Genomic DNA, 446844 nt, shown 5'->3' on the forward strand with positions numbered 1-446844 from the left:
AGAGATTATCTCACAAGTTCAGAAAACTGAGAAAATTCAGTGACTTTTATCTTATCCCAACTCAGAAATCAGGTAGCATTTTTGCTTGGCCTGTGAATAATTCTAGCACTTATTTAATCTTGTTTTATAGTATCATTAGCAATAAACATTAATATTCTCTATAATATATAAATATGTTCATGTTAATACTGAGGGTTAGTGATTTGGTCAACATGAGTTTTTTCTCCACCGATGGAGACTGTGCTTTTTCTCTACCTTTAAGAAAGGATCTTCATGAGTCACTGTGGCCAAAAATTTCATCATTACTATATGGCTAACCAGGTAGTAAGTCTCTCTGAGCTTAGTTGGTCTAGTCTCTAGAAGTCAAATTATTGCTGAGCCTGTGCTTAAGAGCTTTCCAGCTTGGCAGGATTGCTTTCAAGCCAGCAAGTGCCCTGATGGATTCCTTATTATGGTTTGTGGTGTTCTGGATGGTTTCATACAATCGTGTTGGAGGACCAGAGTCCTTTTGTAAACTCTTACCATCCCTTGAGAATGAATTGTCTATTAGAAATTGGTCATTGAAACTGATCAGGCTGCTTTGAAGAGACCTCATTTGGTGTGATGCCTAAAGGACCTGAATTCATAAATTAGGTTTTCTTTTTTAACTCTTTCTTTTAGAAGCAGAGCTGTAAGAACAGCTTTCAAGTGTTTTGGGTTCAAGACCTACTCAGGTAAATTCATAGAATTAAAATTTAGACCGAGAAGGGAACTTAGCAATCACCTGGCCCAAATTTCTCATTTAACTGATGAGGAAACTGAGCCCAAATGAATAAGACATTTACTTAAAATCCCAGATATTAAAGAACAACAATAATAATAATAGTTAGCTATATATAAAAGAGGGTATCCAGGTGGCTCAATGAAGAGAATGCTGAGTCCGAGTTCAAATACAGCTTCAGACCCTTACCAGTTAGGCGGCCTTGGGAAATCACTTCATTCTGTTTGCCTCAGTTTCCTCATCTGTAAACGAGCTGAAGAAGGAAATGGAAAACTACTACAATATCTCTTCCAAGAAAACCCCAAGTGGGATCACAAAAAGATTCACACAACTGAAAAACAACTGAACGACAATGGTAGTTGATGCTCATATGACATTTTATGGTTTACAAAATGTCTTACAGATATCTTTTCATCATCTATAAAGTAAGTGTTACAGATATCATTAACCTCATCTTATGTTTTGGGAAACTGAAGTTTAGGGAGATTGGAACTGCCGCTTTTGCCATAAGTAATATGCTGGGTTTCAAGTCACAGTGACACTGGGTCACAGTGTCATCATAAATTAAGAGCTGACTTGCCTTGAGCTTGCACAGGTGGCATGTGAAAGAAGTAGGGCTTGAACTGGGTTCTTTGACTCCAAATCCAGACTGTCTATGCTAGTCAACTGAGGTCTTGCTGTAGATGGTGTTTATGTGTATCATGATTGTGTACAACTCGGGTGTATGCAGGTATGTGTTCTGTTTTTTATCTGATCTGACTGTGACAGAAAAGGCATCATTATTATTCTCATTAATGATAATATCTCGCTATTCCAGTTGAAGGCTTCAAAGGTACTTTCCTCACAACACCCCTGTGAAGTAGATAGTATAAATATCTGAAGCTCCATCTTAAAAGAAATTGAATGCAGGTTTAGAATGTAAATTCCTTGAGGTAAGAGACTGTTTTTGTTATTGTCTCTATGTCTCCAGAATCCAGTACAGTAGCTTGCATTTAGTACACATTAACAAATGTTTGTTGAACCTAACTGAATGGTATTCTACATTGTATTTTACTTATTTATGTACACGCCATTGTCACTCATCCAGTAGTTTGGAAAATAGAGAACAAGGACTGCCATTCTTTTATTTTTTTCCCTAATGTCTAGTGCAAGTGTTTTGCATTACAGATGCAAAATAAACAGATATGAAATTTGAATTTAAATTTGGTATGACTTGCATATGGTCATATATGCAAGTTTTAAGTACTTATAGAGCTGTTCAAAATAGGAATTGATTGCTTTGGCTGAGGATAATAAGTTTCCCATCATTGGAGGTATTCAAGTAAAAGATGAATCACTATTTGTTGAGGGTGACAGACAAAATTCAGGTTGGACTAGTATCTGTTTGAAGATAAAATTCATTTTGGACTAGTAGACCAGCTTTAAAATTCTCTAATTTCTGTATTGACTTATCAAAGTGAAAAAATGGATTTTGCTTGATTAGAGACAGACAAGAAAATTCAATTCTATTAAATGTTACTGTGAACTAGATAGTATACTTCCTCTAGAGATAAAAGTTAATACAACACAGCCCCATAGGAATATGTTACAACTCATGAACCAAACTCCAGGACCTGTGAATAGAGTTCATGTCACGAAATCACATTAGCTGGGACCACTTTGTGATTCCCTGTGGGTTTAAAACAAGAGGGAAGCTCTTATGATGTTATATATTCCTTCTCTTCAAACTGGGCACAGTAGCCTTCTCTCTTCCTGGAGATCCTTTATATCTTTGTCTTGCTGGGAGGTTTATTCCCTAACTTCTCCATAATCTAACCCAGAGATGCTAATTTTTTCTACCAATTCAATTCTATTTACCAGATGCTATTGTAGGTCAAATTCAGCATTGAAGATCTAAAGACTGAAAAATTATATTCGAGTTTAAATCTAGTGAAGAATAAGATGTATTTACACATCTTAACTGTGATAACTGTGATACAAGATTGAAGGTGTGACTAAGATAAAGAAGACAAAGTACTCAAGGAAAAACTTAAGGAATTATTTCTTGAGTCTAGCCTAAGTTGATCCAAGTGTGGATGAGATAATCATAGTTTTATAATTGAAAAAGCCCTAAAGATCATCTAGACCTTCCCATTTTATAAATGAAGACATTAAAATCTAAGGTCACACAGATTGTAAGTTAAATGGACAGGATTTGAATTGAGGTCCATCCACTAACTTCAAATCTTACTTTCAGAAGGGGCAGCTGCTAGATTTCTTGATGCAAATTCCTAGTTTTGGAGAGAAGCTCTGGCTCAGAGGATATTCTCCTTCAAGCCAGTTTGGAAAGTATGAATGCAAGTATATGTCCTGACTTTGTTAGGACAAGGGATTGTATGTGTGTCTGTGCTGTGTTGTGTTTGTGTATGAATCTCAAGTCCTCAGTGATGAGAATGACAATGTCTCTCATCCCATAAAATAGTAGGCTCAGGGTTGTTGCTGACCATTGATGCCATCTCATTTGGCCTTAAATTTCCTTTACTTCACCCGTCTTTGTACTTTTCTCTATAGTTCTGACTAAAGAGAAATCACATAAAGTGGGCAGTAGTACTTGGGGCTTTACTTAGACTTGTTCTGAAATGCCCTGTCATGAGTTGTCATATGCATCAATGAGGGAAGTTATTATTCAGTATTTAATACTATTTCTGCCCCCACAAGGCTCAAGTGGTAAGAGTTTTCCCCTCTATAGGCCATAGTTTTCCCATGTGGAGATTGGACTCAATCACCAAGGCTGCTCCCAATTCTAAAATCCTTTTTCAAATTCTAAGGAACAACTAAGTGGCAAAACTATAAAGTATCAAGCTAGAGTCAGAAAGATTCATTTCATGAGTTCAAATCTGGCCTCAGACACCTCCAAGTTGTGTGACCCTGGGCAAGTTACTTAACCCTATTTGCCTCAGTTTTCTCAATAGTAAAATGAACTAGAGAAGAAAATGGCAAACCATTCCAGTAGCATTGTAAGAAAACCACAAATGGTGTCGTGAAGAGTTGAAGACAATTCCTTTATCAGAGAATAAATAGAAAAATCTATAAGAGCATTGTTGATGATTCTATCTAAAGTTCCTTTCAACTCCAAATTCTGCACTTCTGCTAGTTGCTTTTTACTATTTTTACAACACAGAATGTACTTTGCTACTACAGTTTGTGAAGGCAAGAATTCAATCCAGTTCAATTAATACAAGCAGTTATTAAGCACTGGGAACTGTGATGGATTCTGAAAATACAAATGTAATCAATGAGACAATGAATCTTATACTTCACAAGGGTAATGCATTATGTACACAAATAGAAACATACAAAGTGTGGCTTAAGAAGCAGAGAGATTAGAGTGGCAATGGGAGATCAGAGAAAATCAGCAAAGTATGTAGAGAATTATTTTATGTTTATATAAATATATTCAATGTATATATTTTATATCTATATGTATGTGCCCAATGGTAGCCATCTCCAGAACAAGGAAGTTTAACAAGAAAAAAAGGGAAAAAAATATAATCTCTATAAAATAAAAATGTAAGCTCTTAGAGAGTTTTATTTTTAGCTTTGTTTCTCTATTTCACAGATGAAGAAACTGAGGCTCAATCAATAAATTTCAGTTGCTCCCTGTACTTCTGAGATATATATATATATATATTCTTTTATTTGATGTTTTTTTAAAAGCTCTTCCCAAGCTGGCTCCTCCTTCCCTTTCCAGTTATTTACACATTATTCTTGGTCCAGCTATATTGGCTGGCTTGCTTTTTCTCAAAAATGATACTCCATTTCCCATCTCCATGCCTCTGCAATGGCTATGCTTGGAATGTCTTCCTTTCATTCTTCTATTTTCTGGAATCTGGTTTTCTTTAACACTCAGTGCAAGCACCACATGCTTCAAGAGATCCTTTCCTAGTGTCCTTAAGCTATTAGTACCTTCCCTTCCAAAATTATCTTGTTTTATTTGTATGTGTTTTGCATGTGTAGGATTACATTTTATAGCGATTATAAGCAAGGTATAGATAAACAGAAAATAGTTTCAAGAGATAGAGAGTACTAATAATTGAGGGAAGTATATGTGGGAGAAGGTGGTGGTAGAAAGGCCTTTTGTAGGAAATGGCCCCAATTGTTTGAAGAAAGATAGAAAATCCTCCAAATGCTGATGAACTTATCACCCTTATAGAACAGTGAGGGGTATCCAAGCACACATACGCTGAGCATCCTTTCCCACCTTCCCATTTTTGTTCATACTGTTCCCTGAGTTTTGAAAGCCCTCCCTTAGCTTCTTCCATGTGCCCATCTTCAAACCCCTGTTCAAAAGTAGCTTCCTTGAAGCAGCTAGATGATGCAGTGAATAGAGCAGTGCTCTTTCCACTGCACTGGTCTTAGGGTCAAGAGAACCTCAGTTCAAATTCAGCCTCAGGCACCTAATACTTCTAAGTTGTATGAGTAGAAGTCACTCAACCCCAATTGCCTCACATATAAAAAAGTTTTATTTTTTTTTAAAGTAGCTTCCTCTAGGAATAATAAATGACCATTCCTTCCTTGGACCACAAAGGTCATTTACTCTTTTCTCAACTTATATTTATTCAATTCAGAATCCTAGCTTAAAGATAGGGACTAGATTTGTAATTTGGTTGCTTTAGGAAACTCCCCTTTGTTTGCTGCATGCTACAACTTTTAGTTTCAGAATTTCCTAGAACCCTAGAACCTTCCTAGGTTCAGTAATTTGCTAGTGTAAAACTCAAGTATTGCTAGCTAGAAGGCCAGCTTTCTACCCTAAGCTAATGCACCTGTCTTCCTTTTTTTAAAAATTAAATTGTGAGTTCTGTGAGAACAGGAACTTCCCTCCCTCTCAGAGCTAAGCTCAGTCAGTATCAGGAAGAAAGCAGGGGTTCAAGAAACATTCCAAAAATATTTATTTTGGAGTCAGAGGTGACCTTCTAGCCATTATGAATAGAAGAACAATAGTACCTTATCTTTTTGCTCTGGGAAGAGGCATTCAAAAAAATCCAACTCTGAAAATCCTTGGTGGCAGGGACTAGATCATCTTTCTATTCCCAAACTCTGTGCAGAGAGCCCTGAGCATGAAAAGCTATGATCAGGTAAGGCAGACTCATGCTGCACATATGATTGATGGCAGATCACTAGCCTCAGCTCTATGCAGCCAGGGACCATTTTCTTTGTTAAGCTTCCCTTACTCCAACACTCAGAATGCAATTAAGTATTTGCTTAATGGAATCAAATACTTCATGGTTTCATAGAATGCTGAATGTCAGAATAGGAAGGAACTAGAATCCAGGTCATATATGGACTAATTAAGTGCATTTTTTAATTCACTAAATTATTTTAATTCTCTAAATTTAGTGCTATTTTCATTATAATTTAATTCATAAATTATTCATATTAAATCCAGTAGAAATGTACAGTTCCCATTTTAGAAAATGGAGTCAAAGTGAAAATGGGTTGCCTCAGGTGATTGATAGATAATTCCCCCAACTTGGAGATGTCGCAGAGGCAAAAGCAGAAGGGACTACCTGTCAGATATATTGGAAAGGGAATTCCTCTTATGACCCCACTGGTTGGCTCTAAGGTCCCTTCACCTTTGAAGGCTCTGTGGGGATTCCACAAGCACGCATTTTCTGTCTTTTACAATGCACTTAACAAAAAGTACTTTGTTGTCAATACTTTCTCTGATGCTTTATCCTAGCACAGAGAAGGCCCTGTTCTTAAAGGCTAAACCAGTGGAGGACAAGGTCAAAGCAAATACTCCCAAGTTGAGAAAGCCTTTAAGTGTAAGCCTGGCAAAACATTAGGGGAAAGTTGGTCACCTTAGAGATGGATTTCTTTGACCACAGAAACTCATAAAATTGAGGTTGCACGAAGGGAAAGCCCACACGTATGAATTTTTTGGAGTTTTGAAGAAAGGCTTATTTCATTTTTTTCAATTATATACTTCTTAAGAACAAGGACTTTCTTCTTTATCCCTCACAACTCTTAAGTACAAGGGCTGGCTCAGGTGCTGAAGAATTGTTTGTTCAGCAAATGAATGGATGACTGTGGCAGGGAAATGTCAGTGCTATTGAGATTCCATATCAAAGAAGGCTGTTGAGTTCCTTGGAGACGGATTATGTGCATTCATTAACCTACCCCCATCAAATATTGCAGCATGATGGAAAGAGTCCTAGCTAGAGTAACTAGATCTGAGAGTTTTTTGTTTTGTTTTGTTTTAAGGTGCTTATTAAATGCACCCAGGATATAAATACAAAGTAGACAGTCCCTGCCCTCAAAGAGCTTACATTCGAATAGGGGAGGACTGCACATTAAAGGATGGGGAGAGGGGATGGCACACATCATGAAGAAGGCTAGAAAGTGCCTTACTACGCCTGTGACCAGAAGGTTTAAACAAAGAGGACAAGTAAAAAATTCACCCTCAGATTAGTCCCAGAGTCCCAGAGGTCACAGGGATGGGAGTCTAAGAATCAAGAGAGTTAGTGTTTATTCTTAGTTGTGTCACTAACTGCCTGCTTTGACTTAAGCAAGTTGTTTTCCCTGAAAATGGGGGGGGGGGGGGGAGGAAGAGGAAGGGAGGGGCAGAGATAGATGTTCTCTAAAGTCCCACCTAATTCTTAATATTAGTTCAGAATTTTATAACTTTTATATAAGCTAAATATAGAAATATAGCACAAATAATTTCATAATTCTATATGTAAATAGATTTTTATAATTAAAATGCCTCTTTCAGCTATGATATCCTTGATTCTAAAGTTCTTTTTGGTTAATTATGTGGTTCAGAGCTGGCTTTCTGGCTGTGTCCCAATAAAGATAAGTACATGGAGGGAGTATTGTCCAGTTATTCATTTTAATTACAGAAAGTTAGACTCACTGGGGGAGGAGAGGGGCACAAGAAATGGAGGGAAGGGGAGAAAGGGAGTAGAAAGGAAGTAAGTAAGAAAAGAATATTCTGAAGGCTGGCCCCAAGGAGATTTTACAAAAGCCAAACTCTAAATGCCTTGCCAACAAAAAAGGAAATAGTAGGCTGCAGATGTGTTATATTTGAGAAAATGTACATCAATCTCCTTCTAAACATAACAGCTCTCTCAAGGATAGGATCTGCATATCAGCTTCCTCTGGAATTGAGGATGTTAGATTGCTATTACCTTAAGGCATGTAGATCTCTAGTATCTTAAGATCCTAAATTGTGGATATCCTTTTTTTTTTTTTTTTTTTTTTTTTTGGCTGAGTTTGATATGGTTTATTATTCTTATTTTTGCCCATTCAGTAGCTCTTAGCAGCTAAAAATAGAAGAGCTCATTATCTTTCTACATCCACACATTAGATCCCTAGAACCGAGGGCTATGCAAACCTCCTGCCTATCTTAATAGCAAGCTGCTCTGAACATATCTCAGGCATCCAATCATCCTATTTAACTTCAATGTTTGCTCTCCAGAATTAAAGGGGAGAGGAAAAGAGGAGGGATGGGAAATGACAAGATAGAAGCAGTTTTACACACTATGTGCATTTTAATGAATTCTAGTTAAAGTTTTTAAAAGGGGAAGGGGAATCTTAAAAATCATTTTGGCCAATTCTTCCCTTTTTTTTGAATGAAGAGGCTTAAGACCCAGAAAAGTCATGTGGGGTAGGTAATAAACATCATGTGATGTTCTTTTCCTACACTGTGAAGCTTCTCCAGACTTGTTAGACCTAGAAGAATATTAGAGATCATTTAATTCATTTTAAAGAAAGAAAAGGAAAGTGGGATTTAGAGAAGGAAAGTAATTTGTCCAAGGTCACACAGCTATTATCCTAAAGTTCAGCTTTGATCAAATTTAGACTTAAGAAAAAAATTCCTATTAATTTGTTATCCAGAGTGGAATGGGAGCCTCAGGAGGTAGTGGTTTCCCCCAGAGGTCTTAAAGCAAAGACTAGATGGCCACTTGTCAGATTGTTATAAAAAGGATCCTTTTTTTTTTTTTTTCTCCCCCAAGTATATATTTGAGCAGGTTACTTTCAACTCTAAAACTCTGTGATTCTACGAATCAAATTCAAGAGGAACACGAATTAGGAAACCATTACTTTCAGGAAATAGCCCCCTAATAATAAATTTGGGTCTTTGTCTTTTTTTTTTAATCAAAGAATCTAATAGCTAGAAAGAACCTCAGAAAACATCTAATTCAATCTTTCCCTGAAAAAGGGAAATAGTTTCAATGATGAGGTACTTAAATGAAGGAATGAATGATGGATAAATGAAAGAATGAAGGAATGAATACTACTTATCACAGAGATAGTCCCGCTGTCTCCACATCTAATGTTCCTAATGTAATGTCAACCAACAATCACATGGAAAATGTCCCCAAAAAATGACAAAGCATTTCCTATTGAATGGTACAGGCTTCCCCAGAGATAGTAATAGGCCAAGGAAAAACTTTGCAGGCAAATCTCCCACAATCATGGGATGCCACAAAACCCAAACAGGTACAAGAGAAAAGAAAGTTAATGCCTGCAGCACAAGTTCCAATTATAGGCATTTCCTATCAGTAATGGTGTCACTGCCCCCTGGGCAGACACTGCTCTGGTAAAGACAAATGGGGTTTTCTTCTTGATGAATGTTATCTTTTGACCCAGAACCAGGGATTCAATTATTCAATACAACAAACATTGATTACATGCCTACTATGTGCCTTGTGCTGCATGTTTAAGGAAAAGAGGTTAAAGGAGATGTACACAACTAAGTCTGATATAAGCTGTGATAGTACAAAGCAAAGAACTATACAAAGCACTTTAAGAAAATGTGAGGAAAGCAGGGTTGTCTGGGGTGGGATCAGGAAAGTGTTGGTTCTTGAAAGTCCTTTGAAGAAAGAGAAAAGATTTCATCAGACAAAAATTGAATTCAAGTTAACAAACATGTATTAAGCACCTCTTACATTCTAGTTTCAGTACTACAGGCTAGAGATACAAAAACAAAGATATACTCAGGTACTTAAACACAAAAAAACCCCACAAAATAATATAGAAAGGAAGCACTAGGGCAGGGGAAATAAAAAGGGAACATTAACAATTGGAAAGAAAAAGGAAAGATCTTCAATAGAAGTAGTTGGGGAGCAATTAGAATAGTTTGCCTGGAATGTGTCATATATAATGATGAGGAGAAAATGTGAACTAAATCTGGAAAGATAGACTGGAGCTTGACTGAAAAGGGCTTTAAATGCCAAACAGATAAATCTATATTTTTATCTTAGAGGCAACAAGAAGCCTCTGATGTTTCATGAAAGAAGAATGGCATGGTCAGTCCATAGGAATGTCAGTTTGGTAACTATGGGGAGTATGAATTAGAAAGGGGGGAGACTGGAGGCAGAAAGATCATTTAGAAGTACCAAATTAAGAGAAGAAAGACTTTCAATTGCCTTATCATATCCTTACTATATAAAAAAAAATTTTTCTTGACAGATTTTTTCCCCCTAAATCCCTGAGTACATTTATATGTGTTGCTAACTTATGTTTTTATTTTTATCACTAGTACAATAGAAAGAAGCTTGAATTTGAAGTTAAATGACCTGGAATTAAATCCTAACTCTACCACTTGCCACTCAAATGACTTTGGACAAGTCACCTAACCTGGGCCTTCAATTCACTCTATATAAAATGAGATTAGATAACTTATAAGGTTCCTTCTAGTTCTAAATTCTATCGTCCTGTATTTGAGAGACAGTATGGATAGTATAGGTTAGAGGGAGAGGAGCAGAGAAAAGGAGAGAAGAGAAGAGGTAGGGTAAATGGCAAGAATTATTAGATTAGGTATTAGAAAACCCAGGTTCAAATATTGATTTTACTACATGTGATCATGGGCAAATTACTGAAAATCATAAAAGTTCAAAGCTGGGAGACACTTCAAAAGACACCGAGATGCAATCTTGTCTGAATCATAAACCCCCTCAACAACATCTCCAACAATTAGTTATCAAGAATCTTCTTAAAGACTTCCAGTTAGAGAGAATGCAATACTTCCTGATGTCGTCTGCTCCACTTATTGCATGTGTTCAAACCTTAGTTTCCTTATCTAAAAAAAAATAAGGAAAATGACCCTTCCTTTTTAGCCTCTTAGGACTGATGAATAGCCAAATAAGATACTGGATATGAAAGTACTTAGTGATGTAAAGAGTGATATAAAAAGAATTTATTCAAATTGAGATCTTTTGATGATTGCTCTAAACACATATAGTTGTGACTGAAATCAGCTCAGTGGGCAAGTAATGTCCCCCAAGTTTAGAGAGGCCAATCTTTTCATTAAAAAAAAAAAAAGTCAATTTCCTTTTTTTTCTTTAATATTAACTTTGAGGGTGTGGAGTTTTTAAATTATTTTTAATATCTTTTGTTTTGCACCACTTTTATTTTTAAATATATCCCTCTACCTACTCCCCTAACTTAGTGGTCATTCCATGTAACAAACTAAAATTAATTCAGTAAAATCAGTCAATCAATACACCAACCATTTCTGACATCATATGTGATATGCCCCCAATCAATCAATAAATAAGCCTCGAGCTAGGTGCTAGAGGCACAAAAATAATGAAATAATCACTACTCCCAAGGAGCTTACATCCAAATGGTTAGTTATTATGCATGGTCCCCCAACTTAACAAAGAAAAGAAGGAGGTACATTTTCTTGACTCTTCTCTGAAGGCAGATCTCAACCAGCTCATATTATAAAAAATATAAGACCCAGAGATGTTTAATGATTTGTAAATAATAATTAAAGAATAATAATTTAAGCTTACAAAATAATAAATAGCACAGTCAGGACTAGGTAAGAGGTCCACTAAATCTCACATCCAGGACTCTTTCCATAATACCACTTTAACTGGAGGCTTTTCCTTTCCTGCATCATTATTTGCTGACTAAAATACTCATAAAATAATAATAGTCCTAACTTCCATTTCCATCATTCATAGAAGACTTTATGTACAACAACCTCATCAGACAGATAGTATAATTATAAAGATCTCCATTTTACAAATTAAGAAATTAAGGTCCAGAATGTACTCTGTGACATTCTATATCATGTCTTTTTTTTTTTTTTTTTTTGGTTGAGGCAATTGAGGTTAAGTGACTTGCCCAAGGTAACTCAGCTAGGAAGTGTTAAGTGTCTGAGGCCAGATTTGAACTCAGGTTCTCCTGACTTCAGGACTGGTGTTCTATCCACTGTGCCACCTAACAGCCCCCTATCATGCCATTCTTAATTGTTCTCCCCCCACAAAATAAAACACAACACCTCTCATTTTCCCACCTGTACAACTTGTTTCCCTTTACCAGAAAAGCCCTCTTTTTCTTTAATTGATCCTATTTGTGTACTTCTCACAAGAACAAAAAATCCTTAAGAACAAGAAGGATGCCATATTTCCCTTTTTCTTCCCTCAGCACCAAGGACAGGGCCCTGCATATCAGATGTTAAAAACAGATGGTAGTTAAATTGAACTCAAATAACCTGTCCAGTGGAACAACTGAAATTCAGCCCATATCTTCTAACTCCAACAAATACTTACTCATTAATTATTCAAAAAGAGGGGCAGCTAGGTGGCGCAGTGGATAGAGTACCAGCCTTGAATTCAGGAGGACCGGAGTTCAAATCTGCTCAGACACTTAACACTTTCGAGCTGTGTGACCTTGGGCAAGTCACTTAACCCCAGCCTCAGGGGGGGAAAAAAATTTATTCAAAAAGAAAAAAACAAAAACCTAATACTGTAACATTCCCATGAGACTACCATAGCGCTCCACAGTCCCCAGAAGCTTGACCAGTTTAAAAAAAAAAAAATATCACACACACACAAAGATATCACTTTACTGCCAGACTTTAATCTTCCCATTCCAGTCACATGTTGCGAGAACAGAGGAAAGAACTGGGTGAAATGTAGCACCAACACATGGATGACTATGTGCAGAAATAGAACAAATGATCTTTGAGTTATAGTAATTGTAGAAAAAGACATTGCCGTCAGCACTGCCAGTCACTAAAACTGCCCCATCTGGAGAACACTCACAGGTCACAGCATAGCCTTCTACCTGCATTGTTGGGAAAGAAAGAATAATGTGAGCTGATAAGGAATATAATGAAATTTAGGGTGAAAAGCAGCATGGTCCAGTTCAAAATACATTGGATTTATAATGCTAATAACAACTAACATTTACATAAGGCTTTGAGGTTTATCCTTGACAACAACTCAACAACTTTTTTTGGAAGTTAAGTGTTAATATTATCCCTGTTTTACAAATGAGGCAAAGGAAGCTAAGTGGCTCAAGGTTAAACTGCTAGTAAGCATCTTGGGCCAATGCTCTATCCACTGTGGCAGAAGACCCAAATTCAATTCAAACTGTCAGTAGTCAGATATGACTCTCCTTCTCTGTGTGATGTGAGATGAGTTACAATTTCTCTGAGCCTCAGTTTTCTCATTGGTAAAATGAATATTGACCTGTAATTTACAAAATGGTTGTTGTAATGACAGTGCTTTGTGAACTTAAAGCTCCGCAGATCATGAATTAGTAGTAGTGATAGTAATACCAGACAGGAAATAGCCACCTTTCTCACTAATGTCATTAAAAAAAATTATTACTGATGCTTTTTGTCATTTTTTATATTTTCCAATGTATTCACCTTTTTGAATTCTCTCTCATAAGATGATCAATATACATTTACAGCAACATCATTAATACACTAAGTGCAAACCCCATTCAACATCTAAAAGTTCCTTTGTAACTTTATTCAGCCAAATGTCTGAGATATGAATCATACATTTGCCAATGGTTGAGCTGTTCCCTTAAGAACCAGGCTGCTTACCATCCCATTTATAATATTATTCCATGAGAAAAACTGCCTCCATAACACAGTGTTTATTTGAGATATGACTGACAGGTAGGCACCATGTCATAGTGGAGAGAATAACAAATTTTAAGTCAGATGACTTGGATTTAAGTTCTGGTTCTAACAGTTATTATCTTCTATGACAAAAACCCCCATAAAAACTTTGTTTCCCAATCTGTAAAATAGTGATATTATTAACATCATTAAGAAGATGGGCCCTTAGAAATTATGTAAATCTGATTATGACCTTCATTGCATTATGATCCATAAAAAATGTGTTTACTATTTCTGCCTTTTTACATTTACTTGCAGTATTTCTAAACTTTAGTACATGATCAATTTTTATAAAAGTTCCATGTGGTGAGGAATGTGTATATTACTTAGCAGTCCCATTTAGAAGATGCTATAAGTCTTTTTGCTCTAGTTTCATGTGCAACCTGTTCAATTCTATATTTTTCCCTTTGTTTGTCTTTAAGCTTAGATTAGCCTAAAATTTAGAGAGGAACATTAAAATCTTCTGACACTATTATTTTGAAGTTTTAATTTCCTTGTAATTCAGTATTACCTTAATCAGTCTATAGATTTTATGTCCTTCCAAATTATCAAAGGGTTATTTCATAGACCTAGAAAAAAAATTATCTGAAAATTGAATCTTAAGAGAAATAATCAAAAATGAAAAAATAATAGAAAAAAGTAGGAAAGAAAGGGACCTAGCAGCCTCATATCTCAAATTGTTAATTAGCTAAACTATATGATATTGGTTTTAAAAAATGCAAAAGTTGATCAGTGGAACAAACTAGGGACTGAAGTCCCAGAAGCAATTGAACATCCTGGCATAATGTTCAATAATAAAAGCAAGTATACCAATTTCTGTGTTAAAGATACACTATTCAATAAAAGCTATTGGGAAAACTGCAAATCAGAAATTAGGTTTATACCAAAATATCATACTATATACATTAATGATATAAAATAGATTATAGTATTATACAAGATTATAATATTTAAAAATTAGAAGAGAAGGAAATACCTATTCACAGATATAGAAAGGAAATAGTTTTTGACAACCGAGATGAAATAGATCATAAAAGATAAAATGGATAATTTTGACTTGTAAAACTGAAGTTTTTCCACAAAGCCATTGTAGATTTAATTAGAAGTGAAATAGTTTAAAAAAAAATTTCTGCAGCAAATTTCTCTGAAAAAAGTCTAATATCTTAATATACATACATATAATATGAATATGGAATTGATGAAATGCAAAAGAAAAAGAGTAATCTATCTTCCAATAGGTAAATGCTACAATATATGAATGCACAAAAAAAGAAAGACCATCAAAAGTCATATGAAAAAATGTTTCAAAGAAATGCTAAATAAAATTACTCATAAGATTCATCCTCATCTGTATTCTGATGGAAGTGGAAATCTTCAACATAAAGAAGATCCAACTCACTTCCAGTTGATCAATGATGGACAGAGGTAGATACACCCAGAGAAGAAACACTGGGAGGGGAATGTAAATTGTTAGCACTAATATCTGTCTGCCCAGGTTGCATGTACCTTCGATTCTAATGTTTATTGTGCCAAGAAAATGATATTCACACACATGTATTGTACTTAGACTATATTGTAACACATGTAAAATGTATGGTATTGCCTGTCATCGGGGGGAGGGAATAGAGGGAGGGGGGGTAATTTGGAAAAATGAATGCAAGGGATAATATTATAAAATATATATATATATATAATAAAAAAAAAAAAAGAATGAAAAAAAAAAAAAAAAAGATGACAAAAAAGGGGAAATGACAGTCATTGGAGGAATCATGGGATGACAGGAATATTTAGAGGAGTTAACCCATAAATGTTATCTCCTCTTTTATGACCTATACTTTAAGAGATCATTGTGGTATATAGTGTAAGATTTTCAATGTTCTTCAGATAAAGTTATTCTGAAAAGTAATTTGGAATTATATCAAAAAAGTAATTAATTCTTTGCCTCAATGATACCATTAATAAGCATATTTTAAGATTAATATGGTATTTAATACAGGTTCATAAAGTACTTTATAATATAGCACCTTTTGTCTTCTTACAAGAACTCTGTGAGGTGGTTACTATTATTATACCCATTTTATTGATAAAGAAACTGAGGCTGACAGAGATTAACTGATTTGCCCTGGCATTACATCAGTAGTGCTTGAGGTAAGGTTGAAATTCAGATCTTCCTGATTTCAAGCTTCTCATCCACTAAATCACCAAAGAAAAAAGAAAAAGCAATCACATGAACAAAAATATTTATAGGGTGCCCAATTAAGAAATAACTGGATAAATTACAGTTTCTGAATATAATAGAATATCATAAAGCCAAGAGAAATGACAAAGGGGGCAAAGTGAGAAATCAGGAAGATTTTTATGAGAACTGAGAAAATGATGTGAACAGAACCAAGAGGCCAATTTATGTAATGATAACAACATTATAATGATTTAAGAATGTGGATCAATATATGACCCATCAAGATTGCAAAAACCTTATTTAACCATGTTTCCTACTTTAAGGCAGAGATAGCAAGGCCTATAGGTGCTAAGTGAATCATGTACTCTCAGATACAACCAATGAATGAATTTGTTTTGCTTGACTATACTATACAAATTATTGCAAAGGAAGCTTTTTATTTTTGGCAAGGGAAAGCGAGACCAGAAAAAAAAAAAAGAAAGAAAGAAAGGAAGGAAGGAAGGAAGGAAGAAAGAAAGAGTATCAAAGAAACATTTAGAACACATACAGAGGAGAGCAGGATGACATTCAAAGAAGGCACAGAAAACAAAGCAATGTTGTCACTATTTTGTTAAATCTGACATCTACTTTAAAAGAACTATACGTAACAGAAAATCAGTTTTCCACAATTCTCTTTTTGTTCTTTGTATTGAAAATGTTCATGTTTACTGATTTTAGTCAATTTTATAATTTCTTTTAAAAAGTTTAAAAAAAGAAAACCCATAATTAATATAAGACATCATAATTACAATGAATTATGTAACTTAAATCATTTGGGAAAGTGATTCTGATGGTTCATTAAGGAGAATATGGGGAGAAATTAATAAATACCTTATGTCCTTCATAACGTTTCTTTTTATTAATCCGGTATGGCCTCAGTGATGAAAACAATGCCATATAGTTTCCATTTGTCTGAGCCACAAAAGCAGATTCTCTTGGATGTAAAGTGAGGCTAGGACAGGTAAATCGCTCCTAAAAAATGAATAGGGAATAGGAACAGAGAAATGTGTTTTACCTTGTTTGCAGATCACACAATTCAGTAACACTCATGTATTTCCTATGACTCATGTTTTTGCAACACTTTGAGCTCCCCAAACTCAAGGACTAGGTGCCTTTTTATCTGTTTCCCATAATACTAAACACAAGAGTTGACAAATGGCAAATGTTTAACAAATATCTCCTTAAGTAATCCAATCCCAAGAGCACTGACCTTGGAGTTCAACTCTGCTGAGCCTCTTACTAGCTAACTAGTACTGCCATATAACCTCAATCCAAACCTCAGTTAGAGGATAATACTTGCCCCGCCACTCTCAGGTGAGAATCACTCTGTAAATTATATGTATTATCATTATAATTCATGAACAAAGCATTTCACAGTTTACATGGCTCACCCACCATCTCATTTGATAAGCTATCAAGCAATGAGTTCGGGGCAATAAACACTCCCATCTCAAAGATGAAGAAAGAGGTTCAATGTGGGAAAGGACATACAGTCTTTTATGAGTCTATTGCTCCTTTTCCACTACATGCTATCTTTTGGCCACTTCAGTGGGATCATCATGGGGATGTCGTAGAAAAGAATCACACTTCAGACTGCAGTTCAGCTAGATGACGTCTGAGATATCTTCTGGCTATAAAATTCTATGTGACCCAGTCTATCAGTCAGTAAGTAGCAAAACAAAGACTTGGACCTAAATCTCCTGATTCCAAGACCAGTCCTCTGAGTGAAATGATTACTTTGCTCTTGTATTAATAACTAGTTATTAAATCAGGACCAAATCCCCTTTTCTACTGCCTCATCCAGAAATCAACTAGTGTGGAAAATCTTTCTCAAAGACTTACTCAGAGTAAAGATCTAATCAAAGAGAGTAAAAGAAATTCTCCATTTGAGTTAATGGGTGGATTCCTGCTCATTGTGTTTACTCTAACAAGTATGGGGAAATGTGGAGTCTCCCTTTTGTTTGATAGGTGATATGAAAATTGATAAGTCTTTTTGACCAAGACTTGAGTGATCCAAATTACATACTCCAAGATCCTCATAGGAATAAAACCCACCTTTCATTATAATATTCATTTTCTCATTAACTGTTAATCAATCAGAGTTGATTGCTGCTCTCAGGAATATCTTCCAAGGGCATATAACCTGTGAGCCCATCACCATGAGGGATGTTTGGCATCTGAGAGTGTCACTGACTTCTTTTAATAATAATATGCTAACCTTATTAATAAAGTAAGATACCTAGAAACTATATCTCTTGAATTTTTAAAATGTATTTCTAGCATCCTATACTGGTAAAGGGCTGCTTTAGCCCTACACAGTTGAGAAACTTAAAAAGTTTGAAGACAATGTGATTTCCTTGTCCATCAAGCCTCTCTGGCTTTTTAAGTACTTGAAGAAATAGAAGAGACAAATTTCTTTCTGGCAATTCTAGATGAGAAGAAACAGCATTTTACAATGAACTAAGAATCAAGAGGCATATACTGTGTCTTGTCCCTGTACTAAAATTCATGATATGATTTTGGGTCTATCTGTATACTTCTGTAATGAAGTTTATTTCTTAAGTAAAATGAGGACCATATATTAAATTGACTGATATTCTTTCTAGATCTGAAATTTTATTTTCTATAATCCCTTCTGTATTCATATCGGGAATTTACTTAATATCTTCTGCCACTCATTATGTATCTGATATTTGAACTTTCTGGATTATAACAAATAATTATTTTTTTAAAAAGATGACAACATACTCAGCAAAACTAATCAGTACACACACACACACACACACACACACACACACACACACCCTCACTGATACTTTCTCTATCTTTTCTTTCCCCATCTATCTATGTAGGGGGAAGTGTCTTCTCATATCATTTCTTCAGGGCTAAGTTTGTTGTTGTAATTTGCAACATTTATTTGCTGTTATTTTGTGACTGCATTTGAAAGGTAAGAGTTCTGGGCTAGACCATCTCTCAGATTTCTGCCCACTCTAAACCCCAAAATCCTAGCTCTGCTATGATTCTGCTTCCTTCCTGCTCTGACATTATATGACTTTGTTAGTCAAAGTAGATAGCAATCAGCAGCATACAATTTCCCAAATGTCCATGCTATTGGTAGAATATTTCAGAAACTAGGCTGAATGATACTGCCATTTATAGTCATTAGACCATTGAAAACTTTTTTAAACAACCACCTTTTCCATTGTATGTCATTTCTCTGACACAAATAGAATATCCCAAAGTCCTTTATACACATAAAAGTTTCATATTTCACTAGGAATTTCACTGGGAATAAGTTAAAACTATAGCCATGAATTAACAGACCACCAGTTGCAAAAGTTGCTCCTAAGATCAGAATTTTGGAACAGGACATGACATTAGAAATCACTGAGACTATTCCCTTCATCTCAAAGATGAAAAAATTGAGATTTAGATAGGAAAAATGATTTGCCAAAGACTACACAAACACAAACAGTAAGTATCCGAGGCAGGATTCAAAGCTAGGTCTTCCTAATTTCAGCACTCCTATCCACTTTGCCACTGCTTTGTCTGCTCTGACACCATGCCACCTACTCTGACCCCATCCCATCCACTCTGCCACTGCCCTATCCACTTTGCCACACTGCATTATCCATTCTGCCACACCACCCTATCTACTCTATCACTATCCTATCTAATCTGGCACCATCCCTTCCACTTTGCCACTGTCCAATTAACTCTGCTATACTACCCTATTCAGTCTGCCATAGACCTGATTTAAGAAAATCTTATTTAAAAGTATTTCTTTATCATAGAAAGACTTACATGAACTGGTATGAAATAAGCAGAGCCTATAAAATAATACACAATGACTACAACATAAATATAAACTTACATAAAATAACAGAAGATAAATGTTGCAAATTACAAAAATCAAACTTGGCTCTGAAGAAATTATATGAGAACACACTTCCCCCTGCATAGTTAGATGAGAAAAGGAAAGAAAGGAAGGAAAGGAAAAGGAAGAGGGAAAGCTGACATACATGAGTGGGAAACATTACATAGAAGATCAGTGGGTTTTTTTATGTACTGATCAGTTTTGCTGAATTTCTTATCCTCTTTTTACAAAATAATTATTTGTTATACATTTTTAAAAAAAACTATGTGTTACAAGTTCTTTAGGAGAGGAAGGCATAACATGTTAAAACAAAATAGATTAATACAAGTCTATCTTTTTTCAGAAAGGCATTTTACTTGAGCTGTTCCTTACACCCCAAAATAGCTCCATTTTTACCTTTTGATATCCTCCCTATTCTTCAAAGTCCAACTCAAAATCCATCTTTTTCAGTGCTTTCTACTCCTAGCTCTAAGTAAGCTCTCTTTCAACAGATCTCACATATTTTGTTACTCTTTTTATCACATCCAATTATCATAATCTAATTTTCATTATACTTATCTCATTTCCCCAACTGGCTTGAGAGCTCCTTGAGCAAAGGAACAAATGTTATTTATCCTAAAATCACAGCCCAGTACTGATACAGGGCATCAAATAAAATAGGAGTTTAATAAACATTTATTTTATGTCTAAATTCATAGGTATCAAGTTAATTGAAAAGCTCATTCTCATTCTTAGTCTGCATCCACTCAACAAATATTGTAATAGCCTTTACAATGTGCAGTGTACTATATTCAGTGCAGAGAAGGCAAAGATAAAGGGGTACCCTATCTCGAAGCCTAGTAGCAGGATATGATACACACACAAATAACAATGACACATAATAAATGCACATAAAGTAATGCTGAATGAGACATGAGAAAAAAAGTCTATTACCAAATGGGAGATTTAGAGCTTCAGGGGACTGAAAAGAACTCCACAGACAAAAAGGAATTAAAAGATGAAAAGTGTTAAGAAACCACATAAAATAACATGTAGTCAGGAGAGTCATGGTCATATTTGGGAGAATCAAAAGTCTTCAAACTGAAAAATGCCCACTTGACTTACATGAAAGATCTGATTAGAGACCCTGGCAGCACTGTGGAGGTCCCAAGCAATGATGGTGCGGTCAGCAGAATCGCGACTTACAGAGTCTGTGCTGCTCAGGAACTCTTTTCCATTATGAAGAAAGAGAATATCTAAAGTTTGTTGGATTGAAGCTTTGTAGAGTTTGATGACCTGTCAAACACAAATACAAGTTACATTCAGGTTTCCAGAGAGAGAGGAGGGTACTAAAAAGAAATTTCACTAAGGTAGGTAGTTTCACTCTTCATCCTCCACCTCTTGCCAAAATGTCAGTCTTCCTTCCAAAATACCTCTTGTACCAGTCCCACTGCCACCATTCTGGCTCAGAGCCTCATCACTTCTTATTTGAGTTATGCCAATTATATGTTAACAGGTGATTACTTCCATTCCATAATCTTCTAATCCTTCCTTCTTATTCATACAACTTAATCTCTACTTTATCCATTTAAAGTGATCAATTTCCACCCTTCATAAAATATTTATGTGATTTTTATACTTTTATTCAGAAAATTTTACTTATTTGGAAATTGTACCTCTATGTGTTCATGCATGGTACATGTTATGTTGAATGAAATAACCTATAAAATACCTTTCCAACATTAGGATTTTTATGAAATATTGCCTATGGTAAGCAGAATTGACTTCCTTATTAGCTGGATGATAAAAAATTGCCATTCATTATTTTTAAAAATTTCAATAATTTTTGAAAATCTCTTCCAATGCTGATGTATACTTCTCTGATAGGTCCTCTTCTTTATTCTGACACTACAACTATTCCAGCTCAAGAACTTTCACAAAACTACTACACTATTGAGTAGTCTGTTGATTGGTCTACCAACCTCAAATCTTTTCCCCACATAGTCTATCTTCCACTTAGCTATCCACATGATCTTCCTAAATGAAAAACAAACAAACAAACAAACAAACAAAAACAAAAAAACCAGGTCATCCCCCCATATGTATTATATAATAAACTCCAGTGTCTCCCTATTTTCTTCTTAATCAAATATGAAATCCTCTCTTTGGGTTTTAAAAATCTCTTCATAACCTGGGCTCTCCCTATCTTTCCTGTCTTAAACTTTATTTCTTTCCTTATAAAATGTGATACAGTGGCATTGATCTCCTTTCTGTTCTTCAAAAGCACTGAAACAACACTTTATTTCCCAATTCTGCATATTTTTCACTGGCTATCTCCCATGTCTGGAATTCTTTCCCTCTTTATCTTCAACTTCTGGATTCCCTGGTGGCTTCCTTGAAGTATCAGTTAAAGTTTGACTTGAAGTTTTTTCAAGTCCTCCTTAACTTTAGTGCTTTCCTTCTAAGATTATCTCCAATTTATCCTATATGTATTTCATTTATATATTGTTGTTTTGCATGTTTTCTCTCCCATTAGATTGTGATCTCCTTGGAGACTGCTTTTGTCTGTTTGCTATCTCAGTATATTACTTAACACACACTAATCACATCATAAATGTTTATGAACCTATTGACATTCTGTCATTCAATAAATGTCCTTTTTCCATACATAAAAAAAATTACAGCCATTCATTTTTGTGGTAGTAAAAAACTAAAAACAAATAAATATTCATCAAATGAAAATAGCTAAGTAAGCTATAGTACATAAGGTATCTGTAAGAAATAATAAATAAGAAGAATGCATACATGGGAAGGCTCAGATAAATTAATGCAAAATACAATGATGAAAACCAGGAAAATATTGTTAGACTTGGATGATGTTTAGGTTAGCTTTATAAAACTGTTGTTACTTTCTTGTTTTTATTCTTTGTTATAAGGAATGACCTTCCCGGAAGGGCAGGAGGATGGAACAATAACATGCTAGGAAATGTAGGTATTATTAAAAACAAAAGATATTCTTAAAACATTGTTAAAAGAAATGATCCTTTAGTAAATTAAGGATATTTGGTATACTGCCTTCAGAGAGCATAGATTTCTATAAAAGAATGAGTACCACTTTAAAATTTAATAGTAATAAAAGCAAGTAACAAAAAAACAATTTTTGTTTCATGTTTCTATTCTATGAAATTGATATATGACAAATCTCACTAAGCATCAATGGGCTACAGAACTAACTGCAGCAAGGTTTATAATGCAGAGCATTTATTTGGCATTTTTTTCTCCTCACAAGATAAAATCCCAGGCAGAGCTCTCTTTACACAATTCCATGACTCTTCCCATTTACTAATTTAATTTGACTGTTAGCAAACATCCTGACAGGAAGGGCACTGGTACTATTCTATTAATGAGGTGCTGATAGCAAACTTCTCAGGGGGATGGAACCAGAAGAACCAAATTAAGTGCACCATGGGAATAATAATGTTCTTTAGAGGTAGAATCATTTAGCTGGAGTTTACCATTCTTGTATCATTTTATGGAAATCAATAATATGAAGATCATAACAATAGTTTATTATTCAGCTATTGCTACTAAAAACATGAGGGTTTTTTTTTGTCCACTGACTAAGAAGAGAAGATACTGCTTTGGGATTTTTAATTTTTTAGACTCCTTTTAGCAATTTGATGAAGTTTGTGTTCTTCTTAGAATAACATTTTTAAATCTATAAAACAAAATATACAAGATGCAAAGGAAACTAATGAAATGCCACACTCATTTTTTTTCTCCATTAAGATCCCCTACACCAGAGAACTGGATCATATTAATCTTGACCTTCTCATTATAAATGAAACCAAAAAACCAAAGGAAGTTGCAACAAAATGGAAGAATGGTTCACAGGTTCTCCTTAGAAGGCACAAAGGAGAATGCAAAATAGGTTTTATCATGTGTTCAAAGGCATTTCATAGGATATTGATCACTTCAGATTATTATGTTTATGATATTCATTTTCAGAAAGACCACTATGAAGATAGTTGAATATTATACATCAACTCTGAGTACAAAGGATAAAAAGTAGAGACATTCTATGAAGAACTGGATAAGATTGTAGAAATTAAGTTATAAGATACTGTAATTATTGGCTATTTGTATGAGAGCAACTGAGTTCTGAGATTCAGCAGAGCTAAAGTTAATCAATCAGCCACACTATGTTTAGAACAAGTATGGTTCCTCTCCTAGGAGAGGAGGGGCACAGGCTATTTAAGGAGGGGTGACCTGGACCATATTGGAAAAATAGACAGTTAAAACTTCTATGCTGATTGGGATTGGGATTGAGATTGGGGAGAGGAATAATGAGAGAAATTGAAGGAGAAGGAGGATAAAAGGAAAAGAGAAAGGAAAGAAAGAGGAAGGGAAGGGAAAGGAAGAGAGAAGGGGAAGGAGAAGAAAAAAGGAAAGGGAAAAGGGAAAATTGGAAGAGAAAATGGGAAAGGAAAAGGGGAAGGGGAAGGGAATTATACTCAGAGAAATTCTAAAATACATAGAAGAGATAGCTTGTGAGAACCAGAATAATCATTCATTAAGATTAGGTCACAGCAAGGCTGAATGATCTAACAAATAGAGAATTAGAAAAGTCTTAGAGGCAGCTGGATGGCTAAGTGGATAGAGTACAGGGCCTGGCATCAAGAAGACCTGTATTCAAATCTGGCCTCAGACATCTACTTGTTTTGTGACTCTGAGTGAGTCATTTAGCCTCTGTTTGCCTTAATCTACCAGAGAAGGAAATGACAACCAACACCTGTATTTTTGCCAAGAAATTCCATTTACAGTATGGTCCATAGGGTCATCAAGAACCACACACCATTCAATAACAACACAATTAGAATCTTGTCATACCTCTATTTGAATCCTTCCTCTGACACTGTTTAAAAAAAAAAAAAAAAAAAAAAAAAAAAAAAAAAAAAAAAAAACAGGTGGAGGCCAAAAATACATTAATTTTTACAATTATTTGAGAGTCACTATGGTATAGTAGATAGGAGCTTGGCTCAATGCCAGGAAAACCCAGGTTTAATTCTTATTTCTGAACAAGTCAATCTCAGTTCTTTCAAAGTAACTTTAGAGTAAGCACCAATCTGCATTGGTAGAACTTTTCTCCCTGGAAGTTTATTATATCATTAAAATCTCAAAAGAACAACAAAAAAAGTGAACTTCATTTTCTTTTTGACATAGTAACTAATCTAATAAATTAGGAAAATGCCATAGATACTACATACTTAGGTTTTAGGAAAGAATTTGACAGTGTCTCAAGAGAACACTCTATGAACCATAAAAATTAATGGAGATATACTAGCTAGTGATTAGTATAGTTAAATGGATTCAAAACTGAAAGACTAGGCCCAAAGAATGACCATTAATGGGTTGATGACAATTTGAAAGGGGGAATCCTTCTGTAGGGCCCACAGATCTATCCTAGGCCTTGTTTTGTTTTTCTGTTTTTTGTTTTTGTTTTTTTTTTTTTAATATAGATGGCATGCTTTTGAAATTTATATGTGACACAAAAACTGGGAGAGGCATCTTACAGGCTGGATAATGAGAAGCAAAAGCCTGAACAGAACATTAGGTTTGGAGTCAAGAAGACCAGGGCTTGAATGCAGCTTCACTTACTAAATATAGGATAGGGACACTTTTGTTGCAAGGATTAAATGAAATAGTATGTGCAATGCACTTCGTAGACTTTAAAATACTACTTGTGTAAGCTACTGTTATTTTTATGATGATTGTCAGGATCCAAAAGGATCTCATCAGACCAGAACAAACCATTAAATCAAATGAGATGAGATTCAATAGGGTTAAGTTCTATATAGACATGGATTTATAAAATCAAGTTCACAATTACAAGATGAGGAAGACAAGGCTAGATAACTTTACATGAAAAGATTTGAAGGTTTTAGTGGAGTGCAGGTTCTATATAAGTCATCAGACTGACCTGGCAGCCAAAGAAGCCTTAATGATGGCTGGACCACACTAAGAAACAGAATGAGGGATAACTCTGACCTGGTCACACCACCTTTGAGGCACTGTAGTCAATTCTAGGTGTCACATTTTGGAAAAGACATAGACTAGTTGAACATCTTGAGGAAGGGCACCAGAATAATAAGACTGGAGATCATATCACACAGACATAAAGTGAAGGAACTCGAAGGAACTCAATTGTAGAAGAAAAGATATAAGGCTACATAAGAGCAGAAAATGAATGAAAGAGAGATTTAGGTTCAATATAAAGAAAGAATTCCGGGCAATTAGAGTTGTTCAAAAGTAAAATTGGTTACCTCACTTCAGTACTTAGAGCCAATTATCATATGACTGATATGATATGATATGATCATTTGTCAAGGATACTGTAGAAAGGACTCTTAGTCAGGTTAGGATTTGATGTGAAGACTTCCAAAGACTCTTTCAACTCTGAAATTTAGTGATCCTGAATAAATAAAGAACCTCTCCCTCAGTTCCAGGTATAGGTTCACATTCAGATAAAAGACACTGACATCATGAGACTGCCACATTCATTGAGAAGTTATTATTGTTTAACAAGATTCCTCATGATCATAGCTAAAAGGTCATCTAATTAAAGTCCCTTATCTTACACATGAGGAAAGTTAGTCCTAGAGAAAAGAAAAGAAATCATATGCCAAAGACACATGGATTTGGGTCTTAAAATCAGGCATTCTGTCTCCAAACCCACTGCTTTATTGGCTCTGCAATGTTACTGGGAGACAAAGCAAATGATGTCACTGTTGAAATTTCCCCATTAATTTGTAGATTAAAATACCAACTTCTCAGCTTGACATTTGAGGCTATCATCTTTCATCAACAACAATTCTGGGGAAAGCAGGAAAGATCTTAGGGTGCTTGGGCCTTTCCTGATCCCTCCCACTAGTTGTTAGTACCAGATTTACTTTTTAAATATTTTGTATTTTCTTATCTGTGTACATAAATTTCCCCAATTAGAATGCAAGTCCTTTGAAAGAGACCAATTTTTGTTTGTTTCCACACTGTGTAGGATAATATCTAATGCTTAGTAAGTGTTAATAATAAATGCTTATTGAATTAAATTTCTGGTCTCATTTCATACGATACCCCTTCACAAATTCCATGACAGAACATGTTCTCAAAGTGCTTAGTGGTTGCTCCTTCATTCACATACAACTGTCCAGCTAAGCTGGAATGGTCTTCCTACACATTTTGCTACTGAAATCTTTTTTTTCCTTCTCTTCAAGGGTCAACATAGATACTGTATCTTCCATGAAACCTTTCTGGTTCTTCTTCACTATTCCTCCCTCTCTGACTTGTGACCATTTTATGATTTTCCATCTTGTATTGTTTTTACATATAGACTAAATAGACTAAACCCTCAAGGACAAAAATCATGTTACATTCATTTTTGTATTATCACTGCTGAACACAGGAGCACATCAAACAAGCACAATAAATGTTTGCTGAACAAATGGATAAAAGTCAGGGTTGTGAGCAGCAGAGACATGTCCTACAGCAAGTGGTCAGGTCAAGTTTCAAAATCAACCAATAAATCATGATATGTTTAGGATCCACTGCCACAGTAAATTTGCTAAAGTAATAATATGCATAGAATCATAGGACTTCAAAGTTTGAAGAATTACTAGATATCATCTCATTCAACCATCTCAACTTAAAACACAGCACACCGAGTCCAAGAGATGTTAAAAGTGACTTGTTCAAAAAAAAAAAAAAAAAGAGAGACTTGTTCAAGATCACACAATAAGTAGTTGAGTCTGGGTTCAATCAAACATGATTATTCTGAACCTAAAGACATTCCCTGTCCTTTATAGAATACTATCTGCCAATACTACTAATAATATTTTACAGAATAGTTCAATATTATTCATAATAATAAATTAATCTACAGCTCAAATAACATATTAATTATTTATTTTCAAGTTAGGTCTTCCTATTTCACTCAGATTGGAATTGCAGTGGCCTCTCACAGTTCCAATCCCAGGAATGATCAGTATAAAAACTTTAACTTGCTGGTTTTTTGGGGGGAGGGGGGGTTTCTACCTTGGGCTTTACCTCTCCTTAGGCAGTGGTGACTTTCCCTTGGAAAGATGGGGAGGGGGAATGTGCAGGCACATGATTGAGTTTAACCCTTCTGCAGTTCAGAACTTTAGGGGTGCTCTTTTCCCTTTCCCATCACTTCCCTGAAGCAGGAATTACATGCTTATATTGCATTGTACTTTGTCTTTCTAAGTATTTTACAACCATTTCATACTAAGGAGTACAAGTGTTATCATCTCCAACTTAAAAATGCTATGACTTGCTCAAGGTCACATAGCTAGATGATAAGCAGAACCAAAAGGTAAAGCCAGGATTTCTATCTACAAATCCAGCATCCTTTTCTCTACACAACATTTTTGGCTGAATAGCCACTTCAAAAAGCTGTCTCCTGGGAAAGCTGAAGCAGGCAAGGCTGAGCCTGTGGCTGGAGGAAATGTTACCATGGCTGCATAAGTGAAAATAATTGAAGCACCTCATCAGTATACTTGGTGCTGGTTGGTGCTGGTAGTTTCTATAGAAACTAGAGGAGAATGATACCTCTGAAAGCAGTGCATAACTCCACTGGTCTACACTGCCTTTGTTCACATTCACGCATCAACATACAAGAATGAATATATCAAATTCTTTGTACAGTCATAGGTATAGAAGCTCATAAAGCAAATGTTCTCCACATGTTTCCAAGGAAACAGAGACCCAGTGTTTCCCGCCCTCTCAAAATTCATTTGCATTTACAATTCGCTAATGAGGTGGAAAGAGAGAATGCTTTAGCAAGCACATGTAAGAGAATTCCTTTAGCCTTTATATTTAGTGATAACTGGTGGTTTGAATCCTCATCCAAAGGGATAACTATAAATTATCTCTACATCTTCATTAAAGGGCTGTTCTTCCAAGGGTTACCAAGTTGTGTATGCTTTAGAAAGAATTCCGCTGACTCTAAAATCTAATACTGGTGACAAATAATAATCAATATTAGCTCACCTTTATTTTGGGATTTAAGATTCACAGAAGCAGGTGATATATATATATATATATATATATATATATATATATATATATATGATTCTTATATTACAGATAAGTAAATGGGCAGTGATTGGCTAGCTCATTCCATAAGCACTCTTGCATTAAACCCAGAGTCCCCTCCCCTTCAAATGAACTCCTAAGAAATATGTTTCTGCTCTTTCTGATGGTTTCCATGGTAATAGGCCTTCCTAGAAATATGGAACTAAGCAAGTCCCTTTAAGACAAGAGAATTAAGGACACAGCTAGTGAGTGTAAGGACCAAGATTCAAACCCAGCTCTCCTAAAGCAAAGTTTAACACTCTTTATACTTCCCTCATCTGACAAATTACATGGTTCACTGAGTGCTTTGTCACAATGTAAAGACATCAATGACAGAAAAGCACACAATACTAAAATCAACATCTGAAAGCAGACAAAATGGTACAATAGAAAGAGTGATGAGTTGGGAATCAGAAGCTCTAAGTTCATAACTTCCATTTAACGATGGAAAGAAATTCAAGGTTCATCTAGTCCATCCTCAACTCAAATCATGACTTATATCTACAATAATTCTAGCAACTGGTAATCTGGTATTTGCCTAAAGATCTCCAGTGATGGAAGGATTTATTCTCATCAGAGAAGAGTCCATTCGACTTTTGGACAACTCTAATTGCTATCAAATTTTTATATGGAATCAAGAGCTGCCTTACAGTATCCTCCACCCAAACCCCCAAATCTGAATCCAAGAAGAACAAGCCTAGTCCCTCTCCAAGTTATAGTCGTTCTGATACTTAAGGATGGCATTTATTTCCTACTCATCTTTTCTTGTCCAGATGAAATATCCCTAATTTCTTCAATTATCTCTACAACACATTCCAGAAACATAAGTATCTGTTGCTAGGCTAGGCAATGGGGAGAAGTGCAAAGTCAGCTGAGATGTGGTCCATGGCCTGGTGGATCTTATGATAAAAATTTTATCTTGCATGCTTTTAAGTTCTGCTGATCCTAGTGATAATCCCCAGACAAGCTCTAGCTTGTCAATATCCCTTTTGATAGGGAGCACTCAGAAATTGACAGACTATAATGGGACAGATAATAAGTTCCTTCATTGATGGATGTTAACCCTAAGATGTTAGGGTTTGAGGAAGGATTGTTTGGGTTTTGGGGGTAGGTGGCTCTTGTTCTGTTACTAATTAGAAGCAGGACCTTGAGCAAATCACTTCCCATTTCAGATTCAGCTTTCTTATCGGTAAAATAAGATGAATTTCTAATATTTCTATAAGGCTTTAAGGTTTGCAAAGTACTTTATCCATATAATCTTGTTTGATTCTCACAGTTACTTGTGGAGTAGGTGCTATTATAATCCCCATTTAGATGGAGAAACTGAGGCTGAGAGATATTAAGTGACTTACTAAAGTCACAAGTTAATTTGTATCTAAGAGCATGATGTAAATTCAAGTCTTCTTGACAAGTCTGATATTCTACTTTAAGGGCAGCAGATGTCATTGTGGATAGACTTGGAGTCAGAAAGGCCTAAGTTTAAATGTAGCCTTAAGACACTTTATAGTTGTGTGAATCTTGACAGGTCACTTAACTATCATCGTCATCTTCTATAGAATGTAGGTAACAATAACAACACCCACTTCCCAGGGTGTTTGTGAGAATCCAATGAGATAATAATTTTAAAGGGCTTAGCATGGTGCTTGGTACATGGTAAGTGCTATATGTTAGTTATTATTATTTTTTATTTTAGATAGCATCTAAGATAGTGCCTAAATGAAGGAACTGAACTAAATGTTCTCTAAGGCCCTTTCTTCTTTAAACATCCTATGGTTCTAGGATTACATGGTCCTTTTTACCTTTGACATTTTGTGTTCTCAGTCTGATAGTCTGTGGTTTTTATCATTCTAAATTATATTCTAGTTCTTAATGCCATTATTCTAAAGGACTCACAGCCATATGAAGAGGAAGTAGCTGCTATCACTTGGAGGAATAAAATTGTAAATTCATACTTATCATTGCAAAACAGATTATCTCTTGAGTGGGTCAGAGAAAAAAGAAGTCAGTTGTAGTGATCATGATCCCTTACTAATGAAAGTTATGTGCTGATCTAATATTAATAAAAAGAGGTCTGCTATTTTTTTCCTTTCCTTTTCTTTTTTTTTTTTGCTGAGGCAATTGGGGTTACGCAGCTAGGAAATGTTAGGTGTCTGAGGCCAGATTTGAATTCAGGTCCTCCAGATTTCAGTACTGGTGCTCAATAGGATCTGTCTGCTATTTTTCTAGCATGCATATCTCATATTATCCAAACTGCTGATTACTACCTACTTTTAGTAATTACACAAATGCTACTGACATAAAGAATCTAGAAAGCACTACTCAAAGATTATTAATTCCTGGGCAAGAATTGAAGTCTTTGGGGGCACAGATGGTGTTTTATCACTGCTGCCAATAGAAGACAAAAGCTTCAGGAAACAAAAGAAGACATGGGAAGTAAATAAGTGGTTTAAAATATTATGTTTGAGAATGTAATTCGAATTTCTGGACTGTGGCTTAAAATATGGAATGATATTCTTGTCTGATGAGGTTCATTTAACAAGAGATTATAAAAGTATATTTGCCTGGAGTCCTGAAAATCTAATCAACTGGGTGTTAAAATAAAAAGAATGGAAGGAAAAGGAAATGACAAGAGAAAACTGCTGATTTGGGTGCCAGAATAAGCAGCTACAATGTAGGGAAAAGAATATCAAGTAGAGATATCTAGAAATTCATAAGAGATGAAAACTAAGAAAGGAGTCAGAAATAAATTCTGTGGTTTCAGATACCTACATATAAGTGTGTAAAATATGAATAACAAGCAAGGGGAATCAAGAGTTTCTCATGCAAGGAGAGAGATTTTACTTTGTGCATGTGCATATACATATTATATATATTTTTTATATAATGAGTATATATGTGTGTGTGTGTATATATATATATATATATATATATATATATATATATATATATATATATATATATATATACACACATATGATAATTTGTGGAATGGGACCCATAACTGGAGCATGAGAAGATCCAGGAAGAAGAATAGGAAAGCATGTTGAAAATAAAGGGAGAAATAGGAGAAATATTGTCATCGAAGGACACACCATATATCACAAGGACTGAAGTTAATGGGGATGATAGGATCAAGTGAGAATTTTTTAAGGATGGGAGAGGGGGTAGCACTGTTGTTGGCAGCAGAGAAGCCAATACATATGGAGAGACTAAAGATTAGTTTAAAAACGAAAAAGAGGACAAGGAACTTAAATGGTCTGAAGAATCCATAAAGAAATTTCCCGGGCAAGAAGAAAGGCAATATCTTCATATGAGATAGAGGAGGAGACAGTGGGAGACTATATCTGAATCATATGAAAGGAGGGGAAAAGGAGGAGCTCTTGGTGAATAGCTTCAATTTTTTGTGAATTAATTGCCATGGTTATTTTAGGGGCAAAGGGAAGAGGACACCATGAGAGACATGAGGAAGGATAAAAAGGTTTAGAAAAAATCTCTCTGCCACATGACTTAGTGAATTGATTAAAAAGATATAAAAGGATTGCTCTGATGCAGTAAGAGCTCAGTTAAGATTATGTAAAAGCTACAATTGTCTAACATGCACCCTATATTTGGGAAAAGCAAATTAAACCTATTCCAAAATGAAATGGATTGCCTTAAAATGCAATGGGATTTCCCTTGCCTGCTTGGAAGTCTTCAAGCAAAAAGCAGGATAATCATTCCTAGACAAGGGATGAAGGAGCTTCTTTTTAAATTTTTGCTGATAAATTTTGTTTGTATATCATCTTCATGTCTGAATATTCCCTATTCCCTTACTATGTGAGTCATCTCCTATGACAAAAAAAAATTTTTTAAAAGAATTTTTTAAAAATCCAATAAAACTAAACAACAAATCAACCAATGTAGGTGACATATACAGTATTCCACATCCCTAGTACTCCACTTCAATCAATCAATAAGCATTTATTAATCATATACTATATGTTAGGCATTATGGTATACACTTTTTTAAACAGGGGAGAGATGTGCATTTTCTCATGTTTGCTGCATGGTTGACTTTGGTCATTACAATTACACAAAATTTGTCTCCTTTTCAATCTATTTATATAGTTGTAACAATTGTTTATATTACTTCCTAGTTTCTGCTTAGTTTATTCTCTAACACATAAGTTCATGTAAGTCTTCCCACATTTCTCTGAATTTTTCATATTTATCATTTCTTATAATGAGGTAATATACCTTCATATTCATACATTATGATTTTTTTAGTTATTCCCCTATTAATGGTCTCTACTTTGTTTCCAGGTTTTTATCATATAAAAGGGATTCTTGCTTAGCAATGGGTTTGATCAGAAGGCTTTTGAAATCTTGTATGATTCTGAGATCCTGTGTATCTTCTTCCAAGTATGTAAAAGAATTAAAGAAAGCCAAAGGTGAGTCAACCCTATCTTAAGGTTCTTCATCATGCTCTAATGAAGAAGAAAGAGGAAAGTAAAAAGACAAAACACAAAGGGTATTAACTGAACAGGTGGGAGAACTTGGTTAAGGGTCATTAAAATGATTAAATGTACTTACAAGGACAGTTACTAAATGTCTTTCCTTAAGAGAGCTTTAAGAGTAGGATGGACTACCATCTGTCTAGGATGGTATGTAGGAGAGGCGTGGGCCAGGCTTAGATGAAGCAAACAGGAAAGTTCCCTGCAGATATACACACTGTCCCTTTAGTAGGTACTGATTGGCCTCAGCTCCATTCATTTTCACTGGACATCAATAGAAACAGCATCAAAATGAATTAACTCTTTAAATTCAAATCAAAACATCATAAAATCTCTGCAGGCTACTCAAATGTACGCTTGTGAGAACAAAACTGAAGAAAACTAACCAAAAGACTTATTTTTGAGAATGTGACAGTTGGAGGATAATTTTTAAAACTGTCTACAGAAGAAAATGCTCCTCTTCTTCACTAATAAAACCTAATCAACCATTTTAAAACAAGAGAGGATTCTAGTCATTCTGAAAAGAAATTTGAAACCATGCCGAAACTATGCACATCCTTTGATCCAACAATACTACCACTAAGCCTATATGCTAAAGACACCAAAGAAAAAAAGGAAAGGAACTATTTACAAAACTAAGGGAGTGCCCATCTATTGGGAAATGGTAAAGCAAATTATGGTATATTAGTATAATAGCATATTATTTCACCAAAAGAAATGATGAAAAGTATAATTTCATAAAAGCCTATAAAGAATGATATGAAATGGTGCAGACTGAAGGAAGCAGGACCTAGAGAATAATTCATACAATAACACTGTAAGAAAAAATAACTTGGAAAGATTTAAGAAATCTAATTAATTCGATGACCAACTACAATTCCAGAGGAGGGATGAAGAAGCATGCTATCTATCTTTGGAATTTGGAATCAGGAAGGAAGGAAGGAAGGAAGGAAGGAAGGAAGGAAGGAAGGAAGGAAGGAAGGAAGGAAGGAAGGAAGGAAGGAAGGAAGGAAGGAAGGAAGGAAGGAGAGAGAGAGGAGGGAAAGAGGGAGGAAGAAAGGAAGGAAGGAGGGAGAGAGGGAAAGTCATAAAAACATTTTTTTAATATACAAAATAAAACAAAAAGAAGGCTGAACAAAAGTCATCACAGATAAGCAGTATAAAATTAAATTTACATGCTGAATTTTTATATTCTGAAAAAGAAGAAGCAATCTGTACATAATAAAGATTCACAGTTTCACATATAATCCTTTTTTATGTTCTCCTATGTATATGAAAATGCTCATTTTAGTTGGCATTTGTGAAAAAAACACCTCAGAAGTATTTTTTAAAAGAACAAAAACAAGGAAAAATCAAACCAAAAGAAGTTTAATTCTAAACTTGAATTAACATACATCAGTCCCTGGATCAAAAGACCACAGGATCATAGATTTAGATCAATAAAGGACCTCATATGTTATCTAGATCAATTCCCTCATTTTACAGATGAAAGAAGTGAAGCTGGAAAAGGCTGTTACTTGCTACAGTCATAATTAGTAGTTATGGGATTTGAATTTAGGTCCAGTGACTCCAAGTTTATCACCCTTTAGTACACATTGCTTCCTAAGGGCTAAGCCTTATAGACAAATAAACCCCTTGATTTCTCATTGATGAAATATCAGCTCTGTCATAACTAGATAACCAAAGGAGCAGCCCTTCCCAACAGATCGATCTCAATCAACCAGAAGGGCTTACATCATTCACTCAGCTACATTCTCCTAACTTCTTCCTGAACTCCATTATAGTAAGTATTATGCTTGAAGCTCTCAGATATATGCTGAAGTTGATGGGGCAGAAATTCAGACAATAGCCATGAGATGCAGTCTCAGCTGTCTCAGGAAAGTCTCATTATCACAGACTCTCTTAATATTGTAAATAGACACTACAGCTTTTAGAGAGAAGGGAAATACAAGATAACCAGAGGCAAAGAAAATAACCACACGTTTGCCCTGTCCATCTTTTAAGAGTCAGCTTCTTGGGAAAGACACACAGGGACATATTCAGATCAAGGAATGTTCCTAGGAATCCTGACAATGTGGATGCATTGTTCCTAAGCAATAAAACTCACCTGCCTCCAAAATGCTCTCCTGACACCAAATTTATCACAAAGCTCCATCCAATCTATTACTACCAGATCTAAGGTCTGTTTTCTTCTTCATTAACTTCTTTGTCATGCTATCCTTGGTATACCCCCAAATGATAGAATCTTACCACAAGAGGTTCTATGTCCTTCAGATAATGCTAATCCAGCCAGATTCTTAGTTTCTTACTGCCCCTGGCCATGGTTCTGAAAGAAGGTGCCCAGGGCCAGATCCTTTTGAGAAATAAACTAGAACAATATTATCAGGAGTACAACTAAGATAATAAAGGCCCTTCAAAGGATTTCATACAAGAATTGACTAAAGTAACTAGAAACATTCAGTCTGGAGAAGAGAAGACTTAGGGGGATATATGGTGCTCTCTTCTAGATCCTGGCAGTTTTTATGTGGTAGAGAGATTTGATTTTTTTTCTGGTAGCTCCAGAGGGCAGAACTAGCATCAGTGGGTAGAAATTGCAGAGAAAAATATTTCAGTCTGATATATGAGAAAACAAAACTCTCTAGAACTGGAAGGGGCAGCCTCAGGAGATAGTGGGTTATCCATTAGTCAGTCAGTCAACAAGCATCCATTAGGTGTTTACTATATACCAGGTATTGTGCTAAGCACAGGGAATAACAAAAAAAGGTGAGGGAGGAGTGTGGGGAGGCACAAAAAATCTCATTCTAAAGCTCTGTAAGGGTAGGACTAAGGGTGTGTATCCTTAGAATTTGTTTAATCCCAAGTGTAGAGCTCTATCTACACTGTATGTTAATTTGCTAAATTCCCTTACCTGTCAGCTAGATCTCTCTACCTTTCCTTTCATTCAAGTAGTAATCAATAATTTAGCAAACATTTATTGACTATCTATTATGTTCAATGCACTATGCTGGGTTTTAGAGACACAATGATGATAAACAAATACAGTCCCATCCTACATGGCATGCATACAAATGAGAACCACGCAAATAGTAGATGATGAAACAGATAAACAATAAAAACAAATACTCTATGAGGATTTGAGGATGGAGTAATATCTATTTAATTTACTGGGCGAACAGGAGAGGGAAGGCAGGAGGAGCTAGACCTAGATGGAAAAGAAGGATTTGAGTATACTAAAGAAACATGGGGAGATGACATATATAAATGCCAGAGGTTAAGAAGACAGCAAGATAAGGTCAGAAAAAATTCCATGTTCAGTTTGCCTAGAACATAGGATTATTATTCACTATTACTGTTACATGGTGATTCTCTTCCACCTGACTGACTATTCATTCTCAGAAATCTTTGTAAGATCACCATAGTGTACCTGTCTAATAAAGTGTTCATCCTTCAAGGTGAGCCCTCTACTCTTCCTTCTTTTTATTTAGGGATCTCACTAGTTCCCAGGTATACAATTATTACGGACATCTGGGAAGTGAAGGGAATAAAGTTTTGAACTTGGAGTAAGAATGATTTGACCTGGAATACTTTCTCAGATATTGGAATACTGGGCAAGCCACATAACTAATCTCAGCCTTAGTTTTCTCATCTGTTAATTGTGGATAATAATAGCACCTATCTCACAGGGTTGTTCAAATGAGATAACATTTAAAGTTTTAGAACTATATAAATAAAAGCTATTAGTATTATCATCAATATTAATATCACCCATGCAAATGATTCCTAAATCCTTTTACTTGACTTTAATCTTTCTCCTGAACTGTGCCCAGATGTGAAGATGATATCCACCTGAATCCTCTTCCGCCAAAGTACAGCTCAGAACCACTTCCTACTGAGGCCCCTTCTGAGTCCATAGTTGATAGAGTTCTCTCCCTCCCAAAAGAATTTTGTATAACTTTTGAAGTAAAGTCTTTGTTCCTTTTTTGTCTTTTATTCATAATTGGCAGCTCAGTGTCTTGCAAATAGTAGAAGAACAATAAATACCTATTTATTTGAACTAAATTGAATAATATAACTTGTTTGAATGGTGAAATCCGACCTGCTCTCTAAGAAATTCTATTTTAGGTTGGAGGGTTAAGTGAAAGAAGGTGACAGAGGGAAATGTGAAAAGCATAGTTTGGGGCTAAACCTGATCAAACTTTTACTAAGGTTCAAAAAATGAAAAGGAAAGGGGGAAAAAAAAGTAAAATGACATAAAAGAGATAGAAGAGGAAAATCAAACACATATTGGGGCAACTATCTAGGATATCATTTACATAGCAACCAAGGCTGAAGCACACTCAGAAAAAGCAGGGAAATTTTATTATAGAATAATCCAAACAGATGTAATCATAAGAATGCAAGCTTCAAAAGGAAAATGATTGCTCAAGCCAAAAACACTTAGGATTCACATTTTGGAAACACAATCATAAAGAAAGTCTTTCTCCCCTCAAATATCTTCCTTCTCCAAACCACCTTTACAGAGATGTCAAAATAAATGCACAAGGTCACTTCTCTTCTCAAAAACCTTGAGTGGGTTTTTCTTGCCTTTCAAGATCAAATGCAAACTTTCTAGTCTGGCATTCAAAATTTTCCACAATCTGATACCAATTGACCTTTCCAGCCTTATTCTAAAATATGCCCTACTCACATTTTCTTTTAAAGTCAAAGGGAACAACTAATCTTCCCTGATATGTCTGCTCTCTCTTTTGCCTATTATACACATGCACACCAGCCAGTCTTCCCTACTTAGAATACACTCCTTCCACATCTCTGCTTGCTGAGATAGCTCTCTACTTTGAAGGCCTTGCGTCAATTGATACATCCTCCAATGAAGCCTTCCCTGATCCCTCTCCCAACTTCACTTTTTCCTCAAATTTTCTTAAAATACTTTTCTGATTCTCTTCTGTCCCCTCTTCATAATCTATGTTGTAGCATGCTTCATGTTGATGTTATATTCCATAAAAGACTGCATCCCCCAATGTCCAAAACAATGCCATGCACCCAGTAACTAGTGCTTAATAAATGTTTGTAGCATTCAAATGAGTTGGAACTCAGCAACACTAAGCACTTTCCATTTGTTTAAAAATTTCTATAATTTGCAAGTGCCACAGTGAATCAGAAACACAGCTTATGCCTTATTGCAGTGAATGGTTTCAGTACATCATGGATCTGTGCTTTCATTGGTGTGAAAACTCTCTTCACCAATGTAGATTACTTAAAAGATGGTCTTGAATTGAAGTTTTAATCTAAAATTTCATGATTCTGTGGCCAATCTGGTGGTGAGGACATCTAACTTGATTCAGCTAGTCTGAAAAATAATAATGATGATCATGATAACTAATGATAACTGTGCTATAAATGCTTTCCAAATAATATCTCAATTGATCCTCACAACAACCTGAGAGCAGTTGCTATTATTATCCCTATTTTACAGATGAGAAAACTTAGGCAAATAAATGTTAAGTGCTTGTCTAAAGTCATAGAACTAGAAAATGTTTGAGACTGAACTTAAGTTTTCTTGACTCCAAAGCTGGTGCTCTATCAACTGCCTCACTTGGCTAACCCTACCCAATAAACATATTGCTACAATATACAGCTTTTAATCAGGATCTCAGGCCTTGAAAAATAAAGGGCATACAGCATCACAGTTGGCCAAAAAAAATTTTTTTTCTTCCTTGTGAATATTAACTGATGTTTTGCTTTGGGGCATAACAAGGAAAATCCTATCTGTAATGAAGGTTTGACTTACCTAGTCTAAGATGAATTCATTTGATATATCCCTTTAACAAACATTTGGTTATTAACTATCTATTTGTAGAGAACTGGGCTAGACCTGAGGAAGATATAATGTAAATTCAACTCATTGAGTAAGGTAAAAGACATACATAAACACCATAAACCATACCAATATGTGTTAAGTAGGTAGCTAGGTGATGCAATAGATAGAGAACTAGTTTTGGAATCAGGAAAATTCATTTTCATGGGTTCAGCTCTGGCCCCAGACACTTCCTAGATGTGTGAACCTGAACAAGTCACTTAACCCTATTGACCTCAGCTTCCCATCTGTAAAATGAGCTGGAGAAGGAAATGACCAATCACTCCAGTATCTCTGCCAAATGAAATCACAAAGAGTTAGAAATCAGACACATCTGAAAGGACTTAATAAAAAAATAAGTACATTTTATTAAAACAAAGTATTATTATGTAAGGTCTAAGTATACCAGGCACTAAAAACAAAATGAGCAGGAAACCACAGAATAGACTTTGAACACTTTTCCATCCTTCAAGTAAGCTAACAGGTACTTGTAAGCAATTAAGATTTTTACCAGAGAGAAGCTACGATTAGAATGGAACAATTGTTGGATTTGGAATAAGAAGATCAGACCAAGTCTCATCTCTCATACCTACAAACTCTATAATTTTGGGCAAAGCTTTTTAACTCTGAACTTCAGCTATTTCCTTGGCTATTAAATCAGCTTAATAATTCCTACTCCACTACCTAATGAGGCTGTTGTAAAGTTCACCTAATATACATAAATTGCATCTAATTGTTTTTAATCTGACTTTTTATTTCATTAGTGTAAGGAATTCTCAGTAAGGAAACTCCTGCCAATGTAGATCAGCAACTGCTCTCCAATTTATAACCATAGAAAGTTGCTTTTTTTGAGTGCTGGGAAATTAAGTGACTGGTCAAGCTTATATAGTCAACATATGTCAGAGATTGGGCTTTTAACCCAAGAAATGCAAGTTCTCTATCTACTACAAAAGGAGTGCTTCTTCATAATACTCCATAAATATGAGTTATGATTGTTGTTGTTTTTATTGTTGTTACTGTTCTAATCCCTCTGCATGTAAGAAAATATAACTTAATAAATATGGAATCACAAGACCTTAAAATATGATATCAAGAAACCAAGAATTTAAGAATTAAAGATGTCACTGAAATCTTTCCAAGAAAGCTCTATAAACCAAGTATTAAGGATGAATGAGCTTTATAAAATCCATACCAGTGTGTGTGTCTAGAAAGTGAATTATGTCCATGTCAATTTTATTATAAAAATCCTATCATGCTTAGTAAAATACTATACTCAAAAAACCAATAGGAAGGCCTGGAAAGTGTGTAACAGGGTATGAAGCAGAAAATATAAGGAGAGGGAAAGGGAGACTGAGGAAGACAACAGTAAGCACATCAAAGGCAACCGTTAAGGATTCACCCTGACAAATATCACAGCTCACAGAGAATAAAAACAAATTGTGGTAGAAAGAAAAAAGAATATATGATTCAAGGATGTTCACTTGCTACCTTTGTTATCTTTCAATTCTCTTCCTCTTTCTGAGCTTCCATTCCTCATATTTATTTTTAAATAAAGCATTAGATTTTATTTTAGGGTGCCTTCCAACTTCAACACTGAGCTCCATAATTACTGTGATTCCTATTAAGTTTCTCAAGGGTCGGATTCCAATTTAGTTTTTCAGTGTTTCCTATAAATTCCTGTAGAGGCTCTTACATGTATCAAGTATTCAACCAATATTATATTGGACTCATTTTAGGCTTTATACCTAAAAACCAGAACTCTTTGGGGGAAAAAAATTATGGAAAATTGGAGAGGAAAATTACCATATAAATTATATTTTTTATAATTCTTTTAAATCAAATAAAAACAATTTATTACTTCTCAACATTAGTATTCTACTTGTTTTTTTTACTCTGTCATTTCCTTCCTAAGTTCAATCAGATTTTCCACAGCAAACATCAGGGAAAAAAACATGTTGCTTATGGTTTAATCACTGGCTAAAAAAACCCTGGTTTTATTTAGCACTTAGTAAGTGCCAGAAGTATGTGATACCATTCTGGGTCAAGAGTATTGTCAGGTTATTTTAATGTATCTGTACTATTATTTTAAGAGTAATTTATCATCATCTATGATGTAGGTGGGAAGAGGAAAAGAAGCTGCAACTAAATTCTAGCTATGTTACAGGGCACCTATGTAAGTACATGCCTTTATTAGCTTTTGGAAAGACTGGTCAACCTTATGTACAAGGCTTTTGAACAATGCTTTTGTTCTTTTTGTGTATAATTCCCAGTTAGTTTCCAGAATAGCTTTATCTATGCAGATGCACCAACAGTGCATCAATAGGCCTATTTTTCCACAACCTCTTGCCCATCTATTCTTTTTTTCTTTCTTTGTCATCTTTTTCAATGTGATGATTGTGAGGTAGAATCTTGTAACTCAACCTCCCTAATCAGCAATCATTAAGAGCATTTTTTTCATATGCTTATTGATAGCCAGGATTAAGAAACCCTTAGGAAATGCATGTTCATATTTTTATACCAGTTATCAATTGGGGAATGACTCTAAGTAAATTTGTAGTTCCTTAAATATCTCGGAAATAAGAACTTTATCAGAGAAAAGTGTTTCAAAGACTTTCCCCAGGCAATTATTTACCTTTTAGTCTTAGTTTTTATTGTATTGGTGCAAAAAAAAAATTATTATTGAAATTATCCATTTTATCTTCTATGATCCTTTCTATCCTTTCTTTGATCATCAATTTTCCTCCTATCTATAGATGTAACTTTTTTTCTATGCTTCTTTAATTTATTTATGATGTGACCTTTACTATCTAGATCATTTACCCATTTGAGTAGTTAATAAACAGTCTATGCCCTTTGACTTAGCTATATCAAAAAAGACCAAAGATATAGAAAAAGGTCCTGAATATGCAAAAATATTTATAGCAGGGTTTTTTGGTTGTTGTTGGCAAAAAAAAAAAAAGCCCTGAAAACTGAAGTAATACCCATCTATTAAGGAATAGCTAAATTAGTTGTAGTATATGAATGTGATAGAGTTACATTGTGGTAGGAGAAATAAGGAAATAAATGGTTTCAAAGAAACATGAATAATTAATATGAAATGAAACAGTAAAATATGCAGAATCAGAAGGAAAATTTATGCAACATAACTTTAATATTGTAAAAAAAAAAAACCATTTTAAATACATACACTAAAGAATAATATGAGCAAAACCCTAAGAATAACTTTGAAACAACTCTGAAAGCTATAAAACTTATTATCAATACAATGACCTTCCCATGATTCCAGAAAATCAAGAATGAAACATGTTGTGCATCTTTAGTGGTAACAGATTTAAAGTACAGAATGAGACATATATTTTTACATATAGCCAATCAAGGAATCTGTTTTGCCTAACTGAATGTTTGTTACAAAGAATTTGGTTTGTTTTTCTTCTTTTTATTTTCAATGGAGTTGAAGGTGAATGAGAGCAAACAGATTTCTGTTCATTTTTTTAAATTAAAAATAGAGAGAGTGCTACAGATGTGGAATGTTGTTTACACTTGCAGATGAGATCACTGTTTTGCTCAACTATTTTACTTTTTAAAAAAGACTTCTCAAGGGTAAAGATAAATGCTTCTACTCTAAAACAAAAATATATCCATAATATTTAAAAATATATGAGAGATATTCTATATAAACATTTACTGAATGGATGGATGCATGTGAATGAATGAATGAATATTAGGGTCAGTATTATTGCCTTTGGTTGACATATCATTCTGTACTTGACATGATATAATGTCACTGTTGTTTCTCTGCATATTTTATAAATCTTATGGGGCTTAGAGGAGGGAAGGACCTTAGATATGCAGAATACAAAAGCCAGAGGGACTACAAGGTCACTCATCCCTGAACTCAATTTAAGGATTTCCATAGATGAAGATGCCTACATCCTGAGGCAGTTCATTGATTAGCTCCCTGATTTGGGGGGAATTTTTTTCTTTTTACTAAGTTAACACTCTCATCTTGTAAAGGTGAAAACCAAGACCCAGAGCCCAAAGTAAGAGAGATATATAAAAGAGTTGTATTTTTAACCTAGACCCTCAGTCTCCAAATCTAGCATTTCTCTTACAATGTGAGCTGCTGGAGTCAGTGCCCCATTGTTATTTGCCTCACCAGCAGCAAGCACAGGACTGGCAAATAGGCAGCAGTCTAGGAGCACTTATCAATATGTTGACATAACTGGTAAGTGCTTATGGGACATGAGGAATGATATGGAGGGCAGAGGTTGGGATGGACACTCATTGTCATTGACACAAAAGTCTATCTGACAGAGATAACTCACAGGCCATATAGACTATGCCAGTATCCATCACAGGAACATCTGTTTCCAATCTAACACCCTTCTGAGTCGTCATCATTAGTGTCCGCCTTAGGACAGAGTCTGGTATTTTTAACAGACTGCTTAATCAGATGCTGAGTAATTTCTTACGTGTTTTATCTTCAAGGCTAAAAACAGTCTGAGCACCTTTAATTGATGAGGCTGTCAGGAAGGGATGGATGACAAGAAATCTCTCTTTTCACTAGCACTAACATGATGAGGCATTTCACACTTTTAAAACAGTTTCAAATAAACCATGAGGAATTCTGACTCCCTTTTTTTTTTTTTTTTTAACTTTTCTCTCTTATACTATTAATTTTCCTCACTCCCTAAATATAACCAGTTCCTAAATCTTCTTGTTCCTAGCTCTGTATCATCTCTTGTGCTCATCCCTATATCTCCATTTATTCTGCTATTACCCTAGTTAAAAGACTTTTATTGTCTCTCTCCTGGACCATGCATTAGCTCTGTAATAGGTCTACCTACCTTTACTCTCTCTCCACTCCAATCCATCCTTGATAAAGCTACCAAATCATCTTCCATTTAATGCACTGATTTAATGAACTGTATGTTATATTAACTCCTGTTTCTAAATGCTTTTAGGTTTACAAAGTGAATTCCTTGCAAAAACATCAGGAGGCAGGTAATTTGAGTGTCACTGTTCCCATTTTAGAGCTGAAAAAATTAAGGCTCAGAGAGACTATTTTTAATTACAAAAAAGTATTGTCATAGACATGCATTTATCTAAAGAATGCTTCACTAGAGTAGGCTATCGATTATAAATGTATGAAAAGGTTTTTCTTTCTCTCTGAAACTCTACTCAAAAATGTATATAGTTCCCCTTTGGCATCTAAAACCTTCCACAATATGGCTCAAACCTGCTATATTCTAGCTTTATTCCACTCTACATTCTAAGCAAAATGGACTACTTGTCCAATTTTTATCTGATTATGCCCCCTTTAATCTCAATACATCTCTCATGTCTAGAATTCATGAGTAATAGCTTGCACTAGAAACTGGAAACTGAGTGGATGCCCATCATTTGGGGAATGGCTGCATAAATTATGGCATATGAATATAATGGAATATTATTGTTCTATAAGAAATGATCAGCAGGATGATTTCAGAAAGGCCTAGAAAGACTTACATGATCTGATATTAAGTTCCCCTTAGATCAATAGCTGCTTGAAAAAAATAACTTATCTGGAATATTACTAATTTGGTAATGTGTTATGCTTGAAGATTAATTTAGATTACTAATCTAAACTCTGGTAGATTTGATTCTCCTTGCTCAGAGTTAATCACACCTCCTGACTGCTTTCTGAATTAAAGAGAAAATTCAGCTATCATCAATAGAATATGAATTCATAATAATTTTACTCTATTATTATTATAATAAACATTCTTAAAATCTGTATTTTCCTCATTCTTTTCTTCAGGAAGACAAAGGTGATAAAGGGGCACTGAGACGCTACAACCAAAAGCAAGTCTTTTTTTCCTCTAAGGAAATTAAATTTACAAAGAATTTTGCTCACAATAAATAACTCCCTGGGAATAGTGTAAGTACTACTCTCCCCATTTTATAGGATCAGAAATGGAATCTTCAGAGAAGAAAACTTATTTATCCAGGGTAGAATAACTAATAAGTATCAGAGACAGGAGTCAAAGCACTTTTCCTTCAAGAACTCCATAAGGCATAATTTAAATGTCATTGTCCTCATTTTAGAGTTAGAGAAACTGAGGTTCTGAAAGGCTATTTTCAACAAGGAAAAAATATTATCAGACATACATGTGTCTAAAGAATATTGCTCTAGAATTTACTATAAACATATGGAAAGGTCTACTCTCTCTCTAAAAGGAGGATAACTTCCAATTAACTGCATCTTTTTTTCCTTTGAAACCCAGTTTTATTTCAACACAACTGTGTTGTCTAATATCAATCAGTAGCTCAGATTTATGGGTGTGTCAATGATTGAAAAATAATTCATAGACTCATTAATTTTGTGGATCTTTCCAACAACTCTGGGATAAAAGTAATTTTAATGTTACCTCTATTTTGTAGCTCAGAATTGGGATCAGAACCCAAGGATCCTGATTCCTGAGTCTAGTGTACTTTGCACCAATTACACATATGTCAAACATTACCTATATTACACATGTCACTGATTATTAGTATTATCTCAGTCTTCTCATCTGTCAAATGGGATTATTATGAAATTCTTGTGAGGCTCTGATAATACTGTATATTAGTGGCTAGCACATAGTAGATGCTATATAAATGCTTATCTCCTTCCCTTACGTGGCTTATCCAGGGTCAATGAACTAGTAAGTATCTAAGGCAGGATTCAAACTGAAGTCCTTCTGGCTCCAAGCCACCTTAGCTGGCTAGTATATACTGAAGAGGAAAAAATAGTCTCAACCCAATTTATGTAAACATGTGATTTTAAAAACAATCCATTCGATTTAAGAATCATTTTTAGGGGCAGCTAGGTGGTGCAATGGATAGAGCACCAGCCCTGAAATCAGGAGGACCTGAGTTCAAATCTTATGTCAAACACTTAACACTTCTCAGCTATGTTACTCTGGGCAAGTCACTTAACTGCAACTGCTTCAGCAAAATAAATAAATAAAATAAAATAAATAAAAATAATTTTTGATACATCTATGAAGGCTCTTTTTGAAAAAGATGCAGGGATGAATAAGGCCAAGTCTGTGCCCACAAAGAATAACTACAAAATAAGGTAGAATATGGTAAGAACCAGGAGGGATGTTCAAACATAGGGGGGGAAAGGCAATGAGAGGGAGGCAAATGGCCGGAGATGAGGTACAAGCTCTGCCATTTTTTAATACTTGACTGTTCAAGGCAAGCACAGCTACTTCTCTGGGCTTTAGTTTTCTCATCTATAACTTGAGAGGCTTTAGCTCATTGATCTTAAAGGTCCCTCCCAGTTTTAAATCTACATTGTATAAATTTGACTTGGGTTGATATCCTGGCTCTTCCCATTCACTACAACTCAACAACACTTCTAAAATGAATTTATGTCAAAGGTCCTTCCCAGCTCTTTCCTTATGTAGTCTCCCTATGAAGAAAGAGCATTTCTGGCGGTAGCAATCTAAAAATGGAATATATGAACTTTCAAAACATGAAAAGAACATCTAAAAACATACTTCCTACTGATTAAAAACTAAGTGCTAATTATTCTACCTCAAGAGCTCTATATATAGCTGATGAGTTCCCAATTTATTCAAGTGACACAAGCAATATGTCCCCTAGAAAGGCTAAATAAGGAAGAAGTGGTTTACCTTGCAACTCCTTGTATCCCAAGCTTTAATGTCTGGACCGAATCCTCCACAAAGGAAAATATTAGGCTCATCTGGATTAAATTTCACAGTGCTGATTTTAAATTCATTTTTACAGCTAAACAACTGTATTCCTATGATAGAAAAAAAAAAGATGAAAATGGGTTAAAAACATTTAAACCAAAAAATAAATGTTCCCAGGAAGTCATATTGAATGAATGAAAATATGAAAACATGAATGACTGTGAAACACCACATCATGTTACTTGAATAAGTAATGCATTTCCTTTTCCAAGAGATATTAAAAACAGAGATCTGATTATGCTCATGAATACTAACAGAGTAAGGTTCAGATATAAAGCTGGGCAATGGACTAAATGACCTCAAATTTCTGAGGTTCTGTGATTCTATTGGTAAGATCATAGGAATAAAAGGAGCTGCCCTTTAGGAATTCTAGGTATGAGACAGAAAATATAAGAAGGAAATATCTATTGGTTCTTTGATAACCCCACATGTACTGATAAAATATGATTTCCCTTTATAGGAACTTAAGTATTTTCATTTATTAATTTGATAAACATTTCTTGAATTCATAAAATCAGTGATGGAAGGTCAGAACCAAAAAAGGATTCTGGGCCTGTGGTCATTTCAGGAATCCTTCTTGAATTTATCATCACAACATCAATCACTCCACAAACATTTCTCAAACACCAACTGATTATATTGCATTATTTATTAAGTGCCTACTTTGTGCCAGGCATTGTGCTATGAAACAAGGCAAAAAAAAAAAAAAAAGTCCTTACTCTCAGGGAGTGCACATTATAATGGAGAAGACAATAACATACCAATAATTACTTATATATATAAAATACATACAGAGGGAAGACATTAGCAATGGAAGGAATGAGAAAAGGCTGCTTATAAAAGCTGGGAATTGAGTTAAGTCTTGACAGAAGCCAGGAGGTTAGGAAGAACATTCCAGAAATAAAAAATATGAAAAATCAGTATCAGAAGATGAAATATTATAGGTAAGGAACATCAAAACAGCAGGGAGGAGTCACTAGATTATGGTGTAAGAAACTGGGACAGTAGAAAGAGAGCAGGTGGTAAAGAGCTTTAAACAGCAAATAAGGATCTTAAATCTCATGCTGGAGCTAAAAGGGAGTCTCAGGGAAATTTACTGAGGTAGGTAGGCATTAGGGGAAGAGGACATGGTCAGACCTTCTGACTTTCGACTTTGAAGACACTTTGGTAGTTGAATGGAAGATGGCCTCAGGCAGGGAGACTTGAGGCAAGGGTTTCAGACACTAGACTATATACTATAGTCTTGGTGTGAGGTGAAAAGAGCTTGCACCAGGATGACAGGTATGTCAATGAAGAAAAAGACATATATGAGTCATTGTGAAGGTAAAAATGATAAGACTTGATAACAGACTGGATATGTGGGGGAAATGCAAGTGAGGAATTAAGAATGAGAACAAAGTTTCATGCCTGGTGCCTAGAAAAATGATAGTACTCTCAAAATGGTAATACTCAATAATAAGAAAGTTTGGAAGAATAAAGAGCTTGGTGAAAAAAATAATGAGTTGTTTTATACATATTAGGTTGAGACATTATTATGCTGGTTCTAAAAAAGATATACAATTTTGCTAAGATGCATGGTTTTTGTCTATGTACAGCTCACAATCTAAAAGGAGATAGGGGTGGAATGAGGTAGTACAATAAATGTTATACAAAATAGAACCTATATAAAATAGTTATAAATAAAATACTATGTAATATCTGAGGGCAAAGGAGTCATCTCCTATTCTTTTGGGGGGAGTAATACTTAAGAAAGGCTTTAAGTCAGAAGGACATTTGAGCTGAGCTGATTCATTGATTAGAATTTCAATTAATACATGTGGATATAGTCATTTAACAATTAGATAGGCCCTACTTACGTACAAGGCCCTAAGTTCTGTATTGTGGTCCAAAGGCAAAAGTAGGCACAGTTCTTCTAGTTATAAAGTATACAATGTCTATGGGAGACAAGGTACATAGTACATGCATGCATAAGTTTTATACAAGGTAGAATGCGATAGGAAAAAAGGACAGTTCTAGACAAAGTATCTTTAGAAAATCTCAGACAAGAGAGATAACTCTCAGCTGGGAGGGTGTGGGGAATAATACTTCACCAAAAAAAAAGCAGTACTTAAGTTGGGCCTCAAAGGGAGAAAAGGATTTCTACAGTTGAAGAGGGAGTATTCCCAGGCAAAAATGATGACTCATATAAATGCATGGAAATGGTAGAAAGACAGGAGATGATTAGAGAATCATTAAGAGTCAAGTTTAGCTAGAGAATACAGTGCATAAAGAAGAGTTTTATTGACAAAACAGGTTGAAGCCAATCTGTGGAGGGCCTAAATTCCAGGACCAAGAGTTTATAGTTTATTTTATAAGCAAGAGAGAGTCACTGATGATTTTTGACCAGAGAAGTGACATAGTCAAAATTAGGCAGAAAGATTATTTTGGTAGCTGTCTGAAAGCATATTAGAGAAGAAAAGAAACCAGGAGAAGTGAGAATGGTTACTAAGGTTATAATGATGACAGGAAGTGAGGGTCTGAATTTGGGTGGTCACTTGTGAAAGCAAAGAAGATGTGAGATGTGAGAGATATTGTGATGCTAGACTCTATAAGATATAATTTGATTGGATATTAGGATAGAGAAAAAAATTAAAGTCAATACCAAAGCACTTGCAAGGGTAGGAAAGCTGCAGTCTCAAAAATGAGAACTATGATAGCAAAATGTTCTGAAAGAAAGATAATAATGAAAGCAACCAAAATAGCAACATATAACCAATTCATGTTTTAATAATGATTCTATAACTGAAAGCAGCTTATATAAAATACTTTACAATTTACAGGTTTTTATATGTTTTCTCATATATTCCTCATGATAGCTCTATGCAGTCAAGTTTGTTTTGTTGGGAGGAAGAAGGGAGAGGAGAGGGTCATTACTTGTGGTCTATCAATGTGGGCATCTCCTGGTGTGAAAAATCCTCCACAAACACAGATCAGCAATTTTTCTATAGCTTATGGTCTTAGAGAATTGCTTCACACACACACACACACACACACACACACACACATATATATATATATGTATATATATATATTCCTCCCCCCCCCCCCCAGGCTGGGGTTAAGTGACTTGCCCAGGATCACACACCCAGGAAGTGTTAAGTGTCTGAGACCAGATTTGAACTCAGGTCTTCCTGACTTCAGGGCTGGTATTCTATTCACTACACCACCTAGCTGCCCAGAATTGCTTGAGATATTAAAAAGGAAGATGCCTTCCACTTTGTGTATATTCATTGAATTTGATTAAAGTGCCTTCTTAAGTTGGGAAATATTTCCTAACTGGACTCTGCTTTAAATACTTCCAGATACTAGATAAATATCAGAGTTTTTCTCAGAGTTGCTTCTCTTTATATAATCTATATTCTAGTCAACCAAATCTATCTTGTGATAGAAGCTATAATTAATTCATAAAGTTGTACTTGAACTGAACCAAAAAAGTTACCATTCAAAAGAATTGTAAACGAACCCTAATTTGTGAACTTCCTAATTAATTGTTTTTCCTTGTTACCTATATCATGGATTCAGATATCAACTTTAATGTACATATATCATTTAATATAAAGGATAAATGAAGGGCATTATAGCTAAATTAAGTTTGGTTCCTTTAAGAAAGGGGTTAGCTAATAAATGGAAAAGCTTTTTAAAATAACCTCAAATGAAACTTTTTCTGATAGTTGAATTTTCTCTCCTTTTCCTGAAGCTTCATGCTAGAACCCACCTTCTCTTTCTCCTTTTATGCAGGCTAGTAGTTGGTGGCCACATACAGAAAAAGATGTGCCAAATTACTGAATTCTCCCATAGAGGGGGGAAAATATATGAAGTATCTCATCCTATATTCTTTCTGACAACATGGGCTCAAACAACCCAGTATCAATTAGCTTCCTGCTCTCTGAAAGCAGGAAATGGGTCATATTTCCAACTAGGTAAAGGATCTCCAGAAGGTTTTTTTTACTAAAAAAGTAATAACAATTTAGTCAGAAACATAAATTGGGGCGATAAAATCATGAAAACAGAATGCTAAAGAAAGAAGAGATCCATAGGATGTTAGAATTGAAAAGCTATAAAAATTGTGCTATGTGACCTATAAAATTGTGCTACATATATAGACATATATTCTTGAACTCATTAGTAGAGAGAAAAATTACCCACCAAAGAAAATTCAAGCCTCATATTCAAGGTCTTTTTTTCAAGATTTAACTCCAATCTCTTTATTCAATCTTATCTCCCTATTCCCCATCTTGTACTCTCAGGAATTCAAGCCAAATTGGAAAGTGTTTTGCCCCATGCACTCCCGACTTGGTACCTTTGGCCAGAGATTTCCTATTCCAGAAATTCTCCTAACTTCCTCACTCCCTTCCTATCTAGCACATAATATGGAAAGTTTTGTATAACTTCACATCTAAAATTGATATCATATTGCTAGCCATCTCAAGGAGGGGCAAGAGGAAGGAGAAAATTTGGAATTCAAATTTTAAAAAATTGAATGTAAAAAAATTTTTTAATGTAATTGGGAAATATTTAATGATATAAATAAAATTATATTTTCAAAAAAATAAGCATAGTTTCCAAAAATAAAGAAGTAAAAGAACAAAATCTAGCTTAAACATATTTTGTTGAAGCATTTTTAACAGCAATTCCAGCAAGTCTTGTTGCCTTTTGAGGATGGCTTAAGTCCCAAAAAATCTTTGGCAACATATTTTTTCCCAGCTCAAGAAAAAAAGTTATTGATATATTGATATAGAAGTTTTTTCTCTAAATGAGAGTTTTAAATTTCCCTGAAGGACATGGAAAAAAGAATAGGGGTTTGGGCGAAGTAAGTGAATCTCAAGAACTGACCTTGAAACAATCAAAAGTATTTGGGCAACAGGCAAAAGGAGAAGAAAAAATACAGCTAAGGTACAGCCAAGAGGAGAGAGATCGAGGAGTCCAACCACTGACCTACAGCTTTCTCACAGCAAGAAGACTCAGGCTAAAGCAACCAGTAGGAGCTACTTCTTCCATTACTGGGGGAATTTTCAAAGAAAGGTTTGCTTTTTCCCCACTTTCCCCCATTCAGTGTTTTATCTATTAATAGATACTGCTCACTTATTTAATCAACTGTTTTCCTGTAACCTGAATTTTGCTTAATCCATAAAGAGGCCAAGATTAGCTAGAGATAATCATAAATTTAAGTTGATACAGAAAGCCAAACCTTTGACTAAATGTTAAGAATCTTCTCAGTTGAGGTCTCTGAACATAGTAACTGCTTCTAATTTTTGGTTTGCCATCAATTTTGTAAGGCAATTTTGTTCAAGGGAAGGATAATATCACATAAGAACATTGGTGAACAAGGCTCACAAAGAGTTGAAAAGGAGACAATATCCAGTAGTACATGGATGTAGTTCCTGTGGCCCCTGCAGCCCCATGGTTACCTATGAGGAAAAAGGGAAAGGGAAAAGGAAATCAGGCATGCAGGTTATTCAATTACTTCAAAGGCCCAGAGCCACTTACATAGAGTCCTTAGGCAAAGAGCTGATTTGGCACCAACCAGCGATTGCCACAAACCAATGCTCCATTTTCCAGTAGGTTAATATGATTAGAAAATATTCTCTAAATTGATTTAAAAAAAAAAAAAAAAAAAAAGGAAAAGCAAGGAAAACCAAGAATCTCAATTTTAATTATGACCCAAGGCACCAAACAAAGAAGTAAAGATTAAAAACTGCACCACAGCAAGCAAATGGATGGGGATCAGTCACTTAATAATAAGCCATAATGGGGGCTGGACTGAACCAATTCAAACTGGCTCCTGAGGGTTCACAAAACTCTATAATCCATTGAAGGAAGGGAACATATGGAATGGAGAGGCCACTGTACTATCCCCCACATCCCTTCTGCTGCATATGCCTGGATGTTGCCAGCTGAAAGTTAGCCCCATGGAACCAGAGAAGCCCAGAAATATTATTAGGTAATTCTCTATCAGAACAAGAATCTTCTTTACATTTTCCCCAAGTAGTCATCCAGTCTTTCTTTGCCTGAAGAAGTTTAGTGAGGGGGAAAACTATTACCTTCAGAGACAACCTATCTCACTTTTAGATAATTCTAATTTTTAGGAAGGACCTTAAGGTAATTTTAATTTATAGAGTATTTATATAAATTTCTCGATAGTTTCCATCCCTTATTGTAGTCCTGCCTTTTGCAGCAGAGCAGAACAAGCCCAATTCCCTGTGCACAAAAAAACTACTGTGTCCCTCCCCATAATTTTCTCTCCCCATGCTAAATAGTTCCAATTTCATTAACTGACATATATATAAAGTTAAAAGGGATTATATATATGCATATATACATATATATCCCTTTTAACTAAAATTAACTAAAATGAGGCACCTAGCTCCAAATCACTATTGATCAGAGAAATGCAAATTAAGACAACTCTGAGATACCACTACACACCTCTCAGATTGACTTAAGATGACAGGAAAAAATAATGATGAATGTTGGAGGGAATTTGGGAAAACTGGGACGCTGATACATTGTTGGTGGAGTTGTGAAAGAATCCAACCATTCTGGAGAACAATTTGGAACTATGCTCAAAAAGTTATCAAACTGTGCATACCCTTTGACCCAGCAGTGTTACTACTGGGCTTATATGCCAAAGAGATCTTAAAGGAGGGAAAGGGACCTGAATGTGCAAAAATGTTTGTGGCAGCTCTTTTTTGTAGTGGCTAGAAACTGGAAACTGAGTAGATGCCCATCAATTGGAGAATGGCTAAATATCATGGAATTTCTGTAAGAAATGACCAACAGGGATTTCAGAGAGGCTTGAACTGATGCTAAGTGAAATGAGCAGGACCAGGAGATCATTATGTACAGCAACAAAAAGACTATACAATGATCAATTCTGATGGACGTGACTCTCTTCAACAATGAGATGAATCAAATCAATTCCAATTGTTCAGTGATGAAGAGAGCCATATATACCCAGAGAGAGGACTGTGGAAACTGAATGTGATTCACAACATAGTATTTCATTCTTCTTGCTGTTATTTGCTTGTATTTTATTCTGCTTCTTTTTTTTTTTAAACTGGTTTGATTTGGTTTTTCTTGTGTAGCACAATAATTGTATAAATACATATGCATATATTGGATTTAACATATATTGCTACCATGTTTAACATACATTGGACTACTTGCCATCTAGGAGAGAGCATGAGAGAAAGGAGAGAAAATTGAAACACAAGGTTTTGCAAGTGCTAATGTTAAAGAATTGTCCATGTAAATGTATTGAAAAATAAAAAGCTTTAATAAAAAAAAAACAAAATAATTACAGAAAGTATAAAATAAAATTTTTTTTAAATAAAATAAAATGAGGCACCTAGAACTATCTGCACACAAACTCCAGGTATAGTCTGACCCTTGCAAAATAGCTGAACCCTCACATCCCTCATTCTGGACAATATCCAATTAAAAGAAGACTGGCTTAGGAATGGAAGAATCTATAAAATTGAATTTGAATCTTGTTTCTTGCACTTGATACCTGTGTAATCTTAGGCAAATCACTTAACTTCACTGGGGTTCAATTTCCCCATTTGCAGAATAAGGAAGCTTTAAAAGTACAGAAGGCTAAGATGGTATCTGAACAAGCAAGTTTCAAAGACATTTTAGGAAGAATTCACATTCCAACAATGATAATGATATGTTTGGAAAAAGCATTTTGAATTTAATCTTTCCAAGGTTCTTTCTCACGTAATTGAAACGTGCTTAAGTCTATCAAATACTTTTTTGAAATTTTTATTCAACAATATTTTATTTTTCCAACTACATGTGAAGATAGCTGAAAGATTTTGCGTTCCAAATTTCTTTTTCTCTCTCCCTTCTCCACCTCCTTCTTCCCCAATCTGATATAGGTTACACATGTACAATCATTTTAAACATATTTCAAATGTTAGTCATGTTGTGAAAAAAAGGGAATAATCCCAAGAAAGAAAAAGTAAACTTTTTTTTTTTAAAGGTAAAGATAATATAGTTCTGGTTCTCCTGTTCCAAAATAATACTCCTGGGGAGAATTACAGTGGTTTGTTTTGCCTATACCTTTCTGTAAGGGAATATACCAGCCACTTGTCCCAGTATGTATGAGTCTGGAATATATCTGAGGAAAGCTCTAGCAATTTCTCAGGGAGGGACATACCCCAAGAAAACCTTGGGTGGTATTTTGAAGGCAGCATTTTCAGGCCTACTTTGCCTGGGAACTGGGAGGGCACCTATACACTGGTCCAATTGGCTATTTTACCCTGGCATTCAAAGAAGAAATTAAGACTGGTTTAGGAAAAGTAAGCCAATAAGAATACCTGATGAATTCAAAGTTAGAAATCAAGTGGCCTCTGGATTTGAATCATTCTTATTCTAGTGGGTCTTGTGTGAGATTTGTGCAGAGGTTAAGAGACTTATCTGAGGAAGGTAAGAACAGGAAGACATATAAAGAGAGAAGAAAAAAATATTAGAGAAATTTAAGGAATTAGAAAAGGATGTGAAAACCAAATTATGAATAAAATAAGGAATAAGGGAAAAGCTTGAACTATGTCCAAATAAGGTTTACCTTATGTTCACATCAAGGGAGAAATAATGATATATTGTGGAGATTCACATTCACATGGGAGGATAGCATACTCCTGATCACTCCTGTGATTTCTGGTACTCACCCTTGACCACCAATATTTTCCCTCCTCACTATCATTCTCAGCTCCAATCCTACCTTCTTCTTCAGGAGGCCTCTCCTGGTCTATCACCTTTTTATGGCTTCCCTTCTAAGATTTCTTTCCATTTACTCTGTATCTATCTTTTAAGAACCAGTTTTTATGTTTACTTCCCCCTTTAGAATATAATGGGAATATAGCTTTTAGAATATAAGTTACTTGAAGACCTTCCACTTTCCAGATGGAATACTGAATTCACCTCGGGTTTCAAACTCAAGCTCCATTGAAATAATTTACTTTCCCATTCTTCCTATTCAATATTTTGTCTTTTCTCTAAAAGCATTAATCTGCTCCTACTAATCTTGATATATCAGTAGGGAAATACAATTCAATAAAGTCCTACTTTCTGAGTTTGAGATAAATAGCACTTTGGAGACTACAGGGTTATTACTCCTCACTTCGCTTCATGGAGAAGAACACAAGAGGGAAAAACTACAAAAGAATCAGGGAAGAATGGGGAGACAGGCGTCTTATGGAAGTAGAAAGAAGCACACTCAGCCTTGAGTATGGAAAGGAAAATTAGAAAGCATAGGACCTAGGAAGAAATATAAACTATACAGGAAGGGCATTTGAGCAGAGATAAAAAAAAAAAAAAAAAAACCTTCCCTAAACCCCACCATCCCATTGAGCTATTGTCCTCTATCTCTCTTCTTAATGTCTTCCCTTTCCTATTACCTATTCATTCCTCAATGCCTTTAGAGTTGGCCTTCCAATCCTATTCTTCTACGAAGATATTTTTCTCAAAAGTTGCTAAGAATATTAACTGTGAAATCTATGGTCCTTTTCTCAGTCCTCATTCTTTATGGGGGGCAGCTAAGTGGCCCAGAAGACCTGTGTTCAAATCTAGTCTCAGATACTTTCTAGTTCTATGACCCTGGGCAAATCACTTAATCCCATTTGCCTCAATTTCCTCATCTATAAAATGAGCTGGAGAAGGAAATGGCAGACCACTGTAGTATCTTTGCTAAGAAAACCCCAAATTGGATCATGAAGAATCAGACATAATTGAAATGACTGAACAACAACAACATTATGACTGCAGCAGTCAGTTTTTCATACTACTAAAGGCTCACTTCCCTCATTCTGGATACTTGGTTAATCTCAGCTTTAAAACACTGTATTCTCTTGGTTCTCCTATCTACTTGATTATTCCTCAATCTCTTCTGCAGATTCTTCATCAAAATTCCATGGTCAGAGTGTCCTCCTAAAATGCAATCCTAAACCTTATCAACTTTTCTTTTTTTACCTTCCAGCTCAGAATATCTGATTCAATTATTATACAGATTATCCAAAAATCTGTATCTGGGATCTCAATCTTATTCCTAAACTCCAGCCCAATATGTCTACCTACATCCCCTAAGGGTACCTGAAATTCAACACATCCAAAACTTAAATAATCAACTTTCCTCCTAAATTTACCTCTCCTCAGACTCTGATTTCTATTAAGAATACAACCTTAATCCCCTTAATCATTCATATTCAAAACCTCTTAATCCTTCTATAATAACAGACTCAATTTAGCAAGGGCTTTAAAGACCATTTAAGCTCATGGTAGACCTGCCTGAGGATCTTTTCTACAACATTGCCAGCCATCCCTGTAGCCACCCAGAATCTGCTGGAAAATCTCCAGAAGAAGCACCCCTGCTCTCAGAGGCAGACCCCTCCACCTTTATACATAGCTGAAAACGTTAGAGAGCTTTTATTTAGACTGAATTGAAGTCGGCCTCTTTGCAGCTTCCATCTATATTATAGCTCCTGGATCTGCACTCTGGGGTTAATTCTCTTCTATTTTTCAGATACTTGAAGGTGGCTATTATGATTCACTCAGATCTGCTCTTTTCCAAGCTAAAAACCCTTAAGTCCTTCAAATGATTGTCTATGGCTTGATCTCAAAGCCTTTATACCATCCAGGTACACTTCCACACATACTCCAATTTATCAACACCTTCCTAAAATGTGGTCAAGATTTTCACTTTATATAAGCGGAACATTCCCAGATTTCTACATAGAATGATTTTTGTGATGTGAATTTGCCCATGGGAAAGGGAGAATACAGGGGCAGTAAGGAGGCACACAGATCATGAATACTTGGGGATCAGGAACAGAGAACCAAGAGGGAAAAGGAGCACGCTTGGGTATTGGGGACACATACATGAGAACTCAAGCGCTGGTGGACAGAAGATAGGAATAAGATTGAGATCACAGATACAGTGAGGAATTGGACATGTAGTCAAGTGGGTAGAATGGAACAAAGGTTTCAAGATCTCAAAACAATCCTCTATGAACCAGGGATAGTGGTGACAGGCTCTCTACTCATCCTTTTTCTGCTTTTGTTGTGCCACAATTCTCTTTTAATTTCCTGACTCATTTTCCCTAATTGTCCTATTCAGTTACTCTGCCTCAGGTTATAACCATTCCCTTTTAATGTTAGGATAAAGATCTTATATCTTAGACTTTAGGTTATAACCATTCTCTTTTAATGTTTGATGGGATAAAGGTCTTTATCCATTTTAGACATCATTAGCATATCAGGAGCCTCTTCTGTACCTCTCATTATGTTATCCTAGGTGCCTCTCCTCATTAGGTCATCCCCATCCAGGTACCTCCTCCATTATGTCATTGTTCTTATTACCCTATAAAAAAATCCTATATCCAATATTCAGGGCTGGATTCTTTGAGACAATAGTCTAGTTTAGCCCTGGGACCAACCATGGACCCATCTGGTCCCAGGAAATCTCTCCATTTAATAAATTCTGTATTAAATTCTCTCTAATCTCTGTCTTACTCAGTTTCTCCGGCATTACATTTTGGAGCTCACCCAGTGAGATGTTAGAAAATGAGCAGGATTAGAGATAAGAGATTTTCTGGCCTCTGCCTTGAGCCTCAGGGTGGCTGCAGATCTGAATTCTTGGCCTAGAGAGGCCGGGCCCCCCTGGATTTTTTTCCAGAGCCTCCGGGAAAGAGAACAGTTTCCAGCCACAACAGCCTGATGGTAGACACCCCCATTTTGGCCACAGGAGAGTAAATCTGTCTGGGCACCTTTTGGGCTACCATCTGGTTAAGTTAAGACCTGTTCTGTTCTGTCTGGATAAGGTCTGTTCTGTTCTATATGCTAGCATCTGGATTCCCAGAATTATGAAATGCTGACGGCATAAATTCTGGGAGTAGGGTCTTCTGGATTCAGGGGACCCTACCTGGATGTCTAAGACACATCTGTGTGCCAGTTGACACAATTCTGGGCATTCCAGAGTATAAATCTGGGTGTCTTTTTTTAAAGCACCATCTGGCTTTAAAAAAAAAAAGGCTCCATTTGGATTATGGGAAGGAACACTGGAGGCTGACAACTTCCCTCAGGGCTATTCTTTCTAGATAGCCCCTGGTCTGTGTTAAATATTGTGACTGCGCAGTCTATGTATTCTTTGTTCTGTGTGATTGTTTGTCCGTTTTATTAATTTAAGAGCTCTGCTAAGTTTAAGAACAATGATCAATGTTGCAACTGTACTTAATATAATTCTGAACTCCAACTGGAGAAAACATTTGATTAGGAATTTTAGGATGATTCTAAATTTGGGAAACAATTTTATTATTGCCTTTGCATGTCAGATTTGTTCTGAGTATTCTTTTGGGCAGTTTAAATTGTGGGAAATAATTTTACTGTTGCCTATGCTGGCTAGATTTAGTAAAAGATCTTAAAAGAACAATAGCCTGTTAAAGTGAAGTTCTGTTAACTTGCCTAAAAAGGGTAACATGCCTCTAATTAATAGGTAAAGTATGTAGCAAAAAGGATCTAACTTCTGAAGGCTCCAACTCTGGCCAAATTGGAGCTTAGAAGAAGTCCATTGGGAATAATGGCCACATGGTCAGAGGGAGAGAAAGAAAAACTATGCTGTTTCATTATTTGAAATATGATAGGAAAAGCAGTTTTATATTATTGGTAATTTAAAGTTGTATTTTGGTTCAGAGTTTGTTACCTGTATTATAACATTATAAGTTATGCTTTAAATACAGCTCTGCTGGACATGTGGGTTCTATGGAATCCTCGCCCCCTCCCCCACTGATTTCTGCTACTTTAAAGGTGGGGTGGGGTAGGGATCTTTTGTCTTCAAAGGTGAAGATTTAAACTTGCCTCCCCTCCCCCCATTGCTCTCTGCTACTTAAGGTATGAAGCATCTAGTTAAATTCTAGGCTGCAGTTAAATTCACCTTCCCTTCCCCTTGCCTCTTTGGAGGTGGAGTGGGGGGAAGGGCAGGCATGTGGAATCCTCCCCTCCCTCTAAACTGTTCCAGACTTTTTTTTTTTTTTTTTTTTTTTTTTTTTTTTTTTTTTTTGGCTAAAAGGAGCAAACTAATTCGTATAAATATAAGGTTATGGTAAATATCAGTTTAGGATTTATCTGAAACTTTGGTTAATGGGATTTGTTATTGGAGATAAAATTCCTTGGGTTTGTAGTTAATATGTCCCCCTGCATTTCCTCCTGTAACAGATTTCTGTAATCAGAGCAATGGTTAATAAGAAACTGCTTAATGCAATTCAATTATGTCATACCTTGCTATTTCCAATCTGGTTACATGTTATACCTGGCTATCTGTAATCATTATACCCTAAATACTCAAGCAAATAAGTATTTAGTCTGTTCATATATCAGTTACTAGATATTATGTCTGGATATTCAAGGGTTTTTTTTGGTTTGTTTTTTCAGGGTTTCTAACTAATGAGAGTCCACATCTTGTAGCAGTCCTTGTGGACTAGTCTTTCTATCTCTATCTCTATTTCTATTTCTATAGACTGTTCTAACTTTTCTTTGCTAAATTTATTTTTGTTTCTAGATTTAGTAAAATTACAGATATATTGACTTGCTTCTGAGACCTAGATCATTTTAGATTGTTAGCACACCACATTACACCCATCCCCCTCCCTGGACTGAGCATCTCCCGCCCATCTTCAGCAGGAAGTAGGTGTTGAGAAAACCATCGCCCCTGCTCCTAATGTAATTTGCACTTATATGAGGGAGTGAGAACGTGGCTAAATTGTTAAAAACTATTACTGTGTTTAAGACTAGGGATGGAAATTGTTAAACTTGTGTAACTATTGCTGTTATGTTTGAGGGATTTTTAATCTGTTATGTATATGTATAGGAATTTTGATTCACTCTTGGAATTTATATGTGGTATGATTATTTGATAATTCCTTTCCGTAAGAAAAAAAAGGGAGGAAGAAATAGGAAATTGGGGAAACTGGTGTATTTTCTTAGGCCCTTTTACCCCACTCCCTATTTTACTAGTTCAGATTTAATTGGAAGTCGTTTAAGCAGTCCTTTACTCCTTGCTTAAATTTACTGGACTGATTTGCTGGTTATGCTTTAACTTTGAAATCCCTTATTCTGTTGAAATTGGCCTGGCTGGGGACAGCTAGGTGGTGCAGTGGATAGAGCACCCGCCCTGAATTCAGGAGGACCGGAGTTCAAATCTGGACTCAGACACTTAACACTTTCTAGCTGTGTGACCCTGGGCAAGTCACTTAACCCCAGCCTCAGGGAGGAAAAAAAAAAGAAAAAGAAAAAAAAAATTGGCCTGGCAGACTTAGTTTTTTGGGATTATTTTTTAGAAACAACCAGAAATCGGACACCTGTCTGGGGACTGGCAGTCTCTCTGATCTGTTTCTTCACTCCTGTTACCCCAGGTCCTTAATTAGTATTTCAGCATACTTAAAAGGACCTTGCAGTTTGGTGTCAGGCCTATAAAATTTGGGGTTTGCCTGCCTTGGTCTAACTGCATACTCTGATCTGCAATTTGTTCCTGTCTGCAACCCTGTCCATTCCTCTGAGCAGAGACAGGTGGAGTACTCCAATCCTCACCCTTCTCCCCTGGAGTGGGTTGCCCCTCTGAATGGGCAGCACAACTGTGGTGAGCCCTACTGCTCTATAAGCAGAGATTGAGTTAAATGCACAAATTACCACAGAACTAACTCACAGTGAACTGTCCATATGCTCCCCAACTGCAGAGGACCTGACATGATTGCAATGAGGAGCTTTGTGTATTGCTGAGTTCTGGGGTATCAGGGAGAGACTTATCCTTGCCGTAAGTCCTTGCATTGTTCTAGCTTTATTTTGGTTTTCATTTGTTTTATTTACTTTACATAGGGTTGGTCAAAATTATGAGGCTAAGACCTTCTAGAGGAAGGTAATTCAATGATTTGAATAGTTAGAAGAGAGTGTGGAATGTTGTGCCACAGTTTCCCTTTTAATGTCCTGACTCAGTTTCCCTAATTGTCCCATTCAGTCACTCTGCCTCAGGTTATAACCATTCCCTTTTTATGTTAGGATAAAGGTCTTATATCTTAGACCTTAGGCTATACTTATTCCCTCTTAATGTTTAATGGGATAAAAGTCTTTATCCATTTTAGAAGCCATTAGAATATCAGGAGCTCTCCAGTACCTCCTTCCATTATGCCTGCCTCTATTATGTCATCTTCATCCTAGGTGTCTCCTCCCATTAGGTCATTACCATTCAGATACCTCCCCCTTTATATCATTGTTCTTGTTACCCTATAAAAGAATCTTGTTATTGGACATTCAGGGCTAGATTCTTTGAGAGGATAGTCTCATTCAGCCCTGGGACCAAACCATGGATCCATTGGTCCCAGTAAATCTCTCCTATTTAATAAATTCTGTATTGAATACTCTCTAATCTCTATCTTGCTCAGTTTCTCTGGCATCACACTTTCACTTGAGGGGTAGTTTTTTCTAAGATTTTTTTTTTTTTTTTTTTTTTTTTTTAGGGGAGGAGGAGTCTACAGAGTACCAAGCCATGGAGTAGCAGTGGGGACACAGAGAAAGAGGGCAGTACTACTGAGTAAAGTTTGGACAGATGATTTTTCGTTTTTGTTTTTTTTGGGGGGGAGGGAGTATGGAATGCAGATTTCTTTTAGAATGCTTCATATAATGTCAAGTTTGTATAATGCAAATTTACATAAAATGAAAACTGTCTCCACTTCAATTAACATAATTTTAAAATCACATTAGGTTTTGTTTGTTTGTTTGTTTTTGGTTTGATTTATTTTGCTCTCATCACCATCCAGAACTTACATTGTAATACCAGAGAAAATGAGGCAAGATAGAGATTAGAGAATTTTTAATATTTTATTAATTGGACTGGACAGGACTCTCATCTCAAAGTATCCAGTGACAAATGTGAGAATCCCAAGTCTTTTTATATCTTTTTCAAACAAAGAAAGTAAAGAGTGGGAAGTTTTTCAGAACCATTTGGTTCTGTCAGGATGAGGGGAGGCTATAAACTCTTACTAGAAGCCAGAGTCAGGATGTCTGAATAAACAGAAGTAAAGGTGTCAATGAGGTATCCGGGATAGTCTTTTGGAATATTTTAAACGGGGTAGTGCCATAAATTCTTGAGGGCAGAAGGAGTTAGGAGCCTGAGCTCCTCTTCATCTTGAGTCTCACATTGACAATTTATAACCTTAGAGCAAATAGTCTTAATGGACTAGAGTAGGGTTTTACAACTAAGGGGATTTAGGCAGAACAGTTTAGGAAACTGTTTCAGGGAACAATTCAGGGAAACTCAGGACAACAAGGGAAACTAGTGCAGGGTAACTGAGGTAGAACAGTTCAAGGAGACTAGCATAACAACAGTAGCATAGAACTTTAGAACTTGACTAAATCAAACCTCTTATTTTACAGATAAGGAAACCAAGGATCAGAGAAATTAATTGATTTGTTCAATCAAGATTTGTTGAAAATCTAGCAAGACTAGAATTTGAAGTCCAAATCACAATTTTTTTTCAACTATATCACATTGTATTAATATTATTGAAAAAGAAGCAATTATTCTTTGTCAATAATGTTACCAAATTATAGTACCATAAAAATAAATTGAATAATTATAACCTTAAATGTAAAAGTACTGAATTCTCCTATTTGAAAAAGCTATGGAATGTTCTTACATACACACACACAAATTCAAGAAACACATGCATTAAAAAAAAAATAAATAAACAGAACTAAAATTTATTTTATTTCAATTGATTTTAGAAAAATTCTAATTAGAAAACACTGAGATGAGAAACAATGGTACTATCACACACTGATAAAGGATCACTGATAATAAAAGAATAGAAATATCACAGTTTTAATTATATTGAGTTTATACTCTCTTAAAAGGTCTGGATAGTTTTCAAAAGAATTATCCAGACATACCTTTTCCATGTTGTATTCGTGAATTTGATTTTTAACTCTAATATTAGATTTAGATAACTTATCCATACATTAAATTTCATCTTAATATATTTAGACAAAAGATCTTTTTAGATGAGATCACATATTATTTATCTTTCCTAGTTTTGAGTCATCTAAAAATTTAATAAGCAAGTCATTTATTCCTTTATTTATACATTTACACAAGTCATCTATTCCTTTATTTATACATTTATTACTGTTAACAACTCTTTCTTGCAGGTTTTTGTGATTTGGTACTCCTTTCTGACTGAATGATCATTCTTTGTCTGGATCTTCCTTCATATCCCATCCATATTTGTGAGTGTTCACCTAGGTCCTCTTTATATTCTTTCTCTTTATGACCCCAACAACTTCCATGGGTTCAACTACTATTTCTATATACAACAATTCCTATATTTTATACACAATCCCACCTAATCTCTCTCAAGGTTTAGACTCACATCACAAAATGTCTATTACATGTTTCAAACTGAATGCCATTAGGTATTTTAAGTCACATAATCAGAACAGAACTCATTTTCTTCAAATGTCCCTCTTTTCTCATAAGGGAATTCTATCCTTATTCTTCCAAAATTACAACCCCAAAGACATCTTTAATTCCTCTTTCTCCTTCCACCTGCATATGACAAGGCCAATTACCATATTTTATCAATTCTACCTCCACAAAGTAGAATTCTCTTTAATCTCTCCCCTTCTTTCCACTTACAAGGCTACCTCTCTGATTTGTGCTCTGATTACCTCTCACTTAGATTACTGAAATAAGCTTCTCCTTGGTTTCCCTACCTCAAGTTGGTCATTCCATGCAGTTGCCAACACAATATTCCTAAAACATAAATCTGAATATTGCTCCTATGTTCAAGAAGCTTCAGTCAGTTGTTCCCTAATGTCTCTAGGATAAAACACAATTCTTCTGTTTGATTTTTATAACATTTCATGATCTAAATGCAGCCTACCTTTCTAGGCTGATTTCATACTGCCCTCACCTTTTTCCCGTGACATTCAATCAGTTGCCAAGTATTATCAATTCTACGATACATCTAACAACCATCTCCTTCTCTCCACTCAAATAGCCACAGTCTCATTCAGGCCCTCCTCACCTCTTATATGAATTACTGCAATAGCCTAAGTGGTTTTCCAAATTCTAGCCTCTCTCTGCTGTAATTCATATTCTACAGAGCTGCCAACTTGACATTTCTAAAACAGATCTGACTATATCATTCCTTTAAGAATCTCCAGTGTCTTCTCTTACCTATAAAATAAAGTACAAACTCCTCTGTTTGGCTTTGAAAATTCTGGGTCGAATGCACATTACTTTCTGTGTTCTACCCTCAAGGGTTGATTGCTATTCCCTGTACAAGACATTCTAACTTTAGTCTCCCTCCTTTGCAAAGGCTGTCCTCAGCCTGGGCATATGTCTTCTTTACTTTCTCTTTCTCCTACAATCTCTACCTTCCTTCAAAGCTAGGTGCAAGACTTTTGCTCATATGTTTATATATATATATATATATATATATATATATATATATATATATATATATATATTTTATACATACATATATACGTGTGTGTGCATAGATATGGAATCACTTCTGTCTTAGGAAGATTCTGAAAATCATCCAGTAGGATAAAATACCAGACACAAGTTCTTTCGCAAATAAAGCATTCCAACTCTACTGCAGAGAACACAACTCCACTGGACTAGCCACATTGTTTGAATACCATATGTATGCTTGCCAAAAAATTTATTTTATGGAGAACTCACACAGGGCGAGCACTCACAAAATGGTGAGGAAAAGCGATACAAGGATGCTCTCAAGGTATGTCTTAAGAACTTTAGAGATTAACTTTTAGAATCAATCGTATGACATGGAAGACACTGACACAGGACCACTCATTATCAGAGAAGGTGCTGTCCTCTATGAGCAAAACAGAATTGAATTGACCCAAAAGAAATGCAAGATGCACAAAAAATAGAGAAGCTACCCAAATGTTCATAGGGACTATTTGTATTTGACCTGGGGCAGAGCACTCCAAGCTCTTATTGGCCTGATCAGCCACAGGGGGATATATTGTAACTAGACTCTAATGTAGTGATGTGATTTTGGTCTTCTTCGAGAACAAAGGACAACAACTAACCAATGTAAATACAGATATATAGTTTCCCTCAATCATATACAAGCTTGTTGAAAACTTTCATTTTTGCCTTTGTATCTCAAGCTCCTAGAATGGTACCTGTCATGTGATCCCTTAGTCAATGCCCACTAAATGAATGAGCATAGATTAGAATGCATTTTTTTGAGTAAAATTTTATGGAAGAAGTAAAAATTGGGGTTGAGATGAAAAATGAATGGGATTCAGATTACTGTAGTGGAACAGAAAGATACCTTAGGAAGTAGCTTTAAAACTTTATAAGTATTAATTGTTTTGCTACCAACACAGACTATATAATAAAATTGTCTTGGTGAAATTTTTTTTTTTTTTTTTTTTTTTGGAGGCTGGGGTTACGTGACTTGCCCAGGGTCACACAGCTAGGAAGTGTTAAGTGTCTGAGACCAAATTTGAACTAGGGTCCTCCTGAATTCAGGGCTGGTGCTCTATCCCACTGTGCCACCTAGCTGCCCCTTTTGTGAATTCTTTTGTTCAAAATTGTCACCTGTCTTAGTTAGGCTACCCTTTAGATGACAGACACAATCTATAACCAGGCCTAAATCCAAAACGCCTTTTTAGTTTAGGTGGGCCCTGCCAATGCTTCAACCCTGCTGATGAGAACTCAAGTTATCATCATTTTTGAAGAGGCAATGTCAAATAATGCAAATAGAAGCATCACCATGGGCCAAGGCAGGGAGGAAATCACATAACCAATGATTCAGAGCTGAGTATATTCAAAGTCCAGAAAATGATCTAGATTTGCTGTAATTGAGGTCTGATATTACAGGCGCATGAAAAATAAAAATGAATTGGAAGACTGGATCATTAGGTATCACACTATCACTATCTTTTAAATAAGAAGATATTCCTACTAAGAAATTAGTGCTAGCATGACAGCTAAAATTTAAGTGGGACTAGAAGCCCACTACTCATTTAAAAAAAAAAAAAAGTCTTTTAAGTATCTACCCTGTACAATGCATGGGCAAGCATTGGAGATAATCCAAAATTACAGTTCACTTTACAAGTGCTATGGACAAAACTTGGATTTTTTGGAGACATTTCTTCTAAAACTGTTAGTTCCCCAAATATCAGCCCATCAGTCACTGTGATAAGCCAGGTCATTCTATTTGCTGACAGTCACCATCCCTTACAGTGTGGCTAGAGCTGGAATTCAGCAGAATAGCGTTAGAAGCAAAGGTCAGGATCACCTAAGGAAAATATGACAGTTTTCTCACAAGCCAGTACCGACAGGAATTATTGCTTTTGTATTAGATTAGTCTGGTGTCTGGAACTAGCATTTGAGAGAAAATAAGGATTATCTGCCCAGCAATTATTGATCATTAAAGCAAAAAAAGAGATTACATCAATCAACAATCATGGGCTAAATGCTTTCTACATTGTCACATATTATGCCAAGCACTGGGAAGACCAAAAAAGCAAAAAGCAATCCCTATCCTCAAAAGAGGACATTAATTAATATAAGAAATCAAATATAATCATATATTTATTATATATATTATATAATATATATATATATTTAAAAAAAAAAACAAAAAAAAAAAACAAGAATTAGCTCTGTAATATCCCCAGCAAGTGGTTTCCTAGCCTCCACATAACTATTAAGAGGCAGAGATATTGCATCTTAACCTAGTCTTCTGATCCCAAATCTAACCCCTATTCTGCAACACCATTCTGTCTCTAATATATAATTGCTACAAGAGCCACAAGAAGTCTTCCATACCCTTCCATACCTTGGTAAATGATTTCATAACAACTTATATTCGTATCACATTTTAAGTATAATTCTGGAAGAAAGGTAATACGAGGATCCATTTTATAGATGAGGGAACTGAGGCTAAAAAAAGCTTAGTAGTTTACCAAAAGTTACACAGCTAAGAAGTGCTGGAGCCTGGATTCCAGCCCAAGTCTCCTGATTCCATATCTAGCATTCATTCCACTATGCCATATGAGTTGTTGTGGACAAAAAAAATTCATGACCAGGTGGCAGCCATCTGGCAATAAGCATCTCTGCAATTTATTAGGCTAGTCCTCCAACTGGTCTATTAATGGGTCCATACTTAGCTAAAAGCAGGGCCTCTGAAAATATGTGTCCCATCACTAGTTCCATGCTTGAAGATTTTCCAGCTTGGCATGTTCTGCCAAGAATGTATGCTGTATAAACATAGAATCCAAGATGACCTTAATATCCAGAGGATGCATTGGAGAAGGACTCAGGGATAGAAAGTAGTGCGAATCACAGAACTTAGATTTATGAGATTCCTTAAATCAACCACACAATCAATAAGTATTTCATAAGGATTATCAAGTCAGTTCCCTCATTTTTCAGATTAGAAAACTGAGGCACAAAAAATTGGGGTGGTTTGCCTGTCTTGACACAAGCCAAATGCCTGATGATTTGCTGAAGCTTGTTTTTATTGCATTTTTCCCCTAAAGAAGTTCTTATATCTAGTAGCAAAGCTGAGATCCTAAATTTAAAACTGAACTCACCTTTCACCTTAAAACTTTTTCTCTTCCAAATCCCCCTATTTCAATTAGAGGTATCATTCAGATTCATAACCTCAACTTTATCCTCAACTCTTTTTTTTCTTTCACTCCATGGATCTAATCAAATGCCAAATGATGTCATTTCTATCTTTACAACAAAATCCCATCTCTCTACACACACTCTCTACACAACTATTGCCTTAATCCAGGTCCTTATTGCCTCTCACCAACATAAATGGCCTTCTAAAATAGACCTCCTAATTAATTAATCTCTTGACCTCAAGTTTCTGACAATTCTAATCCATTCTACACTTGTTGCCAAAGTAATTTTCCTTGAGTCCCAGACCTTACCATGTGATTATTCTTCCTCTTGACACTAAAAGAAAATATAAATTCTTCTGTTTAACTTTTAAAGCCCTTCCCAACTTGACCTCAGCTTACTTCTTCAGCCAGACTGGACTGTACTCTGCAATCTAGACAATTTTGCATTCACGCTATTCTTCATTAATAATTTTCCATCTCCAATTTCCATGCCTTTACACTGAGCATCTCCCATTCCTGGAATGAATCCTTCCTTAACCTCCACTTTAGAAACCCTCTCTTCCTTTAAGATGCCACTCAGATACCATCTTCTGCATGAAGCCTTTCCTGATCCTTCCAAAAGCTAGTGTGCCTTCCCTCCCATATTATTTTGTATGCAGATATATATACATACATATATATGTATGTATATATACACATATTTACATATGTATTAACTTTCTATTTATGCTGTAGATATTTTTATATGTATTGATTGTCTCCTTAATTGTAAAAATGAATTTCATTCTTTGTAATTGTATTCCCAGCTCCTAACATAGTATCTGGCACATCATAGATGCTTCACAAATACTTGCCAATTGACTATTTCTTAATTAAAACTCAGATTTTCTGACTCTAGGTCCAGTGATCTTTCCCTTCTACCATGCTGTAGTACCAATCAAATCCAGGTTACCTTCTCATGCTAAGAGACTCCCCTTCCTTTTGGTCCTAAGGGCCAATCTGATAACAATAGCTAAGTCAAGTGGAAAGTGATTGTTTCATCCTCTGTCCACAGACATTCAGGTTTTCCCTGTTGAAGAAGATTATTCATGACGCTCACATCCATCTAAAAATAAAGTCAGGGGGCATTTTGCCCTCTCTGGGCCACTTCTCTAACATTCTTCTTTCTGTAGACGGTAAAGAAGTCATCCATGACATCTTGCTCAAAAGAACAGTGAGCTATTACCACATACCCCATGTTGCTAAAGAACAGTATGAAAAGGAAGGGCCTGATTCATTACAAATATTTCCCAGGAGGACTCAGCAAGAGTCAGATACCACTTTAGAAACTTAGTCAATAGAACAAATTTTCCATTCCTCTCTTTCTTTTTCAAATGACTGGTAATTTGCTGAAGCTTATTTTTATTGGATTGTTTTGCTGTTTGTTTTTTGTTTTTGTTTTTGTTTTCAAAAAGTTCTTATCTTGATCCAGGAACTTAATAAAAATGTCAAGGATCTGCCAGGGATAAACTGTTTTCCCTAGTAGGGCAGCCATCATCACTAGAATAAGAAGTACTTCAGTACTTTAAATAGAATAATCTGCCCAGATCCAGCCACATCTAGAGTACTGTGTTCAGGGCTGGCTGGATGCCATGTTTTAAGAAAAGCATACATAGACAGGTTAGCCCTTATCCAGAAATGGACGACCAAGATAAAGAGAGAAAGGGGGGAAATATTTCCTCTGTGATGATAAAATAAAGGAACTTAGGAGGCTTAGTTTAGAAAAGATTTAAGATTTAATTTAGAAAAGATAACCATATTCAAATATTTGAAGAGTTTGATGGAAGGGGGATTAGATTTTCTGTTTAGCACCCAAGGGCAGACATAGGAACAAAGGACAAAACTGAAAATAAATAAATGCAAATTTGGGATTTATATAAAGAAAAAGTCTTGCCTCAGACACAGTATCGGCTGTGTCATCTGGACAAGTCACTTAACCTCTTGGTGTCCTAGGCAACTCTCTAAAATTGTAACTTGCAGGGAAGATTGTTAATCTCCATAGGTAAAGGAAATTCATTAATTGGTAATTCATTGTTCCAGTGAAATCAAAGGTCTAGCACCCATTCCTGTCCCTTCTCTAGATGAAATGGGCTTTTCCAAGAGATGGTGGAATCCTGCTTACTGGATGTCTTCAACCAGAAGCTGGATGACCATTTGTTGCAAGAAGAATCTTTGGTCTGGTTAGTTAAAGTAGGTAGGCCTTTTTTGAGGGAGGGAGGGAGGAAGGAAGGAAGGAAGGAGGAAAGGAGGGAAGGAGGAAGGGAGGGAGGGAGGGAGGGAGGGAGGGAGGAAGGGAGGGAGGGAGGGAGGGAGGGAGGGAGGGAGGATGGAAGGATCAGTTAAAGGTCAGTTAAGGCCCCAATTAAGGTAAGAAGTGTTGAACAAGCTTAGCACTTCCTGAACTAAATTAACTCATCGCTCAAATAAAGAAAAAGCATTTTATTATCTTTGTGCAAAGTACTGGTGATGCAAATAGAAAAGCAAGACAATCTTTGCTCTCAAGGAGTTCACATTCCAATAGAAAGAGGCAATATATATGAAAGATTTCAGCTACAAGTCAAATGAAAAGGTTTCATGGTTCTTAGAATACCATAGCAAAGTATATGGCAATATTTCTTCTTTAATGCTATTTCCACTGGTAAAACCATATGCATTTCTGATGTTGAGCCACTTGACAAGTCTCTAGTGTTAAGAACTTTCTTTTCCAAGCTTTCAGTACCTGTGGCTAAAGATGCAGGGGCTGCAGAGCCTGAAAAGACAGTTGCTAGGTTACATCTCCACAAGGGTTGATTCTCTAGATGATGATTTTGGGAGCTAAGCTGAAAGCAGCACCAGTGTTTTTGCAAAAGACAGCCATCTTGGGGTTCCTGGCCAGTAAGGGGAAATGGATACTGAGCATAAACATATGAATATGAGAATATATACATTCTCCCATTCATATTGTGGCTAGCACCTGTTTTGTTTTCTTTTGTGCTTATGTGTCCCACTTTTCTATGTAATTCTATTGGCCACTTCAAATAAAGTCAATATAACATCACCAATGAGATGAGAAGAATACATTGTACTTCATTATTTAGGAGACAACTTCATGCCAATGCCCTGTTTTGGGACCCAAAAGTCACTGAATAGTTAAAAAGAGGTTGACAGCGCAAAGATATACAACAATGACAGTGACATAGCTTCTAAAGACATGGACCTTTTTTTCTCCTTTTGGGAAGTCATCCCTTCAGCTGGGCAGGATGTATTGACTCCTGAAAAGCATCTTTCTTTAGAAGGATGATCTTTAATATCCACCAAATTGAAGGGACTCTAACTCCATGAGGGAGAATCTTTATCCATTTAGGTGGCCATAGAGTTGCGTCAAGGGAGGAAGGAGCCAATCAGGTCCTAATAACCTGTTATTCTTTTGGGAAAACTAATCCCTTAAGCAAGAGATGGAAAGAAGGAGAAAGCTTGAGGAGATCCATAAGAAAATGAAAATTGAAAGCACAGAGAATGAGCATTTTGTAGCAGAGAAATGTATGTAGCTCTTGTAAGTCTGATTATCTATATGGTTTATTTATGTATGTGTTGATGTTCTCCCCGGGTCATACATATAAATGAATATTGTATGAAATACTGGGTTGTACTATAAGATGCTTAGAAACTTAAGAATTAGATCCCCAATGATGGACAAATCAGCTACACCCAGAGAAGGAACACTGGGAAATGGGTGTACACTGTTTGCAATTTTGTTTTTTTTCCCACCTTGTGAATTCAATTCTTCCTGTGCAATAAGAAATTTGGTTCTGCACATATATATTGTACCTAGGATATACTATAACATATTTAACATGTATGGAAATGCCTGCAATCTAGGGGAGGGGGTGGAGGGAAGGAGGGGAAAAATCAGAACAGAAGTGAGTGAAAGGGATAATGTTGTAAAAAATTACCCATGCATATGTACTGTCAAGAAAAAAGTTATAATTATAAATTTTAAAAAATATTTTAAAAATTAATTAGATCCCAAGTCAGTGGGTTGGTTAGAGATAAATTTGTGTCACAAAGTCTTTAACAAGTACATATTGCCCTTGACAACCCACTCTGAGTTTTCCCTCATTCTCTTCAGAGAGAACCTCTGGAAAAAAAACAAGACCCTCGGCAAAAATCCCTTACCATTGTACAAGCACTTCACAATTTTGAAAGCACATTCAAATCAATTTTATATCCTCTGACACCTAGAATAGAACCTTTGACATGATAGGTGCTTAATGTTGTTTAAATGAAATGTTAAGGCAAGGAGGTAGAAGCAGTGCTCCAGGAAAAGTTTTGCAGTCCACTGAGCTTCTATGTCATGTTACTCTTTCCCTTCCATTTCCTTCTCTACACTACCAAACATCTGAAAGTTCTCTTCTTATCTTTACTCCCTCACCACTATTTCTTTAGTCCCTTGAGGTCTGGGAGTCCACTCTACTAAAACTGTTCTAAGCTAACAATGAATCTCCTCAGCACCCAAATCAAAGCCCCTTCCACTCTGTAGTAACCTTATTTAACCTGCATGTTATTTAATTTCTTTTAGAGGTCCCTGTTTTTTTTTTTTTTTTCCGCTGATGTTTTGAGGTGGGAATTTTCCAAGTTTTCATCTCAATTTTTCTTTATATATATTTTATTCATGGACACTTTCACTGATTCCCTTGACTTCAACTGTCAACTCTGCACAAATAACTTCCAAATCTGTATCTCTAATTCTGACCTCTTTCTTAAACTACAGATTTTTATCTCTAATTGACTTTAGAACACTTCCCCCCATATATCCTGTCAGCACTTCAAACTCAAAACACACAGAATTAAATTCATTTTTTATTCCTTTAATTTTATTTGTTCTTCCAGATTTGCTATTTCTGTCCATAGCACCATCATTCATCCTGACTGCCAAGTCAAAATCCCTTATCTATTCAGTTACCACTCCCTATGGGATCTATTGACATAGTATATTTCACCCATATTAGCAGAGGCCTTCATTACTACGTGCCTGGATCACTGCAACAACTATAAGGTACTAAAACTGAAACCAAAAACTAATTCAGCTATGATGCAATTCAGATATATATTAGATCAAATCTGATTCTATAATTCTCATAACTGCTTGTACCCTTTTAAAATGTACTGTATGGTGACATTAGAACATAAAATACAAAAAACTACAATTAAAATAAAAACTTAGGAAAATACACATACCTACTTATTCCAATGACAAGAGAAGGGAAGGAAACGAAAAGTAAATATCATGACATTCCTGCTATAGAATTCTCAACTTGTTCTGCTCCTTCCTGGCACTTAATTCTCCCTTGATAAGTAGTACAGAACCAACTATAATTAATGACTTTCCAAAGATGCTTTTACACTCTGCACATCATGGCTGGTCTCTTCATCTGCCACCTTCCACTAGACACTAGTTTTTTTTCTAGGAATCCTAAGTATCCTACTGTGAAAGTGCAAGCAATTAATTCCCTCCCATGATATTCCAAAATATGACAGCTGTGGAAGAATCTTTCCTATATGAACACCAATATCTGCATCTCTCTTCTCCATCCCAATTATATTTATCCTAATCCCTTAATAGTCAAATGTCTTCCTAGTTCCATTCTCTCCTCATTCTAAACCACACATAATAATATATACATAGGTATGTATACGTGAATATATATGTGTGTGCATGTTCGTGTGTGTGTGTGTGTGTATGCATGACATGTTTTGGTCCTCTTCAACACAAAAGCCTTCAGTACTTCACAAGGACCTAAAGAATAAAATTCCTACTCTTGATTCTGGTGTTTAAAGTCCTGCACAACCTAGTGTCAATACCTACCTTTCTATTCTTATTTCATACCACTTCCCTAATTTTGTCTGTTAATATCTTATGTAGCCTTTTCATCAGCTAAAAGATATTGTCCTATAGACTTCATATAAATACTCTGCTTTGCACCACTTGTTTGCATTTTGTTTTGCATTTTTCATATAATATTTTGTATCATAATTATCTTGTTATAATGGCATATAGAAATATAATCATCCTTTTAGAAATTCTACATGTATGTTTACATAAATATACTGACTGTTATTTTAAGTATATTATGCATATAGGTATGATCATATTATAATATCATCCCATTCTAAAAAGCTAAAACACTCTAACTCTAACAGGCCTGGGACTGTCTTATCTAAACTTTATACCATCCCTCAACTTTCTAAACTAGCACTATAAGCATAGTAATATACTCATTTTTTCATTCCTTATAAATATAAAATATGAAGAATGGACAAAGGAATATTTTTCAAATTCATTACACCAAGATATCCCCCCCCAAAAAAAGTATTCACTATGATCTAGTTGGATTTGTCCCAGAAATGCAAAGGTAATTCAATACTTGGGGGAAAATTAGGATAATTAGAGATAGAGATTGGATCTGAGATTTCACTGGTACAGGGAAATTCCAGGTGAGAAAACTTCCTCTACTAATGCAGATTAGCACCTTCTCAGCAATAATCTTAGAAAGCTGCCTAGATTACTATGAGAAAAAATAACTTGACCAGGGTTATACAACTAACATATAGTATAATGCATGCAAGATAGAATTCATAGAATGGTGCCTTCCTAACCTTAAGGCCAGCTCTCTATCCACTTACTCTATACTGCATTTCATTAATATAATCATAGTGAAAACAAAAACATCCAAAACCACAGTATCATATCAATAGATACAGAAAAGTTGTCTGGCAAATTAAAACATTTATTTATGGTGGGGAAAAAAAAAAACAAAACCCTGCAAAGTACAGGCATGGAAGTACCATTTTTAATGTAATACACACACACACACACACACACATACACAAACCAAAAACTAGCATTATTTTCAAAAAGAAAGCATTAGAAACTTCTCCAATAAATAGAAGAGAAAAGCAAAATCTTCCCCGTTCCTCATTGCTTTTGGCATTTATTGAAAAGACAGCAATGTGGGGCAACTAGGTGGCACAGTGGATAAAGCACCAGTCCCGAAGTCAGGAGGACCAGAGTTCAAATCTGACCTCAGAATACTTAACATTTCCTAACTGTGTGACCCTGAACAAGTCACTTAACCCCCATTGCCTCAAGAGAAAAAAAAAAAGATAGCAATGATAATAAGACAAAGATATAAAACAAAACTATTCTTATTTGCTGATGTGATGATTTATTTAGAAAATCTTTGGGGCAGCTAGATGGCACAGTGGATAGAGCACCAGCCTTGAATTCAGGAGGACCTGAGTTCAAATTTGACCTCAGACACTTAACACTTCCTAGCTGTGTGACCCTGGGCAAATAACTTAACCCCGGCCTCAGGGGAAAAAAAAAAATCTTTGTGTCCTGCTTTCTAGAGGCCCCCAAGTTGGGGGTAACAAAGTGTATCATGCTTTCTAGAGTCCCCGTGCTGGGGTGATTAAAATATACTGTCTTAGTAGAGAAGTGATAAGGCGGGAGTACAGAGGATGGTGGGAAAATGGAGTCCATTTATTTCAAGGACTTTCCCCTTTTTATATCCTCATACCTTTATATAACAAAAACATTGGGCATGCCAAGTATATACTGGGCACGTGGGACCACATAAACAACTTGCTATTGTATGTAGTTTGCCACCTGCTATAACTCTGCTTCAATCACAATACAGGTTGTCACCACCCCCTGATTTCTCAGGAAGGCTGAGAGCCCTTAGGGGAGATGGGGAGCTAAACAAGACATTGTCAGCAGGTTCCCTTTCGGCTGAAGGGTCTTATACCTTACGGAGAGTTCCCCTCCTGTCTGTGACTTTCTACAGAAAACCCCAGAGAGTCAACAAAGAAAATGTATTAATTAATAACTTCAATAAGATAAACAACCGCATATACTATAACAACATTTCAACACAGCAATAACAAAATGCAGGGAAAAAATAATAGAAAGGGAAGTCCCTCTGAAAATAACTACAAATCTCAGAATACCTGAGAGTTCATGTATAGAGAGAGACACTTAAAACTTACATAAATGCAATTAACAACACTTTCTAAAGAAATAAAGAATGACTAAAATAATTGCAAGGGTATATATTGTTCAAGACTGAACTGTAACAATACAGCATAAAGTGATACTAACAAAATTAGAGATTTATAATAATAAAATTTGCTTGGAGAAACAAAAAATGTAGAATATAATGGGAAAAAATGAATAAAAGCAATATAGCAAGGGAATTGAAGGGAACCCTAAATGAACGGCTGACTCCCCAGGTCCATGTGATAAGATTATGTGGTGGAGACTTTTGTTAGACTATAACAGCTCCAATAGAACTGGACAGGCAACCTCCAAAAGTCCATATCATTTAATCCGAATACATAAAGGAGGACACAGGAAAGCCACTAAATCAATCTCCCTTTCACTGCTGCTACATAAGAATGAAGAGGATTAATATTTTCAGACCTCAAATTATATCATAAAACAGCAATCATCAAAACAATTTTAATATTAGTTTTAAAAAATCAACAGATACATGATACATAAGAAAGAATTCAGTAATTTAGCGTTCAATAAATTTGAAAATAAATTATCTGGGGAAGAACTCCTTTTTTAAACAAGAACTACTGGGAAAACTGAAAAGTAGAAATTTTGGCAGAAATTAAGTCTGCAGCAACATCTTAACCATATATGCACTCAAAATGAAACACATCACCTGAATTTTTATGATCATACCATAAAAAAAATTAGAAGAACCAGGTCACATATCTATTATAGATATGGCTGATAAACAATTTTTTAAAAGAAAAGATGCAGATGCAAAGATAAGATAGATAATTTTCATTACATAACATTTAAATTTTTCACCAACAAACCAATACTACTAAGAAAAGAAAGGAAATAACACCTTTGTATCAAATATCTCTGATAAGGATCAGGCATACAAAAATATAAAGGCAATGAACACAAACATAAAATTAAGAGCCATTCTCCAACGGATAGTTAAAAGTTTTCAAAATCATTAATTATAAAAATTATTAGCAACTATGGAAAGTTTGGAATTTCTAATAACGAGAAAAATGCAAATAAATGCAACTCTGAGGTTGTTTCAATAAATACCTCACACCCAGTAAATTGTTAATGGTGACAAAAAACAGGAATGGTCAATGTTGAAAGGTTATAGAAAGAGAGGTGTTGTTAAAACTATAAATGGGTCCAATCATTATGGTAAGTAATATGGGACTATGTCAGAAAAATTTATCTAACTGTCTTTGTATCAAGTATCTAAGTATCAAAGTTTTATCTTTGAAGCAGAAATTCCACTATTAAGCATATAGCCTAAGGAGGTCAAAAGAAAAAAGGCCCCCTAAATGCCAAAATATTTATAGTAGCACTTTCTGTAGAGCAAAGAATTGGAAACAATTTAGATGCCTACTGAGAAAGAAATGGGTAAACAAATTGTATTGCATGAACATAATGGAATGTTATTATACCATAAGAAAGTATAAATATGAAGAATTCAGAAAAAACATAGAAAGACAACATAACACAAAATAAAGAAAATAGAATCCAGGAACATAATATATACAATACCTACAACAATGTGAACAGAAAGAACAATGTTAAAAGGCTACTGGAAAGTGTATAATTACAAAGACTAAAGTAGAGACAGAAAAATGTACTTTTTTTCACAGAGATATGGGACAAAGGGTATTCATTACTGCAATCAATTCCAGAATACTTCCAGATTTTATTGCTGTATTGATTGGTTTTGCTCAGCTACTTTTTTCCTCTTTTTAAAAAAATTAGTTTGATACAAGGATGACTCTCTAGATAAGGTACGAAGAAAAGATATATTAGTGAGTTAGTCAATTAACATTTATTAAATATCTACTATGTGCCTGGCACTATGCTAAGCACCAGTTACAAAGCAAAACAAAAGACAGACCTTACTCATAGAGCTCATGGAAAATGAGCTTTTTCCAGGAAAATATTATTTTATGGAAAATAAAAGTGATATAAAAACATGTTACTTAAAAAATTTAAAGAAGCACCAAACACACATAGAAAATAAATCATTAATTCTCACTTTTAAAATGGGAGAGCAGAAAGGGAAAGAATAAAGTAGATAAGATGAAGCAGGAAGAAGACATAGAAGAAAGAGAAAAGGAATATAAAAAGGGATTGAAGGAGGGAGAAAAGAAGAAAAAAAAAGAATGGAAAGAAGGGGGACTGAAAGAGTAGAAGAAAGGGAAAAAAACAAAAAGATAAGGGAAGGGGGTAAAAAGTAGAGACCCAAAGGAATAAAAAAGAGGAGAAGGTGGTAAAAAGGAGGAAGGAGAAAAAACAAAGATAAGGAAGAAGGGGGAAAAAAAGAAGGAGGAGAAGAGTTGATTTTCATTTACAATTTACAAAGATATTTCTGGCTTATATGAACTTGGTCACAAAAGTATTTTTATCTCCATATAGCAGCTAGATAAACTGAGGCTTGTAGAAGTGAAAATTAGTCATACAACTAGAATTTAAAGAAAACAAGTAGCCCAGGTTTACTGACTCTATATTTATTATACCAATACTTTCTTGCCAGGAACCTCCAACTGCAGCTATCAGATAAAGGTCTAACAAATGAACACTTCCAAATCATAGCAACATCAAATGCAAAATAATAGTGATATCCCATGGAAACACGATGGGACTTCTATCCCTTTGTTTAGCAATAAAATTGCTCCCTTGCCTTTGTAAGGGTAGGAGCAATTTAAAGCATATGTAAGGGGGAACCAATTAGAAATAGAGAATCTATATTTGGCAAGTTTAGCAAGCCAGTTAATCAAGAATGCAGAGAAGTTGACTCAGAAAACAAGAAACATTTAGAGGTCCTTGGGGCAGACCACTATTCCATTGAGATAGCCCTGGATGAAAGCACTGTTGATGCTGAATTGGGAAGATTACAGGCTGAGACAAGCACACTAAAAAGAATTAATCTGTGAGAGACTTTTATTTAAGTTCTGATTCATGGTAGCTCTCTAAGTCAAACAACCACTCAGTGCTATAAATTAAGCAGATAAAATATGGCTTTATAAGGTGAGCACAGCTTGTTTTAGACTCTTATATTGACATTTATAATGTACAGATTTTTAACAGTATTGATATTTAACTCCAGGATAAATGTCCTCACTTCCAAATCCCCACTAATGACAACAGATACTGCGTGGATAACCCCCTGGATACTGCTGGGATGCAAAATCCATTACATTAAATTGTTGGTGTGTTTCTGTTAGATTGTGGGGAGGGGAACAAACCTGATTGGGGGAAAGAAAGTAGAGAGAGGAAGAAGGGTTGTAAGGGAGAAAGCAGACACAAAAAGAAGATTGCAGAGTATAAACAAACTCTGGATCAAACCTCGGCAGAGGGAGGGAAAAAGACACTAAAGCTGATGAAATAGTTGCCTCCGGTACACGCCACTGCTCTGTAAGAGCTCATGTTTCTCTATCCCAGTGAAGTAAGTAATGTTATTCTCTACATATGACAGATGAGAAAGCTAAGACTCTGAGGCTGTGACATGCCTAAGGTCACAGAGCAAGTTAGGGGAAGATCTGGGCCTGTAATCTATGTCTTCTGACTCCATACTGCCTTACATGGGCTTCAGATGATCGGGTGAACCTATCTTCCCAGAAATCTTCATACTTGGTGGCATGGAGGCACCTAGAAGGAGGCTAAAAGATGCATGAAAGAGATGGCCTGAGTTCTTGTCCCTGATATTACCACTTGTCAAATATGTGACAAATATGTGAAGTTTCAATTTCTTTGTCTAGAAAAAGGGATCACAGCACTTGTTTGGTCTGCCTCACAGGGCTGTTGGTGAGGGAAAGCACTTTGTAAACTCTGTGATATGGGAATAGGGAATTCCTACAGGAATAGGAACTGTCGTTACAAACTGTTAAGGGAGCAGTTCCTACCATCTCCCTTTGTACTTGCATCTATCATTTCATAAACTTAAGTAAGCAAGAAAAGTGGGAGAAAGAGAGGAAATGTTCTCTTTCTCTTTGCCCCCTCTGGCTAACTTTGTTCTTCACTTCTTGGACAGGAAAGAGAAATGAGACAGGGAAGGCATGAAGGGGGTGCACTCCAACTCAGAGTAATTTGCCATCACAAAAAAAAAAAAGATAGTCTCAGTATCAGGCAAAGAAGACTCCTGTATGACTGCAAATGACTGCTTTTTACTTGTTTCCTGATTCAATCAATTCAATAAACCTTTATTAAGCACCTCCGGCACTGCTTGACATGGCCACATAAATGAAGATTAATAAAATGCCATCTCTACCCTCACTGAGCCAAGGGGGACAATTACCAGTCCCCTGGCCTGGGACACTCATTTCATAAGTGTGGCCTGAGGAGAGCAGAAGCTTGTCTGGCAGCCCCATCACCCTGTTCCTATTTCTTAAGCCTACAGATCATTAAAGCTTTTAACACATGAACTGCTTTTCAGATTTCTTAACCTATAACTTCTACAGCTAATTTTTTGGATCCAAGTGTAGGCTTCATTTGAGCTTTAAAGCATGCCTTAGGAAATAGAGTTTCTTTATTTATAAATAAAGACATTGGCTAAAGAATGGTGCAATTTTGAATTCTTTTATCTTCCAATCCTATAAACAGGTTGAACAATATGAGTAGGGCCCCTCAGAAATCATTATCATCATCATCATTATTATTAGCATCAAATCAGCATCATCATTGCTAGCATATATATAGCACATTAGAGTTTGAAAGATACTTTATAAATACTATCTCATTTAATCCTCACAATTATTTATATCTCCATTTTTCTGATGAATAAATTGAGGCAAACAGAGATTAAGTGACTTACTTACCCAATCACACAGAGAATAAGTTTCTGAGGCCAAATTTGAACTCAGGTTTTCCTGACTAGGTTCAGCAATCTATTCACTGAATCACTTAGCAGCCTACAGGCATTGGAATTGGGTAAACAAAGGAAAGCTTCAGATACTAAAATGACTCTGATCTTTTATTCTCTACAAAGATATAGAGCCAAACCATTCATGTCCTTAAGTTTGCCACCCAATATGCTGGGGGCCTGCCTCAATTTCCCAATTTCTTTTGAAATTAAGAGGATGCCAATAGTGCTCACAGTCTGTCCTTCCATTATCCCTCACTCTCACCCCATGATTGGCTCATTAAAAAAAAATAATAAATCATTGTCTTAAGGCATATACAGCATGATCATCAAATGATATGACAGTGAGCTAGAAGAACAACATACCAGATGGCAGGGTCAGGACCCAAAAGCATCTTGGTTTAATCTAACAAAATGAAATGCAAGAAGGATAAATGTCTTATACTTAAATCAGCTCCACAAGTACAGTGAAGAGACATGATTAGATAGCAATTTGTCTGGAAAAAATGTATACATAACATATATACATACATATGTATATATTTAGGTATTTTCAAGGATTGAGAATTCAAGATAAGTCAGCAGGATGATATGATAACTTTACTTTACTTCTCTCTCAATTTCTTGCTGCCTCAGCAATGGTACTATCTTGCATATGCTCTTAGATCCAGTCAAACTGGACTAATTGTCATATGTGGACTCCCTAACTAGAATGTAATCTCTATGAGGATAATATATCAATTGATAAGTATCTAATTAGCACCTTCTATATGCTAGAGTTGAGGATAAAAATATTAAGAATAAAATGGTCCCTTCTCAAAATGAGCCACAAGCTGATTTAATTATTTTTTCATTTACATATACAATGTATAGTACAGTTCCTGAAACATAATAGGTGCTCAAAAATTTTTTATTAAGTGACTACCTTGTTTTCATAGTTCTATAATTGTTCTTGGGGTTCCCTGAGTACTACAAGATAAAGCTGGACAGGGGGAGGTGTATATACATCAGGAGAGAAGAGTTTCAATATTAATTGGTTATTATTTATTACTCAATTATTAGTCATTAAAAGATTTTAAGTAGAACAGCAGATAGAATCAGATAGCAAAGATTACAGATTGGCAGAAGTATAAAAGGAGGAGATCAGAAGACTTATTAAGAAGGAATAGCCCACATTGATGCTGATACGGCCTTCTCCAAGGATGAAATAAGTAAAACAGAGGGAAAGATTAAGAGCATATAGAAAGATAGAATTGGAAAGATTTAAGAGGCAGCCTAAAGCAGTGGAAAGCGCAATGAATTTGGAGTCAGAGGCCTTAAAAATCCAACTCTGCATATTAGTACAACTTGAACTTCACTTTTCTCATCTATAAAAAGGAGGAAGGATTAAATGACCTTGGATATCCTTTTTGAGACTACATTTACAACACCATTAGTGTCTGGAGATGAAAAGTAAGGAAGTGGAAAGGGACAAAGATAGCCATTAACAGAAATAGGGAAGTCAGAAAGAAAAATAGAAAAGATAATTCCTCCTGATCAATTGGAATCAAAAACACTCAAAATTTTATAATTAATAGTTTGTGTAAGTTACACTCTAAAGTAAATCAATGCAACTTAAAGGAAAATGCATTGATTCAAGAGTTTAGATATCTGAGTTCAAGTACTTGGACAAGAAGGGAGTAAGTTCTGTGTAAAATCTTTTAAGATATATTTCAAATCTGACATCCTTTATGAAGGAAAAGCACTGGACTCAGAACAAAGTAAATATCTCAATTATACTATTTACTATCACAGCCCTCAGTTTCCTTTTCTATAAAATGAGGCAGCTAGAATGGATAACCTAAGGTTCCTTCCAGCTCTAATTCTATAATCCAGTTCTATGTTTCTTGTATTACTGATATGCTATAAGAATTCAATCCATTCGCCACCCTCTGTGAGCTATCCTTTCTTCCATTTCTTTTGGCTAGAATCCCAGTATTGCTAAATTGGGCAGCTCCCTTTTCAGCCAATGGCCTGAGGATTTGTCCAGACACAAATCCATCTCACCAGAATGCCTTTCAATTTGGGGCATTAAAACTCAACTCTTTCCTCATGGGCCAGAATTATTTTTTATTGCCTTTCAAAAATGTAAAGTTACAGAAATGCTAAACGGATTCTCCACAAATGATGCTGTAATAAAGTTAAATCCATTTTAGTACAAATGAAGTGTCAAAGGTTTATTAAAAATCCATCCCTTTATCAGGCCTTGTAGTAGCATAAAATGAAGAGGCTTGGCAGAAACTAAGCTTATAATATCTATCCTCTGGGTTGGATGGGAAGCCTGTCATGGGGCTGACTTTATGGCATTCTGAAACTAGAATGGCATTTATCTCAAAGAAAATGTTTTAAGTCAGAACACGGAGTGTATTATAGAGAGAATTACAATACAGAAAGCGTAGGTCATGCCCTCAGTTCTGGGGCAGTTCGAACTGGAATGAAATCCAAGAGGTTCATCACAACACACAAAACTATACCTGTTTCAACATCTGTCAAATAAAGCTGAGAATCAAAGCCACCACTGAGGATCTGTCTTCCACAAGAGGACCACTGCACAGCACGGACAGCACCACTGTGAGAGGAATAGGTGTTCAAACAGCGACCTGTTTCTACAGCATTCCATACCTTTAGGGCAAAAGACAGACAGGCAATTCTGAGTGACAAAATCTCATATTTCTTAATGTTTAGTCACTTTTTTCCACACAAAAATCTTGTGGGTCAGATGATGAAAATTTTAGTAGCTCTCTTTTATGGATGAAGAAATTAGAATCTAGAAAAAAATTTCTGTGAGGTCCCATGAATAAGAGGTGAGATTCAAATCCAGGTCACTCCTAATTCCCAGTACCTCATTTTTCCCACTGAGACAAGCTGACTCCCCTGAAACAAATTACCTTTCTTTTCACAGATTTCACAAAGCATGTTGCTTATACTTCTCTCTGCTACATGCTATAGTTAACGATGAATTATGGGTCATATTTTACTGCTAGGGGTCCAGTGATGGATCATAGATTCATAACTAGAGGGAACCTTCAGAGTCATCAGGTTCTGTCCTCTAATTGAGCCCCAGAGAGGCTGTGACCTTCCTAAGGACAAATAGTGAGAGAGACGAAATCTGAACCCATGCTGTGTGATTCCAAATATACCACAAAGGAGAAGGTCATTATCTTCTGATGCAACCCATTATACTTTTGACACTTTAGTTATTACAGCTTCTTTTCCCCAGGTGGCACGTTAGAATGTAGAATCTAAAATCAAAACCCGAGTTCAAATCTGTCATCAGACACTAACTGGGTGACTGTAGGAAAGTCATTTAACCTATTTCTGCCATGGTTTCCTCAACTGTAAAACAGGAATGATAATAACAACACTTTGATCTCAGAGCTTTTGTGAGAATCAAATAGATAATAAGTGTAAAGTGCTTAACATAATATCTGGTAGATAATATAAGTATTTTTAAAAAGCTTATTCTCTTTCCTTTCTTCCCTTTCCTTCACAAGTAAGACAAATCTACGTTTTTGAAACTTTTACCCCATTTGTCCTAGTTCTAGAAAGTAGAACAAGGCTAGTACCTCTTTCCAACGCCAAAACTTTAAATTAGGAAGACAGTATCATACTTTCTACCATTTCTTATCTCCCCTCCCCCCATTCCCTTCCTTGGGTTAAACATTGCCATTTCCTTCAGCTTATCCTTCACATGGTCTCCAGTCTCTTCATCAAACTGCATCCTTCTGAAAATGTGATTCCCATCAGCTATTTTAAGTTTTGTGTGACCAGATTTGAGGACATCAGGATTACTATCTTCTTCAATACACTAGGGAGGACACTAAAGCTTCTGGGCTGTTTTTATATGCACCATTTTCTAGCCACTCCCTCCCCTGCTCCCTTCTATCTGATAAGTGCTTGGCTGTTTTTTTTGTTTTGTTTTTTTTTCAAACCCAAGTGCAGGACATTTATGGTCAAGTTTCTTCTCATCAGATTCAATACAGTGTTCCAGACCAATAAGATCTTTTGGGATCTCATTTTGACTATTCTAGCTTAATATTATCCATAAATTTGATAACCATGCCATCTATAGCATCATTAAAGTCATTAATTGAAATGTTAGATGCTATTAAGTTAACAGTACTGAATACTATTTAAAGGAATTTATTAAGCACTAGAGCAGATGCTGCAGGAGACCAGGTTAACATATACATTTTTTCCCATCCAAGAATTTTAGCTGTACAATCTAAAAGAGAACAAATGTATAACAGACCTATATATAGCTAACAGTCAAAACATAGACACATTGGATACACAAATGCATGCATGTGCACACACACAGAGCACATACATTCTTTCTGAATAAGAAGTTGATTTCTAGTATCTCGCACTGCTGCACTCTGTGATGGAGAAAGGGAGCCTATTGTACACATCTTGGTTTAAAATGTGCTTTAAATCTACCATATTTAAAAAGTGTAAGATGAAGGCAATGATCTACATGTTTAGAGATTGGGCAAGAAGCAAAAATAAGAAAATGTGGCAAGTAGTGATTTGTGAATGAATTTTTATCAACTTAAAAAGAAAAATCACAGTCCCAATGATTGCCAAATCATTCAAAGATTTAGAGCTAAAATGAACCACAAAGTTCATCTAGACCAAATCCAACATTTTACAGATGAAGAAACTAAAGTATATGTAGATATGTGTGTAGATAGGTATATAGATAGATAGATACATAGATATATAGAGATTATATATAGTAGGTTTGTGGGTAGTATATATGTATGTGTATGTATGTATGCCATAAATAAAAATTCTAAGAGACAAAGTTTTCAGGTATTAATAATCAATTTTTTAACTAGCTAGCCAATAGTCAATAAATTGTTGGTCCTTGGTTTCTCTCAGTAACCAAAGATCCCAAAGGAGACTATGAAACAGCTTAAGTCAGGTATATTGCTTCTGACAGGGCACTCTCCTGAGAAGTGAAATGAAATCCTGATTTGGCAGACATTTAGTGAGAAGGCAGGCTAGAAATTACCAGGCCGTCCCAATTACCACATTGTAGGAACAGGGGACATCATCTGAGACTTGGCTTGGTCATGAGCTCCATCTATAATCTGGGCATCCCAACCATGTTCTCTTTATTTAGGTTTCTCCTTTATGAAGTAAGGTTGCCCTAAACTCTACTGAAGGAGATCAAGGACAGGAGTTCTTTGCCCCAGGAACAGAACTCAAAGCCAGAATGGATTTTTTTAATACTCTTAAAACAGAAATCAGATCTTCCAATTAGGTAGGGTTCTCTCTTCCTCCACTCCCTCGTCCCCTCATATGCTTTGAACAGAGCTGGAATGCTCCTGACCTTCTCTAGAAGGGGATAAGGAAATATTACAAATTATTCTTAATAATCAAATCAATAATTAATTTACACACACACACACACAAACACATACACACACAAAATTACTTGTCCAAGGTGACACAAACAATAAGTAGCAAAGGTAGGAATCAAACCTAAGTCTTCTGAATTCAAATCCAGAGCCCTTTCCATTGCACTATTGGATCCTGGAGGATGGAACTATAAAACAAGAGGAATTGGCTCCTTCCAATATCTACTAAATATAATAAATACCTCAAACTCTCCAAAAATGGAATGCCCTTCTTTGGTGGGTAGCAAACTTCCCATCACTGAAGGATAATTAAGAGTTATTTAATAATCATCTATTAGTGTTCCATTTAGAAGATAATGTTGATATGAGAGTAAAAAAAAAAAAAAAAAAAAAAAAAAAAAAAGCCTAGATTCAAATCCTAATTATATTATTAGTATTTGTAAGAACCAAGTTTTAATCAGAACTCTTTCAAATAGAATTTGTGACTTTTACTAAGTCACAATTTCTTTGTGCCGGAGTTTCCTCAGAGACAAAATAGATACCAAGGGCCCTTGTGCCTGGATGGATAGAATGGACCACTGCTGAAGCCAAGAAGATTTGGGGTCAAGTTTCACCTTGACCACTGCAATCCTGTACAAATGGCTTAGTCTCTCAGTGTACCAGGCATCTTCCTAAGACTATAAGTTGCAGAACTGCACTGGAAGAGGTAATTTTCTCGCTGAAGATTGCCTAGATCAATAAAGTCAAAGGTATGGCCTTTAAAAAAAAAAAAAAAGGTACCCAACAATTTAATTCAAGAAATATTATCAAGGATCTACCACGTGTAAGACATTGTGCTAAGCCCTGGGGGTACAAAGAGAACAAAGAACAAAGATGAAAAAGATTCTTCCTTCAAGAAACTTAAATACAAATGGGTGGATTCAAATGCACACATATAAGGTAGGTAGGAGGGAAACAAACATTTATTAAGTTGCCTACTACATGCCAGGTGTTTACTAAACACTTCATAAATATTAGCTCCAACAACCCTGGAAGGAAAAGGTTATTATTATCCCCATTTATATAGGAAACTAATAACAAAAGCAAAATTACTTGTCCAGTAAGTGTTTCAGGGTCAAATCTGAAGTCAGATTTTTCTGTTTCCAAGTCAAAAACTCTATCCACAATCACCTTGTTGTTTTATATTTAGCATTTATATAGACCTTTAAGGTTTACAAAGTACTTTACAAACATTAGCTCATTTTATCCTCACAAACATTCAGGGAAGTGATTATAAATTCAAAGTATATACAAAGCAATTCTAGGAATAAAGAGCTCTAATATATGAAGGGATCAGGAAAGAGATTAGAATATGAAAGTGGAGCTGAGTATTGAAGGAGGATGAGAAGCTAAACTTGGCTGTAACCATGGGGTCATGGTATAAAACAAATCTAGAAAACTGGGTGAATGATCAGAACCAAAGAAAAGACATTAAGACGTGTAAGGAACCACTTTGAAGGGAGGACTCCCTAGGGAGTTGGCTTTGACCTTGTATTATTTAATACTTTTATTTCTGATGTAAATAAAGGAATAGATTGCATCTTTATGCAGATGACACAAAGCTAAGGATAGTTAACACAATGGATAACAGGATTCAAAAAGAGTTTATCAAGATACAGTAGGTGAAATCAAGATGAAATTTAACAGGGATGCATGTTGTCTGTCTTACACTTGAATTCAAAAAATCAATTTCACAACTAAAAAATGGTGGAGACTGCAGTTTGCTGAAAGGAACTGGGGATTTTAAAGATATGAAAGTTTAATGTGTCAACAATTTAATATGGCAGCTAAGAAAGCCAATGCAATCTCATATTGAGGGAAGGAATAAGATAATCATTTCATTGTTCCCTTCTTTGCCAATAGTAAAAAATAGGAGCATTGTGTTCAGTTCTAGACACCACATTGTAAGCTATCAATAGACTCGACAGCATTCAGAGGAAGGTAAGCAGAAAGGTGAAGGATCATAGAAGGTAAGGATGAAGGAAATGGGGATTAGTTTAAAGGGAGAATTTAGGAACATGTAATAGTTATTGGCTGGCTCAAGGCAGAATGAAGAAAAATGGCGGAAAGAAATTGCACAGAAAGAAATTTAGACTTGCTATAAGATAAAAATAACAATTGGAGCAATAAGCATGTATAAAAAGTCTGCTGTCTGCTTAGGGATACTAAGAAAAAATATTTTTTGTTCTCAAGGAGCTTATGTTCTATTACAAGAGAAAACACACACATATATAAGCACAAATTGGATAAATATAAAATAAATATAAAGAAGTTTGAAAATAAAGTAAAGTGGATGAAAATTAGTAGTTACAGAAATCCAAAGAGGCAGTGGTGATTAAGCTGAGTCTCTAGATTAAAAGCTGGTGATTAAAAGGTGGCCATCAAGCTAAATCTAGAAAAAAAGAAATTTTTTCCCAGGCTTTTCTGGGGAAAGAGTAATTTCTAACCTGGGGACAAAGGCACAAAGATGGAAAGACTGCTATGTGAAAAGAAGAGAAAGAGCCCATTTGGTTGCACTACAAAGTGAAACACATACTTGGATTGGAAAGATAGATCTAGACCAAAACAAGTAAGTCATTTATATTTTATTCTGGAGATAAGAGGGTTTATTTACTCTTTTGATTCAATGAAAAAGACTCCCTTTCAGACATTTTTTCTGGCTGTCCCTATGCCAGAAAATCTCTCCCTTCCTTTGCTCTGACCACTGATCTCCATGGTTTCCTTTGGGTCTCAACTAAAATCCCACTTACCACAAGATTAGAAGGGAAGCAATAAACTGGGAAAACATTTTTACAGTTAAAGGTTCTGATAAAGGCCTCATTTCCAAAATATACAGAGAATTGACTATAATTTATAAGAAATCAAGCTATTCTCCAATTGATAAATGGTCAAAAGATATGAACAGACAATTCTCAGACAAAGAAATTGAAACTATTTCTAGCCATATGAAAAGATGCTCCAAGTCATTATAGATCAGAGAAATGCAAATTAAGACAACTCTGAGATATATCATTACACACCTCTCAGATTGGCTAAGATGACAGGAAAAGATAATGAAGACTGTTGGAGGAGATGTGGGAAAATTGGGACAGATGCATTGTTGGTGGAGTTGTGAACGGATCCAACCATTCTAGAGTGCAATTTGGAACTATGCTCAGTTATCAAACTGTGATTACCCTTTAATCCAGCAGTGCTACCACTAGGTTTATATCCCAAAGACATCTTAAAGAAGGGAAAGGGACCCACCTGTGCAAAATGTTAGTGGTAGCCCTTTTTATAGTGGCCAGAAACTGGAAATTGAATGGATGCCCATCAATTGGAGAATGGCTGAATAAATTGTAGTATATGTATGTTATGGAATATTATTGTTCTGTAAGAAATGACCAACAGGATGATTTCAGAGAGGCCTGGAGAGACTTACATGAACTGATGCTGAGTGAAATGAGCAGAACCAGGAGATCATTATACACTTCAACAATAATACTATATGAGGATCGATTCTGATCAAAGTAGCTATCTTCAACAATGAGAGGATCCAAATCAGTTCCAATTGATCAGTGATGAACAGAACCAGCTACACCCAGCAAAAGAACACTGGGAAATTAGTGTGGGTCACAACATAGCAATTACACTCTTTCTGTTATTGTTTGCTTGCATTTTTGTTTTTCTTCCCAGGTTATTTTTACCTTCTTTCTAAATTCAATTTTTCTTGTGCAAGAAGATAATTATATAAATATGTATACATATATTGTATTTAACATATACTTTAACATATTTAACATGTATGGGACTGCCTGCCATCTGGGGGGGGAGGGAAGAAAGGGAAAAGCTGGAACAGAAGTTTTTCCAAGGGTCAATGCTAAAAAATTACTCATGCATATGCTTTGTATATAGAAAGATATAATAATAATAAAAAAAAATCCCATCTACTATAGGAAGTCTTTTCTAATTCCTCTTTATTCTTTAAAAGTATTCCCTATTAATCCTGTATATAGTTTGTTTTCCATATTTGTTTGAGCATTGTCTTCCCCATTAGACTCAGAGCTCCTTGAGGTCAGAGACTATCTTTTTGATTCCCAGCACCTTCCCGTGGTGCTTGGCACAGAGATGCTTAATAAATGTTTATTGACTGACTAAACTCACACACAGCTAGGTGGCCCAGTGGGTAGAGTATCAGTCCTGAAGTCAGGAGGACCTGAATTCAACTCTAGTCTCAGACACTTAACACTTCCCAGCTGTGTGACCCTGGGGAAGTCACTTAACCCCAAAGGTCTCAGGGGGGGAAAAAAAAAAACAGCCTGATACACTGGAAGAATAACAACACCCTAGATTGGGTATCCATAGATACCCAACCCATGTCACAAGGTTACTATAAGGATTAAATGAGGTAGTGGATATATAGTGCTTTGTAAAGCAAAAAGGGTTATATAAATAAATGGCACTTTTAATAATGGTTGTTTATCAACTGTTTGGACATGTATACATATATTGTGTTTGATTTATACTTTAATATGTTTAGCACATATTAGTCATCTGCCAACTGGGGGGTAGGAGGGGAAGGAGAGGAAAGGAAGGAGGGGGTTTGGCAATTGTCAATGTTGTAAAATTACCCATGCATATATCTGGTAAATAAAAACTATTAATAAAAAAATGGTTGTTTATAATAATATTAATAAAAATAATTGTAAAGGAAATTCCTTTGTGGGATAAAGGATTCTAACAGACATCCTTTAAGGATCCTTCCAAACTGGCATTATATGGGTCTTCTTCATATATTATGACTTAAAATAATATGTTCAATGACAAGGACTTCCTGGCTTGACTTTCACTATACCAGTAAGTGTGAGGTTTTTTTTTTTTTTTGGGGGGGGGGGGGTTAATGAGTTCAGTAGTCTTCAAAAAGCAAAGGAAAAAAAAAAAAAAGTAAACAGTGACCACACCATGAACAGTGATCTGTGAATGAAATTCCTCATGTAGATGAAAAATCTCATTTTGGCAAAAATGGATGGAGCTCAAACTTCAGGGGATTCAGATGCTAAAAGAGGACTGTTCCCTTAGAAAAATGTAGTTTTTGTAATGTCAGGAGAAAAATATTTCAACAGTGGTTTTAAAAATTCAAATTTACTTGGGTAATATTAACAAAACATAAGGATATAAGTGTTCCCTTCCTTAAAGGTTTATGAACTGAAAGAGTGAAAGAATTATTGTCCTCATTTTATAGATGATAAACTTAAGGTTGAAAGATCACTTGGCTATATGAGACTCAAGTCATAAACCCTGGTTTTCTGATACCTATATCAGTTCTTTTATATTGCTATATGTAATTTAATTCAACAAACATTTATTAAGTACGTGCTATGTGAACATCTCTGTGCTGAATAATGGAGAGATACTTAAAAATAATTTCAGAAGCCTTCAAAAATCTTACATAGGTTGAGAAGATAGGGAAGTGCAGTAGACAAAATATACACATCTAAGTATAATACAAGATGATGTAAAGTATTAATAAGAGTGTGGGAAGATTCAGGGAAGCATTCCTGGATGAAGTGGGACTGGAGCTTGTAAGAAAGGTGAACCTAAGAAGGGAATAAATGGGGAGGAGCCCATTAAAGCAAAGACTTAATTCAGAAGATAAGGTAACAAGGTAAGGAAACAGCCACTAGTAAAGTATAGTGGGAACATAGAATTTATGAAATAAAACCTAGAAAAGACAGCTATAGTCAAATTATGAAAGAACTTAAGGTGAAGAATTTATATTTTATGCAAAATGAAACAATCCTGAGGTATTACCTCATTCTTCTCAGAATGACTACTATTACAGAAAAGGAAAATGATAAATGTAAGAGAGGGTGAAAAATTAGGACACTAATGCATTGTTGATGGAGTTGTGAACTAATTCAATCATTCAGAAGAGAGATTTGGAACTATGCCCAAAGGACAATCAAATTGTGCATACTCTTTACCTAACTATACCATTAGTATTTATCCCAAACAGATTAAAAAAAAAAAAAAAAAAAAAAAGGAAGGGCCCTACCTATACAAAAATATTTATAGTAGCTCTTTTGTATGGTAGGCAAAGAATTAGAAATTGAAGAAATGTCTATCAATTGAGATATGGATGAATAAGTTGTAGTATATGAACGTAATGGAATACTACTGTGTTATAAGAAATGATAAGCAGGCTGATTTTAGAAAAACGTAGAAAGATTTACATGAACTGATGTTGGGTGAAAACAGTATACATGATAACAGCAACATTGTGTGATTATGAACTATGATTGACTTAACTCTTCTCAATACAATGATCCAAGACAATTCCAAAAGACTCATGATAAAAAAATGCAGCCACATCTAGAGAAAGAACTAAGGAGTCTAAATGCAGCTTAAAGCATACTTCTCACTTTTTTTTGTTGTTTTGTTCTTTTTTGTGACTTTTCTCTTTTGTTCTCTTTATTCTTTCACAATATGATTAATGTGGAAATGTTTATATGGTTGCACATGTATGACGTATAGCAGACTGTTAGCTGTCTTGAAAAGGTAGGGATGAGAGTAGGGGAGAAAAAAATTGGAGCTTAAAATCTCATAAAAAAAAAAAGAAGTAAAAAACTACATGTAATTGGAAAAAATAAAATACTACTTTAACGAATTTATATTTTTATCCTAGAGCCCATTAAGAGCCACTGAAGGTTTTACATTTACAGGATAATTTATATACTTAATTTCATTTAATATACTGAGTAATATACTTTATTTCATTTGATATTGATAGCTACCTGGGGAAGAGATAAAGAGGAGAAAAAGGAGAGAAGATAGGGGAAGAAAAAGATAGAGGAAGGAGAAACAGAGAGAGACAACAAGAAAAGAGACAGGTAAAGAGAATTTTTAAAATTTTATTTATTATTCATTATTCATTTAATTAATTACTCATTAAAAATGAATTTTTAAAGCACTTGCTATGAGCCAGGCACTGTGCTAAGCACCAGGGATAAAACAGAAGCAAAAAAACTATCTTTGTTTTCAAGAAGCTTACATTCTACTGGGGGAAGATGATATAAGAAGTGGAGCTAGAAAGTGAGGTAGGATGAAGAGGGAATGACTTACATGGTATGGTTTAGGGAAAGAAGTGTATTAGAAGCCTGAACAATAGTGAGATAAAGTAAAACACCTAGAAGAGCTTATTTCACCTAGAAGAGCTAGTAATATTGGGATGAAGACCAAATTTTTTTTCTGGTGGGAAGAGGCAGAAAGTATGATCCAAGTGAAGAAGGCATGGTGTGAAAATGATTAGGGGCAGCTAGGTGATGCAGTGAACAGAGCTGGACCTAGAGTCAGGAAGGTCTGCTCAAATCCAGCCTCAGATATTTACTAATTATGTGGCCCAAGGCAAGTCATTTAAATTGTTTGCCTCAGTTTTTTCATCTGTAAAATGGGGGCAATAATAGCACCTATCTCTATAGGTTGTCTTGAGAATTCAATGAGAAAATAATTGTAACATAATTCCCAGCATATAGTAAGAATCATATAAATGCTAGCTATTATTATTGGCATAGTAAACCCTCTCTCTACAGAGGGACAATTGAGGTAAAAGCAGGGGTGCTCCTTTTGCCTTTAGGGCCCAGCAGAAACTGCTGAAGAAAGCAGGAGATGTACCACCCTTAAGCTTGAGGAGAGAGAAAATAAGTAACTCATCATAAGCCAGCTTGTAAGTTTCATGAAGAAGGGGTCCCCTTGTCCCCCTCTAATCACTCCTCCAGTTCTGAAGTGACATTTGAAGTCACCTAAAAAAGAAGGCATAAAGATAATAAAAAAGAGAACAAGGGGAGGTTGAGTTATTTTAAAAAACTCTCAGAGATTTGTCTCCATAAGGACTAGGTTAAACAGTTGGTCACCTGGGAAAGGATATTTAGTCCCAAGTGCTAGAGCAGTGCTAGAGCCAATTATGAAGAAGGAGAGCAGCAGCAGAGGTCACTCAGACCATTAGCTCCCTAAAGGGCAAGGCTGAGAGCAAAACCCAAGAAGGCAGACAACAACAAAGGCCACCTCCTGGGCAGCTGCAGAAGCTGTGAACGTAAAGCAGAGTTGGGAGAACAGGGGATGAGTGGCCAAAAAAAGCAGGAACTACAGAGGATGGCCTGGGCAGCAGGTTATCAGTACTTGTGGGAGCTCAGGAAAACTGCAACCACAGATCAGTGGAGGAAAAAATTGGGTAGCAACACCAGGAGAAAAGAACAACATGCAATGCCTGCTGGGAGCCAGTTCACAAGAGGCAAGGCAACCCACAGTGAGTCACAGGAAGACAGTTATGGACTGGAGCACCAAGACAGGGAATGCCACCCCCACCTCCCCATTATAACCTTATTCAGCCCCAAGCTATGAATTAACTACCAAAACAGTAGAGGGCTGAGGAGGGCTACTCACTAGGGGACAACATTGCTTCCCATGGACTCAAGCACAAAACCCAGGTCCATAACTTTATAAATACAATTTTGTATTTTAAAATTATATGTTTACATATTAGATTACAAACCACTCTAATATCTTTGTCAAGTTTTCTTTCTAGGGAAAGGGATAGAAGGAAGAGAGGTCAGAACACATGCTTTTGGAAGGGTGAATGTTAAAAATTGTCTATGCATATATTTTGAAAATAAAAAGCTTTAATAATGAAAAAAAAAAAAAAAGAAAAAACTAGTCTATATAATCTCTATGGTCCCTTCTAGGAACTAAAATTTTATATTACTTAAATCCAAATTTCCTTAAAATTTTGAAATTCCCAAGATTCTAAGAATTCTAATTGAATTCAATTCTAGATTTGAATATAGAAGATATTCAATAAAAGATAGATGTTCAATTTAAAAAAAAAAAGATTACATGTTTATAAGGAGAATTTATAAGTATATAAGAGTGTATGGTAAGTTCTCTTGGGAATGTTAGACAATGAAGTTACTAGATCACATGAATGGCAGCAATAAACCAGAGAAGGTAGGGGATCCCAAAGCATAGCTTTATGTAAAATGGGAGCCTTTGACTAAATGGATTACACAGTAAAGTACTATGTAAATGAGTTATTAGAGGCATCTAGTTAACACAATGGATAGAGTTCCAAGCCTGAAATGAAGAAGATTCATCTTCCTGAATTCAAATCTGACTTATGATAATTTCAAACTCTGTAATCCTGGGCAAGTTACTTAATACCATATGCCTCAGTTTCTTCATCTGTAAAATGAGCTAGAGAAGGAAATGGCAAACCACTCTAATATCTTTACCAAGAAAACCTCAAACGGAAACACAAAGAGTCAAACAGTATAGAAAAAGACTGAAGAACAAAAATGAGTTATTACAATAGTTATTGTTTATTGTTTCATTATTATGCTCCAGTTGTGGTAACTAAGTTATATTCATATCCTTCGGTGCCTGAGACTCTGTCCTGGCTCCCTGTTTTGATTTTATTTTTAAACAAGGCTGAGATGATATCCACATGTCTCCTTTCTGCAGTTTCTCCTTTCTGATTTTACTTCTAGTGTCAAAGTTTATCTTTCTGCCTCAGTATTAGTTTTTATTCCACTGAAGATAAAAACAGGCTCAGAATGCAATAGAGTTACATCTTCAGAGTCCAGGATAAAAATCTCATGAATCATCATAAGCCCAACTTGATCATATGATACACACATAAACAAGGCAAAACAGGTCCCTTCTTCATTTATCATCACTATCATCATCAATTACAATTCAGTTAGCCCCATAATAATCTTAAAAAACATATCACAAATTCTATTTGTCTTGTTTTAAAGATGAGAAAATTGAGATAATGAGAGGTTAAATGAGAGGATTCAAACTCGGGTTTTCTGACTCTAAATATAGTATATCTTCTTCCTGCAATATTATATCACTTTAAAAAGAAAGATGGGCTTCTACTTTTAGTGAACACTAAATGGCAGACAATACTGGTGCTGCAGGAGGAGCAAGAATCCAAGGTGACTTCCATGGTGGCTTCAGCAGTGGGAGCCCTGGTGACTATCCGGCAATGATCCAGGTCAGTGGTGGCTGTGCCCATGGAGGAAAGATTAAAGACAAGGAATGGATTCCTGTCCCTAAGCTGGGCTGGCTAATAAAGGACATAAAGATCAAGTTTTTGAAAAAGATAACTCTTTTCTTCATTTGGATCAAGCAGTCTGAGATCATAGACTTCTTCCTAGGATCTTTGTTGAAAAATGAAGTTTTGAAGATCTTACCTACATAGAAACAAACTCGAGCTAGACAATGAACCAGGTTCAAGGCTTTTTTTTTTCAAGGAAGCGGGCATGGCTATTCATGATGCTGTCATTCTGGCCAAATTGTCCATCATTCCTGTGAGATGTGCAAGCCCCACACAGTGCCGTGAAAGATCACTGGGCATTGTGGATCAGTTTTCATCCCTGCCCCTAAAAGTACTAGCATTGTCTCATCTCCTGTGCCTAAGAAACTCCTGATAATGGCTGGAATCGATGACTGCAACTCTTCTGCAAGAGGCTGTACTGTCGCTCTGGGATGGATGGATGGATGGATAGAAGGAAGGAAGGAAGGGAAGGAGGGAGGGAGGGAGGAAGAGAGGGAAGGAGGGAGGGAAGGAAATACTTGATGGGAAAGGATTTGAAAGCAGGTTCACCAAGTGCTTGGTCAGCTACTTCTGAGCTTGTTTCCCAAATCCTGCTTCCTAGTTTGAGCCCATCACCAGGGAGGGTAGAAAGTGGGAAGAGGGAGGAAACCTTGTCTTCTTCATAAAGCTTAAGCTGATGGTATTCTTTTTGTCATTGTGCTCAGAAGAAAAAAAGGCTGCCACCAGCAAACTCACTCCCCCTTAACTGCTGATCTTTTCACTGCCAAAGAAAACTTGGCTCCCAAAAGTTCCTGCTGCTACTTGCCTTATTTTATTTTAGAAGCATTTCCCCCTTCTGTTTGCCTGCTGTGCCCCCTGCTACTACTCTGGTTTTAAGGAAGCACTTCCCATCCTCCTCCTACTGCCTCTCTCAACCATCACTGATCCAGATGTAAACCATGAGAGTCCTCCTAACAGCAGCAGGGTTCATTCTTATGGCTAGTCAGCTGTTCAGGAGCCTGTCAGGAGGTATCTGAAGTATAATGGAAAGAGTGCTAGATTTAGAGCCAGGAGACACAAGCTCACATTCCAACTCTTTCAAAGACTCCCCATGTGACCCAAAACAATTCATTTCACCTCTCTCCATCTCATCTGTAACATGGGGATAATAGAAATGAATATTAATATAAAGCCAATTACATGCAAGCCAGGTTTTAGGAAATCTTATGTTAATGGAACTCTAGAAATAATTATGGACCCCTTGAGTTTCTTTCTTGTAAAATGAGCAATTGAGATTAGATGGTCTCTAAAGTCCCCTCATCACTCTGACAATCTATGATTCTAGGATTCTAAAATCGCTTTCAGTTCTGATATTCATTGGTGAGTGATTTCCTAAAAGAATATTGGATTCTTTCTCTTTACTTCATGACATTTGCTAGTTTTAGGCAAATTATTTAGCCTCCATTTTCTCATCTATAGCAGGAATTATGACTTGACTGCTAATCACTATTCACATGATTTTGAACAAATCACATAAACTTTGTGGAGTTCAACTTGCTCCTTTGTCCAATGAGGAATCTTTATTATAGTCCCTCAGGGTTCTTCCTAGATTCAAATAATGAAAGCAATTCGAGAAAGACCATTCAAAAGGCATCTGCCATTACCAAATGGGGGTAATTCCCAAATTTAAAAGATGACTGAGTGGACTGTAAGTGTTCAGCTCCCCATCTCTTGAAGTATTCAAGGCCACTTATTAGTATCACTATAGCAAGAATTCATGTATCAGACACACTCAAATTAGATTAAGTCTCAAGTTGTTTCTAATATAAAGAATCTACTGTTGTTGTTCAGTGATGTTTCAATGATGTCTGACTCTTTGCTATCCCATTTGGGATTTTCTTGGCAAAGATACTAGAGTATTGCCATTTCCTTCTCCTACTCATTTTATAGATAAGGAAACTGAGACAAACAGGGTTAAGTGAGTTGTTAAGTGAGGTCACACAACTAATTATCTGAGGACAAATTTGAACTCAGGTCTTTCTGACTTTAGGCCCAGTACTCTATCTACTGTACCATCTAGCTGCTTATCTACTACTTTTACCTAAAGGAAGCTGAATATAGGTGTGTCATAGCAACTTGATGTATTATTAGCAGTAATAATAATAAAACTATTGATCTGAGTTAAAGTTTTCTTTCGAGAATGAACTATAAGAGGATGAAAAACTATATACTGAAAAACTAGCCATACCTTTTGAATCCTAGATCTCACCTTATATATAAATATAGCTTATACATAAAGAGGTCAAAGACAGAAAAAAAAAAAAAAAGATGACAAATATACCAAAGTATTCAGAGTAGCTCTTTATTTGTGGTGAAATGAATTGTTTTGGATCACATGGGGAGTCTTTGAAAGAGTTGGAATGTGAGCTTGTGTCTCCTGGCTCTAAATCTAGCACTCTTTCCATTATACTTCAGATACCTCCTGACAGGCTCCTGAACAGCTGACTACACTTTTAAGGGCTTCCCTCAGGGTTCTACATAAAGCCTTTCCTGATTCCCAGAGGTTAGTATCTTCTGAAAAATTATCCTATTCCTATTTGGCATATACCTTGCAAATACTTATCTATGCACATGATGTCTTTCCTCACTAGACTATAGTTTCCATAAGGGCAGGGATTATTTCACTTTTGTCATATTCCCAGTGCCTGGCGTGCAATAAGCATTTAAATATTTGTTGACTGACTGGAACAAATTAGATACCCATAAACTAGAGAATGGAAATACAAATTATGGCACAAAAATATTTTCCCCATCTTTTCTTTTCCTTTTTAAAAAAACTTATTTGTTTAAAACTTAAATACAAAATAAAAAGAAAAATAAATTGTCATGTACCCAACAGAATATCAGAGAGGATTTGAAGTATGTAGCAATATATTTCCATTTCAAAAAAGCATATATAATAATAAAAAATAATAATAATAAATAAATAATAATAATAAAAAACATATTCATGACTGTCCATCTGATGTGAATAGGTTTTCAGAACTACCATCCTTCTTCACCCATCTAATGTCTGTCTTTATGACAGTTCTTCCTCATTCATATAATATAATTACTATTTTTACCTTTTCCTAGATAGTTTTGTTTTTTAGAGTTAGATCATACTCAGCTTTGCTTCCACCATTCTTTGGACTACCCAATTACTGATGTCAATCTTAAACATATGATTTACATTTCCACATATAAAACATAAACGGTTTAGTTTAGTTGAAATTAGTCTTTAATGTTAGCTCTTATATGTTAATTTTTCTATTGAGTTCAATGGTTGAGACAAAATCCTGAATATCTTTTTTTCATTCAATATTATACTTAATTTTGCTGGATATAATGTTTTCAGCCACAGCCATGGGCTTAATTCTTTTGATTATCAATATATAATATTCCAGGATCTGCAGTTTTTTATTGGAGCTCTTGACAAATTTTGTACAATTCTAATTGTAGCTCCAAAATATTTGAAATGGCTTTTCTAGTTGTTTCTTCTAAAATTTTCTCTTTGATATTAGGGTTTTGAAATTTAGTAAATGTTCCTATGTGTTTTTCTTGTAGGATTCCTTTGAGGTGGTGATCAATAGATTTTTTTCTATTTCTACTTTCCCCACATGTTCTATCACCTAACAATAATTTTCTTTGATTATTTCTTCTATTATTGTGCCAAGGTTCTTTTTCAGTCATATATTTCAGTTATTTTTGTTTTCTCTTATGTTCTCTAGATTTGCTGTTTTTCTTATATTTTATATTCTCTTCTATTTTTTCATTCTTAATATTTTGTTTTGTTATTTCTTGATCTCTTATAGCTTCACTGGCTTCCCTTGCCCAATTCTAGTTTTCAAAGAATTACTTTCTTCTTTTTTTTTTAATTTTTTAAATTAATTTTATAATTATAATATTTTTTGACAGTACATATGCATAGGTAATTTTTTACAACTTTATCCCTTGTACTCCCTTCTGTTCCAAATTTTTCCCCTCCTTCCCTCCATCCCCTCCCCTAGATGGCAGGCATTCCCATAATATGTTATAGTATATCCTAGGTACAATATATATGCGCAGAACTGAATTTTGTTGTTGTTGCAAAGGAAGAATTGGATTCGGAAGATAAAAATAACCTGGGGAGAAAAACAAAGAATGCTAACAGTTTACACTCATTTCCTAGTGTTCCTTCTCTGGGTGTAGCTGATTCTGTCCTGTAAAGTTCTTGAATTGTGAGGGTCTGGTCATCTGCTCAATTATAATCCTTCTCTGGGAGGAGATCTGTAAAATCTTTTCCTCTGTGCCCAGGTTTCTTGGGAGCTCTGAATCTCCTCCAGCTCTTGTCCTTCCTCAAATTAGACTGGTCTCCTTTCAGCCTGCCTGGCATCAAAACTCTATCCCAGAGTCGATTCTCTCAGGCCCAATGCTGCCCTTCTTTTATCCTCCCAGAGAATGGGCGTGTAAGAACTCAACAGGGCATGGGGAAATACTTCCACCAATGAACTTGCTCCTCTTAGAATTCCTAAGGTGTAAACTCCCTTTAAAGGCCTGAACCAAAGGTCTGAGCCAGAGAACTGTCAAGTCAACCTGAATTCTCACTTTGTCACTGTCCAGACAACCTGAGTTCTCACCTTGTCACTGTCCAGACAACCTGAGTTCTCACCTTGTAATCCTAACACTGTCCATCATCGATCAATTGGAATTGGATTAGCTCTTCTCTTTGTTGAAGATATCCACTTCAAACAAAATAAACTCTCATACAGTATTGTTGTTGAAGTGTATAATGATCTCCTAGTTCTGCTCATTTCACTCAGCATCAATTGATGTAAGTTTCTTCAAGCCCCTCTGTATTCATCCTGTTGGTCATTTCTTACAGAACAATACAATATTCCATAACATTCATATACCATAATTTACCCAACCATTCTCCAATTGATGGGCATCCATTCATTTTCCAGTTTCTAGCCACTACAAAAAGGACTGCCAAAATTACTTTCTTCTTTAAGACTCTGGATCTCCTTTTCTAGTTGACTGATTTTTTTTTTCATAATCTTGTTTTTCTTGGACAGTTCTTATTTATTTTAGTTTTTCTTCAATCCCTCTCATTTGACTTTTAAAGTCTTTTTTGAGTTTTCTATAAAGTCTTTCTAGACTTTAACATTAGCCATTTAACATTACTCTGGGTTTTTTTTTACTTCAGCGTACTCCTCTGAAGATGAACTCAGATCTTCCCTATTCCCATAGTAAGTTTCTATGGTTGAGTTCTTTCTTCCTTGCCTCCTCACTTTTTTTCTTTTAATGAGAACTTATTAATATAACTTCTCTAATCTTGGGATGAAAGGGATGGTGACTTTGGCTTCATTTCAGTTTTTCTCTCTGGCCTGGAACCCAAAACCAAGAACTCTACTTCCACTGCCCACAGCCAGCAACTTCCCTGCTCCCCTGCTTCTATACTTACCAGGTATGCTGGTTCCTTTTCCACTAGGCCTTATCTCAGCAACACATCTGAGCTTCCTATCAGCCAGGTTCCCTCAGTCTTCCCAGATTCAGACTGTATACTCTCCATGCTATCCAGGAGGTAAAAGTTCCTGTGATTTGGATTGAGACTACTTTTAAATCCACTAGTCCTAGAACTACCCCCTTGTTTCTGGGGAGCTAGCCTGGAGATGTTTACACTTCACACAGGTTAAAGCTCTGACCTTGGGTCTATCTTAGGTCTTCTCAGGTTGTGCTGGGAGGACCCCTGTTCTGCCTCTAGTCTTACTTATTTCTCACGTCAATTAATCCTGAGACACAATTTTGTCTGGAGAGCTTGAAATTTTTTGACCTACTCTGTCATCTTCCCAGAATCCTCTGGCAGAAGAATTTAATAGAATATTATTTTGATGTAAGAAATACATATGAGTAATTCAGTAAAGCATGGAAGGCCTTCTATGAGATGATGCAAAATGAAATAAGCAAAACCAGAAAAACAATATATACAATGACTACAAGTTCAGTTAAGAAATAACAACAATCTAAACAGTGGAATTATAATGACCAAGTTTGATCCCAGAGCAGAAATGAAAAAATACGCCTGCTTCTTTTCTTTGGAGAGATAGGGGAATAGAGGTCTGCAAGATTACACACCTGTATTATGTCAGACATGGGTGAAGTACTGATTATTGTTGTTGCTGAACTACTTTTTCCCCCATTGTTTTTTGTTTTTTTTTAATTTCTTGTTACAAAGAACGGTTAGTAGGAGGGGAAGAAATATAGGGAGAAATTAAATTAATTAAAAACTAAAGGTTCAAATATGTTTGAAGTCACTGTGTTACATCTCCCTATCCTATTCCCACCCCCAGCCTCAGATTCTTTGCCCCTCTTGTCTCTTGTTATTCCCTGGGAGGGATTCATCAGGCCACTAGGGATATGATGCTCCATATCTAGTCTTCCCACTTGTTCCTAGGGAACATGGTTATAGAATAGGTGCCCAAGGACAGAGAAATTGATAAGAACTATTTGTGGTGAGCATTCATTAACTACAATAGAACATTCCAAACAGGAATTAAAGAGGATGCAGAATAAGGGAATGTAACAAAGCTTGCGTCCAATGAGACCTGCCTGTTCATTCCTTGTGCACCGGCTAATATTGTATAGAGAGAGTTCAGGGCTGGGATCAAGGCATCAGGGTCTTACTTATGCCTCCTTCACTCTAAATCTAAATTACATTTAGATCCTTAAATCTAAGGATCCTTTTAAGTATCCTTAGCTACACAATAGAGACAGTAACACCGGGACTATCTCCATCCCAGAGTTGGTTGTTGGTTTCTGTACAGAACCTATGATTTCATCAGTATATCCAGCTGCCAGAGAAGGAATCATTCTACCAATCTAGCTCTGCATATTATAGTCTTAGAAAAGTCCTTGGGTCACTAAAAGGGACATGAACCCAAATATTATTGATAGGGCAGTTTGCACTGCTAGTACTTGAAATTCCAAGTCATCCATGTATCTTTCAAGCTGACTGGGAGCTCTAACTTGGGCCCTAGGCAAGAAAAACTCACAGATCCCTAATCCACCAACACACTACTTGGTATCCAACATGTTCTCATTCTGAAGCTGCTCTCCTCATTTCAAGCCCAACTCCTGGGGGAGGAAAATTTGCTGAGGTCTATTCTTAGGTTGCTTCCTTTAATGTGTTCTACCAAATCCCTACATCATTCCTACAGTCCTCCTCTAACTCTTAATAGCTCTGAACATCTTTCTTCCTTGAGTCTCAAGCTGCTAGTATGATCAGCTCTAATCCAACCATACAGATAGGCAAATTTTTACAGGCCTATTTCCAGTAGTCTCCTCTTATTCCCTTTATTCCCTTTACTCCCTTTACTCCCTTTAGTACAGCAACTGGAAAGACAAGTGTAGAGAAGTTTATCCATTAATCTTATTCCTTAGGTCTATTCCAATAGCCTCACCTTCAACTCATTTTCTAACTACCCTTCCCTCAAAATGACTATTCTCATCAGCTTCAAGCCAGCCCCTATAGGAGACAAATTTGTAAAGAACTGTTCTTCAGACCTACTCCACTCATCACCATCAACTTCCCCTAACTTGCAGCAATGAACTAATCTACTCCTCAAATGCATGCTTCTCATAAGACTTCATTTCTTGTAAGCTCTGACTCAGCACCTAGAAAAGCAAGTTTTCAGAGATTTTTCTGACATTTTCCCTCTCCAAATTCTAATTACTCCTTCCTCTTTGACAACCATCCCTCTCCCTTTAAATATGCTTTACCAGCCCTCCCCTTAATACACCCTCCCTTCCTTAGCTCTAGCCCAACATATTGAAAACTAAAGTTCCAGATACCGACTAAAGAACACATAAGAAATCTAATCCCTCTTCACATTCTTGAGTTCAGCTATGACATAGTACCCCTCTGTTTTTTTCTTCTCTAGACTAATCAATTTCTCAAGATGACACTTTTGCTTATGGCATGGTTTCCAATTACTACATAATTTTTTTCAGATCAGACTTATGATTTCATTGTTGTTGAGAACTGCCATGAAGGAAACTTTATCAAAGACTAGCACCTATTCTGCAAGAATTAGAGAATTACCTTGGACAATGAGACACTAAATGACAAAATCAGTGGAGATAAGCCTTGAATTTAGGCCTTCCCAATTCTAAGGTCATCTCTCTATTTACTATATCATAGATATCTCTTACAAAATATTGACATATTATTGAGGACATCTATTTCATGTGCCTTATACACCAACTAACGTATTTTTGTCTATATAATAAATTCTGCTACAATGTTTATTTTGAAATTGCTAATTTGTTCAAACTCTGATTAATATTTTAAAAAACAACTAGAGTATAATATAAATTTTGCTTTTTCTTACAAGCAATTTCATACATGAGAAACAGTAAGAAAATAGAAAAATGCACCATTTCACAATAACTTACAAGGCATAACTCTAATGACACTCATTTCACATATTAGAACATACTCTATATTTTCCATCACTATACAGATATGTTATTATATATATGTAACATATTAATTATATATGTGTATAGATATACAGCTATACAGCTTGGACAAACAGTAGGAAATGGACAATTTGGACCTCGAATTAAAGAGCAGAAAAAGAATTGGATGGATTGCTCTTTTTTTGTGACCTCAAACTTCTTCCACAAAACAAAGACCTACACTTTGTAATGACAATTTTTCGACAATGTTTTTTATAACTATAAGTCCTAAGAGTCCTAACCTTGGAAGAATTTTTTAAAAATATCAGTAAGGTGGCAATGAGAGGCACACAGTGAGTATGAATATACTCCAATACACAAAAAAATAAGTGCCACTAAGAAAAAAAATGGGACAAAATATGTCATCACACTAATCTGTGATCAAAAAAGGAAGTCATGTTATCTGATGATAAAAGCAATGGATAACTGATAGGCAACAATCAGGGAAAAGTGAGCAATTGGCTAGACCACATATGGTGAACTTATGGGATGGCATGACCAAGATTGGGAAGGCATGGATGAGCTGTTTTTGGAGGGAACATTCTAAATCAGAATTTTATACCTATATCAGAAATTTAGCATACCTAAAATGCAAAGGTCCTGATCTTAGGGCTTTTTTGAAATTTGTAAATGAAAAATATGATGCACGAAATCATAGACTCATGGAATATGCAACTTGGAATAAACCTAAAAAGCATAGACCAAAATATCATTACTGGGAGGAAATTTATAATTATGGAACCCTAAGGTGTCAGAAGGGACCCTAAAGTTTATCAAATCCCACCCCAGTAATTTTAGAGGGGAAATAACTTTCCTCAAAGGGAAGGTGACTTGCCCCAGGTGACACAGCAAAGCCATAAAAATCAAAAACTAAAACTTAATCCTCTTCCTAGTGCATCACAATTTATATATTTTTGAGTGAAACAAAATATATAGTACTATCCAACTGACACCTAAAAAAATTAACATTAGTCTTTCTTTTGCTACTGCTATCACCAACAAATCAAGATGTATTATTTAGTCTGTGACTGTTAAAATTCCCTGAATTGGCTTTATAGGTAGTTATTTCATAAATTTACCAATCTACAGAATTCCTGAATATTCTTTCTAGAATTAAAAGTGTCTACTCTGGTTGAATATGAATAACAGCCAAGTCAAAGTAAATATGAAGAAGTCTAAATTCTTTCAAAAATGAAACAAAAAAATTTTCTTCAAAAACAATATTTGCAGAATAACTATACAGATTACTTTCTACATTTTAAAATAATAATTATTATAAGATTATTTTCAATACACCAAAACAGCCTAAAGTTTGTCGCATTTAAAATTAATCAAACTTCTGCTCAAGACTCATTATTAGATTCAAACATTTAACAAATATTTGTTAAGCATCTACCGCATCCAAAAACTTTCTGCTAAGCTATGGAAGATAAAGATGCAAACAAGAGCCTGAATTCCCTTAGAACTTTTATTGTATTTTTATATTCATTTTGCACAATCAGGAAGATAAAGCAGTTAAGTTATGAGCACAAGAAGGCAACATAAATCTAATAGGCTATATAAGGTGAGGTCTCTTCTACTCTAAAGATGCTTTGAAAAAGCAAGAAGACAAAGAACTTCTGTGCTAGTGTTTCCTAAATTGGCCCTTATATTGTATCTTAAGATGATTGTCTTCATAAAAAGTAAAAGAAGAAAGCAAGATAAAACCTTGTAACAAGAGAGCAATAAGGTAGTAGGAGTACTTCATTACCTGAATAGCTTTCTCTATGGTTTCCTAAACCTGGGGAAATTTTGAGTGACAAGCTATAATGCAACTATTTGAGGCCTTGGGAACAGGAAATGCTGGAAATTATGAACCATGATGACTCTATGCCACAAGGTCAGTATTAATTACTGAAAATACCTTCTGAGCTCTACTTATTCTATAGGACATGCCTGTGTCAAAAGTCATAGGATTCTGACATGTTCCATTTTGTATTCATGTAATATCCCCCACAAGTAGAGTGTGATTTCAATGTCTTCTTTATACATGCCATAGCCTTGTCTAGTCTCTAAAAAGGGTCCTGTATATAGAAAAATGACCAATAAATATTTGTGGAACCAATGAGCAGTGAATTTACTGTCATTAAATTTCATTCTGTTGGTCTGGGTAAAAAGGTCCTAGAGTTAATGACTGTTTGGAATACTGAGTTTGCCTATCAAAATATTCCAAACTTTGTATTTTCTGTAAAAATGATCAGTCTTAATTTTATATCTTTGGCCATGCCAGTTTAAACATCCCTGATAACACATTAATTCACCTAAGCAACATTTCTGGGGACTGATGATTCAATAAACTTTAATATTATATACAAATTATGCCACAATTTCCCTATTTTTTCCACAAAGACATCGTGTGAGTTAGCTTGTTAAAATATCTTACTAAAATCAAGATACACTATGTCTATAGCATTCCCTTGATGTACCAATATTAAGTATCCCAAAATGAAATTATGTTCATAAAGAACGCATGCTAGTTTCTTGTGGATATTGGTTTCTTAAGTACTCATAAACTAACAGTTTTAGAATTCATGCTAGAATATTTCTTAATATTATGTCATTAACCCATCTATCACTTCAAAAATCTAACTTCTTTCCTGCCTCCCTCTATCCTTTCAATAATTGGAAAAACATTTGTCCATCTCCATAGTTTTCTCCCATTCTCAAGCCTTTCCCATTTTGCATAATTTCTTAAAAAGCCATCAACAGTGGTTTTTTAAAATCACATCTGCAAGTACAGCATGCAAGGATACAATTCCAATGAGCCTAAAAAATTAAATCTATTTAAAGAGGCAAGGTGCTCTCTTATTAACATTTTAGTCACTCAATAAATATTTATTAAGTCCTTATTCTGTATTAAGCACTGAGAATACAAAAATAATTTCTGTCCTCAAAGAGTTTATGTTCAACAGAGAAAAATAAGCAATTAATCATATAAATTCAAGATATAGGCAGGGTAAAGTGAAGAAATCCTCGGATAGAAGGTAATAGCAGGAACCAAAAAAGACTTCTTGCAGAAGATATTATTTTAGCTGAGAAGTCAAAGAAGCCAGGAGGAAGACACAAGGAAGATTAGTACTTTAGAAATGCAGGATAGTCTGTGAAAATGTATGGAATCTAGAGATGGATTGTCTTCTGGAAGAAACAGTAAGAAGAACATCCTCAAAAAATATAAAGAGTAAAGCATAAAACTGAAAAGATAGAAAAGGGCCAGGTTGTGAAGGATTTTAAAAGTCAAACAGTAAATGATGGTGATCTTGATAGGGAAGTTAGAAATCACAGAAAATTGGAAAACAGAATATGTTGAATTTAGGATGTTTATGGGACATATAGTTCAAGGTATCCAATAGGCAGTTGGAGATCTGATATCAGAGATCAGGAGAAAGGTCTGAGCTGAACAAATATAGGGGTGTGCTGGAGCCAACTTAAACTAACTTGTAAAAGCAAATTTTAAAATTTTCAGTGTGAGACTTGCACTTCATAAGTCAGCAAGTGCTACTAATCGGTGTTTAAGTTATTATTTTGTAGATTGTCAAGACTACTGTAAATCTAATCTTTATCAACCTACTTTGGGGTTTTCTCTAGCTCCTTTCACCAGCACATTAATAAGAGCAATGCCAGTGGATGATGGGAATAATCCAAGGTTGCTACTTGATTTGACAGGATAAGGAGGCAGGGGTTTGGAGACTAGGGGATAGTGTGGTATTGAATTGGTTCATCAAGGGGTCAAGATGGGGAAAGAGGGAGACTGTAGGTAGTGCAAGGGATGATGACCTGAGAAAGAACTAAATGATGGAAAAGCTGTAGGTCATAGTGAGGGAAAAAAAAAATAAAATGATAAATGATTATTGTCAGATAAAGGAATTTCATTCAGAGTTCATGAACATAGAAGTGGAAAATTTGTGGATGATAGGAAGATTACTCTATGCTTTCTAATCATTGTTTTTACTGAAGAAAATGAAACAAAATAAAAGTCCAAAAGCCCTATTTCCCATCTATAATTGCTTACCAGGCTATATGTCCTTTAAAGAAATGGGCCTACTTTTTACTATAAATACAATCTTGACTTTCTGCCCATTATTTCTCCACAGAATTAGTCTCTTCTTTGATAACATAGGTCAGGGGACTTCCGGCCAAAATGGCCGGAATCTCTGTCTTTGCTCTCAGAATTTATTTCATGACAAGGCCTCGGGAATTAGTGTTTGACTAGGAAAAAAAAAAACACATAAATAATTATCAACAAAAGACACCTTTAAAATTCCCCAGAAAAGATCTGGTTTTGCTCGGGGGCAGGGATGGCAAGATCAAGCGAAAGCTGAGGGCAGGCAGCTCACACTACACAGACCAGAAGGGGGGAGGGGTGTGATCTCTGCCCTTTCTGTAGAAAGAACTTTACCCAGTGTGGATATTTTGTCTTGGCAGCAAGCCAGAACTAGCAGAGAAGCTGTAAATACAGGAGGTAAAGACTATAATCCCAAAAAGCTAGGGTCTCTTGGGACCTGACCACCCCCACCCAGAGTGTCTCAGCAGGCTCTTAGAGCCTCAGAGTCTGCAGATGCAGCTGAGCCATTGCTATCCTGCTAGTGCCTCGCTGCTGTCCCCCCTAGTCTGCAGAGAAAGCCCAGTAACACCATCCAGCCCCTCCCCCCAAAAAGCAGACTACATTTGTTTTTTTGGTTATATTTCTTTAATTCTTCTCTGACAAAATGAGCAAAAAAAATTAAAAAGGACTCTAAACATTGATAGTTTCTATATGGATAGAGAAGAGACTTTAAATCCTAAGGAGACTAAAAAAATAGACTATCTCCAGATGAATCCCCAAAGGGAGATATGCTCTGCTCCTCAACATACAAAACTCTCTAGAAGAAATAAAAAAGGCTCTCACAAGAGAGCTAGAAGAAAAATGGGAAAAGGAAAGAGAAGCTTGGCAAGAGAGTCTGGACAAGTCATCCCATTCATTTAAAGATAAGAGTGGACAAAGAAATCAAATCCTTGAAAAGCAGAATTAGTGAGTTAGAAAAAGAAAATAGCTCTCTTAAAAATAAAATAGACAAAATGGAAAAAAATTCCATAGAACAAAAAAACTCACTTAAAAAATCAACTGGACAATTAGGAAAAGATATAAAAAAGTGAGTGAAGAAAATAACTCTCATTAAAGTCAGAAATGAATAAATGGAATTGAATGACTCAAGGAGACACCAAGAATCAGTCAAGCAAAACCAAAAAAAAAAAAAAAAAATGGAACAATGGGGGAAAATGTCAAATACCTTCTTTGGGAAAACAGCAGACCTGGAAATATAGATCTAGGAGAGACAATCTGAGAATTATTGGACTCCCTGAAAAATATGATGAAAAAAAGAGCCTGGACACTATATTCCAGGAAATTATCAATGAGAACTGCCCAGAAATTATAGAAACAGAGGGTAAAATAGACATTGAAAGAATTCATCAATCACCGACTGAAAGGGACCCTAAAATCAAAACTCCAAGAAATATAGTGGCCAAATTCCAGAACCATCAAATCAAAGAAAAAATATTACAAGCTGCTAGAAAAAAATCAATTCAAATATAGAAGAGCCATAATAAGGATTACCCAGGATCTAGCAATGTTCACATTAAAGGATTGAAGGGCCTGGAATCTGATATTCTGAAAAGCTAAAGAACTTGGTATGCAGCCAAAAATAACTTAGCCAGTCAAAATGAGCATTTTCTTCCAGAGAAGAAGATGGACATTCAATGAAATAAGTGAATTTCATCTATTTTTGATGAAAAAACTGGATATAAACAAAAAGTTTGATCTCCAAATATAGAACTCAAGAAATTCCTAAAAAGGTAAAAAGAAATTTTAGGAACTTTATTTCTGCTATAAAGATATATAAAGAACACATGTATAATTTGTTCTAGAAACTAGAGTTGGAAAGGAAATTGTACCAGAAAAAAGAGTAAGGTGGGGATACTACATCTCATGAAGAGGCAAAGGTAACCTATTATATGTGAGAGAAAGAATGGAGGGGGATGAACATAGTGTGTACCATATTCTCATTTGAACTGGCTTAAAGAGAAAAATATAGACATATTCAATTTATGGTGAAATTCCTTCTACTTCATTGAAAAGTGGGAGGGGAAAAGTGAAAAGAGAAGGAGTAAGCTAAGTGGAAGGGAATACAGAAATTGTAAGGAAAAGGGGTAAAATAGGAGGAGGAACTCTAAGGTGGGGCGAAAGATACTAAAAAGGGAGGGCTGTGAGAAACAAATGGTACTCACAAGTTTAATACTGGGGAGGGGGGTAAGGAGGAAAGAAAGGAGAAAAGCATAAGCAGGGGTTAACAAGATAGCAAGTAATATAGAATTAGTAATTTTAACCATAAATGTGAATGGGGTAAACTCCCCCATAAAGAAGGAGTTGGCAGAGTGGATTAAAAGCCAGAATCCTACAATATGTTTTTTACAGGAAACACAGCTGAAGCAGGATGGTACATACAGAATAAAGGTAAAAGGCTGGAACAGAATCTACTATGCTTCAGGTGAAGCCAAAAAAGCAGGGGTAGTCATCCTCATCTCAGATCAAGTAAAAGCAAAAACTGATCTAATTAAAAGAGATAAGGAAGGGCACTATATCTTGCTAAAGGGTAGCATAGATAATGAAGCAGTATCAATATTAAACATATATGCACCAAGTGGTGTAGCATCCAAATTCTTAAAAAAGAAATGAAGAGAGCTGCAAGAAGAAATAGACAGCAAAACTATAATAGTGGGAGATCTCAACCTTGCACTCTCAGAATTAGATAAATCAAGCCACAAAATAAATAAGAAAGAAGTCAAAGAGGTAAATAGAATACTTGAAAAGTTAGATATGATAGATCTTTGGAGAAAACTAAATGGAGATATAAAGGAGTACACTTTCTTCTCAGCACTTCATGGAACCTATACAAAAACTGACCATATATTAGGACATAAAAACCTCAAACTCAAATGCAGTAAGGCAAAAATAGTAAATGTATCCTTTTCAGATCACGATGCAATGAAAATTACATTCAATAAAAAGCCAGGGGAAAAAAGATCAAAAAATAATTAGAAACTAAATAATCCCATAATAAAGAATGATTGGGTGAAACAGCAAATCATAGACATAATTAATAACTTCACCCAAGAAAATAACAACAATGAGACATCATACCAAAATGTGTGGGATACAGCCAAAGCAGGGAAAGTTTCATATCTCTAGAGGCCTGCTTGCATAAAATAGAGAAAGAGAGGGTCAACGAATTGGGCTTACAACTAAAATTGCTAGAAAAGGAACAAATTAAAAACCCCAAGACAAACACGAAACTTGAAATTCTAAAAATAAAAGGAGAGATTAATAAAATTGAAAGTATTTTTTAAAAACTATTGAATTAATACAACTAAGAGTTGGTTCTATGAAAAAAACAACAAAATAGACAAACCCTTAGTAAATCTAATTAAAAAAAGAAAAATCAAATTGTTAGTCTTAAAAATGAAAAATGAGAACTTGCCACTAATGAAGAGGAAATTAGAGGAATAATTAGGAGTTACTTTGCCCAACTCCAACTTTATGCCAATAAATTCGATAACTTAAATGAAATGGAAGAATACCTTCAAAAATATAGCTTGCCCAGATTAACAGAGGAAGAAATAAATTGGTTAAACAGTTCCATCTTAGAAAAAAAAATAGAATAAGCTATTAACCAACTCCCTAAGAAAAAATCCCCAGGACCAGATAGATTTACATGTGAATTCTACCAAACATTTAAAGAACAATTAACTCCAATGTTATATAAACTATTTGAAAAAATAGGGATTGAAGAAGTCCAACAAATTCCTTTTATGACACAGACATGGTATTGATACCTAAACCAGGTAAGTTGAAAACTGAGAAAGAAAATTATAGACCAATCTCCCTAATGAATATTGATGCTAAAATCTTAAATAAAATATTAGCAAAAAGATTACAGAAAATCATCACCAGGATAATACACTATGACCAAGTAGAATTTATACCAGGAATGCAGGGCTGGTTCAATATTTAAAAAACTATCAGCATAACTGACTATATCAATAACCAAATTAACAAAAAACATATGATGATCTCAATAGATGCAGAAAAAGCATTTCACAAAATTCAACATCCATTCCTAATAAAAACACTTGAGAATATAGGAATAAATGGACTTTTCCTTAAAATACTCAGGAGCATATATTTAAAAGCATCAGTAAGCATCATATGTAATGGGATAAACTGGAACCTTTTCCAGTAAGACCAGGAGTGAAACAAGGTTGCCCACTATCACCATTACTATTCGATATTGTATTAGAAACGCTAGCCTCGGCAATAAGAGTGGAGAAATAGATTAAGGGAATTAGAGTAGGTAATGAGGAAACCAAATTATCACTCTTTGAAGATGATATGATGGTATACTTAGAGAACTCCAGAGATTCTACTAAAAAGCTATTAGAAATAATTCAGAACTTTAGCAAAGTTGCAGGATACAAAATAAATCCACATAAATTCTCAGCATTTTTATACATCACCAACAAAATCCAACAGCAAGAGATACAAAAAGAAATCCCATTCAAAATAACTGTCAATAGCATAAAATATTTGGGAATCTATCTACCAAAGGAAAGTCAGGAATTATATGAGCAAAATTACAAAACACTTTGCACACAAATAAAGTCAGATTTAAATAATTGGAAAAATATTAAATGCTCTTGGATAGGCTGCGTAAATATAATAAAGATGACAATACTACATAAACTAATCTATTTATTTAGTGCTACATCAATCAGACTCCCAAGAAACTATTTTAATGATCTAGAAAAAATAACAACAAAATTCATATGGAAGAACAAAAGGTCAAGAATTTCAAGGGAATTAATGAAAAAAAAAAAAAAAAATCAAATGAAGGTGGCCTAGCTGTACCTGATCTAAAACTATATTATAAGGCAACAGTCACCAAAACCATTTGACATTAGCTAAGAAATAGATTAGTTGATCAGTGGAATAGGTTAGGTTCAAAAGACAAAACAGTCAATAACTATAGCAATCTAGTGTTTGACACACCCAAAGATCCCAACTTTTGGGATAAGAATTCATTACTTGACAAAAACTGCTGGGAAAACTGGAAATTAGTATTGCAGAAATTAGGCATGGACCCACACTTAATACCATATACCAAAATAAGACCAAAGAACGAGATCATAAATAAAATAGAGGAACATAGGATAGTTTACCTCTCAGACTTACGGAGGAGGAAGGAATTTGTGACCAAAGAAGAACTAGAGATCATTATTGATCACAAAATGGAAATTTTTGATTACATCAAATTAAAAAGCCTTTGTACAAACAAGATTAGAAGGGAAGCAACAAACTGGGAAAACATTTTTACAGTTAAAGGTTCTGATAAAGGCGTCATTTCCAAAAATACATAGAGAATTGACTCGAATTTATAAGAAATCAAGCCATTCTCCAGTTGATAAATGGTCAAAGGATATGAACAGACAATTTTCAGATGATTAAATTGAAACTATTTCCACTCATATGAAAGTGTTCCAAATCACTATTGATCAGAGAAATGCAAATTAAGGCAACTCTGAGATATCATTACACACCTGTCAGACTGGCTAAGATGACAGGAACAAATAATGATGAATGTTGGAGGGGATGTGGGAAAACTGGGACACTGATGCATTGTTGGTGGAGTTGTGAAAGAATCCAACCATTCTGGAAAGCAATCTGGAATTATGCCCCAAAAGTTATCAAACTGTGCATACCCTTTGATCCTGCAGTGCTACTACTGGGCTTATATGCCAAAGAAATACTAAAGAAGAGAAAGGGATCTGTATGTGCCAAAATGTTTGTGGCAGCCCTATTTTGTAGTGGCTAGAAACTGGAAAATGAATGGATGCCCATCAATTGGAGAATGGTTGGATGAATTGTGGTATATGAATGTTATGGAATATTATTGTTCTGTAAGAAAGGACCAGCAAGATGAATACAGAGAGGCTTGGAGAGACTTGCATGAACTGATGCTGAGTGAAATGAGCAGAACCGGGAGATCATTATACACTTCAACAACAATACTGTATGAGGATATATTCTGATGGATATCTTCGACAAAGAGAAGATCTAATTCAGTTCCAATTGATCAATGATGGACAGAATCAGCTCCACCCAGAGAAGCAACACTGGGAGAATGAGTATAAACTTGTTGCATTTTTGTTTTTCTTCCCAGGTTATTTTTACCTTCTGAATTCAATTCTTCCGGTGCAATAAGAAATTCAGTTCTGCACACATATATTGTATCTAGGATATACTATAACATATTCAATATATATAAGACTGCCTGCCATCTAGGGGAAGGGGTGGAGGGAAGGAAGGGAAAAATCAGAACAGAAGTGAGTGCAAGGGATAATGTTGTAAAAAATTACCCATGCATATGTACTGTCAAAAAAAATTTATAATTATAAAATAAAAAAAAGAAAACATAGGTAAAGTTTTCTTTTTGCTGATTGTTTAAATGAATTACATAATATAAAGAGCACCAGTTCTGCTAACTACCTGTATAATCTTGGATAAATCACTTTATCTCTCTCAGATTCAGTCTCTACATTTTCAAATAATAATAGCTCTTTTTGTAGTGACAAAGAACTAGAAACCAAAAGAATGCTTATCATTTAGGAACTGGCTGACCAAATTATGCCATATCAATACTAAATGGCATACCAGTGTAATAGAATAGTATTTACTTTTCTTAAAAATTATGAAGATAATAATTTCATTGAAACCTGGGAAGCCTTGTATAAAATGATGCAAAACAAAGTAAGCAGAACTAAGAGAACAATTTATGTAAGGATAACAACATTGTAAGAACAAACACTCTTTAAAAACAGTGAAACTCTGATAGATAAAATGATTGTCAGTGATTTCAATGAACTCATTGTGAAGCATGTTACCAATCTCCTAAAGGACATGTGATAGCCTCAACCTTGGAGGCGACTACAATAGCAGTAACAACAGCTTTAGGAGCTCTCAATCCAGAAAAGGGAGCAAGCAATTGATCAGGAGATTACAGGGGCCTCTAAACAGACATTGGGCACAACACCAGCTACTGTTTGACAACTCTGTTGCCCATAGGAAGTTTTGGACTTCAATTCAAGAGCAGAAAAAAGTGTTTGTGGTCAGTCACAAAAAAAGCAAAGGCCCTCGTCACATTTCCAGGGCTTAGAGGAGCACCTTTTCTTAAAATTTTCAGCATTTTATTTTCCAAATACATGTAAAGATAGTTTTCAACATTCATTTTTGTGAGATTTATGTGTTCCAAATTTCTCTCCCTCCCTCTTTCCCTCCCTTACTTTCCTCCTCCCCAAGAAAGTAATATAATTAAGCTAAATATGTGCAACTCTTTGAAACATATTTTCATATTTGTCATGTTGAAAGCACCAGAGTTTTCAGCTGTAAAAGAACAGACTCTTCCTGAGAAAAGACTAGAACATAAATCAAGAGAACAGCAACCATATCTCTCCCTGCATTACAATATTTTGAAAGCACTGAAAACTTACAGACCACTAGAACTTGCTCAAAAAACTCCCAGGAATTCAGAGCTCCATGTTAAGGAGAAAATATTGCAAGCAACCAGAAAGAAATCACTAGCTCTTTCACACAAGATTTATTAGCTTCTCCAGTAGAATAGCAAAGAGCTTGGAATATCATAATCTGGAAGGCAAAGGAGCTAAGATTACAATAAAGAATCATTTATACTTCAGAAGAAAAAAAAAAATATATATATATATATATATATATATATTTAATAAAATAGAGGACTTCCAAACATTCCTAATGAAAAGATAAAAGCTTAATAGAAAAGTTGACATTCAATCACAAGTCTTAAGAGAAACATAAAAAGGTAAATATGAAGGAGAAATAATAAGGGACTTAAATAAGATTAAACTATTTCCATCCTTATATGGGAAGGTGATACATTAATTCCTAATTAATCAGGCAGTTAGAAAGAGCCTATATAAACAGAGGGCAGATGTGTAAATTGATTCTATTGATATGATCTCAAAAAAGAAGAAGAAGAAGGGCTATATGCTAGGATATACTAGGCTAAAGGGTAAGGGAAAGAAAAAAATGGGAAAAATTCACATAAAAGAAACACATAAGGAAGAGCTTTTATCATAGAGAAGAAGTTGGGAGCACCTTCAAGCATGAATGCTTGAATATCATTCTCATCAAACCTATTTCAATTGAGCATAGAAATCTATATTACCAACAAGTAAGTAGGAGATAAAGAGAATAAGAGAAAGGAGGGGATGGGTAATAAAAGGGAGAATGGGTTAAAGGAAGTGGTGATCATAAGCAAAACAGACTTCTGAGGAGGAAAAGGGTAAAGAAAGAAGGATAAATAGAAGAAAATAGAATAGAGAGAAATAAATACAGTTAGTAATTATAATCACGAATATGAATGGGATAAACTCATTTGTAAAATGGAGGCAGATAGCAGAATTCAATGTTTTGTTGTTGACAAGATACACTTGACATGGAAAGACAGAGTTAAATTAAGGAGCTGGAGCAGACTCTATTGTGTGTCAATTGAAGTAAAAAAGGCAGAAGTCATGATCATATTCTCAGACAAAAAAAAACAAAAGTACACTTAATTAAAAGAAATAATGATGGAAATAACATTTTACTAAAAGATACCATAAACAATGAAGATTTTAAACTTTTATAGCAAGTTCTGTGATAAAGGTTTTATTTTTCAAATATATAGGAAACTGAATCAAGTTTTTAAAAATAAGCCATTCTACAATTGATAAATGATCAAAGGACATGAACAACCAGTTTTCAGATGAAGAAATCAAAATTATCAATAGTCAAAATGTGAAAAAAAAATGCTCTAAGTAACTATTAATGAAAGAAATGCAAATTAAAACAACTGAGGTATCATCTCATAACTATCATGGTAGCTAATTTGACAGAAAAGGAAAATAACAAATGCTATAGGGTATATAAAAAAATTGGGACACTAATACACTGCTGGTGGAGTGTGAACTGGTCCAACCAACCATTTAGGAAAACAATTTGGAACTATGTATAAAGGACTATAAAACTCTGCATATCTTTTAATCCAGCAACATCACTAGTGCATCAATATTACAAAGAGATTACAAAAAAAAAAAAAGAAAAGAAAAGAAAAAAAGAAAAGGATTTATAAATACTAGATATTTAAAGCAGTTCTTTTTGTGATTGCAAAGAATTAGAAATTGAGGGGAAGTCCATCAACTGTATTATATGATTGTGATAGAATACTATTGTGCAAATGACAAGGAACGTGGTTTCAGAAAAACCTGAGAGGACTTATATGAATTGATATAAAATGAAGTGAGTATAGCAAAGAGATCATTGTATACTGTAACAGCAATATTATAACAATGATCAACTGTGAAAGACTTTGGTACTCTTATGTAGCTACACTGTACTGGGATAATTCTGAAGAATTCATGATGAAAAATACTATCTTCTTCCAAAGAGAGAATTGATGAATTCTGAGTGCAACTTTCTTTATTTTCACTTTCTTTATTTTGCTTTTTATTTTTTATAACATGGTTAATACAAAAATATGTTTTCAATGATTTCACAGGTATAATTTCAGGGAAGACTTTATGAAGTAGATGTAGCAGCTAAGTTGTGCTTTAAAGGAGGGGTAGAAACCTAATGTCTCAGGGCCTGTTCACACTGAGCAAAGGATAGTTCAGTTTGGCTAAAGAGTAAAGTATGTATAAAAGGAACAACATATGCTAAAGCTTGAAAGACAGGTTGGCAAGAGATTGTGAAGGATCTTGAGTGGTTTCTTGTATCTCAATTTGATTCAATGCTACAAGTTTAATTAATATATCAGGTCTTGTTAATACAAACACAAAAATGAAAATCTCTACCCTCTAAGAACTTACATTTTACTTTATAGCTTGTATGCAATAGTTTAAACCCTTTTGTACAATACCAAGATGTCAAAAACCATATAAGAACCTTAAAAACAAAAATAAGAAAGATTACTACATTATACCTAGAGAGACTGTTCATATCCCTACAAAATGACATTAACTCTGTTGTTAGCTCTCATGTCAAATTCATTAGAAAATACCTTTGGGATTTATTCATTATTAGTTTTGAAAAAAATAATTATAAATTTACATTTCCATATTCCATCTCTTAGAAATTGCTCCTGAATAGAATTTACTTCTAAAAATGACAATTAAAGCTCATTTAAAGTTTCTGAGCATAGAACATGATATTTAAGCCTGGTGTTTTGGGTTTGTTTTTGCTGTTGTTTTCACTAGAAGTACATTAATCTTTATAACTAACTCTGACTTTAAGGCCTTAAATGGTTTTATAAATGGAGCTGAAAGTGCTCAAAAGATATAGCATTAATCTGGATAATTATATTACTTCAATGAACATAAAGTAATTTTTACTTATAAAGATTTAACAAGCTATTTCAAGGGAAGCATTATGTTATAACAATAATAATGCTTTTGTCACACTTAAGTTGAAAATTCCTACATGTAATAAGTATATTTCTGATACATTTTGGATGTGAACATGAATATGGAACCCAATTTGAGAACTGCTGCTTTAATTTTTACCCACTCTCCTTTTACTCCTTGTGATCCTGGTGATGCAGAGTAACTTGGACTCACAGAAGATGAAAAGTATCATGTAATTTATTCCCACATTATGTACAAAAGGGCCAAAGAAGACAGTTCTAAAACAGAGCAAAAGGTAAGCCCAGCTTCCTCAAAAAGACAGTTCTTTTTAATCTCATTTAGCATTACCCTGAAATTTACCTACATCTAGAAATGTTCTTCCAGTGATCATGTGCTATGTAACACAACATAATATGGACACCCTTTGTCTTCTCCCCAACTCAAAACAGCAGAAAAACACAATAGTAGAATGCCCCCTGAATGTATGATTGGATAACTGCAGAAGTGGATTGACATTTCTAAAACTATAGGTCATGAACTTCCCCACTAGCATATATACCTTAACAGGTAGCCATGGGATGTAATTAATTCCAAGCATTTACTAAAATGGCAAATACATATTTTGCCTGGAAGAAGTCATAAGAAAGGCTTCTATTTTAAACCTGATTATAATCAATAAAATGAACTGATTACTTTAGTCCCATAGCATCCACAACCTACTAAACATTTAAATGAATACTCCACAGGCATCTCAAACGCCACATGTCCAAAACAGAACTCATTATTTTTACCACTACTCCCCAAACCTACCACTCTTTCAAATTTCCTATTACTGCCAAGGGCACCATCATAATCCCATTCACCCAGACTTACAACCTTAGAAAGTCATCCTTTGTTTCTGACTTTTACCTAACATACAGAATCAGTTACCGAGTTGTGTTTTCCATTTTTACATCTCTCATATAGATATTTGTTTCCAAGCTCATAGAGATATACTACCTTAATTGTCTTGACTATTGCAAGAACTTCCTACTTGATCCCCCTTCCTCAAGTCTCTCCCTATTCCAATTCATTCTCCACTTGCCTAATTGATTTTCATAAAGTATGATTAAGTTACTCTGCTACTCAATAAGCTCCAATGACTCCTTATTACATCCAGAATCAACTATATACTCCTACTGTCAAACTTTTCACAATCTGACCCCAACCTGCCATTTCAGGATTGTTAAACATTACTTCCCTAGTCAAAATGGCTTTCTTACTGTTGCCCAAACATAGGACTTAATTTCCTACCTCCAGGCTTTTGCATAGGCCTGGAATGTACTTCTTAGTCATCTACTTAGTATTCTGAAGGATTCAGTCTAAGCACTACCCTTTACATTAAGCTTTTTCTAATTATACCTGCCAGTGGCCAGAAAGTATTTCCAGTAGCCAGGACAGTGCCTGGTGTACAGCAGGCATTTAACAAATGTTTATTTCCTGATTAGTTCCATGAAGTAGCCTGCTGTAGTGAATAGTATCAGACTTCAAGTACAGAAAATCTGAATTCAAATTTCAGGTCTTTATCCATTGCATCAATCTGGGTCTCAGACTCCTCATCTGTAACAAGTTAATATTGATAAAATTTGCTTGCTAGGTTGTTGAGAAGCTTAAATAATAAGATAATAAATGTAAAAGACTTTAACAATGTAAACCAATGACTAACAATGACAATGCTTATCTAATGACTCTAAGAATCCACCTTATGTAAACACTTTGCAGATCCAGTCCTAGTCTCTCTCCTGAGCTCATCCCACATGAAAAACTCCTTTTTGGACATCTCAAACTGGATGTCCTAGACGCATCTCAAATTCAACATGCCCACAATTCTGTCTTTATCTTTCTTCATAAACTTTCCCTTCATTCTAGAGGACTCCAACTTCTTCCTAATCACCAGACTTGTAATCTCCAGACTTGACTCATCACTGTCACTTGCTTCATATAATCAATCTGTTGTCAAATCTTGTTCTTTTTACATTTACAATATCTTTTCCTTATATTTCTCTGACAGGTCCCCTTCTTTCCACTCACACAACTTCAGCCCTATTTCAAGATTTCATAGACTTTCCTCTGGACTTAGCTATGTCCTTCTAACCTGATTCCCTGCCTCAAGTCTCTCTCCACTCCATTTCATCCTCCACTCAGCTGATATGGTAAATTTTCTAAAGTGCATTTCTAACCATGTCACTGTCCTATTTAAAGAGCTGTAATAGCTCCTTATTACCTCTGGGATCAAATATAAACTCTTTTATTTAGCTTGAAGCTCTTCCAAAAGTGGCCCCTTCCTATCTTTCCAGTCTTCTTACACTTTACTTTTCAACATATATTCTGTATTTCTAGGAACACTGGCCTCTTGAAGCCCTTCAAAGATAACATTCTATTTCCTATGTTTTCCCTGTCCTTCATTTCTATAATGCTCTATACCCATCCTTCTGCCTCTTAATTTTCTATTCAAGACTCAGCTCAAACACTACATGCTCCAGAAAGCCTTCCTGGACCCATTCCTTCCACAACCCCATATCCCACTCCTCTCAATTGCTAATGTTTTCCATTTAACTCTGCTGATCCTTCTATCTATTCTGTATATATCTCAAATATCTAACCTAATAGAATGCATGTTGTCTCCCCAATTAGACTATAAGTTTCTTGAAGGCAGAGGTAGTTTACTTTTTAGTTGTTGTTGTTATACCCAGAGCTTAACACAGTGTGTGATATAGAATTAAGTCCTAGTTCACTTAATGTGGCTTAATGATGATGAGGAAAAGACAGGTAGACAGCTGTATGGAGCACTGGGCCTGGAGTCATTAGACTCATCTTTCTGAGTTTAAATGTGGTTCCAGACACTTACTAGCTGTTTGACTGCAGGCAAATGACTTAATCGCATTTACCTCAGTTTTCTCATCCGTAAAATGAACTGAAGAAGAAAATGACAAACCACTCAAGTATCTTTGCCAAGAAAACCCCAAATGAAGTCATAGAGAATCAGATATAACTGAAACAATTGAACAACAAGCAAAAACAAAAACAGATATTAAACTGTTACTTTATTTCTGGTTCTAAGATGATAATCACAGAAGCTGAAGGAACAGAATAAAAGAGGCTAAAAGGGAGCTGAAGCTCCAGAGACTAAGGAGGTATTGAAGTCACCAGGCTCGAGTAAACTACAACTCATGGTAATGAAAGAATTGGTAGATTATCCCCTATGATTGATGAGTTACTACTCACAATTTCTAAAAAATCACAGAGAAATAAAAAAGTGACAAAAAACTGGACGTGTACAAATATGGATTTAGTTGTCAAATAGGGAAGAAGTTCATGTTTTTTTTTTAAATATAGGTTAATTAAAGCTTGACTTCAATTCCTCATTAAGTTTATTGCATCTATGATCAAAGGGGCAGTTAATAAAAAATGTGGAAAAGGAGATGGAATTACCAGCATAGCTTCATCAAAAACAGTTTTATCAAAAAACAATTTTAATTCCAAATCTAGAACTCTTCCCATTATAAAAAGGAGCAGGGGAATGCTAGAAAAACTGCTGAAACAATGGATATAGTACTGGACTTGAAATCAAATAAAATGAGTTCAAATTCTGTTCTTGACACTCCATGTATCGTCATGTATAAATCCTTAATACCTTTAAACCTCAATTTCTTGACATGTAAAATGGAAACAATACTGATAGTTTTTATTTCACAGGCTTATTTTAAAGTTCAAATTAAATAATATATGTAAAGCATTTAAAAAATTTTAAATCTTTGTAAATGTCATTTATTACAATTTGGGGTGGAGGGAACACCTTTGAAAAGGAATTATAATTTGGTAAGGAAGTAAAGGGGAGTTAGGATAAGCAAATTTGATTATCATGGAAATTTTCTCTAAATTGGAAACACAGTCATGAGGAATTCACAACATGGTATGCCTCTAAAAATCTCTTTTTTTCCAGAGAAAAAGTCAAGTTTCAGGGAAGAGAGAAGTCATACAGGTAAAATTCTCTCCTAAGCAAACAGATATTGGGGTTATGATCAGTAGAACATACCAATGACATTCTGTGAGTACATTTTTTTCACATGTGAGGAAATAGCATAAGTGTCCACAAATGGCAAGCAGAACTAGGACATGAGCTGAGATCTCCTGATTTCTAGTGGTGTCTTCTTTCTACTCCACTATGATGTCGGTCTTATAGGGCCTAAAATGGAATAAATTCCTCTACAGGATAAATCCACAAACTCAAAAATAATCAAAAAATCATAACTGTTGGCAGATTTCATCATTTCATTAAGTATTTTTTAAAGTATATTACTTATCACGATATTTTTTAGTTTGCAATATGTTAGTCATGACATTCTTTGGATTGCAAAATATATTTATGTTAGCTGATAAAGCAAATTAACATATATAGATAAGCAATAAACCTAGTACAACCAAGCTATTTTGTATAAATAGACTTTTTTTCCTTAGAAACTTAGCAAAACAAACTGTTACAAGTTAGGTTCTTACTAAGTGCTAATGAGATAATGAGATGTTAGGTTCTTACTAAGTGCTAAATTGGTACTTAACAATTCTCTAGTTCACACCTTTTGGTTCCAGCTTTTAAGGGGAGTTTACCTCTTTGAACTTCTGAAGAGGAGTTTACATATGAAAAGGAATTTACACAACTTTAAAAGGAGCAAGTTCATTGGTTGAAGTATTTTTCCCACAAGCCCCTGAGTTATCCCACGCCCATTTTCTGAGAGGTTAAAAAAGACAACATTGAGCCTGGAGGGGAGTCTACTCTAGGTCAGAGTTGGGACGGCTCTCTACAGGAAGAAGAGTCTGGCCGGGAGATTGAGTTGAGACAGCAGATCTCCTAGAGAGCGATCGGCAGGTTCTGGAGACAGCAGAACATTAGTTACATATAATATTTTTTTCCACACATATTTGTTAATGGGTAGCATATTCAGGACAAGTGGGAAGTATCATTTAAGTGACCATATTATGTATAAACATTCATGGTTCAAGAATAGGAAATACAATAATGATGAGCAATAATGGAGCTTTCATTTAGAAGGTAGGACATGAGTTGGATCTTAAATGATAAGTAGAATTTGATTAAACATAATGAGAAAGAATTATATTCAACACACATTTGTTTAACTCCTGTGTGCTAAGAATTGAGGCTATACAAAGATGAAGAAAGCAACCAAATCTGCCAATAATAGGAGAAAACTAGTACAGGCACAGGTTTTAGAAGAAAGTTCTGTATAAACCCCCAACCAAAAATTAAACTTGAAATACAAAAATTGAAAGGAGAAATCAATAATATTGAAAGTAAAAAAACTATTGAATTAATAAATAAAACCCAGAGTTGGTTTTATGAAAAAGCCAATAAAATAGATAAACCTTTGGTAAATTTGATCAGAAAAAAGAAAGAGGAAAATCAAATTATTAGTCTTACAAATGAAAAGGGGGATCTTTCCACCAATGAAGAGGAAATTAGAGAAATAATAAGGAATTACTTTGCCCAACTTTATGCCAATAAATTTGATAACTTAAGTGAAATGGATGACTTCCTCCAAAAATATAGGCTCCCTAGATTAACAGAGGAGGAGATAAATTGCTTAAATAGTCCCATTTCAGAAAAAGAAATAGAACAAGCTATTAATCAACTCCCCAGGAAAAAATCCCCAGGACCAGATGGTTTCACATGTGAATTCTACCAAACATTTAAAGAACAATTAGCCCCAATGTTATATAAATTCTTTGAAAAAATAGGGGATGAAGGAATCCTACCAAACTCCTTTTATGACACAGACATGGTACTGATACCTAAACCAGGTAAGTTGAAAACTGAGAAAGAAAATTATAGACCAATCTCCCTAATGAATATTGATGCTAAAATCTTAAATAAGATATTAGCAAAAAGACTTCAGAAAATCATCTCCAGGATAATACACTATGATCAAGTAGGATTTATTCCAGGAATGCAGGGCTGATTTAATATTAGGAAAACTATTAATATAATTGACCATATTAATAATCAAATTAATAAGAACCATATGATCATCTCAATAGATGCAGAAAAAGCATTTGACAAAATCCAACATCCATTCCTACTAAAAACTCTTGAGAGTATAGGAATAAATGGACTATTCCTTAGAATAATCAGGAGCATATATTTAAAACTGTCAGTAAGCATAATATGCAATAGAAATAAACTGCAACCTTTCCCAGTAAGATCAGGAGTGAAACAAGGTTGCCCACTATCACCATTACGATTCAATATAGTACTAGAAACACTAGCCTCGGCAATAAGAGCCGAGAAAGAGATTCAAGGAATTAGAGTAGGAAATGAGGAAATCAAACTATCACTCTTTGCAGATGACATGATGGTATACTTAGAGAACCCCAAAGACTCTGCTAAAGAGCTATTAGAAATAATTCAAAATTTCAGCAAAGTGGCAGGATACAAAATAAATCCACATAAATCCTCAGCATTTTTATATATCACTAACAAAATGCAACAGCAAGAGATTCAAAGAGAAATTCCATTCCAAACAAATGTTGAGAGTATAAAGTATTTGGGAATCCATCTACCAAAGAAAAGTCAGGAATTATATGAGAAAAATTACAAAACACTTGCCACAAAAATAAAGTCAGATTTAAATAATTGGAAAGACATTCAGTGCTCTTGGATAGGCCAAGCGAATATAATAAAGATGACAATACTCCCCAAACTAATCTATTTATTTAGTGCTATACCAATCAGACTCCCAAGAAACTATTTCAATTACCTAGAAAAAACAACAACAAAATTCATATGGAAGAATAAAAGGTCGAGAATTGCAAGGGAACTAATGAAAAAAAACTCAGAGGAAGGTGGTCTAAGTGAACCTGATCTAAAGCTATATTATATAGCAGCAGTCACCAAAACCATTTGGTATTGGCTAAGAAATAGACCGGTAGATCAGTGGAACAGATTAGATACAAAGGACAAAAAAGGGTACATCTATAGCAATCTAATCTTTGACAAACCCAAAGATACCAACATTAGGGATAAAAATTCATTATTCGGAAGAAACTGTTGGGAAAACTGGAAATTAATATGGCAGAAATTAAATATGGATCCACACTTAACACCATATACCAAGATAAGATCAAAATGAGTCCATGATTTAGGCATAAAGAGTGAGATAATAAATAGATTAGAGGAACAGAGGACAGTCTACCTCTCAGACCTGTGGAGGAGGAAGGAATTTATGACCAGAGGAGAACTAGAGATCATTATTGATCACAAAATAGAAGATTTTGATTACATCAAACTAAAAAGTTTCTGTACAAACAATACTAATGCAAACAAGATTAGAAGGGAAGTAACAAATTGGGAAAATATTTTTAAAAGCAAAGGTTCTGACAAAGGTCTCATTTCCAAAATATATAGAGAACTGACCCTAATTTATAAGAAACTGAACCATTCTCCAATTGATAAATGGTCAAAGGATATGAACAGACAATTCTCAGATGAAGAAATTGAAACTATATCCACTCATATGAAAGAGTGTTCCAACTCACTACTGATCAGAGAAATGCAAATTAAGACAACTCTGAGATACCACTACACACCTGTCAGATTGGCTAAGATGACAGGAACAAATAATGATGAATGTTGGAGGGGATGTGAGAAAACTGGGACACTAATACATTGCTGGTGGAGTTGTGAAAGAATCCAGCCATTCTGGAGAGCAATTTGGAACTATGCCCCAAAAGTTATCAAACTGTGCATACCCTTTGACCCAGCAGTACTACTACTGGGCTTATATCCCAAAGAAATACTAAAGAGGGGAAAGGGACCTGTATGTGCCAAAATGTTTGTGGCAGCTCTTTTTGTTGTAGCTAGAAACTGGAAGATGAATGGATGTCCATCAATTGGAGAATGGTTGGGTAAATTATGGTATATGAAGGTTATGGACTATTATTGCTCTGTGGGAAATGACCAGCAGGAGGAATACAGAGAGGGTTGGAGAGACTTACATCAACTGATGCTGAGTGAAATGAGCAGAACCAGAAGATCACTGTACACTTCAACAACAACACTGTATGAGGATGTATTCTGATGGAAGTGGAAATCTTCAACATAAAGAAGAGCCAACTCACTTCCAGTTGATCAATGATGGACAGAGGTAGCTACACCCAGAGAAGAAACAATGGGAAGTGAATGTAAATTGTTAGCACTAATATCTGTCTGCCCAGGTTACATGTACCTTCGGAATCTAATGCTTATTGTGCAACAAGAAAATGGTATTTACACACATGTACTGTATCTAGGTTATATTGTAACACATGTAAAATGTATGGGATTACCTGTCATGGGGGGAGGGAGTAGAGGGAAGGGGGGATAATTTGGAAAAATGAATACAAGGGATAATATTATTAAAAAATATATAATAAATTTAAAAAAAAGTTCTGTATAGTTTTAGACAAACTGAGTTGGAAGTATCATGAGGAGGTAAACAAGCAAATAGAAATAGATGGTCAGAATCTCCGGACTAAAAGCATCATTTTGGAAATCAACTCTATAGAGATGTTAATTGAAGTCATGGAAGTGGATTAAGCTGTCAAAGGAGAGGAAGAAAAAAAGAAGATTACAGACAGATACTTCAAGGATGCTTAGGAAGAATAGTGTCATGGAAGCCATATGAAGGGGATAGGAGTAGGGGTTAAGAGCATCAAAGTAGAAAGGTTAATCAGAGGAATGACAGAGGATTTTTTTCATATGTATTTATATCATTTTTGTATTATAGTTTTATTTCTGGGGAACTTTCCATACTATATAAGACTGACCAGAGGCCATTCTATTCATTAAATTTAAAGTCACTGGTGAGAAAATATGGTACAGCCAGAAAAATTCCTGGATTTGAAGTTGGAGGGCATGATCTTGGGTTTGTAAAGTTGCCATCTCTCTCAATTTTAGTTTCCCTCATTTTAAAATGATGTATTTGGATTTGATGACCTTGAAAATATCTTCTAGCTCTCAATCTGTGATCCTATGGAATAAGAAGCCCTAGGTTCAAATCTCAAATAAATGCTATTTATTACACCTATGTGAGCTTTCAATAAGCCTCCATGTCCATAACTGGCAGAGTGTAGAGGTGGGGGTAGGGGTGAATGTCAAACTGGATTAGCTTTAGGCTTACTTTCAACTCTAAATCTCATGACCTTTAAAAGAATAAAGTAATAGGAAAAATTGCCAGATTGAATAAAGTGATATGAAATTGGAGGCAGTGAGCAGACAAAAGACAGAATGATGGCTTAAAGGGGAGCTGGGATCAAAGTAAAGGTTTTGTTGTTTTGTTTTAGGATTAGGAAAATGAGAAATAGTTGTGGGCACATCTATTTGATGTGTTAAGAGTTATGAACTAGGAGAGATAATTGATAAAACAAAGTCTCAGAGGAGATGGAATTACAGACATAAGTAAACAATGACTTACCCTAGAAAGAACAAGAATAACCTTTTTTTCCTTTAAGACAAGAGAGAAATAAGAGGGGGGGAAATAAGAGAATAAACAGGGAGGTTATTAAGCATAGAGGAGAGAAGGGAGAGAATTAACTTTTTTTTTTTTTTTTTTTTTTTGGTAACCTGATTTGATTTGATTTATTTATTTTTATTAAAGCTTTTTATTTTTCAAAACATATTCATGGACAATTCTTCAACATTAGCCCTTGCAAAACCCTGTGTTCCAATTTCCTCCTCCCATTCCCCCTGTTGTGCCAGAATTTCCTTTTATTGTCCTGCCTCAGTTTCCCTAATTGTCCTGCCTCAATCCCCTTAGTTGCAACCCCCCCCCCTTTTTGGTTCATTAAGACTGATATAACTCAGGGCTACTTACTCTAAGGTTATACATTGGCAATGTGTAAACTCAAGATATGGGGGAGTTCAGACTTCCTGGCCATCTAAGTAATCAAGAATTTATGGTCCTATTCCCTATCTTGTCATTGTTCTTTATCCCAACTTATCAGAATGTCCCAAGCCTCCCCCCACCCTGTCAGAACCGGATTGATAGTCCGTTCCTGCTCTCAGTGTTCTGATTCCACCCCTGCCTCAGTTTACCCCTGTTACTGAGCCATGTGTATATGTGTGTGTGTATATATATATGTCATTGAGAACTTATATTGGCTGCTGGATGCTTTGGACATCAGCCCTGGGGTAAAATATTAAAAACTCTTTAATCTCTATCCTGCCTCAGTTTCTCCAACATTACACCCCATACCCTCTCCTAGATGGCAAGTATTCCAATATATGTTAAACATGGTAGAAATATATGTTAAATCCAATATATGTATACATATTTATACAATTATCATGCTGCACAAGAAAAAAAGAGAAACAAAATAAAAATGCAAGCAAGCAGCAATAAAAATGCTATGAATGAAAATGCTATGTTGTGAACCACATTCAGAGAACTCACATCTAATGCAAAGTGATGAAAGTCTGCATGGGCTAGAATAAGAGTAGTGGGAATTGAGAATAGTACAGGAACAAAGATCTGGCTTGTCTGGCTTATTTCTAGTCACCTGGGCTTTATTTAATTCAACAGACATTTGAAGAAAATTTATTTCATGTTTGTTTTTCTATGATAGATTTCCTTTTCCCACAAGTAAAAAGAGAACTAAAATAATTCACAATATGAGCCTTTCAACAATGATAAAAGAATAAAAGTCTCAAGTTTTGAAGAGAGGACCCCGCTACTCTGAAGATCCTTGGAGAAAATCTTGAACCCTGCCTCAATAAGGGACACTGCTCCAAGTCTTTTTTCCTTTAAATGAATTTAAGTTTTAACTGCTTAAGGGGGGAATGAAGAGGAAACCCCAAAACTCTTAAAAGAGAAATCCTTCTTGGACTCTGCCTCAGGGAGGGGACTCCACCCTAAGCACAAAGTTTTCATCTTTGTCATCTGGCTCAGTCCAGAAACCCATTGAATTCAATTCAAATTCTAACCCTGGCTGAAACCCAGCCTGGAGCCAACCTGGAACTCCATTCACAAGCCCCTTCAGCTTGTAGCCAAAGCCCCCTATTATAAAAGAGCCAAGCTGGAGCCCTTTCTTTGCAGAGGTCCCAAACATGGCAGCCAAAGGATTTCTGCCCACTGGAACCACTCTGGTTCTGGTGCCATCCTCTCTTTACCTAACACCTTTTAACCTTACTTCCAAACCCCATAATAAAAGTCTTTTATCAATCTAGGTTTTTGGGTCTGTAAATTCCTTTACAGGGGACTCTTGCACCACTACCAAAATAAGATCAAAGAACGAGATCATAAATAAAATAGAGGAACATAGGATAGTTTACCTTTCAGACTTGTGGAGAAGGAAGGAATTTGTGACCAAAGGAGAACTAGAGATCATTAGATGTTAGGTTCTTACTAAGTGCTAAGTCAGTACTTAACAATTCTCTAGTTCTGGTCTTTACTAGGAGTTTAACCCCTTTGAACTCCTGGGGAGCTTGCATGCTTAGGAGGAGCAAGTTCATTGGTTGAAGTAATTTTCCCCAGAAGCCCTTGCATTATCCCATGCCCATTCTCAGGGAGGATAAAAGAGGGCAGCACTCGAGAGATAGAGAGTCTTGTCTGGACCAGACTTGAGGCGGCTCTCTGGAGGAAAGAAGAGTCTCTACACAAGGTCACAGTTGGCCAAGGCAACTGTCTGGAGACAAAGGCTCTCTACAGGAAGAAGAATCTGTCTAAGAGATTTAAGTTGACACAGCAGATCTCCTGCCAGAGAATGGGCGTGGGATAATGCAAGGGCTTCTGGGAAAAATTACTTCAACCAATGAACTTGCTCCTCCTAAGCATGCAAGCTCCTCCCCCGGAGTTCAAAGGGGTTAAACTCCTCGTAAAGACCAGAACTAGAGAATTGTTAAGTACCGACTTAACACTTAGCAAGAACCTAATATCTCATTATCTCATTAGCACTTAGTAAGAACCTAACATCTACTGATCACAAAATAGAAAAATTTGATTACACCAAATTAAAAAGTTTTTGTACAAACAAAACTAATGCAAAGGGAAGGGAAGTAACAGACTGGGAAAATATTTTTACAGTTAAAGGTTCTGATAAAGGCCTCATTTCCAAAATATATAGAGAACTGACTCTAATTTATAGAAATCAAGCCATCCTCCAAATGATAAATGATCAAAGGATATGAACAGACAATTTTCAGATAATGAAATTGAAACTATTTCCACTCATATGAAAGAGTGTTCCAAATCACTATTGATCAGAGAAATGCAAATTAAGACAATTCTGAAATACCACTACACACCTGTCAGGTTGGCTAAGATGACAGGAACAAATAATGATGAATGTTGGAGGGGCTGTGGGAAAACTGGGACACTGATGCATTGTTGATGGAGTTGTGAAAGAATCCAACCATTCTGGAGAACAATCTGGAATTATGCCCAAAAAAGTTATCAAACTGTGCACACCCTTTGATCCAGCAGTGCTACTACTGGGCTTATATCCCAAGGAAATACTAAAGAAGGGAAAGGGACCTGTATGTGCCAAAATGCTTGTGGCAGCCCTTTTTGTATTGGCTAGAAACTGAAAATGGATGTCCATCAATTGGAGAATGGTTGGGTAAATTGTGGTATATGAATGTTATGGAATATTATTGTTCTGTAAGAAATGACCAGCAAGATGAATACAGATAGGCTTGGAGAGACTTACATCAACTGATGCTGAGTGAAACGAGCAGAACTAGGAGATCATTATACACTTCAACAACAATACTATATGAGGATATATCCTGATGAAATGGATATCTTCGACAAAGAAAAGATCTAATTTAGTTCCAATTGATCAATGATGGACAGAATCAGCTACATCCAGAGAAGGAACACTGGGAAATGAATGTAAACTGTTTGCATTTTTGTTTTTCTTCCCAGGTTATTTTTACCTTCTGAATCCAATTCTTCCTGTGCAACAAGAAATTCATTTTTGCACACATATATTGTATCTAGGATATACTATAATATATTTAACATGTATAGGACTGCTTGCCATCTAGGGCAGGGGGTGGAGGGAAGGAGGGGAAAATTCAGAAGAGAAGTGAGTGCAAGGGATAATGTTGTAAAAAATTACCCATGCATATGTACTGTCAAAAAAAATTTATAATTATAAAATTAATTTTTAAAAAAAGAAAAGAAGAAGAAGAAGAAGAAAGAAGAAGAAAGAAGAAGAAAGAAGAAGAAGAAGAAGAAGAAGAAGAAGAAGAAGAAGAAGAAGAAGAAGAAGAAGAAGAAGAAGAAGAAGAAGAAGAAGAAGAAGAAGAAGAAGAAGAAGAAGAAGAAATAATTGCCCACAGGGGAAGAGGGAACAAAAGATCTACTCTCTCATTTAAAAAAAAAAAAAAAAAAGGTTGTCAAGGGCTCATTAAAAGAACCCATCCAGACTATGCTCAAAAAGTTTATCAAACTGTGCATACCCATTGATCCAGCAGTGTTACTAGTGTTACTACTGGGCTTATATCCCAAAAAGATATTAAAGAAGGGAAAGAGACCCACATGTGCAAAAATGTTTGTGGCAGCCCTTTTTGTAGTGGCTAGAAACTGGAAAATGAATGGATGCCCATTGATTAGAGAATGGCTGAATAAATTGTGGTATATGAATGTTATGGAATATTATTGTTCTCTAAGAAATGATCAGCAGGATAATGAACTGCTGCTGAGTGAAATGAGCAGGACCAGGAGATCATTATATACTTCAACAACAATACTATATGATGATCAATTCTAATGGATGTGGCCCTCTTCAACAATGAGATGAACCAAATCAGTTCCAATAGAGCAGTAATGGACTGAACCAGTTACACCCAGAGAAAGAACTCTGAGAGATGACTATGAACCACTACATAGAATTCCTAATAACCCTATTTTTGTCCACCTGCAATTTTTATTTCCTTCACAGGTTAATTGTACACAATTTCAAACTCCAATTAATTTTGTACAGCAAAATAACTGGACATGTATACATATATATATATTGCATTTAATTTATACTTTAACATATGTAACATGTATTGGTCAACCTGCCATCTGGGGGAGGGGGTGGAGGGAAGGAGGGGAAAAGTTGGAACAAAAGGCTTGGCAATTGTCAGTGCTATAAAATTACCCATGCATATACCTTGTAAATAAAAAGCTATAATTAAAAAACAAAACAAACAAACAAACAAACAAAAAAAAAACATCCATGGCCCTTGATAAATTTAAGGGTGGTACCAGACAAAGAAGAATTGTTTTTCTTGATACAGGGGCTTCTAGATCCTCTGTAACTCAATTGCCCTGAGGGTCCAGATTGTCCAAAGAAACTCTCTTAATTTCTGGTATAAAAGGAGAAAATGTTATTGTACCTCTAACTCAGATTTTGGAATTAGAATATATTGGGACGTTGACCTTGGGGAAATTCCTGCTAATTCCAGAGATGGAGTGTATATTTGTTAGGAAGAGATTTAATTAATAAATTGTCTATCCAATTGATACCACAGGGGACTCAGATTATACTAGTCAGAACAATGTTGTTATTGAGAAAAAAGGAAGAAAATAGAATTAATTCTGAGGCTTGGGCTCAACCTCCTTGTTGTGTCCTGCTTTCTAGAGCCCCCATGCCAGGTGATTAAAGTATACCTTCCTAGTGGAGAAGTGATGAGGTGGGACTCAGGAGGATGATGGAAAAATGGAGTTCCTTTATTTCAAGGGCTATCCCCTTTACATATTGTAACAAAATAATACTGTGCATGTAGGACCACATAAACAACTTGCTATTGTATGTATGCCCCTTGGTATCACTCTTCCACCTGATATCACTCTGCTTCAATCACAACACAGGTTGTCACCATCCCCTGACTTCTCAGGAAGGCCGAGAGCCCTTAGGGGAGATGGGGAGCTGGGGAGCTGAACCAGACAGGTTCCCTCTGGGCCAAAGAGTCTTATACCTTACCCAGAGTTTCCCCACTAACTATGACCCTGTACACCCCATAACAGAGGCCAAGTAAATATAAGCTCCAAAAAAATTAGATTGAAGGACCCAAATATGGTGGTTAGGGTCAGAAAATACCCCATTCTTTTGGAGGGAAAAAGAGAATTACAACCAGTAATCTGAGGATTAGTAAAAGATAGATTGCCAGAATCCTGTATTTCTCCCTTTAATATTCCAGTTAAAAAGGAAGAGAATCTTATAAGTTGGTGCAAGATTTGAGAGAAATTAATAAAATAGTCTTCCCTTCTCATCCAGTAGAACCATATCCATATACAATATTGGGGAAAAATTTTGAAACCAGTAAGTGGTTTAGTGTTATAGACTTTAAAAATGCCCTCTGGTTTTGTTTCTAGATCTTGAAAGCAGGGATATCTTTGCCTTTGAATGGGAAGGTTTTCCCATCAGAGAAAGTAGCAGTATAAATGGTACATTCTATCCCAGGGATATTGAATCCCCTAATCTGTATGGGCTAATACTAGAAATTTAGAAAATTTAGAGTTCCCTGTACCAGATCTTGCAATTTGTTGATGAAAAAAGAGGTCAGTGAGGTCTCCAATGAATTGCTTAACTACCTCAGGAGGAAGGGGTTCAGAATCTCAAAAGGAAAGTTACAAAAAAAGAGAAGTAAAATCTGTGGGACACCTATTTAATGAGTAAACTTTATGCGTTCAATCAAGCCCTGAAATTATTGGATAAGAAGGAAGGGAATATTTATACAGATTCTACGTATGCCTGTCCCCCTTCTCCCCCACAAAGGGCAGTGTGTGTATTTGGAAAAATTTGGGAATAAAGGAGTATAGTCAAAAACCTCTTACTGCTTGAGACCACTGTCATTGTACATGTGAATGAGTACAAACCTGGTCAGTTTTCTGAAGCTAGAGGAAGCTGAGCAAGAAGGGCAGGGAATGAGGAACCTGAATGGCAGACCCCTTGTTGGTCCTGATCCCTTCCTTTGCCCCAAGTTAGCTCCTTTGTCAGAAGAGTAAAAAGAGACAAGCTCAGAGTTGGGAGCCCAGGATGACTGTAATGGTAAATAGTACCTCCCTGATGATGGGGAAGTACTTTGAATAAGGCAAATATGAGGCCAACTTTGCTACAAGGCAGAGTCAGGGGACATCCAAAAACTGTATGATGCAGTCTTTACTGGTTCATATCTTCTGACCGATATACCTTTGCAGGCCACCTAGTGGATGGTTGCCTTATTTGTCAAAAGATAAATAAGTCTACCTGAGCCAGGCCCCAGCAGGAGGAAGGCCCCTGGGAATTGGACCTTTTCTGAGTGGATTTTACTGAGCTGCTTTTGGTAGGTCAACTCAGATATCTGCTTGTCATAAAAAACTATCTAATCTCATGGGCAGAGGTCAAACTACTGCTTGGGCTGTTAGATCTTATTGGAAGAAAAACATCCCTTGGATATGGGATGGTGGGATGGACACAGACCAAGGGACACATTTTACCTCTAAAGTTTTCCAGGCCCTGGAAAAGGCCTTAGTTAGTACCTGGGAGAGTCATGATCCTTGGCACCCTCCTTCCTTGGGTAAGGTGGAAAGAACAAATCAGGAGATCAAAAGGCAGCTCACTAAATTAGCCTCCCTCTGAACCTCCTCAGAATTAGGACCAAACCCAGGAGGGATACTGGATCAGTAAATGTTTGATCTGTATACCTATATAATACCCAGGTTCAAATAAAAATTTCTTGGGTGAAAAAGGGTCATGAGTGGGAAAAGTTTAAGAAGCCATAATCTAGACTAACAGTGTCAAACTTAGGAAACCAGAAAGTAACATTACCTACATTGTACTGTATTTTTATTTTATTAAAAAAAATTATCTTAATTACATATTATTGAGTTTTCTGAGACCTCATTGATGCACTGGCCCTTGTATTTGACACCTCTGATCTAGCCCATGTTTATTAAAAACCTCTAGTGATAGAGAATTCACTAGGGCTGGACAAATCAGATTATTTCAAGTTTTTCCTTACATTGAGCCATAAGAAGCTGAAGCATAATGACCTTTTCCTTCTCCCTATATTAAATGACTCAGATTTACCTGGTGGTTCCAAAAGGATCATTTTTTTTTTCTTTTTTCTTTTTTTTTTTTAATCTTACATTATTTATTTGAAAGTTTTCCCATTAACATTCAAAATATTTTTTTTTTTACATTTGTTTTAGGATTTTTGTATTCTAAGTTCTCTCCCTTATCCCACTCACAATTAAGAAATCACGTGAAATTCTGCAATACATTTCTATAAAAGTCAAGTTGTGAAAGAAAACAGATCTCTCACCCTAATGAAAATAAAGATCTTCAAGAAAAATTAGGTTAAAAAGAGAGAGAAATAAAGAATGTTTCAATCTGTATTTGACAAAGGGAGCCCCGAAATTCTTTCTCTTTCTTTCTCTCTGACTTTGGGAACAAGCCATGAGATAGAGCATTTGAGAAGCTCCTTCAAGGAGAAATTCTCCTTGAATCTTGCCTCAGTGAGACCCTTCCCAAGGAACAAAGATAAAGTAGTTAATCTTGGTGGGAAGAGTTGAAGTATTCAATCCCAAGATTTTCTACCCCTATTGTTGGCTCAAAACCACTCTCAGTAAATGGTCTCATCTAGGCCTGGGGGCAGTAACGGCACTGAGGGAATCTCATTCAATTGAAATTTCTGTCTCAGATATCCTTATAAAAACAGAGATTTTTAAACTCACTTCTTGCAGAGGACCTAACATGCCATGCCATGCCATGCCATGCCATGCTATGCTATGCCATGCTATGCCAAGAAAACCTCTGCCTGCTGAATAATATTCTCTTTTAGCATTACCCTCGTTTTATCCCCTTCATCTATTTCCCTAATAAGACTTTATATCTCTCTGTTGGGACATTACCACTAAGGAATTCAGCCTTTCTATCCATGCATAGCAAAGGCTGACTTCCCAATGCCTATAAGAAACCTCTTTTTATTAGTCTAGCTTTTCGGATTTGTAAATTTCTTTACGAAGGATCTCTGAACCACCAGAAGGGGATTTCCACAACTCCACCGATCCCAAAGGGGATTTAGGGGAGCCAAACCTCTTCATTTGGTTCCCTGAACCTTAAACCTGCCACTAACCTCATCATTGAACTTTCTGACTACCAGGAACCCTAATCTCATCATTTTGGTTCCCTGAATATAACCTCATCATATTCATATCAAATCAGTTCCTTCTCTGGATATGGATTGGATTTTTTCATCATACATCTTTCAGACTTTCCATCATAAGTCCTTGTAGATGCTTGTACTACTGAGAATAGCAAAATCATCTATAGCTGGTCATCCCAGAACACTGCGATTACTTTATTTTACTTTTGTTCATGGAGGACTTTTTAGGTTTTGTTTTTTTCTTTTTCCTGAAAGCATCCTGCTCATCATTTCCCAAAGAACAATAATATTCCATCACAAACACATATCACAGTTTATTGAATTTCTCAATTTAAGGGCATCTCCTCAATTAATAATTTTTTTGTACTGAGAAGAAAGCTGTATGAATTTTTTTTTTTGCACATGTAGATCATTTTTCTTATTTTTCCTTTTTTTTTTTCTCCCCAAATCTCTTTTGATATTCATGCCTAGTAGTGGTGCTGTTAGGTCAAAGGATATGCATGAATTTGCATCCCTTTAGGCAGATATATCTTTTGATCATTTACCAACTGGACCAAGAGTCTTTTATATATATATATATATATATATATATATATAGTTTCCTCTGTGTTTCAGAAATGAGGCCTTATCAGAGAAATCTGCTTTGAAAAATTTTTTTATAATTACTATTGCTAATTTTATTGCCCCCATTTATTCTATCCTTTCACCCTGTCCCTCCTCAAAAGTGTTTTGCTATTGAGCTCTCCCTCCCCCGATATGCCCTCTCTTTTATTACCTCCCCCCCAACCTTCTCATATCCCATTGCTCTCCTATTTTCCTGCAAGGTAAGATAGATTTCTATACTCCTATTGGGATATATGCTATTTCTTATTTGAGCCAATTCTGATAAGAGTAAAGTTCACTCATTCTCCCTTTCTTCCTCTTCTTCCTTTTCACTATAAAACGTTTTCTTGCTTCTTTTTTTATGGCATATAATTTGAGCCATTCCACTTCTCCTTTTTCCTTTTTCCCAGTACATTCCTCTCTTACCACTTAATTTCATCATTTAAAAAAAAAAATTATCCCTTCATATTCAACTCACAACCACGCCCTTTGTCTATATATACTCCTTCTAACTGTCATAATAATGAGAATATTCTAAGGAGTTACAAAAGTATCATCCTCCCATGTAGGAATATAAACAGATAAACCTTATGAATATAAATGTGATATCATTTTCCTAATTACCTCCTTAATGCTTCTCCAAAGTCCTGTATCTGGAAATCAAAATTTCCATTCAGTTCTGGTCTTTTCATCACAAATACTTAAAAATCCTCTGTTTCATTGAATGATCACTTTTTCCTCTAAAGGATTATACTCGTTTTGTTGGTAGGTGATTCAACTATCCTTGAGTTATACATGTTATATTGCCATAATCCTAGTGCCTAAGTATTGAGTAGCAAAGTAACAGAGATCGTTCTTCCACAGGATATCATTTCAAGTATATGGATTCTATAATAATAATGATTTTGAGTTACAAATGTTATATTAGAGATAAAAATTAACAATATTAGAGTTAAAGTCTTCATCTTACAAAGAAAAAACAGAAGAAGGAAAAGGACTTGTACAAAGTCACATAGCTAGTAAGCGGAAGAAGTAGATCAAATCCCAAATCCAGGATTCCTTCCTCCACTAAACCAAAATGACATAACAAGAGATGCCAGAAACTTTTATACAGGAAAAAAATAAAAATCTATCTAGTGTTCCAATAAAACATTTTGTTAGTCAATCAATAAACGTTTATTGAGCACTTGTGTACCAGACACTGTAGCTAAGAGATGGTGATAAAAAGAAAGGTAAAAAATAGTCCTTATACTTAAGAAGTTCAGAGTCTGGTTAGGAAGATAACTGTGTACAAACAATGACATAAAATAAATTGGAAAAAATAAGAGGAAGAATTAGGAATTGGAAACACGAGGAATGGCTTCTTGTAGAATTCTTTTGGGGATTTTATCTGGGACTAGAAAAAAGCAAGGGAAGCCAGAAGACAGAGGAGAAAGAGAATTCCGGGTATGAAGTTAGCTGATAAAAATGAATCTAGAGATGGGGTGTTTGGTTTGAATAATGACAAGGAGACTAATGACTATAACAATTTAGTATTTGGCAAACCCAAATATCCCAGCTTTTGGGATAAACATTCAGTATTTGACAAAAAACTGCTGGGAAATTGGAAACTAGTATGGCAGAAAGTAGGCATAGACCCACACTTAACACTGCATACCAAAATAAGGTCAAAATAGATTCATGATCTAGACATAAAGAATGATATTATAAACAAATTAGAAGAACATAGGATAATTTATCTCAGATTTGTGGAGGAGGAAGGAGTTTGTGATCAGAGAAGAATTAGAGATCATTACTGATCATAAAATAGATAATTCTGAATATATTAAGTTAAAAAGTTTTTGTACAAATAAAACTAATGCAGACAAGATTAGAAGGGAAGCAATAAACTGGGAAAACACTTTTACACCTAAAGAATCTAATATAGGCCTCATTTCTAAAATATATAGAGAATTGACTCAAATTTATAATAGTTCAAGCCATTTTCCAATTGATAAATGCCCAAAAGATATAAACAGACAATTTTCAGATGTAGAAATTGAAACTATTTGTAGTCACATGAAAAGATGCTCCAAATGGAAATTTTGATCAGAGAAATGCAAATTAAGACAACTCTGAGATACCACTACATACCGTCAGATTGGCTAAGATGAAAGGAAAAAATAATGACGAATGTTGGAGGGGATGCAGGAAAACTGGGTGGAGCTGTGAATCCAACTATGCTCAAAAAATTATCAAACTGTGCACACCCTTTGGTCCAGCAGTGTTTCTACTGGGCTTATATCCCAAAAAGATCTTAAAGGAGGGAGAGAAACCCATATGTGCAAAAATGTTTGTGGCAGCCCTTTTTGTAGTAGCCAGAAACTGGAAACTGAGTGGATACCCATCAATTAGAGAATGGCTGAATAAATTATGGTATATGAATGTTATGGAATATTATTGTTCTGTAAGAAACAATCAGCAGGATGATTTCAGAAAGGCTTGGAGAGACCTATGTGAACTAATGCTAAGTGAAATGAGTAGAATCAGGAGATCATTATACATGGCAAGAATAAGACTATACAAAGATCAATTCTGACGGACATGGCTCTCTTCAACAATGAGATGATTAAAACCAGTTCCACTTGTTCAGTGACAAAGAGAGCCATCTACACCCAGAGAGAGAACTGTGGTAACTGAGTGTGGAATACAACATAGCACTCTTACTCTTTCTGTTGTTTGCTTACATTTTGTTTTCTTTCTCAGTTTTTCTTTTTCTTCCTTCTTGGTCTGATTTTTCTTGTGCAACAAGATAACTATATAAATATGTATACATACATTGGATCTAACATGTATTTCAACATATTTAACATGTATTGGACTACCTGCCAGCTAGGGGAGTGGGTGAGGGAAAGAAGGGGAAAATTTGGATCAGAAGGTTTTGCAAGGGTCAATGTTGAAAATTTACCCATGCAATATGCTTTGTAAATAAAAAACTTTAATTTTAAAAAATTAAAAAGAAAAAAAGAAAAATGACAAAGAGGTCAATCACTGGATTGAAAAGTATAAATTGGAGAGAAATAGGCCATAAAGTATAAAAAGCCTGAAAAGACTATGGGAAACAGATGGTGAGGATATTTACCAAATAGGGGATTTTATATTTGATCCTGAAGAGATAGAGATCCACTAGAGTTTTGTTTTTTTTTTTTTTTGTTTTGTTTTGTTTTTTGAGGGAATTACGGAGTGGTTATAGGGTCAGAATGAACTTAAGGAAGATCACTTTGACAACTACATAGAGGATGAACTTGAGAGGGGAGAGATATGCAGGCTTGGGGCCCACAATGGTACCACAGCAACTGAGACAGGGGCATGTTTAACACAATAGTGCCATCAAAGGAAGTTGACCTGAGCAAACACCATGAGGGAGAAAAATCCTCATCTGCCAGTTCTACAGTATTTTTGGCCTGTTAACCTCTCTTTCCTGCCTTCTATACTACATTTTCTATTTCACCACTGCTATCTCTCCCCCTAGAATGGCTTACCACCAGAAACTCTCTTGCTTTCTCTGGAACAGCAATGTGATTATTTTGCATCATTGTGCAGACTGTGCTCCATCATTTATGATTTTTGTAGTAGTAGTAATAACAATAGCAATTCACATTTCTATAGCACTTTAAGGTTTATGAAAAAGCACTTTTCCTCACCATGATGTTAAAGGTCAGGTAATGCAACTGATGAATTATCATCCTCACTTTATAAATAAAGAAAGCTAAAAGAATACATTACAGAGAAAAGGGTTTAAAATTTGGAGTCAGAAGGCTTGACATTCAAAGTTCAGCTCTACAATTTACTATCTATGTGACCTATGATCCTGGTTAAGTTACCAAATATCCTGAGTCAGTTTCTCATCTATAACAGAGGTGTATTAAATATCTCTAAGTTTCCCTCCTATTTAATCCCAAACAAGTAATCTATAAAGCAATCAGTCAACAAGCATTTATTAAACATGTTAAACATAACATATTAAATGATGTGAGAAGAGACTAGAATTTACATGCCAATTAATTCCAAATCCTTTGTGATTTCTATTACATACTCTCTACTACCTTTCCTTTTACTCTTTTCTCTCTTCCTCCTTTCCTCTCTCCCCAACTCCCCATCAATTTTCTTTCTCTGGGCTTATTAATTATCCTAATCATTGGAACTATCAGTTCCTCTGGCTGAGACCCAAATGTCTGGGTACCTAACAGGAAATTCATCACTAGTTTTTCTAATCATTTTAGGACAAATTGAAAAAGTCATTTGCTTTTGCCATTAAAGATATCCCAGGAGCATAATCCCACTCTACATGCAATATCTGATCTACCATCTGATAGTCACACATTCTGCTGCCTTTCTGTTGGATTAATGTAGCTGGCAAGTTCCCAGAGCATCACTCATTCACAAATAATCAATTTTTAATAACTATCTCATGAATAATTGTAATCTAAGATACATGCCCAGATGCTATTTTGACCATACACCAAAATAAAAAACAAGAAACAGAACAATATTTTAAATCCACTAGGATGTAAAAAATGCTCATCAGCTCCTTCTGAAATGGTAATAGAAGAATCATAGCTAAAGGTTGTGCACATGGGGACCAATTACAACTAAATAATTTCTGGTCCCTTTTCTCCACAACACCATAGAATGGCTTTAGCCCTTCCTCTATTGGCTAGAGACTGCTGACCCACATCACATGCCAGAAAAACCTGGCAAGACCTTTAAAAGGTTTCAAAAGGCTGCCAAGGCACAGAACTCTGTGGTGTCTGGGGATTCAAGCAGCCTAACTGTGAGCTGGAAATGGGCCATCAGCAACAAGTTATATACAGTCTAGAAGGTTCTTGCAATGCCCTAGGGATGATTTCCTTGTGCCAAAGTTTGGGATTATTATAATAAGTGATCCCCTCCAAAATGAAAATGAGAACTATCAAAAAATAAAATTAATTTTAAGGAAGAAAATTTCAAGTGGCTTCATAAATCTAACTTTCTACCCACATGGATCCCAGGCACCAGAACTATGGTAGTATATTTGAGTCAATCAGAAGCTAGCTAATCCAAGTAAATCAGTTTTATAACCAGAAATCAGCCTCATAATAACTTCTTCTAAAACCCATGACTTCTTTACAGAGCACTGTGCCTTAAGGAACTTAATTGAGATTGATCTTCCAAACCCTCCATTCTTCAGCAGACTTCCTAAGAGGTGTGGTCCCCAAAACTTTCATCACCCATCAGCCAGCCTTTTCTTGATGGACCTATTTATATTTAGCAATACTGACTTTAAAATGACAGATGCCTAACCTAGAAGCTGGCTCAAAGCTTTCCATCTTAATGGGACTGTCAAGGAATTATATTCTATTGATGTAGCCATCAATTTTTTTTTTTTTTGAAGGATCCATGAACATCTTTTTACCATAAGAAGATATCAGAGAATAACCTGGGTGGAAATTAGATATCTAAAGAAAAAACAACCAAAAAAAAAAAAAAAAAAAAAAACACCCACTTCCAGGGAACATCTAAAAGAGAATAGAGCACCCAAAAGGTTGGGCATTCTTTGGGGAAACAATATTAAGACTCCAACATAGGACTCCATTCCTAAGCATGATGAATTTAGCAGACAATATAATTAGGTTTTTAAAAAATAAGACTACATAAAGGATTATTCTAAAAAAAAGAATTCAGAAGTACAAATTGTTAAAAAGCAATGAGACAGGGAGCAATTAAGTGGTGCAGTGGAAGAGCACTGCAATCAAGGGTTCCTGAATTCAAATGCAGCCTCAAATACAACATTCCTGGTCAAATCACTTAATCCTGACTGAGGAGAAAGAGGAAGAGGAGAAGGAGGAAAAAGAGCAGGAGGTAAAGAAATGTAATAGAAATGAAAGACTTTGTGACCTTGATAATTGTTCTCAATCTTAGCTTTCATATCTATAAAATGCTTATAAATCCTGATCTACTTCACAGGGATATTTTAAAGGAAAGTGGTAAAAATACAGGAAGCTGTATAAATGTAAGTTATTATTACTATCATAACTGAGTGGTTGAGTGGACTCCCATGAAGAATTTATAGGAAGACATACACAGGGGTGACACAGAGCATTGATTAGATGCAAGGTGCCTGACTGGAAGGAGTATCTATAGATATAGACAGATGGATTGAAGACTTGAAGTGGGGCTAGGAGATGTGTGATTGGGGGGAGGGGGGAAGAGGATATAAGTAAATGATATTTGCCTCTATTAGATCAAAACAAGAACTCTCCCAGAAAATAATCCTGGTAATTATAATAATTACCTCCTCTAGTTAATATGATAGAGCTGTGGAAAGACAAGCACTCTAGTTAAAGCAGAAATGTGAATTACTCAACCATTTTGGAAAGCGACTAGAAATAATGACAAATAAAGTTACTAAAATGTCTATATCTTTTTTGTTTTTTGGAGGCAATTGGGGTTAAGTGACTTGCCCAGGGCCACACAGCTATGAAGTGTAAAGTGTTTTAGATCATATTTGAACTCAGATTCTCCTGACTTCAGGGCTGGTGCTCTATCCAATGTTCCACCTAGTTGTCCCAATGTCTATATCTTTTGACCCAGAGACTGCATTACCAGGCATATACCCCAAGGAGGTATACTGCTAAGAAGAAAGTCCCATATACAAAATATTTATAACATCAACAATAACAATAGATAATATTCATATAATGCTTATCATGTGCCAGGCACTGTGATAAGCACCTTATAGTTATGATCTCATTTTATCCTCTCACCATCTCTGACAGACAAGTACTATTATTAACTCCATTTTATATATGAAGAAACTGAGAAAACAAAAGTTAAGTGAGTTGGCCAGAATCATACAGTTTGTAAATAGCTGAGGTTGGATTACTTCTTCCTATTGGGATTAAGTCTTCCTAATGGAATGCCTAGGGTTCTATTCACTGTGCCCACCAGCTGCTTCATCTATTTTGTTACTATAGAAAACATGTACTTTCAAATTCTCAAACATAAAGCATTCAAGAGGAAAATACTTTACTGATTTAACTATTATTTACTGGATTTATTAATATTTAAAATAAAGGAGTCATTTTGGAGTGGAAGAAATCATGTCTTTGAATTCTAGTAGTTAACAAATCATTAAAATAATTAATTAAAATTATAAAATTCTGCTAAATAAAACTTTATTCTTTATACAAAGATTCAGAGACCAGCTTAAAAAAAATACAAAACAATTTTCCCATATGGATTTTTTAAATAATGTATGCCTGATACAATTTAATCATTTATAATAGCAACACAATAAATCAAATTTATTTCATTTTCAGGGAAACAAAATCATATTATTGAGGATCTGTTTCTAGCTTCCAGGCTATATTGTAGCTCTACCAAAATTCAATTTGCCCAAAGACCACTTTCCAGTATTTTGGGTTGCTTTTTAAAAAAAGATCTTATGGTATTAACATCCTGAGCTATCAAACACCTAGAAATGGATGGAGCCTTAGATATCAACATACATTTATACAGCAGCTTAAAGTCTATAAAAGGATTCCTCACATTTGTTCAAGTAGAGAGTATATAACTCAACATTTTACAGATGACAAAACTGAGCCTCTGAGAGACAAACGGCTTGGCCAAAGTCAGGGTGAGAAATGAAATTACAACTCCTATACTTACATCACTCTGGGTCTCCCCGTTTGGCCAATCATAAGTTCTGGCCGCATTCACTCATTGTTTGGGTTCTGATGCTTCAGAGTAAGAATAAATAGCCATCATTTCTGTTTTGGCCAAACACTCTGAGAGTCTTCCTCTCCCAGACTGATGTTTTTGAATTTGGACCATCTTTTGCCTCAAATTTTACCTAGCTTTAAATCACTGAATGGCATCGCCTGACTAAGGTAAACTGAGACCCAGGAAAGACCTTAGCTTAAAAAAGGCCAAGGTTTTCCACTAGACCAAGGTCCCTAGCTAGTCCTCCCAAATATGTCTTGCCACTGGACTTCAATGACTGGAGGAGAAAATGAGGCTGAGACTTTGCACACCCCTGCCTCATTTAAATCCAATTCACTTATAAGTCAAAACATCACTCTCCTGAAGTCTTTAGTCCTCTTTGAGAAAGACAAACTACTACCACAGTAAAAACTTTTTCTTTAGTGTTTTCCTTTTGAGGAACTGATGCCCTTCTTCAGGGAAGATACCACATCAGCTACAGCACATCTTACTCTTCAGTGCAGGCTTTAGGATTTTCTCTGGCCATTCCTCATGGATAGTGTGCTCTCCTTCCTCAGTGGTCGAAACTACTGCCTTCCTGACTTCAATTAAATTCCCACCAAAATCCCACCTTCAACAGAAAGCATTCTCTAACACCTCTTAATTCCAGTGCTTTTGTTATCCTATCCAGTGTTTTTGTTATTTCCTATTTATCATTTATAAAACTGGTTTTGTATATATTTACTTGCACTTTGTTCCCATACATACACACTCATTAGATAGTGTGTTCCTTGAGGATTGGGACTGTCTCTTTCAGTTGCACTTAAATGTTTTTACTCAATTGAATTGAACTGAGTATCACAATTACCCCCTCCTCCTGCCTTCCCAGGGTTTAAATATATCAGCAGAGCATACAAAATATACAGGAAAAGGAAAACTGAGAATTTCCCACTTATCTGCTGTTATGTCCATTCCCTTGCAACAGGACTTATTTGGATTGGTTCATCTTTTCAGTGATAAACCAATTCTTCACAAAGGCCATTCGCATATTTCCTGCCAATACTAACCCAGTATTCTCCTTAAATAATTGTTATCGTTTGCATTGCTACTTGGGCACCTAAATACTTTGTTCCCATGGGAAAATAGCTGTTCCTCTTCCCTTCAGTAGTAAGAAAATATATTTACATTAGATTCTCAACACCTCACACCACTTACCATTTCAATGAGTTTTATTTTGAATTGAAAAAACTAGTTTGTGTAGATAACCAAATTATCTTTGGGACCTTCAAGTCACTAAACCTTAGTTTCCAAGATAACATTTAAGGTTTCTTGTACCTCTAAATCTTGTGATCTTAATTAACTTCACAAGATCATAATAATAATAATAATAACAGCGACATTTATATATGACTTTAAGGTTTGCAAAGCTTTCTTACATAAGATTTGATTCTTTTAACAACCCTGTGGATTTGAGTTTCATAAGTATCATTCATCAGGCTTTCCCAAATAATATTCTATAGCAAATAACTGAATGGAAGGTGCAAAGATTCCATTGTATTTATTGTTTGCTGATTATAATACATTTCTTCAGTAGGGAAAACTGACAGCTAACTAACTAGCTAACTAAAAGGTAATCCAACAAAACATGTCCTATGTAATATGCTAAAATGATATAAGATTGCTTCATGATGAAAACACAGAAATAACTTCAATGACCCTTTGATCTATAGCAAATGAGCCAAAAACAGGGAAATATAGGCTCATCACAAAAGATGTCCATAATATAATAGAAGATGTCCAGTACAGAGTACAATTCAAAGAGAGATTTCCCAAAGACAGCAAATCTTCTAGATGTCCCTGTGTACAGGTAACACTAACTCCATCAAATAACAGAATATTACAGAGATTCCTAAATAAAATCCAATTTTACTTTTAAAAGCTCATTTTGGGGCAGCTAGGTGATGCAGTGGATAGAGCACCAGCCCTGAAGTCAGGAAGACCCAGTTCCTAACTGTGTGACCCTGGGCAAGTAACAAGACCCCAAATGCCTCAGCAAAAAAAATTTTTTAAATAAAATAAAAGCTTATTTTAGGAACTACACAGACACAACTATATGAGGGAAGGATGTCTAGTGTTTATGTTGTGATATGCATTTGCTATGAACAATCCACAGAGCTGGTTCAATAGTACTTTATCACTGCAGATAAATAATGAACTATATCCACAACTGAAGAGGAGGAAAACACATTAGGATAAATTTGGAAATCTACATAGTACCATTTAAGACCACAAAGTTTCCCTTGAAAAAAAGGCCCATTTAAAAAAGAATACTATTCTTCCAACAGTCCCACATGGTTATGAAAAGAGAATATTATAGTCTTTGAAGAATCAAATTTTTGTTCAACCAAAGAACAAGGATGACACATGATGGGCAAATATAGCATAAAGCAGTGGTATTGAACTCAAATAGAAATGGGGTCATATATAAAGATTCCTTCATTCAGTTATGTCTGATCCTTGGTAATCTTATAGACCATAGCATGACAATACTATTTATGGGACTTTTTTGGCAACAGTACTGGACTGGTTTGCCATTTCCTTCTCCAGTGGATTAAGGAAACCCACAATTAACTAGGAGGAAGAACCCATTAACATGGCAAGTTCCAATGAATCCTAGACTTCATTAAGCAGGCTAACACTAAAAAAGTTTTAGGGAGTTAGTGAATTAATGAGGTACAAGTAGGTTCTTTTATAGGGGAAAAATAACCTTGAAGGTTGACATCATAACTTGGCTTTCTGTTTGGATATAGCAACTGTAGAATTATGAGGGTTTTGTCAATGCAAAGAATTCAAATAAAAATTCAACCAGAAGCTTCTTCCTAGGGTGGGGTTCTAATAAAGGTCCACTCAAAAGACAAAAGACTTGATTAAAATCAAAAGCTCAAGATAATTAGTGCTTCTTCCTAAAATTTAGGCTACTCATTGCTATCAGATATCAAATTTTTCTTTCCACCCTCATCAGTAAGATTTTTGTTTGTTTGTTTGCTGAGACAATTGGTGTTAAGTGACTTGCCCAGGGTCATACAGCTTGGAAGTGTTAAATGTCTGAGATCACATTTGAATTCAGGTCCTCCTGACTTCAGGGCTAGTGCTCTATCCACTGCACCACTGAGCTGCCCCTCAATCAGTGGGTATTTGAGACCAGATTTGAACTGAGGTCTTCCTGACTCCAAACTCAGACTTCTATTCATTGAGCCAACTATCTGTGTTACATATTGATATAATGACTTAGAAAATGTATATTCACATTACCTATGTCCTATTGTAATTTTATTTGTTTGGTTAAATATTTTCCAATTATAGAGATTACATATCCAAAGTCATGTGTTTAGCACTTCTATAAAGGATATAACAATCACAGAGATGTATGAATACAAAAATAGTCATGTAAAAAGGTTAATGATGATTTATAGATCATCCATGTGCTCTTATGATATCCAATCAATGTCAATAGATCTAAAAAAAAAAAAAAAAAAAAAAGACTTCTATGGAAGATTTATAGGAAGATGAAGACAAGAATTGAATGGGATATTAAATAGGTTGATTTGCCCTGACACCTATATCCATGAAATCACAAATCCCACAAAGTAGTTGCAACACTGGACTATAACACTAAAAATTAGTCTAACGAATTGAAATTGAAATTTAACAGGTATAGATCTAAAGTCTTAATTTTGCATTCAAAAAAACTTTAGAAGTATAAGATCAGAGAGACATTATTTAGAAACAAGTTTGTCTAAAGATGATGCCAGGGTAAACAACAAATTCAATATGACTCAGCAGTAGGGATGTGGCAGTCACACACAAAAAAGAGATCGATAATCCAATCTTGAGCTGTATTTAAAAAGACAGTTCCATTTCCAAAAAAGAGAAGATGACAATCTCACTAAGGAGGTTGAAGTATCAATTCCTAGTTCAAAATAAACATATAACAAATTCACAATGGCCATTCTCTTTGCCAAAAGGTAGGTTTATTTAGGGGAAGATGTTACAGACAAAATAAGAGAGGTAAATTAGGCACCAGGAATGGCAAATATAAAATAGAGTTGAGAGAGCATATAGTTAGCGAGGGAAAAACAAGTTCCCCAGGGGAACTCACAATAAACTAGGAGAAAGGAAATATTCCATGAGATAGGAATAAGCCATTGTCTGGCAGCTTAGATCCACAGAGGAGTTTAGCAGACAATCCACAGTTAGCTATAGTAAGAAGAAAGATGCCATTAAAAGGAAGGCACTATGTGGAGGGAGAGAGTAACCTCATAGCTAGCAAAGATTTTCATCACGATCATCATGAGCAGATCTTTTAGAGGGAAAACATAGCCTTGGAGGGTTTCTTAGGCAAAGCAGAGATGTAGAAGGAGGGATCAAGGAGGAGCCAGATAAAATGTACAGGCAGACGAGGTGGCAGACCTGTCTAAAGATAAGCTAATCAATATTTCAAAGGTTGTTTAAAGATGCACAGAGGTTGGAGGATAGACAATGAAGGCTGATTGCTTAATCTTAAATTTAAAGTTCCATCTCACAATCAATCTAGACAAACAGGATAGTCTGGGCCTTGGTTATGCCTGATAATAGCTGGTTGTCTTCTTCCTAACAAGGGAAGAGAGAAAGTCCACATCACCATTGCATTCTTCCCTGGTCAGACAACATCTAGAATACTCTTGACGTAATCTATGATGTGAGGTTTCTCATCAAAAGTTTTGGTCATGTGAAGAATTCACAAAGGCTATTCTCTTTGGTTAAAGGTAATTTTATTTAGAGGAATACATTACAAGACAAAATGGAGAGATACAATAGACATCAGAAATGGAAAATATGAATAGAGAGGGAGAGCATATGAAAGACAAGTTCTTCAGGGAAACTCATAATTACCTAGAAAAAAAAAAAGGGAGCACCCCATTAAGGTTGGAGCATACCCTTAGAGAGTGGATCTCAGGAGTTGGATTTCAGACTGGAGCACCTCTCTAAAGGGTGGGACTACTAAACTGATCTTTATCAGTGTCTTCTCCCTGCTTGCCTTAGGACCAATTCTTTAGTTTCTCTTGGTCCAAAACACCATTCAGGACTTCATCACTATTATTCCACATAACTATGATCAGTCACAGATAAAACAATGCATAAACATATCATACTAAAGTCTCAGTTATCTTATAAAAGGGCAACTTGATAGTACAACAGATAAAAAGTAGAACCTAGAATCAAGAAGACTTTTCTTCTTAAATTCATATCTGGCCTCAGATGCTTATTAGATGTAAGATCCCAGGCAAGTCGCTTAACTCTGCTTCAGTTTCCTCCTTTGGAAAATAATTTGAAAAAAGAAATGACAAACCATTCCAGTATCTTTGCTAAGAAAATCCCAAATAGGATTATGAAGAATCAGATATGACTGAAAAATGACTAAACAGCAGTAAATGTTATAAAAATGAAGAAATAATATTAGGATATCTGAAGTTTTAGGTATCACATGAATTACCTAATAAATCTTTCTTGCACAGAAGACTTAACAAATTTCACCTTATCTTATTTACTGAAGTCAGACTAAGAGTAAAAATGTCTCCCACTCTGCCTGGGACACTTAACTAGCTATGTGACCCTGGGAAAGTCTAAACCACTGTTAGCCTCAATGAAATGAGGATAATAACTCTACCTGATAGGGTTATTGTAAGAATCAAAAAAGATCTGTTCAAAGTATTACACAAATGTTGGCTGCACAAATTACTATTTTTGTTTAAATCATTTAAAAAATGTGTTAACCTTGTAAGGAAAATGAGAAGTTGGATTTCCACAGATACTGTCAAAAACAGCATGAATGGGAGGAGTGAAATACCTCACAAAGATATTTCCAGCCATCACCCTGTGAATCAGGGAAATGGTTAAAAGACAAAGTTCTGGACAAAGGGGCCCAGGCTTAAACCGTCCCACACTGGCTAGGGTCAATGACAGAGCACAAACCTTTTAAATCCAAGCTAATTGTCATTAGGATGGTAAATACGACCAATTGTAACTAATCCTGATTGTAAATCCAACCAATCTAAACCTTGAAGCAAGGAATAAAGAACCAAACTAATAGTATAAAGCTTGTTCCATCCATGAATATACCATCTTCTCATGAGAATCATTCAAAAAAGGATTCTTCTCTCACCCTAAAAGAGCATTGGTTGTAACACTAGCTTGCAACCTGGGGAAGCAGTGGGCAGCAGCAGCTCATTCCAGACTCACTCCTCAGTCCTGCTGAGTTTCAGAGTGTTTGGATAACAACCTTTGACCAGATAAAAAGGGATTTAATTAAAAAGGGAGAAATTGATTTCAAGAAGATATTTCCACCAAGAGTGTCTGGCATTAACATCATTTTTGTTGCATTCAGTTAATCAAAACCCTAAATTCTACATCCTTTAAAATTTTTTGCTGTGGAATTTTGTCATGTTTCATGATTTCCAGATAATATAAATTGTAAGTTGCTTCAGTCAGAAAATAATTTAATAAATGAAGTTTTACTCATCTGAATCTCTCTCTAAGCTGAAATGCTTATATACTAATAAACTGTCGATTGGCAAATTTTGGATAAAACATAGAGAATCAATTGTTTGTGGGTTCCTCACACACACACACACACACACAAAACAATTTAGGAAAAATATTGATTTCTGGAGACTCTATAGAGTCAAACAAAATCATGATGGGGCCACAAGTCCACAACATATGAAGATCAGTTGAAAGCACTGTGGATAATTATCTTGAAGAAAAGAAATCATGATAGCTGTGTTCAAGTATGTGAATCAATGTCATAAAGAAGTAATTTTGTCCAGTGTGTCCCCAGAAAGTAGATTCCAGATAAAACAAGATTTGAAATTTATTGCATATATGGGGTTGGGAAGAAAGAATAGTCAAAGAAGAGTTTATAAATCAACTTTACTAGAAGGATCATGGTACACTCAAGAGAAAGAGCAAAATTTAGAAGAGAGTTTTTGGGAAAATATGAGTTCCATTTATATAACAATTTTAATTTGCTTATAGAACATACAGGGGCACAGGGTCAGCTGGTGGTTCATAATGCAGAATCAGATCTCAGGAGATTTGTGTAGATTTGAGACTCGTCTATATAAAGAAGATAATTAAACCTATGAAAGTTGATGAGTTCACTGAGAGCAGTAGAAATCCAAAAGAGTGCCCAGAATGTCTCCCACATCTCCCCTCCCCTGCAATTTTTCAGCTTCCTTTTTTATGTTGTTTTTCCCATTACAAAGAAAACTCCTTTATATGTGCATTCACAATATTAGCACAGGGTGAGCTCAGAGTAAGCACTTAATAAATGTTTATGACCACTGATGATATCAATTTCCTGTTTTAACTTGCTAAGAAATACTCCAATTTTCTGAAAGAAAATTTCTCTTTGCCTTCATTCTGATCTCTATTCACAATATGTCTTCAATTAGCATACCTTATACACTTTGTTGGTGGCCATCTGTTTGAGGAAATGCAAATATCTAATGAGCTCTCTCCAATCTAAAGATAGACTTATTCATAATCTGGAGAATGGAGGAAACACAAAGGACCTAAACTAAAAACCCAAATCCCTATGAAGCCTCTGCATTTTATAATAACAACAATATCACTTTATTGGAGACATACAGCAGATAGTGCTAAATACACTCAAGTTAGAATTTGAAGGCTTGTTCAAATTCTAACTTGAGTGTATTTAGCGCTATCTGCTTGTGTCCACCACTAAACTGCAAGGCCTTAGGCAAGTCCTAACACCTCAAAGCTTCATTTTCCTTTTGTGAAATAAGATAAATGTGGAATTGAAGAAAAATCTTGTGGTCATAAAACAAAAATATATCTATACATTCATGCTAATCTAGATATAAATAAATAGTTAGCAACATCATAAAATAAGGGGAACATAGACTCACTCATCTAAATTCCCTATCAGCTTTGAATTATTTAGCTTTCACTGAAGTATTTTTTTTTTTGCATGTTATTCAGTTTTGTATGATAGGCAGGGAAGTTATTATTTCAATGGCTAATACAAATAAAGTGACTTGAGTTCCTACTTCAGTTCTGCCAGTGACTACCAGCTAAACATCTGGACACACCACTTTACTTCTCCCCACCTAATTCTTTATGTATCAAATGAAAGAATTAGAACAGAGAATGTATAGAGTCCCTTCTAATTCTAAAATTTTGTGATTTCATGATCTGCACAATGCCTATGATAAACAGATGACATCATTTCTGCTTCAAGTCAGATTTGCAGGATCTATCTACTTTAAGAAACTGATTCTAAATGGCAAAACCAAAAATATAATCCAGGTCTCCCTACTCTTTAGATCAGCATTCTTTCCATTGCCACTACACTGAAGACAAGAACATTTTTACATTCAATGACAATATTTTTTAAAAGTATCTTTTGATAACTGTATGGACATATATACATATTGTATTTAACATATATTTTAACATATTTAACATGTATTGGTCTACCTGCCAACTGGTAGGGGGAGGAGGGGATAGAGGGGAAAAACTGGAACAAAAGGTTTTGCAACTGTCAAAGTTGAAAAATTACCCATGCATATATCTTGTAAATAAAAAGCTATAATAAAAAAAAAAAAAGGGGAAAAAAAGTATCTTTTGAATTACTTGAAGTGGTTACAAAGTAAATCTTCACAGGAAAAAAAAAATGAAGTGGCTTATGGAACAACAAAATACCTGGAAGGATTTTTTTTAATGAAAAGAATTCAAAAATCCTTGACTTTATTTCAACTTTATTTAGCAGTGGCAGAATAAAAGAAAGCATTTAGTATATGTATCCATATTTCTTTGCATATAGAAGTTAAGCTTCATTATTAAAGGTAGGAAATGAGAAATTAGTAACAAATGGTGTAGCAGAAGTAAAATTTTATTTAAATTGAGAAGGTCTGGGTTTGAATCCATATAGTAGCTGATGATATTGAGGTCTGTCATCAAATGAGGTTTGGCATCAAATTGAACAGGATAGATTAAGTGAAGACCTCTCATGGAAATGTAACTTTGAACTAACAAATTGAGCTATACCTAAAAAGCTACAGGTGTTCAATTGTCTTGGAAGAACATTTCTCCATCTCTTAATTAGTATTTGAGTACTTCTTTTAAAGGTGATGATGGCTTTGAGAATTCAGGTAACAATTCTCTCATCCAAGAATATCTGCTTATACAGTAATTCTCTAGGGAAATTTGAATTAAGAGTTTGTTATTTATTCTTTTAGATTTCCATACTTAAGAGTATAAACTTGGACTCTCCCAGACAATGGGAGAAAAAGTGGAGTGAGGAGGAGCTTCTTCGTTCATTTAATTTTGTATTTTGCAGTTTGTGCTTTGCACTCCTCTACTGACATCTTGTTTGTTAGGAATTGCCTTTTCTTTCGAGATTGTAATAAATTTTTTTTTTTTTTTTTAAACCTCAGTAGTCTCTGATTGTTTTAGTGGTCATTACTGTCCCACATAATTTTGAGGGCTCCTTCCGGGATATTTCCTGTTCATGAGAGGTCTCTCCCACACCGAATTTTTTGGCAGGCACCCTCTGGAGAGTTCTCTGGCGGTCCTTGGACTCAGCTCAGAAGTTCCTGCTCTAATTGGGTAAACTCCCGAAGAGAGACACTCAAGAAAAAGCATAAACAAAAGTAGGCTAGCAAAGATAGAAGATTAATTCGGCCCAGAAGATAAGCCAGCTGAGCAAAAGTTTGAAATCAGTTGGGTAAATACACAACCCAAGAAGCACAAGCAAAGGGGGTGGTGAGAGGGGGGGAGAGGATTAAACTCTTTTTTTTTTAAATTAATTTTACAATTATAACATTTTTTGACAGTACATATGATGAGTAGTAAATGATGAGTAGTAAATTGAGGAGTAAATTGTTTAAACAAAGATGGTTCTGTTCCTTTTCTCTCTCTCCTTCCTTCCCCAAAGTAACCAATGGCGGGTTTGGCAGCAAAGGAATTTGCTACTTAATGCTGTATGGAAACATAGTCTTTATTGATTAGAATGGAAACACCGGAGAGCGGGTGGGCAAAATGGCTGCATGGTACAAGGCCATTTGCAAAGAGAAGATTCCCGTTCTCTCTTTTATGCAGTGATGTAGGGAGGTTCCTGAGAGTGATGTAAATTAAGATAAGGACTCTCTAGTTATCTTTTGAGTAGAGACAGAAGTCTCTTCCCAAAAAGGAATTTCCTGATACCATTTGGTCTGAGAAGATTAAAATGGGGGGCTATAGAGTCTTCCGGCCAAGATGGCGGCGTGGAGGCAGACAGCTGCTTGAGCTCCTCGTTTTCTCTCAGAACTTACTTCATGACAAGCCTCAGACTTAATGCTTGACCCAGAAAGAAATCCACAAATAATCACCAAGAGAAGACATCCTTGAAAGTCGCCAGAAAAGGTCTGTGTTTGCTTGGGGGAGGGTCAATCAGACTGGGTGCAGACTGAGGGCAGGCAAGCCAGAGCGAGACAGGCAGCTCACACAGCTCAGACGAGAGGGGGAGGGGTATGATCTCTGCCGTTTCTGCAAAAAGACTTTTTCCCCAGAGTGGATACTCTGTCTTGGCAGCAAGCCAGAAGCAGCAGAGAGGGTGTAAACAGCAGAGGTGAAGAATAAAACCCCCGGAAAGCTAGCATCTCTCAGAACAGGCCACACCCAACCCCCACCTGGACTGACTCAGCTTGTTCTCAGAGCCTCAGAGCGCAGACTCAGTACAGTCATTGCTGGTCTGTTAGTGGCTCTCTGCTGCCCTACCCCCAGTCTGCAGAGGAAGCCCATTAACACCATCCAGCCCCATCCCCCGCAAAACAGACCAATTGTTTCTCTTGTCAGTTTGTTTTCTTTGATTCCTACTCTGACAAAATGAACAAAAAATTCAAAAGGGCTCTAACCATTGACAGCTTCTGTGCAGACTTCAAATGCTGAGGAGACTAGGAACAGACTGTCCCCAGATGTATCCCCTGGGAGGGATATAAGCTGCTCCTCAATACAAAAGAACCTCATAGAGGAAATCAAAAAGGCTCTCACAAGAGAGCTGGAAGAGAAATGGGAAAAGGAAAGGGAAGCTTGGCAAGAGAGCCTGGAGAAGTCATCCCATGCATTCAAAGACAGAGTGGATAAAGAAATCAAATCATTGAAAACAAGATTAGTGAGCTGGAAAAGGTAAACAACTCCAAGGAAAACAGGATTAGTGAGCTGGAAAAGGTAAACAACTCCAAGGAAAACAGGATTAGTGAGCTGGAAAAAGAAATCAGCTCTCTAAAAAATAAAATGGATAAAATGGAAAAAAATTCCATAGAAGATAAAAACTCAATTGGACAATTACAAAGAGATATAAAGAAAGTGAGTGAAGAAAATACATCATTGAAAATTAGACTGGAACAAGTAGAAATGAATGACTCAAGGAGAAACCAAGAGGTAGTCAAGCAAAACCAGAGAAATGAAACAATTGAAAACAATGTCAAGTACCTTACTAGAAAGACAACAGACCTGGAAAACAGATCCAGGAGAGACAATTTGAGAATAATCGGACTCCCTGAAAAATGTGAAGAAAAAAAAGAGCTTGGATACCATTTTTGAGGAAATTATCAAAGAGAACTGCCCAGACGTTCTGGAAACAGAGGGTAAAATAGACATTGAAAAAATTCATCGATCACCTACTGAAAGGGACCCTAAAATCAAAACGCCAAGAAATATAGTGGCCAAGTTCAAGAACCATCAGACAAAGGAAAAGATATTGGAAGCTGCTAGAAAAAAGCAATTCAGATATAGAGGATCCACAATAAGGATAACCCAGGATCTAGCAGCGTCCACATTAAAAGAACGCAGGGCCTGGAACATGATATTCCGAAAAGGCTAAGGAACTTGGTATGCAGCCAAGAATAACTTACCCAGCAAGAATGAGCATCGTTTTCCAGGGAAGAAGATGGACATTTAATGAAATAAATGAATTCCATCTATTTTTGATGAAAAAATCAGACCTACATAAAAGGTTTGATCTTCAAATACAGAACTCAAGAGATTTCTAAAAAGGTAAAAAGAAATCTTGAGAACTATACTTCTGCCAAAAAAATATGTAAAGAACATATGTACAATTTGTCTTAGAAACTAGAGGTGGAAAGGAAATTATATCATAAAAAAGTGTAAAGTGGTGCTACTATATCTCATGAAGAGGCAAAGGTAACCTATTATATCTGAGAGAAAGAAAGGAGGGAGATGAACATAGTGTGTATCAATAGACATATTCGATTTATGGTGAAACTTCTTCCACTTCATTGAAAAGTGAAAGGGAAGGAGTAAGCTAAGGGGAAGGGAATACAGAAATTTCAAGGAAAAGGGGTAAAATAAGGGGAGGATCTTTAAGGTGGGGGAGGGATCCTAAAAAGGGAGGGCTGTGAAAAGCAAGTGGTGTTCACCAGTTTAATACTGGATAGGAGGGTAAAAGGGAAGGAAAGGGGAAAAGCATAAGCAGGGGTTAATAGGATGGCAAGCAATATAGAATTAGTCCTTCTAACCATAAATGTGAATGGGGCAAACTGCCTCATAAAGGGGAAGCAGTTAGCAGACTGGATTAAAAGTCAGAATCCTACTATATGTTGTTTACAGGAAACACACCTGAAACAGGGTGAGACATTCAAACTAAAAGTAAAAGGGTGGAGCAGAATCTATTATGCTTCAGGAAAAACCAAAAAAGCAGGAGTAGCCATCCTCATCTCAGATCAAGCAAAAACAAAAATTGATCTAATTAAAAGAGATAAGGAAGGGCATTATATCCTGCTAAAGGGCAGCATCAATAATGAAGCAGTATCAATATAAAACATATATGCACCAAGTGGTGCAGCATCTAAATTCTTAAAAGAGAAATTAAGAGAGCTGCAAGAGGAAATAGATAGCAAAACTATAATAGTGGGAGATCTCAACCTTGCACTCTCAGAATTCGATAAATCAAACCACAAAATAAATAAGAAAGAAGTCAAAGAGGTAAATAGAATACTAGAAAAGTTTGATATGATAGATCTTTGGCGAAAGCTAAATGGAGACAGAAAGGAATATACTTTCTTCTCAGCAGTTCATGGAACCTATACAAAAATTGATCATATACTAGGGCATGAAAACCTCAAAATCAAATGCAGTAAGGCAGAAATAGTAAATGCATCCTTTTCAGACCACAATGCAATCAAAATTACATTTAACAAAAAAGCCAGGGGAAAATAGACCAAAAAATAATTGGAAACTAAATAATCTTATACTAAAGAATGATTGGGTAAAACAGCAAATCATAGACATAATTAATAACTTCACCCAAGAAAATGACAATAATGAGACATCATACCAAAATGTGTGGGATACAGCCAAAGCAGTAATAAGGGGAAGTTTTATATCTCTACAGGCCTACTTGCATAAAATTGAAAAAGAGAGGGCCAATGAGTTGGGCTTACAACTAAAATTGCTAGAAAAGGAACAAATTAAAAACCCCCAGACAAACACACAAAACTTGAAATTCAAAAAATAAAAGGTGAGATTAATAAAATTGAAAGTAAAAAAACTATTGAATTAATTAATAAAACTAAGAGTTGGTTCTATGAAAAAACCAACAAAATAGACAAACCCTTAGTAAACCTGATTAAAAAAAGGAAAGAGAAAAAGCAAATTGTTAGTCTTGAAAATGAAAAGGGAGAACTCACCACTAATGAAGAGGAAATTAGAACAATAGTTAGGAGCTACTTTGCTCAACTTTATGCCAATCAATTTGATAACTTAAATGAAATAGAAGAATACCTTCAAAAATATAGCTTTCCCAGATTAACGGAGGAAGAAGTAAGTATTCTAAATAATCCCATCTCAGAAAAAGAAATAGACCAAGCTATTAACCAACTTCCTAAGAAAAGTCCCAAGGACGAGATGGATTTACATGTGAATTCTACCAAACATTTAAAGAACAACTAACTCCAATGGTATGTAAACTATTTGAAAAAATAGGGATTGAAGGAGTCCTAACAAATTCCTTCTATGACACAGACATGGTACTTATACCTAAACCAGGTAGATAGAAAACTGAGAAAGAAAACTATAGACCAATTTCCTTAATGAATATTGACGCTAAAATCTTAAATAAGATATTAGCAAAAAGACTTGAGAAAATCATCCCCGGGATAATACACTATGACCAAGTGGGATTTATACCAGGAATGCAGGGCTGGTTTAATATTAGGAAAACTATTAGTATAATTGACCATATTAATAATCAAATTGATAAAAACCATATGATCATCTCAATAGATGCAGAAAAAGCGTTTGATAAAATCCAACATCCATTCCTACTAAAAACGCTTGAGAGTATAGGAATAAATGGACTATTCCTTAAAATAATAACGAGCATATATTTAAAACCTTCAGTAAACATCATATGTAATGGCGATAAACTAGAACCTTTCCCTATAAGATCAGGAGTGAAACAAGGTTGCCCACTACCACCATTACTTTTCAATATAGTACTAGAAACTCTAGCCTCGGCAATAAGAGCCGAGAAAGAGATTCAAGGAATTAGAGTAGGAAATGAGGAAAACAAATTATCACTTTTTGCAGATGACATGATGGTATACTTAGAGAACCCCAAAGACTCAGCTAAAAAGCTATTAGAAATAATTCAGAATTTTATCAAAGTTGTAGGATACAAAATAAATCCACATAAATTCTCAGCATTTTTATACATTAACAACACAATCCAACAGCAAGAGATACAAAGAGAAATTCCATTCAGAATAACGGTCGAGAGTATAAAATATTTGGGAATATATCTACCAAAGGAGAGTCAGGAATTATATGAGCACAATTACAAAACACTTGCCACAAAAATAAAGTCAGATTTAAATAATTGGAAAGACATTCAGTGCTCTTGGATAGGCCGAGCGAATATAATAAAGATGACAATACTCCCTAAATTGATCTATTTATTTAGTGCTATACCAATCAGACTTCCAAGAAACTATTTTAATAACCTAGAAAAAATAACAACAGAATTCATATGGAAAAATAAAAGGTCGAGAATTTCAAGGGAAGTAATGAAAAAAAAATTAAGTGAAGGTGGTCTAGCTGTACCTGATCTAGAACTATATTATAAAGCAACAGTCACCAAAACCATTTGGTATTGGCTAAGAAATAGACTAGTTGATCAGTGGCATAGGTTAGGTTCACAGGGCAAGATAGTGAATAAAAATAGCAATCTAGTGTTTGACAAACCCAAAGATCCCAAATTTTGGGATAAGAATTATCCAAATAATGATTTGACAAAAACTGCTGGGAAAACTGGAAATTAGTATGGCAGAAACTAGGCATGGACCCACATTTAACACCACATACTAAGATTAGATCAAAATGGGTCCAAGATTTAGGCATAAAGAACGAAATCATAAATAAATTGGAGGAACATGGGATAGTTTACCTCTCAGACTTGTGGAGGAGGAAGGAGTTTGTGTCCAAGGGAGAACTAGAGATCATTATTGATCACAAAATAGAAAATTTTGATTACATCAAATTAAAAAGTTTCTGCACAAACAAAACTAATGCAAACAAGATTAGAAGGGAAGTAACAAATTGGGAAAACATTTTTACAGTTAAAGGTTCTGATAAAGGCCTCATCTCCAAAATATACAGAGAATTGACTTTAATTTATAAGAAATCAAGCCATTCTCCAATTGATAAATGGTCAAAGGATATGAACAGACAATTTTCAGATGATGAAATTAAAACTATTTCCACTCATATGAAAGAGTGTTCCAAATCACTATTGATCAGAGAAATGCAAATTAAGACAACTCTGAGATATCATTACACACCTGTCAGATTGGCTAAGATGACAGGAACAAATAAGGATGAATGTTGGAGGGGATGTGGGAAAACTGGGACACTGATGCATTGTTGGTGGAGTTGTGAAAGAATCCAACCATTCTGGAGAGCAATCTGGAATTATGCCCAAAATGTTATCAAAATGTGCATACCCTTTGACCCAGCCATACTACTACTGGGCTTATATCCCAAGGAACTACTAAAGAAGAGAAAGGGACCTGTATGTGCCAAAATGTTTGTGGCAGCCCTTTTTATAGTGGCTAGAAGCTGGAAGATGAATGGATGTCCATCAATTGGAGAATGGTTGGGTAAATTATGGTATATGAATGTTATGGAATATTATTGTTCTGTAAGAAATGACCAAGGAATACAGAGAGGGTTGGAGAGACTTACATCAACTGATGCTAAGTGAAACGAGCAGAACCAGAAGATCGTTATACACTTCAACAATGATACTGTACGAGGATGTATGCTGATGGAAGTGGATATCTTCAACATAGAGAAGAGCTAATCCAATTCCAATTGATTAATGATGAACAGAATCAGCTACATCAAGAAAAGGAACACTGGGAAATGAGAGTAAACTGTTATTTTTACCTTCTGAATCTAATTTTTCCTGTGCAACAAGAAATTCGGTTCTACACACATATATTGTATCTAGAATATACTATAATATAATTAACATGTATAAGACTGCCTGCCATCTGGGGGAGGGGGAAGGGGGAGGAAGGGAAAAAATCTGAATAGAAGTAAGTGCAAGGGATAATGTTGTAAAAAATTACCCATGCATATGTACTGTCAAAAAAAAAAAAGTTATAAGTATAAAATAAAATAAAAATTAAATTAAAAAAAAACTTTCTGTAAAATAAAAATAATAATAATAAATAAATAAATAGATTAATTAATTAATTAATTAAATGAAATGGGGGGCTGTAAAACCCTGGCCACCTCAGATAGCCCAAACTAGTTTGACCACATCTTGTATCAAAGGTCCAAGTCCCAAAGGAAGTTGGAGATCAAACAAAGAATACCAAAGGGGCTACCGCCCTCAACATATATGCATAGGTAATTTTTTACAACATTATCCCTTGTATTCCCTTCTGTTCCGAATTTTCCCCTTCTTCCTTCCACCCCCTCCCCGAGATGGCAGGCATTCCCATACATATTAAATATCTTATAGTATATCCTAGGTACAATATATATGTGCAGAAATGAATTTTTGTTGCTGTTGTTGTTGCAAAGGAAGAATTGGATTCAGAAGGTAAAAATAACCTGGGAAGAAAAACAAAAAAATGCTCACAGTTTACACTCATTTCCCAGTGTTCCTTCTCTGGGTGTAGCTGATTCTGTCCATCATTGATCAATTGGAACTGAATTAGATCTTTTCTTTGTCGAAGATATCCACTTCCATCAGAATACATCCTCCTACAGTATTGTTTTTGAAGTATATAATGATCTCCTAGTTCTGCTCATTTCACTCAGCATCAGTTGATCTAAGTCTCTCCAAGCCTCTCTGTATTCCTTGGTCATTTCTTACAGAACAATAATATTTCATGACGTTCATATACCATAATTTACCCAATCACTCTCCAATTGATGGGCATCCATTCATTTTCCAGTTTCTAGCCACTATAAAAAGGGCTGCCACAAACATTTTGGCACATACAGGTCCCTTTCCCTTCTTTAGTATTTCTTTGGGATATAAGCCCAGTAGTAGCACTGCTGGATCAAAGGGTGTGCACAGTTTGATAACTTTTTGGGTATAGTTCCAAATTGCTCTCCAGAATGGTTGGATTCTTTCACAACTCCACCAACAATGCATCAGTGTCCCAGTTTTCCCACATCGAGAGGATTAAACTCCAAACTGTTCAAGTCCATAAGATGGTTTTCCCTTTGCCAAGAACTGGTGAGCCACCTGGGTGACTGGGATTGGGACTGGGAGAAATTAAGGTTTCCATTTCCCTTTGAAAATTCTGAGCAGTCTATAGAGGTTCTCTCATTTTCCTTTGGTAAGATCAGCTAAGTCTTCCATAAAGAGGATAAGATATTGTGAGCCTTGCGAAAGGAACAATCTAGCTGGCTCTAAAAACCTATCTGGTGTTCCAGGAAAATAGGGCTTTAAGAAGAGATGAAGTAAGAGTGTTCCAAATCACTACTGATTAGAGAAACGCAAATTAAGACAACTCTGAGATACCACTATACACCTGTCAGATTGGCTAAGATGACAGGAACAAATAATGATGTATGTTGGAGGGGATGTGGGAAAACTGGGACACTGATACATTGTTGGTGGAGTTGTGAAAGAATCCAGCCATTCTGGAGAGCAATCTGGAACTATGCCCAAAGAGTTATCAAACTGTGCATACCCTTTGACCCAGCATTGCTGCTATTGGGCTTATATCCCAAAGAAATACTAAAGAAGGGAAAGGGACCTGTATGTGCCAAAATGTTTGTGGCAGCTCTCTTTGTTGTAGCTAGAAACTGGAAGTTGAATGGATGCCCATCAATTGGAGAAGGGTTGGGTAAATTATGGTATATGAAGGTTATGGAATACTATTGCTCTGTAAGAAATGACCAGCAGGAGGAATACAGAGAGGCTTGCAGAGACTTACATCAATTGATGCTGAGTGAAATGAATAGAACCAGAAGATCGCTGTACACTTCAATGCTGTATGAAGATATATTCTGATGGAAGTGGATATCTTCAACATAAAGAAGATCCAACTCACTTCCAGTTGATCAATGATGGACAGAAATAACTACACCCAGAGAAGGAACACTGGGAAGTGAACGTAAATTGTTAGCACTACTGTCTATCTACCCAGGTTACTTATACCTTCGAAATCTAATACTTAATGTGCAATAAGAAAATGATATTTACACACATATATTGTATCTAGGTTTTATTGTAACACATGTAAGATGTATGGGATTGCCTGTCATCGGGGGAAGGGAGTGGAGGGGGGGATAATTTGGAAAAATTAATACAAGGGATAATATTATAAAAAAAAATTACTCATGCATATATACTGTGAAAAAAAAATTCTAAATAAATAAAAAATAATTACAAAAAAAAAAAAAAGAAGAAGAAGAAGAGATGAAATACCAAAGTGTATAGGAATTAAATACTGTTGTTTTGCTGGTATGGAGGAACTGTGCATCACCCAGGGGCTGGGTAGACGGCTCCACAGCTCCCCTCCTGGTTTCCACCCCAACAAGAACTTGATATAGAAAAGCAGTTTGTATTTATGTGTCTGTGTTAGCCTGTGTTTTGTCTTCTGCATTTCTCTCAGTCAGCCAAATTACAAAGGAAAAAAGATCTGGCTATTTGGTATTTAAAAACATTTGTTTTGTACATAACTGGACTTGTGCAAATAGCTTTTAGCTACAGAGGAAGGGACTAGTTCTGAGATGGGGAAAGTTTTTAACTGCCATACCAAAAAGAAAAAAAAAAAAAAACTGACATATTTTTGTGAACCTAGAACTGGCCAATTTGAGTCTGAAGAAATAATTAAAATTATAGAACTGGTAAAAGATTTTAGCAGATTCTGGGATTTTTTGAGACTAAGTTTCTAGTTGAAGTAGACCTTGTTTCTGAGGGCCTAAACCTGAAGCTTACAGAAAAACTGCAAAAGGGGGGAAAAAAGCACCATCTCTTCTGGGATTTTACATGCTTCTCTCCTTTGGAAAGTCTTGTAGAATCTGTCCTGGGAAGGCTGGCATCCCTTGCTGGCCTGGATTCTTCTTGGATTTGCACTGGTGTCCCAACATCTTCAACATGACTCTGCAGCACTTCTGGCATGGAGTTTAGGCTAGTCACTGGGCCACAGCCGGATACTTGGGTCCAAATTTCTTCAACTCTCTCCCCAGGGTCCTAAACTCTGACAATTTTTTAAAGCCCTGTAGACAAACTTTAAAGGGCAGTTTTCTGCCATTTTAAATTTGGAGGCTGTGGTTTGTCACATTGGAATTCTGAAACTGTATTAAATAATTACTAACTAGTGTATACTAAAATTGTGAACTTGTTTATCTGGTACACGATTTTAGAAATATGTGTGCATTGGTACTTTGCAATTAGGAATGTTTTGGTGGACAGGGAGATTGTGTTTAGAGGAATTTTAACAATATTGGTGTTGAACCTGTTATTTATATTAACAGAAAATTTTATAGAGACTTCTCTATTGGAAGAAGTTGGATTAATATTTTTTTAGGATGAAGAAATGATTAATGATAATTCTGATAGAGTTCTTTAATGTGAAATTAGGACAGTATATTCTATATTCTATGTGAGTTTTAATTGGTTGTACTGAATCATTTTAAAGTTATTCGCATTGTTCAGGGAGATTCTGAGAACAGTGGCTATGTCTTTGTTCCTCTGAATATGGTTAATACCTGAACACTTTTTTTTTTTTTTTAAACAGCTTTTTATTTACAGCATGGTAATTTTATAGCATTGACAATTGCCAAGCCTTTTGTTGCAATTTTCTCCCTCCTTCCCACCCCGCTCTCCCAGATGGCAGGTTGACCAATACATGTTACATATGTTAAAGTATAAATTAAATACAATATATGTATACATATCCAAACAGTTATTTTGCTGTACAAAAAGAAGCGGACTTGGAAATAGTGTACAATTAGCCTGTGAAGGAAATCAAACATGCAGGTGGACAAGATCCCCTTCAGGACTATTGCAAAGATGGGTTTGCACTGAGAAGAAAATATCTTCATCGATGGGCAAAATCCTATTAAGACTTCTGCAAAGATGTCTGGGCATACAGAGTTAGATATTTGGGGCTGCTTTGATCTTTGGCCCCAAGTAGGGGGCCAACTCCAGATGAATCTGAGAGACTGATTTTCAATTCAATTCACAAATGAATGAGATTACTTATGGACAGAAAGGGTTCTTCTAGAGGAGGGTTTGAGACCCCAAATCGCCCTTCCCCCACAAATTAAAGGGGACACAGTTTCAGGGCCTCCCAAAGTTAAAGGGAACACAGTTTACATTAAGTTCATGTAAGTCTCTCCAGCCCTTTCTGAAATCATCCTGCTGGTCGTTTCTTACAGAACAATAATCCATAACATTCACATATCACATTTATTCAGCCATTCTCCAATTAATGAGCATCCATTCAATTTCCAGTTTCTAGCCATTACAAAAAGGGCTGTCACAAACATTTTTGCATGTGTGGATTAGATAACAAATTTGTAATGAATCTAGTCAACATGATTATGAGACTTCTCCTTCAGTATTCAATAGCACCCAAGGAGGAAAAGAGCAGGGCAAATGATGGGAATATGAAGGTGCAATTTGAGTAATGATAAGACAAAGGGGTAAAGGCTACAAGGATAATGAATAATGCACAATGGAACAAGATAATAGAGCCCAAGAAGAGAAAAAGAAGTGTCAACTTGGAAAAACAGAGGAATAGAAGGATTGAGGTTCATAGTGAGAATAAAGAATGAATTTAGGAGAAACAAGCCTAAAGAAGAAATTGGACAGAAATTTATAGTTGTTATCAAAAGACCCTGTGGAACTTAACAAAATCATGGAGTAAACCTGGGAGGAGCTGCCATTGCCCAGTATTTTCCTAGTTGTAAACTAGTCCAGAAGGAGTATTACAAACAATGCTCTTTTAGAGTAAAAGAAGAATTCTTTATTCTATTCTCCTGAGAAACAAGTGTACTCCAAGAAGGACACACTAAAGACAGAATCAGGAGCAAGCTTTAGATTATTAGTTTGGTTACTTACCTCTCCTTTCCTAGATTAGTCAGATGTAGGGTCAGTTAGTTACAATTGGTCAGCTTTACAATCTAAATTACAATTATGTTGAATTTACGATCAGAGTTTCTTTAGAATCATCTTTATTTGTCCATTTGGAAAAGAAGTAAGGAAAAAAATGACTATTTTGAAGGGATATAAACATGTACAATAAATCCCAAAATATTAGGGCAAAAGTGGGAATGGAATGGAGAATACTGTGTGTCAAGTAGTGAATTTTTTAAGAAAATAGGGGGAAATGAGCTAGAAGACAAAAACAAGTATCTTGACTGGGTGATAAAGACAACTGGAATGAATAACAGACTGCTGAGTAATGAAAGCAGGAGGAGGGTCTAGAAATGACAATGAGAATTAAGAAGTATGCCTATGACTTCCCAGCTATGAAGGGTTGGTACAGAGTAAGGAGTCATGAGAAAAAGGACATTTAGTATTGGAAAAGATGGCAAAGAATACAACATCTTCTAGAAAATAAAGAACCAAGCAGGGGTCATCATGCCACCTGAAAACAAAAGGAGGAGCTTAGTTCTAAAACAAAGCCCAAATTCAGGAACTTAAATGAGAGGGCTCAGTAAATAAAATAAATACCAACAAGTATTTTTTAAAAATAATCATTCCAAATCTAACTCAAAGCAATTGAAAATAGAGATGTAAGGGGAAAAAATAGATTTTCAAGAGTTTTGTGAATACCTAAAAGAAATGAAGCAAGGATTAAAAAAAAAAAAAAAAAATGAAATAAAACTTGAGACGAAAGAACCGGAAGGAGAAAAAATATTATATATTTACCCAAGAAGTGGCCTCCCTTAACAGAAATCAAGGACATGATATAAGCAAGAAATATTAGAAAAGAACTTTTAAATTTGTAAAAACAGAAGAAAATATGTCCTCTGATATTTTTAATGACTTTAAAAAGAGATAAGGGAAAGATAATTTAAAAATATTTGAGCTCCCTGAAAAGCATGAGCATGATAAAAAAGAGAGGAAAGATTAATATGTCCCTCCCCCCAAAAAAATCACAAAAGTAAACCACCCAGATCTATTTGAACTAGTAGGCAAAAAAAAAAAAAAAAAATATATATATATATATATATATATAGTATTACATAAATATCAAAAAGAATCTACTACAGAGCCAAAACTCACTTAATTTTTTTAATATAACATTTATTTATTGGAAGATATCTCTTGAGATACCTTCTATTGTTTATTTTCCTCAACTCTGTTGCTTCTAGTATCAATTTTTCTATGGTGTTTTTTATAGTACTGGCATTATTTGACTGTTTTGTCTTAAATTTTGGTTGATATTTATTTTCTAGAGTGCCTTTAAACTTTTTTTCTTCTCTTTGGTGTTTTTTTGGGGGTGAAAAAGCTTGATTTTTTTTGATCCTCTTTAATATCTTAGTGTTCAATTAGTCAAGAAGCATTTATTATATACCTATTATGTGTTAGGTCTATGCAATGTATACAGTACAACATATAAAGTCAACATATAGAGGATATGAATGAAGACAAAAGATATTTTTGAGAGGGAGTGCACAAATTAGTGAAGATCAAGAAAGGTTTCATGTAGAAGGTAATGAGGGCAGCTAGGTAGCACAGGAGAATGTGGGACTTTGACTTAGGAAGATTCATCTTCTAGAGTTCAAATCCGACCTTAAACACTTCTTAGCTGTGCGATCCTGGACAAACACTTCATCCTGTTTGCCTCAGTTTCCTCATCTCTATAATGAGCTGAAGAAGGAAATGACACAACACTCCATTTTCTTTGCTAAGAAAATTCCAAATGGGATCACAAAGAGTTGGATACAACTGAACAACAACAAAAAAGTCATATTTGAGCTAAGCATTAAAGGAAACCAAAGATTCCAGAAGTCAAAAATAGGGAAGAAGTGCATCTAAGGCCTTTTGGAAAGCCAGTGAAGAAGATCAGCAACAAGAGATGGATGATTGTATGGAGAATAGTGAGGGGGGAAAGAGGGTTGAAACATAAGATTCATAGAAGGGAGTAATGTGTCAAAAGAGTGGAAAGATGCAAAGGGACGGCTTTGTTTGAATGACAAAGAGAGTTTGCTGCTGCTGCTGCTGGTTGTTTACATATCGATTCTAGAGGTAAAAAGGTGAGAAGTATAGGAGTAGACAATGAAAGAAATATTGGAGAGGCAAAAAAATTAATATTTGGCAACTGGTGGATACATAGGATATGAAGGATAATTCTTAGGTTGGAAACATAATTGACTAGAATGATAATAGTGTCCTAAACAATAATAGGGATAAACTAAATTATCACTCTTTGCTGATGATATGATGGTATACTTAGAGAACCCCAGAGATTCCACTAAAAAGCTATCAGAAATAATCCACACTTTTAGCAAAGTTGCAGGATACAAAATAAACCCACATAAGTCATCAGCATTCTTATATATCACTAACAAAATCCAACACTTAGAGCTACAAAGAGATATTCCATTTAAAGTAACTACCAATAGTATAAAATATTTAGGAATCTATCTGCCAAGGGAAAATCAGGAACAATGAGCAAAACTACAAAACACTTTCCACAAAATAAAGTCAGATCTAACCAATTGGAAAAAATATCAAATGCTCTTACATAGGGTAAGCAAATATAATAAAGATGACAATACACCTAAACTAATCTATTTATTTAGTGCTATACCAAACAGACTCCCAAAATACTATTTTAATGACCTAGAAAAAATAACAACAAAATTCATATGGAAAAACAAAAGGTCAAGAATTTCAAGGAAATTAATGACAAAAAAATCAAATGAAGGTGGCCTAGCTGTACCTTATCTAAAATTATATTATAAAGTAGCAGTTACCAAAACCATTTAGTATTGGCTAAGAAATAGACTAGTTGATCAGTGGAACAGGTTAAGTTCAAAGGACAAAATAGTCAATAACTTTAATAATCTAGTGTTTGATAAACCCAAAGATTCCAATGTTTGGAATAAGAACTCACTGTTTGACAAAAATTGTTGGTAAAATTGAAAATTAGTATGGCAGAAACTAGGCATTGAGCCACACTTAACACCATGCACCAAGATAAGTCGAAATGGGTTCATTACTTAGGCATAAAGAATGAGATTACAAATAAATTAGAAGAACATAGGATAGTTTACCTCTCAGACCTATGGAAAAGGAAGGAATTTATGACCAAAGAAGAACTAAAGATCATTATTGATCACAAAATAGAAAATTTTGATTATGTCAAATTGAAAATTTTTTGTACAAACAAAACTAATGCAGACAAGATTAGAAGGGAAGCAATAAACTGGGAAACCATTTTTATAGTCAAAGGTTCTGATAAAGTCCTCATTTCCAAAATATGGAAAGAACTGACTCTAATTTATAAGAGACAAGCCATTCTTCAATTGATAAATGGTCAAAGGATATGAACAGATAATTCTCAGACAAAGAAATTGAAACTATTTCAAGCCATATGAAAAGCTTCTCCAAGTCATTATTAATCAGAGAAATGCAAATTAAGACAACTCTGAGATACCACTACACACCTGTCAGATTAGCTAGAATGACAGGGAAAGATAATGCGGAATGTTGGAGGGGATGTGGGAAAACTGGGACACTGATACATTGTTGGTGGAATTGTGAATACATCCAGCCATTCTGGAGAGCAATTTGGAACTATGCCCAAAAAGTTAACAAACTGTGCATACCCTTTGATCCACCAGTGTTACTACAGGACTTATATCCCAAAAACATCTTAAAGAAGGGAAAGGGACGCACATATGCAAAAATGTTTGTGGCAGCCCTCTTTGTAGTGGCCAGAAACTGGAAACTGAGTGGATGCCCATTAATTTGAGAATGGCTGAATAAATTGTGGTATATGAATATTATGGAATATTATTGTTCTGTAAGAAATGACCAGCAGAATGATTTCAGAAAGGCCTGGAGAGACTTACATGAACTGATGCTGAGTGAAATGAGCAGATCATTATATACTTCAACAACAATACTATATGATGATCAATTCTGATAGACGTGGCCCTCTTCAACAATGAGATGAACCAAATCAATTCCAATAGAGCAGTAATGAACTGAACCAGCTACACGCAGTAAAAGAACTCTGGGAGTTGACTATGAACCACTACATAGAATTCCCAATCCCTCTATTTTTGCCCACCTACATGTTTGATTTCCTTTATAGGCTAATTGTACACTATTTCAGAGTCTGATTATTTTTGTACAGTAAAATAACTGTTTGGATATGTATACATATATTGCATTTAATTTACACTTTAACATATGTAACATGTATTGGTCAACTGCCTTCTAGGGGAAGGGGTGGAGGGAAGGAGGGGAAAAGTTGTAACAAAAGGTTTTGCAGTTGTCAATGCTGAAAAATTACCCATGCATATATCATGTAAATAAAAAGCTATAATTTAAAATGTTCAATAAATGTGAATTATTCTTATTACATTACAATGAAAAGTCAATAGTCACATATTAAACATTTACTATATACTAGGCATTGTACAAAAACTGAAATACAAAGAAAGATAAAAATTCTCTTCCCCCAAGAGTGCTTAAGGCAAGGCAATCAACTAGTATAATATTATAAGGGTAAGGTAATAAAGGCCTAGCACTATGGTAGTGGCAGTAACTGAAGAAAGAAGAGGCATGTGCAAGAATTGTAATGAGTCCAAGAACTCCTTTGATCACTTCTTATTAAGAAGCTTATAGATTACTAAATTGTAAATTTGCTGAGGGCAGGAACAGTGTCTTATTTTCATCGTTAATACCCAACACAGAATCCTGCAAATATCTCAATACTTTAGCAGATACATGATTTTGTTATAATTGAAATTAAAGTAAACTGGGGTATAAAGTTCCAAGTATGTTCAAGTATATTGGTAAATGTTATCAATTACTAATAAAAAGGGTCTTTGGCTCCTCAGCAAGAAAAAAGACTCAAGAGATCATTTTTATAGACAAAAGGAGAGAAGGTACACTGAAATACTAGAAAACAGCATCACAGATGGAGAAAACAATATGATTGGTTAGAAATTTGGAATGCAGGACTAGCAACAAACCTTCCTTCCCTTTTATCATTATGGAAGCTCATTGGTGGTATCCATCCGCATGGCTAATTAGTGTCACAGTAATAGCAGTGCAAACTATTTTGAAGGATAGTCAGTGTTCCAGGGATAACAGACCAGATTCCCTGGCTTCTACTCATATCCTTCAAGGGTAACAGATTTCCTTGACACAAAAATAGAGCAGTAATTAGCAGAAAAAGTGAAGCTCTAATCTTAATCTGGAGAGGAAATCTAAACTCATAAATTTAACTCAGAGACAAAGAAACATAATTTAGATCATACACAAAGTGTCACCAATGATACAGAAAAGAAAGAATCAGTTACAAAATAAAATCAATTTGATTTTCTTAATTTCAACAATGCAGATATTCCCCCAATCAGTGTAGATTGAAACATTAATTTACTCCCATCCTGTGCAATTTTTGCTCATGTTCTTATATATATCCTTCCCAAAGTATCTGCCCAATGTACCAGAAGTCTCTCTCTTGGATGAGACTTAATCAAAGCCCTTCTATAATCCATAATCTTAAAGAGTTGTCTAAAGTTATTCATAGTAAAATGACTTACTTTTTCATGATAAAATATCCAGGTCTTCCTAATCCCGTGTCCAGCACTTTATCTATTACACTATATGGTCATTCATAGTAATATCATAAGGTTGGAAATACAACAGAGTATAGGGAAATGTCATTCATGTATAATATTTACAGCAACTTTTTGTAGTAACAAATAACTATAACAATTGAATAGGTAGAGGAACTGGTATAAAAATATAAAGGAATATTGATTGTACTATAAGAAAGATGAAATATGGGAAAACTTCAGAAAACTTGAGAACCCTTCTGAAACTTATAGAGAAAAAAGCCAAATCAACAAAAAAAATGTATTCAATTTCCCCTGTAATGAAAGGAAAAACAACTCTAAGAGATCTCAAAACTTGTCAATGTAGTGACAATTCAGGACTCTAGTGAACTGCTGAAGTTTACTTCTTCCTCTCATCAAGGAGGCATTAGGCTAGAGGTACAGAATGAAGCACGTCATGAATGGTATATGTGTTGATTTTTTTTTCTTAGCTATACCTCAGTATTTGTGCCTTAAAATAGAATGATTAGGAAGTATCAATCATACAGAAGCATGTATTAATTAGACATTTATTTATTGTTTTTAAAAATTAAAAAATTCAGGCAGCTAGATGGGGCAGTGCATAGAGCACAAACCCAGGAAACAGAAGGATATGAGTTCAAATCCAGCCTCATTCACTTAATACTCACTGGCTTGTGTGAGTTTAAGCAAACCAGTTAATTCCAATTGCCTTATCTCCCCCAAAGTTGTTTTTAAATTATCTAAAGTAGCATATTATTTTTTCTCCCTGGGCACCTCACAAACAAAATTGAATTACTGACTTTCTAAATTCTTACAATGTTCCTCATGGCATCTTTTATGACAAAATGGCACAGAATAGGTTATAATCCTGTTACCTGGAGATCACGCTAGATAAAGTTTAGAAAGGTTGATCACCAGAATAATGGCTATTATTAACAGATTTTCTTAACCATAGCAATTCATAAAAACCATCTAGAAAAACGAAGATGGGGATAGATTGGAATGACTTTTAAAATCACACTTATCAAATCACTGGTCTACTAAAGTACTGGAGTTGACTTCTTTATATAGCCTTATTTGAATATTTGCTCTCAGTGTGAATGGGAGCTTAGTCAACAATTCATTGATAAATGAATACTTTAAATACAAGTCTTCAGAGGCCTTGTAATGATGCCATTGCTCTCCATTATGAAGTAAAGTTATGATGGCAAAATGATTTCCCTGGAAATCCATGGAGATGCTATTAAGAAGCCATTAAAATGCAATTAAAACTTGTGATCTCAGTGTAAAACTAGTCCATTGAAAATTATATTGCTATAAAACAAACAAAGGCAACAAAGCCCTAAATACATTAAAGGGGTGTTAAAAGAGAATTGTAGCCTTTTATCTAAAGTTTAAAAAAAAATTATAAGCAAATAAACCACAACATTCTCAGATTAAATGGCAGGAAAGTCACCCAGTAAGGAAAGTTAATAGATTAAATCTATTACAAAGAGATAAAAGATACTGCCTCGCTTACTTTTTTTTTTTTTTAATAGCTTTTTATTTACAAAACATATGCATGGGTAGTTTTTCAACATTAACCCTTGCAAAACCTTCCGTTCCAATTTTTCCCCTCCTTCCTCCCACCCCCTCCCCTAGATGGCAGGTAATCCAATACATGTTAAATATGTTAAAGTATATGTTAAATACAATATATGTATACATATTTATACAGTTATTTTGCTGCTCAAAAAAGATCGGATCTAGAAAGAAAGAAAAAAACCTGAGAAGGAAAACAAAAATTCAAACAAATAATAACAGAAAGAGTAGAAATGCTATGTTGTGGTCCACACTCATTTCCCATAGTTCCCTCTCTAGGTGTAGCTGATTCTCTTCATTACTGTTGAAGAGAGCCACATCTATCAGAAGTGAGCACATCATATACTATTGTTGTTGAAGTGTATAATGATCTCCTGGTTCTGCTCATTTCACTTTAGCATGAGTTCATGTAAGTCTCTCCAAGCTTCTCTGAAATCATCCTGCTGGTCATTTCTTACAGAACAATGATATTCCATATAATATATACCATAACTTATTCAGCCATTCTCCAACTAATGGGCCCAGTTTCTTGTGTGGCTAACCTCTTTGAGAGAATAGTCTACAATTTATTCATCCATTCTCCAATTGATAGGCATCCATTCAATTTCCAGTTTCTAGCTATTACAAAAAGGGCTGCCACAAACATTTTTGCACAAACAAGTCCCTTCCCATTCTTTAAGATCTCTGTTCATATCCTTTGACCATTTATCAATTGGAGAATGGCTTGATTTCTTATAAATTAAAGTCAATTCTCTATATATTTTGGAAATGAAGCCTTTATTAGAACCTTTTACTATAAAAAAATGTTTTCCCAGTTTATTGCTTCCCTTCTAATCTTTTCTGCATTAGTTTTGTTTGTACAAAAACTTTTAAACTTAATATAATCAAAATTATCTGTTTTGTGATCAATAATGATCTCTAGTTCTTCTTTGGTTACAAATTCTTTCCTCCACAGGTCTGAGAGGCAAATTATCCTATGTTCTTCTAATTTATTTATAATCTCATTCTTTATGCTTAGGTCATGAACCCATTTTGACCTTATCTTGGTGTACAGTATTAAATGTGGGTCAATCCCTAGTTTCTGCCATACTAATTTCCAATTTTACCAGCCGTTTTTGTCAAATAGTGAATTCTTATCCAAAAAGCTGGGATCTTTGGGTTTGTCAAACATTACATTGCAATAGTTATTGACTATTTTATCTTGTGAACTTAACCTATTCCATTGATCAACTAGTCTATTTCTTAGCCAATACCAAATGGGTTTGGTAACTGCTGCTTTATAATATAGTTTGAGATCTGGTACAGCTAGGACACCTTCATTTGATTTTTTTTTGTCATTAATTCCCTTAAAATTCTTGACCTTTTGTTCCTCCATATGAATTTTGTTGTTATTTTTTCTAAGTCAGTAAAATCGTTTCTTGGGAGTCTGATTGGTATAACACCAAATAAATAGATTAGTTTAGGTAGTTCTGTCATCTTTATTATATTCGCTCAACCTATCCAAGAGCACTTAATATTGTTCCAATTGTTTAGATCTGACTTTATTTGTGTGGAAAGTGTTTTATAGTTTTGCTCATATTGTTCCTGACTTTCCCTTGGCAGATAGATTCCCAAATATGTTATGCTATCAGCAGTTATTTTAAATGGAATTTCTCTTTGTATCTCTTGCTGTTGGATTTTGTTAGTGATGTATAAAAATGCTGATGATTTATATGGATTTATTTTGTATCCTGCAACTTTGCTAAAGTTGTGGATTATTTCCAATAGCTTTTTAGTAGATTTCCAGGGTTCTCTAAATATACCATCATATCATCTGCAAAATGATAATTTGTTTTCCTTATTACCTACTCTAATTCCTTTCACCTCTTTTTCATCTCTTATTGCCAAAGCTAGCATTTCTAATACAATACTGAATAGTAATGGTGATAGTGGGCAACCTTGTTTCACTCCTGATCTTATTGGGAATGGTTCCAGTTTATCCCCATTGCATATGATGCTTACTGATAGTTTTAAATAGATGCTACTGAATATTTTAAGGACAAGTCCATTTATTCCTATATTCTCTAGCCTCCTTACTTTTAAAATCATGACAGCCTATTTATTCTGAGATGAATTTTTGATCCTTATCATAAAACCCTCCAATAGTTCTTCCTCTGGCTCTTTCAGTGTATCATGATTACTCATACATCATTGAGGCTTTTACATCCTGCTATGGATATATGCAATGTCTACTTCCATTTCAAGTCAGACATGTGATAAATATTTTCTTTTCAACCTCTTCAGCCACTCTGAGAGACAGCCTGGACTAATGCAAGTCAGAACACAAGATCCTTTGTCCTGTGGCCTCTTGTTCCCACTTTATTCTTGAATTACCTTCTTGAATACTACTACATGCCAGCCCCTAACAGTGCTTTGCACACAGCTGGAACTTAAAATATTTTAGTAAACCAAATTGCTAAAATTGATGTATGCTTCAAATTATCTGAGGAAAAGGGTTATAAAGAATCCAACCCAGGTCTTCTTCCTTACTTGGTACCTGTGTTTCCCTTCTTTATTCTCTTAACTTCATAATTTTAGTTTTCATCTTGTAGCACTGAGCCTCCTTTAGTTTTTTGGTCCCTGGATTTATTTTTTTCCTCCGTTAGGTTCAAAGTTCTGTCATATCAAATCCTTGAAAATAACAGATTAATCACAATGACAAATCAGATTTATATAGTACTTAATCTTCAGGACATTTTTCTTACAAAACACCCTGTAAACAAAGTAGTAAAAGTCTTGTTACGCCAATTGTACAGGAAGGAAACTGAGAATGAGAATGCAAAAGAGGAAGAATCCTTAGCCAAGCAGGAAAGGGAAATCAAACTCACAACTAACTCAAAGCTTTTTAACTCTATGCTTTTTTTTATTCCCAACTCTTAACATTTCTCACATGAATTGATGCTAAGTGAATTAGCAGAACCAGGAAAACATTGTACACCATAATAGCAACATTATGTAATGAAGAATTGTGAATGACTTAACTCTTCTCAGTAACAAAGTGATGTAAGACAAGTCCAAAAGACTCAATGATGGAAAGTGTTATTCACATCCAAGGAAGAACTCATATTATCCAAACACAGTTCAAAGGTATATTTTGTTTCACTTTAATACCAGTTTCACTTTTTCCCCCCACATTTTTTATCATTTTTCTTTTTTGTCTTTTACAATACAGAAATATGCTTTACATGACTGAATATATATAACACATCAAATTACTTATCTCATCATAGGGAGGAGAAAGGGGAAGGAGGAAGAGAAAAATTTGTAATTCAAAATCTTATAAAAATTAATGTTTAAATTTTTCTTCATATGTAATTAGAAAAAAAATACAATTTAAAAAGTTTCCTAATTATCTTTCTTTTTTTTTTCTTTTACTGGCATCTTTTTATGGGTATCCCACTATTAGCACCTGCTCCTTCTTTTCCTTACCATATTAAAGTTATATTGGACTTAAGCAAGGATATTTATCTATCTATCTATCTTGTTGAGGCAATTGAGGTTAAGTGACTTGCCCAGGGTCACACAGCTGGGAAGTGTAAAGTGTCTGAGGCCAGATTTAACTCAGATCTTCCTGACTTCAGGGCTGGTGCTCTATCCACTAAACTAACTAGATGCCCCAAGGATATTTATTTATAAGGGAAAATACAATATAAAGATTCTGAAATAATAGAGAAGACATGCAAATAAAAAAACATTCCTCAGTCTCAGGCTGGGTAGTGATTTAACTTTCTAATCTAATCTTTAATCTAGGAACTTGAATTAGAAGTTCCAGAGGCCCAGGTTTAACCTTTTAAAATTGGCCAGGGTTCACAAGAGAATTCAAATCCTCGCTCTGCTACTTGCCTAAACCCATATTGTTATAAGCAAATCACTTGCCCTTTTTGGATTTTGGTGCTCTTCTCCATAAAATTAACATGGCCTATCACATGACCTCTAAAGTACTTTTCATATTCTATGATTCAAGGATTCCTTTCAGCTCTGAGGTGTTCTATGTTATGTGAGTCAGGCAACACCTTCAGATTTACAGATGATAGCATTTATTTGACAAACGTTCATTAAGTGCCTATATTATGACAAATATGTAATACACAGATCAAGCATTGATTTGAGGATTAAGGGTGCCCTCCCAATTAAAGTGCACAAGGAGTGAGAAGTAGAGAGGTTTCTTTGGTTCAATTTATAACATAATCTAGATCCAATTGAGTATAAAATCCTGTTATATGCAATGGTGAATATTTAGTATGTACTTATTTGCAAAGCTCCCTTTTGCAGTTTCCATTTTTTAAATTCCTAAAAACTCTGACAAGTGCTCTATAAATAATAAAAAAGGAGTTGGTTCTTATAGCTGGCAATATAGTAGTGATTAGTAAGTATATGACACCTTCTTTACATTAGTGCTTTTGCAAATGATTTGTTTTCTTCTAACTATTCACTCTGGTAGATAACCCTGAACTAATAAACAAAAAATTATGAAATATTACTATTGTTCTCAGTTTTCCTATTTAGCCTAATAGTATAATTCACAATCTGCTACTTGTAAAATAAGCATGGCACAGCATGTGAACCATTCACTGAAAAAAGAAATCTTAAAGGGAAAGAAAGTTATCCTTATAGATATAGCAGCAAGAGAAGTCAGAAGCAAAAGAAATGCTTTTATTTCTAAATAATAACCCCTCAGATTTCTCTAATGTTTGTGGGGATCACAGATTAGAGATTAAGGAATCTTAGAAATCATCTGATCCAATTGCTTCACTTCACAGATGAAGAAGAAACTGAAGTCCAGGGAAGTCAGGATTCTTAAGGCCACACAAACAGTAAGTGACAGAATCAGTACTCTGACTTGAAATTTATCATTCTCTCCCTCACACAAAACATTTTCTTCACAAAAAACTAGTGAAGTAACTTGTTAACAAGTAACAAATATTGATTAAGCACATACTGTATGCCAGGCCCTGAGTTTACAAATATGGACAAAAAAATCCCTATTCTTAAGAAGCACACATTCTAAATGAGAGAAACAATAAAAAAAAAAATTTTAAAAAAAACAGTTATATACATATAAGATAAAGCTATAAAAATAAAAAATTAGATTAAAGTAAGTAAAATTTAAAAAGAACCAACTCCACTGGTTTCCCATTACCTCTAAGATTAAATATAAAATTCTCGGTATGCTTTTACAACCTGGCTCCATACTACTTTTCTAATCATACATTTTACATATGTGTGTATACATACACATATATGTGTGTATACATATATACACACATTAACAATGTGTGTACACATGTATAAACATACACAGACATATGTTCAGGGCAGATAAATGACACAGTGGATAGAGTCATTCACCCTGGAAGTCCTCTTCTGATGGTTTTACATATTCACAAATCTTTCTTTCCAACATGGCAGTCCCTGTCAGAATTTATCTTCCACCAGCATTACCTGCAATACCCCAAGGTTACCTCCACATTTTCATATCAGAGGAAATATAGGTAAAACCTAATTCCCAGTAGAGTTTAAATGATTGATAATCACAGAATCTCAGGATTGGAAGGAACCCCAAAGGCTGACTTCTTGAATCTGTATCTGAACAGGAACCTTTTCCATGTCCTCAGTATTTGGATATTTTACTTTAAATTAATTTTTTTTAATTCATCCTCTCCATATATTCAAGTCTGGCCTCAGACACTAGTGTGATTCCATTATCATATGTTTCCCCATTTGTAAAATGAGTTGGAGAAGGAAGTGACAATATAATCCAGTATGTTTGCCACGAAAACCCTAAAAGGAATCAAAAAGAGTCAGATTCAACTGAAAAACAATTGAACCAAATACACATCTTTATTTATTTTAATTTATATTTATTTATATTATATTACATTTATATTGATTGTGGAATAATATGACCCACTTATTACCTGTGTGAATGTGGATGAGTCACTTAACCTCTCAGGGTTTTTGACTCATATATAAAAAGGGGATGTTGTATATCCTCATAGGAATGATGGCATTGTGATTTACTCATATAGATCAAATTAGAGATTGAAATACTAATTAACATACCACAGTATCTTCAACAGATTATAATACCTATCACAAGCTCTCTAAACATAGGGTCCTATAAGTAGAATTGGGGTTTGGTCTCTGAATTCCTCTCCTGGTTCTTGGAGGCTTAGTCTAAAATTGCTTATCATGTTTCTCTTCATCTGCCACAAATTCTTTGATAGGCCTCCCTGCAGAAGCCATAAAAATATAAAGGCTTCCCTAAAAGGGGATGATTATGTGTTTTATAACAGGTTCTTTCTACTTCCAACTCTAGTTCTTGGTCTCTCTGTCCCTGTCCCCTCTATTCTACCTTTTAAAGACCAATTCTAAAGATGTTGTTTGGGTAGATGAACTCACAATGTAGTGTCCAAACAGCAAAGTACCAAGGATAAAGCAAGTTTGGTTCTTGTCAGGGAAAAGGTTCTGGCAAGGGAATTTTATAATTTGTTCATCATTATCAGTATCACACTACATCCTGATCAATGGAGATCCAGGAAAAATGCCTTAAATCATCTACATTTATTAGTAATGATAAAGTAAAAAAGTTATGACCTTGAGGAAAGAATCTGGGAATCTGAATATTATTTCCATTCCTTCAAGGAATGTAGGCTTTTCCCCATTGCAGTAATAGCTCAGTCCCAAGCCCAGATTTCAGGACCCAAGTTGGCACTCTGAGGAGAACTATGGGTTTGTCTACAATCCCTAATCTTCTCACTGATGAAGATAAAGAAGTGAATCAGAGCCTCACATAATAATAGCCCAACAAAAGAAAAACAGGTTTCCAATCAACAAGTCAACAAGCACTTATTAAACAACTATTTGTTTCAGAAATTTTGCTAATTGTCAGAGATCACAACTAGCTGCTGTCAATACTAGTCCTGGGCATCATTGTTTAGAAGTTCAGAGAGCTACTCATACTGAACTTTACTGAAACAATTATTAATAAATCAGCTTAACTCTAATTTTAAAATGTAAAAGTATGGGTTCTTGTACACCGTTCTGGTAATAAACCTCTAATGCTTGAATAGACTTGCCCTTGGATGACACACAGAAGTACATCACTGATCCCAAATTTAAAAGCTTTTCAAATTTAGCAAGAATTTCTACAGTTTGAGTTTTTCTAAAATAACTTTTAAAGTTCCAGGATCACCTCCATGCCTTAAGAAATGAGACATTTAGGACTGAATGTGAATCACAACAATTTTTAAACTTTTTTTTTTTTTAATTTTTTATTTTATTTTATAATTATAACATTTTTTGACAGTACATATGCATGGGTAATTTTTTACAACATTATCCCTTGCACTTACTTCTATTCAGATTTTTTCCCTTCATCCCCCAACCCCCTCCCCCAGATGGCAAGCAGTCTTATATATGTTAAATATATTACAGTATATTCTAGATACAATATATGTGTGTAGAACCGAATTTTTTGTTGCACAGGAAGAATTGGATTCAGAAGGTAAAAATAACAGTTTACATTCATTTCCCATAAACTTTTTTTTTGTAGTTGTTTACATGCTTTTTGTTTTATTTCTCTTTTTTTTTTCCTTTTTGATATGATTTTTCTTGTGCAATACAAATGTGGAAATATGTATTGAAGAATTGTACATATTTAACATATATTGGATTGCTTGCTGTGTAGGGGGGTGGAGGAAGTAAGAGAGTAAAATTTGGAACACAAGGTTTTGCAAAGGTGAATGTTGAAAATTATCTTTTGAAAATAAAGTTATTATTTTTAAAAAAGAAATGAGACATTACACTATTGAATAGAGAAATGCAAATTAAGACAATGATGAGACATTATTTCACATCTCTCAGATTGGACAAGATGATGGGAAGATGTGGGAAGGGATGTGGGAAAACTAGGACACTAATACATTGTTGGTGGAGATGTGAAAGGATCCAACCATTCTGGAAAGCAATTTGCAACTATGCCCAAAGGGTTATCAAACTGCATACCCTTTGATCCAGCCGTCTCAGTACTAGGTCTGTATTCCAAAGATATCATAAATAGGGGAAAAGACTCATATGCTCAAAAATGTCTGTAGTAGCCCTTTTTGTAGTGCTAAGAAACAGGAAAGTGAGTGGATGCCCACCAACTGGAAAATAGCTAAATAAGTTATGGTATATGAATGTAGTGGACTATTATTGTTCTAGAAGAAATGCTGAGCAAGCTAATTGCAGAAAAGTCTTGAAAGACCTGTATGAACTGATATTAAGTAAATTAAGCAGAACCAGGAGAACACTGTACACAGTAACAATAAGATTATGTGATGATCAACTATGATAGACAATGTTGGTGATTCAAGGGAATTCCAATAGACTTCGGATGGAAAATGCCATCTGCATCCAGAGAGACTATGGAGACTATGAATCTGGAAGGAAGCATAGTATTTTTTTTTTATTTGTTTGTTTTCTTTCTTGTGGAGTTCTTTTTTCTTTTTGGTCTGATTTTTCTTGCACAACATTACAAATATGGAAATATGTTTTAAAGGATGGTGCATATTTTATTTTTATTTACCTTTATGGAAAACTGAGTAAATATGAGTGGATTGCAAATTTATTTTACAGAGACAAATTGACTTTTTAAAATAAATATTACTGATGTAGCTGTATAAATATGCTGAGAAAAGGAATTGAATGATTTATTTCAACTACTTGGATTATCACAAAAATCAAGTCTTTCCAACTCTTTCCCCCTACATTCTACCCTTACTACTACCATCAAAGCATTTCCTTCATATGAATAAATATGTTCATGTAATTGTTCTGTTTAATGCTTGCTGTCTTGGGGAGGGAGGAGCTAAGAGTAAGGAAAAAAAATTTAGAATGCAAAGTTTTATAAAATTGAATATTGAAAACTAGCTTTATATGAATTTGGAAAAATAAAATACTATTAAAAAAGAAATGAGACAGTGGATCATAAATCTGATTAACCAATGGAAAAATAATTCTATTTCTTCAAATACATACTGTGTAATATGAGGACATTTCATTTATTTTATCACTTCCCTATAAATAGGCATCATTTAACTTTGAGAACTCCTTGTGGAAATAAGCATCATGCAGAGCTCATTCAAAGAGCTGGATAATTATCATTATCAGAACAAAGGTAATGGAAAAGAATGTCAATATATTTCTCTAGCCTGGTTTTTAATGTCTACTCAGTGGCCCAATTGCTTGTGGTGCCAATGTCTATCACAGGTTGCTATAATGGGTACAGCTCCAGGATTAACATGTTACTTATCTTCCTAATACCCCAAGTTCAAAAAATCCAAGTTATCATAATAAGCAAATCTAACCTGATGGCTTTTCTCATCAAATTCAAAAAGCACTTCAGACTGAAAAAGACCTTTATTATGAATTTCCAAATTGTGTCCCCAGAGTGAAATTGTAGCTTCTTTTTAAATTTTAATCTAATTCAGTCTGAACAGGAAGATTGCTGTTTGCTTGAGAATATTATCTTCTTTCTCTTTAATAAGAAAGCTGAAGTTTCTTATCTATATTAGAACTGGAGCTCCTGACTTGGATATCAGACCTCATTTGTATTTGCTATGTTACCTCTCAACACTGTAACCAGACTTTAGCAACAAAGCTTCTCCTCATTTAAACCAGGAATGATTATTTGTATCATGGGAATCTTCTTTTGTGCTTTATTGAAACCTGAGTGAATCTGAGTGGATTGTAAATTTATTTTCCAGAGATAAATTGACTTTTTAAATAAATATCACTGATGCAGCTGTATAAAAATTACTGGAAAAGGAAATGAATGATTTATTTCAACTTTAAGACTGAATATAATAAATACCTACCTAGATTATCACAAAAATCAAGTCTTTCCACCTTTCTCACCACTCTGATATATACTTCATATTACTATAAAAGTTTCTTCATTTGTATAAATAGGTTCATGTAATTGCTCTGTTCAAATATCTTGGTTAGCTACCCATTGACTACTAAGTCAAGTTCAATCTTCTGCCTGATATTCAGGACCATTCACACTCTAGCATCATTCGACCTTTACACTACTTCCCTCTATGACCTAATCAAACCAACACCTACAGAATTCTAATACTTCCATTATTTTATTTAAGACAATCCCAATACTACAGCACTCCATTCTTTTTCCCTATTTAATTTAATGAATCAAAAAAAGTTGAGAATGTGATGGTCATCTAGTCTAGACTACATACAAAAGAAACTCCTACTATAATATCTAAAATTTGGTCATCTAGTCTCTGCTTGGAGACTTCCAAAGATGGGGAACCTCTTACTTTTAGATAGATCAAACATTTTTCCCCATAACATCCAGACTAAACTGATGTCTAGAAACTTTCCACACACTCCTCCTAGTTCAGCAATCTGGGATCAAGCAATTAAGTTTAATCCTTCCCATAAATGTCAGTCATTCAATTACTTAAAAACTGCTATTATGTACCCCATCTTTTTCTCTCCAATTGAAATTCCCAATTCCTTCAGCTGATCCTCATGGGGAATAGACTTTAGGCACTTCACCATCCTAGCCAACCTCCTTTAGAAAATGTCAAGTTTATCATTGTCTTTTTAAAATTGTAAACTGAACAAATGAACACAAAATTCCAGAAAAGATCTGATGAAAGCATAGTTACAATGGGAAGTATTCCACTTTCATGTTCACAAGTTGTTTTATCTGATCTTAATTTTATGATTCCATCTTTCCCAATGCTTTATAATTCTGCTCTTTAATCTCTTCATGACCTCCAATACCTCCACCACTCAGTTCTTTCCCACTATCTAAAATTTTCTTGATTCTCCCATCTTAACCTATGAAAAACTGGTTCAATTCTACATTATCTTCTATACTGGAGTCCTTTTCTGCCAATCCTAGCACCTATCAAACTTTGACAAATTCTAATCTTGTATTATTCCCATATTTTACTACCCAAACTCTATTTACATGCCGAATGAAAGAGGAAAAATCATGCAACTATAATCACTATATTCATCTAAATTTATGCCATATAAGTTCAATTGTTCCCTCACTGCAGCAAAGCAATCCTTTTACAACTCCTGACTCTATTCATTATCTCAATCATCACAGTAGCCTTTCCAAATCTTTTCACTTCCCCTCAAACCTCCCATTGCTACTTCTGCTCCCAATCTCTCAGCTGAGAATCTTGTCTCTTATGTCATTGAAAAATATTTAGATCATTCATCAAGAGCTCCCTCTTCTCTTTTTATCTCACATCATTCAGATGTTTTTCCCTATTATCTCCACCCCAGTTTCACATCAAGAAGTGGCCCTTCCAAATCCCAATATATATATATATATATATATATATATATATATATATATATATATATATATATATATATATATATATATATATACACACATAATGCTATCATTCATCCAGTTCTTCTCTAGAAGATTGCCACCTCTATCATCCCCATTCTAATTAATCTTTAATCTTTCCTTGTCTACTGGGCTATGTCCACACCTCTTCCATCCTTAAAAAATGTACACTAGATCTATATATCCTGATAGCTATTACCCTATTTTTTTAGATAGATAGATAGATAAAGATAGATTCAAACTAGCCTCTCTCCTGAGCTCTAATCCTACATCAACTACCTTTGGACTTTCTTGAATTGAATATCCCACAGACATATTAGAGTCAACATATCCCAAACAGAATTCGTTACTTCCCCTTCAGTCATCTCCCCCACCAAATCCCCTCTTTTAGGACATCACCAAAGGCTGAGTCAACCATTTTCATAATTAGTGTCTTTGAATTCTTTATTTACATTCACCTCACATATTTAATTTGTAGTCCTCTTATTGTTTCTACCTCTTCCCGGGACAATCATTAGCCCTAATCATTAGGTCACACCTGGAACCCTGAAATTGACCTCAAACCCTCCCCTACTATAGTTCATCCTCTCCTAAGCTGCCAAAATGGCTTTTCCAGAGCACAGGTCTGATTCTACTGGTTCCTTTTTATCTTCAGAATCAGAGATAAAAACCCTTTGTATTTAAAACCCTTTAAAAGCTGGCCCCTCCCTATCTTTCCATCTTCTTACACTTCATTCCCCTCCATGTATTATTCTATGTATTCTATAATTTAGCTACACAATTTGCTGCTCCTCACACATAAGACCTCAGATCTTTTCACCGGCTGTCCTCCATCTCCTTCAAAATTCAACTCAAATCCCTTTAGAAGGCTTTTCCCAGTCCTACCTACTACCAGTCTTTCCTCTGAGAGAATCTTAAGGGATATGAGAAGGATTCTACTCAAAGTACCACAAGCAAAGCAAATTAATCCTCACAGGCAAGTAAAAATAAGTGGTTCCCTATGGCTCAGGCATAGGACTACAGCAAACTGCATAACCTGATCAAGAGCCCAGATCTCCTCCCTTTATATACAGTTATTGTTGGTGGCCAGATTCACAGGGACTGAGTGGGAGGGGATTTAGGAGCTGTCAATTATCATGTAGTCTGAACTTCAACCCCACTCTTATCAACTGCAAGATTACTCTGATCAGTAAAGTTTTCTTACATTACATACCTGGATTGACAAAGTGCTAAAACAACAGCTTGCTGTTTTTGCATTCCTAACCCAAAATGTAACTAACCAAGCCAATTATTTGATATATGGGAACTTCCCAGTATATAAGTAGGTCAATCAAATCACTCTGTCAATCACAGAATAGCAATAGCCCACTATCCACATGCTCATGCAGATGTACACATATTGTGTATATATATATATACATATTTACAAATGTATACATAGACATTTAATTTATACATAATTATTTTCATGTTGCTTCTCTCATTATAATGTGAGCTCTGTGAGGGCTTTTTTGACTGATTATGACTTAAAGTAAGTGAAACTTAGAGAAAGAACACATGGTCTGCATAGTCTGCATAGTCACAGTGGGTAGCAAGCGACCTGGATCTGGGGTGAAGTTTTACATATTGGAGCAGGTCAGGAAGTAGAATGATTATGCCCAAGTCACCATAAGTGTTGTTAATAATAACATGGTTGTAACTGGTAGAATATTATGTGAATCTATATTAAATTTAAAGAATTGCCTGTCCTAATTCCCTCTGCCAGAATTACCCTTTTCAATTTCTATGTGTCAATTGATGTTGTTTTTATTATTAGCATGGTCATTTTTTTAACCTGGTTGCAGTTTAATAATGATATTGTATTATGCCTGAAATTAGCACACACTAAATGGTTATAGGTAGAGAGTACTCCCTTGCTTATCACTACATGATCCAATTAACCAACTAATTTTCCACTCAGTTATTCCTATAAAATTAGAAAAAACTAAGAGTATTGTAACCACATAATGTCAATTTTTAAATGATACTCATTCTGAATACTACTGAAAGAAAAAAAAAAACTGTACTAGTTATCTCTTTTGCATTTACCCTAATTTGTTTTAGTATTTTCTAAGTATATCTTAGCGCTCCTTCTAGATTGCAAATTCCTTTAGGGAAATAACTCTCTTTTCATTCTGTATCTATAGGGTCTAGTACAGTGATTTGTATATAATAATTCAATCCAATAAATAGCTATTAAATGTCTTCTATGTACAAGACTCTGTGTTCGGTACTGACTACACAGTCCCTGCCCTCAAGGATTTAATAATATAATGCCAGTAAGACACAAGATGTGCCATGTGGCGCATATACACATCTAATATAATGTGGAAGGGACAACATATCACTGAATGTGGAAAGGCTTCATGAAAGAGAGCCACCTAAGCTGGGCTTTCAAAAAGGAAAAGGATTCTGAAAGGCAAAGTCAAGGAAAAATGGAGTACATACTTGAAAGAGAGCTTGTACTAATGCACAATGGCAGAAAAAAATTCAACTTCAGAAAACAGTCCAGTTTCACTAGTACATATCAGAATAAGAAAAACAGGGCATCATCATAATTATCAACAAAAATTTATTAAGCACTAATTTTGCACAAGATACTATATTAAGTATTAGGATTACAAATAAAGGGAAAAACAAAGCTTCTGCCCTCAAAGAGCTCAGATTCACTTTTTATCTCTCACTTCATTTCTTCAAACCCTAATTCTTATTTTTTGTCTTTAAGTTTCTGCTTATAGTTGTTAAGTTAGAGTTACAATGATGTTTTATAATGGATTTTTTTTAAGTTATTCATATCTCTAGCCTTAGTTCCTGAATTACGGCTTTGTGGCACAGTCAGATTTCCCCTACTATTACACTTTGGGGTAGGGTAATAGGCCTTGCTTGGTATGAGACTAGGTTCCCTGGGTTCCTGCACTGGAAATCCCTATTGGGATTTGGCCATCTTTGAGGTTCAGAGAGTTACCATCTCAGAACTTGAGGTTTTAAATGCCTCAGAGCCCCTGGGGCTGTTCTACTCTAGTCTGACCACTTCAGCAGCATGCTGATCTGTCTTGTACTCCCAAACTAGAGCTGAAAAAGTTCCCATTTGGGAAGATAAGTTCCCAATCTTAGAGTTCTCTAACTGCCCCACGATTGAAGAACCCTCCGCTCTCACTACCTGCATACAGAAAATGTTACCCTGCACTGGCTCTTTAATGATAAGGCCTTAGAAAACTTTTTGTATAGTTCTGAAGTAGAAGACACTTACTGTAGTTTGTCTCTGGATTTCGGGATCATTATTAGGGTGCAAAACCCAGGGTTTTATTGAAAGAGTAATATAAGTGAAGTAGTCTACCTCTCATTCCATTGGCCATCTTGGCAATACCTGAAGTCCAATGAAAAGAAGTAACTTTTTCAAGGTGTGGTAGGGTCAATCATCAACCCCTGGTCTTCTGACTCTTAGAACCCTAACTCTTTCCATTATACCTGCCCTCTCACAGATAGCTAGTCATGTTATTCTTCTGCTCAGATCCTTACAGTGGCTCCCTACTGCTCCTTGATCTCATATATGGAATATTCTCTAAAAGGACACTCACTGCTCTACCTTTCCAAGCTCACTTCAAATTAATCTCTTTCAAATACTACATAATATAGTCAAATTGTATTACTTGCAATTCTGCTTTCTACCATGTTCCTTTAAATGAGTTCTGATGGATCTTACCTCCTCCAAGAAATGTTCCTAATATCCCCAGTTAGTTATGGTTTTTTTCTTCCTTTTCTCACATAGCACATTCCTCTGTTACATATTTATATTACTATGTTGTATTAAAGAGGGCTACTTTATATTTTGTTCCCCTACTGCAAGATCCATGAAGACAGGTACCACCATATTTTGTTTAAACTTTGTGTCTTCCCAGAACTTTGTTCATATGCTCTGCACACAGCATAATAAGAGTGCTGAATTACTGAAGACAAAAAATATTATTTTTCCAGTACACTTCATTTTAAAATAATGACAAAACCAATAGGAAATAGAAAATTAGACTATACATTTTTTAACAAGCCTCCCAACTCTTAATTTTCCATGAGAAGAGAAATACATTTGGATAAATTTTATAAAAGGGTGCTATAATTTAGGTATAAACATTTGGGGGACTGAATTGCTCTTTTCAATCTCCAAAAATATTTATTGCTGATTTCTATCATGGTTACCTCAATGCATTATTTCAGTTCCCTAAATTATTTAACTTTTACATAGAGAACTATACATGTAACAAAAACCACATCTAGCATCTTAGAGCTAAAATACAGAGGTTTTCTAAGTCCAAGCTCTCCATTGTTACAGAAAAAAACATTGAGGTTCAAAGTGGGAGTGTGACTTACTTAGAATCATACACAGTCAGTATGTTGATTTGTTTTACTTTATTATCCATTTGGAGAAAAGGGAATTGATTGATGAAAGAAGAAAAGGGGGAGGGAAAGGAGGGAGAAGGGAAATGAGAAAAAGGAAGAAAAGAAAGGGAAGGAAGAGAAAGGGGAAAGAAAACACAAAGGTGAAGGAAGAAGAGGAAAAAGAGAAGAGGAGAATGAGGAAGAGAAATAAAATGAAAAAGAAAGGAGGAATATAGCACTGATGCCAAATTTTTAAATATATGGAAGAGAGCAGGGAGAAATTCTGAAGGAACATAGATAAGCAAGGTTGTCATGTTCATGTTCAATGAAATATACATTTAAAAGAACAAATTGTTTATAACATTGAAATGTTCATGTTTGCTAAAGTTTAAGTTCAAAAGAAAAAAAGAATATGTGTATGTGCATATATATATATATATCACACACACATATATATGTACATAATAATATACATATGTTCATATATATGTTTCAAAGTCAGAGGAAAAAGAGCTAGGGTTTCAACACAGATCTTCTATCTATAGAGTTGCAAGATAAGATACTTTATATAGCAACTTCCTCAATTGAAAAACTTCACATTATGCCATTATGTACAAGAAAAAAATTCCTTTGCTTAATTTACTTTCATCATATATTCCCTAAGGTGACTTTTAGAAATTTAGGATACTGACACAACTATTCATTTTAATTCAACAAATATCTACTGATGATATTAATTTATTATTTGAATATTCTTCATATAGAAGACTGTATAGAAGTATACAGTATAGTATACAGAAGTATAGTGGGAAGAACACTGAACAAATAAAAACAGTCATGAATAAGTATTTATCAAATACTTAAATATATACTAGGCACCATGCTAAGAACCAAAAATATAAATGCAAAAAGTAAGCATCTGTTTTCAAGCAGTTTACATTATAATGGAACATATAGGGGAAGTGGGCCAAGGTACTTTGGTCTGGGAGATACAGGAATGGCATGTAGATTCATAGGGCAACTGATTAACATATTCTTTCAAGGAATAACAGTATTGATTTAAGTCCCATTAACAGAAGAAGACAGAAGGAGAGGAGCCAGGGGTAGCTCAGAAATATGGAAGAGGCAGCTGTCAATACTCCTGAGTGCAGCCAGTACCAGATTAAAATGTAATTGGGAAATATTTAAGAAAACAAATAGAAATGTAATAGAAAATTTGATAATGTTAATATGTGGTTTTCTAAGTCAATATGCTGAGTCCCCATTTTTATTTGAGTTTGAAACCACTACACTAAACATTATAGAATTAGAAATCTTCACTACTGGAGGTACACCAATGAAAACATGGACTTTTTGAAGAATATAAATAATGAAATTCATGCTTCATTACAAATACTTATAGCCTGCTCACATTTGAAATGCAGCCCACTGAAATTATCATTTGCCTAAGGAACACATTTTTAATAAGACTTCAATGGGAAATAATCACTCATGCAGGTAACACAAAAGCCCGGGGGCTAAAACAGAGCTCTCCTATACATAGGAGCGCTATTACACTGTCTTATCCCGTACTTCAATGATGATCAGTTGAGTCCCTTCAGTGAAGCTTAAACATCCTAAGTGCATTGAAAAGATTTAATGAGTCACTAAAAATGTTCTGTGGTTGTTAACCATATAAATGACTATTATACAGTCTTTAGTAACCCCCAAGTGGTACCTTTTCTTATGCAATTTTTAAATATTTAGTCAAGCCTTTGAAGATATTACACATAAAACCTATTCTTGATAATAAAAAATATCTTTTACAGGCATATCAGAGAATAATGTTGTCCCAACTAATATCATTTTACAATAACTCCTAATACATTATATTCAAACCATATTTTTACTAATCTACCAGAAACACACATCAGATGACCAGCAATAGTCCTATGGACCAGACAATGCCAAATCGTACAATATCTTCCCAGCTTCCCCTTCTCCTATCTAGTCGATATCTTGCTTGCTGCATCTAGACATTAGACTTTGAGAGAATTTTACTGATGAAGACAAATATGTATGGTCATTAAATCCTCCATCCTGTTCCCTAGGTAAATGTACTACTAATGTACAGCACTGATATGCCCCCCAAAAAATCCAACTCTACTACTCCTGAAGACAAAAAATCCCCAGGATTCCCTAATCTGTTAATGAACAGATGATTTCCTCAAAAAGAAATGCTCCTCTAAGTAATCACAGCCTGGATGATAACAGTAATCTGCCATCTAAGGATAACTGTTCCACAGGACTTATCCTGCTGATAGGCAAATAATGTTATACTTCAATTTAAGAAAAAAACTAACAATTAAAATTGTTAGGAAACAATGAATTCCCTGTCACGAAAGATCTTCCAAGAATGACTAAATACCTAGTAGAAATTTTGTAGAGTGGATTCTATCTTCAATTCAATAATTCAACAAATAATTATTAAGCATACAAGTCAACGTACTAGGTGCTAAAGACAAATGAACAAAAGAAAAAGAAAAAAAAAAGTCCTTTGCTCCAAGGAGATTACATTATACTGGATATAAAAGAGATAAGTATATATAAGGAAATTTGAAGAGAGATCATGAAAGTCTACATGAAGAAAGAATGCTAAAAGGTTAATCAACTGGAGAAATCTTTTTTTCTCATTAGTAGTCTCAGACAAGCAGTATGTGTATATGTATGGTTATACACATACATATCTATACACATATACACACAAACATCCTTAATCTCCTAAATATAAACAACAAAGTTACTGTAACATGGTATAAAATGTTGGTCTAAACCCAATTTCTGCCAGATCAAAGAACTCTTAAACAAACAGGATATATAGGTGAATATGACAAATAAAATGGGCAATTTCAAAAACAAAATTTTTTAAGTTTTTGCAAGACCAAAAAAACCCTGTATTAATTAAGAATTTGAAATGAAGTAGATAACTGAGTATGTATAAAGTGAACTGATAAGTATTTTCTTTTCTTTTTTGGAGGCAGCTAACCTGACTTTAGGATGGGTGCTCTACTCACTGTGCCACCTAAGCTGCTCCTATGATAACTATTTTTACAGGCTGTCAAACAGAAAAGTAGGATTAAATTTGATCTTCTTGGCTCCAGAGAACAGAATTAGGGGAATGGGTTGAAATTATAATTTCATATTTAACTCTTATTTAAAGAAAAACTTCCTAATATTTGGAGCTGTCCAAAACTGAGATGGGCTATCTCAAAAGATGATGGATTACTATCACAGGTCTTCAAGATTAGAAATTGGATGATTACTTATTTGGGATTCTGTAAAAGGAATCCTGTCTCAGCTATAGATCAGACTACATGTTCTCCTTTCAGTGGCACTACATCTCTGAGATAATATGGCTATACAAGAGTACCTGAAATCATTTGTAATAATTGTGATTTGGGGGAATACATTCCTCTTATTTTAATTTTAATTTTTAATTCTTAAAATATTTATTTGAAACTAAAAAGAAAAGAAAAAAACATATTGTCATATGCTCAGCAGAACATCAGGGAGGATTCAAAATAAGTTACAATAAATTTCCATTTCAAGAAAGCATATATCTTTGTAGGTTATTCTTTTATTCTCTGCTGTGTACTTTTTATTTTATTCTATTTTTCCCTCATCATCTCCCCCAAATTCCCCAAGTAAATGACAGTTAAGCACAGGTATAGAAATAGATATATGTATATTATTCATACCCACATATATACATATATCTACATACACATATACATATACTTACATGTAAATATGTACACATATATGCATCTGCATCTATATATTTAAACATGCATCTAAAACAAATAATTGTGATTTTCAAAATATATTGTTTGACATTGTAGTTATAAATGATAAGACTCTAATATGGAGTCACTGAAGCTAAATAGTCTTAATAATAATGTGATCAGCGTTATGCCAAAGCACTAAGACCAGAATAAACCAGGCTTAGGGACTAACTAACACTCTGTCTTGAAAGATAAGATAGGGCTCTGAAGATCCAGCATCCTAAATCTCAAATATCTAAGGAAAGAAATCTCTAGGAAGCAGGCGTTTGATGAAGATCCTGGCTGATCAAGCAAGGTCTTTTAAGTCACTCAAAGCACTTCAGGGGGGCAGAGCCACAAAGCCCAATTCAAGAATTAAAACTTCAGAAATGTATTATTGAAAGAAATTTCTAAATTTAGTTCATTTTGGTAAATTAAACAAAAAAAATAACATAAATAGTAGATTGCCTAAAGACCCATATTTAGCATTGTCAGTAAATATATCAAAGTGTGATATTGTGCATTTGTGGCACTTGAAAGAGATTAAATTAAAATTGTTCCCCCCCCCAAAAAAAAAAAAAAAAGAAAGAAAGAAATTTGTATCTAATATAAAAAAACATTATAAACCCAGAGTGGCAAAACAGTTAAAACCAGAGACTCAAAGTGGGGAGAGGGGAGGAATAGATTTTCCAGAAAGACTACATAAATACCTATATAAAAAGAAAATATATATTTTTAATGAAATAGAAGATGAGGAAGAAAGAATTAGAAAGAGAATAAGGAATTTAGAGAAAAATGTGGTAAACCATACCCAAGAAACAGATTCCTTGAAAATCAATAAATCAAAGAAGAAGCAAAGACTCCATGAGAAAGCAAGAAGTACTAGATAAAAATCAAAAAACTGACAAATGGAAGAAAATGTAAGATAGCTAATTTTTTAAATTGCTCTGGAAAAATAGTCAAGGAGATAGTTTAAGTACCACTGGATTCCCTGAAGACCATGATTTAAGGGGGAAAAATAGCTTGAATATTATATTTCAAGGAACTACAAATGAAAGCTGGTCTATTAAAGTCAGAGGGCAAAGTACAGACTGAAAGAATCCATTCCGTACTTCTTGAAAGAAAATTGAAAGGGAAAAGTGCAAAGAATATTACAACCAACATGTAGAAAGAACTCTTTCTTCAAAGAAAAATATTGCAAGCTTCTAAATACTTTTAGCATTTAGAACAAGAACTAGCAGTTTCTACTAAAACTAAAAGGAAATCTTGGAATATGGTATTTCAAGAGACAAAAGATAGACGCTTACAATCTAAAATAACAGGCAAAGCTGACTATAAGTCTATAAGAGGAAAATGGCTTTTCAAATATTTCTGATGAAAACACAGAACTAAGCAGGGATTTTGAAATATAAGCACAAAAATTCAGAAAAACATGGATGGTAAATTTATTTAAGCAATTAAAAGGAGCTATATAATGATACAGTAGTTTTAAAAAATTCCAATGGGGAGAAGAAACAAGTATCCTTTCAGAACCTTAATATCCTTCAAAAGATATTGAAGGGGTTAAAAAGGAAAAATTAATTCTATTCTAAGAATTTGAAGAGGTTGAAAGAAAACAGAGGGTTAAAGGAGATACAAAAAAAAAAGTGAAGGGGAGAGCTTTTGCTATTTCTCATACCTGAGAGGAGTAAAAATAAAGGGGTAAAAAGAGTGGGCATTAAATGTGTCACATTTAAGTGAAACAGAAAAAAGAGTTGAACACATACACATAAACAGACACAGACACAAACATCACACACACACACACACACACACACACACACACACACACAGAGTTTGATATAGAAATACATTGGATTTAACAGAAAGAAAGAGGGAGGGAGGAGAGGGAAAGCTAGTTAGGAAAGAGGATAGCAATGAGAAGAAAGTGACAAGCAAAACTTCCTGATCCTGAAGAGGAATATAAAAGGGAGAAGAGGAAAGTGAAGAAAAAACAACAACAACAACAACAACAACAACAACAACAACAACAATTTCAGTCTAAAAATTGCCTCTAAGACAGTTGGGGAATGGCTTAACAAATTATGGTATATGAATATCATGAAATATCACTGCACTAGAAGAAACAATAAAAGATTTCTGAGAATCCTGAGTACGATGAATTGACACAGAATTAAAGGAGCAAATGAAGAAAACAAATTAGATATAAGAACAGAAATATTTTAAAGAAAAACAACTCTGATAAATGCAATGACCAACCATATATCTTCAGAGATACTAGGATATTACTTGTCTCCTGCAAGAGAGATGAAAAACACAAGGTGCAAAGACATGCATTTTTGGACATAGCTACTGTGTGAACATGTTTTGTTTGACTATATTTATGTGTTATAAGGTTTCTTTTTGTTATTGTTGTTGTTGTTGTTGAGGCAATTCGGGTTAAGTGACTTACCCAGGGTCACACAGCTAGGAAGTGTTAAATATCTGAGACCAGAATTGAACTCAGGTCCTCCTGACTTCAGGGTTGGTGCTCTATCCACTGCACCACCTAGCTGCCCCAAGATTCTTTTTTATTTTTCATTTTCTTGGTTTTTAATAAAGAATGGGGGAGGACAGGGTTATGGTCACTATAGGTAACAGAAGCAAAAAGGTGTAGTAGACATTGGTTTTGGATCAATTGAAGGAAGGAAGGAAGGAAGGAAGGAAGGAAGGAAGGAAGGAAGGAAGGAAGGAAGGAAGGAAGGAAGGAAAGAAAGAAAGTAGGTGGAGAGGGAGGGAGGGAAAGAGGGAGGGAAGGAAGGAAAGAAAAAGGGAGAGAAGGGAAGGAGGAAGGGAAGGAAGAAGGGAGGAAGGAAGAAATGAAAGAAGGAAGGAAGGGAAGAAAGAAGGGAGGGAAACAATACACATTTAATATATGAAAACCACTGTGCTATTTTAGCATTAAGATGCAAAGAGAAAAGACAATCCATACTTTCCAAGAGCTCACATTCTAATTAGATAGATCATATATATAGTTCTTAGGTGCATCTTGAATAAGGTTTAATGATCCTTAAATTATATTGGCAAAAGACAGAATAGTGCATCTTTAAGCGATTTCCACTGATGAAATCATATCAGTTTCCAATGCTGAACCATAGATAATACCAAGGACTATGGTTGCAAGAACTTTTTTATCTTTAGTAATTCTGGCTTCAGAACCCACAAAAGCACCAGTCTAAGTCTCCAAAAAGGTTCCTTTCTAGAATTTTGGCTTTGGGCACTGAGCTAGAAGCAGTGCTGTCATCCCCAGGTTTTTTGGTAGTGGTACTGGGAAAGTTGGACCTTTTCTATAGGAATAAGTTTCTTTGAATGACAGTGTTTGGCCTCGTTCTGGAAGCAGGACCAGTGTGGGGAGAAAGTCCTGCTATTTCCAAAGTTCTTGGGTTCAAGATTCTGAGCTATAAATTCTGAGCTCAGCATATCTTTAGTACCTTCCAAAATATGAAGACTAAAGTTTTCATTTAGTGAACTGCAAGCCAATTGCATATCATATTTGGATGTGTTTTTCATCTTTTTAAATTTCATCCAATCAAATTATATTTTACATTAATTTATAATTTCAGAGATTCTGCATCTTAATGTTTTATCTTCAGTTGGCAGTTCCTATTACTGTTACTTAAAAATTCTCAACTTCTCTGAGAACATTAGTAAATCTGGCTTTAAAGAAATATTTAGATGCATTAAAAAAAGCAAACTCATAATTTCCCAAAACTCTGTCATGGATTCATTTGTGAAAAAAATTATTCTTTGTAATATGCATTCATCCATCAATTTATCTATTCTGCAAATTCAGGCATGGAAATAATGAATTATCTTAAAGTAGGGTTTTATCTATTAGAGCAAGCTTTATAAATGTAGCATTTTGTATGCAATATGAATGGTATTAGATTTCCAGGCAAGCTAAAAAGTTTCAGTAACTACTATTCTTCCTTTAATAATACTTTATTTCAATATTTGTGAGGATAAATTTTGAAATATTGAAAATCCTTTTCAAACTTAATTTAGTTAAAAATTTACAAGGACATCTAATAATCTACTCACTTCTATAGCTTGTATAAGTACATAAATATTAATTAATATGTGCTCACATTCATAAAAGAAGCCTTTCATGGTATAAACAGCTGCTTATGCCTACATAGTCACATACACCCCCCCACACATGCGCACAAGCAAATTATATTTTACTTTGCACATATTTTATATACTCTTATATGTGTATCCACATTTCCCCAAAAGAATATAAGCTTCTTGAGAATTGGAACTATTTTCCAATTGATCAATAATGGACAGAATCAGCAATACCCAGAGAAGGAACACTGGGAAATGAGTGTAAACTGTTTGCATTTTTGTTTTTCTTCCCAGGTTACTTTTACCTTCTGATTCCAATTCTTCCTGTGCAACAAGAAACTCGGTTCTGCACACATATATTGTATCTAGGATATATTATAACATATCTAACATATATAAGACTACCTGTCATCTAGGGGAAGAGGTGGAGGGAAGGAAGGGAAAAAATCAGAACAGAAGGGAGTGCAAGGGATAATGTTGTAAAAAGTTACCCATGCATATGTACTGTCAAAAAAAGTTATAATTATAAAATTTAAAAATTAATAACAAATTTTTTTAAAAAGAGAATTAGAACTATTTCATTTCTATCATTGTATACATTGTATTGTATACTAGGATAGTGCCTGGCCCACTATAAATGCTTAATAAATGTTTATTTGTATGCATTAATAGATATTATGTTTTATGAGTTACCAATTCTATATCAAAGAATACTAGATATGGAGGGAGAGGAGGCAGGGTATTAGAGATCACCTAGTTTATTTATAGATGAGGAAAATGAGGCTCAAGAAGATAAAGACATAACTGTCTAGTTCTAGTTACTAAGAATCCAGGTGTCCTAACCCCCAACCTATTGTTACTTCTTCTAAATCACTCATTATTTGTCTTCTCAATTATTTATAATGGAGGGGGGAAGATATTATCCAGTTATTGATTACCACATATAAACCATTTTCTTGCAAGGAAAAAGCAAGGGGAAAATAAGAGAAAAATATTATTTTAACTAAGTAAAAGTTAGTCTTACAGAAAAGAGGGATAAAGAGCTTTTGGTTTTCAAGCACAATTTTATGATATTATGAGTGCTTTACACAGTGAGAAAACAAGAATAATCATCACTCTATATAAAAGAGTTAATGGGAAAAAATTACAAAAAGAATACCCTCATTCCTGTATTAGGGGTAGAATAATTTTTTCCACATACATATACATGTGGTCATGTCATTCCTCTACTCAAAATCTTTTGCAGCTATCTACTATCAGGTAAAATTCCTTTTCCTAGCATTCAAGGCTCTCATGATCTTATTTAATGCTTACTTATTTAACATTTCTTGCCACACACTGGACATTTGTCTTTGTGTAGCTCCTTTAGCTGTTCACTATGCCTAGAACATCCTCCCTGCCTCCATTCTTTGTAGTTTTACTCAAATCCTACTTCATCAATTAAACCTTTCCTCAACCCATTAAAACCCTGCCCCCACCTCATATAGCATTTTGCTTTACAATTATTATATTTGTAATACTAGGTGTTATACTTACCTCTATTTGTGCCTTATTTCCTTCTACTAGACTATTATCAATGATACCATGACATTCCATGTTACTCCATGATACCACTTGCTATTTCATATCTAAATGAATCAACAAAAAAAAATGTTTATTAAGTACTTATTGAAAATTGAGCATTGTGGTAAAATAAAATACTGGGGACAAAAATATAAAATCAAAGATTGTCTCTTCCCTCAATGAATTTACATTCTAATGGAGGAGATAACATACATAGGAAACTAGTGACCAAAGAGTGAGTCAGGTCAGACACTGAACAATGAGAGGGAAGGGTGATGAAGGTTGGAGAAGTAGGTAGGAGAGTAAGGAGTAAAGTGACATATGACTGGGGCTTTCCTGAAATAGTGGGCAAAGTGAGGCATTCACCAAATGTATCTTTTCTAGCATCTAACTCAGCAGATATGTAATATATTTTTTCATGAATGAATAAATAAATGGATATTAAGTAATAATCTTATATGAATTATCAAAGGCAAAAGCAAAATTGGATTATTTTTTTCATCTAGGACAAAAAACATTTGGGGAGAATGGGAAAAGTAGATTCAGTTAGGGAGAAGAGGTGGTACATGGGTTTGAAGGCATAGTCTGAGCCAGTGAATCATATATTCACATATATATTTTCACTACTACTAGTACAATAAAAATGGGTTGAAACCTGACTGAAAGATCATAACGATTTCATGTGATACAATTAATACAATTAAATAGTAAGTATTTATCAAGTACCTATTATGTATCTAACCGATCAATAGATCTAATAGATCAAGTAAGATAACAATTATAAAGAGTTTGAAAATCTTATAGTACTATCTTCAAAAAGTCAGCTGCAGTAGTTCGTAATAGTTGTAATAGTAGTAGTAGTAGTAGTAGTGGTAGTGACAGTAGTAGTAGTAGTAGTAGTAGTAGGAGTAGTAGTAGTAATACTAGTAGTACTGTGCTATGTATAAGATAAGGTATAATCCATGACCTCAAGAAGTTTACGATCAATTGGGAAGGCAATAGAGATACTAAACAATCAAACAGTATTATGTACTTCCTCTGGGATACTTCTTCCAACTTGGCATCAACAGGTTTAGAAATTAAGTCCTTAGGGAGGTGACTTCCCCTTGAGTTTCAAGGATACCCTTTGGATTTTCATTTCTAAAACTATAGCTCACAAGAACACTGAAGTATAATGCCAGGCAGACTAGAACAGTGCCTGGAGTTACTATGATGAATATTAGTACCACAAGAGCCATGAGAGGATTAAGTTGAGTTTCATGCCTAACATGCAGAGTGTTCTATGTGAATGATGAGAACATGATGTTTGAGGAGTTAAGAATGCTTACTACACTGGAGATTTGGGTAGTTTTTTGCCAACAATGAAATAGAATGGCAGTATGGCAATCCTACCTAGAACTGTTCATAGATCTACTGGGCTTCCTGATGTCCACTCTGGTTATGAATTTGCTATTGGGAACATAGCTCCGTTTGATAGGAGAGACCCAGAAACAGTGATACCCCTATGATGGTATCATCATCCATAGTGTCTGCTTCTTGAGAACCAACCTAAATGAAAGTGATATCCAGTCTATGAAGGAATAGTTTGTCCAAGCCATGTTTGACCACATTTCTATGGGAGTTAAATCAAAAGGAGTTATCACAATCAATGACAAAAACTACAAGGATGCTTTGGAGACAGGCTGAGGATAAGGAGTACTATGAGAAATATGACTATATACTGCAAGTTGACCTCAATAAATGTCCACATGAGCTTTTAAACACCCTTCCAAAAAAAGCTTTTCTCAGCTTTATGAGAATAATGAACAATAATGAAATCACGCTGAAAACAAGATTGAAGAAGAGATTTTAAATGAATACACTGCCCCACAAGGAGCAAGAGTGCATAATGATCACAGTGACAGCATAAGCCTAAGCCATCAAGTGGCTACAGATACAATGGGAGCTGTGTTCTCATTTATTCCTGAGTAGCAGAATTACCTAAAAGAAAAAGGGAATGGTAGTAGCTAACAATTATGTCAGGATTAACCCATCTTCTATGACTTTCTTGACCCAGTCAATAGTCCTTTCTTTGCAAAGGTCTTTATCACAGAGTCAGATGACTTGGACCTACATGGGCTTTATGACATCTCCAAACAATATCATTAAAAGAAGAACAAGAAATAGTGAATGGAAAAGAATGGACATGATAGTACACATAAAGGCCTTTCCTCACCATGTCTTCATTGCAGTTGCTCACCAGCTGACTCGACAACCAGTCCTCATTGAAAAAACTATGGGAACCTATAGGTATATTGTTGCTGGTACAGAGCATAGGATGATTGAAACCTTTGTAACAACCTGCTATGGTACAGGCTGTACATTGTCTAAAGCAAAATTTCAATTTAATTTTGAACTCCCAGGATGTTTCAGATAAATTGGCTGATATGAGCATTGCAATCCATGTTGCTTCACCTAAACTGGTTGTGAAAAAGGCTCTGGAATCCTATAAAAACAATATAGATTTTGTGAATAAATAGCCATGATGTTAGACTCAACAAGAAAGTCATTAAACTGGGACTGACTGCAGTTATCAAATGCTACTATCTCTACTGGGCACATTTGAGACCAGTGATGTAGAGGTAGATTGAAGGGCTATTCAAAGGTTTAATTTACTGACCAATTTAATTCAAAGAGTTCCACTGTAAATTTTCCATTTCAAAATTACTAATATGGGATGCTCCTTTAATTATACAGCATAGTGAAGATGCATTATGATAGAAGCCACACTATCTCATTTATAGCTTACAGGCCCCTATTGGAATATTTACCTTTAATAATCAATTAATAAACACAATTATTCAAGCCATTAAAGAATGGCTGGGGCAGCTAGATGGCACAATGGACAGAGCATCAGCCCTGAAGTCAGAAGGACCTGAGTTCAAATTCAGCCTCAAATACTTAAAACTTACCAGCTGTATGATCCTAGGCAAGTCACTTAACCACAACTGCCTCCAAAAAAAAAAAAAAAAAAAAAAAAAAAAAGAGGAAGAAGAAAAAGTAACTACAAAAGATTCCCTTCATAAATTTAGGCCATACATTCCTACAAATACATATAATGACAGTGGGAAGAGTGAGCACAGAGTAGATTGGTAGTGAAACTCACACAAGAGGAATGTATGTGGCCAAATTGACACAGGCTCCCGGGACTACAGGTCCTTTCTGTCCTACACTATTTCCCCTTGACTCCAGAATCACTGCTCAGAGACTACTTGTCTGGGTTCCTCTGTTATTTTCTCCTTTGACCTTTTGATTGCCAAGACTAGTTCATATGATTGAATATGATTAGGTTTCTTTTGCCACAAGTCACATTCTTTAAAATTGCTTCTAAACTAGAATGCTAAAAACTATGTATATTTTTCCAAAGAAAGTACTTAGTAATTCAATAGTATTGAATTCTGTAATTGTTCCCTAATGGTAGTGGTTATCTCTTATGGAGCAGATAGCTTCATAGTAAGACCAGAGTCAAAGTCACAATCCACAGAGCTGTAGCCTTTTTCCCCCAACTGGAACTCTTAAAACTGTCTTGAGCTGGTGAGCTTAGCTTTTAAAAGGTCTACCCAGAGCATGAGCAATCTTCTCTCAGTCAATGACCAGCTTTTCCTTCCAAAAGAGAGAACTTTTTCACACTTCATAAAGGAATAATGGCCCCACACACACACAACTCTTTGTCACTCACTTTCTGTGACTATGTTAACTAATTAGGGGAATGGGAAAGTGAAGAAAATAGCCCTCTTTTACCCCACTCTAATCCCAACTAGACAGATAATGTCATTTGGGACAGGAATAGGGACTAGAACTATGATTTCATTGGTAAATTTCTACCATTAGAATTTTAGATTAGAATTAGAATTATCATTAAATCATGATGGGATTTTTTTAAATAAAAGAAAATTCATACTCAAAAATTTTCAAAAAAGACATTCAATAATAAATAAACCATCAATGAATGAAAATAAGCTCATTTAGTTATTCTGACAGAAGTAATTTATTGCAAAAGAAGTAATTAATGCAAAATGAAGTCTCCTCTGTTTATTGTCTTACCAGTGTTGACCAGAGCACATAAGTTTATAACATTCCCTGGATCCTATAGCCAATCATTATTATATGCAAGAATTAAGATGAACTCAGATTTCAAGGCCAGTTTATAATCCAACATACAGCCTCTCTCAGTGTAATCTACACCAAAAACAAATTTGAAAAGAGAAGTCAGTGTAAACTGAAGAATGGAGAAGGATAAAAAGGAAAGGGAGGATTTAATCTGGGCTTTAAAGATTAGATAAAACAGAAACAGCTAAATGTTGCACAGAGCACTGGACTTAGAGTCAGGAGGATCTGAGTTCAAATCAAAATTAAGGACACTTAACACTTCCTAGCTGTGTGACCCTGGGCAAGTCACTCAAGTCACTTAACCCCCCAATTGCCTTACCAAAAAAAGAAGGAAGGAGAGGGAGGGGGACAGAGAAGAAAGGGGAGGGGGAGGGATAGAGAAGGAAGGAGAAGGGGAGGGACAGAGAAGAAAAGAGAAAAATTAGGTAAAACACGATAGGCTGGGAGGAAAGGGGAGACTATTAAAGGATAGAAAGAGGTTACAGCATGAGCATCTGATAACTTACCAAAAGCTCAGTGAAATTACTGCAAGGGAAAAAAAACTGAATTATGAAACCTACAAGCAATAATTAGTTAAATTACTACTTCTATCTGAATAACTAAATGAGCTTATTTTCATTCACTAATGGTTTATTCATTACTGAATGTCTTTTCTGAAAATTTTTAAGTATGAATTTTCTTTTATTTAAAAAACTCCCATGAAGATTTACTAAGCTAATTTCAAACAATCTTCTGAAATCGAAAAATTCCCTAGTCGAACAACATTAGTTACTACACATGTGGTCCATTACCAACTTTAATCAGAGAAATTGTGGGGAGACATTGTAGGTAGTTGTAAATTTATTCACAGAATAAAACTGCCTCATCTAAAAATTCACAACAGAAAAGAGGACATTTAAATAAGCACCAAATGATTATGAAAATAAAAGGCCACAATCCGAGATAGTTTTACACTTCTATTGGAAAAAGCTTCTTATTAATAGAATGTAAACCTATTAGCATATAAAAATGTTTACACTTCTATAAGTGTTTGCACTTCACAATTCTAATATTTTATACCAAGCAATCAGGCTACTCAATATTTTCATTTAACAAGAGTAGTAACAGAGACATGAAGTTTTAGGCAAATAATTACCTTTGGGAAAAATTATAAATTTTAATTCACTAGCCTAAACTTTTCTTATGCTGGATTAACTAGGTAAGTAAGTACAAATTCTAGTTATTGTTAAGACTCTACAACTTCTCCTACTAAGGGTGCCTTAACTTTTACTACAGATACACCCTAAGGGAAAAAGAAGACTCAGAACACAATTTCCAATAATATTATAAACCAAATTAATTTACTTTATATTCATATACCTTGTAGTTTTCTGTGCCAAGTGACCAAGCAAGCTTCAGGCAATTTCAAAGGCCCAGGGAAATATACCAATGGTTACCAAAGGGAAAAAAAAACATTTATTAAGTGAGAGGCACTATGTTTTATAAATATATCATTTAATCTTCTGGGATATAGTTATTATTATTATTATTTCCATTTTATAATTGAGGAAATTGAAGTAGACAAAGTGTGTTTGGCCATAGTCTTTTTTACCCAAGGTCACATAGCTAGTAAGTATCTTGGGGTTAGATTTGAACTCACTCCAGACTTCAGACCTACCACTCTATTCACTCATTCACTAGCAGTCAACAGAGGCAGTCAATTATATCTAATCCCTCTAAATACACACCTATGCAAGGATGAGGTCCTCCTCCTTCTTTCCTCTTTCTGAGTTTCTTTATGCACAATGATAAGGGTTCTTTCCAAACACTAGCACTGGAAACTCTGCCTAAATGTGCTGTTTGAAAGAATCTTTGGCATGAAGCCAAGGCTGATGTACTTTTCAGAGCTACTCACTACAGTTAATGCCTTTCTACCCCAAGGAATTCAAATTCACTTTCTCATCATCACTAAATTAGTACCAGAAATTATTAGCATGTCACAAATTTGAATGATACCTGTTTTAAGCCTAATTAATATGTGAACTCTTTCCATTAGTTAAGAAAAAAAAAATTATTTCATTAGAATGATCCTTACTCCAATAATACAGATCACCTAACCCCTTATACTTCCAGAGACAACAATGATGGAATTGCTATAGTTGAAAAAAGTCCTTGGCTAGAAGTCCAGCCTCTAGTAAAGATAATCTTCTCCAGCTTGAGCAGGGCTACTCAAGAAAAATATGCACTCAACCTCTACCTTTGAGTTTTATAGGAAATGCTACATTCTTTTGGCACAGTTGTGGAGAACCCAGGGATATCTCTTCATCACAATAAAGCACCAAAGAAATGATGGGGTTCTAGTGGCAATCAAAAAGTTGTGGGAATCCCCTTTTAGTCGGCGCAGATCCTTTATGAAAGAATTCACAAACCCGAAATATTAATGGCAAAAAATTGGCACTACAGAGATCAGCTTTGCTAGGAAACTGACTTTCTCAGTGGCAGACAAATAACAAAAGGTTTTTCGCTGAGAAGAGAAAGCGGGCAGGGGTCCAGACAGGCAGCTATACCAACAGACTAGGTAGAGTCCTGCTTTGGACATTCTGCAAAGAAATAAGTGAATAGAAACTTACTTTATGAGCAGATCTTGGCAGGGGCCTGGTGGCAATTTGAGCTGATTATCAGACCAAGATCTTTTTCAAGAATCTGGAATTTCCTGAAGAAGTGGCACCCACAAAAGATCAATGGAGTGCTTTTGACCAAGATTCTCAATTGAATAATAATGTTTAACTTGTTTCAGACTCTGTGGAGTCTGGGAGGCCAGGAATCAAAGGGGACAGAATTTCAGAGTATTAATTTTACAGATCAAAAGGGAACACAGTTTCACACTCCCATCAGAAAGACACTGAGCGAAGGAATATAAAGATTAATTAGTTAATACTAACCAGTTTATAGTGGGAAAACTGGAAATTAGTATGGCAGAAATTAGATATGGCTCCACACTTAACACCATATACCAAGATAAGATCAAAATGGGTCCATGATTTAGGCATAAAGAATGAGATCATAAATAGATTAGAGGAACAGAGAATAGTCTACCTCTCAGACCTGTGGAGGAGGAAGGAATTTATGACCAGAGGAGAACTAGAGATCATTATTGATGACAAAATAGAAGATTTTGATTACATCAAACTAAAAATTTTCTGTACAAACAATACTAATGCAAACAAGATTAGAAGGGAAGTAACAAATTGGGAAAATATTTTTACAGTTAAAAGTTCTGATAAAGGCCTCATTTCCAAAATATATAGAGAACTGACTCTAATTTATAAGAAATCAAACCATTCTTCAATTGATAAATGGTCAAAGGATGTGAACAGACAATTCTCAGATGATGAAATTGAAATTATATCCACTCATATGAAAGAGTGTTCCAAATCACTACTGATAAGAGAAATGCAAATTAAGACAACTCTGAGATACCACTACACACCTGTCAGATTGGCTAAGATGACAAGAACAAATAATGATGAATGTTGGAGGGGATGTGGGAAAACTGGGACACTAATACATTGTTGGTGGAGTTGTGAAAGAATCCGGCCATTCTAGAGAGCAATTTAGAACTATGCCCAAAAAGTTATCAAACTTTGATCCAGCAGTACTACTATTGGGCTTATATCCCAAAGAAATACTAAAGAGGGAAAAGGGACCTGTATGTGTCAAAATGTTTGTGGCAGCTCTTTTTGTATTGGCTAAAACTGGAAGATGAATGGAAGCCCATCAATTGGAGAATGGTTGGGTAAATTATGGTATATGAAGGTTATGGAATATTATTGTTCTGTAAGAAATGACCAGCAGGATGAATTCAGAAAGGTTTGGAGAGACTTACATGAACTGATGCTGAGTGAAATAAGCAGAACCAGAAGATCACTGTACACTTCAACAACAATACTGTATGAGGATGTATTCTGATGGAAGTGGGTATCTTCAACATAAAGAAGATCCAATTCACTTCCAGGTGATCAATGATGGACAGAAACAACTACACCCAGAGAAGGAACATTGGGAATTAAATGTAAACTGTTAGCACTACTATCTATCTACCCAGGTTACTTATACCTTCAGAATCCAATACTTAACGTGCAACAAGAAAATTGGATTTACACACATATATTATATCTAGGTTATGCTGTAACACATTTAATATGTATGGGATTGCCTGTCATCTAGGGGAGGGAGGGGAAAATTTGGAAAAATGAATATAAGGGATAATGTTATAAAAAAAATTACTCATGCATATATACTGTCAAAATAAATTTTATAATTATAAAATTAATTATAAAAAATACTAACCAGTTTAAATTTCACCAGAATAGATATCAACTTTGATGTCTGAGGATGAGAACAACAAATATTTGAATCCTAATTGGTTTATTTTTGATACCCCTTTAATAAAATCAATCAAGCAAAGGTGACTAGCACTTTTAAGCACTGTATCTGTTTTAACTAATGTGTTTTAATTTGACATTATCTTTTAATGGTATCATTCATCAAATTTGAGATAAGCCATTTTACCTTCTTTCTGGCTTCTAGATCCCTGATGCTGGCTTCATGCTTCCAAAAAGTATGTTTTCTCATCCTAGAACTTCCTCTTAATATCTAGAACATTCTTTTCCTGGACCATCTAATCATTCCTGGGGCCTTCTCAGCATGGATCATTCCTCAGAAAAGTCTGTTTCTTTCTCCCACTGATAAGTTCCTCCTGGAGCTTCCATTTCGTGTAGGTTGGTTTTCATTCCCTCTCCACCTTATTATTGGCTTCCAGACCTCAAAATTATGCCCCTCACTCTGGGCATTTTCATGTCTTCCCTTCCCCATTTCAGTTCCCTTTTGTGTATTGTCTTCCCTCATTATAAAATCTCTCATGATTTTTGAGGGCACCTCCCCTCTTTCTTTTTGTGCATTTATTTCCTCAATACTTAGCACAGTTCCTGGCACATTAAATGATTAATAAATGCTTGTGTCTTTCCTTTCCTTCCATTTACCACATTTTTAAGTCTGAAGTTTCAAATGATTATATATACAAAACAACTTTTTTTACTCTATAATTTGTTTGCACTTTATAAAAAGAATTCTGAAGTAATATAGTAGAGGTTTTCCTAATACTAGAATCCTGTGTATTTCAAGAATCTTCTTTATGGGCAACTCAAAAGTGGAGCAAAGCTCTTCATAGGCTTTTGTTTCCGTGGCAACAGCTTTACTGTCCCAGGGAAGAAAAAGAAGGAAACTGAAGACCAGAGGGGAAGGGGATGAAGGGGAATCAAAAGAAGTGGGGGGGGGGGGGAGGAGATGGAAATAGTAGGAGAATCAGATATGCATAAAGACATCTTAGCTCCTCCCTTTTCAAAAGACCTTTCCTGGTCCAAGTTCTGCAGGGTAGCTACTTTTGTATAAGAGGGAACAAACCCATGAGCCATGAATGACAGACACAGAAAACAACATGGAACTAAGCATACCAGAACAAAGAGGTAGCAAATCAAGAACAGAAAGGCCTCACTACATGGACCTGGAAGCAGAAGTAGTACAGAGAATGAGTCAGTGCTGAACAGAGATGTCAAAGTGCCATCAAAGGCCCTTGTACCCACAAGGTCCCTAGAAGCAGCGGAATGACAGGGGCTGAAGTTGGGGGGCGAGGGGGAGAGAAGAAAAAGCATATGAGGCAAAAAACTAAAGACCACAATGAGTACTAAATATGAAGTACAAGCCACAAGATGAAGTGACAAATTCATTCATGGAACTAGCGAAGAGAGGGCAGGATGGGAAAGAGTGAAGGGTGACCCTAGTATGGAAGAGAAGAGGAGAACTTATCTTTACAATTTGTGGATTTGGGCCTATATCATTTCTCCCTGTGTATTGTGTAAGTAAAACCTTTTCTCAAACCCCTACAGGCCTGAATGCTAATAGGTAAATTCAGAATTTTTTTGTGGGAAACAAAGGAAACCAAGTGCTTAAATTCCCAAGGTATCCCCTAGTGGGGACATAGACCAGATAAATTATATGAGGGTCCTCATGTCAGGGAGGGAAACTGACCTATTCCAGGGTTACAAACGCAAGAGATTAAAAATGAAAAAGGTAAAATTTAGAGGAAAAAAATGATCAAACAGAAAGAAGAAGAGGGGAAGAAAAAAAGAACAAAAGGGAAGACATAACAGAAGAATATTAGGAAGAAAAATCACAATCAAGATTTTGTAAAAATAATCACCTGGAAAGTCTACATATACTAGCAATAATGGAATATATTTTGTTTCATTTAAAGAACCACAATAGTTAATTAGGAAGATGAAACCTAGGAAATTATCCAGTATAATTTACTTTATAAAGGGAGGAAACTAAACACCAGGAAAGGATTAGTTACTTGTCCCTGTTCACATAAGTTAAGTAGCAGAGCCAATATTAAAATGTATTTACTTTGGCTCCAACCATCTTTTTACTACACAATTTCAATTTCAAATTACTTTTTTACTTAGCATTATGTCTTGAACATAGTAAACATTTGCTAAATATTTGATGAATCAAATTTTTATCAATATGGGTGTTACCTATTCCAAAGAACAGCACAACCCCTCTGATTAAAGAGTCAATGTAATTGTAGCCAACAAAGATCATCCAGAGCCCAACATCCAGTGATGAGCTTCTGCATCTTTAAGCAGGCTAGTCTGCACTTGCTCTAGTGCCTGGTTTGTATTTATGTCTTTTTATCTTGGCAGAACATGCCAAAACTTGTGCTTTGCTGCCATAACCTTGAAAAAGGAGTGAATCAGTGGCAGAGCCCAGATCTCCTGGTATTCAGTTGAATATTCCTTCCATTACATCATACTGCTTTCCTCTTTTCTCCTAATTTAACAATCAGAAAATTTCAATGTACTTGTTTAAATGCCTCAATAACATAACACTTTCTTGCAGTAAAAGTAGATTGTAACTTAAAGCATTCCAGCAACACCTCTATGCCTCTGAGGATAGTAACATCTCCTGAGTGTTACTGAGCAAAGAGTCTAAAATACATCTATTTGTTCTTTAAACATTTGAGAAAGAGCTTCTTTTTCTATTCTTTTTTAAAAAGAAAACTATTTTTCCCCTTCATCAGTCTAACAGCTCTTACACACAGTGTGTATACATAGAAGCAATCCCTAAAAAGGAAAATACCAACAGGAACCTTTGATCTTACACTAAAAGGTCAAGAAGTTTCTATTTATAGACACAAGAGGATACAATCTCTTTTAAAAGAAGTGGATTTTGATGCAAAATAATGTGTCTGTTTCCACAGCCAACATAAATACTATTCAAGTAATCTCTTCCAACCAGGGAATCTGAAGAAGTAGAACAAGCCTTTTCAAAGATTATGGTTTCCTTGACAACAACATTGCCTGAGACAAGCAGGAAAATAATTAAAAAGTAAATCGTCTTTGTTTCTAAAATCTGTAAACGTATGTTAGCAGTAATGAACAAGGTTTTAAAGAAACAACAGGGATTTGATCAGACCCTGAAGACACCAAAGGAAGAAAATAAAAGTCCACCACAATGTAATGTACTTTGTAGAGATACCTAATTATCGTTATAGAGGGCTTGGGTTACTTTTGATAAAAAGTAGAAGAGAAAATTTAGACCCACATAATATTTACTATCTTAAAAAAATAAAAATTCATACAGTTATATTCTTCCACATTGTATTCCCTGAAATAATTGACTCTATTTTCCCCCTAATTTTTACTTTAAAATATAAAGTGTCAGAATATGGAGGTGGCCATTCCCCACTGAAATCAGATATTTAAAGTCAGTAGTATGATATGAGAAGTGTAAGAAAATATTTTCTTCATTCAGGTCTTACTACAGTGTGCTTGAAATTTTAACATTTGAATCATTTCTTTTGTTTTAAGCATTTTCTCTCCCTGTAGTACCTAAAATCAAACCCTCCTAAAAGAAGTAGCATATAAGAGGCAAGATATAAAGAGCTCTGAACCTGCAGTCAAAAGACCAGGGTTTGAGTTGTAATTTAGACACTGGCCAGCCATATGGATCTCTCTGAAGGATACGTCAGCCTAAGAGTCCTAAAAGATCCACATTATTTTAGTCTTCTTCCTCCCATCTCCAATCTCTCTCCTCTCCAATCAATCCTTTATAAAACTGTTTCCATACTAGTCCTAAAAGCTCACCCCTGATATCTTTTCTCTTTTTTGCATAAGTTTTCAGTGACCTCCCACTGCCTATATATATATTTGAGTTCTCCATAATCTTGGTCCAATTATCTTTCTAATCTTATTTTAGGCTAGTACAAGTCCTCAGCACCTCAGCAACTAACTATGCTAATAGTCTGCCATTGGTACACCGTGCTTCAAGAAGCCTCTTCCTGAGGCAACTAGGTGCACAATAGATAGAGCACCAGCCCTGAAGTCAGGAGGACTTGAGTTCAAATCTGGTGTCATACATTTAATACTTCCTAGTTGTGTGACCCTGGGCAAGTCACTTAAAACCAATTGCTTCAGCAAAAAAAAAAAAAAAAAAAAAAAAAAAAAAAAGTCTCTCCCTTCTCTAATCTATCTTTTATTCAGCTGCCAAAGAGAGCTTCCTCAAGTTCACAGTATAACAGTACAAACCCAGAGATTTCAGTGGATTCCTGTTACCTCCAGGATTAAATATAAAATCTTCTGTTTGAATTAGCAATAGTAATTGTAAAAAAAAAAAAAATCTGAATCAAGTTTTTCTAATGGAATATTATTGTTCTCTGGGAAATGATGAGCAGGATGCTCTCGGAAAAAAACAAAACAAAACAAAACAAAACTGGAAAGTCCTTTATAAACAAAGTAGAATACACTGTATACAAAATAATAGCAATGTTCTGGGATGACCAGCTATAAATGATTCTGTTATTCTCAGTAATATAATCACCCACAACTACTCTGAAGGATTTATGAAAATTTTTATCCATATCCAGGGATGGAATTGATTGAATCTGAATATAGATTGAAGCATTCTCTCTTTTTTTTTTCCACTTAATTTTTCTTAAGGGTTTTTATTTTCATTAGAGTGGGAAATCTAGGTTTTATTTCACAATTTGACTTTTATAGAAATGTTTTGCATAACTTCACATGTGGTTTCTTAATTGTGTTTGGGGATAAGGGAGAAAAACTCATATTGCCTATTTTCATCCTGCTCATATCTTCCTAATCAAATTAGACAGGCTAAGTGTGTTTCTGAAAACCTTAAAGTGAAAATATTAGCTATTGTTACATATATTTTATATATTATATATAACAATATATAGTTAGTCTTTGTTATTTCTATATATTCTCTGCTCTTTCCATTGTTATTCACGTGATTTTCCTGAAAACTAACATGTGGTCAAAGACTTTTACTGAGAATTTTAGGTCAGAAAGACAATAGATAATGCTGCTATCTCAACTGCACATGCTCAAACATTCTATTGTGTTAGGGCAGTCAAAACTCAATTTCAAATAAAAGTATCTTTCACATATATTTGACTGTAAACTCCACAAGAATCACTATTAGATTAGAAACTAACCACATAACTCAGAGTTATTTTTTAAGGGTTACATAAGAGATCTAAGTGAGGAGAGGCTTATAAAGAAAGAAAACCAAAGATCAGAAAATCAAAAAAGAAAAAAAAAAAAAAAAAAAAAGAATCTATGAAAAAGAAAAAGGGAAGGAGTAAAAGGGGAAGGGGAAACGGAAGACCATATGAGAAAAAAAGGCAACAGAAGTAAGTTAACAAGAGAATAATCACTTGAAGGAGGGAAAGTTTGCCTGAGAAGATAGCACCTGGATTATAGACACCTCAGAAGAGCAATATGAGTATGGCCCTAGAAACAACATTATTTACTAGGGTAAATAGTGACTTGGATGATTATCATAAAGGGTTTAGAGCTAGGAAGGAATAGATCATTTAGTTCAACTCTCTAGTATTATAGATGAAAAAACCTAGAAAGGGGAATGACTTGTTTATTGATATATATGCATTAAGTAGCTGAGTCTTGAACCCAAGTTGTCAGACTCCAAATGCAACCTCTTGCCAGGACAAGATGAAGTGAGGATATATATATATTCAATAAATGGTGAGAGTAGAATTACCAAAAAAGCAGAAGTTAAGAACAAAACTCAACTGGAACCTAAGCAACACGCTTTAAAATAAGTCAGTCCTTCAAGTTCTGATATGACCAATTAGACACCTATCTGAACTAAACAACAACTAAAAACACCTGATTGGATGGGAAAATCAATCACCATAAAAACTATCAGCTATCAAAACTACTTGGTGTTCAATAAATAGAATATATTATAGAAGGAAGAAATAAAGCAAATATGTACAGTAGCCTAATGTTCAATAAACAAAGAATACAAAAATCAATCAATGAGTATTTTGACTAAGCTCCTATCAGGGAGGGCAACTAGAAAATACAGTGGGCAGAGTGATGGAAGATTCATTTTCCTGAGTTTAAATCTGGCCTCAAACAATTACTGTGTGACCTTGAGCAAGCCACTTATGCCTGTTTACCTCAGTTTCCTCATATCTAAAATGAGCTGGAGAAGGAAATGGCAAACCATTCCAGCATCTTTGCTGGATAACCCCAATGGAATCATGAAAAATTGGTCACAACTGAAAAACAATTGACCAATAAGAAAACTATATCAGGCACCTTAATATGTAATTGGAATACAAAGAATCTTCATTTGAAAAGAACAGCTGATAAACATTTTCTATAGAAAGCAGGTTAGTTTAAAAAATGTTTAACCTAGTATTTTACCCCATGTTATCAAAATAAATTCCAAGTAGATAAAAGTTAAAAAGAACCAAACTATTTTTAAAAAATTTAAAACAGAATGAAAAGTCATTTTTTTTTATAAATTTGGATAGAAGAATTCACAAAGAAAGGATAGAGAATATTACAAGGATAAAACAATTTTAACAAATAAAATTAAGGTTTTTCCACAAAATCAAAGCATCCATAATAAGAAAATATATGAATTTAGAAAAAACTTGACAGCAAAAATCTTGGATAAATATCTAGTAGCCAAAATTAACAAGAATTAACAAAATCTACAAAGTTATGAGACACACTCCAAAAGACAAACTGTCAAAGCAAAAGAATACTTTTCAAAAGATATAAAAATATATGAAAACTGTCCCCAAATTACTAATAATAAGAGAATTATTCATTAAAAACACTTAAATATAGGCACATTATTTCACTACTAATGGGGTTAGAAATTGGTTTAGTCATTATGCAAGAAAGCTTACTAAATTACTAAATTATTCATGATCTTTGATTCATCCCACTACTGGGGTTATAATTGAAAAAGATGAATTACAGTACAAAAGTCTTACATGCACCAAAATATTCATAATAGCACTGCCTTCCATACCAAAATATGGAAACTAGTTTATGTATGTGCTCAGTAATTGAAAAATGTTAGAACTGTGGTATATTAACATAATGTGCCACAAGGAATAACAAAGATAAAAAATTCAGAGAAATGTTTATATGTATAAATATATATACAATAGCTTTTTTGTTGTAGAAAAGAACAGGAAATTTAAAGGGTGTCCATCAATTGGGGATTGGCTGAATAAGTTATTATATATGAATGTGCAAGAAATCTGTATATATGTTATATTGTATATAAGAATCTGTAAGAAAAGATCAAGGCTATGATTTCAGAGAATCATAGGAAGACTGATACAAACTGATGTAAATGAAGTGAGCAGATTAAGGAGAACAATTTTATAAAATGACAGCAATATTATAAAGACAAGCAACTTTTAAATGGGACAGCTAGGTGTTGCAGTATATAACCTTGGTCCAGAGTTAGAAAGACCTAAGTTCAAACCGGCCTCAGATAATACTAGCTATGTCATCCTAAGGAAGTCACTTAACTCCAAGTGCTTTCCAAAAACAAACAGACAAACAAACCTTAATTTTTTTTTTTAAAGTCTGAGAAACATGGAAAGTCTTGTATGACATGATGCAAAGTGAAGAAAGCAGAATCAAAAGAACACACATAATATGACTATAACAACAAAGTTGATACCAAATAAGGAAAGTTAAAACACACATACATTCTATAAATGGCCAGTAAACTATGAAATTTATAAGTAACATATACTATAATTCAGTTACTATATTAAGAAATTTTGCTTAATTATTTTTAATAGAAAACTGTTATATAAGAAAAGTCAAGAAGCCAGCCTCACAATCATCAGCCAAATGTTTTAGCTTTCCGTAAGAGGAAAAAGGTAGAATAAGTTTAAAAATACACATTTCTATGTTATTTTAAGATTTATAAGGTGAATTATTCAGAATCACACTATGAAGAGGAGAGTGTTAAATATCACCTCATTACCTATGAGGAAACTGAAGCTAAAAGGGTTTACATGACTCAGTCATGATCAAAATCATAAAATCTTAAGAGTTGGAAGGGACTTAAAAGGCCACCTGGTCCAATTTATACACAAATAAGAATCTTCTCTATAGCATCTATGACAAATGATCTACTAAAAAAATCTCCACTGAGTAGGAACTCACTAAGACAACCCACTGTTAACTTTTGGAAAGCTCAAATTGTTGGGAAATTGTTCTTTGCATCAAATTGAAATCTTCCTCTGAAGAACTTCATCCATCAGCCCTAGTTATACCCTACAGGAGTATCATCTTTTAGAATGTAACCTCCTTGCACACTTTCTTCTCAGCAGTTCATGGAACCTATACAAAAATTGATCATATACTAAGGCATAAAAACCTCAAAATCAAATGCAGTAAGGCAGAAATAGTAAATGCATCCTTTTCAGACCACAATGCAATTAAAATTACATTTAATAAAAAGCCAGGGGAAAATAGACCAAAAAATAATTGGAAACTAAATAATCTTATACTAAAGAATGATTAGGTAAAACAGCAAATCATAGACATAATTAATAACTTCACCCAAGAAAATGACAACAATGAGACATCATACCAAAATGTGTGGGATACAGCCAAAGCAGGGAAAGTTTTATATCTCTAGAGGCCTACTTGCATAAAATAGAGAAAGAGAGGGTCAACGAATTGGGCTTACAACTAAAATTGCTAGAAAAGGAACAAATTAAAAACCCCAAGACAAACACGAAACTTGAAATTCTAAAAATAAAAGGTGAGGGGCAGCTGGGTGGCACAGTGGATAGAGCATCAGCCTTGAATTCAGGAGGACCCGAGTTCAAATCTGGTCTCAGATACTTAACACTTCCTAGCTGTGTGACCCTGGGCAAATCACTTAACCCCAGCCTCAGGAAAAAAACAAAAATAAAAGGTGAGATTAATAAAATTGAAAGTAAAAAAACTATTGAATTAATTAATAAAACTAAGAGTTGGTTCTATGAAAAAAACAACAAAATAGACAAACCCTTAGTAAACCTGATTAAAAAAAGGAAAGAGAAAAAGCAAATTGTTAGTCTTGAAAATGAAAAGGGAGAACTCACCATTAATGAAGAGGAAATTAGAACAATAGTTAGGAGCTACTTTGCTCAACTTTATGCCAATAAATTCGATAACTTAAATAAAATGGAAGAATACCTTCAAAAATATAGCTTGCCCAGATTAACAGAGGAAGAAGTAAGTAGTCTAAATAGTCTCATCTCAGAAAAAGAAATAGAACAAGCTATTAACCAACTCCCTAAGAAAAAATTCCCAGGACCAGATGGATTTACATGTGAATTCTACCAAACATTTAAAGAACAAGTAACTCCAATGTTATATAAACTATTTGAAAAAATAGGGATTGAAGGAGTCCTACCAAATTCCTTTATGACACAGACATGGTACTGATACTTAAACCAGGTAGATTGAAAACTGAGAAAGAAAACTATAAACCAATCTCCTAAATAAATATTGATGCTAAAATCTTAAATAAGATATTAGCAAAAAGACTTGAGAAAATCATCCCCAGGATAATACACTATGATCAAGTAGGATTTATACCAGGAATGCAGGGCTGGTTTAATATTAGGAAAACTATTAGTATAATTGACCATATTAATAATCAAATTAATAAAAACCATATGGTCATCTCAATAGATGCAGAAAAAGCATTTGATAAAATCCAACATCCATTCCTACTAAAAACACTTGAGAGTATAGGAATAAATGGACTATTCCTTAAAATAATAATGAGCATATATTTAAAACCGTCAGTAAACATCATATGAAATGGTGATAAACTAGAACCTTTCCCTGTAAGATCAGGAGTGAAACAAGGTTGCCCACTATCACCATTACTATTCAATATAGTACTAGAAACTCTAGCCTCGGCAATAAGAGCCGAGAAAGAGATTCAAGGAATTAGAGTAGGAAATGAAGAAATCAAATTGTCACTTTTCGCAGATGACATGATGGTATACTTAGAGAACCCCAAAGACTCTGCTAAAAAGCTATTAGAAATAATTCAGAACTTTAGCAAAGTTGCAGGATACAAAATAAATCCACATAAATCCTCAGCATTTTTATATATTACCAACACAATCCAACAGGAAGAGATACAAAGAGAAATTCCATTCAAAATAACTGTCGATAGTATAAAATATTTGGGAATATATCTACCAAAGGAAAGTCAGGAATTATATGAGCAAAATTACAAAACACTTGCCACAAAAATAAAGTCAGATTTAAATAATTGGAAAGACATTCAGTGCTCTTGGATAGGCTGAGCAAATATAATTAAGATGACAATACTCCCTAAACTAATCTATTTATTTAGTGCTATACCAATCAGACTCCCAAGAAACTATTTTAATGACCTAGAAAAAATAACAATAGAATTCATATGGAACAACAAAAGGTAGAGAATTTCAAGGAAAGTAATGAAAAAAAAAATTAAATGAAGGTGGCCTAGCTGTACCTGATCTAGAACTATATTATAAAGCAACAATCACCAAAACCATTTGGTGTTGGCTAAGAAATAGACTAGTTGATCAGTGGAATAGGTTAGGTTCACAGGGCAAGATAGTGAATAAAAAATAGCAATCTAGTGTTTGACAAACCCAAAGATCCCAACTTTTGGGGTAAGAATTCATTATTTGACAAAAACTGCTGGGAAAACTGGAAATTAGTATGGCAGAAACTAGGCATGAACCCACACTAAACACCACATACTAAGATAAGATCAAAATGGGTCCATGATTTAGGCATAAAGAATGAGATCATAAATAAATTAGAGGAACATAGGATAGTTTACCTCTCAGATTTGTGGAGGAGGAAGGAATTTGTGACCAAAGGAGAACTAGAGATCATTATTGATCACAAAATAGAAAATTTTGATTACAACAAATTAAAAAGTTTCTGCACAAACAAAACTAATGCAAACAAGATTAGAAGGGAAGTAACAAATTGGGAAAACATTTTTACAAGTAAAGGTTCTGATAAAAGCCTCATCTCCAAAATATACAGAGAATTGACTTTAATTTAAAAGAAATCAAGCCATTCTCCAATTGATATATGGTCAAAGGATATGAACAGACAATTTTCAGATGATGAAATTGAAACTATTTCCACTCATATGAAAGAGTGTTCCAAATCACTATTGATCAGAGAAATGCAAATTAAGACAACTCTGAGATATCATTACACACCTGTCAGATTGGCTAAGATGACAGGAACAAATAATGATGAATGTTGGAGGGGCTGTAGGAAAACTGGGACACTGATACATTGTTGGTGGAGTTGTGATAGAATCCAACCATTCTGGAGAGCAATCTAGAATTATGCCCAAAAAGTTATCAAACTGCATACCCTTTGATCCAGCAGTGCTACTACTGGGCTTATATCCCAAAGAAATACTAAAGAAGGGAAAGGGACCTGTATGTGCCAAAATGTTTGTGGCAACACTTTTTGTAGTGGCTAGAAACTGGAAAATGAATGGATGTCCATCAATTGGAGAATGGTTGGGTAAATTATGGTATATGAATGTCATGGAATATTATTGTTCTGTAAGAAATGACCGGCAGGATGAATACAGACAGTCTTGGAGAGACTTACATCAACTGATGCTGAGTGAAACGAGTAGAACTAGGAGATCATTATACACTTCAACAATGATACTGTATGAGGATATATTCTGATGGAAGTGGATATCTTCAACATAGAGAAGAGCTAATCCAATTCCAATTGATCAATGATAGACAGAATCAGCTACATCCAGAAAAGGAACACTGGGGAATGAGTGTAAACTGTGAGGATTATTATTATTATTTTTTTGTTTTTCTTCCCAGATTATTTTTACCTTCCAAATACAATTCTTCCTTTGCAACAACAACAACAAAATTCGGTTCTGCACATATATATTGTACCTAGGATATACTATAAGATATTTAATATGTATGGGAATGCCTGCCATCTAGGGAAGGGGTGGAGGGAAGGAGGGGAAAATTCGGAACAGAAGAGAATACAAGGGATAATGTTGTAAAAAAAAAAAGAAAAGAAAAGAAAAAATTACCTATGCACATGTACTGTCAAAAAATGTTATAATTGTAAAAATTAAAAAAAAAAAAGAAAAGAAAAGAATGTAACCTCCTTGAGGACAGAGATTGTTCTGTTTTTCTTTGTGTGCCCTAGATCCTAGCTTTATATATATATACATATATATATATATATATATATACACATACACATACATATACATATATATACATATACATATATATATAATAGCTTTATATAATAATTTATTAACCTAGATCAAAACAGAATAAGATTAATGCCTATTCTATATAAAAGAAGCTAACAAACTGGTAATGTATAATAGTTAATATATGAATTACAATGTAAACTTTCTCTTTTTATCATAGTGTACCATATCCCTAAAATAAATGAAGTTGTCCGGGGTTATGAACTGAATTGAAATCATAAAATATAAAAATTAAACTACAGAAAGTACGAAGCATACTTATATAGTTCTGGGTAAGACTGTGCCCTCATTCTGTTCACACAAAAAAAAGCACTCCAGTAACCTGGCATACTAAAGTTGTGAATTCTCACCATAATAAGCACAGAATAGTGTTCTATTTTATATGTTGCAAGTCAAGTTCTTATTTCTACTGCAACATTAGATTTGTATATTAAGTAAAAATTTTAAAACTAGTTCAACACACACATAAAGCCTGAAAAATGTTTGTTTTTGTTTTTGTTTTTGTTTTTGTTTTTTTTAAACCTTAAATCCACAGCAGCCTTTACATGAGCAAAGGGAGCAAAAAGAAATTTTGTGCTCACAAAACTCTGATTCTATCCCAATAGTTTCCATCGTGTGTTCTGCAGGCAGGCTGTCTTCCACCCATTTGAAACTCCCACACATTCACCACCCTTGCACGTTTACATAATTATGAATATACACACCAAGAAAAATATTCAGATTAGAAGAACATAATAGGCGTGGGAATGAGGAAGGAGAGAAGCATGCTGTCCTAGTTTTTCTTAATCTTTAGAACAGTTTCTTATACAAACTATGATTTCACCTAATTCCCTCCTATGTTGTATCAAAGTATAGATTTCCCTTCTGTTTCCCTCTTAAGATTTCATCTCTCTTAGGATTTTGTGCTATAAGGGTCCCTTTATTTTACAAATGAGAAAACTGAAACTCACATCTATATATTACTTTAATGTTTACTAAGTATTATCTTCACAAAAGCCCTGTGAGGCAGGCTCTATAATCCTCATTTTACAGGTAAGAAAACTGAGACTCTGTGACTTATATGACTTGCCTAAGATCACATACCTAAGAAGTTTATGAAACAGGATTCAAACTCAGGTTTCCCAAATTCAAAACCAGAGTTTTTCCCATAATACCTCACTGCTGTCAAGCAATTAAAAAAAAAATATTTGAAAGGGAATTTAAAAAAGGTGAGATAACCACTTAGGACTTACAGTCAAGATAGGTAGCTAAACAGAGCCAGCTCCCAACTCTCACATACCTACCCCAGCAAAAACCTGAAATACATACCAAATAATGATCAAGAAGGCCAATGAGAAGCTACAACAAGGGGCTTCTTCCACCCCAGAATTATACAAAATGTCACCCAGAAGCCCATGTATAACAGAAAATAGATCTGCCAGCAAAGTCAGTGCCATAGACAAACAAGATGATAACCTTCTAGTATGACCAGACATGCCAGGGATGTAATAGAGTTCAAGGCTCTGCATTTAAAGGCATTGGAACAGAGGGTTCCAAAGAAAGTCCCAGGGAGTTCAGAAATCATACGCAGAAGTTCTTAATTTTAGAAGGTCCACCAAATGCGAATGCAATGAAACATCATCATGCAATATGAAATAATAAAAGAAATTATTTTAGAGAATTCTGAATAATTAATAATTGATGCAGACTGAAAGAAGAACCAAGAGAACAATATATATAAAGACAATAATACACTTTGAAGAAAAAGACCTTTGAAAGACTCCAAAACTCAGATCTAAACAATAACTAACCACAGGTCCTGAAAACTTAGGTCAAAACATGTTGTCTACCCCCTGACAAAAAGGCACAGAGGGAGACACATTTTTTTAAAAAATGGTCATTGTACAACTAAGGCTATTTGTTATGGTTATGAGTGTTTGTTTGGTTTTTTTCTCCTTGATTTTTAATTGGGGAAATCAGGGTGGGGTAAAGGGAGATTAGCAATAGTGATTTAAAAAAAAAAAAAAAAAAAAAAAAAAAGGAGCAATTCTAATATTTTTTTAATTAAATAGAAGTAAATTTAGGAGTAGGACCAGCCAGAACAATTTTGAAAGATGCATGTGAATTTTATTATATACTTCCTTTTGTAAAAAAAAGTGGTATGAATTGGAGATTCACAGTGTCATATGTAATTCTTTTTTTATATTCTATTGTATATATGGAAATATTCTCTTTTTCATGCTTAAATTGATAGTTTGAAATTTTAATTTTAAAAAGTAATTATCAAGGACCTAATATGTGCAATATATAGTGAAAAGCAGTTCTTTTACCTTCACACTGACCCTGTAGGGCAGGAACTCTGTTTAGCTATTTAGCTGGCTAGTTTTGTGATCTACTCAAATACCATTTAGGTACAAGACACAATGCTAGGTCATGTTGGGGATATAAAAATAATGCTGTCCCTACCATTAAGAAGATTAGCCTCATATAAGAGATGGCCCATACAATAGTGAATTATAAGACAAAATGGAATATGAAATATGCTAAAATATAAGATTAAAGATTATTCAGCCTATCTAAAAGATACCCTGTGAGGGGTAGCTAGGTGGCACAGTGAATAGAGCACCAGCCTTGAATTCAGGAGGAGCCGAGTTCAAATCTAGTCTCAGACACTTAACACTTCCTAGCTGTGTGACCCTGGGCAAGTCACTTAACCCCCCCCCCCAATAAATAAATAAATAAATAGATAGATAAATAGATTAAATAAATAAATAAATGAATGAATGAATAAAATATACCATGTGCAATTATACATTAACAATAACAACCCTGCCTTAATGTCTGCCTTGAGGACAGGCTCTTATCTCCAGGTAAGACACAAGGTGATGACTTTGTATAGGGCTGTAAACTGAGACCAAAGAAAAAAGACATTACTAACATATGGAAGTAAATTCAATTCAACTCAATTCAAATTTATTCAGTCTAATGATTCATTTTGAAGAAACAAAGAGAGTAGCACATGTTTGATTTTTTATAAATAAGAGGGGCTGAGGGATTTTTTTTTTTCTCTCCATACGGAAGAAAATACCACTTTTGAACCTTAACAAATTCCAGTTGTACTTATTGAGAAGGTAAAAATAGCATTGAGGTTGCAGCTAGATGGCACAGTGGACAGAAGATTCTTCTTCCTGAAACCAAATCTGACCTGGCACCTACTAGCTGTGTGAATCTGGAGAAATCACCTAATTCTGTCTCACTTTGCCTCATCTGTAAAATGAGCAGAAGGAAACAACAAATCACTCCAGTATCTTTGCCAAGAAAACCACAAATAAGAATATGAAGACTCAAACATGACTGAACAACAATAAACGACGGTATTAAAGAGAACAAAAATAGAAAAAGCAGATGAATTAGAATACATCTACATAGAGGGGAGCCATGCTAGACTATACACAGATGTGAGTTCACTATGGGATTGAAATGCAAGATATCTAAAGAAAAAGAAGATCCCAAAATCATAGGAAAAATTCATATTTTATTCATGTCCCAAAAAAGGCAACCAAGGAAATACTTACAACTACCCAACTACATACCTATAGCTCCAACTACACAAAAATTTTACATGTATCATCTATACACAAATAAAAGACATCCTCAATAAGAGTATTATTAAAAAATAAGCAGATTTGTAAAAATCAATCAATAATGAACAGAATCTTTAGCCATCTTTCAATTAACTGAAAGATATGGAAAAATATAAGATGCCATCCTGCTTATTGTCTGTCAATTATTTAAAAACATTAGAATGTAGATCAAAATAGCTTCTTAAAGGTATCTCCCATGCATACATCAAAATTATTCAAAAGGTGTTCAAAGATGCAGCTCTATGATCATAAAAATCATGCAAAGAACAAAACAGAAGATATATGCTTATCACTGTAGTGTTCACAATGAAATATGATGGAGGAGATCCAAAACTCAGTCAAGTAGAAAATTATTTACCCATGAATGAGATCTTCTAGATCTTCTTGCTTGCAGAAGAGATTATACTACTTATATCAAGCCCTAAAATATTGCTAACTCATAGCAATCATTCAAAAAACTTTGTCCTGACTAACCACACAAGAAAGACCAAGTGGGTAAAGAATATCTACTAGGTTGTGGTATGTATTCAAATGAAAAGCAGAGAGAAATTATGAATTAAGATATATAATTAGGTTAGACAATACAAATCATTAATAATATAGCCCTGAGTTGAGCAGGAAGAAAAGAGAAAGCCAAATTTCCTTCAGAAGAGTGCACAGCTCCTTTAATGACCTCAAGTTTTCTATGAAAGCAAAAGCTTATATTTTTATTACCAAGATTCTTATTAGCACTGCTATGGAAAAGACAAGGAAATCTTCAAAGCATTAAAGCACAGAGGGCAAAAGAGAGTCTTATGAGTACTAACAGGATCCAGCTACAACTAATGAAGAATTTCAAAAAACATAAGTAAAGTCATTATGCTGAAAAGATTTAATAAGAAAAGAAAATAGTGTTAATATATGATGAGTAGACTGTTCCCCTGGTAACTTCACAATTTCAGAAAAAAAAAAAAAAAAATAGGCCTCCAACACAATGGATAGGCTCTGAAGCAAACTTAGGGGAATTCGTGAAAAAGAGTTGCAAAAGATGGAGAGAGACATAAACAAATTTCAATCTGCATCACTGAAAGGAATTCCCAAATTAATGAGATCAAAGATCTATTTGGGTATCTGAGCATGAGAGAAAGCATTTTTTGAGGGAAAAAAAAAATGTGATCAAAAACTTAGAATGGTGAACTAACTCTAGGCATGAGAACTAGAGCAAAATAATTTCCTCTCCCTGTTTCTAAGGGAGTTAGTTCAGTTTCTTCTTCTATAAATGAAGTAGTTAAACTATAAATGAAGACCAGGGTTTTTGTGAAAGATAACCTTTTTGGTGATCAGATGAAGCCTATGGACTCCTCAGAATAATGTTTTTAAATATATAAAATACACAAGATTACAAAAGGGACTAACTATATCAAAATACAGTTATCTAAATACCACAAAAACAAGTTCATGGGCCCCAGGTCTCTCAATTCTGAAGTCTAGATTCTATGTAATGAGAAAGACCATTCATTCTTGATCTAATGGTGCCATCCAGTGGTCAGAGAAAGGCATGCATTCAAAACATATTACTATACGTCAGTTTTTAAAAGGTTCACGATCATCTTTAGTAAAAATATAAACAATTCAGGTACAATTTGAGTCATTTAAAACACTTGCAATCCACCTCCACCTCCAGTCTTTTCTAGGCTCTACAGGTACCACCAGTGAGAGTATTCTATAATATCTCTGTATGCAGATATGGATCTCTGGCCTTTAGTCAAAAATAAGTCCCCACACTTCTGTTTAAAAGTTGTCTAAGCAAATCCTTCCTGGTCACTTTTCTTCCCAGCCTACCTTGATGTCAACCCTAATTCTTAACTTGGGCTTCAGGGTCTACGGTCCCCCAAAGAAGGCAATTGAGAGCAACTGAAAGTTGGTGACATCAGCAAAATTACCCATTTTGTATTTCATGTTTTGATTACATTAAATTAAAAAGACTTACCTACAAACAAAGCCAATGCAATAAAGATTAGACAGGAAGCAGGAAGCTAGGAAACAATTTTTATAGCTAGTGTTTCTAATAAAGGCCACATTTCTCAAATACATAAGAGAACTGTGTCAAATTTATAAGAATACAAGTCATTCCCCAATTGGTAAACTGTCAAAGGATATCAACAGGAACTTTTCAGATGAAGAAATTAAAGTTATCTATATAGTATAAAAAATACTCTAAATCACTATTTATTAGAAAAATATGAATTAAAACAACTCTGAAGTACTGCCTCTCAACAATCAGATTGGCAAATATGATAGAAAAGGAAAAGGACAAATATTGGAGAGGATATGGAAAAACTAGAATACTAATGCATTGTTGACGGAGTTGTAGACTTATCCAACATTCTGGAGACAAATTTGGAACTATGCCCAAAGGGTGATAAACTCTTTATACCCTTTGATCCAGCAACACTACTACTAGATCATGAGCCCAAAGAAATTATAAAAAAGGGGAAAAGAATTATGTGTGAAAATGTTTATAGCAGCTTTCTTTATGGTGTCAAGGAATTGGAAATTGAGGGGATGACCATGAATTGGGGAATGGCTAAACAAATTATGTATATGAATGTAATGGAATACTATGTTGTTTTGTTTTGTTTTGAAAGAAATGATGAGTAGGTAGACTTCAGAAAAATCTAGAAAGACTGCCATGAAATGATACTAATTAAATGAGAAGAATCAGGAGTAACAGCAATATTGTGCAATGATAAACTTTGATACTTAGTTCTTCTTAGCAATACAAAGATCTAAGACAATTTCAAAAAACTCATGAAGGAAAATGCTATCCACATCCAGAGAAAAAACTATGGAGTCTGAATACAGATTTCACTTTGGGGTTGTTGGGTTTTTTTTTTCTTATGGTTTTTCACTTTTGTTCTAATTCTTCTTTTACAACATAACTAATATGGAAATATGTTTAATATGATTGTACACATACAACCTATATCAGAGTGTTTGCTATCTTAGGGAGAGAAGAGGGGAAAAAAAGCAGGGAGGAAGAAAAAATGGAAATCAAAATTTTATGAAAGTAAAAAGTTGAAAATTAAAAAGAAAAAAGTATACAAATAAAAAGAACATTTTATAAATGGTCAAATGATATGAACAGATAATTCTCAGATAATGAAATTGAAACTATATCCACTCATATGAAGGAGTGTTCCAGGTCGCTGCTGATCAGAGAAATGCAAATTAAGACAACTCTGAGATATCATTACATACCTGTCAGATTGGCTAAGATGACAGGAACAAATAATGATGAATGTTGGAGGGGATGTGGGAAAAGTGGGACACTGATACATTGTTGGTGGAGTTGTGAAAGAATCCAGCCATTCTGAAGAGCAATTTGGAACTATGCCCAAAAAGTTATCAAACTGTGCATATCCTTTGATCCAGCAGTGCTACTACTGGGCTTATATCCCAAAGAAATACTAAAGAAGGGAAAGGGACCTGTATGTGCCAAAATGTTTGTAGCAGCTCTTTTCGTAGTGGCTAGAAACTGGAAGATGAATGGATGTCCATCAATTGGAGAATGGTTGGGTAAATTATGGTATATGAAGGCTATGGAATATTATTGCTCTGTAAGAAATGAACATCAGGATGAATTCAGAAAGGCTTGGAGAGACTTGCATGAACTGATGCTGAGTGAAATGAGCAGAACCAGAAGATCACTACTATACACTTCAACAACAATACTATATGAAGATGTATTCTGATGGAAGTGGAAATCTTCAACATAAAGAAGATCCAACTCACTTCCAGCTGATCAATGATGGACAGAAACAGCTAAACCCAGAGAAGGAACACTGGGAATTGAGTGTAAAATATTAGCACTACTGTCTATCTACCCAGCTTACTTATACCTTCGGAATCCAATACTTAATGTGCAATAAGAAAATTGGATTTACACACATATATTGTATCTAGGTTATATTGAAACACATGTAAAATGTATGGGATTGCCTATCATCTAGGGGAGGGAGTAGAAGGAGAGAGGGGAAAAATTGGAAAAATGAATATAAGGGATAATGTTATTAAAAAATTACTCATGCATATATACTGTCAAAAAAATTTATAATTATAAAATTAATTTTAAAAAGTAAAAAAAATTTCTAAACAACAACAAAAAAGAAAATCTCAGAAAATCAACTAAAAAGCTACTTGAAATTAACAATTTTAACAAACTTGCAGCATACAAAATACACCCACAAAAATCATCAGCATTTCTATATAATAACCAAAAAGTCCAGCAGTAAGAGAAAGAAAGAGAAATTTCATTTAAAATAACTGTAAACAATATAAAATACTTGGGAGTCTACTGCCAAGACAAACCAAGGAACTATATAAACATAACTATAAAACATTTCCCTACCTCATCCTGGATGGAAGTGCATCAGTTACTCATGAGTCTATCCTACTACTGAACAGAACTGAAACTCTGATCTACTGCTTCTGATTTGTATCTCTCTTTGGGCAACCTGGTGGTCACCCACACCAGGGGGCTCACCATAGATGACCTGGACAAAACATATACACCTAATTGGATTTAGCCTACTCCAGCTGAGAACTCCCAAGTTCAATTAATCCACCTGCCTTGGTTTCCCCTAGTAGCAGGGGACTACAAGCATTCATCACACCCAGTCAGAACAAATCTTCATAGGAAAATTACCATATGTCTTGTTATAACCCCCAAAATGAGAACATCAGTTCAGGAAACATAGTTCAAAGATATCATAGCCCTACTAGAACAAACTCTACAATTATGTCTACTCAACCCTTTATCAATGGAGTTCTACCTATTGATAAGCATAATAATAACAATAATAATAATAATAGTTGGCATTTAAATATCAGTGGAAGGTCTACAGGGTAATTTATTCCATGGGCACTACATGACAAACTTAATAGATGGAAGTAAAGCAAGGAGTAATTTGCCAGAAATAATGACAGAAGAAGGATTTAAACATCTCTTTGGAAACATCTAATCCAGTGGTCCTCAAACTTTTTAAATAGTGGGCCAGTTCACTGTCCCTCAGACTGTTGGAGGTCCTGACTACAGTAAAAACAAAAACTCACACTCTGTCTCCGCCCCTCAGCCCATTTGCCATAACATCCTCAGCGGATTTGAGAACCTCTCATCTAATCTCTTTTCTTCTTTTAATAAGGCTGGGTTCATCAGCTACTTGTAAGAGTGTAGGGGAACTGTGTCTTATGGATCTTTTTAGAGTATTTACCATAACTTACAGTGTTTTTATTGATAATGGAATTAGATTATCTAAATACAAGTCTAGGCTCCAAAATAAACTAGAATATATCTAAAACCTCATCTGTAAAAAACAGGTGATAATCTACCTGTTTACAGGTAGATACAATATCTACCTCATATAGTAGTGAAGAAAGCTTTCTGAACTATGAAAAATTAAGACATGTTAATGATGAAAATGATAACTGTCAGATTCAGAAATCTGGCTGTAAACCAGTAGTAATAAAATTCTGATTATCCAAGAGAGGACCTACTGGCAATAACTCAAATAATTAAGACTGAAAAAAATATTCCTTTACTCAACTTGTCCACTTAATTATGGCCATAGGGTGTCACCTTTTAACCCTATACAAATGTCTTATTCATTAATTTGCAGTTTTGCAATATCAAAAAAGGGGGGAAACTTCCACTAACATCCTCTGCTGATGGCTCATCATAACATGGAGGTGAACCTGGGTTCAAAGGCTTTAGCTAAGCAGTAAAAGCTGAAATTTCAAGTAAAGACCAGTTATAAACTGTGGATCTGGCATACATAGAACAGTCTACCTAAATGCAGACAGGCTCAATCACCAGAAGTTTGGCCATTATTTTATATCAGGAACAGCAACTCAAAGACATATGCTAAGGTACAATGAGGAGAGGAAAAAGAAAGGAGAAAAAAGAGGGATACAAAACAAAGTAGCCTCACATGGAATAAATCTGATGTTTAAGATACTGAAATATCTTAAAATAGGAAGATATTTTACATGCCCACTACTAGATTTACTATGTCTCACTAAATACATGTAAGAAAAAAAAAAAAAAAAGCCCAGCTCAGTTACTTCATCAATAATCATATAATGAGGTTTCCAATCTCCCTCATCATCTAAATTTACTATTTTAATGCACAAAATTTTACCACAATATCTCACAAAACAATAGCAAGTAGTGAAGGTGAAAAGCTCAGAAAACTTGGCAGTAGACCAAACTAGGCCAGAGCAAACCAAGCCCATTTACTGATGAGATCGGGTAGATAACAAGGAGAAAAATACTAAATATTTGTAAACATTTCTAAAGTAATCCATTTTTTAAATCATGACAAGGCAAACATCACATTTTCCCTCTAACACCTCATTACCTGATGAGTTATATGAGGAAGAAGGAATAGCACTCATATGCCTAAATATAAGAGGGAAGAACAGCTATAGCTAAATACACTAAGAAGAAATCTGTAATGAAGGTTAAAAAAAAAAAAAGTTTTCAAGGCACTCAAATGTCAAAAAAGGGAAAGATATCAAAAAAATAGAAAATATCTCAAAAAAGGCTATGGAGAAGTAAGTCATTAGCAGCTTTTCCCTGATTTCCAGTAAAAATGGTAGTGTGAAAGATCATAAAGGAGCCCAATACTCAGACATATGATCCAGGAAAGGTCTGAAAAGATCATGAAATGAAATTATGATCAAGATATTCAAAGAAAAAAAAAAAAAAACTCTTTTATCTAGACCAAGACTGCATAAAAAAATAGCCAGAAACAAAAGTTTAAGACCTCTCTGCTAAATAAATAAATCAGAATAAACACGTTTAAAAAAAAAAAAAAAAAAAAAAAAAAAAAAGAGGCCCAGGAATACTCTGATTAATTAGAGCCTCAACAGAATACAATGAAGTCCATAGTGATATGTTCCAAGTCAGAAGCTAAGCATTCAGTGGAAAAATCTCCAACAAGGTCAGAAACAGGCTGAGACCTGAGGAAAAAACAATCTGACAATCTCACTGGGTTGATGCTAGGAGGCCAAAAAGTCCATAGTCATCTGACTTAAATGGCTTCAGAGGGCCCTGATATTCATGGTACTCTGACCCCAGAGGACCTGAGAGACCAAAAACCTGCCAGTATTTTGAGTACAAATATACAAATTGAGTAGAAGCAAAAGTCCAGAAAATTGAGATAAGGTCCAAACAAAGCCTGATAACACATCCAAGAGTATGGGAGAAGATAGAGCCTGGCTTTTATACAAAATACCAAATTAAAAACTAAGATTGGCAATATTAATAACTAGAAGATACCAGACCCTATGAAGAAATAGTAAGGATCAAGAAAAGAAGCACAAGAGGCTAAGCCAAAAAAAGAATGGCTACAAAACAAATACTAGCAGAGCCTCAGAGGTGGGAAAATGATTTCGTCCCAGGAAGAAATAAAGAGGAAAAAAATAAAAAAAAAGAAATGACAAGTGAAATAAGAATCGGGAGGAAGAAAGGAAAGAAGTCTAAAAGAGAAAAGAATTTACCCAGCCAGAGAAGCAAGGATAAACAGACAAATAGTTAAGTAAGAAACAGCTTCATGTGTACAGATCTACCTGAATTGAATAATGACATCAAATCCTGCAGCCCAGAATTAAGTAATCAGAGCACATGGGTTTTCCTTCCTCATATACTTCTCTACCTGATTTTTGATTATCCTTTCAAATAAGGAGTAAATTAATGAGTACGACTCAGGTTTCTCTGTGGATTATGATATATCACATTATTCAAATGTTTGCTTGAATGTATGAAAACTTCTAATATCATTCCTTTTTTCTAACTTGTTGCTAAGCAAAGGGTTTATGTTTCAAACCTAAAACCATCATAACTCTAAGTATCTAATTGGTATGAACAGAAACACAATGGTGAAGGCTTACTACATACTATTTAGTATGTAACAAGCACATCCCTTACAAAATAATTACCCTACGGATTTTAATTTTGATTACATGGTGGCATTCCTTCTCTGGGAAAGCCCAGAGAGTAAAAGGGTTTTCATATGCCTAAATGAAAAATATGAGACATTACAGTGAAGTGGCCATTCCACATAAGAGGAATTACACCTAAAAAATTAACTATATTGGAGCACTCAGAAGGTGCTAAAATTCAGGAAGAACTTTTTTTACTTTGATAACAGCATATTAAAATACTTGATTTTCTTTGTATTTCTATGTATTTTATTTTATGCATTCAAAAACATTATCCTGATCACCAGATTGCCCAAAAGGTGTATAACACTTTAAAAAAAGGATAAGCATCCCTAGACCAAATGATAAAAGTATTTATATTCTAATAAAGGAGGAAAAAAGTATACTTTCAGAGTGCTAATGAATTCAAGAGTTATAGGGGGTGTTTAATATGACCGAGAACACAATCGGGGTTGGTTCTGTTTTGATGATCTTAAAAGATGAAATAAAAGAGAAGGGAAAAGAATAAATCAAGAAAGAATTAGGAAAAAAGGAGTAGAACTTATTTCTCATAAATGGAGCGTTTTAGGAAGATAGTATAAACATAGAGAAAGAGGTGGAGAGAGAATGGACATCACTTGAATCTCACTTTTACTTCAACTACATGAAGAAGGATGAGAGAAATAGCAACAGAGACAGACAGAGACACAGACACAGAGAGACAGTGCGACAGAGACAGTTAATTGTAGAATATATTAAACTCAAAAGGGAAATGGACTGAGAGAGAGGAAAAAAATGTTTAAGTGGGAGGGTAAGGTCAAGAAAGAAACAATCGCAAGAAAGTTCATCTTCAAAAACTAAAGTATAAAAAAGGAATTAAAAGAAAAAAAAAGTGAGGAGGAGGAAGACAGGGGAGATAGATAGTGACACCAAAAATGGAAAGGAAAAAAAAAAATGAAGGATTTAAAAGAAAGAAGAGAACACTAGAAGGTTCAAAGGCAGACAAACAAGCAGAAAAGCTTTGGAAGCAATGTGTTGAATTTATTAGAGATTTTTTAAAAAGGAAGCAGGTTGAACATAATACAGATTTCTGACTTCATATACAATTCTCTTTTTGTGTGGAAATGTTTGTTGTTATTTGTCAAGTTTATAATAACAAAAAACTTTAAATTAAAAAAACTACTGGTGGCTATGTCGACTTTCTCTCTAAAAAATGTGAAACTATTCCATGCAGTATATCAAAGGTAGTTGGGGAATGGAGAGGGGAGGAAATGTGTTTGTGTGAAGAGGGAGGGGGAGAACAGACAGAAGAGGGAACAGTCAAGCTTTCATAAACTACTTTCTACAGAAAACATCTTCATAATTCTAAAACTAACTGACAATTATAACAAATACCAGATCCCAACTGTGTATGATTAGAGAAAAAAAAAAAGATTTGACTCAATGGAACACAAAGCAACTATAAAGGCTGTCTTCCAAAAAGGAATCTTCCAGGTATATATCATTATTATTTAAGAATCCTTGAGAGAAGCATGACTCAAATGAAGATATAAAAGGGCACTCCCAACCCACTCCTTCTTAGAGAGGAGAGGTCCACAAATGTTACAAAGTACAATTTTTCCATCAGGTGCATGGATTTTTTTTTCCCTTTTAAAAAGCACCATTTGTTATACAGCATGCCTCTCTGGAAAGGAGAGGAGGTAGGACATTGGAAATAAAAGAGAAGACATAAGTGAAAACTTATTTTTAAAAGATTCCTTGAGAGATGCAACCACAGAGGTAACTTTACTTCATCTATCCTTGATTATTGATATCAAATGAAGGGAGCAACATAAAAATGTTCACTACCATCACAGAATGAGGCAAAAGTTAGATAGGTGGCACAGTATATATAGTACTGAGCCTGGATTCAAGAAGACTTGAGTTCAAATTCAGTCTCAAACACTATGTGATTCTGGACAATCTATGTCTACCTCAGTTTCCTTATTTGTAAAATGGGGCTAACAATAGCATATGCCTACCAGCATTATTATGAAAATTAAATTAGATAATATTTTTAAATACTTTATAAACCTTAAAGCATTATATTAATGTTATCTATTTGGTTATGCCTGGAAAAGGGATTCCCTATAGATTGTAATTTATAAATACAAGTATTCGGAAAACTTTACTTTGTCCCTGTTGCATCAAATCCTGAAATATTAAAGGACTTCTGATCAAGATCAACATTCAAAATTAGCCTAAAAAATACCACAGTAAACACCAAGTATCTAGTGAATACCTGTAGTCCAGATTAAGGTATATAGTTGAATAGCTGGACATTCATTCATTTGCATTTTCTCTCAGACATCACAACTGGGTTGGACTTGGGAATGTGAGCTTGACACAGCCCTTTCAAAGATTCCTAAAGTGATACATACACACACACACACACACACACACACACACACACACACACACATACGAAATCACTTTGATAAGACCAGTATTCTTCTGGTGACACTGGTTAAGTATGACATGGAACATAGCAAAAGGCAAAGCTTGCAAACTACAGGTGACCCACAGAGCAATGAAAACTACACACTGTTTACTGAGTATTAGTAGCCTACAATATGTCACCAGTAGTGTGACTGCAATGGCTGTATCAATTGGTTTAGCTTAATTGTTTCTCTATGTGACAAGGGAGATTTCTACTAGTAGAAGAATTTGATGTATTTTCTTTTATATTAAAAAATATCAATGAAACTTTAAAGTAGGAAAATCACAAAAGTCAAGAAAATGAACAAATGAAAACGTCATCTCACGTGACATGGAGCAACAATGAGAGGTTGTGGATAACAGCATTAAATATTAAATGACACAGGGCAGCTAGGTGGCGCAGTGGATAGAGCATCAGCCTTGAATTCAGGAGGACCGGAGTTCAAATCTGGTCTCAGACACTTAACACTTCCTAGCTGTGTGAACCTGAGCAAGTCACTTAACCCCAGCCTCAGGGAAAAAAAAAAAAAAATATATATATATATATATATATATATATATATATATAAAATGACACAAAGTTCTCCAGCATGTTAGATGAAATGTATATAGGATTTAGGGCAGAACAATAAAAGAATCCCCCAGAATGATAAGTTACAAGTGATCTGCAATTTGAAGAAATTGTTCATGATGAGGTCACTGATCCATCAAAGTACTAAAATATATTTCACTAGCACTGGTACTCACCAAGGCAGCATTTCATCTTTGGGGTTCTGCTTGCTTATCCAGTCTGTTTTTGCATGATAAGTTTGGGATGGAGGGATGAAGGATGAAGGGAGAGATAGTAAGCAAGTTACAAGAGGGGGAGGTGATCACTGTCCTAGTAATCAAGTAGGGCTTTGCCGTACATTTTTTTCTATTGCCAGGATGTCCAATGCCATAAACCCCTTCCATTTCCTGTCTCCTGGTAGCTATCTCCAGAATAAGTAAAACATCCTATGTTCTTGGCATCAAGATTGCATTTTCAGTAATAATCCCTTATTACTGATTGTTCATGCTTGCTTTGAGACAGACCTTCTTGGCTCTCATAGTACTCAAAATCTTCTGTCCAGAAACTAAACCTCATGTGTGGATCTCAAGCTCTCAAATCTCATGAGTTCCTCAACAGACTTCTTTCAATCTGTGGATACCCTACCTGCTCAATGATTAGCAAACTCCCATTTCATTATATTCACTCGATCATCAGTGATCCTGAAGCTCAGCAGCTGAATGGCTGACCTACACTACTAGTTCCCATCCTCAACTCAAAATTCCTTTAGGACATAACCACCTGAGGTTCCACTCCAGATTTGCCCACACTCTGGAGTTCATGCTTCATAATTAATAAATTTCCTTTAATGTAAAATCTCTTTCTTCATCCATCTCAATTCCTCAAATAACAGATAATTACCCATAGCTCTATACTAGGCCTTCTTCTCTACTAGCTCATTGATAATCTTATCAGCTCCATTAAATTCAATATTCATTTCTATGCAGATGATTCCTAGCCCTAGTCTCTAGACTAAGCTAGTTACATGTTACTAACTTCTTCAATCTCTCATTTATCCCACATATCCAGTCTGTTGCAAAGTCCTATAATTTTCTTCCTTCACAACATCTCTAGAACATATCCCCTCTTCTCCGCATCTAAACAGTCACAACCATGGCTAAAGAGTTCATCATCTCTTTTCTGGATTTTTGCAATATCTCTCTGTGGGGTCTTCCCTTCCAAATCTCTCCCCATTCCAAATCACCCTCCAAAAGTAAAGGCTATCTTTCTAAAGCTTAGGTCTGATTATGTCATCCTCTGCTCAAGATGCTCCAGTGGTTCCTTATTACTTCCAAGACCAAATATAAACTCCTACTCCTATATCTACTTGACATAAAAATTCTTTATAACCTGGCTCCTTCCAGTCTTTCCTATAAAAAGATTAAATTGATTCTGCATTTTTTAATTAATCCTATTTTGCAATTAACTGATTTTGTTCCAAAACTATTAAAGCCATGGCTTTTTGTCTCTCAATTTAGTGCAGAAATTCTATTGTCCTATAATGAATTAAGTTTAGAAATCCAATTCTTCTATTATTCACTGTTCTAGTCTTGCCTCAACAAAATTCATTGTTCCCAAGGGATACAGGTGGACTTGAGGGAGTTTGATCTAATATCTTTATACCACCAATCCATCCTTCAAGAATGTCTAATTTGCTATCCCAAAAAGTCTGACCCACTATGTCTAATTTTGCCAAACAGTAAACCTTTTCACAGAAAGAAAGGAGAGGATTATTGCTAGCCCCTTATTCCCAACTTCTGGCCAATTAAATTTTCCCCACACCTCAACTATGCAACTAATCAGGTTGTCCCCAACCCCATGCCAACTGTATACCCAATTGTATTTTTTACTTACCTGCCCTGTTCTGTTCTTATTTTGTACTTCCCAAAAACAATAAAAGAGGAGGTGATCTACTAGGGTTCTTTGGCTAAAGTGAGGCAGCCATTTACTCATTCTATTAGTAGGTAACACTCCTGTTAATAAAACATTATCTTGCTCAAAGAAAATGTACCCCATTCTACCTTTGTGCATTTGTTTTTCATGACACCTGCCTTCTTATCCCTTACCACTCTCTATAACTGTTATATGCCAGCAACAAGTTTCTTTAATGTAAAAAATTACCTTATCTCCACAATGGCTGGCCACAAAGCCTGGAATGATCTGTCCTTTGATTTCCACCTCTTAGCTTCTCTGGCTTCCCTCAGGACTCAGTTCAACTTTCACTTTCTAAAGAAAGTCCCCAATTTCTAACACACTCCCTTCTCAAATTACCTTCATAAACTCTGTATATGCCTTGTATTATCTAGATATTCATTATGTTGTCTCCACCATTATAATGTGAAATCCTTGGGGGCAAGGACTATGAAGTTTAAATTTGAGGGAGGGGGGGTTTAAATGGACTTATTTTGTTTTAAGGGATTTGACAATTCAGAGCTTAATTCAATAACTGCCACATAGTGAGCACTTAGCAAATATTCATTGACTATTTTGAAAATCTCCTTTACACATGACCAGTTTACCTGTTATTTGACAAACATGTTTCATACTTACCCTTGTCAAATTCTACCAGAGGGCATTCCCTCTGCTCAACATCTCCACTAACTGAAATATTTTTTAAGACCCAGCTGCAATATTTACCTCCTAAATGGAATTCTAATTTCCATAGCCAGAAGAGATTCCTCCATCTTATGAACCCTGAAAGTTTATAAACTATTTATATCTCTCTCATATACCCTGACACATACTTTATAGATTTGTGTACTAATCTTCTCCTCCACAGTTTCACTCTAAAGCACTATAAGCCCCTTGAGAGAACACTCATGTCTTATTAATCTTTATATAATAACAACAACTCATATTTATATAACACTTTAATGTTTGCATAGTGTTTTCCTGACAGTAACTCTACCAGAAAGGACTTATTAGAATCATCATCTCCATTTTACAGATTAAGAAATTGAAGCTCAATCTGGGAAAATCACTTGCCCATAGTCACAAAGGTAGCAAATGGCAGAATCTGAACCAGCATTAGATCTTCTAATGCCGGGGGCAGCTAGGTGACGCAGTGGATAGTGTACCAGCCTTGAATTCAGGAGGACCTGAGTTCAAATCCGGTCTCAGACACTTAACACTTCCTAGCTGTGTGATCCTGGGCAAGTCACTTAACACCAGCCTCAGGGAAAAAAAAAAAAAAAAAAAAGATCTTCTAATGCCAAGTTCCAAATTCTTTGCACTTCCTCCTACTGCCTCTCTCTATTTCACACAGGACCAAATGCAGAACCTTGAACACAAGAAGTATTTAAACAATAATGAATGAATCTTATGAGACTTTTTTTTAAATTAAGGAACGTTACCTTGAAAGTTTTATCCATAGAAGCTGAGAGAAGCATGTGACTGTATTGTACAACTGGACACCACTGGACACGGTTGACTGGTCCTTCATGCTCAGACAACTGAAAGACTGACTTCTTTGGAACTGCTGTTGATTTATACTTTGCTTCTAAATATGGTTTAATAAAGTCAGAAATTACTATAGCTGTGCATTTTCTCATAGGGCATCCTTCCAACAAGGATGGACAATCCATTTTCTGATTTTGTTGCCCAGATTTCTCTCTTTCATTAGTTCCTGCAGTTAACATTTGTGTTTGTCTAAGTCTTTTGGGGATGTAAGGCTTAATTCCTCTTATGTTCTCCTGTCTTCTTTTTTGCAAAAGGCTTCCATGTTGACCCGTGGTTTCCAAAGACATTAAAGTACAGGAAGACGAGTTGGGGACTCTGAAAGCTTCATATGAAGGCCTCATTTTACTAACAGATAGACCTGCTACTTCCCTATTGCCTGATGATGTAGAGCTGGGAGATGTGGCGTAATCTGAAGGGATGAACGTGTTGGGTTTCTCTTGGACCTCTGTGGTAGACCACTGGCATCTAGGCCCTGGACAAGACTTCCAAGCATTTCTCTCTGCCTGAGGTTCTAGGAGACCACTTATCCTCGAATATTCCTGGATAATGCCCGAACCAGTATTCAAGTTGTCGCATCTAGGTTGTGAGCTGCTTTCACGCTTTGTAGCTAATATGTCAGATGGTAAAAGCTGACCAAGGTTTCTGATGCTCTTTTTTTGGCAAGAACCATTAGAATTGTCGATTTCAGTCTCAGAGTCAGAGTCATCATAAGCTACCAAGGAAGCCATCGAAGAACCAAAAAGCTTTTGAAATCTTCCTTAGGAGTATAAAATACCTAAAATTACTGAAAAAAAAAAATTATCAGAAAATATTGTGATTAAAAAATTTTTACAGGACCACAAATTTGCATATAGTGTAAAATGGGCTGTATGAACAATAGCTATCTATGTCTGTGTGGTTAATGCTCAATCAACCAAGCAAGGTCCTTCCACTGTAAAATATTTATTAAGAATATATAATTATCATGGTGGACAGAAATAACTATACCCAGAGAAGGAACACTGGGAAGCGAATGTAAATTGTTAGCACTACTGTCTATGTACCCAGGTTACTTATACCTTCGGAAGCTAATAATTAATGTGCAACAAGAAAATGGTATTTACACACATATATTGTATCTAGGTTATATTGTAACACATGTAAAATGTATGGGATTACCTGCCATCGGGGGGAGGGAGTGGAGGGAGGGAGGGGATAATTTGGAAAAATGAATAAAAAAAAAAAAATTCTTCCCCCCCCCCCAAAAAAAAAAAAAAAAAAAAAAAAGAATAATCATCATGGGGCAGCTAGGTGGCACAGTGAATAGAGCACCAGTCCTGGAGTCAGAAGGACCTGAGTTCAAATCTGGTTTCAGAAAGTTAATACTTCCTAACTGTGTGATCCTGGGCAAGTCACTTAGGACTGCCTCAGAGGAAAAAAAAAAAAAAAAAAAAAGAATAATCATCACAACTCACATGAAATTCAAAACTAATATCACTCTAGAAATCCCAAATGTTTCTGGGTCACCTTCCTTAATAGTCAGTTGCCATATACTGAAAAAACCAAACTCATTTTAAATACTATTCTAAACAAGAAAGGCAGACATTTGATGAAAACGTTTTTATATCTTAATTTATGTCTCATCTTATTTGTAGCCTCCTTGAGGGAAAGAATGTCATCTTAACTTTTGTATAATAATGGCAAGTATAAACAAATATCTATAATTCCCATTTGCTTTTGGAATATATTTCAACACCTTTGCAAAACATTCCAAAAGCAAAAAATGGTAACTTTTTAACAATTCACTGTTCTATTCATTAAAAATGTAAGGACCTACTATGTGCAAGGCATTGATGATTCAAAATGAAAAAGCAACATAGATCCTTGAGGAATTTCTAATCTAATGTAGAGGAGTAAGGAGAGAGGAAAGAAATAAAATTAAGTATGATCCAAAGTAGAATATGATATGGGTAAGAAAGAACATCCTACATAAAAGCCCATCAAAGATAATAAGGAAAAATTCAAATGAAAGTATCAAGACTCCAGCCACTCCTAACTCTGTAAAGCAGAGTTTTCTCTGCTGATCCCCCGAGTGTATCTGTGTCTAAAACCTCAAACAAGGCTCAAAGCACAAGATTTTCCCTGTGAATAAGCAAAACATAAAAGAAAACCATCTAGATAATCAGACCCCCCTAGAGATTACCAGCTTTGATACAAAGAAATGTCACCCAACTCTCTAGTCTCCTTATTAGGAAACCACTTCTTAATATAATAGGCCAATATATTCGCATCTCAAAGGCCTGAGTTCTCCTGGATTTATATTGTATCTATACATAGGTTATAAACAAGAGGAACACTGGGCTCTTGGTAATGGCTGTTGCCTTCCTGCCCCATTGATTGATCAATCAACAAGCACCTTACTGTGCCAGTCATTATGCTAGATCCTGGAAATACAAAGACAAAAGCAAAAGAGTTTCTGCCCTTATAATCTAGCTTATAAAAAGTTTATAATCTAGTCTGAGATAAAATGAATATATAAAGATATGCAAAGTAGGTATATGATAATTTGGGGTGAAACATATTGAGGTAGAGGAACAGGAAAAGTTGCCTATAAAATATGTGTTTAAGCCACACCTTTTTTTTTTTAAATACAGTTTTTTCCCCCCCTGAGGCTGGGGTTAAGTGACTTGCCCAGGGTCACACAGCTAGGAAGTGTTAAGTGTCTGAGACCAGATTTGAACGTGGGTCCTCCTCAATTCAAGGCTGGTACTCTATCCACTGCGCCACCTAGCTGCCCCACTTAAGCCACACCTTGAAGGAAATCAGAGATTCTAAGAGTCAAAGTTGAGGAAGAAAAACATTCTGTGCAGGTGAGACAGCCCATGTAAAAACAATATGATGAGGGATACAATGCATTGTTCTAAGATTAAGTGAGCTGGATTGTAGTAGAAAGGAAAGTATGTACAAAAAGGCTGTTACCCAGAGATAATAGTGGAGGAGCACATGTTCAAATTAGTGTTTTAGGAAATGTACTTTGGTGGATGTAAAGAGAGACATGTGGCATGGCCACTAATGATAAAGCTATTCCAATAGTGCAGGTGAAAGCTAAGAAGGACCTAAACTAGAGTGATGATTGTGTGAGTCAAGAGATGGGGACATGATGCAACAAGATTTAACAATTAATAATATGTAGGGTGAATCAGATTTAGGAGTTGAAGATAATATCAAGGATGTGAACCCAGATGACTAGAAAGATAGCAATGTTTTTGAAGAAAAAATGAAGATGAATGAAGGATGCATTTGGAAGGAAAGTTAATGAATTTCCAAACGACACATCAATTTCCCTGCTTTACAATAAAGAGACAACAAAGAGATCCTAACAAGGTACTAGGAACAAATATGAGTAGGAGAACATCACTTTCAGCTTGTAAAGAAGGGGAAGAATCAGAAAAGGTTCCCTGAAAGAAGTAGACCTCAAACAAAGAAGTGATTTAACAAATGAAAATGAAAAAAATAAAAAGATAATATTTCAGGGATAAGGGATGGATGGACTATTGCATGCACAGAGATGAATGAGGGACAAATCAAATCAGAAATAGGTAAGCAGTTTGGTTTGTCTAGGACAGAATGTATAATCAATCAATAAACAAGTATTTCAATCCCTAGTCTCAGAGTTGAATCTATATTTGAAGTAAACTTAATACATATCAATAAAATAGCCATTTTTGAGTCATGAAATATAACAAAAAATTAACTAGAACTAGATTGTAGAGAGCCTTGAAATCATAAGTTTGTTCTGGAGAAGCAGAGGCAGTTCAAGAGGGAGATAAAAAATCAAGAAAATGAGATGGTTTAGGACTGGCTAACAAAAAAAAAATTGAAGAAAAAATTACCCAAAGTATGATAATTAAAAACAGTAAACATCTATTAGTTGTATTGTATTGTAGTAGTCTAATAACTATAGCAGTTCAGTGTTACAGCAGTTAACATTTATATGTTAAACTAAAAAATTAAGTCATTTGACCTTCACAAGAACCCTCTGAAGGAGGTGCTACTGTTATTCCCATTTTACAGAAAAGAAAACTGATTTGCTATAAAGTTCTGAGGCAGGATTTGACTCCAGATCCAGAGCTTAGTCCATTGCGCCAGCTATTAGCCAATTCTAGTACAGTTTCTGATACATCTTATATAGCTTCTGCTATAGCTTATAGTCTATTCATGACAGTTTGTATCTTATTATGATAATAAGTTGGAGACAAACATGCAAAATTGCTCAGTCTCACCTGATACAGGCAGTTGTAGAGTTCTGTCGTCTCTCAATTATAATCCTTCTCTGGGAGGATAAAAAGAGGCAACATGTTACATTGGGAAGTTTCTTTTCTGTAAATCCTTTTTTCTGTGAGCAGGTTTCTTGGAAGGCTTCTGAAGCTTCTAGCCAGAGCGAAGGTAGAATCTTGAATCCTCTTCTTCTTGAATCCTGGCTCTGAATCTCCTCTAGCTTCCCTGAAGTTCTCCCGGAAAATCTTGTCCTTGACCCAATCCCGACTGCTGTCTAGACTCAATGTTGCCTCTTTTTATTCTCCCAGAGAATGGGCTTGTGGGTACTCCAGGGGCTTGTGGGAACTACTTACAACCAATGAACTGGCTCCTTTTAAAGGTGTAAACTCCTTTAAAGGTATAAACTCCTTTTCAGAAGTCTAAAGGTGTAAACTCCGTTTAAAGGTGTGAACTAAAGGTGTGAACCCTGAGCTAGAGAATTGTTAAATACCGACTTAGCACCTAGTAAGAACCTAACAGGCAGTTATGGAGATCTATCCAAAAGAGTTCCTTAAGTTTCTCAGATATTATTGTATCTACTTTAATTTAGGCTTAGGAGAAAAAGACATATAACATATTCCCTGTCATCTTAAAAGTTTCCTACCTCTATGGCAATCCTCTAAGGGAGTGTTATGCAATAACAGTTTTAAAGTAGAAACATACTGTAAAAGTGGAGGGGGGGGGGGAGAATATCAATGGAGTACTGATGACACTTAATCTGAGTAGTTAATGAAAGAAATGGTCTATACAATAAAACTGGTCACAAACAAACAAAAAAACACCTGTTCTATCAGGTGATATCAATGATTTAACTGACAGATTTTAATATATCTGTGATAACCTCATATTTTAAGATCTAGGATAAGTTTTTTAGCTTTTGAATGGATAATAAGGTCTTTGGAAGTAAGAGGCAGCATGTTTTTTTCTAAATCATTAAATAACTTATCTTTGGTTGAAACTCAAATTAGGGTTACAAAGTATTTGAACCCAGAAATCAGGATACTTAAGTCCCTTCATCTATCCTACTACGTCTTTCTTTCTTAAGCCTAAACTGAAGCCAGTAATTACTAGAACTCTTTGGGGTAGATTTCCATAAACACCTGCAGATGAAGCTGAACAGTGATGAAAGCCAGTCATCAAACTTATTATCATAGTAAGGTACTTTGAGTGGAAAGAACAAAGACTGTTTCTTTTGAGCTCTGATAGAAAATTGATGAGAAGTATAAGAAGATGCACTAGAACTGACCACTAGATGGCACAGTGGACCAAGCACTGGATCTGAAGTCAAATCCTATTCAGACTCTAGCTGTGGTAATTTCCTTATCTATAAAATGAGACTCAGGATAGCATATATCTCACAGGGTTGCAAAACTTAAAGTGCTACATAAATGCTAGCTGTTGCTATTATGGTAAGTATTATCACTATACAATTATTAGTACAATACTATAATTAGTATTATTATTATTATTACTTGGGGTAGCTAGGTGGCACAATAGATAGAATGTCAGGTCTGAAGTCAGGAAGACTCAATTTTCTAGTTCAAATCTGGACTTGCTAGTTATGTGATGCTAGTCAAGTTACTTAAAAATCTTGTTTGACTCGGTTTACTAATTTGTCAAATGATCTGGGGAAGAAAATGTCAAACTACTTCAGTATCTTTGCCAAGGAAATCCCAAATGGGGTTATGAAAAGCTAAACACAACTGAAATGCCAGCAATAAATTATTTCATCAGTCAGCTATCATAGTTGTTAGACTACTACAATGAACCCAATAAGATGTTTGCTAAGTTTTTAATTTTTCTCCTATCCCGGGTCAAGACCCAGATTTTCAATTTCTGCTTCTGAGTCCTTTATTAGCCAGTCCCAGACAATCTCATGTTCTTTTTTTTTTCCCCTCCTGAATTACTTCTTGTTTCTCCAGAATAGGCATATGAGTTCAAGGCTCTCCACAATCTAATTATATATACACATATGTATACGTATAAGACATATGTGTATAAGGCATATGTATATATACATATACACACATGTATTTACTTAGTTCCATATTTAGACTACCTATTTTTAAAGACTATATATATGTATTTTAATCTCCTATTAAGATGTAAGTTCTTTGTAATCAGGGAATATTTCGTTATTTGTTTTTGTGTCCTCAGTGCCTATAACGTAAGTGCCTAAAAAATACATGTTTACTGATTGATTGGTTACACATTCTACACTAGATAAATTAACCATTTTCTGATATAATTCTTCCCTCTTTTTCCTCCATGCATTCACATAGGCCATCCTCCTATGGAGGATGTACTACTTTTTCATCTTCATTTATTAAAATAATCCTCTTCCTCTAAAGCTTACTTTTTCCAGGAAGCTTCCTCTGATTTCCCACATCCAGATGAAAGTGATGTTCTCCTGCTCATATTTGCTAAAAGTACTTTATTGAGATGTCTGTATTACAATAATATTATAAAGGCTACAAGGCTCATAAAGCTATGGCCTTGTTCACTCAAACCTCCATGGTCTGGGGTAATAAAGTCCTCAGGATCACCACATACCTATATTGTACAAGGTTTTATGTCCTTAAGATACAAAGATAGATAACTGTCACAATAATTCATATTTTATGGCATTTCATAGCTTACAAAACACTTCCCTTGCAACAATAAAGTTCAAGTTTTATCCCTGACTGCTAGGCATATACCTCAAGGTCAAAAATAGAAAGGATGATCCCATGTAAACCAAAACTTGCATAGCAGCATTTCTATGGTAGGAAAGAATTCAAAACAAAGTAGATTATGATATATTACTGTGCCATAATGTGAACGCGAAAAATTCAGAGAAGCATAGGAAGACATAGGAAAAGATGCAGTCAGAATAACAATATACACAACAAAAAAAATGTAAATAAAAAAGGAAAATGAATACTGTGTAATTATAACTAAGCTTTACATAGAAGAGTTAAGAAATAATAGCAGCAGCATATTGTTAAGAGTAACATACTGCAAACTCAGTCAAACTCAGCTAATGTGTTTGTTTTGAAAAGAATTTTTTGGGGGGACATTAGTATGGGAAGGGAAGAGACATCAAGTATGGGCCCGATAGCTTATTTAGCTGTCTTTACTAGGATGTGATGTATTGGGAGCATAAAAAGTTTTGAGTTGTTTGGTATAGGTTCAAGTCCTATTGTCCTAGAAAGAAGGGGGCTTTCTTATTGTTACAAGGGATAACTTGTTGGGAGATTGAGGAGTGAGATATATTTAGAAATGGAATTGACTGCAAAAAAAAAAAATTACAAAAAAATTACAAAAAAATTCCTTACCCCCATTTTGTTGATGTGAAGACTACAGTTCAGAGATGTTAAATCATTTACATGTCACCATATGAGTAATAATGATCAGAAGCAAGATTCAAGCCCTATCTCTAGATTCCCTCTCCAGTCTTATTTATCCACTCCTGCTCTCCATCCTTGTTTATAGAAGGGCTCTGATGTGTCTAACAAATGCAATGCAAATTAAAATGGCATTTTTAATACTATCATCAGCACAAAGAGAAATCATTTCTGTCTAGAAGCGAACCTAAGAGGAAAATGTTAACTGAACTTAGGACTATTTCCTGTGGCATACATTACTATAAAAGACAATCCTAATGTGTATATCATGTATAATCCATTTAATCTATGTCTATGTTTCAACCCCTAAATTACAATCTCCAAGAAGGCAGGGTACATGTCTTATCTGAACTTCATATATTCCCCAAGAGCTAGCTTAGTTAGGTGTGGGGTTTTTTGTTTGTTTGTTTGTTTTTTGTTTTAGGATTTGTAAAATAAGGTAGGTGTCAGGAAGGAATGTTGTGGTTTGTCCTTCATTTTCTAAGAAGATCATAACAACGGGGAGAAGATGCCATGATATGCAAGTGAATTTTATTTAAGTGAGGGAGGGTTGTGCAAAGTCACCAGTTTGCTTTCTCCAGAGCTATTTGGGTCCAGTGGTAAGATTCAGACTAGGCTGACCAGAGATGACCCTGGATGTTAGGAAGAAATATATTTGAGAAAAAAGAGGGTGGGAAAGTGAAAGAGAGTGAGAAGTTCAGCATGAATTAAGCATGCTTTATATGAAAAGGGAAAACTGTGAGATAAAGTTTTGAAAGATAGGATGTGGGCCAAAAAAAAAACACCAAATGTCAAGAAGAGAATCAGTCCAGATACAATAAACCTTTGGTTTTATCTCCACTGGTCTACTCAAAGGAAAAAAGCCAAACTAACTGATTTATCATATAATACATTCATTCTCCCTTCCTGACAAGGAATATAGAAAGAACAATGATGGAGATGGGGAAAACATCTATAAAATGGTATAGTTTTAAGACCACTCTCAGGGGAGAACTTTTACCTTTCTCAATTTTAATGGGAGCATAATAGAATCACCAGACAGAATTCCCCTAAACAGAATGGCTCTACACAAATATTAAATGCAATATATAAATTGGATACATTTTTAGATGTTTATGTAATGCCAAAAGGAAAATTAAAGTGATCTATTTTTTGCCTTTGAGATAAAAGTCAGCTAATACACTGTTCTTGATATTTTCAGCTTATTGGGAGATGAGGGGGGAGAGGGGAAGGGAGAGAGGAATCTGCAATTCTAAGCTAACACTTAACCATAAATCTTTTATTAATATCTTGTCCCTAGAATAAAGGATCATCACAAGTAGGATCATAAAATAAGAATTCTATTTCAATCTGATATCACAATCCATTTTCTTTTGATTAAATTTATGAAAAGAAAAATAAAAGGACGGAAAAAGGAAAACATGAAGCATCTAAACTCCTAGAGCAGGGAAACTTAACTTTTTTTCATTGCCAAGGATTTTCTGCCACAACTAAGCTGTCTGATGAAATCTTAGGAATATCTTCTCAAAACAAAAATCTTTTAAATATGTACAATTGAAAGTAATACTAAATTACAGTTAGCAAAAATAACCATGTAATTTTTTTTTTTCCCCCAATTCAACTTCATAGACTTCCTGTAATCTTAACCCCAGGTTAGGAATCCCTGCACTAGGAAGTAACTGAATTATATTTCCTCAACATTAAGGGGCTGAATTAAATGATGACAGGTAAAATTTGGGTCAAAGCTTCAAACTTCTTCTTTTTTTTTTTAAAATTAATGAAATTAACTTTAATTTATATTAAAGTATGTAACTATTGAAGTTCGTTTACATATGTTTGATGGTGACCCTTTGGAGGAAGCTTCCTCGTCCATGACCTGTGTGCTTTGTCCTCTACTTCATCTTGATTGTCGTCTTTCTAATCTAACTTATTTTTTTTAATTCCACGAATTTGAAAAAAATAAAGTACTCAGATGGTTTTCAACGTTCACATTTGCAAAACCTTGTTTTTCAAATTTTTCTCCCTCTGTCCCCCACAACCTTCTTCCCAAGACAGTAAGCAATCTGACACAGGTTAATAAACATGTGCAACCCTTCTAAACATAAACCCTCCTCATGCTGTGAAAGAAAAATTAAATCAAAAGGGAAAAAATGAGATAAAAAGATGAAAATTCGATGCTTTGATCCACTTTCGTCTCCATAGTTCTCTCTCTGGATGAGGATGGCACTTTCCATTACAAGTTTATTGGAATTGACCTGAATCACCTCATTGTTTTAAAGAGCCAAGTCCATCACAGTTGATCATAATCTAATTTTTTTGTTACTATGTACAATTTTAGCTTGCTTCTGTTTACTTCACTTAGCATCAGTTCATGTAAATCTCTCCAGGTCTCTCTGAAATTATAAAGCTTCAAACTTCTTGACAAATTTCTCACATTACTTCATTCCCTTTCTTCTTCTTTCCCTTTCTTCCTAGGTAATCAGCCCCCAATTCACTGTCATTATCTCACTCCTCAATGACACCACAGACCTGACTCAGTCTTCCTCTCCATCCTATCCTCTACTACCATCATCAGTGATTTCAATACTTATCAATAACCCCAACTTCATATCAAAATACTTTCTTCATATAATCATAATTTCATGTAGTAGGCAATACAAGTATGTCTAACTTCATTTGTCAGTCAGCTACCATTTATTAAGCATCCACTATATGCCACTTTGATTAGCAATGGGAATACAAAGAAAGACAAAAAGCAGCCCCTGTTTTCAAGGAGCTCATGGTCTGACAGATGAAACATCATGCAAACAGGTAGGAACAGACAATATAATAGGATAAATTGGGGATAGTATCAGAAGGAAGGCACTAAGATTAAGGAGGACTGGGAAAGATTATTTGAGGAAGATAGGATTTTAGTTTGAGCTGAGTTTAAGATGTTTACAAATATGCAGTTGGAGATGTGAGAATGGTGATGAAGAGAAAAGTCAGAGCTCAATAAGTAAACCTGAGAGGCATTTGCATAGAGATAGTAATTAAAACCATGAAAACTGAATTAGTCTTCAGCAAGGAGTAGAAAGGGAGAAGCACAGGACAAAAACTTATGAACTCTTAAATCCAGCAAAGGAGACAGAAGAGCAACAAGACAGGAGAGCAATGTCACAAAAACCTAGATAAGAGAAAATATAAAGGAGAAGAAAGTGATCCATAGTGTTCTAAGTTGCAAAGAGATCAAGAAGGATATGGACTGAAAAAAGTTCACTGTGTTTTTCCATTAAGAAATCATTAGAGAGTTCCAAGATGGCAGAGTAAAGTCGGGAAGCTTCTCAAGCTCTCCCATTTTCCCTAGAAAACCACATGAAACCAAGCCTCTGAACAGAGACTGACTGAATGAAACCATTCTCCAGCTCAAGATAGGTCAAGCTTCAAGTAAGGTCATTCACACTGGGGTGGAAAGAGTGTTCAACCCAGGTCAGACAGACTCTGGGAAAGTTGGTGAGAGGGGCCTAATCACAGGAGATCAGCAAATAAGACCTTCGTTCCTGGCTCAATAGAGAAGCAGATCACTGGGGCAGCTTCCAGTCACAGCTCAGAAGGCAAACTCTAGAAAACCAGGACATTTCCTGCACAGAGGAGGCAAAGCTACCCCCTGCAAACCAAGAGGCCCCTGAGCTCAAAGCCAAGGCTCAGAGCTGCACAGAAACTTGGGACAGTGCTCTCTTTACCCCAGGAACAGAGCTCAAACATAAAAGTTAAAAAAAAGAGGGAATACCAAAAGAAAAAAGAAAGAAAATGAGCAAGAAACAGAAAAGAACCTTGATGATGGAAAGCTATAATGGTGACAGGGATGACCAAAACATAAATTCAGACAAGGACAGAATGTCCACATAAGAAACCTCAAAGAGGCTTTTTGGAAATGATCATAAAAGACTTCAAAAGGCAAATGAGAGAGGTAGAAGAAAAAATGAGAAAAGGAATCAGAGGCATACATGAAAGAGTCAACAGTTTGGAAAAGGAAGGGAAAAAATTGTCTAAAGAAAACAACTCCTTAAAAATTGAATAAACCAAATGGAAAAAGAGATATAAAAGATAACTGAAGAAAACCACATGAAAAACCAGAACAGGGCAAATGAAAGGTAATGACTTTGTGAGACATCAAGAATCAAACAAACTAAAAAAGAATGAAAAATTGAAAGAAAATGTGAAATACTTCATTGGTAAAACACCCAACCTGGAAAATAGATCCAGAAGATAATTTAAAAATTATTGGCCTGAAGGCCATGACCAAAAAATGGACCTGTATAGCATTCTACAATTAAGTCATTAAGAAAAACTGGCCCAATATTAGAATATATTTCTAAAGAAACAGGGGGGAAAATATTCATTAAAAGAATTCATCACTCATCTCTTACAAAGAGATCCAACAAGGAAAACTTCCAAGGAATTTTGATGCCAAACTCCAAAACTATATCTTTAAAGAAAAATACTGCAAGTTGCCAGACAAAAACAATTCAAATATCAAGGAGCAACAGTCAGTATTACTCAGGTTCTGGCAGCTTCTATAATAAAGGCCTAGACAGAAGGCCTGCAGTACTATATTCCAGAAGACAAAGGACATAGGGTTACAATCAAGAATTACCTATCCAGAGAGACTCAGAATCATCTTTCAGAGGAGATGTATCTTCAATGAAGTAAAAGACTTTCAATCATTTCTATTGAAAAAAACAACAACAACAACAACAACAAAAAAAAAAAAAAAAAAAAACAGACCTAAATAGGAAATTTAATCTACAAACACAGGACTAGAACCATAGAAAGGTAAACAGAGGAAAATATATGTATATTTGAAGGTTGAACTGTTTACATCCCTAGATAGGAAAATAATATCTATAACTATATCTGACAGGAGGGTAGACAAAAGGAGGGCTAAAGGTGTGGTTGTGAATGGATTTTGATGTGATGACATCAAAGAAAAAGACATTAAGGGATGGGAAACTACTGGAAAAAGAGGAAAGGGGAGGTATAATGTGACAATTCATAAGAAGAGGTGCAAAAAAACTTATTAAGATGGAGGGAAAGAAAGAAGGGGGATGAGCATTGTCTGAAGCCTGATCTCATCAGTTTTGGCTTTAAGAGGGAATAACTTAATCATTCAGTTGAGTTTAGAAATTTATCTAAACCTATAAAGAAATAGAAGGAGAAAAAGGAAAAGAAAAGGGAGGGACAGGATAGAAGGGATAGAAGGGAAAAGGTAAAAGAAGTGGGGAAAGATAGATAAAAAATAAGGTAGTAGGTGGAGTGGGTTTAAAAAAACAATAGTAAGAGAAGGGGAAGCTGTGATAGGAGATAAGGTAGTGTGGGTGGGGTGGGTTAAAAAAAAAACTAAGAAGGGGTGAAAGAGAGAACAAAAGCATATACAGGAGAGAAAATACAATGGAGAATTGGTAATCATAACTATTAATATGAATGGGATGAACTCTCATAAAACAGAAGCAAATAGCAGAGTAGATTAAAAAATAATCCTAAAATATGTTGCTTACAAGAAACACATTTGAGACAGAAAGACACATATAGAGTAAAGGTAAAAGAATTTATTATGGGAACAGAATGTATTATGCTTCAATTAAAATTTTTAAAAAGCAGAGGTAGCAATTCTGATCTCAAATAAAGCAAAAGTAAAAAAGAGGTTATTAAAAGAGATAAGGAGGTATGTATGCACCAAGTGCTAAAGCAGGCAAATCTCTAGAGAAGATTTTAAGCTATTTACAGAAAGAATAAGATAGAAAAATTATTCTAGTGGGGGACCTCAAATTTACACTCTAAGAATCAAACAAATCTGACCACAAAATAAACAAGAAATTAGGGAGGTTCCTAGGATCCTAGAAAAACCTAAATATGATAGACCTCTGGAGAACACTGAATAGGGACAAAAAGGAATACACCTTTTTCTTGGCAGTATTTACATAAAAAATTGACCATGTATTAGGGCATAAAAATCTCACAATCAAATGCAAAAAAAAAGCAGAAATAGTAAATGCTTCCTTTTCAGATCACAATGTAATAAAAAATATATTCAATAAAGAGCCAGGGAAAGATAGACTAAAAACCAATTGGAAATTAAATAATCTAATTCTAAAGAACAGGTGGCTTAAACAACAAATCACTGAAACAATCCATAATTTCATCCAAGAAAATGATAATGATGAGACAACATACCAAAACCTATGGGATATAGCCAAAGCAGTTCTTTGCCTAACTCTGTGGCATCAATTTTGACAGTCTACCCAAAATAGATGAATATTTACAAAAATATAAACTTCCCAGATTAACAGAATACTTCCCAGAATAACAGAATTCCCAGATTAACAGGAAATAAAATACTTAAATAGTCCCATTTTAGACAAAAATATTGAACAAGTCATCAATGAACTCCCTAAGAAAAAATCTCCAGGGCCAGATGGATTTACAAGTGAATTCTACCAAACATTTTAAAAACAATTAATTCCAATACTATGTAAATTATTTTAAAAAATAGATAAAGAAGGAGTACTGACAAATTCCTTCTATGATACAAATATGGCACTGATACCTAAACCAGGAAGGACCAAAACAGAAAAAAAAAAAAAATTACAGATTAATCTCTCTAATGAATATTGATGCAAAAATTTAAAAGAAAATATTAGGAAAGAAATTATAGCAACTTATCAGCAGAATAATACAGTATGACCAAGTGAGATTTTTTTTTTTTTAACCAGGAATGCAGGAAAACTATTGCCATAACCAACCATATCAATAACAAAACCAATAGAAATTATATGATAGTCTCAATAGATGCAGAATAAGCTTTTGACAAAATACAGCATCCATTCCTATTAAAAACACTAAAGATAATAGGAATGAAAGGAGCTTTCCTTAAAATAATAAGCAGTATCTATCTAAAACCTGCAGTAGGCATAATTTGTAATGGATGCATTCCCAAAAAGATTAAAAGTGAAACAAGGATGCCCATTATCACCATTATTATTCAACATTGTACTAGAAAAGTTGGCTTTAGCAATAAGAAAAAGAAATTAAAGGAATTAGAATGGGCAATGAGGAAATAAAACTATTACTCTTTGCAGATGATATGATGATATATTTATGAGAATCCTAGAAAATCATCCAAAAATCTACTGGAAACAATTCACAGCTTTACCAAAGTTGCAAGATATAAAATAAACCTACATAAATCATCAGCATTTCTACATATTACTGCCAAAGCCCATCAGCAAGAGATAGAAAGAGAAATTTCATTTAAAATTACTATAGACAAAATAAAATACTTGGGGGTCTACCTGCCAAGGCAAACTCAAGAACTATATGAACACAATTATAAAATACTTCTCACACACGAAAAATATAAGATCTAAACAATTGGAAAAATATAAATTGTTCATGGCTGGGCCAAGCTAGTATAATACAAATGACAATTCCATCTAAATTGGTCTACTTGTTCAGTGCCATATTAATCAAACTGCTAAAATATTATGTTATAGAACTAGAAAAAAAAATGATAATAAAATTCATCTGGAAGAACAAAAGATCAAGAATATCAAGGAAATTAATAATAAAAAAAAAAAAAATACAAAGGATGGTGGTTTTGTAGTATCAATCCAAAAACTATATTATAAAGCAGCAGTCATCAAAACCATTTGGTACTGGCTAAGAAATAGAGTGGTGGATCAATGGAATAGACTAGATACATACAAAACAATAAGGAAGACCTATAGCAATCTAGTATTTGATAAACCCCCAAACTCCAGCTTCTAGATTAAGAACTCACTATTTAACAAAAATTGCTGAGAAACTGGAAAATAATGTCAGTAATTCAGCATAGACATACATTTCACACTCCATTCCAAAATAAAGTCAAAATGGACTCATGATTTGGGCATAAACTATGATTCCATAAACAAATTAGGAGAACAAGGGATAATTTACCTATCCGATCTTTGGAGAAGGGAGGAATTTATGACCAAAGAAGAACTACAGAATGTTATAAAAGGCAAAATGGACAACTGAGTACATTAAATTAAAAAGGGTTTGCATAAACAAGATTAAAAAGGAAGTACAAAGCTGGGAAAACATATTTACAGCCAGTATTTCTGATAAAGGTCTCATTTCTAAAATATATAGGGGGTAGCTAGTTGGCGCAGTGGATAGAGCACCAGCCTTGAATTCAGGAGGACCCAAGTTCAAATCTGGTCTCAGACACTTAACACTTCCTAGCTGTGTAACCCTGGGCAAGTCACTTAACCCCAGCCTCAGGAAAAAAATAAATAAATAAAATAAAATAAAATATAGAAAGAACTCTGATAAATTTATAAGACTACTTATCGTTCCCCAATTGATAAATGTTCAAAGGATATGAACAATTTTCAGATAATGAAATTAAAGCCATCTATAGTTACATGAAAAAAATGTTCTAAATCACTATTGATTAGAGAAATGCAAATTAAAACAACTCTGAGATACCACTACACACCTCTCAGATTGGCTAAAATGACAGGAAAGGATAATAATAAATGTTGGAGGGAATGTGCGAAAACTGGGACACTAATGAATTGCTGGTGGAGTTATGAAATGGTCCAACCATTCTGGAAAGCAATCTGGAACTATTCCCAAAGGGCTATCAAACTGTGTAAATATTTTGACCTAGCAATGCCATGACTGGGTCTATATCCCAAGGAAATTTTAAAGGAGGGAAAAGGACCCACATGTGGGAAAATGTTTATAGCAGCTCTTTTTGTGGTAGCAAAGAATTGCAAAAGGAGTGGATGTCATCAATGGCTGAACAAGTTATGGTACATGAAGGTAATGGAATATTATTGTTCTATAAAAAACAATGAACAAGCTGATTATAGAAAGATCTGGAAAGATTTACATGAACTAATGCTGAGTCAAGCAGAACCAGGAATACATTGTACACAATAACAGCAAGAATGTTCGATGATCAACTATGAAAGGCTTGACTCTTCTCAGTGGTTCAATTATCCAAAGCAACCCTAATAGTTTTTGGACAGAAAATGCTATCTGCAACCAGAGAAAGAACTAAGGAGACTGAATGTAAATCAATATATGCTATATTCCCTTCTTTTTTATTGGGGTTTTTTTTTTTAATCTTTTCCATGGTTTTTCCCCTTTGCTTTGATTTTTCTCTCCCAACACAATTCATAAAACAATGTGTATTAAAAATAAAAAACTGAAATAAAAAAAGATCATTAGTAACTTTGAGAGACCATAATGAGGTCAAAAAACAGATTGCAAAGAGAAAAAAGGAAGCAGAGTTACTTGATATTAATGGCCTTCTCAGGGAGCTTAGCCACAAAAGGGAAGAGAAATAAAGAACTATAGCTTGTGAGGATGAAGATGAGGAAGATTAAAAGAGGTAATAACTTGCCTATGGTTACACAGCTACTAAGTGTAAAAAAGAGGATTTAGCTCAGGTCTTTTGACTCTAAATGAAGTATCCCTTTCACTATATCATGGCTGCTCCTCCCCCAAGTCTGGTCACACAACAACATGGTCACATTCTAGGCTTTCTTATCTTAAAGAACTGAACTATTTCTCCTCTGAAAAACCTTGTGTAAAACTGAATTATAAATCCCAATTTCTTATTATACTTTTCTATCCCCATATCTCCTTCCATGTTTTTCACATTCTTTTTAACTTCTCCATCTTTTTATCCTTTCTAATTCTGCTAGTCTTATCTTCCCAACACTAGCCTCATCTGTCTCCATGTCCAGTTTTGACTTGTATTACCTTTTACTCTATTAGCCACCTTCCACAGTTCCTGATCAACTACTATTCAACCCTAGTACAGAAAGTACAAAAATTAAGATGATTTCATCCACTATGAGCTTATAATGGGCATTCACTGCTATTAGGTAATCCTACTTTACATTTTTCTGACTCCCTTATTTCATTTTCTACAATGACTTCCACACCTTTTCTTCTCAAACCTCCAACAATATTTAATGCAGATAAATTGTCTCTAACTTCACTGAAATAAACACTGTCCAACAGAAATTCTCTCAACTATCTTCTTCTACTAAATACACAGAGGTAACATTCATTACTTCTTCCTATCTTTTTATCTTAGAGGAAAAGTTCAGCATTCCTCTTTCTGTGACTTTGAACTCATCTCCTCTAGTCATCCTAAGACCAAATTCCAGTATTACTCCTCTCTCCTACATTTCTCCTTTTCTAATGATTATTTCCCACGTACCTACAAGCATGCTTGGATAACTCCAATCTCTAAAAGATTAGAAGTGTCTTTGTCAGGATGCAAAAATGGTCCCTCAGCCCCGTCATGTAGCTTCTACCATCTTCTCCTTCCTTCCCTACTAAACCACTTGAATTAATAATCCCATACTTCAAAGATACCGACATTGCCTCCTCTATTCTTTACAACCTAACTTCTAGACTTGCTACTCTACTGAAGCTGCTTATTGCCCTCCTAATTAAAGTTCAACAACCTTCTTTTCCTTTTTTTTCTAACATCACCCTCCCTAGCCTCTATGGCCTGTATCTGAAGCTTCATTTTTCTTCTTCAGCTTCTCTGTTTGTCCACTGAATATATGTGCAGCCCAAGATAATATCTTTCACCATCTTTTGTGTGCCCATCTCATTTACTCCATCAGGGTCAATCATCACTCATACAGAGAATTTCTGCATTGTATCTCTGGTTCTAACCTCTCTTCAGAGTTACAGATTTATATTTCTATTTACTCACAGAACATCTGCACAGAACATTCCACTAGAATATGAAATTTAACTTGTCTAGTTTTTGATGATTACTATCTTACCTCCTTAACCTGATCTTCCTTCTTACTTCACTATTTCTAAGGTATGTTCTCTCCCATTTATAAAACATTGGTATTACCTTTAAATCTCTCCTCTTTTTTAACTCTTACATATAATTACTAGATTTTATGAATGAGACCTTTAGAATATCTTTGGGATTCATCCCTTCCTCTCTATTCTCTATAGCACTGCCCTAATATAGGCTTTCATTATCATCTGTCTAGACTATTGTAGTGAACTCCTAATCTTCACTCTTCAACCCCTTCCACAGACTTCTATTAGATTGGTCTTCAACCTACTCAAGCCACTCAAGTGGCTCTTGCCAAAAACCTTTTAAGAGCTCCCTACATGTTTCTCTACATTCCACACTATCATTCCTCATACTCATCCAGTACTTTCACACTTCTCTGTGGCTCATCATATTCCCTAAGTTTATAATGCCTTACCTTCCATTTCTGCCTAATGCAGTTCTCATCATGTTTTAAAACTTGGCTCAAATAATACATCCTAACTACTTTGGTAATGCCTCTAATATTTTTATGGTTTTCAGCCATGTCCAAGTCTTCATGATCCTGTGGACCATACTGTCCATGGGGTTTTCTTAACAAAGATACTGGAGTTGTTTGTCATTTTGTTCTCCAGTGGATAAAGGCAAAGAAGTATTTTTCCTCAGATATTTTTAGGTACTTTAATCAAGGTCACAAAACTAGTAATGTCTAAGGCCAAATTTGAATTTAGGTCTTCCTGATTCTAGCCTCAGAGTTCTATTCATTGAGCCACCTAGCTGCTCCTTGTATTTTAGTAAACTGGGTCAGATTCTCTATAAAGTCTTACTCGGATGCCTCATCATAGAATGAAAATTATTCTTTCTCAAACTAAGGCTACATTAATGGGAGAATATTCTGCCAAACTGGAAAGGCTTTGAGTTCACTGTCTGAAGACCAACTTATCCAAGCACAGAGATTCACCAGTTCACCAATATGTGACAAATTATTTGAGCATGACAAACTATGCAGTAAAGAAAAATATAAATAGCCCTCAGAATTGTGCAGCCCTCTTCCACCCTGTAATGACAGTGGTAGAACAATAGGCCACCTATCAATCCTTAACAATTTACATTACCCATAACTTACTTTCAATGTAAACATATGTCTTGTTTGGTGCATATTATTCAATTATCTGCTAATCTTCTAAATATTTTGCCATATCAGTATTATCTGAGTAAATTCAAAGCAAGTCAATATTTATCAAGTGCCTCCAATATAGACTAGAGGGTATACTTACTCAGATAAAATAAGACACAATCTTTGACCTCATGGAACTCAAAATCTGGTAAAGAAAATAAAACAAGAATACAAAAAAAGTATAGAAAAAATGAGAATACAAGTATAAAAGGGGCAGTCCAAGCAAAACGCTATGAGAAATATACGGAGAGGTTATGTCAATTTAACTACAACAAATATTTATTAATTACCGCATGAAAAGCATGACGTTAGGCAAGATACAAAGTTTGGATAAGTCATAATCTCTGACCCCAAGGGTTTACAATCTAATACAAATGCAAAGGTGGATTAATATTGGGAAGTCACTGTAATTAATTACTTATTTCAATATTTGAGGATCCAAGATTTCAATGATTTGGGTTCTTCCTCCAAAGTTTTCCAACCCCAACATGTCTTGGGAGATGGTCTTTGTGAATTGCTGAGGACAAAAAAAACAAACAAAAAAAAAAATCACCAGCTGGTGGCTAACCAGTAATGAGTCTCTCCTGTCCTCTTTAGTTAATCAATATTTATGGAGCATAAATTATGTCTGTGGGGCTGTATTAGGCACTTGAGACACGCAAAAGGCAGAAATAAAACAAACCATGTCTTCAGAGAGCTTACCTTCTATTACAGGAAACAATATGTATAAATAATTAGATACAAGACATATACAAAGTAAATATAAGATAATTTCAGGGGAGAGGAGAGGCATTAGTTATTGAGGAGAATCATTAAGGTCTTATGTAGGAAGTAGCTAAGCCTTTCAAAGAGTGAAAGGGAGTGGGGACAGAAGGCTTTCCAGGCTTGGGAGACAGCCTATGCAAAGCACATACAGACTATCACGTGTAAGACAGCAAGAAGGCCAACCAGTTTGGCTACAATATGGCAATTCATGGGAGAATAATGTTCCTTTTTTTTAAAAAAAAAAGTATGGCTCTCACTCTATAAAATACTATTATGACATGGTTTGTTTTATTTCTGATTTTGTTTGTTTGTTTGTTTGTTTGTTTTGTCCTGTGGTCAGATTTGTTTGATTCTTAGAGTGTAAATTTGAGGTCCCCCACTAGAATAATTTTTCTATCTTATTCTTCCTGTAAATAGCTTAAAATCTTCTCTAGAGATTTGCCTGCTTTAGCACTTGGTGCATACATACCTCCTTATCTCTTTTAATAACCTCTTTTTTTACTTTTGCTTTATTTGAGATCAGAATTGCTACCTCTGCTTTTTAAAAATTTTAATTGAAGCATAATACATTCTGTTCCCATAATAAATTCTTTTACCTTTACTCTATATGTGTCTTTCTGTCTCAAATGTGTTTCTTGTAAGCAACATATTTTAGGATTATTTTTTAATCTACTCTGCTATTTGCTTCTGTTTTATGAGAGTTCATCCCATTCATATTAATAGTTATGATTACCAGTTCTCCATTGTATTTTCTCTCCTGTATATGCTTTTGTTAAAATAGAACGCAAATTTTAGGAATAGATTGGATAAGTGGGTTGAAAGGAGTAGAAGATGAAACTGCAGGCTATAAAACTGGAACACTTGAAGACTTGTAGTAATTGCAAGTATTCTTGCCAGAAATAATAAAATTAAGTAAAGAGGATAGGAAGAGGGATGGTGACAGGTCCTGGGTAAGGATTCCTGTCTCTAAAACAAAAGTCAGCAAATTAAGGCCCCTGGGTCAAATTGCCAGCCTGTTTTTGCATTAATCAAGTGCTAAAAATAGTTTTTGACATTTTTCTAGATTTGGCTCTCAGGCCAGTTTGCCTGTCCTATACATCCAGGATGAGAGACCTCCAATAAGCAGCTGGTACTATGGAGCTCAAGCTTAGGAGCCAGACTAAGACTGGATGTGCCGGTAGTAATAACACGTCTGACGCAGCAGGTTAGGGCAGGAGATATGGCACACAGAGTAAAGAAGGCCCGGGCCAAAGTCTTCGGCTCCATCAAAAGTAAGCTGCAAAGTATGGATAATAAACTAAACCAATAAATAAACAAAAATAATAATAATAAAATAAAATAGCAGAGGACACTGAAAAAGACCTGTAACGATTGCTGCCCCCGTTTTATTTATGAAGAATTAGACTCAGAGAGGGGTCATTTAGTTGTTAAGTGACAACTCGTTACCCACTGCCTGTACCTTATTTATGCACTGAGTGGACGGTAAGGGGGAGAAAAGAAGCAGGGAAGAAGGAGCGTGGGCTAGTTGTCCAAAGGGCAGGAAGTGGACGAAAGAAGCAAAGAAAAAGAAGGAACACAGAAAACGGAGAAAAGAAGAGCGGGAAATGTAACTAGGGGAAGAGGAAAGAGATGAGAATCAGGAGTCCAGGTATGGAAAAAAAGGAGCGGAGTTTATGTTGCCCTTTAAAGTTTGCAAAGGATTTCACAGTCATGTTTGTTCCACTTGCCCTTCACAATAACCCTGAGATAGCTATCCTCACCCATTCTACAGATGAGAAAACTGAGGCCGGGCAGAGGCTCCGTGACTTGTGCAGGATCACACAGCTCTTAGGTATCTGAGGGAGGATTTGAAGTGCAGTCCCCACGTTGAGGAGGCTAGAAGACGGAGAAAAGAGAAGCAAGTGGCCCGGAAAGAAAAAAGGCTAGAGTTGTGGGGGTAGGAGCTGAACTGGTAAGAAGGGAGGCGAGAGAAACGGGGACTAGAATGGGGGGTCCGAAAAGCAAGGGGCAAGGGGCTGGGTGGGAAAGGGACCCAATGACGGCGCTGCCAACCCCACTCTCACCCTCACCTTAGCCCCCAGCCTCAGCCCCAAGGCCCGGAGGCGGATCTCCACACGACCGGAAGTGCTCTGTCCGGAACGTAGAGATCCGGGTACAACCCTTACTCCGGAAAGGCCCGTTCCGTCACTCCACGAGGGTGCCACCTACCCAGGTAGGAGCAGATGGTGGGTGGAAGACGACAGGAGCCTTCCCGAGGCCACGGAACCTTCCTCCGTAAGCCCCGCCCCCATGCCAAGCCAATCCCCGGCCGAGAAGCCCCGGAAACTGTTTCTGCTCGGGCCGCAGTGCTGCTGCACGCCCGGGTGCCGGTGCACGCCGGGCCTCCGCAGCCTGTGAGGCAGGCGACAGCTGCTGCAGCGCTGGAACCACGAGCCGGCAGAGGCTGAGTGAGTCGGGGCGGAAGGGCTCGGGCAGGTCCGATGTGGAGAAAGGGCCGGGTGCCGCAGGGGTTCCCCCAGCAGCCGGCCCCGCGGGGCCCCGGGGGAGGGACGGGAGGGGACCTTCAGCCATAGCCGCCGCCTCGCCCTCGGGAGCCCGGACCCCCACTACCCGTCCCTGGCCTTGCACTGTCTGTCGCCTCCCGAGCTTCGTGTTGCTGCAGCTTCTTCCTCATCCACGGGATGAAAGGCGCTGTTGAGATGACAGCTGATGGGATCCCTCTTCCACGCCTCCAGCCCTACCTTGAATTTCATCATCTGGTAGCGTGGTGCAGTAGAAAGCGGGCGGTCTGGAATCTGAGGACCTGGGTTCAGATACTGCCTTGTCACTTACTGCCTGGTGTCCCTGCACAAGTCACTTCTCTTTTTTAAGTGTCCGTGTCCTCAGCTACAAAACGCAGGGCTCGGACCTCCTGTGCTCTTTCTTAGCTCTAAATCGGCAATCATCCGGTCCCCTGTAGCTTTTTTCATTCCTTTCCCCTCCCCCACCTTTTCAGTCGCCTCATTCTCTACTTGCCCAAGCCCAGCGTTTCCACTGTCACCCTTACTGGGCCGGATGGGGAGGCTAATGGATAGTGGGGCTCGGAGTCAGCCTTGGAATGTTCTCTCAGATACTAGAACTTAGCAGAGTGCCTAAGTAGGGCCTTAGTAAATGCTTTGCCTGACCCTAAACAAATCCCCTTAACCTTTCTCTATCTGCTTCCTTATTTGGAGATAATGGAAGTAATAATAGCTCCCTCCTTGCCCAATAAGTGATATACGCAAACTAAATATAAATGTTAATTATTGCCCTCAATTATCGTTATCATTGTTATTTTTTTTTCTCCATACTAGTCCAAGAATTTTATAATAATCACTTTCTCCTGACCAAAGTCTGGAATTTTACAACAGTATCAAAGGCCCTTCCAACTCTTGATTTTGTGACCTTCCATTCACCCCACCTACCTTTTTTTCCTCTTTCTCTTTCTTTTTCTCTTCAGGCTCTCTCATCATACCCTGGAACTTCATCTATTGTCTTCCATGTCTGTTTCTCCTTAGTGCCTGGATCTTCGTCATCACTTTCCCTTTGACCATTGTCACCTTTACTACAAGTAATTTACTTAACTCCCATGGTGAGTCTGGCGCCTTGTGTGGAAAAAGAGGAAGGTGACTCATAGGTGGCCCAGTGGGTAGAGTACCAGGTCTGGCCGGAGTCAAGAACTGACTTCGAATCGAGCCTCAGACTAGCTTGTCTGTTACACAGAATCAGTAAAAGGGTCAATTATTATCTTTATGCAGATGACCCTCAAATCTGTATCTCCTGAATCCAAGCCCACACTGACAACCACCTACTAGACATTCCTGCCGGATGCTCCATTAGTTACTAATATATGCACAAGAGTCTAGAGAAACCAAAAGAGGGACAAATACATTTCTCTTTGAGCAGTTGGAAAGAGCTATCTACTAATGTAGTTCCAGAAAGAAATTAGTATATAATAACAACTAACACTTATATAGCTCCTTAAGGTCAACAAAATATTTTATAGATGTTACCACGTTTGTTCTTGATAACAACTCTGAGGAACATGCTACTTTATCCTCATTTTATTGGTGAGGAAATTGAGGCAATCAGAGGTTGAGTGGTTTGCTCTGTATAACAGAACTACTAGATATCTGAGATTACATTTGAACTCAAGTCTTCTTACCTTCAAATCCTACACTCTGTGCATTGGAGGGGGCCACCTAGTTCATCACTTCAGAACTTTAATGTCTTCAAGGATCATTGAAGAAAAACAGAGGTCCTAAGATTTGGATTGATTCTATTCTGGCAATTTCAACAGGGGATACAGAAAGTATCCTGGGTAAAAGGAAGAATATACTAATGTAGAAAAGAGGAAGTAAAGTGGGAAGGCTTCCTATTTTTTGTAACTGAGGGGTGTGAGAATATGTAAACATGGAAGGAGTGGACATCAGATGATCCTCTGAAATGGAGTCACACAGTTTGGTGTAGAACTATAATAAGCTCAATGAGAAAACAAACAAGATTGGGGAACAGGGAGGGGGTTAAGAAAAAGGCATATTCCAGAGAGAGAATAATCACAAGCAAAAAAATTCCTGATTCTGAAGAAGGGACAAAAAGGCATGAGGAGGGGAGTCTAGAATCCAAGGGAGTAGTACCCTGGAGTGCCTTTTGGACAATTAGGAAATGTCTACACAAAATGTGGCCAGTGAATATAACGAAGCATTCTTCTATAAGATATAAAAGAAATTATTGAACCAGAACTAGGATGAATGACTAAAAGTGAAGTGAGCAGAACCAGAACAGTTTATACAAGGACGTTGTTATGTGGTAAAGAAAATCTTTGAAAGATTTAAGAAATTTGATAAACTAATTGCCAAATTATATTTCCAGAGAATTTGATAAAGCATGTAGCCTATCTCCTGACATATTGAAAACAAGGTAAAGAAAGAAACATGTATTGAACATAGTCATTACTTAGATTCATTTTACTTGACTATGCTTTGTGACAAGGGTGTTTAATAGGAGGAAGGGGGAGGACGCTGAGAAAAGTGGAAGAAGGAAGGAAGGGAAATAGGAAAAGACCATTCAAACAAGACTTTTATTTATTTGTTTCTGTTAAATGAATAAATGAGTACAGAAGTTGAAACAGTACAAACAAGCAAGACAGTTTTTCAAAGTAAGGGTTAAGATTAGGCAAGATGGGACTGCCAGTAGGACAAGGAAACAAGGATTCAGAAAATAGTGTGTTTATTTGAACTGTATAGCCATAAGATCAAGATAATAATGAAAGAGAAAATGAAAGCAAAGTAGGGGTAATAAAGACTTAGGAAAGGGAGTTGTGGAGTGAATACGGTCGTAGAAAATGGGGTTTAGAAGTAAGAGAGAAATGAAAATGTAGTTTCTAACTGAAGAGAAGAATTTCAGGGTTCTAGATCATGGAGGGAGCACAAGGTTATACCCATCCCTATGGATAGCTAAGGTGAACTGAAGGTGTCATTCATGTTTGATGATAAACCTTGATTTATATATTTGTCAAACAGAGTAGGTATAGCAACAGTGTCGAGGCACAACAGCAACAATAAGGCAGGGTTATTTAGTAACAAAGTCTGTCCACAGCAGGGCTTCATGTGAGCCTGTTGGTGCTTGCCTGGGCTCAGGCACCATCAGTTCTGTGATTTAGTTGTAGCAGTGTTCATCCAGAGATTAAGTACAAAGGGTTGTTATGCTAAATTTAGGGCTCAGTTTGTTTGCTGGGCCTTAGCTCTGGAAAACAGGATGTCTCCTAATATCTTGACAGACAGCAGGATTGAGGGAAAAGGAAAGTTGTTAACTCAGTTATTGGGGTCCTTCATGTCAGGTAGCAAGTGCCTGCTATGTGCCAGGCATTGCCCTAGGCACTGGGGATACAAAGAGAGGCAGATACTTCCTGCTGTCAAAGGAGTTCATAGATTTAATGGGGAAGACTGTATAAACAACTGTGGACAAATTAGCTATACAAATAAGAAATTAGAAATAAGAGACAAGGCAGTACTATTAAGAAAGCTTCCTATAGAAGATATGATTTTAACTAGGACTTGAAGCAAACTAAGAAGTGGAGATGAGGAGGAAGAGCAATCCAGGCATAGGACACAGTCAAAGGAAATGCCTGGAACTGGCAAATGCCTGGAACTGGAAGCTGGGGTGTCCAACGTATTTGTGGTTGTGGAACAACCCATAGGCCAGTGTTCCCAAATCTAAGAATATGTGGGAAAGTGGAAGCTATAAGATAGGACAGAAGTTGGGACGAGAGGACACTGAAGAGCGAGTTCTCTAAAGGACTTAGAATACCAAGGATTTTGTATTTAATCTTAGAAGTGATAGGGAGCCACTAGAGTTTATGGAGTAGGAAGGTGACATAGTCAGACCTCTGCTTTAGGACTGACTTTGGCAACTGAATATAAGATGGATTAGAGTGAGAAGAGACTTGAGGAAGACAGCAGGCTGTTGGAAGAGTCCAAGGATGAAGTGATAAGGACCTGCGCTAGAGTGATGGCAGTGTCAGAGAAAAGAAGTAGAATATTTGAAAGCTATTGTGAAGGTGAATGGCAGGCCTTAGTTTGGAAATGGGGAATAGGAGCAGGAAGGATGAGAGATGAGAACATAACAGAAAAAGATATGTAGGTGGTGAGCCTGGCTGACTGAGAAGGTGTTGTGCACTCTGCCCTAGTAGGGAATTTAGGAGGGGAAGAGGTGCAGAGGGTTTAGAGGAAAAGATAATTTCAGTATTAGAAAAGTTGAATTTGAGATGACTACAGGACATTTAATTCAAAATATCTGAAAGGAAGTTGGAGATTAGAGGTTAGAATCAGATAGGCAGGTTTGAGCTTCATCAGTTTAGAAATAATGATTAACTCCATGGGAGCTGATATGGTCATCAAGTGACATAGTGTAGAGGGAGAAGAAAAGAAGGTCCTAAACAGAATGCTGAGAAAAACCTTTGGTTAGAGGGTGTGATCTGGAGAGAAATCCAGCAAAGGAGACTGAGAAAAGTTGTCTGACAGGTAAGAGGAGAACCAGAAGAAAGTAGTGTCCTGAAAACCGAGAGTGAAGAAAGTATCAAGGAGAAAAGTGATCAGCAGTGTCAGAAGCTGCAGGGAGGTCACAGAGGATTGAAAAAAGACCATTGGATGTAGCAACTTGGTAACTTTGGAGAAAGTAATTTTGGTGTAATGGTGAGATCAGAAGCCAGACTGAAAGGAGTTGAGAGTGAGAGAAGAGTAAGTTGAGACACCTGTTGCATATGACTTTCTCCAAGAGTTTAGCCACTATGGGCAGAGGTAAGGGCAGAAATGGGGGTTGAATCATCAAGTGATGGGTTCTCCTCACTCCCAAGGGGGAAAAAGGGAAAGAGCTAGTAGAGAAGGGAAGATTGAGTGGTGATGAAAGAAATAGGATGGCCAGAGATTCCATGTACAGGGAGAGGGGGTTATCCTTGGCAAGAAGGAGTCCATCTCTTCATGTAAGATAAAAGGAGTAGCAAAAGGCATTTGAAGACAGAAAATGAGGAGGAAGAAAGAAGTATTCAAGTATAGATGAGACTAGATAACTTCTGAGATTCTTTATAACCTTGATGTTGTGTAATTCCTAATGCCTCCTTCCCTTTCTATCTCTCTTTCCATCATGATTCCTCCTTTCCTCTTACATACATAAGACACTGGTGGTGAAATCAGGGAGAAAAGTGTAAGATTTAGGATAAGCTAGGTAATAGCTTGCATTTCAGTAATACTTTATGGCTATATAAAGGACTTTTCCCATTTATCTACTTTATCCAATGAAATAATAACATTATCCCCATTTATGTATAAGAAAACTAAGACAGAAGGTTATAAGATGCATGAACCAATCCTCTTAAGAAATGTAATCATCCCTATTTCATCAGCCATGCTATATTAGATTGTCATCAGGAAGGGCAGCTTTCGGTTTTGTTAAGTATTCTCAGAAATAGAGTAGTTTCCAGTAACCTACTTCTGACCCAAGAGGAAAGAAGGCGGGGTTCAGGAGAGAGTTTAAATTACGAACAGGGAAGGGATTTGTAGAACACCTCTTGCTGAAGCCTGTATATGAAGAAACTTCTTCTGCTGAGGTCTGTATTAACATTCTTAATTTTAGCTTTTTTTATTGTATGTAATAACCTTTTATCAAAGTATAAGAGAATTTAAAGAAAGTAGAAGATGTTGAGGGGAATAGTCAGGAACTGGAGCATGCCAGGTTTTTGCACCCTCAAATAATTCATCAATAGGGAAAATTCAAAAATTAGTATAATATTACTGTGATATTAGTGTCTTTGTTTCTAAGATTTTGGACTGGAGGGGGAAGTATTCTACTTCATTTCTGTGTGGTCTGAATGGGCAGAACTTGGGGAAGGAATCATTTTTTAAATTGAATTTTATTTCAAATAACAAAAATTAATCTAATTTCTCACTATTCCACAAAAAGGAAACAACTTTGTATCAAATGTGTATAGTAAAGCAAAATCAATTCCTGCGTTGGATATATCTAAAAAGATATATCTTATTCTGCATCCTGAGTCCATAATCTCTGTCAAGAGAGACTAGATGCTTCATCATTGATATGGAATCATGGTCAGGCATTGCACCAATCAGTTGTTTTGTTTTTAGTGTTGGAAAGGGTAGAAGTTTTAGGGAGGCACATTTCAACCCAACAGAAGGAAAAACTCCACCTAACAATTATAAGGAAAACATCTGTAATGAAAAATTTAATGTCTTGCCAGGAATATTGTGGACATTTGTGTCTTGGGGTTGAATGTGATTAACCTTGAAATCCCAGAAATGTCTAAATATTTTGAGTGAGAAACCCACAATTCTCTAATTTATTTTCCCTGATTCTGCTTCTTTAATAAGGAAAATTTGTGCAGTGTTATCTTTCCATGCTATTGCATGAATGTGTTTACACTACCTCCCAATTATTGTGAATAAATCACTTATCTACCCTTTTTTTAAAGCATATTTTTATGACATGGAGAAAAGGCCATGTGAAAAGAAAACTCTTTTCCTTTTAGTAGAAAAATGACTTTTTGCTAAATTGATATGGGATAATAGAACGTGCATAATCTTCCCAGCAGAAGATTCAGGCTTCTATGCTTAACTAGCGCAGGAATGTGACAATAAAAGTTTTGTAAGACAAAGCCTTATATAAAAGTCGTCATTACAGGAACATAAGTCTAGAAATGTTAGCTATCTTCATCAGTACTAGGAAGATTTGATGCCTCATCATATTCTTTTCTTGGTGGTAATCTGTAATAAAAAGAAGCAGGGAATTGTGACTCCATTTACCTTTGTGAAGGACAAGCTCTTTATTAGGTTGATGTTATAAACAAGTTCCCCATGCTAAAGTCTGGAAGTTAATGGGGAATGCTGCTTGTTTAAGACAGGTTTGTGTTTGTTTTTTGTTTTTGGTTGTTTTCTTTCTATCTTTTTTTTTTTTTTTTTTTTTTTGTGGGAGAAGTCTGTCACTCTACCTTCTGTAAAGTCCCTTTGCACTGCCTTTGATGCCACAGGGAGGCTGGGATGACATCAAGAAGCCTTCCTGAAACATCAGTGCTCCACATTAAATATATTCCTTTCCTTTGTGTTTAATGGATCTCTTACTGTAACTCCCTTCAGCAAGTTAAATAGTAAATAGTACTTTGTTCTAGACACTGGAGATGATAAGGTCAATGTTAGGTGTGGTTAGCAAAGGAATTGATAAAATTAATAAAAAATAATCCCTTACTTGAGCCGGAAGAGGGCTTTGATAATGAAGATCAGCTTAGTTCCTTATCTTACCTTATCTTACTAAAGGTTATTCAGTCAGAAATGCAAGATGTATCAAGACCCTGTGACTAAACTTTCCCTATTCCCTAACAACTTTTAGCCATGACTTTGCTGCTGCCCTCCTTTGGGTCAGCTCCTCTTGGCACTCTGCCTTGTGGTGTCTTTTCCCTTCCCCCATGCCACGAGGCATCTCCTCTAATCTTCACTATATTTCCCAACTTCATTTCTCCTTACATCTAACTCACTCTTTTATTTATCATTCCCTGTGTCTGTGGGGATCTCTCCATTTTTGTCTATGACCTCTTCATAAATAAGTCTACCTTTTGCCAAAAAGAATGGCCATTGTGAATTCTTCACATGGCCAAACCTCAACTTTTGGTGCCTGCTGTCAAATCCCACATTGTAGATCACATTAGAGATACAGAGCCAAGAATAAGACACCCTCTACTCCAAGAGCTTACATGTTATTCGAAGGAAGACAGCAAGTGAATTCAAAATACGTCCTGAGGGAAATCAGGAAGGGTTTCTTGTGGAAGGTGGTACTTGGACTGAATTTTGATGAAAATCTAAAAGGTGGAGGTGGAAAAGAGGAGGGAGCATTTATGGTCTCAGAAGAGTCACCAAGGCAGGGACTCAGGAGATGGAATGTTATGTCTGCCAACTGCTAGACAAGTTTGGCTGGAAGGTAACTTGTATAAAGGAAACTAATGCATAATCAGTCTGAAAAGATAGATTGGAATCTTTTAGTGCTGGGCTTTAATTCCCAAGCTAGAGTTTATATTTTAGCCTCAAGGCAAGAGGAAACTAGGAAGCTTCTTGAGCTGGGAAGTGACTTGATCAACATTTAGCATTTAGGTCATTGTGAAAGAATTCTGACTTAACCCTCCCTGCTCTGAATTTGAACCACTGCCATCATCCCTGCTGTTGTCCTCTCCATAAAACTAAAAAGCTGTTGGCAACTGTGTTCCTGAGGAATTGGGAGAGGGAGAGTCATAATGCAAGGAAATTTAGAAACATTTGCAATAGTATAGGCAAGAGGAGTGAGGGGTGAAATTAAGGTGAAAGCTTATGCTTTTAAAACTATCAAAACTTTCACTGGAAGGGGAGTTTTAATTCACATAAGAGTATTATGGTTATATTATTTCAAATAGCAATATTAAACTATCCTTTGGAAGAGGTGAGAACTACTTTAGGGCTATTAGAAGTATTTATTATTTATTAAATTCTCAAGAAGAAAATAATCAGAGCAGAAGAAAAGGAAGAGAACTAAGAAATAAAAAAATAAGAAAGAAAAAGTGAAAACAAGTAAAAACCTTATTTACTAATTGCATTAGTTGATCATCTTATTTTCCCTATCTTAGTTAAGAGAAAGTGAAAATACCCTTTCTGGCTTTTCTCTCTTGTGCTAGGTTCCCCTCACCAGCACTTTATGATTAGCCTTAGGTAATCAGTCTGTAAAACTGGTTTACCACGCTCCATGACTCCAGGGAATTTCTAAGACAAAAGGGAAAGAAAAATAATTGGGCAGCTACCCATGCACTCAAAATAGATGCCCACATATTCTTTCTTTATAATCAAAGAAAGGACTTATGAGAAACTGAAAGTTAATTTCTCAGAAAGATCCCAGCTCTTGGACAAAGGAGAATAAATCCCTAAAGGGACTGGGTTTCAGACAGTTGAATTTCCTTTACCAGGACTGGACTAAGAAAAGAAATTCAAAGTGACTGAGAACTCTTGTGGAATTTTCTTGACAAAAATTTTATTATGAAAAAGTTTGAAAATTGACCCATTATTTTAATTTTGTTTATTGACATTTGGGAATGGATATATCTTCCCTCTCCTGTTGCCTTACTGAATACCCCTTCAATCACAGCCTACCCTCAGTATAGAGAATAGAGAGAAGCCAGAAGTCCATCCTTCAGCCATCGCTAACTTTCCATAAAGAATAAATATCATGATTTAGCTAACATTTTCAAAGTTAAGAAGAAAATAATGACAAATATACAGAGACATTTTTTAAAGGTACAAAATTAAAGAAGGCAGAGTTAATAATAAAAGAGTTATATGTAAATCCCCATTCATTTAACTTTTGTCACCTGTAAACCTCCAGCTACCTGGGAATATTACAGCTGGCTAGCAAAGGACAGGAAATGGTTGTTTTGTAACTTCAGAAATAAGAAATTGAATTGAACATGTAAGACTGTAGAAAGCTTTAATTTACTGAAGCATCATATTAATTTGTTGTACCTAGAAAAAGTAAACTTATCTAGAAAAATGTATGCAGAATATTCTTTTGGAAACTAATATTTGGATTTTCATACAATTTAAAACTAGGATTTTTAATTAGAGTCCAAGTGTGTACAAGTATTATTATGACAATGCACATTAGCAAAATTTTAAAATCTCACAGGAGATGTTACTAAATTTAATTCTATATTGTTGAACCCTCCTACTTTGACTTCCAAAATATGGTACTTGTACAACTAAAAAAAGTTGTCTTTTATATGCATGGACCATTTGATTGCAATAGGCTTATAGAGTTGGGAAGGACCCTATAGAGGCCAAAATACACCAGCCTGCTTTTTATAAATCAGAAAACTTGAATAGCACTTCTTCCCAACACCCCTCCAAAAAAAATGTCCAAAATGATGTATAAATTTTATTAGCTTTTATAAATAAATTATATAATTTTCAAAACCCATTTCATGGTATTGTCTATCAACAATTTCCATGCATCTTAGCTTATTAGCTAAGGGTAAAATTCTCTTCTGTCCATCTTAGTTCATTTATCAATCCATATTTTCTTTTCTTTTTTTCCCTGAGGCTGGGGTTAAGTGACTTACCCAGGGTCACACAGCTGGGAAGTGTTAAGTGTCTAAGACTAGATTTGAACTCCTCCTGAATTCAAGGCTGGTGTTCTATCCACTACGCCACCTAGCTGTCCCCTCAATCCATATTTTCAATTACTTTTATGGAAAAGTGAACTTGAAGTAAGCGGAATCTTATGAACCTAGGAAACTAAATGGATAACTTTTGAACAGTCAAGTCATTTCTAAATGTTTTGGATGGTTTTAGTTGGCTTATATATTTCTATTAATATAATTTAACATTTGAATATGAGTCATGGTAGATGCTCAAAACAGTTGAATAAAAAATGTGTTTGCTGATTTTTTCTCTTGAGTATCTCTTGTGGGATTTAGACTTGAAAGAAGCCTTAGAGATTGTCTAATCTAACCTACTTTCCCCCTTGCTTGAAGATAAATATCAGAACTCCTTACTACCATTCTATGACTGATCAAGAGATTAATAAATAAAAACATGAGCAGGCTCTGTTCTCATTATACAGAAAAAATACAAAATGCTACAGTTTAGATATCTCTGGAATTTTTCCAGTACCACAGATTTGTACTTAAGATTGTATCAAGATTTTATAACTTATGAAAGACCTAGGATTTTTATTTTTCCAATAACAGATCAACTACAAATATATCTCTCCTACTTTTTCCTCCACCACTGTCATTCATGAAAAGGTGGCCTTTTTCTTTGCCTGGGTAAACCTCTTCTACATGCATCTTTGATTTTTTTTTTTTTTTTTCTGCAGATTTCCCCCTCAGTCATGCTCACTTTATCTAGTCTTCAACCTCTTCCCAACATATGGTTCCTTCCTTGCTGCTACAACAGACCCATTACTATTCTATCCTAAAAATTCTTCAGTTGTTCTTACCTTATCTGCTAATTATCATTCTATATCTCTCCTCCTCCTCCTCTTCTCAACCAAACTCCTCAGAAAAAGCATCTACATTTACTAACCATCACACCATGTCATGCCATTAATCCTGATAGCCCTTTGATGGTAAACAGTTCCATTCTGTCACCTATCTAATGAATAAGAGATATAATAATAGGTATAACACAAGACTTGACCTTAAGAGACTTAAGAGTCTAATAAAGAAAAGAGCCAGTACAAAGATAATTATGGTAAAACAGAAAGTATGAGATAAGTGCAAATGAGAGATCCAGGAAAACAAAATACTGTAAGAAATTGGAGGAGGGAAAAATTCTTTTGGGAGAGAGGTGGGTAGAGTTTTCTTGGAAGAAGTACCATATAAGTTGGAAAGGAAAGAACTTCAATAGACAGTTATGACAATTCAGAGATGAAGCATGGTACAAAGGAGTTGGATTAGATAACCTTAAAGATTTCTTCCAATTTTAATGTTATGCATTTGATGTGCTTTAATATCTGAATAGACCAAAAATTTGAAATGTAATTATTAAGCCGACAACAGTGAATAATAGCTTTTATGCCTTCTCTCTTTTTTCTAGGCCTCTGTTTTGTTCTTCTGACCTATTGAGTACAATCAGCTATTATCCTGAACCATTGCAGCTTCACACTTCTAAGCTGTAGAAAATGGCCGATGTTCTGAATGGCAAACCTTATCCTTCCACTCCACAGGAGCTATTCAAAAGTATAACAGCACAAGGAGAAATTGTTCGATCATTAAAAGCAGAAAAAGCACCAAAGGTACTTTGGAATCCTTTGCCTATTAATCTTAGTTTCTAAAAAAAAAAAAAAAAATCAATTAGTTTCTTTCTAGTTGTTCCATTTCTATCCAGTAATTGAAATAGATATATGAGCTGGTAACATGAGTCAGGAATGATTTGATCCCTTACAATTAACTCTTTCAAAACAGGAGAATACTGCTTAATATGCTAGAAGCAGCCATGGTTTTTTGACTTCCCTTACCAGTGACTGCTTCTATAGCTACTTAGTTTTTTCATTTTTATTCTTATTAAGTACTTATAAGGAAGAAGTCACTTTATATCAGGAAGACATTGACAAACAGTTCTTTCCTTTGCGGAGTTTACATTCTGCTAGTGGGAAACAGTATGTACAAGACAAGGAAGTCAAAGATTATTTGAGAAAGGAGAGTATACTAACAACTGAGGAGATTGGAAAAGGCTTCAGAAAGAGGAACCATTGGAGATGAAACCTTGAAGGAAAATAAGGAGTCTGGCAAAAAAGCCATTCCAAAAATGAGGACTAGTTTAGACAATACACAGAGGCAAGAGAATGGTGAATTTAGGGAACAACTACTAAATCTAGGCTGGAAAGAAGGGACATGAGTAAAGGGTAAAATAAGATTGGGAGTATAGTTTGGAACTAGATTGTCAAAGACCAAAATAATCTTCTTCATCATGAGGACTGGGTATGTTATTTCATCAGTGTGAGTAATTTCCAAGTTAAGGAAAACTCCTATCAATACACATCTGCCATTTTGCTCAGGGACAACTTAGACTCTTTAGAGTCCTTTTCCAAAGTGGGTCCAAGGACCCCTGGGATATGCTAAAGCTGAAAACTTTTCACTCATGACCTCTTTTCACCCAAGAAAATTTTCACAATCCCAACTATATAGGTATGTAAAATAAGTATGCAAATCAAACTTTACTGATAGTAAATCATAAAGAAACTTATTTTAAAACAATTCTTTGGTATACATATAATTTTGCCTTATATTAAAGATGAATTTAATTTCCAAAGTCTACATGAATACATCTTGTTCTGTGAATCATGAGTCCAGCAAACATCAAAGGACATAGAATGTAGACTCAAAAATCTTAGGATGTAAGTCATTTCTAATAGTATTAACATTTAATAGCCAACTAATATTTTTACAGCAACAGATACAAAAGATAATTTTCCTTTTCTCTCTATTTGCCCCTCAAAATTAATAGAGCTGCCTCTGCCATTGACAATAGTTTAAATGAAATAATCAAAAAAACCTGATGCTTTGGAGCAGAAACAGCAAACAAATTACAATTTATGCTGCTAGTTTTTTCAACACAGAAATTAATCCCTATTAAGGAGATTGATTGTGAATTTCCCTAGTAGTCAGCAGTTTTGAAATGTCTGCAAATCATTATCACTGACCTAAACATCTTAAAGTTTGTGGTTCTTTTGGCTCGATGATGGTCAGCATATCATTATGACATGGGATAAAATATATTGCAGCATAGATTTCAGCTCTTCTTTGTAAAACAGATACTTCCAGCAAAGATCATACTAATTCCTGAGAGTTTTCCTTCATTTGTTAGACTTACAAAAACAGTCCTATTTTTCAGTATTCCTTATTAGATTGGACTTGAATCTATTTCAGCTGTTTATTTAACATCTACCTCTAGGACAGCTATGTAATACAATAGATAGAGGACTAGACTTAGAATCAGGAAGATCTGAGTTCAACTCCAGCTTGTTCATGAGATCATGAAGAGTCAGACATGACTGAACAACAATAACAATCACTAGGTCCCTTAAGGCAAACAGGAAATACAGATAAAATCTAGGCCTTATCTTTAAGTTGCTCAAAGTATCAACGATGGTTATGAAGAATATCATGGAGAACATTGTGTTAATTTCTATTCTAAGTGCTAGGGGAGATAAAAAGATGTTCCCCAGTTGACTTCCACTCATGTTAAAAGAGGCAGTCTTCATTTAGAACATATTGCCGATTAAAATGTTTTGGGTTTGGTTTTTTTCCATTTCCTTTTTTTTTTTTCAGGATGAAATTGATTCTGCTGTAAAACAGCTATTGTCACTAAAAGTAAACTACAAAGAAGTGACAGGACAGGATTATAATGCTGATTCTCCTCCCACAAACTCCAAACCTGATGAGAGTGGGGAGCCTGGGACTACTGAAGGCGAAGAGGATTTTGTAGATCCCTGGACTGTACAGACCAGCAGTGCCAAAGGCATTGACTATGACAAGCTCATAGGTACCCTCCATTAGGCTTTGTGTGGCCCCATCCTATGTCCTGTCCCTACTATCCTCCTTTCTTTTTTGTTTACTTCAAGAGTACAAAAATTTCTTGTTTGTTTGTTTGTTTGTTTTAAATAAGTTCCTAATATTGCTTCAAATTCACAAAGATAATTTTCTGTGTGTGTGTGTGTGTGTGTGTGTGTGTGTGTGTGTGTGTGTGTGTGTGTGTATGTTACATATATATATATATATGCATGGGTAATTTTACAGCATTGACAATTGCCTAACCTTTTGTTACAATTTTTCCCCTCCTTCCCCCCACCACTTCCCCCTGATACATGTTAAATATGTAAAAGTGTAAATTAAATATAATATATGTATACATATTCAAACAGTTATTTTGCTGTACAAAAAGGGTCAGACTTTGAAATAGTGTACAATTAGCCTATGGAGGAAATCAAAAATGCAGGCGGACAAAAATAGAAGGATTGGGAACCTAGAGTTCTTTTTCTGGGTGTAGCTGGTTTAATTCATTACTGCTCTATTGGAACTGATTTGGTTCGTCTCATTGTTAAAGATGGCCACATCCATCAGAATACATCCTCTTACGGTATCATTGTTGAGGCAGTTCATATAGGTCTCTCCAGGCCTTTCTGAAATCATCCTGTTGGTCATTTCTTACAGAATAATAATATTCATATATCACAATTTATTCACCCATTCCCCAATTGATGGGCATCCACTCAGTTTCCAGTTTCTGGCCACTACAAAGAGGGCTGCCACAAACATTTTTGCATATACATGTCTCTTTCCTGTCTTTAAGATCTCTTTGGGATATAAGCCCAGTAGTAACACTGCTGGATCAAAGGGTATGCACCGTTTGTGATAACTTTTTGAGCATAGTTCCAAATTGTTCTCCACAATGGCTGGATATATTCAAAATTCCACCAACAATGTATCAATGTTCCTGTTTTCCCACATCCCCTCTATCATTCCGTATGATCTTTCCCTGTCATTCTAGCCAATCTGACAGGTGTGTAGTGGTATTTCAGAGTTGTCTTAATTTGCATTTCTCTGATTAATAATGACTTGGAGAAGCTTTTCATATGGCTAGAAATAGTTTCAATTTCTGCTTCTGAAAATTGTCTGTTCATATCCTTTAACCATTTATCAATTGGAGAATGGCTTGATTTCTTATAAATTAATCAATTCTCTATATATTTTGGAAATGAGGCCTTTATCAAAACCTTTGACTGTAAAAATGTTTTCCCAATTTATTGCTTCCCTTCTAATCTTATCTATATTAGTTTTATTTTACAAAAACTTTTCAATTTGATATAATCAAAATTTTCTATTTTGTGATCAATAATGATCTCTAGTTCTTCTTTGGTCATAAATTCATTCCTCTTTCACAGGTCTGAGAGGTAAACTATCCTATGTTTCTCTAATTTATTTATAATCTCATTCTTTATGCCTAGTCATGAACCCATTTTGACCTTATCTTGGTGTACGGTGTTAAGTGTGGGTCAATGCCTAGTTTCTGCCATACTAATTTCCAATTTTCTCAGCAATTTTTGTCAAACAGTGAGTTCTCATCCTAAAAGCTGGGGTCTTTGGGTTTGTCAAACACTAGATTATTAAAGTTATTGATTATTTTGTCCTTTGAACCTAACCTATTCCACTAATCAACTTGTCTATTTCTTAGCCAATACCAAATGATTTTGGTAACTGCTGCTTTATAATATAATTTTAGATCTGGTACAGCTTCATTTGATTTTATTTTATTTTTTTCATTAATTCCTTTGAAATTCTTGACCTTTTGTTTTTCCATATGAACTTTGATGTTGTTGTTTGATAGTCTGATTGGTATAATGCTAAATAAATAGATTAGTTTAGGTAGTATTGTCATCTTTATTATATTTGTTTACCCTATCCAAGAGCATTTGATATTTTTCCAATTGGTTAGATCAGACTTATTTGTATGGAAAGTGTTTTGTAGTTTTGCTCATATAGTTTCTGATTTTCCCTTGGCAGATAGATTCTTAAATATTTTATACTATCGGTAATTATTTTAAATGGAATTTCTCTTTGTAACTCTATTGGGTTTTGTTAGTGATATATAAGAATGTTGGCGACTTATGTGGGTTTATTTTGTAACCTGCAACTTTGCTAAAGGTGTGGATTATTTCTAATACCTTTTTAGTAGAATATACCATCATATCATCAGCAAAGAATGATAATTTTGTTTCCTCATTATCTACTCTAATTCCTTTAATCTCTTTCTCAGCTCTTATTGCCAAAGCCAGCATTTCTAATACAATATTGAATAGTAATGGTGATAGTGGGCAACCTTGTGTCACTTCTGATCTTAGACAAAGATAATTTTCAAATTCTGGTAGTCAGGGAGGACTGAGGAAATGGGCCATAGTGCCCATTTCCATTTATTTACAAAACATTTTTTTCTCCCCAACCCTAGAATTAATTAGTGTATAAGTGTTATCTCCATTTTCCTAGGGAAAGAAGATAGCATTTATATAGGACCTAGATTGTGCCGGGCATGATGCTTAGTGCTTTTTATAAATGTTATCTCATTTGCTACTCCCTAGGAAACGGGTATTACTATGATTCTCCTTTTATAGTTTAGAAAACTAAGGCAAACAGAGGTTAAATGATTAGCCCAGAATTACTAATAAGCTAATAAGTGTCTGATATGAGATTTGAACTAGGGTCTTCCTGAGGTTAGTGCTCTCTCCACTGAGCCACCAGCTTGCCTAAGAGGAAACTTGACCATCAGAAAGATTTAGTCCATTGGCACACACCTAGTAAGTGTCAAAGTGCAGATTTGAACTCGGTCAGGTGGAGCCTCCTTTTCATTGTGCCATGGTGCTCTATGCTAATGGGATGCAGCCTCCACAGGTCCTGCTTAACCCAGAGGCTCCAAGACAGACCATGCCAGCTAGAAACAGCAGCTCTTTGTTCTCCTCAGTACAGGGTTGGGTACATATGGTGAATTGTTTTGTTTTGTTTTTTAAATTAAGCAGTTTACCAAGCCTTTTACCTAGGTGAGGAAGGGCTATGGTATTCATCTGTTCATTCTCTGGAAGAGGAAACCTTCATGCTGATGAAGTATCTTGTGTCCCCAAAGTATTGAGAGGTCTGAAGTACCAAATGAAGGGTAGACAATAGGCAATCTTAATTTATGTGAATTCACCTGAACAGTTCTGAGTTTGGACAAAGGCTGATTATTTTTAGTGTACCATGCCAGCACTTCTCCCTTTTCTTTTATTTCTTCGAAGCAGAATGATGTGTCGTCTAATCTCTGCGTCTCTCATCCTTTGGAAACAGGGCTGCAGTAGATCTGCCCCGTGAGATTGGAAGAAACCAAGGGAGTAATCCATAGACACAGTTAAAGCCATTTTCTGGAATTCCACAAAAAAGTTGTACAACAATTAAAAATAAGTTATTTTTTCAGAAAAAGGACCACTCGAGAACAATTGATGATTTTTACATTTTTACATTGAACATTCCTCTCTTAAGCCTCAGGTTTCTCATCTGTAAAATTAAAGATAATATTACATGTGCTATGTTTATCATAGAGGTTTTTGTGAGGATACAAATTTTATAACTCTTTATCTCTATTTGCAGATAGGAAGTGTAAGAGCCCAGGATAGTTTTTAATTATTAAAAAAAAAAAAATCAACATTCTCCATACTATAACTCCAGTCTCTTTGGAAGTTCCAGTTAGGAAAGTAAGAATTCTTACTCATGTATTGATAGAATACTTGTAGTCAACCAGCAGTGTTCTTTAAAAAAAAAAAAAAAAAAAACACCACCACTACCACTTAAGATTCTGAAAGGAGCAAACTTGGAATAAATGGATTCTAGATAAGAAATATACATATATTCTAGATCAGGGCTTCTTAAACTTTACCACTTTCAATTCCTTTTCACCTGAAAATTTTTATGTACCCCTAAGTACATAAAAATAGATATACACATCAAACATTTACAGATAATAAATCATAATTTTTCTGTTCCTACATTCAGTTACATATGGGGTCACAACTCACAGTTGTGCTCTAGATAGATTTCACATTTCAGTCAAAATCATTTTTAATACATATCTTATTTTTTACTATTTGATCTCTATTTTTATAGACATAAACCATTTACTAAAAGACAACCCTTTTTCAAGCTGGAGAAAAGTGATCTAAACTACCAACAGGCAGAGTCTTCTTTTTGTTCATTGTTAATGGCAGGAAGTTTGGGTGAAATAAGGTTATGGGAAGAAAACAAGTAGGTCCTAGGCCTGACCTTTATCGAACCTAGAGTCTACCAACCTATAGATTACCTTCTTAGCCTTATATTATTTCTTTTACACAATCTACATTTCTACAAAACTGACTTACTCATACTACAATATGCAATGCTTGCTCTCCTCTACCTCCATGTATTTGTATCCATTGTACTACCTAGAGTGTCCTGCTTCTCTTCCTCAGGAAGATAGTATTTCTCATTTTAACTTGCATTATGATTATTCATGTTACCCATTCTGCTTATTGGTTCTATGACTTATCCTCTAACAGAATTGCAAGTTTCTTGAAGATAAGGATAGTATTATTTTTAATTTTCTGTCATCAATACCTTTTATATAACATAAATCAAACTGAAATAGCTTAATTTAATTTTTAGGCACAATGTTAGCTAAGGAACATATTTCTATTAGTTTTACTAATTTTTTTGCTTTTTTTTCCCCCCAGTCCGGTTCGGAAGCAGCAAGATTGACAAAGCCCTGATAGATCGAATTGAGAAGGTCATAGGACAAAAACCTCATCATTTCCTGCGGAGAGGCATCTTTTTCTCTCACCGGTGAGATTTTTATTTTCCCATGTTTTTTCCCATTTTCTTCATTCTGTTCTCTCCTGCAGAAGGACAAGTGCATAAAATATGTCATTGCCCATATTTAGAATTTCCCATAAACCTAACCCTAGCTATAATAATTAGAATAATAAATGTGGGGGAAAGGGGGAACAGAAATTCCTTGAAGCTAACACAGTGAAAAAAGGAAATATTTTGGTTATTGTGATTTGGGTGATGCTAATTTAAAGATTATTTTTCACCCAACATGCTACTGTGTTAGAAGTGGCAACACTCCACTTTAAAAATTCCCAAATTCCTGTGTAAGAAGAGAATTTTTTATGAAGACAGTATGGTATATTTAAAACATTGAACCTAGATAACATTGTTATTTCTCAATACTATAATCTCACCATTATATAGTCAGTATGATGTAATTTTTTTTTTAATATTGAACCAAATCACTAGAGAACCAAAAACTGTAGCATCATGCACATCTCTCAGGTCTTAAGCCCCAACCCACCAAAGAGATCAGAAGACCTGCACTGCCAAGAATTTTAGAGTTAGATCTTATCCCATATATAGAATCATTCCTGGGTGTGTCTCATTCCCACCACTGTGAAAGAAGGCTATAGAAGTGGCAATGACTGTGAGCTTAGTTTAGCCCGATGAAACCAGCCATCTGGTATTCACTAATCTAGATACCTAGTCAGAAGGCCCTTTCACCTCAATATCTACATTAATATTTGAATTGACAAGCCGCCACTCTCTTAATGATACATGTAGTCATCATGGGACCTTCTAGGATAGAATCTTCATTAGCTGATTCTTTCCCCATTCTATGATTTAAACTCACAGTCAGGGCTTCACAGGGTGTGTCTGTGATTCATAATCCCAATCTACAATCCCAACAGTGTTGTCTTACAAAAGGCCTATTCTGATGACTCTTCATGTTGTGGAGTGGACCCTAGGCTCTCAATGACCACTATCAGAGTGTAAGATCTTATTCTCTCAAACTAGAAAGATGACTTGCCCACCCATAGATGGCATTAAATTTTTGTTATCACCAAGTTGACCTTAAGATGATGTAGTTTTCCAATTAAAAACTATTCCTTAAAACTGCAAAGCCATTAGAAAGATTTCAACCTATATAAATGAGAATTACCCACCCTCACAATCCCAGATCTTTGAAGCATTATAGTGATTTTTATATATGTGTGTTATTTCTCCCTACTAAACTATAAACTAGAACACATTAGATGAACAATAATTCACCAATGAATTCTAAATGAAAGAAGGTGTTCACTCTGATTTGGAAACATAAGAAATTAATGATTTTAAAGAATGTCAATTGTATCAGTTTTTATAAGGATTAAAAACTGTCTTAAATCATTTTTTTAAAAGAATTAATTAGAAAGGAAGCAATTTAATTAGAAACTGACATTCATTTATTTATTTGATTTTTTTTTTTTTTTTTCACTTTCAGATGCTAATTTGTTTAGTTGCCTTCCTTTCATATTTTTCCAAGAAAATCACACTGTTTTTTTCTGTTCTTTTCTCACTTAGGGACATGGGCAATATTCTTGATGCATATGAAAATAAGAAGCCATTCTATCTTTATACAGGCAGAGGGCCCTCTTCTGAAGCAATGCATGTAGGTCATCTCATCCCATTTATTTTCACAAAGTAAGTTGCACTATCTTCCAGAGGTTTTAAAAATTATCTCTTATATTTCTTTTCATAATTATTATATTTATTATTATATAATAAAATAAATTGTAATTACATCTTTTATTGCAATTTTAATTATTAAGTTCAAACAATATATGGAGTGTGTATATATAGAGAGATATAGATAATATGTGCATGGATGGATAGATAGATATCAGACAGTGGTATATATATAGACATAGATGTGACAGCATTATTCTTTATTTTTGCTGGGGCAATTTTAATTAAGTGACTTGCCCAAGGTCACACAGCTAGGACATGTTCAGTGTCTGAGGCCAGATTTGAACTCAGGTCCTCTTGACTTCAGGGCTGGTGCTCTATCCACTGCACCACCTAGCTACCCAACAGTATTATTTTTGTAAACTCTTGTGGCAACGAAGTTGTTAGGTACTTAAAAATACAGAACCAAAAGCTAGTTGAAGTCTAAAATCTTAGAGACAGAGGGACACAATCATGAAACCATATGAAATCTAAGTTGAATAGCATCTCAGAATCATAGAATATGAACTAAAATGAACCTTATAGAATATCTAGATTAACTCTTACCTGAAGCACAATCTACTCATTAGCATCTCCCCAAATGTTTGTTCTACCCCTGTTTAAATATCTAGTGATAATGAACTCACTGTCTTCATTTTTCAATTTCCTTTTTTTCACTACACATCTTTCTAGGCTTGTTTTAAAGAAATAAATGTCTTTGTAATTGATCTTAAGATAAAGGTTAAGATTGCTTAATGTTTTCATTCAGAATATTCATTGGAAAGTAAAATACTGATGGCTAAAGCTTAAATACTTTGGCCACATAAGCGAGAAGACAGAACTCATTGGAAAAGACCCTGATACTAGGAAAGATTGAAGGCAAAAAGAGAAGGGGATGGCAGAGGGTAAGACGGATAGATAATGTAGTGGAAGTGCAAAACATGAACTTGGACAGACTTCAGGAAGATAGGAAAGCCTGATGTGCTATGGTCCTTGGGGTCATGAAGAGTCAGACCCAACTGAAGAACAACAAGATTCTGTGTGAAGAAACTGTAATAGAGAAAGATTGTAATGATTTGGGGATCTGGATTTTTTAGGTGGCTGCAAGATGTATTCAATGTTCCCCTGGTTATCCAGATGACTGATGATGAAAAATACCTGTGGAAAGAGCTAACACTTGAGCAAGCATATGGCTATACAATAGAAAATGCAAAGGATATCATAGCCTGTGGTTTCGATATAAATAAAACATTCATCTTTTCTGACTTGGAGTACATGGGGTAAGTATAAAATACTTCACTATCTTTTTGCTAACCACCTAGTCTTTAACAGTTTACTCAGAGGTAAATATACCCAGACTTAAAACACCTGGGGAAACATATTAGGGTCCAAGTCCTGGCTTTGCTTCTTATAAGTCCCTTCACCCTCCTCCTCCTCAGCTTCTTACCTCAAAGGGATATTCTGGGAACAGTGCTTTATAAAAACATTAGAAACCAGAGCTCTCACTATTATTATTATTATTATCATCATTAGTGCTCTTTTATCTTATCTTATTGGAACTGAAATTAGATCTTTTCATTTTGAAAACTAACATCATCATTAGAAAACTAACACCTATTTTTCTGAAATAATTTTTCACCTTTTTTAAAACATATTCTTTTCTTCCCTTTTTTTTTTGATATTTGACTTCAAATCTCCATTTAAAACTTTTTTATCTCAACAAATCAGTCCTTTTTGCTGATATTTTTTTATCTCATTATAATTCAAAGTTTAAAGAACATCCAAATACCTTTTAATAGAGAGAAATTTTGTTTAAAAACATCATTCCAAGAATCCAGGACAATCATGCCCATTAGGGGCAGAGGAAAGGCCCAAACTCCTTGTAAAGAACTAAGAAATCTTCAGTACCCAATAAGAAAAAGTAAATAGTTTAAAATATATAGCTGGTTCCTTCCTCTTTTCTCCCAAATTTGGGAATTCAGGTGAATTTTTCAGAAGGAAATGATTGGGTTTAGATTTAGAATCTGAGGTCCTGGGTCTGAATCTCAGCTTGGCTACTTACAACCTATGTGACTATAGGCAAGTCACACAATTTCTTCATCTGTACAATGAAGAGAGGTTGGCAGCAAACCAAAAAAAATGTTTGAGGAACCTTCTGGCTTTTTTTTTGTGATCCTATGAGAGAGGGTTTGCCCAGGTTCATATAGCTAGTAAGAGCCAAGTTATTGTCAGAATAATGAGCTTAATTAAATTCATTTCTGAAGTTTACCCATTTTTTGTGAGTCTTAGAGGAATTGAGGTAAAACAGAGAAGTCTGGATTTAGAGTCAGAGGTCTTGAATTCAGATCTTGGCTCTGCCACTTAGTACTTGGATAAGTCGGTTAATCTCTCTGAGCCTGAGAAAACCATCATTTCCTTGTCTGTATAAAGATCAGATTGGGAGCAGCCAGATGGCACAGTGGATAGTCAGGAGGATCTGAGTTCAAATCTAGTCTCAGATGCTTAGTACTTCCTAGCTATGTGATCCTGGGCAAGTCACTTAACACCAATTGCCTCAGGGAGGAAAAAAAGAAAACAAGCAAAAAAGCTAGGTGTTAGAAATAAATAAATAAAGAAGGCCCCTTCCAGCTCTAAATCTGTTCTCATTCCTATTAACAGAACAGTTCAGGCTGTATCATTGAGTGTCTGCTGACCTCCTTTTAAGTGCTGTGAGGGAATACCACTATGACGACTGAGAAGCAACTCAGTATTCACATGATATGGTACAAAGAATACTGTTGGAAGTCTAGAGACCAGAGACTTGCCTGGCTCTATCCACATGCCCCTGTATATTTGAATTATGCCTCGTTGTTTTTCCCTCTGGACCTCACTGTTCCCAAATGTCATATGGTTTGGACCAATGATAGCCCTTGGTGTTTTTTTAAATTGCCCTAATTGAGTGTCAAAAATTCTGTTTGTTTCCCTTACTATTTTTCATCTCTTTTGCCCAGTTTCCCTTTTGGCCTTCAGGTTCCTCATCTGAAAGGAGGGCATAAGTTATTACAAAGCTCCCTAACATCTTGTCCAGCTCTAAAATTCTGAAGTTCCAAAGTCCCTTCCATGCCCACAGTTCAAGTCCTCCTATCATGACCTTAGACATTTCCCAGGACTTCTGGATGTTTCTAAAGTTTTTTTGTTTAGGAGAAGTAGGACAATATTATGAATGTGTATCACAACTGCACATTCTCATCCTCCCTGCCACCATCCTAGACCAGGCCCTTGCACATCACATTTTATCCATAAGAACAGTTTAAAAATGGATATTATATTGTGCTTTAGAGTTCACAAAATATTTTTCTTAACTGATGATGAAGCATGCCACCAACCTCTTATAAGAAAGGTAAAGCCTCAGAGTTATGGAATGAGACATACATTCGAGAAAATGAGAAAACATCAGCATAACATTTTTTAAAACACAGAAGAAAACAAATAAACACAAACAGTGGGGACATTTTATTAAACTATTCAACAAATGCTTGATTTCCTATATAATCAGTCTTCTTTTGTTGGTCTTCATATATTGAAATATCCCTTCTTGGTATTCAGAATCATCAACAGTCAAAAAGCAGATATTAAATACTTAATTCTGTGTCAGGCAGTGTGCTGTGTTTCAGAGCACAAAGACAGACAAAAACAGCTCCTGTGCTTAAGGACCTCACATTTTAAATAGGGAAACAACATGCAGATACCTGGATATACATGTATAGAATGGAGGAAAGTCATCTGAATGAAGCTCTAGTGGGGGAGGGGGGAGGCCCTTCCTGCAGAGGATGATGTGCTCTGCTCTGTTCTGCTCTGCTCTGCTCTTGTCATTCTGCTCCACAGAAACTGTGAGTGACTGCCCACTCTGAGACGACCAGGTATTAGGGAATAGAGTGCTAGGCCTGGAGTCACAAAGACTTCATTTCAAATCGGGCCTTGGACACTTACCAGCTGTGTCATCCTGGCCAAGTCATAAAATCTTGTTTGCCTCAATTTGCTCAACTATAAAGTCAATATACTAACAGCAGAGCTTAGCTCGGACGTCTTTAGACAATAAATATACAGTCAGTTGTTGGACTCCTACACAAAGTCTTTCCAGCTTTATGAGATCTGCCAGAACACACGTTCTGCTGACATAGACTTCAAAAACCCAGTCTCCTCCATGCCATGACAAAGCATCAAAGTTACCGAATCAGTCAGCCATGTGTCTCACATGATTAAACCTGCAAACCCAAAATTGATTTAGGATCAAACTTCACGTTTGCTTCTAGTTGATACTTTTTAGATATCAATTTCTTATCCTGAGCAACCCCAAGACCAGAATTTATTTTTGACTCTTCTTTGCAGGTCGAGTCCAAGTTTCTACAAGAATGTGGTCAAAATCCAAAAGCATGTCACATTTAATCAAGTAAAGGGCATCTTTGGCTTCTCTGACAGTGATTGCATTGGTAAGATCAAATTCAGCTGTTCTGGAATCATCTATTTTTAGCTAAAAGATAATCTAATTATGCAAACCATCTATATTCTATCCTAAGTGCTGTTCTCTTTGTGGAGATGTCAGACAAGCACTAGAATAGCAGCTTAAACAACAGGATAATGTATGTAATTTAGGAGAATAAATAAGAAGGTATTTGGTGTCCGCCTCAGTGAATAAGGATTCTTTCTGAAATCTCTACCATGTCAGTTTATCTCATTAAATATTAAACACAAGGATGAGTAATTCTAAAGCACAAACTGCTGGTATGATGCCTTCGGTCGGGTTTGAAACTACCCCAAAGGATTATAAAACTGTGTAGACTCTTTGATCCAGCATTATTTATATTCCAAAGAAATAAAGGAAAAAGGCCTATATGTACAAAAATATTTGTAGCATTCTCCTTCTGGTAGCAAAGAATTGGAAGTTGAGGGGATGCCCTTCCATTGGGGAATGGATGAACATGTTCTATATGACTGTACTGGAATACTATTGTGATATAATACATTATGAAGGGGATGGTTTCATAAAAACCTGGGAAGATTTATATAAGAAGTATATGAACAGGTACAAGGTAAAGTAAGCAGAACTAGGAGAACATTATATACAATAATAATGTTACAATGATCAACTGTGAAAGATTTATCTACTCTGATCAATGCAATGATCTAAGACAGTTCCATGAGATTCATGTTGAAAAACATTGTCTACCTCCAGAAGGAGAACCAGTGAACTCTATGTGAAGATTGAAGCATACTTTTTTCTTTATTTTTCTTGCTTTTTTTTTTGGGGGGGGGGGAGGCAGACATATAGAAATATGTTTTGTTTGACTTAACATGGTAAAATGGGTATCATGTTACTTGTATTCTCAATAATGGGGAAGGGGCTGGGGAAAGAATTTGAAACTCAAAAAATTTTTAAGTAAATGTTAAAATAAAGTATACTAAAGTTAAAGAAAAAAGAAAAATAATAATAACTTCTAATAGCATCCCAACTTGATGCTTTAACTACAGAATTTTAAATGAAGAAACATCTGCCTCTTCTTTTAAATATAACTTAGAGCAGAATTTGATCATCTAGGATCTCGTGGACTACTATGAAACCCGTTTGTAATTACTGATTTTGCCAAAGCTTAGATATCAAGACTTGTGGGTAGAGATTCATAGCAGAATTAGCTAATAGCAATAGGAGTTGTTCTGAATTGGAGAAAAAAAAATGTATTTTGTCATTTTTTTCCTCTTTCAGGAAAGATTAGTTTTCCTGCTATTCAAGCTGCCCCATCCTTCAGCAACTCGTTTCCACAGATTTTCAAAGACAGGACAGATATTCAGTGTCTTATTCCATGTGCCATAGACCAGGTGAGAAACCATTACATCTTAATTTGAGCAGGTTTAGTTTCTATATACTATTAAGATTTTGATTGGAGTAAGCTCTCAAGTGTTATTCATTTGTTAAGATCTGGACCTACACATGGGAAATCTTCTGTAACTGATCAAAATGAAGTAAACAGACCCAAGGAAAGAATACACTTAATGGCTACAACAACATAAAAAACAAAACAAAAAACCCCAGGATTGAATGATTAGGTTGGGCTAGGAAAAGAATTGAGAAAATGGACCTATTCCACAGAAGGTACTATGGATGTGGAACATAGCATGTACTGTCAGATTTAGTTTGGGCTTTGATTGTTTTTGTTACTTTATTTTTATTTTTTCTTTGTCAAAAAGATTAAGAATAGAACAATAAATTTGAAAATGAAGGTGATATAAAAACAAAGGGTATTTTTTTTAAATCTGATGTTAAAATAGGATAGAAAATAATCAACAGCCCAACTGAGCAGGAAGAGTCTTGGACTTGAACATAGGAGATGCAAATTTGAATCCTAGCTCCCACATTCTGTGTTCTAGAACAGAGACAATTTTTCTGGTAGAAAATGTTTTAGTCTAGAAGACCAAATATCCGAATCTAGGTCCAGGCAGACTTTGGGCATGTATGTTTACTTTCCTGAGCCTAATCATCCCTAAGGAATAATAATATTTGTACTCTTTCCATCAGGAATTGTAAATTATTTTATATAAATTAAATTTGTAAAAAATCAAATTACATATGAATTATAATGAAAGAGCTTTGTAATCCTTAAAGCACTATCTAAAAATTATTTCAGTGTCTACCTCCTTTCATCTCTTATCCTTTTTTTTCAGGATCCTTATTTTAGAATGACGAGAGATGTGGCTCCAAAGATTGGCTATCCCAAACCAGCCTTGCTTCATTCAAGCTTCTTCCCAGCTCTGCAGGGAGCTCAAACTAAAATGAGTGCCAGTGACCCCAACTCTTCTATCTTCCTTACTGACACAGCCAAGCAGATTAAGAACAAGGTAAAAGACCTCCCTCAGCAGAAAAACAACTTGCAAAAGGAAGCTTGTACATGTATTGGGCTACCTGCTATCTAGGGGATGGTATGGGAGGAAGGAGGGGAAAAGTTGGAACAGAAGGTTTTGCAAGGGTCAATCCTGAAAAATTACCCATGCATATGTTTTGTAAATAAAAAGCTATTTTAAAAAAAGGCAGTTTGTAGATGTGGGTAGATAGTGGAGTCAGGAAGATCTCAAATGCTTAGTAGCTTTGTAATTCTGGGCAAGTCACTTAATCTGTGTTTTCATTAATCCCGTAGAGAAGGAAATGTCAAACCACTCTAGTAGCTATGGTCCATAGGATCACAAAGACTTAGATACAACCGAATAACTGTTTTAGAGAAATATTCACTTTTGCTTCTTGTGAATACTTGTTAAGCTCTTTAAGCATTCACCATTGTAGCAATTTATATACTACTAGAATACCTATCACTGTCATTTCCTCTACCTATTTGATTTGGAATATTAGATACTATTTTTAGAAATCAGCCAGACCATATCAACATTCATATCCAAAAATGTTTTGGAATATAACAAAGTATAGTTTAGGTTCCCCATCATGTTTAGTTATCTTATGAGATTCTTTTCCTGCTTCTTTTTTTATGACTCCCTTTTGTAAGTAGGTTCAGTGTTTAAAGGAAACTAAAGAGATGATTCCAGAGACTCAAAGTTGTGTGAAAAAAAAGTCCACATTCTTTTAGACTCTACCAGTCTGGAAAGGTAATAGGCATGGAGAATGTGTCTGGCCCCACATTGTGTATATTTGTCATCCAAGAACCAGACTTAAGTAGAGAGAGATATCATCAAAAGAAAAATTTTTTTAGTTGTGAAAACCATCACTTGCCCCACCATCAACCATCAAGGGAATGTAAGCTCCTTAAGGAAAAAAATTGTTTTGTTTTGGTTTTGAATTCAGTTGATTCTGAAAGAATACATCTTTCAGAGATGAGTCTGAAATCTTTCTTGGAGAAATCCCCTTTTCAATCAAATCTTAGATCTTGAAATGTTGAAATAGCATTGATGGATATTCAGGGGATACTGCTGTTTTTATATTTTCTGTTGGCTTATTTGTTTGAGACTGGGTCTTCCTATCTCACCTAGTTCAGAAGTGTGGCAGCCACTCACAGATCCATTAATTGATATAGAAACTTTCACATGCTTCATTTTCCCACCCTAGACCAGTCTACCCCTCCTTACACAGGGGGCACACCTGATTGGCACCAGATTTAGTAGAGACACTGGTTGTCTATAATCCCCACATATCTCAGAATTCTCATCCTTTTGAACTAAGGAACAGGGACTCTGGCATGAGTCACCACTCTTGGCTTATTCTTTTTATATAAAAGCATAAATTTATTCAAACTATCACAAATTATGTTTTCATTAATTTTGTCCTACAGGTCAACAAACACGCATTTTCTGGAGGTAAAGACACCATAGAGGAACACAGACAGTTTGGAGGCAACTGTGACATTGATGTATCTTTTATGTATCTCACCTTCTTTCTGGAGGATGATGACAAACTCGAGCAGATAAGACAGGTATTTCTAAGGGCATAATGTATGCATACATTCTTTATTAGACTTTCTGAGTAGCTAGAAAGCAGTTAGATTTACACTACATTAAAATATTTCAAATAAATGAGCAAGATACTTGTTCTCTTCTCTCAAGAATTGAATTTTGCTACTTAATTTGAATTCAACTAAAGTTTGATTATGTCTGAATTTAGTTAATAATATAGTTAATATATTTTTGATGAATGTTTTTAGAACACCTATTGCCATAAGTGTGACATAAACAGGAACATAAGAGCACAAGTCATATTGGATTATCTACAAATAGGGCAAGATAGCAACAGGTTTGAGAGAGCCTTAAAAAACAGGATAAGATGTTTGAAGCATACTTATTAGGCAGATATTCTAAAATAGAAATCCTTAAGCCGGAATTAACTAACTTTTTAAAAAAAGTATATGTTAATAACCATATTTCAAAAATAACTGATTTCCTTTGTATCTATGTATTTGATTTTGTGCATTTAAAAATTAAAAATATCGTTCTGAAAAAGGATCCATTGGTTTCATCGCACTGTCAAGAGGTCTAGAGCTAAGAACTACTTTAAATATTTAAATTTTGAGTTTGAGTGTATTTGCAGTAATGTGTCCCAACAAAGTTTTGCATTCAGATTTTTTTAATTTTTGGTTTTAGTTTTTATTTCATTAAAATATGTAAAAGCCACATTGTACCTCACATTAGTCCTACTCTGACAGATAAGAATGATTGGTCCTTTTCAGAGGCTATTCACTAATCACCTGGACAAAGAATATGTATTTTTAAATCCCAGCTCTCATTTCCAAACAGTCTTCATGCTTCACATTCTTCTTCTATAAAAAGAGGGTCTTATACTAGATGCTTCACAGGCCCTGAATTCAAGAGGACCCCAGTTCAAATCTGATCTCAGACACTTAACACTTCCTAGCTGTGTGACCCTGGGCAAGTCACTTAACCCCAGCCTTGGGGGGCAGGGGGGACACTACAGAGAGATGGAGCACTTTGTAATTTTAAAGTGCCTCAGAAATGCGATTTATTCTTTTTAACATGAATATCAGGCAGCTAGGTCTATCACAGACAAACTGTATGACTTGGAACAAGTTGATTGTGCCTGAATTTCTTTGTATCTATGATCCAAGTTGAAAGTATTGTCAGATTAACCAAGAGAGCAGATGATAATAGATTTTGCCCATTATACAATCTAAGAGTTGGAGGAGAGACCATAAATACCATGTAGTTTGACTGACTTAGGAAAAGGAATCTGCCCCACAATATTATAATAACTTGTCATCTCACCTCTTTTTGAAAGCCTCCATTGAGAGGAAACCTACTGCCTCCCAAAACAACCCATTTCAGTTTTAAATATCTATGATTGTTAGGGAATTTTTCCTTACATTTACATTCAGTCAAATTTTATAAATCTCATAACTTCACACATCAATTCAACCAACATTTTTTTTTAAGTTCTTTTTCTAATTTAGAAATTTTTATCCACAAGATTGATACAGCCTTTTTAAAAGCAAAAACAACAATAGAACTAGTAAAATGAAATGGTGAACATGACAGTATCCAAAATTGAAACAGTTTTTAAAAGCAAAAGATCTCTGAAAGTTCAGTCTACCAACTGGAGGAACCCTAACAAGGCAAGAATGATGAATGAGGCAATAATATCATTTCACAAACAGAATTTTATGTAACTGAAGGAACCTTTCTGGGATATAACTATCCTCACAAGCAAATGGGGGGAGGGAAAGTGAGGAGTAGAAAAAAATGAAATTCTAGTGTTCCGAATAAACTATGCCAAGATAAAAGGGGTAAGTGTGAGTGACCTTCAGAAAGCTTATGGTACACCTAGGGTGTACACAAATAGTCAACCTAATGAATTAGCATTTTGGCCTAGAGGCCACAGCCACCTACTCAAGCTTTTTGGGCAAGAAGGCGATCTTGTTGAAGCTTTGCCCCTGGAGGATTGTTTTGGCAGCCTGGAAAGGACAGTTTAAAGAGGGGAAGAACAGAAGGCAGGGACACCATTTATGAAGCGGTCGTGATAAGAGTCTGGATGAAAGATAACAAGGCCAGAAATAGTGTGATGCATTGAGAGTAGAGCAAGAGGGACGTGAGATGTATATTATGGTAGAACTGGCAGTGAAAAGGACCTGATACTCTATAGAATTGTATTTCAGCATTATGTAAATGCAATTTAGCAGTAAGGGTGCTGGTAGCATAGACTGACAGATGTGAACTAGAAAATAATTGTGTCTTAGGCTTGTTACTAATCCCCTCTGTGACTTGAAACAAAATGATTGTTTCCCTTCCTGCTACATATCTGCAGTGTAGATAATTCCCATAATCATGACCATTCATCAGTATTATTAAGGGGAGTCTTGCTTCAGATTAGGGTTGAATTTGGTGCCATTTGTAGTCTCTTCCAGAACCTCAAAATTAAAAGGGACTTCAGGAGTCACCAAATCCAACTCATACTGGAACAGGAATCCCCTCCCTCTCCACCATTCCTGAGAATGAGCATGTGAATTTCAGAGAGTGGTAATTTCTTGATGATTTTGTTCTCTCTGGCAGGATTACACAAGTGGAGCTATGCTCACTGGAGAGCTAAAGAAGACGCTCATCGAAGTGCTACAGCCCTTGATTGCTAATCACCAGGCCCGGCGCAAAGAGATTACAGAGGATATCGTAAAGCAGTTTATGACTCCAAGGAAGCTATTCTATGACTTTCAGTGACATAGATTACGTAGACATCTGTGTTTACATGCACACAAATTCATAAGTAAATATCCATCTGGTTGGATTGCTATCACCCATAGTCATCCAACAATTGCTAATTATCATATAGTCAACTGGGAGTTGGAAGGGAACCTCTCTCAAATTCTGTCTACAGCATCCCTGATGAGTGGTGATCTTATCTTACTTTATTATCTGTAAGCCATATGTTGCCATGTTTCTTCCTGTGGATTAGCGTGTACCAGCTTAATGTAGACAAAAATAATGTGGAAAAGTCCATTCCATGTAATAGTGTGTAGGCAAAATAAAGAATTCTAGAAGTTTACTCTCTACTACAAAATAAATGAAAGATTCTGGGTCCAGTGTTTGAAGAAAGTTGATCATCCATTACCTGGTAATTCAAGCCCTTAAATTCTCAGCAAGTTGAGAAAAATACAGTGTAAGTAGACAGAATCTCTTATTTTTTACCTAAAATTTATCAATCTGTGCTTATAATTTGGAACAGATTCTAAAAATGTTCTTTTTCAATCTTCCTCAGTGTTCTGAATCTGTTGTTTTACATCTGGTGTTGTTGCACCTTTGGGCAAAAATGTAAACTAATGTATAGCTAGAATCAAAATGCCATTCCTGTGAAGTTAAAAATACTGCTTAGGAAATTGATAGTGGCATTTAGTGAGTTTAACTCTGGTGCATGCTGCCTTCTTCTATGAGGAAAAGCTTCATGATAAGTTTTACAAGAACATCCTCCTCTCTCAGCTGACTCAAGAGCAAACCTTGACACAGTTCTGGTATTAAGGATGATGTTTCAATATAATGTAACCAATTCTTATGAAATTATCAAGTTCTCTATTGGCAAATTTTTCCATTTTGTTTCCTAAACTGCCTTCTGTTCCCCTACCCATGGCCCCTTTTTCAGAAATCATGCTTTCTTAACTATGATTTTCCATTATTTCTAAACCAAAGAATCAAAGAAATTTCACACTCCATTTATGACAAAGGAATTTTGAAATGATTTTGTCATTTTGCTTTTCATACATAAAATGCTGAAAAAAATATATATCTCTTGCCTTTTTAAATCATTGTCTCACTGCTTGACTGACTTAGAAATACAAGACAGGAAATTTCTCTTAACTGTTTCTGAATTCTTAAGGACAATAAAAATAGCCAGAAAGAAAGTGCTGACTGTGCCAGGTTGATAATATGACCTTGAAAACTCGTCTGAAAATTATATAATATAACTTTATAATGAGTGAAATTGGCCTATATCAACTTAGGTCAACTCCTGTGGTTTTCTACTCCAAGATTCAAGAGTGGGGGTAGTAATTCCTAACTAAATCTTTGTTTAATTGTTCTAGAAGAAAACACTTCCCCTCCTTCCATATTCCTCTTGGCAAACAACTGTGAATCTTTGGAAGGATCTTCCTTGACTTAAGAGCACTCAAGATGAATCAATAAGGGGCAGCTAGGTGGTGCAGTGGATAGAGTACCAGCCTTGAATTCAGGAGGACCCCAGTTCAAATGTGGTCTCAGACACTTAACACTTCCTACCTGTGTGATCCTGGGCAAGTCACTTAACCCCAGCCTCAGAAAAAAAGAAAAGAAAAAAGATGAATCAATAAGAAAGTGATTGAGAAACTCCTTTCTACTTCCACCACTGTCACTGGCTGACTGGACTGCCCTCTGCACCACACCAACCAACAATAGGGTTAGTTGGTTGCAAAGCCAGTTATGCAGTTGTTTGACCAAGAAGCAGCCTGATGTAGGAGAAATAGCCTTAGATTTGGATTAGTGAAATTTGGGTTTGAATCCTAGCTACAGACACTCTCTTAGGGGGACCTCTCCAAGCTTTAGTTCCCCAATCTGTGAAATGAATGCATTGGACTAAACAATTTCTCAGGTCCTTTTCAGTTTTTGGACTTTAGGGGTCCTAAAACACAGAATTTTAGCATTTCAAGAGAAATTGGAGATTATCTGGATCTGAAGAATCATCAAATCCTCTATTTTATTGGTGAAGAAACCAAGAGAAATTATGTGTCCAAAGTAATTGAGCTAATAAGGAATTGAGTTGAAATTTGAATCCCATATTCTTGACTCTCAGATGAGTGTTCTTTTCACTATTCCTTTCTGCCTTTTCTTAGTACTATGCTAATCAAACATAAGACCCTAAGCTTTCATCTGAGAATTCCTCTTTGGCTTAGGGCAGCATAGGATTCTTTAGGGGATTGACTATTCCAGGAATAGTCCTTTTTGGCTACTACACATTATTCTTCCACATCCTTACCCCCTATTGTCAGGGTTGCCCAGTTGGGAGTCTTGAAATTAAAATTTAAATTCATATATACAGATCAAATCGACAACTTTCCACCATCTGGTCCATTCCATCTCTAAGAGACCTAGAAATAGGACCCTGTGCTTTGCCATGACAGGCCCAAAAGCCTGGATCCCAGCTAGAGTCACATACCAATTCTCTTTCTAAAAAGAAAAATTAAAAACTTTTATTTCTGTAGTGCTTTAAGGTTTTGCAAAACACATTCACTACAACAATATTGTCCTCATCTTACTATTTTATAGAGAAGAAAACAATGCAGGTTGAGATATGTCCATAAGTACACAACTAATACATTTTTAAGGCAAGATTTTACCATAGGCTCCCCCTTTCACAGACTCCCTGCACTCTTAATCACTATACTGCATTCCCTTTTAAATCAGGCAAAAAGAAGCAGCTTTTCCACGATCACTTTTGAGTATGGGTTATTTTGGTTTTTCCACATGAATTAATGTTCTAGGGAGGCTAAATTAAACTTGCTTATCCCATTTAATCTGAAACTCTTATTTGCAAAAATGACCTCAGACTAGTTACTCTCTAGACTTCAGGTTCTTCTTGATATCTAAGGTCTCTACCAGCTCTAAATCTTGTAACTATAATAATCTATGTTTATGAACTCTGAAATTCTTTAATCAGGACATCTTTTATCATTCTATATTCCCTCCTGCCTTATGGCCCTTAACCATTTTTTCATCCTCACTGGAACCTCTACCCATCTTCCCTAGGCTGGATACACTCTCCTCCCTACCCCCTTTTGGACCCTTGATAAATCAATTCAACCCCACACCAGCCTCTGTATCCAAATCCCTCCCCTCCCTATCCTATTGCCAATCATGCCTTGAATTACTTCCACCATTTATTGCTGTTACTCCTATTCATGTGCTACTGTGTAGAGCTAAAGAAACAGACACAATTGTAATGACCAAGTCCACTACTAAACTATGATATATAATTACAACTCTGTCCTCAGTGCAACAAGGCAATCCTTTTAGACCTCCCTAATCAGTTCAGTCCAGAATCTTCCATCCCTTTTCAAACTTTCCATGGCACTCAAGCCAGACTCTTAGCTGAGAATCTTATTTCATAATTCACTGGAAAAATTGTCTATTCACTCAGACCTCCCTCTTCTCCCCTCATTCTTTGTCCTTCAGCATTTCTCCCACAGTGTCTTCCTTCACCACTGACTTGCAATAAAGAAGTAGCCATTCTATAGATAGATAGATAGATAGATAGATAGATAGAAACTTCTTATTTTCAAAATTATGCAAGGATAATTTTTCAACATTGACCCTTGCAAAACCTTGTGTTCCAATTTCCTCCCCTTTGCTTCACTCCCTCCCCTAGATAGCAAATAATCCAATGATATGTTAAACATGGTAAAAATACATGTAAATCCAATATAGGCATATGTACTTATACAATTATCTTGTTGCACAAGAAAAATCAGATCAAAAAGGAAAAATTTGAGAAAGAAAAATTCAAGCAAGCAACAAAAGAGTGAAAATGTTATGTTGTGATCCACACTCCGTAGTCCTCTTTCTGGGAGTGGATGATCCAATGATCATTGGAACTGGCATCAATCATCTCATTGTTGAAGAGAGCCACGTCCATCAGAATTGATCATTATATAGTCTTGTTGTTGCCGTGTATAATGATCTCCTGGTTCTGCTCATTTCACTCAGCATTAGTTCATGTAAGTCTCTCCAAGCTTCTCTGAAATCATCCTCCTGCTCTTTTCTTATGGAACAATAATATTCCATAATATTCATATACCACAACTTATTCAGCCATTCTCCAACTGATGGACATCCACTCAGTTTCCAGTTTTCTTGCCACTACAAAAAGAGGCAGCCATTCTTGCAAAGGAAAACCCATCTACATGCATCCTTTGTTCCACTGCTTTTTATTTTTTTCAGCAGATTGCTCCCTGCTTTTATCATTTCCTTTCACTTTCAGTCTCTCCCTGTCTTTAGCTATTTTCCTCTTTCCTTTATTTTCATGTCTCCCCCATTCTTAACAAATAAAAAAAAATTTAAAACCCTCAGTAGGAGCCAAACCCAGAGAACATTATATATAATAACAGCAATCTTGTATAATGATCAACTGTGAATGACTTAGCAATTCTCAACAATATAATGATCTAAGAATTTTTTTAAAAACCCCATGATGAAAAATGCCATCCACCTTCAGAGAGAGAACTGATGAACTCTGAGTGCAGATTCAAACACGTTTTTAAAAAATTTTCTTTATTGGGCTTTTACATGTGTGTTTTCTTTTTCAGTATGGCTAATATAGAATATTTTTTTGCTTGGCTTCACATGTATAATTATATCATTTTGCCTTCTCGAGGAGTAAGGGAGGGAAGGAAGGAAACAAATTTGAAAGAAAAAATTTTTTAATTAATGTTAAAAAGGTTTGTGCAGTAATTGGGAAAAATTTAACCAAATGAATAAAAAAAAATTAAAAAATTTAAACTCTCTCACTAGGTCTAGTCATTCATTCTGTCTTTCACCATTTTTGAGGTAAAACTCCTTGAGAAATCTATCTACAATCGATGCTTCCACTTCCTCTCCTCTTAACTCTCTTCTGCTTTCTGATTTCTATCTTTATCATTCAAATGAAACCACTCTCCATTGTTATTGATCATCTCTTAATTGCCATATCTAATGGGCTTTTCTCAAGTCTCATCTTTCTTGACTTCCCAGCAGACTTTGACATCATTGGTCACCCTCTTTGGCATTCTCTCTCTCTCTCTCTCTCTCTCTCTCTCTCTCTCTCTCTCTCTCTCTCTCTCTCTCTCTCTGTCTCTATCTGTCTCTTTCTTTCTCTCTGTCTCTCTATCTCTAGTGATATAATTTTTTTCTAATAAGTTTATTTATTTCTAATACACATTATTTTATGACTTGTGTTGGGAGAGAGAAATCAGAGTAAAAGGGAAAAACCATGAGAGATTTAGGAAAAAAAAAAAAAAAACAACAAAGAAGTGAACATAACATGTTGATTTTCATTCAGTCTCCATAGATCTTTTTTTGTATGCAGATGGTATTTGCTGCTCAAAGTCTATTGGGATTGCTTTGGATCACTAAACTAGTAAGAAGAACCACACCTTTCATAGTTTATTGTTGCACATTCTTGCTGTTATTGTGTACAATGTATTCCTAGTTCTGCTTGTTTCACTCAACATCAGTTCCTGTAAAACTTTCCAGGCCTTTCTAGAATCAGCTTGCTCATCATTTTTACACAACAATAACATGTCCCACAACTTATTCAGCCATTCCATCTACTCATTTTCTAATTCTTTGCTGCCACAAAAAGAGCAACTACCAACATTTTTGCCAAACTCTCTCATCTCAAGGCTTTCCTACCCCCTTCTCTCCTGATTCCCTTATCTGTCTGACTACTCCTTAATGTCTTGTGCTGCTTTTTCATCCAGATCTTGCCAATAGAAAAAGAAATCCCAACAAATGAGTGACTCATATGGATTTGTTTGTGGAATCAGGGGTTTATCAAGACCAGTTCATCATGACCAGAAATTACAGAAAGGTTATTCCTAGGGAGACAAGCAACCTAGAATAATAGAGAGCCAGAAAGAAGACCTGGTTTCAAGTCTTAACACATACAATGGTTGATCAAGTGAGTAATTTCTCAGTGCTATATGTCAGCAGAGAAGACAACATTCTCTGAAATTAATGCCAGCTCTATCAATGAGAGTCTGGGTTAAGTCATGGATTGAGCAGTGATGTAGGAGATAAGAATATTAGATTTGTAAACAGGAAACTTGATTTTCAGGCCTTGCTCTGATTTGTACTGATTTGGAGAACTTAAAATTCATTTTTCCTTTTGAAGCTTTGATTTTTCTCATAGAATATATTTGAACTGCTTATGGAGTCCTGAGAATCAATGAAATAATGCCCATTAAAGAACTTTGTAAATATGAGAGATAGGTAACATTGGAGGTAGTCTCAGAGCACTAAAAAATTTGAATCTGATCCTACCTCTTACTAGCTCTGAGACTTGGGCAAGCCATTTCCTCTGTCCCATCCTCAGTTTCCTCATCTGTGAAGTGGGTATAATAATACTTTCATTACCTATCTCTCAGTGCTGTTTAAGACAAACTTCTTGATCTGAGAAGCTCTGTTGACAAGTGAACTATTATCATTATCATGACAGAGAGTTCAAAGGAACATGTAATCATAGCTCTAGAGCTAGATGGGAGTTTAGAGGCCAGCTGCTTCAACCCACTTATTTTACAGATGAGAAAACCAAAGTTTGAAGAGGCTCCCTGTTTCTTCAAGTGAAAGCTGGATGCTTACAGGTGAAAATTTTTGTGGTGTTAGGTGCAATTTGGCCTTGAAGATTCCTTCAATCCTGCAAAACATGAGAATGTCAAGTATATTTTCCTTCTTAGCATTCTTAGTCCCAGCAACCAGAATCTTATCTAGGGCAGATCAGGGTTTTGCCTCAAGGCACTAAAATTTAAAGAGCTCTATTAACACTTTCACTCCTTTTGCCTCATAGAAACAAATTTAGCACCTTGGGAACAAAAATAGTTTAAAAAAGGAAGCTACTAGGTGAGCTTGCCACCCATCCATGAGACCACAGGTGACCTCCTTCTCAGTTCCCACCTTAGGACTTCTTGGAAAACTTGGGCCCGGATCTCTTCCCCTTCTCCCCAAGGAGAAGTGTCCCAGGGTCTCGTCTCCCCTCAGCTAAATTTGGCTTAGAAAACTGATTGAAGACATGCTTCTTGCTGCTTGCCTAAGTGCCAAGATTGACAGTCAAACTGCCTACAGAACACAGTAACAGCAAGATTGTGTGATTAACTGTGATGGATTTGGCTATTCTCACCACTGCAGTGACTTAAGACAATTCCAATAGACATGGGATGGAAAATCAAAACATAGTATTTTCATCTTTGTTTGCTTGTTTCCTTCTCATCATTTTTTCCCTTTTGGTCTGATTTTTCTTGTACAATATGACAAATATGGAAATATGTTTAAAAGGATGGTGCATGTTAAACCTATATGAGATTGCTTGCTGTCTTGGGGAAAGAGGAAGGGAGAGAGAGAAAAACTTGGAACACAAGTTTTTATAAAAATGAATGTTGAAAATTATCTTTACTATATATACCTATATTGGATTTACATATATTTTTACCTTGTTTAACACATATTAGATTATTTGCCATCTAGGGGAGGGAATGGGGGAAAGGGAACACAAAGTTTTGCAAGGGCCAGTGGTGAGAAATTATCCTTACATATGTTTTGAAAATAAAAAGCTTCAACAACAAAAAAGAGAAAATTATCTTTACATGTATTTGAAAAAATAAAATATTATTGAGGAAAAAGAGAAAGAAAATAGTTCAGCTTTTGTAAAGGAAACAGTGTTTCTACTACTCTCATCTTCAATTAAACAACAGGCAAAAAAAAAGATAAAAAATAAAAAACAAACTGCCCACAGAACTTTTCCTAAATGTGGCATTATATTCTGAGCTAATATGCCAGGAGTCAATTATTTCTTTTAATATCAGTACTATTTTCATAGACTAATGCATATCTAAGGATTAAATTTTTTTTAAAAATTTTATCTGGACTTGTGATTTCATCATTGTGAAGAACTTATATTGGGAGAACACTCTCCAAATCCTTGATCACAATCATATGATCATTATGTCACTCAGGGAGAAAGAGGCAACATGGAGAATAGAGCACTAAATTGAGTTCAAATTCTGCTTCAGGTATTTATGAGCCATGTGATCCTGAGCAAATCACTTAACCAGTTTTCTCATCTTAACTCACCTCTTAGTTAACTATGAAGATCAAATAAGATGATCTATGTAAGACTCCCATACCTTCAAATGCTTTATGTGTGTTAATTGTTATTATTAATTCATTTTAAAGAATAGCCTGGGTTACTTAGAGGTGATATGAATGGCCTGAAGTCATAAAGATGATATGTCAGGGCAGACTCTAAGACCGGTTCTCTACCCACTACTGCATCTCATACAAGTCTTTTCCCTCCACATTTGATTACTATTAAAGATGGCAGCTCTTTCACTTTCTTTTTTTTTTTTCTTTTTCTTTTCTTCTTTTTTTTTTTGTCCTATTTTAAAGATTTTTATTTTATTTTTATTTTTTTCTTCATTAAAGCTTTTTATTTTTCAAAACATATGTGTGGACAATTATTCAACATTAGCCCTTGCAAAACCTTGTGTTCCAATTTTCCCCCTTTTCCCCCCACCCCCTTCTCTCTCTTTCACTTTCTAAGAAGAAAAACTGGGGGGTAGGGGGAGAACAACTTCTCTCTGATTACAAGTGGAACTTTAGAAATTGTATCTGAGACCAAGAGAAAAAAAATCACAATGAACCCAACTCTATGCCCAGAACATGCTAAATTAAAGAAATTCAAGGGCAATTACTCTGTGGGCAGATGTTATTTTCTGAGACCCTAGTCTTGCTGAAGAAGCACATACATAGTTCATTAACAGGAAACTCAACACTGACCCATAGTAACCACAGTATCCATTCTCTAATGATCATAACTGCTGCTATTTATAACATTTAACAAAGCACTTTACACATTTATCTTATTTAATTCCCATGACAATCTTTTGAGGTAGACATGGTAGGATGTATTTTCTCCCTTTGTACTGAGCCAGAGAAAAGGAAAGAAATGTTTCAAGTGACCTAGCTTGTGTCAGAGCCAACATGGCAAGTCCATCAGAACAGAGAATATTAAGTTGGAGAAGATCCTTCATTTTACAGATGTATTAAAGAGGCCTTCAAAAAGATATAGGAAACTGAGGTTGAAGAAATTAAATGATTTATCCAAAATCCTGAATAATGCTTGAAATCTATTTTCTCCAGTACAAATCTAGGATCCTTCCCAGCACCCCCCAATTGTGCTGCTGTAAACTAGAAAGGAGGTCGGGGATCACAACCAGGAAACAGGAATGATAGCAAGTTGAAAGCAGATGAATAATGTTTATAGCTGAAGATAGGGATCTCCATGTACTGTTCCAGTTTGTGGAAGACCCGCAGGGAGAGATATTGAAAATAATTCTATAAACCACATATCTGGACCAAGCACTATTACATTCAATCCCATCACAAATGAGATTTCACCATAAATGCAATTCTACAAATAGGTTTTATGTGTCTACTCTGGGGCAAAGTCTAGTGAACTGTGATGATGATACAAGGATAGATAGAGAAGGGACCCAGCTTTTAAGAAGCTTATAATTTGGGAGTTTTTTGGGAGGGGCAGTTTAAAGGTAAGAAAATCAATGCAAATAATCATGATACAAAGCAGAATGAGATGAATGATTGGGGGAGAGATCACTATCAGTAGGAAAAACATTTGAGTGGGGGGATTATAGTAGGGGGGCCTTGAAAACTTAAACAATAGAAATAAGAGTTGGGATAGGTGGGGAAGGAAGGGGTGTTAAAGTTCATGGATATATGATATATGGATGATCAAAGTCATGTAGATAAAGAAAAGTCAATGTGAGAATCAGAAGGTAGTCTAGCTTGAGTGATTTGTGAAGGATAGTTAATTATATGATAGCCGACATATCATACCTACATATATACATTACATTTGACCCTCATTAACAACTCAATACCATAAATAGTACAGGTGTTATGAACCTCATTTTATGGATGAGGAAATAATGATTCACTTCAGTGAGTTGTCCAAGGTCACATAACTCAGGTCAGAGATAAGATTTTGAACTGCAAAAGTATACTAAAAACTTCCTTTTTAGCAAAAATAAAAATTAAGAAATAAGAATTTCCTCTAAAGTTCTTAGAAAAGTTAGAGGGAAAATAACATAAAAGAGAGCTGAACAGTCACTTAACCCTATTTGCCTCAATTTCTTCATCTGTAAAATGAGCTGGGGAAGGAAATAGCAAACCATTCCTCTATCTTTGCCAAGAAAACCCCAAATGAGATCACAAGGAGTAAAACACAACTAATCAGTCAAAGAAAGAGAGATTTAATAGATTTTATATATAATTTATACAATTATGTTATACATATAATTAAATTATCTATATAGTGCCTATTATATATCTATGTGTCTATATGTAGACATATGTATGTGTATATATTTACATATGTATATATATGTGTATATATATATATACATACATACATACACACCCATACAAACATATGAAGAGAGAGAGAAGGAGGGAAAGAGCTTAGTATAAGCCAGATACAGTTCTAAGTGCTTTACACATATTATCTCATTTGTTTGAGAAAAGGTTTACATTCTATCCATGCACTATTTTCTAGAGATCTTTGTTCTTGTCATTCAGTCACATCTGACTTTTGTGACCCCATTTGGAGTTTTTCTGACAAAGATATTAGAGTGTTTTGTCATTTTCTTCTCCAGCTCATTTTACAGATGAGGAAACTGAGGCAAGCCATGTTAAATGACTTGTTCAGGTCATACAACTAGTAAGTGTTTGAGGCTGAATTTCTTCTTCTTTTTTCTTGCCTGGCCCTCTATCCACTGGGACACATGTAAGTATTCTAGTTGCCTGAAATTCTTTGGTAGAAAAAGAGTTATCTCAAAGAGCATGGGAGAGCATACCAATCTGAATCTCTCTTCAGGTTAGAAATGGTTTGAATATAGATTATGCCAAATTAAATACATTTGCATCTTGATCCTTAAGGGAAAAAATACAGTATTTATATTAATGTTTTTCTTCAGCAGAACCCAGATTATTTTTTACTCCAAGTATAATACTTTCTACTAAACCACACTGCTACTCTAGTTATATGAGACAAAGCTGGATGGGAATAGTGGAGACAGATTGTGGATAATGTATAATGCCAGAATGAATTTATACGTTGTTCAGTAAGCAATAGGAAACCAGAAACCAGAAAAGCTTTCTGATCTTATATAATATTATGACCAGCAGATGTTGCTACAGAATGTCTGAGGGTTAGATTTGCTTCCCAATATGAGAATATGGATAAAGAAGACTCTTCCCAAACCACAATTTTCTTTCTCTTTTGGATAACCTAGAAAATGTGACTTTCCCTTCCTCTACTATATTGGGCTCTACCTTGCCTTAGTGATCAAAGTTCTACTGAAATACCTGTGTATATAGAACACCTGGCTGTGGCTCACTTTAGGGACTTAGTTATTTGGTTCTTCTTTCTCTTCCATTTAGGAGCTTAGAAAAATTGTTTATAAATCATTGAGATTCATTCAGTTAGGGAACAGCCAAATAAAGGTATTTAAATCCCTGACCTATTCAGTCCTGTATACCCAGTATCCTCCATTGCACTACCCTTCTAAAATTGATCAACTAACAGACATGAGTGTCAGATTGCTTTTTTTCCTCAATCACAGTTTTCTGTCAGTCAGTCAGCAAGCAATAAGTGCTTAGTATATGCCAGGAACTATACTAAGCACAGGGAATACAAAGGAAGTTATAAAATAGCAAACAGTCTGCTCTCAAAAAGCTCACAATCTAGAGGCAACTAGATGGTACGGTGGATAGAGCACCAGCCTTGAAAAAAGAAGGACCTGAGTTCAAATCTAGTCTCAGATACTTAACACTTCCCAGCTGTATGACCTGGGCAAGTCACTTAACCCTAATTGCCTCATCAAAAGAAAAGAAAAGAAAGAAAAGAAAGAAAAAACAACAACCTCACAATCTAAAGAAAAATAGCTACATACAAACTAAATATAATTAATATAAATTGGAAATAACAGAGGTCAGACACTACCATTAAGGGAGATCAGAAAAGGCTTGAGATTTTAGCTGAGACATGAATAAAGTCAGAGAAGTTAGAGAATAGGAAGATGAGGAGGGAAGGTAGCCAATGAAAATGTCTAGTGTCAGGAGATAGAGTGTCTTGTGCAAGGAACAGCAAGGAATCTAGTATGGCAGGATCACATAGATTGGGGGGGGGGGGGAAGGGAAGAGAGCCATTAGGCTTTATTGAATAAGGAAGGGAACTGGGTAAGACTTGCATTACAAAAAGATCAGTTTGATATCTGAGAAGAGGAATGATTTGAATAAGAAAACTCTAGAGTGAGGGAATCCAAACAGAAGGTTACTGAAATTATCTAGGGATGAGGTAAGAATAAGCTCATGGTGGTCATTGGATGGTAGTGTCTGGGAGGAAATTAGGGTATTTATATAAAACATTATGAAAGTAGAAACAAGACATGAAAATAGATTGGATATGGGGATAAGAATGTTAGGAAATGAGGGTCACCTAGTTTTTGAGCCTAGGTGCTTAGAAAGGTAAGAGAATGTCCTGCACAATAATAACAAAATTAGGAAAAAGGGAAGGTCTGAGGAGAATGATAAAGACATCAGTCTGGGACCTATTGAGTTTAAGATGTTTATAAGACATCCAGGTCAAGATGAGACAAAAATCAAGAATTAGGAAAAGCACAACTAGCATAGAAAATGATGAGTTGCTGGCTTTAGAAAAATATGGATTCATTTGTGGCAGCCCTCTTTGTAGTGGCCAGAAACTGGAAACTGAGTGGATGCCCATCAACTGGAGAATGGCTGAATAAATTGTGGTACATGAATGTTATTGTTCTGTAAGAAATGACCAGCAGGATGAATACAGAGAGGTTTGGAGAGAGTTACATGAACTGATGCTGAGTGAAATGAGCAGAACCAGGAGATCGTTGTATACTTCAACAACAATGCTATATGATGATCAAATCTGATGGGACGTGGCTCTCTCCAACAATGAGATGAACCAAATCAGTTCCAATAGAGCAGTAATGAATTGAACTAGTTATGCCCAGCTAAAGAACTCTGGGAGATGATTATAAACCACTACATAGAATTCCCAATACTCCTATTTTTGTCCGCCTGCATTTTGGATTTCCTTCACAGGCTAATTGTACACTATCTCAAAGTCTGATTATTTTTGTAAAGCAAAATAAGTTTGGACATGTATACATATATTGTATATAATTTATACTTTAACATATGTAACATGTATTGGTTAACCTGCCATGGGGGGGGGGGGAAGAAGGAGGGGAAAAATTGGAACAAAAGGCTTGGCAATTGTCATTTGCTGTAAAATTACCCATGCATATATCTTGTAAATAAAAAGCTACAATAATAAATTAAAAAAAAAAAAAAAGAAAAATATGGATTCAATAATAAGATGATTCAGGCCTGTTCCAAAGGTCTTGTGGTAGAGAGAACCATCTGTCCCCAGAGAGAGGACTGTGGGAGCCGAGTGTGGATCATAACATAGCATTTTTACTCTTTTAGTTGTTTGCTTACATTTGCTTTCTTTCTCATTATTTTTTGATCTGATTTTTCTTATGCAGCATGATATTTATGGAAATATGTATAGAAAAATTGCACATGTTTAACATAGATTACTTGCTGTCTAGCGAAGGGGGTGGAGAGAAGGGAGGGGAAAAAATTTAAAACACAAGATTTTGTAAAAATGAATGCTAAAAATTATCCATGTATGTATTTTGAAAATAAAAAGCTTTAATTAAAAAAAAAAAGAAAATATGGAAAGATTTGGATCTAAGAAGGATGATATATAACTTCAGAGAAACAGAGAACAAAGATAGTACAACCTTACAAAGATGTACATGAATATATATATGTGTACATATGTATATAAGTATCTATATAGATGTATTGTGTATGTTTATATGCATATGTACATATGCGTATTGTATATATACATAAATATATCTGTGTTTACCTATAGCCAGTAAGGGGAAGTATAAAGTAATAAAAAGAATAAAGTTAAAAGTGCAGAGCAAACAAAAGAAAATCTACAAGGAAACAAAGAAAGGATGGAGAGTTCTGAATACAATGTGTTCTATTACTATATAGACACATTCTTGAAATGGATTTATTGTTACATATTTTGAATCCTCTATTACATTCTGCTATTCACATGACAATGTGTTTTTTTCTATTTTGTATTTAAGTTTTAAATAAATAAATACATTTTAAAAGAATTAGAAAAGCTAAAAAAAAATTATATAAAAACACAGACTGATTCTAAGTATAGAGAATAGAGATAAAAGAAGTTAAATCTTCATTGTCCTTTGGATGATGAGTGCCATGAGTGCCAAAAGCCAATTTTACCAAGTCTTTCCCCTCACATAGTTTTTCTCTGGAATTTTTTTTAAGTTAACTTGCCAGCAAACAAAGAAGACAACTCTAGCTATATCATAATCTCTCAAGATTAATTTCCAAAACCAACATTCTCTCCTATCTTGATGCTCATTCCAGGACGATGAGAGCCCATTCTATCATCAGGAGCTTGTGGTCCAAACAAAAGGAATCAACATTGTCTTTTCTGGATACCTTTTTTTGGATACCTTTTGTTTTTCAACACAATTATTTCCTAAGAGGCAACCAAATGCACATGTCTCTAGGAGTTAGTTTTTGAGTACCCAAGATTTGAGTCCATGTGACTCTGGGCAAGTCACTTTCAGAGCAGTTACCAATTTAGATTGGTGAAGATAGTTTTTCACAGGTCCAGATTTTTTTTTTTTTTAATTCATTTCCCGATGTCCCCCCTTCCCCATTTTCCCAACTTCTTGCAACAGAGAAACAGTTAAACAAAACCAGAGTACATTAGCCTTATCTATTTCTCAGTGTACACATTTGGCATTTACATGGCACAGTGAATAGAGTGCCAAATCTGGAATCAGGAAGACTCATCATATGGCTTCAGAGGCTTACCAGCTGTGTGACCTAGAACAAGTCACTTAACCCTGTCTGCCTTAGTTTCCTCATCTGCAAAATGAGCTGGAAACTATAACAGTCCTCTTTCTCTCTACCCAACAGACCCATTCCTGTGGAAGATAACACTATTCTTCCAATCATCTGAGTTCTCAACTTTAGAGTCAACTCTGACTTTTCTTTCTCCCTCATCCTCCATGGACAATCACTTCCCTAGTCACTAAGACTTCTACTGTTAAGCCACAGTTCTCTTTTATGATCCTGACTCAGTTTCCCTAAATTGACCTGCCTCAGTTTCACTAATTGTTCTACCTCGGTTTATAATTGTTCTGCTCAATCCTGAAAAACCTCCCCTCCCTCTTTATCAGAATATTTGATAAGGATAAAAGATCTTATATTTTAGAATATCAGAATGCCTCCCCCCATCCCAAGCTATCAGAATATCAGATTCTGTCTTATCAAGATGCCTCTCCCCATGTCAGTAGTGCCCCCCCATTATGTCATCCCCCTCTCTGGAGACTCACTCCACCCTGTCTGTTAGGATTACTAAGTGAGAACTCGGGTTGTCTGGATAGTGACAAGGTGAGAATTCAGGTTGGACAATTACAAGGTGAGAACTCAGGTTGACTTGATGGGAGGAGCAGGCTCATTGGCTGAGGTGGTTCTTCCCAGAAGCCCTTGCATTATCCCACGCCCATTCTCTGGGAGGATAAAAGAGACAGCATTGGGCCCAGAGAGCAGATCGGCCTGGAGAAGGATAAGAGCTGGAGGAGATTCAGAGCCAGGATTCAAGAAGAGGGTCTCTGCATTACATCAGGCCTGACGGGGCTCTCTGCAGGAAGGGAAGTCACTTCTCTGGACAAGAGTTAACAGCAACTGCCTGGAGACAACGGTTCACTACAGGAAGAAGAATCTGTCTGAGAGATTTTAGTAGACACAGCAGATCTCTTCCCAGAGAGTGATCCGGCAGCTTCTAGAGACGACAGCTCGCTACACCTGTCAGAGTCCCGTTCCAAGCAGCACCCTGACTCTGCCCCTGCCTCAGTACCCCTGTGACTGAGTCACATGTATCTATGTCATTGAGAACTCACATTGTTTGCTGGATTCTTGGAAACCATAGTCTCATTAAAGGCGGAGACCAAACCATGGATCCATTTGGTCTCAGTAAATCTTTCCCTTTTAAATAAATTATTAAATACTCTCTATTCTCTATCTTGCTTCAGTTTCTCCAACATTACACTACTTCTACAATATCATTGAGATTTTTTGAACTTTGCTCACTGCCTCCAATTAGGCAATATAGTAATGTTCTAAATTGATATTTAAACCCCTGATCTATTCAGTCCTGTGTATACAAAGCTAGTATTCTTTATCGCATTCTCCTCCTAAATACTAATTTGCTGAGATAGGTGAGTCACAGATTGCTTTTTTTTCAGTTATTGTTTTCTAGCTATCATCCTACTTCTCCAGTAGAATCTATACCTCTTGGCCATTGTAGATCCTTAATAAATGTTTGTTGAATTGAGATGTATTTCAGTGCCTCTAGAAAATTGGCAATTGTATTTAATCTGAGTTCAACTGCCATTCAGTGTTGTTCTTATGTTATTTTAATCAATGCATATACTCTTTTCCTGGTTCTTTTTGTTTGTTTTGCATCAACTTACATGCTTCTGAATTTTGGTCTAGGTCAGTTCTTATAGCATAATGATGTCCCATTGACATTCTTCTCCTCAATTTGGGTAGCCATTTCCCTCATCTCAGGGAGCTCTTTTTCTTCCCAATTTTTTTAACAGCCCCATTTCTACAATACTTGACTATTGACAAAGCACTAGAAAATTGTAAATTTCAGGACTGAAGAAATCATATAGGGTCATGTAACTGAATGTGGAGATTGTGGAAAATGTAGCAACAGGAAAAGGTATCAAATATTTCTCTAAGATTAATTTTTTTATATAAGAATAAATACACATATCTATCTCAATATGCAATTTTGAGTTCATCTTTAATAAATGGTAAAATGTATATGTACCAAAGCCTTCATTTAAAATAAATTTCCTCAATCAGCAGGATGATTTCAGAGAGGCCTGGAGACATTTCCATGAACTGATGCTAAGTGAAGTGAGCAGAACCAGGAGATCATTGTACATGGCAACAAGAAGATTATACTATAATCAACTGTGATGGATGGGACACTTTTCAACAATGAGATGATTCAAGCCCATTTCAATGATCTTGTGATGATGAGAGCCATCTACACCCAGAGAGAGGATTCTGAGAACTAAGTATGGATTACAACATAACATTTCACTCTTTTTGTTGTGGTTTGCCTGAATTTTATCTTCATTCTCAATTTTTTAAACTTTTTGATCTGATTTTTCTTGTGCAGCAAAATAATTGCATAAATATATATGCCTATTTTGGACTTAACATATATTTTTATAATGTTTAATATATATTAGATTGTATACTATCTAGGGGAAGGGTTGGGGGAAGAGAGAAAAAATTGGAACACAAGGTTTTTCAAAAGTCAATGTTGAAAAAATTATCTTTGCATATGTTTTGAAAATACAAAACTTCAATAAAAATGATAAAATACATTTCTTTATGATTTATTATTACTAACTGTTTGATTTGTATACTGATCTTATATAAATGTAGATCCAGAGCCACATAAAAATTTTTCAGGATCAAAGGGGTCATGAGTAGAAAAAGTTTAAGAAGCCTTTATCTAATCTTTGTGTCTTTCCTAGGATCTAGCACAGAGCTCTACATGAATTATCTCATTTGATTTTCACAACTCTGTGATATAGGAAGTACAAGAATTGTTATACCCATTTTGCAGAAAAGCAAACTGAAATTCAGAGAAGGGAAGTCATTTGGTCAGCATCACACAAATACTAGGTAAAGATTCTAAACCAGATCTCCTAACTCCAAAATTCTTTCCACTGTAATACAATATTTCTCTGCCAAGAAAAAAGACCTCAGAGCCAGAGGGGTGTATTTGGCTGTATCCTAGTCATTTGTGATATCAGGAGTGGAGGAACAGGTTTGTGGAAAGAGAACATAGGGTTTCCCTAGGCACCTATTAGTCATCTGTGCAGATAATGTACTCTGCTAGTGCAGGATGACATTGGAAGCCTCTTTTATAGGAGGACAGAGCATTTGTTCATTGATCAGCTGATCTTCTGGAAAATAGGAGTCCATGCAAATTCATGTGGAGCCAAATTAGTTGCCAGGTGACTTTTTGTTTTTTTTATTTTGATTTTGATTATGATCTTGAGAACAGTCTGGACTCCTTTTCTTCTATGTCCAGCAACTACACTGGCTCCATAAAGTCATAAAATCAGTGCCAGGGTTGGAAAAGAGCCCAACAAGAAGTGTTGCTGAAACTAGGAATCTACATCAACTCCCTGAAAGGTGATTATCCATCCTCAATATGTTGCTCAAGAGCCTCCAGCTATAGGGAATGCATTATATCAGTATGCTGTCATAAAAAGAATCAGAAAGAAATTTGGATTTAGGAGATCTAGATTCAAATTCAGAATGTTCTAATTGCTGTTTCCCCTTAGGTTAGTCACTCAGTATTTCTTCAGTGATAAAATAGGGATAGTACTTTGAGTATCTACTTCTCTGTAGTGTGGGGAAAGTGCTTTGCAATCCTTAAAGCACTATCTAAGCTCCAGTTACTATTATTGATGCTGTCTGAGTTGTCTAGATTAGTGGCTATAAGAGAGTTGTTAAGAATCCTTTTAAATTGGCTGCATGTTTTAGGAGTGAAAGAATTCACTCATTCCCAAATTATTAGTTGCAAAATGAAAGTTTATTATTAGATAGAAATTGGTTTACCCAGAGCCTGACTTCTATAGTGGCAGATCTATGGAAAATGGAGTTTTGTACTGAGAATGCAGTTCTCAGTGGACAGAAGGTCCTGGCAGCAAAGGCAGTTATCAAGGTCCAAAGGTCCAAAGACCTTCGTAGAAGAAAGCTGTTATATTGGGTGTCTTGGTGAGGGCTGGGACAGCCCGAGCAGGTCAGACCCTGTGGGGGCTAGTGGGTGGAGTCCCAAGTAGTCTCCTCTACAAGCTGAGTTTCAGCTAGAACTGGAATTTGAATAGAATTGAATGAGTTTCTTTAATTGAATAGGGTTGGAATTCTTTTACTAAGGACTGAACCAACCCCACCTAGATAACAGAATGAAACTGTCTTGTTTCCCTCCGCCCCTCACTGAGGCAGAGTTGAAGGAGATTTTCTCCTGAGCTGATGGTGGGGGCTGGGCCCGGATATTCAAAGGGTGCTTTTGACCAGGATTTGAGAATCAAGGTCAACCATGGGGGTTGGGCAATCAGAAAGGAATCTTAAAGGGACCTCAACCCCTATCAAAAAGCATCTTAAGGTTCATTGAATCTACTTAATTTTACAGATGAGGAAATTGAGGGTTGTATAATTTCCCTCATATTTTATAGAAAAAAATTGAGAGGGGCAACTATATAGCATAATGAATAGAGCACCAGCCCTGAAGTCAGGAAGAACTAAGTTCAAATTTGGCCTCCGACACTTAATGATTCTTATGTAACCCAGGCAAGTCACTTAACCCCTGTTGCTTTGCAAAAAAAAAAAAAAAGTTTTTATATATATATATATATATATATATTTTAAGAACTCCCTCCTCTCCTCTTTTCTTCATCTTCTATCACTTAGATGCTTTTTGAAATGATCTCCTCCTTCACTATTTCACATGATGGAGTATCTTTACTTCCTACCAAGGCTAACTTCTCTCTATTGAAATAATTCCTTTCCATCCTTTCTACTCCAACAGATTTCTTCTTCTGTCATCCCTATTCTCACTTACTAATCTGTCCCACTCTACTGATTCATTTCTTACTGCCTACAAACATATTCTTGTCTCTCCCATCCTGAAAGAAAAAAAAAAAAAAAAAAAAAAAAAAACTCATTTGACCTTTCCATCCCTACTATTTATCTTCCTATATCTCTTCAGCCTTTTGTAGCTAAACTCTCTGAAAGTCTTTAATAGTTGCCTGTACTTTCTTTCTTCTTATTCTTTTTTTAATCCTTTACTATCTGGCTTCATTCCAAAGTAACTAATGATCCCTTAACTGCCAAATCCCAAGGTCTTTTGTTAATCCTCCTCCTTGAGCTCTCCATAGTCTTTGAAATTGTCAATCACCTTCTCTTCAATACTCTCCTCTCTCTAGATTTTCAGGATATCTTTCCTGGTCTCCCTCCTATCTCTCTGACTGTTCCTTCTCTTTGCCAGAAGGATCCTTGTCAGATCCTTCTCCAGATCATTCCTCAATACTATAGATTCTATCCTGGACCATTTGGTCTTCTCCCTCTACACTCCTTCACTTGATGATTTCATCACCTCCCATGGATTTAGTTACTATCTCCATGCTAATGGTTCTCAAATCTACCTTTTCTACCCCAATTTCTTTGCTGACCTCCAGCCTCACATCTCCAACTGCTTTTCAGACATTTCAAACTAGATGTCCAATAGACATCTTAAATGCCATATGTCCAAAAACAGAATTTGTTTTCCCCTTAAATTTCCCCCTAAATTTTTCCTACTTCCTAACTTCCCTTTTATTGTAAAGAGCAAAACCATCCTTCCAAACTCCATCATATCCAATCTGTGGCTAAAAATCTGTGAATTTCTCCTTAGCAAGATCTCTTGAAAAAGTCCATTGTTCTTCTCTGACATTGCCACCATTCTGAGGCAAATCCTTATCGCCTTGATTATTGCAGGTGGATATACCTGCCTCCAGGCTCTTCCCATTCCAATCTATCCTCCATTCAGCCACTAAAGTAATTTTCTTTAAAAATAGATCCTATCTCGGACAGAGGTAGCTACACCCAGAGAAGAAACACTGGGAAGTGAATGTAAATTGTTAGCACTAATATCTGTCTGCCCAGGTTGCATGTACCTTCGGAATCTAATGTTTATTGTGCAACAAGAAAATGATATTCACACACATGTATTGTATCTAGACTATATTGTAACACATGTAAAATGTATGGGATTGCCTGTCATCGGGGGGGAGGGAATAGAGGGAGGGGGAGATAATTTGGAAAAATGAATACAAGGGATAATATTATAAAAAATATAAATATAATAAAAAATTATTAAGTAAAAAAAAAAAGAGAGAAAAAAAATATATATGTAAACACTTTGAAAAAAAAATAGATCCTATCTCTTGCCCAATAAACTCCAATGGTTCCTTCCCTATTGCCTTCAGTGATAAATACAAAATGTTCTATTTGGCATTCAAATTCAAAAATTTGCAATTTTTTCCCCCTTCTTAACCTAGTCCCTTCCTATCTTTCCAATCTTCTTACTGCTTCCTCTCTGACCCACAGTCCTCAATCAAGTGACCTTGGCTTTTTGGTTATTCAACTAACGAGACATGCTGTCTCTTGTCTTTGAGCATTTTCTCTTCGTGTTTCTCACACTTGCAAGGTTCTCCCTCTTCTGTTCCAATTACTGACTACCTTTAAGTCCCAATTGTAATCTCACTTTCTACAGAAAGCCTTTCCCCAACCCCTCTTATTCCAGGTTCTTCCCTCTTAATTATTTCCTATTTATCCTGTATTTAGCTTGTTGTGCATATATTTGTTTACATGTTGGCTTCCCCATTAGATCTATGCTCCTTACTATGCCCAAAAGGCTATGAAATGGTGTATATCCTTTGATCCAACAGTGTTTCTGTACAGGATACTGCTCTATCCCAAAGAGTTCATAAAAGAGGGAAAGGACCTACATGCACAAAAATATTTGTAGCTGTTCTTTTTGTAGTGGCAAGGAACTGGAAATCAAGTGATGATGAATATAGAAATATGTTTAAAAGAATTGCACATGTTTAAGTTATAACAGATTGCTTGCTGTCTTGGGGAAGATGGGAGGAGGAAGAGAAGGAGAAAATTTTGGAACACAAGTTTTGCAAAGGTGAATGTTTAAAACTATCTTTGCATGTATTTGAAAAAAAAATACTATTAGAAAAAAAAAAAAAGATCTAAGCTCCTTGAGAGGAACTGTCTTTTGCCTTTTTTTTTTTTTTTTGCATCTCCACCAATTAGCATAATACCTGCCTCTTTATAGATGCTTAATCAATGTTTATGATTAATTGATTGAAAAAGATTAAGTGACCCATCCACATTACTGTCACACACTCAGCAAGTATCTGAGGCATGATTCTGACTCACACTCCAAAACTCTGTTCACTAAGCCAATTGAGGCTTCAATTTCTTTATCACTCACCACATGACACCTCTGCAAATATCAAGGACAACTGGCACATGCTCCTTTAGTTTTTTCATCTTCAAGCTATATATATCCTCTATTCCTTTAGTTCCCATATGACATATCTGGACTTAGACATATGACATATCTGTCTTCCTACCCTTTTTTCCAATAGTATTTTATTTTTCCAAATATATAAAAAGATAGTTTTCAACATTCATTTTTGCAGAATTTTGTGTTCTAAATTTTTCTCTCTCCCTCTCTTGCTTTCTCTCTCCCTCTCTTATTTTCTCTCTCCCCAAGACAGTAAGCAATCTGATATAGGTTAGATCTGTGCAATCTTTTTAAACACACTTCCCTATTTGTCATGTTTTGCAAGAAAAATCAGTTGGTCTCCTTTCGGTAGCCACATTTGTCTGTCTTGAATAAAGGTACCCAGACCTGCATTCCATACAGCAGCTGTGATCCAGCCAAGACAGAGGACATCAGAACTATTACCTCAGTTGTTCTGAACATTCTGCAACTAATAAAGACGCCTTAGATAACATTAGCTTTTATTAGCTATGATATCATGATGACTCATAATAGCCTTGAGGTCTACGAAAGTTTCATCAGATGATGATAATAATAATAATGACTAGCACTTAGAGCATCTCTTTATATTTGGTCTTCACAGTTCCAGGAAGCCACCAGAGAACAGCATATGCAGTAGATGCTGTTATTATCCCCATTTTACAGATAAGGAAACTGAGGCTTACAGAGAATAATTGGCTTGCTTAGAATCACACAACTAGTGGGTCTGAGGCCATATTTGAACTCAGGTCTACTTGATTCCAATTCTTACTTTTTCCTGCTATACTAAGATTCAAAACAAAAGCCATCCAAAACATTCCTTTTATTTACATGTAATTTAAAAAACATCTGAAAGTCTGCACTCATGACCTTTGCGAAAAGCATCTGAAAGTGGGACATGTCATCAATATATACAACCTGAAGAACCAGGCCATCCTTCTCAGAAACTTTATAAGAGATGGGTGAGGTAGGCAGCCCTATCTTCGAACAGGGCAACGCTGAAGTCTCAGAAGGTAGATATGGAGAACTCATTTAGTGACCTGTAACCTAACCGTCCACTTTGGGCTGAAATCAGTCTCTGGATCAATCATTGGTGAGGAGGTAGAACCCGCCCGGAGAGCACTCCTGAGATGCCACGGGGAAGCAGGGGATGGGAAGTCGCCTGCACCTTGTATCCTGCAGCCTCAACATTCAATGGCTGTTGCTGCTTAAAGCCCATTACCCCGTGCCCGAAAGGCTGGAACTTAATTTCTTTCCACCCGGCTTCTAAGTCCAGTTTGGTTTGCTTCCACACATGGAGCCATCTTCGTATTGGATATGATGAAACAAATCAATTATGTCATGAAACTCCGGGTGAGTTTCAGGACCGCTTCATAGGAGACAAAAACCACCATGTTCACAGGAAAGGCTCTACAGCAGTTCAGAGCCAGCCCTTTAAACAAGACCCTCACTCCTTCTTCCTTCACGCTCTGGGTGATGCAGTGGATGAATCCTCGGTAGCGTTGCTGGCCCAGCCCGTCGACCTGAAGACGAGACTTGATCACATCCATGGGGGTGGCCACAGCCCAGGCCAGGACGCCGGCGCAGCCCCCGGAGACTAGCACACCCAGGATGTCTGCGGAGGAGAGATGGAGAGACGCTCAGCACAGGCTCGTTTTACGGAGAAGGGAACCGCTCCAGGTCAGAGTCTCGGGCCACTGCAGTAGCCTCCTACTTTGGTCTGGCTCCCTTTGCCAAATTGCTACCATCATTACCAAAATAATCTTCCTGACCATTGATCAGAAATGTTTGGTAGTTTCCTATTATATCCAGAATAAAATTCAGGCTCATCGGCCTGGCGTTTAGAGCCCCCCTCCTCCCCCACTCCGAATGATGGCTGTCTTTCCAGGGTTATTTCCTATAATCCCCCTTCATTCTTTCTCCGTTCCATCCAAACTGACCTATTCTGAGTTCTATGGCCCTGGACCCCCAGGGAGTTTTCTTCCACGTCTGGAAGGCTTTTCCTCCATACTCCACCTTTGAAATTCTTAGCTTCCTTCAAGGTTTAGTTCAGTTACCACCTCATAATTGAAGTCCTTCTTAAGCCCTTACTCATTCCTGCTAGGTGACATAGAGGACATTGGATCTGGAGTCTAGAAAGCCTGAGTTCAAATCCAGCCTCAGACACTAGGTAACTTCGGGTAAATCATTTATTCTCTGTCTGCCTCAGTTTCTTGATCTGTGAAACAGAGATAATCACAGCATTTGCCTGCCAGGGTTGTAGTAGTTGTGATGATAAAATGAGGGGAGCTTTGTGATTGCTTTGCAAACATTAAAACAATATGCAAATGCGAGCTATTATTGCAATTCTCCAAAAATGTCAGCTCTTTGAGGGCATCTTGAGGGGTGATCTGCCACCAGAACCCAGCCCAGTGCCTGGCACTGCTAAAGCACTTAGTCTTTGTTCATGGGTGCTAGCCTTACCTGGCTTACTCTGCCCCGCTGGAGTGAGCCACTCACAGATGATGGAGTAGGAGAGGAAGTAGGTGGCAAAGGAATTGCAGTCTCGGAACATCAGGGCCAAGCTGCCTTTGTAGAGGCCACCCAAGCCTTCCTCCTTAGCCACAGTCCTCAGGCAGTGCAGGGGGCCCTGGTACTTGGGAGGGGGAAGGAGACCACTGGGAGACGAAGACGTGATCGAGGGGCGCTGCTTCTGGGTCTGCAACCGGATTTTGGCCACTTCCGTGGGGGACGTCAGTGTGACCTGGGAAAGTAAAGGAACGGTCAAGAATCGAACCACCACTGGTCATTGGAGGGCAGTGAAAAGGATGCTGGGAGTCGAGGAGCCAGCCCAATCCCTAAACCAGGATCCGAAAATTATCTGAGTAACTCTGTGTGTAAGTCAATTATCCTCTAAGCTTCAGTTTCTCCATCTGTAAAATGAAAATAACCTCTCTCTCTTTCCTTCTTTCCTTTCTCTCTCTCTCTCTGTCTCTCTCTCTGTCTCTGTTTCTCTCTCACACACACATATAGACATACACACACATATCCAATGCAGAAATTTGTTTTGTTTGATTAAGCATATTTGTTACAAAAGTTTTTTTTTTCCCAATGAGAGGAAGTTATTGGCATAGAAAACAGATTTTTGTTAATTTTAAAAGTTTCTTTTTAAAATCTCAGTCTCACAGAATTGTTGAGAAAACCATTTTGTAAACTCTAAAAGCATTACAGAAATGGTTGCTGTTACACTATTGTCTCATGGATTTGCCCACATTTTCTATCAGATTCTCAGAGAAGTTAATTGACTTTGCCCCCAGATTATAACTAAAGACATATTTAAAGGCAGGGTCAACAAAAGAGCAGCATGGGGACCTTCAGCCTCTCAGTTTAAAGACTGCCAGAGTTTATTCTAGAGGCCTTGATAAAGTTAAGTCATTCCAAAAATGAGCAGCTTTCTGAAACCACTATGATAGCCACCCTATTCCTCCACCACGTCCAATTCCTCTTCTTGGAGCTACTTATTAAAGCCCAATCTAAAGGTAAAAAACCCTGGGCTATGTAACTAACCTAAGCTTAGGCAAGTCTATAGGACTCTCTGAATTTCAGGTTTTTCTTTAGTAAAACAGGGAAAATAATACTTTTTACTTCCCAAGAGTGTTGTAAGGAAAGTAATTTATTAATAAATAAATAAACAATCTTTTATTCCCTGGGTGGATGAAAGATCACAGACATTAGAAAAGACCTTAAAGGTTGCCTAGCCTCATGTTTTCATTTCACAATTAAGGATTTTTTGGAAAGGAATATAATATTTTTAAAAATGAATCTGTTTATTAAAATGTTTTACTTTAAGCACTAGGGGAATGGGAACTGCTATGTAAAGGTCTTATTGTGGGTAACATGAAGCTGGTACTGCTCATATTCTGCTTGGTGAAATTAATTGTCTATTATACATTTATACTTTGGTTTTCCAACTAGACTATAATATTTCAATACAGGACAAAGGATTAGAGTCTGTCCCAAAGATCTGTCTGACTGGTTGGAGAAGAAAAACTATGCCCACTGGGGCAACTAGATAGTATAGTGGACAGAGCACCAGCCTTGAAATCAGGAGAACCTGAGTTCAAATACGGACTTAGACACTTAACACTTACTAATTGTGTGACTCTGGAGAAGTCATTCAGCCCCAATTGCCTCATCAGAGAAAGAGAAAAATAAAGAAAGGAAGAAAGGGGAAAAAAAGAAAAACTATGTCTATTTGACATGGTACTGAAGTGAGCCCTTTATCCCAAGCTCTTCTCTAAATCCTGCCAAGCTCAGAAAACTGTCAGTCATTCCATGAGTCAGAGAGATTTCTCAACTAAAGAGACAGAACTCAGTGGGAAGAGGAAGGAAGGAAACAAGCACAGTGCCAACTGTTTTACAACAGCAATCTCATGTGATCCTCACTACAATCCTGGAAGCAACCTCCCTGGAGGTTCAGTATACTCCCTGCCTTTTTGGTTCTATAGAGACATTTCTTCCTGACCCAGGAAGACCTGAGTTTAAATTCAACTTCAGATACTTAACTATCTGTGTGACTGAGCAAACCACTCATGTTTCCTTCAGTTTCCTCAATTTTGAAATGAAAATAATAACTACACCCACCTTCTAAGGGCTATTGTGAAGATCAAATAAGAAAATATTTGTAATCTGTTATCTGGCACATGGTTAATAGATACTTGTTTCTTCTTTATTTATTTTTTCCTTCCTTCCTTCCTTCCTTCCTTCCTTCCTTCCTTCCTTCCTTCCTTCCTTCCTTCCTTCCTTCCTTCCTTCCTTCCTTCCTTCCTTCCTTCCTTCCTTCCTTCCTTCCTTCCTTCCTTCCCTCCCTTTGAGAAATAGAAAACATTATACAAAGTAGCAACAAAATTATGTGATGATCAATTATGATAGACTTAACTCTTCTTAGCAATGTGGTGATCCAAAACAATTTCAACAGATTTGGGATGGAAAATGTCATATGCAACCAGAGAGAGAACTATGGAAACTGAATGAGGATCCAAAGCATATTTTTACTTTGTTTGTTTGGGTTTTTTTTGTTTTGTTTTGTCTTTCTTGTGGTTTTTCCCTTTTGTTCTGACTTTCTTTCATTACATGACTAATATGGAAATAGATTTTAAAGGTTTGTACATGTATAACCTGTTTCAGGTTGCTTGCTGTTTGGAAGAAAGGGAAGAGGTAAGGGAATATTGGTATGTATGGCCCTGGCAATCAGTGGCTTCGGAATGGAAGAGGTTACAGAATACAAAGTTGAAAACTATCTTCACATGTATTTGGAAAAATAAAACACTACCAAGGGTGGGGGGGAAGTTCTTTCCCTCTTCATGAATTTTTCTGTTATTGTGAGGCACAACTATTCTTCAGTCATCCAGGCTTGCAACTTCAGTGTCAACCTCAATCCCTAGCTCTCACCTCACTCCATTGATTGTAATCAATTCTCAAATCTTCCTGTTTTTTCCTTCACAACTCCTCTCATATATGTCTTCTCTACTCTCCACTCACACAGCCATTACCCCCAACAAAGTCCCTTAGCACTTCTAGAGCCTGGGCAATTGCAAAAGCTTACTATTTGGTCTCAATTTCAAGACTCTACCCACTTCATTTAGTTGTCCAAGAGATTTTCTTAAAGTTCTGAACATGTCACACCATTTTCTCAATAAATCAAAATAGCTAAGTGTTTACTTACAGGATAAAATGTAAATACCTCTTTGGCATTTAATGCTCTTTATAATCTGTCCCCATCCTGCCTTCCTAGTCTTCTCACACTCTCCTCCCCACTATACAGTAATCCAGACACACACAACACTCCAACTCCAACACAAGCTTTGTTGACTCTCTTTCATGCTTGCAAAGTTTTCCTTCACGTCACTTTGCCACAATTCCCCTGGCTTTCTTAAAGACTCATCTCAAATATCACTTATGCAGATGGCTTTTTCAGCCCCCTCCCCAACCCCAAAATTAACTTCCATCTATTCTGTGTATATTTTTATGCACCTAGTTGTTGACACATCTCTCATTAGAATATAAGCTCCTCAGGACAGACAGTGTTTTTTGCATAATTCTGTAACACAGGGCCTGGCACAAAGTAAACGTTTAATAAATGCTTCTTAAATGATTGACTGCCAGGTCAACAAATCTACCCCCTACCTTTAGGCAAAATTGTATCCACTCAACCAAAAAGATCTTCCTAATCATTTTTCCATGTCTTAATTCATGAGAATTTGTGCCTGACTAAAGTAGTAAGGACTCAGGCAGGTAGCCTTCCATCTAACCCTAGCCCTATCACTAATTCTGGGGAATTTCCCTTCCCTGATTCTCAGTTTCTCACTTGTATAATGAGAGTGAACTCTGTTGGTCTCTAAGGCCCCTTTCCAAGTCTACATTCTATGATCCCACATCTTCATTGCTTGCTACAAGCTACAAATATCAGGGAGATCCTTTTCTATGGGACTCTAAATCCCCTGGATTTATTTCCTCTACTTTAACCAGGATTTCCAAGAACAGAATATCCTTCCTTACCCTGACAATGCCAGAGGCACATCCTGAAAGGGTGATGTCCATTTTGGAGGGCTTCACATCCACCTTGCCATACTTGAGCTTGCAGATGTGAGACAGGCAGTGTCTGTAGGTGCCAAAGGAGATTGAGGAGACCAGAGACACTGTACACACGGGCAAAGAGAGCCCCCGGTAGAACCCTGAGAGCTGGGATCAGGAAACCCGCCGAAAGAGAAGAAAAGAGAGATTGAGAGATCATTAGAAAAGAGAATAGTATCAGTCACAGTTTGGAAAATCTAGTTACCAGGTGAAATATCTTTCACAAAACCTTCCCTGATTTTGACCTTTGAGAGGTTGAACAAGGTGATGGATAAAGCTTTTAACATTATAATTCTCTCAATTGAATTGATTTTTAGAGAGGTAACATTGCTGACAGATTAGAGTACCTGGCTTGGATTTAGGAAGGCCTGTCTGAATCCTGTCTCAGGCATTTATTATTTGTGTGACTGGGCTTTCTGGACCTCAATTCCTCCATCTGCAAAAGGGGAGTAATAAGAGTATACAGGGCTCTCTGCAGGATCAAATGGGATGATTTAGTTAATTAATTATTTTTTTAGTTAGTTTAATTTATTTTTTATAATTTATAAAATTTGTATATATCTTATGTATATGTAAATAACAAATTATTTTAATTTTTAAATCCTGACTCTAGCCCTATCTATCCACTGAATCATCTAGCTGTCACTGCTATTATTATTCATCTCAGAAGGAAAAAATCTTGAGTTCAATTCTATACTCATCAAAAAAAAAATACTTTTAATTTATTTGAATTTTAAAATGAGCTTGGCAAACTGTCCTTTGGTCAGAAAATGGAGGAGGCTAGAAGGCAGTGTCCTTCCCAAATATTGATATTTGCCCCCTGGCTGAAACAAACTCTTAAATGAAATGTTTATATTAACCAAGGGTATAGGCTTACCTTTTCTGCTTTGTATAATTCTCGAACACAGTGCCAGATACTAGTATACTTCTTCTCAGTTTGGATTCTGACCTGTAAAGAAGGAGATTATTTAGAGCCTGGCCAGACTCAAGGCAGCAATTATAAATTTCTTAGGGATCCCCCTAAGGTACCTTATAAGTTCTGTTTCTAAATCAGTAAAACCAGGTGGAAAGAAATAGAAGGTCAAGGAACTATCTATTTATTTACTTTTTTTTTTTTTTTCTTTTTCTGAGGCTGGGGTTAAATGACTTGCCCAGGGTCACACAGCTAGGAAATGTTAAGTGTGTGAGACCAGATTTGAACCCAGGTCCTCCTGAATTCAGGGCTGGTGCTCTATCCACTGCGCCACCTAGCTGCCCCCTTTTTTTATTTATTTGCTTTTTTTTTCTTCTTCTAGGTCAAGGAATTATCAAGCTGTCAAGTTTTTTAGGATAGAAGAAAGGCAGGAATACAAGAACAGCATTACAGAAAAGCCCTAGAAATCTTGAATAATGAAATGACATCTCATTGGTTGACAAAATGAGATAACATGTATTTTGAAATATATTTTATTATATGTTGTGAAAATGATTAAGTGTTATAAAACACTAGTTTATTATTTATATCATTATTATTGTTATTATTATAACCCACAAATGGGAGGTATAAAAGAACTAATAATTCTTTAATTTTATTCTATTTTCAGTTTCAAATCCTAAGAAAGAATTTTTAAAGGCCAGAAATTTCCACTGTTCCCAGACAGATCGGTGTTTTATGCACAGATCTGGGTGATACATTTTATTGAGGACATTATCAAAATAGACCATGTCCAAAGACAAACAAAATTGTGAGGAGACTGTCCAGAACACTGGAGATGGAGGCAGGTTTGTGGGTAGAGTGCTGGACAGTCAGGAAAACCTAGGTTTAAATTCCACTCTAGACATATACTAGCTATTATCCTGGGCAAATCATTTAGCCTCTCTTGAGTCTCAGTTTCCTCACCTGTAAAATAAGAGGATTGGACTGAATGAACTTTAAGGTTCTTTCCAGATCTAAATCCATAATCCTATGTTCAGCCTAGAAAAGTGTTGACTTAAATAGAGAATAGTCTTCAACTATCTGAAAAATTGAAGTAGGAAAGAGAATAGACTGATACTGAATATTTCAAAAAGTCATAGCTAGAGACAATGGATGTACATTACAAGAAGATTGACTTCAGCTCATTAGAAGAAGGAACACTCTAATAATAAGGTAATGACTTTCCAGTCACCAGAAATGTTCAAGCCAAGGCTGAATGTATAACTCGGGAGGAGGGGAAGTGGGGGTACATTCTGACATGCTAAAGTCCCATCTGGCTCTAAGATTCCATAATTATATAAATGAGTTGGTTTAAGTAATCAAAAGGGGCTAGTCTGTACAAGTGAATAAAAATTATTGTTAGGAATTGAAAGTAGGTGATAGAATACTCAGAAGATCAAACTGAAAAAAGTACAAGAGTACACTGACAAAATCAAGGTCCCTCTGAAGTAATACTCCTATTGGACCATTCTCTCAATGAAGGAGTCAATCTCACAGGTTGGAAACCCAAAATGTAGCTTCTCCCTTAGGGGTAACTTTGGTAAGATGTATGATGCTTGAAAGCCATCATTGGTATGTTTCTTTTTAAATAGTCAACTGACACAATTAGTAATTAGAAAAGGAAACATTGGTTTGAATCTCAGCTCTGATATTTATTATTTGAGTAATATTGGTCAAATCACTTCACCTCTAAGACCTCAATTTTCTTTTTTTCCTCTATGAAATGAAGATCTCTAAGGTTTTTTTTTTTTCATTTCTCAATCCTACAATCATATGCCAGTAAGCTAAGTTAATAAATGATGATTATTACTGAGGCAAATACATTGAAGATAGAGAGGGAAAGAGGAAGACAAGGAAAGAAGAAACAGCAATGGAATAAAAATTCTGGGAAATTGTAGAGCAAAAATCAAAATACCTTCACTGTGTCCAGGGGGTAACCCACAGCAACACCACAGACACCTGAAAGAAACAGACATTTTGCAGATAAATGGTACAACATTCCTTAGCCTATTAACTGCCTTAGAGGAATTTATTAAAGAGATATGAGGACTTTCAAAGAATGAGAGGCCTCTATCACAGTCCAGATTAATGCTCTATTTTAGGAAATCTTTCCCAATGATTTGGTCCAGCTCAGATACCCTCCTCCTCCTTGCCAATTTCCTAGGATGGATCTGCAGGTTACATCATCACCCCTCCAACTCCTTGTGTCCTGGTTCCCAAGCACTATGGACCCTAATTATGGGCCACATAAGACTACCATAGGAACACAGCCATAGAACTCTAGTTTGAGGAACAAAAGCACTAAGGAAGATAATCAGGAAAAATCCAGGAGCACCCCAGTTGAGCCACAGCAAACAGTGGATAGAGTGCAAAGCCTGGTATCAGGAAGACCTAAATCCAAATCTTATCTCAGACATTTACTAGCTAAGTGGCCAATGGCAAGTCACATAAGCTCTCTTTGCCTAGGCTTTCTAATCTGTAAAATGGGAATATTTAATAGTATCTATTCCCCCCCCCCCAGTGGTTGTGAGGATCAAATGAAATAATATTTGTAAAGCACTTAGAGCAGTGTCTGGCTCTACAGTAGAGGTTATATAAATGCTAGCAATTATTTTGTAGTGATAAGTACAATGCCTGGCAAATAGTTAACACTATATAAATATTAGCAATAAATTATCAATTAACTGCTATTCACCTTCCCACTCTCTCCTACACACAGTCTAGGACTTATAGGCACTCCAAAGTTAAGAAGCCATCTCTCTGGTCCAGTAGAACAAGACTCTCCTTTGTAATACCTAAACAGGTATTATCCAGACTTGGCTTTGAAGACCCTGAGTGGGAGGCTTCTGCTACCAGAGACATCCTGTTCTGTGGCTCAGACTATTATGTACTTTATCTAAACACTAGCTCTCTGCAACTTCCACCCATTGTTCCTAATCATACTTTCTGGGTAGAGTTGCCAGCAGAATGAGGCTGCATTATGTTGTAACTTGCTGGAGAATTGGGCCCATGTATAATAAAATCAAGATAAGCCTGCAAGGAAGGTACTGAAGGCCAGCACAAATCCTTGATGACTGGAGCAGAGTTTCTAATGATTCGTGGTACAGAGCCCTTCTTTCTTGCTAACATTCTGATGTTCACTTCTGGTGCCTATCCCCAGCAGTATGCTGCTTGTTAACATCAGCACTCTTACACAATGGATATAAGCAGAAAGTCAACAGAAATGGTATAAGGTTGAGGTTAGTGAAAGCTTCTGGCCTATTTTATATAAGGGAAATAATCAGTCTTTTGGTCAAACTTGAATCTCTCTGAGCCTCAATTTTCTTATCAATAAGATGAAGATGATGATGATAAAACATATTATCCATTTTATTGAGTAGCTTTAAGGAATGTGCTATGTGTGGACCCTTAAAATGCTGTATGAATGAGTTATGATCATCCTTTTTTTAAATTATGGTCAAAAAAGATTCAAAGAAAGTACTCTGGGTATACAGAGAAACGGATGACAACTTTTGGTTAGGGAAAGAGATCAAGAAAAGTTTCTTGTAGGAGGGTATTCCTTGTTATATGCTGTCTCTCTGAATTAAGGGGGATAATTCACAACTACTTAGTCCATGTCTTTAAAAGCAGGAAGAAAAAAGGGGGGAGGAAAGGAAAGGAAGAGAGAAAGGGAGGGAGAGAGGGAAAGAGGAAGGAAGTAAAGAAGGAAGGAAGGAAGGAAGGAAGGAAGGAAGGAAGGAAGGAAGGAAGGAAGGAAGGAAAGGAGGAAAGAAGGGAGAGAGGGATTTAGGAAAGGAGAGAGGGAGGAAGGGAGGAAAGAAGGAAGGAAGGGAGAGAGGGATGAAGGAAAGAAAGAGGGAAGAAGGAAGGAAGGAAAGCAAAAAGAAAAAGGAAGAGAATGGAAATAAAGAAAAAAGGAAAGGGAAAGGGGAAAAGGAAAAAAAAAGAGGGAAGGGAAGAGAACTAGTTTGTATAAATCCAGGGCTTTAGTTCTGGGTCACAGGTTATAACTCTATTCCTTCTCTTAATTCCACTGGTACCCTCCTTTTATACCTCATTGAGGTGCCAATGTGTATCAAGGCACTTAAAGGCTATGTCAGTGGAACACAAATTGGCAGTTCCTACAAAGTTGGAAAGACTTCAAGTAAGGGTCCAGACTCAGACGTTATGTTTGTCTTCTGAGAACTACCCTAGAAACATGAAAATATTAATGGAAAATTTCTAAATCTAACAAAGTTCAGAAAGACATAAGAATTATCTGCTAGGTCATGAAAATTTTTAGCCACAATTCACAAAAAGACATAGAGGGGCTATGACCGTCAGTCATGGAGGAAGTGAACACAGTAGTGAGCATTAAGTATAATACTTCGTTGGACTACTAAGAAGACACTTGCATAGGCTGAAAACTTAGAAGATATCTTCTACCTAAGGTTCTAAGGATAATCCTGGTGATTTGTATTATAGCTCACAAGCCCCTATCAATGTGCTTCTTTTTTAACAATCAGCCAACTGACATATTTAGCTCTTAGTAAAGGCATTTACTTACTAAGATGTCATAGTTAAAATAATAGCTATAAAATATCTCCCCTTCCCCAAAAGATGTACTCTTATTGAAATATACAACTGTATTCTAGGAAAAACAAGCACAAACTGAGACTGTAACAATAGGAGGAACACATATATGGAATAGATTTGACCAAAGTAGTTCACAATTACTGGTACTGCAGAACGTAAAAGTCCTTTTTTTTTTTTTTTGTGGAGTCCTCTAGAAAGTTTCCTTTATGTTCAGAAACTCTGCTGGGCAGTTTGCTCAGTTGGGTTCCCAGGGTATGCTCCTTTCCATAGTCTGATTGATAGGACCAAAATCACGTTTCTTTGCTGCCAGGGTCACATTGTTCAAAGCTCTTTCTTCCCTGGAATAACTGCTTTTCTACATCTGTTTCTGTCTGTAGTATATTTCTTTACTCCCTCAAGTATACTTCCAAGTTTCTCAAAGTGATGAATTTTTTAACTGCTAGAGGCACACTCAAATTATAGATAGAGGTCATGGCTGGTGGGAAGAGGAGAAAGAATTCTCTTCATGTCCCTCTCCCAGAAGTCTCCCTTAACTCACAGGTCACCATGACTGATAGAAAATGCAGTCAATGGAATTCCCCTTCTGATTTACTCAAAGGTATCACATCTCAAACAAAAACACCTTATTAACAAATTATGACTTCACTATCTGTGAGTAAATAATTTCAATTGAGAATCACATCTCCCACCATTATAGGAGGAAATCTAATTCTTTGTTCTTTCTCAACAATTCTAACACCCAAGTACACACACAGCCTACTGTATTAGAGACATAACTAGAGGGAAATCAATTTCCCAGGAATAATTTTGAAAGTACTTTAAAAAATATTTTAATCTCATAGATTTTAGAACAGGAAAGAGACTTTAAATTGTATAACTGATTAAACTGAAGCTCAGAGAGAAAAAGTGATTTGAAAAAAAAAAGAGAGAAAGAGAGAAAAGGTAATTTTTCCAGTGTTACAGAGTGAGTCATCAGCAGAGCTGTGCTGAGAACCACTTTCCCCAACTAGGTTTCTTCATTCAAAGTCATTTCACTATATTACACTGCTATCACCCTGACCTAAGGACTATTCCTGGCAACTTTCCAGAGATACCCTCATCTAAGATCATAGATCTAACATTTGGAATCATTGCCCTTTCTCCTCCATTGCCCTCTTTCTCCACGAACTCCAGTGTCCTGAAAAACATCAATTTGCTATTTCACAAGGTAAATATTGACCTGATATGACACCATTTCTTTTGCTTAAAATAGAATTGTCAGAACAAGGTTAGCAGCTCTATTTGGCATTAATTTTGAACTCTATTGCTCAATGCTGATCTTTAACCCTCTGTATCACAGTTCTGCAACTTGTCTTTTCACTGTATGGGGTAAGGGGAGTAAGAAGAGGGACATATAGAAATACTAAAATTTGGATAGATTAAAATTTGGCCTTTGTGTGATCTCAGTTTTTTATCTATCACACAAACTCAAAGTCAGAAGAGACCAGAGAACTAATCAAACCAACATTTACTCAAAGAGGAATCTCCTTTAGATGCTTTACAGGTAATTACCTAATAATCCTCTTTTTTGAAGATTTTAAGTGACAGAAAATTTATTGTCTGTGGTTCAAGAGAATAAAAGCTCATGGAGGGTGCATGTGAAACTGCAGAGTGATCAGGGCAAAGACAGCCTGACTACCACTTTCCTCATTTTCCTCATTTTCAACATTGAGTAGCCCCAGATGACATTAGTTTTTTTTGATTGCCATGTCAAATTGCTGACTCATTTTGAGCAGTCTATTAAAATCTCTAGGTCTCCTTCAAATGGTTTGTTGTAAAGATAAAAATTTTTAAAAGTGAATATGCTTTGTAGACACTGGAACACTTTGAAAACTATACAGCACTATATCAGATATTATCATCATTACCACCATTACTGTTGCTATACACTATTAAAGAAGTTCAGTCTTACTTCATTATTTTATGCTTAGGAAGTAAGAATATATGTTCCTGTCTTTTCTTCCCCTTTTACCTGCCTCAGCGAGGTTATAAAAATTTGCTGTGGATAGAAGATGTGGTTTATTTTTGTTTTTCAATCACTTCAGTCATGTCCAACTCTTCATGACCCTATTTGGGATTTTTTTGACCAAGATATTAGAGTGATGTGTCATTTGTTTTTCTCCAGATCATTTTGCAGATGAAGAAGTAAGGCAGAGTTAAGTGACTTGCCCAGGGTTACAGAGCTAATAAGTGTCTTGAAGTCAGATTTTAATTCAGGGAGATGAGTCTTCCTGATTTCAAGCCTGACACTCTATCCACTATCACCTAGCTATTGTAATTAAGAAAGATGCTATTTGAATTGTTGGAGAGGCTATGGGAGAGAGGCACATTGAAATCTTGTTGATAGTGCTATGAATTGGTTGCACTATTTTAGAAAGTGATTTGGCACTATATTTCAAAATTCACTAAATTCTGCATGTTCTTTGAACTACATAGTAATATTACTACTCATAATAATGCTACTATGAGACATGTACCCACTAAAGAAATCAAAGAAAGCAGGAAAGGGCCATATGTACAAAAACATCTATGACCGCATTTTTTCTTCTTCCAAAAAACCTGGAAATCAGTGGAGTGTCTATCAACTGAGGAATAGTAGAACAAATTATGGCGAAACAACACAATAGAATATTAGTGTGCTTTAAGAAGTGACCAAAAATGAAGATTCAAAGAAAACTGGAAAAATTTCTTTGAACCCATGCAGAGTAAAGTGAACAAAATCAGTAGAACAAACTTTGCAAGACTTCAGAACTTGATCAAGCAATAATCAATCATGACTACAGAAGAATGATAATGAAACATTCCTTCTCAACCCTCAGCAAAGTGGAGGTGATAAACTATAGGTTTGGATTTAAGACTTATATTTTCAAACATAACCAATGTATGGATTTGTTTTGCTTATTTATATTCATTTATTAAGGGGAAGCTCTTTCATTTGCTTTTGGAATGGAATTACTGTGATGGGAAATGAGGAAAGAAAGAGGAAGAGAAGGAGGAAAAGGAGAAAAAGAATCAATGAAATGCCTTTTTTTTTTTTAATTCCCAAAAGAAAACAGAAGAAATTTTAGAAAGGGAAACAGACAAACAAGGCTCTGTGTGCACTAGAATGGTAAATGTCATATATTCTTAAGCAAGCTGTATGTGATAGAGATTCATAATCTCATATACAATCAGAGATAGGAAAAGAAGGTAGATATCATATAGCTGAATCATCCCCTTCATTCTACAGAAGGGAAAACTGAAACCCAGAGAGAACTGAGTTGTTTAGGGGGACACAGAGTTGGTGGCAGAGACCAGAGGCCAAGTGTTGTAGCTCCTAATCACATATTCTTTGTATATAAATAATGTCACTGTCTCATTTCCTAAATTTCTTGATCTAAATTAAATCTACAGGCACTAAGGCCCCTTCTAGTTCCAAAATTCTAGCTCTAACATTCTATATTTTGTGATTTCTAAGGCATTTTCTAATTCTGAAAATCTATCTTCTGTATTTCTAAGTCAGATAAAAAGCATTTATTAAATATCAACCACATGTTAAGCACTGTGCCATATTCTGAGAAAGCAAAGAAAGACAAAACTCTCAAAGAGCTTAGTCTATTGGGAAAGAAAACATGCAAACAACTAGTACAAACTATAAACAAACTGGAAATAGCAGAGGGAAGGCACTAGAATTAAAAGACTAGGAAAGTCTTCCCTTACAAGGTGGGATTTTAGCTAGGACTTGAAGGAAGTCCAGAGGACAGAAATGAGAGAAAGCTTTCCAGGCCTCTTTAAGCTCTGACATTGTATATTATATGATTCTAAAATAAAGCTCAAACAAATTGCTGGACATGATGATTTCCCTACAAGTCTTGGCAAATTGAAATATCAGGTAAACTCTTTGGATCTTAATTCTCTTCACATAATCCAACACTTTCCATGCAAATACTGTCCAGGACTCCACCTAATAGATGGTTTTAAGTTATTCTTAACATAACTCTTTTTTCCCCCTATCTTTCCTTTCTTTCTTTTTTTCTTTCTTTTTTCCTTTTCTTTCTCTCTCTTTTTCCTTTGTTTCTTTCTCTTTCTTTCTTTCTCTCTTCTTTCATTTCTTTCTCTCTCTGTTTCTGACTCTCTTTACCTCCAATGGCTCCAGCAACGAAATCCATCTGAAATCTAGAAGACTGTCTCGTGTTTCCTGTTCAGAAGTGTAGAAAGAGATCCTTTTAGTTGGCCAGGAATGAGGTCCTCTTTTCTCTACTTCCCTTCAGGATTTATATACAGAAAGGAGGGTGTTTGCACTGTGGCACTTCATGAATGGTGGGTGGGAAAGGAGAAACAGAAACAATTCCAGGAACATAGTCAATGAGTAATCCCCATGAGATGAGCAGCCAGAAGCTCACCAGTGACTTTCTGCATCCACTGCTTTTCCTGCCCCCAAAGAACTGGTTTTGGAAAAAGAATATAAAAGGTCAAATTAGTCAATCAGTCTTTACTATCTCTTCCTTCTCCTCTACCTGACTTCCACCAACCTTATTATGTGTTTTATAATTATTGCAAATTCTTTATTCCTTCTGGAAAGTTATATGATTTAGAGCCCAATTCTCCCATTTTACTGATAAGAAAACTGAGTGACTTGTCCAAGATCACTCAAGTAGTAAGAAAAAAGAAAAGCGTCAATCATGTTCATGTTCTCTGACTGATATATTTTATCATCTAAGAGTCCTTCCAATTAAACATTATGCTCTATGTTTTAGGGTTCCTCCAAGAATTAACACTGTTTTATCATCCATTGTTTTATGAACCTTTTGAGCTCTGACATATGTATGTATGGTTCATTGTGTGGTTCAATGCACAAAGAACCACAATATTGCTCAGAGGGTAAGTCAAATGGACATAATATATTAAGACTTCCTTTAAAGTCTTACATTTGATGACTTTATATGTGGAACATAATAAATTGAATCTAAGGCTCAACTATCACTTTGGAATCATTTCAAACCTAAGATTTTGGCTGCTGTTCTCAGGGTTAGTTCTAGATAAAATCTTCAGTAGGGAACTCATTGATGAACTTAAATATTTTTTAAAAAGATATATGATAAAAGGAAGAACAGGTACAATTACATGAATGTGAAAGCACACCATGATCCTAGAAAGGAACTGAACTAGTTAGGAACTGAACACACTGGCAAGAAAAGCTGAGAATAACAAATATACCAATGTTAGGAAAAAGAAGACCAAAGAAGGAATAGATAGGACTACTGCTTGGAGTGAATGGGAAAATGATGAAAAACAATGGAAAGAAGGCAGGATTTCTCAACTCTTAGTTTGTTTCTATTTTTTCCTGCCAAAAAGAATGGGCTTTGTACTTGAAAGAATAGAATAAAAATGACTAGAGAGTTGAAACCCAGGGAAAGGGGTACAGTAGTAAAACAAAACCTGGTTGTCTTCAGTGAATGCCAGCAAATGGGGCAAGATAAAACTATATGCAAGGATGCTAACAGAACTGACAAGTGTGATGGCTGAGCCTTATGAGAATTGGATGAGAGTTTAGTTTCCACAGAATTACTTAAATTAACTTAGTTAAACTAGAGAAATCCAGAGAAATGAAACTTAAATCAAAAAAAAGAAACTAAAACCTAAAGTTACAAAACTTATAGAGGGAAGCCATAAGTCAGAATAAGAAATACTATGAAGTGTAATCAAAGTGGGGACTCACACTCAAATGGGGGAATTAGGTTCTCTAGATAGACTATCCTCTGTAGTAAACAGTCAAGGAAGAATCGCGAGAGAAGCTTGCATTTAGAGGACAGGATATAAAAAGGTATGTCTTATTGATTTTAAGCAAGCCTATGAACTTAGATACCCACTCTTGCAGAAATGTAAAATAAATTCTATAATCTCGATTTCAGCAAAGCATTTAATAAAGTTTCTAATGTTGTGGACAAGATGAGGAAATGTAGACTAGGTAATAATATATGGTATATTCAGAACTGATCAAAGACTACTGCAAGACAGCAACTGCCACCCAAAATTAAAAGACACTAGCTCCTTAGAAAGAAAGTTTTGGCAAATCTGGACAACATACATGCAGACCCATCACTTTGCCAACAAAGGTCCATATAATCAAAGCAATGGTTTTTTCCAGTAGCAATATATGGTTGCTGAAAATTGGACTATCAGAAAAGCCAAGCACTATAGAATTAATCTTTTTGAATTGTGGAACTACAGAAGACTCATAAGAGTCTCTTGAACAGCAAGGAGATCAGTTAATATTTAAAGAACTTAATTCAGGCTATTTACTGGAAGGTCAAATGCGAAAGCTGAAACTTAAATACTTTGGTCACATAATTAGAAGATAGACACTGATGTTAGGAAAAATTGAAGGCAAAAAGAAAGGAGGATGAGATAGATAGTATCATGGATAGATTTCAATAAATTATGAAGGACAGAAGAACCTGGTATGCTATGGTTTATGGGGTCCCAAAAGGTAAGACATGACTGAATGATTGAATAATACAACAACAAAAAATAATCCTTAGTGACTGAATGTCAACGTCAAGGGATGTCTCTAATAGAGTGCCAAAGGCATCTGACCTGTTTAACATTTTTATGAATCACTTGGATGAACTCATAGATTGCAACCTTATCAACTTTTCAGATGGCACAAAGCTTGAAAGGATAATTAACATTTGGAATGACAGAATTAGAATCCAAAAAAATTTCAATAGATCAATGTTGGATCAAATCTAATAAGATTACATAATTATTTAATACATAATGATATTGTTCTTTACTAAAATAAGACTATTGTTCCTAATGAAGTGATGGTCTCATTGTATCATGACCTGGTCAAGCAATGAACATTTATTAAGTATCTACTATATGACAGATATGATAATAAGATTACACTTAGACTACTATGTTTAGTTCTAGGTATCAGATTTTTGTGAATAAACAGGAAGCTATAAAGTATACTGAGAAAGTAAGTTGAAGTAGCTGGACAAGGATGTATTAGTAAATATTTAATAACCACCTCTCTGGAAAAAAAAGTATGGACATGATAATTATAAGTTTAGTCTGAAGTGTAACATTTTCTCCATCACTTTCTTAAATCTAGACAATCAACAAAACAATAAATCAAACCCTGATTTTTGGCATTTGCTAATTTCTGAGGTGTGAATGTTCAAGCTGAAAATTTAACAATCAGCTCTCCCAAGCTAGTTGTGCTGAGCTAGCTCCAAGACATTCCTGGAGTTAAGGATATCTAACCTGAAAAGAGAAAATTTAGGGATGACATGATGCTGGTCTTCTAGTATTTGGAAAGCTGTCATATAGGGATTAGAGTGTTCTGCCTCAGAAGGAAGAACTTACAGAGAAATTGATTTATCAGATGCACAAATTCTTCATCCTAAACTAAAGCCCCTCAGGGGTAAAGATAGTATTTTAAATGTAGTTTGCAATAAGGGGCTTTGGCTAGGTAATCATTCTATCAGTGATTCTTTCTGGAGTAGCACTAGAGAGTAATAGAACAATGGATTTGTTAAGAAGAATACTATTCAGGTACTTTCTAGTTGACTGACTCTGGACAAGACACGGGTTTCTCTAAATCTCAGTCTTCTCATCTATAAAATGGGAAAAATACTAGCACCTACCTCTTAGAGTGGTGAATCTCGGGTGGGATAGTACATGTAAAGTGTTTGACAAACCTTAAAGTACTATATAAATATCAGCTTTTATGATGAAGGTGACATAAAGAGTTTAAATATACTTTGAGTTCTTACTCTCTTGGTTCCCAATTTAGGAAACATGGGACAAAATATTCATGGGACACTTAAGATATAATGATAGATTCCCTACTTCTAATAAATAATATAATAAAGTTTTCTGAAAAAGAGGGAAACAAAAGAGTAATCCTTGATTAAGCAACTATTAGTTCCAAAGGATATCCCCAGAGAACCAAAGAGGAAAATTCCACTGGCAGAGGCCCTGTCCTACACCTATGGCACTCTGACTATGGAAAGGGGAGGGATGATGGTGGTATTTCTCTCTCTCTCTCTCTCTCTCTCTCTCTCTCTCTCTCTTCTCCTTCTCTGTTTCTCCCTTCCTCTTTCTCTGTCTCTGTCTGTGTGTTTCCCTGCCTCCCTCCTTCTCTGTCTCTGTCTCTATCTCTCTCTCCTCTCCTTCTCTGTCTCTGTTTCTCCCTTCCTTCTTTTCTATCTCGGTCTGTCTGTCTGTCTGTCTCCCTCTCTGTCTCTGTCTCTCTCCCTCTCCCTCTTTTTCTCCCTTTCCCTCTCCTTCTTTCCTTTTCTGCCTTCCTTTTCTCTCTAATATCATAACAATCCATAAATTTCTCCACAACTGATAGGGTTCTAAAGGCTCTAGAGTTTACACAGCCCTCTAATCCTCCGGTACCATCTTTTCCCCTCCCACCACCATTGGTTCCTTTCCTCTCCTTCCTTTTGTTTCCAGTCCCACTTTATATAGAGATGAGGGAAGCCTAGGATAGATAAAGCTGTATGTGAATTCCCTCTGGGCATATTGCTCTTAGAGGAGCATTGAATTTAATAAATGCTGGCTAAATTTGAATTGAATTACTCTTCTTTGTCTTTCCCCATGCCTAACCCAGGATCTCTAATTAGGCTTAGTAACAGATGGCTGCTGATTATGGAGATAATGGTGATCTGAAAACCCAGACACTAAGACTTTGCAGACTGGGTAGTAGTGAGAGGAGGGGTGGTGGTGGAAAGAGTTTCAGTCAAAAAAATTATATTCTCATTGTTGCTTGAAATCAGGAAAGGGTGGTTTAAAACATTAATTTGATTGTCTTTTGATTTATTGTTTATTTAATCAAATGCTTTTTAAAAACGATGATTTCAGCATAATTAAATTTAATGTAAATTTAAGTGTTTTTTTACATTACTAGGCCTTATATATAATATGTACTTAAATGTTTGATGATTGAATTGCTAACTTTATTGGTTTTTGAGACTGAAATCAACCTTTTTTCTGTTCTTGCCCCTCCTCCCCCCACCAAATAATCTACTTTTGGATTGTGCTTTTTAGGCATATGAACTAAAAGACATTGATGAAATTAGCTTTTAGTAATATATACTAGAACAGAAAAAAAGGCACAGATAACATAAAATATTGTTAATCTAAAAATCATCTATTTTTTGCCAGTCATTCTGGCAAACATATATAATTATTCTTCCCTGTGACTGATCCAATACTTCAATACCAGAGGCAGGATACTTTAATGGAAAAAAATTGGATTTCTTAAACCACATTTTATAACAAATTCAAAATGATTACATAATTTAACTATTAAGAGTCTTACCAAGAAGTCTATATTCCTTTCATAACTATAGTTGAGAGATGAAATCTTAAGAAATGGAATAAATTAATATTTAAATTTTTCTTTACATGTAATTGGAAAAATAAAATACTACTTAAAGAAAAATGAAATAAGAAACAAAGGCAACTATAAAAGATAAAATAGATAATTTTGGATGTAAGTGTAATCCCAATCCCTTGAGACAGAGACAGAGACAAAAAGACACACAGGGAAAGACAAAGAGACAGAGAGACATACAGAGAGAGACAGACAGGAATAGTCAGTATCAGACAGGAACACTTGCAGATGGACCTATGTAATTATTCTGGAAAGAATTCTGCAAATAAAAGAACTAAAATGTCAATACCCTTGGATTCAAAGAGTTCACTGCTAGGCATATATACTGTAATGCCGGAGAAACTGAGCCAAGATAGAGATTAGAGAGGTTTTTTTTTAATATTTTATTAATTGGAGAGTTTAATTGACTGGACAGCACTCTCATCTCAAAGTATCCAGTGATGAATAGGGGAATGAAAACCCTTTTATAGCTTTTCAGACAAAGAAAAGAAGAAGAGCAGAAAAAGTTAGAACCCTTTGGTTTTGTCAGGATGGGGGGAGGCTATAAATTCTTACTAAAAGCCAGAGTCAGAATGTTTGAATAAACAGAAATCAAGATGTCAGTGAAGTATCCGAGATAGTCTTATCTTTTGGAATATTTTAGAGGGGCAGTGTCATAAATTCTTGGGGGCAGAAGGAGCTAGGAGCCAGAAAGTCTGATCTGCTCCTCATCTCCCATTGACATTTTATAACCTTAGAGCAAATGGTCCTCAGTCTTAATGAACCAGGGGGGTTTACCACTTAAGGGACTGAGGCAGAACAGTTAAGGAAACTGAGATAGAACAATTCAGTGAAACTCAGTCAGGACAATAAGGGAAACTAGTGAAGGAAAACTGAGGTAGAACAGCTCAAGGAGAACAGCTCTATACATTTCAATGTTTATAGCAAATATTTATAGTAGAAAAGAAGTAGAAACAAAGTAAATGTCAATTGATTGGGAAATGGCCAAACTGTGGTACATACATATAATAGAATATAACTATCCAAAAAAAAAAATGTCATGAAAATAGTGTAGCATGAAAAGACTTCCCTGAAATGATGCAAAGTGAAGTAGCAGAGCCAGGACAACAACAATGGAGAAGAAAACAATAGCAACTGCTAGGTAAAGAAACCTAAATGTTGTGAAATTAGAAAGAACAAGCTTGGTCCCAACAACTAAATAATAGAAGATACCACCCACTCCCCTCTTTTACAATGATGGGGATTCACAAAATGGAACATTATGTGTGACATCAGACTTTTTTGATATGCTAATCATTTTTTCTAAAAAAACAAAAAAACAATAATAATGTTTTCATCTTTTAAAAAAAAATCTTTGTTGCAAAGGGGGTAGAATGAAGGAAAAGCATATGAGAGGGAATCTAAGCAATAGAAAAATAAAAGATGTCAATACAAATCCCCTTTAAAAAAAGGCAAAGAACATTGACTCTAGATTGAGGAGATATGAGTTCTCACTCAGGCACTTAGTAGCTGTGTAACCTTGGCTTAGTCACTTAGTTTTTCCTTACATCAGTTTTCTTAACTGAAAAGTAGTCATGTTAATTTCTTTTTTGACATTTTCTTAATGTTGGAATGAAAAATCAAAGGATATTTCCAATCATTTGTCAATATTATTAATTCTGTCTCCACAATATTTCTGACATCCATCCCTTCTCCCTAGTTCTATTACCATTACTCTAGTACAAGCCCTTATTGCTACCAATCTTGATAACTGTAATAACCTCCTAGCAGGGCTCACTTTTACTCTCTCCTGCCTCAATTCCATCCTTCAAGAGCTGCCAAATATCTTCCTTATGGATAGAACTCTGCTAAGAAGATGTTCAATTGCCTACAGAGTGCATTTCAGATAAAACATTTGTTGAATGTTGAAATTCTTCCACATGTCTTTCAGGATCTTGTATAATCTGAAGCTACCCTATTACTCCATATTTTTGCCTTCCATATACAGAGTATTCCCAAAGTCAAGAAATCATACCATAGATTTTAGACTAAATGCAGAGAAATACTTCCATAGGAAGTGATTGAAATAGACTAAGAAGATTTGATCATACCCTAGGAATTGTTTATAAATTATCAAGCAGGTTGAAAACCAGTCATTCCAGAAAATGCAGCCAGCATAGTGCTATGGGTTACCAAGGGGTCCCCAAAATTGTTTTTTTGAGTTGCCACATTTTTCAGAGTATGCAGGAGGCCTTAAGCATGTCAGAGATGAAGATTCCCCAATAATCCCACATACTCCAGCTGACATAATTTGTTGTTTGTAACCTAAGCTGGATTCCCTGTGTGTCCTTGGGAGGCAAAGCAGGTGCCAGCCAGTCTGTGCCAGGCTAGGAATAATGCTTGTGCAGCTGGGGTCCTTTGTAGATAAACTGACCCTTCTATCGTCAGAGTCAACTGGTTCCCAAGGGAAGAGAATGTGGCTTTTGCCATTGCCTTGTTCCTCCTCTTATATCAGATTTACTGCATCTTTCCTCTCCAATGTCTCTTCCTATTTTCTCCTTCTCCTGTTGTACTTCCATAAATATGCAAACTTCTGTAAGGATTGTAAACTCTTTGGGTTCCACATGCATGTTATATTTCTCCTGAAATAAACCTGGTTTTCCCATGTCTCATGATATTGTATTGCCCATTGACACACAGCATTCCAGTATTTCTTAGTTATTGGAGGGGGGAGGATAAAGAGGGTTTGGTCTTGACTTAGATCCCCTTTTCCCTCTTCCCCCACTTTTTGGCCAGAGGAGGATCTTACAAACTTTGAAGAGTCTAGGTGTGGAGGATTTGGGATCTCCCATCTTTCCATCAGTATCCCAGCAGTATCTCAGGTTCAATCTCATGGAGAGCCTGAAACAGAGATCCCTGGTTCCACAAGGTATTCAGCAAAAGAACTATACTATGGCTAAAGAAACTTTCTTGAACTTACTTAAAAAGGATTTCCCCTAACCAGGAATTATCAATTACCCCTTTGCCATATATACTTTCTAAGCTTGAACCCACTTTCCCCAGCTCTATATGTATTCATGTGAGTGTTATATATTTTGGGGTACAGTTTTGTAACAACTCTTATTTATGTTCACGTTAGGAAATACCCCTTCCTAAAAAGGAATTGAAATTGGCTAACTAAATGCTTATCAAGCCATAACCCTAGGGAAGATATGGGAGATAAAATTAATAATATTAGAGAACCACCCCTTATTCGTAGAATCCCTGAGGTGGAAATGTAACTCTTACTCTAGAACCCAAAACATCTATGAGAGTGGGAGTTGGGATAAGGACTCTTAGAACTTACATAGGTCCATACAAGACAGATACAAAACATTTCTTGGATGGAAAGACACTGGTAGCTAAGGAGAACAGGAAGGACCTCACACAGAAAACAAAGTTTGAAGTGAGTCCTGAATCTCCAGAGATTAGAAGTAATAATGGCAGGGGAGAGCACTCCAGGTATGGGGGGTGAGGGTTGTGATGATAAAGTGCAAAGGCATACTGTATGAAAAATATAACATACTGCTCATATGCCAATATGATTGGGCTGTAGAGAAAGCAGAGAAGAAGAATATGTAAGACTAGATTGAAATAGATGAAACCAAGTTATAAAAAGCTTTAAATGTTAAATGGAAGAGTCAATATTTGCCTTATAAGTATCAGGGAGCCACTGGGATTTGCTGATTTGAAGGGCACAATGGTCAAACTGTGCCTTTGGAAGAGAACTTTGGCAGTTGTGTGGAGTTTAAGACTGAAATAGTGAGATACTTAAGGTAGATAGAACAATTAGGAAGCTATTGCAAAATAATCCATGCAAGAGGTAATGAGGACCTGAACTGGTGATGGCTATACAAGTAGAGAGAAGAGAGCAAATATGAGACATATTGTGGAAATGTATATTAAAAAGATTTGCAATTTTATTCAGCAAGTGAGGTGTTGGTAAACCAGTAAATGTCTATTACTATGTGCCAGGTAATATGCTAAGCATGGGGATACAAAAAAGAAGGAAGCTCCTTTCCCTCAAAGAGCTAACGGGAGAGACAATAAACAAACAAGTCAAATACAGGATAAACATTATGAGTTATGGGGCAATTAGGTGGCGCCGTGGATAGAGCACCAGCCTTGAATTCAGGAGGACCCAAGTTCAAATCTGGTCTCAGACACTTAATACTTCCCAGCTGTGTGATCCTGGGCAAGTCACTTAACCCCAACCTCGGAAAAAACAAAAAAGCAAAAAAACAAAAAAAAAAAACCCATTATGAGTTATGAGAGGGAAGGCACTAGAATTAAGATGGATTGGGAAAGGCTTCCTATAAAAGGTGGGTTTTGGGTGGGGAATTAAAGGAAGTCAGGGAAGCCAGGAGTCAGAGAAGAGGGAGAGCATTCCAGGCATGGGATACAGTCAGAAAAATACCTGAAGTCAAGGGATATAACATTTTGTTTATGTTACAGAAGAAAGACTGGATCCATGGACTGAAGAGTATGTGGCAAAGAATAAAGTTTAAGAAGACTGGAAAGGTAAGAGAGAGCTAGATTATAATCATAAACATAGATTAGAGCTAGAACATGGCATTTTATATTTGATGCTGGAGGGAATGGGAAGTTATTCTTCATTTAGAAGTGGAGGAAGGAAGGTTGACATGATAGCAATTGTGTGCTTTAGAAAAGTCACTTTGGCTATATTAATTAAACTCCCAAGAAATTATTTTACAGAACTAGAAAAAATAATAACAAAATCCATCTGGAAGAACAAAAGGTCAAGAATTTAAAAGGAATTAATGAAAAAAATGCAAATGAAACTATATTATAAAGCAGTGGTCATCAAAACCATTTGGTACTGGCTAAGAAATAAGAGTAGTTGATTAGTGGAATAGGTGAGGTTCACAATATACAGTAGTCAATGTTTATAGTAATTTTCTGTTTGATAAACCTAAAGATCCTAGCTTCTGGGATAAGAACTCACTAATTGACAAAAATTGTTGGGAAAATTGGAAATTTGTATGGTAGAAACTAGGCATTCACCCATACCTAACACCCTATGCCAAGATAAAGTCAAAATGGGTTCAAACATAAATAGTGATACTACAAGCAAATTAAAATAACAAAGGACCATCTATCTCTCAGCTCTATAGAGAAGAACTAGAGTACATTATGGAAGGCAAAATGAATAATTTTGATTATATTAAATTTTAAAAGTTTTATACAAACAAAACCAATGCAAATAAGACTAGAAGGGAAACAGAAAACTGGGGGGAGGGGAAATTATAACCAAGGGCCTCATTTTAAAAATATATAATTTGCTCAAATTTATAAGAATATAAGCCATTCTCCAATGATAAATCATCCAAGGATTTGAACAATTTTCAGATGAAGAAATTAAAATCATTTCTAATCATATGAAAAAATGCTCTAAATCACAATTGGTTAGAAAAATGTGAATTTTAAGACAACTCTGAAGTAGCACTACACATCTCTCAGATTGATTAAAATGACAGGAAAAGATAATGACAAGTGTTAGAAGGGATGTGGGAAAACTGGGACACTAATACATTGTTAGTGGAGTCATGGACTGATCCAACTATTCTGGAGAATATGGAACTATGTTCAAAGGGCTATCTAATTGTGCATTACTCTTTCACCCAGCAATGTTTCTACTGGGCTTATATCCCAAAGAGTTTATAAAGGAATAAAAGAAACTCACATGTGCAAAATGTGTATGGCAGCCCTTTTTGTAGTGGCAAGAAACTAGAAACTGAATGGACGCCCATCAATTGGAGAATGGTTGAACAAGTTTATGGTATATGACTGCTATAGAATATTATTGTTCTATAAGAGACAATGATCAGTAGGGTCCAAAAGTAGAGTAGAGTAGAAGAAGTGAGTAAAACTAAAAGATCATTGTACACGGCAACAAGAAGATTATATGATGATCAATTCAGACCAGAATTTAACAATGAGGTGACTCAGGCCAATTCCTATGGACTTGTGATGAAGAGAGCCATCTATACCCAGAGAGGACTGTGGGAACTTAAGCTGGATCACAACATAGAACTTTCACTTTTTTTGTTGTCTGCTAAGCATTGTTTTCTTTCTCATTTTTTTCCTTTCTGATATGATTTTTTCTTGTGCACCATAATTGTGGAAATATGTATAGAAGTGCACGTTTAATGTATAGAAGAAGGCATATTTTATTAGATTACTTGGCATCCAAAAAATTGGACACAAGGTTTTGCAAGGGTGAATGTTGAAAACGATCTATGCATATGTTTTGAAAATAAAAAGCTTAAAAAAAAGAAAAATCACTGTAAGGAATCAACAATATTTACAGAAGTGATTATTTCTATCTTATATGAATAACTTGTTATTGAATCAGGAACAAGGTTTTCCCCTTTTCTACTTCCTCATTCATGCAGTATAGAAAATCTTTGGCAAAAACTGAGCATTGTTGCTCATTGTTTACTTAGACAGTTCTGGGAAAATGTGGCTTTTCCCTTTTGTCATACAGGTGATATGGAAATTGATAAGTCTCTTTGACCAAGACTTAGATGATTCAACGCATCAAGACCCTCATGTAGCCCACCTTTCAATGTAATATTAATTTTATCATTAATTATTAACCAATTAAAGTTGATTGCCATCCTCAGGAATACACACTCTTCCACAAGCATATAAACTGTGAACCCATCAAACATGAAGGGTCTTTGGCATTCAAGAGTGTTACTGACCTCTTTTTATTAATAAACATGATAGACTTATTAATAAAAATTATTAAATTGTCTCTCAGACAATGTCTCTCAGATTTTTAAAATATTACAAGTCAAGGTTGCAAACCTGGATAACTACAAAGATAATGATGTCCTTACCGGGAAATTCATAAGTAGGGTGAGTTTGAGGGATAAAACAATGAGCTCTGTTTTGAATGTGTGGAGTTTAATAAGCTTATTGAAAATTCACTTTAAGGGGCAGCTAGGTGGCACAGTGGATAGAGCACCAGCCTTGAATTCAGGAGGACCTGAGTTCAGATATGGTCTCAGACACTTAACACTTCCTAGCTGTGTGACCCTGGGCAAGTCACTTAACCCCAGCCTCAGAGGAAAGAAAGAAAGAAAGAAAGAAAGAAAGAAAGAAAGAAAGAAAGAAAGAAAGAAAGAAAGAAAGAAAGAAAGAAAGAAAGAAAGAAAGAAAGAAAGAAAGAAAGAAAGAAAGAAAGAAAGAAAGAAAGAAAGAAAGAAAGAAAGAAAGAAAGAAAGAAAGAAAGAAAGAAAGAAAGAAAGAAAGAAAGAAAGAAGAAAGAAAGAAAGAAAGAAGAAAATTAACTTTAAGACCCAAAAAAAAAAAAAAAAAAAAAAAAAAAACAGAAGTGTGGAACTAGAGGTCAGTAGAGCTATTGGGTCAGGAGTGGTAGATTTGAGAGTCAACAAGGAGATAATTAAATCTATGGGAGCTGGTGAGATCATAAAATGAAATGGTATATTTGGAGAAGAGAAGGGCCAAGAATAGAGTTCTATGGGACATTTACAATTGGTGGGCATGGATGAGGATTCAGCAAAGGAGATAGAGAAGGAGGTGTCAGATAGATAGAAGGAAAACCCCCAAGAGAGACTAGTTCCAAAAACCTAGAGAAAAGAAAGGGTAGTCAACAGTGTCAAAGGCTCCCAGGGGAATGAGGATGGAAAAAAAGGCCATTGGATTTGAAAATGAAGGAACCATTCCCTCTGCCTATATCCTATCTCCTCCCAGGACTTTCATGACATTTTATGACATCCTACCCATCTGAACATCCTTTCTCAGCCTCCTTTGCTTGATCATCATTTCACAACCTTTCTCCCTTTACATTCTCTCTTAGAAGTGTCATTAACTCCTATAAACTTTATTGTCTCTATGTAGATTACTCCCTGGGGAAGCCTAATTGGCTTTCTATTGCCTTTAAAAATAAAACACAAATTCCTTTTCCTAAAATTAAACCCTTCCCAATCTGGATCCACTTTATCTTTCCAGAAATTTTATACCTCTTCTCTTCATACATTACTACTACCCAGTTAAACTGGCTTACTGTTCCCTATTCATAGCATATTTTGTCTTTACTCTGTGCCTTTGCATATATTTTCCTTCTGGCCTTTGTTAATTCCTAGCTCTCTTAATAGCTCAGCTCAAATGGTTCTTTGCACATGAGGCATTTTCTTATTCTTTGAGTTGCTAAGGTTCTCCAATTCCTGAAATTAATTTTTATTATCTTTGTATTTACTTGTCTGTGTACATGCTGCTTGTTCCCAGTAGAATGTAATTATACTCCTTGAAGGCAGAAACTGTTCCATTCTTGTTTTTTTTTTTTTTTTTTTTTTACCTCCTGTACCTCTCAGAGTGCCTGGCAAATAGCAGCAAATTAATAAATTATAGTTGAGTTGTTGAATTGAATCAATGAAACAGGAAGAATGATGGAATCAGAATCCAAATAGATCTTGGCAGCTTAGATTGATGAACCAAATTAAAAATAAAAAGATGAAATTTCATAAGGAAAAAAATGTAAATTCTTCAAGTACTTGAAACTTAAAAAAAAAAAAAAAAAACAGTCATACAATTGCAAAAGGGAAAGTATTGCTAAACAAAAATTTCCATAGAAAAAATCTGAGAGTTTTAGTGGATTGCAATGACAATATAATACAATCATGGGTATAGCAAACAAAAAGAATGTTATTTGAGAACATATTAAAAATATCCAGACTGAGAAAGATGATAGTCTTCTAGCCAGGAAGCCATCTACTTTCCTACTCTCACATATGTCCTTACCTACATAGCTTGACTTTGTACTTTATCAGATCCCACCTTAAATAATAGGCTCAAATACTCAAAGGCCACATTTTGAGAAATATCTTATTGTTCTCCAATACTCTATGTGTATAGAGCATACATATAGCATATATGTATATATATTATATATTCATAATATATAATTATACATATATGTGTGTATGATATTCCTTGGAGAAAACACTACTTCCAACTCCATGCATTTTTATTCACTATTCCCCTTCCTAGGAATTCTCTCCCTCCATGTCTTCTGTCTCCTTGCTTCCTGGCATCCAAGTATCAGGTAAAATCCCACCTTCTAAAGAAAGTTTTCCTGATTTTACTTAATATTTGTCTTTCTCCTTTATACCTCTCTCAATTTATCCTGTGTATAGCTTATATGGACAATTGTTTTCATGTTGTCCTCCTGATTAGAACGTGGACTCCTTGAGCAGTTTTTGCTTTTGTACTCCTAGCCTTTAGCACAATTCCTGACACATAGTAATCAATTAAAATTTGCTTATTGACTTGATATCAAGAGGTTGTCATCCAGAGGAAGTTAACGAGGAATATGAGAAGATGTGAAGATCAAATGAAAAAAATAAAGATGTTTAACAATAACTAGAGAAGATATAGGAAGGATATGACTGCTGTCTTCTTGTGTTTCAAGGACTGTCATGTGGAAAGACTTGTTTTGTTTGATTTCAAAAGTCAGAAGTAGAAACAGTGGGTAGAAATTACAGAAGGGCAGATTCCAGCTCCAAAGAAGAATAAGAGCTGTCCACAAATGGGATAGACTATCTTAGACAGGAGTTATCTATTACTAGGTCCCTTCAAGTAGAGATGGGACTCTTGTTTGTGCATTTCCATTTCCAATTCAAGATTCTGTGATCTTCTTAAAGCCAAAAAAAGGCAATGTCCCTAAATATGAAACAAACAAGTACAGGAATTGGACTTGGCCCCATCTAGGAGGTGCCCGCTGTCGTGGCAGCTGGCACTATCCCTCTTGCTTGACACTTTACCTCTGAAACCAATAGGCAGGCCAGTGCCTGGGCCACCCCCTCAATCAATAGCCAGACAAAGGTCACTCTGTCCTGCCACAGGCCAGCCAGACCATGCTTGAAAAACAACCCCTGGGAATATGTTTCTGACCCGCTTCCCTAGACTGACCTTCCCTGAGAGCCTAAGAATAAACCATAAATCAAATAACCATTTCTTCAAATAGGAAATTAATGATTAGCATCCTGACCAAATAGGAGAAGGAAAAGTTATCTGTGGGATATAGAGATGATGAAGATATCACATAGAATTCCCATGTTTTCCCACTCCCACTTCTTATACAGAGACAGCCAGCTCCTAATTTCTCTTTTGTACCCTATCAAATGACTTAGAATTGTCAGCCATGGAGAACACATAGGGAACCTGAGTCTCATCCCAGATCTAGCTAGATATATGATCTTGATAAGTTGGAACACTTCTGGGAGTATCCAGGAAAGGGTTGAAAAAGCATTCTACTTAGACTTGAAAGATTTAAAAGTTCAAATTTTATTTCTTCTACATATCAAATATGAAACACTTAAAATATAACATTTGGGATCATAAAGTCCCTTTATGATTCTCCTATTCTGTGCTTTATTATTACAATATCTCTGACTCAAAAAAAAAAAAAAAAAAAGTGGACTAATGGCTTTTCTTAATCTTGTCTTGCACTATCCTGGAATGTACTGCCTCTTCATCTCATCACTGCCTATTGAAATATCAAGCTCAAGTGCCATCTCCTCCTTAAAGTCATCTAGTTTCCATACCTATCCTATCCCCTAAATCATTCTCCTATATAAACCATCTTTCCCTTTTCAAATCTTCCCAGAGCATTCTTGGTTTTCTCCTTTGTTCCTATCACATTCTATTTTTTTTTTTATCATGAATATTTGTGCACTCTACCACTGAGCAAATAAGTTGCTTTGATTCTGTGATCCCTTTCCAAGTTTATCAGAAATTCTGCTACCTTTGCCCTTTTTTTCCTTCCTTCTTTCTTTGATTTTTTTTTTTATTTACAAAATCTGGATTGAATAGATATAGTTTTGTATTAAGAGGAACATCATCTAACATAAATAGCAAAATATTTTCCTTCTTAGAAAAGCTGTGAAAAGCCAAACATGCCAATATATAGTTAATGGAGGTGTGAACTGGTTCAACTATTCAAGAAGAAATTTGGAATTATGCATACATTTTTTAAATTATGTTTTTATGTCCTGAAATATTTTTCAATTACATTTTAAAAGTTTTTAACATTCATTTTTGAAAATTTTGACTTCCAAATTTTCTCCCTTACTCTACCTATTGAGAAAGCAACCAACATGGTATCAGTGAGATGTAGAGATATGAAGTCATATAAAATATATTTCCATATTAGCCAGCTACAAAATACATATGTACACATAAAAAAAAAAGTTTAAAAGTTTTTTTTAAAAGTATGCCTTACAGTAATAGTTCATTAATTCTCTCACTGGAAGTTTTTGTGTGTTGTTTTTGTTTTTTTTTTTTTTTTTGATTGTGGGTCTTTTGCAATTGCTTGGGATAATTGTCTTAACCAGAGTAGTCAAGTCTTTCAGTTGATCATTGTTACAATATTGCTATTACTGTGTACAATGTTCTCCTGGTTCTGCTCTCTTCATTTTGTATCCATCTTCCCAGTTTTTTTCTAAAACCACTCCCTTCATAGTTTCTTATAGCACAATGCATTTCATTACAATCATGAACCACAACTTATTCAACCATTCTCCAATGAATAGGCATCCTCCCAGTTTCCAACTATTTGCTACCAAAAGAGCAGCTTTAAATATTTTTGTACAATTATGTCCTTTTTCTTTTCATTTGATCTCTTTGTGATATAGACTTAATGGCGGTATTGTGAGAACTGGTTACAACTCCACCAACAATGCATTAGTGTCCCAATTTTTCCAAATATGTAAGGTAGTACCTTAGAGTTGTTTTAATTTGCATTACTCTAATAAATAGTGATTTAGGGCATTGTTATATGACTATAGATAGCTTTGATTTCTTTATCTGAAAACTGCCTATTTATATCCCTTGACCATTGGGGAATAAATATGCCTTCAATCAATTACCAAAAAAAAAAAAAAAAAAAAAGTCCCACAGTCATAAAAACATTTATAATGGCTCTTTTTATAGTATTAAAGAAATGGAAACAAATTAGGTACCACATAGTGGGGTGTGGTGGGAGGACTAAATAAATAGTAGTACATGCTGTAATGAAATATTATTATGCTCTTAAAAACAGTAAACTAGCAAATATAGAGAAGCATGTGAAGAGAAAGATCATAAATGCAAAGTGAAATAAACAAAACAAGGAAAACAATATCTATAGCTACAATAATATAAATGGAAAGTATAATAACCAAGATCATACAAATTAAATGCTACAGAATCCTAATGAACAACCTTGGTACCACAGAAAAGATATAAGAAGACACATTCCCTTCTTTGCAGAGCTGGGGAAACTATGGTTGTGCAATACTGTATATAAAATCATACTTTTTTTGGATATATTGATTAGTTTTGTTCAACTTTTCTTCTTCCTTTTCATTATTCATTAGCATGTTGAATTTATTCAGTAGTTGTATACAGTAGCATTATTTTATACATATTATAACTGATAGCTCTATGAAGGGATGAAGGGAGGAATTGAGAATTGGAGACAATATAACAAGAAAAGCTATTAATTAATAAATTATTTTAAAAGAGACACATTAACTCTGGGCACAATAGTTATCATCCATGTGCTTCAGATTTCTATAAAATAGTGCTAATAATAATAATAAATCATGTGACAAAATCAAAAGATATTATATTTAAAAATTCTTTGAGGAATTATCATTATTATGGGAGGGGAGACCATGATTTATAAGCTATTGCATATAAAGAACACTAATTAAGGAAACTCCCTCTATCCATGCAAATTATGTTCTGATGTTTATAATCTTTTTTTTTTTTTCCCTGAGGCTGGGGTTAAGTGACTTGCCCAGGGTCACACAGCTAGGAAGTGTTAAGTGTCTGAGACCAGATTTGAACTCAGGTCCTCCTGAATTCAAGGCTGGTGCTCTATCCACTGCGCCACCTGCTGCCCCCTGATGTTTATAATCTTAAAGAATTTCCTGGCATACTGAGAAATTAAGTGACTTATCCATGATCATATAGCCAATATGAATCAGAAGTAGGACTTGAACATAGTTCCTTTTAAGGTCAGATTTCTATTTACTATGTCATATTGTTTCTCATCATTATCATCATCTTTCCATTCCTTTACTTTTCTCTCTTCCCCCTTTTCTGTCACCTCCTTTTTTTATCCTCTTCTTTTTTAACTGGTGTTATGAGCCAGAACTCTGAACTTGAAACAAGGATGCTCACAAGATACTAAGTGGAATTGAGGAGACAATGGTTATCTAATTTAGCATGGTTCATTATGATAGATTTAATCTGGTGATATAATGATTGGTTTGTGCTCAGTATAGAGCATATAAGCCGGGACTCAGAAAGCCCTCATAGACAGAGCCAGAGAAGACAAGTGGACAGAAGGCTGGAGGCTAGAGCACAAGCCCTTGGACCCAGATTCATCCCATCTCACACCACATTGGTGGCAGGCTCTCCTCCTGCATTTCTCCACTGAAACCAAGGACAATCTGAAAAGCTCTCCAGAAAGCTGCCCAGCCCCAGGAATGAGACAATAAAGAATTTGAACTTTGACTTTAACACCTGGATACACTTGTGTTGATTACTGAGCTGAAAGGAAGGCTGCTCCTAGAGACTCCAAGGAAACCAACAAAGAGAACATTATAAACTGGGAAATTTCAAAGAAGGGAAGATTCTGAAGGAAAGAAAGTGAGTTCTTTTGTGGCTGTGTTGATTTTAAGATTCCTATGGATCATTCAACTGATAATGTCCAATTGATAGTTGGTGATGTGAGGTTGGAAGTCTGGAAATACACACACACACATACACACACACGCACACATACATCATGCTGCTGGATATAACTACTGGATAAATTCAACAAGAACTCCCTTCTACAAAGTACCAACAATCTTCTAAATGCTAAACACGATATCCTTTTTTTTAGTCTTCATCTTTCTTGACCTGTCCACCATTTTGAAACTGCTAACCATACTCTCTTTTTTAATACTCTTTTATGAATTATCACAACATAGTTATTTTTAGTTTTCCTCCTCCTCATCTAACTGCTCTTTCTTGGTTTTCTTTTCTGTATTATCTTATATATCAAATCTGCTTATTGTTAGTATTCCCCATGTCTCTGTCCTAGAACATTTTTCTCTTCACTACATTATTTCGCTTTGTGATTTCATCATTTCAAATGAGGTTAAACAGAATAGCTGTATATTTTACTCCCATATCCACACTACATATCCATCCTTACTCTCTTACCCTTGACCTCTAGTCCCACATTGTTGTTGTTCAGTTATGTCCAACTCTTTGTGACCCTATGGACTATATCAAAGGGTTTTCTTGGCAAGGATACTGGATTGGTTTGTTGTTTTGTTCTCCAGTGGATTAACCTAAACAGAGGTTTAGTGATTTGCCCAAATCACACAGCTATTAAAAATCTGAAGTTGGATTTGAACTCAGTTCAAATCTTGACTCCAGACCCAATGTTCTATCCACTGAATAATCTCACATTACCAAACTGCCTATTGAACATTTTGAACCACATGTTCTGTAGGCATCTCAAACTCAACATATCCAAAACAGAATTCATTATCTGTTTTTTTTGTCTATAAAAAAAAATCTTAAATATGATTAGAAAAATTGAACATATTTAACTTATATCCATGTGCTTGCTGTCTTGAGGACGGGGGGGGGGGGGGGGGGGGGAGGGGAAGAAGGAAAAATTTGGAACATAAGGTTTTTCAAAGGAAGTTGTTTGTTTGTTTTCTATATTTTTCTACTTATTTAACATTTCCCTCAGTTACATTTAAAGCATTTTTTGCATTTGTTTTTTAAAACTTTTCAATTCCAGATTCTCTCCCGATAAGGGAAATATCCATAAGGGGAATAATTCAGTCCCAGCCCTCCTTAAAAATCATGTTTTGGCAAAAAACTTAGATGTCCCTAACTAAAAAAAGCCCTCAAGAAAAATAAAATTTAAGAGAGAGAGAGAGAGAGAGAGAATGCTTCAGTTTGTTTTCAGAAACAATCAGTTCCTTCTCTGAGTATGGATAGGATTGTTCATGTATTGCTGAGATCATCCCAGAACATTTCTCTTACTTTGTACACAATACATTTCATTTTGCTTGAGTTTATGGAGGAGTTTCCAGGTTTTTCTGAGAGCATGCTACTCATCATCTCCTAGAGAACAATAATATTCCATCATAATTACATACCACAATTTATTCAGCCATTTCCCAATTGATGGACATCCTCTCAATTTCCAACTTTTTGCCTTGAAAAGAGAGCTGCTATACATATTTTTGTACATGTACGTCCTTTTCCTTTTTTAAAAAAAAATTATCTTTTGGGATTCATGTCAAGTAGTAAGTATATTGTTAGGGCAAAGAATATGTATGATTTTAGCCCTTTGGGCATAGATCATATCTTTTGATCATTTATTAATTGGTGCATGGCTCTTATTTTTTTTAATATTTGACTCAGTTTCCTTTATGTTTGAAAAATGAAGCCTTATCAAGCTTTATCATTTTGTTTCAAAATTCTTTTGTTAACTGTATTTCTCTCCATTTCTTTTTCTATTTTCTCTCTCCTTTCACCCTGTCCCTCCTCAAAAGTGTTTTGCTACTGACTATTATCTCCTTCAATATGTCCTTTCTTCTATCACCCTCTTTTTTTCCTATATCCCATTTCCCTCCTATTTTCTGCAGGATAAGATAAATTTCTATACACATATTGAATTTGAATCATTTCTGATGAGAGTAAAGTTCAAGCTTTGTCTTGCCTCTTTTATGGTAGATAATTCACACTGTTCTACTTCTCTCTTTCACTTTCTCCCAATACATTCCTCTCTCATCCCTTAATTTCATTTTTTTAAATATTGTTCCTTCATATTCAACTCACACTTGTATCTTCTCTATATAATCCCTCTAACTGCCATAGTAAAGAGAAAGTTCTAATAAGTTACAAGTATCATTTTCCCATGTAGGAATGTAAACAGATAAACCTTATTAAGTTCCTTATGATATCACTTTCCTGATTATCTCCTTAAACTTCACATTTTCCATTTCCTTCTGGTCTTTTCATCACAAATGCTTGAAAATGATTCTATTTCATTGAATATCCATTTTTTCCTCTGAAGTTTTATACTCAGTTTGGCTAGATAGGTAATTCTTGCTTGTAATCCTAGCTCTAATGATCTCCAGAATATCATATTCCAAGCCCTCCTGTTCTTTAATGTAGAAATGACTAAATTTTATGTTATCCTGACTATGACTCTACTATACTTGAATTGTTTCTTTCTGAATTTTTGCAATATTTTCTCCTTGTCCTGGGAGTTCCAGAATTTGGGAGATTTCATTTTGAGATCTCTTTCTAGAGGTTCTAGAATATCAAGGCAGTTTTCCTTGATAATTTCTTGTAAGATGATGTAAAGGCTCTTTTTTTGGTCATTACTTTAAGGTAGACCAATAATTGTTTAAGTTATCTCTCTTGGATCTATTTAAAAGTCAGTTGTTTTTCCAATGAAATATTTCATATTTTTTCTTTCTTTTTTGGGTTTTTGTGTCCCATCCAGCAGGGCAAAAACGTGGACCCTAGAAGAGAATAAAAGGGAACAGGGAACAGGAAACACGAAGAATGGAGACAAGACAGGCTTTCTGATCAAGTTTCGTTTATTGTAGGGATAAGCACAAACATATAGTGGGTTATGAGGAAGTGGGGGATTTCCACATGTCTAATGGGGGAGGAGTTAGAATAGCCAGTTTAACCCCACAATGTTCTGCACAGATGGTGATAGTTAAACAAGGGTGTGGTTAAAATAGGGAACAGAGTGTTGTTACTTTGGGTGGGCACTTTCTGAGAATTTGACTTTTACTAGCTTCTTATAGATCAGTAATGGCTCCCCACATTTTTTGTTGTTGTTGTTGTTTTGTTTTGCTTTATTGTATCTTGACTTATCACAAAGTTATTAGCTTTTATTCGCTCAATTCTAATTTTTTCCCCAGAGACAATCCGGGTTAAGTGACTTGCCCAGAGTCACACAGTTAAGAAGTGTTAAGTATTTAAGGTCAAATTTGAACTCAAGTTCTTCTGACTTCAGGGCTGGTGCTCTATCCACTGCGCCACCTAGCAGCCCCTCAATTCTAATTTTTAAGGATTTATTTTCTTTAGTGAGCTTTTGAACTTTCTTTCCTATTTAGCTAATTTTGCTTTTTAAGGCATTCTTTTCCTCATTAACTTTTTGTAATTCATTTTGCATTATTCTCAATTCTCCTCCTAATTTTTCCTCTATCTCTCTTATTTGATTTCAAAATCCTTTTTATCTCTTCCATAACCTGAGATCAATTCTTATTCTTCTCAGAGGCTTTGGATGTAGGAGCTTTAACTTTGTCACACTCTTCTGACTGTGTGTTTTGATCTTCCTTGTCATCATAATAACTTTTTATGGTCAGAAATTTTTTCTGTTGTCTGCTTATTTTCCTAGCTTATTACTCGGCTTTTAACTCAGCATGACTTATCTTTGACATTGGTGGTTGAGTTCAGAGTATCAGAACACTCAAAAAGACAGAGTAAAACATTTTCCAGTCAAAGACAACTTAGAAAATCAGCAGAAAAGGTCTGTGAGACCAGGCTGGGAATCCATCATGCAGTCTTAGTACAAGCCATATTAATTGGTCTTCTTTGAGAGTAACATATTATGCATTAAGAAATTAAGAAGAAAGCTGTCTGTCTACATCAAGAGAGTTACTGATATCTTGAAACTAAATCTCAATGAAAAGAAATGATTAAAGTAATTAACAAATTTCTAATACTACTCATAACATACAATTTTGGTGAAATAAAATGGGTGAAAAATAAAAACATTCAAACCAAAACCTGGCTAATGTGAAGAAGCCCAGGATCCATTGTCCCAAAGCAAGTACAGGAATAATTTGTTCTGAGTCATTACTTAAAGGAATTTGGAGCCATTTGGGGGAGAGGTCACCATCTTGGCTTCACCTCTATACAAAAGTGAATGTTGAAAACTATGTTTGCATGTATGGAAAAATAAAATAGTAATTTTTTAAAAATAATTTAATTTTTATTTTATTTTATAATCATAACTTTTTTTTTTTTACAGTACATATGCATGGGTAATTTTTTACAACATTATCCCTTGCACTTACTTCTATTCAGATTTTTTCCCTTCCTCCCCCAACCCGCTCCCCCAGATGGCAAGCAGTCTTATATATGTTAAATATATTACAATATATTCTAGATACAATATATGTGTGTAGAACCAAATTTTTTGTTGCACAGGAAGAATTGGATTCAGAAGGTAAAAATAACAGTTTACACTCATTTCCCAGTGTTCCTTTTCTGGATGTAGCTGATTCTGTCCATCATTAATCAATTGGAATTGGATTAGCTCTTCTCTATGTTGAAGATATCCACTTCCATCAGCCTACATCCTCGTACAGTATCATTGTTGAAGTGTATAATGATCTTCTGGTTCTGCTCGTTTCACTTAGCATCAGTTGATGTAAGTCTCTCCAAGCCTCTCTGTATTTCTCCTGTTGGTCATTTCTTATAGAACAATAATATTCCATAACATTCATATACCATAATTTACCCAACCATTCTCCAATTGATGGACATCCATTCATCTTCCAGCTTCTAGCCACTATGAAAAGGGCTGCCACAAACATTTTGGCACATACAGGTCCCTTTCCCTTCTTTAGTATTTCCTTGGGATATAAGCCCAGTAGTAGTATGGCTGGGTCAAAGGGTATGCACATTTTGATAACTTTTTGGGCATAATTCCAGATTACTCTGCAGAATGGTTGGATTCTTTCACAACTCCACCAACAATGCATCAGTGTCCCAGTTTTCCCACAGCCCTTCCAACATTCATTGTTATTTGTTCCTGTCATCTTAGCCAATCTGACAGGTGTGTAATGATACCTCAGAGTTGTCTTAATTTGCATTTCTCTGATTAATAGTGATTTGGATGTTTGTGGCAGCCCTTTTCTTTTTCTTTTTCTTTTTTTTTTTTTTTTTTTTTTGTTTTGTTTTTCTTTCTTACTTTTTTTTATTTTTTTTTTATTTTATTTTTTATTTATTTTTATTCATTTTTCCAAATTATCCCCTCCCTCCCTCCACTCCCTCCCCCCAATGGCAGGTAATCCCATACATTTTACATGTGTTACAATATAACCTAGATACAATATATGTGTGTAAATACCTTTTTCTTGTTACACATTAATTATTAGCTTCCGAAGGTATAAGTAACCTGGGTAGATAGACAGTAGTGCTAACAATTTACATTTGCTTCCCAGTGTTCCTTCTCTGGGTATAGTTATTTCTGTCCATCATTGATCAACTGGAAGTGAGTTGGATCTTCTTTATGTTGAAGATTTCCACTTCCATCAGAATACATCCTTATACAGTATTGTTGTTGAAGTGTATAGTGATCTTCTGGTTCTGCTCATTTCACTCAGCAACAGTTGATTTGTCTCTCCAAGCCTCTCTGTATTCCTCCTGCTGGTAATTTCTTACAGAGCAATAATATTCCATAACCTTCATATACCACAATTTACCCAACCATTCTCCAATTGATGGACATCCATTCAACTTCCAGTTTCTAGCTACAACAAAAAGAGCCCTTTTCATAGTGGCTAGAAGCTGGAAGATGAATGGATGTCCATCAATTGGAGAATGGTTGGGTAAATTATGGTATATGAATGTTATGGAATATTATTGTTCTGTAAGAAATGACCAGCAGGAGGAATGCAGAGAGGCTTGGAGAGACTTACATCAACTGATGCTAAGTGAAACGAGCAGAACCAGAAGATCATTATACACTTCAACAATGATACTGTATGAGGATGTATTCTGATGGAAGTGGATATCTTCAACATAGAGAAGAGCTAATCCAATTCCAATTGATTAATGATGGACAGAATCAGCTACATCCAGAAAAGGAACACTGGGAAATGAGTGTAAACTGTTATTTTTACCTTCTGAATCCAATTCTTCCTGTGCAACAAGAAATTTGGTTCTACACACATATATTGTATCTAGAATATATTGTAATATATTTAACATGTATAAGACTGCCTGCCATCTGGGGGAGGGGGTTGGGAGAGGAAGGGAAAAAATCTGGACAGAAATAAGTGCAAGGGATAATGTTGTAAAAAATTACCCATGCAGAAGCGAATGTAAATTGTTAGCACTATTGTCTATCTACCCAGGTTACTTATACCTTCGGAAGCTAATAATTAATGTGCAACAAGAAAAAGGTATTTACACACATATATTGTATCTAGGTTATATTGTAACACATGTAAAATGTATGGGATTACCTGCCATCGGGGGCAGGGAGTGGAGGGAGGGAGGGGATAATTTGGAAAAATGAATAAAAAAAAAAAAATTACCCATGCATATGTACTGTCAAAAAAAAAGTTATAATTATAAAATAAAATAAAATATTTTTAAAAAATAGTGATTTGGAATACTCTTTCATATGAATGGAAATAGTTTTAATTTCATCATCTGAAAATTGTCTGTTCATATCCTTTGACCATTTATCAATTGGAGAATGGCTTGATTTCTTATAAATTAAAGTCAATTCTCTGTATATTTTGGAGATGAAGCCTTTATCAGAACCTTTAACTGTAAAAATGTTTTCCCAATTTGTTACTTCCCTTCTAATCTTGTTTGCATTAGTTTTGTTTGTGCAGAAACTTTTTAATTTGGTGTAATCAAAATTTTCTATTTTGTGATCAATAATGGTCTCTAGTTCTCCCTTGGACACAAACTCCTTCCTCCTCCACAAGTCTGAGAGGTAAACCATCCCATGTTCCTCCAATTTATTTATGATTTCGTTCTTTATGCCTAAATCTTGGACCCATTTTGATCTAATCTTAGTATGTGGTGTTAAATGTGGGTCCATGTCTAGTTTCTGCCATACTAATTTCCAGTTTTCCCAGCAGTTTTTGTCAAATAATGAATTCTTATCCCCAAATTTGGGATCTTTGGGTTTGTCAAAGAATAGATTGCTATTTTTATTCACTATCTTGCCCTGTGAACCTAACCTATGCCACTGATCAACTAGTCTATTTCTTAGCCAATACCAAATGTTTTTGGTGACTGTTGCTTTATAATATAGCTTTAAATCAGGTACACTTAGATCACCTTCCTCTGACTTTTTTTTCATTAGTTCCCTTACAATTCTCGACCTTTTATTCTTCCATATGAATTTTGTTGTTATTTTTTCTAGGTCATTAAAATAGTTTCTTGGGAGTCTGATTGGTATAGCACTAAATAAATAGATCAGTTTGGGGAGTATTGTCATCTTTATTATATTCGCTCGGCCTATCCAAGAACACTGAATATCTTTCCAATTATTTAAATCTGACTTTATTTTTGTGTCAAGTGTTTTGTAATTTTGCTCATATAATTCCTGACTCTCCTTTGGTAGATATATTCCCAAATATTTTATACAATCGACTGTTATTTTGAATGGAATTTCTCTTTGTATCTCTTGCTGTTGGATTGTGTTGGTAATGTATAAAAATGCTGAGGATTTGTGTGGATAGTAATTTTTTTTTTTAATCCTAATAACAAACATCAACCAAAATGAGTTTCCATACACAGTTGAATAAAAAAGGGTTGTACATAAAACCATGAGTCTCAATCACATGTAGTTTTGATTTTTTTAAGTAGAACATACTTATTATTAAATATGGCATGTGCTTATTCTTTTTAAGTCTAATAAATTCAACATGTTACTTTCAAAGCTATCCTGCTTATGTATGATTCCTTCTGGTCTTCCTTCTGTTCTCTTAGTATATTTCAAAAATATATTTTAATGAACCTCTTTTGTTTCTTTTTTTTGCCCTTCTTTTTGCTTAATGATCTATCTCTAGTTTCCTTCTCTCTCCCCAAAGTATGAATAAATATAAATATATACATACATACATATGTGTGTGTATCTATAATCTTGGTAACTTAATATATATAGCTATATAAATAAGCAAAACTAATTTCCACTTTAGCTACAATTTAAAATGTGCCATTTTGCCATTTCAACTTATTACCTCCCTGCCAGGAGACAGATAACAGACTTTTTTGAAAGGTCATCTTGTATGATGATTGCTCATTGCATTGATCAGAGTAGGACTTATCATTCTCTTGAAACCCTTTCCTCAATTTTCTTTTTAATCTGAAGATCATCATCATTTTATTCTTGGGATCACCTTCAATTTCTGGATCTTTCCCCACAGATTCAATAATTTGCCAGATTTTGCCATTCCTACCTCCAAATTAGCTCTTAAATCCATCCTCTTTTGTCCATTCACACAACCACCAATTTAGTTGAGACACATCTCATAAGAGCTTAGAAAGTAACATGTTATATTTAATTTATATCATATTGCTTGCTGGGTTTTTTTTGGGGGGGAGAAGGAGGGAAATAGAGAAAAAAATTGGAATACAAGGTTTTACAAAAGTAAATGTGGAAAATTATATTTGCATGTATTTGGAAAAATAAAATACTATTAAAATAATAATAATAATAAAGTAACATTAAATTTATTATGTCCTAAAAAATAAAAGTAAGATGAATGTAGTAGAGATCCATAGGTTCATATGTAGTACTCTTTTTCTATTCTAGCTTGCACATGGAAATGTTCCTTTTGTTTTTTAAGTTTAGAATTCAAAAAAAATTTAAGTTGACCTTTCTGCTATTTTTGGTAGTGATAATGTCCTGGCCTTGTTTTTGTAAAGATAACTGTATGACTCACCTGTTGACATTGGTGGTTGAGTTCATATAGATGTTACCCAAGCAGAGTCTTTTGATTCCACTCTTGGATCTTTGCCACTTCATAGAATCCATCTAGAATTGAATAGTTGTTATATGAAAGATTAAGCATTCTTATAGCTCGTGACTATTGTCAGCATTTACTATTATATTGTTCTATGAAACTGACTGTTCTAGCAGCATTATTTAAGTTACCTCTTTATCCCTTGATCTGAGAACATCTAAAAATATTTTCCTCCTTTCTTCAAGGAAGTGTTACTCTTTCTATAGTTGCCTTAAAGCAATGAACCCTGTTTTTCCTTAATATTAGAGAGGTTTGGGTTTGAATATTTTCTAAATCCATTTTTCATCCATTTTAGTTTACCAAAATTGTATGTTAAGAGTAGTATTAGAAATGCATTAACTGCAGAAATTAGATATGGATCCACACTTAACACCATATACCAAGATAAGATCAAAATGGGTCCATGATTTAGGCATAAAGAATGAGATCATAAATAGATTAGAGGAATAGTCTACCTCTCAGACCTGTGGAGGAGGAAGGAATTTATGACCAGAGGAGAACTAGAGATCATTATTGATCACAAAATAGAAGATTTTGATTACATCAAACTAAAAAGTTTCTGTACAAACAATACTAATGCAAACAAGATTAGAAGGGAAGTAACAAATTGGGAAAATATTTCTATAGTTAAATATTCTGATAAAGGCCTCATTTCCAAAATATATAGAGAACTGACCTTAATTTATAAGAAATCAAAGCATTTTCCAATTGATAAATGGTCAAAGGATATGAACAGACAATTCTCAGATGATGAAATGGAAATTATATCCACTCATTTGAAAGAGTGTTCCAAATCACTACTGATAAGAGAAATGCAAATTAAGACAACTCTGAGATACCATTACACACCTGTCAGATTGGCTAAGATGACAAGAACAAATAATGATGAATGTTGGAGGGGATGTGGGAAAACTGGGACACTAATACATTGTTGGTTGAGTTGTGAAAGAATCCAACCATTCTGGAGAGCAATTTGGAACTATGCCCAAAAAGTTATCAAACTGTGCATACCCTTGGATCCAGCATTGCTGCTATTGGGCTTATATCCCAAAGAAATATTAAAGAAGGGAAAGGGACCTGTATGTGCCAAAATGTTTGTGGCAGCCCTTTTTGTAGTGGCTAGAAACTGGAAAATGAACGGATGTCCATCAGTTGGAGAATGGTTGGGTAAATTATAGTATATGAAGGTTATGGAATATTATTGCTCTGTAAGAAATGACCAGCAGGAGGAATACAGAGAGGCTTGGAGAGACTTACATCAACTGATGCTGAGTGAAATGAATAGAACCAGAAGATCGCTGTACACTTCAATGTTGTATGAAGAGGTATTCTGATGGAAGTGGATATCTTCAACATAAAGAAGATCCAACTCACTTCCAGTTGATCAATGATGGACAGAAATAACTACACCCAGAGAAAGAACACTGGGAAGTGAATGTAAATTGTTAGCACTACTGTCTATCTACCCAGGTTACTTACACCTTCAGAATCTAATACTTAACGTGCAACAAGAAAATTGGATTTACACACATATATTGTATCTAGGTTATATTGTAACACATGTAAAATGTATGGGATTGCCTATCATCAAGGGGAGGGAGTAGAAGGAGGGAGGGGATAATTTGGAAAAATGATTACAAGGGATAATGTTATTTTTAAAAAATTACTCATGCATATATACTGTCAAAAAATTTATAATAAAGTGACTTTGTCTTCAATAAAAAAAAAAGAAATGCATTAACTACTTTAATCATGTTCTTCTCATTGAGGTATAGTTTCAAAATATCAGTAACACTCTTGAGGTAGACATTTCTTAATTCCTTTATGTATAATATGTCATTCTCAAAGAAAACCAAAGTAATTATAAATGTTGCTTTTATTCCTTAGCTTTATTTGACATTTGAATTTGAACTCAGGGCCTTCCTTTCCTATTTTTCTATCATATACTTTAAGAATTTTTTGCTTAGAATTCAAGTGATATTTTGATATGATAAAGTTTCAGTGAACTGAAGACATTTCATAATTCATTTTTTGTGAAGTCAATTATTAGATGTTACTTGTATACATATGAAGATTAATATGATGATTTTTGGTCTGGCTATCTCTTTCACTTGGACGTCATACTCATTTCTACTCAGGACAGATGACATGTTTATAATTATCATTAGTAGAAATGGTAGGAATTCATTTTTTAAATGTTTCTTGATGGAAACTGACCAAGGACAAGTCAATATTTGCTTTCATTCTTTCTTTTAAAATTTTTTTCTGCCTGTCATGAAGGGGAGGGAGTAGAGGGAGGGAGGGGATAATTTGGAAAAATGAATACAAGGGATAATGTTATAAAAAAAAAAATTACTCATGCATATATACTGTCAAAAAAAATTATAAATAAAATTAGAAAACTTAAAAAAAAATTTTTTCAATAGTATTTTATTTAACCAAATACATATAAAAGATAGTTCTCAACATTCATTTTTGTAAGACTTTGTGTTACAAATTTTTCTTCTTCCCTTTTTTACCTCCCTTCTCCACAAAAAGAAAACAACGTGATAAAGGTTAAATATGTGATATTCTTTTAAATATATTTCCATGTTTATCATGTTGTACAAGAAAAATCAAACCAAAAGGGGAAAAAAGAGAAAGAAAACAAAAGTGAAAATACTATGTTCCATCCACATTCAGTTTCCGTATTTCTCTCTCTAAATGCAGATGGCATTTTCCATTCTAAATCTATTGGAATTACCTTGAAAATCACCTCATAGTTAAGAGCCAAGTCAATCATATTTGATCATCACACAATCTTGCTGCTACTATATACAATGTTTTCTTGCTTCTGCTCACTTCATTTAGCAACAGTTCATGAAAATCTTTCCAAGCTTTTTTGAAATCAGCCTGCTTTTCTTTATTTAAGGTTTGGTGAATGTGGTTCATTTATTCAGACTTATCTGACTCTCTGTGACCCACAGAATTCCAGTACTGAGCACAGGGTTTTGTTTTGTTTTGTTTTGACAAAGATACTGGAGTGGTTTGCCATTTTCTTCTCCAATGGATTAAGGCAAACAGAGATTAAGTGACTTGTCCAAGATCACACAGTATCTGAGGCCATATTTGAATGCAAGACTTCCTGATTCAAGACCCTGTTCTCAATTTACTGAGCCTCCAAATTACTTGCCTCCAAATTGTTTGATGAACTTTTACACAAATAAATAAAATGCCAGCTTTTTATAAATGAAGCTCATCTTCCATAGATTGATTTAAAGCATTTTCTCACAAGCCCACTAGAAGATAGTTCTAAATATTGCCTCATTTTATTCCTGGTTTTTAATTTCTTCTGAGAAGTCTCTATGTACATGGCTAATGTGGAAATATGTTTTGCATGATTTCATATATATTAATAGACATTATATTTCTTGCCTCCTCAATGGGTTAAAAAGAAGCTGGAAGGAGGAAGAAAATATTTTTTTTTTAATTAAAAAAAAGTCTCTATGTCCTTTGGATATTACGATTATTCAGAATGAAGACATCTATTTAAGTTCTTATCATTATTGTTATTATTATGCAAGGTCACATAAGTACAAGGGCAGCTAAGTGGCTCAGTAGATAGAATGGTAGGCCTGGAGTCAGAAAGACTTGAGTTCAAATCCAGATTCAGACATTTACTAGCTGTGTGACCCTGGACAAGTCACTTAATCCTGAGGCAAATAGGGCATGGAATAAACTGAGTAAGGAAATAGCAAACCACTCCAATACCTCTGCCAAATGGGCCACATGGGTGTTAGGGCTACAATCCCATGGCCTCATTCTTTATGACCCCCTAGAATTGTAAAGTTGGAAAGGATAATCAGAGAATTATCTGGTTTTCAATCACTGCTTTTAGAAAAGAATGCTGCTGTTACTTTGAACAGAAGGCTACATTTTCCTCTTGAGCACCTCTTTTGTAACAATTTAGTTCATAAAATGTAAGATTTAGAGCTTTCAGAGATCTCACTCTGGCCTCTTCAGTTTACAATTAAGTCAGACACTTGCAGTGACATTCTTAAAGCTTCACAGATAAATCAAAGGCAGAACCAAGATTTGAATCCAAGTCACCTGACTCCAAATCAAGTATGCCTTAGCCTACATTCCACTCCAATCAAATTAACAAGCATTTATTGAGCACTTAATTGTGGACTAGGCATTGTGCTAAGTAGTGAAGATGCAGAATAAAAGTCCCTGTTCTCAAAGAGCTCATAGTCTAAAGAAGGTAATTACACTGTAGAAATTTATGATAATTTTAAAGTTGTTCATTGCACTCAATCTCTTTAACACATGCATTCATCCCTGTGCTAGGTACTATAGGGAAGAAAAGAAATGTAATTTCCTGTCCTTGAGTCATAACTTCCCTGAGGAGTCAAAACTCCTAATGGTGTCACTCATGACTTTCTACTATCTATTGAACTGCTCCACCTGTTTTTCCAACCTTATCTTAAATTAATCTGTTTCACTGACTACATGCTATGGACATATTAGTGCCTGTTTCTGTACTCATTTTGACTTCTCCTACCGAATATCTTTGCTAATCCTGAGCCCATTCCTGCAATGGACCCTCTATCCCATATCCACTTGTTAGAAATTCTTCTTTTTAAGGAATTTGTGACCAAAGAAGAACAAAAGAGTATATTATGGAATGTAAAATGGATAATTTTGATTATATTAAGTTAAAAAGGTTTTGTACAAACAAAACCAATGCAGACAAGATTAGAAGGGAAGCAGTAAACTGGGAAAAAAAAAATTTACATTTAAGACTTTGATAAAGGCCTCATTTCTAAAATGTCATAGAATTGACTCAAATTTATCAGAATATAAGTCATTCTCCCATTAATAAATATTCAAAGAATATGAACAGACAATTTTCAGATGAAGAAATTGAAACTATTTCTAGTCATATGAAAAAATGCTGTAAATCACTATTGGTCATAGAAATGCAAATTAAGACAACTCTGAAGTACCAATACACACCTCTCAGATTGACTAAGATGACAGGAAAAGATCATGACAAATATTGGAGGGGATGTGGGAAAACTGGGACTCATATATTATTGGTGGAACTGTGAATTGATCCAACCATTTTGGGGAGCAATACGGAACTATGCCCAAAGGGCTATCAAACTGTGGATATCCTTTGATTCAGCAGTGTCACTACCAGGTCTGTATCTCATAGTGATCTTAAAAGAGGGAAAGCAACTCACATATGCAAAAATGTTTGTGGCAGCCCTCTTTGTAGTGGCTAAAAACTGGAAGCTGAGTGGATGCCCATCAGTTGGAGAATGACTGAATAAATTGTGGTATGTGAATGCTATGGAATATTATCATTCTGTAAGAAATGACTAGCAGGATGAATATAGAGAGGCTTGGAGAGACTTACATGAACTAATGCTAAGTGAAATGAGTAGAACCAGGAGTGTTATACATGGCAACAGCAATATTATACAATGATCAATTCTGATGAGTGTGACTCTCCAACAGTGAGACAATTCAGCCTGTTCTGGTGCTGGAGAGAGCCATCTACACCCAAAGAGAGGACTGTGGGGACTTCGTATGGATCACAACATAACATTTTCATTTTGTTGTTATTTGCTTATTTTTTGGTTTTCTTTCTCATTTTTTTCCTTTTTGATCTGATTTTTCTTATGCAGCATGATAATTATGGAAATATGAATAGAAGAATTGCACATATTAGGGGTAGCTAGGTGATGCAGTGGATAGAGCACCAGTCCTCAAGTTAGGAGGACCTGAATACAAATCTGACCTCAGATACTTAACACTTTCTAACTGTGTGACCCTGGGCAAGTCACTTAACCCCAATTGCCTCAGCAAAAAAAAAAAAAAAAAAAAAAAAAAAAAAGAATTGCACATATTTAATATATATTGGATTATTTGCTATGCATATATTTTCAAAATAAAAAGCTTAAAAAAAGAAATTCTTTTAAGTCCTCATTTAGTTAACATCTTCTCCATAAAAAAATTCCTCAATCTTCCCAAAGAGAAGGGACCACTCCCTTTTCACATGTACTGTTTAGCTCTCTCCAATGCCCTTATCATAGCATAATTTACAGCCATTTGTATATTCGCATTTTTGTGTTTACTATATTTTAAACTCCCTGACAGGCTTTTCTTCTTTCATGCAATATGCATGAATCAAAATACAATAACCAGAGCAGTAATTAGTGTGGGATGAACAAGTATTAGTAATAAGGTCATGATATGCACAAGTCTTCAATACTAAATGGCTACTGCTGTTACTGTTTCCAACTCCACCCACCACAAAGTTATATTACATAATCTCAGCTGAACCTCCAGTACTTCCAGGGCTATATTATTATCTTAGTAATCACTAGGCCTAGAGGCCTACAAAAAATTAAAAAGCTTGCAACAAAAATTTTGACTGTATGATTGTATGATAATTGTATGATAAAAACTCTGACAGAATTATTCTTGAATATAGCTATTCTCTCTCCATATACATACCCACACACACATATATTCATACAGATGTATATGTGTATATATATATATATATATATAATATATATATATATATATATAAAATATATACATGGAGCTATCTGTGTATATATGTATGTATTTAATCCAAGCTCTATTCTCTCTTCCCCACCCTGAGAAGCACAGAAAAGTATTTTGAGATTCCAAAATTTAATAGATTTTATAGTAAGGTATCTGCTACAATATCTATGGAAAGAAAGTGACTTAGAAGATTTTAAACTGATCAAGAATACTTACTAATTAACAATCTTCTCCATAACGAGGGTCTTTTGTGTTTTTTCCCTTGTTAATCACTAAATTCCCTTTTGGAATTTAGACTGTTGCCAACAACATAATAAAATCTTTCCTCTTAATTTGGAGATGTCTAAACCTACAAATTCTTTTGAGACACTTTATGACATTGACCTGAAACCCCAGGGGGTTTCCACCCCTGCATCCCATCAAAGAAAACTCTCATGACCCAAGTGAGAGATTTCCTCTTCTCCAAGCTAAACAGCTCCATCCAGTTCCTTCCGTCAATTCTCAAATGTTATTGTTGAGGTTGGGAAGGATCCCAAAAGGTTCGGGTCACAGACCAATGTCTAAAGAATTTGCAGGCTTGAACCTATATCTAAGTCAGGGGACAAAGTTTATTGTAATTGTTACCACCATTTGAAGTGGACTAAAGTCCAAAGATTTTAACAAAGAACCTGGAGCAAGGAGACACATTTATCCAGTTCTTCATGTCATTGATATGTAATTTTATGGTCTAGAGGTAGAATTGAGGAGTGGTCTCAGGAATTTAAATCACTGACCAGAAGATCTAAAACTATCCTAAAACCAGAAGATTTGGAATCATTGACAGACTGTCAGAACTATAGCACTCTAAGATCAGAGATTCTCAAGATCATTAATATATCTTCCTTAAAGTTTAAGGGAAGAAATATAATTATATTCCTAAACCAGGAGACTTTTACAATCATTGACAGGAGAATAGCATTCTTAGATCAGAGAGCCTCAGGATCAAAGATTTCAAAGCCAGAAGATTTAGAATCACTGACACTTTGCTAGAACAGAAGCCCCCTAAGGTCAGAAGACCTTAAAATTGTTGCTGTCTCCCCTAAACTCTATATTCCATCAGTATGATCTTGAGAATCTTCATCTCTTTCGTGTTTTCTAACTTATCAACATGTTTTCCAAAATATGACACCAAGAACATGAGATAGAATCTGACCTTGTTGTGCCACAGTTCTCTTTTAATGTCCTGACCCAGTTTCCCTAATTGTCCTATTCAGTTACTCTGCCTCAGGTTATAACCATTCCCTTTTAATGTTAGGATAAAGGTCTTATATCTTAGATCTTAGGCTATACTTATTCCCTCTTAATGTTTGATGGGATAAAGGTTTTTATCCATTTTAGACATCATTAGAATATCAGGAGCCTCTCCAGTACCTCCCTCCATCTTGTTATCCTAGGTGCCTCCCCTCATTAGGTCATCCCCATCCAGGTACCTCCCCCGTTAAGTCATCTCTCCATTTAATAAATTCTTTATTGAATATTCTCTAATCTCGGTCTTGCTCAGTTTCTTCAGCATTACAACCTAAGCATCACTTATGTAAAAATTTTGAACTGCAGTATAAAACTTGACAGTTTTCACCTCCCTATTAGCCATTTTGTTTCCACATATTCTAGTCCAAATATCATTTTTTTTGGCAAAGAGAACCAAAGTCATTTCATTTCCTTAAGAAAATCTTTTTGTCCAAAATATTTTTCTATGAATTTTGCAAAGGGCTTTAGAGGAATATATCATTCTTTAATATTCTAAAAGAGGATGGATTTTTTTTAATGCTTCCATGAAATTTAGAGGTCATTACTAATAACTTTCCAAACAGGAGCAGAATAATTTAGTTAAACAGCAGCAAAGAGACCAGTTTCCTATCCCTCAGGGCAGCAGGTCAGGAACAGGAAGGAAGGGAAGTCCATAAACAAAGAGGGTTAAATGTCTTGACTACAAAAGGAACTGACATTATTTCTCCATGAGTCACTTCTGGGATTTTCATAAACATTGGCCTGTGCCAACTCTCTCACACTCTCAAGGATGGGAGCCAGAAAATAATTTGAAATCTCCATAAAGTTATCTCTGGGTCTTTTATTATGTATGAGAGATGGTGATCTAAGCAATGAGATCATCCACTGTGTGGTGGAAGAGGAGTGCTAGATTTTGAAATCTATGTTTAATCCCAACTCTGAAGTTTACTAAGCTATATTCCTTGAATGTCAATTACAAAAGTAATTTTCATTTCTATAAGCAGTTTGCTCATCTATAAAGTGGAGATAATTATACTTAAACTACTCTGACAAAGCTACTGTGAGAAAAGTGAAACCGTTATTCATGATTCAATCATTTCCTACTTTCTGTGACCCCATTTGGGGTTTTCTTGGCAAAGATACTGGAGGGGTTTGCCATTTCCTTCTCGAGCTCATTTTATAGATGAGAAAACTGAGGCAAACAGCATTAAGGGACTTGATCAGGGTCACACAGTGAATAAATTTTTGAGACTGAATTTAAACTCATCAAGATGAGTCTTTTTGACTCCAAGTCAGTGCTTTATCTACTACACCACCTAGTTGTCCCTTTCTTAATTGTAAAATAATATAAAAATGTGAGTTGATTTTGTTTCCTAACATATATCTTTTGATCCTGCCAGAAGAATCTCTTCTCTTCCATTCTTTCAAGTCCATTTCTATCTTGGTATTTTTGCTCATGTTTTTCTACCACCTAGAGTATTGAACTGCTCCCCAAGAATTGCACATGTGTAATCTATGTTGGATTGCTTGCTATCTTGGGGAAGAGGGAGAGGAAAAAGATGGAGAAAAATTCAGAACACAAGGTTTTGCAAAGGTGAATGTTAAAAATTATCTTTGCATACAATAGGAAAAATAAAATGATATTAGAAATGTTATCTAAACTTCTAAGTTTGTCTTACAGAATGTTTATAGAATTTAAATCTGAGAGGAACCTTAAAAATCACCTGGTTCAGGGGCCTAACTTTTTCTATGTCATGGACCTTTAAGGGTCTACAAGCCCATGGACTCCTTTCTTTAAAAAAAGAATAAGAGTTTTTTTATTTTTCAAAATACATGCAAAGATAGTTTTCAACATTCACACTTGCAAAACCTTGTATTCCAAATTTTTCTCCCTCTCTCCCCACCAACCTCCTCCCCTAGAGGAGGGAGTAATCCAATATATGTTAAAGATGTGCAATTCTTGTATTTCACATTTATCACACTGCACAAGAAAAATCAGATCAAAAGGGGAAAAAATTAGAAAGAACGAAAAATAAGCAACCTAACAAAAAAGGTGAAAATACTATGTTGTGATCCACACTCTGTCCCCACAGTCCTCTCTTGTAAAAAGGGCAGGAACGTTGGGGAAATATACTTAAGGCTCAGTATGATTGATTTAGTCCTACCACAAGGTGTTAACTCAGTGGAATTGATAAGACAATGGTTATCTAGTTTTACCTTACTTAGTACTTAATATAGTTCCACAAGATTGACACCTATGATGATGTACTTATAATAGAATATATAAGAGCCAACAAGGACTGGGAGAGAGACATTCCATCTCCCACTATCTTGGTGGCTGGCCTGTCCTCCATTTCTCCACTGAGACCAAGTCCTGTCTGAAGGCCCTCCAGAAAAACAGCCAGGTGCCAGATGAAGGAGACAGACTGTGAAGGCAATAATAAAGAATTTGGACTTTATCCCTGGCTATTATCATGGTGATTCCAAGGCTGGTCCCAAGACCTCTAAAAAGCTAACCATAACATTACAGGAACTGGGTGCAGATGGCTCTTTCTATCACAAGTCTATTTGAACTGACCTGAATCATCTCATTATTGAAGAGCTAAATCCATCAAAAGTAATCATTGCATAGTCTTGTTGTTGCCATATACAATGATCTAGTTCAGCTCATCTCACTCAACATCAGTTCATGTAAGTCTCTCCAGGACTCTGTGAAATCCTCCTCCTGATAGTTTCTTACAGAACAAAAATACTCCATAACATTCATATACCACAACTTATCCAGCCATTCTCCAATTGATGAGCATACATTCGATTTCCAGTTTCTTGCCACTACAAAAAGAGCTGCCACAAACATTTTTCACATATGGGTCCCTTTCCCTTTCTTTGATTTTTTTGGGATACAAGCCCAGTAGAAACACTGCTGGATCAAGGGAGGTGCACAGTGTGATAGCCCTTTGGACGTAGCTCCAAATTGCTCTCCAGAATGGTTGAATCTATGCACATTTCCACATCATTTAAAATATTTTCCTCATAGAATCTCTTGTATGTAGCCCTTCTCTTTTCTGATATGGCCACTACTCTGGTGTAGGCTCTCATTAGCACTCCTGGACTACTATAATAGATCAATGTTTCTCTAACTCATCTCTCATCTCTCCCACTCCAGTCTATCTTCTATTTATCCATCAAAATGATCTTATTATAATACAGGTCTTAATCCATCCCTCAGTCTATCCCTCTCCTACTCAATATACTCAAAGTGTTGTGCTACAGTTTCCCTAAATTGTCCTGCCTCAGTTTCCCTTAATTGTTCTTCCTTAATCCCTCTTTCTTATTCATTAGGACTGAGATAATTAGGGCTGTGGAGATCTGGTCACTCTGGCATTCCAAAAAGAGTCATAAAACTCCAGATATTCTATCTCAGATACCTAATTGGCATCATCTACCTCAATCTCTCCAGACTTTCTGTCTCTAGTGAATACCTCCTTCATACCCAATTTATCAGAATTTATGGTCCTCACCCCCCAACCTGTCAGAACTGGATTTATGATCTATCCATTCCTGAAAATTCCCTCTCACTAATGTTTGGACTCCACTCCTTGTATTTGTCTCCCCTGATTGCTAGAACTCTATAAAAATAATTGAAATTTCACATTTGATGCTAAATTCTTTGAGACAAAAGTGCACTTAAGCCCTGAGGGGACAAATGAATTCTGCTCTTCCCCCAGAGGATCTCTTCCTCTCAGAACTTCAAATAAAATATTAAAAACTCTCTAATCTCTATCTTGCCTCACTTTCTCTGGCATTTACAAAGGGGCTTCCTATCAAATTTATTGCTTGTATTTTAAAGCCTTTTATAACCTATCCCCCTCTTATCTTTATCTCCTCCAAGTATTCTGTAATCCTCATTTCCAAACTGACTGGTCCTCCATGAATAGAATTTTCTTCATTTTTATATCTTCCTCCCAGCTTTATTAGATTCCTTCAAGTTCCAGCTAAAATCCTATCTTTTTATAAGAGATCTGGGAGCAGTTAGGTGGCACAGTGGATAGAGCACCAGCCCGGAAGTCAGGAGGACCTGAGTTCAAATAGGATCTCATTTAACACTTCCTAGCTGTGTGACCTTGGTAAGTCACTTAACTCCAATTGCCTCAGAAAAGACAAAAAAAAAAAGAAAGAAAGAAAGAAAGAAAGAAAGAAAGAAAGAAAGAAAGAAAGAAAGAAAGAAAGAAAGAAAGAAAGAAAGAAAGAAAGAAAGAGAAAGAAAGAAAGAAAGAAAGAAAGAAAGAAAGAGAAAGAAAGAAAGAAAGAAAGAGAAAGAAAGAAAGAAAGAAAGAAAGAAAGAAAGAAAGAAAGAAAGAAAGAAAGAAAGAAAGAAAGAAAGAAAGAAAGAAAGAAAGAAAGAAAGAAATCTTTCCCAAATTGGAAATTAGTATGGCAGAAATTAGGCACTGACCCACACCTAACACCATATACCAAGAGAAGGTCAAAATAGATTTACAATATAGACATAAAGAGTGATACTATATATATTTTTCCAGTTTATTTTTTTTTATTTAAAGGAATTATATATATACATATGTAGTTTTCAACATTCATCCCTGCAAAACCCTGTGTTTTAATTTTTTTTCTTCTACCCTTCCCCTCTCCCCCTCCCTTAAATGGCAAGTAATCCAATATATGTTAAAGTGTAATTCTTCTATACTATTTTCACAATTATCATGATGTACAGAAAAATCAGGAAAAAATGAGAATGAAAACAAAATGCAAACAACAACAAAAAAGTGAAAATATTATTTTATGATCCACATTCAGTCCCCACGATCCTCTTGGGATGCAGATGTATTTTTCTGTCATAAGACCATCAGAACAGGCCTGAATCACCTTGCTGTTGAAAAGAGCCAAGTCCATCAGAATTGATCATCACATAATCTTGTTGTTGCTTTGTACAATGTTCTCTTAATTCTACTCAAGAGTAATACTATAAGCAAATTAGAAAAACAAAGGATAGTCTACTTCTCAGATCTGTGGAGAAGGAAGGAATTTGTGGCCAAAAAAGAATTAAAATACATTATGGAATGCAAAATGGATAATTTTGATTATATTAAGTTTAAAAGTTTATGTACAAACAAAACCAATGCAGACAAAATTAGAATGGAAGCAGTAAACTGGGAAAAAAAAATTATATCCAAGAGTTCCAATAAAGGCCTCATTTCTAAAACATATTGAAAATTTATAAGAATACAAACCATTCTCCAACTGATAAATGACCAAAGGATATGAACAGATAATTTTCAGATGAAGAAATTAAAACCATTTCTAGTCATATTAAAAACTGCTCTAAATCTCTATTAGTCAAAGAAGTACAAATTAAGACAACTCTGAGGTACTACTACACACCTCTTAGATTGGCTAAGATGACATTGTTGGTGAAATTGTGAAATGATTCGACCATTCTGGAGAGAATTTGGAACTATGGCCAAGTAACTATCAAATGGTGCATACCCTTTGATCTAGTAGTGTCTACTGTACTAGGTACAAAGGTGTTTCTAGTAGCTCTTTTTGTAGTGGCAAGGAACTGGAAACTGAGTGGATGCCATCAGTTGGAGAATGGCTGAATAAGTCATGATATATGAGTGTAATGGAATATTATTGTTCTGTAAGAAATGACCAGCAAGATGATTTCAGAAAGACCTGTTATTACATGAAATGATGCTAACTGAAGTGAGCAGAACCAGGAGATCATTATACACGGCAACAAGACTATGTCATGACCAATTCTGACAGCCATGGCTCTCTTCAACACTGAGATGATTCAAATCAGTTCCACTTGTGCAGTGATGAAGAGAGCCATCTATACCCAGAGAGAGGACTGTGGGAACTGAGTGTGGATCACAACATAGCATTCTCACTTTTTCTTGCCTGTTGTGTGCTTGCATTTGTTTTCTTTCTCATTTCTCTCTTTTGATTTGATTTTTTTTTGGTGCAGCTTGATAATTCTGGAAATATATATAAAAGAATTGCACATGTTTAACATATATTGGATTACTTGCTATCTAGGGGACGGGGTGGGAGGGAGGGAGGGGAAACATTTGGAATACGATGTCTTGCAAAGAAGAATGTTGAAAACTATCTGCATATATTTTGAAAATAAAAGGTTAAAAAAAAAAAAAGGCTTTCCCAATATCTATTAGTGCTGGTGTCTCTACCCTGTTGATTGTCTTAAATATATCCTGTCTATATTTCAGTTTGAACATGGCTGGTTGCCTGTTGTCTCCCTATTTTTCAGATGAGGAAATTCACTCTCAGATAAATTTAAGTGACTTGCTCAAAGTTATACATGTAGTGCTAAAAGGAGTTTCCAAAGTCAGCCCCTTTTATTCCATCCCAGGACAAAGAACATGTAAAGATTCTGTGATTTCCTCAATGTGGGTTCTCCCTCTGTCAACATAGACCCCAGCCAGTGCTTCCAAGTCTCTTTATCTGTCATCCATATCTTAATTTTTTTTTTTTTTTTGAGGCTGGGGTTAAGTGACTTGTCCAGGGTCACACAGCTAGGAAGTGTTAAGTGTCTGAGACTAGATTTGAACTCCGGTCCTCCTGAATTCAAGGCTGGTGCTCTATCCACTGCGCCACCTAGCTGCCCTATCCATATCTTTCTATAAACTCAACTAGAGCATCCACTTATCATGGTAGAAGTTTTCCTTCACCTTCATCATTACATCAAGGGTATTTATGTGATTCTTGAAATGCCCATTTCAACTGCATCACCGTAGTTATCCCAAAGCCAGGTAAGTGACTCAATGGTTAGAACTCCAGGACTGAGTCAGGAAGCCTCATCTCCCTGATTTCAAATCTGGCCTCAAACACTTCTTAGCTATGTGAGCCTACCTATGCAAGCCATTTAACCCTATTTGTCTCAGTTTCCTCATCTGTAAAATGAGCTGGAGAAGGAAATGCTGAACCAATGCAGCATCTTTGCCAGAAAAATTCCAATAGAGTCATGAAGAGTTGGGCAAAATTAAAATGACTGAACAATAACAACAAATTATAAAACAAATGTAGGTAGAGGGAGTTTTCTCACCTGGAATTCTGTCTACTGATGAAATCAGAGGTTAGACCAAAGCAACAACAAAAACAAATTAAACTGTACAAAATGAAAGTCTAGTCTTTTCTTGTCTGAGTCACATAAGAAGTATTATCTTCAGTTTGGGAGATGGCCAAGAGGTTATTGATAAGTTGAAGTTAATCAGTTATACATTATATATGCTAAGTTCCCCAAAAAGGATGTACTATTTTGCCTTTTGTATTTGTATCTCCAATAATCAGCAAGCCACTTAGCACCTAGTAAGTGCTGACTAAATGATTTTTATTCATTCAGTCATCTAAAGAAATGTGACCAGCATGATGAAAAGTAGGCACTTAATAAATGTTTATCAGACTAAATTATTGAATTGAATATTACATACCAAGCATTGTGCTAAGTGCTAGAGATACAATTAAGGAAAAAAAAAAAGACAGAATTGGGGTGAAAAAAGACACAACAAAAAAGAGATTGGAAAGGAAGTGGAATGGGTACAGGCGGGGGGTGGGAACGACAGGTAGAATGGTTCCCAGGAATTGGAACTAGGCAGAGCAGCATTTGCCATTTATTTAATTTTTCTGCCACTGCACATTTGTGAGTGTTCATTTTAAAGCTAATTCCTATGCCAGAAATAAATACCTGTCTAATACTTGATTTATGTTGTTCATTGAATAACTTTCTATTTCAATGTTTAAAGAAAATGAAGCAAACCTAAATGAGACCAACCTAAACATTAAGTAATTTTTTCTTAGGGTACTGAGATAGAGAGGTAACAAATCAAATAATGTTCAAAAAGAACTCCTTTTCAAATTCCTCCCAGAACAAATTCAGTTCAAGTGCTCTGATTCCAAACAAAAGTGGTCTTTTGTAGAGAGGCTACTGCATCCCTGCCCCAATAAATAAGGAAACTGGTATGCAGAGAAGTGATGGAATTTAGGATTAGAGTGATCATAGATATATCATAGTGGTAGAAAGAATCCCAGAGCTACCTATTTTGAATCTTTTTATGAATCAGCTGGGCGGTGCAATAGATGGAGCTAGGATGGGACCTGGAAGCTAGCACGTGTCTGAGGACACATTTGGCCTCAGATTTTCCTGGCTTCAGACCCAAAGCGCTACCTACTGAACTATCTAGCTACCTTCTAGAGCCAAGAAGATCTGAGTTCAAATCCAGACATAGACAACTTAGTCTTTTTCTGTCTCAGTTTCCTCATCTATAAAATGAGAATAATCATAGTATCTAACCCCCACAGTTATTGTGAGGATCAAGTGGGACAATATTTGTAAAGCCCTTTGCAAAAAATTTTTTTAATTATATGAATGCTGGCTTTTAGCATTATTGAGGAAGCTAAAGTTCAGATTCAATTTAATTCAGTTAAGCACCTACTATTTTTTTAAAAATGTTATACATTCTTGAGATGATTAGCTCTATTTATTAAGCACCTATTTGTTTTGAAACTGTTAGACATCCTAGAGATGATTAGATCTATTTGTTCAATGCTATTTATTAAGCACCTACTATTTTTTGAAATTGTTACATATTCTAGAGATGATTAGATTAAAAAAAATTAGTTAGCAATCCCAATGATTTTAACAGAGTGGATGAAATTTGTAGCCATAGTTTCTCTACAGCACTTAGTAGAGAGCAAGGCCCAGAGGAGGAAACTTAGGAAATGTTTGCTGTTTGTTGAATGGATGGTTAAAACATAACTTTGAGAACAACATGAAGAGAAAGCCTGAGCTTAGTATACAATGAAATTTCCAAGTAGGTGGAGGGTGAGTGACCTGAACCTGACCTGGAGGAAGAGGACTGACTTCTCACCTACTTTCCTGTGACTGCTGAAAGGTTGCCCTTCTCCCAAAATATTTTTGGGAGAAGACTTTCAGGGAATGAGTCACTGACATGCAGTAAGTCAACTGGGGAAATATAAAAGTTGTCCACAGTCACATAGCTAGGACGGAACATATCTAGAATTATTTAACTTGAAACCCAGTGCTCTTTCCACTCTAACAAAAGCTACACTAGCTCATTTAGCCAGCTTATACCTGAGCAGAAACCTTAGGGACCAGGCTCTGACAGATGTTCATCTAAGTCTCCACTTGAATACTTCCTATAATGGAAAACTCAAGAGCACCTAGTGAGATGTAAGCTCCTTGAGGGCAGGGAGGACTTCAGTTTTTTGTTTTTTTGTTTTGCATCTCCAACACTAAGTACCAAGACCTATGGAGATCATTTTGTTGTTCATGTCTGACTCTTCTGACCCCTTTTGGGGCTTTCTTGACAGAGATATTAAAGTGGTTTACCATTTCCTTCTCTAGTAACTCACACATGATAGGTCTTACTACATGTTCGCTGGATTAAACCAGAGCATCTTGTTGTTCAGCTGTGATTGTTTTGAAAGTTCTTTATATGGCATTGAAAATTCTTCCTTAACAGCATAATACTCCCTCAGTGTCCTATCCCTGTACTATATCCTGTGTTCTCTCTTTGCTGTAAGTGGATTATCTTACCTTGTTGTGCCACAGTTCTCTTTAATTATCCTGAGTTTCCCTGAATTGTTCTACCTCAATCCCCTTGGTTGTAAAACCCCCTCTGGTTCATTAAAACTGAGGACCATTTGCTCTAAGGTTGTAAATTGTCAGTGTGAGGCTCAAGATGAGGGGAGATCAGACTTCCTGGCTCCTAACTCCTGCCCTCAAAAATATTTGGAATAGTCTTTTGGAATATTTGCAGAGGCCTGAAGTAGGAATCATGCCATGCCAAGGGACTTCTCTCTCCTTGGTACAGCTGCCTAACAGGATCTCAGCCTGGTGTGAAAAGACATCCTCTAAAATATTCCAAAAGACTATCCCGGATGCCTCATTGACATCTTTACTTTTGTTTATTCAAACATCCTGACTCTGGCTTTCAGTAAGAATTTATAGCCTTCTCTTCATCCTGAGAGAACCAAATGGTTCTGTAAAATCCTTTGCACTCTTTTTTCTCTTTCTTTGTTCAGAAAGGTATAAGAGGACTTGGGATCCTCCCATTCATCACTGGATACTTTGAGACAAGAGTCCTGTCCAGTCAATTAAACTCTCCAATTAATAAAATATTGAAAACTCTCTAATCTTTATCTTGCCTCAGTTTCTCTGGCATTACAACTTTAAGCACCTCACCCCCCATTCTCAAGGTTTCAATTTCACACAGAATTCTCAGACAGAATAAATAATAATTCATATAAATTAATAACTAATATTTACTTAATGACTCCTGTATTCAGTACCTTTTCTCCCCTGTGTTCAGTCTCTTCTTTCTCAAGGAAAGCAAAGGAAAATCATTTTTGCACTGAAAATAAATAACAAACCTTTCTAAGAACCCCCAAAGTAGCTGCAATGGAAGTAATCTAGTGGAGAGAGCAATGGATTTGTTTTTTGTTTTTTAAAGAATTTAAATTCTGTCTCTACTATTCATTATCTTTATTACATGGAACAAGTCACTTTTTCTTATTGTTGTTGCACATCCACCTGAAGTCATATTTGAATCTTTGTGTCTCCATTTGGAGTTTTCTTGACAGAGATCCTGGGTATGGTTTGCCACTTCATTCTCCAGCTCATTTTACAGATTATGTTTAAGAAATGGTGAGTCCTATGTCACTGAACAGTGGAGTATCTGGAGAAGATTAAAATTTAAGAAAGGGCCAGATTATGAAGGGCTTTAAAAGTCAAATAGGATTTTATATCCGAGTCAAATAAGGAGCCACTGTAATGTACCAAGTAGGGGTAATACGGTTAGGGAACCAAATGATGAGGTTAGTGGCAGTGCAGAGAGTAGTGGGAACCTCTCTTTGGTCGGCGCAAGTCCAGTGAAAGAATTCATGAACCCAAACTATCAGACTGGCAAAATGAAGTTTATTGTTGGCACTACAGAAGCCAGCTTTTGCTAGGAAGACTGACTTCTTCAGTGGCAAAGTCCTGGCAGAGAGATAAAGATCCTAGCAGAGAAATCCTGACAGAGAGATAACAAAAGGTTTATCATTGAGAAGAGGATGTCTCTTCACACCAGGCTGAGGTCCTGTTAGGCAGCTGTACCAAGGGGAGAGAAGTCCCTTGGCATGGCATGATTCCTACTTCAGGCCTCTGCAAATTATGAATTTAAAATTGCGTGTTTTTATAAGGAATCTGAGACTGAGGTTTCAATTGAATGAGATTCCCTCAATGCTGTCACTGCCCCCTGACCTAGATTTCTGGTTAAATGGGACTACTTACTGGGAGTGGTCCTGAGACAATTTTTAGCTCAATAGAGGGTGCAACTAGTTCCATCAAGATAACAGAATGAAACCATTTTATCTTGATTCCTTCAGGTGGGCCTGTCCCAGAGGAGAGTTTCTCCAGAGTTCAAGGAGTTTCACCCCCCCCAAAAATCAGCTTCAGGGTTCCCCCCATTAGGGGGAAAATTATTTTTTAATTACTGAATAGGATAGTGACATAATCAATACCTGCCCTGTAGGAAGATCACTTGGGAACCAGAGTGAAAGATTGGACAGGAGTAGGGGGAGCTTTGTAAAAGGCAGAGCAACCAGCAAACTGATGTAATAGGACTCTGTGTCCCCCTTAATTTTCTAACACTGAGCATAAGTACAAACCCCTAATTATATCTCCCATTGCAATCACCTTATTTGCTCATAGTTCCTTATAAGTAACAGTATAGAGAAAATAAAAAGTTTAAATGAAAGGATAATAGTTAACTATGGAACAAGAATTGCAGGGGCACAGTTGAAGGAGAAGGAAGATAGATCTAGAGTGGAATAATGGAGAATTGAGGCAGATGAGGATAAAGGAGTAGGCAATGGGGGAAAGGGAATAGGGATTATAATGACATTCTGGGGTTTTAAATCATTGATATTAGGAGGATATGATCAGATGGGAATCTGCTAACCAGATAGGTAGATTTTCAGTGGCTAGAAGCAAGTTCATTGAGAGACCCAAATTCCAGGAGGCCAGAACAGGTAAAGATACAGCCTTAGAAAGTCCATTAAAGAAGCAGAAGTTGGCAATTTGCAGTGGGCTTGATCTAGAAACAGCCTCCAGAAGACTGGGACAAAGATAGAAGCCAAAGGCCTGAATCTGGGGTTCACAAATACTCCCTGGAAAGGTTCAGGAGGAAGGAAGCCATAAGCAAATAAGTGAGCTGGATCTGGAACTAATGAAGGACTCCTTGGGAAGCTCAATCCCAACAGAGAGATAATAGATCCAAAATAATGAATGAAACATATGTTAGAACAGAGATGATATAGGAGTTTGCTTGCTTAATTAAACACATTTGTTATAAAGGTTGTGGGTTGTTTTTTTTTTTTCTTTCCTTTCATTTGCCACATTGGGAAGGCCAAGTGAGAAGGAAGGAAAACACAAATTTATTCATTGAAAAAAATAAATTAAAAAAAAAAAAAAAAAGACTGATGCTAAGGTTCAATGGAGTGGCTTCAGAAAAGACAGAAAATGGCAGAGTCCTTTTTTCCAATCAACTCTAGTTCCCCGACACTACCTAATCTCACCTTGTTTCTCTAACTCTGAACTTATTCTAGAAAACTCTTACAGATCAGAGCAATGATATTTGATCCAAATAAATAATCTGGGTTCAAATAAATAACAGCGTCACTTCTCCCCTTCCCTGAACATCTGTAGGCACCCTACGTCAATATATTATTTGCAAATTGCACAACTTAGTTGCCTGGATTAGTGATAAATTAGGCAGAATCCCGAATGTGTGCTGCCAGTCGAGTGACTATAATGCCTTTGCTATATTACATAACCATTACACAACAGTCTCAGACTATGATTTTATAAATATAGCAAAAACCCTATATAGAAACACCTTACACCAATGTGATTTGCAACTTGTCATCTTAGAGAGTTGCTTCACAGCTAGTAAGTGTCAGAGATAGGGCTTGAATGGAGGTTTTCCTCATCTCAAGGAAATTCTCCTATCCATATTGATAATTAATTTTAATAATATTCTAATTAATCTAATAAAACATACTACTACAATAATGGTTCTCTGGCCTCCCACTGTCTTGCATTTCATCTCACATACCATAACGGAGTTGAAATGTCTCTGTCATTTCTGCCATTGACTAGAGTCCCTTCCCCTATTGTTGTTCTCCCAATTTTAGGAGGTCAAGGAACCCCCCTTCTATTTAACTACTTAACAGTCAGATTAGCTTTTACAGAAAAAGAGTAACTTTAAAAGTATATCAAGAGTAAAAATGCAAAAATTTTCCTATCCTTTGGGGGACATTATTCTTTCCTATATTACCTTATTATTGATGTGGGTATTATCATTGACCAAGATAACTGTAGGGACAATAATTTGTGAGGACAAAGATTAGAATGAATAAAAATCAAGAAGAAAAATGAGAAAAAGGATATGACATAGTTGAAGCAATTCAAGATTGAGTTGTCTAAACAAGTAATCAGCAATAATAAATGGGAACTAAGCATGAGAAGTTACATCAGAGGATGGATATGCAAAAATAATAATAACTATGTAAAGAACTTTCATTATTATAAATCTATGGCCACGATGAGTAGAGCAAAAGAGTCCAGAAAGAGCTTTAGTCAACATTTTATTTGCCAAGCAGACAAAAATACTGACCACAGGCAATATTAGTCTAAAACAAATAAACCAAACCTATTTATAATCTTTTATAAAGAAAAAAGAATGATCATAAACAACAGCATCTTTTAATGTAAAGGGGAGTGTGGAGAGTTAAATCAGCTAAAAGAAAATTTGGCAAAAGAACCAAATAATCAAAGTCATCCTACAGACATTTAAGGATAAAAACAAAAGTATCACAATAAATATAATTTTTTTAAAAGAAAAGAAAAAAAATCTGCAAAAATTATCATAGCAAACTTTTCACTGTCAAAGACAGTGGAACTACCACACATGGACCCTAACATTATAGTAATGAATTGGCTCTTAGGGGAGGGAGAAATGTTATTAAAGAAAAAAAAAAAATAGGAAAAACAGCTTCATGAAGCCAAGAGAGTGGAATCATATTGGAAAAGACACAATTCTAAAGATGCTGAGGATAGACAGAAGTAAGGTAAATTACCAAAAGGTATGGAAAATAATTTTTAAAATCTTATTAATATTTTAAATGGTACCTCAACAATCATCTATGAGCTTATGCTTTACCTATACAAAATCTTCATGTGAGATATTTAGATAGTGTTTAAGATCTAAAAAGCTATAATTCTTAATTAAGCAATAAGTTTTACATTGATGAGGCAATAGGTAGTCTTAGGAACTTTTATTTTAAGTTTAAGAGGCTTTTTGCCCTAATTATGCCAAATCTTACTGATGACAAATATAAATAATTCAAGAAAATTAGATCAATTGTCCCTTTTTTGATGCCTTTTGCTTTAGTGAAGCTCTTGGGTCTATTTTTGTTTTTGTGCTTGGTGCTATAAATTGTCTTTACTAGTAAACATTTTGTTCCCTTTCCATATGAAATATGAAAACTTTTGTGTGAAATTCACTCTTTAGGGAGAGAAATTAAAGTCTACATTTCAGTCTTGGTATTCCTCTCTTAAAATGACAGCAATTCCTGTGCAGAATTCACTTCCTTGTTAGAATGTGTTCTTTAACAACATGAGTCAAAAGCATCTTCAAAAAGGGTATGTTTACAAAACCAACAAGCTTCTGCAAGATTCAACATTGGAACCTACCTTTACCATGTCTGAGTTTACTGAAAGATATAGAGAATATACAATGCAATTGTATTTATTATTTCTTGATAATAAAAAAGATACTTAACTCAGTGGGACAAAATATTAGAAACTTTTTCTCCACAAGGTGTCTCCCACCTATAAATCAAAAATATTCTAGATTTTTTTGAAAGACAAAAATGAAGTATCCCTGATTAATGGTTCTAATAGTAAATATCAAGCAAGGAATAAAAAAGGAGTTTACTACCATGATGGAGATAATTATTGCAGTGTTCAAGTTGAAAAGATTTTTTCTGTGAATAGTAAATATTTCTGTTTGTAGGAGTCATGTTGCAGAATCACCTATAACCAGTCAAAATTATTTGGCCTGACATTCATACCAAATGGATGAAGAATATTTGTTGCCCAATTCTGTCATTAAATTGACATTAAATTAAATTGAGTGAAAAAAAAAACAAAAAAAACCAACTATACGATTTGTCCTAAATAGCTTTAGTTCTGTTCATTTTGAAAATCCAAATTTATGAATTGGAAAATGACTAGATGCCCACCAATTGGGGAATGGTTGAATAAATTATGGTATATGAAAGTAATGAAATGTTATGTTCTTTATGATGAAATGACTTACAGATTGATTTCAGAAAAGCCTGGAAAGACTTATATGAACTGATGCTTAGTGAAGCAAGCAGAATTGGGAAAACATTGTACACAGCAACGACAAGACTATGTGATGATTGATTATGACAGACTTAACACTTCTCAGCAATTCAGTGATTCAAGGCAATTCCAATAAAATTTGTATGGAAAAGGTCATTAGTATCTAGAGAAAGAACTATGGAACTTGAATTTGAAACAAAGCATAATATTTTCACTATTTTTCTTCTTTTGTTTCTTTTTTATATTTTTCCCTTTTATTCTGAGTTTTCCCTCCCAACATGACTCATATGGAAATGTTTTTTAAAAATGAATAAAAACGTATAACCTAAAATTTTGAAAAAAATTAAATAAAACACTGCAGAATTGTCCCAACACAATTGATATATTAGGGAACAATTTGAACATAATACAAATTTCAGTTTGCTTGTGTACAATTTCTTTTCCAAGAAACAATGAAAATGTAGACTTATACCACTTCATAAAAATTCACAAGATGCTACAGTTCCAATGCCAAAGCAACTTCAGGTCTTTGTCAACATACAATGCCATATTTATCGTATATGTTCTGGTGCAGTAGAAAAAAAGAGTTGATCCATTCATAATAATCTCTGACCCTAAATAGCTTACCCAACTGTCAAGAGACTCCTCAGTCCAGGTCCAGTAGAAATGAGGACAGTAGCAGAGTCTGCAATTAAAATCAGAGACTCTCAAGGTAAAAAGCAAAAAAGAATTTATTACAATCTTGCAAGAAAGGGCAACTCCTAACAGAAAGGAGTACAATGTACAAACTGCAAAACACAAGATTATATAGACTCTTATACAGAAGCCCCAACAGTCTTCTGAACTTTTCTCCCATTCCCCAGAGAGAAAGAATACTAGCTAATAATATATAATACTCTTTACTGTATTAGGTATTTAAATGCCAATGAAAAGATGGCAGGGGTAGAGGGGAAAGAAAGGGAGGAGGGGAATGCAAATTTATCTAAAATAATCAAACACCTGTGGCTTTAGGCTATAGCACAACTTGTTATTGCAAAGTCTCAGGTCACAATTTGAACACAGGTCGAGACCATATTTTATGAGCACTTATCTCAGTTTTTCCTATTCAATTCCTCCTCTTATTTATTAACCTTTAAAGACCTCTTATTCTGTTTTTGATCTATATCCTCAACCATCTCACCTTCAATCTTCAATCCCTCTGGCCCTAGTCTGCTAACAAAATTAACCACTGCCTGGAGTCTAATGGCCCTATTCAGCATATAAACTGGGGATCTGTAGCTCTAACTCCCATCTGGGGCTACCTATCATCCCAACCATTTGCATCCCCAGTTACTACCGTGTTTCCCCGATAATAAGACACTGTCTTATTATTTTTTTGGGACTAAAAAACACCAGAGGGCTTATTTTCAGGGGAGGGCTTATTTTATCCTCCATCATGCCCCTTTTATCCTCCATCATGCCCATTTTAGCCTCCATCATGCCCCTTTTATCCTCCATCATGCCCATTTTAGCCTCCATCATGCCCCTTTTAGCCTCCATCATGCCCCCTGAGTGCTTATTTTATTCTCCATCGCTTACTGAACTTACCGAGTTTTTAGATGGTCCTGTCTCAGCTCTACTCCGCGGCGCTGCTCTCAGTAGCGCCAGCAAGCAAATCACCAGGGAAGAAGAGGATGACGCGCTCACTGCTGCAGCTCTGATTGGATGCAGCTCGGAGCGCGACGTGCGTTTCACCCGGGAGGGGAGGGCGGCGCTGCTTACTGAAGGTACCGCTACGCAGCATATAGCGCAGGGGATCACCATGATGACCGTTTTCATAGTAAGTTCGATAGGGCTTATTTTCGGGGGAGGGCTTATTTTAGCGGAATATTAAAGAGTATGTGGGTGTCTTATTTTCAGGATAGGTCTTATTATCGGGGAAACACGGTAACTGGAGTAGGAAACGCTTCTTAAATAAAAATGCCCATCATAAAAATCAACAATAGAAATGCTAAAAGAAGCAGACAGATATGTGCATCTAGCAACAGAAAGATTGCTACACCAAACACTCCCTTACCTACTTATTTAAGAGATAATGAGCACATATTTTCAGATAGGAAACTGCAAAATTTTACATGGCATAATTGTGCTTATGGACTGACCATTTACCCTGATTATAGAAATTTGTATAAGAGGAAAAAGCAGGGACATGGTTATAATCAAAAACTGGTCCTTCAGGCCTCTGCCTGAGAGTGCAAACATGACAGGATAAAGCATCCTTAGCTAAGTTTGACTTTAGGGAATTGTATTCAATAACAATTCCAACTTATAACCAGACTCAGTAACAATCAGGTGGGTTCTTATTCAAAGGAACACCTCTGGTAAACTGAGTCAGAAGGACTCAAGCAGAAGCTAGGGCTGTCCGCTCAACTCTTGCCCAGATACTAACCTCCACCAGTAACAATTCAGGATCACATTCTTTTGAGGGGCTTGTGGAATATTTCTTTCAGATGGTATATTACTGGCTTGATGATCTATCAGACAATCATAAATGAATTCAAAACATCAAATAATATCAGCTACAGTCCCAAGAGATTCCCAAATGTATCAATTGAAAGCAATTCTAATTACATAAAATTTAAATTTAAATTAAACACAAATTTAGGTCACATTTTTTGGAAGAAAACTCCTCTTCTCCCTCAAAAATTTTACTATCTTATATTCCCATAATCTTTACAATAACTCCTATCTTCTGCCCAAAATTTATACTCTTCCCTCAGCCCATGTGATAGGGAAGGGGGAAAGATTTTATTTCCCTAGATTTTCCCAAGCTACATAGGGATACCACACTTTTAAATCTCACATGGCCACATCTTTTCCTTCGCTATTCAACTGATTGAGAGAAACATAGAAGACAAAAATACAGGCTCACACACAGAGAGAAACACAAACTGATTTTCTAAATCAATCAAGCTCCTGTTCTTAGTTTCTCCTTGGGGTGGAGGTGAGGGAGTTCCAGAACCACAGCCATAGGAGCAGTGGCCGGCTGGGTATTAAAAGCTCCTTTTAAATTTACATTTAGTCTTTGGGGGACCAATAGTTCCTTCAAGCAGGGAGGGAGCCTGTCCAAAAAAAACCCACCCAAAATATTTAATCAAATATTTTTTTTTTGTCCTTTTTTTCTTTTTGTCGTTTCCTGTAAATTTTGGCATTTCATCCCAATTCTTCCTAACAGGCAATCTTCCAGGGCACTAGATAGGTGTTTAGAGCAGCCACCCTAGATTGTTCCTTTCTCATGGTTCATAGTATCTTGTTCCCTTTGATGGAAGACTCATCTGATCTTACTAAAGAGAATTAGGAGCACTCATGGATTTTAACAGTTTAAAGTCTCCCAGGAGGCTGCTCTGTTCTTTTCAATGGGAAAGTGCTCTTATGGACTCTAACCACTTCTCCCCTTCTCTCCCCTTCTCACCAGTTTCTTGCCTCCTGGGTTGTGTCCACAACTTACCTGATTGATTCCAAACTTTTCTCCTCTGGCTTATCTCCTGAGCCAAATTAATTCCCTATCTTCACTAACCACTTACATCCTAACATGAAAATCTATCTTAGAAAAAAATATTAGTCAATAATATACTTTAAAAGCAAAACATATTAGGCACTTAAATGCTAATAAAAAGGTGAGGAGGTAGACAGGAAGGCAATGTAAATTTATCTAAGATAATTGAACACCTATGGCTTTAAATTATAGTATAACTTGTTATTTTATTTATTTATTTATTTATTTTAAAGTAATTTTTTTTGGGGGGGTAATAGCTTTTTGTTGTTGTTTTTTTCAGAATACATGCAAAGATAGTTTTCAACATTCATCCTTTCTCCTTTTCTTTCTACCTCTTCCTTCCTCTAGATAGCAAGTAATCCAATCCAGGTTAAACATATATAATTCTTCCAAATATATTTCCATATTCATTATGTTAGTATAACTTGTTATTGCAAAGTCTCAGGTCATAATTAGGGCATAAGTTGAGGCCATGTTCTTATGAGAGATCTGCACTCAATTTATTCCATTCATTCTCTCTCTCTAAGAAGAGAAAAGTAGTCAATCTTTTGGCCCCAACCCCCTGCTTCCCTTCCTGGCAGAAAAAAAAAAAAAAAAATCTCTCTTAGAGAAAGAAGGAGGAAGGAAGGAGAAAAGCCTAGAGATGTTCTATTCTACTTCTCATCAAGTCATAAACTGATACCCCCCATACTACATGTGGGGTTTTCCCTCACATGTATGTAGTCATATACACATATGCACAGAGAAATAGAATACAGAGAGACAACAGATGGGGTCTGGAGTAGAACAATAGAAGAGCACTGTCTTGGGGAAAATCACAAAATTCCTTTACTGGACTGAAGCTTCACATGAAAGCAAATCTTTTTTAATACCAATCAATACTCTATCAGTTTTGTTATTGGGCAAAAGACTTGGAATATAATAGTCTCTGAAGAATTAAAAATTAATATCATATGGAAAGCAATGGAGATGTGAATCATCCAATATAAACCAACATAACTGATGTAACATTGAAGATAAAGGATGACAGCAATTATCAAAGAAATATATTAGGAAGAGAAGATGAGTTGGTCATGTGGCTGGGGTGTTCCACCGGTATTATGAGTGTATTATGCAATGTCAGAAGTCCAAAAAACTTCCAGTAGCTTGGATAGACCCCTTGTGGTGAATATAAGGGAAGACAGGACTCATATGGGCTAGGCTGGCTTGGGTGGTTCGGGACTATTGTTGGAAGAAGCTAACAAATTAATGAGATCACAAATCCATTTAAGTATTTAAGGAATATAACTTCCTCAGTGAAGTCTGGCTAGTGCCTCATCCTGCAGTGCAGCTTCTTTTATTTCCTATTTACTGACTCAATCTATAAAAACAAGCATTCAACAAATATGTGCATTCCTGTTTATCCTTTTGGGTCACCGGCAACCATAGTTCCCTTGGGTCATGTGATTTAAATGCTGCCACACCCAAACCTTCAAAAAGAACAGCTTGCTTAGCAATATATTAATTAGCCATTTAGGGCGCTGAACCTAAAGTAACCACCAGATGGCAGACTAATTGAGCCCTATGTCACCACAGAGTTTTTCTAGTGCTCGAAGAGAATTTTATGACTTCAGCAAGTCATTTAAAAATAGTAATAATAGCTTTTTACTTTTCACAATACATGCAAAAATAGTTTTCGACATTCATCCTTTCAAAACCTTGTGTTCCAAATTTTTCTCCCTCTCTTCCCCTCCCACCTCTTTCCCCCGTAAAGCAAGTAATCCAATACAGGTTAAACATTAGCAATTATTCTAAAAGTATTTCCACTTTTATCGTGCTGCACAAGAAAAAATCAGATCAAAATGGGGAAAAATGAGAAAAAAAACTGGTAAACAAACAACAACAAAAAAAGGTGAAAATACAATAATTTGATTCACATTTAATCTTCATAGTTCTCTGGATGGGGATGCCTGTTTCCATCACAAGTCTATTGGAATTGCCTTAAATCACCTCATTGTTGAAAAGAGTTGAACAAGTCATTTAACTTCTTTGTATTCTAGGCAACTTTCCAAAACTATAAAATGTAATGCATTGCTGATCTGCACAGGTAGAGGGAGTTTCTCATTAACAGTGGCAAAATGGGAAATTTCTGCACCACCTTTGCCCAAAGTTCATAGATAAGATGGAAGGAAGAAGTGTATATTGAGAACTCTCTCTGCATCATGAACTGAAAAAAATGGAAGTAGGAGAGAAGAATGGTGAGAAAGCCTGAATGCCAGGATAGCAGCTATTCATGCCATCACCTACATGGAGATCAGGAAGTCCAATTTTTCAAAGCAACAGAAAGAAAAAAAAGCAGGAGCCCAAATTGGAAAATTTAATACATATATATCATACATGCATGCATATATATATACATAACCACATATGTATGTATATAATTTATATAATAGGCTGACTCTACACTTAGAAAAAGGTCATATATAGAGCCAATGTGGTTTCAGAAGAATTCTTCCTAGGATCTAGCATAAAGTAATTTTGTATAACATAGACACTTAATAAGTGTCTTCTGAATAATAAATAATGGGGCTTGTGGTCAAGATCATCACATGAAAGGTTCTAGGCCCACCCAACTCCCATGAGGAATATTTATTTACAATGCATCAATAGCATTTTTAAGCATCTATTATGAGCCAGTAGTGACACAAAAAACAAAACAATTCCTATTTACTGGGAGTATATATACTTTTTTTTTTTGAAGCTTTTTTATTTTCAAAACATATACAAAGATAACTTTTTCAACACTGATCCTTGAAAAACCTTGTGGTCCAAATTAAGTCAAATCTAATTAGTTGGAAAAATATCAAGTGCTCATGGGTAGGCTGAGTAAATATAATAAAAATGACAATGCTACCTAAATTAATCTACTTATTTAGTGCCATACCAATCAAACTCCCAAGAAATTACTTTACAAACCTAGAAAAAATAAAAACAAAGGTCATCTGGAAGGACAAAAGGTCAATAATTTCAAGGGAATTAATGAAAAAAAAATGCTAATGAAGGTGACCTAGCTATACCAGACCTAAAACTATATTATAAAGCAATGATCATCAAAATCATTTGGTACTAACTAAGAAATAGTCAATCAGTGGAATAGGTTAGGATCACAGAACAAAATAGTCAATAACTATAGCAATCTAGTGTTTGAGAAACCCAAAGACCCCAGTTTTGGGAATAAGAAGTCATTAATTGACAAAAACTGTTGGGAAAACTGGAAATTAGTATGGAAGAAACTAGGCGTTGACCCACACCTAACACCACATACCAAGATAAAATCTAAATGGGTTCATGATTTAGACGTAAAGAGTGACATTATAAGCAAATTAAAAGAACATAGGATAGTTTACCCCTCAGATCTATGGAGAAGGAAGGAATTTGTGTCCAAAGAAGAACTGGAACTCATAATTGAACACTAAATAATTTTTATTATATTAAGTTAAAAAGGTTTTGTACAAACAAAATGAATGCAGACAAGATTAGAAGAGAAGTAATAAATTGGGAAAACATTTTTACATTTAAAAATACTGATAAAGACCTCATTTCTAAAATACACAGATAATTGACATAAATTTATAAGAATTCAAGCCATTCTCTGTAATGTGCTGTTGTCTCCAGAAACTGCAGATCACTCTCTGGGAGGAGATCTGCTGTCATTAACTCAATCTCCCGGCCAGACTCTTCTTCCTCCAGAGAGCCGCTCCAACTCTGACCTAGAGTTGAGACTCCTCTGCCTCCAGAGAAAGCCCCAGGTCTGGCCCAGACGAGGGCCACCCTCTTTTATCCTCCCAGAGAATGGGCATGGGATAATGTAAGGGCTTCTGGGAAAAATTACTTCAACCAATGAACTTGCTCCTCCTAAGCATGCAAGCTCCTCCCCAGGAGTTCATGGGAGTAAAACTCCCCTAAAGGCCAGAACTAGAGAATTGTTAAGTACAGACTAAGCACTTAGTAAGAACCTAATATCTCATTATCTCATTAGCACCTAGTAAGAACCTAACAATTCTCCAATGGTCAAAGATATGAACAGACAATTCATATGAAAAGGTGCTCTAAATCACTATTGATCAAAAAGATTCAAATTAAGATAACTCTGAGACACACCTCTCAGATTGGCTAAAATGACAGATGAAGGTGATGAGAAATATTGGAGGGGATGTGGGAAGACTGGGACACTGATACATTGTTGGTGGAATTGTGAACAGATCCAACCATTATGGAGAGCAATTTGAAATTATGCTCAAAAAGTTATCAAACTGTGCATATCCTTTGATCCAGCAGTGTTTCTACTGGGATTATATCCCAAGGAGATCTTAAAGGAGGGAAAGGGACCCACATGTGCAGGAATGGTTGTGGCAGCCCTCTTTGTAGTGGTCAGAAACTGGAAACTGAGTGAATGTCCATCAGTTGGAGAATGGCTGATCAATTCTGATGGACATAATTCTTTCCAACAATAGGATGACTGATGCCAATTCCAATGATGTTGTAATGAAGAGAGAGGACTGTGGGAATTAAATATGAACCATAACATAACATTCTCATTCTTTTTGTTGTTTGCTTGCATTTTGTTTCCTTTTTAATCTGATTTTTCTTGTGCAGCAAGATTCTCTTGTATAAATATGTTTATACATATTGGATTTAACATATATTTTAACATGTATAACATATTGGATTGTTTGCCATCTAAGGGAGGGGGTGGGGGGAAGGAGGGGAAAATCTGAAACGCAAGGCTATGCAAGGGTCAGTGTTGAAAAATAATCAATGTATATGTTTTGAAAATAAAAATCTTGAAAATAAAAGAACCTTCTGTTCCAATTCCTTCCCTTCTCCCCATCCCCTCCCCTAGATGGCAAGCAATCCAATATATGTTAAACATGGTAAAAATATATATTAAATCCAAAATATGCATACATATTTATACAATTATCTTGCTGCACAAGAAAAATCAGATCAAAACATTTTTTAAAAAATAAGAAACAAAATAAAATTCAAACAAACCACAACAAAAAGAATGAAATGTTATGTTGTAATGGGAGTTTACATTCTAATGAGGAAAATAGTAAAGATCCATATAAGTACATACAGAATAAACATGAATAAAGAGAAATACAAAGTAGTTAATGATGAGATAGTTTGAATAAGAGGATACTAAGAGTTGGGGGGAATCAGGAAAAACATGTAGTAGGTAGCCACAAACGGAATTCTGCAACCAAAGTAAAATGACACTTAGCTGCCTCTTCAAAGACTGAAAGGTTTGCTCCGGGTAAGAGGGGAAGGAAAAGGGCGGGAGAGGGGAACGGAGAACTATGCACCGGGAAGGTCATTCCAAAGCCAGTGCCCCCTGTGGCGGAGCTTCTCCAGGGGCCAAGGCTAGGCTGGAGGCTTGAAATCCCGGACCTAGAATAGATGGGGTAACAGGTGGGGCCAGAAACCAAGCCGTCAGCGATGTTCCAGCTTCACGTGCCAAGACCTGTAGCCCCAGAGTTCACGGGAAATTGACAAACGCAGCGCAGCGCAATGTACATTTCTCGTCCCAGGCTAATGCGGTGGCAGGGGGCAGGAACGGGAGCCAGGGAAACTCCCATCCGCGCGTCTCAGAACGTGACGAGCCCGGCCCCTGCGCCACTTTATCCGTCCCTTGCAAAGCCTGCAGTGGGGGATGGCTAACCTCGTCCTTCCTCTAACGGTATCTCAATCCAAGAAATGCAAGTGTAGACTAGGTGGGGAGGAGGGAGAGGCTAAATCCTACCTTTTTACTACAGCTCGGGGCAGCTAGGTGGCGCAGTGGAGAGCGCGCCAGCCCTGAAATCAGGAGGACGTGAGTTCAAATGTGTCTCAGACACTTAATTCTTCCTAGCTGTGTAACCCTGGGTAAGTCACTTAACCCCAATTGTCTCTAAATAAACGAATGAATGAATAAAAATACTGTAGATTAAAAGAATTGCAATATGCTGTTAACAGAAAATACACATGAAGCAAAGGTTCTATTTTTGCTGCACCTATGCCCTAAAGAGATTGAGGAGAGAGAGAAAGGACTCATACCTGCATCAGTACTTACAATAGAATTTTTATAATGGAAAAAATTAGAAAGTAAGGGATGCTGACTAACTAGAGAATGAATAAATAAATTATGGTATATGAATATGATGGAATATATTAGTGCCGTAAGAAATTACCAATCAATGAATCATTAAATGTTGATTAACTGCTTCCTGTTGATGAGGTCCTGGGTCACTGGGGTTGGCAGAGAAAGCGTGAAATACTAATAAAGAGTACTCATGCAAGCGGGAAGGGCACTGATGGATCAGCCCAACCTTATAATTGTTCCATCGTCCGGGGAGGCTGTAGGTAGCGCTACCTTGCGGTGTCCAGTCAGAAATGCAAATCATGTCCAACTCCGAGGCTAAATGTCCGGTACATCTCTGTCTGTGGCCCACACCGTCTTTGCTGAATCCCCTTTGAGTTAAGCTAATTGTGATATGCTCTCCCAAATCTATTTCATATTTACCACTCCCGGGTCTATTGTATCTCTTCATTTTGTTTGTTACCTCTTCTCCTAAATAAACTTGCCTTTTGTCAAAGAGAAGACCATTGAGAATTCTTCCTATGACTGATCCCCAATATTTAGTGCCTCCATCAGTTTCATCATTCGGTGCCATAGCTCAAACACATCCAGACCTTCTGCTTCCAAAGGGATGCATGCACAGAACGATGCAATACTTACAGGAACCGCACAGCCAAATGTGTGCCAGAAGAATGATCTATGCAATAATGACAGCGGCGTAAGGACAAATAACTTTGAAATGCCACACGCAGATTCATGCAGTGACAAATTATTCCTCAGGACTAATGATGGATGATCTATCTTACCTAGTTCCTAGCAGAGAGATGATTGATTCAAGATGCGGAATAAAACATACATTTTGGGGGGATATGAACTTTATGATATGTACTTGTCAAAAGTTTCCTTTTTCTTTTTTTTCCCTTTTAAATGGGGTGACGGTAGGAGAGAGAAAAATAGATTCTTGTTAATTCAAAAAGAAAACAAAAAATTTTTTAAAGTATTTACATAAAGTTAAAATGAGGAATGAGAAGAGAATCTATAAGACCCTAATTTGAATTTTTAAAAAACAAGAGTAAGTTACTTCAGGTAACAATAAAAATAGGCATGGTAAAAAGAGATACTAGGGAAACTGCATTAAAGGAAACAATTATGAATTAATATGAATATGCAGAACAATTATATAATATAAAAGTAATTTCTGTTACCAAATTCCTTTTAAAAAATAAACATGGTGCTCAAGTTCAAACTATGGAAGAACAAATCAGAGAAAGTTAGCCAAAAAATATCTTTTTAAAAATTATTTATTAGTTTTTGACTTTTTACTTTTATAAGATTTTGATTTCCTTTTTTTTTTCTCCCTTACTTTCCTCGCCATTCCCTAAAATGGTAGTCAATCTGATATAGGTTATACTTGTACAGTCATATTAAACATATTTATGTTAGTCATGTCATGAAAGAAGAATCAGAACAAAAGGGAAAAGCCAAACGAAAGAAAAAAAAAAAAAACAGTCAAAATAGTATGGTTCAATCTAAATTCAGACTCCATAGTTCTTTCTTTGGATTTGGATGGGATTTTCCATCATGAGTCTTGGAATTTTCTTAGATCATTTTATTGCTGAAAAGAGCAAAGCATCAAAATTGATCATCTGCACAGTGTTGCTATAATGGTATTTTGCTCATTTCATTCAATATCAGTTCATGTAAGTCTTTCCAGGTTTTTCTGAAATCCTTCTGACCATCATTTCTTATAGAATAATAGTATTCCATTACATTCATATATCATAATTTGTTCTGTCATTACTCAATTAATGGGCCTTTACTCAATTTCCAATTCTTTGCTAACCCAAAGAGAAGTGCTATAAACATTTTTTTACATTTGGATTTTTTTCCATTTTTTATGATTTCTTTGGGATATAGACCTAGTAGAGGTATTGCTGGATCAAAGGTTATGCACAGTTTGATTGTTTTTTGGTCATAATTCCAAATTGCTCTCCAGAATAGTTGGATCAGTTCACAACTCCACCAATGCACTAGTGTTCCAATTTTCTCTCATCTTTCCAACATGTATCTTTTTTTTTTCTTTCATATTAGCCAATCTGATAAGTGGGAGATGGTACCTCAGAGTTGTTTACATTTGCATTTCTCTAATCAATAATGATTTAGAGCATTTTTAAATATGAATATAGATGGCTTTAATTTCATCTGAAAACTGTATGTTCATATCTTTTGTTCACTCATTTGAGGAATGACTTGTATGCTTATAAATTTGACTCAGTACTCTATGTATTTAGAAATAAAACTTTTATCAAAAACATTGACTATAAAAATTGCTTCCTAGCTTTCTGCTTCCCTTCTAATTTTGGTTGCATTGATTTTGTTTATACAAAGACTTTTTAAAATTTAATGTAATCAAAATTATCTTGCATTTTTTAATGTTTTCTATCTCCTATTTGAGCATAAATTTTTCCCTTCTCAACACAGATCTTTGACAGGTTAACTATTCCTTGCTCTCCTAATTTGCTGATGATATTACCTTTTTAATCGAAATCACATGTCCATTTTGACCTTATCTTGGTATAGGGTATAGGTATGAGATATTAGTCAATGCCTATTTTCTGCCATACTATTTTTCAAGTTTTCCCAGCAGTTTCTGTCAAATAGTGATTTCTTATCCTAGAAGTTGGAGTCTTTAGGTTTATCAAACAGTAGATTACTGCAGTCATTGACAATTGTATCCTGAGTACCTAATCTATTCCATTGATCCACCACTTTATTTCTTAGCATACCAACTAATTTTGACAATTGCTGTTTTATAATATAGTTTTGAGATATGGTGTGATTAGACCACCTTCCTTTGCATTTTTAAATTATTTTCCTTGATATTCTTGACTTTTTGATCTTCCAGATGAATTTTGTTATTTTTTTCCAGCTCTATAATTTTTGGTAGTTTGATTGATATGGCACTGAATAAGTATATTAATTTACCTAGAATTGTCATTTTTAGTGTATTAGTTCAGACTACCCATGAGCAATTGATATTTTCTCACATATTTAGATCTAACTTTAGTTATGTAAATTGTGTTTTGTAAATGTGTTAATATAGTTCCTGGGTTTGTCTTGGCAGGTAGAGTCCCAAATATTTTATATTATCTACAGTTATTTTCAATGAAATTTCTCTTTCTATCTCTTTCTGCTGGGCTTTACTGGTAAGGTATAGAAATACTGATATGGCTTAACTTGACATCCTACAACAGGGGTTCTCAAACTATGGCCCGAGGGCCAGATGTGGCCCACTAAGGACGTTTATGCAGCCCACCAGGTTATGACAAATGGGCTAAGAGGCAGAGACAGATTGTGAGTTTTTGTTTTTACTATAGTCCCTCCAACAGTCTAAAGGACAGTGAACTGGCCCCCTATTTAAAAAGTTTGAGGACAACTGTCCTACAACTTTTCTAAAGTTGTTAATCATTTCAAGTAATTTTTTAGTTAATTCTCTAAGAATACTATCATATCATCTGCCAAAAGTGACAGTTTTTATCAAACTGTACATACCCTTTGATCCAGCACTGTTTCTATTGGGCCTATATCCCAAAGAGATCTTAAAGGAGGGAAAAGGATCCACATGTGCAAAAATGTTTGCAGCAGCCTTTTTTGTAGTGGCAAGAAATTGGAAACTGAGTGGATGCACATCAGTTGGAGAATGGCTGAATAAGTTATAGTATATGAATGCTATGGAATATTATTGTTCTGTAAGAAACTATGAAGACGGAGTTAGCGCCCTGGATACCTTAGAATCGGCTGGAGTCAGGATAAGCAAAAGCCCTTGGTCTTTATTCTTGGTGTTTAGGGGTAGAAGTGAAGGGAATGGAAACAGGATCTGCACTACCTCTCCTCTGTGTCTACCGCCCAAAAGTGACTCTGGCTCATCTTACTCCACCCCCTAGTCCTTCCCACAATTCTCTGCATACACCAAACAATTGGGCCAGCACAGAATAGTGGGAAGGGCTATTTTCCAAGCATATTCTTATAGAGTATTGTCCAATTGGTAATTAGCCTTAAATGCTTGGTTGTCTGACGTCAGTGCATCAACTCAGAGTTTCAGCCCTTTATAAGAAACAATCAGCAGGATGATTTCAGAAAGGCCTGGAGAGACTTACATGAACTGATGCTGAGTGAGATGAGCAGGACCAGGAGATCATTATAAACTTCAACAACAATACTATAAGTTGATCAATTCTGATGGTCGTGGCTCTCTTCAATAATGAGTTGATCCAAACCAGTTCCAATTGTTCAATGATGAAGAAAGCCATACACACTCAGAGAGAGGACTGTGGGAACTGAGAGTGAAACACAACATAGCATTTTCATGCTTTCTGTTGATGTTTGCTTGTATTTTGTTTTCCTTCTCAGGTTGTTTTTTTTTTTTTTTTCTCTAGATCAGATTTTTCTTGTGCAGCAAAATAACTATATAAATATGTGTATACACATGTGTATGTGTGTATATATATAGGATTTAATATATATTTTAACATATTTAACATGTATTGAACTACCTGCCTTCTTGGGGAGGGGTGGGGGGAAAGGAGAGAAAAATTTAGAACGGAAAGTTTTGCAAGGGTCAGTGTTGAAAAATTAACCATGTATAGGCTTTGTAAATAAAAAGCTTTAATTAAAAAAAAAATAAAAAAGACCTTTAAAAAATGACAGTTTTATTTCTTCATTATCTATTCTAATTATTTCCATTTCTTTTTCTTCTCTCATTGCTAAAGCTACACTAATAGTACTATATTATAAATGATAATGGTGATAATGGGCATCCTTGTTTTATCCCATCTTATTGGAAATGCTTCTAGCTTATCCTTATTACATATAATGCTTAGTGATAGTTTTAGAGACTGCTTATCATTTTAAGGAAAAGTCCATTTATTCCTATGCTCTGTAGTGTTTTTAATGGGAATGGGGACTATATTTTATCAAAGGATTTTTATATGTCTTTTGAGATAATCATATGATTTCTCTTGGTTTTGTTATTGATATGATCAATTATACTAATAGTTATCCTAATATTGAACGAGCTCTACATTCCTGGTATAAATCCCTATGGCCATAGCATATTATCCTAGTGATAAATTACTGTAATCTCTTGAAATTTTTTCATCAATATTCATTAAGAAGATTGGTCTGCAATTTTCTTTCTCTGTTGTGGCCCTTCCTGTTTGAGGTATCACCACTATATTTGTGTCATTATAAAAATTTGGTAGGACTCCACCTATTTTTTCAAATAAGTTATATAATATTGTAATTAATTGTTCTTTAAATGTTTAGTAGAATTCAGCTGTGAATCTATTTGGCCCTGTAGATTTTTTTGTTAGGGACAAAAATATCTTTAATGAATATTGATGCAAAAGTATTGAATAAAAAGTTAACAAATAGGCTATAGTGACACTATTTTTACACATATTTTTATTTCATTAAATATTTCCCAATAACCTTTTAATCATTCATTTTCTAAAAATTTAACCTCCAAATTCTCTTCCTCCCATCCCTTGGGAAAGCAAGCAATTTGATATTAATTATACATATGACATCTTAGAAAATACATATTAGCATGTTGCAAAATATAGGAATTTCATATATAATAAATAATTCAAATAATAAAAACAATAAGAATCACATGATTCATATTAATAAGTTCAGTAGAAGTTTTTGAAAAACATAAAACTCCTTTAAAAAAAAACACTGGAAAACATAGTAAAAAGTTGGCCTCTCCTTAAAGTGGTAAACAGCATTTATTAAAAACCAAGAACTAACATTATTAGTAATTGAAAACATTAGTGGCCTTTCTAATGAGGTCAAGATTAACACTAAAACATTCATTGTCACTGTTATGATGACATATAGTTCTGAAGAACCCTAACTACAACAAAAACAACAGGAAAAAAATTGGGAATATAAAGAAGGAAACAAAATGGTTAGTTTTTACAAATGATGTGACATTTAACCTAGGGAATTCTAGAATATCAACTAAAGACATGATTGATAGTCTCTCCTTTTCTTTTCTATACTGTACCTATAGTCATGATTACTGTCCTGAAGAGACTTGCCTGCAGTATCCTTCAGATTAGAAAGGTGAAGAGATAGTCTGACCCTAGTAAACGAATGAAATTATCAAATCTGGTCAGTAAATGTGGAATCCTAATAGAAGATGAACTAATCTTCTTCAGACATGTTCATGTCTAATATTATACCCATTGACAGGAAGAAAAAAAAAAAAAAGCTCTGTCTAGAAGAACAAGCCCATATAATCATATATGCCTAAGGTGATTTGGATAAGAATGGAGATTCTATGCCATTTACTCAATGATACTTCAACTAATAGCTTTTTTAAAAGTATTAACATAGCCCATGGGCAATTAGATGGCAAAATAGATAAGAGTACTGGGCCTAGAATCAAGAACACTCATCTTTCTCAGTTCAAATCTAACCTCAGGTATTTACTAGCTGTGTGTCCCTAGGCAAGTCACTTAATCCTATTTACTTTAGTTTCCTCATCTGTAAAATGAGTTGGAGAAAGAAATGGCAAATACCCCCAGAATATTTCCCAAGAAAACCCCAAAGGGACTCACAAACAATTGAACATGACTGGAAAGTAACTGAAAAACAACAATATAGCATAGCCTGTAATTGAAGATGATGGGAAATGTGTTCAAGAGCAACTCTATTCTCAGGGAATACTTTTATCATCTGAAGGTAGCCAAGGCCCACAGAAGCTCTTGGATGATCAAGATGAGATTCATAGGTTCAAAACCAAGGAAGCACAAAAGCACTAAGAAGAATTTTATAGGTCAAAAGAGAGATTATCAGTACTCTGTCCAAGTCTCAGATACCAAGAAATAAATGTTTTCTCATCTTCTCAGTACCTATCTATCTACAAAGCTCATTCAATAAAACTTATCTACCAAAAATTTTTATAAATGAAAACTTCAGTAAAGTGCCAACACAAATCATTAGTTTATTTATATATTAATAACAAAATTGAGAAGAGACTGAAAAAGAAATTCTATTCAGAATAACTACAGAATGTATAAAATCTTTGAAAGTCCACCTACCAAAGCACATACATCAATACTCTCTATAAAAACAAGACAGAGCTAAAATAGAGATATGAATCTCATGATTGTTCTATAACCAATGTAATAAAAAGACAATATTACCTACATTAATTAATTTTTTTCAATGCCATACCAACTTCCAAGAATTGTTTTATAGAACTAAACAAACAAAACACTCATAAACAACAAATCCCAGAATTCATCTGTGTTATGGGCCAAAACTCTGAACTTGAAACAAGGATGCTTACAAGGTGCTAAGTGGAATTGAGGAGACAATGGTCATCTAGTGTAGCATGGTTCAGTATGATTGATTTAATCCTACAACAAATAATGGTTTTCTAGTCACTTAATGATTGGTTTATATCCAGTGTAGAGCATATAAGCTAAGAGGCTCAGCTAGGTTGATTTGGAGAGATTCAGAGGGCAAAGAAGATAGTGGGAACTGAAGCTCTTGGAACCAAAGAGAGAGGTGGGCCTCTGAGAAAGCTAACTGAGCCCCAGGAAAGGAGACAAGACTTTGAAAGAGATAATTAAGGATCTGGATTTTAACCCCTGGCTATTTGTGTGGTGATTACTGAACTGAAATGAAGGCTGCTTCCAGAGACACCAAGAAAATCGAACAAAAGAACATTACATTTTGGCATCTGAATGTGGGACCAAGAACCTTCAAGTGTGACCCAGAAATTAAGGTGAGTACAAAAATAGACAAGGAAACTTTTGTTAACTTTGTTAAGACAACTGGCTAAAGAAAATGATAATGCTGTTTACAGAAGAATTATATGGGGACTACACAAAGATGCTCCTTTAGAGGAGATCATAAGACACTGTGCCACAGTGGGCACAAATGCTTATTAACCCAGGCTATGATGATGAACATGGAAACACGGGGTCCCTCTTGGCAAGGGACTTCTAGAGAGAATCGTCAGTGCTTTCAGTGTGGAAAAATTGGGCATTTGAGAGCCCAATGTAGGTATAGAGATAGAGTGAGAGGACAGGATGAGAGAAGACCTAAAACCCTATGTCCAAAATGCAACCAAGGTTTCCACTGGGGCTCAGAATGTAGATTGACCCAGGGAAATAAGAGGCAGGGTCTAGCTCCAAGATATTATACAAAAACCAGGTGGGGCATGATGGCAGCTGAGGTTACACCCAAAGAATCTTTAGAAGTTCAGGACTCTGATATGATCAGTCAGCAGAGAAGCAATCAGATGGAAGAAAGGGATTACAATGGGGGAGAATACAGGCTTTTTAACCCAACAGAAAGGCAGCGTCCAGTACAAGCAGCTCCAATGTAATTGCCAGGTAATGAGGAGAGATTTAGAAAGTGGCAAATAGAAGGGACTAGATAGGTTAACTGCTTGGGAGAAAGGGTTTTCTTGTATCTCTATAGATGGAGAAGAAATCAGATGGGTGCCAACGAGCCATATTCGTCTTGTCCATCAGAGAGAGACAAAAAAAGAGAAAAAACTCAAAACAAAGGAGAAGACCTAAGAAACATCTGACACTGAAAGAGCATGGCTGATAATAAGACTGTCATAGAATTTCAAAACCCACAGGAATCACTGGATTCGGAGAGATGTGATAAGGATTGATACAGGACTTCAAAATCTGCAGGAATCATTGGATTCTCTACACACATGAAATAATGTACAATAGATTCCTTTTGGACTATTTCTAGGACTTATGGATATGTATAATTCTTTATGTTGATTCATATTATCTGTTACATCACTACTAGCCTGTGTTATATTGCTATGGGCTTATGTAATTTATGTAATTATATGTAATACCTCCCATGTTTCAAGTGAGATACTTCAGTGTAGTGACCACGTTAGTACCCTGGATATCTTAGAATCAGCCGGAGTCAGCATAAGCAAAAGTCTTTATTCTTGGTCTTTTTGGGGTTGCTGTCAGGGGATTAGATATAGGAATCTCCACATCTCCTTTCTCTCTCTCCACAGCCAAAGAATGAATGTGCTTGTCCTACTCCACCCACTGATCTCTCTTACCCTTCTCTATCCACACCCACAGATCTAGCCAGCACAGAATAGTTGAGCATGGTCATCCTCCAAGCATATGTTAATAGAGTATTGTCCAATTGGTAATTAGCCTCAAGTGCTCAGTTATCTAAGTGCATCTACTCAGTTCTAGGCCTTTGAATCTCCTTCTTTCTTTTGTTTTAGAAAACAGGCAGTCAATGCCATCCCTGACTTCTCAGGGAGGTGAGAACCCCAAAAAGGAGGTAATCACATCCCCCCCTGACATCTCAGGAAGGGAGATGAAAGGCACCAAAGGGAAGTGGGGATTGCTAGCGGGTTTCTGGGCTGAAGGGTCTTATTAGAGACAGGTATGCACAAACCCATCAGTATGGGAGGTGTTACACAAGCCCATAGCAATAACACAGAGGCTATTAGTGATGACTCTTCCCACAGCTGGTACAGGCTCAATGTGGTGTAACAATTGTACATGCAAGTAGTGATATAACAAACAATATAAATCAACCTGGTCTTGTAAAAGATTTCCAGAAGTTCTAGAAGAAGGGTATGTAAACATCAGTTACACATGTGCCTTCTTCAACAGCTAAGAGATAGTCTAAAACCAATTTATGGTCTATTGCTTCACGTGTCAGGGAATCCAATGATCCCCACAAGTTTTTGAAGTCTTGCAACAGTCTTTTTATATGTTAGGGAATCCAATGATTCCTACAGGTTTTGAAGTCCTGCAACAGTTTTATCATGTCTCCCAGAATCCAATGATTCCTGAGGGTTTTCAAGTCCTACAACTGTTAGGTTCTTACTAAATGCTAAGTTGGTACTTAACAATTCTCTAGTTCCGGCCTTTAAAGGGAGTTTTACCCCTTTGAACTTCTGGGGAGGAGCTTAATGTTTAAAAGGAGCAAGTTCATTGTTTGAAGTATTTTTTCCCAGAACCCCCTGAGTTATTCCACGTCCATTCTCTGGGAGGATAAAAGAAGCAACATTGAGCAAAGGAGGAGGAGAATTTACTCTAGGTCAGAGTCTGGCTGGGAGATTGAATTGAGACAGCAGATCTCCTCCCAGAGAGCAATCAGCAGTCTCTGGAGATGACAGAACATTACATACAACAATCTTATCAAGTCTCAGAGAATCCAATGATTCCTGAGGCTTTTCAAGTCCTACAACAGTATTATCATGTCTCAGAGAATCCAATGATTCTTGAGGATTTTGAAGTCTAACAATTCTTGATGTCCATGAGTCAAACGCCATACTGCCAGGCTCTTTCAGTGGTGGGCACAGTCAGCAAAAAAAGAACCACCCGATGTTTCTTGGGTCTTCTTCCTCGTTTCAAGAGTCTGCTCTGTCTCTCTCCGATGGACAAAGCAAATACAGCTTATTGGCACACATCTGATTCCTTCTCCATCTGTAGAAATACAAGCAAACCCTCTTCCCCAAGCAGTTAACCTATATGGTCCCTTCCATTCACCACTTTCTGGGTCTCTCCACATCACTTGGCAATTATCTAAAGACAGTGGAGCTGCTTGCACTGGACACTGCCCTTCCTGGTGTTATAAAAGCTGTCTGTTGGAGCCAGTGCATCTTTGTCAAAGATTAAGAAGTTAATAGTATAAAGGGCTAGATTTAGAAGTTCTCTAGGGTTACTTGTGACTCCCCCTTTCTTTTGTTTTTGGAGGAGTGTCTTAATGTCTCTGTTTCTCCTCTCTACTATTGCCTGTCCTTGAGGATTAAAGGGTATGCCAGTAGTATGTAAAATCTTATACTGTGTACAAAAGTGTACAAAATGTTTAGAAGTATATGCAGGTCCATTGTCTGTTTTTATTTTTTGTGGCACACCCATAATTGCAAATGCTTGTATAAGGAATTCAGTGGCCACTTGGGCTGTCTCTTTTGCTGCTGGTATTGCAAAAGTGAATCCTGAAAAGGTGTGTACCACAATGTGAATAAAAGGCAGATGACCAAAAGATTTATAATGGGGCCCTTCCACTTGCCAAATTTCATTAGGTCTAAAACTACAAGGGTTCTTCCCTGGAGGGAGTGTAGGAGTGTGAAAAGGAAGGCAAGCTGGACAGGTTTTTACTATGCTCCTAGCTTCTTCTCTTGTTATTTCAAATTGTAAACGTAAAGCTTGGGCAGCCTGTTGATATTTAAAATTAGATTCTTTGGTTTCTTGAAATAAAGGAGTATTGATCAACATAGTTAGAAAGCTCTCTGCCTTAGAATTACCATCAAAAATAGGACCTGGAAGTCCAGTATGAGAATGGACATGCAAGATATAAATCTTACTTGGATTTCTCACTTGCTCTTGAAATTCCTTAAAGAGCTGATATATATTGGAGGCTATAAATTTTATTTGTACCAATTCTTTGTACCACACCTACTGAATAGGCCAAATCATATATATATATCCTGGATAATAAGAGCTAGAATGATTGCATACAATTCATTCTGCTGAGTGGACTGAAAAGGAGTTCTGACTACTCTCTTTATAGTTAAGTCACGAGAGTATACAGCACAAATATTATGTTTGGATGCATCTATAAAGATAGTTGGTCCTTTAAGAGGAACTTCAGAACCCTTTTCTTCAAGAATCCATTGCCAATTAAGTAATAGTCTGGTTATCTTTAATGGAGACCCGTGTATAGAATTTGGAGCCAAGGCTAATAAAATTTGCCACTCTGGGATGGTTTCACAGCACACATTAACTTGTACATTAGTATAAAAGGTATATTTCTTGTCAGGTCTTATCCCAGATAATTGTACTGCTTGCTTAATGGCCTTTAATAAAATTCTAGCCACAAGCACTGGGTAAGGATTAAGGCTTTGGTCTGGTTGTTCTGGGAGATTCACCCACTCTATCACACTGTCTCCTTGATGAAGGACTGCTGTGGGTGCCTCTTTTGTAGCAAAAACTGATATTTCCAAGAGTTTTTGAGTGACTCTTTCAACCACATTGGATAAAGCCAGTTCAATTATCTTAAAACCTCTTGAGCTTCTTTTGTAAGCTGGCGTGGTGAGTTTAAAGCACTATCTCCCCTTAAAATGTCATATAATGATTGTAATTGATAGGTAGTCAAGCCTAACACTGGATGCATCCATTGGATATCTCCTATCAATTTCTGGAAGTTATTTAAGGTGTTTAGCTTCTCTGTTCTTAAGGAGAGTTTTTGTACTGTAAGCACCTTAGGATATACTTCATATCCTAAATATTGAAAAGGAGCATGACTTTGAATTTTTTCTGGAGCTATGTGCAATTTGTAATTCCTTAGTGTTTCTGTTTTTTGTAGACATGCTTCTAACATTTGTTCCTCAGGTGCACATCCCAATATATCATCCATGTAATGTAATAACATTACTTTTGGAAATGCTTTTCTTACTGGAGTAAGAGCAGCAGCGACATACATTTGACACATAGTAGGGCTGTTTTTCATTCCCTGTGCAAAACTGTCCATTCATATCTTTTATAAGGCTCAGCTAAGTTAATGCTGGGCACTGAGAAGGCAAATCTTTTCAGATCCTCCTTATCTAGAGGGATAGAATAGAAATAATCCTTGATGTCTATAACCCAAAGAGTCCATTCTCTAAGCAATTGAGTAGGAGACGGAAGTCCAGGTTGAAGAGTTCCCATAGTTTCCATCTGTTCATTTACCTTTCTTAAATCAGTCAACATCCTCCATTTTCCAGATTTCTTTTTTACAATTAATACTGGGGAATTCCAAGGACTTAGAGAAGGTTCTAAGTGTCCTTGGTCAAGTTGCTCCTGTTCTATGTCTAATAAGGCCTGAATTTTATCTCTACCTAAGGGCCACTGTTTTATCCACACTAGTGTATCAGTTTTCCATTGGATAGGAACAGGTAAAAGTGTTGGCAGGCCTTCAACAGCAACCCTGCCTAAAAAACCGAAGTACTCATTTTTAACCCTAATTGTTGTAAAATGTCTCTTCCCCACAGATTGATGGGGATTTTTTCAACTATAAAAGGAGTAAAAACTCCTGTTTTGCCTTCAAATACCCATCTTAAAGGGGTAGCACTAACTTCAGCTGCTATTGATCCTCCTACCCCAGACATGTAGGTGTTGGCCTTAATCTTTGGCCAGTGACTGGGCCAGTTGGCACCTCTAATGACTGTGTGATCTGCACCTATGTCTACCAACCCTTCTAATAGTATGCCATTTATATAGATAGTGAGCATAGGTTGGTCAGCTGTCATAGCTGCTGTCCAGTATATTCCTGGATTTTGCTGCTTGGAGTCAGAATCTGGGCGACTATCACCCGATTGCCCATTAGAAGTCTGTATCAATAAACCTGATGCCACTACTTCTCCTGGTTGATAAGTAACACATTGTCTATCTGCATTAGTGACTGGGATATTATCTACATATTCCCCAGTTTCCCACATCAGTGTATGAATGAACACTGTTTTGTAAGCATACTGAGAAGGTGAAATGGTCAAGCCTACTGTGCAGGCTATAAAGGCAAAGGATCCATATGCTGGAGAGGAGCAGATTTCACCTCTCTAGGGGATATCTCAGTTGTCCCAGCTGCATACAACTCTATTCTCCGTAATTATAATGCCTTTTTCCCATCAGGTTGCTTCCTGGCTGATTGATTGTGTAATCCCTTTCTCCCATCATATGTCTTCCTGGATGATTGGTCATGTCTGGGTAGTGAACTTCTAGGCACTCTCTGGGTGTGGTATAGGCTGCCATCATGTCCCAAGTATTTTTTGCCTGGGGCCCTGGGGCTGGGCCCCTCATCCTGTTTCCCTGAATCAGTCTACATTCTGATGCCCAATGGAAGTCTTGGTTGCATTTTCAACTGGGGTATTGGGTCTTGTTCTCCCACTCTGTTTTCTTATTCTGTCTCTATGCCAACATTGAGCTTTCAGATGCCCTACTTTACCACATTGAAAGCAATGACAAGTCTCTCTGGAAGTCCTTTGCCAAAAGGGACCCTGTCTTCCCAGACTTGGGAAGTCTGCATCATAGCCTGGCTATAAAAGGTATTCGTGCTAACTGTGACACAGTGTGTTATGATCTCCTCTAAAGGAGCATCCCTACATAGTCCTAGTAAAATCCTTCTACAACCTCATTAGCATTTACTTTAGCAAGTTGCCTTATTAAAATGTCTGTTACTGCATTTTCACCATTAGTCTGTATGACAGCTTCTGCAAACATCCCACAAAATCAGCAAAGAGTTCATTTGGCCCTTGTGCAATTTTTTTGAAGGCCTCTCCCTTGTCGTTTTTATTGGGGAAAGAAGGCATGCTTTGATTGCACCAACAGCAATTTGCTCATATGCTGCTATGGGGTAATTAATCTGTACTGAAATGTCTGCATAAGAACCTACACCTGTTAGTAGGTCACAGGTGATTGAAGTATTAACTCCACTATGACTATTTTGTTGGGCTTGTATCCTACAGAGCTCACTATATTCAGAAAGCCACAACAAATTTTGTCCAGGTTCTAAGCATGTCCTTGCTATAGATTTCCAGTCACTAGGGGTTAAGACTTTATAAACCAAATTCTGTAATAACATCTTAACATAAGCTGATGTAGCACCATAAAGAGTATAAGCCTTTTTCAGGTCTTTGAGGATTTCTATATCAAAAGGAGTGTATCTTCTACTCTCTTGACCTGAAAAGTTAAACTGTTGAATCACCGGATATATTTGGAACTTCAGATCATCTATATCCTTCCTTTCCTTTGTGGCTTTAAATAGTGCCTTTTGCAATCTAGTCTTCGGAGGGGGTGATTGCTGGGAGGAAGGTGCTGGTGATATCACTGCCCCTCCCACACCTCCTCCTCCCTCCATCCCAGAAGGTGGAGTTCATGGGGGCATGTCAATAATCTGCTCCCTAGGTGGGGTTGAAGCTTCCTATAGAAAGCCAGAATCACCATGTCCTTGAACCTCATTTAAGTCTCCATGCTCTCTGGCAATGTGGTCTTTAGATTGTTCATTGTCTTCCTCTTTTTCCTCACACTTCCTCATCTGGCGTTTCTAAAACTTTTCCTTTTTCTATAACTTGCAAGATTGTTTAAGGCCAATTGAATTATGTTGTATATATAGAATGTTTCTGTGGAAATTGAATGAGGATTTCTATCATTATATTATTTGCAGAGTTGTTCTCCTACAAGTTTCCAATTATCTGCATTTATTTCTTCTTCTCTAAGAACCAAGGGGACGTGTGTCCTAATGTATCCAAGAGTCAATCTGTTCCCAGGTTATAATTAAACCTTGCCCCTCGATTAACTTAAGCATGCTTTCTATAGCGCCCTTTCGGGGTGGGGGTGGGGCTGGGGACAGGGGGAGACATCTGCCCCATTTCAGCTAGAAAAGGTTACTAGTTTAGCCCTTAACAAAGTTCCCAGTTTGTCTATTAAAATACCTAATTTCCTGGTCACGGGTGGAGGGGGAGGGGAGAACTTCAGTGAAAGTAGGGTGCTTGGCCCACACATTGGGCACCAAATGTAGTGACTGCATTAGTAGTAAGTACCCTAGATATCTTAGAATCAGCGCCATAAACAAGTCTTTATTCTTGGTCTTTTTGGGATCCCCATCAGGGAATTAGATATAGGAATCTCCACACCTGCTTTCTCTCTCTCCACAGCCAAAGAATGAATCTGCTGTCCTACTCCACCCTCTGATCACCTTCTCTGTCCACACCCATAGATCTAGCCAGCACAGAATAGTTGAGCAGGGTCATCCTCCAAGCATATGTTAATAGAGTATTTTTAAATTGGCAATTAGCCTCAAGTGCTCTGTTGTCCAGTGCATCTGCTCAGTTTTAGCCCTTTACACTTCAGAAACCTACTAATCTGGTTTCATTTCCCATTTCCTTTTGGTGTTTTCATCTCCCTTCCTGAGATGTCAGGGAGGGTGTGATCACCTCCTTTTATGGTGTTTTCATCCCTTTTTTTGAGGAGTCAGAGAAGGCGTGATCACCTCCTTTTTTGGGGTTCTCACTTCCTTGAGAAGTCAGGGAGAGTGACCACCTTATGTTCTAAAACAAAAGAAAGCAGGAGATGTTATGGGCCAGAACTCTGAACTTGAAACAAAGGATGCTTACAAGGTACTAAGTAAAATTGAGGAGACAATGGTTTAATCTAGTTTAGCATGGTTCAGTTTGATTGATTTAATCCTACAATAAATAATGGTTTCCTAGTGATATAATGATTGGTTTATACTCAGTGTAGAGCATAAACTAGGTGGCTCAGCCGGGATTCATTTGGAAAGCTTCAGAGGGCAGAGAAGACAGGCGGGAACTTAAGCTCTTGGAACCAAGGAGAGAGACAGGCCTCTAAGAAAGCTAACTGTGCCCCAGGAAAGGAGACAAGACTTTGAAAGGAACAATAAGGGATTTGGACTTTAATCCCTGGATACTCCAGTGGTGATTACTGAACTGAAACAAAGCTGCTTCCAGAGACCCCAAGAAAACCCAACAAAAGAACATTACAATCTGGAAGAATAAAAGATCACAAATCTCAAGGGAAATAATGAAAAAAAGGTAGAATGGAAGAGAGTCTTATAGTACTAGATCTTGACAGAGATGATTTTAATTAGACTCCTACTTCCAATCAGTATTAAATTACTTCAGTATGATTCCATAAGGATAAATAATGATTAATGTTGTACTTATAATAGTAATACATTTAGTCAGACAAGTCATCTATATTAATTTAGGAATTATATGTTTCATATATATTATATTTAGGGATGATTTGATAAACTGGATTCTTTCTTTTAATGGGCCATACATTTTAGATTACAAACTGAAGCCTCACTGGTTGCTATAAAGTTCACTTGCCTAAGAACAAAAGTGCTAACTAGAAGACTGTCATCCTTTTGGGTGATGAGTACGGAACCAAGTCCATTGTTAGATGAATGTCTTGATGTGATATGAAAAGTCCCCCAATTATTTTTTGTATCTCCAGAGCATTCTCTCTGACTAACATGAGAAGTAGACCATCTCATGATCACTTAATGGAGATGATCCTTACCTTGCCCATCCTATTTCATCATTTCTGGCCCTCCTAGAGAGTCAAAATCAAACTCTATTAATCAATGAGACAATATTTTGCTTTGCCTCTTCAGTGTGTCTGTGTATTAACCACTATGAAAGTAAGGCCCTAAGAAAATGGGGCATCTCGGATCATGAGAGAGAGATGAGGTCCCTTTCCTTGAAGGGGTGTGGTTCTTTTAATAAATGATTATCGGCTCAGACCTCTGGCTGAATTTCTTTTATTAACAGTATTGGATAATTTTGGATTCCACAATTTCAAGCTACTATATGCAAGTAATTATCAAGATAATTTGATATTGATTAAAAAAGTGAAAAGTTCATTGGTGGAAGAGATTAGGTATATGACATATAAAAGCAAATGAACATAGCATTTAATGAACCCAAAGACTTCTTTTACTGTTATAAGGACTCATTGAAAGAATGTGAAAGGATTCACAAAAATTACTGGGAAACATAGAAAGAATTCTGCTGGAATTAGATTCAAAACAAATCTCACTCATGTTTTTTGACAAGATTAATATCCTCTTGGATTTTCCTCCACCTCTCCATAACATGAATTAAACTAGATTTTTCTTAAAATTCCCAAAGGTTGGAATAAAACTCAAGTTACATTTCCTTTGATGCACCTTCCTGGTGATCTCTGGATATCCTAACCTGGTTTCCTGGGTCCTTACAGATGTAGAAAGGTCCATGCAAGTGGGTTCTGTGCCCTTTAGACTGGGTTGATGCCCTAATGTAGAGAACTCCCAGGAAGCTAGAAACTTCAGTAACTGGGATGTTCCCCTCCTCCTAATATTAATCAAGGGTACATTTAAGCTTGAAATCATGAGAAAACATAAGGTCCTAGCACAATTACTGGGGCACTGTGAACTTTACATAAGATTGAGTCCCTAGAAAATAACAACATTCTTCAGAGAATTAGATCATAGAAAACAGAAACGAGGGTTGATCACAGAACCTGCCTTTCATAATAATATATAGTTTTAAGATATATAAGCAGCATGATTTCTCTTAATAAATGGCTCTGTTGGATTATCAGCAATCCCATCTCTTTCTTTTCTTTTTTTTTTTTTTTAAATAAAAAAGGTAAAAGTTTATTTTAAATCACTGAGAGATCTCTGTCTCACAGTGGACAAAAACTCTTAAATGAGATTTAGAGTTCTTTATTTTCAGCCACCACTAACCCATTTGTGTTGTGCTGGCCACAACACCCTAACCCCACTCAAACTACTATATCCTGTCCTAACTGACCAGATATATTTCCATATGGACGCAAGGTGGGTAGGACTACTCAGGCTAAGTGCTATTGTATCATTGTTGAATAACTTTTACAATAAGGCTAAGTCAACCTTCTTTATTAAATTGTTAAATAATGTATGAGTGCCTTCCAGCATTGAACCTGAATTAATAGGACCCTGACTTAAGGCAGATTTGCCCCCAAAATATCTTATACAAGATATATAAGGAATTTACTCCAATTTATAAAAATAAGAGTTATTCCCAAATTGAGATAATTCTCAAAGAAATCTGAGACATCAATAATCATATTTTTTAATTAATAATTTTTTATTATATATATATTTTTATAATATTATCCCTTGTATTCATTTTTCCAAATTATCCTCCCCTCCCTCTATTCCCTCCCCCCCGATGACAGGCAATCCCATACATTTTACATGTGTTACAATATAGTCTAGGTACAATACATGTGTGTGAATATCATTTTCTTGTTGCACAATAAACATTAGATTCCGAAGGTACATGCAACCTGGGCAGACAGATATTAGTGCTAACAATTTACATTCACTTCCCAGTGTTTTTTCTCTGGGTGTAGCTACCTCTGTCCATCATTGATCAACTGGAAGTGAGTTGGCTTTTCTTTATGTTGAAGATTTCCACTTCCATCAGAGTACATCCTCATACAGTATTGTTGTTGAAGTGTATAGTGATCTTCTGGTTCTGCTCATTTCACTCAGCATCAGTTGATTTAAGTCTCTCCAGGCCTCTCTGTATTCCTCCTGCTGGTCATTTCTTACAGAGCAATAATATTCCATAACCTTCATATACCATAATTTACCCAACCATTTTCCAACTGATGGACATCCATTCAACTTCCAGTTTCTAGCTGCAACAAAAAGAGCTGCCACAAACATTTTGGCACATATATGTCTCTTTCTGCTCTTTAGTATTTCTTTGGGGTATAAGCCCAGTAGTAGCGCTGCTGGGTCAAAGGGTATGCACAGTTTGATAACTTTTTGGGCATAATTCCAGATTGCTCTCCAGAATGGCTGGATTCTTTCGCAACTCCACCAGCAATGTATTAGTGTCCCAGTTTTCCCACATCCCCTCCAACATTCAGCATTATTTGTTCCTGTCATCTTAGCCAATCTGACAGGTGTGTAGGGGTATCTCAGAGTTGTCTTAATTTGCATTTCTCTGAGCAGTAGTGATTTGGAACACTCTTTCATGTGAGTGGATATAGTTTCAATTTCTTCCTCTGAGAATTGTCTGTTCATATCCTTTGACCATTTATCAATTGGAGAATGGTTCGGTTTCTTATAAATTAGGGTCAGTTCTCTATATATTTTGGAAATGAGACCTTTGTCAGAACCTTTGTTTTTAAAAATATTTTCCCAATTTGTTACTTCCCTTCTAATCTTGTTTGCATTAGTATTGTTTGTACAGAAACTTTTTAGTTTGATGTAATCAAAATCTTCTATTTTGTGATCAATAATGATCTCTAGTTCTCCTCTGGTCATAAATTCCTTCCTCCTCCACAGGTCTGAGAGGTAGATTATTCCCTGTTCCTCTAATCTATTTATGATCTCATTCTTTATGCCTAAATCATGGACCCATTTTGATCTTATCTTGGTATATGGTGTTAAGTATGGATCCATATCTAATTTCTGCCATATTAATTTCCAATAATCATATTTTTAAATGTTTCAAGACATTAGTAAAGAAATAGAAGTGAACAATTCAGAGATTCTAACCCATGTTTTCCATTAGTAAAGATGATAGAGAAAGGAAATTACAATTGTTGGAGGATCTAAAGAAATGTTTTACTACTATAAAGTAGTCCAGTCATGATGAAAAACATTTTGGAACAATATCCCCAAAATCAATAAATGATGTTCTTTGGTCAAGAAAACCAATCAAGGACAGATAGAAACACTTATAACAACTCTTTGTGTAGTAGTAACATAAACAAAATAAAAGGTTATCCATTGGGAAATGGTTGAACCAAATTTTATTGTATACGAATGTATTGGAATTTTGATGTACCATAAGAAATGAGGAACAAAACTAATTCAGAAAAAGATGAAAAGACTTGCAAAAACTTGTAAAGAAAGGGTGGAATGAACAAAACAGAGAATTTATTTGATGACCACAACACTAATAAATAATAGGCAGGAAACAACTCTGAAAGACCTCTGAACCCTAGACCATTTATAGCCTGAAAATACTGTTGATAAAACATACCTTCCACCTCTTGGACTTACCACAAGATTTCTTAAACTCTGGGTTGTAACCCTATACGTAATCATGTAACAGAATGTAGGGGTCACAAAATTGTGGTTTATTATCAATAAATGTTTGATTTGTATACTTGTTTTTTTATTTTTTTCTGATTTTCTTTTTTTTTTAAATTATTATAGCTTTTTATTTACAAGATATATGCATGGGTAATTTTTCAGCATTGACAATTGCAAAACCTTTTGTTCCAACTTTTCCTCTCCTTCCCCCCATTCCCTCCCCCAGATGGCAGGTTGACCAATACATGTTATATATGTTAAAGTATAAGTTAAATACAATATATGTATCATGTCCAACAGTTGTTTTGCTGTACAAAAAGAATTGGACTTTGAAATAATGTACAATTAGCCTGTGAAGGAAATCAAAAATGCAGGCGGACAAAAATAGAGGAATTGGGAATTCTATGTAGTGGTTCATAGTCATCTCCCAGAGTTCTTTCCCTGGGTGTAGCTGATTCAGTTCATTACTGCTCTATTGGAACTGATTTGGTTCATCTCATTGTTGGAGAGGGCCACGTCCATCAGAATTGATCATCATACAGTATTGTTGTTGAAGTATATAATGATCTCTTGGTCTTGCTCATTTCACTCAGCATCAGTTCCTGTAAGTCTCTCCAGGCCTTTCTGAAACATCCTGCTGGTCATTTCTTACAGAATAATAATATTCTATAACATTCATATACCACAATTTATTCAGCCATTCTCCAATTGATGGGTTCCATTCAGTTTCCAGTTTCTAGCCACTACAAAGAGGGCTGCCACAAACATTCTTGCACTGAATACTTATTTTATATACATATATACTTGGGATTATATAAAAAATTTCTCATGTGAAAAGAGTCACAAATGAAAAAAGTTTAAGAAACCCTGGTCCAGCAGACTTGATGAGGTATAGAACCAGACACTTATTCTCATACATGGTTGGACTTGTTTTAGTTGCCTAGACATATTTGTTTCCTACTGTGGACAAATCACTTCTTTTAGTTTTTGCATCCATAAAACGAGGATCAATGTGTATTGGCATTCCCATATAAAGACAATGTGAATGACCATATTAGCTTGAGTTCTTTCCCTTATATGTAGATGAATCGGCCCTGAGCCATCTACATTCTTACCAGTTTTGCAAGATGTAGGTCAGAGTAAAGGAAACAGGGGACAGTCTATAGATTAAATAGAAATTCTCTTGCAGAATTAAGCAGCTTTTTCTGTTCATAAGCCACCTTGGAAAGCTGTATGTATGGATACTGGGGATGGGATCAGCATGGAGGAAGATATAACGACATGGTTTTGCTCATACATGGTCAATAGTGCAGGTGACCTTTGCTTTCTCTCTCAGGGCTTTTACCTTATATTTCTCTTAAACTCTTCTGATCCCGGAAACTTTCATAGTTCTTAGGTTTAAAGGTTAAGCTTGTCTAATCCCTAATTTTCTTCCTACCATCATCACTGACTGCCATCTGTTACTACTGTAACCAGATATTTCCATTTGTATATTCTTTATCTTTTACCACCCATATTTCAGATAACTGGTGTATTTTTTTTTTAGCTTTTTATTTTCAAAATATATGCATAGTTTTCAACATTCATTCTTTTTTTTATTGAAGCTTTTTATTTACAAAGCATATACATGGATAATTTTTTCAGCATTGACCCTTGCAAAACTTTATGTTCCAAATTTTCCCCTCCTTTCCCCCACCCCATCTCCTACATGACAGGTAGTTCAATACATGTTAAAATATGTGTTAAATCCAATATGTGTATACATATTTATACACTTATCTTGCTGCACAAGAAAAATCAGATCAAGAAGGGGAAAAAACAAACAAACCTGAGAAAGAAAATAAAATGCAAACAAACAACAGAAAGAGTGAGAATGCTATGTTGTGGTCCACACTCAGTTCCCACAGACCTCTCTCTGGTGTAGATGGTTCTTTTCATCACTGAACAATTGGAATTGGTTTGAATCATCTCATTGCTGAAGAGAGCCATGTCCATCAGAATTGATCATTGTATATATAGTCTTGTTGTTGCCACGTTCAATGATCTCCTGGTTCTGCTCATTTCACTCAGCATTCAATTTCCAGTTTCTTGCCACTATAAAAAAGGGCTGACACAAACATTTTGGCAGATAGTCATCTCCCAGAGTTCTTTCGCTGAGTGTAGCTGGTTCAGTCCATTACTGCTCTATTGGAACTGATTTGGTTCATCTCATTGTTGAAAATGGCCACATCCATTAGAATTGATCATCATATAGTATCTTTGTTGAAGATAATGATCTCCTGCTTTCACTCAGCATCAGTTCATCTAAGTCTCTCCAGGTCTCTCTGAAAACATCCTGTTGGTCATTTCTTACAGAACAATAATATTCCATAACATTCATATACCACAATTTATTCATCCATTCTCCAATTGATGGGCATCCGCTCAGTTGCCAGTTTCTGGCCACTACAAAGAGGGCTGCCACAAACATTTTGGCACATACAGGTCCCTTTCCCTTCTTTAAGATCTCTTTGGGATATAAGCCCAGTAGTAACACTGCTGGATCAAAGAGTATGCACAGTTTGATGACTCTTTGAACATAGTTTCAAATTGCTCTCCAGAATGGCCGGATTCTTTCACAACTCCACCAACAATGTATCAGTGTCCCAGCCTTCCCACATCCCCTCCAACATTGCACATTATCTTTCCCTGTCATTCTAGCCAATCTGACAGGTGTGTAGTGGTATCTCAGAGTTGTCTTAATGTCCATTTCTCTGATTAATAATGATTTGGAGTATCTTTTCATATGGTTAGAAAGTTTCAATTTCTTCATCTGAAAGTTGTCTGTTCATATCCTTTGACCATTTAAGTTTGATAACTTTTTGGGCATAGTTCCAAATTGCTCTCCAGAATGGTTGGATCTGTTCACACTCCACCAACAATGCATCAGTGTCCCAATTTTCCCACATCCCCTCATTATTTTTTCCTGTCATCTTAGCCAATCTGACAGGTGTGTAGTGGAATCTTAGAGTTGTCTTGATTTTTTATTTCTCTGATCGATAGGGATTTGGAGCACCTTTTCATATGGCTAGAAATAGTTTCAATTTCTTTATCTGAAAATGGTCTGTTCATATCCTTTGACTATTTATCAATTGGAGCATGGCTTGATTTCTTATAAATTTGAATCAATTCTCTATATATTTTAGAAATGAGGCCTTTATCAGAACCTTTGAATGTAAAAATGTTTTTCTCAGTTCAACATTCATTCCCCCACCCCCACCCCCATCTGAGGCAGTTGGGGTTAAGTGACTTGCCCAGGGTCACACAGCTGGAAGTGTTAAATGTCTGAGGCCAGATTTGAACTCAGGTCCTCCTGACTTCAGGGCTTGTGCTCTATCCACTGCACCACCCAGCTGCCCCTCAACATTCATTCTTGCAAAATATTGTGTTCCATATTTTTCTCCCTTTCTTTCCCCCATCACCTTCCTCTAGACGGCAAACAATCCTTTATATGTTCAATTCTTCTAAACATATTTTCATATTTATCATGTTGCACAAGAAAAATTAGAACAAAAAAAGAAGAAAATGAGGGGAAAAAGCAAATAAACAACAAAAATAGTAAAAATACTATATTGTGATCCACATTAATCACTATGATTCTCTCTCTGGAAGCAGATGGCTTTCTCCATCACAAGTCTATTAGACATCCATCAGAACTTATATAATCTTGTTAATATAATAACTTATATAATATAATATAATTGTTAATATCTTGTTAATATAATAACTTATATAATCTTGTTTCCATGTACAATAGTCTCCTGGTTCTGCTCATTTCATTGAGCAAAAGTTCACGAAAGTCTTTCCATGCTTCTCTGAAATCATCCTGCTGATTGTTTCTTATACAACAATAATATTCCATAACATTCATATACCATAACCTATTCAGCCATTTCCCAACTGATGGGTATTCCCTCAGTTTTCAATTCCTTGCCATAGCTTAGTGTATTATCTAGGATTTATTAACAAGGGGAAAAGAAAAAATATATTTAGAAAAATTATGCCAGGATGAAGTCATTAGAAAGACATATAAAAAGAACTGACTCAATCTTGGACTATATGACCCTAAATTTCTTAATCTTTTATAATCAATTTTCATTAGGCCTGCCTTATTTATTTATTGTTAATTAGGCCAATGCCACAGAATTGTATCAGCTCCCTTATGTCCCAGATGAGAATAGCAACTTCTTTCCTGATGATACCATTTCTAGGGCTAGATGATGGTGCATAAGCATTTATATAGCACTTAACTATATCATTTATATAATGTTTTAAAGTTTGCAAGGTGTTTTTACAAGTATGATCTCATATTGTTCTCACAAATTTAGAAGGTGGTTGCTAATGGGATAATACTATTTTTTCCCCCCTGAGGCTGGGGTTAAGTGACTTGCCCAGGGTCACACAGCTAGGAAGTGTTTTAAGTGTCTGTGACCAGATTTGAACTCTGGTCCTCCTGAATTCAGGGCTGGTGCTCTATCCACTGCGCCACCTAGCTGCCTCCCATAATAATACTATTTTACAGAGAGAGTGATTTGCCCAGGATCACATAGCTAATAAGTATTTGAGGTCACATCTGAACTCTGGTTCCCTGATTCCAGGTTCAGCATTCCAACCATTGTACTTACTACTACAATAGTTTTCTTATAATGTATTTGCACCTTAGCACTTTATAACTGCTCTGGGGCAATTAAATAATGGATATTGCTGTTAAAAAAAAAAATATATATATGTATAAATATATAAAAATTATATATAAGATGGAATGAGATCTCTAAAAGACAGTTGTGAAAATTGAGTAAGGCTTCAACTACCCAGAGTTAGAGTAGGCCTGAAAGTAGTCCTTGGGCATGATGCATACCTGCTCTTCTCCCATGACATCATTTTCGTCCTACCTCAATCAAATATGGGTAGCTAAGTACTTATTTGCCAAAGCTCAATTTCCTGGAGAGTTCCTGTGTTTAGAATGTAAGACCCTCAGCCAATGAGGATGCCAATGAGGTGGGAGGGTTATTTGTGTTAGGAACTATTTAAAGTATTAAACCTATCCCAAATGGTACCTCCTCCTTCCGATTGCTTGTTTGACTCGAGGGATGCCCTCTTCTCACAAGAACATATAAATAAACCTTTTGTTTTTCTCATGAGATATCTCTAGCCTTTTTTTTTTTTTTTTTTTAATTAAATGGTGGTCACTCACCATTCTGAGCCACACAGTTTTGGGAGCTCGTCCAGGATCACATGACTTGGTGAGTAGGTGAACTCTTGGATGCCAGTGAGATGGCACCCTCCCCTGATTTAGGCAGCCCTCCAACATCCAGGGGCTTCTCCTTTCTCTCCAAGGTAAAGTGTGCCCAATGTGGAGAAATTCAGAGCACAATGAAAGTGAGAAACTCCAAGGCAAAATTCCGACTGGTTTGGTATGAGAACAAACCAATCAAGCAATTTGTTGTGCATCCAACCCAGAGGTAAGCCCTTGAGTCGAATTACAAACTCTGGAGGGGTGCTCTGGCCTTTTTGAGTGACTAAAATCAGACAGTGAGATCTGGTGTGTTTGGGCATTTGGAATTTAAATTCCATCCAAATTCAATGGGTTTGGCTTCCTCTCAGCCATCCCTTGTGGAGAAAAATGATCAAAAATTACCAGTAGATAATCCCTTGGAAAATAAGTAATTGGAACAAACTGTCAAATATAAAAGAAAAAGTAAGAAAAAGATGATAAATGTATTGTTGTTTTGCCTGGACCAACAAAGATACTGGTGGAGGCACCATTTGGCCTAAGTATGTCTCCCTTGAAGACTGGGTGTGCCAAAAATTAAATTTGTATGTTAATAATAAAGAATCTGTTAATCCAGAGGAGGCAGTAAATGCCAGACGATGGCTTTCTGGGGTCCAGGTAATGTTAAGCAAGAATCAAAGTAAAAAGGGAGCAGAGGAGACTCTAAAGATACAGCAATGGGGCCCATTGTTATCTCTCTCTCCTCCACACTTATTTCTACCCCAGGAAGTCGTGACCTCCAGGCCTGAAAGGGAAGGAAAGGACTTGATTCAATTAGCCCCTCCCTGGTTTCTGAGGGTACAGGAGGATTTAATTCAATTAACCCCACCCAGGCCCCACAAAGGGTCTTTTGCTTCACTAAGGAAGGAATTAGAGCAAATTCAAAGGAATACCCAAAATTACCCTCTTCCAGAGCCCAAACCCCAACTCCTAAATTGTATCCTTTAAGAAAATTTCCATTGACTCAGGGAGGTATAGCATATGTGAATGCTTCCCTGTGCCACAGAAGTCAGGACCTTTAAGAAGGAAATGAGGCCCTTAATACAAGATCCCACCAGGCTAGCAGAACAATTTGACCAATTCCTGGGCCCTAATCTTCTTACTTGCAGAGAACTTATGTATATTTTGAATGCCCCCTTCTCACAAGAAGAGAGGGGACTAATTAGAAGAATAGTTATGAAGGAGTGGGACAGGAGACACCTTCTAGTGGCAGGAGTAATCCCAGCTGACCAGAAATATCCTTTAGTAGATCTGAATTGGGATCACATAAATCGGGAAAGTATGAGGGATCTTAGAGAATTGATAATTACAGAAATTTGCAATGCAGTACCAAAGACACAGAACATGAAAAAGGTCTTTGGGGTGACTCAGGGGAAGGACAAGTCACCAGCTGGATATCTGAATAAACTAAAGCTAGCATGAGGAGGTACTCTGAGTTTGATCCTGATGACCCAGGAGTAGAAGATACCTTGAAATTACACTTTGTGACCAATGCATGGCCAGATATCAGTAAAAAGTTACAGAAAGTAGAAGAATGGAATAATAAGAGCCTTTCCAATCTATTGGAAGAGACCATCAAGATGTATGTTAGAAGAGATGATGAGAAACAAAAGCAGAAATCCAAAATCTTAATTCAGACAGTACAGGGAATTGCAAGGAATGCAGAAAAGCCAACAGGACAGACTCCCAAGGAAAGGAGACAGAGATATTTGGTAAGAAACGGGGGGTTTGTTGTTCCTGCCAGCAGAAAGCCTTTGAGATGTTGGGCGTCAAAAAGCAGGGAATATACAAGAAGACTGCCCTCAGCAAAGGATGTAACAGCACAAAAGTTCCCTTGTTGAGCTCGATGAAGATCAGGGGAATAAGGGGTTCTTGAAAGACTCCCATCCGGAACCCTTGGTAAATTTAAGGGTGGGACCCCACCAGGAGACTCTTGTGTTCTTATTAGACACAGGGGCATTGAAATCTTCAGTGACCTGTTTGCCTGAGAGGGTTAAATTTGGTGATTTCTGGGATTAAAGGAGAAAATTGTCTTGTACCTATGACTATGCCCTGTAAAATTTCTAAGGGAAAAAGGGAAACATTGGGCAGCTTTCTGCTCATCTCAGAAGCAAGAGTAAACTTGCAGGGGAAAGAGTTAATAATTAAATGAGATCATATTGATTTTCCCAGTATATATCCCATTAGAATAGCACTAATGAAGAGGAAGAGCAGACTAGGATAAACTCTGAGGTTTGGGCCGGACCTGACAATCCTGGCAGAGCAGACATAGTCCTAATAAAAATCACATAGAAAGACCCTAGTGTGGAATGGAGAGATAAGGTGAAGAATTTACAGGAATGTTTAAATTCTTTTTCTGTATTTTATTTTTTGTTATTTCTACGTCTCTGTGACCTACATAACTACTGTGTGTACAAGCCAATATTTACTTAAAACTTTAGATATATTTACTTAACCAGAAATGATGACATTTATCCTTGTTCAATGTTATCAATATTTAGACTATTAGTTTAAATGATGTCAGCTCAGTAATCAGTAAAGTGAAGTTTGAAGATCTGATTGATGATTCCTCTTGGAATCAGGGAAACAAAGCATTCTGTTCTAATCTGCCTTTGGCACAAATGTTTAACATTCATTTAAGGGAGAGGGCACCTATTTCTCAATGCTCCCCAACTTATGATGCAATCCTTTATAACAGAACCCAAAAAAGCTTTGTCTTTAGCTAATTCTTTAGCCCTCCTACCACAAGCTTTCTCTTTCTTATCTCATGATGGGACAGGTCATCCTCTAGAGGTTTTAATAAACAACTTTGCTGCCTTCTACTGAGTGATCTCTGAGTAGTCATTTTGGGTAAGGATCTTCTACATCCTTCACACTAGGGAGATGGTAAGAGTCAAATAATACCCAATTTCACTGAAAGGCTTGTGATACAAGGCTTATTGAAAAATGGACTAATAGAACCCTGCATTTCACCCTTCAATACACCCATACTTCCTGTCAAAAAGGACAAGAAATACCGGTTACTTCAGGATTTGAGGGCGATCAACAAGATTTTGTTACCATCCCACCCTCTGGTTCTGAACGGTATACCATTCTGGGCCGGATTCCTAGTTCTGCCAAGTGGTTCAGTGCATTCTGGAGGATGCTTTCTGGAGCTGCCTTTTAGAGGAGACTAGTAGAAACCTCTTTGCTTTCCAATGGGAAGATCCAGAGACTGGAAGAAAACAGCAATTGAGATGGTGTGTTTTCCCCCAAGGCTATACTGAATCCTTGAAAATTGAATGGGAGACTTCATCCAGTAATAGGAACTTGGGTGTTGCAGAAGTAGATGATCTATTAGTAGAGGTAGATACGAAGGAAGACACCAGAAGTTATACCATTGATCTATTAAAATTCCTGGGAGGACTGGGGTTTGAGAATATAAAAAGAGAAATTGCAGTTTGTGGAGAGGGAGGTAAAATATTTAGGGCATGTGATGAGTGAAGGCAGAAAGAGATTAGAAACTGCCAGAATTGAGGGAATGTTACACATATCCAAACCTAAGACAAAGAAAGAGTTATACAAATTCCTGGAGTTAGCAGGATAAAGTTGGGCATGGATAGATTCTTTTACTGCTATCACTAAACCCTTGTATAAGCACCTGCTGGAGGAAAGTCCAAATTCTATCATGTGGGATCAAAAAAATTATCAGAAATTTGAGGACTTAAGACATTTGTTAATTTCACCACCTGTACTGGCTCTCCCCGCCTTAGAAAAACCTTTCCACCTGTTTGTCCATGTTGAGGGAGGGGTGGCTCTGAGAGTTCTTGCTCAAATAAGAGGGGGGCAGAGAAGACCAGTGGCTTTCTTTCTAAAGCATTAGATCCAAAATTTTGGCCAAGGGATGGCCCACCTGTGTACAGTCAGTAGCTGCTACCTATGGGTAGAAGAGAGTAAGAAACTCACCTTTGGAGGCAGTCTTATATAGTGTGTCCCATACCAAGTAAGGACAATATTAAATCAGAAGGCTGGGAGATGGCTCATAGATTCCAGAATTTTAAAATATGAGGCAATACTACTAGAAAAGGATGATCTATTAATCACCCAAGATCATAATCTTAACCCTGACTCCTTTTTGTCCCCTGAACCAGGACCATGCCCTAAAGAGTAATATTGTTGCTTAGAATTAATTGATTATCAAACAAAAGTAAGAGAGGATTTACAAGAATCCCCAATACCTGGGGGAGCAAATTGGTTTATAGATGGCTCTTCTAGGATGGTAGATGGGAAAAGGAAAAATGGATTTGCTATTATTGACGGAGATAAAATTTCCCACTATTATCAAGGGCAGTCTACCTGCCCATTGGTCACTTCAAACTTGTATATTTACATGTTTATGAAAAACCGGGAAATATCCCCACTTCAACCAAGGAGTCACACTCTTAGGAGGCCTCTGGAGCATGTCTAGTCATGGGAAATTCTTGGTTCCCTACCACATGGGTAGAAGTAACCTTCTTTGATTGGCTATCTGACTCTTTAAAACTAGTGAGAAAGAATGGTTTTGTTCTTTTTTCAGCAGCTCTCAACTACTGTATACAGAGGGTACAAATCCTGCCTTAAGGATGCCCTTAAATAAACCAATGGAAAGGGAAGGACTTTTCCCTGCTTCCTCTCTTTTACCCTGTTTCTGAAAACTGGCCTTGAGAGTGTTTGTTTCTGTTTTGTTTTGTTTGTTCTCCTGTTTTAGGTGCAGGAGGTGATCTCCACAGCACCAGGAGTGCAGGTGGAATGATGCAGCCAGCCAGCCAGTCATCCATGGAAGCCCTGAGAAGCCAGAGGTACAAGGATTGCAATTGGGATAAACTATAAACTTAATCCCCTTCCCAGAGGCTTAAGTGGTACAAAGCATCATTCCTCACACATGTTGGGAGAGTGAGTTTGTATATCTGTAATTATTCCTTTGGAAGTAAATATTTCTGTGTAAAGGCTAATCTGACTATTAGTGGCTAAGTGGAATTGTGGTGCTATAATTGAAGAAATACTATCAGTAATGGCTGGAGTCACTTGTAGAGAGCCTAGATACTGTTCTGTCTCCTTAAGGGTATCACAGAAGGGTCTAAGAATCTAATACACCTGGCCTTCAAGCAGTGGAGGCCAAGGTTAAGAGACAGAGGCAGAGAGAGAATGACAGAGACACAGAGAGTGACAGAAGCAGAGAGAGCTACACACATCTATGGAAGGAGTTTATTTTATGTGTATGTATATACATACATATGCATACATGTGGAGTTGTTATATATGTATTTATACTTGTGTATGTAAGTATGTATATGTATAGATAAATTGATGGATGGATGGATAGATTGGTAGGTAGGTGGATAGATGCATGGATGGATGGAGGATGGATAGACAGACAGATAGATAGGTAGACAGATCAATGAGTAGGTAAGTAAATAGACAGACAGACAGACAGGCAAGCAGACAGATAGATAAATATTGTATATATCTAAAATATGAAGTCACCCAGTCTTACAATCTAGTTATCTTCAACTTTCTGTCTGTCGCTGTCCCTCTATCTCTGTCTCTGTCTGTCTGTGTGTGTGTGTGTCTCTCTCACACACACACATACATACATACATACGCACACCCCACTGTGGATCTTCATGGTATCTCTAGCATATGCCCTATTTTCTCCTCCGACACTACCACCACCTTGGTGCAGGCCTTCATCACCTCACCCCTGAACTATTGCAAATGTCTTCTGGTTGCTCTCCTTTATCTTAAATTTCTCCCCACCCTAGACTATATTCTACTCAGTTGTCAAATTGACCTTCCTAAAGTGACCATAACTTTATTCAACCAATTCTAGTCAGTTCCCTATCACCTTTAGGATCAAATATAAAGTCCTTTTTGGCATTCTAAGCCCTTCATAATCTGTTTCCTTCTATCATTGCAGTCTTATTATACCTTACTCCTTTTCATGTGCTGACACTGGTCTCCTTGATTTTCCTCAAAGAAGCTACTCCATCCTGTGAATCTGGATATTTTTTAAAGGGCTGTTGTGGATCTCTTCTTACCTAGGAGATTTAAAATAAGGAGAAACTAACAATCAATTTCTCCTCATTTTAAAACTCTTAGAACACAGAGAGGCCCCTTTCAAATTGCTTCAGTGAGTGGCCCTAATTTAATAGCCACAGAAATTCACCTTCTTGAGCCTCATGGATTAAACGCATAGGTTCTTAAGTAGTTAGAAACATCCTGATTGATTAACTAGATAACTCTACCTAAAGGAAAAACAAAGGAAAACAAACATAAATAAGAATAAATCCCCTCACTTCCAAGGAAGAATAATTCAGCAGCACATAGGTCACCTCTAAAGTTCATAAGACATACCATTATTCTTTACACGGTACATCACAAAACCCTCAGGGGAGCTTTCCATTCACTCTGGACACTTTCTATGTGAAGATTAAGTGAGATGGTAAAGGTTTGGAAAAATTGGCAAATGGAACAAGACGATTTGTTAGTATAGTAGATATATACAAGAGGAGCCAAACTCAGAATTACATTTCTCATGTTCCTTGGGACTGGAGAATATCACTTACTGGGAGAGTTATCAGGTAAGTCTCCATTTCTAAGGAGACCCTGTTCGGCTCAGGGTAACCAACTGTAACCAGCCCTTACTTTACTCTCCCTCTCATTCAGCTATGGGGCACTGAATAATCCAATGAGGAAGAACCCTAAAACCAGTTTAGGTTTGATATTAACTATCTGACTGATAGTTCTGATATGAGGAGTTTTTTCAGAGATGGAGATTGTCAAGAGTAACTACAAAGGAGCTGATGGAGTGAACTGAAATGAGTCACCAGATGGAAGAGACTCCAAAGAAGTCCAGACAGGCTTAAGTAGACTCTCCACTCAGCTGCCTTGAGAAAAAGAGTAGCCAGAGCCCTAAAGTGGCAGAGGACAGTTTCCCAGCAGCACCATCAGACAGGCTATAAAGTGAAGGCTGAGGTCTCAGCGTAAACACCACCACAGAGATAAAGGCAGGAGTAGAACCATGTGGGAGGAGAGATAAAGGCCCAAAGACTTCCCTCCACTTTCCCTTCTCCCCCTAGAAGCTCACCATGCTCGTGGCTGGAACACGCCAGGCAAAAGATTGACAGGTGCTTTCTGTACCCTCAAAGTCCTGCTTTAGAAGCTAATCAAAAGGCTCATCTTCATGAGTGAAGCAGCCAGGAAACAATCCCTGTGTATGTTTTCAGGAATTGTGCTGGCAGCTAGGTGGCCCAGCAGATAGGACAATGGGCCTAGAATCAGGAAGACTTGTCTGAGACACTTCCTAGCTGTGTGACCCTGATTATCTCAGTTCCTCATCTGTAAAACAAGCTGGAGAAAGAAATGGCAACCTGCTCTAGTACCATTGCCAAGAGAATCCCAAAAGGGGTCACAAAGAGACAGGACTGAACAGCGACAATAACAAAATGCTACATAAACTCTGGTCGGTGGATCCTAATCCCACATGCTCTGTGGGAGAGAGCTTAGCAGGATGAAGCTGGTGCCATCTGCACAGATTAGATAGAGGGACAGACGTAGATAGAGATATCTTTATGGATACAGCTATGTCTATCTACCTAGATCTAGAGATTTATGTAGCTCTAAGCTGGATCTATCCACAGCTTCATTTTCACTCCTATCTCTCAAGTTTGGGCACACTCTTCACCCAGGTTCCAGTTAAACTGGTCCAAGGTGTTCCAAATACCCAACATTCTACCTCCTGCCTTCTTGCCTCTGCATGTTTTTCCCTCATAGCAGGAATGCACTCCTGATTCATCTATGCCTTTTAGAATCTTTAGCCTCCTTCACAATCTTGCACAAGTATTGCCCCCATCTACAAAAAGTCTTTCCTGATTCCTTTCCAACTATTAGCACCTTCTCACCTTAAATTTTATTTTGTATTGTTTTCTATATACTTTGTGTTTAGTCATTTCTGTTGCACTCCTTCCTCCCAGGAGAATGTAAGCACCTTCAAGTCTCAGTTTTTGTCTTTATATTCTTCTTCCCAGAACTTAGCATTAAAGCTTTTGGTACTTAGTGTTTGTTAAACTGACCACTCAATTCAACAAACCCTGCAAAATAAAATAGAATGTTTACGTCTTTCCAGCCTTATCAAGTGACTCCTTGGCAAACATTCATACGGACTTTTTCACATGTATCTTTCTCACTGTTTCCACAGCTAAGTTAAAAGAGCCATTATCTCTATTAACCTGGTCTAACACCAAACCACTTCCTTCCTACTTTGGAGGGAAGTGGGAAGGAAGGGAGTAGAGAGAGAGAGAAAGAAGTAATAAACATTTATATAGTACTTACTGAATGCTAGGGACTATGCTGTTGTTTTTTGGTTTTGTTTTGTTTTGCTTTTTTACAAATGTTATATCATTCAATCTTCATAACAACCTTGAAAGATAGGTGTTATTATTATTCCCATTTTATAGTTGAGAAAACTGAGGCAACCTGCGGTTAAGTGACTTGTCCTGCTAGTCTGAATCCAGAGCCAGTGTTCTATCCACTCTTCTACCAACTTTCTCCCAGTATAGTTCGCTCATACTGATATATATTTCAGAGGTCATAATGCTAGATCTTACAGAAGCAGAAGAGAATAATGATGAAGAATTAACAAAGTATGTTTACTCAGTAAGGTGGAGCGAGAGGAGCAGATTAGTTTGTCAGGTCCTATAAACCCTGACCCATATGTTGAAAAGAGTTATAGGGAAGGTTTGTTAAAAACAGGGATGTCACTGACTTTGAGATGATTGGGTTATCTAAACATTGGATCATTGGGAGTCTTATGTGCCGTAAGAGCTCCACAGGACTACAATACAATGCAGCAACACATACACCAGCACAAGAGAGCACCAAGGAGACTCCTACAGAAAGTCTGTGCAGAGGTCTCTCACCTCGTCATCCCGAATTTCCTCATGACGACACAATCAGTTTAGACTTAGGAGAGCCATTTTAGGAAACCCCTGCTCTGAAGTCTGGGCCAGTTTTGCTTATGCAAGTAGGCAACCACAAAAGGGAAGAGAAACTGGTTCCCTCATCAGGATGACAGTCAACAGCTGCTGGCTTTGTTTGACAAAATCTTAATGCCCTATTACCATCCTCAGGAAGGATTTCTGGACATTTAACTTGGAGAAGAATTGCAATGAAGATGATAGTTTGTCTTCAAATACTCAGAGGAATGTTATGCAAACAGACTTATTGGGGGTATTTTAGAGAGGATTCTGGTTCAAGATGATCTCTAACATCCTTTTAAAAACAGATTCTGGGGATTCTTTGAAGTTAGTTGCCCTGCTTCTCTGACGGTGGTAATAGACTTCTTCCACTAAAATCTATTACAAATACATGAAGAATCCTTATTCTTCTCAAAGTAGGGACACAGATTCTCTTTTTTAATCTTTTTAAATCCTAAGAAGTTACATGAAGTATATATAAGTTTAAAAGTCATCACTAACAAGTAGTCCATGTCTTTCTGACACTTCATCCATTTGGGCTACATCTATCTAGCTAAGGAAAACTCCCTAGAGAAGACAGAAGACTATAGTGGACAATCCCCCCCACCCCAATCTTGACTCCACAGCATGAAAATGAGGTGAAATGTTGTAGCACATTCACATGTGGTTTCTTAATGGGGACAGGAGATGGGGATAAGGGAAAGAATCTGGAACTTAAAAGTTTAAAAAACAAATGTAAAAAATTGTTTTAAATGTTACTGAGGGAAAATATTAAATAAATACATTTTTAAAAAGAAAAAAAAGAGAGAAATAATCCAGTATTCCCTACTAATGATCCCACAGATACAATTTCCATCTGATACAAAGTATTTTCACTGGAGTGCATTCTATCACAAATACACATAGCTTCATGGGAATAGCAAACTCTAACTTTAGGTGTTTTCTTGTTATCTTTCACTTTTGAAGAGGCCCAATAACATCATGAGGTGATGTCTTCACTCATAGATAAATTGGATTTAAGTGAGACAAGAGTTGGACAAAATCATCAGCCTCACCCTCTCTTCCTAAATTATCAAAGTCCAGTGGCAAGACAAAAGTCAGGATGACTGGCGATGGCCTGGGATGCAGTAGATGAACTTTCTGCCTTCAATTTCTGACCAGCACTCTATAGCACCTGCTCCAACTGCCTTCATGGCTATCCTGTTTAGTTAGCATCTTTAAAGACGTTCACAACCACCTTTGGGACAACCTTGTTGGACCCAGACTGTCTTTCTACCATAAGTTAATTTAGCTGTAAACTCTCTCAATCATAACTGCATACAAAAAGGAAGTTGCTTTCCTAGGCTATCTGAACTGGCGTATCTTTAGACAGTTTAGATGCATTCCATCCAGCTCTCTGTCCCTCCTTCTTGAGCTCATACCTTTGCACTTGAGAAACACCAAGGTATGATTCCCATATAAAAGATCTGGTTAAAATGAGGATCTTTGCTAGGTATCTCTCAGAACTAAGTCTATTATGAGGTACTCTTTCTCTCCATCATAATGCCTTGCCTGTCTCTTTACTTTGGCTGACTGATTATTCCGCTAAACTCTTTTATAGATCTATAGATCAGTCAATGAATGGCATGCTTAAGTCTTACAGCACATTCCTTTAATGGATTCTTCCAAATTCCTTTCCTTTCTAACTATGTGCTCTCCCAACTCTATTTCAGATTTGCCACTCCTGGTGCCTATTTTATCTTTTATTTTGTCCGTTGGCAAAGAGAATGGTCATTGTGAATTTGTCTCATTTTTATTTTGAACTAGGTTTTGCTACTTTGACCACATCATCTCTGCTTTGTGGACCACTCATCCAGGCTCCCAAAGTCTTCTCTTTTCCTTTCTTCCATAGTGGTTCATACTCCCTGAAGATGCTTCCTCCCTTAGATTATTATTCTCTCTCTCTTTCTCTCTGTCCTAAGGGCTTTGCTCTGCTTCCAGCTGAATGCACTTTCTTCTCTTAATTCAAAAATTCTAATGACATGGCTGATGGTGAGGAAGAAGGGAAAATCCCCCTTCACCTTGTTGCCCTCTCTCCAGATGCAGAATTAGTCTTTTATAACTGCCTCCAACTTCTGAATTGGAATTTTGAACTTCTTGCTACTTAAAGTTTTAAGAGGCATGATTATCTTATTTACTCAATCAATTGATTGCTGTCTCCTTGACATCATAAAGGAAACATCATAAAATGTAACTACAAGTTGTTTACATATTAAAATATCATCACATATGACTACATCCTATGATTATATCTCCTGAGGCTGAGAAGGAAATTTCCTCCCTTCCACATATATATAGTCTATAGAAAGCAATATTAGTTCATTTCATTCCCCAGAAGGAGGAAAGATAGCTCTTAAAGTTACAAAAATTTTAAGAAACAAACCAAAGTCTTATATACATAATAAAAAATGGGTAGAAAACCACAAAGATCAGACAATATGGGAAAAAATTGCAGAAATTAAACTTTTATTGGCCCAGTCACAATATTCCCTTCAATAATGCAGATTACAACTCATCCATGTCTACCAAGGAGAACAGAATGTCTTGTAAGGGAATGGCATGGAGGTCACTTTGGTTAGAACACCGAGTGCCTGAAGAATAATATGCAACAATTCTGAAAAGGTGTCTTAGAACTAGACTGAGGAGGGTTTTAAAAGCCAAACCAGAGAAGTTTGTATTTTATCCTGTGGTTAAGAGAGAATGCTGTTTCTATAGCAGAGGAGTGATATGTTCTGAGGTACATTTGAGGAATTTTTTTTCTTTTTTTTGGCATCTCTAAATAGCATTGGTTTGAAAGGAGAGACACCAGTAGCTATCGGAAATTCTCTAGAGAATTAGAAGGCTACTTGAAGGGCATGGACTAGCATGGTGAAAAGGGGATAGATACCAGAGGAATACCTGCACAAAGGGGTTGGAGCATTGAAGATAAGATAATTCTACAAAGGAAAGGAGAGGTTAGATAAACATGGGGCTGGGATGTGGGGTTGGGGTGGGGATGAAGGTGTAGGAAATCAGTGGCAGAAAAAAACCTGAGAGAAGAGAAAGAGAAGGAGACCCATCCATTTCCCCTTAGGAATTCTCAATTTCGTTAGCACTACTGTCTATCTACCCAGGTTACTTATACCTTCGGAATCTAATACTTAATGTGCAACAAGAAAATGGTATTTACACACATATACTGTATCTAGGTTATATTGTAACATATGTAAAATGTATGGGATTGCCTGTCATCAAGGGGAGGGAGTAGAGGGAGGGGGGGGGATAATTTGGAAAAATGAATACAAGGGATAATATTATAAAAAAAAATTACTCATGCATATATACTGTGAAAAAAATTATAAATAAATAAAACAAATGAGGCAAAAAAAAAAAAAAAAAAGGAATTCTCAATTTCAGATCTTTGGAGTCTACAGAGTTCAATGATTCCCAGCCATATAACACCAAAATAAGAAATGCCAGTATTAATAATTAATGTAAATAATCAATCACAACTCCAGAAAACTAATGAGGAAACCACCAGGCTTCCCCAAAACTGACAGAGAGTAGATGGTATTGAGGCTTTTACAATGAGATATACATTTCCAGATATGGATAATGGGTAAATTTGTTTGGCTTAATTATGCTTATTTCTTATGAGAGAGTCTTTTAGGGGAAACTTAGAAGGGGAAAAAGAAAGCAAAAGATAATGATGCCAAATAAAAGAGCAAAAGAAAAATAGAAGCCTCGATAACATATTTTTTAAAAATACATAACAGAAAACAGGCATTTCAAAGGAATAAACAGCTAAGCATTGAAGTGCTTAAAAGGTACAGAACTAATCTGAATAGACTGTTACATAGATAGATAGGTAGATGATAGATGCAGATATAGAAAAACACTATAAAACAATTAGAAATAACAGAAATTGAGACTTTCATAGGCAATCCTCTTTCAGTTGCTTCTACATGGAAATGCTCACATTTGATAGTGTTTGTGAAATTCAGGATAACAAAAAAAATTTTTTTTTGAGAATATTGGTATCAAATGACAGGGCTTTGTTTCATGGAGTGAGAATTGCTACTCATTATATGATAGAGATTCAGCTGAAAATCATTCAAGGGAAATTCTTCATCAAGGTGACCTCCTGCACTGTCATAAACATTTATTGGCCAATAAGAAACTGAGACTACAAACCTTCTGGACCTCAGATGGATGTTGTGCTGGTACTATTGGATTCTTCTCCCTGACCTGAGGCCCTAGCCCTTTCCTTGCACACTGAATTCTGGTGCCTGATTGTGTTTTTGATCTCCTACTTCTGGCCCCTTGGCTCAGAAACCTGTATTCCTGCTAACTATAGACCATATTGTACATGATTGATGATGCTTCTAGCACTTCTTGAGTGAGTGCTGACCAGTCACAACTTTTCTTCTTGTTAATCAATTTGGGAAATCCTATGGAAGAATCCCAGCCTAGGTAGGATCCATACTTGAATCAGATCTATGAAAAATAGTATACTTATAAAAATATTTAAAATAATTTTCTTGTGTACCACACATAAAAAATAATTCCAATGACATCTCTGGAGGAAAATGAATTAGTATTTAAAAATAGTGATTCTAGAATGCCATCCCATGCTTGGAAATTTTATATTTATTTGTATTTATATATATATTTGTAATGAGAATGTGGTACCCTTGATCACTGAATCCTCTTAATTCATCAGGATAATGGAGATATAAGGGCAACTACTTCAGACTTTGAAGTAGCCCATTTGTACCTTATAAAGGATATGTGTCTCAGAAGGTGAAATGGTCAAGCCTACTGTACCTCAAGGCAAAGGATCCATAGGCTGAACAGGAACAGATTTCACTTCTCCAGGGAATAGCTCAGTAGGCTCTACTGCACACAACTCTATTTTTTCTAATTTCAATCCCTTTCTTCCATCTGATTGCCTTTTGGCTGATTGATCATGTCTTAAAATTCTCTGGATGTAACCTTGGCTGCCATCATGCCCCACTTGGGGGGCTGAAGCTGGGCCCCGCCTCTCATTTCCCTGGGTCAATCTACATTCAGAGGCCCAGTGGAGACCCTTGTGACATTTTGGAATGTTACTACTGGGTTCCCTTGTTTTTGTACAGAAATGACCCATACATCAGGCCTTGACAGCTCCACAGTCCGTCCTCCTTTTTAAACTTTGACTCATTTGTGAATAGGAGTGTGAGGAAACTTGGCTGAGAATTAGCAGAGACAACAGACCTGTTTATAAACAGAGCTAGCCTTATAAATAGAGGATTGAAAAGGAAGAGACCAGATGAGTTTCTTAGTTATTTGAGAAGAGGGCCAGCCATGGAAGAAAGTCTCAGCTGTTAAGAGGTTTATTCTTTGCCTTAACCTTTCCTTTCTCGGAAGTGCAGCAAATTAAGCTGGAAGGAGATTTCTCTATCTTCTCCCTCTCCACAATGGCAACAGCATCTGGAAATAAGTACGTGGTACAGTCTAGCTGCAGAGCTGAGGTGAGTCAGGGAAAGGATGTGGGCTGGCACCTGGAGCTGGGATCCTACTCAGGAGATGGCAGGCCTGGGAGACCACACTCCTGCTGTTTCTAGGGTATGGGTTGTGGCTTATTCCCAAAGTTCTCAGCAGTCTCCTGGGTCAGGATTTCAGATGAACCTGAGTTGGGACATGGAAGAGACTACGAGGAAGCTTCAGAGCCAGGTGTTCAGCCTCCGAACAGACCCCAGGAACTCAGAGCAGCAACAGGGATGGCCCATTCCACGAGGAGTAATGAATAGATGTCAGGGCCTTGACACACTGAAGTTGTAAGCAGCAGCTCCTTGCATAAAGAAACATGTTTCCTAAACATGTTTCTCTTCTTGTCACCTCCTTGTTTGCCAGTGTCTTTGATGATCCTGGGTACTTTTGTGGGAGAGTGTAGTCCAGTTTATAGGGAGAGCTCTGTTGCCTTATTATGATAATTTAGGAAATATCTTTACTTTAAACTAGTTTTATCAAGCGACTGATTACTGATGATAAACCCTTTGATAAGAATTCAAGAGTTTTAGTAGTAAAAGCCCACATCATACCTCAAAGCTGCAATAATCGTCCTTTGTAGTACCTAATAAACGAGTACAAGTTGGGGCAGGGAATAATCCATTGGAAACTGAATTATATTTGCTGTATGTCAACTTCTGTCATTTCTACTTCTGAGAGATGTAGCCCAGAGTCACACTCTGGGCCCACAAAGATAAGGTCCAATCCTGGAGGCTGACCCCAAAATAGATCATTTACTCTCTCATTATTTCGTTATTCTCTTTCACATTTAAGAAGTGTTGTGGCTCAATGGGGAAAACAATGAAATTGGTATCAGGGGACATGTTTAAATTCCATATATGTACTTTCTTGGACAAAGCATTCAATTTCCTTATGCTTTAGTTTTCTTATATATAGAATAAGTTTAGGCTATATGGCTCTGAGGTCCCTTCCAGTTCTTTTCCAGATTTATTATCTCCTACCCAGAGTTTACTGTAGAAAAATCTCAGGAAATAGTTTATGAATAGCTGATTTCTAGATTAATACAGAAATGAGTGTATTCTTCCCTATTTTGAAGTGGCCCATTTGCATCTTGTAAATGGTATGTGTGTATGTGTGTGCATGCTTGTCTTTCTCAAACTTTAACTCATTTACATATAAAAGGAAACTTGGCAGGGAATTAGCAGCAGTTCTTTTAGGAAAAAAAATATTCTTTTAAATATATTTTTACAAGTATTATGTTTCTCATCAATAAACTCCAGAAAAAGAACTCTGGAGTTTGAATGCAAACTGAAGTATACTATTTTCTTTTTAAAATAATATTTTATTTTTCCAAATACATACAAAGATAGTTTTTAAGAGTCATCTTTACAAAGCCTTGTGTTTCAAATTTTTTCTTCCTCTCTCCCTCTCTCCCCACTCTCCAAGATAAGAAGTAATCCAATATAGATTAAACATATGCAGTTCTTCTTAACATTTCCACATTCATCAGAAGCATACTATTTTCTTTATTTTTTTGTCCTTTTGTTCTGATTCTTTTTTTCACAACATGACTAATGTGGAGATATGTTGAAGTAGTTGTACATATACAACCTATATCAGATTTCTTGCTGTTTGGGAGAGGAGAGACAAGCGGCAGGAAGGAAAAAAAAATTGGAACTCAAAAGCTTATAAAAACAAATGTTGAAGTTGCCACAAAAATAAAATCAGATTTAAATAATTGGAAAGACATTCAGTGCTCTTGGATAGGTCGAGCGAATATAATAAAGATGACAATACTCCCCAAACTAATTTATTTATTTAGTGCTATACCAATCAGACTCCCAAGAAACTATTTTAATGACCTAGAAAAAATAACAACAAAATTCATATGGAAGAATAAAAGGTCGAGAATTGCAAGGGAACTAATGAAAAAAAAGTCAGAGGAAGGTGGTCTAAGTGTACCTGATTTAAAGCTATATTATAAAGCAACTGTCACCAAAACCATTTGGTATTGGCTAAGAAATAGACCGGTAGATCAGTGGAACAGATTAGATACAAAGGACAAAAAAGGGTACATCTATAGCAATCTAATCTTTGACAAACCCAAAGATTCCAACATTAGGGATAAAAATTCATTATTCGGAAGAAACTGTTGGGAAAACTGGAAATTAGTATGGCAGAAATTAGATATGGATCCACACTTAACACCATATACCAAGATAAGATCAAAATGGGTCCATGATTTAGGCATAAAGAATGAGACCATAAATAGATTAGAGGAACAGGGAATAATCTACCTCTCAGACCTGTGGAGGAGGAAGGAATTTATGACCAGAGGAGAACTAGAGATCATTACTGATCACAAAATAGAAGATTTTGATTACATCAAACTAAAAAGTTTCTGTACAAACAATACTAATGCAAACAAGATTAGAAGGGAAGTAACAAATTGGGAAAATATTTTTACAGTTAAAGGTTCTGACAAAGGTCTCTGTAAGGGCCCTTTAAATGGGCGGCGCCACAGTGCATCGGGAGATTGAGGCCCAGAAGTAATTTCTGTGGATATTAAGACTGCCTTGTAGGTGAGATCCTGTCCATTTTGAGATAGCTTCGTAATGGGTGACTCTCTCGCTGGTTGGCTGTGTGTGTGACCTCACAGGCCCTTTATAAGCCCCCTGCAGGCAGCAGTCGCTCTCTTTAACCTGGCTCCCCAGCCTGGGTGGCCAAGCCAAGATGGATAGCCGAAAGAGGTAAGGATTTTGGTAGTGAACACGTGGGTCTTCTGACCAGGTGTTCACTCGGGAACCAACAAGTCAGGGCATCAGTTATTATTATTATGTGAGTAGATATAATAAAGGCTTTTAATATTACACGTGGCTGTTCTTGAGTGCGCTACCGGTTATTAAACTATAGATTCAAGAAATCATGGCCAGAGACCTTTGAAGGCCTCAGAGGAGGTGAGCCAGGTAGAGTTCACACTGCAAAGGTCAGTGGTCAAAGGTACTCTGGGCCTACAGCAGACTAGTAATTGTAACTGCCAGGGGAGCACGTTACAGGTCTCATTTCCAAAATATATAGAGAACTGACCCTAATTTATAAGAAATCAAACCATTCTCCAATTGATAAATGGTCAAAGCATATGAACAGACAATTCTCAGATGATGACATTGAAACTATATTCACTCATATGAAAAAGTGTTCCAAATCACTATTGATCAGAGAAATGCAAATTAAGACAACTCTGAGATACCATTACACACCTGTCAGATTGGAGGAACAAATAATGATGAATGTTGGAGGGGATGTGGGAAAACTGGGACACTGATACATTGCTGGTGGAGTTGTGAAAGAATCCAGCCATTCTGGAGAGCAATTTGGAATTATGCCCAAAAAGTTATCAAACTGTGCATACCCTTTGATCCAGCATTGCTGTTATTGGGCTTATATCCCAAAGAAATACTAAAGAAGGGAAAGGGACCTGTGTGTGCCAAAATGTTTGTGGCAGCTCTTTTCATAGTAGCTAGAAACTGGAAGATGAATGGATGTCCATCAATTGGAGAATGGTTGGGTAAATTATGGTATATGAAGGTTATGGAATATTATTGCTCTGTAAGAAATGACCAGCAGGAGGAATACAGAGAGGCCTGGAGAGACTTAAATCAACTGATGCTGAGTGAAATGAATAGAACCAGAAGATCGCTGTACACTTCAACAACAATACTGTATGAGGATGTGTTCTGATGGAAGTGGAAATCTTCAACATAAAGAAGATCCAACTCACTTCCAGTTGATCCATGATGGACAGAAACAACTACACCGAGAGAAGGAACACTGGGAAGTGAATGTAAATTGTTAGCACTACTGTCTATCTACCCAGGTTACTTATACCTTCGGAAGCTAATAATTAATGTGCAACAAGAAAATGGTATTTATACAGATATATTGTATCTAGGTTATATTGTAACACATGTAAAATGTATGGGATTGCCTGTCATCGGGGGGAGGGAGTGGAGGGAGAGAGGGATAATTTGGAAAAATGAATACAAGGGATAATATTATAAAAAAAATTACTCATGCATATATACTGTGAAAAAAATTCTAAATAAAAAAAAAAAACAAATGTTGAAAACTATATTTATATATAATTAGAAAAAATAAAATACTATTAAGTGTGAGGGGAAAGGAATAAAAGTTTCTTGAAGGGAAATAGAATGCCTAGCATAGAGTTATTTTGTTCTTTTTTTTTTTTTTTTTTTTTTTTGAGAATTAGCTGATCCCCTTTTATTGATTGGTTTGAATCCAGAAGTCACTAACTACTAAAGACATTGTATGGGGAAGGGAAGAAATTAAATTTCATCATTAAACATGGGTTTTTAAGTCTTAAATGTTTTCAAATTAGAATCAGTGAACATACCAAGATGAAAACACTGTGAAAGCAGGGATCATAAATCAGTGCTGAAAATGTTCAACTGCTTTTGTAAACCATGATTGGAACAAGACAGAACCAACTCATAGGGCTCCTGGCATTTAAACCAACCTCCACTTGGGCTCTGGGTGCTGGAGTCAGTAAGGAAGCTGGTTCAAGGTTTACTTCCAAGAAGAGGACTTCAGAAGGCCAGAAAATCCATCATCCTTTCTGTTTGAAAAGGACCAGTGACATCACAAGATGGTGCCATGACTGGCACATGCGTTTTGAATTTCAGAGAGGCAAAATTGCACAAAATTATCAACCTCACTCTCTCTTCCAGAGTCATTGAAATCCAGTGACAGGTCAAAAGTCAGGATAACTGATGGGATTCAGTGGATGATCTTGGTATCTTCAATGTCTGACCAAAGATTAAACGCTGGACAACTCCTGCTTTGGCTGCCTTTGTGGTTATTAGAACAAATTGTTCTAATCTATCCATTCCAACAGAGGAATTTATTTAGGTGAATTTGTTTAGAATCTATTCTAAATAAAGCATATTGGTTTACTGAATTCCTAGCAAAAGCTGTGATGCTATAGATATGTTTTATTTGGAGGCAATCATTTGTAAATGAGAGAATTGCCTAGTACAGTGAGAGGTTAAGTTTATTGGTCTGGATTACATTACAGAAGGAAGACTTGAATTTAGTTCTTCTTGAGTTTCAAGCCATCTTTCTAGCCACTTCAAGATAGGGAAGAATACACTCATTTCTGTAGTAATCTAGACATCAGCTATTCATGAACTATTTCCTGAGATTTTCCACAAAAAACTCTGGGTAGGAGATAATAAATCTGGAAACGAACTGGAAGGGACCTCAGAGCCATATAGCCTAAACTTATTCTATATTTAAGAAAACTAAAGCATAAGGAAGGAATTGTTTACCCAATTATTTCAATAGCAGATATTTGTCTGAATTCACCCATTTATTTCTAAAATAAGGGGTTATCAGACTAATTCATGAGGTTATTTTCAAAATAACCAGTGTTACATTAAATTGACCCAATTAAAAAACAGATGACTGTTTGTTTGAATGAATTCATCTGATTATTTCCAAACCAGCTGGCAAAAGTAGCTAGGAACTTGGTAAAGGCACTCTCTCCTTAGATTTCCTACACTTCAATACCTCACAGTGTTTCTCCTTCTCAACTCTATTTTTACTGGGACAAGCATTTGACATGTGTCTATTTATAAACTTTGCTCCTTCTTGTGATTCTTGTCCCAGTTGTATAATCCACATGGTGTAGCTTTTTGTGGCTTCAGAACTCAAGGCTATAGACTCCTAGTTGCTAGAGATGTCTGAGAATTATCTTATTAACAATTATTCTTTTAATGGCCACGTTGAGGGAAACACTGAGAACTATGTTTTTTGGTTATGGCCCCAAAGAGAAGATGAAATCAAGACTTTTTTTTTTTTTAAATGCTGCTACTAAATTTGGAATTTTACTTTATTCTGTAGCAAACTTATTAAAATCAATTAAATTCAGTCCAAACAATATTTTTAGGAATTCTACAACGTATACCCATGAGAACAGAGAAGGGCTCAGTAGATGTCATCAAGGACACAGCTGTCACAGCCTTGTGATCCAGCAAGATAGCTGGCCAGACCTTTAATATATTCTGTGTCTAGGGCTTTCTAAGGGAGACACATGACATAGAGGATTGCAAACAAGGGGAAAATCACTTACTTATTTCTTTAATAAGCATTTATTGTCTATTGTATGTCAGGTAACCAGGGCCCACTCTACCACATACTCTACCACAAAAAGTTACTGAATGTCTTGATCCTTTTTCTTAGAACTTTCATATTATATCAGGCTAGCTTAACACTGGATTAGAGGCTCTGCTTCTCCTGGCTCTCATTTATTACCTCTTGTTAAAGACCTTAGCTTAAAAAGGCCATGATCTCTCACCGTATCCTGGACCGTCTCCAGTCATCCTGATCTATATGTGGTCACTGGACTCATAATTCTGGAGGATAAAGTGAGGCTGGAGACTTTGTGCAGCGTTCCTATACTTAAATCCAATTTCCTTGCACGTCATGGCATCAATTCTCTGATGTCCTGGTTGTCTTGACAAACAACAACCTAAGGAGTAGAAATTGTCAGCATCTGTCATGTTTCACAGGTCCATTCCCTGTCTGTAGAAAATCTTATTCTATCCCTTATTATATTATTATTCTTCCCTTAAACCTATCCCTTATTATATAACATACTGTCTCATCTTGCAATATGGTAGGTTCTTTTGTCCAAGTCTTATTTCCCAACTATCCATAGAAGTACTGTTCCTGTTAATAGTGTGCACAGAAATTCACTTGAAACTCAGACTGAACTAACATAATAATTGAATTATTATGTGATGATAAGAATGAGAGAGGGGACCATCCTGTTTTACCTGGTCAAGCTTCATGTAGAGCACTCTTTGGAGTCCCGAAAACCTGGGTCATGTCCTGTGCTAAGGATACATAAAAATTTACTCTAAAAGAATCTGTTGAAGGATCTAGAGATGTTTTGCTTAGCTGAGACAAAAGAAGACTTAAAAGAGACATGTTATCATCAAGCCTTTGAAGGACTAGCTAGTGAAAAAAGATAACAGTTATAGAAAGGTAGGTTACATTTCATTGTAAGGATAACTTTCCCAATCTAATAGCATTCATTCAATAACTGCTATTTCTAGGAGCCAGAAATATAAAGATAAGAATGAAATAGTTCCTACCCTAAAGGAATTTACATTCTATTAGGAGAACCAACATGTATATAGTTACACATATGAGGAAGCTGGGTGATTTAGTAGATAGGGTGCTAGGTCTGGAGTCAGGAAGACCTCAGTTCAAATCCACCCTTTCAGACATATTAGCTGTGTGACCCTAGGCAAGTCAATTGGCCACCCCTGCCTCAGTTTCCTCAACTGGTAAAATGAGGATAATAATAGTACATGCCTCCCAGAATTGTAGTGAGGATTAAATGAGATAATATTTGTAAGGTATTCAACATAGTACCAACTACCATAGGCATATGGTAGGCACTATTAAATGCTTATTTCCTTCCCTAAGTCCACTCTTAAGTTACATCATGCAGAGGACTATCCCTAAGTTCAAGGCACTCTGCATCTGAGCTCCCAAAACTATAGCGCACAAGCCTGCCTCAATATTTGCTTTTTTTCCATTGTAGGTAAAAGGATGGAAGATGAGACACTTGTGAATTTCAGAAGGTCATGAGAATGAGTGTAGAGGTATTCTACTACCCCAAAGTTTAGTTTTTGTAGTCAGTTCAACATAAATGGCCTAAGGAGTAAGGAGTTAACTTTTGGAGTAGTCTTCAGGACTTATTTTGGTGGTAGCTAAAACAAAGAGTCATTTTTTAGTGTCTTCATTATGTTAAAGATGTTTTGAAACTTTTTTTGTTTCAATTTTTGTTTCATTGTTTTGAAACTTTTGGATAACTCCACCTGATCTGTACTTACTGTTTTGATTAACCAAGTTGTCTTTTGAGTGTTAGCTGGAAATAATATTTCCCAACATGCTAAAATTCTCATACTCAGTCTTTCTTCTATAATTGCATGTAAATCTATTTCTAGGACTTTTGAGTATTTGTTATCAGTGGGACTTCTCACCTCTGATCAGCAGTAGACAACGCTCTACCGTGGCACAGGTAAAATCCCCAGATACTTGTCATTTGTAACCCATTTTGTTTATGAAGGATGACTTTTTTTTTTTCCTTTAACAGAAATAAAGTTTTCTAAGCACAAAAAGATAAAAAAATAAAAGAGTCATCTGTCATCAAGGTTCGTTTGGATGTGAAGTTGGTGGGATTAATGTCATTAAATATAGGAAAACTAAGTTTGAGCCTACTCTCTCCAAAGACTGTAGTGGGGTAGAGGAAAGTGTACCCCTAAAGTGTTTTGTTTCTTCAAAGTATATCTCTCTCTGTAAAAGCTCATCAATGTTAAATAGTTAAATGGAACTGGTGTGCTAAATACCAGCACCCAACAATTAAGAAGAACACAACTGGTGGGGGCTTGAGCCAATGGCAGTAGAGAAAAATAATTTTAAATATTTTAAAGTACTCAAAACCCTGAGAAAATATAACTAGCCTCATTCTAGGCCAATTCACAAGAGAATAAAAGTCAGACAAATATGCAAAGCAAAACAAAACAAATCCCTTCATTATTTGTGTTCAGTCATTTCCTATTTTTCTCCACCCAGTAGACCATACTGCCCAGAGTTTATTGGCAAAGATATAGGAGTGGTGTGCCATTTCCTTCTTCAGTGCATTAAGGCAAATAAAGTTTAAATAATTTATTCAGGGTCCTACAGCTAGTATCTAAATCCTAATTTGAATTCAGGTCTTTCTAATTTCAGGACCAGGATAGAGATCCATTGAGCCACCTAATGGCTCTTTAGCCTTGTCCAAATCTTGAGTCAATTCCATCTCTCAAGAGGTAAATAGCCTTCTTCATCACTGGCTAACTAGGATCTGGTTGATCATTGCAATGATCAAAAGTGAACATTGTCAAACTTAACAATGTTTAGCTACTATATACATGGTTTTCCTGGTTCTGCTTACTTCACGCTGCATCAACTCATGCAAGTTTTTCTAGGTTTCTCTGAGACTGTTGCCTTTATCATTTCTTAACTACTCTATATTCATTTATATGTATTATATATTTTGATTTCCTTATTTCCCCTGTTAGAATGTAAGTTCTTCTAATCCAATCATTCTGAAGAACAATTTGAAATTTTGCCCAAAGGGCTATAAAATTGTGCATACCCTTTGATCCAGCAGTGTTTCTACTGGAATTATATCCCACAGAGATCATAAAGGAGGAAAGGAAACCCACATGTGTAAAAATGTTTGCAGCATACCTTTTTGTAGTGGCAAGGAACTGGAAACTGAGTGGATGTTCATCAGTTGGATAATGACTGAATAAATTATGGTATATGAAGGCTATGGAATATTATTGTTCTGTAAGAAATTATCAGATTTTCCTTCACAGGCTAAATGTACACTATTTCAAAGTCCGATTCTTTTTGTTCAGCAAAACAATTGTTTGATCATGTATACATATATTGTATTTAATTTATACTCTAACATATTTAACATATATTGGTCAACCTGCCATCTGGGGTGGAGGGAGGAGGGGAAAAATTAGAAAAAAAGGTTTGGCAATTGTCAATGTTGTAAAATTACCCATGCACATATCTGGTAAATAAAAACTATTAGATATGAAAAAAAAAAAAAAGAAATGATCAGAAGATGATTTTAGAGCGGCCTGAAGAGACTTACATGAACTGAAGCTAAGTGAAATGAGCAGAACCAGAAGATTGTTATACACGGCAACAAGTAGGCTACATGATGATCAATTCTGATGGACGCAGTTCTTTTCAACAATGAGGTAACTCAAGCAATTCAAATAGACTTGTGATGGAGAGAACCATCTGAATCCAGAAAAAGGACTGAATGTGAATCACAGCATATTTTCACTTTTCTGTTGTTGCCTGCTTGCTTTTATTTTCTTTCCTTTTTGATCTGATTTTTCTTGTGTAACATGATAATTGTGGAAATATGTATAGAAAAACTGCACATGTTTACCATAAATTACATTACCTGCAGTCTGAGGGAGGGAGTAGAAGGATGAGAGAGAAAAACTGAATATTGAAAATTATTTTTGCATGTATTTTAAAAATTATAAAGCTATTATTAAAAAAATAAGTAGAATGGAGAAATTTTTTAAAAGTGTAAGTTCGTCACAAGATTTTACAAAGGTGAATGTTGAAAGTTATCTTTGCATGTATTTGGAAAAATAAAATACTAGTTATACCTGAAAAAAGATCAACTCAAAAAGAAAAAAAAAAAGAGGGTAAGTTCTTTGGGAGTAGGGATCATTTCATGTATTCTATTTATAAACACCTAAGACAGTTCTTGGCAGAGTAGGCATTTAATAAGTGTGTATAGATGACCTGATTAATTTAATATGAATTTTTGGTACTGAGGTTCTCCTATATCCCCTACTTAGTTTATTTTTCAGACCTAAGAATTGAAGTTTACATTAATCCTATTGTTGGGGATGTGCAGGCTTTTGATGAGACAAAGCGAGGCTGAAGTAAAAGAATTTACTAAATTATAAGTAAAATTAGAAGTGTAAGTTTATTATAAATCATCAAGAGATCTCAAATGGAGCAGAACTCTTTGATGGAATCACAGTTCTGTCTGTTCTGCCCACTTGCCCATTCTTCCCACCCTCTTATATGTGATTTGAGACAATACAGAGCTTTGGGATTTGAATAGGCTTCAGTAAGGCTATAGAAAGTTTGATTAGTGACAGTTCAAATTGTATAGAGCTTAAGTGGAGGTACTTAATGTGAATTCAGTTCTATTGAAAGTTAAGTAGGGCTACTTAGCTTTAGTTCAGCTCTATAGAAAACTTGGGTGGTCAGCTGAACTCTATAGAAAGGTAAATTAGTGGTACTTAACAGAGGTGGGGTTGGGCTGGCTTAATGATAATGTGGGAAGTTATTTTTGGGGGGGTCTCCAGCCTCAGTTTCCCTTGTCAGATTCCCCCCAGAGACAAGTCCCACCAAATTCTTTTGGGGAAAAGGGATGAAGGTCTCATCTTCTGTAGGTTCTTCAAGCTGGAAATGGTCGTAGAGCTGTCCCTAGTTCATTTGGGGGGTCCATGTCAGGAAGGGAAACACGAGATCTGAAGATGACAGCAGCTGAGTCTAGAGGGTGTGTGTCTCCTTGAGTCTTCAGGCTATAGAAGCAGCTGAAAGTTCGAAGCCGGAAGCCTAGAAGAAATGACTCCCACCAGTAGTCTGAAAATACAAGGACCAAATATGAGTAACAAGACAATTATTAAAACTAGTACAAAAGGGGTGGCATCTACTGAGGAGCTGGTGGCCTGTGGGAACAGAGCCTTTGCAAAGAATGCATTAGGCCGGATGTGGGACCCACCCTGGGAGTGGTGATGGCACACCCAGCAGTCCTGGACACCCCCATTCCCCACAGAATTCCCGAGTCGGACTAGGAAGTTGTCACCCCATTTCCCAGGACCCACAGAGTAGGACCGAGAAAGCAGGAAAGAAAGTATCAAGAGTAGAGTCCTCATAAGGAGAAAGAAAGGAGATTAGCCCGAGAAGCTTCTTTCTCCAGTGTCTTTCCCGGGCATCTTACAAAAGAGAAACTTCAGGTCTTCTATAGGTTCATAGGAATAAACTGAGTTATCTGGAACAGAAGCAACATGTTTAATCCTAGAAATATGAGTCCAGCTGGGGGACCCTTCCAGTTTAACTGCATTTGGAGCAGTTAAGATGACCTTGTATGGGCCTTTCCACTTCATGCCTAGGGGGTCAGACCCCTGGGCTTTCCAGCTCTTTAAATAGACCATATC

At 35.7% G+C, this 446844-nt stretch overlaps 3 protein-coding genes and 1 pseudogene across 21 annotated transcripts; 2 read left to right on the forward strand and 2 right to left on the reverse strand.

Annotated features, from left to right (window-relative positions):
* Positions 1–12599: 12599 nt before the first annotated feature.
* WDR25 (WD repeat domain 25) lies at positions 12600–263987 on the reverse strand. Of its 9 annotated transcripts, XM_074291276.1 has the most exons (9): positions 262501–262616; positions 262192–262306; positions 259767–259811; positions 239853–240742; positions 84158–84305; positions 46909–47039; positions 20876–21046; positions 16726–16866; positions 12600–12826 (listed from the first exon to the last, which is right to left on the reverse strand). In XM_074291276.1, the coding sequence occupies exons 4-9, from the start codon at positions 240684–240686 to the stop codon at positions 12605–12607; spliced, it is 1647 nt and encodes a 548-aa protein (XP_074147377.1). In that variant the 5' UTR covers positions 240687–240742; positions 259767–259811; positions 262192–262306; positions 262501–262616; the 3' UTR covers positions 12600–12604. The 9 variants fall into 9 exon arrangements, with proteins under 9 accessions (XP_074147377.1, XP_074147376.1, XP_074147378.1 ...); XM_074291275.1 differs by lacking the exon at positions 259767–259811 and having other exon boundaries at positions 262501–262620; XM_074291277.1 differs by lacking the exons at positions 259767–259811; positions 262192–262306 and adding an exon at positions 260085–260183 and having other exon boundaries at positions 262501–262589.
* On the forward strand, positions 202936–203616 carry LOC141556367 (RNA-splicing ligase RtcB homolog; annotated as a pseudogene).
* Positions 262741–295933, forward strand: WARS1 (tryptophanyl-tRNA synthetase 1). Of its 9 annotated transcripts, none has more exons than XR_012486609.1 (12): positions 262741–262878; positions 274567–274765; positions 276801–277014; positions 281759–281867; positions 283422–283541; positions 284663–284845; positions 287934–288034; positions 289306–289418; positions 290262–290435; positions 291872–292012; positions 294597–295420; positions 295488–295933. XR_012486609.1 is itself a non-coding variant. In XM_074291287.1 (12 exons), exons 3-12 carry the CDS (start codon positions 274652–274654, stop codon positions 294756–294758), a joined length of 1431 nt encoding a protein of 476 aa, XP_074147388.1. In that variant the 5' UTR covers positions 262816–262878; positions 263968–264041; positions 274567–274651; the 3' UTR covers positions 294759–295933. The 9 variants fall into 9 exon arrangements, 5 of the variants coding, with proteins under 5 accessions (XP_074147386.1, XP_074147388.1, XP_074147387.1 ...); XM_074291287.1 differs by adding an exon at positions 263968–264041 and having other exon boundaries at positions 262816–262878; positions 294597–295933; XR_012486610.1 differs by lacking the exon at positions 262741–262878 and adding an exon at positions 263910–264041.
* A 21666-nt stretch (positions 295934–317599) lies between these two features.
* Positions 317600–333538, reverse strand: SLC25A47 (solute carrier family 25 member 47). 3 transcript variants are annotated; one of them, XM_074291290.1, is made up of 6 exons: positions 333429–333538; positions 326610–326653; positions 324617–324688; positions 323665–323847; positions 319591–319870; positions 317600–318742 (listed from the first exon to the last, which is right to left on the reverse strand). In XM_074291290.1, the coding sequence occupies exons 1-6, from the start codon at positions 333454–333456 to the stop codon at positions 318462–318464; spliced, it is 888 nt and encodes a 295-aa protein (XP_074147391.1). In that variant the 5' UTR covers positions 333457–333538; the 3' UTR covers positions 317600–318461. The 3 variants fall into 3 exon arrangements, with proteins under 3 accessions (XP_074147391.1, XP_074147393.1, XP_074147392.1); XM_074291292.1 differs by lacking the exon at positions 333429–333538 and adding an exon at positions 327390–327552; XM_074291291.1 differs by lacking the exon at positions 323665–323847.
* Positions 333539–446844: the final 113306 nt, after the last annotated feature.

The sequence above is a fragment of the Sminthopsis crassicaudata genome, chromosome 2 (genome assembly GCF_048593235.1).
Source record: "Sminthopsis crassicaudata isolate SCR6 chromosome 2, ASM4859323v1, whole genome shotgun sequence".
NCBI classification, from domain to species: Eukaryota; Metazoa; Chordata; class Mammalia; order Dasyuromorphia; family Dasyuridae; genus Sminthopsis; species Sminthopsis crassicaudata.

Coding starts and splice junctions, on each gene's coding strand:
- WDR25 (XM_074291280.1), bottom strand. CDS start 240,686: ATGGCTTCCTTGGTAGCTTATGATGACTCTGACTCTGAGACTGAAATC. Junction 47,040..84,157: donor TTTGACAGATGTTGAAACAG/GTATAGTTTTGT, acceptor TTTCTATCATAG/GAATACAGTTGTTTAGCTGT. Junction 16,867..20,875: donor TCTCTAATCAGATCTTTCAT/GTAAGTCAAGTG, acceptor TTCATTTTTTAG/GAGCGATTTACCTGTCCTAG.
- WARS1 (XM_074291285.1), top strand. CDS start 274,652: ATGGCCGATGTTCTGAATGGCAAACCTTATCCTTCCACTCCACAGGAG. Junction 281,868..283,421: donor GGCATCTTTTTCTCTCACCG/GTGAGATTTTTA, acceptor TTTCTCACTTAG/GGACATGGGCAATATTCTTG. Junction 292,013..294,596: donor AACTCGAGCAGATAAGACAG/GTATTTCTAAGG, acceptor TCTCTCTGGCAG/GATTACACAAGTGGAGCTAT.
- SLC25A47 (XM_074291290.1), bottom strand. CDS start 333,456: ATGGATTTCGTTGCTGGAGCCATTGGAG. Junction 326,654..333,428: donor CGTTGCTGGAGCCATTGGAG/GTAAAGAGAGTC, acceptor TGTTTCTTTCAG/GTGTCTGTGGTGTTGCTGTG. Junction 324,689..326,609: donor ACCCCCTGGACACAGTGAAG/GTATTTTGATTT, acceptor CCTTCTTTACAG/GTCAGAATCCAAACTGAGAA.